The 456,296-nt window shown below is 40.1% G+C and overlaps 5 protein-coding genes across 13 annotated transcripts; 1 reads left to right on the top strand and 4 right to left on the bottom strand.

Moving 5' to 3' along the window:
* The first annotated feature begins 1,410 nt into the window (after positions 1-1,410).
* On the top strand, positions 1,411-6,935 carry LOC118563417 (nucleolar protein 9-like). The gene is made up of 8 exons (XM_036138025.1): positions 1,411-1,552; positions 4,127-4,268; positions 4,358-4,550; positions 4,636-4,776; positions 4,926-5,045; positions 6,263-6,475; positions 6,568-6,673; positions 6,762-6,935. Exons 1-8 carry the CDS (start codon positions 1,426-1,428, stop codon positions 6,914-6,916), a joined length of 1,197 nt encoding a protein of 398 aa, XP_035993918.1. The 5' UTR covers positions 1,411-1,425; the 3' UTR covers positions 6,917-6,935.
* Positions 6,936-15,595: 8,660 nt separating this feature from the next.
* rem2 (RAS (RAD and GEM)-like GTP binding 2) lies at positions 15,596-77,986 on the bottom strand. Its single transcript, XM_012851905.3, has 5 exons — positions 77,545-77,986; positions 70,910-71,246; positions 62,790-62,863; positions 34,942-35,119; positions 15,596-17,128 (listed from the first exon to the last, which is right to left on the bottom strand). Exons 1-5 carry the CDS (start codon positions 77,554-77,556, stop codon positions 16,806-16,808), a joined length of 924 nt encoding a protein of 307 aa, XP_012707359.2. The 5' UTR covers positions 77,557-77,986; the 3' UTR covers positions 15,596-16,805.
* An 11,669-nt stretch (positions 77,987-89,655) lies between these two features.
* si:ch211-119o8.4 (somatostatin receptor type 1) lies at positions 89,656-103,087 on the bottom strand. Its single transcript, XM_021310247.2, has 3 exons — positions 103,063-103,087; positions 95,959-96,378; positions 89,656-91,266 (listed from the first exon to the last, which is right to left on the bottom strand). Exons 2-3 carry the CDS (start codon positions 96,363-96,365, stop codon positions 90,543-90,545), a joined length of 1,131 nt encoding a protein of 376 aa, XP_021165922.2. The 5' UTR covers positions 96,366-96,378; positions 103,063-103,087; the 3' UTR covers positions 89,656-90,542.
* Positions 103,088-115,710: 12,623 nt separating this feature from the next.
* carmil3 (capping protein regulator and myosin 1 linker 3) lies at positions 115,711-251,893 on the bottom strand. 9 transcript variants are annotated; one of them, XM_036138018.1, is made up of 40 exons: positions 251,591-251,893; positions 242,405-242,499; positions 217,456-217,506; positions 215,269-215,328; positions 215,059-215,180; positions 211,214-211,308; positions 210,711-210,781; positions 209,392-209,465; positions 200,759-200,834; positions 198,208-198,296; positions 195,633-195,727; positions 190,374-190,460; positions 182,218-182,327; positions 178,872-178,949; positions 171,018-171,094; positions 167,183-167,287; positions 160,936-161,005; positions 160,740-160,821; positions 156,783-156,879; positions 156,635-156,689; positions 153,878-154,050; positions 152,565-152,633; positions 152,074-152,167; positions 149,483-149,581; positions 149,256-149,375; positions 143,554-143,667; positions 142,849-143,024; positions 142,657-142,750; positions 140,312-140,437; positions 139,444-139,510; positions 139,107-139,291; positions 137,396-137,475; positions 130,923-131,042; positions 127,046-127,214; positions 125,906-126,278; positions 123,964-124,064; positions 123,659-123,875; positions 122,107-122,178; positions 121,674-121,793; positions 115,711-116,421 (listed from the first exon to the last, which is right to left on the bottom strand). In XM_036138018.1, the coding sequence occupies exons 1-40, from the start codon at positions 251,646-251,648 to the stop codon at positions 116,387-116,389; spliced, it is 4,251 nt and encodes a 1,416-aa protein (XP_035993911.1). In that variant the 5' UTR covers positions 251,649-251,893; the 3' UTR covers positions 115,711-116,386. The 9 variants fall into 9 exon arrangements, with proteins under 9 accessions (XP_035993911.1, XP_035993910.1, XP_021165926.2 ...); XM_036138017.1 differs by having other exon boundaries at positions 115,712-116,421; positions 123,964-124,067; positions 251,591-251,892; XM_021310251.2 differs by having other exon boundaries at positions 115,712-116,418; positions 123,964-124,067; positions 251,591-251,892.
* A 66,286-nt stretch (positions 251,894-318,179) lies between these two features.
* Positions 318,180-437,737, bottom strand: LOC105921916 (cadherin-24). Its single transcript, XM_036138016.1, has 12 exons — positions 437,424-437,737; positions 419,983-420,102; positions 411,720-411,887; positions 375,713-375,894; positions 353,586-353,842; positions 351,035-351,171; positions 347,281-347,402; positions 339,043-339,160; positions 333,740-334,060; positions 327,584-327,791; positions 326,215-326,704; positions 318,180-323,066 (listed from the first exon to the last, which is right to left on the bottom strand). Exons 1-12 carry the CDS (start codon positions 437,704-437,706, stop codon positions 322,062-322,064), a joined length of 3,411 nt encoding a protein of 1,136 aa, XP_035993909.1. The 5' UTR covers positions 437,707-437,737; the 3' UTR covers positions 318,180-322,061.
* Between the last annotated feature and the right edge of the window lie 18,559 nt (positions 437,738-456,296).

Raw genomic sequence — 456,296 nt, 5'->3', positions numbered from 1 at the left:
GTTAAATTTTCCAGCCTGGAGGTTGAGAATGCCGACTACCGAGGATAAATGGAACGCACTGTCACAGCTCTGTGCTCCCTGACTTAAGTTTGAACACTTCACTGATGCTGAAAATCCTAACTTTGACTTTGCTAAGCATCGCCTTCCACACTGAAAAGTGTAGTTGCCTGCGTAAGCTGGTTGTGCTAATGTGCCCTCACTGGTTCAACAGTACTTGTGTTTGTTTTTTTACATTTCCAAAAAGTCAGTCAGTGACGCCTTTTGGAGGGTGTGTTGATTCTAAGCAGTTCTACTGCTACATCAACAAAGAGCAGCGCGCTCAGTCTCAGCAGCTCAGGCTAACCCTCCATCTGATCTACAAAATTTCGTTGTATGTATAATGACAAAGCATCTTATCTTATAATGCAGCAGCGCCTCTCTGTAATGGTGAGAATGGCGGACACATCGGAGCAATGTTTAAATGATGCCCTTTATTACGCCCTGATGAGCGGGATATACCTTTAAAAACTCAAAAACTGGCTGCTCTAAGAGCTGAAACAGAGCGTGTTGCTTTGAGTTTGTGTTGACAAAACAAATAATAATGTCAAAGGCTATTTAGTAAAGTGGCATGTTTAATCATTTTGGACATCCAAGTTAATATATAAAAGTGTGAGTGTTGACGGTGATGGGGAAAAGCCAGCAGGAGGAGTCGGCGTGCACGCGACTGGCAGCACAATCGTACTGCAGAAATCCTAAAACGCCTCAACGGGGAATGTTTTAAAAAAAAATCAAACAAAGGAAAAGGGCGATCACCCGTGAAAAAGAATGGCTTTCTAAATAACTTATTATTTCGTGTTCCTCCGTTTTTGCTGCCAGCATTCGATTCGTCTGTTCCCCAGGTTCCCTCTGGTTATGCGCCCATGCTTCCCTGCATGGGTTAATCTGTGCTAATTACTCAAGACGTTTCTTTTGTTCGTTCTGTGCAGAGTACCCATTCATGCCCAGACTACAAAAAAAAGATCTTATTTTCATGCCGACTCCTCTGCGCTGGTTGGAGTCCCGCCAGAGATAACGATGTCCCTGAGACGGGGTGGTCCTGCACAATAACCAAATCTGTCCAGTAATACGCGTGTTCCCGTGTAAATTGAGGAGTTTTGATGCAAATTGCAGCAATTGCTTGCTGGAGGTTTTTTAAACTACTTCATTTGCCTCCGCGAGCAAAACGAGGGCAAACTGATTGACTGACAGGGAGCTGCCCAAAAGGAGATTTTCGTCTCATTTGTAATGTACTTCCTTTTCCCTTCTCCTCTGAAGATTACAGAAAGGAAATTAAGCTTTTGATCCTTTTCAATAGATTTTTTTTTTTTTTTTTTTACAGCATCAGGGCTCCGTACCCTGAGGTGTGTTCATTTTAACTTTTGTATTCACGTCTGCGTTTCTCTTTTGATGTTGTGTTTTGAACCAGGTGCCAAAGTGCAGAGAGTGGCCCCTCATCTGACAGACTTTGAGATTCCCACCTCGTTCTGGTACGAGCTGAAGAGCCTCACCGAGACCTTGATGGAAAATATTAATCGTAAGCGGCCTTTCATCAGACCATCGGAGTTCATCTCTGTCCTCACCTCTTTTTTTTTTTATTTTGCCGGATTATAGACGGGGCAATTCTTTCTTTGTATTATATCACGAAGAGAAAAATCTAACACAGAGGAATACAAGATTTTATTTTCAAATATTTATGTTTTTTAGAAGTATTGAACACATTTCTGTGTCGTTGATAAACTTGTGTTGCTGTAGGAAAGGAAATATATGAAGATGAGATTCAAAAGAAGCGATGGAAGTCATTTTTTTTTCATCTGAAAACCCGTGGAGCCAAAGCATAAGCACTGAATCGAAATCTCTTCTGTAAAAATACGGTCTAGATTATTTATATAATACATGCAGCCATTCCATTTCATCAGTAAAACTGATTGAAGTCAATAACCCTCAGGGCAAATGCACACGCAGAGGCTGTGAAGCTGCTTTTTTACTAAATCCTGACTGTCAGAAAGAACCATTTTGTAAAATACTGCTGGTGTTGGGTGTTTCTATTCCAGCAGGCGGTTTCATTCCTTCCCATGCCTACCTATACACCGCTAAAGATTATATGCATTTTTTCATTTACTTACCACGCATTTGTGCAAGTTGTTTATACTCCTTTTTACCTTTTTTGTATTATTGATATTCCGTCTAAAAGATCAACACAAAGTATTGCATAGCTGTGAAGTGGAAGCAAACAGTTTTCAGGTTTTTTTTTAATAATCAAAAAGGTGTGTCATGTTTTTGTTTTTTATTCAGGCATCTGAGTCAGTATTTTGGGATATGTCTCCACCAGCATGTCACGTCTAGATTTTTTTTAAAGGTCATCTAAATAGTTGCTCCGGCTCAGTGGTGGGTTTAGGGTGATGTGCGCTGTCAGCATCTGCGTAGGGTTTTATGTCAGCCAAAAATGTCCATCATTATTCTCTCCTGACCAGAGCACCTTTTCTTCCATGTGGTCTGCAAACAGGATTTCTAATGGCTTTCTCTGTGAAGCTGAATCCAGATGCCTGTGCAAATTCTCAGTTATCCGGGTCGTCACATCAGCAAACAGGCTTAAATCAGAGCCAAGGCAACTTTCGTTCACTTCTTTCTGAAAACGTTTCGACACGTGTCCAGGAGTCTTTGTCGATTCTGGTGGCTCGCACTTGAGCAGCCTGCAGTTGGTGCGCTGCTGTTTTTAAGCACATGGGGGACAATCCTCCTAGAAACACTCGGTTAGATGCAAATCAATGACCCACCCGTCACTGTCCTGGGTCGTTAGTGTTTACCAAGCTGTAAACACTGAGGAGCTGGAAGCTCAATCCTCGTCCACTGTTTATTGATGGCTTTTCTCTTTTAACCAAGATGGCTTCTTTCACCCGTCTTTTAAACCATCTGTCCAAAATCTGGACATTGTCATCAAAAGAGTGCCCTTTGTTCTTGAGGTGCAGGTGGACTGCTGAATTTTTCCCGAGCTGCTGGCCCTCCTGTGCTGCTCCATGTGTTTATGTCGCTGTTGTTTAGTTTCTCTAATGTAAGTCTGAACAGTCCTCGCTGCATTGGACCGCAGACACAACGCCGCTCAGCTGTGGTTTAGGTCTTCTGTCTTTGGGATGAGCCACTTTTTGTCTGAGAGTGTTATTAGGTTTGAAATTGACTGGTATGTTGTGTTTGGAGGAAATTCTCCCGAGTGTCTCAGAAACTCCTGACACACACGTGGAATGACAATGTCCTCGCGTCTCTCTGTCTTCTCCTCTGTTTTTGACACTGTTGTTGTTGTTTTTTCTGACAAAAGGCTCATTTTGGGTAAGCGCAAGCTTGCAGTGGTTTCCTGACGTGCTTGTATTCTTTTTGTTTCTCCTCTGTGGCAGAGGGAGTGCTGTCAGTAACTCAGAGAGTTTGTGCTCCAGTGGGTGATATGAATCAAAATGCAGATGTTTGTCTGTGTCTGTGTGTGTGGGCTTCCGGTAAACCACAGTTTTGAGACCCCCCATCTTCCTCAATGTGTACCACAAAGTCCAGAAAAGGCAACATGCTATTCTTGGCATCCTCTCTGGTAAACGGCACGTTGCTGTCCACTGAGTTGATGTGGTTGGGGAATGCCTCAAAACTTCTTTGGTTTGGTCATCCACATATTTAACCCAGTGTGTTGGTGGTCCTTCATGTACAAATTGGCCACAATGGGTGACCCAGAGGAGCCCACGGCACACCCATGTTTCTGTCTGTGAACGCTGTCTCTGTACTTGAAATATGTGGATGAGGGACAGAGGTCCAGCTCTGTCACACCAAGTCTTGTTGCCTCCGATTTTGCTAAAAGCAAATGAGAGGTCACACGTCACACCGTCATCCTTCCACTTCACAATCATGCACTACTTTGTTTTTTTTTCTTTTCTATTTAATTAATCTATTTAAAAAAAGTGTGATAAAATGCATTGGGGTTTGTGGCTGTGATGTGGTAACATCTAAAAAAAAAAAAAGTCCTGACGGCATGAATGCTTTGGCATGACTCTGCACTACTGAAGTCCTTTAATTTCTCAAAGTTTTTAACACCACCCTTTTTTTTTGTTTCTTTTTATTATTATTTTTACTTTAGTGAGCGTTACAGACGGTGCTGCCAGTGCAGTTTTCCAGACCATGCTGACTGTGTGTCACAGAAAGCGACCTAAACTCTGCAAGCAGCTTCTAAGGCGCACCATGGAGTACCTGACCAGCCGCAGCTCTGCCCCCGGAGTCAGGTTAGAGACGGTTTTTCCTAAAGCTTCTTAGAAAAGCTTGTTGTTAAAGTGCTATGATGATGAATGCTGTTTTCTCTTTTCTCCCACAGTCCACTGCTGGTTTTCCTGAAGGACCAGGCCTCCAGTCGCCTCATAGAGACGATCATTCAGCTATCCCACAAATCTCTGCTCCGTGACCTCTACAAGAACCACCTGAAGGGCAGCTTGGTTGACCTCGCCCTCCACCCCATCGCCAACTTCCCCATCCAGAGGCTGACGGCAGCCTCGGCCAAGTGTAAACTGGTAGGCGACGTGTTGTTGTTGTTGAGCTGGGGGCTGAAGAGTTCACCACTTGGAATTAACTCGACGATTTTCCCGTTTCCTGCAGTTCCCGAGGCTGTTTGACGAGCTGGTCCAGGGCGTGGAGGCCGTGTTGGCCGCGGGCCACATGGGCGTGATCGTCCAGTTAGCAGAAAGCTGCGCAGAGAGCGGAGAGAAGCAGGACGAGATGATGCGGTGCCTTCTGAATGTAAGCCTCCAAAGGTTTTTCCTCTGTTTTTAAAAAAACGTGACGGTGCTCCTGGTTTCTCCAAAGCAGCTGTTGTTTTGACGTGCGCCTCCATCCTTTTCCCCCAACTCAACGACTTCATGTTGGTTCTGTGCTGTGATTCCCCTCAGTCTTTCCACTGCGCTGAGCCCGGCTCTCGACACGTCTGCTGCCTGCCGCTCTTCATGTCCCTGCTCACCTATGAGGTGTATTACCAGTCTGACTCAACAGAGGGCAGCACACAGAAAGAGGTAATCTGTAAACTCTTGTAATAGTTTTGCTCAGTCAGTTTACTGTTTTTAAATACTGCTAGACTTTTGACCTCACAATTAACATGTCAGCACCACTGAATAAAAATTAAGTTGTTGAGTTGCTTTATAAAAGATAGATTTATAAATGTTTAAATTGAGAAACTTTAAATATATTGTTAATATCTTTCCATGCCAGTACTGAACCTAGGGGAACCCCCATAAACAACTTTTAGTAACTCAGAAACTCTATTGTTTATTTGAACACACTGAAGTCTAGTTTCACAATTAATTTAACCAAGAGGCCTTAAGACCATTGTGTTGTAGTATTTGTTTTTAATATGCCCAATATTTTATCTTACTGGTTTTACAGTGTGTCGTTGCTCAAGTTGTCCACCTCCTGCTTAAAGTGTAACTCAACACAAAATCAACAATTTTGAAGATAAACTGGGCCTAGGTTGCTACTTTATTGTTAATTTTTATGTGAACTTGTTTAGTTCTGCAACATTTGTCTTAAAACCGTCTTAGTGGTGCACTCTTAGGGTTGGACGGAGGCTATAGCTGTTGAATTTTCCTGTTGGTTCAAATGATACACGCTTTTGTCATAATTACCCCACATTCTGGTGTAAAAGCTTCTGATTCAGACTCAGGAGGTGGCATCATTAGCATTGATCGGTAGTGTTTAGCGCTTGTTACTGCTTTGAACATCAGCCCCTGTCAGCATTGATGCTGCTAACATCACTTTACCATTCAGAAACTGTAGCTGTTTTGTCCTCCACTGCCTCGGTAGAACCAGCTTCAGGCATCGCTGATTCAGCGTCTTGAGACAGCGGCTCAAACTGAGCTCAGCCCCACTCCCTCAACCTCCAGCGATGGTGGCTTTTTTTTTTTTTTTCAAAATAATAGTAATAGTAAATTGTGTCTGGGGATGGGGTTATGCTTTTACATTGGGGGGGAGTTACGCTTTAATATATTGGTATGACATCAGCAACCTTCATTTTATCAGTAGATTTTCCAGTTTGAAGAGAGCGATGACATGTTTTTATACATTGTCATCTTTAGATTTTATTTTTACTTTGTTGAGCATTATGATTTCCTTTTAGTCAGTGTCTCTTGGAAGCGTTGATCGTCTGGTGACGTTTTTAGCTTGCACGTGTCTCCAGTGCTGCATCAGATTGGTTGAACCGTCTGTTTATTTCTCCGACGGTCGCTGTTTTTAGGTCCCGCTGACCTCCATGTGTTACCACGGTTCCCTGCTGGTCCAAGCGCTGGCCAAGTTTAAGGAGCGCTCCCACCTTCTCAGCAGCCTGCGCTCCCTGAGCCCCGCCGACCTCCTCACTATGGCCTGCGACCCGTCCGGCAGCCACGTCTTGCAGGCCCTCATCACCACTTCCAGCGACAAAGGCAGGGGCAAGATCCTCAAGAGACTGGAGGTACAGGACCGCTCACAGGCTTTTACAGGTTTGTGTTTCGGTTTTTCTGGGGTACAAAAACGTAACGCGTCACACGCCGTTTCCCCCCACAGGGCCAGTATGTGCAAATGGCCTGCTCCAAGTTGGGCAGTCGAGTACTTGAAGCCGTGTGGAACAGCGCGTCGGTCAGCCAGAGGCAAAGCATCGCACAGGAGCTCGGTAACGCCGACGGTTTTTATGCTCCTGGTTTTATTTTGCTTGCCCAGTTCTTCACTTACGCCTCTTCTTTTCTGGCCTCCTCTTCCAGTTCCCAGTGAAAGTAAGCTGAGGTCTGATCAGTTCGCTCGTCACGTTTGGGCAAAGTTTGCCCTCTCACACTTTGCACACAGGAGAGCCCACTGGCAGGAGATCCAGACAGGAGAGTCCAAGAAACGGAAGCTTTTCAGCGACCTTCTTGATTAAAAATGTCAGATTATTCAAATTGTTTTGTGTTTATTTGCTTGATTAATAAGAAAATGTGACTCACTTGCTGGATTTAGATTTCAAGTCTTGCCGTTCAATGTGATAAGAGATGTGGCCTGTAGGTGGTACTAGAGGTGCGTGTATTCTGAAGTCCAGCTTAAAAGGCTGAAAGTGGACCCAAGAATAGAGCTCATGCCAAGCCATACATTGCTCAACAGTTTTAGAATCTTGCTGAGTCTAAAGTTGATGTATTCTCTGACTGAATTAATGCCAATGATACTTGATACCCAGCGCTGTATAGAGGGAGTTTTATCTGAATACACGTGAACACTGCATGATAGTTGTCTGATTCTGGTGGTAATTTGTGATGGCCTGTTTTGTTACCATTCATTATACAGTGCTTTGTAAAATTTGGAGTATATTGAACATTTTAGATATTTTGTTGCTCTTTGTTTATTAGGATTTTATGTGAGCTATTGATCAATCTGAGAAGCAGGGGTGTGCATTTGCAAATCTTATGCTTCTTGCCACGTTTCTTTGAAGCACAGTGCCCGTATTCACTAATATTCTCAGTCCTCTCAGAGAGCTCCTATCTTAAGCTAAGACCCCTAGGTAGGAATTTCTAGGCTAAGCGTGATTGAGATCGCTGCTGAGAGCGACAGAAAGGAGACGACAGAACTTTTTATCTTAGTGAAGAGGCGTGGTTGACCCTGTTGCGTGTGGCTCGACTGTTTCTAAAAGCTGTGATTGCTACACGACCACCCACCCACCCATTAAAGGAGTGGTTCTGCAGGTGGTGACCACAGACCACATCTCAGTTCCTCTGCTTTCTGCCTGATGTTTTGGCCACTTTTGAATGCTGGCGGTGTTTTCACTCTAGTGGTAGCATGAGACGGAGTCTACAACCCACACAAGTGGCTCAGGTAGTGCAGCTCACCCAGGATGGCACAGCTGTGGCATGAAGCTTTGCTGTGTCTGTCAGCATAGTGTCCAGAGCATGGAGGCGCTACCAGGAGATAGACCAGTACATCAGGGTTATACGCCACTGGCTCCCGGTGCTCTTCACAGATGAAAGCTGGTTCACACTGAGCACATATGACAGACGTGACAGTCTGGAGATGCTGTGGAGAACGTTCTGCTGCCTGCAGCATCCTCCAGCATGACCGGTTTGGTAGTGGGTCAGTAATGGTGTGGGGTGGCATTTCATTGGGGGGGCCGCACAGCCCTCCATGAGCTCACCAGAGGTAGTCTGACTTCCTTTAGGTACAGAGTTCCTGCAAGACAAAGGCATTGATGCTATGGACCGGCCCGCCTGTTCCCCAGACCTGAATCCAACTGAGCACATCTGGGACAACTGAGCACATCTGGGACATCGTGTCTCGCTCCATCCACCAACGGCAGGTATCACCACAGACTGTCCAGGAGTTGGTGGATGCGTTAGTCCAGATCTGGGAGGAAATCCCCCAGGAGACCATCCACCACCTCATCAGGAGAATGCCCAGGCGTTGTAGGGAGGTCATACAGGCACGTGGAGGCCACACACACTACTTGGCCTCATTTTGAAATGTTTTAAGGACATTACATCAACGTTTGATCTGCCCGTAGTGTTTTTCCTCTTTAATTTTTTTTGTTACTCCAAATCCAGACCTCCATGGGTTAATACATTTTATTTCCATTGATAATTTTTGTGTGACGGTATCAGCACATTCAACTATATAAAGAACAAAGTATTTAACAAGGGTATTTCATCCATTCAGATATGTTATTTTAGTGTTTCCTTTATTTTTTGATCCGTGTATATACTTTGTAAATTTTTTCCAATTTATATTCAGGATTATTAAATATTTTTCCTATTATTTATCCTAAATATTCTACGCCGAAAATAATTAATTTTAGTCATCTTTTAGTCATAGGATTCTTTGTGAATACATGCACATATGTGTTGAGTGCATGACTAGTAGTCATTATTGACAAGTTCTCCGACCTGGGAATCTCTGTAGCTCCTCCAAAGTGACCAAGTCTTTTTTTTTAATGCTCTTGCTGTCTTGCCTGTAGGTCTACACGGAGTTCTACATCCATCTATCATCCCCTTTTGGACGAAGGATTATATTGTGCTTTGAGAGATATTTAAGGCTCGGGATATTGTATTTTTAAAGTTCCCGTACTCCTTAATACTTGTGCCCTACATTGTGTGTGTTTCATTTTACAACATCAGCGCTAATCTTCTGATGGCATTCAGTGGTTAATCTGCCAAGCACATAGCTGTCCCTCCAACTTTTGATCTGCTGTAAAATCCAGATTAGTGGACATGCAGGAGAGAATTGCATGAGGATCACAGCCTGTGACGAGGTTGCACTGTGTGTCTGCAGCATGCCGTTACAATCACCTGACCCTTAGACGTGTCCCTGCATTCTGGCTTTCTCCAGACAAAGTTTAATTACACGTGCCTCGTGATATTCCGACGATGGCTTATGCTCCTCTGCGCTTCCCCTTGCTGTTTATCATGGACTGTGTGCGCGTGTAATCGACTCTCTGCACCCTTTGGATAAAGCAGAGGAATAATGACCTTTGGGCCACGATGAGCCATGGCTCCTCGAAAACAGAATCAGACGGATCCCCCTGAGATTCTCAGTCGCTTCCCCTTCCAGAGTCACGCGGCGTACAGCCACATCTGCTTTCTTCACAAACTCTGCTCCGTCGTCAGTATCACCTCCATCCCTGCACCCACGGGGAAGAAGCACGTATCTCATTAGTTATGCACAGTGCTCACTGAAAATAGGCTTTCTTTAGTGGAAACTGAAGAGGAACTTCAACAGGCTTCCAGTGATACTCAGTGGGTGGTTTTAAGTCATCTGAGCTCCCTCTGCCTCCCCTCGCTTGCATGAAGTGTTCTTTTTTGCCCAAGAACCAGAGAAAATGCCCACTGAATGAGTCAGCGGCAGGGAAGCACAAAGAGGGAGGATATCTGTCACAGTTTGAGACGCCGATAGGGTGTCACAGACACAAATTCTGTCATATTGTCTCCCGTTCCCTCCTCTTTCCCTCCTGTGGGCGTCAGCCAGGCTCTCACATGACTTCTGTTATCTGACAGTTTTTTGACCCGTTTAAGTCTGACAAAAACCTTTGTTTCACCCCCCCCCCCCCTTTTAACAGAGTCACCGTATGACTCTTCATCACGCCGAGGATGAGGAGTCATCCTCCGTTTGATGTTATTGCCGTCAGTCTCCTGCTTGTGTAGCGGGGAGGGGGGGGGGGGGGGAAAGTGAAATTGGACTTAAAAAAACCCTCTTCCTTCTGAAAATCAACATAAATGTAGGACATTTCAGATGCCAAAGGACTCACTGTCTCCTTGACAACGGTCTCCAAGCAACCATTACTCCTCAAAGCATTCTTCCAACCCCTTCTCGCCGTCTGATTTGCTCCCTCTCTCCAGCCCCTCTGCTTCCTTGCCAGTTTGACTTTCTCTCAAGAGTTCTTCAGTGCCTCCTCTCCAGACAGTTATCGTGCCAGCATCAGGACCAGAGAGCCGCTGAGCTCTGATGAGAGCTCATGATTGGCTGCAGAGCTCTCGTCCCTCTCTACACCCAGGGAGTAAATGTGTAGCCCGACAGGGATCTTTTCTCTCGTTATATGCAATAATATTTCTGTTTCATTTCAACTCTAAATGAAGTGAGTTTATGTTGTGTTGCGTTGGAAGGGGGATCAAACCCCACTGCATTGAGTACGGAAGCGCACGTTTTTTATGCTCCGAACCTAAGCGGTGATTATGCAAAGAAGGACAAGCTTTTAGCCTGAACCTGAATCTTCAAACATGAATAATCCATTGGACTAAGTTTAATTTCGGAGCCAATTCAGGTAAACAAACACGGCAAAGTTATTTTTAGCTCCACTGTGTTCTCTCCTCAGAGGCAGAGAGTAATACCCCCGAACACCAAACATCCCAGCAGAGGTTTATCTGGGAATCCAGACTGTGGTGCATAAAGATTTAAGCTAAAAGGATTCCTGAACTCGGTGCTTAGATTTATACAATTTTACACTTGGTTCCGATTGCACGAAAAAACCTTAACTGACCTCATCTTGAGTAAAAAAAACAACCCGGTGATGATGTGCTGCATAATTATTAAATCAAAGCAAAACAACAAATTATTTTCAGTGTATTTAACAAATAAAATGGAAAAGAAAATGTGCCGTTCATTAAAACCACCCAGTGCTTTACCGCTGCAAAGTAATTTGGGGTATAACTCTACCGGCTTTGTTCATCTAGATACTAGAAACCAAATCTAAACTGTCTTGACTTTTGTTGCCTCTAAAGCCTTTCTTTCAGGATTTCTATGGATTTAGCGCCACCCATCTTCACATTAGCTCTGAGCAGCTTCCCCTGTCCCTGCTGAAGAAAAGCATCTGCACAGCATGATGCTGCCACCATGTTTTACCGTGGTAGTAGTGTGTCCAGAGTAATTATTATGGCTATAAGAAAGTTGTCCCTATGACAGTCTCTCTATTCTGAGCTGTGGGGGTCTCCAGCTCCTCCAAAGTTACCACGGGCCTCTTGACTACCTCTCTGATTAAAGTTAAGGCCGAGACGCACCAAATTGTCCGATCCGATGGACAGATCTGTACAGATTTTTTTCCTGACCTTCTGGCTGCATACAGGGTCCCTCTGCAGACCACCGTACCCGTGAGATAGAGTATTCACGCCATAGTATATAAAGGGAGTTCCGCCAGCATGAACAAGACCGTGGAAAATGTAAAGTTGCATTAGCTGCCCGAACAAGCTCAAAGAACAGCGCCGTTTTCTGTACATCTAAACTCCTTCCTGGGTAAGTACACTGTTTATTAAAATGTTTTATTGCTTATTTATTGAGCTGCGTGTTTCCAGGGCGAACCTATATGTGGATGAATCTGGCCAGAAGTTGTGTACAGTTTACCTTGCAGTTCAGAGATTTTTTTTAGTATTTTCTCCCAAGTGGATGTGTTTTACTTTCCCAACATGCCTCTCTTCCTGTCTGAATCATGACTTCCCAACAAATTGCTGCGTAGATCGGAGCTACACAAACACAGTTGCATATACCCACTTTAGATGGACAGCGATCTCCTAATAGACATCTTTGTTGTGGAATAGTGGATTGAACAGAGAACTGACTAATGTTCTCTAACAAACTTCTTAGGGCTTCACACGCTAGCTGGTGTCGCACTGCGATTTGATTACACACAACTGGACTGTTGTTGTTTATTTAGGTGACTTCTGAAGGCAACTGGTGTCACTGGATTTTATGTTGGGGTACCAGAGTAAAAAAAGCCCAATACAAACGCACGCCGCATATTTCAAAGTTTCGTTTCTAAAAAGAAAATGAAAATCATGTGTTATATCTCTTTTACTTCACAATCATGAAGGATCTGAATAGAAAACATTTGATTTGTGTGGCTGTAACGTCACAAATTGTGAAATATATATTAACGCAAAGCACCATACGTACTTTGGTTCCTCGTTGGAGTCTGTTGAATAAATCTCCCGTGCCTTGCATGACTACTTCTATGTTTTCATTATCTAGCTCGCTGGCTGTCATACTTAAAAAGCCCCGCAAGTGAAGCAATTAATATTAATACTTCAAATTCATTGCACTGCAGGGACGCATTTAATACCATTTCTAAATAGACTTGTGTCGGTTAAGTTAAAACATCTGTTGTGATTCATCTTAATTATTCTCCTTGTATAGCGCTCTTAAATTAAAGGAGTCTTTGAAATTAATGAATGGATCACATGAAACTTCATGGACAAGCTTGATTCTCGCACATGTTGGTTGGTTCAATAAAATGCTGGTGAAACAAGGAAACGTAATTACAAAATCGTGTGCATGAAATTAAATAATAACTTTAGGGATAACTACAAATCTTCTCACATAGCTTCTCTGAAAAATAAATAAAAAAGAATATGCTCATCTTGACTTTTAAATATTTTAAAGGGGACTTTTGTTGGAAGATTGGGAGCAAGAACTTGCCAACAGTAGATCAGACATCGGGGGGTTTGCATGATGTGTGGTTGGGTGGACAAGCAGAGTGTGGGAACATGATGTGTCTTTTGTTCCTGTCCCGGTGTCGGTTCTACGTGAGACTGGAGGTGTGGGCATGGCCTGGGAGGTGTGGTGTTGTTTGTGTGGATGCTTGGAACATGACCTGGACTGGTGGGCTCCTGTCAGGCGGCCTTTTTCTTTTCCAACCTCACCTTCCCTGTTTACTCATGGTCTGTTTTACTAAAAATAGCTTTTACATGGAAGAAACCTGCTTTTGTGCAGGTCCTGCTCTGACTGGAAATCAGAGTTCAGACACTAAGAGAGTTACGTGTTGCAAGTAAAATATTGACTGCTCATAACAGCTCAGTAAAACCCCATATTTAAAAAAATCTCCACAATCCTTATAATATTGAAGTTATTTATCCATAGCTGTTCGAACCAGAGAGTAAAGCTGGCAGGGAATTGAGGTGCTCAGTCAGTCAGTTGCCCGCTAAGCGAACTCTGCTGAAGGCTCGTCATTTCATCAATACCTGCAGGGCATGAAAATGGCTTCAAAGAAGCCGGTACTGGTTCCTCTAGCATGAGGGCTATTTGACTCAAACTTTGAGTGGTTGTAATTGATGGTCACTACTTCCAGAGCAAAGTTTGGGTTGGCATCCTGGTGTGGGTATTCAATATTGTTCAAGTGTGAGGTTTTGTGATGATTACCAGAAGTCACATTCTAACTTCAAATAATAACAAATATACCTGCACTTAATTTATTAAATTATTTTATATTTTATTATATTATATATTTTATTATATTATTTTATAACTTAATTATAAATTGTCATAAATAGACAAAAATGGTGAAATTTGTGTTAAAAGAATATTTCTGATTGAACTTTTTCCAAGTTTTATCATGTTAAAAATACAAATTTCAGTATGTGTTATTCTAATTTTATGTGATAGACCAACAGAAGGTAAATCATAATTGTGAGGTGGAATAAAAATTACAGATGGTCTTCAATAAGGTTTCACAAAGGTGATGGGATCTTATGCCGAAGTCAAATTCATTGTTTGTTCACACAAACTTGGCCAATAAAGCTGACTCGTACTCTAAACAAAATCTGGTCCAACCACCTGCTTTCAGAGGATATCTAAACAGTAAACAGTTTACCTGTGAGTAATTTACCTGTTAAGGTCATATAAAGAACAAACCGTTTTATGAAAACCAGTGAAGAAGAAGCAGGACAATCCTATAAAACAATATTCCAGGCTTTGGACATGTCACATACATCTCATATATAAGAACAAAAGAATTATATCACAACTGCAAGCCTACCAAAACATAATCTTCTGAACTGACAAGGTGACCAAGTAGAGAATCTGTCCAGAGGCCCGTGGCAACTCTGGAGGAGCTGCAGGGATCCACAGCCCAGGTGGTCGAATGTGCAGACAGGACATCACCCCACAAATCTGGCCTCTCGGGCAAGAGTGGCAAAAGAAAATCATGAACTGTTTGCCACAGGTCATGTAGGGAAAACGGCAGCCATGTGGAAGAAGGTGTTCTGGTAAGATGAGACACACGAGTGCTAAAGTGAAAATTGGTGGCGGCAGCGTCATGCTGTGGGGACAGCAGGGACAAGGAAGCTTGTCAGAGGTGATGGAAAAATGGAGGGAGCTAAACGCAATGCAAGTCTGTATTAAAGCCTGTTAGAGATTGCAAAAAAAAACTGAGTCTGGGGAATATAATTCATCTGCCAGCAGGACATTGAGCCTGAAAACATTATCATAGTGGCAGGGTAACAGTTTAGATAGAAGCGTTTTCATTTGTTGGCATGGTCCAATCAAACCCCAGATATAAATCTAATTGAGAACTCATGGCAAAACCTGAGAAATTATCTTTAGAGGCTCTCCACCCCTTGAGATGTTTTGCAAAGAAGAATGGGCAAAAGTTTCAGGCTTTGGAGGAGCGACGCTGGTAGAGACATAACCCAAAAGACTTGTAGCTCTAGGTGGCCCTGCTGGGCCACCCCTCAGGGGGCTGAATACAGATGCACATCTCACCTATGGGGGTATCATTTGTTCAAAAAATTTAAAACCTTCTTTTTTTTTCAACTTCACTGTTATGCAATACTTTGTGTGTAAAATAAAACAATATGCAGTTTGTGTTTAAACTGGGTGTAAACACCTGAGCAAGACACTGTAGTTTATAGCAATAGTTCAATCACATACTTTTTTCATAGCTGTTGTATGAGGTGTAAGTTAAAAAACACAGTTCTGTAGAACTTGCAATCAATAACTTATGGAGACTTGCTTTTTATCGTAGAACTTTAACATAACATGCATTAAATACTCTGTAAGAGTAAGAAAGATTAAAAATCAGCTGAATATGGAAGGCTTGCTTTTGTATGTTTTGTATGTCTTAAGGAAAAGGTGGAGAATCTTAATAAGGAATTTCCTGGAAACATTCTGGTTTTTCACAAATACCACATGGGTCATGTATTATAAGCCAGAGAAAATGATTATATTTGTATACTTTCAAGCCAAAATTGTAACTCAAACTCCTGTGGCTCAGTGAGTGCTCTGAAAGGCCCTACTACGCCATTCCTTCACCTGGTAAACAGCTGGATTGCGACGCCTTCGTCTCTCAATGCTTCCTTTGAAAATATAACAAAAACACTCATAAAGATGTCAAACCAAACTGTATTTATTCCCAGTGGAGAGGATGAGAGTGCTCAGTGGACAGTGACAAACGAGCGAGAATGTGTCGGTGACGCCGGCACGCTTGAGGAGATGTCCTGACGACGTTTCCAGAGCCTCCTCTGTGTCTAACCCCCTTTAAAAAAAAAAAACAGTCTGAATGCATGTAGAAGTTCCAAAGGGCAACGTGAAAAAATACAATGGAATAGAGAGAGAGAACATCAAACAGCCACAGGTAGATTTGTGTTTTGTGTTTGTCCTCGCGCACTCCAAGAGCCTCCCTGTGGTCTCTGTGACTCGGCGTCATTCGAAGACTACAGTCTTGCCGTATTTGCTATTGCCTTTTCTTTAACTGTTCGCCTCGCGTCCTCCAGTAAAGGGTTTGCTGTGCTGACTGCCCACGGCACATTCAGCAACAATATGGCTGATATGACTGCTGATGTTTTAACCTGGTATAAAAGTCTGAGATGAACACACCGACCGCCACTGTTATGGTTGGTAACGAACAATCCTTGAAAGCAGTACGGACAGAAATGCTGGATGCAGTGTGAACACATAACAATAGTCTTGCCTTTGGGCTGGCATTGTTTGAAACACTATTGGGATTGTGCATTAGCTATTGGCCACTGAGGTACTGTAAAGTCAAGAATTGGGTCGCTGTAAAACCTATAGGGTAGTCTCTGCTAATCTGCATGCTATAAAACGGTTTATAACAGGTATACATAATCAAATGCTATAAGTCTCTACATTAGTACGTGCTACCTGGGTGTGTGTTTATTTCTGTTGCCATTATGCCGTCCGTCGAACCTCATTAGGCTTTAAATCAGCACCCGGAGTCCACCGCTGATTTTCTTTGTCCCAATCCTTTCAGGTAATGAGCGCTGGCTGATTCACCCGAAGCCAGAGCCGAAAGGCAGTCCGCCTCCGTATCCGTTGTCCAAAAATTGCCTTTCACTGATGGTTGTACCGCGATCCAGGCTGTCTGTTGTAATCAGTCACCTTTTTCTATGACTTTTTCACCTGTTTTTATCCCCCGTTCTACCCTCCAATCATACCTCCTGCACATCATCTGGTTTCGTCTTCACTGATTCACCACTTTCTTCCAACTTCCGCCCCCCTCCCAACAATTGTTCAACTTTTTTCTTTTTTTGTGTTAATGTGGAGTGTGTTTTATTTCTATGTGATTTCGTGTGTCACAGTGCACTGAGGTCATGGCAGGACCGGGACTTCTGCCGTAGGATTTTGCTTCCCCGGTGGCGGCTCATTTCCCTGTAGCGGCCTCGGTCCCGGTCCCGGCCGTACGAGCGAGGCACCAGCCCGGCCAGGAAACGCTTGGCTCGGCTCGTCAGGCTCTCTCGGCGCCCCGCCGCCGGGTCCCCGTCCGTCCACCCGGGGCCCACGCAGTCGCCCCTTGCAGTCCGCACCGCCGCCTCCAGCAGCTCGTTCGTGCCGTGTTCTAAAGAGGCGGAGAGCTCCAGGTAGACGCAGTCGAACATCATGGCGCTGGATTGGGCCTCTGGAGGGAAATAAAAACAGGAACATGGAACTCTTTTCAAAAACCCGCTACTCATTAAAGCAAAGCTTGCTCACCGCAGCTGCAGTTGGCAACGAGGCGCAGCAGCTGGAAGTTCTTAAATGCTAAGATCATGAATGTGCCACATAAATGGTCCACCCTGCTGTGCAATAGGCATTACCACTTGATAGTACCTTTAGATCAGCTGCTGTTTGCAAGACTCACTCTTATAAGCAGCTGCCACTTTTGTCCCACCACACTGGAATAAATTGAGTCTGGTAACAGCGTTTCGTTGCAGTAATGGGATTTTCATCCCTGTGTACTGTGCATCTAAAACTTCACATAAAAGCATTGAAGGAAAAGGATGATAAATAGAGGCATGCACTGGGAAGTATGGCTTGCAGCTTTTCATTTAAACCAGTGAAATCAAATAAACTAATGAAGCTGAGTATACCCCTTCTTAAGAAATCACAAACATAAAGATTTTTCATTAACGTTTACTGGTGTGGTCTCTTCTCATCTAAGCAAATTCTTCCCGCCAAGAAAATAAATATATAATTGTTAAAGCTCTTATAAACCACTCTGGCTCCACTCTGGCTAATGTATTTGTTTATTTGAAATTGCTTTGTTGAATAATAAGTGAAGGAATAAGATTAGTTTTGCAAAGGGATCGATGTTAGATTTTCTGAAGACTTTAAAAGGAGTCCCACCGGGCTTAGCCTGTTTTAAGTTCCCCTAAAGCATTTCAATGAGATCAAGATCTGGGCTTTCATTTGGCCAAGGAGGTTCCCTTAACAAGCCATTGGTGGACATCCTGGTATTTTTTTGGCTCGTTATAATTTTCCAGGGTTCAGTTCTGCTCCAGCTTAAACTTTTTCTTTACAGGTTGTCTCACATTATCCTCAAGCACCATCTGATACACAATGGGATTTATGGCAGATCCTATGATGTTGAGCTGCAGCAAAGCAACCCCGTACCATGACACCTCTACCTCCATGCTTTACAGCAGTACTGAGGTTCTTTGCCTGGACCACTGTATTTGGTTTACGCTATGTTTCCTCTGTTCTTGTGTCAAAAATGATAACATTTTAGATTCTTTTCTCTAAAGAACATTAGCCCAGAATGCCTGGTCTTGGTTTACATTCTTGCTGGAATACTTCAGTTTGGCCTTTACATTTTCATAGAGAAGAGCAAAGGTTTTACTTTTGAACACCTCCCGTGAAAGTTAAAAGTTTTGCAGTGTCTTGCAGATTACAGGCACACATGTTGAGAGTAATAATCCTGCTGAGCAAACCATAAAGTCACATGTTAGGGTTTTTAGAGACTTCTTTCAGCATCTTGCGGTCTGGTTTCAGGTTGAACTTTCTTGGAACGCCAGCCATGGCCATGTTGTCAGTTGTTTTAGATGTCCCCCATTTGTACACCTTTGTCCATACGGTAGAATGGAGGATTTTTTTTTCTTTAAAACCTTTTTAAATCCCTTACCAGAATCACAAGTTGCCACAACCTTCTTTCTGAAGGCCTTCACTTCAGGGGAAACCTTCAAAACAGTAAGGATGTTCTCATCACGTGTACCATATGTGATACAACATTGTAAGTGGGAATACATCTCCTCCTGTTCTTATTGTTTATTTATCTTGCTTAAATGTCTCAATATTTTTTAACTGATATTAATATCTATTTATCCAAAGGTTAGCCAAACGCATACTTCTTCCACCACTCTTCACCGTTTAGTTTCTGTATCACTGTTTTCGTGAGTCCACTTTCCAACATCCTCCATTCGTGTGAGCTGGATGCATCTCTACCACTCCTAAGCATTAATCACACGTGAATATAAACATCGAGAGAAAAAAAAAGCAGACAGTATTGCAAAGGGTTGATGTAGCTGTGTTGCATAAGGTGAAATCTATTGCCTGCACCTCAGATAGAGAAAATGGTTTCCATCTATGTTGGCGCCGGTGGATAAGGACAGGTGACAGAGTGTTTTGTTGACAATGTTCTGTATCTGAGCTGAAAGTGGCTGTTTGAGCCTGGTCAAACAAGCCACGATGATAAGGAAAAGGCTGACGGATACAGATCATCCAGCAACAAATGGGCTTCATTGTCACTACAAATTACTTTTTTTTTCCCTTTCTTGTGTGCTTTGGCTTTTAAGTTCACCACTGCCCTTAAACAGAGATTAAACCTGAAAGCTGCTTTTACTGAGTAATGTTATTAAAGCACAGTTTTCCCAGTCATAATGACTATGTGGTATAGGAGTGTAAAAGGACGATGCTTTGGTGGCAGATGGAACGGGTCAGCCCTAGATGAATTATGTGTGGGCGTTATAAAGGGACCTTTTTAAAGGTCTATAAAGCACTCAAATGGGATAAAAACATAATAAAAATGGAAACATGTTAAAGAAGTATTTAAAAGCATCAATAATGAGTAGCAAGAAAAAATGTGGAACTGTAATTTTACTCTGAACAATATGTAAAATGTGAACATTTTACTCTGAACAATATACTCTCAATTCTCATAGATGATCTTAGTTAAGGCGATTCACATTCACGTGTAACCAATAGGGTTTAATTTGGGCTTCAATCTTACCTTACACTTTACAAACTGTTGAGGATTCTGGAGCCATGTGTCATGATTTGGGTTTTTGTTTTCAGACTTTTCATTCATTCCCCACTCTGCTCAGTCACCTCCCAGCCACCACTTAACATCATTATCAGATCCATCTGCCGCCACTATTTACCCTCAAGGTGCATTTTACAAAATTAAAGGTTAATAAAGCAACATAATTACTGTATATTGATAGTTTAGATTAATGACTCACAACCGACCGTTAAGCTAAACTTTCAGGGTCATTTTTGAAACTTATATTACCCTTATTTTTTCTTCACTTTACACAGTGAGCACAATGTGTTTGTCTTAATTAAATAATTCTGTACCTTTATCACAAAATATCATCTGCACGATATAACCTTATTTTGTAACAAAGTAGGTTACCCTGACAAATTTACATGGGCGTGTTTTATTTCACTCATTGGTCACATGAGTTGTCTTCAGAATCCTGAGTAACTATTGACTATTTAGCTTATATCTATAATCAGAAAAAATTGTTATAAAAAATGTAGTGTAAATTAAATTGACAGCAGAGAATATGGTTATAAAAAGTATTGTATACATGTGCATGAGGCCAGTGTGATATATGACAGAAAATATCAATGGAAAGTTAAGAGTAATGAGATTAACTACAGGCCCCGAGATCTGATGACAAGATTTCTGCTATTTACATATTAAAATTAACTGTCCATGTCATATTTTTACACAGAGAAATAGAAAATACAACTTAGTGTACATGCCTCACATTTAATGAACTTTATTAAAGCAATTATTAATAGTCAATAATCAGTTCATTTGATCTAAAATGTATTTAAATGAAGAGCTAACTTGTCTTCTGTATTTGCAATAAAAAAACAAAGCCAAAAGAAGCCATGAAGGACCATTATAGAAAATGAAATAACTCCATACATTTACATCAAATTATTTATTCCAATTTAAGTGCTACATTTTTAATGTTCTCTGTGCACCTGGTGACGGTGGCCATAGAAGATGGAGCAGGAAGGTACCCTCAGCTAGCTTAGAAACATTCGAAGACAGAGAAGGTCAAAATTTTTCATCCGAGCTGTAGGAAGCAAATGCACGGATATTGTTTGTTACCTAGAAGGTTAGACCAGGGCAATGCTCTACAGCGGGGGAGATGAGAGGAGAGGAGGCGCTGCTGTTGCATCGCCACATGTCTGATCAGGTGTCTGCTGCGTGCAGCGCGTTTACTTTGACAGAGGCACGTGGCAGGTCATGTGGGTGGTTCTTATCGGGCACATTTACAAAAAACACTTATAAAATAAGCTTTTAAGTCCAGAAACGTTACCTCCCCACATGCTATACACTGTAAAAGATCAAATGAAAAAGAAAGAAGAAAAACATTCTTTTTCCAAGAAGGCGCTTTTTTGTATAGAAGAAAAAGGGCAGGTGCTCCAGCCCCACCTAGGGTCTAGCTGTGCACGTCCCTGACCCACAATGATCCAGTTGATTGGTGAAAGGGTCCACTTTGATGCATCCAGTGTGTAATCCTATGGACATTAAAAGGGGAATCTGAGTAATGCTCTCTCTCTCTTGTCCTTAGTTGCTATGAGAAAACAATACATATTTTCTGTATGATAAGATATTATAGTTCTTTGCATATTCAATGCAGTTTTAAAATGAGGCATGGGTCATATCAGGGGAATTGCTTTAACTCTGTATTGTTATTAAATCAGCGTTCCTATTCTTGAGATTGGCAAGTCTTTTTCTACCTGCATTTTGACAGGATGAGCATTCAATGTGCAGCTCACAAATACATAGATACAAAAGCAGACGCAGATTTGATCTGGGTGTATTAATCCGACCACAGCAGCTGTTGAATCACTGCTGTGGCACATAATAACGGCAGAGGTAAGAGAGGGAGGAAATAAAGCAAATCCCAAACTGGATCAACAATAGGATTTACACTAATACCAGCAGCAGCTGATTGAATGATCTGTCAAGGGTTCTTGGGAAAGTGAACTGGAGAGACAGGGGAAATACAAGGGAGAGGGGAAAAAAAAACAGAAGATGAGGTCAGTGCTGCGCAATATCAGGAAGACCACATGGAGGGTAAAACTGAAGAAAGAGGGGCCAGAAGATGAGTAAAAACATTGTACAGGGTGTGAGGAGAGAAACAGTGTATGGAATAGAAATGCAGCGAGAACCAGGCAAAGTGGTGACCAGCCAGTCAGAATATCCAAGATTCCTATCTTTTTCTAATAAGTAATAAAGTTGGTTTTCTTCAACCTTGGTAAAATATATATCAGAGGGAGAACTGAGATGGAAGAAGCTATTTATAAAGAAACTGATTATCTGATAAATTTTGAGAATCAGTTGAGGAGGTTTGAAAGATCAGGATGTCCCCTCGGCACCGCCCCTTGGAGGTTTTTCAGGCATGTCTCACTGGGAGGAGACCCGGGGTAAGACCCAACACTTGCTGGAGGGACTCTATATCCCATCTGGACCACCTTGGGATCTCCCGGAATGAGCTGGAGGATGTCACTGGGGGGGAGGGATGTCTGGGCTTCCCTCCTTAACATGTTGCCCCATGTGACTCCTTCTCGGATAAGCGGAAGACGATGGATGGATATTGCTACAGAACATTCAAGCTTCAAGAGATTGAGATAAGAGGAAGCCCCAATGGAGAACAAGGATGCTCTGATTTATCCTTTTAAACTTTCAACCTCACCAGGTCAAACATTGTAGATGGAAAATAGCTACAGAATTTATGGTTGTTGCATTACTATGAAGCAGAACCAAGGGATACACTACAGAAAACGGAAACAGGACAAGAAAAAGAGACAAGTGACAAAACATTAGACTTGAGGAAAGTGTGAAGAAGATAGGAGGTTACATTCAGGGAAGGGAAGCAAATCCATGTTGGGCAGGAGGCAGAAAGAGATGAAAGCAAACAGGAAATAGACTGTTTGGAGATGTGAACAAGGAATGGGTCAGAGGTGAGAATAGATTAGCAAAAGAGAGGGAATGACACATACAGTGTGTATCTTTATGCTGACTAAGGGAAAATAAGCAAGAGACAGGGGGAAGGGTAGAGATGCAGTGGTTGGGGCAAAGGATGGTTTGAAATAAGAAGACATGTAAAGTGGCAGATGAAGCACACATGCAGAGACAGAGGACAGAGATGGATAGAGAAAGGCACACTGAGGGGACAGACAGACAAGAATGTTGACTATGCAAACGGAGCGCAACCGCTCATTAATCTGAGCCTTAAGGAGCAGGGCCTCAGCATCACCACACGGAGTGCAGATGAGAAATATGTTCCACTGTGAAAGTACGTCTATCTGTGTGTGTGGTAAATATGGAAACAGACAGCAGGAAGGTGAGAGATACCAGAATTAAAGTGTCACTGTAAGTGCCATAAATAGATTTTATGGGATCAGCACTCTCAGCCAGGCCCCAGGTTCTTTATGGAGGTTGTTAGGCAGCAGGGCGGGGCCAGTCAGCCTCCTCTGTCAGGCTCTGTCTGGCGCATCAGAAAGAGTCCGTGTCGTGAGCTCACAGAGAACATTGGAATGCTCTTGTCAGGCAACCCAGGAGCAAGAGGGGAGCATTTCAATATTGCTGACGTTTTTAAGTTGTCTTTTTTTTTTATCAAGAGTGAATATGCTGAGTATAGGCTTGTCTATGTATTTACTCCTAGACTTCCCACTGCCTTATACCGTCCACCTATGTCTATGTGCACATGAAAACCATCACCTAGAAAAGCTAATTAAGTGGAGGGAAAATGACACATCATCTTCAAATTGATCCAAAAAGAAAGATTGTAAAAGTGTGGTGTGCATTTGCACTCAACCTTCTTTACCATGACACCCTTAAATACAACCACTGTGATGACCTGGCTGCTTAAATCGGGCTGTGTCAAATTTAATAGTCAGCACAAGTGCAGCTTTTCTGTCCTGGCCTCAGAGGATTGCTGAGAGTGAACAAACAGCATCATGAAGACCAAACGCTGTAGGGGACATAGGTGGAAGAAAGTGCCCTGTCACATGAGACCATAATTGAATTTTAAGCCCTATCCATTATTCTGCTATGCTTAAAATGTTTTGATAAAAAAAAATGCTCTCAGGTGATGGCCTAGCACTTACAATGGACATTAAAGGGATTTATTTAAAGGGATTCATTATTATTATTTTTCAAGTGGGGTCATGTGATTTAGCTGTCAGTAGTCACTACTTTACCTCCACTGGACAGAAGTCAATGTGAACTGAAAGTGCAGAAACAAAAGAAAATTCTAATAACAGAGTGACAGTAACTAATCAGGTTCAGGCATTTTCAATAAAAGAGATACAAACTTTTCACACTGGCGGCATTAAATGAGGCATATAGAAAAACATTCATTCTTTTGTCATGATCAACTCTTTTTGAACTCTCTCATTATTTTAATCCATGCATAAGGTGTCATGATACCATAATTTCAAACTCGATACGGGTTCTAAGATACATTTTCAACACACAATACCATTGTTGATGCTGTGGAGGTTTGGTTTAAGCCATGGGGTTATTTAAAAAAGGACAGAAAATATAATTTGTAATAGAATGACAATAAGTTGTTGTTTTAGAAAAACTTAAATTTAAAAGTGTTAATTTCATCAAGACGGTGGGCATTATGACAGTTCTTGATGGAAGAATGTATGCTGGATAAAGCTTAACACAAAATTTTAAAACAGGCCCCTTAACAATGTCAACAGGTTTCTGGTCCATGCATATTTATGTAGAGGCAGACCCTGTTAAATTTCTGGTAGTTTTGCATCATAATATTTCTGAGGATCAATCAGAGCTGGAAGAGCAGGTTGCTATGCGCCCTGAACAGCGCCTGGTCAAATCTTGTCAGGTTTAATTTGGGTTTTCATAAAGCAAAACAATTTTTTTTTTTTTTTTACGTCTACATGGCCGAACAAGTATTGGTCATGCATTTTAATCTTTCTGCATGGAGTTTGTGTGTTCTTCCAGGGCACACAGGTAGTTCTCTCGAGTATCTCCAACTTCCTCCCGCATTATAAAAACATGCATGCCAAATGAATTGCCCTCTTTAAACTGCCCTTATAAAAGGTAGCGTGTATTGTGCACAGTTGTTTGATCTAAAGTTACTTCGAAAGCATCACAGGATGAGCTTAAAGTAAAATAAATACCAGAGAAAATATTGCACAATTTTTAATAATACTGAATACTGAGGTAAAAAAAAAGACACAATATTCAAGTTAAACTGTGGAAAACAGAAGAAAAAACACCAGCCTATTTGCAGAACAATATGAGATCATCTGCAATATGCATGACAACGCAGCAGCATCTCAAAATAGCTAAAGTCCAACCATTAGCATGTTTGTAAAAAGTATTGAGTCAATTGCAAGCAGCTGAGATTCTAAAGTCTAACAGCAGCTGGGAGGAAGGACCTGCCAAAGCTCTCCTTTGTCAACTAGTAATCATTCTGCTAACATCTGCATGCAGCAGCATTACTCAAGTTATTTTTTTGGAAAAAAACTTAAAAAATTTTTTATTTTTTTTTTTTGCCTTCTGCTGGCTCTGGCTGGTTTGCTGAACATGATTCTGACACACACCATGCAGCACTGCTCAGTGGCACGTCTGCCGTCAGTGATCCTCTCGGTGAGCATGTGCATGCACACGGTGCTTTTAAAGACGGCTCAGAAAAACATGTTACTGCATGTTAATAACAAATCAAACCCTTGCAACGACTGACAAGTGTGGGGGACCGAGGACACAGATATGGGAAGTGTGGGGGACATTACACAACGGGTGTAACGGACATGGGGGTATCCCACGCATACCCCATGCCTGTTAAACTCACACAATGGGGTAACGGAGTGTGTGTTAACTCTGGACGATGAAAATGTCTCAGTTTACATCAATTTTACTTAAAATAAGTATCTTCAAAGAAATTTTTTTTTTGGCCTGCACCGGTTAGTATGACACATCGATGCAACACCAGTGTAGGTTCCAATTGAGACAATTGTCTAGCTTGTTGCTGTTTTCTCAACTAAACAGCATTCATTATACGTGCTAAATTACGTATGCTGAAACTGCTTTTGTATCAGTCCTAATCAGCTGAGAATGGTTACCCACCAGTATAACTTTAAGTGGGCCAAAAACTGATTTATTTTATTATTTTTTTCCTCACTGAGCCTATTGAGCTTTGGATTTTTATTTGAGTGTTTTTCAATATTGGGAAACTGAAGAAAATCATTAAAACACTAGAATTTAGGACAAGCAGAAACAATGCATGTGGAGTGATCCAAACTGAAGGGGAAGCTCTGTCATTCCTGCTGAATAAATCATTAAGTTGAAAAACAGTGGATTGTGTTTTCTCTGTCCTCTATCTGTTGCTTTCTCTAGCCAATATTTTGCATACCGTAGCTAGAACAGATATCCTGTCATCCGTTCCAGAAGTACTCTTTTCTGTCTTTTTCACTTTTTTAATGCCTGGGCGTTGTTTTGAAACACCTGTGTGATGATGAATCTCGCAGTCTGAGGCCCATGATCATGAATTTTAACCGGTTGGGTCATTATGACTCATGAAGTACACGCTGAATCCAAACTAAACAATGGTCTCATGCGAATGAAATTTATGATTAGCTAATATCTTTTCATGAGACGTTTGAGTCTGAGATGTTTTATATGCATGGAAATTACTCCATATGGGGCTCAAGTCTGATTAGCAATTAGCCCTCCTCCACTGTGAGGACTTCCATCTTCTTGTCTTTTTGCAAATTTTGTTCATTATGACTTCCGTCAACTGCAAATAAAGCACTGATTACTTATAGCCTCTTTACAGATCCCCAGTTCACGAAATCTAAATTTTGCCTTGAATGAGAGGCGTGATTATGTTCATTTTAAACAATTAAAGCACTATTAAAAATATTACCATCCTTCGCATTAGCCCTCCATCCATCCATCCATCCATCCATCCATCCATCCATCCATCCATCCATCTATCACATCCAGAAAAGAAACCTACACATTCCTCTCTCCATCTGATTTTGGAAGATACCGAGGTGCTCCAAGTCTAAAAAGGGATCTAAAGTCCCTGCAGAGGGTTTATATGGGGGTTGTATATCCTAGTATATGCATATGGGTCTATTTGCACCTTCAGAACTGGCTATTATTGAATAAACTGTATTATGCTAAATAAAAAAATTTACAACACCATGAAGGAGTCCTTTGGACACAAGAATTTAGACTTAAATAAGCTTGACACAATTTGGCAAAAACAAAGTATGGCCATAACACCCTCCCTAGCCTCCCTGGGCTAAACTGTATTCAGTCTGAGGGTTTAAGAACTCATTGTGACTCTTTCAAGGACGGCAGAATAAGCCTCACTCTCCCCCAGCAGACACTGGCACAATACATCACACACATCTCCTTTAAAAATGAGGTTCCCACTCAGAGACGCTCGCGCACACACACACACACACCGTTCTCGTACACTCGTCCTTCCCTGTGTCACTCCTCTTTCTTTCATCCTTCTTATCACAGTCCTCGCTTTAAAACAGGCCCGCCAACATCGGGCAGCAAGTAGATGGAGAGAGATGATGGGAAGGCTTGTTAGCACGTCAGATGTGTCTATGAACATGCAGCGGGTTGTGCACATATGGTGGCTCCAAATGTACATAATGATAGCAGGAGCAGTGGTGTTCTGCTAGAGGGAGATAATGCAAATAGAGATGTGCCATCTGGAAAGCAAAACAAAACAAACAAACAAGCAAAAAAAACAAAAAAAAAACCCTGAAAGAGCCAAAGGGACAAAGCGACAGTGGCTGCATTTGCATACTTGATATGTGCTGAAATTGCTGAGATGACTGGGGATGTTTAAGTTTTTTTTTTACCCATGTGTATAATACACCCCAATTTCAACTTTTACTCAAGGTCAAAGGATTTCCTCTCACTGGACTCCCCTGTGAGCTAACATCTTATCTCCAGATAATAGGTTAGTCCGGCAACACACAATGACATGTTCACTTAGTCCCACAAACATATTCAGAAACATATCCAGATAATTTTATAAAATGTATTTTGATTGATATGTACCACTGGAACCCCCGGACATAAACTTGTAAGTACACTGCTGTCAACGAGCTAACAACGACACGGACGGTGTAGTAGAGAGTGCAACTGAGACCAATGGGAATGCCTCGAAGACAGCGACATACTGTCCCTGTCATACCGGTAAACTGTCAACCAAAATGTCTTAACTGTCACTGCAGCAGAGAGGACTGATAGTGACTATGGAAGGCCAAAAGTGCCACAGTTCGATAGATTAATAAAACCTAAAAGGATTTTTTTTTAATGTATCTGTACTTTTCAGTGACTGAAAAAATAAAATAAATAAACTGATCATCATATACACATATGACATTAGTATTTTTTTTTACAATATATTTATTTTATTTATAAAAATACACCTAAGCTATTATTTATGGTAAAGTGAATAATGAATGTAGTTTATCTGCCAGTCTTACCCGTCAGAATCTGTGGGCTGAGGTGATGCAGCAACAATCAAATTCGATCAACCAATCAGATGTTTAAACTTTATTTAGCAAACCACACTGATAGGCAAAATTAATTCATGGTGCACTAGGAACCATTAAACAATAGTTACTGAAATAAGAAAATAGTTACTGAAATAAGAAAGGTTTTTACTTAGGAATCAGTTTACATTTTAATTAATTTATCATCTATACATTTAATCACATATTAGATATTTAACTCTTTTTTTTCCCAAATGGAATTATATTAAGAAGATTTATATTTTAATAGATTGTAGCAATTTTGACACACCATAGAATATTTGGCCAACAGCTTTTGTTGGTTAGGTTATATAGTGATAAAAATTGTGCTTCTTTATACATCGAAGGTCTATTGAATATGTTTAAATTGTAAACGTCATACTGCCTTATTTTGCATCATTTTGTAAATGACATTTGTTATTATATGTTGAAAATGACTAAAGTAGAAAAAAAATCTGAAGGCCCGGACAGGTTTTACATTATTTACTTTGTTTTGAACAAGAACAGATGGTAAAACTGCTCCTAGAGATGAATCTAAAGTCAGCTGGGGACAGGATCTGGCAGAGTACCAGTTTGATTAGCCCTCATGGGGGAACAGCAAGTCAGAAACTGAAATAAGGCCTACATTTTTTTCCCACTTTTTCAGTGAATGCACTGTGCCAAGGCTCTCTCTGAGGATCCTTTTTGGTGTGAACGCTGTTACAGAGTGAAGGTTATAAGCCGTTTTCACTATGAGTGAAGCATCTGAAAATGAAGTGAGAGGAAGCACAGCAATGTAAGCAGTTATTCAAAAGGAAGCATTTTTTCATGTCAAGTTGTGATATGTTGTGTGGTTCATTCAGGCACCGAATGGGAGCAAGAGCTTTTGCAAAGGTGTTCGGTTTTATACTTCTGAGCTCCTGACTAGGACTGCCAACCATCCTCTAAAAAAGAGAATTGCCTAGCCTTTGACACATAAGAGAGTCATTCTACATTAAACACTCTTTTTAAATGCTTAAGATTCAGAGCAAATGAATTTCTAGATGATCATTTAATGGATAAACCATTGCTCAAAGGAGCTGTTCTTGCTCTCCCTCAAGCTAGCTTTTTACATTTCCCATAAACCTAATGGCCAATCAACATAAACCACCGACTGTGTGATGGATTCAATCATTGGTGGCAAGTCAGAGTTTGCAAATTATGACCAATCAGGAGGGTTGTCCGTAGGTCTCGCTGGAATATGTCTTAAAACAGTGAGATATTTGGAGAAAAAAGTGATAAAGGTGTAAGTTGGAATGTATAGAAAGTGCACAGGCACACAGAATTGTGTTCACTCACTGAGGTACTAGTGAGCATTACACACAGGGTTTTTCAGTCATCATTTGGGTGGACGCTTCTTTATGTTCCTCTCACGTACACGCACATACACAAACCCTTGCACATGTGACGCAAGTATTACATCATGTCCGTTTGCTAACAACTAGTGTTTAGCTCAGGCTGATTACATAGCAGGATTATGTGGAGATATTTAGCAGGGGTCAGTCAGAATTAATATGTTAGCTGGTAAAAAATATGCTTGGCCAGTTCATTTTTACATCTACCAACTTGGCCGGTAAATCAGGAAGTTAATATCGGACATTGATTACACATATTAGGGATGATACTTGATAAAAAATAATCTAAATAGATTCTTTTTGATTAATTTACCCCCATCCATAGCTTCTTTATCAAATGTCAATATCTGACATTATAAGCAACGTTTTTCAATTCAAATATATTTTGGTTAATGAGTCAATTAATCTGTAATAGACACATATAATGTGTATTTTGATAATTTAGCATAAACTAGAGTGTGGATTGTGGACCACTCAACCATACAGATCCAGATGCAGTTAAAATTAAAATGTAATTGTTATACCAATTTTATACCAGTCGTTTTATACTTCACACTCTTGTAAATTCTGCAACTATGTTGGGGTAAAAAGTTAGACACCCTTGCAGCATTATCATTCTTTTATCTTTTGAGTTGACCAAATTCATTTTGTTCTTTAAAGACAGAGTCAAACCTGAAATGAGGGTTCACTGCACATTACCAAGCTTTGTGTTTAGAAAACGGATATGTCTGTGTGTGTATTCCGTGTGGGAGTGAGGGCATGTATCATTTGCACACTTCTATTCTGGGCTTTTAGGCACTCCTTATTGAAAACAGCAGCAAAAGTGTCAGTATGGATAACTATAATTACAAGAAATGTTCCATTCAAGATATTCCATTTGAAGAACTGCTTGAAGGCAACACAAAGAAACAAAGACTGCTTTAAAATTGTATTCCCTGGGAGTCTTATCTTGCATTCTTCACACAGTACCTCCAATCGTCAATATAACTCCTAAACCTAAGTGTGTCCTATTATTTATATGTATATACATATATACACACACACACACACACATACATATATATATATATATATATATATATATTTGTGACGTTATTTGTAACGCACTTTACATTTGACATCAAACCTCAAAGTGTTACAGTGGCAAACAGATAAAAACAATAACATAAAAATGAAACATAAAAACAACAAATAGACAGAATATATCTGTCTAAAAAAGTAAGTTTTAAGGTCCTTTTAAAAAACATCCACCGTCTGCAGGACTCTTCGTTGGTCCGTGAGAGCATTCCTAGATGGGGAGCTGGGGTGTGAGCAGTTCAGTGAGGTAAGAGGGGGTAATGTGTAGACAGTGATGGGTGTGCAGGAGAATCTTGTATTCGGTACAGACGTGGACGGGGACCCAGTGCAGTGTGGGGAGGATGCAGTGTGTGCCCCTCCCTCTACCTCAAAGAGGTGCAGTTTGGAAATATTGTGGAGGTGAAAGAAGGAAGTTTTGCAGATGGAGATGACATGGTTGTTAAAAAGAGAGGCGAGGGTCAAACCTAACCCTAGGTTAGTAATAGAGGGGAATGGTGTGGCCGAAAAATGAAACAGAGGTGATAGGGGAAGAGTGTAATTAGTTAGAGGCTTTGGTTTGAATGGCTTCTGTTTTTGAGCCATTAAGCTGTAGGACGTTTTGACGTCCTTGTGTTAATCTCCTCCAGGCAGGAGCTGAAACAGGTCAGGCTGGCAGAGGGAGGACTGGAGGGAGTGACCTGGAGGTAGCTAGTTCAGTGTCGTCAGCATAGCAATGGAAAATAATTCCATGCTTGCTGATGACACGGCCGAAGCCAAGCATGTAGATGGTGAAAAGGGTAGGACCGAGTACGGAGCCCTGAGAGACTCTGCAGGAGACAGTGGAGAGGACTGGATTTTGCCTCCCCCTGGCCACGCACTCGGTCCATTCTGTGAAACCAGTGAAGGGCAGTGCCAGAGAGACTGATATGGTGTTGGAGACGGTGCTGGAGAATGTGGTGATCTACTGTGTCAAACGCAGCAGGGCGGTCAAGAAGGATGAGGAGGGATGTGGAACCAGAATCCGATGCCATCAGCAGGTCAAGAACTGTTTAAGCAGTGTGAGACTTTAGAAAACCACATTTAAAATTTTCCTATAGACTGTTGGATTTATATTATTACAGGTATGTTTTTAAGATAGTTTGAAACCACCTCTAACTTGATGCTCTCTTAGTTTAACAGATCTGACGTCAGTGGTAGACCACGTACAAACCATAATTTGCTGTTGTCCTGGCAATTAGTACATTTACGATTGTTGCACAAAACGTTTTTAAAAGTTGCAGGATGAGGACTGGAGTACAGTACACAAATGTATTTGGTACGTACAGAACAGATAATAAAATCCTGGATTGTAGCAGTTGTTTACAGCAGTATTTTATTTACAAATAGAATATTGTTTAATGCCAACACAAACAGCAGGGCTCCCAAAATTTGGTAACATTACACACACACACAGTGTTTTTCCTAGATTCAGTTATGTATTTTCAAATACCAAACTGTGAAATTTTATTGTGCATATTTTTCCACCAAATCATTAAACGCAGTGCTGAAACGGACTTATGAGTCAGGATAATACAAAGCTGCTACACAGACTTATAAAATACATCAGGATATATGTGGATCTTTGAAATACTCCAGAAATTTCATTGGGTTTATCCAGGATTAAATACAGAAAATGTTCAATTACAATTTGTATAATCAGCAATACCTTCATTTCACAAAATAAAAATTGTAATTTCAAAGCTTTGTTTAGACATCCTAACTAAACCCACTTCAAGAACCTCGGTCCAAGTTTAAAACCAAGCAACCAAAAGGTTCAAGAGCCTAAAAACAGCAGTGACATTATGCTTTTGAATAAATTAGTTTTCTCTGTTAGTAAATTAACAACTGAACTGATTATTGATCAGGGCAGCATCAGGACAGAATCAGCACCTACATATAAATCAATGTTAAAAGCACTTTGTTTTTCAAAAATTTCCGATTTTAATCCAGACTGTTTAGGATCATTGCACGAGACATATTATTTTAAATGCAATCACGTACAACAAACGTAACTGGTTTTAAATTTGAGTCAGATTTTATGGGACTAACAAATAAAATAAAGGCTGCTTTACTATCCATGTTGTAGAGAATTCAGCAGTGTAAAAATCAGCCAGAGGGCGTTTGATTTGCATTTGGTCTGCATCCTGTTGAAAAAGCATGCATTCTCCATGTAGTTCAAGCAGGCTTAGAAATTGGAAGCTGTAATGACGATTGAATAACAAAATTTCATCTGTGTACACATTCTTTGGTAAATAAAAAAAAACTAAAGAATTGAAAGTATAAGTGATGCATGTGAGAGCTAACCCACCATATCTCTCTTCAGTGGCCCTTATTGCATGTAGCGATAAGCTTATAAGACAGTTCACACAACCACCCACTTAAACAGACCAAAAAATTATTCAATGTGTTGCACTAACTTGGTAGCCTGCTCTGTTTTTAATCTTCACATAGTATCCCTTTTTATCTACCATTTGTGCACTTTGCTTGATGCTTATTAATAGCCAGCATCAATAAACGCAATTTAAAAGAGAGACATGTCATTAGCAAGGATTATGAAGATGGGTATCTAATTTTTTTTAATGAATGTTTTGAAGCTGTTTTCTTTGCAATTTATTGTTACCAAAGAGCAGGGTTGCCAACCTTTCTATCAAAAAACAAAGGACACATATTAGCATCCCAGAAGCCCAATTAACATTATGCAAGAACCATTCACATTGTTATATGATAAAGATGCTGAAAAATGCCTGTTCTGATTTTCATCCACAGCCCAACTACAACCACAATATATAGATAAGACTACAAAAGTTTTAGTTCAACAAACAGATGTTTTTCTTTCCATTGTTTGTAGAACGTGCACAAACCACTTGTCCTTTAAAATAATACTACGCAGACTGAACAGCAGCTGATAGGAATCATGTATAGCATCCCACTACTGACATGTATGGCAGGGATAAGTGGACATAAGGTCTTGCTTGATGCCAGTGTAGCCAAATCTAATCTGTAATCTGTATCTGATTTTCTGCTCATCAGAAAATGACATTGCAGGTAGCTGTAAACACATGGGCTACTTAAAGGACAACTAAACTTCAAATCAAAAAAAAAATTTTTTTGCTAAAAAAACTGCATACACGGATGCCGTATATGCTGTCTGCATGTCCCGGTCATTATTTTAACAATTTACTGCACATTTGTTGAAATCTTGCTTTGTGTCTAAAACCGTCTGTGTGGCGCCCTCCTCTTGTTTAACGAGTGTACTGCATTTGGATTTTGAATCAGTATTGGCACTGGCTCATAAGATATTGGCTCCTTCTCATACATGCCTCCGCGGAGAATTGTACGTGGAAAAGTCAGCTTTGCGATCTTTCTATCTATTTTCAGGTTAACGATGTATTTGGTTAGCATTGAATTAGCTTATTTAGCATTTATTTACCCTGTTCAAGTAGCCCAGACTACGCTCAGCCTTCACCACATACATTCCGCCTCCTTTAGGCACATTTTTCAAATGTTAGATGTGGGTGGAGTAAGGCTCTGGTAAGAGGGGTTGGTTATCCTTTAAGGTGTTATAGAATTTGGGGCAAACCAATTTTTCTGATCATATGTATGCCCTGGCTAAAAGGGGGCTGTTGACAACCCTACCAAAAACAAGTGTACTGTTGGACTAGCCTATTGCTGTAGACACAATTGATACAGCTAGCTGTGTTATTTCAGGGTAAACCAAGACAATCTCCAATTACCAGGAATGCATTAAGCATGGCGTTGATTACTATCCCCAGGATTTAGCTTAGAAACAACCTTTACCTTAGCTGACCAAGAAGAACACTGAGCCATAGTTTTAAGGTGTCAAACTATTAATAAAAAAAACAACATCAATGTCGACCAGAATCGAGTTGCTTTAATATAAAACAAATAAAGCAACAATTATTATATTGCTGCAGAAAAATAACACATTCATTTTACAGCAATAATGTTGTCGTCTAAGATTAGGGTTAGGGACTTGGAATTCAGCCAAGTATGACACAGCGAGCAAAGCGGAATTGAAAAACACACAGTTCCCCTAAATGTGCAGGGCATCCACCATTCAACCACAAGTATGGAGTCGCTTCAAAGCTCTAGGTTTAGTTCCTGCAGCAGCGCAACCCTAAAATCATCAACAGATGTGGGTGTGAACAACTTTAAAGAGCCGAGTTCTACCTACCCTCTGAACTGATTTCACGGGACCGGACGAGGTCGCTCTTGTTGCCCACCAGGATGATGGGGGTTGTCGGCTGGGACTCCCTGAGAAGGAGGCGGAGCTGGGCGGTGCGGTGGAAACTTCGCCTGTCAGTCACTGAGAAGACCAAGATACACACGTCACACTGCAGAGTGGACAGGTCCTACGGAGTGCAAACACACACAAACACACACAAACACACACACACACACTTGTTTATTGCGGGCAAGTATTCAGTGGATCAGGTTAGTTTGCACGCACTGAGATCCATTTACAGCCGAGCAGGTGTGGAATGTCAGGTAGACACTACATGCGACACAAGATCTCTCGCATACCATTATAGATGGTAGAAGTTTGCCCTTGAACATTTTTCTCTCCATGACACTGGAGCTACTGCTGAGCGGGCGCCAGTCATGTTTTTATCACCGTCCCCCGAGAACGCAGCACAGGCTTTGGTTAACTTGACTGCCTGGGTGTCACGCTTCACTTTGATTCTCCTGACCCTCTTAACAGTGACCACTAAGAGTCAGTGGGGGCTTCCTGTCACAGAGGCTCAATTAGTGTGAGTGGCTCTGTCAGAAACAGCAGCTTGTTACTGCCTTCAAGCATCTCTGTGCTCTCCAGCTCTCCCTCTCTGCTTCAGTCAGCTGAATTTACATAGGGCTGAATTGTGAACTGGGCCATGATGAAATTTGTACATGTCCGAGTCTGCTTCTGAGTTTGCTTCTTAGTCAAAGATTATGCAGCAGATCTAAGAAACAAAAGAAGAGCTCATATCCAGAGATCTGTAGACCAGCTGACGAGTTGCTGACCTGGTTGTTCATGTCGGCCCCTAAATTATATTACATCCTTAATCTGGTTTAGCCAAAAATCTAATATGCTGCAAATACCAAGGGATTAAGAGTTCAGAAAACTGAGATCCCGGTGCTTGCAATTAAATGCAAAGCAATTGTGGATTAAACTATGACCTCCTTGTCATGTCAGTTGGACATTCATTAAAGGTGGAATGTGCAATATATAAAAAAAAAAAACAACAACAACTGAAGTGTCATGCAAGAACAGAACAGTCTCAGTTTAAAACAAATTTAAACAACCACCCCAAACAAGGTTGCTGGGGTAAGCTGGGGGAAAAAAAGCATGATACAAACAGCAGTAGAAGAAATGTACACTTTAAATATAGATTAACCAATTAGGACATTGTTCACAAATCAGTTCAATCGGATGGTAATGAAAACATTTTCAGGGCGTAAGACACATCTGACATTGTGTTGCTGTAGAAAAGTCATATGTTACTTGCTGTTTAAGTTGCCCATATTCCCACAGAAAATCCATAAAAAATGCATAAGTGGGAACATTTTCAATCAATATCACCGTTCATAAATTCACATAATTATTTGTGAGTTTGCCAAGTGTTCCGATGATAATGTTTTACCAAATACAGTAGAGTAGTGTCTGAACTTTAGCCTCATGCATTTCCTCTGAGACTTTGGTCGTCAAGAAACCGATCCGGTTTAAGCATGGGTCAGTAACCAGTATGAAGTTATAGGTTTAAAAAAGGCTAAACGCAGTTTAAGTGCCCGAGTAACCACACTCAAAGCTAGCATAGTTATTCCTCCCCCTATCTGCTGCTGTGCACTGCCAGTGGAGTCTCCTACATTCCCTGACCTACAAGAAAAAAACAATGTGGCTGTTTAAAAATATTTCTACCAGTGGAAAACGCGATCTGCCGTTGTAAGAAAACTTAAAAAGCAACAGCCATCACTCCTAAGGTAATGCTGTTTTTGATTTATTAAACTCATTAATCAGCTAAAATAAGCTTGTTAAACTTGTGTTCCCCTATAAAGAGTATAGGAGCAAAAAGGCATAATATTCAGTAAAATAAGCACCTAAATACTTTTACCAAACATGGCTGATATTAATTCCAATTTTTTTATGTATTACATTTTTTTTATGTATCTTACTGTCTTATTACAGGGAGATTATAATCTGCACATTGATGTTGCTTATTGTGCTTATGTCTGTTACTGACTCTTTTGGTTTTTCTCAGCATGTGCGTCCCCACACATAAATAAGGTAATATTTTGGATCGTGTCTTTCCTTTAGGCCTTACTATGAAGGACATTTCTGTGGAGGATATATGTATATATGTATATATTTTATTGTGTCTGTTATTAATGATCTAGCTCCTCCCAGTGATTCATAGAAGGATTATTAATGATCATTTTCCGCAAGCCTTTTTATCTCTTTTTGATCATGCATCCTTGGATTTCAACACTATGAATGTGGATGCGCTTGTTACAACTTTTAATTCGCAATGTAAAGGTATGATGGGTATAATTGCACTGATTAAACAAAGCACTGTCCAGCACACAAATAGTCCCTGGATGAATAAGGAAATTCTTAATATGAGAAGAATTTGCTGGAAAGCCGAACGACAATGGGGAAAACTCAACGTTAGAGGTGCATAGACTTTATCTCAAGGAGAAGATCAGCTCTTTAAATGAGATGCTTAAAGACGCTCAAACAAATTATTTTGCAAACATTATTAAATTAAAAGGGAAACATGTTTCACCACTTTTACCATCTGTAAGTGTTTTTTTTTTTTCCGAATACAGATTGCAATCTCTTTTTAAATTACTTTGTTGATAAAGTTGTCACCATAAGGGCCTGTATATCTCCTGTATCATCCCCGTGTCTGGATGCTCCTTCTCTCACCTCGGATACATCATGGTCCTTTTTTACCCCAGTTTCACTGCAAGGCATATCATCTCTTCTGGGGCGAATGAAACTGTCCTCTAGGCCCCTTGGAGTCCTTCCAGCATATTTTTTTATGACTTTATTTGACTTCATTGGTTCTATTGCTGTGAAACTCAGGAATTCTTCTCTTTCTTCTGGGTCTGTGCATAGTATTCTGCCCAAACTTGGATCCTTCTCTCCCTGGAAGCTACAGGTCAATCTCCAAGCTACCATTTTTATCAACAAACCTTGAAAAGGCTGTAGCAAAACAACTAAACTGTTATTTTGGTGAAAAGGGCATTATAGATACTTTCCAATCTGGTTTTAGAAAAGTCGGCATTATTAAAAATGACCAGTGATACGGTGATGGCAGCAGACTGTGGACACCACACTGTGCTGGTTTTATTGGACATGGCATCAACTTCTGACACTGTGGATCATACTGTTCTTGTTCACAGACAGAGAGACTTGTTTGGTATTTCTGGCACTGTGTTAAACTGGTTCCCTCCGTACCTATCAGATTTTACTGTTTTTATGAACCAAGTTTACTCAGATAGAGCATCACTGTCTTGTGGAGTACCTCAGGGTTCAGGTTTGGGTCTGATTTTCTTTTGTTGTATTAGTATCCTTTAGGGAACATCCTAAAACGCCACAAAAATGTTTCTTACCATCTATATGCTGATCATATCCAACTGTATTGCTCTTTTCAACCATCTGAGACGCAGAAGCTGTCGGAACTCGGTATATGTTTGTCAGAAATCAAAATGTAGCTGTACAACAACTATCACCGTTTAAATGAAAATAAAACCCTTATTATCTCCACCGATGATGAAATTCCTGTAATCAGGCAACATCTTGCTTCTTCAACTCCAACTGTGAAAAGTAGTCTCTGAAACCTGGGTGTCCTTTTTGACAGTTCCTTATCTTTTGACAATCATTGCAAAACACTAGTTCCTAACTGCTTTTGTAATTTAAGGAATATTTCAAAATTAAGAGCATTCGTGTCACAGACTGAACTAGAAATGATTGTTCATGCTTTTATTTCTGACCATTTAGACTATTGCAATCGTCTTTTTAACTGTTTACATAAATCCTCCTCCTTTAGTCTGTATAAAATGCTGCAGCAAGGCTGCTGACTAAAACAAATAGAAGGGCACATATTACTCCTGCTCTGACCTCCCTGCACTGGTTACCTGGGCATGTTAGGATACATTTTAAAATGTTGGTTTTAATTTTAAGAACAATCAACGGTCAGGGTCCCAAATATATGCAGGATCTTTTGAAGCTTCTTTGTCTGCCTAGGACTTTAAGATCATCGACTGAAATGTTGTCGGTGGTACCTTGGACCCATTTTTAAAATCGTGTCGATCGTGCTTTTCAGGTAGTGGCTTCGAGACTTTGGAACGCTCTCCCGCTGTCTCTTTGCTGCACAGAAATCACAGTCTCTTTAAAAAAAAAATTTGAAGACATTTTTATTTACACAGGCATTTGCCTAAGCATGTTTTGCATTTTTGTGTTTTTAAATTGTTTTTGCTTCTGTGAAGCACTTAGTGTTGTCAATGTCTGTGAAAGGTGCTATAGAAATACAATTTTACTTACTTACTTATTTATTTAAAATTAAAACACCATTAAATAAACACTATAGTTGATATTATTGTAATGAACCAATCAGGTATTAATATAACTATAATAATAAAAACATATGTTGTATTCTTTGAGCAAGAAATGCACCAAGATTCAGCTGAAAATATTTTAGCAATTCCAGGCTTCTTCTTAGAAAGAAACAGTTCAGTATTGAAACAGTTACTTTGGAAAGAAAACTCAATGTTGACAGTATCGCTTCCAGCAAGGTTTTTAAAATTAGTTCAAAGAAAGACCAGAAATGTGAGACAGATTAAAAGAAAATAGTATTTTTAGTGATATTTCCAGACATGATTTTGGGTTATTCAAGATGCAAGAGAGAAAATACGTTTAGCAGATAACAGGAAGGCTGGACATCCTTTAGAGCTTTTAACTTCTATGTTTCATAGAAAATACAATATTTTGGCATTTTAGCAGTCCTTTGGAAATCTATGCTAAAACCATGCTAATAATATACGACGCTAGGGACAATATCCTTTTTTCTGTCTTTGTTATTCAAATAAAACCTATTTGTACAGTGTCTGGTCACACACAAGGTGTAACACTTTTTTTGCTTGCTTGGATTTTGTTATTCCTTATAGAGAATATACATATATGTTGAGATTTTATATATGAAATAAAACAAATTAGATTATGTTTTGAAGTTTTAAATTCAACAGATTCTGTGAAACTGGGTTGTTGTATTAATCAAGTTTATCCTATCGTGAGAATCTTATACCGGCCCATACCTAGTCCAGTGTTACTGATGCTCAGTTTGCTTGAAATAGAAACTTGGCATCAGACGACTATGTCATAACAGTCAGTTTACTGTGAAACATAAGAAAACTAAAAGACGCCCCTGAGCAACAATTTAAGATCCAGATGGCTTTCCTGTAGAAAAGCACTACAGAAAAGCAATCTGGAAATATTATATCTAGCTGGTGTATTTATGTCTTTTGGTAAAGGCAGTACCAGAAAATACACTTGAGGAAACAATTTTAGGTTTACAGATGTGTAAACTGACATTATTACAGAGTAAAGATTACATTCAGCTCATATTTACAGCTTTCTATTGTATTTTCCATAAACCTGTCAAGATTCCTCACCTACGGACTCATCAACAAGTCAAATCGTATTTCACAAGGAAATAAGGCTCTGGAGCCATAAAGACGTCTGAGAGGATCAATACAAAGGCATGTTATTTCCAACAAATAACCCAATCTGTCTGCTGTAGGTCTGAACTGTACATCTCAAGTGTTGTTAAATGTGTGTGAGAGAGGGCAAGGTCTCCGCAAACTCTCTAAACCGAGGCTCTGAGTGTGTACGTGTGTAGAAGTGTGTAGAAGTGTGGATGCCCTTGTTCCCGATTTGCTGCCCTGAAGATACTGTAAATTTCTGTCCTCCAGAGACTTTCGGACAGCTGAAAAATTCACGAGCGTCGACTCTAACCCCAGAGCAGCGAATTCACCGAGCGCCTCAGCGCGCTTTGTCTGTTTGATGGAGCGCAGGAAATGGGCAGGGAGGAGAGGAGACAGGGGGAGAGCCAGCTACCGGCCACCTGTCACCCTCTGAGAGGGGGCATGAGGAGGAGGGATGGAAATAAGAATACACAGAGGGGGATTGAGGGAAACACAAATCATTTCAAACAAACGAGTAGAAACATAGAGATCAATTAGGAGCGCGACAGAGCGCTCCAGGAGAAACACCGCGACCGAGTTAATACGTTTCGGCGTCTATCACAGACAGAGCAGCTCAGGACAGAGCAGACTCACGCTCCCTCACTACTTCTTTTTTTCTCTCGATTAAGCAGCTCCTCTCGGCTCACGGAGAGCGGGCCATCTGTCCATACGTACTCCTCCAATACACATGCACACACAGACACAAGGCTGGGGCCCACAAACCGAATAATTTAAATCATCTGTAAATATAGTTAGTCCTCGCCGAGCAATCAGGAGAATAACAGTGAAATATTTTAATAAGGAAGGACTTCATGCTGATTAGGCCGTGTTGTTTCAGATTCGGTTCACCACAAACAGTCTTCACCATGCCACAGTTACTAAATGCAGAAGTGATTGCCGCAAATTATTTTGATCATGCATCCTTGGATTCATGAAACATGAAATACTTTGCTGCTCTCAAGGTAACAGGTTGTTCTGCTTGATTTGAAGTAAGCTCGTTAAGTCTTGGTTTTGTTTATGTTGATTAACAAAAGTTAGACATGGTTCTTTATGTACATTTATTAGCAAAATTAGCTTTCCAATCCCCAGAGCAGAGACTATTGTTATTATTTAGTACAGATGGACCACTCTGGTGGAGTTATTGATCTCTTTAAAAAGACATTTGTGTTGGTTCAGATTATTTTGGCCTCATGAGAAAGGCTGATATGAAAATAATATGTTGGAAATATGGTTTTGAGTCCCATATCATGGACCTAAAGGCCTTTAAACAGTTTTAAGGAGAAAATACTTTGGAGGCTTTCTGACGTTCAGATTTTTTCTGAGTCTGCTGTTTTGAAAGGAAAACAGATTATCAGTAATGGTACATGTTTTGAATGGATTATTGTTTCATTAAGGAGTCTCAACCAACCCAAGTATGGGGACTATTTAATATGATATGATATGATGCAAATTATTTTTTAATGTATTTTTTTAATCTAGGACCGTGTTGCAGTATACACCGACCAGTCATTTTATACAGAGACATTGACTGAACACCATATCTGTCATTTCTGGCTCATAATGACCCAGTGGCTTCTCTCAGTTGCATTCCACCACATTCTATGGGTGCTCTATTGGACTGAGATCTGGTGGCTCTGGAGGTCATTGAAGTAGAGAACTTATTAATCCTTTATTAATCACACCTGATAAAGTTGACGGTACTATAAAAATAAAGGTTTCTGTAAAAAAAAGTTTCCTTTATATTTAGAAATGTAGTCAGGAAAACAAAACGGAAATAAGGAAAGGGTAAGGATCTAAAATTACATATTGTGGGAGTCCTTTTTCCACTTGAATTGGCTCATTCAGATAACCTAGACACATTCTGCCGTGTAAACTATTGAGCTTTGGGCGGATCGTAAAAGTTATTTGCAGCAGATGTTTAACCATGAACACGCTGTTAAATTTCCCATTCAAACAAGGGAAGTACCATATTAGGACTCTATCGCCATGACAGTATGACTGAATTCCCACAAGCTCTATCTAAATCAGGCATGGGCATCAAGGGCAGTAAGGGTCCATCTGTTTAGCCAAATGTATTATTGGCAAGAGCATGCATACTTGGAAATACTGTAAAATAGCCTCCCCATTCATTGCAGTCCAGCCACTTCTGGGACTGCAATAAGGGAAAAAAAAAACGTTCTACATATTTTTCCACTCTGATTTAGACTTAATTAAAATAAACAGAACAAAGTGGCGACAATTCTTCCTCGAGTGGACTCACCATGAACATGGTGGCTCAGCGATCTGCATCTGTAGGCCCTCACAATCACAGCTTTGTATTCAAATCAAAATGGCTTTAAATTTGGCAGATGATTGCTGCTTGAGGCCACATCCCAAAATAACTCCTCCATATGCTCCATGTTTTTGCTCATTATCTCTCTATCTTAGTAATGGCACGAGTTTCAGAATCCTGGTCTCCACTGTTGATTTTCAGACAATCAACCAAACATTAATCTGAAGCTAAATTACATGGACGCCTTTCAGCCCTTTTAAAAAAAGCTTCACAATACAGTCATAAAAACCCATACAAACCAATGCTTTCCAGGACTTACTGTTTCTTTTACTAAAGAAACATAAATATCTTTTTTTTTAAAGAAGGATTTTTTTAAAGACTCATGAGCAATATATTCCACTGTTTCTGCTGATGTCAAAAGACTGCAATTTGCTGAGCCTGGGCTACCCCCAGCAATTTCAGCTCAGATGCAGCAACTTTTGATGCAAAAAGAAATGTCAGAAAACCTCAGGCTAGTCCTGCTGCTTTGGGTGTCAAAATCAGACATGATTGTACAAATTTGACATGTATGGTAGCCCTGCAAGGAAAAAGAACAACTTTGACATACAGAACATTAAATGGATAAATACAGTTTACAAAAAAAAAAAAAAAAGGAAATAAACAAAACAACAAAAAAAGCACAGATGCTGAGATCAACTGGACAAGAGAACAACTTATTTTGTAATGCTGATGCACGTTTTGAACCTCCTCAAATGTAATTACAGTACAACCACAAACTCAAATGCAGTAGAAATGTTTGTGATAGCCCAACACAAAGTAGTGCATAATTGTGAAATGGAAGAACTAGGACGTGTAGATTTTATAACCAAACTCTGCTTTAAACTTCTCAACAACTTTCTTCCTGTCTGTCTGCTGTGTTCCTTGGACTTCATGATGTTGTTTTTTTATGTTATTTTATATTTTTCTCTAACAAACCTTTGAACACAGAACAGAACAGATGGAATTATACTGAGATACAATAAATTTAGGTGGATACTAGGTAAAAATCAGTATACTTGCAGAATTATTTGGATGATGGCGATTTTAAGAGGCTTTTTAGATTTTCATTTGTAGAAAGAAAGAAAAAAAAACGTATCCAAATTTATTTGGATAACATCCAAATAAACTTCACTGAGGTTTGGGCTGTAATGATACAAAATAGTTCCACAGCACTATCGCTTCATGAAAGTATGACGTTCAGTGCAGTAAAAATGTTCGAATACTGAAGGGGAGTATGGAGCAAAACAATGCATCTCCTGTGCCTGACAGCGAATACTGGACCTGGAGCTCCCAACTCAATAACTCTGAGTAAACAAACCCTGGGCAATTTTATTTAAGGCACTGCAGGTAAGTATCAACACAAACCTCAACGAACCACTCAGGTCCGCACGATATTTCAATGCAACGGTCTACGCTTCGGTCAAAAAAAAAAACAAAACAACCAATGTTTTGTTCTTTATTGCTTCTAATTACTTCCTCTTCAGTTAAGGCTGCATTCAGTGTGGAAAACAAAGGCATTTTCTGCGCTGCGATTAACTGCTTATTCTCATTAGCATATTCTCTGACATAAAAGCCAGTCATTACTGTGACCCATGATGTATTCATATGACTGCACTGCTCACGCACATTAGCATGTACCTAGAAAAACACTTAGCCGCTGGAGTCCAACACAACATTCGGGACCATTAACATTAAGGACAATGAATCACCTATGAGACATAATTTGCATAACACGCTGTGGCTGTAATAGCGCTCAAACTATTATTTTGTCTGATTGTTCGGGGGGGGGGGGGACGGGACAAAAACAACAAACACCAGAGCCCAGTTTGACCCTTTTTGGGGAAAGTGCTTGAGCGTCCATGTGCAGTATACATCTGCCGTTATACAACATACAGCTCTCTGCCTGGGAAACAGAGCCAGACTGATTGCAATCTATTGGCTTTTAAGCTGTTTGCTTTGCAAAACAAGATATATGAGTAAAGCAGCTTAGGGCCTCTACATGGAAACAAGAGGTCAAACATATCCCCACCTGCCTGCACAAACATGGACTCGCATGCACCGATAAATACGTAGGCGCTCCTACTACCATTTAGCTTTATCAAAAGCAAACACCTGCACTTTGCGCACGTCTGCTGCTTTGGCTTGTGATCTATCTGTAAGTCTGACTGGCTGTCAGAGCGGAGTGAAAGACCAGGGCGATCAATAAAGACACAGGGGCGATGAATGGAGGGATGCAAAAAAGGACAGGAAACGAAAGCGAGGGAAGCGAGAAAGGAGCAGAAATATAAAGAGGGAGCAGAGAACATGGCTATGTGGCAAAGGCAAAAACCCGACGACAGCATGACGAAGGTCTGTGAAGATGGAACGCTGAGCGAGTGCTTTTCCTCTTTTTTTTCGTGTTTTGCTGCAAAGAGACCAAGCTTCCCACAGGAAATGCATTACTTAGGTCATAGCTGCATACACTGCATAGGCAAAAACACACATCTGGTCATGCACCAGCGCACAACAACCGACCACCAGAGACAAACAACTGCTGATTTCAACTGACATGACATCACAGCACAGTACTGTACAACAACGCACACTGCCGCACACACCGCGTCAACCATCCACCTCACACAATCATATGGAGCATGCACCTAGGCATGGCGCAATAGTCAGTGTTTTTTTATGACCCAGATTCCAGCTTTTCTATGTTGGCATGTGAAGCCTCCAGCCTGTCCATTAGCAAATCCCTGAATCCCTGTGCGCCAGTCATGCTGTTCACGGCTGACCTCTGACTCTCATATTTAGGGGGGGGGATGAAAGAGGATTTGTTTCTTGGCAACAATGAAGTATAAGTATTAAAAGAATTACTTGAACATAAAATTAAATATACCGTGGCATTTTAGGCAAAGCATCGTAGTATTTGTTTGTTTTTGCAGGGAGTGGCTTCAAGAAAGATATATATCCTTCACATATCGAAAAAGAAAGGGGAAAACCATTAAATCTTATTCTGCTCTGTATTACTAACAAGAGCCCTTCAATTGACAACATTGTGTTGACTAATAAAAGCTGTAGCAATGTGTATGTGTGGTGGTGGCCTGTAGTATACATTTCAGTGAGTGGTCTACATGAGCAGTAAGGTGCTAAACTAATAAAGTGCATTTAGCCATTTAATTTCGATGCATTTGGGTCGCTGACTTACAACATCTCTGCATCAAATCAATAAACGTAAACAAGTTGAACACGCGTACTGCTGCTTCGATTTCCTCCTTTGGCAGAGGGAATGAATAAAACATCAAGCCGTTGGAAACCAAACGTATGCAAAGATAAATCTGATTCCATTATCATGGCCTGTGTTATTAAATGTATGTGCTTGTTTTATTTTGCATAATGAAACCTGACACAGTAGACGTCGGCAAGAAACCACGTGCTAATGCCAGCAACCCAAATGTTTTGGCTAACTTCCAATTTAGTATTGTCTACAGCAGAGGTTACCAAGCTTTTCAGCAAGAGACCCCCCAAAATAACAGTGCCACTGACTAGTCACCCCATTTTGGCTGGTTGATTATAACAATAAAGTCATAATATTTTGAAAATACACTAGTCAAATTTTGAATAAAGTAGTATTTTTATAAGAACTCTTCCAAAAAAAAAAGTGCAGCCTTTCTCCTGCGTAAAAATCAGGGAGGTTGAGTAGCTTATAAAGTACCTTGGTACGGGTTTCACAAATACAGAAATACAAACTCTTTAGCACATCAGGATCAAATCATCTCATGACCTCCTGGAGGGTCCCGAACCCCCACTTCGGATTACCCCTGGTATAGAAGATTAAAAAAGACAGTAGCTGATATATAATCATTTACAATAATATCAGAAGCCATTTCAATTGGTTTTCATCCCTTCCATATCACAACCCACTTCTTATCAGCATAGCAAATGTATTGTTGATGTCTTACGACTATAGTCTTCTTTATATACTGGATTGTTGGTTTACATCATTTATCTAAAGTGTTTAGTTTGAACAGCTAAGACAGTCACAATCCTAATTTCTTAGAAGGGGTGTTCAACTGAGCCCAGTCCTGGGGCCCTGTCTTTTAATAATTGATCCTCTCTCCTAAGGCTTCAGTTTCAGCAAACAACACAGTACAGTTTACAATTCCACATACACAAGTCCAACTTTCTATGGAGGCATCTATGAGACTGAGACACTTTTATATCGCACAGCAGAGTTACTGATGTCAGTTTTTCTGGGTGATGTCACAATATCCTTTTAGCCAATACTGATTAAAAATTCCTATGCCGTTCTCTCGTTAGACATGAGGAAGGCACCACACAGACAATTTTAGACACAAAAGCAGGATTTCCACAGATGTGCGTTCAATTGTGCAAAGAATGACCAGGACACGACCCTATAAAATATCCATATATACAGTTTATTCTCAAAAAAAACCCCAACAACAACTATTTGCCGGTTAGTTGTTATTTAACTGCTATGTAGACACAGCTGTACCTGTTTGCCGAGATCAATTCTAATGCTCCTGCCTATTGTTCCTAAAGACTAAAATTTACTCAAGGTCAATAGCACTAAAAAATAAATTTGTTGCTCTCTGCCTACCCATTCTAAAAAGCTCAAATCACATTCATCCATCTCTTTCTTTCCAGAATCTCATTCTCATCCTTGACAGCACTCAGTCTTTTGAAAAAAAAACATCAATACTCTTCCTTACCTTCATTTTTACAACCGCCTTTGTCAATTTCTCACACCAGTTTCTCACCTCTCATCCATGGCCTTGTCATTTCCTGCATTAATTGTCACAGCTTTCTCTCGCTTTCTATGGTTTACATCACAAATCCTTCCGCAAACCTCCACTGGTTCAGAACTCAGCAGCTCACATTATCACCAGAACCTCTTTCAGTGAACACGATACTCCAATCCTCAAACAACTCCTCATCTCCTCCTCATTTCCCAAGCTCCATAATCAAACTCCTTCATACCTCTCTGAATTGCGCCAACCTTATATGTCATATTCTGTTCATCTTCTTCTGTTTTCCAGCTTCCCACACCATCTGCTAAAATATCCACAGTGGGCTCCAGAGCTTTCAGCCATATGATATCCTGTCTCTTCAATATTTTTCCTTCTTTCTGCACAATTGTTCTTCAGTAACTTTAACTTCAGTACCTTTAAAACATCTCCTTTTTGGATTGAATTATCTCACAGGCGTGGAAAAATCAGGGCACTGTTATATATTCAATCTAATGTTTTTATCTCTGGTTTGTAATTGCAGGTAAACAACATAAATTACATTTTTATTTACGAAACAATCGACAAAATTTGTATTCTTACTGCAGTTATTCTCAAAATAACTGTAGTAAGAGACTGTAGTATCTTTCAGTCTCCAACATTGGTCTAAAACATTCATCCATTTGTCACCTTCAGTTATGAGATGTTTCAGGGGTTTCAAGTCGCGTTTCAAGTCAGAGATCAAGATCTGGGATTTGACTCGGTTCAGACCTTTCCATTTCTTAATTCCCAGTCAGTGAATTTCCTGGTTATTTTTTTGCTTCTGTTTTTTTGGATTATTGTCATGTTGCAAGGTCAAGTTCTTTCTCAGCTATAATGAGGCTCAGGTCCTACTACTGCAAATCATCCTCAAATCATGACACTTTCAGTTTTCAGACTCAGACTCAGAATCAGACATAGTGTAATGATCCCAGGGGATAATTTACGAGGTTATTTTCCAAGAATTTTGGTTCATGCCAAACACGTCTTCTGTTGTGGGGTCCAAAGAACATTTGTAGGTCGTGATCAATCCACTTTTGAATGAGAAGCTGATTTAACTCACTCAATTGTTATCTGTCAACAGTTTGTGTAAAATGTGATGGAAAGTCAAAACTAGTTATGGAAGCATTGATGTGGTTTTAAAGTATGCTATGGTGCAAAGTAAAATCAGTTCAGTCGCTGGTCCTTAACCATACGGGTTTTTCTTGAGGTGCTAGTGAAAGAGTAGCATTCAGTGCAGCTAGTAAAATAGGATATTTAAATTTTAAATGCTCAGCCAAATCCACATCTAATTCTCAAAGCAAGTAAGATAAAACAAAACACTTTAGAGGAAGCTATAAAGAGGAGAGCTGAGAGTCCAAGCCAAAGTGATAAGGCATAAAGGATTAAATACCAGCTAACTTTTCTGTTATTATGTTAGATGACTAACCCATTGCTGTGTTTAAGTATAAGTTTTTGACCATTTTGCAGCTGCTGGAGCCACAACACATCCTCCACTCCTGGCAGTGAATAGCTGATGAAGGGGAAGGGAATTCCTTGCATAAGCCCACAAAGAGAGTTATCTTCACTCAGGTGTCACAAACCAGTGTCTCTTCTACAATGACACACCAAGCTAGATCAAAAGGTTAATCAGCACCTGTGGGTCTATTTTTTATGTGACCTGATTACTACTGGATTTACTAGAAACATTTGCTTGATGCTATTGCTTTGCCTCACGGCAAACCAGATAGGCTCCTTGTTGATCAACGACGAGATGTGCTGTATGCCCAGCAGTCACATTCATCTCTCATAATGGAGGTCATACAAAGTCATATCCAAAAAGTACGTCTAGTCTTAAGTCTTTTTGACAAGTAAGTTCAAGCCATCCCTCAATACTTTTCCCCCCAAGCCCAACTCTAGTCTCATACCTCTAATTTATAAAATGTATGCATCTAGTCTGCCCATAACTCTATATTACAGTAGGCTAGGCTTAATTTAGTACATGTATATTTAAAAAAATATATTTAATCATTTTATTTGATATACAAAAAAAACTGCTAGGAGCTACTAAACTAACAAAGTGCAATACTAACCTCAATAATAAATAAAAAAGATAGATTGATAATTTTAGAAAAAGAAAAAAGAAACCGAGGAACACTCGTTTAAAATAAATTTCCAAATTAATTAGACCAAATGCCCCTAATGGAGAAAAAGGGTGATTCAATAAGTAAAAAGCAAAAATCATGAATCATTCTGACCAAATTTTAAAATTAAACTTTGTTTAATGTTTGTATTTTAAATTGTTTTTGGCCTGGCAGGATGAGCCTGACCTTTTATACTAACCAGGTAGAGAAATAATTACTACACTATGAACAGTATTGCTGTTTATTGCCCATTATACTTGAGATTGTTCACAGAAATGCCCTACTGAGCTAAATAAAGTGTATTGATTGATTGATTAATTAATTGATTTGTTTTTTTTTCTTCTCATCACTGAATTCTTGTCAAGTCTAAACAGTAAACAACTTCCAATGTAAGCTATAAATTACAATACTTGAAAAGGTTTGATTTCAATGAAGTGTGAAGTGTCTTCTTTTTTAATGACACCACAAGCTAAACTGAGAAAGAATTAAAGACAGAAAGTAAAGTTGACCCCTTTACCATATAATGGTAAATGGTAAATGGACTGAACTTATATAGCGGTATGGGCCGCTGGGGGGCCATTTTAAGGTTAGGTCAAAAATTTTAACTTAAATCCTTCCTTAAATCCTTCTTTAAAAAAATGGCTTTAAAGTTTCTACAACAAGTCACTATTTTGTTTTTCATACATACGTTTTGGTTTTATAGCAGTTTAAAGACAGGAGATGCCATTTAAATGTCTATCAAAAATTGCTGAGTCTCTCAGAAAATGCCTCACTGCGCAGACATGCTCAGCCCCATCCCCCATTGCAAACTAAAGACTCTGGCCTTTCCAACAAGGTATAGCACATCTTTGACCGATGTGTCTCGGTGACGTAACCGACGTGCGTACCAGAGACTACAACTCACAGCCACAGCTGCTTTGCGCCCACGCTGCATTACACACGCAACGCACACTGCCAGCTTGTTGTTTATTTGCTTGTCTCTTCGCCGATGTGAATTTTTCGGAGAACATCTGCAGTCGTGACGGCACAGAAGAGGAAATGTACCTTTCAGGAGGCTTTTGAAGAAATTATGAAGGAGAGTCATGCTGAGATAGAGGATTCATCCGACTCTTGCAAAGATTTTGGTGAGAACAAAGACAACCAGCAGCTGATTCTGGACCCGGTTCATGAGTAAGTCGTATGGTTACTTTTTATTTCAGTCAACTCGGCTCACCTGTATACATATATATACCTGCCTCAGCCAAGTCATCCCTGCCAGAACGTCTCATCGTTTCTCGTCTCGTCTAGTGTGATGTGCCCTGCCACTACCACTTCCTGTGTGCTCAGCCAGCTGGACTCTTCCTGCACACGTCTGCCTGTTTCCCCGTGAGTTCCAGCCGCTCGCTCTGCCCGTTCTGGTGGATCCTTGGTCCACATCGGCCGGCACCTTCTGCACCTGATCAGCTCCTGCCTTCATCACTCTGTCTAAGTCTGTCACTACCTGCATCTTCTGGTCTCCTGCTCATCCCTGCCTGCCTGCACCTTCAGCCATAACTCATCTGTCAAGTCTGGTTCTGCTTGCCTGCCTCAGTCGCCACTACCCATCCTCACAATAAACCTTTTAAAACAAAACTCTGCGTCTGGCTGAATGTCGGGTTCACCGGCATCATCCATTACAGTCTTCAGTATTTGGAACACCAGTCTAAATGATCTCTCAAAAAACTCCAAACTTCTTAAAATAGCCAAAACACTGAGTTCATATTTGTGTGATTTGTTTTGTTACTGAGCTTTTAAAGTCTAGATCTAAGCTAGTATTGGTAGTTTTGAACTGGATTTTCTACTTACTATAATGTAGTTCTCAGAGCAAAGAAAGAACAAACGAAATTGCCTAGCTACAAATGCCTCAGCAGATTAAGATAAGATAATGTAAACAGCAGAGTACAGATCTACAGAGAGTAAAAATGCAGACAAACAGGAAGACAACAACAAAACATCCTGAAACTTCCTTCCTTGGGCACGATTCAACACAAACCTGTCTCGGTTCCAGGAACTGGCAGAGTGATACTTTCCTTCCCTCCTCTAACTGAGCAACAGAATGTAGCTGTGCAGCAATTACTGCTCCCTAAATTACATCCCTAATTTTTGTTCTCTAACCTTCTCAAACATAATAAGCCATCGAGCATTTAAAGGTCAGCAGCTCGTTCTGTTCACCGCATGCAGGCGCACATACATATAAAACTCTCCGTGTGCGTCTTATATTTTCCCAGGCCCAAGGCTGAGCCAATCTGCTGTCTATGATAAATATTTTAATTTCAAGTTATCAAATAATAATGAAAAAGGCTAAGACTGATTCAAATTTGATATGAATTGAAAACATGCTAGAGTACTTAGACAACCCCAACGCATTAAAGAGAATGATGATAATGCCCTCTAGGGCCGCTCTGTAAACAGCGAGCTGCGTAAGACGTGCTTGTCAATCTAAAGCAGAGGACATCACAGACTAGCTAGGTCAAGGCCAAGTATGTCAGGCTTTCTATTTCTGGCACATGGATGACTTATTTAAACCCTCCTGCATCTCATGACACTCACAATACTCACAACGCCCCGACGTCCGCCCGAGCAGGCTCATTGCCTTCTGTGCATGAGTGCTGGGCTGTGGTTCACACGACTGACCGCGCCAAAGCTGCAGGTGAACACATTCACAGCTGCTTGGCAGCTCATCCAACAAATTTCAATATCAAAAGCCACCTGGGTAAATACAAAATGCATTTTTTTTTTATTATGAACTCATTGATTAAGAGAAACAGCTTTTCAAACCAACCTGATGCTATGTGAAGAAGTAACCACCTCCAGAATTGAATCCTGTATTAACTAAGATTAACTAATTGTTTTTCAATGGCTGAGTTCAGTTTCACAAGCCAGCCCCGGACCTGATGGTAGAGTCAAGAAAACAATGTGAATGGAATCTGTGTGAAAACAAGAAGTAGGCAAAGAAATCTCACAAAGCTACACAACGTGTGCCGGTCTGAAGCAATTCAGGAACAAATGTAACTGATATCTAGGGCATTTTTATAACAGGACATAAATTTGTATCCTTGCCAACTACAAAGAAGGAAAGAAGGGATGGCCAGTAAAACTTACATCCAGCATCTTAAAATGCTGCAGGCCTCACTTTTCTCAGCTAAGTTCATCCATCCATCCATCCATCCATCCATTTTCAGCATTTATTAAAAAAAAAAGGTTCAAAATGGCATCCATGAGAAAGAAGAATGACTGCTGGCCAAGAATAACACAAAAGGCTGCCTCATTTGGCAAAGAAATCTTGATCTATCACCTTTGTGAAAATATTCAGTGGATTGATGAGACAAAAGGATAGATTTTTGAAAGGCGTGCTTTCTAATACATTCGGTGTAAGCTAAAACTAACTGACATTTCAGAACAAGAAGATCATACTCACAAGCAAACACAGTGGTGGTAGTGTCATGATCTGAGGCTGCTTTGTTGCTTCGGGACCTAAACAACTTGTCGTAATTTATGATGCACGAAATATGCAATCTACCAGAAAATCCAGAAGGACAATGTCTGGCCATCTGTCTGTGACTATTTCAGCTCACTTGGGTTATGCAGCAGCTCAACGGTTTAAAGCACACCACCAAGTCCACCTCTAAATGTTGCAAAAACCAAGACAAAATGAAGGTTAGGTAGCCTAGTCAAAGTCTGAACACGCTGTTGCATGACCTTACACAGGCTTCCAATGAGACAGAATCAAAACAATTCTCCAAAGTGGAATGGGGCAGAATTTCTCCAGAGTGACGTCAAATAATTTTATCATGTCATCACTTTTCAGATCATGAATTTCATTATTAAAGGGAAAACTGACCATTCTATATATCCAGGTTCTCATTTTCTTATGTTAAAGAAGCATAGTAAGTTCCAGGATTTTTGCAGACGTCTGCCCCCTCTGGTGACAAGTTGAAATTACATCAGTGTTGTGCACGAGCATGGAGGAAGAGTAAAAGCATCTGCTGCTGTGACTGCATGGGTCTTTTGTTTAGAGGCGTGATGACTTCTGAGGTAAGAAAGCTATAAATATTGAAGTTGCCCCTGTTCTCTTGCTAATGCATCGATTACAGTGGAGACTCAACAAAGTAGTCAGGTGAATGAGAGCGTGCAGCGAGTCACACCCAAATGCACCTCCAGAGGATTCAGTCCGAATCACACTCTCGTGAACTGAATATCCAACGTATAGAGCAGGGGTCACCAGCCTTTTTGAAACTGAGAGCAGCTTCTTGGGTATTTTGTCATACGAAGAGTTCACCTTAAGGTTATGTAAAATAAACACATTTTTCATGCTTTGTTATAGATATTGTCATTTTAAAATCGATATCAATGCAAGTGTGAATAAACAGGAAGAGTAATGTAATAAAATTAAGTTTTAGAAGCAGCTCACTGGTGGATTATGCTTTTTTTAGAACAGGCTGCGGGGCACCACATATGGTCCTGAGAGGTTACTTGGTGACCCCTGATATAGAGGCAATGGCAGTAAATAGACGATAACTCATTTTACACGTCCACCAATTGTAAAGGTATGTATGGGGGGAAAAAAATAGTTTCCCTCAAAACTTGCACTAATGTACCTTTAAAATGTGTTTGGTGACCTGAAACATAGATGTGAGCAATAAAAAAGAAAGAACAGAACAACTCTGTATGGGGACACATACTTTTTCACAGCCCTGTAACAGAAACCTGGCCTCCCAGTTTACCCCACTTGTGAGTTACGCCTTGCTCCTGCACTGAAGTAGGTGAAAATTACTCCTCCTGCTCGACCTCCCAGTCAATAAGCTGGGGGTGAACAGCATAAAACGCACTTAAAGGAACAATTGCTGAGTGTAACAGTTTTCTTTCTTTCTTTCTTTTTTTTTTTTTACTGTTTTCACAGTTTATGCTGCGGGGTGAGGTGCCGACCAGGCTGCTGGGAGAGAGCGAGCAAAGTCCCACCCCCAGCAGTGCTCCGCGCTGACCGTTCTAGCATGATGTTATGCGTGAATGAGTGATTAATTCTGCCCAGTGCATGCATGTCTGTGTGCTCCTGTCTGTGCATGTTGCTATGGTAACCTGGGTGTAGGTTGGGTTGCCCTGCGGAGAACACTCGCAGCTCTTGCTCCAAGGCCGGAAGCCCTACCTCTCGGGGACTGCGAGTGCTGGCAGTCTATTCAGTGCCATCCCAGGCTAGTTTCCAGTTCTGTCTTCACACCTGATTTTCAGGATCTGGAAGACGTTACATGTTTGGATCTTACGCGCGCATGTTCTTAATCTTCCGACACCTCCTCCAAAACATGATAAAACTGCTGCTGCTTCACCGCTTATGCCCTGCTTAATTTTTTTTTAAGATGTAACACATGTAATTAACTCTAAAAGTAGGATTTTTTTTTTTTTCACAGAGGGGGTACAAATACACGTGTGAATGCATCTGGAGCGTTTAACAGCTGCAGGAGGGAAGGACAGCCAGATTAGTGGTGCGAAATGAGCATGTTTTCTCCGGGGTTCTTCAGAGTTAAATGCAGCTCCGTGTGAATAATTTAACCTGAAGAAGAGGAACCCCTGCTGACCCGTTGGACATCAAGAACGGGACGATCCGCCCTGCAGAGTAATCAGAGTGCTCTACTGGCCATCATCTCATTAATATCCATAAATAACAGCATGCTGTTTGATTCCGTATAATGTTCTCTGTGTCATAAGGTTCTTTTTGACAAGTGCTTGCCGCTCTCCCCTGCTGTCTGTTGTGGCACAATTTTTCACTGCTCCAATTTTACAGTAAAACGATGAAGCATGTCAACAGTAAAAAAATAAATAAAAAATATCCAATGTTTTTATCCCTAGACAAAGAGCCTTCCAGTTTCCCAAATAAGAAAACTTTACTTTAAAGAGTTAGCGTAATGTAATTAGGCCCGAGCAGCGAAGCGCTGCGAAGGCCTATTGTATCTGTGTTGTTTAATTATTATTATTATTATTAATCTGCCACCCCAAAGAGGGGCCTTTTTGGGGGCTTTATCATACTCAAAAACTCACCAAACTTGGCGGATGCAAGAAGACTGTTTAAAAATTTTGTATTTTAAGGTCGTCACAAAAATCAAAACAAAAATGCCTCAACGGCGCCACCTAGCAATTTTCAAAAGACCCTTTGCTATTCACTTACTTCATCGTAGAGACATGAAATTTGGTACAGTGGTAGAGCTCACCAAGACGCTCAGAATTTACAATTAATGTCATAGTGAAAATATCACAGGAAGTCGGCCATTTTAGATTGAAGGTCTGATTTTGACCTCAATTTTGACGTTTACAGCATTGGTACTTGATCGAACTCCTCCTAGGGATTTCGAGCGAGCGGCTTGAAACTCAGTCAGTCTGATCATAAGGCATGGCCAATTAAAAGTTATCAAAACGGTGAGTTTTTGAGCATGTTGAAGGGGCGTTAGCAGGGGTCAAAGTTCACCTACTCGCCACAAAACATAAAACTGTTATATCTCCTACACAGAAACACACAGAGGCACCAAACTTTCTGTGATTGATCATCATCGGGTCTTCTACAATATCCAATGGTCAAATGATGACATTGCTTAGGCCACGCCCCCTGACAACAGGAAGTGTCATGTTTTGTTGTAATTGGTCGCTATGTTACCCCTTTAAGCTAATCAACATGAAACTGTGTCCACAGACAGAACACATGTTGATGTGTTGTGGATTTCAGGCCCAACTGGATTCGATGGAGCAGGGGGGCGTGGCGGCGTGGCATATTCACCTCAAACGCTGCTGTCATACGTTTGGCTCTGAATTCCACAGTTTTGGGCCAAGCTGCTTAAAACTCATTTGGATGCATCCTTATCCACCCCCCAACAGGAATCCATAACAAACTTTAGTGAGCAGGACTTAGTTTCTCCATAGCGCCACCAAGCAATTTTCAAAGGACCCTTTGCTATTCACTTAGTTCATCGTAGAGTAATGAAATTTTGTACAGTTGTAGATCTCAGCAAGACGCTCAGAATTTACAATTAATGTCATAGTGCAAGTATCACAGGAAGTAAGCCATTTTAGATTGAAATCTGAATTTTGACACCATGTTGACATGGTATCAAATACCATCATCATCAAGTTTGATCATATTTGATCAAACTTGTCCAGCAGGGGGCAGCAAGAGACCACAAATAAACCCCAAAGGAATTTCTCTTGGTAAGTAACTGATCTTAACTCTTTGGTTTCCTTATATATTTAAGTTGAACAGATATACAAATCCTGCTTGAAAACTGACAAACTTACTCTTGTTCAATACATTTCATTTTTTATTTATATAGCGCCAAATCATGAAACATGTCATCAGGAGTGTACTGGGACAAAAAAATCGGCCCTGGCATTTTGGATTAGACTGGCCCACCACATTTTGTTGTGTACTGAATGTGTATACCAACTGTACAATACCTTGAGGTCAGGTTAATGGAAATTAGTGAGAGTGGACACTTAAAATACTTCTAAAATCTTAATTTATTAACACGGTAAAATGTAAACTCCATCACAGCACAGCAACTATTCTTAGATCAGAGAGAGAGAGAGAGAGAAAGAGAGGTATCAGGGTCAATCACACATATTATCACGTTACATCATTATAAGAAGTTATTGTAAGTTGCTCATCAGATCTATTTAGTCTTCCAGATACTGTAGGGTAACATTGGACTAATGTGCACTCACTGTGTAAAAAAGGATGCCAATGACAAAATGAACCAGAGAAAGGCCTCACTTATCATGGAAAGAAAGAAAATATATAGTAACATAATATAAATTTTGATTTACTCAGTCATTTGTAATAAGTATTTTATTTATCTAATTTCCTAATTTTTGATCATATTTTCTTTAAAATCGCAGACTTTTTGCTATTTTCCATGTAAATCCTTGGTGGCGCTTCATAGCGAAGCCGGTGAGGCCGCAGCAAGCTTGGCCTCCCCTGGGATTGTGCAATCCCATGTTAACTGCGCTGACTTCCATTCTGTGAATGCATCTTCCTGTCTCTAGATCATAAATTCAATTGTTCAAACAGTTATGAACAGATTTTCCACAATTTAATATATGTGGATTACGAATTGTGTTTTGCTCATCAAACTGTGTGCAGATAACATGTTTTCGTGGTGCTGGCTGATCATAAACAGCAAAGAACTGGTTGTAAGTGAGGTCGGCAGTTCCTTGGCCGCTAGGCAGGGGGCGCTCAAGGGGCACCGCTCGTGATCCCCAAATAGTAGAGTCAAAACAAGTTATTGATGTTTTATTAGCGAGTTTTTCTAAACGAGTAAAGCACTAAAAAGACTCTAAACATCCAGCGGAACAGGACTGATGAAAGAAGGCTTTCCTCCCTGGCAGTGAGCTCCATTGAGACTGAGAGACTTTTAAAACTGAAGAAGATAAAGAGAACTTTTACCGGAAAATGATGATATTTTTGTTCAGAAAGAGCGCCGCAGGGACTTAAATTATAAGTAGAGGTAAGACAGCGATACTTATTCATGTTTTGTTTTTGTGATAAAATGTGCGTAATGTGGGTTATAGTTTTAGAATGTGTTACAAATGCAGAAATCCATCATAACTCATAAACTGTTACAGTCAAATGACAAATAATTTATTTTTATTTTTTCATCAAATAATCAATATTTTTCCATGTCTCTTGGTGAATTAATTTGGCTCAATCAGTCTCCTTCAGCACTTTGCAACGAGTCTACTCTGTAGAGTGTATATATTTGTAAATCTGACTCTGATGACGTCAGTGCCTCACCAGCTATGAACCCTACCGCACGTCACTGACTACAACCACCACCACCACCACCACCATATTTTACATCAGACAACGGAGCAGATGAAGGGCCTGCTGTTGGGAACATGTCAGTCAGTCTGACACATTTCGCAGCGTCCGTTTGAAGAACTCGTTTCTTTTTTTCGTGCAGTTTCTCTGCGCCTCCCTTGCGTTTCTTATCCATTACTACTGTGAACACCGCTGCACAAAGTTCCACATGGAGCGTGAAGGTGTTTTTCTACTTTATGATTGGCCTAGCCCTTTAGACTGTCAGGGATGATAACCAATGGGCTGCAGTAGCCCGTGGTAAGGGCCGGATGATCGGAACAGACTCTTGCACTGCTGATTTTATTTTTCTTTATGCATTATGCAAATATAACAAGACTGATACATAAAATAATAATAATAATAATACATATTATTAATATACTTGTCGGGTCTGCCGGCCCAAACAGCACGTCGGCCCACCGGGAAAATGCCCGGTACGCCCGATTACCAGTCCATGCCTGCATGTCATCTAAAGGAAGTTTACAATGTCAAAATCAATCAGATTACTTAGGCCACGCCCCCTGACAACAGGAAAAACTGTTATATCTCCTACACAGAAACACACAGAGGCACCAAACTTTCTGTGATTGATCATCATCGGGTCTTCTACAATATCCAATGGTCAAATGATGACATCACTTAGGCCACGCCCCCTGACAATAGGAAAAACTGTTATATCTCCTACACAGAGGCACCAAACTTTCTGTGATTGATCATCATCGGGTCTTCTACAATATCCAATGGACAAATGATGACATCACTTAGGCCACGCCCCCTGACAACAGGAAAAACTGCTATATCTCCTACACAGAAACACACAGAGGCACCAAACTTTCTGTGATTGATCATCATCGGGTCTTCTACAATATCCAATGGTCAAATGATGACATCACTTAGGCCACGCCCCCTGACAACAGGAAAAACTGCTATATCTCCTACACAGAAACACACAGAGGCACCAAACTTTCTGTGATTGATCATCATCGGGTCTTCTACAATATCCAATGGTCAAATGATGACATCACTTAGGCCACGCCCCCTGACAACAGGAAGTGTCATGTTTTATTGTCCATGGCTTTTACAAAAACAGTTAGAAAAGTTTTGGGTTCATATTTAATCAGAGTGAGACATCACAACTTTGTTAGATCTCTATGTGAATTACGTGAGATAGTGAGTGCTCTCACCTTAAAAAAAGATCTTTGACGTATTTTGCTCCGGTTAAAAGCTGCTTTTCAGCGATGAAGCTAGGGAAACTGCTAATGTTTAAGTTGAATTTGTTCTACACGCTTCTGCCTTGGAAAAATATTCGTCTTTTTACAAAAAGAATGTTTAAAGCCAGATTTGGGAACAAAGGTTATTCAGAGAATGCAAGAAAAGGAAGCTTTTGTGGGGAACTTTTGTCCTAGCTGTCTAGCTGCATATGGCCCCAGGACAGCACAATAGTTTTCTTGAAGTTTAATTTTGGAGAAGTAGAAACAAGTATTAATTTCAAAAGGTAGGTAAAAAAGGAAAAAAGTTTTTACAAAATCTTAAAATGTTGGATAGTTGTTATTTCCATCTTGCTGTGAAAATTGGTGAAATATTATCATTTTTAATGCTTAGATATAAAATCGCAAGGCCATTACTAAAATTGCCTTTTGTTGAAAATGTTTTTTGGCATACCATACTTTATATTTATAGGTAGCCTAGATGTGCATAATAAAAGAGTGGAACTAAAACCTGGTCTAAAATTATTATGGAGCTTTAACTTGCTAAGAGTAATACTGTTAGATGATTATATCTTTAAAATGAGATAACTGTCTCAAAAAATGTGATAGTTTATTTGGTCTGAAGAGATGATGCAATTCAATGTTATTTATATAGCGACAATTCATGAAATATGTCATCTCAAGGCACTTTACAACGTCAAAATCAATCAGATTATACAGATTGGGTCAGTTTATACACAAAAATTCCTATATAAGGGAACCAGTTCATTGCATCAAAGTCTTGACAAGTAGCATTCTCTCTTGAAGAAGCGTAGAGCCACAGGGAGAGTCGTCTGCATTGTCCATGGCTTTGCAGCAATCCTACCTACTGAGCAAGCATGAAGCGACAGCAGGAAAAAAAACTCCCCATTAACGGGAAGGAAAAACCTCCAGCAGAACCGGGCTCAGTATGAACGGTCATCTGCCTCGACAGACTGGGGGTTACAGAAGACAGAGCAGAGACACAACAAGAGAGACAAAAAAAGCACAGAAGTTCTACATTAGATGGTAGTAGCGGGTGATCTGTCTTCCCTGGATGAAGCCACAGCTAACAGAACGCCAGACCAGGTGTGCCTACTATGAAGAAAAAAGAAAAATCAAAAAGTTAAAAGCTGAAATTACAACAGTCATTCAAAATTGAAGAACAATAGACCCTGATGTCCTGCAGTAGCCTAAACCTATAGCAGCATAACTATAGAGGTAGCTCAGGGTAACATGAGCCACTCTAACTATAAGCTTTTTAAAAAAGGAAAGTCCCAAGGGCCAGCTTCTAGTGGAGAAGTTCAAGTATCTTGGGGTCTTGTTCACGAATGAGGGGAAGATGGAGCGGGAGATCGACAGGCGGATTGGTGCGGCGTCTGCTGTGAAGCGGGCGCTATACCGGTCCGTTGTGGTGAATCTGCACCAGATTTTTTGTGAGTCGTGGGGGAGCGCTGCCGAACACGTTCGTGTAAATCGCCCAGTGGACGGGCGGGCAAAATGCGTGACAGCATCTGCGGTGGCGGCCGGCCGGCGGTGCGCAAATCCCAGCGGTGGCCAAGGCCGGAGCGGCGCTTTGCTGCGAGGGCCGCTCATCACCGCTTGCGGTTTTAATTGTATTTGCTCCTTTAAACTTTCACATTTCCACACACACCGATGCACATAAACGCAAAACTGAAAACAAATACACACACACCCATCTGTGAAATCAGATAAATAGCCCTCTCCATTTCATGGGCACAGGCAAAGGTTGGCTGACATTGAAGGAACTGTGGGTGCTTCAGCATGAGGCTTGACTGATCTGCACCATTCCCCTTCCCTCAGAGTTTCTCATTGATGTTTTCTGTCAGTCATCCAAACTGAGTTAGGCTCGAAACTTTCTCTTTTAATTATATCTCGGAATAGAAATGTGCAGCTTGGGTCACCCTACAATCCAGGAATGGAAAGTTTTTCAGCTCTGTCACTTTTTGAAAAGGACCGTTAAATCAAACATGAATCAAACCGCTGGGTTTGTTAGGTCACTTATCAAAGATAATTAGTTGAACATTTAAGCCAAAATCTCAGAATGCTTTTGGAATTAAGCAGTGTTTGTTATTTTTGTTCTCAGCAAATTATTGTCCAAATAGTGTGGTCTGGAAAATAGAATCGAACATCCTACTCCTCGCAGCATATTCTAGCTTATTTTCAGTTTTTGTTTTAATTTGAAACTACTCAAACTCACAATCTTTATATCAATAGGTTGCGACACTGTATTAGTGGACAGTAAACATGTACATATATCCAAAGTTTGTTGCTTTTTTTTTGCCAGACATCATCCGTTTCATTAGACAAAATATGGCGGTCCGTTTTAAAGCTCCGTGGTTTTCTTCCACCTCGCTTTCAGCAGCAAGTGTACAAACATTTTGATAAATTCCTCCTCGATCTGGGCAACCCTGAAACCTTATCGCAGCTGTAAGCAGCGCTTATAAACTACATTTCTCAGGCATTTCAGCTTTAGAGAGGAGAAAATTGACCACATATGAAGTAAGTGCAACACAAAATGAAGTGCATTTAAACTACAGCTCTTTTGCTGATATCTACATTGTTTCTATGCCAGATCCTGTCAGACCTGACTTAAAAGTCAAGGCACCCAATAAACATGGAAGTATATGCTTAAAGTGATTCAATCAGACACATTTTAATATTATTTTAATATATTTCTTTACTGAAACACATGCATGTTATTTCTGTCTTCCTTAACCAGTACAAATATTATGTCACCAAAAGGTTTAAATCTATTTAAAACTATTTTTACAACAAAAAATACATTAATAGTAATATGATAAAGGAGCGGGTATTAATAATCCCCTATTAGCCTTTTGACCAGAAAACAAAAATAAAAGATGAGATAAAAAAATGTAGATAATGCCTTTAGTAGCTTGTTTTTACAAGTCAAATTGAGGTGGTCATCAGACTCTCTAAAGGCTGAAAATCAGCCTAAAGAGCAGGAAGTCTACCAGCCAAATTGACTGTCACTCACCTGTTTCCAGTTGTCAAAAATAATGACTTTGCTGTCCTCGTCGTCCACTGTCACCGTGCACTCATAGCCCTCACCTGCAAACAGATATCAATGTCACATCTGTCAGCACAGCTCCTCTTAAGCAACAACACAACTACTGAGGTCTAACATGTTGTGGCAAAAACATCCTTACGCCACCAAAGTGGGACAGCATCTATTTGGCGCAGCAGAAAATTGAGCAGTCTTTGCTAAAGAAGGAAGTCTCTGCGGTTTCTCAGGCACTGTCTCAGAGTTGTCAACACGTTAATGCCATTTTTATAAAAATTTTCCTTGCAGCCTGATCCAAGTGTCAAGGGGGACATTTAAATTACCGAAGCTAGAAGACATTTCTGCACATCTGAAAACTGCTGAGACTATATAAGTCTTATTAGTGTCATGAAATCCCCTATGGTATATAGCGCTTGTCTGGTCATACTGACCACATAAAGCATTTTGCACTATAATTACCCAATCACACTCACTAACAGGCACATATTCAAAGTGAAGTTTGAAAAAAAAAAACACAACCTTTCGACTGCAAGAACGCTACGCAACCCTCTGACCCACAGTCGCCCAATGAGCTAATCCACTTTAGATGGAGTATGGATAGAAGCACACTTCTGGCATTATTGAGCATAAAAACTAAAGGAGACAGAGACTATTGATCTATAATTCATGTTTTTTTTTTCAGATTTTACCTAGAGAATAGCCTATGTTCGACTGAAATAGGACAAAAACAACATCCTGTGCCGTAGAGATCTGAGGAGGAAAATGTAAATGTTTTTACTCATGTCTTTAGTGGCTGATGTTTGGTATTTCTTATAGAGTCCATTCAAAAATGGTAAAGTGTTTCCAGTTCAACTCAGTTCAGTTAATTGTTGTTTACAAAGCGCCAATTCACAACACATCATCTCAAGGCACTTTACAAAGTCAATTCAATCAAATCGTACCGACAGATTTGGTAAAAGGTTTTCTATCTAAGGAAACCCAGCAGATTGCATCGAGTTGTTCACTATCAGCATTCACTCCTCCTGAGAGATTGTGTAGCCACAGTGGACAGTCACATGTATTTTGTCGTTGACTTAGCAGCAATCCCTCATACCGAGCATTCGGTAAGATATTACCAGATATTTTTGTTTGGTTGTTTGGTCTTTCACAACCTAAAAATGTGTAAAAGCTGTTTTCTGTGCATTGATATAGTAATAGATGGCTCAATTCTAAATACGCTGAAAACAGTGCTGATAAAATAAAAATATCTCCTAGCCTTATATATTGTGTTAAACCCGGATGTCCCCTACTTAAATCAAATACAGTAGCACATCAGGGTCCAAATGGAAGCATTTTGAGTTATGTTCTACAATCCCCGTCCATTTTCACTTGCACGACTTGCCAAACAGTAGTAAAGACCGAGGCTATGACTTTGGGGGACTAACAAACAGAGCTTTTCCTTGAGCTAAGTATTTTTCAGCAAAAAAAGACTGTATAGGCAGCTAAACCTTCCTGTTGATCTGTCATGTCACCTGCTCTACACCCTCAACTCAAATATACTGCTACATTTGTCCCTGTAAAAGATTAAAAATCATGACATTCTGTAACTGCTTGTGTGGAGTCAGATCTCCAGTTGAGCCCCAAATTATTCACAGTCCTGGCAGATTAGATTTCAAGTGTATATGGCCATAATAACTATATATTGCATGTGTAGATTTTTATGCATATTGTTATCACTGTAATTTGCTATGTTGATTTACTAAAGCTGCAATGGCAGAAACCACATATTTTAATATGGAACAGGAATTACGGGTGGGAGTAAATAAGTGCAGTGGCGGTTCTAGACCAAATTTACCAGGGGGGCCAAGGTGGGGCCAGTGTTTTTTCACAGGGGCACAGAACAAAAAAATTAAACAATAAAATGACACTATTTACCTGTGTAATAATATTAAGTGAGGAACTTGTGGCTCTGGAACTGCAGATTTCAGCCCCCTGATCTAGCAGTTGAAAACTTTGGTCCCAGCTCAATACAGCTAAAGCTAAACTAAAACATCTTAATTTTTATATCCTTCTTAGAGTAAAACTGTATAGGTAAAAAATAAAATTGGTAAAAGTGACCAACCAGTTATGGTTTCTTTGACATTGCAAGTAATTATTAGAAGTGTATTTAATGTTATGTCTTTAGTACAGGGGCCATAACAGGGGCCTGGACCAGTTCTACAGGGGCATGGGCCCCTGTTGGCCCCTGTCTAGAACCGCCCCTGAATAAGTGTCTCTTTATCCCACTCCTTTCCAGGTTATTTTTTTCTTCTTGGGTCTGTAGTACATTATATTTACATGATATTGTACTGTATGTATTTTTGTACCAGCTTGGAATAAACCTAAACTAAACTAAACTAAACTAAACTAAACTTAACTAAACTAAAGTTTCATGTAACCAAGAAGTTTATTTCTGACTGTAAATGACACCTTCCAAAATTTAACAAGAGACTGTATAAAGTTTATCATCGAGAAAGTAGGTTCTCTTTTTGCATGTATCTTCTAACAAAAATAAAATTACATGTTGAATGTTATTCTCAAAATCAACTGAAACATTTTCATTGGCACTACAGCAATCAAACGCTTCTTCTAATTGCTGAGCAGCTTTTTGCACGTCTCTATTGGAGTACTTGGTGACTCCTCTTTTGTGACCTCCGGCTCTTTTGGTTTGGGTTTCGTTTTTGCCATCATCTTAATCTTTAGTTCCCTCCACAGATTCTGTCTGGGAGAATCTGATAGTTCATATTAATTTTACTTCCAGTCAAGAGAAAAATATTTATAAGTGAAATATCACTCCAGCTCTAACTCAACCAGGGTCATGAATAATATCTGGCTAAACGAAATCTTTAGAGACTATGAAAACTTTAGGTGATTCTTTATTATTAGCTGTTAGCACCGTGTTGAAGCAGCATATTAAAGGTGTTTAGATGAAACTTCTGTTAAAACCCAAGCTGCACAACATCAGTTTAACATGTAAATGCGATCTTATTGCTGAACATGTCAATAGCGATACCGATTGTAAATAACATACATTTTTTGGGCTCTTTTCCTTTTCTTTCTTCATGACAATGCCACCACCAAACTATGTGACATTTAGTTTTTCAGCTACTATAAATATACATCGGGTTTGCATCAAGGGCAACAGAGGTGCATCCAAATGGCCAATTATACAATTGTCATGCAGAGCGCAGAAAGTATGCCACTTGAAATGTAATGGCCTACCAAATATTGTCTCCAAGCCATCCTTTGCCCCTTGTTATTGCAAACGCTGACACTGAAATAACAATTGTGGTTCAATATACTGTGCAGTTGCATATAAGATACCTCTTGAAGTCAAGAGATACAGCAGAGCCTGGGACATCATTTGGGAATAACTTGAGCGTGACACAATTACAATACCAAAGTAGGCCATGTAACACGGATGGAATGTAGTTTATTATACTCAAGTTTAAAGCTACCGGCTCTATAAGCGTATACATGCCACTGATTTTGTTCATTTTACCAGAGTGTTCGGTTTAAGCTGACACATCTGCAAATGCCTGATAATAAATCACTTGGCTCTTTATCAGCGACAGAACATCTTGAATTGCCTTTGCAATCATAACAGGTAATAGCTATGAAAACTCTAACCTACATATTTTGACAGAGTTTTTTTTCCCCCCACTCAATGCTGGCGCAAAGGTTTTAAAGATTTTTTGGAAAAATACTTATTGATTCCATCTTTTAGGGCAGATTCATTATAAAAAAAAAGCACTGTATAACAAACAATTTAAAAACAGAGTACTAGCTACTAAAAGGCAAGGGTTCTCCTCTTTCTAAATATGGTCCAAAGATCCAAGAGCACAACACGGGCTGGTGTCATGAATGCTTTTCGGTGTGAGCCAGGGGCATGTTGGCTGTCACCTCGGGGTGACAATGACTGATCGACTGGCTGGCTGGAGAGTTGAGGGCTGCAGCTGATTAGCTCTGGTGTTATACTGAGCTGCGTTACGCGCAGATCTGCTGACTGACAGATGCCACACAGGAGTGCAAAGAGAAGACAGACTTTAGCTGCTTTCATGAGGCTTGCACTTTCAAAGAAGACAACTGGGTTCCTTTTCAGACAAAAATAACACTATTCTGGGCTACAAAGAAGTTCCTCGTGCTGCTGTTGCTCCTCAATCAAACTGACAGAATAATGGACTTACGGTGCCTTGCAAAAGTTTCCATACCACTTGAACTTTGTCATCTTTTGTTCCGCTCCAACCACAGGCATTGCCCTTTTTTGCTATTTCATTTGATTGACCAATACAAAGTAGTTAAGATCTGAAGTGGAAGAGCAGTAATCCAAAGTTTTAGAAAAGTTTTAGAGATAAAACTCAGAAAAGTGAGGTGTGCATTCGTATTGAACACCATTTCTTCCAATCCCCTACAGAAAAGCCTTTAGAAGTCACCTATTTCCATAAATACAGCTGTCCCACTTTTATTGGCAGGCCAAGCAAGAAGAGCACTAATAGCACAAGCATGCCAGCGTAGTCCGCTGTAACTCTGGAGGAGTTATAGAGTTCCAAAGCTCAAGTGTAAAGTCTATAGACAGAACGACTATTAGTTGTGCACTCCATAAATCAGGCTGTTTTGGAGAAATAAAAGCCATTGTTAAAAGAAAGTCAAAGAAAGAGCGCCATTTAAAGTCTGCCATAAACCAATTTAGAGGACACAGCCTCTAAATTGGAAGAAAGTGCTCTCGTCAGAGCTATGCAATACATGGTCTATGCAATACGCTGTGTTTGGCAGAAAACTAACAGTGCTCATTACCCTGAAGAAGCAATGGGAAGATGGATGAACCAAAATGCAAAGCAATGCTGGAAGAACATGTTAAATCCTGCAGGAGACTTGAGAATGGAGAGGAGGGTTATATATAGTTAGCTTCCAGCAGGACAAGGACCTTAAACATAAAGCCAGAACTACAGTGGAGTGGTTTAGACCAAATCCAAGTAATTTAGAAATGGCCCAATAAAAAGCGTAGGGCCAATTGAGAATATGTAGCAAGCCTGTTTCTAGATGTTCACAGCTGGTGGATATACATACTAGTAGAGCTGAAGAAGTATTATGCAGTAATATTGTACTACAATGGTGGGTGATTCTAACATGACAAAATGTAACAAAATATCAAAAGATACTTTTGCAAGGTACTGTAAGAATACATAAGTGTGTAATCATAGAAAATATACTGTGGAATCATGGTCTGTGACTGGAGAGGGGTACTCTACCAGGCCTGCTCTCTGCTCTCATTAACACACACACATCTGGGCCTGTGATAAACACAGCTGCTCTCACCCCCAGATTCAGCTTCCAAACCTTCCAAACAGAACACTTAAGGCCCAATAAAAGTGCAACAGTCAGCCTTGGACAGGCAGCCCACAGACGGCTAACAAAGGCAAGGCAGCCAATTGAGAAAAATAAGATGATGACAAAATCCAGACCACTGACACATCTCTGCTAGATAACAAATTATAGTAAGATGTTCAAAACTGGAGCATAAAAACTAGAATGGAGGATCTGAAAAGTCATATGGTATTTAGAGTTGTGTTTGTGCAATTGTTTTTTTTCTCTTTCACATTTGTTAATTTTCTTATCCAGTTACTTATTTGGCATGCACCTCAGACCAAAAGTGAAAACACTCTTTTAATCTAAATGTAATTAAGGCGAGCACTGGCTTATTAACCAAGATGTTTCACATTAAAGCTTCAGGTGTGTTTATGAAGTCATTTTGTGACTCAGTGAAGAAATATATTGATCTTGCAAGAATACTTTTTCAAAACTCGTTAAGCCACAGCACTCTCCACACCTGTTGGTAGATATGTAAAAATGTATCCAAAATAAATTCATCCTTGAACATTAAAATTAAAATGTAAGACAATCCAACCTTTAAATTTAGCACATCTCTTTATTTTGGAAAAGAAAATCGCAATTCCAAATATATATATATATATATATATATATATATATATATATATATATATATATATATATATATATATTTAGCACATCTCTTTATTTTGGAAAAGAAAATCGCAATTCCATATATATATATATATATATATATATATATATATATATATATATATATATATATATATATATAAATAAATCATCAGTGCCACACTTATTGGCACCAGTATCCTTTGAATAATGCAAAAAATAACAGATTCATTAGGTTTTTTTTAGCTTCTATGTCTTTTTATGTCATGTCCAGACACTCCTGCAGAGAATGACTTTTACCACCAGAGCAAATTTTCAATAAAGGTAAAAAAAAACAGACAACAAACAAAGTGTGTTGAATAGTAAAAGTGAAAAACACAAACTAAATATAGATGTCTATTGGTTTCTTTTCTCTTTTTTCCCCTTATTTATAAATGTAGCTTAAATGGTTAGGGTTAATCAAATGGCCTAGCAAAGCACTGGGTTTAGAATATATTTTGATGTGACCTGTTGAAAAAAAATATTTTTGAATTGTTTCTTTTGGGACATTCTTAAATAACCATATACAGTAAATAGTTGCCCATGAACTTCATTCTAAGGGTAGCCATTGGCACGGGTTGGTTGGGGACCCATATCTGTCACACCACTATGCACTGTGGGAAGGATGTTCAAGGAGATAAAACATCTCCAAAGCTCACTGTTAGAGAGCACTGAAGCAGAGAGTGGTATCTTGGGAGCCCCAAATTTTTATTGCAACTGTTATGCAACATGATAACATCTTTTGGGAGGAATGGCAGCAAATAGCATTTTTTGTCTTATCATCACAAAGATGAATGTTTGAAGTTGGCTAATCTACTCTGGAAGTTTGGGTCACCTGAGACTGAGAATTAGCATTCCGCTAACCCACGCTGCCTGTGGGTTTGTGGAAAAGGATGTCATGCCCATTATTAAGTACAGTGGAGAAACCGGGATGCTGTGGGTCAGTTTCTCTGAAAATCGGTCATCAGTGGGTCGTTCCCCAGAGTATGGATCCAAAACTTACAACCAATTCAATACTGAAATGGTTTACCAAAACAAAAATAACCTCCTTCCAAGGTCATCTCAGTCCTCAAATCCCAGAGGCTGTTTGCAGAGAGGACATAGGAAAAACTCCAAGGTCGTCTTTAAGGATAAACACGAGTGTAACCATATAAACAGATTCAGGAATATTGGAGGAAGCGACTATTAATAATGGTTATTGAGGGACATTAGTTTTATTTAAATAAAACTTTAAATGTAATCAAACCTGTACCAGATGTCAAATAAGAAATCCAGTCAGAATTATGAGCGCTTAGGCTTAGGCATATCTGTATATACTTCATACACAGATATGGAAAACTAGTGGGTGTTGTCGGTGGAGCCAACAAGTAAACAGCTAGGTGGTCGAGAAACATGTCAATGGCCTACCTTGGTGGGAATAACAACCTTTATTCCCAGCAAGATATGCATTTGTATTTATTTTGGTGCTATTGGTAAGTGCAACAGTTCATTGGCTTTTATTTTGGAAACATGACTCGTCCATAAGCTACACGGCCTTAAGCCTAAATTCACTACGTATCCAACTTTCCTGAAAAGATAAAATTGATGGTTTGAGTCTAAACCAAATTTCTGAAAGGTTATGTGCATTGGCTAAAACATTATTTCCAATCAATCAAGTCTGGGTCTAGGACAGAAAGCTAGCTGCTGTGGTATTGCTATCACCCTCTAGAAAACCTCTATGGTATGCTGATCGATCCAAGACTGATTGAGAGAAATTAAGCAAAGAGGAATGGTCAAAGAGTCCTCGCTTTGTATGTTCAAACCATGTGAACTGTTACAGGAGAAAAATTCAGTGATGTCCCGCTGACTTAATGAGGTTGTACAAAGTATTAACAGCAAAGTTCCTGATGATTGTGGCACCAGCGTTCTTGTTAATAACAGTGTTTTTTTTATATAGATTTTCTTCCCACATAATAAATCTACTCAAATTAAAGGTTGGATTATGCTACTAGCACATAAGTGTATCCATTTTTGCCAACAAATGTGGAAGATGCTGCATTTTATAAAGATCGTCAACTCAATGGTCAATGCATTACCACAAGCTTGTGTCTCAGAGTCTATAGAGAGCGATCTGTCCGACTGTCCAGCCAGGGATAAGGCAAGCGACGACTTGCCCACGCCGTTCTGTCCCAGCAGCACTATCCTGAGTGCCCCTCCGTGGCTCTGGTACGTCTGCTGTCCTGCCGCCGACTGGCTGAAGGAGTCATCTCGAGGCACCGCTGTGTCACTGATAGGCAACGTGGTAGGCTCCTCCAGGCCAGGTATCCAATCGCAGTCGTCGGATACGGCCTCCTCTCGCCTCAGCTGGTGCTTGACAGGCACGGGCGTGCTCCCTCGCCGGAGGGGTGCCGCCGTAGTGAGAAACATACTGTACTACAATTAAACAGAGACAGACAGAACACATAAGAGCAAGTAGTAGGTAGGATGGAGCGGGGGGCAACAACATGTGGTTTCGTTGGCTGGAAAACAGTCTTTAAAATGCTTTCAAACGTGTAGCTCATCTACTGGTCAGCCCGCTAAGCACTGTCTGTTCTAGTAAATGTTCTCGGTTGAGAATTCGATGAAAGGATGCCTCCACACAGTGTCTACGTGTGCAAAGAAGAGGGAGGTGATAACAATAAAGGTGAGGTTACAGAGAGAGGAGATGGAAAAGAAGAGAGTCAATGGAGAAAATAGAGAGGAGAGGTTGGCTGGGCATTAAGATGAGTTGGACATACAAGCATGGGGAGGCACTGAGGGATTGTAAGAGACAGCAAGCTTCCAGTGAATAACGTCAACACCTGAGAAAAGGGAAGAAACGCACAGGAGAAAGGTTCAGGTGTGATCAGGAGGCACGGACTGTACCGTGTTCATGGTGGCTGCAGCACAAAATCCCGACAAAATGCGACTTCCAGCCAGTGGGACGTAACGAGGGAACAGTCGTGCTGGAAGAGCCTACATGTTGAGTGTCATTTTCTGTGCACATGCATTTGCAACTGCATCACGTCAACCATAGATGACCCTCATCAATATTAATACAGCAATTAATCCAGATCCAGCAGCACCACCGGGCATCTGTGGCTCAGAGTCTGACAGTGGCAAAGCTAACAACACCACGGGCAGTTAATTAAAGGGCAATGATACAAACAAAATAAGGAGCACACAGGAAGATAATGAAGAAACAGTTTAGTCTCACCATGCACCTGCCTTTTAATAGACATTTTGACCTGAAATAGTAGAATAAGCTAAGGTTTGTAAATGAGAACACTGGAGCAAGATCTTCATTCACCAAAATATTACTTGACAGTGCGCAGCTAGTCTGTCTCGAGTAGCACTTAACTCGTTGCAGTGAGCTTGTTACTTTGTACGGTGAACTATGCGCAAACTTGACACTGCATTTTTTGTACGAAACTTTTATTTTGATGCAAAGATGGAAGACGTTAATGAGCTGCCCTGCTGTGTTCTTTAATAAAGACTGCCGCATTTTGGGTACCCACGAGAAAAAAAAATACATCTTGAGTAATCCAAATTGTTTGTTCTGTGAGAATACCATGACTGGCTAACTTTTAGCTGCCAACAATAGAAACGTTAGCATCTGCTTTAGAGGTTCCTACCAGCGCTACAATTTAGGGATGTTTAAAAGTTTAAACTAGGCTGATTCAAAGTATAAAATACTTTGTTTGATAAAACCTGAACTGGTTTGTTCCTCAGCTGTCGTTGTCAAACAAGGGTTGAAGAGCTGTAGGTAGAACATGATAAGCCTTCACTGGTTTATTGGTTTTAAATATTTACAAGGTAAATACAAAGGAACTGACTGTGAAATAGAGAAAAGCAGAGACCTAGCAACAAGTACTCAGCTTATGCTGACTTCCATATACATGTGAAGTCGGATGCTGCACTTAAAAAAATGTCAACTTAGATTATGTTGATTATATCTTTACCATCTACAGCTATGAAACTGTCAAGACTGAAGAAACAAACAAACATTAATATCAAGTGACTTTTATTTCCAAAACTGACTGTGACAAGTACAGTGATTTGGATCAAACCAAATCAGAGGTCAGGGAGGCGGGACTAAAAACAGCACTTGATTCTGATATGTATAATGTTTTGGTAGTTTGAAAAGTATGAGTATTAAAATACTTTTTTTTTTGTTTGTTTCTGTGTGGATTGACCAAATTTATAACTAAAGGGACATCACTTGTTACAATATGTCCATTGTTCAGGTGCCATTATGTCAATGATGTTAAGTGCAAAAAAAATGTTTTTTTTTTTCTTTCTTTCTTTTTACCATTCCCAAGTTTTATTTTCAAAGCATCCATATTGGATTTTGAGTTCAGGAGTAGTAAGAAACCTCAGCTTTGCCACTAGATTATCCGAAACTCAAAACTGATTATTTTAACTTCTTCTTAAAGATGGATCATATAATTAAATGGCATTTATCAACCTACCAACTACACCTAGATGGATAAGAATGTATTTTTTCTTTCCTTTTTATTTTGATTGTCTAAGATTGACGTATATAAAAACCTTGGTTTTACTAAAGAACCACTGCTCTACTGTGAAGAGACAACTCTTCAAAACACAGTGAGATTTATTTGTGGAAGCACAACAGAGGGCACATCTAATCCCTTGGCATTACAATACTAGACAGCATAAAATCTGCAATATATGGACTGATAAAACTTGGATTGGATGATTCTGTCCAAAGATTACATTTTCTTTAAAACACAGTTTGTCACATTGATCTGTGTGATCAAAAATTAAGACATTATTTATTTTCATCAAATATCTAGCTAAAATATCATGTTGTATTGTTTTCGGGAACTTCATATTCTGAATCATCTTATCTCGAGCTAAAGGTATCATTAAACCATAACTAATGAGGACTGCATTCCACACATAAGCAAACCACACAGGTGCAGAAGTGGTTGGCACCCATCAATACTACACCTGAACTTGTCCAACTATATCAAGCCAAAATGCCTGCAGCAAAACATCTCTATTAGAAGGAGACCTTTAAATATTCCTAAAGGTAAACATCCCATATTGGGAGGTTGACACAACAAAAGCAGGAAACATTGCTTTTGCCTCAACTTACAAGATCTTACGCGTCACATGAGAATAAAGTATACAGAGGGGCCTCAGCACTTACCTACTGGCCTAAATATTGTAAAATAAATGAAAAATGACAATAGAGGTTGCACAGTGGCGCAGTGGGTAGCACTGTTGCCTTGCAGCAAGAAGGCTAAAACTTCTTGCTGCAAAAAAACTTTTGTAATTTTGCTACACTGCATAATGCTGTAGAGTATCATAGTACAGAACCATATAATATTATAATATATAATATACTGCTAATATTTTTCAATCTCATATTGTGTATATTTCCCTGACTGTGCTGTAAAATAAGGGAGAAACATTGTCATTAGGCCTATCCAGCACCGCGAAAATAATAAAAAAAAAAAAAACATTGAATAAAAACAACAACAAACTCTGGCGGCTAAGTATACCATGTCTATAAAAGACTAATGTTACAGCTCAAGGAGTAACATTGCTGAGCTGGTGGTGTGGAGGTATAAAACTAAGTGCTTGTTGCTGGAGAGCCCATTTTGAACCTCAGTAATGTTTTTTTTTGTTTTTGTTTTGTCAGTTATACAAGGATTGATAAGGCAATTTTAAATGTATACAGCTAGGTTTAGTTCCCAGGCCCTGGGATGCTGTCTACACAAGTGGTGAGGAGCAACAGGACACCCGCGTGTGTTTGCGTGTTGCTGGCCAGCAGCGCTGTTGCAGACTCGCCACAGGTCTGAGCCATCTGCAGCCTTCACCTGCAGCGTGGAGAAACCTTTCCTACAGCACTTATCAGAGTTATAGTAAGGGAGAGAGATGCAGCATCATTGCAATGCTTAAAAAGTTCATTTAGATCCTGTTCGTTTTAACCTTTGCTTTCCAAGGCTGCAATACAAGAGATGATGATGTCTCAATGAGGCAGGAAAAACACATTTATAGATATAAATACAGGGAAGTGGATCCCGTACCTGCTGACAGTGAGTAAGAAGGGCCCTACTGCAATACATACCGGACAGGTCGCCTGTCTATCACTCTGCTAATACAGAGAGGCAGACTCTCTCTCCCACCTACAACTTAAATTAGAATCATCAATCATCTTAACCTGGATCCTTTTAGACTGGGAGACAAAACTGTGACAGCCACTGCCCCACATGCACCCTACACACACAGACACACAGTATATTATGGGAAAAACAGTTTTCTTTATAGAAAATTCAAGCTTTCTTATTTAAAAAAATGGGACTGTATGAAAATATGTTTGCATACTGTATCATACCAATCTGATATTTTTGAAATGTGTTTGAGAGAAGCATTATTTTAAACCAACAGAAAGTCGTGGACAATTATAAAATTAAAGGAAAATATTACTTGGTTTACAATTTTGTTTACCATTAAGCATTTAAATTAGTGTTCATTCAGTACCCTTTACCATGATACCCATAAATAAAATCCACTGCAACCACTGTAACCACAAGTAACCAACTCTGTCAGTTTTTTGATTCATACATCTTTGTAGAAATAATTCTGTGAAGGCCTCAGGGTTTGTTGGAGAACATTAGTGAACAAAGCATCATGAAGACTGAGGAACAAACCAGATAGGTCAGGAGTAAAGTTGGGGGAAAGTGTAAAGCAGGATTAGGTTAAAAAACAATATCCCAAACTTTTAACAGCAAAATTCAGTCTATTAAATAGAGAGTGTCTGGCAAATCTGCAAGCCTTCCCAGTAATGGTCGTCCACCTAAACTGGCAGGCCAGGCCTAGAGAGCATTCATCAGAGAAGTAGCCTAGAGGGTTAATGGTAACTCTGGAGAAGGCACAGAGATCCCCAGGTCAGATGAGGGAATCTGTTGACGGGACAGCGATAAGTTGTGCACTTCACCAATCTAGCCTTGATAAAACAGAGGCAAGAAGAAAGTCACCGTGAAAAGAAAGCTACAACAAGCCGCATTATCAGATTCCTACAAGCCATTAAGGGGACAATGCAAGCCTCTGGAAGAGGATGTTCTGGTCAGATAAGACCACAGTTGTTCCACACGTAAAATACTACATGTGGAATAAGATTAATGTTGTATATAGTCAAAAATCATATTGCATATCAGCAGAAAAGGGTAGCGGCAGTTTAATGCTGTCAGAACATGAAATACAGGGCAAGCCTGGATAAATTGGCGTTAAATGGGGACAGGACAAAGGCAACTGGGGCTACAGTGGAATGGACTAGAACAGACCATGGTCATGTGTTAGAATTATTTAAAGTCCAGACTTAAACCAAACTGAAAATGGGCAGTAAGGAGTGAAAATGGTTGTTTTGTGTGCTTCTTTCCATCTAACTGACTGAACTTGAGCTATTTAGGAATGAGATTTAGGCAAAGTTTCAACCTCATACCTCAACTTTAGTTGTGTCACTGCAACTAATGTAGTTTGGATTTATTTACTGAAGTAAAAGGGACTTCATACTTAATACACTTAATAGATTTTTCTTTTTTTTTTGGAAGTAAAAATATGATTTGCTGTCACAAATATATCCCCACTTCGCGTTATTCTATGATGTAAAATCCTACTTCATATAGAAAATCCATTCAAACAAGCTGGATGTTTTTTTTTTTTTTTTTTTAAATCCAAATTAGTATGCATCTGCACCTTAAGGTTTACTGCATAATAATGTAGTATTGCACTGGGCTTTTATGGTGGGTCATAATTTACATGCTATTATTTTGTTACAAGGATGCAACAAATATTTTTTGATATCCACTGAAATATTGTTTGTGCATGCATCATAAGGCTGCACAGTCGATTCATTTGTTGCAGAATATGGCATAATATTGTATGTGTAGTGTAATGCTGCTTGAGGTGGGGCTGCTCCATCACCTTTGTTGCACTGTCCCTTAAGCAAACGCACGCACAGATACACACCGGCTCACTCTAATCACCTGCGTGGGTTCAGCAGGGTTCCTCAATTAGGTTAATTGAACGAGCTAATCAATTAGGCATGCCTCGAGTGTCTGCGGTCTGCACCGGCAGAGACAGGAAGCCGTGACCGGGCGGGCTGAGTCAGTATGTCAGGGGTTAATCTGCGCCTCACCAGGCTGGTTCCAGAAACTGGGGCAAACAACGGTAGACGTTGCAAAATTAATACTACGGCCAGTGTTTGCGCTCTCCTCTCTGTACGACCTATTTTTCACTTGTGAATGCAGCAACTCCTACTGTAGTTTTACAGCAGCAGCAGCAGCATTACTGTTCGTTGTGTGGCGCTTCTTCCATTACAACAACAACTTGTTTTGCTTTCGAACGTGAGGGGAGCTCATTGCAGGCTTACAGAAACAGGTTTAAAATGATGAGCGCTGGTGGTAATCCGATATTTAGAAAGAATAAAACAAGACCTAAATGTTCTATCAGTTCAAAATCCATTCATTGAGGTCTTGAAATATCCCGTACTGTGTCATGTGTGCGTGTTTTTGTGTTGAGCACGTGAACAAAGCAGAATGTGTTGGGAGACAATAAGGACTCTCTGGTGCTGCGCTGTCTACCTGTGCGTCTATTCTTGGCTCCGGCGCAGAGCGCACGCTGTGTGTGAAAGAGGTGTGTGGTGGGGGGGTGGGGATGGAAAAGGATGGTCGCCTCTTACCTGGTCAGCCATGGTGATCGATGAGCCTTGTGTTTATGCAGCCGGAGCGGTGTGCTTTAGGTCATCTGTGCTGGCTGTGGACCCGGCGTCACCATTCACAGCGGCGCACCGTGACAGAGACGCACCGCGCGCATTCATCTACCTTACTGTTGTCGTCCCGGCTCCGGCGCGTGGGAAACTGGGATAGGTGGTAGTAAGTCTGAGGAAGAGGAGGATACACCTGCGTCTACGTTGCTATTAAGAAGCTCCTGTAATGTGCTGTCTGGGGGGGAGAAAGCAGCCGGGACCGCAACGCATCTCCACCAGTGTGCTCCTTTTTCCCACTGGACAGCCGTCTCTACGCTTCTCTCCCCACCTCCTACTAATACCTGCATCTGTCTCCCCCCTTCTCTCTCCCCCTTTCTCTCGCTCTCTCTCTCTCCCTCTCTCTCTCCGTGCGTGAAAAAGCACGTCCCTCGGTGAGTGGAGTGATCTTCCAACGGGTTGGGTAGAGAGGTGGAGGCAGGGTTAAAGGAGTACCCCATTTTTCCATCCCTGATAGATGATATCTATCTGCAGTATCTCGTGTGTGCCTGTATGTTGGTAGGTACACCTCACCTGGTTTGTTGCCCTTTATCAGGGTTTTAATTAGGAGAGAAGCACGGGGAGTGGCCGCCAGAGGGCAGCACGAAAACATATCGCTCCTGTTTTTAAATACTTACATACATAAATTCGCCCTTTTTCCATTGTGTGAGGAAAATAAGTGTAATTTGGTGGTGTGGATTATTTAAAGGGGGACATTTGCAGTATGTCATGAAGTGCAATACAACTGACGCTTGCTCTACTAGAGCACCATTGTAACAGTTTACTGTAATTAAAATACTCATTAACTACCCACCTTCCCTCACACTAACAAGTTGCTCTTATTCTAATGAGTGTGCGTATGGTCACGTTCTAAATGGTAATTGTTTATATATTTGCTGCCAAGGACGCATTTCTTGTCCAACAAAACACTTGCAAAGAGCCTTTCTAAAGTACAGGATTCATATCCATAACCCTTGAACTGTTGTTCACCATTTTGTCTTGGTACCATACACTTTAAAGAGTTTTATAGGAATTATGTAAAAGATCTATACAAAAAAGACATACCTGTCAAGTAAAAAGATGATTACATTATGTTTTTAAATCATTTTAATCATTTTAAATCTGAAGAATTTGGCATGCATTTGTATTCCACCCTTTAGGCAGATACCTTTGAATAAAATCCTGTGCTGCCTTCAGAAGTCACCCAGTTAGGACACAGAGTCAACTAGTGTGTAATTTAAACTAATTAGAATAACTACAACTTTTCTATGCAGGCCTCAGAGGTTCAGTAAACAAGCGGCTTCATGAACTACAAGAAACACAGCAGAGAAGTTTAAACAAGGACTGGATTACTGAATAAATATCCTATAGGCCTGCCGGTGGTCAGAGGGACCGGTGGTGCCCGACGTATAGCAGCCTCGCCTCTGTCATACTGAATGACTGATTGTAGAGTAAAGTGCTTTAGGGTCTTCAGACTAGTTAAAGCGCTGCACAAGTACAAGCCATTTAGCATCTACCATTTAAACATCAATGTTCAATGAATCATCTCAAAAGGAGAGTATGACCCAACAGCATATTGACAAAGAAACGCATATGAAGCTTCACTGGCAGGCTTCAGAAGAAGAACATTAACCAGAGTAACAACCAAGAGGACTATATTAACTTTAGAGGAGCTGCAGAGAGTGACTGCTCAGGAGGGAGAGGCTCTTGACAAGACTTCTATACTGTAAGTAATGCATTCCACAAATCTGGCCTTTATGAAAGAGTGGCAACTGAGAGAACAATTAACCAAACAGTCATGTTCTTAGACTGTGGAAGGAGGGCGGAGTACCTGGAGAGAACCCACGCATGCACAGGGACGACATTCAAATGCCGTGCAGAAAGACAAAGGCTAAAGATCCCGAAACCATCTTTTTAACCCAATTCCGACACCTTAACCTGTCTCTTATTCTACTGAGTGTGGAACCTTTCCCAGTGATCTCACTTGTGTGAGAAATGTCTCTGTTTTCCGTAACCCCTTCTTAATTTTAAGCTCTTGGAGGCTGCAGATTTCAAATGTATTTATATTTTCTGAATGTGCTGAAGCTGGTTTTTGCTGATTTATAGCTCACGTACTCTGCAATTTGACCTTAATGAAAGCTTAATTCTAAAGGAAAGTTGCAGTTCATAAAACTTCCCAACATTTGTGAAAATGAGGTTAGATGCTCAGACTTTGCTGATGCTTGAAGGCAAATTAAACAATTTTCGCCTTTAATCCTGTCTTTCTGGAACATCTTGGATGGTGGTTGACAAATTTCCGCTCGAGGCATGATTTGATTAATAAAGTATACTCCAATTGTTTAAATCCTTGATTAATTGAATGATCCAGGGCAATGTCAGCAACCCCCCCCCCCCCCCCCCCCGAAAAAAAAAAAACAACACTAAGGGACTTATTTAAACTGCAACGGAAGTCAGAAACAATAACAGCACCCACATTCAAATGAAAGGCTGTTGAGCATTACTGCCAAGATTTCCCTCCTCTTGGCCTTTAAGACAGAGCTCCAGTCTTTCTCCTAGGAGGCAAATGAAGTAGTGCACATGCAAGGCAGATTTATTTGGTTATAAAGATGGTTTATAGGAGTCAGGTCAGCTTCCAGATGGCACTGGAATTTAGCATAAATGGGTAGTTCGGAACATCTGGTGCAAGAGGCAAAAGAACCGGCAGTTTTGGCAGAACGGTTAAAAGTAAAAAAAAACAAACAAAAAAAAACAGAAAAGGGTGCAGACTGATTCAGAATGATTTTCAATGCAAAATTCCTCATAATATTAACGGAAGAGTTTTGGTTTGTTTTCAGCTTTCATGACATAGATGGACTTAATTTCACAGATTGCCCATATGATCACAGGCTGAGAAGCTATCTGTCCACACAGGGGTTTGTAAATGGAGCCAAACAATTTGAACAGCCGGAGTGACAGCTAGCTAATAACCACAGCCTCAGCAATGCGTTGGAGTGGCAGCATCATGTTAATGGCCTCAGCAGGTGCTGATGTTACAGTGCTAAAAAGCATATTCTCCTGCAAATTACCTCATAACAGGGAGGCCTTCCGCTGTAGAAACCCATGTTTGCACTCTTTGAAAACTACGCCTTTAGGTAGAATGCAAAATTTATCCCCGTATCTGACTAGTGAAATTCAGCATCCAGAGTGGATATAACGTGTCCGTCTTCAGTGATTTGAAAAAAAAATTATACTCTAAACGTTGACAGATTTTGTCACGTTACAACCATTATTTTGCACTGCCAACATTGCTGAACTTTCATAACCCATTTAAATTTAAAAGCACACAACTGAACGTTTACTGCATCTTTGCACCATAATTATTCTGCACTGCCAACATTGAACTTTTCAAATTAATGCCTTTTGTTGCACCATAATTTTTTTGCACTACAAACACTGTTGAACATTCTTCTGCACACTTTTTTAAACACTGTTTTCTCCTGCATTGTTACATTCTTATCACTGCTGCACTTTATATTGTAACGTTATCTTATTTCAATTGCAATCTCATTACATTGTCATAAACTGTATGCAACGTAATTTAGTTTTGTATGCACAAAATTACAATAAAGTTAGTCTAAGTCTAAAAGGTCAAACCTTAATTTAGTCTCAGGATGTCATGAGACAGATAAACACAAAGCTGTAATGCATAACTGTCAGGAAAATGATACTTGTTTTACAATGTACTTTTACACATGCATACAACTTAAATAAGTAATCTTTATTCTTATAGCATCGTTCAGGGAATAAACTCACAAAGTGCTTTACATTGAATCAAGGCAGGTGAAATACACATTGAGTTTCTCTTCTATTTTCTAAATTCATATATTTCTAAAAGTGCAACTGACATGAAATCCTCACCAGATTTCAGTAACAAAGCATTCAGCCACACATGCAAAAAAAAAAACAAAAAAAAAAAAAACTTTGATGTACATAAATTAGGTTCAGTGCAAAAATCTGAAATGACATATAAAAAAGTACCCAACGTGTGAAGAAAGGGACGAGCAAAAAGGCACAAAACGTCATGACACCAGTTGGAATGCATCAGTAAACACAATGTATTCCTGCCACCTAATGCAAATTAGCATCAGCTGGTTCAGCAACTGCCTTTAGACGTCCAGCTGCCTTCCCCTGTTTTGACCGTGATCCTGTCTCTTGGACTTCTATTCCTTGAACTAGTCGGTTTTTACACTGCTTCTGATCTCAGGAACACAACCTCAATTCTTCCTCCTGACCAACGAGCCCTGCCTAGCCCTCAGACTTATCTGCCCTGCTCTGACAACCTGTGCATGACCCACGCCTGTCCCCTGGATTCGTCTCAAGCCTCTGTCAATCTGGCTGACTCCACCACAGCGCTGAAAGCTAGCTCTCCCAGCTCTCTCAAGCTACTACCTGCTGTGAAGATACCATCCCCGCAGCAACAGCTCGCCGGCTCCTCAGCGAACCTAAGGAGTCACCTGACACAACCAAATACTCTGGCTGGTCCCTGATAAAGTTGGCGGCTTTATTTTAGAGTTTTCTCATTATTGGAGAATCCTCAGCAGCCACTAACCTGTCCTTTTCTTCCCCAGTGACTCCAGTCTGTGCCATCGGTACATTCCAGTCCCACACCAGTTGCTCCTTTAAAATAAATTTTTTAATCAATTCTCTGTGTTTGACTGAAATGTCAGGTCGTCTGTCAGGAGCATTACACTTTCCTTTTGCTGTAGCCAGTACCTGAACCAGAATTCAAGCTTTGGCTGTTATTTGCAGCTTTAAAATAGTCTAGTGAATAGTCTGGGGTTGTTTTATGCACAAATATACATGCACATGTATTTTTTTTTAATGAGCTTATACAGTTACACTTTTGTTTGAATCTGAGTGTGCTATTTTTAATAACTGCTCAGTTCTCTTTCTTATGCTTTAAAGTCGCACTGACTGTACCGTCTTTATTTCTCTGTTTTTATATTCCCTTACCTCTGTGTGAATCTGCATTCTTCAACTGGACTATTAATTAACTGCTGGTACACCTGAATTTCCCCACAGAGGGACATTTAAGGATATTTCTATTCTACGTCTAGTCTATTCTAAACTGGGAAATAATATGTCCATGGGGGATGATTTGCATATGTATCAGGGGTAGCTGACTGAGGCGAATAGACTGGGAATGTTGGCAAAATGCATGTGACAGAATTTCCTAGGCTGAAAATTCAATTTGGGTTAAAGTACTGGGACAAAAATGGATCAATCAATCAACCAATCAATCAATCAATCAATCAATCAATCAATCAATCAATCAATCAATCAATCAATCAAACATTGTACACAAGTTGAAAAGGGAGCAGGAAGACGAAAAAGCTTGTGTAAGCCTGCCCCTTTCTCAATGATTGCAAAATACATTTAATGGTTGTATATCAAATTAACCCACAGAATAAGTTGCAAACAATGTCAGTCTCTTCAGAAGAACAGAATAATTCTTATTTTTTTCTTTATAAAGTGTTTTGAATTGACTTAAAGCTGGCCACTTTTTCAAATGTCCAGTCCTGGCGTATAACCACAACAAGGTTGTGGTTATTCACCGGGTTAGATTTTCAATCCAAAACAAATTATAATACGAGTTTAACAATCAGGGCAACAAAGGACAGGTTGAATAGAATAACCTGGGTTAGACAAGTAATAACTGGGCTAACAGGAGTTTTCAATTCAATTCAGTTTTATTTATATAGCGCCAATTCATAACACATGTCATCTCAAGGCATTTACAAAGTAAATTTAATCAAATCATACAGACTGATTGGTCACAAAAGTTTTCTATCTAAGGAAACCCAGCAGATTACATTGTCTTGACAAGTAGCATTCATTCCTGAAAGAGCGTAGCACCACAGTGGACAGTCGTCTGCATTGTTGATGGCTTTGCAGCAATCCTTCATACTGAGAATACATTTCAGTAAACTTTAAAGTTAAAAGTTATCAAATGAAATAATAAATAAATCAGTCTACTAATGCCTAATATAGCAAATTATAGAATTAGAATATCAAAAATGCATACTGGCAGTCTTAATATTTGTCATGAATATGGTTTCTCCATCTGTTTATGCTGATTTTATGTCCATTTCTTTAGTCAACCCTTGCAAAAAGCTGGCAAACCCAGGCAGAAAGCTGATGTTATGATAGGTAAACTAACTTGTCCTTTGGTGTGACCTATATTCATAATTCCAGCCACATGACATTAACGTTATTGCAAAGCATATGTTTAACATTTTGACTTTTTATCATCTTCATGTTTAACATCTTGACTTTTTTATCCTGTGGAAGTCTGATCAGCATGGTTGAAACAGGGGTACAGCTGATACACCATGAATAGGCTGAGTGCTCAGGAAACCTGATCTATGATTTTACACTGTGCACGTGTATTAGCATCTTCTTTGAGTGTGCACATGATCACCGATATGCAACTCTCCATTTCAAACACATTGACAAAAGTATTTCGTTTCAGCAAGATTTGAATTTCGCTCGCCCACTTCCACATCACATAGCTTCTTTTCCTCTGGTGACTCTGACGGTGTACATCTATTAATCCACAGCTTAAAATCGGATGTACTGACCGACAATGTGTCACGCAAAATATGTCTCCCACTAGAACTGATTTCAACAAAATGTCCCAATTCAGCCAAATAAACTACAAAAGCTTAGAAGAAATGGTTTACCAGCTAAGTTCTTCCTCCTACTCCTCCTTGTATAGTAGTAACTGTTCGCACATTTGACCTGACCATAATCAAGCATGATAATGCATGCTTGATCGTTGGAAAATTTTGTACTGGTAAGATCAAATGTGTAGGTGTTCCTGCATTTATCTTACTCCGTGCTGCCACAAGGTCTTGTAGTAAAATTCAACCACCAGAGAGATTCCAAAACTAGATTTATAAATTCACAGTTTTTCATACTAGTTGAGTTTTGAGAACATAATAAGCAATCTAATTTTTAATATTGCAAAATCTTTTACTCAGCTTTTTCTTAATTCTCTGTGCACTATTAAGAAACAACTCCTCACATTTTTCCTTAACCACACACTCTGTGGACATTTGGCACAAAAACACATAACAACGTGTACCTGAGGAAATGAAACTCCCTAAACTTGTAAATATGATGCTTTATTTACATTTGAGAAATATCATGACATTAAAAGTGGGAATATAGGAAGGTACCTAACATACATTTTGATTTTTAGGATCCCTGCAGTTTGACATTTAAAGCAAATATGTCTGGAGATTTATCACCAGCATGGCTTAGAAAGGGCTCCCTTGTCAGTAAAATAAAAAAAAACTGTTATAGTAATATTGAGGAGAGAAGATTACTGTGAAAATATACTGATCTTGCTAAAGGTGGGTTTTGTGAGTCATTGCTATCATAGCTATAAGTAAACTCTTTGAAACAAAACCTCCCTAAGGGAATTAAATTGCAATCAATGACAATTAATGAGCTGGCATCCTTTATAAGGCCATTAAGTAGTGCTGTCACACTAACAATCAATATCTCTTAAATGTCCATCCAGATGATAGAAAGCCACTCTCTTTGTGATGTCTCCTAAAGTTTTTATATATTAGTCTTCTTTCAGGTTCACTTCCCTGCTCATTCTGTCCTATCTATTCTGTTTAGCAGGTCTGCAGATATGTAAGGGTTTCAGTAAAGACACTAAATGAAAAGGGGAAGGTTCCTCTCCATGGGGCTTGCAGAGCATGACTTATAATTTAAGCTTTCCCTAATCTGCTGACTTAATTAAGACAAACTCATCAGAACATGGCAGCTTACTGGGCTGCGGTGCGTGAGAGGATCACGGTGCGGACAGATGACGAAGATAAAAGCTCTCATTAGCCGCCAAGATGGTATCGACAAAAAAAAGCGTCTACACCCTGGTAATGGAGACATTTAAGGCTGCCATCTGGATGTGCAGTTCTGCAGTTCAACAGGTCAAGAAATAACTAAGGCAGGATTTATGGCTGCAGAAAAGATGACATGCTCAAGGTCCGAGGTTATTCTGTCTATCTGTCATCCATTAATATCTGTCTTTTCTTGTAAATAGATGGTGAAAGCTTACGCAACTCAGTCACCAAAAAAAAGTTACGTCACAGTCCAAGACGTTAAAAAAGCAATTTCTCCCCTTGTAAATAACATTAGATCCTATTTTTACCTTTAACTTTATTTTTTGAAGCAACTGTGGCTCAGTGGGAAAAGTAGTGGTCTTGCACTGTGACTTGATGGATTGAGTAGTCGTCTTGCAATCGGAAAGGTTGTGAGTTCGATTCCAGCTTCCCCTTGTCATGTGTCAATGTGCCCCTGGGCAAGGCACTTAACCCCAAATTGCCTACCGAGCTGCGTATCGGTGTTTGAATGTGTGTGAGTCACTGAGCTATATTATACACTGGAGTGCTAATCACCGTCTGTTTGAACGAGTGGCTTTGAAGCCACCGGCCGCCATATTGGTACTCCCTATTTCCCCCCAGTAACTAGGGAATATGTGCGCTACAGCATCGAATAACGAGGATTTTCTCATGTTCAGGGGGGGGGCTTAAGACTTTTAAAATGTCAAATGCCATATACTTTTATGTTATGTTGTAAAAATATCAAGTACTGAGAAAGTCATGTGCTGAAATATTTTGCATTTTATTCATTTAAATATATATGTTTAACATTTATAAATATATAAATAACAATATACAAAAACATATATTTACATATGTGTATACATATATATACATATACACATACTTATATATACATATATATATATATTTAATATGAATAACATGTAAAATATTTCAGCACATAATTTCCTAGTAGTTGATAGTGTTAGTACATCCACTGACTGTAGAATTACCTGTGAAACGTTTTCACACAGCCAGAAAACTGCTTGTTGTTGCAACCAAATCCTATGGGATTCTGTGAGAGTAGGGAGGAGCAAGATGGCGGCCAGTGACTTCAGTTTTTCGGCAAAATCAGCACTCCAGTGTATTATATAGCTCAGTGGTGTGAGTGGGTCAATGTGGCTCTAGCGTACAGCGCTTTAAGTATAAATAAACTATATAAGTTCAGTCCATTTACCATTTGCAATCCAAAGGTTGTGGGTTTCATTCTATCCTCTTCCTCCAACATGTTGGTCGGCCCCTTGGAAAGTGTATAGGTGTAAGAACATGTGAATAAGTAAGTTTGTCAGTGAATGTGTAAAGCGCTTTGAGAAGTATTAATTCAGGACATTTACCATTCAATCCTCAGAACTTGGTGAGCTCAAACCTAGTTGTGTTTCATTTCAAAGGCTTACTTAGCTCTTAAATAAAGCAATAGGATCATTTATTTTAAGACATACTTTGGCAAATATTCACATGCATTCAAACTAAAAAATTTCTTGATCAAAACACGCCATGAGCATTGCATCTTTTGAAGACATAAAGAATATCATTTGTGTAATGAAACTGTATTTTAGCTTACTCTGTCATGATAAGGGCAGGTTGCACAAGTGTCACCCAAATGTTTCCACATTGACCCAATAATGGCATTCCTTAATCTCATGCCTAGGCAGAGACACATATCTGTACTGCACCCAACCCTTTTACTGAGGAGTGACATTTGGCCTGACAAAACAAGAAGCTGATGTTATTTTTAATGAAATTTGTTTGAGAATTTACATATGTATATCAACTACATGAAATGGTTTACACTGTGATATCCTGGCACCTTTAAAGGAATGGAGACAGTGCGATCAGGTGGTCTACATTTGCTAAACTATGATGAGGAGGTGAGTTGTTGTGGGTTTTTTCCATCTGGGGTTCCGTCACCTCACTTTCTGACTGGCTACACGTCACATTCAACAGGCATTTGAATTTGCCTGTCATTTGTCCGCACATCCAAAACAGTCCAACATGTTGAATATCCCTGATTTGAGGTCGGAGCATTCCCGGCTTCCTAGTGAGTGGACTGGATCACTCTTAACACACCACACACCGGCTAAAATATCTCATAAGGTAATCTTAAAATCCATCCTGATAATTGGGGCATCCTTAAGGTTGTCCGAAGGGGAAGATTGCCACAAAAATCAGGCTGATTATCCTGCCATGTGAAACTGGCATAAGAAATACAGCAGACAGAACAGGGAAAGATATGGGTAGAAGTGTAAAGCAGGTTTAGGAAAAAAACAAAAAAAAAACTTTGAACATCTCATAAAGCACTGTTCAATACATCATCCCAAAATAGGGACTGTTACATACCGCAGAGGCTGCATGTAAGTGAGTGTTTTCTTTCTCCTCCTGAGTTTTCTGCTTTCCCTTTCAGCTAGGCTCCTGCAGCCAGAAGGGCACTGCTGATTGCACTTTGCCCCTTTATGAGCAGAGTAGAAAGCTGGTTTTGCCTGGTGATTCTGAGTGGTCTGCATTTAAGGCAGTTTTACTGGCAGACGTGTTTTTAAGTTGGATAAATATGGCCTTGGTTTGTTTTGTAGCTGAGCAGTGTGACTTGAGCTGAGGAGGCAGCCTTATTTTTTCTTTTTGTGAATCCTTTACAAATTATGCATTTTTCCCTTGCTTTTGCCAGAGCTTGGTAATCTTAAAACCTGGTTTTCGTGGTTGTCAATTAATGTTGTTCTTGTTCCGAAAAGGATCTTATGTTTTTTGGAAAATACACACACACACACATCTATTCTGCATTGTGGAACATAACAGGGGCAATATTATTAAACTGCATATTGACAAACACAGGACCGACCCCCAAACTGTCAGGTGGGGCAAGGAGAGCAGCAATCAAGCTCACAGCATAGATCTTCATGGTGACACAGTAGGAGCTGCACGGATCCACTGCTTATCTGAACGAGTCTCAAGACAGGACAACTGTGAACTCCACAAATCTGTCCATTTTGTTGGGACAGAGCCGTAAAAAAGCATTGTTTGCCTTTTGGCACGATGGGACACAACACATATCTGATGGGAGGTGCTCTGCATGGTCAGAGGAGGCCCAAATTGAATATTTTTCCCCTGCACGTATAATTCAACAAAATTAGATTGCAGATAGCGCTGAAAATTCTGTCCCCATAGTAATACATGGTGGTGGCAGTAGTATGCTGTGAAGATCCATTTGTTCAGCAGGGAAATTGTGGTTGATGAAAAATGATTGGAGCTACAAATAGAGAAACTCTGCAGGAAAACCTGTAGCAAACGCACACTCTTTGGATGTTCTTGCATAACATCTTGTAAACTAGGCATATTGTTTTTTTCCACCATCCATTCGCAATTATCGTGTAATTTGTTTGGGTATCTGACATAACACCCCTCCCCCAAAAATGCATTTTCTAATCTACCTACTATTAGTTGACTTCTAAAGAAAAATAGTTGTACGGCATTTTGATCAGAGTAAACAAGGTGTGATTTAAACCTCAAATGTCTGATTTTGATTTATAAAACATGTGTATCCTTTTCACATTGTCCACTTTCTTTTGGTCTTTCCATCGGTTCATGATTGTAACGTGCCTAAATGTGAATATGTTGAGGGGGCGTGAATACTTTTGCGAGGCACAGCAAGGCCATTTAGATCTCTGCAATATATAACTGTTGAAGCAACAATAAAAAGTAACTTTTGACCACTAGTGGTCCTAGACCTGAAAGTTTCAGGTTTAGCGCCCCTGTAGGCCACTAGCATGTGGCAGCTCTCTTGTTTAAGGTGTGCTCTAGGTCACATAACTTTCTGAGTGATGGATCCGCACCTCTCAAGTTACACAGAGAAGGGCAGCCCGCACAGACCATTACTACACGCTGAGTGCTGTACATTGACATGGAAAATCGAATGATATATCTCAAATGAGGTTAATATGTGGGTCAAAGGTTATGTATTGGGGCTTTAAAGCCAACAAAACAAATTATTCTGCCTCGGCTATTTCATAAACAAGTAACTTAGGTATAGCCACAAGAAAACATGCCTTTTAATTTGTGATATCAAACCAGTATAGATGCAGACAGGCTTGTAGGGAAGTTTTTTTTTTTTTTTCCCCAGCAAAGCAGATCCAATACTTGGTGTCAAATCCCTTTTTAACATGCACTTCTCAGCATTCAGGTTCAGAACTAGACAAGCCGGTGTCTTTTAACATGTGCCAATGTCAAAGGGCCCTCTTTTCACTAAGGTTATTGCCATGATTGAATCCGGAATCTGCTGCCTCCGGGCTTTTCATTGAGATTTCTAAAGAGGCATCGTCTGCCGTTTCCCAGCTCTGTTAGAAATCTCTGTAATGGTGTTACAAGGTTATACTGCATAGTAGGATGAATGGCTGTAATGAATTTCTATATCTAATATTTAGCAAAAAAGCAAAGCCAATCTTCCACAATGCAGAGGCCGTTTACTCCACCCATTGGATGCTTTTACGTTGCAGACCGGGGCTTGTGTGTAAAAACTCTCTGGGGAGTTCTGGTTTGCTTGGATGGGTTGAGTTAGTCAGGACAAGTTTAGCTGATGCCCTCCAGCACCAAAAAGGCATGTTGCTAAGGTTCAATTCCCATGTGTGAGCTTATATTTAAGTTCAGTGACCCAAAAATAAATGACGATATGAGCTGTGATATAACAGGAAATTGCTTTGTTTGGCTTTTCAGTTTTTATTTTCTTTCAGCTTGATTTCCAGCCCTTTTCCTCTTCTAGCTGGAATAGACCAGACAGCAAAGTTGCTAAGTGCATCTGGTATCGTGAGGGACATAAACTCGGTTTAAGGCCTAGAATGTGTTCTAATTATGACACAACGTGAGAGCTTATTGTTGCCAATAGCCATGAGCATACTCAGTAACTACACGCACAGAGCATCCTGTGAATCATGTGTTTGGATTTAGCGTTTCATGGATGGCACATGTGAGCTGGATTTCATGGGGGAACGTGAGTGTGCACAGCTGTTGCGATCTTCATTGAGTCAGTCGGCGTGTCAAGCTCTGACGATTGGGTGAGTTCGGGGCTGCGTGAGGTGTTGACAGACACAGGGGTGGAGCCGGAGCGATACGCCAGTGCTGCACAGGTTTTCTCCCCAACTGCTCTTGGAAGAACGAGGGCAGGAGAGCTTTCAGCTGATGTACAGCCGGGCGTGACAGCAGGAAGTAGAGCGGAGGGTTCCAGCATGGAGCCAGGCACACCAACAAAATGGCCGCCAGAGAGGCTACTTCCCACAACAGTGTGACCCTCGGCACGGCTTGTTCACCGGACCCGGACGGAGTGACCGGTGAATTAAAAGTAGGCAACGGGGAAGCTGGCCCGACATCTACTCTGCTCGTGGGAGAAGCTGCTGAACTAATGTAAGGTGACAAAACATTGACAAACTCAAGTGCATAATATGGCAGCCAGCTAACTGCAAACACCAGCGTTGAACCAATTAGCAGGGCGGTGGCTTTCTTGTTGCGTCTGTTGGCAACCAGGCTGCCTCTGCAGCGGTGGAGGTGAGAGATGATGAGGCCGCAGTTGATGGCGATGCAGAACAGGGGGGCCACGTAGTACACCAGGAAGGCAGGCACCAGGAAAAACAGCCACTCTTCTCGACCAACCGACCACGTGCAGCCACCGTCAAAGTTGATGTAAGTGACCTTCGGCAAGGCCATGGCTATCGAGACCACCCAAATGGCCACCACAGTGCACAGTCTATAGGAAATAGAGACAGAAAATCGGTTATTTCTTGGGTATAATGATGCAAACTAGACATATTCCACAGGCATGTTTATCTAGCAGTAAATGGGAGAAGGAAGTCTCTGTTACCTGTTTTTTTTTTAACTCAGTATTGGGCCATTGTAGTTCTAACATGCACCTTCATAATAAAATAGAATTACATCCCTCTGATTTGCAAACATTAGCATGTATTATCCAACTGTTTTTCAGAGCATATGATTATAACTCCCGTAGCCACTCTATATAGGGTTGTTTTTTTTGTCATTTCCAGGGGAAACATCTGATTACGTGGCTGGTAATTGCTTGACTATCTCCACCACAACCTTCAATAAATAGATATAGCTCAAATCGCACATGGGAATTGAATTTAGCATCTTTTTGAGTTTTCATAAAAAAACATGTCTGTGTCCTAGTGTGAATGCATTTGCCTCTAAATTAAATTGCAGGTCTCTGGATTGCTTGGGGTTTTAAAGAATGGTTGACTAATGTGTCTCACTGTTTAAATTAGATGGCTCCTGTCTCAAATCAATGAAGCTCCCAAAGATTAACTTTAATAGATTCAGAGGCAGTGGAAGACTGATTGCATGCAGTCTTAGTATATCCTTAATCCAGGTCCTATTACATGTGTCGCAAACCCTAACTAAAGGAAAACTTTAGAAGAATTAGTACCTTCTAAAGTTACGGATCTCCACTGAATTATGAGGAACCAAAGAACTATTGACGTAGTGCTCATAACTACGTCCGGCCTCCTTTTAAGCCTATAATGGAGAAAAACTAAAGTTCCAAATAACTTTGGTTGGGGTTCTAACTAACACACACCTCATGTTTTTGCCATGATTCCAATTCCCCTTTAAAAGTTATGATTATCAGTGTTTGACATATTTCTTTTTTAACCTTCTTATTGTGAGATGTAAACTGTGGAGCCTGGCAGAGCCTCCTTCTTTCAGGGGTTGCCACAGCAAATTATTACAACTTGCACACAGAATTGTGAGCAAGCAACAACTTTTAATTTTAGGGACAGAGGCAATGTCACACTGTGTGTGTGTGTGTGTGTGTGTGTGTGTGTGTGTGTGTGTGTGTGTGTGTGTGTGTGTGTGTGTGAGAGAGAGAGAGAGAGAGAGAAAAGAAAGGTGAGTCACTGCAATTTTACGTTTACCTTACAAAAGAGACACCATTTTGACACTTTAAACTCTTTAACAGCTAAGCAGTTGGTTGCATTGAAAACATCAGTCCCCGTGCGAGTTCCCTGCAGCTTTTACTTTAACTCTGAGATTTTCAAATAGCTGCCAACATTTCCAAATTCAACATGTTATTCAGACAGCTTAAGTGCACGAAGGTTTACAGAGCTTAAAGCTCAAAAACTAAAACACTCTGGGGTAAACAGTTTAGCCTCCAGTATCTGCTGAAGGCAGCTCTGCAACAGTTCTCTCCTTCACCAATGACAAAAACTGACAAAATGTTCTGAAAGTGAGTACACATTAACACAGATCATTGGAAGAATAGAGCGAGTTGAAAAACTGTTCCCCCCGTTTCTAAAAATAGAGAAGCAAGCTTGTGTTTTTGTTCCTCCAATTTATGATTTAAAGAGATCTGAGTAGGTTCATTCCAATTCATGCTCAGCTGATGTCTTCTGTCAGACGGTTTACAGGCATAGAGAAGTAAAATAGACAGAATGTTACAAGAGTCACTAACCATAAACTGCATAAAATACAGTACAAAACCTTTGCAGGTATATGGGGACAAGCAACTGCCTGCAGGTATCTGTTCCTTCTAAAACAAAACTTGTAGGAATAGCATTAGAGGGACTATTTAAGAACTAAAGCTATCTGGAAACATACTATTCACCGTACAGACAGAACAACAAAAACAATATTTATCAAGATTTGAACTTATTTGTTGTGCACTAGGGCTATATCAGTATGTATAAATCAGACAGAATTTTATTTCATTTTTTTGATCTTATGTAATGGGATTTTTTTGACTACCTCATTGACACTGAAAACAAATTGAATTCCTCCCGCAGTTGCAACATCCACACTAAAGAACTTTGTTACCTGAGCTGCTAGCACTTAGTTGTGGTGTGTTCAATGAATGAAAAAAAGATCTGATGTTTCCGACCGGCTAGTCAGCAATCAGGACGGGTCAAGCTGAAAATAGTCCAACCGGCCGATTTCTCTGTGCATCTCTACATTCTGCTGCGACTACATTGTAAAATATTTATTTGACCATTGGATTGTAAAATGTGGTAATTTACTATCTTTTATCATCTCGTGAAAATGTTCAACTATATTATATTATATTTATATATCTAATAACTTGCATTGATAATTAGTTGTTTTTATGAGGCAAATGTTTATGAGTTATTTTATTATGTGAATTTAAACACATAGAGAAACTTAACACTCAGCATATGGTGAAAATGAAAAGTTGAACCAATATGGATTAATATGTCTCGAACTAATTCTTGGTTTTCAGACTTACTTTCTTACAAAGTTTTCTTCTTTGACCTTATCTTTGTTTAATGACTAATGAAAATAATGGAATCTGTTGTTTCTGTTTTAGTTGAGGTTAGATTAAATAATTTTAGATAATGGTAAATAACGTCTTTTATCCTTTTTTCATCTGACCCTAGAATTTATAGAGGTTTTACATTCTTTTTATAATTTACTTTTTAATTTCTCAAATTATGGCAACTTCCCACCTTCCTACAGGACTGCTTTGATAGCAGCATGTCTGTGTGCTTTAAAAAAAACAGCAATTGCTTTAAGGTACTAAATAATGCATTACCTTTCTACGCATTTGAACACTGTAGCATACACAACTTAATCTGTAGCTAACCCAGCCTGTTTTTGTGTGTGTGTGTTTGGTTTTTTTGGATGTTGAAATTCTTCAGCACAACTATCACAAATACCATAATTATATATGCACATGCATAATTGACATATTCACTGCAAGTGCCACTCACATGCCGTAACAAAGACCAGTGATAGTGATATAACCACTTTGAGGCACTCACTGAGCATCGAGCTTTAACTGATCTGTAACGTTCACAGCTTCTGCTGTTACTCTGCGTCTGCTGACGTCTCCCTCTGCTACCTGTGCTGCTCTAGCAATCATCCACTGATTGCCTGCACCTGTGACTGCTCTAATTACTGGCACTGCCCCACCTGTGTGTCCCTCTATTTAAACCAGTCTCTTTCAGAGTTTAGGCACCAGATTCTCGAAAACCCTTGAGTGAGTAGACCATCCAGCGTTCCTAGACTGCCTTGCTGTAGGTGACCTCGTTTGTTGTTTCTGGATTCCTGCATGTTTGCCTCGACCTTGTCGGACGTTCCTGTTGGTTCTTGGCTTCTGGACATCGACCTGTGCCTTTTGCCTGACACTGTCTTTCTAGATATCTGGATCCTGGACTGGATTCTGGACACGCTCTGGGAGTTTCCCCTACTGATACCTCTGCCTGCCTCTGTTTACCCGTGTATGACCCTGACTGTTTCTGGATATCCTCCCCTGCATCTAGCTGTACAAGGGAACCGACTTCTGCTAGCAGTGTGAGCTCTGAGCTCCTCCTGGTGCCGCTAATTGGATTCTACACTCCAAATCCAAGCAAGGTTAGTGGCTTTATTATTTCACACACCATGTCTTACTGTGGAAACAACAGCCTCTAATCCGTCTCTCTCCCTTTCACATGTTCCTGTGCCGGGTTCCAGAGGTTTCCCTCACTGGTTACACCTGTCCATTCAATAAAACGCTTACTCTGTCATTCTCGGGTCCAATTCCAGTGTTATTACATGATTCTTAAATGTAGAAAGAAAATCCTGAAATGAGACTGTGTCATAAGCAACACAGTCCATAGACTTGGTGTTCCACAAAATGCAAATAATTTCAGTATGTTTAGACAAATGTAACATATTTTTTAAAATTCTAACCTATATGGCGAGAAAAGGAAACAGTATAACAGCAGCTCAACCTTACGGCTCCATTCGACATGTGGGGGGGGGATTAATACACATAGTTTTACTTTACAGTCCTGAGTTGTATTCCTCACAGTTTAGCATGATGTTGTGAGCTTGTCTGATAGCATTTCATCCCCTGTTTTTGAATCTAGGAGAAAGCTCTATGAACCTTTAAATGTCTAGACCAAGGGTTTGAAAATTGACAAACATCAACCAAAAACTTTCCAATATATTGGGACAAAGCAAAGAGACCATACTTATAACTTAACAATATAATAGTAAAGCTAGTGTAGATCACCAGCTTTATCACAATACAATGTGATTTCAATTTGTTTGGATGTCATCCAAACAATTGGATGATTTGATTGGAAAATATGATAGTTGCCGATATAATAAAGTCTGTTACGGTTTACAATCAGTGATCAATACGATGCAATATCATCTGCCCATTTAACACTATTAACATTAACTTACAAAAAAAAAATGACCAGTTTATTTCTAAGCAGGCAAAAACATCATTCTGCTAATTTTAAAATAGTAAATCATCTGTTCACTTTAGTCTCATGTCTTGTGAATTTCAAAATAAAAGTGCATCTCAAAGATGCCGATATTGATCCATATATTCATTTTGAATCAATTTTGATGTCATATAAGAGGATTAAAATTTAGAGGCAATGCCTTTCAACAGTAACACTGCTTATTGTTCGCCACTCACACTTGCGTCAGACTAGCCGGCAGCCTCATCCGTGGTGCAACAATTCGATACCTCAGCACTGCCAACGCTGCCAGGCTGAAGATTTCCACTCCTACTGTCACCGAAGTCATGAATCCAAGCAGAATGCAGGTCCCGCCTCCAAGCTGCCAGTTCTGGAAGCTGGCACTCAGAAGCACACAGGGCAGTGTTAGCAAGGCTCCCAGGTCTGCCAGGCTGAGATTGAGGAGCAGGATGGAGCTTGGTTTGGAGCGTCTCCGGGGGTTTCTCACCAGCACCAGCCAGAGCAGGAGGTGACCTCCGACCCCTGCGAAAAGAGAGATCAGGCTCACCATCGGCAGCACCACTGTGAAGGAGATGGTGGTGTTGGTGGAGACCACGTTGAAGAGGAGGTTGACAATAGCAGGCATGACTCCAGGAAATCTGGCAGGGGGAAAAAAAAGAAGAGATGATTGGCTGTGAAGATTGTTAACACAGTGTCATTCAGAAGTTTGCACAAAGACTATTTTTCAGAATGGACTGAAAATAAAACTCAACTTCAATGATTTCTCTACACAAGGATTGAGAGAATATGTTTATTTTAGATTTTCTCCAATCTACACTGGTTATGTATACATGGTTAGATAAATATACACCCCACAAATATTTGGATAAACGTTGCGTAACAAGATGCAGAGAAGCCTATTGCTGTTTGCAGCCATTAGCAAGGTTCTGGCACTAGACTGGCTGAATATTTCACCACTCTCACATTCTTTAAGAAATGGTACATGTTTTAAATAGATATAGCCCATAAACAGGACTGAACTCTGTGCATTTCTAGAAACTTCATATCAGCCTGCTTTATCCATTCTAAAACTAGTTTCTATGCATGTTTGGAGTGATTGTCCTGCTGAAACACCCAAGTGAGTCCAAGTTTCAAGTGTCAAATGGAGGTGAAGTGAAAGAATTTCAACAGTGCTGTCCATCATCATTCCACCCATTCTGTGGAATGTAACAATACCTCTGGTAGTGAACCAGACCCTCAATATGATGCTGCCACCACAAGGTGTCACAGTGTTCAATGGTGTAAAAGTCTCAACTATGTAGCAATCAATAATACAATAACCACACATAATTAGGCAATATTAAGGAAATTAGGCATAATTTAGGCATTTTGAAATGCAATAAAACCAAAAACTGAATAACTTGCGAACAAGGTAATAAGTTATGTTATTGGCTGTTTTTTTTTTTACTTTCACATAGCTCTAAAACATTTTTAATCTTAAACAGTATTAAAAAAAATACCTGTGAAGATACTAAGTTCAAAAAAACTTTTATTTCTTTAGCTAGTTACTTTATTATGATTTTTACATTTGAAATTATCATGATTACTACATTCATAGCAGGTATTACATTATTGGCCATTGTTGCATTACAGGTTGCTACACACCTTCTGTATATGCTCTGTATTGCCACAAAAATATTTGTTTACCTATCAAACTAATTGAAATCAGGTGTTCCAATCCCTTCCATGGCCACAGGTGTATAAAATCTAGACATAAAGACTGTTTTTACAAACATTTGTGACTGAATGAGTCACTCTCAGGAGCACAGTCAATTCTAAAGTGGTACTGCGATGTGATGCCACCTGTGCAACAAGTCCAGGCATGATGTTTACTCACTCCTAAAAGTCCCCCAGTGAACTGTCAGTGGTATTATAACAAAGTGGAAGTGATTGAGAACAATAGCAACCCAGCCATGATGTAGTAGGCTATGTAACCTGATGGGGGTGGAGGGAAAAGATGCTGAGGCGCATAGTGAGCAGAGGTTCAAAGATTCAAAGATTCTTTATTGTCCCCATCTCCGGTGAGATTTATTTTTGGCCACTCTGGCTAAGAGGACACATAAAAGACAAACAAACAGGTAATGAATAAGGGTTACAGTGGGTTTTTTTTTTTGTTTGTTTTTTTCTCATTATAGCATTCAAAAGATTCAAAAAATCAAAAGTTGAAGTGGAATTAGTGAAGATGCGTATGGCCCTTCTTTGGACTTGTTCTGCATAAATTGAGTCCAAATCCTGCAGACAGCATTCCACAATCCACTGCGCTGTTCTCACCACCCATGCTAAGTCCTTTCTCTCCTGCACTGTGGTGTAAAGTTCTTCTCGTCCAACATTAGTGTAAAACATCACATATGCACTTCTAGAAGAATGGTCAAAAATTATCATAAACCTACTCCAAAACCTTGTAGACACCCTTCCCAAAAGAATTGAAGCTATTATAGCTGCAAAGGGTATTTGTCCCTATCGAATAAGAATGGGATATCGCTGCAGTTCATATGTGAGTCAAGGCAGGTGACTTTTGACCATAGGTGAAAAGAGATACGCAATAAAAATGTAAATTTGTGCACTCCATTCTTGTGTATTTGTTGTCTTGCTCTTTGAGAGCAAAACATTGCTACATTTATGATGACAGTATGCAGACTTCTAATGGAGTCAAGGTTAAATCCGAACAACCGTTATCTGAACAGACCGAATCAAAACTTTAAAAAGACAAACAGAGCAATTATCACCCCGATAATCAACAAACTCCAATCTATTATTCATATCTCTAATAGCTGCCTCCATGGGATTCTTGAATCACTCACAACTCAGAGCTCAACAGGGCCAACCAGTGACTGACAAGCTCGATGATTCAGACGAGACAGCGTGTCTCTCAGGAGACCCGGGCAACAAACATTCAAAGGCATCAGCAAGTCGCCTGCGTCACGACACAAACAAGACGACTCACCTCGGTGGGCTCAGGCAGGCGCGTCAGACAAACAGAGGGAGGGGGGGCTTCTCTTGTTCCCAAGGGGGGCGACCAGGATATACCACACAAAGCAGCTGAGAGAGGGGAGAATATATGCGCTTTCTGAGAAACAGCAGGTGAGACAGAACAAAAAAATATTTCTGGAGGCTTTTAAGACTATTACAATACCACAACATTATTTTTCTTTCATTTTTACCACTGTCAGTACCTTAACCCTTATTTCTTACATCATCAGAGTAACTTGCGGGATGCATCATACCTCCCACTTTGAGAAACTCTCATTCACGTTGTCCATTAAAGTGTGTGTGAATGACAGATGGACAAAGGAATGAATAAATGTCTGTTCATTCTTTCACCCATCTGTCCGTCCGATGCTGTGTCTCACCGAGGCTTAACAATGCTGTTTTGATTCCATCGTTGGAGGTGGGTGATTATGTGCTCTTTGGTTGCAAAGCATAAAGGTCATGGAGAGAGCTTATGTGGTCATTTGTGGGAGTCATGGCTGGCTAAAAACAGCTATGATGCTTGCCAGCATTTCATAAAAGTGAGCAGAGGGCAAGGTTTTTAATTTCAGAGGAAATATAAGACACAGTATCTGTAAACATATTTTACTAGAGCTTGAATCTTTCACATTTTGCTTCTTTTACTTTAATTCTCCAATTAAAACTAAGTGCAGTGAATTGCCCTTGCAAAGTCACCTAATTAGTAAATAGAGTCCGCGTGTCTGTGATTTAATCTCAGTATAAACCCACCCGATACTTTGAGGGCCTCAGAGGATTGTTAGAGAAAGACAGTGACCAAACAGCGTCATGAACACCAAGGAAGACAGCAAACCAAATCATTGTTAAAAGAAAGCCCTCATGCCTAATTTAAAGTGCAAAGCCTGCATGCTATACACTATGTATGAAATCTACCACTACACAGTTAATCTGTACGATAAACATAGAATCCCCATAGTGACACAAAGTAGTGGCAGCATCATACTCTGGAGAAGGTTTTTTTCTTAATGATCTTGGACATATAAGCAGGTTTAGAGTTGATAGAAAGATGGCTGAAGCTATCTACAGGGGCATCCTGGATAAGAGGTTGCCATAGCTTTGAGTATAGGACAGAGGTTCCCCTTCCAGCAGGACAGTTGTCTCTAAACATAGAGACATTGTCTACAACAATATTGTTTATTTCAAAGCATATTCAAAAGCTCAGGCAAAATCCAGACTAATGTGCAGCAGCTCCGAAACAGAATTTGCAGTAAGACTTAAAAATCACTGTTATCAGACACTCCCCATTCAATCTCACAGACTTAGAGCTATTTCCCCAAAAAAAAAAAAAAAAAAAAAGAAAAAAGAGATGTTATGATTATTTTCCCTGGCCGTACAGCTTCCACAGTACAAATAAATGCACCGGGGGTGATCAAGGGACCCATCCGAGATGGCGGGTACACTGATATGTCAGCTTCATTAGGCAGCTCCAGTCCTTGAGGTGTCTAAGTGTATATTTGTCTATGCCCCGCATGACACCCCCTTCAGGTTGCAGCGCATTTCCCTCCAGCATATTTGGCAATTTTTGTGGTATGCTTTGGGCCGGTGTTATGAACGACCGAACATTTTGACTCATCCATTTGTGGTGTTGATATCCTTGAGCTTAGACTACAAAATCGCTAAGAGGAATAAAAATGACAGAGTCATGAAATTGGTAAGTCCATGACTTTGTTAAGCAGTTCTGCAACAAATACTGTGACGTAATTGTTCAAAAGAACATAATAGAGAACAGAGAAAACTGCTTGAAATGGCTTGAAAAATATGACCCCCAAAAATAGAAACATATACACGCAGCACATGGAGTGACTAAATTCCAATTAGAAAATTAGACAGAAAAAATAATAGTGATCAATCAGAGTGAAAATACCTGCTTGAACAGACAAGTTTTAAGCCAGGATATAAAAGGAGACTGAGTAAAAATGTTTCTGATGTCAGGAGGGAGGTCATTCCAGAGGCAATGGGCCCTGAATATCAGTGGTCAGACGAGGAGGAGGCACAATGAGGCTGAGACAGGAGCCTGAGCTAAGACAGTGTTAATGTGGTCAGCGCTTTGGGTGGTCAGCATGACCGGAAAAGCGCTATATAAGTTCAGTCCATTTACCATTCAATGTAGAGGAGGTCGGACAAATATGAAGGAGCGGGGTGATGGATGGCCTTAAATGCATAGAGCAGAATATTTAACTCCAGGCAGTATCCGATTGGGAGCCAGTAAAACGGTTGTAGTATGGGTAAAATGTGACTGGTGGGTGGTGTTCTGGAAATGACATGGGCAGCAGCAATCTGGACCAGTTAACATGGGTGGATTTATTGGGGAGACCGAAAAGGAAAGAATTGCAAAAATCCAAACAAGGGTTTGGACCAAAATTGCAGTGGTGGTAGACGTGAGGGATAGGTAGAGGCGGCCAATATGATCTAGGTGGAAGTAGGCGAACCGGGTGATGTTCTTGATGTAGGTTTGAAAAAATATAGTGTCGTCAAAGATTATACCCAGACTCTCAAACTGAGTGAATGGAGAGATCGATGATTTGTCAATAGTGAGGGTGAATTTTTAGTGTTATCACTGGAAAGTCTTGGATCTCCTGTAAACAGTTACAGATGAAAGAGGGTGGAGAGGTAGAGGAGTGCATGGTGGAGACAAAGAGCTGGGTATCGTCACTATAACAGTGGAAACTGATGTTGAATATGCAAAGCAAATGACCAAGGGGGAAGAGGTAAATTATGAAAAGAATGGGCCAAGAACAGAGCCCTGTGGAACTCCAGAAAAGAGTTGAGATAGGTGGGATTTGGCAGATTTCAACTTAATTAACTGTGCATAGTCAGAGATGTAAGATTTAAACCAGAGGTGTGTCCGATATTCCAGTTGATTGTAATTGGTCAAGGAGAAGGGTGTGGGAGATGGTGTGGAAACCTGCACTGAGATTGAGAAAAATTAGAATTCTTAGAAGCCAAAAATCTGCTGTCACCAAGAGGTCATTGAATACATACTAGTGTGAATTTATTTATCTGCCGGTACAACCATCTGGGGTCACTGCTGCAGTAATAAAAAAGAGAGTAAAGAGAAGAAATAGTGATCAGAAGGAAGCATCCCACACCACAAAAGAAAAGGGACAGCCGAGAACCAAAACGTGACGGGAAGAGCAGAAACATAAAATGAACAAAAATGGGCTAAACTAATTGTGTTTAATTTTAGACACATTGACCTCAGGCTGAACTGAATTAGAAGTTGTGACTGGTTCCAGGCTATTTTCTCCACTTTCTTACTGGGTAATATAATTTACCTGCATCTGCGGAATAATAATACACTAATACACTGTGCTATAATACTATAATAATACACTAAGCAAGTTATTTCAATGGAAGTAAAATTTCTATGTATTTAAATTTGTGTTTTGCTTCTGCAGTTTCATTTCGCTTCACTAAACCTTTTTGTTGCTGCCCCAGTGAGCTGGGTTCCTGCTCTGGGCAGCTGTGCCTCTGTGTTTGATGTGACACCCTCCTTGGCAACTTTGTCAAGGAACAAAAAAAACAGTGTTTGCGCTTTTCTTTACAAATAGAGCTTCTTAGCCACATATTGTCCTTTGTCCAAGAGGTCTAATTGAGTAGAAAACATTGCTTTATAAAAAAAAAATATCAAAGATCAGAGGGCTTATGGAGTCTAGAAAATAAAACAGTATGGAAAAGTATTTATATTTTCAGACCTTATTTCACCTTACGTTGTCTGAAAGTGCCATCCATCTGTCTGTCTTCTTTGATTGCTTGTTTTATGCAAGTTCCATATTTAAAGCATAACTACTGTAGATATATGTTATAATTTTTTGTAATATACATATTTATTTATACTTTAAAGTCTTGCTCAATAGAGGACTTAGAACTCCAAAACATACGTATAAAACAGTACGGTATGATACAAATGTGTTGAAACCTTAAAAGATGTTTGCAGAAACAACACACAGGACAGCAAACAGTGCATATACTATATATTACACACAATTATTTTTACAATTGTATAAGTCAGGACATCATGAGCACTGTACCATCCAGAGTCAAATTCCTTGTATGTGTACACATTCCTAGCAAATAAAGCTGATCCTGATTCAAAAGGCTTCAGCAGCATCATACATTACAGTCACACCCTGGCTGAGTTAAATCACGAATGAAGTTTGCACTCCAGCTATTATCTGACCCAGGTGAATATAAAAGGAAAGTAAAGAGATCTGATATGTGCAGCAAGAGCCAGAGGGAAATACAAAGAGAATGTTAAATGAATGTGCCTCACTTACTGCGAACAGTGACCTGCTCCCGGGTAAAAGCCCTCCACTCACCATCAGCTGATGCGCTGTATAAAGAGGAGAAATAGAGGGCACACACCTGTATTACTCCCCGTGCTCACTCCGCCTCTTGACTCCCCATGCTGTCCTTTGGCTATGTACACACACACATGCACACACTCGTGCCGTTTAAGTAAGAGAGACGCTATGCTCTTTCAGCATTCAAAGGGTCACCCTCAGCCCTTGGCACTATATGACCGCAGACATGACCTGTTTTTCCTAATTTGGTTTCTGAGGTCAACAATAAAAGCTTAAAGCCACAACTCGCCGTTAAATTACAGATTTGGCATGTCCATGTCCGTCCAGGTTGATCAATTTGGTTTGTTTCCCACACATTTTAGAAGTTTTGGAAATCTAATCTTGTCTCTGGTCTGAACACCGCGAAAAGCTGAGTTAGCATGCTGGATTCAAGTTAAAGGTGCAATGTGTAGATTCAGATGCCACATCTTTAATCAAGATTTTACACAAATTCCTGGAAGCACTTCTGTGGAAATAATTTTAATTTATGAACTTAAGTGCTCTTCAGTGTTTTATTTATTAGTGAGTAGTGTGATATTGTTGTCTGTTAAACGTGTTAAAACAATTGACATACTTTTTTTGATATTATTATTAATATTTATTTATTTATATAGGCAGACTCTTTGAAACACACATTTTTTATTTAAAAGAAAGACCTGACAAGAGATCCTGTACTATTTTAATATCATTTAGCATACTAGGTTACAATGGTCTACTTCTGCAGCTCGGACACGGGTGTTTTTTTAGCGTAGATATTAAACAGAAATCTTTGTTCAAATTAAATCACTTTGTTGTTATTTGACAATATATTCAATAACATATAAGAAGGAATTAGATTTTCTCTTAAATTTGTGTTAAAGAAAGACGGCAGCTAGCTTCAAACTCATAAAAATTCAATGACATGTCCTGTGCTTTTCTATCTATGCTGTCAGCACTTTCAGCATGTGTTATATTGGTTTAATGTTGTTGTGATGACAGTGCAACCTCTTTGCCCTATTTTGGGCCGGATCACAAACCCAGATAAATGCAGAGGCAGCATCGGGAAGGGCATCTGATGTAAAACCTTTGCCAAATGTACCATGCAAGTCAATGACATGAGCTTCATACCGGATTGGTCAAGGCCACCAGGGTACCAGCGGAAATTGGGCTGTAGGTCTGCATACGAGACAAGGAAGAAGAAGAGAAAGACGTGTCCATAGGCAGAGAGAGAAAAGGAACGCTTGTGTCGGCCAGTCTAGGACTGAGAGTAGGGGCTGAATTTTGGGACTAAAACAGAAAAAGCTAGAGGGTTGGCTGATATGATGAAGAGGAGGAAGGTGGGCATACTGTGTTTAGGAGACCAAGTGGAAAGGTAGCAAGCCTAGAAGCTTTGGAGCAGGGTTCAAGCTGTTCTACCATGGTGTGGATGGGAGGAGAAATGGTGTAGGAGTTATCTTGAAGGAGGAGTTTATCACAAATGTCCTGGAGGTGGAAACGGTGCCAGATAGGGTGATGAGTCTGAAGCTAGAAATTCAAGGTGTTTTGTTAAATTCTGGAGGGAGTTAGATGAAGTGATGCAGAATATCCTCAGAGGTGAGAGAGAGGTGATTGGTTGAGATTTCAATGGACACGTTAGGGCAGGAAATAGAGGTGCTGATAAACAATTGTTTCCAGAAAAGGAATGTAGAAGGACAGATGGTGGTAGTCTTTGCAAATAGGGTTAAAAATGGCTGTAGCGAACACTTTCTTCTAGATGAACCAGGGACACAGGTTGACCTTCAAGAGCAGAGGTAGGAGCACACAGGTAGATTACATCTTGTGTAGATGATTTAACCTGGAAAAAAATCTCTGTGACTGCAAGGTAGTTGTTGGTGAGAGTGCTGCCAGACATGATGGTGGTGTTTAGAAGGAATCTGATGGTGAGGAAGATGAAGAGGACAAAGACAGAGCAGAGGGCAAAGTGGTGAAAGCTGAAAAGGGAAGAAAGTTGTGTGGCTTTCAGGGAAGAGTTGAGACAGGCTCTGGGTGGCCAGGAGGCGCTTACAGATGACTGGACAACTAGAGCTGTCAGGGTGACAGGTAGGAGAGCACTTGGTATTTCCTCTGGAAGGAAAGTTGACAAAGAGACTTGGTGGTAGAACAAGGAAGTACAGGAGGGTACTCAGAGAAGAAATGTGTTCAAGCAGGTTTGAATGGGAGGATAAAGGTGTCAGGTTTGTCAGAATGAAATGAAAGGTATACAATTTGGTGGGGAGATGATGCTGTACGATTTACAGACAGTGGCACAGAGGAAGAGACAGGAGTATGGAAGGCACAGTTGGAGGTAGCAGAGATGAAGATGTTGAGGTTCTCTTGGGGAGTGATGAGGATAGATAGGATCAGGAGTGAGTTCATCCGAGGGTGATGAACATTGATGAAATGATGTAAAGGCTCACACTGCCAGGCAAGAGGCCTAGAGGAAGACCAAAGAGGAGATGAAGGTAGTTGGTGTGAGAGAAAAAGATGTAGAACATAGGGTTAGATGGAGACAGACGACTCGCTGTGATGACCCCTGAAAAGGAAAAGCTGAAAGAAAAAGTGATGGCATCATTATTTTTTACAAAGATTACCTGCCGTGTTGATGTTTTGTCAGTGATGAGTCCTCTGTGTCTGCGACAGACTGGCGACCTGTCCAGGGTGCACCCTGCCTCTCGCCCATTGACAGCTGGAGATAGGCACCAGCACCCCTTGCGACCTCATAAAGGATAAAGCATGTTGGAAAATGGATGGATGGATGGATGGATGGAGATCTCTGTGTGTTACCAACAGCTTGGTGTTCTGTCAGTGCACACCTTGAACAGCCAGATTGTTTAATGACCCTTGACACTGGGCACTTTATCAGTAAAGTACAAATATGTAAATATACTTATTACTTTCCTGTTAAGTTTCAGGAAACTTAACAGGAAATTAAAATGCAGAGTTTTTTTCAAAACATTTATATTATTACTGCAATATCACAACTGAAAAATTAATGCAATTAGTTTATAATATTAAATCAAATGACACTGTCTTTCATTTAAGATTCAAGTTTTTTGACATTTTTGCACTGTTTACATAGTTTATTGTGAACCTTACAAATTCATAATTTTAAGTGTAAGATTGTATCACTTTTTAGACCAGGCAGTTTTGTTCAGGCTAAATGTATACATATATGAATATATAAATTAGATAATCATTTGAATTCCTCATTTTGTATTTACTCATGTTTCATTGGTCTCATATTAAGATTTGTTTGACAATCACATGTGAATGTGACCAAAAACACGAAAGAGAAGACATTTTTAATTTTTTTTTTCCTTTTTTCCACGTAAAAATGCATATTTAGACAAGTTAACTTTATGTGTTCTACAGGACAAGGAAACCTGAAAAAGAAGTCTGAAAATCTCGATAAATGTGTGCTGTACCTGAGTGGAAGGTTTTATAGAATACATAAAAGGTTAAATGCACCCTTCATCTCTTGATACTTAAGATGTGGCGAGAGTGACAGAAGATGCATAAAACATGAATCCTCAGCTTGTTCTAAAGTGGAAGACAAAGAAATGCTGCATGCTTCATTACGATCAGTGAAACATTCACCTCTGCTCTGCTGGTCATCACCTCAACCAGACCTCTCTGACCTGTAGCAATCTTTTGTCCACCAAAAATCACACTACCACTAAATTTAGCATCGTCTCCAGCCGTGGCTTCCAGTTCCAATACACAAATGTGCTTCCAAGCAGAAGAGCCTGCAGACACCCACACAAGCACACCCAGTCACACACACACACACACACACACACACACACACACACTGCTTTAATCTACACTAATTGCTAACAGTGAGCCGGTGTTGTTTTCAGGCGGGTTGGAGCATGATGGAGCTGGACAAAGGCACAGAGTGGAAGAGTGTTCAGAGCCAGGCAAATGCCGGGATGGAAAAAGGTGGAAGGAGAGGGACAGACTGCTACAGCAGAGGATTAAGTGCAAACTGTCAAACCTGCCTTTTCAGATCAGAGAGATGGGTCAACCTGAATGAGAGGGTTTTATGAACCTGAGAGGAAAAACACAGTGACAGCTGTGTCAGGGGGAGATGACTGAGCTGTGCAGACTCATGGATGGAGCCTGAGGAATCCGGAGAGTGTGCAGAGCTTGGTTGTGTCATGTTCTGTTCCCTTTTCAAGAAGATTTAAGAGTGGTAAACAGAAATATGTCAGGGAGACAGAGGCATTTAGGTTTATGGGCTGGCTGGTTCACTTAGCAGTTCTAATTACAGCACACTACTGTTTAAACAGTCTGTTGTGATTATCTTTGTCTTTTTTTATGGTTACTTGTGCAAACTCTATTTCTACCACAATATAAAGTGTCAAAACAACACAACAATTAAAATGAGACCTATGCATATCACACACACAAAAAAATCAAATAATTCTAAGCTATAAAATGAGAAATATTATTTTAGAATGTATGCATATGTAAGTTTGTAATACTAAAACAGCAGGGAGTGAGGCTTCAAAATATTCAACTAGCAGTTGTCCTGTCACTATCAATGTTTGCAGCATCGCAATAGCAAAAGATTGTTTGGACGATGTGTTTGGGAGCAAACTATATTTTATGAGCTATGCACTCACACTGTACATATTGGAAATGTATTTGACCAGTAAACTTGACATGCTGCGCTGAATGCCCACACCTGCTCCACATTTTAGTGACTAAGTTGCTAAGGCTCACAGAGGATGGTGGATATTGTGGGATGGCGAAGAAAGGGAGGGGCCAGAAAAATGTAGGTTAATTATGATTGATTTTATAATATATAATCAGTATTGACTGTTGGCAAAAATGTTCACCAATAGTATTACAATGATATATTGTCATGCACCCTTGTCTTAGTCCAAGACACGCTTCCCTGTTTTATTCACACTTTGCAGTCATATGGTTAAATAAAGTAGCATAGAAATGCTCGAGTTAAAGCAAAGATAGATACAGAAATCTGAAATGTTGTTGCTTATTAATCGACATTCTAAACTGAATCGTAGAAGCAGGTCCAATATACACACACAACAACAAAATGCTTTAGTTTTGATTTCTGGATTAAAGGAAAACATAACGGTTCTAACCATAAAATGTTCATTGTAAAATAGTGCAATGATTTGTTAAAACTGTTTCAGAACTCTCTCTTTCTGCATCAATGAAAATCTGAAAGTAGAGTAAGCTTCTCCAGGTTATGGGACAAATGAATCTGTATAGAAACCAAGTAAGAAGAATTACAGCATATCCATTTACACTTTTGTGAGACAGCAGTTGATTCTTTAAAGTGGATTTTACTACAATCTCAAAACAAGGAGAAGTGTTTAACAGGTTGAAACTGTCCTCAGCATCTTATATTGGTGATGAGCATGAATGTCATCACTAGCATGTTTAAGTCAGTTGCCATTAATAAGTGTATATTTCATAAATAGACCATAGATACAAATATTTCCTGATCAAATATGTCTTAAAACAGACAGAATTTGTCTGTTTTAAGAGGAAAAAATGCTTCATTACTACAGAGGAGTCCAGTCCATCTGAACCACCCATGAGAAGCATCATCGCCATTAGCAGCAGCATCACCCGTGTCCCCTTAGCATCCCTCATCAAATCCTCCGATGCCATCATCAGAGGCTTCGTCCTCTTGTGTGAGAAGGTTGGTAAAAATATACATCTAAATATGTTTTTACGTGACTAATTGACTTGACTAATTACAAAAGTAATATCAAACATTTATCAGAAGTGGGAAATTCTGTTTTTTGAGCATTTGTGCACATGTTAGAAATCCCCCTGCTTGAACACATCTGATGAGTGTGTTATGTTACTTGGTCTGTAAAATGCTGTTTTTTTCCTCTAATGTTCTCTAACAAAAATCTGAGACCTTCAGGGTGCAGCTGGATGAGAGGTGGATGAGAGGAAGGTACACCCAACTGGGCCTCATCACTTAAGTCACTTTTCAGGATAAATGGTTACACTTCACAGCAATATTAAATGAATGGGGACTAAATACTGGGCTTCACCAGATTTTCAGGTTTTAATTGGGAAAACTAATCAAAACAGGCTACTTTTTGTTGGTATATCACAAAAAATACATTGAAGAGCTTATATGGGTATAACAGGAAAAACATGTGGAAACAGTACAAGAATATAAATATGTTTTCAGGGCACTGGATTACCATTCCCTTAATGGGCCACCTGTTTAACAATACTCACTTCTGAGTGTTCTTGGAACCTGCAACCTACATTCTAAAGGTAGGTCTTCACGCGGCAGGACGTGCATAAGCACACTGCAGTTTTTAAGTGCTCTCTTCCTGCATTTTTACATCACTGTCACTCGTTTGCTGGGAACTCCTGGATAAAAGCGGCTTGTCCTCATGCAGATAAGCCAGCGCTTAGGTGTTTCTAAGAGGATTATTGCACTATATTGCATTTATGATGACGGTCCCCCACTCTCAAGGCAACATTTTGGCTCAGACACTAAGCCGCAGTCTTTTGTCAGGTGAATTGTTACTGAAAAGAAAGGGTTGTCAGGATACAAACCTCTCTTCTTCTTTTTTTACATAAGAGGCTACTATCCGGTAAAGTGCTGCTCAGTGGGTGCACGGTGGAGCACGCCAGCTTTTATAAACTCATTAACGGACAACCGGTGTTTATGTAGGGAGCCAAATGATTTGCCGCTGACCCATTTGCCTTGGTCAGACACATGTAACACACACCTTACAACAAAAGCTGTATGAGCCAACCTCCCACTGAGTGAATCAGACTCATCAGATCATCTTTATGTTAATGCATGTGTGGATTTTGCGGGTTTACTTACACCGTGATGAAGTATTCACCTGAGCATATGGTGTGCCGAACAGGCCCCATATGGGTGTGTGTGTGTGTGTGTGTGGAAAGACAAAGAGGGAATTAGCCAGGCTTATCTGAGGACACATAGAATGTGAACGCTACACCCCTGGCTGTGACGTGTCCTGGCAGTGCAGGCGATCAGGTGACTGCATGGAGGGAATTAAAAGCTCCTCATTGTCAGGAGACTTACAGACTCGTCATTGTCTGGCCAAAAGCTGAAGAACGTCCAAATGACTGAGCTCACTCATACACAGAGGGAGCACACAACACCTGCTCATCTGCAATAGCATGTCAGACATGTGAATACTTAATCCATCCACATGTTGATACTGTCAGTCTCCACCTGACCATAACACACCGACAACCTGCAAGGTTCCATGATAACAGTAATGATGGGGCATCATGACTTTTAGTTACATTACAGCAAAACTGTGAATCCATGAGTTTCAGGCCGAAGGATCCCAGTCTCTGCTGCCACCTGCTGCACAGTAGTGGAACCACTCATTTAAGAGGTCCCTATGGCTTCTGCACTAAGCCTTGTTTTATTCCATTAGCAAACATTGTGATATTTTAGATGAATCTTATACAGTTTTGGACATTACGCTGTCTAAACGTCGGCTAATAGATGTTATGGAAAATATACATTTGAGCTTTATTGCAAAAAAAGAAAGATTGAACACTAGGGAATTGGTGGCCTAGTGGTTAGAGAGCAGCATGTTTCCATCCTGGAGAGGCTGTTAGGTTCTGGGTTTGAATCCCACAGACTGCTAATCTGGGTCCCTGAGGAAGACCCTTAGCCCCGGATATGTTAAATGCATATACAGTATGTTGTGATGGCAAGTAAAGATAATCACTTCCAGATGGTCAAGATCCTACCCTTGGATAACAACTCACCAGCATCTTTGATTTATTCCCTTATTAGTATGGAGTTGGACCCCATCTTGGCTTCAGAACTGCCTTGATTATTCGTCGAACAGAACCATCTAAGAGTTGGAAACCTATGGTCCATGTTGACAGGTTGTCAGCTGTGTCTCCATTATGTAAATGTCTTTGTCCCCCACGTTCCAAAGGTCTTCTATAACACTTAGATCTGTTGACCTTGGAGGCTGTTGGAATACAGCAAATAGTCTTTACCAGGGTATTAGGGTGAGACAATTTACAACTGATAATTATTTCTCACCAAATAATTTTTCTTCATAAATGTCAGCATTATTAAGCAACATGCTTACTTTTATAGGTTATGAATGATCCAAACATGTAGCCTGTGCAGAATTACTCTATTAAAGAAATTTTATGACCGTGATAACATTTATTGAACATACTGTGCATTTAAATAGACTCAGCATAGTTTTGATGAGAAGGGCGTGCTGTGTTTGGCTTCATTTGAGACAGCCTGAGTCTTGCTCTGGATTTTGTTTTCATATTTGTCAGAGCTGAGAATCCACCTTCATTTTCAGACAAGTGTGTGATATACTTGGAGATGTGCCAGCCCAGCCACATAAGTCTCATGCCGTTGTAGTGCATAAAAATGTGCTTGTTCGTATCCGCTATGGTAGCTCTGACATTTCTTAAATGCGACGAGAGACATTTAACATAAGCATTGTTTGTATAGGTTTTTTTTCTACATTCAACATTGTCCAAAATATATCTGAATGGGCAGCTAAATACTTTTTAAAAGATTACATTTTTTCTTGCAATAAGCATCGATATCCCTTAATCAGCTATTATTGGTACAAATTTATCTCAAATGTTGCTCAAATTACTCCTGTATCTTTTTTTTTTAAATGCACATGTTTTGTTTCTATCTTCACAAAAGTAAAGGCTTTATTGATTTATGAGATAATATATTTGCACAAACAACACACTGTGGCCAAGGAAATCCACCAGTAGTTGTGAATCCCAGAACAGCGTAGCTTTTTGCATATTTGTGCCTTTTGGTTTCTCGGTCTGAGATGATGGGCTTTACCATGCCACAAGGTTTCGCATTCTTGCCAAGCTAACTACAGATGTACTGCTGCGGTCCGATTCATCTCTTGTATTTCAAGAACTGTTTTGAATGTTATTGGTGGCAGGTGGATCTTCCACTGTGGCCTGGCTGGTGGTAGCCGTCGATGTCTCACTGGTTTGACATAATTTCGTTCTTAGCCATCTGTCCATTTGTTCGCTGCCCCAACAAGTTGAGCGAAGGCTACTTTGATCGGCAGGTGTTCCTTCAGTGAGTCTCACCCATTGTCACACCCTTTTATTATGTCAGTACAATGATTTTGCTGAACACAAGATGGTGGTATTTACACATGTATTAGGCTATGTGGTGGTGAGAAGATGTCTCAGTCCAGTTATGTGCATAACATAACTAGACTGAGAAAATTGGAATATATATATATATATATATATATATATATATATATATATATATATATATATATATATATATATATATATATATATATATATATATATATATATATATATATATTCCAATTTTCTAGCAGACCTACTGTGCCCCTCTTGTGTACCCCCAGAGGTAAGAGTACCACATTTTGGGAAAAACATTCTCATCGTTTATAAATTCTTTCCTATGACCTGAAAGTTGCAGCTAAAACCCTAACCCTGTTGTCCAATTTTGGAGTCTATCAGAAACAATAGAAAATGTGAAGAAATGATATAACAAGTTAGAACATGTAAGTTCTAACATATGGCAATTAAGCAAGTTAATGTTTCAGGAAACTGGCCTCACCTGAATGTCAAGTAAGCTACTGAATATTGTCAAGAGGAAGATAAGAGACATCAGAACTGCTCTCAGAGCTACCTGGGTTTCCATTACGCCACAGCAGAACCACAGGCTGATTGTCATCATTGCACGGTGCACGGATGCAATAACTCATGCAAAAGGAGGCCCAACTAAGCACTGAGTGCAGCACGTACAGCACTTTTGAAAAGCGGAATATTTCTGTTTAAATTTAATTTTTTATTGCTCTTATGTAATATTGAATCTAACATTGAATTTACATTGTCATGATCTGTAAGCCATAATCTTCACAATGACAAGAAATAGGCTTGAACTACTTCCCTCTGTGTAATTATTCTGTATGATGAGTTTTAGTTCCTGAAATGAATGACAAAATTCTTATATCCTCATGTTTTGAGATCAACCTGTAAATTATAACAAGAAAAATGTTTTTTTTTTGGAAAAATGTACAAGAGAAATTTATTTTGAAATAACTGAAGTGTGACTAGTTCTACATTCATTTAGCCTTTTTAGTTTTTACATATTTCATTATTTCCCCTATTTTAGACATGATTAATCTATCCTTAGTAAATGGATATTTACCACAGGCTTTTAAAGTAGCTGTTATTAAACAATTTACTAAAGAAATACCCTCTTGATCAAAATGACTTAATAAAGTACCGACCTATGTCAAATTTTCTTTTATTTAAAATTCTTGAGAAAGTAGTTGCTAATCAAGTATGTGAACACTTACAAAGTAATGACCTGTTTGAAGAGTTTCAGTCAGGCTTCAGAGCTCATCATAGCACTGAAACAGCTCTGGTGAAGGTCACTAATGATATTATCATGGCCTCAGATAATGGACTTATGGCTGTACTTATTCTGTTAGATCTCAGTGATACATTTGATAGAGTTGATGACAATCTTCTCCTAGAAATACTGGAAAATACTGTAGGGATTAAGGGAAAGCATTACACTGGTTTAAATCTTATCTGTCTGACTGATAAGAGAACTGAACATAAGAGAACTGATAAGAGAACTTGAACAAACTGATTCCAGTTTGTTCATGTTAATAATAAATCTTCTTCAAACTCTATGGTCATTTGTGGAGTACCACGGGTTCCAGTCCTTGGGCTAGTTCTCTTTACTATATATATGCTTTCGATTGGCAAAACTATCAGACAGCATGGTTAATTTCCACTGTTATGCTGATGACACTCAGCTATATTTATTCATAAATCCTTATGAATCCAATCAATTAGTTTGACTACAGGCATGTCTTGACATCAAAACCAGGATGAATTTACGTTTTCTGATTCGAAATTCTGACGAGACAAAAGTTGTAATCTTTGGACCTTAAAAATAAACTTCTTAATCAATCATTTAATCTGGCATTAAATTTGCATCTGTTAATAAAGTAAAAAAAAAACTTGTCGAGCAGTGACTGAAAAACTAGTCCATGCATTTTTTACTTCAAGGCTGGACTATTGCAATTCTTTAAAATCAGGAAGTCAACAAAATGCAGTTCAAAGCCTTCAGCTGATCCAAAAAAGCTGCAGCAAGATTTCCGATGAAAATAAACATGAGAGATCATATTTCTCCTATTTTAGCTTCCCTTCATTCACTTCCTGTTGAATTAAGAATATAATTTAAAATTATCCTTCTCACGTTAAAAGCCCTTTAATAATCAAGCTCCACCATATATCAGAGCTCTGATTACCCCTTATGTTCCTAACAGAGCACTTCGCCCTCAGACTGCAGGTCTGCTGGTGGTTCCTAGAGTTTCTAAAAGTAGAATGGGAGGCAGATCCTTTAGCTATCAGGCTCCTCTCCTGTGGAACCAACTCCCAGTTTTGGTCCGTGAGGCAGACACCCTGTCTACTTTTAAGACTAAGCTTAAAACTTTCCTTTTGACAAAGCTTATAGTTAGAGAGATTTAGGTTATCCTGAACTATCTCTGTAGATATGCTGCTATAGGCTTAGGCTGCTGGAGGACACCAAGACCTATTTCTCTCACTCAGCTGAGGTCTCCGACTGTTCTTGAATATGCATTGTTTGTTGTTATCTAAATTTTATGTTCTCTCTGTCTTTTTTCTCTCAGTTGTAGGTAGATCTGGTTTGGCGTTCTGTTAGCTGTGACACCATCCAGGAGGGCAGATCATCTGCCATTACCCTATAATATAGAAAGGACTCCTGGATGAATGTGAGCTTCTGTGCTTTTTTGTTTCAGTCAGTCGTGGCAGAAGGCCACTCACACCGAGCCTGGTTCTGCTGGAGGTTTCCCTTCCTGTTAAAGGGGAGTTTTCCTCTCCACTGTTGCTTCATGCATGCTCAGTATGAGGGATTGCTGCAAAACCATCAATAATGCAGACGACTGTCCACTGTGGCTCTACACTCTTTCAGGACTGAATGCTGCTTGTCAAGACTCAATGCAATCTGCTGGGTTTCCTTACATGGTAAATGGTAAATGGACTGAACTTATATAGCGCTTTTCCAGTCATGTTGACCACCCAAAGCGCTGTACACTATAGCCACATTCACCCAGTCGCTCTCACTAACGCACACACATTTATACACCGAGACGCAGCTCGGTAGGCAACTTGGGGTTAAGTGCCTTGCCCAGGGGCACATCGACATGTGGCAGGGGGAAGCTGGAATCGAACCCACAACCCTCAGATTGCCAGACGACTACTCAACCCACCAAGCCACAGTCGCCCTACATAGGAAACTACTTGACCAATCTGTATGATTTGACTGAATTTGACTTTGTAAAGTGCATTGAGATGACTTCTGTTGTGAATTGGCGCTATATAAATACAATAGAATTGAACTTTTGTAATTCCATATTTTCCCCTATTGAAATAATTTTTACCTAGCCCTGCTTTATTTAAGGCATTTATATGGAAATGTGGATCACTATAACTCAGTAAGACTATAAAATATGCATAAACAATAGTTTAATAAATTTGACATTTGACACACTGCTTCCTTCTATTAATTCAATTTTATTTATTCTGATTCATAGAAGCATTTTTAGAAAATATAATCATTTCCAGGCCATTAAAATCAGATTAAAACCTCCCGCTGACTGATTTAAATACTCTTGAAGAGATGGGAGAGCTAAGTTCATGGTAAGAAGTTTCCCAATCAACATCAGCATACAGCAAAAAAAGCATACTCACAAACACAGTTAGCAAATCTTCTATTATCATAAATTAAATTCTGATTGTTACCTAACAGCGTTACCACAATGGTTTAGTGCATTTTATCTACATCTCATTAAAATAAATACAGTACAAACTCACTTTAAGTAATCACAGATTGTCAGTTAAAGGTGGGGAAAGGATGAAGAGACATCTTTCAACATTAAATAATTTGCACAAATGCTTAAAACTCCCTTGAACAAACCGGTGAACAGAACAACTGCTTGTGTTTTAAAGAAACTCCCCAACTATGCATGAGAAACCATAGCAAGTGCAAGCAGTTAAAAAGAAGGTATAGAGTACATGCACTTTTAGCATGAAATTAATGAAATGAAGAAGAATCTCCTGATGAATCCCTTTTTCATGTGTCCATGTGGTTTTAAAAGCTCGTCTCACTCCAGTTCTCCGTGTTCCAGTCTCTTCTTCCCAGCCGTGTCTTCTCAGTCCTCAGGTAATGTCATAATGCGTCACTATTAACACCTTCGGAACCTGCTGGGGTAAAAATAACATAAGATGATATAACAGGTAGACAAAAATAATTTTTGAGTTTTAGAGACACGATGGTTTCTTTGTTACAAACACACGATTGGAAAAGCAAAACATGCTAATGATGGAAAGTTACAGTAATCTCAGATTTATGACTTTTAAGAGAAGAGCTTTGATTTCATAGTATTTTGCATCCAAATTGCATGAAAGGTTACCAACTATCTGTATTCATAGTATTTTTCAGACCAGAAGGCACACCGGATTATAGGGCGCACTGTGAATTAACATGCCCTATGTGTGTCTATGTTTACACATAAGGTGCACCGGATTATAAGGCTTATTAAATATTCTTCACAAGTGTGTAATATCACCCCGCCCCTCCGCACACATACATACTACCTGAGAGGGAGAGCTATCCGTCTCTGTCAGGAGGACAGAGTAGTTGGACTATACGGCCCTGTTTCTGCCATAAGGCCAAAATAAACTTCAATTTTATATTGATAGCATGGACTCTAGGCATGGGCTGCCTTACATCAATGCACTTCTAGGGTACACATTACAGTCAGGCAGACTTGTAGACTGCTCAGGGGTCCTATTACTGGGCCAAACAGGTAGTGACACAGTTTACAGTGTGGGGAGTGGAGGCCTAATGGTTAGAGCATTGTGCTTGGGTCCCAGAGGTTCTGAGTTCAACTCCCACAGACTGCCACTCTGGGTCCCTGAGCAAGATCCTTAAACCCAGACTGCTCCCTGAGCACTGCACATTGCCAGCCCACTGCTCCCTGAGGGGATGGGTTAAATGCAGAAGTGAATTTCTCCATTGTGAGCTCAATAAAGTTCTATTATTATTATTATTATTACCGCAATGCTCCAAATATCCATTGAGCGGACCAGCTTCGTTACTAACCAAAGTCGTACGTTTTGACAGATTTTTCAGCACAATGTACCACATAAAATCAGTCAGTAAGCCCAACAAGTATGGTAATGATATATAAGGCGCACTATACATTTTTTAAGAAAATTTATGGATTTTAAGTGCACCTTATAGTCCGAAACATACGGTAAGTCTTTTCATTTTCAAGGGCTCAAATTTAATGGGACACGTGAGCATGACAATAAATAGAATGTTCAATTTGTATAACTGTTGAAAATCTTCCCTCCAACAACGACTTTAAGGCTCCCACATACTTGCTTATACTTGAGTCCACACAAAGCCCGTGCAGACACCACAGTATTACCTTGGGTAATGTCTTCAGCAAATAAGATTCAAGTTGATTATGTTGCAATTGACTGGCTCACCAATATTAGACACTCTCCCATGTTTAACAATGCAGTTTCTGTCCCAACATTATGTAACGTGAAATGCTTTGAAACAACCTAAGGCTGATGTTACAGATTATGAGTTATTATGTCATGCTGTAGTCTAAATGGGCGGAAACCAAGCAGATTCTGTACAGCAACAACTTCTGTCATATATATGAGGTAAATATTTCAATTCTTGTGTGCTCCCATTTTGTATAGTTGATATACTTCTGGGATGAATGCTGTAACATGTAAAGTGCCCTACTGCATTAGGATAAAGTAGTTGCTTCAGCCCTCATGTAACAATCTATGACAGCCCCCAAGTGGTCTAATATGTTTTACTTAAATTAATCAGAACACATGTTGGACTGCCCCATGTTAAGCTCGCATGCATTTGCCATGCTGAGATGACTGAATCTTTATAAATACAGACTGGGCATCTACAGTATATAGCATATTTGATAAGGTCAATTATTGGCTAAAGATAATATGGAATATGTAATGTTTTCAAGTTATAAAATCACTTCACAGACTTTTGTGACATTTAAAAAAAAATAGATGTTAGCTTGACTTAGATGTATATTAAAACAGGACCATGTAACTTTTGACCCAAGTATTAACTTAATTTGAGATATATTAAATGATTTTTCAGGTCAATATACCTGGCGTGGATGGATGCTCCGTAAAGGCTGCCCTTCTCAAAAACTCCCCTATGTAACCAGAGTTGGATCCATCACTGAATAGGTCATGTTGCCTAGAGCTCTGCTTTGCAATAGTCTGAGCACCCCTTAAACACAAGAGCTAACCTTATGTGCTTCTATGCTAATATTTAGTGCAAGTTTTTGTTTCCATGCAATAAATGCCTTTTTGGCTAATTCAAGACAACAAAGATGCAACCTAATAAGTAGCAGCTTGGTTGGCTTAGTTTTTTAGAGGGGTGAATATGGTGGTCGAAAGTGGTCTGCTATCAGATTCTAAAACACAGAGGAAGACTATTTAATTTTGCGACAGTGCAGTGTTGCCACTGGCCTTCAGGCATGCTAAACCTGGAAGTTACAGGTCCAGCATCCCTAGTGGCTAAAAGTTACACAGTGCTGCTTTAAATCACTTATCTAGCAGCTGTTAGAACTGGGGAAAAAAACAGAGTTTATGGATCCTACTGACCGCCAAAACTGTACATTATTTCACCTGAACTACAGCAGGCAACAGAAGCTGTGATCAACCCGCTAACCCACACCTGGCCAATGTTAGCTCCCTCGCCAACAATATGGAAAAGATCTGACTGAGAAACAGCTCACGTAAGATGGGCAGCTATGTAGCAGTCTTCACTGAGACGTGGCTGGACAAAGCTGCAGTGGAGCTAGCAGGCCTCTCTTTTTTAGAGCTGCAGAGAAAATACTTTAATCATGTTTGATCATATTGAATTAAAAGCTGTGCTCCCCAAATTCCCCAAATTCATCAAGTTTCTGACCAGAGACAGTAGTATATTAGACCAGGTCTATTGTCATAACATCCTAAAAGCATATAAGGATGCAGCATCTGCCCATTTTAGTTCATCAGATCACATTTCTGTGGACCTGATCCTTGCCTACAAATCACGAATCTGCAGATCCAGACCTGTCGTCAGAACCTTCAGTTCAGGTTTGGACTGAAGAGGCCTGCTCAACGTTACAGGACTGTTTTGAACACACAGACTGGGGAGTGTTTAAAGAAGGTGCCGATCTGAAGGAATACACATCATCTGTGCTGTCCTAGATTCACTTGTGCAATGATGCTGTCCCACGCAAAAAGACAGTCAGAATGTTTCCTCACCAGAAACCATGGACAGACAGAACATTGCAGTCGCTGCTGATAGATCAGGATGAAGCATACAGACCAGGAGGCAGACTAGCCTACAGCAGGGCACGGAGTGATCTGAGAAAGGGCATCCAGAAGAAAAAGCACAGACACAAGCAGCTCATCGAGGAACACTTCAACAGCAACAACTCGGATGTGGAGAGGCATTAGGACTCTCATGGACTGTAGCCACAGCAACCAGCAGCTCTGCGATAATTCAACTCTCCCTGAAACCCTAAACAGTCTCTTCGCACACCTCGACTCTCCAAGCAGCTGCTGGACAGCAGACTAATGCTGCACCTCTGTGCACCTCTGGCTGAGGAAGATGTTCAGACCTTCTGCTGCTTGTGACCTCCGCCTTAAAGAAGATCAATATCAACTAAATCGTATGCTAAAATCATGTGCTGACCAATTTGCAGGCTTTTTTTCATGACACCTTTAACCTTTCTCTGCAGCTCTCCAGGGTCTCTTCCTGCCCAAACTCCTCCATCATTGTGCGTGTGCCAAAAAAAAAAAAAAACATCACCTGCCTCAATGTTTTTATACGTCATTGGTGCCAACGACGTATAAACACAGCCCCCCTCAAGCAAATTAACGGAAATGTCTGGAGAGAAGAGAGCGCACACTTTGTAGTTCTTTTTTGGAAGGCTGTAGGCCTGGATGGGACTAGCATCATCCATGTGTGTTCCCATGTTGGAGTTAAAGGTTGTTCAAAATCAACACAGCAGTCCGAAGCTCTTTTTCTACCCACGATAGCGTTCTTACTGTTTACCTCATGAAAGCTCAAGGATCAGGAGCTGGGGGCTATAATTAGAACATTTCGGAGGAAGCCTTTGTTTTTGCTTGAGTAGCTTTGTTGGGTATTTTGATAGTTTTATTTGGCTGTTGCATTGTAAAGGCTTTAATGGTGCAAATTGAGTTTGCTTGTTGCCTGGTTAGCTTTGAAGTGACCTTCACTTAAGTGCCTTGTCTTGTTTGTACTCTTTTCTTGAGCTGCTACTTGGCTTGTAGCCCTGTCGCTATAGGGTAATGGTTATTTTGCTTTTGTTTTAAGGTATCTGGGGGCATGGTGGAGGGACAGGGTAATGTGTGCGACCCATGCACGGAGGCTGACCCTGATTTGACCCAGTCCTTGGACCTTTGCTGCATGTACCCCCTCAGTTAAACCATACTGTTAAACCGTAACAACTGGTTGTAATGTTACTTCCCCTCAAGGTTGAGCTGGGTCGTGGCATACATCTACAACAAATGTAGGTAATATCCCTTTGTTTCTAGAATGTTTGCAGAAAATGTGATGTAAAATTGCAAACGATAACTGGAGACTAAGCCATTCTAATCAGTTGACTGTCTTCAGAGAAAAACGTACTTATGATAATTTCAAAAGGCGGAATCTGTCAAGCATTGCTCTACAAGCAGAAGAAATTTCACTTTAATTGCGTAAATACAACAAAATATATGAGTTTCATTTCAAAGCTGCTTGAGCTGACAGATCACAGAGGGCCTTCAGACCTTTTGTTCTTTAGGTAATTAGAGCTGATAGTACAAAGTCTAGAATATGCATAGCCTTTTTTTCCATTCTCTATGTGTTGAAGGTTCCTGCAGCAGAATTTTGAGAAATACTGCTCTGGATTACAGGGGTAATTGGCAGTGCTTTTGCCATGTCATTAGCATTCTCTCAGTTCCAGCGCCCTGAGGTTGACTTCTCCAGCACCACACTGCTTAGAGTGGAAAATGATGATGAATCAGCTAAACTTGTCTGGCAATTATCACAATATTGAAACGAAGAAAATAATTAAGTAGGAGAGATAAAAGGTGCAAATGGAGAAGTTGTCATCAATTTGCACTGAAAGCTGCCAGCAGCAATGAGATATACCTGGAAATTAGCCAGAGTATTCATTTAAATGATATTTTATGATCTCTTACTTTGATCAAACCTCTATAAAATGGCTGTACAGCCTTGCTTTTGATATGCAGGGTATGACTCAGGCATGGGGAGTGTAATAAAAATGAGCTTAAGATAATATAGCAAACATTAAGAAAAAAAAAATAGATTTAAAATAATTTTGCAAAACAAACACTTGCCCCACATATATTAGAAAAGGAATGAAATGGATACATACACCCAGTCCCAGCAGAGTAGTCCAGAGATCTGTTTCTGTACTGGGGAAAGGAAGGCTTTTTCATAGGGAATCTGCGATCTGAGAACCTCTCCAGATCATAGGGAATGTCCCTTTCCATGCCTGGGAGGGGGAAATGGCAGGAGACAGACACACAGTGGGGTGTGGGAATAAATAAATGGGAGGGGGTGTGGGGGGTGTGGAAGCAATAACATGGGGCCACAGCCTGCACAGTCTAAAGGCTTGGGAGCACATCAAATAAAAGACCCATGCTGAGTTCATTAAATATAAGAATGAAAGAAAAAGGCATTATGATAGTGTTCTGAACAAATGCATTGAGAGATGCATTTATACTTGTGTGCATGCACTCTATAGCACAATCAACATAAGAATAGCCACAGGGGTGCTGAAATAGACAACGTTAGAGGGGCAGTACCTATGTCAAATGAGTTGGACTTCCTGGTGTGATGGGATGTTTTTGGGAATCCGTTCTGATTTGCTCCCTCACCTATGAGTGCAGGAGCAAGGGTCATAATCATGATTCATAAAGTTCTGCCCAAGCAGTTTACTAGGCTAACTAAGAACAGAGTTTGGATGATTAAAATGGAGAAAACATGGATGTACAGTATAGAGTATGAAAATCCCCTTTAAGATGAATCTAAAGTACAGATGAACAAATATATTCAAAAGTCTTTTGTTTCCCCAAATCAAGCCTTGAGTATTCAATGACTAAAACGAGCAAATTGGATGGATGCCATCTAGTCTGCCTAAAATACTGCTTAGTTGAAGGTTATTGTGTGTTGTTTTATTGAAAATTTTAATCAAATGTATGGATAGTTTAAGAGGGATCTTAAAGCACATATCTAAAAGTTTCAGGACACCAGGTCTCAGACACTGATGTTTGAGACCGCTGCTTTAAGCAGGAAATACGCTGAGCATGTAACGTAAGGGCTGCAGCTTACAGGCGTGTTTTCAAAAACGTAAATTTACACCAGAAAGCTACAAAGTAGGTTCCACAGCTGCGTGTTTCTGCACAGAGAATAACTTACGGCACATGGAAAGAGCACCAAATAGAAGGCGCACCTTGGCCTTCCTTCTGCTGGTTGACGAGAAGAAAGGCAGAGTGCTCAGCAAAAATTTGTGAATCCCAGCAATCAGCAGCGTCAACAAAATGACTTCTACCACCTTGTGGCAGAACTGAGACTCGACTATTATTTTGGGATGCTTTCGGAAGTGAACTTTGAAACAGGATATTATTTTCCTGTTTATTACCTGCCAAATAGGAGCGTATATGCATCTGAAATTAAAACTGCAATCTAATTTAGGCATTGCGTAGCGTACAACGCGCATATTACGCTTCTAGTGTAAATTTATTGACTGATTAAAATGAAAAGGTAATCTAAGCGTAGGACGTGTGTATGCTGCTTTGCTACGCTGGAACGCATCTGGTGCACACACAAATATATCTTGATTTACAAACTACTTGTGGTTTTTGAACTCCACTGCATTTGTGTGTGGATTTTGAGACTCCTCTGACTTGAGTTGACATACAAATGCCTTTTAGATGTTAGTTAGAAGTTAGATGTTTCACTTACCGCTCCCCTGTCATTGCCAGATGCCATGTTGAACTCCACCGGAATATAGCAATGTTACAATGGGCCAATGTGATAGGCATTGGATGAGTAAATAGCCCCCTTGTGGGATCTGTTCTTGTGATTGGCTGACCATTTTTTCATAAAAAAAACCGTAAAAATGCAGCAAAGTTAACAGACCACAAGCAGTTCGTATATCAAGACATAGCTGTGTGTGCATCAGAAATACATGTGTGATTCTTGTCCCGTGCATGTGTGTATCTTCTGTGCATGAGTGAATCACGTATTTGTGAATATGGACACTCTTTTAGCTCCATATAGGTGTGGCTCAGGTGTAAATCTAAGACTTTAGTGCCCGTATCTGGCTATGAACATGTGATGGCATTAAAACAATACCGTGGCTGATGATGTTGGCGTCGGCTTCCTCTAAGCCAAGCTTAGTACATGGTGTAGGGCTCCTCGCCTCGCTGGTCACTTTGTCTTCAGAGATTGACTGAGCAGGAGGCAAACTTTTCTGATCATTGTTTTGTTCTTTTTCAGGACTGGCAGACGTTTTTGGTGACGTCTTGCTCTTTTCCGGAGAGGTCTTGTCTCTCTGGAGCTCTATGCTGGGCTGGTAACAGAGCACAGTATGAGTTTATGCCCCTTTTCATGTCTATCAGCCCACAGCAGAAAAAAAGGCTTACTTATTTATCACATACCTTTTTGGGAATGAGAGGACGCTGTCCACCCGGTCCTCGCCCTCTCTGCTTCTCCTCCTGCAGTCTTTCGCTGTGTTCTTCTCCCTCTGGCCTTACCGTCTCTTCTAGTAACAAATCCACAGGAAACTCTATCAACCCGACGATCAATCAAAATGTTGTTTCTGACAATAAAAGCCCTGAAGCAGAGATTCTGATAGAGACCAGAATTGCAGACATTATGGGCACTGAGATGTAACCTCCAGCTTAAGGGGAAAAAAAATAAAAGTAAAAACAAAACATCAATAAATAAAGATAAGAATGCAGCTCATTTTCTGCAAGAAGGTCTTGCTACAATTATAAAATGACAAAAAGGTTATTCCCTATCATAAAAGCCAAATGTCTGTGTATTTCTGTAGTTTATATTTCATATAATTAAATTTTGCCATATGGTATTCCAACTTACAGTTGAGGTTGTAGCCATACCAACAGTTCTTGACTATGGCTCTCTGGTAACAGATGGAGGAACATATGTGTGGAACTAATTAAATAAACTCACTGTATTTTAACACATTTTCATTGTATTAAGCTGTTAGCTAATTAATTAAAACAAATTTAAAGATAATTTCTGTCAGTCAAAGTTACTAGCTGAAGCATCTATGTTTAGAGGATTACAATAAAATAAAGGAGTCAGGTCATTTAGTAAGGATATCTTGCATGTTAACATTTTTATTCTAAACAGTTTGACATCGGTCTTCATACCCCTCGAACCTCATTCTTTTTTTCATAATATATATCATATATGTGACAGACCAGCAGAAAGTAGAACATAATTGTGAAGTGGAATTTATTTATAAATACAAATCTGAAGAGTGGGAAATTTGAAAGTTTTGAGACCCCTTGTATGGGAATCCTCCAAATAAAATCCAACATATCAAATTGCTTTTAGAAGTCCTTTAAATAGCAAAAAGACTCATCCTGTGTGTGATTTACTTGCAGTAAGAGCACAGCTGGTTCGTCAGGAAACATTAGAAAACAAAATCCCAAACTTTGGACATTTCACTGTTAATGGACTGGTAACCTGTCCAGGTTTCCCCCTGCCTGTCCCTTAAAGACCCTGATATTGAAAGAAAGTCATGAAAGAATCTTGTTTAACATTTGCCACAAGCCATATAGGGAACATCTAACTTGTGGAAGAAGGTCAAATAAGACTTTTGCATAACCTTCTTTTAGTTTTTTTTTTTTTTTTACATGCAAGTCGCAATGTGTGGAAGAAAACGAACACTGTATATCACCCTTAAGACACAATTTCCATGGTGTGTGATGCATTTATTCAGCAGGGACTGGTACGCTGGTCAGAGCTGATGAGAAGATGGATGCCACTATATACGTGGAAGAAATCCTGGGGCAAAGGGTGATATTCTAGCAGGAAAACTACCATTAAATTCAACCATAGCTACAATAAGATGGTTTAAGTCAAAGCACATCCATGTGAATATATATTGCAAGACCTGATAATGGCTTTTTATGGATACTCTATGTACGATCCGAGGTTTAGCTATTTTGCAAAAAAAAATAGGCCATAATTTGAGTCTCAAGAAGTACAAAGCTACTTAAGAGACATATCTCAAATGACTTGCAGCTGGATTGCTGTTAAAGATTAGTCCAGAAGCTATTGAACCAGGGTGACTGGATACAAATGCATGATACATATATTCTTTATTTTTTCAAAAATTATATATTAAACCGTGTATCTTCTCCCTTCTTCACAGTCATGCACTTCCTTGTTGTGATCTGTCACAAGCGCATTTCATTGAGGCTTGCGGTTGTAACAAGATATAATGCGGAAATATTTAAGAGGCATGGACTTTTTCTTGTAAAACGTTGTATATCACAGAGGCTTTTCTGTCTTTACCTTTGTGACTGCTAGCAGCTTGAACTCTATTTGCTGTAGAAGTTGCAGTACCTAAACTGTCCTGCAGGTGTCTCTGCCTCATCACAGCCAGGCTGGGTTTTGTGTTCTGCAGAGGAGGCTCTGGCCTTGACCCACAGGGGGCCACGCTGCCAACGTCGCTGCTCTGGATGTCCTCTCCCGCCTCGGTCCGCGACTCATGCAGTGGGACAATTCTCTCCTGCCTGCCCGTCTCCATCTGCCTGTCCGTCTGTTGTTTGGAGGGCTCCACATGCCCGTTACTTTGACTATCTGCCGGGGTGTCTGAGATGATGTTTGATCCATCGGCGCTGTGCTGGAACTCTTTGATGTCGCAGGTGCTGCTGCTGTCAGAGTCCTCGATTTCTGCCCCAATACAGCTGTACACCATGCTGACCAGATCTGTGGACTGCAGCAGGAGAGAAGGCCATCCATAGAATCTTAATTAGTCAGAATCAGATAAATGTTGCTTTGCGTTGTTCAAAGAGGACAAATGCAATACTGTTTTTTTTTGGATGCCCTAGAAAGAGTTTGCTAATAATAAAATAAAAGCCTATTGTGATTTTGAATATCTACTTAATAAAGGATTACTCAGTCTGATGAAATATGAAAACAGCGGTGAGATTTTGAGCAGTCCTTTTGGTTCTTTAAGAGAGTGCAGCAGAGATTTAAAATAAGCCTTAAAGTCTATGTTTCACATAAGCAGCTACACAAATCCAAAACATAAAAAAGGCTGAGAATAGCAGGTGGTGGGCACAGCATGCAGCTTTGCTCTGTGTCCTCACATGGGACTGCTGGAGCTGTTAGCAGGATGCTCATAAACTGACATCTTGATAATAAAGCAGACTTCAAAGCTTACGTTGTATTGCTCTTCTACATTCTTCCTTCAATAGTGCAATAGTTTTCAAAGTTTTCACAAATGAAAAGTTTCTGTAGCTTTAAACTTCACCCAGTGTAACGATGAAAAAAAAAACAAAAAAAACAAGACGATGATAAATGTCCTGTGATTCTTTTTAGTGCTGCTACCTGGGGTTGCACCATTCAGCTACAGAATAGATGGTTTTAAAATTGAGCGCACATATTTATTTTCAAGGATCCTCGGCTCAGTCTCCAACTAATCAAAAGCAGCCACCGTGTCGAGCTGCTTGCTTCAAGGTACGTTCCATTGCACTGTACCTGTCTTTGGATGGGACAGGGTGGGCTGGCAGCCCTCATCCCATGAAGAGGTACGCCCTGAGCTGGCCGAGGTGAAGACATAGTGCCGTTTGCTCCAGGGACAGCACTCTCTGGCCTCCCTGTATCTTTAGGGTGCTGAATCATGGAGTAAACATTCTCTGAGGCCCCTCTGGAAGAAACAGAAACACACAATAGCTCTCGTGAAAGGCTTAAATGCTAGCCTAAGATCCATGGTAAAATGTTTTTGGTTGTACAATGAGTGAGATGCAGTTTGACTTGTCCTAAAATTGCCTTTGTAGCTTTAATAATCCAATCTTTAATTCCTTTTTGCTTCTTTCTTTGTTTATCAGTAGACAGTACGCATTAATTTATAAAAGTTGTTCCAGTCACAAGTTTACAGACACCTATCTTTGGCAGGAATATCAATGTTTAGGCATTTCATGATTCAAACTAAACTTTTTTAAGGGTGTAATGGTCATACAATAAAGAAAACATGGCAAAACACTCCATATGACGTAACACGTCTCTGCAACAAATTGACCCCCACAGAGTCGGTGGACTTGGCAGAGTACCAGGATGGTTTCTGAAGGACTGCACAAAGCTGATTACAGCTGTGTTCACACACCTTTTTAGCATCTCCCTGGAGTAGGTGTCCATCCCCATGTGCCTCAAGACAGCCACAATCATCCCCATGCCAAAATAATCAGCAATCAGGTCCGTGAATTATTATTATTGGCCAGTGGCATTGACACCATTGATGAACTGCTTTGTGCGGCTCATTCTGGGACATTTGAAGAACACCAATTTGCCTACCAGGCTGACAGGTCAACCAGGGATTGAAGAGTCACAGACCCCTCACAGCGCCCTGACACATCTGGATTAGCAGGACAGTTATGTGTGGATGCTTTTCATTGATTGCAGTTCTGCCTTCAACACGCTCCCTCCATAAACTGGCCACCAAGCAGGACCTCCTGGGCCGCAACACACACCTGAATAGCTCCATCCTTGACTTCTACACTGGCAGACAACAGACCGTAAGAATGGGGGAACAGGTCACCTGCAGCATCACCCTCAACATTGGTGCAACATTGGCTGTGTGCTGAGCCCCTTTTTGTTCTCCCTCTACATGTCAGACTGCAGACGAGTTCATTTTACCAACAGCATAATAATATCTGCAGATGACACTATTGTGATAGGCAGAATTATGTCCAATGATGAGGCTGCTTACTGGGAAGAGGTTGAGATCTTGGAGAGCTGGAGCCATGACAAAACAGGATCAACCAAGACAAAGGAAATGATCATGGACTTCAGGTGATTGACGTCCTCAGTTACTCAGCCGGTCAGCATTAACGACAAGAGAGTGGAGGTCATGCAGAGCTTCAAGTACCTTGGAGTCAATATCAGCTATGCCCCGACAGGAGAGATAGTCAAGAAGGGGCTCCTAAGGTTTCACTGTCTGAGATAGTTGAAGAGGGCGTGACTCCCACAACAGCTGCTGGTGAGCTTCTGCCATCGAGTCAGTGCTGACGTACTACATCGCAGCGTGGTACTCTTCCTATTTGCTGTGATGGCTGCATCACAGCAAATAGGAAGGCTCTCCATCATATCATCTGGGCAGCTGAGAGGATATTTGGCACCCGATTCACTAGACTAGAGAACATTCACAAGACATGCTGCACCAGGAGTACCATAAGCATTAGCAGAGACAGCACACACCCCAAACACAAACTCTTCACACTCCTACCTTCTGACTGGCGCTACAGAACACTATGCAACTACACATCCCGGTTGAGGAAAATATCCTAACGCAGAGTTGTGACCCTTCTTAACTCTACCCCCCCACCCCCCACCTCCCACACTGAACCCCAAGACACATCTCTCTCACCAAGACCTTAGTGCTGCATCCCTAGTGAATTGTAACTCTCACTGTGTTATGTATTTGTATCTGTTTAGTTTTGTTCTATGCAAATCTCTTTTTTTCCAATGGCACCTGTAGGACTGCTCTATTAGAATTTCAATAAAGATAATAAAGTGACAATAAAAAAAAAACATTATATTATGTTCTTGCCCTGCGATAGACTGACGACCTGTCCAGGGTTGGATAGATGGATGGATGGATGGATATTATGTTCTCAAATCCAAACAGGTTAAAAACAAATAAATACTGGCTTAAATATACACATATGCCCTGTGACAAATATTTGGGTTTTGAGTTTAGTCCGTCAGTTTACAATTGTGTTGAGGTTATGCCATAGGGAAGCTGCCTTATCAATTCTATAAACAGTTTTGATGTGTGTTTGGGACTGTTGCCATGTTGGAACCCTCAACTTTGCCCCAGTTTTAATTGGACCAGAACTCCAAAGAGAATTTATGTCTCCCCTCTTACTGCGTACCGTCTCTGATTTTTTAAGCGGTATGCAGTACCGGACCGGCTTACTTTCACCCCCGCTCTTCAGATATATCAATTGGCTGAGCTTTTACTAAAACTATTTTCCCCTCATACTCTCTCATCCTATATACTTGAAAACTGGCTGAACCTCATGGCTTAGCTGTGCTTCTTTCTGAGACAATGCTACTTTATACCTTTTTAGCTTTCATTAAAGGGGCAATAAGTAAGATATTTTCTGTAAATTTAACCTAAATCATTCTCATTTGTCACCTGGGATGGAAGTAACATTCCCTATAAACAATCGGTTCTCTCCATCAACAATATCTAAGTCAAGTTTTTCTCCTTTTAAACCTAGAGGTACGGTCCAGAACTACTTCGGTTCAGTGTGTAGCCCATGTATACTTCCTGATTCCTGAGCCAATCATATGCGAGTTCCCAGGGTTCCCAAAACAGAGCGCAGCATTTGATATTTTATCTTGGTAAAAGAACAGCAGCCTGGAAACAAGGAACACTGTCGCTACAGTTAACCACTCAATGCCATCCACTGTCTTTATATGCACATACAGGAGGGATTAATGTGTAAGTCAGTGACTTGATGCAGTGCTCTGGGTCTTACAAAACATTTTAAACAATAATAATAATAAATTTAATTTTACTGACATTGCATTTGGAAAGTTTATACTGCTCTTGACTTGGAATCTGCCTGTATGATTGGAATATATTTATTTGTTTTTGAAAAGTGGGTAGAGTTGACGTGTTGTGAATCGGCACCACATAAATAAATTTAATAGAATTGTTGCAAGAAGAAAAACAGTGAAAGAAATTTAAGGACCCAGGGAAAGCAGTGATAAACATCCTGTCAGTCAATCTGGTATCAATCTGCCATCAAACAATATAAACTGCTTTTGAAAAGACAATTTAATCAGGGCTGGCCTTCAGGTGAACAATCGCTTGTTTGATTCTTTCTGTGATTTGATGATATATTAAGTTTATGTAATGTGTTTTCTTGATCCATAAAAGCGTTACTAACTAGCAGAGCCAACGGCGTGACTGGTATTATGAGCAGATCTGTGAGCTGAAAAACAAACTGGAGCCATTATCAAGTGTCACCTCTTCCTATTTTGTTCTGCAAGATAGTTTAATAAGCAGGTTTCAACTGAATGGTGCTCTTGTCTGTCTACTGAGAGAAAGTAATTATATAAAAGGACGTTTGCCAGCTTGTAATTTCTCCACTTGGTAACGCACCAGAGTATTAAAAAGTAGGTGGATTAAAAAAGACCAGCCTAAATGTACAGAGAGCCATAAATTCAAAGCAAAAACAGCTGAAGACAAGGAAAGTATTTTCCTCCCCTGAAATATTTATGAATCTTAAGCATTGCAAATGCCTGCTGCTGGATTCCTTTAACAGCCATCACAATCCGCAGGTCTGGGCGCCTAAATGTCCCTTAGGTAGCTCTGCTCCACGCAGCTCCTGCCCTGGTTACTTACTCAGCGTCCTGATTGGAGAAGGTGGAGTTACGGTTCTTGCGGAAGCCGGAAAAAATCGACAGCACGCTGCGCCTCTTCTTCCTCCTGAGTGACTGGGCCTGATGGAGGGATGACAGCTGACTGAAGGAGAGAAAGAGGGATGAAAGAGCGGAGCAGTGAGAATTGGAGAGATGATTGGAGGATTAAAGTTAGATGACACATTTTGTAGAGTTGCACTGACAAAAGCAGTGAGAGGACATCTACCATATCCAAAAGGCGCAGAGCCTGGCAAAACTATCCATATGTCCCCCCCCCCGTTATTGTATATTGGAACCATACGCCTTAATGGATTTACAGGTCAATCCTGAAAGAAAAGCTGTTTGGGCTGCAAAAGACATAAAACTGTGGAGGGGGTTTAATATCCAGCTGCAAAATATGAAGGCCCAGTTAAAGTTCAGACCTAAATCCAACAGAGAATATGCAACACGACTTGATACAAAAGCATGGGCAGGTTTTTTTTTTTTTTTTTTGGAAATCATGGCTCATTTTCTTTCAACTTCACAGCTTTGAACAACTTTTTATCTCCTAAAAAAATGCATTGAAGTTTTCTAGTTGTAACATAGCAAAATACGTAAAGGTTTTCCAGTGCACCGTACATCATTTTCAATGCCATTTATAACCAGTCCTTTCACTGAGATTTCTATTGACATTAAAGCTCTAATCAATGTCTTTTTAGCAATAAAGCAAAAATGCACAATTACAAAAACTTTCTGAAAACATATTTTTTTAAAAGGATATTAGTGCTGTCAGGATATTGAATTGATTATAATTGTAACATCAGCCACACCGTTGAAGTGTTTGACACCTTGTTTTGATATGTTGATATATTTGGAATGAAAAGCTTTTAAAGTACATGTGTACTATTACTGGACCAGGGCTTGTAGGTGAAGTAGACGATAAGGGTTTTGTTGAAGTGAATATGAGCGGCTAATGACTGTGACAATGATCTATATGCTTACAGGGGTAAGCAGTCATTAAAAGCCCAGCGAGGCTAAGCAGGATAGAATGAAATCCAAATATTGAAGTCTGTGTTAGTTATTTTTATAGTAAAAGCAAAGACCCAATTCTTGCACGTCATAGCATTTGCCAAGTATTTATCACTGGAGCAGGACAAACCAAACTGAGCAGGTTATCATCAATAAGCCATGACAGAAATGACCATTTTCTTGCTGGAAGCTCTCGGCCTTGCATGTTTAAGATCTGTCACTGATCCAGTGCGTCTAATTTAAAGTGACGGACAATTAAACAGCCTCCAGTGATCTTTATGACCTGCTGAGGGAGTAATTTAATCATTTAAATCATCGGTGATGGAGCAGAAAAAAAATCTAGAACAGGCAGGAAACTGAGTCCGGAGGACCAAGATGAGGCAATCGCCAGACTGAACCAACGCTGTGGGATGACGATGTAGTCTCCAGAAATGACTTTCTTTCCAACACTGAAGAAAAGTTGCTGGCTAAAAGTAAATTTTTTCCACAGCATCAATGGCAACATAATAGCGCCGATTTTCCTTCACCCCATATTTTAGTTTTTAAAGTTGATCAGAGTGTCTCTCAACTTGTAATTTTGAATTCATGACAACCTTTTAGTCATGAGTCACATTTTTCTAAGCCACTGGCCAAAAGGCTGGGCAGGGAGCCATAGCTACCACACACAGTGAAGAGGAGAGGAAGGGAGGTAAAAAAGAATTAAAAATCTCCAAAGCTCACCGTCAGAGAAAAGGAGCGATGAGCGGCATCTCTGAGTTGTCTCTATATAACATGTTAACATACACTCGGCTTGTGTCTACATCTGTTAGACACAATATATATAAGCTAAGTGATTGTTTCAGGAGGGTTGCCAGTAAAAAATCTGTTCTATCCTACAATCCAACATTTGGATTGCTAAACTCAATTGGAACATTAATTGGAACTGTATTGGTTGGCTGTGACGTTTTGGCAACAAACTGATGTCAAACAAAGAATGAGCCTTTGGAAAAGTACTTCCTTTCCCCTGCTAAGCATAGCTGAGGATCAGTGATGCTGTGGGCCTGTTTCTCTTCCAAAAGTCCTGAGAACTTTGTTAAAGTGCATGGCATCACATTAACTTTTTGAAATAGCTGGAGATTTTAGATAAGATTTTGTTAAATCTACCCAAAAAAAATGAAATAAGGTAGCCACTGGGTATTCCAGCATAGGGGTGGGCGATATATAGAATATACTCAATGTATCTCAAGTTTCCCTCCGCGCAAACTGGTGGTTTGTTAAACGAAAAATATTTCTTAAAGAGTGATTTTTTTTTCATCCACTAAGAAAATTCACTTAAAAGTAGAATTGTAATCATCAGACGTGTCAACACATGTTCTATATGAGAATCTAATGTGTTAAGGTTAAAGGATATTTTTTTTTGTCCTCATTCAACATGTGCATAGATAAATTTGTTTGTCCAGCTGAAGAAGCTGAAACTTACATCCTTGTTTTTCTTTGGACTTGGGAAATAAGAAATGTTCTTTCAAATATGTAACAGATCATGCTGCAAGATGATAACATTCTCCATGGAGCTTGGCTTTAAAAATTAGGAGCAATATGTTTTTTTTGTCCCCCTAAAGCAATGACCTTCACATTAATGTAGTCCTTGCTAGTTTGACTCATTAGCTGGGCTGGAATCACAAATTTAATGACTTGAACCCTGTCTGCTGACGCCTCTCTTTGATCTAGTATACCATATCTCCACAATCTTTCAGGTCAGTATCTAGAGCTAGCTGCCATGGTATGCCATCACTCTGCCACATATATTGGCAAAGTCACATTCATACAACATGAATATTGTGAAGTTTTACATAACTCACTATGCAGTTTCAAAAAGGATTGTTTATGAAAAAGTAGATAACATAATGTAATATGCAAACCCCACCAAAAGTGCCAAAAGACCAATTCCTATATATTTTGCTGTCGACCTCAAACATTCGGGTTCAGCTTTTACTTCTGGGTATTTACATCTAGATCTGATCTTTTTCAGATGTCTCAGACTAACTTTTCAAGTGGGCTAAAGTTAGGGCTTGGCGATAAATTGATTTAATTGGTTAATTTGAATTTGCAACTCTCCAAGAATTATTTTATTTCATTATTATTTTTTTTTTTTGCCAATGAACTCTCCTAGGCTTCCATGAATTTTGCATTATATCAGTCCTGAAAGGGAACATCTTTAATAACAGCATGCAATATTTAATATATGTTTAGGAAAATGTATTGTCAAGATACTCCAAAGAGGATACTCCCTAAGATGAGGCATTTTTATTTAGTCAATTACTTATTTTCTTAAGTTGGTGTGAAGTTTCACAAGTGAAGTGAGGCTAGTTCTTAGATGTGTAATACAACTGACAGCAAACATTTTGTGTTACATTTTCATTATTTACTACCATCTTGTTTTTTATGCATGTTTCAAAGCTCTTAATAAGTTGCACTTTAAATTCAGGTCAACTCCCAGATGAGATTATTGAAATAAAAATAAGTTTTAAAAAATATTTCAGCAATTAGTTTTTATGAAACAAAAGGGAAGAAAATCGATTAATAAGATCCGGTAGAGCCATTTCACCCAGCCTTAGCTAAGGCATTGGAACAGACACACAGATTAGAGTGAATAAGAGTCAACATCTACTTTCACATACTTAGCTTGCAATAACTGCGTCAAACCTGTGACCTACTGACAACAACAAACATCAGCATTCTCCTTTTGTGATGCTTTCAGAGCAGCCTCTTTCAGTTGTTGGTTGCTTTGAGGGGGTTGGTCCCTTCAGTCTCCTCTTTAGCAGCTAAAATGCATGCTCTATGCAGGGATCATCAACTCCTTGTCAAGTCCTCAAAGGGCCGGTGTCCTGGAACCTTTAGATGTGACCCTAATCTAACACACCTGAATCAAATGGCTGAATTAACTCCATGGAATGGACTCTAGTACTCAATCCGAATACCCTCATAGAGCAAGGACTCTTTAGCCAAAGCGGAAGTGTGTCAGCGGTGGCCATGATCAGTGTTGTCAGTATAGTGCAGTCAGTAAGGACGGAGGTAGGAAAAGTAGCCTGTATGCTCCCTCCCATGGCTAATTTATCTTAGGAACCGACGTCTCTTAATGGCACAAAGAATCCTTAAGGTATCCCACAATCTTTTGCGTCACATGACGTATCAAAACAGCCCCCTCATGGAAATCAATGAAAATGTCCAGAGAGCAGAGAGTTCTGGCTGTTGACAACATGAAAGGTCAAGGAACAGGAGCTAGGAGCAGGAGCTAGAAGCTATTATAAAAAAAAGATTTCGGATGGAGTGGAGTTCTCCAGAGTCCTGCTAATGACCTGATTATTTGACTCAGGTGTGTTAAAGCAGAGAAGTATACAAAAGTTGCAGGACACCGGCCCCCAGAGGACTGGACTGGACAGGAATGGATCCCTGCTCTATGGGTGTTAGTTCTGGAGAATAACTCATCCGTTCCAAAACCTTCCTTTGTTGCTTTGGCGGTGTGTTTGATGTTGCTTTAGTGCATCATTAGGAAGGTTAGCCAATTAGTTTGGTCGTATCAATTTTTTTTAATAATAAGCAGATAATTTTCTTTAGGCTTCTGAGTTCGTTCTGCAGTCTTTATGTGGTACATCACCAATGACGTTTGATGAGTCCATCTGAGAAGAAGCCAAGCAAGCTCAAACAGACGTTACCTTCACTGTATTCCACAGATGAGCATATGTCTTTGGAAACATCAGCAGATCATCTTTTTATCCAAACTCTAGCCTCTCCATTCGGCTAAACATTAAATATGTGTCCTATCCGCCCAGACAAGTTCTTCCAACAACCTTTGAGGCTCATTTGTTTATTTCTTGGACACACTCCTGACTGGCCTTCCTATACTTCTTGCCAATGACTGGTTCTATCCTCTGGTGTGACCTCTATGCCATTACCCACTGAATGTTGTGAACAGTAGATTGTGACTCCTTGGCTGCTGCTCTCTGGAGGTTGATGCTGATATCAGTGACAGTTGCTTTAGGGGTTTCCTAAAATGCTCTTACGGTGTTTATATAATCATCTGCTGATTTGCTCCTCGGTCTACCCGGTCTGACACATGTTATTTAGTGCTGCAATGAATTCCTTTTTCTACAGGACATTTCCAAATGGTATAACTGGCTATGGTTTACGTTGATGCAAAAGCTCTCAGGTTTTTGTATTAGTTACACCTCCAACTGTAAATGCAATCTCCAGCACCTAATGCTAACCGAGAATTAATGTTCTGCCATATTCTCTGTTAGAATGATCGGTGTAATAGGACACACCAGGGCAACAACAATCACCTTTCAGTCGCATATTCCATTTCTTATGCCCATTAAATGTTTCCGTTTAGTTATAGATGATGATATTCTCTAAGTTGTGAATCAAGTCCAGATGCAAATACCTGGAAATAAAAACTGGCTCATATCTTTATTTTGATGTCAACCCCAAAGTTTGCAGTCTACACAAAAAAACAAAGGAATTGGCCTCACTCGTCCTGTACATGTGAAGAGGAGTGTATACAAGACTTCACATCAAAGGCTTTAAACACATAGAGCTATGAGTGACTTTTCTTTCGCATGCAAATTGAGATTAACTGATTTTGTCCCAAAGTGATAACCCCTAAAGCAACTGTCACTGATATCAGCATCAACCTCCAGAGAGCATACATGACTTTAGAGCACAAACACTGAAAAATACACTGTATTAAAAACCACATTTTGCTCAACCTCTGACATTAAATCAGGATGAACCTGATAAACGTTTATATCATACTCAGTTATGAAGTATCTTAAGTAAAGCATAGTAAATATTTTGAAGCGGCAATCACAAAGTCCTGATCTCAGACCCATTCATAGGTAGACCTGAAAAGGTCAATGTGAGATTCACATCATTTCTGTCATTGGAAATAGCTCGGAAGGATACCCGAAACATTTAGCCTGAGACACAAAGTTTAAAAGGCAGTTCAGCCAAACACAAAGGAATTATATTCTGAAACTGAAGGAAGTGTAAGAAAAAAAAATGATCTGAGATTTCTTTTCTCTGCCTGCACTGGCATTTAGGACATAGAAAACACTTTGCACATCCTGTCTGAGCATAAATGTGAATGCTTAATCAGATTTGACAAAAAATAGTGAGGAAATTGGTTTTGCGTCTTTTTCTACAGTGTGTGCAAATTCCTGTTTTCAACTGCAAGCACGGCAGATCAGCATGTCTAACAGACAAGGTATTAAATGGTCACGTAAGTATCGGGTTTTAAGCGATGTGCTAGAAGAGAAACCCAAACCCTTGAATGATTAATGTAACCTTTATTTATCCGGGTAGTTTAAAAATCTCTTTTTCAAGGCAGACTCGACCATTTAGTGGTTCAGAGCTTTCGTTGCAACTGTACAAAAAAAAGACAAAAAAAAAAAAAACAATGTGCGACCTCACCTGTCAGGGAGAACTCTCTTGCTGTAGAAATCCGGGAGTCCGTCCTCCAGCATACTGACTCCTCCGTTCTCAGAGCAATGCTGTGCACACATAAACACACCCCCACAAACAAGCACACAGAGACAGCAAAGAGAACAATAAGCCACCAGTCTGCCAAGTCTAATAAGAGCTGAAAGGATGATAAAAATTGCGATCATTCCAAAAAGCTGGCTGGCAAACCCGAAGACGTCGCCAGCACGAGTCCTTTTGGAAAACACCTGTTTTAATATGCTGCCCTCATAAGGTTGCACCGATTTAGAAACGAGCTTTGAAAAAGACTAAACAAACAAACTGCTCAGTTTGCTGATGCCCTGCGGTCCCCCGAGAGACGACAGCGCGCTATTACCATTTGAGTCACACAGACACATGTGGCAGCTTCCCACTTTAAAGGAAACTTATTTTTGGAATGTGCCTTTGGCAACAAACATAAGATGAATAACAAAGTTCATGCATAAAAAATCTAGGGAAGGAAAAACAAATCCCTCAAAATTACATGCGTTTGTATTATGGTCAGCCCTCTGTGGTAGGAGCTCAAAAATGCACCAAAGAGAAATGTCCATCGAACCTTAGAAAAGGTCCGTCATTTCTTTTTCTACCAAAATATCCCTAAAAACACAAACATACACCACAAAAAACAACAAGGCGACAAAGGAGCAAGCAAAGCTGCAGGGGGGCAGCTATATTGCACTTTGTGGCATAATTGCTCAAGCGACGGAGAACATTTCTGAAAATGTTCAAGACTTGCCACCGATTTATAATTACCTTTAGATCTGGACCTTGTGGTACTCTAACACATAAACATGTTTTGATCTAAGCCATCTCATTGTAGCACAGGCTGTAAGATTTAGGTTGTCCTCAGTTTTTCTATTGTTTTGGGGCCTACATCAGGTTTCCATGATGGCCCTGCGGTTAGCTCGTCATTCTCATCCCGTCCCTGAAACAGCTTCACTATCCCTGCAGCATCCCAACAGCATGATGCTGCCACCACCAGGTTTTAATGTGTTGATGGTGTGGTAAAGGGGGGAGGGGGGAGGGGGGGTTGGATGCATCCGACACAGTTTCGCATGTAGGCTAAAAAGTTTCACTTTGGTTAAATTTGACTGCAGTGCCTTCTACCAAATGTTGGCTGCGTCGCTCTCTTGGCTGGTAGGAAAATACTGAGGGATTTTTTTGGATTTCTCTCAGTTGGGCTTTCTTCTTGTCAGTTTTCCACACTGGGTAGATTTATGGCATAACAGAACATTAGTTCTATCGACTTGCTCTCCCCCCTCAGCTGCAGATCTGAGGTGATGGATAGAACAGATCTCTGTGAGATGTTCAAAGCTTGGGAAATTCTTTTATAACCTAATCCTCCCAAACTCTATCCATAACTTGTCCTGATGATACTGTTTGTCAACTAATATACTCAAAAAAAACAAAAAACAACTCACAGAACAGCTCTATTTATTTCATTACTCTGCTTAATTATTTGAATCTTACCTCTTCTATTCTTCACAACAATGTTGGAAACATTTTCCTTCCAATTAACAATTGTGCGCTACTTTTTGTTGGTTTATCAGATAAAACCCCAATGCAACATCTTCGGTTCAGTGTGGTAACGTGACAAACTGGGGCAAAGTTTAAGGGGTATGACTACTCATGCAATACACATCATGTCAAAGAGTCTACTCACTGATTCAGGAGGAATGTACCCGGCTCTGTGTCGCCGCGGTGGGCGTGGCCTGACGTGGGTAACGTGACGTAAAGGTGAGCCGTTGGTGGGGAGAGTGGAAAGGCATTCCCAAGATGCAGAGTGAGTGAGAGAAGCCGAGTGGGAAGGAGCAGGAGTGGGAGAGGGACTGGGCTCATCACCTAAACCTGCGAGTTAAAATGGGACAAATGTCTTTTTATCATATCCCATTTGACCTGCGGCACATTAATCACATATTAATCTGTTTCTGCTTCAGTCGCCTTGGATCCCAGTTACATGTGATGTGAAAAACAAGTCGGAGTTCAGGCAGGTAACTCACTCATTCTGGTGGAGACGGGACGGATTCTTCTAGTTCTGGAGCTCCGCTTTTTGATAGCCATGGTATCCTTTTATCAAGGAAGACAAAGGAATTATGGGCAGACAAGATTGTTTTTAAACAAAAGTATAGAGCATATTGTGTTTCTTCTTCGTCTTAGCAAAAGGATTCATAACTCGTTTCACATTTTGCCAAGCCAACTTTATTTATAAGCACTTTAAAAACAGCACAGCTGACCAAAGTGCTGCACAAAAATGAACAGCATACCTGATAACATAAAATTAGTATAATAATAACAATACTTAGTGTCACATAATAATAGCTTTGTGACACTACAACCATAACTTTAATGCATTTTATTGGGATTTTATTTGTTTGCCTCAAGCCGTGTAGCAGACACGGCAAACATTCTGCCAAAGATGTTCTGCTCAGTTGAGACCAAAACTGAACTTTCTGGCCTTCTCGCAAAAACTCTAGCTGTGGCTGAAATGTAACACACACCCTCTGCACCCACTGCAACACACGGTGGAGGCTGCATCATGCTGTGGGCATACTTTTCTTCTAGTGATACAGAAGCTTGGTTGGAGCTGATAGGAAGATGGGTGAATACAAATACAAACCACACTTTACAGATCATCATCACGACTTTATTGACACAAATTGGTCCATAGGTCCAGATATAAATTCCAGTAAAATAAATTAAAGTTTTTGTTTGTTATAACACTATATTCAGGGACATGCGACTGCCATTGAATTTGCTTTGTATCTACAACATATTTAAAGTACAATGGGGAAGGTTGTATGGCAATCTACATGGCAAAGTACATGGATCTATGTTAGAGTCCTTTTAGTCCGTTTAGCAAACACTTACTATTCCGAGGTTCACGCCAAATTCCTCATCTGGGAATTCCAGAGATTCGACAATTCTTGAATGTCTGACAGATCGTCTGCCCGTCCCGACATCATCCCAGCGCTTCGCCTGAGAGACCTGTCGCAGCTTATGCAACACACACATTCAACACGACATTCATTCAAATTATTGTCCTTAAATGCAGTGTCCTAGGGGAGGTGGGTCTGTCCCTCCGTCTATGAAGTTTACAAAACAAAGCAAAGGGTGATTTGGGATACGCGTTTGGAAAGCCCAAGACAAATATGAATTAAATTCAATTTCTTGATGATCAAAGCAGAGCAGGGGATGAAAGAGGACAGGCTGGCACTGCAGCAAAACGCAGGGAGAAGAATGAGACATACCAGTGGAGAGAGCGAATGGAACGTAAAGCAGAGCGGGCCTGGAAATACTGTTAATAGAAGTCTATCTTGGTCTGCTTTTCAGTCGTGTTCATTTCAAAGATGACCTTATATAGCGACGAATCCCGAACTTAGCTAGTTCATAGGACGTTTCTATGTTGCTTGAGAGCATTAGATTTTACCTAATAAGAAATTAAACCTTTAAAGTGATGCTGGTAAACACAAAAATAAGAGCCACTTTGACAAAACTACAAATATCAACAGTTTCGAGTTCTTAAAGAATGTTTCTGCTGTTGGTCTTGATTCCGTATCTGTCAGTACAGGGTCGCTGTGAAGTTGTTATATTCAGCCCATTGAGATTTGATTTTTAATTGCCGCAGTCTGTATGGTCTAACTGCAGAGAGAAAAAATATTCTGTTTAATATTGCTAAGTTGATTGTTATTAGTGGAAAAAATGCTAGTGAAGTTGATAAGTTTTATAAAATGTGAAATGCTTTCATCTATCATTTATGTTTTCAACCTGCAAAACAAATTTTGTCTGCCAAAATAGCTTGGACTTCTTTACTAACTCATTTAACTAAATTGATTAATACAATAACAGTTTAACATTTGGTTAAAAAAAAAATTATGTTTTTAAAAGTTTGGTGAGACTGCGCTTTGAGGCGAAACGTCAAAATGTTGTAGAATTCATTATAGTTTGTGTGAATCATTATGCAATGTGGCCTTGGAAAACGTAATAATATACAGGAGTAATATAGTACTGAGGTAATTATTCTTGAAAGGAGAGATTTGTCACAATTAGTAGGAAAGCTTTTTTTCTATAAAAAAAGTGTAATATGATGGACAGAGTTGGAATTAGATCACAATTAGCCACCAGCTAGAAATTTGACATAAACAACATTAGCGTAGCGCCTAGCATGCAGGATGTATTGTCACAACTGAAGCTAACTACCAAAGCCTGTACATGCATGGACACTTTTTTTTCCAGATTGTGGTTTTTAACATCTGAGCTCTAGTTTTAGTTCTTTAAAGAATGAACTTCAACAAAAGGCATTCCCAAGATGCAGAGTGAGTGAGAGAAGCCGAGTGGGAAGGAGCAGGTCACATATGCTGTGACATTAAAGCATAGTAATCTCAGATTAAAAGTAGACACCCTGTCTACTTTTAAGACTAGGCTTAAAACTTTTCTTTTTGACAAAAATTATAACTAGTCACTCATGTTACTCTCAGCTACCTTTATAGTTTTACTGCTATAGGCTTAGGTTACTGGAGTATATCAGGATCTAATTTTCTCACTATATTGAGTTCTACTGTTCTTCAATTATGCATTATGTGTTGTCATTTCTGCTTTAACTTTCTGTTCTCTCTCTTTTCTCTTCATAGTAGGTACACCTGGTCTGGCGTTCTGTTAACTGTGACATCATCCAGAGAAGACGGCTCACCCGCTACTACCATCTAATGTAGAACAGATTACTAGATCAATGTGTGCTTCTGTGCTTTTTTGTTTCTCTTGTTGTGTCTCTGCTCTGTCTTCTGTAACCCCAGTCGGTCGAGGCAGATGACCGTTCATACTGAGCCCGGTTCTGCCGGAGGTTTTTCCTTCCCGTTAATGGGTGGTTTTTCTTCCCACTGTCGCTTCATGCTTGCTCAGTATGAGGGATTGCAGCAAAGCTATGTACAATGCAGACGACTCTTCCTGTGGCTCTACGGTTCCCCAGGAGTGAATGCTGCTTGTCGGGACTTTGATGCAATCAACTGGTTTCCTTATATAGGACATTTTTGACCAATCTGTATAATCTGACCCAATCTGTATAATATGATTGAACTTGACTTTGTAAAGTGCCTTGAGATGACATGTTTCATGATTTGGCGCTATATAAATAAAATTGAATTGAATTGAATTGAATTGAATTGAACAAGCACTGTATGCTACTACCTAATAGAAGTCATGCATTAAAGGGATATTACCAGTACCAGTGTTTTATGAGTGGTGTAGAGCTCTTGTAGGATCTGATCCACAATGGAGTTTGTCAAATAGGAGACCACAGAGAGCTTCACCTCCCTTCACACGGAGAGAAAAATCGAAGACATGAAAGTTGAATTAGAATATTCTCTCAAGCTCTCCATGATTGGAAGTTTTTAACCTGCTGCATCTCTTACTCCAGGGCTCGATTGATATCTTCAGCTGCTCTCTCCATCAAAGCGCTACGGATGGCTGAGCGAGGGATGGAGACTTGCTCAGAGATGGAGGAGAGAGGCGGACTGAGTCTCTCTGCAGCCGAGCAGGACATGGGACACAACTCTCGACAGAGAGACACCATGGAGTCCACCACCACCTGGACAAATGAAGAAGTAACAAGACGGAGGCGGTAGAGAGCTAGATATTTTATCAGGTTTGTTTATTAAGCATTTCAGTTTTATCTGCAGATCCTGTTATCTGAAATTATTCATGGCAGTCTGTGCAATGCAGCTGTTTGCTGTGTTACTAAGCTAATGAATCATATGGTCTGTTCATACAGATGTTTACTTCATCTGTTGGACACAAACACTTAAAAAGCTCCGGCTTTGAAACGTATCAGTGTGCCAAACAATTAATCTGGGCTAATATAACCCAGGGTGTTTCAGATAATCCTCAAGGCATCAGCACTTTCTGTCCATTTTCAGTGATTTTCATGGGAAACAGTGTTTACTGTTTCGTTCTTGTGAATTTAAATGCCACAATTCTTATGAAGTCAGCACACTTTTGCTGCCCACAGTATTAATCGGCAATTTAAATGCAACCAGTTCACTAGTGTTTAAATCACAAATGCATAAAGGAAAAGAACGGTTCAGCAGATAAAGCAGTGATTGCACCTGTAGGTTTACCTGTAGCTCTTTGTCTGCCGCCTTGGCCAGCTCTCCAGCCAGCGTGTCCAGGCGCTGTTTGACGGGGCCGTCGACTGACAGGACATGGGCCAGTTCGCACAGGGAGGGGTACAGCTGATGGAGACACACACTATTCATTCAATTAAATTCAACTACCGTATTCAAAAAGAGGAGATGAGATGAGAAGCCCATTTGGCACCTCATGTGAACTATTATTAAAACTGATGCTTCACAAATTTAAAATAGTGAACTGATTAAGGGGTTTTCTCAGAGTCGGGCCATTAATCTGCATTATTTGCAGTTAAAAAGGCATGTCCTTAGTACACTTTAATGTTTAAACAGCGTACCAATATCACAGCAAGTGCTGATGACGGAAATGTGAACTGAATTATATGGCAGAAATAAATGGTAGAAAATTGTACTGTTAATTGCAGTGGTGACAATATAATGTAACTTTAAGGCACTCTTTGCATAACCATACTGATATTGCTAAACTGCACCTAGGCTTCCTTCCTAATATTATCTGGCAACTGCTTACACTTTTGGGCAACTGACCAAATGTCTCAAATAAATACGTTTTCAAAGTATAACTGTAATTAGAATAATGTGTTTTTACATGATAACTCACTTTTCAAATCTACAGAAGTCCTACCCATGAAAACATTAAAAATCTGCCAATATTTTACTAAATCTAAAAAATCACAGTTTGTTTTCTAAGGATGATAGTAAGGTTTTGTAAAATAGTGTCATATATATATATATATATATATATATATATATATATATATATATATATATATATATATATATATATATATATATATATATATATATATATATATATATATATATATATATATACTTTTCTAGTCAGTTTGACTAGAAAAGTGCTATATAAAGTCAGTCCATTTACCATTTTTACACGTGTAGACAGGTCTTTATAAAAACTAATACCACCCACCAAAAACGTTTTTACAAATAACAAAGTACACACGGGACCATTTTCAGAAAAGCCTTCATCAAGACAAATACACCACTGAGCCTTGCTTTAAACATGCCATGCGCATAGAGTGGTGCGCATCAGAAAGTACTTTTTTTTATTTCCCTTCAATGTCCCTTTAGGGGCTCTGTATTTTTGGAATCCTATGCTTTAAAAGTATTTCTGCAGAATTAAGAAAGTAATTAAGTATCAGCATCCTGATGGAAATTTTGGTATCATAAACACGCTGATGGTTGTTAACCTTGTTAGGAAAGGGAAATGTTTGCTGTGGTGTAGGTGGACTGAAAACAAACTAAACTGCCACCCTCAGTAGCAGCTCTGGTTTTCTAACAGTCACTGGTAGCAGAATGCGCATTATTTGTTATCAGGAGACGCTACACTGTTATCTTCAGTACTTGCCACATTCATAACCCAATCCATATCCTCTCATCTACCCTGCACTGGGGCTGTGGATTGGTGCATTAATATTTAGGGTATAAATACTTAACCAGTCTTCACCTAGAGCTGACTCGTTTGCCTTCATCTACTTCAAGCATAGTTCAAGCACAGTTTAAGAATGCATGATACTTTTAATATGTGGCATTTTCTTCTGATTCTACTGATTTTATATACATCCAATCAATCAGTTGAACTAATTAACAGCATACTTAACCATTGTTGACTCATTGTGAGGGAGATTTTCACAGCTTGCTGAGGGATAATCATCGACATTACCCCTTACGGACTTTTCATTAAAGACATCAATAAAAAAATTGTACATGGCAAATTAAGAACTGTCAATGCCATTGTTTATAACTCACTTTTTAAGGGAATAATCCATCCCAACTCCTGCATGCTGTACAGGAGTAATGAACTAGTGGTTGATGCACAAGGCAACATGAGAGCATTAATTCAACAATGCTCTGAAGAAAACGATTAATGTTTGAATTTTTTACTGTACAGCTTTTGAGTGTGATGCAATTCAAACATTTTAAGAGGAAATATATCTCTAGACGCTTACACATGTGATTTCCAGTCAGTTTTTTAGAAGCAGTATGCAGCCAGGCCATACACAAGCTGTGTAGGAACTTCCTCTAAAACGTCTATGAATGACTAATTTAAATGTTCTAATATTTTTGCCAAAAACCTAAGACTGGCAACTGAACTGTGTCTGACAATCCATGTGCCCGGATTGTTCCTTCTGTTGAATTAAGTCTGCTTCCTGGGGTGTGTCTGTCTATACAACAGTGTATAAAGTAAATGAGAAAAAATGACTTTTGTAATTAGGCTACTGGAGTTTTCTGCTGTTTGCACAGTGACGCTTCACTTTCATCAACATTTTCATTTAAACATATAGTGGTTACATTGTCTTGCAAAAGTATTCATGAACTTTTACTGTGCATGATTGTGAATTGAATTTAGAAGGATACATGAAATCTGAAAAGTTTCCCTGCTGAGGAAAGGCATCCCTGCAGTCTGCACTGCAAAAATGGCACTAGAAATAAGTAAAATTTTCTTAAAATCAGTGCATTTGTCCTTGATTTAAGCAGGTAAATAAGATGATTTGCCAATGGAATAAGATTTTTGCACTTAAAATAGGAACCGTTCATCTCCATCATCTTATTTCAAGTGCAGGATGTCTAATTATCTTATTTTAGGGGTCAAAATACTCATTCCATTGGCAGATAATCTTATTTACATGCTCAAATCAAGGATAAATACATTAACTTCAAGAACATTTTACTCATTTTTAGATCCGTTTTTGCAGTGTGGTACTACAACCATCATGTTCCACTGTGATAAGGGTATATTCAGGGAACTTAGTAGGGTTTTTTTGTCATACATTTTGCATGTAGGACAAAAACATCAATTTTAGACTAATCTGACAAGAGCACACACAATTATTGTGTCCAATGTCGTGTGGCAAACTGCGAACAGGACTCCCTGTCCTCTTTCGGCTTTCAGATAACACGTTAAACAGTGCTCTACAAGATGTCCACAGCTTGGCGCTGTTTATTTCAAAACCTACCTCTGCTCTTATCTCCCTATATGTTTATCCCCGACTGGTCAGTTTTTGTTTTCTTTGTTTGTCTCATTTGAGAAATATGTTCAAACATAGCGTTGATTCCGTTGATGCCCCTTTATTCATTGTGATAAGATGATAACGAGATAAACATGGCTCTCTGATGACTAAAACGTGACAAGACTGTGAGCTTTCATTGACGAGAATAGACGAAGATGTTAGTGGGTGGCCTGTCAGACGTTCAAAATGCATCTAAACAGTCAGTCAGAAGTTAAAAAGTATGCAATGCTGCTTCAGCTTTGTTTAGTCAGGCTCACCTCCCTCCAACCCTACGAGTTTATTGATTCATTAATTGATCATGATGGCCATTCTACATGTGAGCTTGATCGGAAAGGGATCTATGCACTGACCGGCGTCTAGGGAGACAGGGAGGTCAGTGCAGCCACAAACTAGATAGGAAAAAAATGAAGCAAAGAACTTGAGATAGTTGTATTTTGTAACAATTTTTGACATGCATCCAGTAAAAAGCTCTTGATCACCTTCGGTTTGTCCAAAACTCCACAGCAAGTCTCCAAACTGAATAAACAGAAGAGCTCACACATCACTCCTGTTTTAACATCTTTGCACTGGTTGCTTGTTTATTCTAGAATTCATTTTAAAATCCTTACTTTCAGGGCACAACATGGTCAAGCTTCACTTGAAGTTTGTATTTTTAACAATTCAGCAATATCGAACGGAGTCCTCATGGTTCTAAAAACCTAGTATAGAAATCTGGTGTTTTAATCATGATTAGATGTTTACAATCTCTTTGTTAGGCACATTAAAGGTCCTATATAACTTCACTTATTTAATAACTTACTCCTTGGTCTTTATAATACAGTTTTAAGTGTATTGGAGTTAGGGGGTAAATACAACTGCACACCATGTTGTACAAAATATGAAAATTATGTATAAATTTCTTCCATTTCACAACTAGAAAATCTGAAACAAAAAAGTTTAAACCCAATACAAAGCATCTCAGTGGAACCGAAAGGACAAACTTTAATTTAGGAGGTTTTTTTTTCATCCAAATGTGGCTATGGCAACAAAGAAATAGCAAAATTCACCAACTGCTCCATAAACCTGCATTCATTATAAACCTGGTTTATTAATTTTTAATTTTTGAGTTTTTTGTTGTATATATATATATATATATATATATATATATATATATATATATATATATATATATATATATATATATATATATATATATATATATATATATATATATATATAAAAAAGAGTGGCATAAAATATGCTAAATTTTGTTTTTTGAAATTGCTGAAACAAAGTTCAATGGTTCAAGACAATGCTTCCTTAAAGGGACAGTGTGTAACTAATTTGGCTTTTAATTAGCAAAAATTAAGTATTGCTTTTATAAGTCCATATTTTGGCAAATTCTAAGAACATTACATCAAAATTTAAAGCCTTCTCATAACTTAGACGGCTATGTATTTATAAACTACTAATTCTGTGTACCCACTGGGAGGCGCCGTGTTGCGTTGCTATTTCTGATGCCAGTAACTGAAAAGAGCCAATACGCTTTTTCCTTATCTGTCTTCTATATGAAGATGTGCTGTCGTTGGAGGAGGAGTATAAACAAGCACGACCAAAGATCATTCTATTTCCTATTTTCTGTTGAAATGGAGGACCATACATACTCTTTGCTCAGCAAGAGGGAAGAAAAACTAACCAAGAAAAGAAAAACAAGTTTTAACCGTGACTAAACAAGAGTCTGTATCAGTGCAGCTATTATTACCTTATTGATTCTGCCAATGCACTCTTTTTCAGAATTTTAAATTATGTTACATGGACATATGCTGTCATTTATTATATACTTGTGTGTCTGAAATAAATACCTAAATACCAGGTGGAGATAATTCATGAGGCAGCGGGGATTTTTAAATGGATGCAGTAGCTGCAGACCTTCTGCTGGACAGGTAAGTTAATTCAATGTAACAGTGAAGTTTATTCTGCCGTTGTTTCAGAAACAGGGATGTATAGTCTATGCAGCTACTCTGTCCTCCTGGCAGAGACGGCTCGCTTGTTCGTCTCTCCCTCCCTCTCAGGGAGTATGTGTGTACACAGAGGGGCAGAGGGCTATCAACCCTGTTTAATGTCTGTAGTGCGATGGCAGAAGCGGGTCTCTTTGTTTATTGTCGTGTTTATAGTCGCTTATATTAGACCCCCAATAAGCGACTGCATATTCAGAAACAAGCCCAAAAACCCCGCGACTGACGGAATTTACAAGCAACTTTAAAAAAAAAAAGAAGCAGACTTTGCAACAGTGCCAAAAACCATTTCATATGATGACCGTAGCAATTAACCAGTAGCAGTAGCTTGGTACCATATACATTGACGATGTTTACATCGTCACAATTATGATAGTCCACGGCTTCTGTAGTAGTTATTACGTGCTTAACGGTGAGGTCGTTTGTGATTAATTTAGCGCACCACTAGATGATGTGCTGACGTGAAAATCTTACACACTGTGGCTTTAAGACTTTCCTTTGGGTTGATAGAATCTTCTTACTTTTTCGTCAAGTTTTGAAGACTAAGAAACTAAATTTGGTGTTAATAATTGCTCCCCTTTGAAACGTTATGCAGAACTTGCAAATGTACAAGGCTTTCTTCCACACAGAGAAGAAGCTCACTCACAGCTCTTGAGTTTCTGGCTTCTTTAAGGATTTGTCGCGCTGTCTGGACCTCGTCTCCGTCCTCAGAGCCCTTCAGGACACAAAGCTGCTGCTGTACCCTCACACACAGACGCTCCATCACCTACAAAAAAAAACAAAAAAAAACAAAAGTAAATAGCACTGTTATGACTAATAATTCACATATGCCACTTTTTTTTTCTTTTCTGGAGCGCACATGCAAAGTCAGACCTGTTCAGCAGTGCTGGTGACGAGACCCTGGTGCAGCCTGAGTGCCTGCTTCTGAGAGAACCGCTGCGTCTGGTTGTTTCTGAGCAGTGCACGCTGGATCTGACTCGCACACAGACGCACGAAAATAGAAGCAAGAGGTGTGGTGATGACGGGTGTTTACAAAGCACAGCATCCATGAGACAGGAGACAAGTTCATTTGCATGGTAATAAGGAAACAGAATGTAGTTCCCAAGAAATAGAGAGGAAAGACTTTGATTTGTTTTTCCTGACTCAGCATGATCTCTGGATCATCATCTTTTGCCATATAGAATTATAAGGTTTAGACGAGGTAGAGAGAAACAAAACATTGATTTAGGCACATCTTTATTAGAGATTACCCACAGAATAATGTCACAGCATATGTGACCTAACGTTGCAAGTGACTACAGAAATCCTTCTGACGTGCACTGGTGCACCGATATACTGCTGATCTAGGACTTTCCATGATACTTGCATTGGCTGTCAGGGAAGCAGAGTTTGACATAATGTAAATGACTGCAGCTCACAAGCCCAGAAAGAAGCAAAGTATGTTGATAGCACCAATACCTGACTGAGGGGACACAACTACACCATTCAGAGGTGAAGAAAAATACAAATTCAATTCCTTATTCTGTCTAGGTCCGTTTTCATGCGTGCTATCAAAGCCCTCACAATACTGTCACACATTCACGGATTCCATCAAAATGCCGAATACATTTTCAAAATGAGACCTTACTGCCAAAAAAAACGAATGATTCTGATTATGATTCATTATGCAAAGTACACTGGTCTGCAAAATTATTTTCACTAGGACTGCACAGTATCAGGAACCATGTAATTACTACACTTTTGTTGACTTTGCAATTAAAGTATCACTTTTTACAAATTATTTTCCTTTTTTCTTTATCACCATTTTCATGCACTTTTTATCGATTTTTTTTTTTTTTTTTTTACAAGTTTTGTTCTTTTAATGTCTGTTTTTAGTATGCAGTTATGTGCAGCACTTTGTTTCAGCTGTGGCTGTTTTAAAACGCTTCATAAATAAAGTTTGTACGCTGCCGTACAAACGTGGACATCAAGGGCATTAAACAGACCATCCAATAGGCCAGACATATTGGTACACTGAATTTGGATGTATGGCCCTTGAACCATGATATTCCACCTAATATTGCCTTTTTGCAGTCTTTTGTGATTGCAAATTGCAAATGAGGATGCATGTTGCAAATGATATTGCAATGACGATTTGACATAGAGAGCAGCTCAAATTCTTACAAATTTAACTTTTAAGTGTATTTCTTTAAGATTTAATGTAATAGACTAACACATGGTAGTGCAGCGTTTTTATATGGAAGTTAAATGATATCTAGCATTAAAATTGTGCATGTACCTGTAAGTAAGGAGTGGAACTGTATGTGGTCCCTTTTACTCTGGTAAGGCTAGATAATACCCAGTTTAATCAACTGCCTGTAGAAGTCACCTAATGGGTGAATACATTGCACTGGTGTAAAAAGGAATCTCAATAGAAACACAATTTTTCTCTTAAGGCCTCAGAGAGTGGTTAGAAAACACTACCAGCAGCAGGAAAGTGATAAAGTTGTGGAGAAGTTTAAAGCAGGGTTAGGTTAGAAAACAACATACCAATCTTTGAATGCCTCACAGAGTTCTGTTCAATCCATCATCTAGCAATGGAGAAAGTGTGCACAACTACAAATCTACTAGGACATGAGCAGAACCCGGGAAAGCAAAGCATTAATCAGTAAAGGAACCAAGAGGCCAAGGGTAGCTCTAAGGGTGCGGCAGAGATAGAGAGCTCTAGCGGCAGAGTCTTTTTGACAGGACTATTAGTTCAGACGCTCCACAAATCTCTTCTTTATGGAAGAGAAGAAAGATGAAAGCCATCGTTTAAAGAAAGGTTTAAGAAGTCCTGTATGCAATTTGCCTCGACCCATGTAAGGAACACATGTGTAAGGAAGTGATCTGCTCAGATTAGGCCAAAATTGTTCTGCTTAGTTTTTTTGCCTGCATGCACACTAGTAAACATGACCAAACCGTAACACTGTAATTTCCCCTGAACACAACATTCCTTAGAGGAGACATGGTGGTGGCAGCATCATCCTGTTTGGATGACTTTTAATTCAGCAGAAACTGAGAAAGTCCGACTGAGGATCTGTGGCAAGACTTGGAAACTGATTTTCATCTAATCTGACTGAGCTTGGGCTTTTAAAAAAAGATCATGGCTGAAATTTCAGTGTCTAGACATGTAAAGCTGGTCGGCCTACATCAAAACACTCTCAGGTATACACGTAGCAATACATACTATTGACTGAAAGGGGATGAATAAAAATGCACCACATATTTCAGATTTTTATTTTTTTTTAAATAAAAAGGTCAAACCACGTATCATTTTCCTTCCACTTAACAATTCCCCACTACTGTGTGTCGGTCTGTCAAATAAAGCATCAATGAAATACAGTAATAGAAGAGTTCAAGGGGCATAAATACTAAGGCACCATATGTGAAATGAATATTTATTACACAATGAAACAAATCAGCAATGTTTCAGCCTTTCTAACCTTAGCCAAGGCTTGTTCTGTCTTTTCTGGGGCACCGCGGTACGCCTGAGCGATGTCACAAAGGGGGAGGGGCATGTACTGCAACGTGAAGTTGCTATGTGTTGGAGAGAGAGGGAAGAGACAGAGAAAGAAAGTCACTTTTGTAATAAAAAAAAACAAAACAACAGGATCTTGATGTTAACAAACAAATACGGTCTCTAACTCCTCTCTTACAGATGTCTCCAGGTCCCAAATATGTAAAAAACAAAAAAAAAAACAGCCACATATCTGTGTACGCATAGACAAGTATTGAAACTTTTGCACCTCCACAGATCTGACAGGCACACCAGCCAGAAGACTGATGAAACGCTGTGAAATAGTAAACACTTCAGAGGGATGGTTATCTGCCTTTTGCTTCTGTGGGAGGGATCCGTTTTATGCGGTGGCCCCTTCTCTTCAAAAAGAAAAAAAAAAAAGAAAAATAGTGCTGGTATGTGTCGTATTCGACTTACTGCTCCAGCGCCCTCGCCACATCTTGGAAGCCCACTCCTGTGGTGTTGTTGCGATCCCACGTCACACTCCTGAGGGGGATCAAACAGACAGGAAATAGAGACGGACAGGCTCAAAAAGGAGGAGGAAGTGGATCGGCTGATTTTTACACTGCTCAACTCTCTTACTGTTACAGTAATTGGTTGACTGCGGCTAGACAAAGACATCCAATGAACACACTTGTCTGGATCTGCCTTTTTTCTGCATCAAGGATGTATCAGCAACATCCATGCATTTAACGAGCTTCTGTGAAATATTCCATTTATATCCACTGTATGTCCAACTTTTCATACCACCAGGCAGTTCTTATCCATGTTTCCTTTTTATCCATCCTCCAGCTCTATCTCTCCATCGCCACCCCAACACGTTTTGCCCTAGAAATTCAAATCAGCAAAACCCAAAGCTCTCTCACTCGCTCTCTCCAGGAGGCCTTCCTGTCCCATCCCTTCATATCTGCCTTTCTTTCCTCCCCCATATACATTCCTTCAATCACCCCCCCCCCCCCCACACACACACACACACTGTTGATTTTGTCCTCGTTTGCTGCTTCTGAAGCTTCCATGATTTCTTTTCATACGTGTACTTCCTAGCATCTGAACACACACTCGGCATCATTTCTCTCACTCCTGGGCGTTATAATACACAGCTAGCCTGAAGGACTTTTATTTCCTTCTGATGATTAATCTTTGAATGCCTCAGAGTTCTCAGTGTAATGTTTTATTCCCAACAAGGTAAACCTTCCCTCTGCATCTCTGAAGCAGCTTTTCAGCCTCTCCGAATCACTCCTGCCTTCTTCACTCCACATCTTCATTTTCTTCTTAATGATACTCTTTCATCTTTCTCGACTTACTTCTGTAGGTTTGGATTCTTTGTTCTTCATAGAAAGATCTGTTGGTAATGCTACTGATCCATTTAGAATATACACTGCCAGTCAAAGGTTTGGGCACACCCTTGTCATCCAATGAGCTTCTTTTATTTTTAATTACCCCACAATATGAAGACATCAAAGCTATGGCACAAAATATGTGACATTATGAAGAAAACAAAAAAAATATGAATAGTAAATTTATATTAGCCCGCCTTTAACTGCTGCTTTAAACACTCTTGGCATTGTCTCAATGAGCTTGAGGTTAGTCACCCAAAATGGTTTCCCAACAGTCTTGAAGAAGTTTCAAGAGGTAGGGATAAAAATAAAGACAAAGCATTCAATGAAAAGGTAAAGGTGTGTCCAAACCTTCAGCTTTTAATGTGTAGAAAGATATTATGAAGCACGGACCTGAGTGTTGTATTGATCTGCAGAGCCTTGCTCAGCATCTTGGCCCCGGAGTCCTCCAGGAGGTTGCCGCTCAGGTCAACCTTCCGGAGGCAGGCGTTGGAGCCAAGGGCGTTGACCAGAACTGTTCCCCGATGGCGGAGCCTCGAGTCAGCGAGGGAGAGGGACTGCAGGGCCTGCAAGATTCAAACACAGCATGGAACATTTGGAAAAAATGTTGTAAGGGTTGAAGGATCTGTAAATGATAGCTACAGGCTCTCAGAGAGAACAGCAATGGTATCATCCCTAAACACTTCTTTACCAACAGGGTTAGAATGTGAAAATAGCAGATAACTTATCAAATTTTTAAATTAATACATATGTATTTCAGTTTTTATTAATATTATTTTTATTTGTTTGGTTCAGCTGAAACACTTACAATTAATAATAATAACAGAACATTGTTGATCTCACAATGGAGAAATTCACTTCTGCATCTTAACCCTTCCCCTTGCAGAGCAGTGGGCTGCCACTGTGCAGCACCTGGGGAGCAATCTGGCGTTAAGGGTCTTGCTCAGGGACCCAAAGTGCAGGCTGTGGGGATCTAACCGGGTACTTGCAACCTTCTCAGAGTGCAAGTGCACTGCTCTAACCACTAGGCCACCGCTCCCCTTTAAGAAACTAAGCATATTGTTAACCATTCTTCATCTCCTGCAAGTGTGCTTCTCATGGAAACAGGTTGGCCTGAATATTTCATTGAATGCACAGATAGAAGTAACATAGAAAAAAACAAATACTATACACCCACCACCTGGTAATTTTGACCAGGTGTGGGTAGTGGTTCTGTCATTTCAGTCCATTTCCGGGTCCATTTCAAAATTCGGGTCCTATTCACCAACCCATATCCGACACTAATACTATAACTCTGGTCAATCCTATACTTAATATTTTCTTCAAAATGTTAAGAGTCAAAATAAAAGGCAATTGAACTTCTTGGTTTGTTTGGGATGTTTTTTGATTTGTTCAGATGAACATCTTCGTCCCATCTGCGGCTGGAATTTCCAAGAAACTGGGATGGATATTTTCCAAGGACAATTCTCTGGTGTATTTTGAACCTAACTCGCCACGGACAAACACAAGTTCACGACGAGGATAAAGCATCCCAAAACCCCTTCAGTGGTGCGGTATATGCAGACCAATGCATCAAGGAATGTTCAGACCTTCATAGCGGGGGAACAACCCCAGCTGTTACACAAACGGATGACACAGCACAAAATAGTAGCTCGCTGAGTTCAGACTCAGTGGTTCACCTAAATCTCAAGAAAAAGGGAGCGGGAAGACTGGTGGATCAACAGAGGATTAAAAGAAGCCATCTAGATTAAACATGGAAAAACCCACACTGAAAAGAGGAGCTTGCTTCAGTTCCTGTCTTTCTATTACCTACAGCGCAGATTTCACGCTTCACAAATGACAATAACCCGAACTATGGAGAAGATAGAGTGTTTGGTCAGTAACCTGGCTGACCTCAACGTTCATTTTAGTGTGATATATTGACCACACTTTATAAACCCGATGCTTCTAATCCACAATCTAAAAAGAAAACGTGAATAAGACCAGTTTCCTTTCTACTTGAGGACTGAGGACCATCTTTTTGTTGATTTGGATGTATACTGGACTCATTGTAATGCCAAATAAATAAATAAAAATTACTCTGTAAAATTTTAACAGAAACTTGAAGGTCTAAACTAATTGGATAATTTAATAATTTCACCCACCCTGGCAAAAATCTCTGTCTCATCCAGAGAACAATGATTCCCTAAAACCTGCCCCACCATGTTTTACTGTGGGCATGCTGTTATTTTAGCATTAGGCATTTAAAAAGCTATGTGAACTCTTTCTCATTTTCTTCTTTTTTTAATCACAGGTACTCTTTCAATGACACAGATATCTTACTCATGGATAATTAAAAAGTGAACATGACCCGGTTAAACAATTACTCTAGTACCCATTATGAATGCAGTTTTTGGTCAAGTCACACACATAAGAACACATTTTTAGAACTTGCTCTGTGTTGTTTATATAAACAAAATAATTTGTCAACTCATAAAATGCTATAACTTTATTAAATGCAACTGGCTAGCCATTCCAATTTTTTTTATATTCGATGTCCGAATAATCCGACTAATATTTCATTTTTAAAACAAAGTGCGTTTCAGAAGAAGTGTCTTTCAGATGGATTTGAAGTTTGTGTCGTTATCTCGCGGTGTGTAAAAGGACAGGCTGCCATGCGAAAAACTAGTTTAAAGACACAGTTGCATTGAACATGCTCGTTTACGCCGATCGGCGGCACAGCCCATGGACACAAGCTTTAGTCTGAACTCTGTGAAAGAGCATCGTTGCGAGGTATCCCCGTCAACAGTGGTAAATAATTGAGTAAGCGAGTTGTCATGCAGGATTTGCCGAATGGAGATAAACAGAGAGCCTCTGGGGTCCTCCGGATAGACTGGGAGCGAATGAACCATTCATCAGGCCCGCAGACTACATGACTTGTGAGGATGTTTGTGCTTTGTACGTGTGGCAGGTGGGGGATTGAGCTTAAACAGGCATAAACGAGGACAAGACTTCAGCTCGGTGACAAGTGTGCGTTTCTGGGCGTGCAAAACGTGTGTGTGTGAGGCGACAAATCTGTGAGGCGTGTGTAGGCGTGCATCTGTGCATAACACCACAGAGAATATATCTGCATGTGTATGTGTGTACAATATGTTACATAATGAAACTCACACACTCTTCTTCTTGCACCAAATGAACTAGTTTCTGCAGAATTTCCTCCAGCACCCTGAGGAGGCAAAGACAGGAGGAAAAAAAAACATTCATCATCTGCATCAACTTCACAACCATCTGCACGGCTGCTTCCCACTGCGGTCCGTACCTGCCCTTGATGTTGAAGTTCTTCCCCAACATCAGGTGTCTGAGGGAGGGGTGTCGGGAGAACGCCGGGATCACTGCCAACAAGTCGGCATCCAAACCTGAACCCAAAACGCAAAAAAACAAGCGCGCGCATTAGCCGAGAACAAGTGCGAAGCCAGCAGGACTAAGCTCGGCAGGGTCGATTTCAGATCCTGCTTCAAAGGGGATCTTTAATTACAGCCATGCGAGTGCCAAGAAAATATGAGGAGAGGTTTTAAACTTTGGGAAAATTATTACAAAAGGGGAAAATGAAATGTACTGAATAAATGTGTTTTTGCCACATAAATAAAACAAGTTACAGTATCATTATACCAAGACAACCAGAGTGAAAAGCTGTTTTCACATTACTAAGGTAAAATAGCTGGCCAAACCAACCAGATCCTTTGTGAAAAATAAAATCACAAGATATCTGGGATTTACCACATTATTTAAAGGCGTTTCACCCCCTGGCTGACTACTGCCAGACCTACAAACAAAAAAGGAAATCAAGAAATCCTTTAAACAGATCTTGTTTGACAACATGAAGGAGAATAGGAGGTCTCAAAAGGCAACACATCATGCCGAGAATAAAAAAAAAAAAAAAAAAACATGGAACAGTGCTGAGTTTTTCCAGGAGTGGCAGACTTGTGAAATTTACTACAAAACTGTATTGACCACTAATCCAGGTTGCTGCAAAGCAACCCAGGACGTCTAAAGCTCTGCAGGCCTCCCTTGCCACAGTTAAGGCCAGAGTTCATGATTCAAGAGTAAGAAAGACTGAGCGAAAAGGGTTTCCATGGGGAAGTTCAAGTAAGAACCACTGTTGGGGAACGCTGAACACAGGGGCGTGTTTTACATTTGCCAAACAAAACGACTTGACTATCTGATGTGGTGTATGTAGCCGCGTGACGTGCCGCTTTGCTTCTTCCGTACCTGGGCGGCTTTCTGCGATTGATGGAACCATGAATTCTGCTCTCTACCAGAAAGTCCTGAAGTTTGTGACCTTAAATTTAAGCAGACTTTTGGATTATGAAGACAATGATCTAAAGCACACCAGCGAGTCCACCATGGAAACAAAACCAAGGTGGAGCGGCCCAGTCACACTTTGAACATCAGTCTGATTGAAGTGTTGTGGCATGACCTTAAACAGGCTGTTGACTTTAGAAAACCCTTCAAAGTGGCCAAAACTAAAAGAATTAAAATCTGTTTTAAGAGGGGTAGGTAGTCAAAAATGCCAAAAGACTCATTATTCTTGAGGACCCTTGTTTCCACTAAGTGTGGAGGAACCAGTTATAAGGTTCAGTGGGTAATTACTTTTTCACAAAGGGCCATTATTAAGTGAAATTATCATTTGAAAACTGCTTTTGGTATTCACTCAGGTTTTCGTGGTCAAATATGAAAATTTGTTTAATGATCATGAAACACACGTGTGACAAAAAAGTGGAAACACAAGAAAATATGTAAAGGGGGAAATAGTTTCTCACAGCACAGTAGATGGTGAGCATAAGCTGGAGCACTGACTCATTGTTTATTTTTAACAGGTGTGAACGGCTCACAGAGGCTGTTTTTCTTCCTCGTGGTCCAGCTTTGAAGACAGAGATGTTCAGTCTGCGCAAAAAATTCCAAAAAAAAAAAAAAATTCCCCACTACACGCCAACTCACACCTACTCACCCTTTTTAATGAAATAAAGGAGAAAAAGAGAAAGCGGTAACCATGGTAAAGCGCGTCTGCATCCAACACTAAATTTGCTTCATTCATAGAGCAAAAGAAATCAGTGCAGGAAAAGAGCCCAGATGCTTCAAAAGTGGGCCCGTCTTTTCCCAATTTCCTGCAGCATGATTGGACAGGAAGAGGGACAAAGGCCACTCAGATCACAGGTTTTTGAAAGGAAGTGTTTATTCTAACAAAATAACTCCGGTGATTGATGTCTGTTCAAGGACGTTAAATGGTAGCGACTCATTTTTTTATTTTATTTTTTTGTGGCAAAAGGTTTGCAACTTCATTGATTTAAAAAAGTTAAGTGTATTCGCTGTAACGGTTGCAACATCAAATAATTCACTTTGGTCTCAGCGTGTTGTAGCTTCAAGGTGATGGGGATGTCTTTGGAGTTTTATAAAATTCTAGCCATGATGGCAACATGAAATAGATAGGGGAGAAATCTGCTCTCTGCCCCAAATCTCCTAACTTTGTACATGATATGGATGTGTCCTGAAATGAAATGAGGAAAATTAAAACTGTAGTAAAAAACAACGAAGAAGAAAAAAATAGTTATTTGTGGGGCTCCAATACAGACATCCTACAACACCCTACAATAGCTTATACTCCATGAGCGTTAAAAGTTAAAAGTGCAACCATTATGGTATACTGTTGTGATTTTAGGTGATAGCTTGACACAAAACAGTACATAATTGGGAAGTGAAAAGAACAACATACATGGTTCTCCAATTATCGTTTACAAAACTAAATTCAAATTGTGGTTCATATGTATTAAGCTCCTTTAATTTTGATACCTTTAAAAAAAATCCAGTGCAAGAAGCCTCAGAGATTTTTTTTAAATAACGCTAGTGAAACAAATGGCACCGTGAAGACCAAGGAACACAGCAGACAAGTCAGGGTGGCCCATCTAAACTGACCTGCCGGAGCTGCAGCGCTTCAAAGCTCAGGTGGGAGAATCTGTTGACAGGACAACCATTAATTATGCTCTCCATAACTACATGAAAAAGAAAACCACTGTTGAAATGAAGCCATTAGGAGTCCTGGTTGCAGTGGATCCATGTGGCTCCTCCAGAATAACTAGGGACCCTTTGGCTGCTTCTCTGATTAATGCTGCCGTGTCTTGGCAGGTTTTCATTTGTCCCGTACTCTAATTTCCACTTTTTGTATGGATGGACCAGTATTCCATGAGATGTTCACAGCTTGGGTTATAGCTCTTTAACCCCACCCTGCTTCAAACTTCTCCACGACGGTCCCTCTGATCTGTCTGCGAAGTGCTGTAGTCTTGATGCTGGTTGTTCACCGATGTTCTGCAACAACCCTCTAAGGCACAGGTGTCAAACTCAAGGCCCGCGGGCCAAATCCGGCCCGTCAAGGTAAATAATCCGGCCCTCAAGAGCCAAAAATAATAAAGTAGAGGCATATATCCTTTGAAAGTGTATAAAATGGCTAAATCTGTGCCTCCTGTAAGTGTAACTCACCCCAATATCAACGTTTTTTGCAGATAAACTGTATAAACAGCCTAAGGTTGCTACTTTTATGTTACTGTGCATTTTTTATACTTCTATGTGAACTGGAATGAAATTATGAAATGAAAAGTATCGTCTACACACGTGCAACCGGCCCTTGTAATGACTTCATGACGCCAAAGTGGCCCTATATAGAAATGAGTTTGACACCCCTGCTCTAAGGCTTGCACAGAACAACTTGATTTCCACAGAGATGAAATCACACACAGGGGGACTCTATTGATTAGCTCTGGTTCTTTTGAAGGACACCCGTTGCTCGTTAGGAGAGTTGTTTATTTAGGGGCAACAGTAAAAAGGGGGCCGAGACACCGTGGCTTTCAGATTTTTGCTCTTTCGCATAAAATCTCCCCCCAAAAAAGAGAGAAACATCTACATATGAGGTTGTTACATTAAAAAAAGTTATATTTTATTCAGCCAATTAGCGTCTACACCCACTTGTCCTTACAGGTGACAAGTGTGTGTGGGTTGGGGGGGTGGTGAGAGGCGGGGTAAACGCTGGACAAGTCGGCGGTGTAGTTACAGTTCTAGAGGTATGAATTGTTGTGAAAGCCACATACTTCCGTTTGCACATCACTACCGAGACTGCATTCAAAGCATTTCAATTTAAATCCTCCACACAGTATCTGCAAGTGAAAACCACTGCGGCTGTAACAGAGTGAATAAGTTGGCAGTGTGCAAACAGATAAACGTTTCTTACCATTATCGGAGACGTCTAAAGTCCCCACGCATGAAACACGCGGAAACAGCTCCTGAATCACGGCGGCCCCGGCTGACCTCAGCTGTGGGAGGAACAAAAAAAAAAGAAAAAAAAGAAGCAAAGTGGAGCATGATGGGATGCTTATCTGAAAAGATCAGGGGTGGATCTACGTAAGGCGATGGTCAGCGGGTGATACCTCGCAGCTGCTGATGTCCAGGTGCAAGTCGGAGATATGAGGGTTGTTGGACAAACCCAGAAAGAGAGCTCTGAAAGAAAAAAAAAAACAGAGTGAGCACACGAAAAACAGAAACAAACAGAACATTTGTGTGGAAGAGGTGAGAAGATTGATAAGAAATTGGACAAAATTAAGAAAATCAGGTAGATAAGGCAAGTGAAATCTGCAAAAAAGAAAAAAAAAAATTATTTTCCCTCATAAATCCAGTCTTGAATCTCCTCCCTCTGAGCACCAGAATAGGATCAACTCCCAGCCCATCATGTTCCATATTTTCTGTCCACACCTAAAAGTTTTAGAGCCTTCTTAAAAGATTAGAGAAAATGAGCTTAGAAAGAAGAGTTACTTCAAAAGCTCTCAATATTTATTAAGGCCAAACAGCCAGTTGTAATGGGCACAAAAATTATACATGCACATAGGCTCAGCTGGATGCTTCAGCACAGCAGGACCATGGAGCAAATTTATCCTCCTGCAAAAAGTACAAAGCTAAGAGTGTTGTACCAGAAGGAGGTAAGTAGAAAAAAAAGTCAGCTCCATTTTGGTCGGCATCCATCATGCAGCATGCAGTTTTTGCCACTGCCAATTTTCCTTTGCTTTTTTTCTGCTATTGATTGTTTTTTTTTGTTGTTTTTTTTTTTTTTTTTTTTGGCTCTGGCTTGTTAACAACAGGCTGCACACCTTACAGAGAAATCGGAAATTCGCTGTGCTCCATTTATCCCTGTTGGGGAAACTCTCCGTTCCTTGGCCACACTCCGAGCAGGTTTTAGTAACAGATCTCCTGAAGCTGCTGAGAACACGGAGTCCTGTCAGCACAGGGAAATTTGGCCAAGCCAGAGGCTTCAGTTTGGACCGTCTGATGGAAGGCCAGTCCACAAACATATTAGTCAACTGGACCTACTGTAGAGGAAAATACTGGAAGACTAATGTGCAGATGGCTAAGGTGCAACCTACCCTCCACACGCAAGAGCTATTTCTGTAGGCAAGCTTAAACAATACACAAAGAGGAAAACAACAGCATCCACAGAGTGCAGTTAGTTTCCAGTGTAGAACATCATAAAAGCCCTTGATAGTCAACCCTTTATGTCTCCATAAAGTTCCCCTTTAATCTGTATAATGCAGATAAGAATAGGAAGTGTGAAACAAGACAGTCAGTGTTGGGGAAACATATTTGTTGCTTTTTTGACACTTAATATGTTTTGGTATATAATTGTCTTTTATCTGAAACATTTAAGAGTAAATACATGAAGTTTTCAAACGATGATAGCTTATTAAGCAAAATTAAAAAAAGTTGCCCTAACCTTTTAAACCTATCTGGCCCTATGCAGCAAAAATCTAAATCAATAAAAGTTATCTAAAACAAAATTTAGCCCAATTATGCCTCTTCAAAAGGAAGTCATTTAAAAAAAAACAACAACATCTAAGAAGAATCATTGGGGAAATATGAAAAATGAAAAAAATACATAAAAAAATCATGAAATAATAAAATTAATAAAAATAAACTGATTAGTAAGATAAATGAAAGTTTAATAATACATTAAAACAAAAACATGTATTTCAGATATTTTTTATACACCAATTACAGCCTAGATTCATGGGTTTTATTTCTGCTGCTGTCAACTTTGCTCCTTTTATATTTAAGCATTCCTTTTGGATTTAGACAATGTCAGGGCGCTCCTGGAGCCTTCACCAGTGGCACCGTAGGAGGGGACGTTTTTTTAACATGAACAGCTCCGTGTAACTATAAACACGTTCTGACATTTCTGCAAACGCTAGCCGACAAACACGTGGATCTGTCAAGACCGCTGTGAGCAGATTCAAGACGAGAGTGATGGATTCAATTTGATTTCATTGCTTGGTTGCTGGGAGAGCTAATTCCGGCAGTAATAAAGTGAGACATAGCACTGAGCTTTAATTTAGCTTATTGCCTCATTCTGACAAGTAACAAAGACTCCAGAACTAGGAAACCTACAGCTATATCAGACCATGTAAACTTTGTTTCTAAGATTAATATTGGAAATCTGTAACCAACGTTGCTCTTCAAAAAGATCAGAGTGAAAATGCTGCAAGAGGTTGCATAACAAAACATGGTAAGAAAAGCTTTTCACTTCTCTGTCAAATGTTGGCTTATTTTACAGACATTTTATCGATGCGTTTCTTTGTCTGTTTTAGAGAGCTGTAGTTTTTGTTTTGTTTTTAGGTCTGACCTGGCAGTTTTGATTTTCGTTCTTCTTCCTTTGGGATTATAACACCTACAAACCCATTAATAATGTTGTAATTCAACAGCTAAACATCACAAGAAGAAAAATGTGCTGCCTGTTCATTACCAGAGTTAGTAATGTTGTATCTTAAAAAAAAGAGGAAGTTACAGAATCGTGTCCCTAATCTTTCATCTGATTTTTACTAAATTCATACCAAGTTGCATCCAAGGACACGCTGTGTTGGTACTTTTATATACGCTACAAAGGTAGATTTTAGATTTACTGCATTGAATAAAGTAGTGATCATTTTTATTTTTCCATGATAAAAAAATAGCTTGTCAACTGAGCTGTTGTGATAGTATTATTTAATCTAGTGAAATATTTTTTTAAGTGTATAGAAAATATTTACTTGCAATACATGTGATTCTGAAAGACCCGACCAGACAAGAAAACAAAAAGTCTGATCTGATTAGGCCCTAATTTGTACTTTTTTCTTTTAACTCTACAATCAAATGACCACACTGGCTCTAACAGGAAACAATACGTTGAAGGTTCTTTGATAGAGTTAGAACTGTTGGGTTTACATCTGGGTGGAAATGAATGGATTTCAAGATTACCCCCCATTTACGCATCAAAGCACACGCTGACGCATAAATCTGATTTTAAACCCATAACAAAGTGCATTAAAAAACGTTTTGTTTATTGACATTTGTTTTGCAGACCAAACGGGGACAGATGTCACTCCTGGTGCATTAAATGAAGAAATAAAATTGGATTTGTCAGTATTCAACCACCAGCCAGAGCTCATCAAGTGCAAATTAGCTGATTATGATCTCTGGCCAGAACACTGGTGTATTTAAGCCTACTTTACAAACTTCATGAATATTTACTGTATAAACACAAAAAAAACTGCTTGTATTGCATTTCATTTATGCAAACTCAGTGGATGCTCCTTGTCCAAAGGCTCTCCAAATGAGGAGAGAGAAGATTCAATTACCGAGTGGCTGTCACAGGTGGTGCAACATTAGTCAGAGCAACACAGTCAGCAGAATGTCCCTGAAAGAGGCATATGAGGAACCCTACACTTATCGCTCATGATATTTCATGTATGTGTTAAAAAATTACAGAATGAAAAGGTGTTGCTGTGTATCACATTGTTTTTGCATTATCAGTAAAGACTGATCCTTTTTTCTATTTTTATCACTAAATACTGATTATGAGTTCAATTCCCATAATCTTTCAACAGTTTCTTTTTCTGTTTCTCATTTTTTTATTTGTCAACGTCATTTACGCTGTGGAATCCCTTTTTATTGCCTACTTGCGTAACATGCAAGCTGCCAATTAAGAAAGTGGATTTAATTCAGTCTCAACATATCACGAGGTATTACACACAGGAGCTAATAAATAAAAATAATAATTAAAAATGTTATTTGACAGGAACGTTCTAGCCACTCAAGGCCACCACACAAAAAAAGAATCACAAAAAATTTAACAGTAAAACAGAAATTAAAGTCAGACATAACATAATAAGGTAGCAAACTAGGACATTTCTATCATTGAAGCCTATATATATATATATATATATATATATATATATATATATATATATATATATATATATAAAGATAAATAAACTGATGTCTCAATCTTTCTTATCTCACCAAACCCAAACCTCATCAGCTTTTGGCCCGATACGAAAAGCCAGATAAGAGGCTTAAGTCGAGATTGTTGCAATGTGGCTCTCCAAGCAGGGCACAATGGTTTATGGGGAGCCACAAACATTCAGATTGTTAAAAACAAAAAAGCCATCTATCAGTTGTGATCCAAACTAGTTTTCTCTTGCCTATAGTCACCTCCAGGCAGTGGACAGTGTTGAGTCCCTATGTTGTGCAGAATGTGAGCATATGCTGATTAATGATGCTGAGGCTGCATGCATGGTAGACTTAAGGACGTTTTCGGTGTGTTGAGGGGTCTTTAAAAGGGTCGGCAATACAGCTGACCATCTCTAATTCCAAATCCTAAATACTTAAACTGGTCAAACATCATATGGATTGTTTTACACGGAGCAGAGATTCTTTAAAAATGCATTTTGAGATTCATAAAAAGCTTAACGTGTTTCTAAAAATACAAAACACGGTCATTCTGTCGCGTCCACGCCACAAGGAGCATCTTTAACAATTATAGCATTTTATATAGACCCCTCAAAGCTAGACTTCTTACCCTGATTATAGATGTGTTAAAGAACACTTTGAGATTAGTAACACCTTTACTCTACATGTGAACAAAACAGCAGTCTTAGTTTTTCTCAAAAATATCCATTGAGATTTGCCTGTAAATAGATAAAACAAACAGCTTTTTTACCAGTGAGACTTTTTTTTTGGACTCTTTTGAAAATTGGGGGAGATGGTAGAATTTTGGGAGCAAGTTGGCTGAAGAAAGCACTTGCCTCGGGTGTCTTTAGGGAAGATGCTCCACTGCTGAGCGCTGATCTTTCCCCTTTAGGCAGCCAGAGGAAGCCGCCTAAGGACGGTATTCTTTTAAGAAGTGAATTCATGGTAAAAAAAAACAAACTCAAATCACTCTTATACTTCTTGGATGTAAGAAGTTGTAACTAAAGTGCTCGGATTGCAACAGTGTCCCAGTCAGCACTTTATTTTTCTTGTGAGTTCAGTAAGAGGTGAGAGGCTGATGGAAAGTGTGTATGTGTGTGTGTGTGTGTGTGTGTGTGTGTGTGTGTATGTGGGGGGGGGGGGTAAACAGAAGTATAGGAGGGATGAATGGTGCATTGCACAAGGACAATCAGTAAGCGTTACCACCATGGATGGTAAGCAGCATGTCCATGCACTGACTGTGCAGGGATACGGGGTTTTCACTGTCTTTACATAATTCAAAGCACGTCCGGTTTTTAAAGAGCCTCAGCAATTTTGAAAGGATAACTAAGGATTATATCAAGTCTCAGTCTCCCCTTCAGCTCTCCCATCATGTCCCCTCAGGGGGGTTGTTCAACCAAAGCAATCCCAGTGCTAAATTGTTGCTTGCTTGATATTGTCCTGCTGTCTTAAACAAACCCTGCTTCATGGTGTGTGACTCCTGTTCTCCAGCCCACTTGGCACGGGTCGGGGCCAGAGATCAGCTGGTTGGGATTTTGAAGGATTTACTAAACATACATCCTGTTTTTTTTTTTTTTTTGTACTGTTACAAAACGGTGATATGACGGCATGATATCGAGATCCGTACAGGGAAACTGTACTGCGATCCTCCAGGGAAATTAAGAATACGACAGACAGAGTACGAAGCATTTACTGCATGAGACGTTTCAGTGACCTAACGATGAGGGAGCAAGCTGCTTCTCAGCTTGTTGAAAAGCGAACGGGTCTTTCTATGGAAGCCGTTAAGAACTGGTTGAAGCACCAGTCCTGGTTAAGAACCGGAACCGCTTCAGTGGAAAATCCTCCCTCAATCTTTAGCTCCACTGTGAGAAAAAAAAAAAAAAAACACTGTGCAGACATAAGTTGGAGATCATCTGAACTCTAAAAGCCTGAAGGCCCTCAGCTGTCGTAGCCTGTGTTTCTACTGAGGGATAGGCCGTTTAATGCGTCGATGGACTGACTTAAAAAGTAATTTACATCGCCAGGATGTTACATACATTTTATAGCAATCAAATTCCGAGACCTTTTTATTGCTCACCCACACTTTAAACTTGGATGTGACTGTTTTTATATATGGGCTAAATGTGCTGCTTTACTGCCGATGCTGCTTTAATCACCTTTATCGAAACCAAGCCTTGAAGTAAGGATGATTTATGCGTCACCTGAGAAGCGACAGACCTTTATATTTTTTTTCCACAGGTCACTATATATATGTAAAACTGGCTTTTAAACCGAATGCATTCATTTGATATTCTATTAAAAAAACAGCCAGGAATTCATTACAGACATTTTCCAGCCTATAGAGGGTACTTAAAATTAAGTCCTGATGGAAGACCTCTAAGAAACTATTTAAATCCATCTCACCTCAGTGAATCCGGGGGGACCTTCATGGAGGCCAGGCTGACTTGGGTCAGGCTGAAGGCTGAGCTGAAGAACTGGCGGAAAGTAGGCAGAGAGTCTCTCCCCCTCCTGGGAATGGTCAAAGGAGCAAAAAAAAAAAAAGAGATGGGTAAAGAGAGAGAGAGAGAGAGAGAGAGAGAGAGAGAGAGAGAGAGAGAGAGAGAGAGAGAGAGAGAGAGAGACAGATCACAGCCAGGCATACCCCGGTACATAAAAAGTGCTTAGACGACAACAAAAACAGATGGAAGACTAAACGAGAAAAGACAGAAAATGGCATAAGAAGAAGAAAAAAAGCTTATTCAGAGCGAAGGAAAGTGTCCAGCGGGCGAGCTGACAGAGGGGAAGTGTGGTATTGGTAAAGCAGACAGATGCCGCTAGAGACATTCGGGTCAGTATTACATCAAGGAGACACTATATGGTACGGGGCCTGGCATCTATTACCGCCACCGCCTAAAAGGCAAGAATAACCAATCAGCCAACCATCTGCTTGGTAAATACAGTAAATTGGCCCGTCAACAGGGGGGAAAGGACGCAGAGAGCGCGTGCGTCTGCGACCGCGCTGGCTCAGATGTGTTTAGCACTTGTCATGGCAGCCAATCTGCTACCTCAACCCCACACTGTACGAACAACTCACGGTGAATGGGAACACTGTGTCTGGAGAACGTGGGGTGAAGTGATGAGTGGAAGCGGGAAGGAGGGAATGAATGAGGAGGAGGAGGCGGTGTGTGATGGGGGAGGGCTGATTTATCATGCTGAAAGATGAGGCTTGTTTATCAAGAAATGATTGCCTGCTACCTTTTTTTCAGGAAGCTGGCATATTTATTTATTTCTTTTTAAAAAATAAATGACTTTTCCAAAAGCAGAATCTGTTCATCCTGCCCCTGATCAACAATGAGTTTATCTATTACAGCGAGGTTAATCAGAAAAAAAGCTATGCCCGCAGGCAGCAGCAGAACTGTAATATAACCTGAACCTCAGGAATGGATCGTTGCAGAAAAAAAAAAAAGCTGCCCTCTGCCGTGATTGCTCAGCCGGTTTCATTTTTTCACATGTTCATGCGTTTGCCACAGCTGGTTCAGAAATATGAGAGCAGTAATGTAACTGATTGGGAATAAAATGACTAATCACTCTGCCTTCCCGGTTCCTGGCTGTGTTCGGCACGTATCATGCTCCGTCTCTCCGTCGTCCTTGTGTACGTCGTGACCCGGCGCTTTATGACGATTACCGAGTCAAAATTAGAACAACCGGAGCTTGACTGATATCATGCCAAGTTGGGCTTTAAAGATAATGAAAAACGACAGGCTACAATGGATTTTGTTTTGGTATTTTTCACTTCCATCGACGGCAAGTTGACACACATAGGATGTCGCTAGGATGAAGGATCATTGTTTCACTATAACTCTTAAGAATCCTACCGCATTCAGCCGGCACAGATAAAACCATGCTAGACTGTAATAATGTTGAATAACGTGCATAAGGAAAAAGAGCAGAATAAATGAGGTTGCAAATACTTGAAGTCTTTATACTACTTCGACCTCGTATTTTTGCCGCATTACAACAATAAACCACATTGTAGCCTTTTATGATTGTATGTGATAAGCCAACAAACTGTGACGCAAAGTGGAAAGGAAGGAGACATAGTTTTCCACAATTTCTCCAAATTTATATCTGAAAAGTGTGGCAGACATTTGTATTCAGACCCCTCTACCCTAAGTTCATGCCTTTTCAGCCTTTGACAGGTTTTCTTTCGGGATTTAGGTATTTAGCTCCATCCATCTTCAGCTCTGACCAGCTTCCTTTCCTCCGCTGAAGAAAACCAGCTCCATCCGCTGCAGCATGATGCAGCTCCTACTATGTGTCACAGAGGGGATTCTGTGTTCAGGGTGTTATAAAGTGTTACGCCTCATTCAGACCATGGTTCTGCAGTAAAGATGCAACAACAAACCCCCTGGCATACATGACGTTGTCCTTTAACACCATACTAGTTAATTTGTTAAGGTCACAGACAGCCTACATTTCAGAGCACGTTACTTACTATATACACTTTTGCAAGCAATTGACTGCTTTGGATTTTATTTCGGGGTAGCAAAAATACGGAAGCAGAATACAAATGCAAACCACTCTTCAGATTTTGGAAATTGGGAAAAACCAAGCATCATATGGATCCGCTGGATACCACACAGTAGGAGCCTAAACCCTACACCCTAAAAAGGGGATGGATTAAATGCAGAACACAAATATCATTGTAATGTATGCTGCAATGGCGAATAAAGATGATGAAAGATAAAAATATTTCCCTTATAGTTAACGATGAGGATCCACCCCCCCCCCCAAAAAAAAAAAACATTCTAGTTAGTGGTTGTAAAGTGTTGTTAATGGGTGTGAATACTGTTGAAAGGCATTGTGTTCGCTATATATCTCTCAGAATCCTCTCATGTTCTCCCTGCACAGATAAAACCATGTTAACTCGGCACCGTGATAAAAGTGAATGAATGCATCGTGAGATAAAGATGGAGAAAATGGAGAGCAAATGAAGTTACGCAGGCTAAAAATGGAAAAGGTCAATAGAAAACGAAAAGATAAAGCCATCAAGCTAGCTGCGAGGGGGAAAGCAGGCAGTTGCGTTACAGCCGCAGCCAGAGCAATAATAACCTTCCCGTGTTCGGAAGGCTGACGGGTTTTTTTTGGGCCCATTTATAACGATTAGCATATAGCCTGTCAGGCCTCCACAGATACCCAAAAGCTTCTGTCGCTGTCTCTCTCTCTCACCTTACGCTCCCCAGAGGGCTTTATCAGCAACTCCGAACCACAAGTGCATGTGTGGGTAACAGTATCTACGTGGACGGCCTCATTGTCTCTCAAAAGTGGAGACACATGTACGCGTGTAACGGACAGGGAAGTGATCTGAGGCTGGTTTCATATTCATGAGAATCAGCAGCCGGGTGCTTCTTATCGGCTCCGTTCAGCCTCGCGGCTCCGTGCTGTCACCGAAAAACACCGGGGCCGTCTGACCGGCAGCACAGAGCCAGAATGCATTTGAGCACCAGCAGGAGGTGGGAGGAACTACGGACAGAAGGGGGAGGGAGTGCTGGGAAGGATGATGAAGGGCGGAGGGGGCAGAGAGGAGAGCGGTTAGGAGGCAAAAAGAAGCAACGGGAAGAGAAAGATAAAAATCTAACGGAGGACGGAGACATCGTGCTCAAACCAGACAAATGGAAAAAAATCGAGTAAAAGGTGGACTGAGAAATACGGCGCATGCAAATGCAGAACAAGTACAAAAAAATGCGTGCACGGGAGCCTGGGGAGTGCAAAAATAATTCCCATCTAAAATTAGTCCCATTTTTTTTTTTTTTTTTTTTTACCAAGTTCTCCCGCTCTATAATTCGAAATCACAATATGCTGAGCAGGGAGGCTCCTGGGCCCCTGTGGGACAGGATATGAGGAGAGCCGGAACCACTCCAGCCTTCCAGCAAGGTAAACAGAGACACGCAAGCTTGTTGGCATGCAAACAAGCGTTTGACAGACGGAAAACTTGTTGGCAAACACAGACATGTGTGTATGGAAGAAAAACCACCAACACATTCTGCAAACACATATGCAGGAAGCGACTTGAGAGGGAGAGAAAAAAAAAAAAACACGCTCTCAGTGAGGTCCCAGACAGATTACTAATATAGCAAAAAAAAAGAAAAAAAAAACTAAATATCAATCTTTTAATGCCTCCGACACCGAATCCTTCCAGAGTTGTGTTTTCTTTCCTAAAAGATGAAAAAAAACAACAAGATATGAGGTGAATACCCACCTGTGAGAGAAGGAGTTCTTTGACAGATTCAGGTAGGAGAGGTCAGCGCAGCAGCCTCGCAGCAAGGCCCCGAATAACTGCAAGAAGAGAAGACGGATCAATACAAGAGGTCTGTTCACAACCGCTGGGTGATCATGTTGCACAACAGTTATCCTGGCCGTGCGGAGAACGCTATAGCACAGGCTGAAGCTGACAAAAAAGTAATGCATGACTTTCTCTGCTGGAGACAGGTAAGACAAAACCAAGCCTTGATGTTGCAAGCGGCGGGAAAGATCGAAGGGCCCTGCCACGAATGAGGAGCCGATATTACAGCCTTTCAGGTCAGAGCAAAACAGATCTGTGCGCAATTCGATTTCAGCAAAGCAAATTACGGGTCTCCGGGTATATCAGAAAAATGAACGGCAGCGCATACACTACATATTACTACCTAACCTCCAAATGCTTTGATATCATTTTCAAATAAAACAAGCGTGCTAGTGTGAAACACCAACAGGGGATGCTGCCTCCAGTATATTGCATCTCAGGGCCAAAAGACTTTTTTTTACAATTTTTGTTTTTTTGCATGTTTTTCCAACTTGCCTTATAGTTAACCTCAGGATAGCCCTCTGAACATGTCATGTGGCATTCTGAAGCAGACTAACTTCACTGCTGTGCACTACTGGCCCAAAGCAACGACGCACTTAAAAACGAAGAAGCTGCTGACTGACAGAAACAACGAGAGAACTAATTAAACAAAATCAGCAGCAATCGCCCAATGTCAAAGGAACCCGTCACGCACCACGGCAGTCAACGGAAAAGATTCACCTGGGTGGAGCTGTCTATCTATTCTGATACTTTACATCGTCTATACGGCTTTTTTAGTTCTGACTGCCTTACTATCCTCCTTGCCATCACTCTAGTTTTCAACTTCCTCCACAGATTCCTATTCAAATTAAAATCTTGGACTCCGGTTGGACAGTTCTAAAACTTTATATATGAATAATACATTTTTATAATAATTATAATAAATGTTATTTATGATGCACTTTACATTTCAAATAAACTCTCAAAGCGCTACAATAGCAGGGGGTTAAAAACAGCTCCCAAAGTATAATAAAAACAGAAACACAATACAACACCATAAAAGCAAAATTGAAATCATAAGTATTAAAAGGTCATTTGAAATAGGAATGTCCTCCGGTGCTTTTTGAACACTTCCACAGTTTGTGGGGCCCTGGGAGGGCATTCCATATACGTGGGGCGACTGCCTGGAAGGCCCTGTCTCCCACAGTGGAGAGTTTAGTCCTAGGTTGGTGCAGGCAGCAGGTAGAGGTGGAGGAGCAGAGGTTTCATGGGGCAGTTCCGTTTATGCACTGATGGGTGAGGAGACAGATTTTGTAATGGATTCTGTGTTGAATAGGCAGCCAGTTACTATATTACTTCCAGTTCGGTTTAAAGCTAAATCTGCCAGGTGTATGAATAATTTTGGGAATACCAAAATAATCCACCACAGTAATCCTTAATAAACAGAATAAAACTCAGCATCATCAGTCATCTTAAACCTAAAAAAAAAAAACTGCAAAAACTGTAGGAGCCATTTAAAAAATTGAACCATGCAGGATGAATAGAGCCGGCTGGTCATTGTTCGCTGACCTTTTGCAGGTTGAGATGGAAGTTGCTCGGACAGAAATCTGATTTGTCTGAACTCCGCTCTGACGAGTTGTCAGCTGGTAATCTAATATTAGTTTAAGTGAAGTAGAAGAACCTAAGACAGAAATCATGAAAATATGTTACGGCGGTACTGTTGCATCAAATTGTAATGGCAAAATGGATTCCAATGAAGCTTATGTTTCTGACACTCTTCACTCTTTGTCGTTACACAGTAACTTCATTGGTCTCTATGGGCTTTAGCACTTCAGCCGTAAAAGCTCAACATCAGGTTATTAAGGGCCGTGAAAATCCATCCGGTATATTATACATACATAGAATCTGAACTCCTGACACTTGAATTATAATATCCTACCACGTATGGCATCAAAGTGAGCCTTTGCCATTACGATATTCCACACAGTGACAATGCTATGAGGATTGTGATTTAATATATTGTGCAACACTATATTGGAGATAAGATAATTACCGCTCATAACCTCTTAGTGCCACCCTATGTTTTTTTTTTTTTTTTTTTATCTGAGAGCCATACTTTTAGGCTGCAACCAAGAACTCACTTAATTTTGTTCATTTTCAGTTTTTTAAAGCAATGATGCATATTTTAAAGAATGATTAAATTAGTCAATTGAATTGGCTCTCGTGTTTAATCATTTCACACATTCCTCACTCGGACTGACTTCCAAAATCGGCACCTATTTAAATAAAGGACACACTGTTGAGATAGAACAAGAACTTATGTCCCCCAATTGTTTCCATACTCTTTTGCAATGAAGGGTTAATACCACCCGGCTCCAGCAGCCAGACTTCCTACCGATCTGTCAGTGTGTGTATGGAAAGTGCTCACCTGTCAGATAACTGTACTAATTCCCGCCAGAGGGACCAAATGGGCAATAAGAAGTGTAATTGTATAGCACTGAATCAAAGTGGAGCCAATAGCGGGGGAAAAAATTAATTACTTACTGTTCTTCAATTTGTTATCGCACGTATTCATCAAATTCATCACGTTTTACATTAGAAAAGGGGAGACATCCTCAGAGAGCGTTAAATTAAGCATGCCGAGCCCCTTGCCGTTTCTGTGCCCACAGTGCATGATCAATGTAAAGCCACAGCGCTATCCTCCATCTATGAATGGGACTATTAAATCAAGTGCTCCTCTTGTGAGGGTTTGACCAGCTTTAAATGAAGAGCTTTAGAGAGTGATAAAATAAAGGAACAGCGAGCCGATCACTCTGAGAATAAAATGGCCCAATTGTGTTTCTTGGACTCAAGAAGACAACATCAAAGGCTTAGAAAAAAAGGAGCCACTCATCACTGATGACAGCTTAAGCTATTTGACAGGTTCAGTTGTGTCATGACAACGTGGTTATTACGTAGCTTGATTAATAAACCAGAGTCTGAGCATCTAAGAAGATTCAAACCAGAAATGTATCAATAATTCAATTTAACACCCCAACACCGAGGCAAGTCTCCCTGGGATAGACCGAGGGTTAATGAAATGAAAATGAAAGACAGGACAATCTGAGCACATGAAAGGAAGAACTCTGTCCCATCTGAGGGAAGGTGAGTTTGAGAAGTTATCAAAAAGCAGAAGAGATTCAAAGCAAAAGCTGTGCCCCACATTAAGGGAAGATTGATTTCTCAGGGCGGGCCATTTCTCCATGAAACGGATTCCGGCTTGACAATTTCTCCTCTAATGGGGTGTTTAAACCGCTCGGGTGAGCTGAGGTGCAGCAGGAGAAGAAAACAAACAAATCACAGAGAACTGGAAGACTCAGAGAGAATAAACCATTAGAACAATTTCCTGAAGTAAAAGTAGATGATCTGTCAGTAAGGAAAGTCACGGATGAAGAGCCTTGTTAGGGGAGAAGATAGCGTTTTAGTTATCCATGTTACATATAAAGTGGGACTGCACATGTCAGCGTAAAAAATATTTATAAAGTGGAAATTGACATACAAATCACATCAGATGTCAGCAACAACCCAACTAAACCACAAATATAAAGTAAGCAAAGCAAATTAGTTTAAAGATTAAGCAAAGAATAATATATATATATATATATATATATATATATATATATATATATATATATATATATATATATATATATATATATATATATATATATATAAGGGGTTCTGGAAAGGAGGGTCCGTTGGATAGTCGAATCTCGGCCGTGGAACACTGGACCAGCTCTACACCCTCAGCAGGATTCTGGAGGGGGCATGGGAGTTTGCCCAACCAGTCTACATGTGCTTTGTGGATCTGGAGAAGGCATTCTCCTTTGGGGGGTACTCCGGGAGTATGGAGTACAGGGCCCTTTAATAAGGGCTGTCAGGTCTCTGTACGACCGGTGTCAGAGTCTGGTCCGCATTGCCGGCAGTAAGTCGGACTCGTTTCCGGTGAGAGTTGGACTCCACCAAGGTTGCCCTTTGTCACCGATTCTGTTCATAACTTTTATGGACAGAATTTCTAGGTGCAGCCAAGGTGTTGAGGGGATCCGTTTTGGTGGCCTTAGGATTGCGTCTCTGCTATTTGCGGATGACGTGGTCCTATTGGCTTCATCAGGGCGTGATCTACAGCTCTCACAGGAGCGGTTCGCAGCCGAGTGTGAAGCGGCTGGGATGAAAATCAGTGCCTCCAAATCCGAGACCATGGTCTTGAACCGGAAAAGGGTAAAGTGCCTTCTCCGGGTTGGGGAGGATGTGCTGCCCCTGGTGGAGGAGTTCAAGTATCTTGGGGTCTTGTTCACGAATGAGGGGAAGATGGAGCGGGAGATCGACAGGCGGATTGGTGCGGCATCTGCTGTGAAGCGGGCGCTGTACCGATCCGTTGTGGTGAAGAGAGAGCTGAGCCAAAAGGCGAAGCTCTCGATTTACCGGTCGATCTACGTTCCTACCCTCATCTATGGTCACGAGCTTTGGGTCGTGACCGAAAGAACGAGATCCCAGATACAAGCGGCCGAAACAAGTTTTCTCCGTAGTGTGTCTGGGCTCTCCCTTAGAGATAGGGTGATGAGCTCAGTCATCCGGGGAGGACTCAGAGTAGAGCCGCTGCTCCTCCTTGTCGAGAGGAGCCAGTTGAGGTGGCTCGGGCATCTGGTCAGGATGCCTCCTGGACGTCCCACCGGGAGGAGGCCCAGGGGAAGACCCAGGACACGCTGGAGGGACTATGTCTCCCGGCTGGCCTGGGATCGTCTTGGGATTCCTCCTGAGGAGCTGGCCCAAGTGGCTGGGGAGAGGGACGTCTGGGCCTCCCTACTGAAGCTGCTAACCCCGCGACCCGACCCCGGATAAGCAGAAGAAAACGGACGGATGGACGGAAATAAGGACATATCCTTCAGGAAAGTAGGATATATTTATATATTTATATTGCCATAACTGAACCATGAAAATATTTACAGTGTGACTACGGAATAATTAGCTTGTATAGATTGCATAAAATTCAATCTGACACCATCGAGTATGTTTGTCAGCTTAATAAAATTTAGTATATACGAATGCTTTGTCACAAAAAACAAAACAAAACGCTTAGTACTGGATCCGGAACTTTTGACCATTTACAAAAACTTTGTTAACGTTATAGTTTTTCCAGTAATCATTTTATTGCACAGTCATCAATTATTTTATTTGTCTATTTAATCTTTGAGAAAAGGAAAACAAATATTGATGTGATTCCTCAGGTTTAAGTCCACCTACTTGAAAGTGACATTTAAATTTTCACAAAATAGCCACAGTGCTGTGAGTCATCATGAGCCTACAGAATTTATAAAGATATTCTACACCACACTTTCCCTTTAACAGCATATGCATTATTTGACAGGTTCAGTCCCTTATATACAAGTAACAACATTTAACAGCAGTTTGAAAACATTAAGATGTGACACAGTGGGTGAAATATTATGCAGCAGAGGCAGGAAAAGCATGGAAGCAGATCTGTAAATGCAAATCACGGCGCAGAGAAAAGGTAGGAATGCTTAAAAACAATCTCACCTTAGAAGCTAGACTCATATGTGCCCTGATCACAGGTGTAAAATAATTGATGTCCTTATTCCATTGACAAAAGCTCCATAAGTTTGGAAATTAAACAAGAAATGTCTGACTATTAACAGATTTTCTTTACCTCCTCACTTATATTTGAATCGAATTTGTTTCGCTAAAAATCCCTTGAACTGAGCAGTGCTCGTTCCCACGAAAGTGCATGCCTCTGTCTAAATATGTAACAAGATGACGGCCCCAGTCGATAGCATCAGACTTGTGTTTCATTCCACATATTCAGGTTTGTATTATATGTTTTAACCTTTCATAAATTGCATTTTATTTTTCTTCAAATTGCAAACTCCCCCCTCCCCTCCTCAAATCGGTTACTAAAAAGGAGAGCCAATATGTCCCAGGGTGGTCTAAAACGGATGGACTATTCCACTCACTCCTGAAGGACAACAGAAATACAGAAGAGTGGCTGAAGTTCATCTATGGGGACTTTACTGAAGATAGTTTCCAGTAGGGGAATTCAGTCGTGGCTTTTCGAGCAAAAGGATTAAAAAAAAAAACGTCTGTACCAACACGGATGGTGGCGACCACAATGCTGTCATTACCTGTTAGTTTATTTCATTTCGAAATGCCGTCTAATGTAAGGAAGGTGTGTTTGCAAATGAAAAATCTGGTTGACTAACTGAACAGCTAAACCACCTCCACGGTGGCTGCGAAGGAGAGCGGGCAGTCGCTGGGGTGAAGAACTGGATCCCAGCTGCATGTCCCTGTGTCTTTTCCTTAATGCTTTTTGCGTTAAGGAAAAGACACGCCTTACAAAATACTCCCCCAACAATGTGTTAGCACCAAACCAGAGGTGCTGAAAATACGGCAGGAAAACAAGCCAAAAACATTAGTGCCGACAGCCATCAATCATGTGTCATTTACAGTATGAAGGGACCAAAATATATCAAGGGAGGAGAGGAAGCACAGCCAACCAAGAAAAAATAAAGTGGGCTGCTGCACTGAAAATCTACTGAAGATCTTACTCACCTTTACTGACACTTTAAGATGAAAGATTCTAAATATATAGCAGGTTCAAAATAAGTACAGAGATTTCAATCCATTTCATTATTACAAGATATTTTAAGATAACATTTAGTTTTTAAATCATGATTTCCTAATGGCAGCAACAACTTCCATTAATCATTTGTGATAACATGCAAAGACCACTGATTACATCACTGTAGAGGACATTTGGCACACTTTTATTGGCAGAATTGCTATAATTAGCCTAAAATAGAGTTTTTGTGCAATAATGACCGGATTAAGGTCACAGCATATCAAGAAAATCTCTCTCCTGACTTTGACTAGGCCACAGGTTCTATTTAAGTGAGGTGTTGATTCTGCTAGTCTGGCAGTAATCAGATGTGATGGGTGTGGTGGTCATGGCACCTCATGACCTCCACACCAGCAAGCATATTCATATCTGTAGCAGACACTGATATTTAATCTCCCTGCAGTGAAAAGAACCAGGATAAACAACATCTGCCTTCATTAACCAACCTTAATAGATGTGCCTGTGGCCTGTGCCATCAGCATTAACACAACACTCATAAAACACAATCAAGGAAAGCATGAACAATAAATGTCACCTCCTAAATAGACATTCAGACATTTTTTCCCAACCCACAATAGATTTGACATAAGGAAGACACACTTAAACCTACTGACTCCTTTTTGTAAGTTCACATTTCTCTTGTATATTTAAAGTGATACAATTTGAAAGGCCTTATCAGCAGTGACATATGGAGGCAGACACATTCACAAGCAGTTACTGAACTCTTCTCAGACAGAAGACAGTAATATCCTATCAGCTGGTGGCCAATCTGCTAATGGGGTGAGACGCTGTTGGCACACATATTTGTAAGCTTGGACGCAAGAACAACAACTTTGTCACTTTGTTTTAGAGATATGAAAAAAAAAAAAACGTTTTATGCGTTTTATATCAGATGTCTGTATAATTCATGAGCGGCTACAGATTTCTGTTGCAGTGCCTCCTTGGAGTTTTGGCCATGCACAGAACAGCTCTATAACCGAGTCAGATGAGGTTTTGCATGATAGGCTATTCGCATTCAGGACAGTAGACTGCTAGCTTTTCTTGGCCTGAATCCCATTTCGAAGATGAAATCAGACAGCTATGGGTGGACAGAGACTGTAAAAGAGGAAGAGGGTACAAACCAAGTCCACGGTGCAGTCTGTCCCAGACAGATCCAAATGGACCAGGCAATTGGGCTGGGCCAAGAACAGATACAGATTCTGCATAAAAACAGATTAAATCTTTTTATTATTCATGAAATGAATACCTGGAAAGAAAATAAACAACATAGGGTGCTCAAACATTTTTATCTTTGTAAACAGTCTGACAATTCAGATATATTCATGTTATTTTATTGGGATTTCATGTGTTAGACGAAAACAAACTAAAATATTATTTTGAACTGGCATAAACATGGCCTGCATTCAGCCCTGTTCACTCTTACATCCCTAAATAAAATCTAATGCAACTAACTGTCTTTAGAAGTGACTAAATTAGTAAACCAAGCCTGTGTGTGTGTAATTTCATCTCAGTATATATACAACTGTTCTGTAAAGACCTCAGAGGTTTGTTAGAGAAAAGAGAGCACCATCAGGACCTAGGAACACAGCAGACAGGTCAGGGAGAAAGATGTGGAGAAGTTTAAAGCAGGTTCAAGCTTTAAAAATATATCCCAAGATTTGAACAACTCACAGAGAACTGTTCCATCCCGTACCTGAAAATCAAGGAGGTATGACACAACTGCAAACGTACCAAGACATGTCAGTCTTGCTAAACTGGCAGCCCATGCAAGTAGAGTATCAATCACAGAAGGAGCTGGGAGAGCTGCAAAGAGGAACAGCTCAAGAGGGAGAACCTTTTCACAGTATTAGGTCTTTACGCCACAAATGTGGTGTTTATGGAACGGCAAGAATGAAGCCAAAGCTGAAAGAAAGCCACAAAGTGTCCCGTTTTCAGTATGTTGAAATCCATCTAAGAGACACAGCAAATCCATGCAAGAAGGCACTGGGCATAAATGAGAACAAAATTCAACTTTCTTGGCCACATACTGTATAAAACACTTGCCTTATAGTGTGATACCAGCTCTTCAGGGGTGGATAAGTCTTCAATGTCCATGAAGGTATGAATCAACACTGGAGGAGAGGTCATCCATGTTTATGTTCTTAATATTGCGAAAAGAGATAAGACGGGGGGACTTGGTGATGGAGAGAGTGAGATTGACGTTGAATGAAAGGAGAAAATGGTGGGTGACGGGGAGATCAGCTGCTGCACAGTCAATGGGGGTGACGCCAGAGCAGCATATTAAGTCCAAAATGTGTCCTTTAGAATGTGTGGGAATGTGGGTGTGCTGCTTAAATCCAGAGCTCTCAAGGCAAAATGTGAAGTCTCTGGTAAGAGGGTGGTTTATATTGTCCATGTGTATGTTAAAATCACCCAGCAATATTGTGTGTGGTCAGATAATGGATAGGTGTGTAAGAAGAGCAGCAAAGTCATTCAAAAATTTGCCATTTGGTTTCAGGGGCGGTAGACAGTTGTAATAGTTATAGGAATAGGTCCAGGCAGTTGAAACACAGTGGATTTGAAAGAACTGGAACCACAGGGTTGATTGATGTAATCAAACCCAGGAGGAGTTGAGTCGTTAGGTTGGGAAAAGTCATTGGGCTGTTGCCCTGTCTCAGTTAAACATATAAAGTCAAACTTACTGTCACTGAGGAGAACCTGGATGAGATGCCCATTGTTCATAAGTAAGCGAATGTTTAGTTAGCTGACCGGGCTAGGCTGGTTAGCATGCTGTGATTGGCAACACGGCCGGTGTTTGATGAAGAGCGACAGGAGTTGGACCAGATGGACTTGATTGTGTTTGAAGAGTCTACTCGGAAGATCCGGTGGGACCCCCGGTGGATGTATCCCCGATGGGGTAGGAAAGCGATGTCCAGGTGGAGGTGTAGTGCAGTCGGTGGCAGCCCAGGCAAGCGGAAGCACAGCACAAAGAGTGCCACAGTTGAGTACTAGAGCAGTCCCATCACAGGCTGGCAAGCAAGCGACAGGAAATTCCAGGCAAACACGGATCAGAGGTATATCCTGTCGGTCCATACTGTTGGTAGGGCAATTCAGACTTTAAGGTGAGCAAGTCCAGATGAGGCTAGATTGCCGGGGCAGGGCAGGTGAACTAGTGTTGATCAAATAAAGCCACGCAGAAAAGACAGTCGAGTTGTTTATCTGTCACAAATAACTAGTGTTAAAGATATTTTTCTCGAATGAGAACAAATTCACTGGCAAGTGTTGGTCAAGAAACAGTAAAAAACATTAAGATAATTCTAAAAGTGCTGGTGAGCAGCAGCAGCCAGTTGCGCCAGCCTTCACTAACCATGAAAAATTGACACTAGGGTATCAGAAAGACACTAAACCTACAAGCAGAGCTACAATGGAATAATTTAGATCAAAATACGGTATGTTCATGTCTTAGAAGGGCCCAGCCAAAGTCCACACCTACATCCAAAACAAATCTACAGCAAGATTTGAAAATGTACGCTTATAGACTCTCCCTTCAATCAAACCGAGGCTAAGCTATTATGCAAAGAGGTATGGGCAAAATAAATCTGTCTTTGGATGTGCAAATTTGATAAAGAAATACCTAAAAAGAAATTACAGCAAAGTCCGCTTCTACAAAGTATTGACTCAAAGGGATTGAACGCATTTGGATAGAAAAAGGGAAAACTGTGTATTATTTTCCCTCTGCTTTACAATCATGCACTTTTTGTGTTGGTCTATCACATAAAATCCCAATGAAATAGTACATGTATATTGAGAAAACATGGGGTACGATCCCATTTGTAAGGTACTATCGGTGCAACACTGATACAGAGTGGTTTTAATGAGGAAGCTATTTCAAAGAAACAAAAGCTCCTACATCAGCGTTCAGTTAGATATTGTTAGAGACTTTCAAAGTAAATAGAAACATAGACAGAAACACGTCTGTATAATTTGTCCAATCTGTTGTTCAATTAACATATGTGAGGAATCTACCAGTACCCCAAAAAAGCACTGATTGGAGATCAACTCGTTGTGGTGCAGACAGACCTTTGGAACGGGACTTTATCTCTCAGAAACCAAGAGAAGGAACTAATGAGGGAGGCTACCAAGGGACCTGAAGCAGCTCAAAGAAAGCTGAGCTTCAGAGGAAGCAAGATTCTGCAGTTGGTGTGCAGATGCCTTGAAATGGCTGGTTGATTCTCTGTTCATGCTTTTACAGTATTTCCAAATGGAATGTAAGAAAGCTTGAAGAAGCTATTATGGTCAAATGGAAAAAGAAAATTGGGTTGAATTGAGATGCTGATAATGATTATCATTGTTGCCCAGTAACATTCAAACAGTTTCATAAACTATGGTAAAGTTTTCTAAAAGCAACTTTCTATAACACCTTCTTGGACAAAAGAACCTGACGTGGTCCGTGCTGATTCCCTATTTAGCTTGTCAAGAGCGACTCACAGTGGCGTCCTCTCCAGACAGAACCCCGGGGTTCTTGCTGAGGTCCAGGTGGAGCAGAGAGTTGGAGTAGTCATCACTTGAACACAGAGCTTGGGACAATGAGACGACACCTGTTGGAAAAAACAGAATAAGGGATGGATCACTGAGCCATTCCCTGACTGACAATCATTATCAAAACTAAATTCCAGTGACAATCTCAACACTACTTGTGAGTTCCTTGCAACTGTTGATTATAAAATAGTAAATTGGAAGAAAAGAGGTTGAATAAGTGATTAATTACAACCAACTAAATAGAAAATGTGCCAGTATTCGACTTACTTGCATGAAAAGAGATATACAAAGCAACAAGCCAATGCTTTCTTTCCATCATAGTTCACGCCGAGCCCAAACAAACATCAGATCAGAACAACATTACAACGAAAGGCATGGTGCACGTTTCATTGCAATCCTCACCCTGACACATGTACATACAAACACAATAGCATAGGAATAATTAAACATGAGTACATCAACATTACAGTGATGACACTGAGTAGTGACAAGAACTAAAAAAAGGAACAATTAAAGTATGCTGTTTGCTCTCTGATGCATCAGGGTCCCCAACGGCAGGAGCAGGAAGCCCCCTTTGCCTGTTCTTTTGCTTTGGAGAGTATTCGTAAAAGCAAGCAGATATTGTGTGTGTTGCTCAAGAGCAGACAAGTCGCTTAGCTCTCTTCATCCCTTAATTTGTAGCGTTAAGAGGGAAATGTGGGAAAGAGGGGACAGCAAGTCTAATCTTCCCCGTCCATCCTTCCAGCCGTCGGCTGCTGCAAGTAAAGTTTTTTAAAAGCCATCTAGATAACCAAACGTATGTCGATTCATATCAAAGGTGTGTACACATGCATGATTTGGCACACATTTACAATGCCTTGCAAGAGTAGTTGTATGCCTTGATCTTTTCCACATTTTGTCATGTTACAGCCACAAACTCCTACGTGTTTTGTTGGGGTTTTGATAGGAGACATCAATACCAAACAGTGCATAACTGTGAGGTGAAAGTACATGTGATGTCCCTGTTTTTATTTTGCATGAACAAAAGCTGTCCATAAATTACAGGAAAATAAGTTGAGGGAAAACAAGGAGAATCCTAGCCGAAAATCTGCAATAGGCTGCAGAAGACTTGAGACTGGAGTGTACAACTTAGCACATAAAATCCCAATAACATTGAAGTTGTGGTTGTAGTCGGACAAAATACAGAAATAAAGACTTCCCAACACACTGTAGGTGTTTAAGAAACAAAAAGAACAAAGAGGAGGGGTAGCGAGATCTATAAATATTCAGCAAAATGTGTCCAGCCTCTCCAAAGTCATGCCAACAACGACAACTCAAGGTCAGCTCCACTGAATCTTGCTGAATCACTGTCTGAACTTACTGGTTTTTAAAATTCCACACTTATAACCCTAACTGTCAGGTGCACTATCAGGACCACATATTACACCTTTAGCCTTGAGAAATAAATTTACTGAAAACTGAATGGGTTAACATATTTGCTGATCAGAAAAAAAACATGTGATCAACAGTATCCAATGAGAGCTCCCCCATAAAACAGAGCTCTTGACTTTCTGACAATCTGATGTGTTGTAGTGTGTGTGTGTGTGTGTGTGTGTGTGTGTGTGTGTGTGTGTGTGTGTGTGTGTGTGTGTGTGTGTGTGAGCACTATGTCAAGTACCCCAGAAAGCAGAGAGGCCATTTTTTGCAATCAGTCAGCATGGGAAGAGCAGCAAGGCCATTTTCAAACAATCCGTCATCCTTTGTTTTATACTGAAAAAGAACATTCTCAAGTGGGAAATATTCAGCGCAGCCACTTATCCCAGAGGAGGACAGGACTTATTTTCCTCGAGATGAAATAAAATGCTCTGAGAAATCGTAAAAGGGGTTCAGTTTCCATGAGGTGCTGCGTGTTCATCTCTTAAAATAACATGCATTGGCTCATGTGTGCAAAGTTTTATCTGAACAGACCACGGCACTCTTAAGACCGATGAGACCAAAAGGGTTTTGTGTGGTTAATACTGCACAATGCCATTTTGGTCGAAACCCAAAATGAGAAAGCAAGCATAAACATTTGATACCAAGTATCAAACACGGTGGTGGAAAGTGATGAAGTGATGTGGTTTTGTAGCCACTTAACCAGAGAACTGGTTTGGGGATTTGGCTGATTTGAAGTTGGTGTGATTGTCGGTGACCAGGTCTTAATGTTAAACAAACGGCTGATCTTTTGGGCTTTTCACACAACCATATCATGTTTACAGATAATGGTCTGAAGAAGGGAAACTACGAAGTGAGCAGCAGTGATGTGGAAGGCAAGTTGTTGTTGATGTGAGGGGTCAGAGGAGAATGTGCAGACTACTTCATCCATCCATCTATCCATCCATCATCTATACCCACTTCTCCATGAAACATTTGCAGGGGGGCTGGTCGCCAGTAAATCATAGTGCAACACACTGACACACACGCATGCCCATTCTTGCTTAAAGTACAAACTGAGGAACGTGTCTTGACTTCCATAGACCTGTGTTTCTTTCTTTGCCTAACCCTATCCTTTACCAGTATATACCTAACCCTAACAGAAACATAATTGACACCTTAGTGCTAAACACAACCCCTAGCCCAGAAAAAAAGTGGGTACCAAAAAATGGTCCTCACTTTACATCAAAGTTCTCACTTTACTAGTAAAATGAGCAAGAAATGTTCTTGCTTGGCTTCAAGTACAAGAACAAACACATTTTACAGAAATCAATTACCCTACAATGTGTATTTTTGCCTGTAGACGGAAGCTGGAGTACCCCCGAAAGACCCCAGTCTACGGGTTTAACCATAGACCTTTCCGTCAACTGTGTCATCATGCAGCCCGCACTATTTGAGTAGCAAAAAATGACATAGTGGCTCAGATAACCACTTATTCAATTGAAAAATACAATCTCTGAAGTTCAAACATCTTACCTTAAAGCTGATGGACTAGAGCAGGCAGAAAACAACACTTGGTGCCACTCCTGTCTGCTAAACACAGGAAACTAAGGCTATATTTTGCACAGGCCCATCAAAATTGGACAACTGCAGATTGGTAAAACGTTATCTGGTCTGTTGAGTATTGATTTCAGCTGTAACATTCAGATGGTGGGGTGAGAATTTGTTCTCAACCAGAAAGCTTGGGCCTATCATGGTTTATCTCAAAGGTGTTAAATGGTGCATAGTCACGTTATTTGACTTTTTTATATGTGAGTAGCTCACTCTGGTTGCATACAGAAGTTTGTATGAAAGATTATCTAGTCCTGCTGCCATAATGTTTATTATTTTTGCCATTTTACGCTTTGTTTGTGTTCAGTTTGTTAGTAAATAAAGCCTTTCATGATTATTTCTAACAACAGAGGAAGTACAACACTGCGCATGCGCTGCGGGGAATAACACAAGAAAGCAGCTAACGGCTATTAGCATCTCCCAGCGAAACAATGAAGAAGGGTCCAACATCCAGAGAGAGAAAAAAACGTAAAAAAAAAACCATATGATTCCAAGAGGGCAAACACAGGAATGTCGCTGGGAATACAGTATGAACGTTGGAGTTCACTGAAGCAGACGCTAAACCTGCTGATTGCTCAGATGTGTCTGCAGAGTTGATTGATGTGAGTAAACGTTCTGATATGAGGCTCTTAAAGTGGCTGTAGATCGGCGTATTTAATTAACAACGGTTGGTCTTCGATCACGCGGAGCTGCCGCTTTACTGCGAGGCATTGCAGAGGGTCAGCCTGGGTCTGGCGTTATTTAAAAGTGATTCATTAATTACGCAAACTGGCATTATGATAGATATGCGATACTGCCGGTAGATGACGCCACATCTGTTTATATCTGCTAATCAAGTCTGGTGTGGGATTCTTATTTAGCCTAAAAAAGGACCATGAAAACACTGTCAAGAAGGAAGCTTGGTGTATACAGCTTTATTTTATCATGATCAAATGGCGTTTGGTCTTTTTATAAGCATATAATCTGGCTATATACCTTTAAGCTGATGGTGGTGATGTCATGGTGTGAGGGATATTTTATGGAGATGATTCGAACCACTTAGTACAACTGAGTGTTGTTTAAACAGCATCCCCTAACTTAGTTGTTGGTGACCGTGCCTTCCCTTTCTGACCACAGTGTACCCTTCTTCTAATGGCTACTTCCACCAGCATAATGGATCAAATCTCATACAAGTTTCTTGAACATGACAATGAGGTTATTGTATCTCACTGGCCACAGGTAATAAAGTGGCCATTGAGTGTCAACTTTACATGCAAAGCTATCAATGTGAAAGCACTTAAATTAAATCATGCAACAGGACGGTTCCCCCAAACAACAATGAATCTACAACGCAATGGCTAGAAAGGTAAAGCACTTAAAACTGAAGAACAGTTACAATCGTCCTGCTCTGTTTGAGCCATGTATCGAAATGCTGTGGAGGGACTTTAAGAGAGCTGTTCACAATCAATCGTCCACAAACCTAAAAAAAAAAACGAGGCAAAGCTGTGAGGAGGTATCTTCCATTACAGCCTCCAAAACCAGGACTGAAACTGGGTTAAGGCTCTGCAGGATTCAGTCAAAATATAGCAAAAACACTTTACCCCGATTGTTTGTGTCCTGCTCAAAACAACACATCTCTGGCTTTGACGTCAGCCATGTCTATGTGGTGTTGCTCTTCAGCATTATGTAGCTCAAGTTCACATCTTTCACAGAGCAGGCAATGAAAAAAATACCCTGTGTCCCACCAAACAAATCTGCCGTTCTGCAGGATAACAATCAAAAAGCTTAAAGGAGTTATAAGTATGATATTTACTGTATTCAACTTAAATCAATCTCTTTTGTCACCCCGGATGGAAGTAACATTCCCTATAAACAATTGGTCCTCTCCATCAATGTCTTAGTCAAGTTTTTTTTCCCGTCAAACCTAGAGATACCGTCCGGAACTACTTCGGTTCAGAGTGTAGCTAATGTTTACTTCCTGGTTCCTGGGCCACTCATATGAGAGTTCCCAGGGTTCCCAAAAACAGAGCGTAGCATTTGGTATTTAATTTTGGCAAAAGAGCGGCAGCCTGGATACATAGAAGCCAGTAAGAGAAGCAGACCAGAAATACAACAGAATGCAACATTATATACCTATCCTGTGGAAGTAAAAATTCAGTACAAAAACGGAACGTTGGGTAAACGGCGGGTCTTCAGGAAATGCATTGTGTTCGTATTGTTCCGATTTTAACCTCTACGTGTCATTAATATTACTTATCGTTCCTTTAAAGGGCCGACACATCTTCACCTCTGCACACCAACATACAATAACATTTCTCTATAAATAGGCTAAAACAAAGGAAAGAAAAGAAAGAGTTCTATGTGGTCAAAAAATGTGGTTTCATAAGTAGTTAAGAAAAATCCTGATATCCTGACGCAATGCTAAGACTTTAGTAAATTACATAAACCCAATAGGATGTCACATTTCTTTCCAAGTGACACATAATTCAGTCATTTTTTTTTTCTCTCAAACCTCATTTTAACCCTCAAGCCTCACTTAAAGTATATCTGGGTTTAAACCTCCAATGATGTAACAAACTGAAAAGGCTGGAGGATTCTTCTCTTGGGAGAGATGAAGGACGATTACTTCAAATCGTGTGAGATTCTAAAAGTTATTGAATCATCTATTGTCTACAGGTTTCAGCATTTTGGTTGAGTTTATCATTTAAAACAATAGTAGCACTTTTTTTTTCCTTTATTCATCTCATTTGTTTTTTCCCAACGTGTGAAATGTGATTGCTGAACAATGGTCTTGTTTTTTTTTTTTTTTTTTTTTTTAGTTTGTCCTCAGTACATGTTGCAACAAATTATGCAGATTATGCTGTTTTTCCTCAACAAATCCAGCTCACTTGTCCTTACTAATGATCAAAAGATTACTTATCCAGCAATTACCGGGAGGAACAGAATTCATATTGATCATTTTTATTAAGCATTTTTCAAGTAGCTCAGTGGAAAATGTACAAATCCCAGTTTCCTATAATGAGTAAATTGAACCAAAATTTCATAATTTGTGCCTTACCATTGGGTATATAGCCCAGCCTTTTGTAAATGCACAGGCCAAAAGCAACTATAACACTCACATTCAAAAGTTGATCTTTACTGCTTTCCCAGTTGAAAAATGTATCTATTTCAGACAACAAGAACACTAAAACTGCTTTGATATTTTGGTGAGAAATGCTTGTTCAGTCCTTTTCTTCTCTTTGTCTGACTAGACCATTGAAAAACAACAGCGCTCTGAGTGAGGCACTGTGGTTTAACTTGGGCAAGAATTCAAAGTCAGAGAGGAACAAGTACAATGTGTTCACACACAGAGAAGATGGATTCAGACCAGAAGAAAATACATACTGAAGTCTCTCACAAAGACTCATGCATAAAATCCTAAATTAGATTATGAATTTACCAGGATCTTTTAATACAAAGTCTCATGACAATATTTCTCGCTTTGAGGAATTCCCTCTCTCAGAGCAGCTAGCGTGACGTTGCGTAGCAAAAAATATGCACTGAAGAAGCCCTCCTAACCTTTAAAGCGTTTCTATGGCAGCATTTTGATGAATCACTTGAAAAAAAAACAGTGATATGGCCTTTCAGTTTAGTGCCAGATTGATGAACAAGACAAGAATGTCATGATAGAACAGTGGGAAATGTTGCCGTACACAGTGGATGACTAACATACAAGAGGATAATAGCTCGGGCATTTTTAGCCAGGAGAAACAACAATTCTCGTCAGGAATTAAATCCAGAACAAAACTAAAGGGCTTAATCACTTCTCTATAAGGAATCTGAACACAATTAAATTAGCTGTAGCTTAAAATCAAAATCCATAGACAGTGATCCAATTTGAACTAAATGATTATTTGCTGATAAACAATGTATTAATACACTTCCTGCTTATGATGTACAAACAATTTTTTCTACTTTAAGTGTCAACTCAAAACACATCTGTTCAAGAATGCCTACTCACTGTAACTGCCTGTTCATTGTAACTTTTTAATGTATGTTGATTTTATATTGATTTATGGTTGTTACCCTGTTGGATTTGTACAATGTCCTTGAGGACTCTGAAAGGCGCATTTAATTCAAATGTATTGTCGCCATTATTTTAAGTTTTCTGATAAACATTGTTTAATTCTCATCTTGTTTAGCTTAGATAAACCTAATATCAAATATCCTCTAATCTTTTGAGGTAAAAGACACCGTTTCAAAACTGCAGACATTTTTCATCACGCCAGTGCTACGGTTTAAGCTAATTGTAATGGGAAACTACCAGAGTGGCTGGAGTTATTTCCCCCTAAACAAAACATAAAAGCAATTAGATCATCTATAAACATTAATACATTTTAGTTTAAATTCTAGTACAATTGTGGTTCTATGGTATTTTTACTCAATACCACAAGAATCTTCGACTAGCCCATCTCTCAGACATGTTCAAGTTGATCTGGGAAAATATAATGTACATATACAGTGATGCTGTAAATGTGAAAGCCTGCCAAAGACTCAAACAGAATGACTCACAAGTGTAGTGCCATTAAAGCCATGATGAGAAAAAGCTGTTTAAACCCTGGTCTTAACTGTAAATGAAAGCAAAAATGCACATTATTTTTTATTCAGAAAAGCTGGGCAGCCATTCTTTAATATAGTTAGATAAGAAATAATTAGAAAATAATTAGAATAGAATAATTATCAGATTAATGTATCTATAAATACTACAGAAAATAAAATATATAAAAAATGTTTTGTTTTAAAGGAATATTTGTGGATTTACATTTGTACACATATAATCCTTTTGAATTGTGGATGGATGTATTGTTAGAGATAAAAGCAACTGGGACACTGCTTAAAATCCCATGTAGGCATTAGAGCAGAAAAAAAATGCACTGCTTATAATTCTGACCTGAATAAAATGAATCGTACATTCATGGGTCTGCTTATCTGTGCGAGAAAGGGGCGGATCAAAAGTGCTCGAAACATCGGTTCAGAACAGTGACATACCTTTCTTTTCTATTTGGGCTACGGCTCATTACATTTAAGAAAGGTCAGCTATGTCCTTGTGAACAAGGTTTGTTTCAAGGCCCTACTGCTCCTACCCTTGGAGGAGAGAGAAGTCTTGGAGAGATTGAGGAGGCGTAGGCCTTTGTTGAGCCGGCAGACTTGTTGAATGAGGTTGGAGACTCCTGGATGAAGACAAGGCGGTGAGGGGGAGAAAGAACAGGTGAGACAGGGCCTTCATTTAATAAAAAGATGACAAATAATACACACAGAGAGGGCAGACATATTAAATGTTAATATTTGTTTTTGTCTGAAAAATGTCAAACAATACAGAACTTTTTTTTTAATCATAAAGGAAGGAATGGTAGGAAGCTCGCTATGAAAACCATGGACATTAATTTCCTAAAAATCAACGATGGTAAAAAGGTATCAAATCATTGAGAACAAATGGTGAATTATTAAATGTAAAACCCCTCAAGACTGACACAAACAACTGTGTGATACAATTGGTTAAAGGCATACTTTTCAAAAAGAAATGTACAAGGCTGTGAAAATGTGTTTGTCCATTTCTCCAGTTTTTGTTTTTTCTGTATTTCATTTCTATGTTTTAGATCAAACACATTTTAATATTGGATAAAGGCAACTTGAGAATATATAAAAAAAAAATCATTTCTAATGATTTAATTCACGAAGGGAAAAAGGACCCCTTTGTTAATTCATGAATTAACTATGATTAATCTGTAATATTTAGAAAGCTGGGACCAGTTTTACACGTCAAACCTAGGACTGATTATTACCTGAACAGCGAATATAAGAAATACTCTAAATATGACCTCTCTGATGCCTAAAATGGATCAAAAAGCAACATGTTTAAAATAAAAAACACTCAAACAGTAGAAAAACAAAGTCATAGACATCTATCAGGCTGGAAAATGTTACAAAGCCATTTGTAAGACTTTGAGATAAAAGCAAACCAAAGTGAGAGACATAATTCACAAGTGGAAGAAACGTGCAGGACAGGTGAACTTTCCCAGGAGTGGGTGGTCAACCAGAATAGCCCAAGAGCATAACAGTGATTGAATTAGGATGTCATCAAACAGCAGTGAATCTAAATCTAAATCACTGCAGACCTCACTGCCTCAGTTAAGGTCAAAGTTCAATATTTTTCAATAACAAGTAGACATGGCAAAATCCTGTAGACCAACGGCATTGCTGGCTGCAAACAAAAAAGGCCCATCTTATATTTACCAAAAACATCTTGGTGACCCCTGCGACTTTTGGAAAAAAAATATTCTGTGGACAAAATTTGAACTTTCTGGAAGGAGTGTGTCCTGAGACGTCTGACTTAAAACAGCATTTCAGAATATAACCACCAGTCAGACTTGGTGAGGGTACTATGAGGGTTTGGTGCCACATAGCTTTCTCCAGGCCAACATGACATGCCTGTCGTGATTTAGGTTTTTGTTTGTTTGCTTTGGACTTTTCTAGAATGAGCCCTGTCACCTCTCAGCCACCACTTCCGCCCTGTTGTGTTCAGCCCACACTGCTGTACGCTGTCTGTGTCTGCGTGCTACAAAAGTCTGCCTTATTTTCTCCGTGAGTTCCAGGCACTTGTTCTGCCCGTTTCTGGTGGTTCCTCGGTGCGCACCATCTGTTCTGGACAACTCCTGCCTTCTTCATGGATTCTGGTCTGCCACTGTCTGCAACCCCTGTTCAAATTTGGTTCTGCCATTCACCCCACCCGCACCCTCTGGTCTTCTGCCCATTACCGCCTGCCTCATCTGCCATTATTCACCTTGTACAAGAAGTAATAAAAAAAAAATGAAGCTCTGTCTCTGGGTTAATATCGGGTTCTCCAGCTCGATATTCAGATTTTTTTTCTCTCCACTGGAAAATCTTGCAGGAGAATTTCCAGCCATCTTTACAGAACCTTCAGTCGAATCACACACAGCAGGAAAAATGATGAGGGTGCCGTGAAGTTTTATAAAAACCTAACCAAAGTCTGGATTTCGATTGAAATACTGTAGTATGACCTTAAACACACCAGTCATACAGTTCTGAAAAACAGAGTGGACAATATTCCTCAGTGATGATGTTAAAGGCTTGTTTTCGACAACTCTTCATGTCAGCTGTTGCTGCTAAGAGGGGCACAGGCAGTAAATAGGACCAATTTATTTTTAAATAGGGTCATGTTGGTTTGGATAGCTTTTTCTTCCCTAATTGAATGAAATCATCTTTTGAAAACTGCTTAATGTATTTACTAAGGTTATCTTCATCAAATATTGAAATTAGTTTCATCTGATACATTTGAGTGTGGAAAAAAAGGCAAAACCAGAAGAAATCTGTGAGGGGGGGCACAACAGTTTTCACCATGCTGTATAATTACCTTTTAAATTTTTTAATAAAAGAAAATTAATGACTAAAAGAGGACACCAAACTACTTGTATATCTCTTTTCCTCCACACACAGACCGGGTGGATAATCCCAGAAGCAGACCCTGTGCTAAGCCAAATTAAGCGACAAAGTTTCAGTTGAGGCTTTTGTTTTTTCATCTACTGCAATTGTGACAGCAACATAAAAGCATCTTCTTTATTAAAAATTAGTTTATTTTCATATCGGGGCTTTTATCACTCAGTCTTCAGATCATACATCTTATTTAGTGGCTGCCACTGTGTTGCGTTTGTAATCACAATAAAAAAGCGTGCACACTGTCCGTACTCATAAACACATGCCCACACACCAGGGGGTGATAAGTGTGAGCACAAGGAATCCACTGAGGCAAGTGGAAGTGACAAGTGTCAGACGGAGGAAGACGGTGGGGAGGAGGGTATAAATTAGCTAATGAGGGTTGCTGGTGGTGTGTGTAAAAGCCTGGCTCTGGCTTACACAAAGCCTATCGCAGCTTCCTCAGACGGGTAAGCAATATAAGGATGTTAGATTGTGAGGGATTAAGATGGGTGGATGATCTTCCGAGGCTCAGGGATTGTAGGGTCGTCCAAGGCAATGGCCCCCAAACTTCGTCCCACGAAATAACATTAGAAGAGACTCATGCACCCGGCATTAGGTTGAAAACACGAGCATTCCTGCAGAGTTAATTAAACAGGGATAGAATGACAATGAAGATAATCAACAGGCGATGCAGAGGTCTTTGTATAGATGCATGTATGAAAAGGCACAAACAATTTCCCCTCGCAATCTGATATAACATCCAACTAGACCTTTTCTCTTCTTTGCTATTGTTTTTATGTGAATTCAGACATGATTTGCCATCCATTAGCCAGATGCAGCTTAGAGCACAGAACAAGTAAAGTGTTGCTTTTTCCTGCTAATGCCTCTCTGTGTCATCTCCCCCTTCTTCGCTTCCTACTTAATGTTTGCTGCAAGCATAGCTGGAGGTATTGTTTATGTCTTTCCGTATGCCTGCATCTGTGAAACATGAAGTTGTGGCGCATTTTTTGAGCCAAACCTGTAATCGTCACAGAACGAGTAATGTGGTTTGAGAATATTTCAGAAAAAGTGTTAGGGTAGCTTATTACATGAAAAAAAATGACACCCATTACCATGTCAAACTCAGCTAACTAAGTAGTTTTATTTTTTTTTTAACTCTCAAGATAATTTTCCACACATGGCAGGGATGAGTGTGTTCACTGTCTGGCTAAAATTAACTTCTTTTTGGCATAAATAAGTTTGTAAAACCTTAATAAAAAGCCAATATAATATATACAGATCTGTTCATTTTACTTTTTCTGTTCATTTCATTTGTGCTAAAAAACAAAGGTTTGAGAAAACCTAAATAGGTGTTTCCATGAGATGTGTCTGTTTAAAAGAAGACAAACCAAACAATTCAAAAGGAATAAAAATAGCAGACACTGACTTCAAATTGTATCTTGTGACTGCAGTAGAATTAGATCTTTGGTCTTGAAGTATTAGCTGAAATAAAACTGAATTATTTGGAAAGTCGCTGTCATGAGTTATGAAAGATGGAGCTGATTTGTAAAGAGTGACAGTCTAAAAATCCACCTGTGTTTCCTTCACTTGGGTCATGTCAGAATAAAAATAACAGCAAAAAGAGGTGTGTGTGTTAAATCCAATTCCAAAATACTTTATTAATCCCAAAGGGAAATTAAATGCTGGTGTATCTCGTGTTAAGGGGTTTCTTCATGGAGTTATTGTAGATGGTGATGGCTGCAGGCAGGAAGGATGTCCTGTAGCGGTCTGTCTTACAGCGGATCTGTAGACACTCTGTTGTTGGACAACCGTTTGATTAAGAGCACGCTCAGGGTTGTCCATAATGTTCTTAATTCTATGAAGTATTCTTATTCGCTAAGTCATCTCCGGAGGTTCTAGAAGAGTACCCAGAACAGAGCCGGACGTCTTTATAAGCTTGTTGAGCTTCTTTAAGTCAGTTGTTCTGATGCTGCTGCCCCAGCAGGTGATGGCAGAGGAGATCACACTCTCCACAACAGACGTATAGAAGATCTGCTGCATCTTGCTGCAAACCCTGAAAGACCTAAGCTTCCTCAGGAAGTACACTCTGCTCTGTCCTTTCTTGTAGACAGCTTCACAGTTGCGTCTCCAGTCCAGTCTATTGTCCAGGTGAACGCCGAGGTATTTATACTCCACCACCACCACCTCCACTTCTTCTCCCAGCGGGGTAATGGTGTTGGTCCTATTTCTGTTTCCCCTGAAAACTACAACCATCTCCTTTTGTTTTACCCACATTCAGAATGAGATGATTGTTTCTGCACCATGTCACAAAGTGGTCCACCAGCTCGCTGTGTCCATCTCTGATATATGCAACGAGTGCAGAGTGTATAGATGTATGTATGGATCGGTATAAATGTCCTTAATATAACTGTAATAATAATAATAGTAATGCTTTGATGTTATATTGTGTCATACATTTTTGTTTAGAATTAGCCTGCGTCTAATTACTAAATGACAGTTGTGCTCTAAAAGACTATGGCAGATAACGTTTAGGTTTTTATTCAAGAGTTGTGTAAAAATCAGCTTATCATAGTATAAAAATATACAATATCGCAGTAAAAAAAATAAAAAATAAAACAGGCCATGATCAAGCGGTGGGAAAAAAAATACATTGGTTCACACTGAAACAAAAGGTTCAGGTTGTGACTACTAAAGAAAAAGAGAGCCTTTTATCATGAGGAGCGACTAATAATCAAATACCATTACAGACGGTTGAAAGAAACAGAGTGGAGGGAGCCGCAAGGACAGAGACTTATTCTGAGTTCTTCAAAAGCAAACAAAAGCTTTGCTCAAGTAATAGCTAAAGAACAATAGGCTGTGCCCACAGAGAGGAGTCAGTGGGAGGGAGAGTGAGTTCACCGAGTCGCTACCTTGGTTATCAAGTGTGTTATGAGCCAGATTGAGGGAGTGAATCACGGAGGCTGGGTTCTCTGATAAAGCTGACGCCATCTTCTGTGGAAAATCCCTGGAGAGAACAGGAGAAACAGGAAATTGGATTCCCTGGGAAAAAAAAGAAAACTGTAGCTTCCATGCTGCTTTCAACAACTGAATTAATCCGTCAAGACTCCTGCGATCACCTTTTACCAGCCACCAGGTCCGAGCAATTCCAATAAAGCTGTTTTAACACTCAAGTGTATTTTAAATGCATTTTGCTTCTGTAAAATTTAAGAATAAAGTAAAAAAGAAAAATTGTAAACTTGCACAGTAGCTAAAAAGTGGAACAGTTAGGTAAAGCTGCCGACTCTTCTGTCCCTGCGGGGTTTTTTTTTTTAAATTATTGCTCAAACAAATTTCTTTCAAAACAATTCCTGCTGTGCATTCCCTGATACTGACCCACCTGCAGAGGGATTTAGTTTCAGCTTCTATCATTTCAGTAAATGCAAACTTTGTTCAAGTCAACATAGCAATCAGATTTAAAATTTCAAACAGCGAAGGCACAGCAACTTAAGGATCAAACATTTCTCACAGAGCTTAAAGCAAGGACGTCACTGGAAGTTATATTTGTCTGCTGGCCAAAGACGCAACTCAGAATGAATACTAATGCTCGTCCATGGCTGCTGCTTGCCAGTACTTTTGTATAGATCGTTCATCCCCAAGTGCCATAACAAATCAATTATACAATAAGTGCTTAAAAACAGCCGCGCAAGTGTGAATACTTACAAATAAATGACATAAATTCCTTTATGTTGGGACATCCATCCAAATGTCTATTTATAAATATGCAAATTGTTTCATTACAGAAATTTGAGCAGCAAAAGCTAGATATGCTCTTTATCCTTAAACATCTATAGCCAATGTGTTTTTTTTTTTTTTTTTTCAATTTCCAGTGCAATCTAAGGGTTTCTGTGTTGTGTTATCTTAAAGGTCATAGCTACAACGTTGTCATCAAAACAATATATTTTTCCAAAATAACACATCCACAGAATGTCTAGAGTGGTGCAGAATACAAAGATATATTTTACTGAAAATAAATATATAGTACATAAACAATTGCTTTATAAATCTAGAAGGGTCCAAAATACAACGTCAGCACTAAAGGATTCTGCACCAGTAGGAATATTAGGATGAAGTCACATTAGGGGGAGTGCAGGTGTTGCCAGATCATTGCAGCCAAAAAAACGGCAAAACGAGGGTGAACATCAGTCAAGCTTTTGAGAGTTGGCACCGACTTAAGGAAGCAAAGGGGCTCAGAAGCCCCGCAAAGGTTGCCTCTTTCCTTAAATTAAATGTTTGCTAATGCTAACAAAAGGACCTGGCAACCGGCTGGTAAACAGTGCATCTGAATGTTGGAACGAGAGCCAGCGAGTGCGAGTGCGCCACCGCTGGCCAGGAGGAGTTGTAGCTTTTAACTTGTAGCTATCACCTTTAACATCTTCCTGTATCAGACTCTGGATCCCTCTGCACAGAGAAGGTCAAAGAAAGCATAGTGACAGAATGCTTGTTTCAGAAAGGTAAAGAGGACTACACATTTGTATTAAATTAAATAAGGAATTAATTCTTCCTCTGTGCCATTTGTGAAACCTGAGTAAAGTTTAAAAAAACACGGGTCGCGCACAGTTACAAAATAAAGCTGTGAATGCTTTGTAACAGGTTGACAGTTTTATACCTGTGTCACACTAGTTCAAACCTGTGTTTCTATGGCTCGTCTGAAAGATAAGTAAAAACCCTCCAGCTTTTCCTTTCTTCAATCTTTTTTCTCTGTTTATACAGTAAATGTTTGAGCTTTAAAGATGATTTTAAAGCTTGATATTATAGAATCTCCCCCTCCCCCAAAGCATTAATATAATAGACTGCTATTATTTTGAATACAATTGAATTCTTGCAAATATTTCTATACTATTCTATTGAATAGATTGTACTGTAAAGCATATATTTATCTTTGAAGGGCAGAGGCACTGCTACTGCAGACCCTGTTGCTTCTTCCATCTAAAGAGTGTCACTGACAGGAAACTATAAAACCTGCATCTTTATGTGGCTACAAATTATTTTCCATGACGCAGTAAATTCATCTCAGCAAAAAGCTAAATGGAAAAAGTATCCTGCTAAGTATTAGTAGCCATAATCCACTGGTGGGAAGTTCTGTTAGGTATTACTCAGAATTTCACAACGATTTCAGCAGATAAATACAACATTTGCCATCAAAAGAAAGAAAGGAGGCTTTACAGAATGAAAGGCTCGGGCTGAACAGAGGTGAGAGATGGAGAAGAGGGAGAGGAGACAAGACGGGATAGGTCAGGCCAACAAAGAAAGGGATGAGAGTGGGAGAGTGAGGTACTGATAAGATAAACGAGGAGAAGAAAATGACTTGGGTAAAAGGACAGAAAACAAGGGGTGAAGGGGGGTTTAAGAGGAAAAAGTGGAAGAAAAAAACAGAAGAGCCAAAATTAGATTCAACTAAGAGGTGACAGGCTTGGCTGGTCATTTTTCAGGAAAGGGGAAACCTACGCTTTAAGTCCAGCATTCTCCAGTGTGAGCTCCTCCAGGCTGTTGGACTTGCTGACTGTGTGCAGAATCTGGTCCACCACCTCTGACCCCTGATGAAAAATGCAAAACAAAGTCTGAGGCTGAGGTTTCCTAGTGGAAAAAACGTGCTAGATTTTCATTTAAGCAATAATATCATTGGAAATAAAAAAAAATGTATTTCATTTGTGTCCTCTGTGATTTTTTTTAAACTGTTTCAGACCACACAACCTAAACGGCTGAAACTGAGATGTGTCAAGAAGCAAGGAGAGAGAATTACAGTATGAACTAATCAGCGACAACGTTATTTTCCAAATAATAAATAAATAAAACTATTAGAACTATTTTGTAAAAACGGTTTAGCAATTTTAGCAAATAAAAAAATGTCAGTTTCAAACACAGTAGAGAAAAAGAAGCTATGTCAAAAACACAACTTCTTTCACATCATCAGTTCCAATTTTATGGTGAATAGATTAATTTAAAGTTATTCACAGTGAAAGATGAAACACTACCAGCTTTATAAATAATTAATAAAGACATAATGGAAAGTAACATACGTTGCTCTTCAAATTGGATTTTCTTTGCTTGCATGGTCTTTCTAATCACCTGACATGCTTGGATGCTTTCTCTAACATAATAAATTGGTACTGATGCTACTTTCACTGAAAGTAGTTACCTTAAAAACATTTCACAAAGGTTTCAAAGGTTTAGGCTTCATCATAAAAATAACTCTATACAATGCCTCATATGTAGATTAGTTATGTAACGAAATGATCTTTCCAACTATCAGCATCAGGTGTGATAAGAGTGTAAAAAATCTTAATTGGGGGCTTATTCTGGGATGTGTGTTAATTAGGAAAGCATCGACGGTCCAGAGTTCATATTTTTCTGAAAAGATTTAGATATGAGTCACGGAACTAAGCAGATACAATCTGATACTACATTGTCAAGAAGAGGACATTGAGTTCAGACCAGAAGTTTACATGCAATCGTCACAAGGATGAATGCCCTTAATTTGGAGGCTTTATCCATGTAATTCAACATTTCTCTCATCAAGAGGAAAAGATCATACAAAGTTCAGCCTCAGAGATTTAAAAAAAAAAACAAGAATTGGGTTCACAAGTTTGAATTTATTGTACATTTTTTTCTAACGCACACATTCTAACACAGACAGACTCAAATGTGTACATAAAATCCCACTAATATTTGCTCAAAGTTCATTTAAGAAGTAGCACTCCAGCCACCCGTTTTATGTTGCAATTAGCAAGCTCCTAACTTGCTTGTTTGTTGGTTTTTGCTGGATGATAGGTCAATATTCTGCAAAAAATGGAAATATAGTTTAAACTGTCTGGCCGCCTTACACAGACCTGACTTTTAAACATAGTCCAGAAACCTTCCAACAGGGTTGAGGTCAGGGCCATTTCAGAAGCTTAATTTTAACCTACTTTCTTCACCCCTAAACCGGTTTTGATGTGGGATTTGGACTGTTGTCATGTTGGAACAACCTTCTGTGTCCAAGTTTCACCTGTCAGATCCAAACTTTTACTTTTGGATGAAAGGAACTCTAGATGCACAAGAACAACCAGAAGCTGCCAAACACCAATCCCAGTATCCACGGTGAAGCCTGAGAGGTTGTGCACCAGGAATGAAGCCACTACTCCATAACTGGGCATGTTCTAGCTCAAACTAAACTCACAGCTGCCCACCTGTATGATCCGAATGCCTTCTGGAGAAACCTTTTATGGCCAGACAAGACAAAGGTGGAGCTATTTGGCCACCATGACAAGAAGAATGTGTGTAGAAGTCATGGCGAGGCTTTCAAACACTGCACCAACTGTCCAGCATGGCGGTGGCAACACCATTCCAAGGCTGCCAGTATACCTGCTGCATTAGATACAGTGCATAAAATAATAAACCCCAAATTATTCAACATCACGTCACAGTTTAAGGTAGCTAAAACTCGGACATAGTTGTGTGTTCCGCACACATAAAAACAGATTTTGAGATGGAAAAAGAAGCTGACTTGAAGCTTTGGATCCACCCCTGCCCAACCCTCCTCCTCTTCTTCCTTCTCATCCTCGTTGTCCTTCACCAAGTCGTCCAAGTCTTTGACTACTGTTAATGTCGGGGTCCAATAAAGCAAACCAACCAATTTAAAAGAAATTTACCCTATCTGCTAAGAAGAGAGTTGCATATTTAAAAAGTGCAATTTGCAATGTCTTGAACCAAATATTAGTGGGCTGCACATACATATTTAAGTCAGTGTGTACTAACCAATTTTGGCCTTGTGTCGATTAGAGAAAATCCAAAATGAATTCAAACTGCTTTACCCAATTCAAATAATTGTATTTTGCATATTTATTTATGGATCAAATTACTCATTATAAACCAAAAAGTGACTAATACTACAGCCATTTGCCATTCCCATAATTAGAACAGTATACATAAACTTTAGACCGGACCAGTAAGCGGATAGTTAAAGCATCAGGTAAGAAGCTTTGCAATGGATAAAGATATGAAGAGAAAAATAAATTACTATGCGCATGTCTTTGCAGTACAGCTTGGTGAACCAGGTGTTGTAGGCAATGGATGCCACAATCACTGCCAAGTCCCTGGAAGAAACACACACAAACACACAGGCACAAATTAGATATAAAAATCAAATGTTTACATTAGCAAACACCATCTGCTCAAAATCATTTCATGTCACCCATCTATAAATTCACATTATGTTGGGCCAAACTTTTGCTTTGGTCTCTGCTTGGTAAAAAAGCAGTTTGTCATTGTGACAGGGAGAACATGCCGGGAGGGGTTTGCCTTCCTAAAGATGAGTGATCCTGCTGCTCCACTGTGGAGTGGACAGAAAAAGAAAGAAAAAAAAAGATGTGGGGATCGATGGATGGGTCAGTGGATTATTCAATAAAGCCACACTTTGAATCCAGCAACAGATCTCAAATACTGCTATGTCCACGGTGGTGGACACCGACTGAGCGCACAGATTTGTGTGTTTGAGTGGGAGGAAACGAACGGAGGGGAAGAGCCTTTGAATCCTCCAAGGTCCAACTAGAGCCGTACTGCCTCTGCACCTGCTATATATCATCTGACAAACAAGTAGCAACATATGGAGGAGGAACAAAAAAAAAGAAGACCAGAGACTTCAAGCATAAAGAATGCAGTGGTACGAGGAATAAAATAATAATAGGAAGAGAAAAAGGTTAATCTTTGTCCCGAACGGTCCAGTGACCACATGATTTCAGATATCCCTGCTGCTCTTGGTAGAATAAGACGGCTACGGGCTGTGTTCCTATTTCCCCCGAACCATCAGACCACTTCATTGTGACTAACAGCTGAGTCCATGTTTGTGCCTGAACAGATGGAGCACATGTCAAAATCCATCATCGTAGCTGAATCGTGCTGACAGCACAACATGTAACTGACCTCTGTGTTACTATGCCACTGGGCGGGACGGCTACGTCAGCTTGTGCTCGGCATGTTGACAGCACACCATCTATAGATATTGCTTTCTATTAACTAATTATGTCAAACTAAACCTCAAGAAGTGAAAATCAAGATTTTGCATAGACTGTGGCTATGCATGGCTCTGGATTGTTAGGTCATGTTTAGGTTGGTAGGCTCTTCTCCACGCCCCCCTGGGTGGATGTGTGGGGCCCCTGTGGTGGGCTGCTGGTTTATTGGGTCTTTGGGTCCTCTCTGCTTATTTCTGATCCCTTGAGGGGGGATGGTGGTGGCCTTCTGCACCCATCAATGAGCGCACGTCATGCAAGGCCTACACCACATATTTTGTGTTTGCTCACACTCATAATACAGTAGCGCTGTAGCCTGATAGTTTTCTCCGTCAGTACCAACATCTTTGTTTCGTATCCTCGCTGCTTGTATTGTTGCTGTGCTTTTTTATTTATTTATTTATTTTTTTGATAAGTTTTGTCTCTTTGCAGGTGTTCATGTTTGTGTTTCTCCATGGTGGCTTTAAAAAAAACATTTTTTGTAGCAGCTGGTTGTCAGGATCTGTCATTTTTGTCTATATGCTCTCTTTGTGTTTTTGTCCTTTCTTTCTCAGAATCAGAATCAGAATCAAGTTTATTGCCAAGTAGGTTTGCACTTACAAGGAATTTGACTCGGTGTTGATGGTGCAGACAAAAAATAAAATAAAATAAAATAAAATGTGTATATATATATATATATATATATATATATATATATATATATATATAGATATATATATAGTATCTATATCTATATATATATATTATATATATATATATATATATAAAATAAAACAAATGTATATATATGTATATATATATATATATAAAATAAAACAAAATGTATATATATATATTATATATATATATATATATATATATATATATATATATATATATATATATATATATATATATATATACACAGAAGCTATATACACTCAGTAAACTGTGCGTTAATGTAATGTACAGTTTACAGTTTACTCTTACTCTCCTTCTTATTCCTCTTCCTCTCTTCGTCTGTCACATTTGGCATCAGTTTGTACATATTACCTTAACTGCAATAAAACTAATAATCAAGGGTTGGGTCCTAAGGCAGGTTTTCTAAGCAAATTATGTCTGCAATAAGTATGGCAACCAGAACACCATTCTGTTTGCCATGAAGCTGGACATGATGAGAGACAAAATGCACAGAAATCCCTAGAAAGACCCAGAACTAATGATGCTTTTACAGAATGAAAGTTAAGCTTTCTTCCAGGAAACATTAACACACAGTCTGATCAAGCTCTGCATAAAATGAACTGTAAAACTCTTGTTATATTTTTAAAAAAAAATCAGCACCAGTGATGTTAAAAGGTTAACAGTATTGTTTGCATGGTAAGCAAAGATAAGTGGACGCTAGCTTTTATACAGTAGTAGAAATGAGGGTCCCCATGTTGAAATGATTAGGGTATCCTTTGAAGTTTGGAAGAAACATCTTCATATACCCTAAAAGTTAAAAAGATCTACTCTAATGATGCATACTAACTTAACCATTGATAAACAAATGTAACACCATCCTTCACACTATCACAGTTGCATTTAAATATCTTACAAAGACATGGCTTTAAGTAAATACAGTTTTGTCATTTCTTTTCTACGCATCTGATATTGTTGCATTCACAAATTGATCTCTAAGTAAGCCAGGATGACTGATATTTTTAAACATTTCATGACATAAGAACTTAGAGATACTATATACACATCAGGTGTTTTGATCCATGTTTTAATGTGTGTAAGGGCTATGTAAAATGGTGCAGCAATGACCATGTAGTAACATTATTTAATTTCATGTTACACTATACAGGGACTCTGTATGCACTGATGAAGATTCAATCACCTAAGCTTAGAGTGACTGTCATTACATGGGACTTGAATTCATTTTCCCTCAGATAATTTTTATTTAACTCCTTGAAGGCACTCATATACTCTGAATAAAGCATTTAACCTTCTTCCCAAGATGGCTAAGTAATGATTAAGGTTGGAGAAAAGAAATAAAAAAGGTGATGCCATCCCAAAAAGCAACTTGACATGGTAACAGTCCTTTTTTAGAACTTTTAACCCGACACCAACACACCACATAAAACGGGGACACATCATAAGCAACCCAAATACATTTATAGATGTGACATGACTTGAGTTTCCACAAAATGTTCTTAATTTCTCTCCATTTCGGATACACCAACATACAAGTCAAGATAAGAAACAGTGGAACTGAAGCTTAACTTGACTTTGATCAGTCCCGAGATGGCTTTGGAGATAAGATGCTCAGGCTTCTTGAAAAATCTGATTTTCCCTGCAGTATAAAAGTGCACGCAACCTTTTATGGCAACAAGCCAAGTTAATTAATTACAACAGTGTGAGTTCCACATGCTTTATTCTTAGTTGAGTAGAAACGGTTTGACAAATGTCAAGGCTATGCAGCCATAGTTCAACATTTGCAGTGATTGACAAAACAGTCAGCAGGTTTCACTAGAAAAATCTGCTAACACTATTATTATTTTTTTTGTGAATATGCTTTACTTTTACTATAAATCAATGCAACGGTCCAAACAATTAAACATAACTGAGACAAAACTAGGCCACTGGTTACACAGCGTTGCCAAGCTGAAGTTGTGTTCAACAAATCTATTCCAGCAATGACAATCCAGAAACCTGCATCTAGTAGTATGTGTGCATGCACACATATTAAGCAAGAGGATTGACTGACATGCCAAGAGGTGCCAGAAAGAGTTCTTCAAGCAGAAAGGCATAGCAATGTTTTACAAACACCCTGCAGAAAGAAATATATGCAAACAGAAAACTGACTCGAAATCGCACTGTTGCCACATCTGCAACGTGTTGTCAACCTGAAAAGGGCAGACGGAATGGTGGCAGGTAGGAAATCATGGCGGGCTATAACTGGGGAAAATAGGTCAAAAGTGAGTTCAGGAAATAGCTGTCCCTTTTCAGTCGACACCAATGACCAAAAACAATGTTTGGATGGACGTCAACCAGCAGAAGAAGAAAAAACATCACCCTGTCACTCATGGCATAGTGGGAAGAGCTCAGACAGGAGGAGGATGGACGGAATGAAAATGTGCAAAGACAAGAAAGGTGAGAGGAGAGCAATGTAATACAAATGGACTCTGGCATGGAAAGAGGTGCTCTGAAATATCTTCTTTTTTTGGGGGGGGGCACAATTGAATTTTTCTTAACAGTTTGGCAAAGCAGCAGTGAGCTTAGAGAAATAATACATTAAAGACATTATTGTTAATGCTAAACTTTCAAGATTATAATGCCGTGGTTTTATTTCTGCCTCAATTTCAAGGTTAAAGTGAGTGAAGAGGAGGAGGAGCTTAGGAGGAGTTTGGAGTTGACCCGCCACTGATGCATCTCTAAGATGACAGCAGCGGGCACAGAGCCCAACTGGAGTGTATCTGTGAAGTTATCGCTGCTGGCTCCGTCATGGTGACTTGGTGTGTACACACTGATGTGGTGCACAGTGACATGTTTAGTTTTTGGGAATCGCCAGAGAAAATCTGATGCAGAGATCTAAATGTCACTGAAAGAACTCAACTAATATGTGAAAAAGGGATGAATGTGAATGACTAAAAGTAAGCTGTGGTTTTGACCCCTAGTATGAAGACTGATAAATTCATAACTTACTGCTGAACCATATTTTTTCTGGCTTTATTGTTTACCAGCTTAAAGTACCTTGAGAAGGTATACTTGTTAATGTTTTTCAAGTATTGTCACATTCCAATCCCAAACTTTATAGCACAAAGTAGTGACATAATTGTAAACTGGTAATATAAAAAATACATTGTACACAACATTGTTTTTCTTTTATTGTAGGAAAGCATTGAATGGAGATATATTCGCTTTTACTCTAAGATCCTTAATTAAAAGATCCATATCTTCAGAAGTTAATTAGTTGATTCCAGTTATGTATATATTCATCTCAGTAGACATTTATTTGTTCAGTGAAGGCCTCAGAGGTTTGTTGGATGACATTACCCCCAGATTCCACATCCTCCGCTCCCGTACTTGTCCGTTTGAGACCGCCTCCGTGAGTCCGTGAAAAGCAGCGCCTACTACATCTGCGGTTACCCAGTCTTGCTCTGCTCTGAGTTCCTTGGAGCTCGAGGAGAGCACGCACAAGTGGTACAAGTGCATGCGACAAAAACAGGGATATCAAGGAGGCGGAAACAAAACAAACTTCTCATTCATCTTTTGAACAGCGTCCTAAAAGTTCTCTGTTGCTGATTATACATCGACTCGTCATATTTTTACTTCCATCAACTATGGGCGAGCACATTGGCCACCAAGAACTTAATGTTTTTGTATTTAGAATAATTGAATTGTGTTTTAGCTTGTGTTAATAGACATTTCAATCGTTACTTCCCCATTATTTTATAGCAATTTCAGTAGAAAATAGTGGGCTATTGCTCTCTGGCTGGAGTCCAACATACCGGAACAGAGCAGAAAATCGACCTGTACCGAATTTGACGGTGTACGACCGAAAGCTTGTCCGCTGACAGTGACGTTCAGAGAAGTCACTGAGAGTGTGGAATGGTTCTTGTTAATTGAAATAGCAATGTAGTCGATCCAGACGTGCACATAGGTGAACAGAGGGGCCACAGAGGATGATTAAGATCAAAGAACATTGCAGGTAGGGCAGAGTTGAAGTCGTGGAGAAGTTTAATGCAAGCTTATGTCATGAAATAATATCCCAAGGTTTAAACATCTGATGGAGCACTGTTTAGCTATTGATGTGAAAATGCAAGGCCTTTGGAAGGATGCCTCATATTTTAGATTTTAGATTTTTATCTGTCAGACATTGAAAAGCATGTAACCTTTACAATTACGTGCTGCTCTTCGTTGGTCTATCACAGGAAATCTCAATGGAATACAATGAATTTTGTGTTTGTAGTGTGACATTTTAAAAATAATACGAGCAAGGCTTCCTCTTTATGAAGAGGAAAGTATTTATTTCATTGCTAAAGCTTTTCATCTATTTTCAGCATTGCTGTTACAGATGAAATGGGTGGGGGTGGGGGGGTTAAACAAGCGTCAGAGAACTTTTCAGAACAAAACGTTTAGAAAACTAAAGATTAACGAGAAAGTTTGAATTTGTCAAATGCATACCAGTTGTCAAAGCTTTTTAGGATCAGCGAGAATCATGTCATATATACATTCTCTCCAACATCTGAGTTGGGAAACAAGAGAAAAGATAGGAAGGAAGAGAGAACATGGGTTCTTGCAGCTGCATGAGCCCTTGATTCTGTCTGTGACAAGCACATCATTTCCCTTCTGTGTTCTGAGATTAGATTAAAAACACTCTACTGCCATGTGAAGTGACAGTTGATGAGATGTCGCGGGCCATCTGGGAAATATTTGTGCGCCAAAGACATGATGTGCGATGAAAAAGGAGAAGTTTTGCAAAACAAAAGTTCAGTCAGAAGGTATTAGAGCAAAATTGAGCTCTAATACTTTTAGGTCTGTGCTCCTGAGTAACAAGATTTCACACAAAACAATAACTGAAATCCAGCGGTGTTGCACCTACACTTCGAATCCTTAGAGATGTTCAGTTTGCTTTTTTAACCCAGGAATTTAGAAAGTACACGTATTTGGACCATTATCTTCGATGGTGCTCAAACTGAGGATCATTTGTAAACAGACACGCCACCCTAACCCAATTATTTGCTAAACTAACGAGTCACTGGTGTAACATTAGCGTTTTTTTTTTTAATAAACTATAGAACAACTGTGGAACTGAAAGATTATTAGGGAACATTTTTGCTTAATATTCCTTCATATCATTAAAAAGCTCATACCTGGCTTTTATGTGTTTCTTCGATGTAACAAATTGACATGCACTGGGTAAGTCACAGCACAGAGAAGTGTATTTTTAACCACTAAGACAAACACGAAGAGTTAAAATCAATGCTAATGCGTATGGTTGGGGTTCAAACAACAAAATGAGTGGTCTTCACTGTTTAAAAAGTGCCGGGGTATGTCTGCTCAAAGCTTGAGTAGAACAACAACGAAACAAAGCAGACATAAATATTTCTGCCACATTGAACACTACTCAAAGAATAGATGAGACATTTTAAGGTAATTCAAATAAATAAGGAAAGCTCTAATCATTAATGACCCTGACGGTTAATCAGTCATCCATTGAGTCATGCAGAGGAATCCCTTGACTGAAGGTCTTGGGCTCAGTATGGATTTTATTTGTTTTGCTTTATGAGAGGAGGAAAGGAAACCTGATGGAGGTGTGAGCGGTCCTACCCTTTTTGTAAAACTTGGCAGTGGCAGCTTCATGCTGTGGGGATGCATCTCGTGTAAGAATGTTCTGATTAATGAGGTCATAACCTGAACAATCTTCCCTGCCATGCAAAACACAATGTGCCAGAAAACTAACACAGCTTTTCTCAATATAATCTCTGTGACACTAAGAGGTGGCAGCATTATGATGCAAGATTGTTTCATGTTTTTTTATTTATTTTTTCTATAAACAAACACATGAGAGCTGGAGGAAGTTAAATACATGGCAATTCTGGAAGTAAACCTACTAGACGCTACAAAAAGACCTAAGACTGAGGCGACGGTTCATCTTCCAGATGGACAACTACCCTAAACCAAAGAAACAGTAGAATGGCTTAGGTCAAAGCAAATTCACGAGGTAGGATAACTCGGTCCAGACCAAAATTTCACTTCAGATAATTTGCAACGGAGAATAAGCAAAAAATTTCCATCTCTCGATGTGAGAACCTTGGTTGCGAAACTTAGAGGACTTGCGGTTCTAACTACACCGAAAGATAGTTCAGACTTAGATGTGTGGGGACTGTGAAAACCAGGAGCATGGACAGTAGTATGTCATTCACATCAGACCTATTTTTTCCAGCCAAGTTACAGTGGTTAGGTTTGCAAATGTGACTTTCACAACAGCACAATTCAGTTTAGATAACAATCCAGCTCAGCCACTGAACACAATTTAATTTCAGGTCTTTTACAGTTTGGTAAGCAATCACCGTTCATGACATAACATTTTTCTTCTTTATACTTAGGCAGTTTAAAATGTAAAGATATGCATTACAATGAAAAACGACTTTTAGAAAGTTACATGAGGAATAAATGAGACATTTGAGGCAGCTATATATATATATATATATATATATATATATATATATGTCAAAGAATCCATGACCTTGATGGTTAATCACTTCTACTCTGAATCCCTGTTTAAACTCTAGACTGACAAAGACATGGTTAGGTACGCGTGTGTGTACTGGGTACTGGAGAGGATGAAAAAGAAAACCTGGCAGAGGTTTAGTTTGCAGTGGGACTGACGTGTGCAGCCCACAGACATCAGCCAGATATCGACAGCAACATAACTGACCAGTATCAAATGTGTGTTTGTGATTTTCTCCAATTACTAAATGGCCCCTTGGTGGTGTTGTAAACAACCTCCTGCTTATTCATCACTTTTTGGTGCCACATGTCAACCTCTATGCGCCCGACTAGTATGGAGCAGCAGTCCATGTTTGGCTCAAGTTGCTGCTATTTGCATCGGTGTAACCCAGCGAGTTTTCTAATGAGCAGGGTGTTGTTAAAAGTTTAGGTACAGTAAGTGTGTCACCTGCTGTCAAGATGGCTGAAGTCCAGTAGGTTGAACTCCCGGTTGTCCTGAGAGTGATAGATAGTGTCAACATCCTAAAATACAGAGAAAGAAACAACAGGAGAAATTAAATATAGGGTATTGAAACAGATACATGTGAAACTCAACACATGTAAATATTATTAATATTATTATTCTTATTGTTCCCTGGTTGCTTTAATAGTAGCCTTCACCTTGTCTGTATGGTTCTATCTAGTGCCTCTCATCTTCCTCCTGACTGGCCAGACTGTTTCTTTTTTCTGGCCTGTCAAGCACAGCAACAATGTGCTGGGCCATTAAATCAGGTATCGGTACCTTTGGCAGTGTGGACAGGTGCCAAGTCCTGCTAGAAAATGAAACCAGCATCTCCATAAAGCTTGTCAGTCGAGGGATGAAGCATGCTTGCTAAAACGTCCTGGTAGATGGCTGTACTGACTTCAGGCTTGATAAAACACTGTGGACCAACACCAGCAGATGGCATGGCTCCCAAAATCATTACTGAGTGAGGAGACTGGACCTCAAGCACCATGGATTCTGTCCAGACTCTGGAACATTTATTGCCAAATGAAATGCAGAATTTACTTTCATCTGAAAAAAAAAAAAATAAAGACTTTTGGACCACTGAGCAACAGTCTAGGCTTTATTCCCTTTATCCCAGAGTAAGCCGTTTCTGTCGTTGACTCTGGATTAGGAGTAAATTAACACAAAGATTGTGTCGGCTGTCCTCAATACATCTGTGTGTGTGATGGCTCTTTAAGCCCTGCCTCCAGCTGCAGTCCACAACCTGTGAATCTCCCCAAACTCTTAAACGGCCGTTGCTTTGCTTTTCTTTTCTTCTTGTCAGTGCTGTGGTTACCCCGCTCCTCATGCCCTCCTTTTCTATCAATTATTTTTTTCCTTTCAGTCAGCTTTTTCATTATTATTCTTGGATACAACACTCAGTGAACACCCAGCTTCTTTAGCAGTGACCTTTGGTGCTTCGCTCTCCTAGCAGAGGGTGTCGATGACTGTCTGCTAGAGTATCAAATGAGCAGTCTTCCCCGTGATTGTGTGGAACGAAATATGGTTGTAATATCATATTTCAAGGTTAGAAATCATTGGTCCTGTGTAATCAAATGTTTTGAGAAACATCCATGACTCTTGTCTGCAACAAACCTTTTGTGAGTTTCAGTGTTCCACTGTTTAACCACTTACTGAAAAGATTTTACGTCTTAATGACATTATTGCATTATTGACATGCACTAGTATGTGTTTAATAAATACAATAAATATTTAAAGTAAAACTAATATGGTCTCCTCACCCACTGCACTTCTTCTTTGCAGCCGATTCCATTGTAGTCGCAAAGGGCAGCATACGTCTCAGAAAAACCACCTGAAACGAGGAGGAGATGCATCCGCATCCGCTTAAAAGAAACACGTACAAAAAAATCCCAGCAAATCAGAAAGAGCCGAGGCACAATGAAAGGGGCTGAGAGAACTATGAAGATTAGAAGAGAGAAAAGTGTGGGTCAAAGATAAAAAAAACGAACGCCAGGCTGTGTCAGACTCAGATCGGCCGCACTGAGGTGAGATGAAAGCCCAGAACACCTTCAAAGAGCTCTTCATGTAGATTAAGAGGATAACAAGCAAAAAAGCATAACGAGTAACTTTGGGCCTCCGACCCACTTAAGGACAAGTTCCCCTAAAAAAAAGCCTTTCCTTTCTTTTCTGTAAGTGTCAGATTGGGGAAATGGACTCTCAAGTGCTGTCACTGTTGATCTCTAACTATGTGCACATGTGTGTGTGAGAGGGATAGAGAACTAACCACAGGTTTTAGGAGGCTCTAAAGAGGATTCAGAGTTGGGTGAAAACTTGTGGCTACCATCAGGCAGGTCTCCTTCTGCTCGGCAAATAGGAGGACTGAAAAGAAAGAGAAAAAAAGCTGTTCAGCTGTACACATATCAACAGGCAGAGCTAGCTGTAGCTTAATGTTTGACCCTCGGAGTGGCAAAATGAACAAGCAGCTGTTAAGTAGGTGTTATTTACTGTTCTATAGCCATGCGTATAAGCATAACAGCAGCAGAAAAGATCCGTTTTAGATCTGTAAAAAAAAATTAAAAGAGGTAAGGAGCATCTAAAATGAATAGGTGGGGGTTCCCAAACTTTTGACTGGCTTGAGATTCATCTAATTGTTCAAAGTGCCACGAAAAGGTGTCTGCCTATTTTTTGTCTTTTTGCTGTTTCGTCACACTTGAATGTTTCAGATTTTTTATCAAACAAAGGTTATTAACGTGCAAAGCTAAACGAATTAAGATAATAAGATAAGCTAGTAAAATTAAAATGAACAGGTCATTTATTAAGTAAATAAAGTGATCCAAATCAACCTGGCCCTATTTCAAAATATAATATCAGTGGTGGGGATTTTAGCTCTTTTTTCCCTCAGCAGAACTCTTTTAATTGAGCCCTATCGGAGGTTTTTTGAGTTGTAACAGCCTGTTTAGATTCATACGGCAGCATATCAATGAGATTTGAGTTTGGCCGCATACGAGAGCACTCCAAAACTGTCATTTTGTCCATAGTTGTTTCAAGCCGGACATTACCCTTTATCATTTATTGTGTTAGAAAGCAGATTTTATGCTTCCATCAGTTATAGCAGGTAGTCCTGCACAGCAGCGCCAGACCATCACACTACCACCACCATGTTTGACTCTTGTCTAACGTTCTTTTTTTTTTCAAATGCTGTGTTATTTTTATTTTCAGGTTAAAGCGGGGACGCCTTCCAGAAAATTTCACTTTTGTGTCAACAATGTACAGAATATTTTTGATGAACATCTTAGGTTCAAGAGTTTTATTTTTGTTTTTTGTTTGTTTTGAGAAGTGTGAGACAGACCTTTGAGTCATTTTAGGCCAGGAGTTACCGTAGTTTGGCCTTAGAGTCTCTGATGCCATTTTTGCAGAGTGTCTTTGTTTTTGTTAAACTGTGAACACACTGAGGCAAGTTTCATTGCAAATTATTAAACCACTGAAACAAGATTGAATGGTAATCCATCCAACAGTTCATTAAGCATTTATCTGAAAACCTGTAGCGCTGCAAGCACGTCTACGACCAGGAACACTGTCAGAGATGATTTCCAACAGGAGCTGTGAATGAAAGCCTTGTGGATTTAGTTGCAAGTTGTACAAAATGAGCAGAATGTTCTGTAAATGACTCCCTTTTCGTTTCAGTGCGGTACTCAAAGGCCTGGCACAAGGCAGCTTTTAAGCTTTGGTGCAACCCAGCCATCTATTGCTGGGTAGGCTTCTGCTATTAGCAATAATAACAATAACGTATTTCGCCTTGATGGCCTGGTTACATAAGCTCGCAAAAAGAGCACTTTAACTGAAATTGGCCCAAATACAAAACTGCACGGCTAGGCTAAACAATATTTTTTAAGATTATTACACAGTCCTATTTGCGCTGGGAAAGATGCTCATTTGCAGCAGACTCATTTTTGTTCATTATAGCTGCTTAAGTCAGAGCGAAGATGTATCACGAGCATCTGCAAAGTCAAAGCTGCTTATGACATTGCTTTGGTCATGAATAAATAAAAAGTATAAAACATAATTGGATCCCTGAGATGCTGGTTGGCTACTTAAAAGCAAATACTTCTGCTACTCTTGTTTCTTTCCTGAAAAGTGGTACCCGGTGTGCCGAAATCTATGACGACTAGGATTGTAAAACAAGTAAATACATCTCACACATAATACTGTATTAAAGGAAATTTGATGTTTTTCTTTTTGTAAAACAAAGAGAATGAACTGGATTTTAGAGACACTTAACATCCAGTGTATAGAAACGTTTCACATTATGTCACATTAAAGCCTCAATCATCAATTACTTAATTTTCAAAATCTTGGCAGAGATTCTCTGGATGGATTCAGGTCTGAACTTTGATGGTAGCATCGTAACAAGTTGAAAATCCTTTAAATAAACTGTGGATTGTAAATGTTCACAAGCAGTCGATGCAGATAAAGGCATTTTGTATTTTTTTAGGGTGAGATTTTCACTAACAAATTTAGTTAAAGTTGAAATTGAAAGATTTTGTTGCAACATTTTAATTTCAGAGAACGTAGGGAAGCAGTCACCCGTTTCCTTTTCTTGTTGCTGAGAAGAGACAAGAAACCGTTCTAGACCAATAAAATAGAAAACATTCAACTCGAAAAATTAAGAGACTGTTTTTTAAACAATGAAACAAGGTATTAGTGTTATTTAAAATATTGCATGTTTAGTTGTTGTCTTTTTAGCTGGGCGGGTAAAAAAAAAAACACAGTAAACTTTTTTTTGTAGCAAAACGTTTGGGTGCCCACTGATTTAAATCAGAAATTGTAGTGCTAGCTGCATATTAGGGCCCTTCTCCTACCTGAGGGGGAAACTCTGCCTGAGTTTTACATTTTCCACTGCCTTAAGCAGGTTTTATCAGGTATTACTCTACATTTAGTTCCAAAGATCATCCAATAACTCTGCCCTGCTCCCCCGTCCCTGATAAAGCCACCCCACAGCATGATGCTACCACTATCATGTTCCACAATGAGGTTGGTTAGTTCAGGGTTGATGTGTAGCGATACTTGTTGCCACAAAGTGTTTTGCAGGATATAATTTGCCATCCGAGTCACTATTATGCACTGCTTTGTATAAAGTTTCAACAACAAAAAAAAACATCATAGACTACGATCATAACGTTACAAAATGTGGAAAAGCAAGTAAATGGGCCAGAACGCTTCACTGTATGCACATTTATTATGAGAGGATTACACCATCACGCTGTTGCTTTCGGCACACATAATGCGTAATCCTGTTTGTCAACAAATCACACACACCTGACCACATCCGTGACCTTAATCCTTACCTTATCACCACAATCATCGGGCACAAGTTATTTTTACACCACCTGCATTTTTCACTTCAGCACAGCAGAACCAATCAGTTACACGCTTGTGTAATCAAACCCACATCATTATCTCTCCCTCTGTTCTCCCTGCTCTTTAGCGTCTTTAGATGTGCTCTCTGGATGCAAGCATCTGCCGGGAAACGAATGAAAAACAGCCGTTTTAAGTGGATAAAAGAGGATGGAGATGGACCTTGCAGGCCTATGCAGGTCAACAAGCGGAATGGAGTCAAAACCCATTGCCTTTGGAAAATGTAGAGGAAATCAAAGACTGTGAATCCTATCCTTCCTGGTTGCATGCTCGTACAAAGGTGAACATTTATTTTGCGTGCGTCTTGAAAAAAAACGGTAATCCAAGCATTTCTTTACTGTGTTTCCTAAATGCCCTGTGAAGAACAGAGGCCACTTAAAGAATGGCTTCTAGCCTGTAGAGTTGGGTTTACTGCTAAGTCGCTGCTAGTGGGTTTTACAGCTGCTTTATCTTCTGCACATAAACTGCTTTAGAAAAAAGTAACTGCCAACTCAACTGCTGCTGAGATCTAACACGTACTGAGGAAATAAAGCTGATGCAAATTACAGCAAAGATAAAATAGAATATGACTGCTGAAGAAGAAAAAAAAAAACGAAAAGAAGCCAGCTTGCCAACACGAGGGCGACCGTTATTCATCTTGGCCGACTCGTTAAAGCTCAGAACATAGAAGACAAAAACACATAAACAACTATTTTCCTCCCCTTGAAGGCTTACGCATAAATGGAGTTGTTGAAGACCCGGGAGAGGGCGTAGTTGATGTGGTTGACCATGTGATCCAGCTGGTCCTGGGTCTGAAGCCTCAGAGAGTAGGTGGTCTTGTCTGTATCGATGACCACCTGTAGATGGGCATGAGGTCAGATTATTCTGCTGTGACAAGTTTATACTCATCAGATGGTCCACACACGGATGAAGGGTGATTCTGACCTGGAAGTCTGGGTAGGTGTTCATTGCTCTGATTTCCAGAAAGTTGAAAGTGACCTCCACCTGACAGAAAAAAAAAAAACGGGGATTAAATATTCCTTTGGTTTCCAATGATCTGCATAACATAATCCATTCTTTAAAAATCTGTTAAGGATGGCTACAACCTAGCATTAATTGGACCCTGGAGTTAAAGAGTCATAGTCATAGTCATAGTCTGCTCAACCCAAGAGAACATTAATGTGATTAGGATATCTATGACTGACCCATAATAACTTCTGCTGAGTTTGGTCCTAATCATCAGCCCTACATATCTATGACTATATTTACACCAGATTATAATCAGTGGAACTTTTAGAACAATGTTTTGACAGTTTTAACACACAAGTAAATGAAAATACACAATTTTATTGAATTTAGTAATATTGAACCAGTTTACAATGCATGTCGACTTCAAGACACTTTTAAAAGCCAAACAGGTCCAATTCCAATGCAGCTAGACATAAACCAGTTTGGTCTAAAGTGATTTTATATCAGTCAAATCCATCCTAATACGACCCAAGAATACAGTCAGATTCGGGTCAAATTACCTAACAGGAAAGTTTGTAGCATGGGAGGAGACATGGCATATGAGGAAGTGTTTGTTCTTTAAGCTCTTCTCTCACAGACGCTAAATTATTGTTGTTTTATATATGAATGTCTGGCTGTATCTAGCCTCGATTGATGTTCACAGCTAAACGTTTCTTGAGATCCCACAGGGAAACGACACCCATGCTAACGCTGCAAGGACACTGCAGACAAGTATACCCACAGCAGGTAAAGAAGGTCCTGAAATGTCAGTTAATGATTAAAAACAAAGTCCGATCCCTCAACACATACATCTTGCCAGGCATCAGATACCACTGGTAGAATAGCTTGGCGAAAGTAGGAGATAAGAAGCCACTGATCCATAAACAAGAATGCTCCTCACAATGCATGGAGGGTTCCAGCCAAAACACCTTGAGATTGTATGCCAAGGAGGAGGAAGGTTGAGGGTTATTGAGTGTAAAGCCATTATCCAGGACGACACAGCCAAGAAGGCCCCTAAACAAGTTAAATGAATGTATCAGGAAGCAGAAACCCTGAGAATAGGAAAGGAAGGGACAAGCATGGAGAGACAAGCCTCTACATGACAAATACCAACACCATAGTAAGAGTAGAGACCAATATCAAAAAGCATACCAGTGGCCGAAGATGGCTGGACTGATGACGAGTACAAAATCACTAACCATGGCAGCACAGGAATGAAAATCATAACCGTTAGGGTCTATCAAATCAGACATGGCCCAAAATCAAGGCTGGGCAAATTCTTCCCTGAAATAGTCCAGAATATCATAGCTGGATGTAAGATAATGGCAGGCAAAGAGTACATGGATCCCATAACCAAATGGCTGGAAAAGTGTATAGGAATATCTAGAGGCATCAAAGAGGAAATGGAGAAGTTGTGGAGAGTCAAAGCCTCAGTGGTCAGTGTCCTAGGCCAGTGATTCTTGGTGCACTTGGCTTGTGACCCTGAAGCTGAAGAAGTGGCTCCAGCAGATTCCAGGAACAATATCTGAGCTGTGTCCAAGTGCACAGTTCAATGATCAGCTATGGTACTACACAGAGAAAGAAGTTTGACAGACATTTACATTCGATTTTAGACCTCCATTAGACATCTACATTTGGAGAAGATGGCAAAGAAAAAAATGTAATCGTTGAATAACTGAGAGCTAAAACAAACCAAATCTCCTGATTTCAAGTTGAGTCTGCTCAGCTGATTTACTGAGCTTTAAAAGCAAGACAGTGAAACTACTGCATGAGACAGAAGGGGACCAGAAAGAGAAACAAGGATTCTCTGCCTGTCTGTTTCCGGCTCAGCTAAAGATCATCCCATTTTACTGGGAAATCAAAGTAGGATTAACCACAATTATGATACCTTTTTTTTTTGCATTTTCTTTTTCAGATACCCTTCTGTTGCCTTAAACCGATGGCAACGCATCATTTTTATTGTCAGTATTATTACAAAACATCATCACAGTTGTAAATATGATTTCTTCATTTCTACTCAGACAATTCTTTTATTTCATTTTTTTTCGTTGCCTCTGCATTACCATGAGCTCACGTCTGGCAAGCTAAAGGCATTAAATTCCACTGAGAGCGAGGAACATTTACCTTGGTGGGCACTTTGACAGCGAAGAGATACAGTCTCCATGTTGCCAGGACCTGAGGGGAGAACACATTTATTTTTCTGTCGCTGAGCCGGAAATGCAAAGATGCAAATCACAGCAAAAAATAGCACGGCACAAAACATCATACAAAGACAGCAAATCATCTCCGCAGTTCATCCAAATGCCTTGTAAGTCAAACGAAGCACTCTAAACATTAGCCCGCTAATGGCGGCGGGTTAGACAGAACGAGAAAGGAGTATAATGATGAGCCTGCGAGTCATGTGACAGACTCATTTATTTCAGTAAGTTGTGTTGATGGAACTAAGTAGCAATTATTCAACAGATGCCTCATTGTGCGAGAGAGGAAATCATTGGTAAAACAAGAGGGAGACGGAAGACAAAAAAAAGATGACGAGCAAAAAGAGAGGTGCTTTTGTCGGAAAACGAAGGGGGCATTACCATTTTAAAGTGTCTGGAGTAAAACAGGAGAAGCAAAATGAGAATATATTAATATTCTGCCCACCCTATTAATCTCATTTATAATTCAGAAATCCACAATTAGCATACCCCGTGAATGCACTGCGCATCTCTGCTCCACTCAAACCCTTTCTCTGTCTATGCTTCACACTTCCTCTGTAGTCTTCCAGTCCAGCTCTTGGTTCCCTCTCTGTCTCACTTCTAATTCTATCCCTTGTCATTCCTCTGAATTTTTTCATCTTCTTGGCCTATCCCTAATACCTCCCATCATCATGCTCCACACTGTATGCCCCCTCTGTGTGGTTTTCGCCCATAACCCCAACACCTCACTGCATCCCCTTGTGCCCTTGGCCCCTTCCTCCCTTCTCCCAGACTCCCTCTTCACCCTTCGCGATTTCGTTTTTTTTTTTTTTTTTTTTCTATTCTTTTTCTGCTCTGTCGCTTTCAATTCCTCAAGGCCTTTCTGTGCTGAATGGCTAATGGCGCCCTGCAGAGCGGCGGAGGGAGGAAGAAAGGAAAGGAAACGTACAAAGAAAGAAAGAAGAGGGGAAGGGTAGATAGAAACGCACAGACACTTGATTTTTTTTCCCCTGATAATGGACTCCTCAGATTCCCCTTAACTATACCACACCCTCACCCCAGCGAAGCCGGCGTCACATGTCAGCCCTGGTCTCTTAAATAAACAGACATGCATAACGGACTCCAACAGAGTTTAGAGACAAAACTAAAAAAGGAGTTATAATAATAACTTCTATCAAAATGTTAAAAAATGAATGCACCTTCTCTCAAGATCCGAAGTGAAAAATGGGATTTGCGAACAAGTCTCTCAGCAGCTATGAATTTGGAGAAGAGCAGGGCCCTTAGAGATGGTGACGAGCCGGGACATAGACAACTAATTATGAAGTGGCTAAAAAAAAAGCCTTGAAAAGGCCTGCAACCTGACAAAGGGCCTCTACATGTAAACAAAGACATCAATAATGCAAGCTCGACAAAGGGCCAGCTGGATCCTCTGAAGCAAGCCTGTTCTGACGACTGTCTCCCATCTCAATAAAGTATCATTCATTGTCTGTTTAGGCATCATTAGGGACAAAATTATCTTTACTTGATTGTGCTGCACTAAATTATAAAAAATGTTAATGCCGTTAACATCGTACAACAGAGAAGCAGTTCGCGAAGGCTGCAACTTACCACCTACTGTATATGCTGTAAGCCAAACATCAAGTATCTGTAACAAAGCAAGGCTGGCAAAGCAATGTTCAAATCCGCAAAGAAACAAACAGTTGCCCCTTTCAAACAAATACAGCACAGGCAGCAGGATGAACAGGCATTTACAGACAGCGCCTCAAAAAGTAACACACGAGGTAATAAATGGTGATACATTTGAATGATACAACGTTAATAGTGCTATAATTCTATTTATTTAAAGGAGCAATAAGTAAAATTTGCTTATTTTAGATAGAAAAAAACAAATAAATAATGATTTGAAGAACTAAAGGTAATATTTCAGATGGACTATGGTATGACGTCACACCGCATCTCTCTATTTCAGGGATGTTTAATTACAGTCCTCGAGGTCCGGTGTCCTGCAGCTTCTAGATGTGTCCTTGATCCAATACACCAGAGTCAAATAATCTAGGGTCTCATTTGTACAACTTTGCGTGGAATCCATACTAGAAGGGTACGTACGGCAAAAAAAAGAATATGGTGTACACCAAAAATTTATAAAACCATGCGCACCCACACCAGCACACAACTTCCCTTTATAGATCCCAGCTGTACCTGAACATTTGCGTACCTGGGTCTGCCTCAGGTTAAGCCCTCTACACACCCAGATTCAACCATAAATGGTCGATGCAAAGCACCTCATGAATGTTAATGTGTGTAAAAAATGGGTCTGCTGATCGTTTTTTTCCATCATGGTGACGTAGCAGCCACGGAGGAAAAACAAAGAAAATCTTCGAAGAGAGGCATTTATTAAATGGGAAATTCAGAGGTTAAAGCAGAGATGTTGCCCACATTAAAATAACTTGTTAAAAATTAAACACGATTGTTGTTTTCAACATCAGATGAAAGCTTTCCTCGGTGCTGAAATTCCCATGAGGCTGTGAGCTGGGATCGACATTCAGAGGAGGGAGGGGGACCAGGAAGAATGAGAGGTTTCCCCCACAATGATACCCCCCCCCCCCAAATAAAGAAAATAAACAAATCAAAAGTGACACAAATAAACACAGCAAAAAGCATTTTAGGCACACGATGGACGCTGTATTGCATGAGTTTGAGCGGTCAGCTCTGATATCAGTCCCTCTGCGAATGATATGAGCCATGTTACATGGAAAAACCCCTCCTTCATCTTGTCACAATAATCTGTTAATCTGTGGAACGCGTCACCCTGGTGATCATCGGGGAGAGGAATGTGACGGTAGAAAACCCCGATAAAGACTTGTGCAGACTTTTATTTAAGAGTTAAGTTGACATTTTTTTATTTATTTAAAAGGTCCTTTTGTATCGTTATGTGTCACCAGCGCAAGTATGAATAACACTGCAGTTGTGAGTGCTTGTGATAAAGTCGATCTATGATTAAAGTCCGATATGGAGTGAAATTGAACGTCTGAGAGGAAACATTATGCGGTTTGGCTGCAACTCACTACTTTACCAGCTGCGCTGCCTATCTCCCTTGTCTCCAAAATGAGCGTACGCATGAGTCAACTTTGCCTTGCGGAACGCACATTTACCTCTCAGGTTTTTTTTTTTTTTATATAGATCCCAACTTTTGCATGGAAAGTGGCGTACGCACGTTTCAGGCCCAATTTTGTGCGTACGTGAGCTTTATAAATGAGACCCCAGGTCATTAGCAGGACTCTGGAGAACTTGACTGCATGCTGAAGAGATAATTCGGCCATTTGATTCAGGTTTGTTGGTCAACAACAGAATAAAATCTCTCTCTCTCTCTCTCTCTCTCTCTCTCTCTCTCTCTCTCTCTCTCTATATATATATATATATATATATATATATATATATATATATATATATATATATATATATATATATACACACATATATCTAGCTATCTATCTATATATATATATATATATATATATATATATATATATATATATATATATGTATATATATATATATATAGTAGTAATTCAAAATAGCATGTCCAAGAAATTTACAAGATAAAAGCCCAATATATACGATATAAGAATGCTCTAATTATGTGCAAAGATCACAGTATGTCCTTGTGAGAAGTGATCTGAGAATACCCACTTGTCTTCAGATAAAGAAGCCGTCTCAAAAATGTATTAAGCCACACAAAAAAAAGAAAAGCCAGCTGTTTAATATTAATTAGCACAGCCAGTCAGAGCTCAAGAGAAACCCCAGCAGTAAAAATCAGACTCCGTGCCCTCCTTGTTGTATTCTTTCCGCCAACACTTGTCCTAAAGAGCTCAAAAGCCTAAAAGCTGCTCAAAGATTGCTGTCGTGTTTGCGACGAGATGGTCAGCTTCTTTGAAGTGGTCAGCCAAGCTGCCAGCAGGTGACGGTCTGAAAAAAAAAAAAGCTGATGAGGAAGTGGCAAGAGAAAGGACTGGAATGTAAAGATGACGAGCTGAGGGGTACGGTGGTGCCCGTGCTGTGATGGCACAGTGTCAGAAGCTCCAGTTCAAAGAAGCAGCCAGCCAGCAAGCCTGACCCGGGAGCAATGCTGCGAGAGGAGGATGAGACTCGTGTGTCATTCAGGGGAGCCTGCGCACCGCACGCACAAAGAGAACAACTTTGTCTCTCTTCGCGCACACACACACATACATGAAGGAGGGCAGAGGGCAGGGGCTTATATTAATCTTAAACTGTCAGGCTCTGGGTCTTGCACTTCAAACGAGATGACGGAAATCAAAGCATTTCTCTGGACGGTGCATGATCGCGTGCGCGCGTCCGTGCGCTGCAGCATCGCCTCTGAGGAAACAAGCACGGGGCGGCTGCCAGATTTGGTCACCAGAGGTATTTTTGGCCCGGCCACAAGGGCATCTCAAAACATGCGCACAGAAAAGCCCCATTGCACTAACATCAAACCAAACACATGCTAACATGTCACACAGTCATGCACATAAAGAGACTGGGGAAAATACCCATTGGACTTTTTCATATTTCATCACGTTACAACCGCTGTCTTTGATGCGTTTTAGTGAGCTTTTATTTGGTAGTGTCACAAAGTAGTGAATAACTGTAGTCGAAGGAAAATGATACATTATTCAAAACATTTAATTGAGTGCTTTTGTTTTCAGAACCCCTAAGTGAATGCTTTGTAGAACCACCAGCTGCAATTACTGTTGCAAGTTTTCTGTACTTTTTGCTTATTGTTCTTTACAAGTTCAGTCAGATTGAATTAATGTCTCAACGCTATGGTTGTATGGTGTTAATGTTAATGAATTTTGCAGTGATAATATCACATTGGGAAAAAAAACACATTTTATTCCAAGCATGAGCATCTGCTGCAAGGCCACTAGAACCACCAGGGTGAATCTTACATTTGGCATGCAAAGTTTCAACTCGTAACACAATTATTGCAATCCAATTCTTAATTTGATTCAGGTCTGGACTTTGACTAGGCCAGTCTAACATTCAACACCTTCTACTGTAGCTCTGGGTGTGTGTTTAGAGTGGTTGTCCAGCTGGAAAGTGCTTCTTCCACATTCTTTGCTCTGTCTCCTACTGGCCTTATGGCAAACAGCAGACAAGAATTCGTAAGGCTTTATTTCGATAATGCTAATCTTTTTGCCTGTATGCCATGAATGCAAGATTTTGTGGAATGCACAAAGTTCAAAATTATTTATACCCTGGAAGATATTATTTTCTAATATGAGACAGGGATCTATAAAGAGAAAATAAAACAATCTGAAAGGAGTATCATTTTTGGAAAAAAAAGGATATCTGTTCTTAATCAATTTTACCAAAACATTGTTAGTCAATAAAGGTTTATACCCTTCTTAACATTCAATGGAAATGTCTAATATTACATACACCTCAAACCCATCTTCTAATTGCTAGCTGCCCTTCTGCATGTTTTCACTGATATTTTGATTATTTATCTTTCTTGGTGAGCTCCAAGTCTTGGAGGTTTGAAGCCCTCCTTGCATTCACCCTAACCTTTAGCTCCCTTCACAGACTCTATCGGATTCAAGTCTGGAGTCTGGCTGGGACGAGACAAAACTTTAATATTAATTCCAGTTTGAAAAAAGTTTTGAAAAATAAAATAATACTATAGGCCTAAATCCGCCAAGGCATGGATGGGCAATTGATTTTAATACGGGGCTGCATGTGAAACCTAAGCTCTGCTGGAAGGCCAAACCAACAATAACAAATCTAGTTCTCCTTGATATGAATATTCTCCTGTCATCAAAAGTAGTAACTGACGTATTTTGGTAAGCTTCTACTGATAATCAGAAGAAAAATGTGGAAATATTTCTATAAATACATACAATTATACTGTAGCTTGAACAGGAAAATACTTCAGTAGAAACAGTGAACAGTAAAAACAGTCAATACATGAGAAATTAGTTTAGTTTTCAGCAAATTAATCATCACAAACTAATCATGAAAAGGTATTTTGCAGCACGAGGACTTCATTTTAGTTGTTCAATGACTAAATTCCAGTGCACTGAAATCTGGCTGAATGTCTGAGGTGGACATGTAAAGAACGGCTGTGAGGTGATCTTCAGCAATAGAGGATCTGCGTGTGGATTTGCTGAACTTCATCGCTTGAAAATGTCTGTTCATATACAAAAAAGTAAGTCCCAAGAGGACTAGAATCTTCTGAGCATGTCTCATCATGTGTGGGAAGCTCTCCTCTTTGAGGGGAAAAGTAAAAATGTAGCAGTGAGACAGACCTCAGGTGTGTCAGGCTACAGGTCAATGAGTCTCATCTAAACTTTCTTGGGTGCATTACCCACAATGCAGGTAAGGAGAGAAGAAAGCTTTTGTATTTCACTCTCAATTGTCCTGAAATCTCCCGGAGAACTCAACATCCAGTACTTCGAACACGGATGAGTGTCTCGAAGAGGCGATCAGCTGATGGTGTGGTGTCCTTCAGTGTCGGCGAGTGGCTGAGGATGTTCTCCTTCGTTTGGCTTGAGAGGAGCAGTAGCTTTCTCGTGAAACCTTCACCAAGCTGTACCTTTCAATCACTAAAAGGCCTTGGATTGCAGTTTGACATTTAGTTCATCCATTAGTGCCATCGCATCTAGAGGAAAAAAAAAAAATCAAGGTCTGTGATCCAGGCTGTATCTGAAAGCTGTGGGACGTAATTTCCTTTGGTCACACAGCACTCCTGAAACTCTTCTCTCAAATCCCAAAAGCATTTTAGCCTTTTGCCCAGGCGGAGCCCCCTGATAGCTGTGTGGCAGCTTATCTCCCAATGTTCAGTTTCATTTTCCTCCAAATGAACAACAAAAGGTCTGAGATTCAGAGCTCTTGCTCTGAGAAGGTAACTATTTTAGTCACAGCTTGAACAACATGGTTCATCTTTAACATTGACTTACAAAACAGGTCTTGGTGCATGATACAATGTAAACATGTCAAATTCTTTCCTGGATTTGTCTGTGTACCTTTATCCTGCATCCGCCTCCGGACTTCAACGTTTTCCCCGTCATATTTGAACACCCATCAGATGTCACACCTACAAGCTGGTCTCATTTCAGACCCAACTTCTCTAAACATGCATTTATGCATCGCTCCACTAAGAGATCACTTCCAGTTTTTGTCCCTTTCAGTGACTGCATGGCTGTCACTTCCTCCATGATAGTAAATTTTCCTCCACCCTCCTTGTTACCAGAGAGGGGCACATTCCCAAAAGAATGCCTTTTTCTCTAGGCATATTAAACCCAGAGTCCACCAAACACTCCCTCCAGTCTCGGTCCATGAGGCAGACACCTGTCTACTTTTAAGACTAAGCTTAAAACTTTACTTTTTGACAAAGCTTATAGTTAGAATGGCTTAGGTTACCCTGAGCTACCTCTATAGCTATGCTGCTATAGGCTTAGGCTACTGGAGGACATCAGGGTCTATTTTTTCTCACTCTACTGAGTTCTCCTACTGTTCTCCAATTTGCATTGCTTGTCATCATTTCAGCTTTTTGTTCTCTCTCTTTTTTCTTCATAGTAGGTACACCTGGTCTGGCGTTCTGTTAACTGTGACATGATCCAGGGAAAACAGATCACCCGCTTTTACCATCTAATGTAGAACAGATTACTGGATCAATGTGTGCTTCTGTGCTTTTTTGTCTCTCTCTTTGTGTCTCTGCTCTGTCTTCTGTAACCCCAGTCGGTCCAGGCAGATGACCGTTCATACTGAGCCTGGTTCTGCCGGAGGTTTTTCCTTCCCGTTAATGGGGAGTTTTTCTTTCCACTGTCGCTTCATGCTTGCATAGTATGAGGGATTGCTGCAAAGCCATGGACAATGCAGACGACTCTCCCTGTAGCTCTACGGTTCCCCAGGAGTGAATGCTGCTTGTCGGGACTTTGATGCAATCAACTGGTTTCCTTATATAGGAAATTTTTTGACCAATCTGTATAATCTGATTGAATTTAACTTTGGAAAGTGGCTTGAGATGACATGTTTCATGAATTGGCGCTATATAAATAAAATTGAATTCTTGGCAAATTATAGCATAAGCATAGCATAAGTTATAGCATAACTTGTCTCTACAGCTGCGTCCCTGGATGTGCACATTTTAGTAAAAACTCTGTGATCACAGTATCGTGTCAGCTGTCAATTAGCGATCACTGGTCAAACATCATTGCCAAGCTTGTTATTGATTTGAATTTAAAAATCAAATTGAAAACAAGAAAAAAAAAGAAAAAAGAACTCCTCCGCTCTCGTTCCCCAACGTTTCTCTCACAGAATGGCGATGCAGGCACAAATGTGTGCCACTACGCAAAGAAATAAGTAAATAAATTAATGGGCAAAAAATGCTGCTGCTATAGGACTAGGAAAAAGTTTGCAACTGCGTGAAGTGAATGACTGGATATTTTGAGATTGTCTTTGGGAAGTCTGTCAGAGTTATTTTGTAATTTCGCCTGGAAGGAAATATGGCCTAAAGCGACACAGTACAGCTGAGCCTCACAAGAAATGTAAAGCACCACAAATTGCCCTGCATTGCCGTTCAACTTTAATTCATAAACAAGCCCCCCCCCGCGTCAGCAAAAGGGAAATAAAAACTAACATATACATAATATACATTTGGTATCTGCGTTTCACAGGTGAAATTCTGTTGCTTAATTTCATTCTGACATGAAGCTGATGACAGCTGTCTTTACAGACATTAAATAATAGCCACAAGTAAAAAAAAACATCTAGTAATTTTCTGACTTTTCAAAATTTGAACCAGTCAAAATACATGTTTTTCTGTTCTTTTTTTCTGTTTTTCAATTTGCTATAAATACTGTACTTCACAGATGTCCCACACATGTACAAGCGCTGCTCTCCTGTCTGGCCCGTGGGCCACATGAAGCCATGCAATGCTTAGGTCTGGGCCACAGGGATACATCATTTGGGGCTTAACTGTGGTTGTTGTGTTGACCAATTCTGTCCAGAGTTGTGGATCTTTGCAGCTCCTCTAATGCTCCCACTTCTGCCTTTAAAAATTGGTGGCTGATTTTCAAAACCTCAGAGACGCCACAAATAACGGAAGAAAATTGTAGATATAACAGGTTTGCTCATACAGTGTGTAGTGTCCGGTCAAAGAACAAGCACAAAACACATATTTCACTCACAAACATTCAGACGGGAAATCTCGCAAAACCTCTCGAAATCAAACGTGAGATCAGAGTAACTCAAAATGCCGTTTTGTGTTTGTGAATAGTTTGTGAATTAATTTCATCAGAGAAAAAAACATTACAAAAAGAAAATGTGTTAGTTAAAGTAGTGGAGACGTTGCGAACGTTTGCTACACTATGATATGGAGGCGACTTCTTGTGGGTTTTTTTTATCTCCTTGCTTTCTGATTGGCTACTCGTCACATCCAACAGGCGGCGTGCTTGTTTTTCCTCGGGGAACACTCCACATGCTAGGATATTGGTCCATGACAATCCAACATGTTGAATACCCCCAATGCAAAAAGGGAACTAGAAGTAAGTAATTTTTTGTTGAAAGGAGTGTATTTGTCATTGATTTGAGGAGTTACATAAGATTATCTGCCAATGATATGAGTGTTTTTAGCCCCAAAAAAAAGATAATTAGATATACTGCACTTACAATTAGATGATGGAGGTGAGTTGCTCCTGTTTTAAGTGCAAAGATCTTATTCCACGGGCAAATAATTTAACTGGCCTGTTCAAATCACGGACAAATACACTAATTTCAGGAAAGTTTTACTTGCGTTTAGTTCCCTTTTTGCAGTGCCTGATTTGAGGTCGGAGCTTCCCAACGTCCTTCAGAGGAGACTAGATCACCCTTAACACACCACACATGGCAGGGATATCTCATGAGATTATTTAAAGAGCCATCCCAATAATCTGGGTTTCCTTAAGAAGATCTCAAGAGGAAGATCGTAGGGAAAAAGAAAATCAGCATAATTACGTTTCCGTGTGAACCCGACATTACTCAGATGAAACAACTCTGAAATTGAATCACCCGCATGTCTGATGGACTTATATTGCACTGGATTGTATTTAGGAGTAACAGAAAAAAAGAGCCTTTTACAAGCCACTTCAAATAAACTGCACAATGTTTACAGCTAAGTAAGAAAATATTGGATACAACTTGCATGTCTCTCAGATGCATTCCATCAATATGAAGCTAAGTCTGCTTCAAAAAATGCAACACGACCCTGCAATCTATACATGATAGTGGAAATGGAAACGTCCTTGCTTCTGCTGTATGAGAAACCAATAAGGAAAAGAAAAAGGAAATCTAACGGCACTCCAGATTTATTCAAGAACACAAAAATCGCAATCAAGAGATGCCATACAAAGATTTTAGAAATCAATGTCCTGGCAAAAGCCCAAATTAAAATATGACAGGAGGGAAATATGACAATGTGTGAACGTGGCGGAAGAAATGCAGCGAGTCACTGGGGTTAAATGCTTGAAGACAGATGGAAAGGAAGGAAGGACAAGTGTCTGGATTGAAAAGAGAGACAGGAAAGGAGTAAGATGGATAGAGACAGAAATACTCTGAGCTGCCTTTAAGTCCTGACAATGCAGGCTCACACTCATTCACACTCTCTCTCTCGATCACAAGGGAAGAGAGAAGGTCAGCAGTCACACTTCACAGTCACTCCGCCACAGGCTACCCAACATGTGTTAAGATAATCAAAAGAAATTTCTGTCCTAATTACAGTGCCGAGCGCTCGCCACGCGCCATCAGATGGTAAATCTAGATGCTTGCAGAGAAAATGACTTTGTGCAGGCAATCTCGCAGCGAAAGAGACATAAAAAGAAATCCATGGTAATGTTCGCTATTACACAAGCATATTTCGGAGCAGAGAGAGGCTGCCAGGATGCAGGATTCAGCCGCAAGCGCCGCGCATCTCTGCTTTACAGCTTTGTACTGCGCCTTCCTTCAGAGCCCAGGACACAGCTGGGATTCTCTGGAACACTGAGTCATCTAGCAGGCTCACTTTCACCATCTTAAATTATGTAATTCACAGAAAGGGCTTTAGGCTTTGTTTACTATCGGAGCTGACTTGTGTAGTATCAAACAGGTTTTCGCAAGAATGGCTTAAAATTCACAGGACCGGAAACCTTCTTGAGCAAAGACCGCCAAGCTGATGATTTGTTGTACTTCTTTAATGTGTCGCCTGGTTTCCTTAGACCACAGAAAACGTGGGGCTCAAACTCTTGAAAACAAATAAGATGAGTTTCTGAAACGAAAAAATATACATTTATGATCGAGACTGAAAACTCAAACTTGCTCAAATGAACTGTGCTGACCAGGGTAACACACCCAGGTCATTTCCAACTGCTGTTGCACGGTGCCTTGCAAAGGTACCGGTGCTGTTTGAAGCTTTTCAACAATTTCCACATGACAACCACAACATTTGTGAAAAACGGCATCATGAAAGCCAAGGAACACAGCAGACAGATCAGGGAGAGCTGTGGAGAATTTGAAGAGGGGGGGGGGGGGGGTTAGGTTACAAAGCGCGCTTTAAAAATGTAGCGCACTGTTGGATCTTCCTTCTGAAAATGGAAAGAATATGGTAGGACTTCAAATCTACCGAGACGTGGCAGGGACTAGGACAAGAAAGGCATTAACCAGAGACGCAGTCAAAAAAAAACATGGTGACACCAGAGCAACTGAAGAGATCCACAGCCAAGGTAGAAGGATCCTTAGACAAATCTGGCCCCGTGTAGGAGTGGAAAGAATAAAGCCACAGTTTAAAGGGAACCATATGTCCCGGTTCAAGGTTTTAATTTCTTTAATGTTTAATAAATAACTCTTGGTCTGTTAGGTATTGTCCAGTGAATACCAGCCCAAACAGCTGATATTAGTTTAAAGGAATGATTCGGGCACTGGTATTCTTTTAATAGCAAACTCTGCACACCTATAGAATAAATGAGTGACAACTTCTCTTCAAGTTCAACAATTTATTAACAGAAATAAATGAACTTTCAGAGAACATCACTATAGAATGCCGTTTATCTGAATTGTGACAGTCAGTCCCTGGGTGCCTGTAAAAGTCACATTTTATCCAACATGGCTGAAGACACAGCAAATGTGCCAAAACCCATGGGGAGGACACATCTAATATACTCCAGATTAAAATCTTAGGACCGTTTAAAAAATTGCAGGACTTTGCATTTTGCTATATTAGACCTTAAGAAGATTCTAAGTAGAGCTTCACAGTGCTAAAAGAAGAAACTATATATAGAGAAGAAAACTTTTGAGCTGGCATTTTTTTTTAAAACAACAATGCAGCCGAAATAGGCTGTTCATCAGCTGATCAAAGGACCACAGCCTTTACAAGCCAAAGTCTGCAGTCATTACTGGTGATGACTGTAGCCCAGTGACCATCAGACAGCATCTGTCAGGGAAGGGTTTCCCTCAACACCACAATTCAATTCAATTAAATTCAATTATATTTATATAGCGCCCATTCATGAAACATGTCATCTCAAGATACTTTCCAAAGTTAAATTCAATCAGATTATACAGATTGGATCAGATTATACAGATTGGTCAAAAAAGAATTTCCTCTCTAAGGAAACCCAGTAGATTGCATCAAGTCTTGACAAGCAGCATTCACTCCTCCTGAAATAGCGTAGAGCCACAGGGAGAGTTGTCTGCATTGTCCATGGCTTTGTCCAATCCCTCATACTGAGCAAGCATGAAGCGACAGTGGAAAGAAAAACTCCCCGTTAACGGGAAGGAAAAACCTCCAGCCTCGACCGACTGGGGGTTACAGAAGACAGAGCAGAGACACAATGAGAGAGACCAAAAAAAAGCACAGAAGCACACATTGATCCAGTAATCTGTTCTACATTAGATGGTAATAGCGGGTGATCTGTCTTCCCTGGATGATGTCACAGTTAACAGAATGGACAGAAATGGGCTTTGCAAAGAGCACAAAACATGGGACACTGAAAGGTTGAAAAAGGTTTTATTCCCTGATGGAAAAAAATGACCATGATGGTCCTGACGTCTTCCAACATTACTGGCATGACAAAGAGATCCCATCTGTGATGTTTTCTATGCGGCACAGTGGGGGGACGCCATCTTGATTTCGGGGGCTTTCTCCTTTAATGGAACAATAGAGCTTCAGCTTGTGGAGGAGCCTCAAGCAGCGGCTGGCTATGCAGAGATGCTGCAGCGGGCAGCCCTCATGACTGAAGTTCATCGTCTGTGTGGGAAGGACTGGGTTTTTCAGGAGGACAATGCTGCAGTTCACATCGCTCACCGGACAAAAGACGTCTTTCAGGAAAATTAAAAAGGAACCATATAATCTTTTGGACCATCCTGCATGTTCCTCTGATCTAAATCCTATTGAGAACCTTTGGGGATGGATGGCAAGGAAAGTTTACAAAAATTGGACATCAGTTCCAGACAGGGAATTCCCTTTATAAAGCCATCTTTAAAACTTGGAGCAACATTCCCACTAGTCTCCTGGAAACACTTGCATCAAGCATGCATGAACAACTGTTAGAAGTGATCAACAAGAATGGTGGCGCTACTCATTACTGAGTCCTTTTTTGAAACTTTGATTTTTTTGTATTTTTTTTTTTTTTTTTTTTTTTTGGAGCTAGAGCCTTAAACTTTTAATCAGCTAATGAACAATGTATTTGTCAATTGTACGTGGAAGAAGGTGCTCTGGTCAGTTAACCTTAAGGTGTAGCATCATGCTGCTACAACCATGATGCTTTTCTTCTGCAGGGACAAAGAAGGTGGATATCAATGATTTTTTTCCCCTCAACTTCTAAAAAAATATTTATCCAAGAAAATGAACACTGACCTTTACGCTTCACAAACCATCCCCCACAGCATGCTGGAAGCATCATGCTATGGAATGCTTTTTTTTATCAGTAGGTACATAAAAGCTGATCAGAGTTAATGGGAAGATGGATGGTGCTAAATACAGTCCACTTATGGAAGAAAACGTGTTAGAAACATCATAAGACAGGAGACTGGGGCGGAGGTTTGCTTTCTGGCGGAGGAACAATGCAAAACATACATTCAGAGACACAATGGAATAGTTTAAATCAAACTATGATGTATATTTGAAAGAATAACCCAGTCAATCTAAATCCAGTTTAGAATATGTGCCAAGAGTTGGAAATCACTATTAAAAGATGCGCTCCCTGCTAGATCTCAGATTTTTTTTTTTTACATTTAGAAAAAAAACATATTTTTTATTATTATTTTCTTTCCACTTCCCCATTATTAACTAGTTTGTATTAGATGCAAAACCCAATAAAATACATGGCAGGATGTGGTTGTAGCTTGACAAAGCCTGAAAGGTTTAAGAAGCATGGATACTTTCTCAGGGCACTGCAAGTGTGAACTGCACTGGCCATCCTCCAGCTGGAGACCAAGTTACAGACAACATTAAACTTCACATACGAGGCAACTTATTCGTATTGGCAGCCGGGCTGCTCCTGCTGACGGTGCAGCGCCGGGTGTCACCGGGGTGAAGCAATGAAGTTTACAGAAAAAGAATGCCTGTCCAGAAACAGATTTTCAACTAAGCAATTTTCTGAGTACAAGCATCGCCCTCTAACTTCTGAAGTGTTACCATTAAACTTAGCTTCTAACAAATTGCATTTGGGTCTGCTAATTTAAATAATGAGCTGAAGTCGGGAGAATAAATTCAATAAGCAATTGAGAAACAGTTACTGAACTCCAGCCAAATCATGTGAAAAGGCGAGACATTTTCTAGACATGTTTCTAGTCAGGGGTACTTGCATTTTATTGCTGATGTACCCATGAATGTATCAGGAGGAGCCAAGAGGTGTGTAGTATTAGTGAGAGGATGACCAGGACACCAATGCATGGTGAACGAGCATTTTCCAACCACAAAACAACAGAAACGAAAACATGCCTCAGGAGACATTTGAGTTCTCCCACACATTCTGTTTTAAAGAAATGTTCAACAAAACTCACGAGCCTGTGATCTGAAAACCCCAAGGATGCAGGAGACATGTGCAGACAACACATCAGAAAAAAATTCAGAGGAATCAGATGAGTTTCCATGCTTTTTGCCTGCGAGGATCAGGAAGGCCACAGAAAAGCTGTATGCCACAATTTCTCACTGTTTTCTGTATATGATCTAAAATACCAAAAGCTGATGCAGCATTAGGAGTCACTCTAGCCTATCAGTGGGGTCAGGTGTATGGAACAACACTGGCAAGTAGCAGTGGAAACGGCCCTTTCATATACAGTTAAGCATGTCTGAATAATGTGTTGCACCATCTAAGAGGAAAATAAAAATAAGTCAAACTAACAGTCTAAACCAAATCAAAGCTTCCCAGAAGACATGCAGAGATTTTCTGAGAGACTTGATGTTCACAGACATGAACAGACAGATTTCTGTGCACAATCCAACTCGGCAAAAATACTTTCATGTCATCATTGATATCTGCATTCCACACAACAACTGCCCTAAACCTATTTAGATTAGGTTTAGGGTGCAATTACCTTTCCACATATAGGGCAAGGTTTGTTTGGAAGGCTTTACTCTTTAACATATGTAATTATAATTTGGAAACTGCTTTCTTGTATTTACTCAGATCATTTACATTTGACAATAAAATGTGTTTAAAGATCAGAAACATTTTAGTGAGACTAAAAAGCAAAAATGAAAAAAAAAAAAAACTGTAAGGGGCTAAAAACTGATTCACAGCATAGTATGTTGAGCAGCTCCTTTAGTGACAGACTTATACACCCTGTATGTAAAAAGGAGCGCTACCGCAGGTCATTCATCCCTGCTGCCATCAGACTTTACAATGCTACACTGTAACTGTAAAAACTTGTGCAATAACGGCAATAACTAATGTGCAATTACCATTTAATACCCTGTGCAATAACCTGTGCAATAATCCTGTTAAATAAGTGACTTCAGTTGTTATAGTTATCTCACTACCTCACTGTTGTTCTTTACCTGGTACCACTTTATTGTATAACGTCAAATCCATTTGTATATAAGTCACCTTGAATGTACATAAGTCATCTTAAATCTGTGCTTTATTTCCTTTTTTATTTATATTTTTTTAGATCCACTGTATATATGTGGACACACTGTATATACATCATGCACCTTTTCCTCCTTTTGGCACCTTCTTTTGATTGTTGAGCAGACGTGACAAGTGAATTTCTCCACTGTGAGATCAATAAAGTCTATCTTATCTTAACTGTATGTATCAGCCAACTACACAATAGAATCAGAAAGATATGTTGCGATATCACAGATTGTTGTTTTAAAATTTGTCTAATTTCTGCCTAACCATGTTCTTTCTAATCATTTTATGAGAGAGTGAGAGTCTCAAACTGCCTCAGTTAACAGTTGTGACTTGTTAAAACAGATATGTGCAAAGGTTATGTGACTTTTTATTTCAAAGGAAGTCAGTCTTCCTTGTATTTTTAGATTGGCTTTGAGCCATAGAAGTTCAGCTTCAATTTTTGTCAAACTTTTTCTGTAGAAATTGGCCTGTTTTGAACCATTTGCCAAGGTCTTTACCAAACTATTTTCAGCTTTCTGTTTGTCAAGTTACTTGACACTGACTGCAACTGAATCTTTGAATTAAGCAAATTTGAGTCAACCTGTCAATTAATCCCTTTTAAATATTATCTTTGGGCAGCGTAGCAGCCTGGTGAAGAGACACAACTTTACCCATTTATTTGCATATTCTATTAAAACTAGAAAGATAAAACTAAAGTGTATCATCTTTGCATCGTCAAGGTCCTTCCATCTCGAAATCCCATTATGGCTTTCAAGAGCTCCTTTTAGGAACACTGTGCAGATCTAGGCATTCAAATTCATGTATAGCTTGAATAGCAGTGCTGCTAGTAAAAATCCATGGTCTCCATGTTCAACATGAGATGATTCAGTAAGTAGATCCACTTCAACAAGGGACACTGAACAGCTATACAAATCACCAGGGTCCTACTTATATGCCTGTGGGTGGGTATGAGCTTTCTGTATAGAAAGGCATCGATCTGGCACCAATAAAATTCTCAATTGCCTTACCTCCTCGGCTTATTATACATAGGACATTCAATAGAGAAGCAATTAAGGACAAGTAATGTGCTGTGACAACTTAAAAATTCAAATATAACAAAAATAAAAATTAATTGAAATGACAAAAAAGATTTCTCACCTACAGTAGATGAATATATGTATCAGATTAAAAAAATACAAAAAGAGGAAACATACTGTTAAGTTTTAGGTTTGATAATTTGAGTTTTGAACAGAATTTAATGTTTTTCTATTTTAAAGATATATTGGGATGTCCACGTTCAGTGCATTTTTTCTTCTTTTTTTGTGGTTGAAGATTACATTGTTGTTTTTTCAAGATTCCATAGGGTCTTAGAATGATAGACAGCATCTATTTTTTCATATAAACATGTTTGATTTTCTATCTTAAAATACATTGTAAAATACCATGTTTACTTTTAAATGTTATCTGTAAACACTGAGAGTGATTTTATTCTGGGAGAGTGAACTTCATCTCTTGGGAAAATTGACGTTTAAGAAGGAAACAAAGAAGAGTTACACCCTCTTCTTTGTTTCTGCTGCATATTTTGGTGAGGACTCCCTAGAAAATGTGGTTTTTAACATTGATGGGATCTCCCTGGTAAAATAAAGGTTTAAATAAATAATAATAAAATAAAAAAAACGCTACTCTTGAGCTCATCATTTCTCAGATTAAGGTTTTAGGACTGAGCCATGGAGGAAATATAATTTCACATCTATTGAAAAACTTTGTGTTGATTTGGCTACAAATTCTAATACAACCTGAGTAAATACAAAAGCTGATTTTAATGACAAAAGTAATTCTGAAGTCAGACATTGAATAGGACACGCTAAAACCTTCATTTTTTTCATTATTCATATATATTTAACCCAAATGAGTTTAGGCCTAAGGTCATGAGCTGATGGTGGGGCACTTGCCTCCAGGGTTTTCTGGAACAGAGCAGAATTTATGGTCTAAACATCACTTATGTTCATTCAGGCCCCGAAGGTTCAGAGCAGTCCAGACCATCACATTACCGCCACCATGTTTAACCATTGGGACGATGATCTTTTTCTGAAATTTGTTGTGTGAAGGTTCTGGGTTTAAATCCAACCCTGGGTCTTTCTGCATGGAGTTTGCATGTTCTCCCTGTGCATGCGTGGGTTCTCTCCAGCTTCCTACCACAGTCCAAAAATTTGACTGTTAGGTTAATTGGCTTCTCTAAATTGTCCTTAGGTGTGAATGGTTGTTTGTCCTGGCTGTCTCTGTGTTGCCCTGCGACAGACTGGCGACCTGTCCAGGGTGTACCCCGCCTCTCGCCCAGTGAATGCTGGAGATAGGCACCAGCAACCCCTGTGACTCCATGAGGGATTAAACGGGTCAGAAAATGGATATATATATATATACAGATGGCCAGGGTTTTCAAAGTCATTCAATTTGTTTGTCATCGGTTCTTGAGTGTCTTTAGATCGGGCCATTACACATTACATTTTGAGACCTTTTTACCCACTTCATGCTGTCAGATAAGTGAATTCTGGAGTATATAGGCTGGGAAGTAACAAAGCCTGAGGTGGCTAGGGAAACTGAACTCAACCTTTCCAATAAAATGTGGTAAATCACAGCTAATTCATGATTTAACAAGAGGAGCACATTGTCTTAAAATGAGGCAACAACATTTTAGATTAGGGTTGTTATGATACTAAAATTTCAAACTCGATATCGATACCCAGGAAACTATTTGATACTATATATAATTTTCGATATCATGGGGATAAAAAAATTACAAATCATTAAAGGCATAAAAGTATTTTAATAACAAAAAAAACTCACCTCTGTAAGAATCCAAACATTCAGTTACTTTTTTCTATTCAATTATATTTATATTGCGCAATTCACATTAAATGCAATCTCAAGGGACTTTACATGGAACATGCTTTAAACAAGTGTGCAAATAAATGCTACATAAATAACCTGAAAATAACACATGCCTAGTAGCATGCTAGTCACAGCTAATCACACATAATTACTGCAGACCACCAGCTGCGCTAACATCAATAATATCTTTATTGTTTTAAATTAAATTCTGAATGTAACTTTAATTTATTAACCTATCAGAATTCATCATGAAGGCCAGGCTTGGCCAAGTTTGTTATGCCACTTGACTTTTTGCCACCACTTTAAAGGAATGTTTGCTCACAGGCTTGTCAAGATCTTTGGGTTTCCCTTCTTTGTTTGCCTCACATGATAAAATATTTAGTATCGACACCATGCCAAATTAGTATTGTATCCAGATACAGCATTTGAGTATTGATACTTTTCCGAGCATTGATTCTTTTGCCAACCCTAGTTTGGATAGCGTTTGTTTCCTTAATAAATATAATCCTCATATGTAAACTGCATGTTTGTATTTACTCGGGAAGTTTTTGTTTGACTTTGAAATTTGTTTGATGATGTGAATTATTTAGAAGTGCCCAAAAAGCCAAATCAAAACAGAAATGGAGTTTTTGAACCAGATAAATGGAACAGATGTGAAATAATGTTTCTTCGATGACCATCTCAGACCTAAATCCCAGAAAAGCAGTGAGATGAGCTGAAAAAGTAGAGCAAAAAAGCCTCAGGACTCTGGAAGGTCTGTAAGTCCATCCGTATGTATGTTCCAACCTTGGGATTTTTAGTAGAAAAAGACTACGTACTATCCTGTTTTCAAAATGATTGTACAAAGTCCCAACAATAGGGACAATAGAAGGTATGCTACCAGGGATTTTGTTAAAAACAGTAATATATTTGCAAATATGGTCTTTTTTTTCCAAATTAAAGGTGGCATTCTAGGGGCGTGCTGGTGGCGCAGCGGGTAGTGCGAGCCATGTACAGAGGCCTTAGTCCTCGTTGCGGTTGACCTGGGGTCGACTCTGACCTGTGGTGCTTTGCCGCATGTCTCTCCCCCCCTTCCTGTCAGCCTACTGTGTTAAAAAGCGAGCCACTAGAGCTGTGAAATATCTCCCCAAAAAAATAATAAAAATAAATAAATAAATAAATAAAATAACAGGTGGCATTCTAAATCTGCATGTGCAAAATCTGCTTGTGCAACATAAAGTGGAATTTATTTTCAAACTTTCTCCATATATCTAGCAAGGATGCAAAAAAGTGAAGGCAGCATTACATCATCCTTTAAAAGAAGGACTTTTACCTAATATGATGAAAGTTCACTTTTATTGTGAATATCTCATTTTAATTGGTTGAAGCTTGTAGATTCCAGAGAACGGGGAGCCACTTTCACTTATGAATGATTTATGCGCAACATGGTGACTTTAAAAGGCAATTCCAAGCCATAAATCACCATTACATATTACACCCACCATGACTTTCATAAATTAAAGCACTGCTGCAACCCCACACACACACACACATATCTACACAGTCGCCAAGCATCCAGTAGGACTGAACCTTAAGAAGTGGAAGCAGCACTTAGTCAACCTCGGCTCTTTACACTGAGTTCTCATGAGCAGCTTCTCCACGTTAACTACAGAACCTAAGCAGAAATGAGCATCCATGTGTGTCCGGGACTGTCAAACAGTGGCTCTCTCAGCAAGTAATTGGCCTATTATTGGTGAGAGCACAGGAACCGCAGAGTCAACAGAGGATGAAACGGAGCAACCGATCAAGATAAATAAGTGGCGGAACAGCCAAACCGGCAAGTGGGGCATCACAACACACCAGAGATTTCATCCCCCCCCCCTCTCTCTCTGCTAACTCCATCCTTCATTCGCCCCTCCTCAAGTAGGATGCGCTCCCCTTTTCCTCCGTCGTATTCACCCCCCCCTCCCCCCTCTGTGCCTTTGAAGATGCTTTGTTTTCTGACTTGCCTCTAATCTTCAAAAACAGCGATCAAATAATGGCCGCGAGAGCGCGTGCGCGAGCAAGTTCTGATGCTCTGAGGCTTGGGCGCGCGTCTATGTTTAAGTCTCCTGCACATGCCAATCGGCACGCATGTGTGAGTTTAGATGTGATAGATGCATGCATGTTGACGCTCGCCAACACATCGCCCTGGGTGTTGTTTGGATGTCCTGCTGTGCCCTCCCACTGTGTCTGAGGTGGGTGGGTGTGTGTGTGGGGGGGGGGGGGGGTACAGCCTCAGACGAGTGTGTCACAAAATGATGGCTGGTACAGTCGACGCACACTGACAGTTGGGTATGAACAAATGTCCAGGGGGAAAAGGGGGCCAAAAGAAGGAGAAGAATTTAGAACAAAAGCTTAATGGTAAAAATAAACCAGAGGCATAGAGCTTGAGTCTATTTTACTACCCCTTTGTAAAAAAAAAAAACTAGAAGAAAGAATGAAAGCAATGCTCTTGTAATTTCTACATGCAAAAGGGAAGAAGATAGAAATGCCTTTTCCTGCAGGCTTAAAGGGAATTGCAGTGATTTGTGTAAATAAAAATACCTCATTACATGCACACCCTTTTTTCACATTTTGACTCATTAAAACCATAAAATGATATGTATTTATTGGAATGTCATAATATGGACCAACACAAAGTTTCATAGAAGGGAAATGGTGCAAAGTTGTTTCCACCAATCGATGCTTTACAGTAAAACAAAAGCAAGGCTTGGTTCTGTAGTAAAATCCCAGTAGAAATGTCAGTTCTGTTTAAAAACTGAATATGTTTCTTAAAATGCAATGATCAATTGAATATCTCATATATTAAAAGTAGATACAAACTCAATTTTCTTACCATTTCTTGTTTAAAGTATATCAGAAAGCAATGATCGCCGGGCTGCCTAAAGGCTTCCACATACTCTGGAGTACTGTGTGCATACTGTGAGCTTGGTGGACTCCACGCTGACTCTCAGCGGATGTTTTACCCTTTATAGTCAAGCTTACTAATGTCTACATTTCTTGTGGCAAATTCCTACAATTCCCACACTTTCTGGCAGTGGGACAAAGCGACAGAACGGATGGTAAAATGTATGATTAGCTAGCTGAGAAGCTAGAGCTGTTTCTTTTCCAGCAGGCTCCCACCTGTCAGTGAGAACAGAGAGGGACTGAGATGCTATGTGTCCTTGCGACCGCCTGCTTGGAGCAACTTAGTTTATCAAGCTCGGTGTCACATATAAAACAGATTTATGTAAAGACTTCTTGCCTCCAAGAAGTTTATAGTGTGACACGTACCTGCATGCGCAGAGTCCACCTTGAGTACGCCACTAGCTTGCGCGGACCTCCGCGGAGTGAACTATGCCCGAGTATGTGGGGGCCTTTACATGAATGCACTTCTATTTTAAACATTACAGTCAGGCAGTCTTGTGGACTGCTCAGGGGTCCAATCAGGTAGTGACACCGTGTACCGTAATGCTCTGAACATCCACTGAGCGGAGCAGCGTACTTACACTTTTTAACAGATTTTTGAGCGCATTGTACCACATAATATTAGTCAGTAAGCACAATTTTAATCATATATAAGGTGCATTGAATTATAAGATTTAAGAATTTTAGTGTGCCTTATAGTCTAAAAATACGGTATGTCCAGTCTACTCTGTAATTTTACTTTTTATCATTGCAACAATCCTTACGTACTTTTAAGGCTGTTGTTGCACAGCCTTAAAAGTACGTAAGCAGGGAAAACTTTGTTGGTTCAACTTTGTAAGCAGGGAAACGTTGTTGGTTCAGGATCAATTCATCATCAATACTGAATGGTTTCTTATTCTTAGCAATATGGTTAGCCACAAAATACGATGCTATTAGTGCATTTGTCGATGCGACCCAGACATGCATTTTGACATGCGTCAAAAGTAAGCCATAGACTAACCTAGGAATTAAATTGCATAATAAATTAAACAGAAATAATATCAGTTCTTGCTGTGAGGTCTGGTACCTGGGGTTGGGGACGACTACCCTAAGGGGCTTGCGGTAAACTCCAACAGGAACTTCTTGTGACTTTCTTCCAATAATGGCTTTCTTCTTTCCATTCTTCCATAAACACCAGATTTGTGGATGGTGAATTTGGTCTCTTGACTAATTCTCAGATTAAGGCTGTCTTAAACTGGATCTAAACCTGACAGTTTAGATCCAGTGCCGCGTTTTGATAGGTTTGCAGTGGTGCCATACTCTTTCTGCTTTCAGATGATGCATTGAAAATGAGATGTTTCAAGTTTTGGATGTTGTTTTATAACCTATCTCTGCTTTAAACTTCACCACGACTTACCCCATGACCTGTCGGCAGTGTTCCATGGATGACATGATGATTTTTGTTCCCTAATGTTCTCTATAAAAAGCCTCTGAGGCCTTCACAGAGAGGTTAGCTTTATACGGACATTAGATTTCACACAGGTGAACTCTGACTTCTGAAGGAACTGGGTTGCAAAAGAATTATTTTTGGGATATGCGAGCGAATACGACTAAATAAAAATGTTTGTTAGTTTTTCTTTTAACATTCCAATAATGTGATACATCGTGTTGGTCCTAAAATATTACACCGAGGTTTGTGGTTGTGATGTGACAAGTATTAAAAGGTTATGAACACGTTTGCAAAACACTGTATTTAAGACAAACACTCGTTCCTTTCCCCATGTGTGACATTTTCAAGGCTTCGGATATTTGGTGCACAGCACAGACCGAGTGAACCGGTCCATTTACAAGTCAGTTTATTCATCCTTCATACAGTCAGAGCAAAAATTCATTAGAGCAAAAAGATTACATTTAAGAGAGAGAAAGACCTTGACAACAAGCTAAGCTGAATACAGAAATATCCATGTGTTTTTCATCCTCTCTTCTCTTAAAAGCATCTGTAGCAGTAGAAGCAGCCAGAGTTTATTTGGATAATAAAAAAATAAATAAAAAACCCTGTAAGGCAAAGACCTAATTGAATTGCTTCGGATGGTAAAAGGAGCTCAATACCCTTTAACAGGTTTGTGGGAGGATGGAGGAAAAAGGAGGGGGAAAGGGGGAGAGGCAGAGAAAGTAAGAGGGGACTGGCATGGTGGTGGAAGGGGGGAGATGACAGGGAGGAGAATAATTGAGATGGACAGATGAAGAGGGAGGGAGAAGCAACAAGATGAGAAAAATAAGAGGGGGGGGGAGGAGTTTAGAGCAGTAAAATATATGTCAGATCGGAGGACAAATAATACAGATAAAAACCCGGGGAGAAGAACTGATTCACTTGTCAGCATGCGTGCGTCGTTGTCTTCAGGGGGAGGTAATGAGCTCACTCCTGTGCATAACGACACCATGTGAGTAAGTGATCGGTCACTAATGTGGCTGACTAATTGTCGCTTTCTCATAAACAGCGGTGGCCTTGGCTCTGACAAGTTCCTTCAGCACATCGCGGGCTGCCCACATACCCACAGGCGTCCACTCAGAGACACAAGCACTTTCCTCGCTTTAAAACAAACAAAATAAATGCCACGCATGCACTCGGCGTCTGGGCTTACACGCTCAGACACAAACCTACCCCCACACACACACACACACACACACACACACACCACTACTGCCTGTGGCATTAAGGCCATCCTGCCACATCTAATAAACTCTCTGAAAGGACTCAATAGGCCATGGCACGGTGTCCGCTTTACTCTGCTTAGCCGGCATCTGTCCTAAGCCTGATTTATCAACACGTCTGTTCGACGTCTCGCAAAGCATAATCTGTGACTTCTTACAACTCCTTCGATTTGCTGTGGTTCGGCCCGACTGCCTTGCTCCAGACCAGAGTCACCTTAAACGTAGAGTCGGTTTCACGGTTTAACTACCAAAGTTCCTTCCTGGTGTGTCACAAGAATATTTGCACGCGGTTTTTTGGCGGAAGATAGCGGCAGCTCTCACCAGGATTCTGTCCTCTGATTTTCCGCTCCTCGTCTCTTGCTTGATGGCTCGCACAAACTTAATGGGCTGTTTGTCCAGCACCTTCCTGATGCTCTCTAGGAGGAAATTGGAAAGAAATATAAGAATATTAATCAAAAGAATATTCATTACGTATTGAAACAGAAAAAAGCTCTAATGAATTCATTTAAAGACAGCTAAATTGTTTTACAAAAGGAAATATAACTATATAAATATAAATAAACAGGCAGGAGATAAATTAGCGTAACAGCCTGTATAAATAAGGACAATCTTTAACGATAATCAATATTGGCTCAAGACAAAACTCTGTTTACCAAATATCACTATTGTCTTATCTCCTGCTCCCTGATTTGCCGTTACTGAGTCTTGTCCCTACAAACCTATCACTCTGGTGACAAGTTCTGGTCACAGGTTTAGATTCAATCTTCATGGGCATGGATACCATAATTATTTGGCGACTTTAATGATTCATTAGATCAGTTTAGTTCCAATATAGTTCAGGATCATATCCAAAACTCGATGCTAGCCTGCATTATCTGTCCCAAAACCAGTTAACATATATGTTTGGGACCCTTGTTTTGTAAGAAAACCCAGCGGCGTAAGATTTTCATCTTATTAAATGTGTCAGGCCAAGAAGAAAAGAAAATAGTTAGCACATTCTGTAGCAAGCCATAAACCACTGAAACACTTGAGCTTCAAATTAACTGGAAACTGCTGGAGCACCAGTGTTACTGTCAACCTGGACTAAGAAAGAGTGAACCAAGAGAGAAGCCCCTGCTCCAAAATTGATTCTTTTCAGCCTGACAAAAAGTTACAGCTGCTCACATCGACAAGCCAAATTTCTGCTAAAGAAAGGTTTTATGGTCAGAGGAAACAAATATGCCTTTTGCAATCCGATGAGTGGAATGTTTGGAAGAGTTGAGGTGAAGCTGTCAAACAAAAAAAAAACTAAAACTTGTCTGGCATGGTGATGTGCAGTATCATGGGCAGCTGTTTCACTATCTGTGGTGCTAGTTAGAGCTGCCCAATGTATCACAAATGTATCGTTATCGCAATATTACAGATAGCATATCGCAGAGAAGCTTCTGCAGTGCAATAAAGTTGATCAAATACTGCTAAACTGTTTCATTGTCAAAACATCACAAGTCTGAAAGATGCTACCGTTTCATTAAACGCTTGTGTTTGAGATGGAAATGATGAATGCGATGGTCCCAAAGTTAACGCTTTTTTTCCTGTGTTTATCTTAAGCTATATTGGTATCGTAACATTTACCAATATAATCGCATATCACATCTTTTGCTGGTATCATTCAGCCCAAACAACACTGCACTCCACAAACTGGATATAGCAAGGAAGGAAAACGATAAGTGCCAAACTCAGAAACGTCCGCTCAAGTCAACATCTAGATGATGATTGAAACTTGGACACAACTGGATGTAGCAACGGGGCAATTATTCCAAACACAGCAAACTGGTGAAGCATGCTAACATTAAGGTTCTGAATTGGTCCTCTCGCACTGACCTTAATGACTAACATAGTGAGTATGCTTAAAAGCTAATTAAAATGCAATTCACTAATTCTGCGAGTGGTCAAGTATCCAAAATGATATCATAAGCTAAAACGGGTGTGCTGACACAGTTGAATTTGTTGAAATTTTAGTTTATATAGTTAATTTCTACAGTTGATTGAAGCTGTTGTACATCCCCCCCCCCCACTGAAAGAAATGGTTAAAATCAATCATAAAAAAAAACAACAAATGACTTACATATCTGCCTATGATGGTTGCATGTAAACCTCTTAGCAACACTGCATATTAAGAAACCAGAATGTTCCATTTTTCTTTTTCTGACTGCTGTAACAGCTATTGAATAAAACAGGACAGGGCTCCCCCGGTTATATTGGGGCTTATATATTTAGAGTGAGTAGCCTAGTAAGTATTGATTGTAACAATACTGTGCTAAAGAGGCTGCCGTTATCCCGGATATCCTGGCAACCTACTACTAAAATTAATTAAGTGAAACATAGTGAGTGAAAAAGCTAATTTCTTGAAAACATTTCTGATCCCACCTTTTGCACCGGACCCCAATTTAGCCATTTAAATTGATAAAAACCGTATAAAGATGTATGCTGACGGATAAGTACTATTTAATATGGTTAAATTCATTGCTAAAGCCACACCAGCATTATGAGTTCAGCATCAGCACAAGTGCAGATTCAGCACATTGGGTCTTTCCCTCTAAATAGTTGTAACTCATACGCCTTTAGCTTCACAGTTAACAGCTCTCACAAACAATCAGTTATACATTCTACACTAAGAATGTTTTTGATAGATGAACAAGATAAAAAGAAAAATGAATTTTGAGCGTGCCGTTGCTAGGTTGAGGTGATGTAGAAGCTGTCCATGAGCACATCAAACAATCAGATGGGCAGATTAATAACTACAGACTGCAAAAACAACCCACTCGGTGTTTGGTTTTGCTTTTTATCCCCTTGTGCTGAGCATCCGAATAGCAAAACTGGGATGTAGGACACCATCACAGGACTATTGATCAGTTGATCAGTGATTCTGCAGCCTAAACTAAACTTTGTCTCTCTGATTTCGATCTAAGGTGAAGACGGACGGAGAGTTCAGTTGAAGGAAACCATAAAGGAACGTACAGTCAAAGACAAGAGAACAGTTGTAGAGAAGCTAATGTTGAGGACAGCCACATGCAAAACCTACAATGTTCTTCTGCGTGTTTTACTGGTATTTTCTGTGACATCTAATTGTGCATAATTGTGCAGTGGAGGGAAAAGAATGTGTTGTTTTCTCATTTTTTTTCTTGATAAATATCTGAGAAGCATGGTGTACTTTTTTTAATCAGCCCTCTTGAGCCAACACTTGATAAAAAAAAACCATTCTGCTGCAATTAGAGCTGCAGGTTTTGAGAGGTCTTTACCAACTTTGAATACCAACACATTAATATTCCTTAATCTAAACCATTCCAATGTAGTTCATTCTGCATGATTAGGGACTGTGTTCTGATGGAAGGTGAACCTCCACCAACGGGTTTTCTACCAGAAATGCTCTGGATTTAGCTTAATCTTCATTTTGGATTTTCAACAAAAAAGTTCATTTTTGGTTTAATTTTGCCAGAGGACCTTCTTCCACATGCTTGATGTGTCCCCTGCATGGAGAAAGGCCTGCAGCAAACAGGAGGAACTATATTTTTCTTTCAACAACCTTTTTTTTGTTTTGTTTTTGGCCACTCTTTCAAATGTTCTATTTGTGGAGTGGGAGGAACTCTTGGCAGAGATATTCTCCCGCACAATCTGTGAATCTCTGCAGCTCCTCCAAAAATCATCCTAGCCCTCCTAGCTGCTACTGTGATTAATACCGTCCTCGCCTTCCCTTTGAGTTGAAGTGGATGGCCGTGTCTCGGCATCTGTGCCAGATTTGTAGAGTACATGACAAGCAATTGTTTAAGAGATTCTCATAGCTTAGCCCTGGTCTCTCTGCATCTCCTCCAAAGATAACATGGGCCTCATGACTGCTTCTCTAAGGGTCTGCCTCCTTGGCATGATAATTTTAGCTTGGAAGCCATGTCTTGTTACGTTTGCAACTGTGACATACTATGTCTGTTTTCAGATTATGTATTGAACAAAGCTTTGTGAGTTGTTCAAATCAAGGCCTATTGGTTCATAACCTAACCCAACTTTAAACTTCTCCACAACTTCCTCCCTGAGCTGCCTGCTGTATCCTTTGGACTTCAGGATGCTGTTTGTTCAATTAGGTTTTCAAACAAACTAAGAACAGGCGTATTTACTGTTGCAGTATTTACACCAAGATCACATCTTAATTAGAAGACTCCTGAAGGCATTTTGCTGCACTACAGTTTATTTAAGGGCAGTAGGGTGGTGCTTAACATAAATCCACACACTTGTCCTTCTTGTTTGGGAAAAAAACAACATAAACCATGTATGATTTTCCTACCCCTTCACACTTATGCACTACTTTATTTCATACTTCACTTAATACACACGGAATACTAGGCTGCTTTACTTTATACATTAAAGTCTACAGTTGCAATGTGGCAAAATATAAAAAAAAACTTTAAGACAGTGGTGTCCAAACTTTTTCCCATGTGAGCCAACATTGTAAAGTGGAAATTACTAGCGAGCCGCCAAACTTGTTTCTTAAATAAAACCACAAAAAAAACAATATCATCGTGATTTTTTTTTTATTTTTTTTCAGTTTTTTTTTTACATGCTCAATAAGAAACTAAACATGCAGGATTTTAATGAGAGAAGGTAGTCAGATTTTTGTAGAAAATTGATCTGTAATTCATGTTAAATCTCAAACATAAATGGATCTCTCACCTTTGCCTTTTTAAAGAAAAGGCAAATAATTTCTGAAATATTTTGCGTCTATGGTCATAGGCTATTCTCAGCGACAAGAATGGCAGGCCGGGTGCCTCACAACATCATTCCAAGGGCCACAAATGTCCTCCAGGCCAAACATCCCCAGATTAAGGGGTCTGAGTACTTTTGAAAGGCACTGTACAACCAAGAGAGTCACACCACCCCAAAATGGTCAACCGTGCTATAACTCACTTAACTGCACTTGAGGCTTCCCCCGTTCGCGTCTTATATTCAGCATAGTATGTGCTGCTATTACACAAGCGTGATATCAACCTATATCCTCTGACGACAAACCGGCACATATGCCGCCAAGCTGTGAGATATACTCGCGGCCCACATTTCATCCAAGCCCACCACTGTAAATGTGCACTCATGGAGCTTAGCAGATGGAGAGGCAGCGACTCATGCTGTGTCACGACACTCCATTGTGTCAGTCTCCCAAACTCTCCCGTCAGATTGCAATTCTCCCCGTCCAGTAACAGCAGTGGAAGCTGGCTGTCACGCTTGATCGAGCAGCGGCAGATGCGGGAAGGATGAGGCGGGGATGGGGTGGGTACAGGGAGCTCGCTGGTGGATTGAAAGGAGGGATCAGCTGAAGACAAACATGGGAGTTATTGGCATTAGGCTGGGACAGTTCCCAATCACTTAAACCATTTAACTTACTATGCAGCACCCTGTGGCCTGCCAGGCTGACCGCAGCATCTGCTCCCAAAGGTGTAAAGAGGGGCAGTGGGAGCAGGAAGGGAAGAAGCAAAAGAATGTCAGCCCATGACATTTTCCTGCTCACTTTATTGACTTTCTAACTGCTTGATCTACACTTTAAAAATTAACTTGAGGAAAACACATAATGGCCATTGAAATTATTAAAGGTATATTTATGCTTGTTATATCTAATATAAATGGAATCTTTAACAATCATACAATTCTAAAAGGGACTTTTTTCAAACCAAATTAAATTGGCTTCTGCCAAGAGCATTTGAAATTAAATTGTTGGTCAAGTAGGATAGAAGGCTGATATGTTCACATGAGTTGAATGATGAATAAATCTTTTAACTCAAGCCTGGTTCACACGGCAGGATTTTAGAATAGCCTGAGAGAAACCCCACGTAACAATAAAGAATTGGACATATAACAGGTTTTCTCGTAAAGCGTGTGGTGTCCGGTCAGATGGCGAGCACAACACACCACGCACAAACAGATTTTAACCGGAAACTTTCAGATGTCAGACGGGAAATCTTGCAAAACTTCTCTAGATCAAACATGAGTTCTGAGTAAATAAACATGGATTACAAGAAAGAATTATGGTGATAGTCTGTGGACTAATTTTAACAGAGAAAAAACATCACAAAAAGAAAAAAAACATTGGTTAAAGGAGCGGAGACAGAGTGGACGGGGGGGCTCTACGTTTGATACACTGATATGGAGGTGAGCTGTTTCTCTGTCTCTCTCTCTCTGGGTTTCCCTCACCTCACTTCTGATTGGTTATACGTCACATTCAACAGCCTGTGGGCTCGCTTATCCTCTGGGAACACCACACACAACACTTTAGGATATTGGGGCAAGATAATCCAACATGTTGAATATCCCCGATTTGAGGTCGGAGCAGACCTGACGTTCGACCGAGCGGACCTGATCACTTCTAACGTGCCACACACGGCAGGAATATCTCTTAAGATTGTCTTAGAGCCACTCTGATAGTTGCCGCCTTTCAGAAGGGAAAGATCGGGGCAAAAATTGGGTTAAAAATTTTGCCGCGTGAACAAGCCTTTAGTAAAATCTTAAAATTTTCAAATTGAAGGCTTGGGATTAAGAATGTTTCTGTGTTAGCTAGTTTACTGACAGAACTGAAATCTAACTTTTGCAACCCAGTTGGTAATGCATGACACATTGTTAGCTGTCATCGTCAGTGAAAACGTTCAGATTTCCCTGCTTAGCATAAATATAGGCTGCTCCTAAAAGTTGCTTTATGCTTGACGCATGTACGCTCCGCACGGAAATGAGATATGAGGACACAACGTCTGCAACACTTATGCTCTGTGCGTATTTTCCTCCGTAGTAGCGCTATTCTCCTAGCCTCCAGAGGGCAGCGTTGTGCTATTACACGTAAAAGTAGAGAACACAGTTGTTTCCATCGTTTTACAGCCTCTTCTTTTCTTCCAAGAGTGACGACGATATTTCTCCAGAAATTGTTCATTTGTTGATCACTGTGATTTTTATGGGCCAAATCATATAGATGTCTATATTTACAAACCTCCACCAGAAGGAGCTCTTGCTCGTCCTCCTTGCATTTCAGCACTAGACTGCCCGCCTATAGGAATTTCCTAGGTGTGCGGAGCAGAAACTTTGCCAAGCAGAGGGGAATGGTAGTCAAATTACGAAATATGGCCATGCAGATCTTGCAGATGCATCAAGCATCAACCAGCCTTTTTTATCTGTAACGTTTTGGCTAGACTAGCTTAGTGACAGCACTAATACAATAGCCAAACATGCTAGTAAGCCTAAGTTTTGTAATCCTAAGGCACTTCTTGCTAATGAACAAAAAGGTTTAAATGAGACTTTCTTGGTAAATATTTCAAACATATTATTAATTCAGTAACATTTTATGCTTTAACATTTTTTTTAAACTTAAAAAGTTTATTTTTTTCAGTACAATTTATGTGTTTCTTGTGACAGAAGGAATCTTCTTCATGGCCAAAACTTGTTCGTGTGCACTAAGGACAGCTGGTGAGGAACTATATTCAGTGCAGATTTATCTCAACTGTATGTGTGTTTTAACTATATTAAAGAAAATGATTCTACATTGGAAATTTTGAATATATGCAAATATCCCGTTGTTTATTAAATAAAGCTAAATTATTTGGGGAAATAAATCAGTAGCTAAACTGATATCAAAATTAGATTGAATTTAACCTAATCTGTTTAAAGGAGCATAGTGTGAGTTCCAGTATTTTTGCAGATGTCTGCCCCCTCTAGTGAAAAGCTGAAATGACATCAGTATTGTGCACGTGCATGGGAGAAGAGGAAAAGCATATGCCGCTGTGACTGCACAGGTCTTTTGTTTAGAGGCGTGATGTCTCCTGAGGTAAGAAAGTTCTAAATATTGAAGTTAACCCGTGTTCTCTTGGATTATGGCAGAGACTCAACAAAGTAGGCAGGTGAACAAGAGCATGCACGGCATCACACTCCGGCCCAGAGAATACAACCTGAATCACTCTCTCATTTACTAATCCAGCCTATAGAGTAGAGGATAACTGATTTTACACGTGGGACAATTGTGAGGGCATGACTGAGAAAGAAATTAAATAATATTTAACTTAAAATGTAATAAGTACATTTCAAAATTGGTTGTGTGTCTTTTAGCTGCAAGATTATTGCATAGAATTTCCACAACAAAACGAATGACACCATGATTTATGCAGTTATTTTTTTGTTTTTTTGTAATAGTTTGGCAAATGTTGAAATGAACCAGTGGGTGTCAAAAATATAGCACTTTTTACCCTAAATTTAAAAGTTGTATGTAAAAAAAGAAAACCAAAATTGCTACTTTCACAATACAGGGACATTTCTTATAGTGTTTTTTTTTTTTTTTTTAAGTGTTAGCGCTCTTTTAAGGGTCAAACAGGATTTCTGACTCTAGAGAAATTGTAGTTGGGCGTAAAAGCAAAAACAGTCCTTTGGACTGCAGTGATCACTGACCTCTGCTCTAAAAGCTTGTGTTCCAAGATTTTCCGTTTTAAGATCAACTCATCTTCCTATTGACTCTGACCATCTCCCATGTCCCCTCTGGAGGAAATCATCCAAACAGCATGATGCCCCTTCCACCATATTTCACCATGGGGATGGTATGAGTTTTAGTGTTGGTTTTCTATCATATAATTTGCATGTAGGCCAAAAAGTTTAATTTTGGTCTTATATGTTCCTTCTGAAGAAAAGCCATCCCTACAGAATGATGTCACACAGTGTTTAAGTTTCGGTTTTGATCACAGCTGACCTAAAAACCTTCCTTCACATGTTCTGTAGCCCTATGGCTTTTACCTAACTGAAAGCAGGACTTCTCAAGGTTTTCTATAAAAATAGAAATTCTCCCCTCCCTACCAACACCACTTCGTCTCTATCTTGTCTTCCTCTAGCAGTTGTGTTAATGAACCAAATGCCGCCTGGTGCCTAGACAGAAGGGGCCTGACAAGGTTGATCTGGTAAACAGCGGGACTTAACTCGCCGCATCAGGATAATCAACAGTGAGAGACACACCTTCCCTCAAGTCCCATCGCCTTAACATGTTGATGCGCTTTGTGCGGCGCACTGCATGGTGCACGCAAACAGCTGCCGGTCGGCCACATCTCAACTCCCACGCACACGCAGAGAGATATAAAAAAAAGAAGAAGAAACTTGATTAAAGCGCAACGACGCGCTCCACACGCACTTAATAAGGCTTAAAAATAACTCTCAGATGAAACGGACCCAATGCGCGCTTCCAGTTACAGGGTAGATTTTTTTATTTTTTTTAAGAACAAATCAGTGCCGAAGTGAGCACTCGCGCACAGAGCTCGATGGGATTACATTTCGACGCAAGCGTGGCTGTTTATTTATTTGCTTTTGCTTTGCCCTGAGAGATGTTTCCAGCGCCCGCATGTGGTCTTAAACTCATTTTGAATCCCATTCAGAGAGAAGCGGCTCAGGAGAGGAGAAAAATGGGACCACGTTCCCCTGCGTAGCTTGGTTTATTGTAAATAATGTCTCGACGCGCTGTTCTCCTGGTAAACTTACCTGTGATTTCCCTGCTCACGTTGACAAACCCGGGCGATGAGTTCTCCTTTGAGGCCATGGTGCGCTGCGCTGCTCTGCGCTGCGCTCCGCTCCGTCCGCCCTTCCGGCCGTCCCCTCCGCCTCTCAAAGGTCCACTCGGACAGGCGCTGTCCACTTCTTTCCCCTCCTGTATATCCGGGGCGCCTGCAGACGCTCCTTGGCGTTGCGAAAGTCCGTAAAGTGAGGCGGTGTAGCGCTGCCGCGGTGCGCACTGGCGATCTCCACTTCAGCACGCAGGCAAGGAGCAGGGAGAGGGAGAGGGGGAGAGAGACACACAGGCAGGAGAGAAAGGGAGACTGCTGGGGGGGGGGGGGGGCTGTGTGGGGGGGTTTGAGTTCGTCTGCTTTCAGCCTAATTTTAAAAGTGCACTGGGACGAAACTCTGCAAGCCCTAAAAGAAGCGGGTCCCACCAGAAGTAGAGGGAAACGGAATTAAAGTTCCCGATAGGCCTATACAGCTGCGACTATGTCAATTACAACATTTGTAAAAAACAACAAAAAAAGAAATGGTATTTAAACAGTATATTTTATAGAGAATATTTACACACAGCTGTATATTCCAAGCTTTATTGTTATGGTGCTCATAAATATTGAATATTTAATAACACAAATAAGAAATTAGTTTGATCAAACAAGGCCTACTAAAATGCATGTCTGTGCGCTCAGCACTTGGTCAAGACTCATTTTGCATGAATTGCTGCATCAGGGGAGATGATCAGTCAGAAGCTCAGGCTACTTTATTAGTGTCCTTTAGCTCATCTGCAGTGTTGGCTGTGGTAGCTTGTCTGCCTCTGATACATCTGTGAGAGGTTGCTCTTGAAACGCTGACTCAAGGTAAAGTCCATAACGTGTGAATCTCCCCAAACTCTTAAACAGGATTGAAGACCCTCCCAACATTACCCCCCATTTCCTGTGCTCCTTTTTTAGCACATTTTTTCCTTCCACTCAACCTTTCATTAACTTGTATGAATTGTTTAGCACCGACCTCTGTGTCAATAGTCTTCCTGACAACTGCCCTGTCATCAGGCTTCTTTATGATTGTATAGGCCATCACATTTCTGTACTACAGACTCTGTTTTACTGCTCAGATTTTCAGTAAATAAACTATTTTGAATTTAGCTTAACTCTAATCCGTGATCACCAAAATAAAATTAAAAAACGCTTGCGACATCACTGTGTGACAAATGAATCTACATTATGAGTTTGAATTGAATTACCAAAATAAATCAATGTCATGGTTTGTGCGGTTGACGCAGGAGAAAATTGCCGACAGGAGCACGGGAGCCACATGGTGCACTGAAACAGAATTTAATAACAGAACTGAGTGGAACAAACATACGGGAGGGAGGTGGAACCAGGGCAGCGTAATAGAAGAAATGAGCAGTAAACAATGAAAACCAAGGAGCTTGAATATAGAGATGTTATCAGTGACACGGGAACCAGGTGACTATAATCAGGGGAATGTTTAGCGCAGGAAATCGAGAAAAGAAGATTTATACACGCAACACACTGAACACTGAACCAGAGACAAAAGGATCTACAAAATCAAAGGGGGAAAAAAATCCTAACAGTAACAAACAGAATAAACCAAAATGCACAGAGGAGACCACAAGAAATAAGAGACTAAACACAAAGAGACTACCTAATATGGAAAGACGGCAACAGCAATGGTGAGCAACACAGAAATCCAAGTTTTGGATGTGTCCCTGCTTCAACACACCTGAGTCAAATCTCTGAATTCCCCTCATCTGCATTCAGTGATGCACCTTTGCAGAGGCATGATGAGCCATTGCTTGTTGAAATCTAGGGCTCCATTTGAATATCCTTAATAACAGCTCTTAGTTCCTGCTCCTAGCACCTACTCCTTGACCTTTCATGGGGTTACCAGTCAGAACTCTGTCATGGGGAGTAAAGGAGCTTCAGACCGCTGTCCCGAATTTGGACAGCCTTTAACTTCGACGTCATTACATGATGGAAACGCACACGGATGATTCTAGTCAAATCCTGGACTACAGCCTTCTGAGAGTGAACTAAAAAGTGCTGATTCGTCATGTCACACAAAGAATTGTGGGTTACATAAAGGGTTCTTACCTCCGGTAAGGGACGTTCCTAGGCGAAACTAGCCGCGGGAGGGAGCATACAGGCCACCTTTCCACCTCCGTCCTTACTGATTGCACTATTCAGACAGCACTTATCATGGCGACTTCTGACACACTTCTGCTTTGGCTAAAGAGTCCTCGCTCTATTTGGGTATTCAGATGGAGCCTAGGTGTCTTGGAAAGGGATAAGTGTAGTTGCAAGCACTTAGTGTCTTGCCTGTAGTCAGAGCAGTCACCATTTGAAGAATGGTGAAGATATTCTCAAAAGAGACTCAATCTAAAAATTAGGTGGACAACTCAGCTCCTTGGGGGCACTGTGTTTCTGCACTAAGACACTTACCTGGTTTTGTAATATCCTTTTTTTTTTGTCTGGCAATGAACACCTCCACAGCTGTCTCCTATTATCTCATCCCTTTCTTATTGTTTCAGTCCAAATCTTACAATTGGAGCGGATAAATTTGATCCCGATTATGTGTTGCAATTCAGGCCTCAGCAGGTGAATCCTGTAAAGTGTCTGAGCATCAAGATGTTATCTCGGGTGCCAGGATTTAACTCACATGGGTGAATTATCTTTTCAGCCTGTCTCCAAGCTCTGCGTGAGCTCGGGAATGACCCGCTCATTCAATTCAGGCGTGTTGGAGCAGAAAAGCATCTAAAACAGAAAGGACACTAGAAGCCAAAGTCTGAAATAGCCTACCATAGAAAAATACAGCTGAGAGCAGAGACATTGCATCTATGAATTTCCACCATCAAGGACACCACCAGCTCAAAACTCTGTTAGCAGCCATTTTATACACCGTCATGCAATATATTGAATTTTGTTGTATCATTACTTTGTAACCAAACACATCTATGGATATGTTTACAAGGAGGCTGCTGAAAGTGACACAGTGCAGATCTGAAATGATACCCTGTCCACACCTCCTCATCCTAAAACAAGGATAAACTATTCATCCGTCCGTCCATCCATCCATCAATCTGTCGTACCTGCTTAACCCTTGCAGGGCTACTGGTGGCTGGTGCCTTTCTCCAGTGGATGATGGGCAAGAAGTGAAGTACACCCTGGATAGGTCACCATTCCATTACAGGGCGACACAGAAACATGCAAAACAGACAACAATTTATGCACTGCTAAGGGGAATGTTTTGTGGTCAGTTACCCTAATAAAAGAATGAATAAGTGTAAGAATAGCTTCATCTGTACTCATGTGTTAGGGAAAATCTTGTTACGGAGTGGCTAATTTAAGAAAGGTAGTAATGCACAGCGGCATCTATACCCAAAATAAAAACTTTTAATCCCCCACTCTACTACATGTAAACTGTCAGCGATGTCAAAGTAAAGGAAATTATAAATACCCACATTCACAAAACGCACATCTTGCACAGTCAAATGAACGAGACAAAAATGTAGGAAGCATAAAAATATGCTCTAAAAATATGCTAAAAGAAAAAGTAATGACATGGTTACCAAACAGCCCAGTGGCTCCATTACTGCATACAAATATACACTAAACAGGTTTACAGCTTTTGAAACGATGTCCACTTTGTGGTGAAAAAAAAAGGACGTTTAACACTTTCCACTGCTATTCAGTCCACTGATAGCTTTCGCCTGGGAATGGATTTTAATGCAGGATTTATTTTTTCTTTAGGTCTAACATGCATGTTTTACGTCAGTTAGGCGGAGCCAGAGGACTGCCAGAGAACTAATGCATGCAAATTATAGAAGGCATCCCAGAGTGATGGGATTTAAAGCCAAGACCTTAAAACTGAACAAAATTGAAAGGATGTGAAAATATAGATTGATTTATTGGAAAACGCAGAGTTTGAGTTATTTTTAGAAGCTGTCAGCCTGACTCTCCAGTGAGAACATCTCCATGATACGCCAAACTGTGATCATTCTGCTTGCTGATTATTGTGTATAGGTTCCTTGAAGCTCAAATAAACCTAGTATCATTATCATCATCAATATAAATAATAATAATCATTATAATAATTTTTAGAATGATGTGATTTGCTTATAAAGCAATTTCAGCTGGAAAAAAAGAAAAAACCTATCTCCCACCTGTACATATGAGAAAACGAAAGCACTCAAATAAAAATAAAATATAATTAATAATTAATAATTAAAAATAATAATTAATAATTAAAAATAAAATTAATAGAAATATCATCCAAACAATCAGGGGAAATAAAATATAAACAAAAAACTACAAATCAATATTGTACAAGGCAGGGCCGGATTATCCATAAGGGCCAGTGGGTCAGTGCCCAGAGGCACCAACCATGGGGGGGCACCACATGACACATGCTTTAAAAATATATTTTTCATAAATTGTTATATTATTTACTTGAAATTGTTGAAAGACCATGCATTATTCGATTTGTGAACACTGATGTCGCAATAATAATAAATGATAAATAAATCAAGATGTTTTTGATTTCAACATTTTAAAATGAGATATTTGAATATTGCTCACTGCTCATATGCCTACATGTAGTTGTATAAGTTAGTAAATAGTAAATTACATTACAGAAATCCCCTTGATTATGTCTGATGTTTTTGACCGGAGGACAGCACGGGTAAGGGGGGGGGGGGGGGGGGGGGCATTTGAGGTATAGTGCCCAGGGGCACCACATTGTCTTAATACGGGCCTGGTACAAGGGTCACTCAAAAATACTCAACTTAAAAGTAAATTAAACAGTTTTTTTTCTTTGTATATAAAAAGCAACATATTTTACAATGAATGCTTGTACATAATCTCCTACCAAAAATCATCTGAAAACATGTTTCGAAACTTGTTCTTCTACTATAATGTGAGGACACAAAGGGAAATGGAGCCATACATCAGACCTTTTTTCCACTCAGGGACCTTCTCCTCGCGGCTTTGATAGGATTTGCGACGGAGAATTGGGAGGCCAGGTCGAAGCTCACACTGAACGTAACGCTGATATATGATTCAGCCGCTCATCTGAATGGCTGCTACTTGTCAATGTCGGCGCGTGTGCAACACAGTTCAGCTGTTTTTATTAGACGCAGCCAAAATTTGACTGGGCTGTTTAACTCTTTTAGTGTCATACATCACTTTCTAATATGACAAATCTGTTCAGGGGGACACAAATAAATGAGCTGCTGCAGGTGCCGCTGTCTTCGGCTTTTCGGCCCCCCCCCCAGGGCTCCTGAGCTTGCTCTTCAAAAGCGTGGGGGTGTCTGCCACGTATGCGTGCACGTCTTTGTGTTTGCATCTCACCGATAGTTCACGCTGATGAAAGTAGAGCCAGAGGGGGGGCATTATGGCAGAGAGAAATCGGGGTGGGGGCGTTGAAAGACAAAGGCAAAGTCTATGAGGCCTGAATAGGTTTATAGTCTGGGGGGGGGGGGGCTGCAACTGTCTCCAGGTTTCATCGGGTTAAAACTTCATCTCTGTTCAAAGGTGCACTTGAAAGGAACAGCCATTATTTATTCATCAGTGCTGCATCTCATAGATACGTAGGAGTTGGGATGCTCCGTGTACTCTCAATTACTTTTTCTGTCTACTGTATGTATATGAGCCTGCAGCAGAGACCCACTCGAATTCTACATTCTCAGGGAGCAATGTGTTCGCAGCTGACCAAAAAAATAACAACGTTCACTCATTCACCGGTGCTCTTTGGGTTTTACTGCAGATAATTGTTCGTTCTCTGGCAGAGAGATGTTATGTCAGCTCGTAAAGGCTCAGTGATGGAAAGAAAAAAAAAATCAAAGAGTGATGGCTGAATTGAGAAGCAGGATCATTTTTAAAAAAGCACCAACCGCGGTGCTGCAGCGCTCCCATTTGGCCACCTTCCCTGTTAAAGAAGAATGAATCACCTACTGGGCGACAACACCCGGGGGAACTGGTTCCGGCAGTAGCATTCAGTGGGCACAAACTGCATTCATCTCACTGATTTTTTTTTTTTCTGCAAAGTGATTTGTGAAGCAAGTGGTTATTTTGGGATGTTTTAATGCAGCGTTTGATCTGATTGCTATGTTCACTCCAGGCAGGGGTGTCCTCTGTATCAGCATACTGTGTGAAAAAAGAGTAATAATCCTAAAGCTGTATTATACTGCCCTCGTCTGGCTGACCACTGTATACATCAACTGTGCTGATTTAAAAAGACAGGATCTACATCATCATACCGCATCATAGCTTTCAGGACTTGGGTTCAAATGTTGACCAAGTTCTTTCTATGTGGAATCTGCTGTTTCTCCTTGTGTATTAGTGGGCTTTTACTGGGGACTCTGGCTTTTGTAGGCAGGAGTCTCTGTGTTGCCCTGTGATTTACACACAAAAAGTATTTTCCTCACCGCACCTTTTCAATAATGATGCTTGGAAATGGCCCAACCCTCTCATACCCCTGAATTGGATAATAAATAGATCCATCCATGCATCCATCCATCTTCCGACACGCTTATCCCTATTGGGGTCGCTAGTGGTGCTGGTACTAATCTCCGGCTGTCAATGGGCGAGAATGATAAATAGATTTTTAATAATAATTTTGATTTTTAATGCAAAGCTCAATCTAAATAGGATGCTGTTTAATCCTACATTTCAAAATTGTTGATGGGAATCATTCAGCCAAAAACAGAATGGATTGTGTTTTGGTAAAAGAGAAGGTCAGGAATATGAGTGGAGATGAAAAGAAGCAAATTGATTATTTTGCAAATAAAAATATTCACGTTTCTTTCAATGTCTTGCAAAGGCAACATGAACATTTGAACATTTTCTCATAATCATTCTGGTAATATTATTTTTGTGTGTAAGTTCATTTTAGTCTGCCCGTAACAGCTCATGCTTTTCTGTTTAGTTTTTTTCTTCTTTTCTATAGTTTCTTAGTTTATTCTTGTGTTGTGTGTTTTTTTTTTTTTACATTGGATATTATTTCAGTTCCATCTCTGCCAGATTGGTAGTCTTGGTTAGATTGTTTCTGTGTATACTATTAATTTGTCTCTCTTCTTCAGTCTCCTTGTACTACTTCACATTATCTCCTGATGTATTCTCCTGCATTCAATGTGATTCTCCATTTGTCCAGTTCAGTATATATGCTTATCAGTTATCATTGTTTCTCACTGGATCATTCCACTGTTCTGATTTGTATTCTCTTAAATTGTCCTATATTTCCTGTACACTCCTCATTTTCTGCCAATGCTTTATTTCTTGTTCTCTTTGTCTTCTGCATCCTATGAGTTTCCTTTGTTAGAATTTAATCCTTTCTTTTTTCTCCCGAGTTGCTGTCTGTCTTTTGGTTATGCACAAAACAGCCATGGCACTAAATGTAACTTATTAGTTGTATTCTAACGTCCCGCATTATTGCGGAGTGTAAAGGTAATGATGCATGGTTTTCAAAACTTTTAACAAATAAAAACCTGAAAAGAGCACTTCAGACCCCTTAAGTCATGAGAACCATTTTATGGACATTTAGCTTTGCAGATTCAGTCTGATTGGATGAAGAGCCTTTCTGTACATCATTTTCAAGTTTTATCACATATTCTCTATTAGATCTAGAGCTGGACTTTGGTCATATTTTATCCAAACCATTCTACCGTAGCTCTTGCAGGCCACTAGTGCAAAAAAACCCCCAAAAAACTAGACAACAACCTTAGACATACTGCAACCGTTCTACACCACATTAAAGGATACCTGCCGCTCTGTCTCCCGTGGAGCCTTACTATTTATCTGAACCCCACATACAAAGGCACAAATTTAAAACTGCTAAACCTGTTAAGGGTGTGAGAAGATCTGTCCAGATGCATCTCAATAAAAAAATGATGCATCAGGACATTTTGAACCACTTTGGCCAGGATTACTTCAAACTGGTTTGGGAGATTGTCCAAACAGCGAGGAAAAGGGCTGCTGAATGAACGAATGAGACAGATGAACTGCACCATTTACGCTTTAGAGGGAAAAAAAGAGTACATCTAACAAAAATTAACAACACGTCTAGATCAGACCACATTCCAGCATTATCCATCCATCCATCCATTTTCTGACCCGCTTAGTCCCTCATGGGGTCACGGGGGGTGCTGGTGCCTATTTCCAGCGTTCACTGGGCGAGAGGCGGGGTACACCCTGGACAGGTCGCCAGTCTGCAAGATTAAAATCGGACAGCACCCTTAGCAGCAGATCCACTCTTTCCATAGATCAACTGTGCCAACTCCTGAAACTACTTCATGTGGGGGCAATATTATAGGCAGAAACGTGGGTGGGCTTTGGGATCACCAGTTTCTCCTACTGTTGCAAACCTGTACACGGAGGAGGTAGAAAAAGGCGGTTTAGCATCCTTTTCATGGACATCACCAGGCCATTGGTGCAGGTATGTTGATGAGACCTGCAGGAAGTCTAACGTTTCACTGATCAAATCAGCTCCGTGGATAAATGTATAACATTTACACAAGAGGTTGTAAAAAAAAACGGCAGGTTGGCTTTTCTGAACTGTGACGTCTCTGTCTGACATGTACCACAAACCCACTGACAAAGACCAGTACTTTTCCATCACCCCCTGGAGCCACTTTTGGAGTCATCATGACTCTGACAAGCTGACAATGTCCCTACAAACTCAGGAGCCAGGGAGAAGGAGAAATTACACATAACACAGGCATCCAGGTCCTGTTATTGCAAATATGACTCAGCCCTCTGGGAACAATAAGCAGCCTCAGAGTACTAATGATCAGTTGTTAGGCTGATGGTCCTCTTTTGTATGTGAGCAACCAGTTTTGATTTTCACCGTTAAACTTGTTGATCCACTATGCAAAGATACTGCTTCCAAGGCAAAGGTCACCTGTAACTACTTGGACTGAAGAAGTCTCTTGGACAAGAGATGGAATGCTTCAACAAAGAAGAACCCTTCCAGACGACCTACTCAAATTTATTTTATTTATTTATTGATTTTAGTGTGAAAAGATGGACCAACGAGTCAAACAGGCCTACTTTGACTGTACTGACTGCATGGAATGCCCTGCAATAATCCTGGACCTCCATCTCTGGAATAAACGATTACAAACCTGCCGCTCTTACATTTGTAGCGATGAAGTGCTTTGAAAGACCGGTGCTGGCCCATCTGAAGGACGTCACAAGACCCTTCCTGGACCCCCACACAGTTTGTCTACAGAGCTAACAGTGGATGATGCAGTCAACCTGGGACTGCACTACATTCGCCAATACCTTGATGCTCCAGGGATGTATTTAAGGATCCTGTTAGTACCAAATCCACCCAATTTATGGTGTCAGCCTTCACCTATCAGTTGATCACAAGCTTGTCTGCTGTGGAAAACGTCAAGTTTCTGGGATCCACAACCTATCAGGCCTAAAGCAAGAACTCAACACTGTCACCATCATCAAGAAGGCCCAGCAGAGGATGTACTTTCTGTGCCAGCTCAGAAAGCTATCCCATTCTCTGCACTCATCACACTGTGGACATATATGTTTATATCTGGATGTGCACCTGTACATCACTTCCACCTTTGTCATGGATATAATAACACCAACAATGGAAATAATATTTACTTCTGCATTTACTCCTTTGCACTCTGCTCATTGCACCATTGCATTACTGCCTCAATTTTCCTGCTTGTTTATAGTGTGTTCATGTGTTCTGCATACTGTGTTTGACTTTTAGACCTGAACTGTTGTGTTATTGTAGTATTGTAAAAGTAAGCACATTGTGAGTATTGTACAAACCAGAGTCAAATTATTGGTATGTGCACACATACCTGGCAATCAAAGCTGGTTCGGATTCTGATTTGAGGAGAAACAGTAATAGGTCCAACACCAATCGTCATAAAGGCAGAAGAAGTGGAGGTGGTGGAAGAGAAAAAACACACAATGGTGTTCACATGGACAGCAGACTGGACTGAAGATGCAACTGTGAAGCCATCTACAAGAAAAGGAAGGAGCAGACTGCATTTCTTGAGGAAGCTTAGGTCCTTTAGTATTTGCAGCAAGATGCTGCATATATTCTGTCTGCTGTGGAGAGTGTGATCTCTTGTGCTATCATCTCTTGGGGTTGCAACATCAGATGCAGCGACTTCAAAAAGCTCAACAACCTAATTAAGAAGGCTGGCTCTGTTCTGGGTTCTCATTGAACCTCTAGAGATGATTGTGCAAAGAAGGATTCCTCATAAAATGAAGAAGGTCACGGACTACCCTGACCATCCACTTCATCAAATTGTTGTACAGCAACAGAGTGTTTTTAGTCAGAGGCTTTTTCAGAACCGCTGTAAGATAGACCACTACAGAAGATCTATCCTGCCCGCTGCCATCAGCATCTTCAACAACTCTTTGATTTTTTTCTTAGACCTGGATCCATACCCTTTAGTGTTTATGGATTATGGACCGAAGTGATTATTTTTTGTGATTTCACGCACTGTAAATTATATAAATATTTTTTTTTCCTTTTGCTCAGCTGAATATATTTCCCTTTTCTTTCATACAATACTGTGTCAGGGTTACATTAAACACAAATTCCAGTTCCTCCTATAGTTGAGTTTACCTCTTTTGATACTTAGCCCAATAATAATCACACTTCAGTAGCATCTTCATCACAGTATATATGCTACACTACCAAAGTTACCATTGGCCTCTTGAGTATTTCTTTGATAAACGTTTTCTTTGTGCTGCCTGTTAGTTTATTGCACTGTGTTGCGTTAATTTGTCGCACCTGAAGTGTGTGGCTGTAACATAACAAGAAGTTAAAAAAAAGTTCTAGGGATAGGAAAAATTAGCAAATTGTGATATTTATTGTATCTCGTTGGAAAAGTTACACTTCTTTACAGGATTGTGCTATGTTACATACCAGAGCAAGAATCTTGTCTAGGAAGTGGTTGTTATTATCAAATTCATGCATAGTGAAATGTTAAAAGGAGACTTTTTCTTGTTGTCAATGGAAAAGTTGGAAAAATCACTGACATTACTGTTTTCCCAACAGTAATGTCAGTGAACTCAGCTTATCATAGAACAATAAACTACTCCCTAAAACATTAATAACCATCCACTGTCTATACCTGCTAATCCGTGCAGGGCCATGCGTGGGCTGGTGCCCATCTCCAGCGGTTGTTGGGCGGGAGGCGAGGTACACCCTGGACAGGTTGCCGGTCCATCACAGGGCAACACAGAGACACACAGGACAAGCAACCAAGCGCCCACATACACACACACACACACACACACACACACACACACACACACACACACACACACGCACACGCACACACACACACACACACACACGAAAGTGCAATTTAGAGAGATCATGTCACCTACCAGCCATGCTTTCGAACTACTGGAGGTACCTGCAGTACCCAGAGAGAGAACCCTTACATGTACAGGGAGAACATGCAAACTCTGTGCAGAATGAAAAAAAAAGAGAACCTCCTAAAGGCTGTGCTAATTTAGGATGGGCTGAGGTGAAGTGGAAAATTGTTATGTCATTGGTCGTATAAAGACCTATAGTTTTGGTTTATCAAGCAGCTCATGTTGTCCATTAGAGGAGCTAGACCAGAGGAAGGTTTAAATGAACTGTCTCATTACTGAAATACAGCAAGCTTCCAGTAGAGTATAAAGGTTCGGCGTTTCTATTCCTGCATTTTCTCTCGACACGCTACCGTTTTACCAGATGTGCTGCACAGTTTGTCCTCTATATTTAGGGCCTCCCAGGGGCATACGGTTTCCTTGGCCTTTTGATGCAATGACCCTGTTTAAGAAAACTGAATCACGGCAGCCAGTTGCTAAATGAGCCCGCGTGAAGATTAGGGGTAAGTGTGAAACAGCTGGCTACACCGAGGCAGCTTGACTGCCTGCATGTTCAGCTCTCAACCAGGGGCTATACACTCCACTTCGTCTGGTTCCCTGCTGTTACTCACTTCACTTCCTCTGATTCATCTCTTTCTTACAAGTTTGCCTCAAGAGAAAAAGCATGGCCAGTAAGCCGGTGAATTATTTGAAGTAACACAGGAGGATAACTTTTAATACCAGAGAGTGGATAACAGCGTGAGCTGGACTCCTTGGCTTTCCAAATCATGGCTCCACTGATCTGTTAATGTCACACGGCAAAAGCCTGAAAAGAGCACTGAATGGACGCTAAAGCCTGAAGGGCTTCCCTGTCCTTTTAAAGACATCTATGAGGCCTTAAATATTAAGATAACAGTTAATATTTCATAATGCACCAAGATGGAGGAGGAGATGATGAAACCTTCAATTGAATAGCTTTCAGTCACAGCATTTACAGAAATCATCTTTTATTTTTTTAAACTTGATGTCTCTTGTCCTGAAAATGTCAGCAGCAAATATGAAAATGTAATCTTTAAGTTTCAAGCTCCTTTTTGTGGAACCAGTCAGCCAAAACATTTGGGTGAATTTAAAGATGTGAAGACAAAACATCCTGAAATAATACAAACCAATAATGGCAATGCAGCACAACACTGGAGAGATAGAGCACAGCCAAGCAGCGCTGAAGCCGCAAAGATTGGCAGCTAATGCTTAAAATGTACATGGGATGAGCCAATTTTGATTTGTTACCATTGGTGCCACTGGAAGAAAAACATTTCAACCAAATAATCTGAGTTGAGTTTGTCGGGTGCATTTACATTCTCGCTCTTAATTATTATTATTATTATTATTATTATTATTATTATTATTATTATTATTATTATTATTATTATTATTATTATTATAGCAGTAGTAGTAATAGTAGTAGTAATTGTGGAAGTGGCAGCAATAGTAGACGCTTTTAATCTATTAATTTACATTCATTCACATCATTATTCCATACTTAATTTTTGATTCCGATTATCATTAGTATCATTTTTATGTCTTGAATTATTTTGATGCACATTCCCCAACGAAACTTACATCATCAGTCGGCCCTCTGTTCCATCGTAAATGTATTGTTTCTACTTTATTGACTGGTTTTCTTTTTATTTGTGTTGTTTGGTTGGCTCTTTTGAGTCATGGCAGTTTTGAAGCGTGACTATTCTGTCCTCATCCATCCATCCATCCATCCATTTTCCAACCCGCTTGATCCCTCATGGGGTCGCAGGGGTTGCTGGTGCCTATCTCCAGCATCAACTGGGCGAGAGGCGGGGTTATTCTGTCCTCACTAATTGTCTTTTTTCATCCCGCTACCATTCATTGTAAAAGAATAATGATAAAAACAAGCTATTTCATTAACATTAGACCACTTCTTGCATCAATTTGTAACTGGTGGTGGCAGAATCATGCTGTGGGAATAATTTTCCTCAACAGGCACGGGGAGGTTGGTCAGACATTGAACAACTTCCTGAAAGAAAGCCTGTTAGAGGCCCATCCTAACAATTGAGATTCTGAGGCAAGGTTTGCTGTCGCTGTTCACAGACACTCTCCTTCCACTCTGACTGAGCTGAAGCTAGTTTGCAAAGAATAGGTGTAAGAGGTTCGCTTCACAAAATAGTTGGCACCATGAGAAAGGAGGACATGCTGAGACCAACTCAAGATATCATCCAAAACATTAAAGGTTATGCACAAATTGGTTTTTAAATGGACAATGAAAAAGGTGTTTTCAACCAAAACGGTGAAAAACCTGACTCGATTACATCATTTTCGTCAAGAGGACGAAAGAGGAGGGCCGGGGTTTCAGTAAAACTACAGTGAAGAGTTTGAGGAATGCCTCAAAATATTTGAACCAAGTCACAGCATTTCAAAGCAGTGCTCCAGAGTAAGGACTCCCGCAGCTTAAAATGCAATTCCAAAACTGCTAAAGAATAAACAGAAAAGATTTAGTCCGATTTAATGTCAGATAGTCTTTTATACTGCGCATGCAAATATCAAGTTTCAACTGTATTATATTTTATACCCTCTGAGACAATTATTACTGTAAATTCTATCAACAGCTTCAATGTTTCTAAACCCAGCAGAGCTGAGCACATAGCTGCAGCAGCAAAACTCTCACTGAGTCCTTATTTCAGAACAGGAGCCTAATGACAAATCTATTGATTTTTAGACAAACATTAACTGCATTCCCTCTGAAGAGAGTCAATAATACATCAGAGTAAATCTACAATCCTAGCACTTTATCTCAGCTGCCAGTCTGTTGCATAGCATCAAAGGCCCACGGAACAGCGGTCTGGAATCCCACTAAACGGATGTTATCACTGGCCAGCCATATTTCACAGCCCTAATACACCGTTGCCTAAGAGAGGGACCCTATCTGTCAAGGGATATTTTTAGTGCTAAGGCATGCAGTAAATATCTGATAGAATCTGAACCACTAATAAAATCACATTTGTCTTTTTGTCCATTGAAACACTTTGAGTGTGAATCTTGAGATAAATAGGAAGATCCTTTTAATGTTTGTGTCCATCTGTGTCATGTTTTGAAAGCTAAAGGAAAAACTGGTACAAAACGAGCTGAGCACAATCTCACACTCACCTGGAGTCATTGCCATCAAGGTGGGTTAGGGTGCATTTTATATGAAAAGAAACACTGCAGAAATCAACAGCTAAAGTGGGAGATTCTGTCAACAGGGCATCCATTAGTCATGCACTCCTCAAATATGGCGTTTATCAAAGAACAGTAAGAACGTTGCTCTTCAAAGAAAGCTCAATTCAAAGTTTGAAACAAACCACTTAGGGGACACAGAAAGAAGGAAAAGTGCAAGAACGTGCTCTCTTCAGATAAGACCGAAATTGACCGAATCTTCAACACATTACCCTCACAGTGAAACATGGTGATGGAAGCTTTGAGGTGTAGGGGTGCTGTTTTCCAGCAGAGACAGGAAAGCTGGTCAAAGTTAAAGGGAAGATGAATGGAGCTAAACAGAGGGTAATCCTGGAAGAAAACCTGTTTGTCCTGCCTTCCAGCAGGACAATGATGCTCCGCGGCTTAGATCAAAACATCCACCCCTGGTGACTTCCTCTGCCTCCATTCACATTTAGACATTGAGGGTTTTGGATGGGGGTGCATGGAAGCTGCGCTGGTGCCGGCTGCCTCCTGGAGGGTGGATGGGCTGCGTCGGACACCCCCCTTTTGGCCCTCCGACTTTTAAATGCACTTGAAAACAATATGCAACAACACGACATTTGAGCAGGCGGAGACAGGCTTGGGGTCTTTCTCACACTCCTGCTCTCCGATTGTCATCCGGAGTCCGGGAGCTGGAGGAGGAGCAGGACATGTGGTCGGGGTCTGGGCTGGGGATGGGCATTGAGTCCCAGGGGTTGGCTGGGGCTGGTGCTTCTGCTCTTGCCCGGAATATATTGTTGTTGTCCAGGGGCCCCACCCGGATCGGGGGCCCCTGGGCCTCGGGTCTCTGGGCCCATGGCTGGATCTGCTCTGGCGTAGCTGGCTGCCAGAGGAGCCCACGGGCTCATTGCCGCAGGGGGGGCTTCGGCGCTATGGCTGTTGTGGGTTTCCTGGGGCTCCTCCCTGCTCTTCACTGGGATGCAGCTGTCCCTGCATTGTTCCCTCTTGGACACCTTTGGATACCTTTGCTCAGGCGGTCCCTTCGGGCATCTGGGGTTTTGGCGCTCTGGGGGGTTGGTCTTTGGCTCCTCACAACCCCTATTGAGCATTTTTCTTATGGATAAACCTTACATACACAAGTGCACTCTCACACACACTTACAGGTGCTTGGATCCAGGTTCTTACAGATTCACTTCTACACATGAAACCCCTATTATTGTCTTTAGCAGTCATTTTATACATTTAGTATTAATTAATACCGTCTTAAGTGATGGTATCAAGGCGTTGGTTGTTTGTATCTGTAATGCTTTATCGGTTTGTTTTGCTGTTCTTCTTATGTCTCTCTTTGCAGCTGTAGAAGCAGACTCAGAGGATGTTCTATTGCTCTCTCCTTTTCCTCTCCTCTTTTTTCTCACCTTTTCTCCCTTTTAGCATTTTGTCTAATCTGTTTCTCTTCTTTTTGTACTCTCTTCTATCCTCCCGTTTCTGTGTCCATTGAACATGAAATAGTCCCAGAATAAAATCTAATAAAGCTTTTTGCATAAATAAATCAAGCGGAGCACTATGGCAAAAGCAGTAATGCTCCAGTTGTGAGAGTAAAATATGTTTGACTCTCTTTGGCATTTTTTTTTTTTTTTAAAGGTTGACATTTGTTAGAATATCCCAGACAAGGTTTGGACCTTAATCGAATTAAGAATCAGTGGCAAGACTTGAAAAGTAATGTTGAGGCATTCTCCATACAATCTGAGTTAGCTTGAGCTGTTTTGCAAAGATGTATGCAGCAAAAGGTGGTTCCACAAAGTTTTTACTCAGAGGAGCATACCACACTTTTTTATGCATTATTAAATGCATTATTTTCCTTACACTTAAATGCATTATTTTTCTTACACTTCACAATGCACATTTCTCAAAACTTATCATAATCTCTCCCTACATATATTAAAGTTTGAGGCTTTAACATGAAAAAAAAAGAAGAAGTTTAAGGCGAATGAACACTTTACCCCGGTACTGGATTAAAAAGTCCTTGACTGTGTGATGGTAACAGTTTTAGAAGTCAGTCGGTGAATTCAAGCATCCATCTTTTGCAGGTGAGATGGGCCTACAGCATTCACATTCATGCATTAGCAGGAATTAGAGTTAAAAAGCTCCATAGTTAAGCACACACCATTTAATTCAAGAGCATCACTTTGAACTAACTGAAGTGGAAGAGTGGGCAAATGTTGGGGAATCTGATTCCATGGCAGCACGATCAGAAACAGATGGCTGTTATGACTATAGTAGATCTACCTTCCAGCTGAATTTTAGCATCAGATGATGTAACCTCTTGATGAAACACGTAACCATGCTGCATTGTTCTGCAGTGCCCTTATTGCAAGGAAGCACTTTCGATGCCAGTGTATGACATTGTTAGGGGTTGCAAATTAAACAATGACACACAGATGACATTGGACAATAGACTAAATTGCATGTAAACAATTTCTGCATACCAAATAAACTCTGTTCACTGAGCAGTTTAGCAACAGCTCCAAATCTTTACTCATTCATTCAGACATCAATTTGCTTTGCCCATCTGGTCCCTCTGCCAGGCATCGAGGCCAGACCGCCCCCCCACCCACCCCACTCCAAACGTACACACCCACACATGTGCTCAGAGTAAAACATGACTAGAAAAATGACTCATGTTTGGATGAAAATGATCTGAGGGAAAATGGGAATAAGTAATGTGGTGCTCATTCACAGCAACAAGCGTTAGCCCTTGTGTCAGGCAATAAGCATAGTTAATGTGGTCTGATTCTCCGGGGATCTGACTGTGCATTCTGAGCAGGAACATTAACGAGCACAGAAATGAAAAGTTAAATTGATGGGCAAATGCAAAAAGCAAAAACAACTGACTAGATTTCACTTAATGGAGCAGCTCTTGTTTGTCTTCCTAACAACAAAAGACTTCTTATCTCAGTGAAATTTGGAGCTGTGATGTTTGGAACTCATCCGTTACAATGGGAGGAAATTCACAGTAACACGTGTAAATTGTGTTGGCATAATTCTTACTTTTTCCTGTCTTCTTCTTAGTGTGACTTAGGTTAGAATGAGTTGTTGTAGGATTAGGCTGCTGAGAAGATATACAGACCACCTACTCCCACTCTGTGCTATCTTTACTCTGGCATATTTGCAGTTATTGTTACTTTCAACAATACATTTTCTGTTAATGTCTCTTTCCCATAGAGTTTAGTTGGCACAGGGCTTCGGTGATTGTATGTCTCTTTTTCCTGTCCACTTAACTCCCAGAAACTCTAGACATATTGTCACTCATTATTAGCCTGGTCCTGCTTTAGGTTTCAGGTATTTTAAACGGAGTTATTCCTCTCAATTACTGAGACTGCTTGCTCGGGGTAAGAGATTTCTGTGAAGCAAAACCTCTAAGCAACTCACTGATTTCCTTTAAAAAAAAAAATCACTAATTGACATTTTGTGCAACCCAGTTTTGCAGAAAAACATGTAATAGCCACATTAGTCCACAATAGGTAACCTGGTATTGTCATAATTTAACTCCATAACATTAATTTCATTCCTCTGTTTTATTTGGCCTATTCATTTACATTGTCTTGCAGTCGTCAAGTTTCTCCCAGTGAAAAAAATAAATAAATGGCCACCATTTCCCGTGCTATGTGTGGAAAACCCAACATTTAAAGAATGCATCAGCCTTTTTGTTCATTTTGATTAGATTTCTAGCAAAAAGGTATGCATAATATGTTCATAATCTTCATTCAGGGGGTATAGATTAACTTTTGTTTATTAGTTTAACCAAAGATTTCAGTCCACTCAGAAAAAAAGTGAGAATGTTACATTTTCTACCGTTAAGGTGGTTGCTATGGGCACTGCAATTTCTACATCACCTACCTATGCCCGATGTACCTTATAGCCTACTTTAGATTCAGAATGCAACATTTAAAAGAAAGCATTTGCAGTTATATGTATTTTGATGACATTTCTAGTGAGAAGTATGCATCATATTTTCATAATTGTTGTTCAGGTAAAAGACAATCTTTTATGTGTTAGTTTCGTATAATATTTCAGTGTCTTCTCAGAAAAATGTCAGAATGCTATGCATTCTACCGCTGTTACGGCTGCTGCTGTGGACGCTGCTTTCACTATGGCAGAGCTGCATTCTGTGTAGTCTGTGATCACTCCCTTTTTGGACCACTGGACACGTCTAGCTTACCTGACTCCGCCAGGTAGATTTGCTCCGCATATCCATCTGGAAACCTTCCGTTTAAGTAATTTTGGGAAGGGGCGAAAATGCTGGTTAGCTGATTGGCCTATGTTGGTGATAGACGGGCCAAATAAACCAATCAGATTCGTCATCGCTCGTAACAGAGCGACAACAAAAACACAACCACAAGCCAAGCTACTCTTGCTGCTGCAGGTAAAGGCTGGTTAGCTCAGCAAAGAAACACTCTGTAATTCCGATAAAACTTGCTCGATAGCCACGCTAACGCTAGTTTCATCGGCTGAAGCCGCCATGTTCTTTAGACTGAACTGACGCGCTTCTCGTTGCGTCACACTTCAGCCCGCCTCAAAGCCAACGCTGATTGGACGTTCGTTTAGTGAACGGCTCCAAATTTTCTTTAACGGAAAGTAGCCAGACTGATCTGCGAGTGAAACCTTGAAAACTCGCGAGATCAGGATGGTCTCACGAGGCTAACGTCTAGCTGCATCCATTCAACCTTCTGTTGTATGGCTTGGCTTCAGCTGCTCTGTCATGGAATCCCATCACATGGAGTTCTCCGCACATTGTTCTTGAGCTAATCTGAAGACCACATGAAGTTGGAGGTCTGCAATGACCGCCTTCGCAGAGAGTTTCCAACCTCTGCACACTATGCACTTCAGCATCCACTACCACCGCTCTGTCAGTTTAAGTGGCCTACTACCATATGGCTGAGCTGCTGTCATTCCATATCACTTCCACTTTGTATATAATACCACCGACAGTTGTCTGTGGAATATTTAGGAGTAAGGACATTTCAAATGTGGCATCCTATCACAGAGAGTTCTCTGAGCTTGAGAATGATCCATTCTTTCACAAACCTTAGTACAAAGAGTCTGTATGCCTGGTGCTTAATTGTATACACCTGTGACCATGAAAGCGATTAGAACACCTGGTTTCCATTGTTTGTATGGGTGAGTGAATACATACACCAAAGAAGATCAAAACCCAAACACCCGGAGATTGTGGCACCTGGTAAATTTATTCATAAATGTTCAAACATTTATTCACAGACAAAACAGCTTTGCAGTTGTGATTGGACTGTAAGGTGGCTCTACAAAGCATATAAAAAACGTTGAATAAGCTTTAAATGTACATTGGCAACTCTCAAGTTTTTCTATTTTTTTTCCGCTCAAAATAGATTTTTATTGTTTCATCAATAGCAATTATCCAACCAAATGTCTTTTGTCTACTGCTGCTTGTCCACGCTGGATCGTGAGGGGGCTTTTGTCCCTTGTTTTTCTTTTTCTTACTGTCCTTATACTTTTCATATTTAGAGTCAAAACAATGCTTTTTATATTTTAACATCCAACATGTGAATGGGAATGTTTATTGCAGAGCAGAAAATAAAGTTTTATTACAGAAGACTTACGCTCAGGCAGGTGAGTGTGTATGTGGACGTGTTGTTTTTATTGAGTTTGTCACCTGACATTTCCAGGGTATATTGAGTGACTCATGTTTTCAGTGCACATTTTCTACAATGACAAGAAAGAGAAATCCTCACAGAGGACCTTTCATAGCTTCGTATCTACGGTGGGCAGTGCATGGTTATATTTTGACACAGCTTTGACACCTCTTTCAGAAAAAAGGTTGTCCATAAATTTTACAAGACACAAAATCATTATTTTTAGTTTTCATCCAAGATCAAAAGTAAAAGTTGGATCGGCTGAGCAGACCCAACGTCACTTGAAAGAAAGCTAACAGCAGTAAACATATAAAAGTGACATACGCTTAAATCTTTTGAGAGCTACGCCAGCTAACTTCACCAAGATGAATGTTTCTTATACATTGCTGTGATTTTAAACATAGGTTTCTGATTGAACAAGAACAAAACCATTCCTGAAGAGATAAGAATAATAATAAGAAGAATTCCTTTATTGTCCTGCAATGGGAAAATTCAGGTGTGACATTGACAAATGCACAGACAGTTACACACAATTATAGCAATGACGGAAAAAAAGAGAAGAAAAACAGCAAACTGGTCTAATCTCAAGTTAGCTCTAAATAAACATCAATAGTAGAATATAAGGGTAAATACCAGAGTTAATATTGAACAAAGGAAAGGAAGAAAAAAATCTATTTAACAGTGGGGGGAAAATCCAGCCTATTTACATAACTCACCATATTAGAATACGCCATATTTACATAATGTACGATAATACAATATGCAATATGTGTGGTAGTGCAGCAACATGCCAGCTAAACCATGTACAAGTTACCTTAGTATTTGGGAACAGTGTAAGCAATTAGTGGTTGAATCAGAACCTGCGTAACGATTAGTATGATGTAAATTGTTATTTTGTCTGTTGGGAGCAGCCAAGATTCTAAAGTCTGACTGCAGCTGGGGGGAAGGACCAGTGAAAACGTTCCTAAGAGCATCTGAGATGCAGCAGTCTGTCACTAAAGGAGCTCCCCAGCTCTGTAACATCTCCATGGAGTGGGAGACACTGTCCATCACTGATGGGATTCTCCTTACAGTCCTTTTGTCTCCCACCACCTGCACTGGGTCCAGAGGGCATCCCAGGACAGAGCTGCCCCTCCTGATGAGTTTATCCAGCTGTTTCCTCCCAGCTGTTGATAAGCTGCTGCTCCAACAAACCACACCGATAGAAGATGGCTGATGCCACCACAGTTAAGAAAATAAATACTTCATTACATTGCTTTGCAAAGGTTCCCAGAACTTTTGAACTTTTCCTATATTGTCACATTACATCCATTGGGATTTTGTCTGACAGACACAAATTTATGCACATTGTTAAATAAAATAATACTTTTGTTTTTACAAAGGATAAATGGAGCAGTGCAGTTAACCTCTGATCAAGCCCACTTGACTAAATACTTTATAACCTTTAATTGTTAATGTTGAAGTTTGTAGTCCAACTTGTATTTATACTGTAGCTGACCTGCTGCTGCTGCAATTCCAAAGCAATTTGCTTACCTCTGTAATGTTTCCCCCTGTCTCTGTAATGTTTTTCTTTCCTCTTTTTTGTTTTGTTCATGTACAGCCCTTTCAATCATCTTGTTATTGAAAAGTGCTTTATAAATAAATTTGCTTTGCCTTGCCTTGCCTGCAGAAGGAAAACGTGAAGTTGTTGGCAGCAGTAGCTCATGCCCACCTCCAGGAAAGTGTCATAACTAAACAGAGCACTAAGACAAAAGCAGCTGCTATGAAGACAGAAAAAAAAAACAATGACAATAAAGTCAACTATAAGTTTAGCAAAGACAAAGTTTTAAACCTGGTCTCAAAAGTGGACAAGGTGTCTGCCTCATGGACTAAATCTCCTGTTTGGTTCCACTGGAGAGGAGCCTGATAACTCAAACATCCGACTCCCATGATACTTTTGGAAACTCCAGGAACCTCCAGTAAATCTGCACTCTGAGTGTGAAGTTCTCTGTTAGGGGCATATGGAACAATCAGATCTCTGCATGACGGAGCCTGAGGGCGTTATATACAAAGCTAGAGCTGTTCCCTTGATTTCTGCAGCACATTTAAGCCTTTGTAAGAGAATATTGCGATCGACTGCACCAAAGGCAGCACTGAGATCTACGAGGACAGGTACAGACACGAGTCCAGCATCTATGAGAATATCACAAGTGACCTTTACCAGAACTGTTTCAGTGCTATGAAACCTGACTGCAACACTACAGAGAGGTTATTACTGTGGAAACACTCACATACTTATGTTGAAAAGAAAGATTAGATATAGGTCTGCCATTATGAAATCATCTTGATCGAGAGGTTAAATCTAAACCTTTTCACTGCAGCTCCAACTGTATCTTTAGAGCTATTAAAGCTTTGGCCTATTTTCAAGTCTCTAAAAGGTTTTCTTGCTAAATTGCATCAACTCTGACAAGCAGGGACTTCCGGTTACGGCGGCTTGCTGAACGGCTGGACTGACTCAGCCCTCCAGTATATATTTAATATATGATAGTAAATAAGCCCTACTAGACACGTGTGGAAACTGGAAGCTCGTTAAGAACAACACAATGTCGACATTAAGACCCCAAGGACAAGGAAACTCCGAAAAAAAGCCTACCAGTAACCCAAAAGATCCGAAACCGCGGCATCCGCCAGCAATGACTCGAGTTAACATCTGAAGTCGCGGCTAACAACATGCTACAAACGTCTGAACCGCCGTCTTGGTTCTCCGCCAAAATGCAAACATTTGCGGCAAGGATTCAAACTTCCATCACGACCCAAGTGCACCAAGTAGACGTCGCACTAGAAAAGATGAGTGAAGATAGAATCAAAATAAGCTACAACTGCTGATGGATAAACTGCGAGTAATATACCACTATCTCAGATTACCATCTTTGGAATCTCTATGTACTACGAGCTGTTACTTTATATGGGCCTGAGGACCAGCCTTACTGTACCTTACTTTATTTATCTACCTATGGTTGAGGCCTTAGTTGTCCTACTATTGAGTGACTGGCTGTTTTTTTAAGACGCCTCCAGCTCCCCACTAGTTTATCTATTGGTGTTCCTTCCTTTTTTTATTCATTATTTATAAAAATTTTTCACAGTGTGCACAAGTAGGCACACATGTCCAAGGATGGAAGTATATAAGCGTATGTATATAGGTATAAAGAAACATGTCTATCCTTTACAAATATGTGAATCAATAAAATGGTTGGGGGGAGGGAAGGTTGGGGACAGGGTGAAACTTAATGGGCGTTTGATGTAAAACTGGCCATGTTTCATGTTATTATAAGAAAATTAAATTTTCCTTTTTTCTTCTCATGATGTGTATAAGCATGCACGAATGTCCAAGGATAGAAGCATATAAGCATATGTAATAAAGGTACAAAGAAACATGTTTATTCTTACAAATATGTGAATCAAGAGAAAGGTTAGATGGAGGGAAGGTTGGTGACAGGGTGAAACTTAACAGAAGTTCAATGTATAACTGGCCAAGTAATGTGTTACTATAAGAAAATTCAATAAAAATAATATTATAAAAAAAAAACTCTGACAAGCATCCCTGTCTCTGCTGAAGAAAGACAGGCCCACACCATGATGTGTTCACCACCATGTGTTACCATAGACATGTTATGTTCAGGTGGATGTGCAAGTCTACATTTTCTGCCAGACAATTCCATTTAGTTCCGCTTCTCTATAAAGGTCAGATTTGTAGAGCGTGTGACAATCGTTTTGCCAAAACAATCCCACACCCGAGCTTTATGTTCTGTGCAACTCCTCCAAAGTTATTATGGCCCTTATGACTGCTTCTGGAATTAATACTGTCAAGTTTAAGTGGAAAGTCTTACCTCGGTAGGTTTGCAGGTATGCCACACTATTTCTGTTTTCAGATAATGCATTTAACAGAGCTCAGTGACATGTTAAAAACTTGGAATATTATGACACTGTTCTCTAAGAATCATATGAGGCTTTCACAAAACAGCTAGATTGGTATTAATATTAAATTACACACAGAAGGAGTCTGTTTACCTACTAGGTTCTAAGTATCTTTGTCTGGTTGGACTGGAGTTCAGAGCGGAGGGTCTAAATACAAGTATGTGTAACACTTTTAAGAGGTTTATCAATTAACAGTAAGGCAGTGAGGTTCACTTTTCAAATATTCACTACTTTGTTGTAGTATATCATAAAATTCATTAATGTTTGTGGTTCTAATTCAACAACCTGTGTGACTATGAATACTTTTCAAGGATCCTTAACTTTGGATTTGTCATGATTTGGGTTTTTGTTTTGGTTCATGTTTATTTATTTGATCAGCTATTCCTGTCTTCCACCTCAGGTTTTGTTTCTGTTCTGTCTGGTTTTGGATTCTTCAGCTTTTGTACTGTCTTAGTTTATCCAGTCTATGTTTATTGTTTTGGTTAAGTAGCTTATTTCTGCCTCTGGGTTTATTTCTGTTTTGAATTCCAGTTTAGCCTTTTTACTTCATCAGTTTATCCAGTCTTTGTATTAGTTCTGATTTTAGTTCTGTGCTTTGTTTATTATCTAGTGTCCTGTCAGTTCTGTATTGCTCCCGCCTTCGGTTAATTAGTTTCAATTCCGCTCACCTGTTTGTCCGTCTATTTAAGTCTCACTCCCTCCTTAGTTAGTTGTCGGGTCGTCGTCAATCATACCATGCGTGCATCCCCTGTTTCCTGGTAAGAGCTCCCAGCGTCTTGATTCCGTTTTTGTAACATGTTTTGTATTTTTCTGCCCAGTTTCTGTTTACATGTCAAGTATCGCCTGGATGTCTGCCTTACCCCTTTTTTGGATCCTGTCTGTTTGCCTGTTTGATTCCCTCTCCTCACCATCCCTTAATAAATCACCGTAAAGAGCATTTCAATTGTGTTGGTTGAATTCTGGATTCATCTCCCTTCAAATTTGTGACAGGATTAAGCCTGTTCATTCTAGTAAGCAATGAAAAAGAGCAAGCAACTTGTGTAGCATCACATTAGAAGATCATTACAACCATATTATTTGATTTAACAACAGGACAAAACTCAGTAAAACTGAAAATTGTTCAGGAGGATAAATTTATGACCAAAGTTTCTTTCAACTAATCTTATTAAGGATCCTTTGGGTTTCTTTTCTTAAGAATACTTTGCTGAGGAGGCTTTTGCCAATGCACCCTTAAGGCTGTTCAATTGCTCACACAGAGCCTCGTAAATGGTGGTTTCCTCAATTTGGTCAAGCTTAAAGAGGACAAGCCTGGCAGTCTAAGAGAGCTGTCAGTCTTACACAGAAATCTTTTTTGTAAGTCAGACAAAAAGATAATAATATCACAAGTTCCACAATCCTCCGACTGAGTGATAAATGGTTCACATAGCGGTCATCACACAATCACAGTCTATCTACTTCAGAATGACTGCGCTCAGGTTAAAAAAAATAAAACCTGCTCTAAAACAAGCTCATAAACTCTGAATGAAAGAATATCTCCACATATTACTCTCAAGTGTTTCTGACCTTGTACAGGTAAACGATTTATAAAAGTAACAATTCATATGCAGCGCAGCCACTGCCACTTTGAGCATCAAAGGAAAATAAAATGAGAGAAGAAACATTACTAATCTGATTGTTGCTCTTATATTGATGTTTTAGTGTTTTTGGATCAGTCAGTGAGCTCCATCCTCTGTCTGAATTTATGACAAAGCAGCCATGCCTTTGAGTCTGACGACAAAACACAGAGTAAGTCACAGATCGAGCAAAGGCTACGAATGAAATCGCTGTTCAATAGCCAGTGAGCAACAACACACCAAGAAATTCCTATATTATATATTTTTTCTTTATATTAGTATCAGATGACCTTGCTTTTAAAGTTAGAAACAGAGAGAAGAGAGGAGAAAAAACAATGCATTTTGCCATGATAAAGGTAAAACAGTAACAAGTTCTGAATAAGTTCCATTTTCAAAGTTCTTCAAAGATTACCTTCCTCAAGGATTTGCCTCCTCCTGTCCCATTATTTCTGTGCTTTCTGTCAGCATGTTTCCACAGAAAAGGAGCTTTTTAAGAGGAGATTCGGGATAATGGCTTGAATCCTTGGAAATTATATTTAAAAAAATTCAGAAGTAAAATAATTCTTGCATGGATCTGTATGTGCTAGTTTGTGTGTGTACTGAACTTGCTTAATTAATTCAAGTCATAACTGGCCATGTGCTGCATTAATTAAAAATAACAGATGAAAAATATATCTTGACTCGTGCAGTTCCAGCCAGTGTACTTAAATATGAATGAGAGGTGTTACTTGCTTAGGCTAAATTCTGCTCAGTGATTGTGCTGCAGTGTAATTGTTCTGGTCAAACGAAAAATTATAATGAAGAGCTAAACCTTGCTTAATGTTATACCCTACAGTGTTCAGCATTGTGAAAACTATTCCCTCAACAGCATCAAATAATATACATATCAGTGACATCCCATTTTTAATCCATAGGGTAAACTAATATGTAGTGTACTAATATGTAGTGTACTGCACACACACACACATCCTTGTTTAATGTATGCAGTGAGGACCGTGCCTTGACTTCCATAGACTTAGTCCTCCTTAGACTTTTAAAGCCTTTCTATGGCCTAACCATAACCCTACCCAGTATATACCTAACCCTAAACCTAATTGACACCTTAGTCCTAAACCTAACCCCTAGCTAGGAAAAAAGTGAGGAACTTTTTTTTGGTCCTCACTTTACTAGTAAAATGAGCAAAACAATGTCCAGCTCCGCTGAAAGTACAAGAACACACACACACACACACACACATATACAGTATATATATATATATATATATATATATATATATATATATATATATACACACATAATAATTACAATCTAGTTTGTGCAATTGTGTATTATTTCGTGTCTTTTTTAATAAGTATATTTAGTGCTTCCATTTTTTAGTGATGTTAGCCTCAAAACACTTTTTCTGTTCACCTTTAAGTACGGTGGAGCATCTGTAATGCTGTGAACATCATTATCTTCCAAAGAGCCACAGAGCTCTGTTAGAGTGTTTTGCATCAACAAATCATTGTCAGGATCTCCAGGGTTTTGAATACTTCTTGTAGCTCCTTCTGCATCCTGCAGTCTGCTTATGTTTTGCACTTTTAATACTGTTTATCCTTATGTCCTTTTTAGTGTCATTAGTTTAGTTTTATGTTCCCTATCTAGGTTAGTAGGGTGCTTTTGTTAATGTTAGATTTGGTTCCTGTATTAGTCATGTTAGGTCCATTATGATTTCAGTAGTACTGTTAGATCTCTATTTCCTGCCTGCTCTTCCTTAGTTTTGTTAGGTCATTTCTCCATGGTCCTCATATCTGGCCATTATTTTTATTTCCTGATAGATACTGTTATCCTCCTGTCCCTGACATTTCATTTTCCTCCTTTTCCTTCAGCCTGATTTCCTTTACTCATCTCACCTGTGTTAAGTTGCTCCAACGGCTGTTCCTTCCATCTCCTCCCCTATAAGGTCAGTCAGTTGTGTCACACTCATTGTTAGGTCCTCTGCATACCTCCCCAGTTCTGGTCACCATCTTGCTATGTTCCTGATTTGTGTTTTCCCTGCCAGCTTGTAAGCCTTTGTTTTCATTACCTAATAAATCATTAGATAATGACAATCATTGACAGTCATTGAAATACAGGGACATTTTAAACAGAAATTTAACAGACTCTTCTAGAAAACTTAGAATGGGTCATCCTTGGGTCTTTCAAGAGTACAATGATCAGAAGTTTACGACCATTTAAACACAGAAAGGATTCAAAAACCACAAAACTAACTCTCTCATAGGCCATCTCACTCCCCAGACCTAAATATCATACAAAACCTGTGGCGTGAGCTGAAGAAGAGAGAAAAAAAGGACCTGGTGCTCCGAATTTTCAAAATAGATTGTGTAAAGATGAACAATCAAAGATACCTCTTGCTTTAATCCAGTGATATATTATGGGAAAAGACTATAATGAGCAGAGCCTTCCTAATGACGGAACAGGGACAAAAAGGGCTTGTATAAGTACTGACAGTAGAGCTGCCAAGAACCGTGGCACCACAGATAAAACAACAAATCAGAGCATTGCTTTTTTTTCTCCACTGAATATTTGTGCCCAAAAATGGATTCTCTTTACATGTGTTTGAGATTAATCTACTCATATTAAATTGTTTATTTTAAGGCATTTTATAAATTCTTATCAATGGACCTAATAAATGTAAACAGCACTATTTAAAGTATTTTTTATTATTATTATTTAGCAAGCAATAGCTCAAAGGAGGAAAGGATTTATAATTTGCAGATCAAAAGGCTTGTGCTAAATTGTGGATGGTGATACAGGATTAGCAATGATGTGTTTAGGATTATACAAATGTTATCCTTTAAATCTTAAATGTGTTTATCTTTGGCAGTATTAGCAAAATTAATCAAATAATGTTTTGCTGAAAAGTAATGCAGATGGGGGGGGGAAGAGTGGGGGGGGGGCAAGGCTGTTAAAAGCTTTAATGACAAATGATAAAAGTTTAGAATCCATTCTAACACAACGAGAAGCCAATGTAGTGAAGATAAAATAGGTGTAATGTGTTCCCTTCTGGGAGTTGAGTTGAAAGCCAAGCTGCTGCTAAGGGGTGACTGGAGGACACCGGCAGAGAGCGTTGCAATAGTTGATTCTGGAACAGAAGCGTGAACAGCCGTCTCCAGCTCACAATGGTTTAAAAAAAAGCCTTGACCTTTGTTCAAAGGCATAGCTAATACAAACTACTAAAGACTTTTGTTTATCAAATTTTAAATCCTTGTCAAATATGACCCCCTAAGTTTTTGACACAGCCACTGAATTTAGCAGCCAGAACTCTAAAGTCACAAAAGGTGACTGTTTGATAGCATAGATGCAGTCAAAGACAAAATTTGATGGATTACTGCATTCTTGTATTCTTGCTTAAAGGTTAAATAAATCTGCAAATCATCTGAAAAGCAATGAAATTTGACATTGTGCTGGGTTATGATTGATTGAACCGTGTGGCCTCCCACGCAAAAGATGAATGAGAATTAGAGGAGGAGAAGCCATTAAAGCATTACAGAAAAGGTTCATTCAGGTAAGAGCTGAACCACTGCAGTGCTGTGCCACGGATACCACTGTAGTCATGTCGGCGAGACAGTAGCACAGAATGGTGGACAGTGTCAAAGGCTGCTGTAAGGTCCAGAAGCACCACAGCTACAGGGCACCTAATAGTCAACTGTCATACCAATGTCATTATGGACTTTTGATTAGACAGATTCAGTACTATGTAGGGATCTAAAGTCAGATTGGAATTTTTATAAACCTGAAAAGTTGTTTTTTTGTGGAAAACAGCCCAGTGGAGAAGCTTCTGAACCTTAAGATCACATGCTTCTGGTCTGTCCTGGTGACAGATTGACAATAGGGATAGGAATAACCAGCAACACAACAGTGTCTTATGTTTCCGTGGGTGTGGATATGTCTAAAAACTCTTTTCATGTGATTCCAAACGTAAATAAATGAACTACTTTGTGAAACATCAAGTCCTGCCATGCATATAAAGTATGTGCATTGTTCATGATGTGGCAGTTTTGTATATTGGGTGTGTATTGGGATGAGGGGCATCAAATATTTAAAAAATTGCAAGTCCTTACTGCACAGAGATGACGTAAGCTGCTATTGCCTTAGTGCACTGCTTTGTTTTCCCCCTTCTTGCTTAATAATTGCCTGACTATCAAGGGGAATAATTATAGACAGACTGTTGTATTTGGCTGCTGACATTTAGGTTAAAAAAACGGCATATCTTTTTTTAATGTTTTTTGCTAACATGCTTGCAAGTTTAGAGCAGTGTTTATGCTACTTTAAGTTTTAATTTAAATTTGTGCCCTAGTTGTCAGTTAAAAACTAATTAAGGTAATCAGAAAATAGTTCTAGCTCCCCTGCCATTCCAAGTATCGGCACACTGAGCAGAGGTGAAGGAACATTTATACTTGCAGAATGTGCATTATGTATGTTACAGCATCAGATGTTTAAAAAAGTGATGTCAGAAAGTTTTTAATTTAAAGCTGTTTGTCTTTATGTGCCATTAGAACACAAAGTACATATGCAACTGTATGAGGGAGGTCTTAGATACTGAATCTCCCCACTGTAAGTAGCATTCTTGAATTACTCAGTGTCATTACATAAAGCTTAATTTATTTTTAGTACATTCAATAATGCAAACTATTTGACATGTTATAGTATGTCATATTTGATAAATGAATACATGAATACAGCAAAATGTTTCCATGTGCTCTATGTAAGTTCCTCGGTGCTGCAGTGTTACTTCTGGTCTGGGCAGAGTGCATTGTAAGTTTATCATTAGAAGCACACAGTTTTAAAGTTTGCATAGTTTTCTTCTGCTTCTTTAAAATAGCAGCCATTATAATCTCCAAAGCCTCTTCAGGAACTTAAAGATTAGTAAAAAGGGTGGATGGTCACAAGTATAGTGCAATCACAAAAGTCTTAAATTATGCACTTTTAGTCACAAAAAAGTATGTAATGGAGCCTCAAATAGGGCACACTGGTGTGCGTCTTATTTTGTACAGGCACCACGTTGGGGAAAATGCAGAGGGCTGTGTCATGAAGGGAATCCTATGCCCAATGGTGCTCATGACATGGTACGGGTGGAAAATGGGCTATTGGTCAGCAAAGAAGAAGAGGAAGTAGAGGAGGAAGATATGTCCATAGACAGAGAGGGAAGAGGAAAGGCTAGTCTAGCCAAGTCTGGGACTGAGCGTAAGGACTATGAGTGTTGGGACTATGACAGGAAAAGGCAGAGAGTTGGTTGACATGATGCCGGTAGAGGAACGTTGACATATTATGTGTTCAGGAGACCAGGGGTCCGTTCTTCGTACGTCGCTAACTCAGTTAGCAGGATTTGATTGTTGACGATTTGGCATGATCTTGGATCGTTTGGTTCTTCGAAAGACATCCTGCACTTGTTGTCATAGCAACATGTGCGCCAGCTTAAGCCTGCTCCAGAGCAGGCTTATTTCATGTAAACAATATTAGATCACGGCTGTATAAGCGGAGGAGATAGGGAAGTCTGCCGTAGCCATGTCCATTTTTACGACAGCAACCTGTTGCGGAAGGGACAAGAATATTTTGCAGAGTTTTTCGAATTAATCGCGTATTGCACAATAGACAGGATCCTTTAGAGCAGCGCGACAGTGTAATTGTAGAGAGATTTTTCTTGGTGGCTGTTATAAACAGACAAACATCATTTAACAGTGGCTTTTAAAGAGGAAAAAGTGGTGTTGGAGCCATAAATCTAAAATATTTAAGTTATTTGTATGATGGTTTGCTTTTTATTTTTATCCTATTCAGTAAGAAGATTTGTTCGGGCCATTTTATTGTGAAGTTTAGTTTACTTTGAAAGGCTTGCTTCCTGTCGAGCCGTATACTGTATTAGAAAAAACTATGGATGGATTATCTAGACACGGAGCAATACAGATTTACCGTGTAAACTGTGGATGACTTGGAAAAGGAAAATTTTATTATATGAGAATAAATTTTAAGGATAAAGATTTTTTTTTGTTAAAATTCCCAGTTTGCACGTGTCCTTTACTTCCCGTGTATAAGGAATGACACTGAAATTTGGATCTCTTGACATAACAAGTGCCTTTTTAAAATAAAGTATAATAATTAAAGGCTACCATTTTGTAGAATATTATTGTACCTCACTTTTACTTGTCCCCATGTTCTAGTGGGTCCCGTGGAGGCTCTGACATAAAAGAACAAAGTAAATATGATATTATTAAAATGCAAAAATTCATACTGTAGAAAGTGATAGAAACATCTACCATGGACAGTATTTACGCATTAATTTGTCTGCTGCTTTTTGCCAGCCCTCTCTCCTGGCTTTAACTGATTTTTAGGTGTTTTAATTAATGACTCAAATTCGGCATAACCTTCCATTAAAAGCTTGTGTTCTGCTTGGGAGAAAAACTGTGGGCGTTCATTGGCCATGCTGAACAGCCAAAAGCAGCGTTGCTGATCATTGTTTCTACTATCGATACATTTCCCCTTTTAAACAAACGCATGAACGCGCAGTTGTCTCAGATAACTCAATCCAGCCATACTAATCGTAAACAACAGGTGTGTTCGAAGAACCCAATTAGCCGGATCATGATTAGCCGGATGAAATCATCTTGGATGTGTCATTTGATCTTGGATGTTTTAAGCAACGTACGAAGAACGGACCCCAGGTGGAAAGGTGGTGTTATGAAAATATATAATCATTTTTATGATAATAGTGTATTTTAAAGTTATACAGATATTACCCTGTAACACAGTAACCCAGAATGGGGAGTTTTTTGTAGAATACAATGGCCATATTCAGGCTTCAGTAAATGGTACCAGGTGCAGGACAGAACGGGAAATATATGAGAGCTTTGTAGATTAGTTAAAGGTATACTATGCAACCGGGGTTGATTTTCCAGCGAGGCTCCCCCCAGAGGGCGAAAGTAAAAGTGCACTGTCGTAAAGATGCTCGGCTGTTCTGGTTCCTCCGTCAAGCCAGGCGCGGTTGTTTTGAGCTTAGCAGACAGGCGAACGCAACGAAAAGTGGAAAAAACGGCAGTACAAACAATGACTAACACAGTGAAGGTATGAACATCAGGGTTTCCCGCAGCGCTATCTTGGCGAGGCGGCGGCCGCCTCGCCAAGCCGCGGCCGCCGCCGTCTCGGCAGTTTTTTTATTATTATTATTATTATTATTATTATTATTATTATTATTATTATTATTATTTTTATTATTATTATTATTATTATTTTTATTTTTTTTTTTTATGTTGGCGAGACGCTACTGCCACAGCCTCGCCAAGCCGCGGCCGCTACCGCGGTAGCATCTCGCCAACATAAAAAAAATATATAAATAAATAAATAATAATAATAAAACTCAATATGCTTGCATGTTTATTTGACGTTAACACGCGGTTCTTTGTTGTTGCTTTCGCGCGTTCATATAGTGAATAGCAGGGCAAAAACACATGGAGTTCTCGCCGTAAAGCGAGACTTCTCTGTGTGCGGGCCGTGAGCTCTTGCAATTGCAAGTGCGGTATTTCCCCCACAGACCCCCAGGGCGGCCGAGAAAACCTTTGTTCGACCTGAAATGACTCATTTAATCATCCAAAACGGTATGGAACACATTAATTAACTGAAAAAATGTTGCATAGTATGCCTTTAACGGTTTTTAAAGGTATTCTATGCAACCGGGGTTGATTTTCCAGCGAGGCTCCCCCCAGAGGGCGAAAGTAAAAGTGCACTGTCATAAAGATGCTCAGCTGTTCTGGTTTCTCCGTCAAGCCAGGCGCGGTTGTTTTGTGCTTAGCAGACAGGCGAACGCAATGAAAAGTGGAAAAAACGGCAGTACAAACAATGACTAACACAGTGAAAGTATGAACATCAGGGTTTCCCGCAGCGCTATCTTGGCGAGGCGGCGGCCTCGCCAAACTCACGCTACCGCCTCGCCAACATTTAAAAAAAAAATAAATAAAAAATAATAATAATAATAAAAAACTCGATATGCTTGCATGTTCATTTGATGTTAACACGCGGTTCTTTGTTGTTGCTTTCACGCGTGCATATAGTGAATGGCAGGGAAAAAACACATGGATACGCCCCCCGCTCCGCATGCCGCTCCGCATGCCTTTCACTTTCACTGGGGGTGTGTAGCAGTTCTCGCCGTAAAGCAAGACCGACTCCGCGATGCACCAGACTTCTGAGCTTGTAGGTGCGGGCCGAGGGCACCTGCAATTGCAAGTGCGGTATTTCCCCTACAGACCACCAGGGCGGCCGAGAAAACCTTTGTTTGACCTGAAATGACTCATTTAATCATCCAATACGGTATGGAACACATTAATTAACTGAAAAATGTTGCATAGTATGCCTTTAAAAACTTTCCCATGGCTCTGAATGTTATTTTAGTTAACTCCTAAGAGACAGGCCAGGGCTATAATTTACATTTAATGGTGTCAGAAAGCACAGATCTGCAGGAGACTGAATGTCTCCAAAAGGGGAGTTAGCTTAACCCCCTCAGGAGCCGTGGGTTGATAAAATGACATGTTTTGAGTTTTACGATGAGACTACAACTTGCAATTCGTGGAAGGAACTTCAGGATAAAATAGGCTATCCGCGTCGTTGACAAAACTTGTAAGTGAGTCTCCCAACTTGGAATTCCAAATTGTAATAAATATATGTATGTTTTAAGTGTTTTGGCCTCTGATTATTTGTCTCTTCTCTTGCTGCCAAATCACCGAACCGGATGAGTGAGACGGGCCGTGGTAAAGTGGAGTAGGAACGGACCCCTAGTTTTAGCAGTAGCAATGCTTGAAGCTTGAGAACAGGGTTCAAGCTGTTTTACCATTGTATGGTTCAGAAGAGAAATGCTGTAGGAGTTACCTAGAAAGAGGGGTTTGTCAGGAATGTTCTGGGGGTAAGCATATGGTCAGACAAGTCGATGACTCTGAAGCTAAAAATTGAATGTGTGATGTTCAGTGCTGTTGGTGGTTATATCCACTGACAGAATGTGAGTTACAGAAGAAGTGGAAATTCTGGAGTGAGTTACAGGAAGTTTACTCACTCCAGATGAGATGGCTGCAGCGTATCCTTAGAAATGAGAGAGTGGTGATAGGGGCAGATTTCAATAGACACGTTTGAGCTGGGAACATGAGGAAGTAATGGGCAAGTTTCCTATCCACAACACGAATGCATATGAAACAGATGGTAGTAGACCTTGCAAAGAGGATGGGAATGGCTGTAGTGAATACTTACAAATCAGGATGGTGGTGTTTAAAATGACTCTTTGGGAGAGGAGAAAGGCAGAGCAGAGGTGGAAGCTGAAAAGGGAAGAAAGTTGTGTGGCTTTCAGGGAGGAGTTGAGACAGGCTCTGGGTGGCCAGGAGGTACTTCCTGATGACTGGACAGGTACAGCCAATGCTCTCAGAGAGAAAGGTATGAGAGCACTTGGTATGTCTCCTGGAAGGAAAGTTGACAAGGAGACTTGGTGGTGAAATGCAGAAGTGCATGAGTGTGCTCAGAGAAAGAGATAAGCTCAGAAGAAGTGGGACAGTGTGAGGACCACACAGAGTCACCAAGAGTACAGAGAGATGTTGTGTAAATTGAAGGAAGTCATAGCTAATGCTACACAAGGAGCATAAAGTGACTTGTATGACAAGTTTGGCAGTAAAAATATAAACAGGTGCACAAGGCAGATAGACAGAGATAGGGAGGATGTTCAGCAGGTAGGGGTGATTAAAAATCTGGTAAATGGAAATGTATTGACACGTTTAACAAATGTGAAGATGGAAGGACTACTTCCATCAGAGTTGATAAATGAGGAAAATGAGAGAGAACAAATAGCAGAAGAAGTGACCGCTGTGGATCAGGAGGTAGCACATATTACTAAGGATGAAGAGAGGAAGGCATTGAAAAGGATGAAGAGTGGAAAGGCAGTTGGCCATAATGACATAGATGTGGCGGTACGCAAGTGTCTAGTAGAGACAGACGTTTTTGACAAGGCTGTTCAATGAGATCTCAAAGAGTGAAAAGATGCCTGGAATGGAGGAAAATGTGCTGCTACCAATTTTCAAGAAGAAGGGAGATGTGTAGATCTGTGGCAACTACAGAGGAATAAAGTTGATGAGCCATACAATGGTGTTATGGGAAAGAGTAGTGGAAGTTAAGTTGAGGTCAGAAGTTAACATTTGTGAGCAGCAGATAGTTTCATATCAAGGAAAAGTTGTACAGATGCAGTGATTGCTTTGAAGACGATGATAGAACATTACAGAAAAGGTCAGAGGGAGCTCTGTTGTGTTTTTGTAGATCTAGAGAAAGCAAAAGACAGAGGGCTGAGAAAGGAGTTGTGGTATTGTATGAGGAAGTCTTAAGTAGCAGAGAAGTATGTTACAGTGGTGCAGGACATGTATGAGAGCTGTAAGACAATGGTGAGGTGGACTGGAGGTGTGACAGATGAGTTCAAGGTGGAAGTGGGACTGCATCAAGGTGTTGTGGGCAGTTCTGTTCAGCCCCATTAAATCAATGCTTTGTAGAACGGCCTTTTATTGCAATTACAACTGCAAGTCTTCTGGGGTATGCCTCTGTGCTTGTGAACAGCAGTTTCCAAGTCTTTTCACTAGAGGCTGTTTTTGACAGGGGAGATACATCTCAACACCCAGGGTACCCCTCCACCAGGGAGCAGTGCAAACAATTGTGAAATTGTAGTTTCCTTTCAGCTTTGCCCTGAACAAGTTTTCTATTGCTTATTTGCATGCCTGGTCAAAGGCAAGCTATAATCACTGTTAGAATATATTGCTGTACACTACACTTAATGAGACTAAAGATGGTATCTGTAGTAGCAAAACTGAAGCTGAATAACTTAAGACTGAAAATAGTTTTTGTTAAAATCAGTATTTCTCATGCAGGTTTAGCATTAGGACCGCTATTAAATTTAGACCAGAATGGCAGCCATTTTTAACGGTTAAACAATTATTACAGATATTTTAAAACACATGAAACAGGCATTTAGGAAATGCTCACTGTGTTTGTAAAAACATATAACAAAAAAAGGGAATCTTACTGTTCTTCAAAAATGTTGTTGAAACATTGTCTTGCTTCATTTTGATATTGGGGCCAAAATAAGGGGTTCCTTAGGGCACACTTCATCCAAGAATTGCCACTGCTTGCTAGAGATTCTCAACTGGATCTAAGACTGGCATGGGCCATTTTAAGACATGGATAAGTTGTCCTTAGCCATCTCACTGTAGCTCAATCTGAATGGTTAGGTGACTACCCTGCTGGAAGCTCAAGTTCCAACCCTTTTCTAATTCTTATACAGCCTGTGAAAGGCTTTCTTTCAGGATTTTCTGTCACACATTTGTGGAGTGCACAACTAACAATTGTCCTGCTAATCAAGCCTCCCACCTGAGCTGTGGTTCTCCACAGCTCCTCTAGATTTCCTGTGGACCTCTTAGATGCTTGTCTGATTAATGCTCTCTTTGTCTAGCTTGATAGTTCAGGTAGATAATAAGGACAAAAGCTAGTCATAAACATACCCCAAAGGCATGTTTATGACTAGTTTGGTGAATTATGAGCTTAATTCATTTTCTCGGATTTATTTTAAAGTTATTAGTGTAAGGAATACAAACACACAGCAAACATTTTAGATTCCAATTGGATAAAATAAAAAATATATATATCTATGATTTTCTTTCAATGTACAACTATGCACTACTTTGTGTTGGTATATCACATGAAATCTCAAGGAGAAAAACATTGCTTTTTGTAATTGTGATATTACAAAATCTGAAACAGTTCCAGAAGTATGCAGTAAACCCTTTTTTCAAGGAACCCAAGTGTGTTGATTTTTTTTTTTTTTTTTTTTTTTTTGTGTGTGAACAATAAACACTGGACAAGCAAAAAAGACAAGTAGCTCCAGCAGTGTAAAAGCCTGGAGGCAACAGGAGCACTGCAAGTGATAGTGTTACATCCGGTGCCATTCAGAGCTCATCCAACACATGGTGCAGCTTTGTACATTTTGTAGTGCTTCATTCAGATTTTAATCTCTTTCTTAGAACTCATTCATGATTTGCTGCCAACAATTTTGGTGACAGCTATATTTGCGCGTCTTTCCCAATACCAATGAGCAGCTTTAGCCTATGTGTTCCACCCATGCATCTTCAGAGAACTGATGACAGCAAGCTGGCTTTGTTACAAAACCTATCCAGTCTATAAGTATGAAACCATGAAGCGGCTGAAACTGAGTTACCTATCATTCATAAAGCCTTAATCTCAAGTCTTCCTGTGGTGAAACTGCTCACTTGAGCATTTTGACCTCTTATAACTGTAAGTCAAAGGGGATTTGGGACTAATAACTGGAAATATGAAAATCCTGTAATTGAAGCTTAGGTTTGGAGAAAAGAGAGAGGGGTGCAAACCGCTAAAAGAGAATAGTCTGTTCTGTGTTTTCATCAAATACATTTTGAAGGAAAAAGTCAATAATTAAATTCCTTGAGTTTGCATGGACTGGATTGACATCATTTAGAATAAAAGAAAAAATTTACAAACTGAAAACATCCACATAGCACGAAGCTTTTCCTCCAGGGGGCAAGATGTTGAAAGCAGACATGACATGCAAACAGAGCAGATTGGTGGACATGGATAAAAGAGATTTGTGATTTCTGATTCTGAGGCTTCTGAGGTAAAACCTCCATAATAAAAAAAAAAAAGTCATGGTGCACGGAAATGGCAGGTAATAAATTACGCTGCGTTAAATTATACAGGATCTACATAAAAAGAAGTAGTGATAAAGATATAGTTCTGAGTTTAATGGAACAGCATAAAAACATTTAAAACCTTTTCTGTAGGTTGTTTATGGCGTACCGAAAGTAACAGAATTAAAAATTGAGATATGTAAATGGACCAATAAATAAATCAATACACTCAAAATGTACAAATTAATTGAAAGAAAATAAGAAAAATTTTTACATTTGTTGATTTGTTTATTAAAAACATCCAATTTGTTTACTTTACCACGTTTTATTGTTTAATTGACCTTCATGTTTATTTTCTCTCTAGTTATAACACATTATTTAAGCATTTCATTTTAATTTCACAGTATTTTTTTATTGTTTTCATTTTTTATTTTGTCATATTCTCAGGTCTGGGTGCAGGTTTGGGTTTCTCTCTCCCTCCTCTGCAGGGCGTGACAGGCAGGTGCGCCACATCACCACTAACTGGATCCCTTCTTATGGTGCTGAAACCAGCAGCAGGGCGTCAGTTGACCAACCTAATTTTCTAGATCCTGTTAAACCTCCTAGCCTGGACCTAACCCCATGTATCTGTTTTCCCTCCTAGAGACCTGGACTCCAGCCTAAGAGACTCCAAGCCGGACCTCTATGAATCATAAAAAGCACTCGGGTCATCTATCTGGTTAGTCCTCCTGCCTGAGCTCACCTGCCTATCCACCGTCCAACACCACTGTAACTGGAGAGAACTCGCCGGACCTGCACCTACATTCTGGACCCCTGGACACCACCCTCCCAGGACTAAAGCTAGCCTCAACCTCAGTGAGTCAAACTGTTCAGAGTCTCACTTCTTTAAACATGATATGTTTTACTTATAGATACATTTATGTCTCTTCTATTATTATTACAATTTTATTTACTTATTTGCCCCATAAGACTTTTTTATTTGAATGTAGTTTTTGAAAGATTTTCTGTCTCTTTTATTACTTTTCCTTTTGCGATTCTGATTCATTATGCAAATAAGGTGGGCTTTCCTTCATTGGGTCATTTCCTCTACCGTTAGTCAATCCAAAGGAATGTGCAGATCGATACATGCCTGCACTTCCTCTGTTCAGCAGCTGAAGAACAGTTAAGGAGGGAATGGATCTTCATATATTTCAAAGACCACTTGGAGCACTGAACATATAATTTCACAGTTCTGCTCTTCGTAATAGAAGTTGGTGGGTGAAAGCTTTTTTCTAATATCTGCAAATCAAATGTGTAATGTCGGCACTTTTACCATGATGTAATGGGACCTTCTGCTTCTTGCTGACTCTACCGCAGCAGTTCAAACTCAGGTCATTCTTTGCTTTGTCACAGAGATGCAGTATAGTTAGACAATTGTGGAAAACATGCTTCGAATTGTATTCCAAAACATGTTTTTGACTATTGAAGATTTATACACTACAGTTATCGATCTCTGGAAAACGATTGCCATGTATAATGCAGTGTTCCACCCAGCAGTAAAGAGAAAGTGAATGCTAAACCACACTAAAGTTGTTCAGACTAACAGTGGCTGGCCAAAAGGCTTTATAAATTCCACTTATGTCTGGGGATAAGTGATCTAAAGGGATCTAAAGATACAACTAGATCAAAACAAGAGCTGTAACAAGATAATAGGTTCATCAAAATAAAACACAAAATTGTATTAATATTTTTTGAAAAAAAGAGAATTTCCATCTTTGTAAGATTTCAAAAGTTTCGAACTCTTATTGTCACGATCCTGAGTTTTGTGTTGGACTTTGCTTATTTGGATCGTTCCTTCGGTTATTATTTCTAGTGTTCTATTTATCAGTTCCTTGTATCCTGCTTCTGTTAGATTTCTGTTTCCTCCCTGTCTGCCCTGCCATCTTTCCTCCTTCACTTTCTTTGCTGGCACCTGCCACTTTAATTATTGATTTATTGTCCTCACCTGTGCTTCTGATTTCCCCCTTCCCCTCACCAGATTGTCAGATCCTCCGTCGTGACTCATCCTTGTTCCTCTGTTGTGTTCACCAGTTTTGGATTCCCTGTTCTGTACTAATTTGGGCTTTGTGGGTGTTTTATCATTAAATTATCATCACTTCATCATGCTGCCTCTCAGCTCTGTTCTGCACTCTGTCATGTTTTGCTGAGGCGGAGTAGCTGGACCAGTTATAAAGAATGTGTTATTAGTGTAAAACAGGGGTCACCAACATGGTGCCTGTGGGCACCAGGACTATATGTGTTCCAGCTCTCTTCAAAATATAGCACAACCCTGCAGTGAGCTGCTATTTTATTCAGTTGCTATTCCTTTTTTATCATTTTGGTATTTACATAGATTTTAAATCATTAAAAACATATTTAGATTACATGAAGTTAAGGTGACTGACTCTTTATTTCAAAGGTCAATACTGGTAGCCCTTCGTATGAAACAGGTTGGTGACCCCTGTTGTAAAAGGTTTCAGTCAAGGTTAAATCAGTCCGTAAGTTACAATTCCAAAGGGGACATGTCATTCATTTCAGATCTTCCTTTTTACATTGAAATCATGCAGTTGTGTTCTATATAAAGTGGAACTACAATATTTAGGTCTGGGTTGCTCGTTGATTTGCCCTCACATTCCCCCTTTTTGCCCCTGTTCCAAGCTGTGTCTGAGGGCAACCCGTTTTAGTACCGTCTCTTTAAATCTAATGGTGTGTTCACACCAAACGGGGTATGATGTAGCCTGAGCGGGTGATTTACATATTATCACTGTGCAAAAGGCACGGTCAGGTGCAGCGTAGTGGCCTGTGATGCGATCTGTGTGATTAGAGCGATGCAATGGGTGTGATTCACGTGGAACGAGAGCAAAGCGGAAACATCGACTTTCACAGGAGTTCAAAAACTTCTCTGTCAATTTGCATTGCGTCAACCAATCAGGGTACAGGTTGTTGATGTGCCAATGGTAAAGGGGCGCAGCAGAGACAAAGCTTTTTTCAATCAAAATGGAAGATAGAAAAATGTATGTTGTCATGGGATGTGGGTGGCTTTGTAAAAAGCCGTTTTAATTTTGCCCTCAAATGGACAGTGAAATCTTTCATCGTTCATCCTCCTCTTGTAGCTCCAGAACTGGCCCAGGCCAGGTGCTGTCCCGTTACTTCTGTCCAAGCTCCACAGCGGGGCACGACCAGCCACCGCATCTGCCCTGCTCTGTGCTCTCTCTGCCCGCCTTCTTGCTCAAATCTCCCGCTGCCCTTACCTCTGCTGTACAGGTGATCTGCCCACGAAGCAGGATAACAGTTTGTGTGTCCTGGATAGACTGAAGTGTTAAATTAAACAGAAAACTTAAATCCATTTTATTTAAGCTAAATGTAATTTAACTTTTATACAAAAAATACAAATAAAGCCTCACTCATACTGTTAATTTATTGAACAGAAAAGATTCACATCAATCCTTCAATGAGCTAGCAAGGACAAACAACACCAGATTAATATTTGCTTTTACTTTCCATCTTCCTAGATTTTATTTTATTTACATTTCCGGCATTTTATCCCAACAGTTTTTTTTTTTTGCTTTTCTTCTGTTTTTATTTTCCAATGTTTTAATCATGTAAAGCACTTTGTATTGTCCTTGTACTGAAATGTGCCATACGAATAAATGTGCCTTGCCTAGGTGGTTGCACACTATCTGGGAGACATGTGCAATTCAAGAATTTGATTGGATGATCTGAGTTTGGGGCCAGAGGATTTGTGTCCCATATCTGTCTACTGAGAGCATGTTGGGCATGCGCCCCGCAATTTCAGATGTTCGTTATTTAAACAAACGTTGGTGGGCCGGCCCCAATATCAAGTCGCCTCAGGAGGAATTAAGCTACTAAGCTTGTTAGTATTCTAGCTGACTTAGATATACAGACACAAATGTTTCTAACAGAATTTTATTGGTAAGGGATTCAGTCTTTATTTTACAATATTACTCTAAAAAGAACGATCAATTCCCACTGATTATTGCAAACATAGAGCTCTGGTGGGGTCCATAGCATACTACACACACACACACACACACACACACACACACACACACACATATATATATATATATATATATATATATATATATATATATATATATATATATATATATATATATATATATATATATATATGTCATGGTGTAGTTTTGGCCTGCCTGTCTCTCCATGAACTTGCCAGCTCTTTCCCCCGTCTCATGCAGCCCAGCTCTCACTCCACCTCCTCGTTAGTTCCACCTGCCGTTCCTAATTATCTCGGAATCAGTTCACCTGCCATCCTCCCTACTTAAGCTCCCTTCTGTCTGCTCCCTCGTGCTTCTCACGTCTGCTAGTCAGAGCTCCCATGCCTGCTAGCCAGAGCTTCCTACAGTTGCCTGCCAGAGTTCCCTTAGTCGACGCCTGCCTGCCTGAAAATTCTCTCTCTGCTGTGCTGCTGATCCTCCTGCTATCCCTGCGGTCCGCTAACCTCTTACCCCAGCGTTCTAAGAACCCGCTCTGCTCCCGAGCTTCCGGCTCCTCCTGGACCTCAGTGCTCTCACATCTGACCTGTATGCTTCTTGGCTCTCAGTGTCTCCCTGGACTTACAGCTCAGCACCTGCAGCCCTCCGGCTCTCTCTCTCTCTCTCTCTCTCCAGTCCTCCACCTCCTGCCATCTACATCCTTCTGCTCCTGTTCAGTCAAGACTCCGGTTCTCTCTCCCTCCACAACTCATCCTTGCTTCAATAAAACTCTTAAAACGTACCTGAGGTGCTGCTGAATTCGGGTTCTAACTCCACAAACCCTGACTATAGTGATCAGATGAGAACAAAATAAAAGTCTGCCAGAAAGGGAAATAAAGAATGTAAACAGACAATTGACCAGAAGGGACTAAACTCTGGACAGGCTTTTATTGGCTGGAATGAGTCTATAGAACAAAGGAGGATGGTAGGAGGGAGCTGAGTTTTTCTTTTTCTTTTTTGCTGTTGGGCAGGTAAGTAATAACAGACCAGCTTGTTTGCTGTGACTTATTTCTCTACTTCAGTCTGTTGGAACAGTGACAATGCCAGTTTCTGATTTATTTTTTCTTTTTTTTAATCCAGAAGCTCAGTTCATACATTTGATCAAATCAGCTGTGGCAGATAATTTGGTGTTTTGATAATCAGACTAAACATGAGCAAAAATCCTCTATCACTTTGTTCATGGCATGTTACATTACAGTCTTTTTTTTCCCTGGACCAGGAATATTAGCTTGTTTTTCTTATTAACATTTTTGGTGTTTACCGGTGGTGTTTTTGTCATTGTCAAGATGAAAGCACTGATGTCTGAGATTTGTTCTAATAACGGTGGTTTTACCTTTCACAGTTGTAGGCATACACCAAGAACAAAACATCATCAGCATCCCGAGTCTTGGTTGGTTCCTTACAAACATAATTTTTGTTTTTATTTCATTTTTAAAGGTTAAAATGGTTTTTTTCTAAACCATTGTCTGCATAAATTGTTAAACATTTAAAAAAAATACTGAAGGTATTCTGCAATTCCCAAAAAAGACCCTAAATAAACCAATACATTTGTAAATGTCACATTAATCCCATTAAGCTATTAAGCCTCAATCAAGGCATTTACTTATCAGCATTGGTTACCCTAACTAAATTTGTTGCTGGTGAACTGTAGGCCTATGTGGTTTTATCTCAGCCACGTGTTTGGCGCAGCCAGTTATCACAGCCAATTCTTCAGTTTCCACTATAAATAAGGGTAACGATGTGGACATGTTATGCTTTACCACATCACAGAATCATTCTAAAACACAGGGGGGGGAAAATTATTAAAAAGTGATACTTACCGAACATCTTGCAGATTTTTCCCTCTAATATTGTCTACTTTCTGTGAGTCATGTGCCAAAAGAAGTTGTTTGGAGGGAGGGGGTGATGGGTATTTCAGAGCAACAGGATGGACAGTTGACTCAGGGATTTTATATTTAATAGTTTAACATAGAAATGTCCTTGGATGAGAACTATTATAACTATAAAAACACTTATTCTTAAATATGACATGCACAGTGGGGTAGTTGGTAACACATTTACCTTGCAGTTAGAGGGTCCTCGGTTAGAACCCTGGCCTGTGGTCTTTCTGTATGGGGATTGCATAATCTCCCTATGCATGCATGGTACTCCAGCTTCCCCCCACAGTCTAAAAAAATAAACTTGCCCACTAGATGAATTATAGCGGTATTTGTGTGTTCACAAACAGACAAGAAATCAATCTTGTCCTGCTCCGGCTTCAACTGTTTGTGTCCAAACCAAAAACAGCTCTAGCCAATCACGTTGCAGTGTTGTGGTTTAAGGCGGGAAATACCAGTGCGATGAAAGCAAGAGTTGACGAGACCACAGCCGAACCAACATAAACATGGCAACACAGTAGTATTCACACGTAACTGCTGCTGTCACATTCGTTTGGTATGACTCCACAATTTCATCTTTGAAACAGCAAGAACTGCCTTGACTAGCCTACCTGCTTGTGGATTATCATGACGTCTGCTGCTTGCATTTAAATTTGATATCATCATTGGCTAAAACCAGCTTTGGTAGACAGGCACTAGTTGTCGCTTCTCTTAATCAGCTCAGAGAGTTGGAGAATGCACCAGTGAACCTGCACAGATAAGCGAATATAAATTATGAATGGAGGATTGTGTTTCTTATAACTGAAACTTCTTTTGAGGAGGCTCGAATGAGGACATTACAATAAACCCAAATTGCTTTTAACATCGGATTTCATTGTCTTAAAATAATTCCTCCTGTGTACATATTGTTGTGTGTTTTAGGTAGAGAGAAGTCAATTATATAAGAAAATATTAAGAACATAAATATTAGCGAACTTTTACAAAAAGTATACCACATTACGGCATGGGGACTTAACGGCAGTGAAAAGTAGGAATGAGCACTACAATAGGCTGTGTATTATTTTGTTGAGCTAATGAATCTTATTTTTCACTAACAGTCTGTTTTTCCTGTTTTTCACACCGCTGTTCAATCTAAAGGAGAGCATGTATTGGCTGTGCAGTTCAGCAGATGTGCTTGGATATTCCTAAACAGCTTTTCATTAATAAGAGCTGTGCAAAGGGCAGTTAAAACACTAATTAAACTTAACTTCTACAATTCTCAGGAGCTCACCTCATTGACTATATTGATCCCAAAGCATCGGATTCCCCCTTATTATGTGTTAAAAAAATGTCAGTACTTTCTCATGTTTTCAGTAGTAAATACACTCTTCCGGAAGATGTTTCTCTTTGGATTCCCCTGCCATGTTTTGGTTGAGGAAGGACCCAAACACAGACATGCTAGTAAGTTCATGATTTTAAAAGTAAAAAAAAAAAAAAAAAAAAAACTTACAGCAAGTATAAAGAACAGGGCAAGGAATCAAACCATGAGGAAGACAGGAAAACTCAGGCAGAGCAACGAAGAAAGAGGGTATTATGAAGTCAACCAAAGACGCTGGTGGTGAGTAATGAAAACCAGGGAGTTTGAATACAGTGGAAGGTGTGGAGAAAAATGAGCAAGAAATTGGTGAACATAATCTGGACGACATGTGGAACAGCTGAGATTAACGAAGACCGATGACCTGAGGATAAGAGTGTAACAACAGGAACTGAAGTGGAATGCACACGGAAGAAATCCAACAGAAGCAAAACAAAATGTCCAAAGAATGAACTAACCCAGCCCACAAACACATGAACCAAAATGGCAACAACTAGGGAATATAAACAGGAAAAACACAAACATAACGAAAACTAAAAAATCAAACACCTAAGGATTGTGACATCCCTTTAAACTCAGGAGACTACAAATAAATGAAACCTGCTCAGTTGTGCTGCCAATAACCAGCAGGATAAGCAGGATTATACTTTCTCCACTTTCATCTCACCCAACCCAAATCGGGAGCATTTCTGAAGAGATTGTGAGCAACTTTCACAAGCGTTCTTTTTCAGCTACAGCAGCACATCGCTGCAGTTTGGAGATGGATCATATATAGATGAATAGCAATGAAAGGTCTTTCCACACAGCACTGAAACAACACAAATAATTACTGAACACAAATGCTATATATACAATAATATTACCACATTCTTTATTTAGAAGATCCTGTGGGTTTAATCACATTCCTTAGATTTGATGTGGTTAGGGTAATAAATCATTCAAACAACCCTCCAACATTCTAATTCAACGCATCACTTGGAAAAAGTGCTGCAGAGCTGGAGCTCCTGCTGTGATAATCTCCTGACATAAAGGTTTAATTCTCCCTTCCAGCTTTCAGTCTGTAAGTTTCCTGTGAGATATTCAGTACCTTGCTAAAGTATTCATAACCCTTGGAATTTTCAAATTTTCATGTCACAACCAAAATTGCCAAGGTACTTTTGGCACTTCGGGGAGGCAAAAAAATAAATAAAAAATATGACAAAATGGCAACTATAACCACAATAATACAAGATTTCCAAAGTGTTTTTCCCCCCAACGACTGAAAAGTGTGCCATGCCTTTATATTGAGCAAGATTGAATCAATACCAGTTGTACCAGCTTTGCACATTCAAACAGTGAAATTGTGTGCATATTATTTTGATCACGTCTTAAACTAAGTCAGACTGGAGGGCAAACAACGTTCAAGGCAGATTGTCAGTTGTATCTAGGTTTGCCCTTTGAGTGGGTCATTTAGACACATGAATAGGCTTTGTTCTAAAACATTCCATTTGTGGCTCTCTGGCTTCATGTTTAAAGTTGATGTCCTGCTGGAAGGTCAACCCTCGCAGCACTCTCGAGTCTTGTGTAGTCTTTAAAAGGTTTTCTTCCAGCATTACCCAGTGTTCAGCTCCATCCAGCTACCCATCAATTCTGATCAGCTACCTGGCATTGCTGATGAAAAGCATCCCCGCATCATGATGCTGTCAGCACCGTGATTCACAGTTGAATTATGGTGCTGAATTGTTGAATCGCCTCCTTCTTGTCCCTTTTAGTCCAGCTCAGATTTGTGCAGTGCATAACAAATAGCTCTTCTGTCAACAGAGTTTGCCAACTGAGCTGTAGATCTGTGAAACCACTATACTATACTTCTTGGCTGCCTGCCTGATCATTTTTCCTTTCAGTTAGATGGATGTCTCGGTACTGGGATGTTTTGAGCCTACGATACCATCTTGCAACCTAACCCCTCTTTAAACCTCTTCACAACTGTACCCCTGACCCGACTGATGTGCTCGTTCTGTCTTCACGATGCTGATTGTTCACTGGGAAGGCTTCAGGGGATCTAAATATTTCTGCAAGGCAATGCATACATTTTTCCTTTTCAATTTCACAAGTGTTCCGGTGAGGCAGATGGGATAGCTTTAATTGACCATAGGTGGGAATATGAATTATAGTTTGAAGCAGTAAGTTAACTCTGTAATGAGCTGATGATCTGTGAAGGGTGTTCCCTCTGGCCACACTTGCGTGGGCTCCAAACGCCTCTAGAATGAATAAGAAGGGAGTGGAGTTTGATATTCGGTCGTTGTCATTACTCCAGCAGGTGGCAGCAGAGACAAACCGATGAGCTGTCTCCATCCCATACGCTGTAGTGGGCACAGTAAAATATCCCCAGCAGGGGTTTGTCATGTCAGTGTGGTTGCACGTTGTGGTTTTAGCTCTGACAAGCTGTGCGAGATCCGTGACTTCGTGGGAGATTTGAGCCATCAGTAAGTGTCTGGAATGTTCAAAGATCAGTGAGATGCATTGCTGGTTTAAAAGCGGAGGCGCTCATGCACAAGCATGCACACAGGCATGTCTCATAGAGGGCTGAGTCCTTGTTAGCAGGCTGACAAGCTGCTTCTTTAATCACACCCAAGTGTGATGCTGTGGTGTACTGGTGGACCCCAGAGAGCGCGGCTGCAGTTAAATGAGACATTTGGACCAAAATGAGTAAATTCTGAATGAAGATTTTGAAACACAACATTTCTTATTCATCTTGCATCTGTTAAAATGTTTCTCTATTCAATTGATCATTTCTCATGGTTTGGGTTTTGAGTCATTCCCATTTGAGATCGTATAAATATAGTCGTATTTCTCAGACCTTATTAACCTTCGCAACCTTTTTCATGTTCCGCAAATTAACGGGGCTGATTCATGTTTTTCCCATTTTGTTATCTTTCTCAAACACATCTTATTTCTTAATGAGATTTTCTAATGAGTCTTAAGAAATTCTCCACAACACCAAGCATGTGTACCTTTTCAAAGGGCTTGTAATATAATGAAGACAGATTTATCTTATGTTCAAAAAATTTTCAAACGCACTACATCTTTGGTCAATGTTTTTGGGAGCACCATTTGCTTCATTGACAACATCAGGATTTTTTTAATTTATTTATTTTTACAAGCTGGGAAAAGTTTTCATCTAAGGGTTTTTGTTTGAAATGCACAAACATTTTCATTTATCTCTGAATCTATGATCCAAACCTTAGGTTCATGCTGATAATTACTTGTCTTTTGAAATGCTCCAACATGAGAGTTTTCAGAAAGGGCTCTCATTCAGTATTGCTTGACATTGCTTTAGATCCTTTTCCCTAACTCATGATCCTACCACCGTTGTGTTTTAAAGTATAGGGTTGGTATTATCCACTTTAGGAGTATTGTTGTAAATCCATCTCAAAACACAACAATACAAAGGTGGGTGTAAGTATCTAATGCAAAAATGGCCAATAACAACAGCTGTTGGTAATGAAATTCATTCTACCTATTTTAAATGTAATAAACCCAGTTGTGTAATAACTTGCCAATAACTTATTGCTGTTTTCTAAACCAAGAACGTTTTTAACTTTATGTTCTTATATCACAATTGTTTCAAATATTAATACTATTAGCCAACATATTGATACATAATGACAGCATTTCTGGGAAATAAAATTATTTTTTGCAGTTTTGCACATCAAAATAAGTAGGCTATGTCAAAGTCCTCCTTTGCACTCATTACATACTGCAGCACTTTTTTCCCCCTGGATTATGGCTCAAAGATAACATTTGACATTTACTTGCCATATAATTCAATTAAAAATTAAAAAATACTTTATTTATCCCAAAGGGAAAGGTAATGCTGATGGAACTCATATGAGTTTCTTCAACAAGTTGTTGTTGATGTAGGAAGGATCTCCTGTAACAGTCTGTTTTACAGTGGATCTAGAGAAGCTTCTGACTGAAGACACTCTGTTGTTGTACAACAGTCTAGTTAAGAGGAAGCTCGGTGTTGTCCATCATTTTCTTCATTTTATGACATATCCTTCTTTGCACAGTCATCTCCTGAGGTTCCCAGATCCCATCTGGTCTTCTTTATAAGCTTGTTGAGCTTCTTTAAAGCTATAGTTGGTAATCTTCTTCAGAAGCACTTTTTGTTATACTGGTTAAAATTGTGTTTCCCTCTTGAAAGTAGTTCATACATTATGCATTCAGAAAAAGGAGGTTAATAATCATTCTCTATGGGAGCTGCATGGCTGTAAAAACTCTAACCAATGGTTGCTGTTCGGTCTGAAGGGCATGGATTTGTCAGTTTTGTTCCTTCTCTCATCCATAGACATTATATACTCACTCTTCTCTGTCCCTCAGGTTCTCGGGGAATCCTCTTAACTGTTGGTTGTGCCAATCATTCTGACATGCTAACATAATGCCAGTGTTCATGCTCTTTCCTTTTGAGTTTCCGCTTGCTGGCTGCGCATGGAAACTTCTAGTGTTTATATATATCCAGTTAGCTTAGTGGCTAGGTTAGCAGTTAGCCATTCATTGTGGCTACGCTGCTCTCACCGTAGACTTTGAACATGGCTAAGAGTCACAAGAAGTGAACCGCATTCATGTTTATGAGAAGAAGAGGAAGCACTCAGTATAAAGAAATAAGACCGGACTGGATTTGGAAATAAAAATTCACGCGATCCCCCTGAAGAGCGGAGGAGCAAGATAAGACAGTCTTGCTTATGCGCAGTTATTAAAAAAGGGACTATGGGAAACTTCTGGAAAAATTATCGACCCTAGCTTTAAGTCACACTATCCACAACAGACTTATGGAAGATCTGTGTTTACAAAATCTGGCTGCAAACACAAAAGGACCAAGGCTTCCTTAGGAAATACAGTGTGCTCTGTCACTTCTTGTAGGCAGTTTTACCATTGCATCTCCAGTCCAGCCTGTTGATATTTTGATTAATCGCTGTCTTAAATGCTTGTTTGCTTTGACATCTAAAGGTTAAATTTCCCATATGGTGTAAATATATTCAATTGTTTACTGTAACTTGTGTATTTAAGGAATATTAGTTTTGTGACCAACATGTGTTTGCTCATACCAACCAGTAATATAATAAATTGTCAATAATGCATAATGGGGTGACAGTGGCGCAGGAGTTTGTCCCTCAGCTCTGACCATCTCATATGACTGAGACGGTGGTGTGTTTACCTTTAAGGTTGTACTTTGTTTTAAGAAAAAAAACTTAAGATACAATCTTGACAAAATTTAGCGGTCCTTTTTGTGTTTTCCCAATCTTTCCACATTTGCATCCTTTCAGTATCTTCATGGTTTGCAGAGAGGCTGGAAGTAGTCAAAAAGATCTCATTGTGCTAAAGTACCAGGAGAAGAGTAGAAAAAAATCGTTATATATTTACCTTGGCACAGCGAAGACAGTCATCACTAGTTAGAAAATATGGGGAAACAGTGATATTACAAAAACCTGGGTTTTTTCCAAAATTAATAAAAAGACAAGATAGAAACTGTTCAGGGAGGTGTCAAGGGGACAACATCTATCCTGAAGGAGCAAGGAATGAAATTTTCAACAAGTGCTTAATATGTTCCACATCTGACAACAATATCTTCTTCTGGGGTTATGAGTTAGCAGGCCCAATTAATATCCTTCAATAGCTTCTAAGAGAATATTTTATAGTCTGAATTCAGACTGGATGTTTTAGGACCCAGTTGCACAAGATAAATTTGAAATAAAAAACAACATTGAGCATCACCAAAAGAACACCCTATATACCTACAAGGCAATATGGCGGTAGTAGCATCCTGTTCTCAGCATACTTTTCTCCAGATGAAACTGGGGTTCCTTTTCGGAAGGTGGACAAAGTTCTGAACTGTTCCAAATACCAGTCAGTTTTGACCCAAACCCTTGAGTGGACGTGGAAGATAAAAATGGGTTCCTGTTTTGGTATCACAGGGATTTCAACCATTCATCCAAATCCACATAAAGATGACTGAATGAGAGGAAAGTAAATGTTTTAAAATGGGCTTGCCAGAGCCAAGAACAAAATCTGACTGAAACTCTATTGGGTAACCTGCAGAGGGAGGAGTAGAAGAAATCTCACATTATCAAAGACTGAAAAATGTTTGCCATCTACAATGGAAAAAAAATATGTGGAATGCTGATAAACTTATACTAAACAAATGCCAATTGTCTGTAAGGAAGTGCTTCATTAAAGTGTCCCTTATTAACCACTGGCAATTTTAAATTAATTTTATTTGGTATTTTTCTCATTTTCTCATTTATGTGACATTACATACACATATTTTTAACACATTTTATCACCCTTGTATATTTTTACATCACATTATATCATGTGATCATCTGGGGATGAAACCTTTTTTTACACTGAATGAAAGCCGACAGTTGGCAGATGCTAGACTATATAAAAAAGTACAATTCCCATGCCATTTTAGCTTACTGAATCTTTATCAGTGCAGAGTGTCTACCCTGCGTCACAGATGGATATTATTAATGTTAATCTCTACCATGTACTTATCTCAAGAGACATGAATGTACATTCTGTATTTTCTTTAGGATGTATGATGTTTGCCTTATTTGGAATAAGCTTCCACTGTTTTGCACACAGCTGCAGCAATTCTTGGTGAAGGCCAGATATCTGTGTCCCGTTTCTAACAGATGAGGCTGGCACACACACACACACACACAGGGAAACCTTCTGAAAGGATGGAGCTTATAGTATAAAAACAGATGGAAACTATTGTTTTCTGCCTCTCTTTGCCAGTTCTTCTAAAGACGGCTGAGCGGTGGTCCAGCGCCGAGGGTAAAACTGATTATTGTATTATTTGCATTGTGGTATTACTTTGTTGATTTTATTTGTCCTATTATGGAATAAATATTGTTAATCTTAACCTTCTTTCACCTTTTGCATTATTCGGAGAACTGTTCCCTCTCGAATAAAGAAACCGGGGTAATAACAGTGTAGCATGAGATTAGGTGGCAGTACCATTAGATCATTATTGCATCATTGATATAGGATTCTATAGCGGTGCAGTAAAAGTTCAGTCTAACTAGTGAATGGTGAATATATTGAAAAACATCTGTGGCAGCCTGTCTTAGCTGAAGATCATATTTGTGTCAGTGTCAGGTGTGAACAAAAGTCGATGCTTAAACTGCATTCACGTAAAGCGGGATACCTTCATATGTCATTGAATCACAGTGATGTGATGAGTGCGTTAAGAAAGTTACTAACTCAATCTAACTGATGACAGAAAATAGGTTAATCTGTTTGTCAACGAAGTGCTCCGTTTGCTCCAGTGCATAAGACCTACATCACAGTTTAAGCCTAGTATGATTCTCATTTTAATTGTTGACCTTTTATTCCCTTTCCTTAAACTTATTTTAGAAAAGTAGTTCAGATAAGAGGATAGGATATATACTTTTGATCTGTTAACTTTCACCCATTTCTAATTCTCCAGGACCATTGACTGTGAAATCTGAAGTATTGACTCCAGCTAACATCACAACTTGATAAAATTTCATGACAAAAAGTCTGAATACTTCCATGAATTATGTTTCTTCCAACTATTCATAACAGAGGGGAAAATACCCTATTTATCATTGTAAAGCATCACGAGCAAGACTGATGAGAGAAGAATAATTGACTATGCTAGGGCTGGTGTTAAGAAAAACAAAATGCAGACAAACGGTTTTCTAGATAACTTTTTTTTGTATCAGCATTGCATTTGTTTTAGGGGGTGGCCGTAAATTAAAATTCTATCTGCAGTCCCTAAACACATTCAATATTTCCATCTGATAAATGCTGCGGGCAAAACAATCACAGAGGAGTAAATAACTCAAATCATAAAGCTTATAGCTGAAAAGGCTGATAACACAATATGTCAAACCTTTTCAAACTAGAATTTAGTGTAAAGGAACTTGAACATACGAGCAAAGGAAAAGTTGATCTGAAAGGTTTTTTTTTTGATCACATGATTTCATTAAATATGTTGAGTAATGTTTCTGTAGCCTCGTGAGACCATCCTGATCTCGCGAGGTTTCAAGGTTTCACTCGCAGATCAGTCTGGATACTCTCCGTTAAAGAAAATTTGGAGCCGTTCACCAAACGAACGTCCAATCAGCGTTGGCTTTGAGGCGGGTTGAGGTGTGACGCAACGGGAAGCGCAACAGTTCTGTCTAAAGAACATGGCGGCTTCAGCCGATGAAACTAGCGTTAGCGTGGCTATCGAGCGAGTTTTATCGGAATTACAGAGTATTTCTTTGCTGAGCTAACGAGCCTTTACCTGCAGCAGCAAGAGTAGCTTGGCTTGTGGTTGTGTTTTCGTCGTCGCTCGTAACAGAGCGACGACGAATCTGATTGGTTTATTTGACCCGTCTATCACCAACATAGACCAATCAGCTGACCAGTATTTTCGCCCCTTCCCAAAATTACTTCAACGGAAGGTTTCCAGATGGATATGCAGAGCAAATCTATCTGGCGGAGTCAGGTAAATGTTTCTGTCCCCCACTCAAGATGCAACATCTAGTTAAAACATTATATAACATAATAAGGTTGTCATCTGTAGAGGTTGTCACAGCAGCAGGAAAACTAAGGATTTAGGAAAAACCAAAATACCTTTAATAGCGGGTTTTTAGAAGAAACAAAACCAAAGTAATGTACTATTAGAAGTGAAAAAAGGAAAATGTGAAACATTTACGCTAGCTTAGATTACTGAAACTTCAGAGCACACAATAATGAAAGGAAAATGGCAAAATCATTTTGCAATTTACATAAAAGTAAGGGGGATTAAAAGTATCTTTTGAAAATAACCTATAAGGAGGTATTAAACCAACTTTTCAGGTAATTTTCCTGAAGCAGACATTTATTTATTCTTTATTAAAAATGTTTTTGTTGGTCTGATATAATATCTGAATCTTTTTTTTATATATATATTTGTGGCACTAGTAGTCTTTAATGAAAGTAGGCTGACAGCAAGGGGGGCTGAGAGAGATAGGGAATACATGCGGCAAAGGTCCATGGGTAGGAGTCGAACCTGGAAAGGCCATGTCAGGGACTATTGCCTCTTTATAAGGGTTGCGTGTGCCGTCGACGCATCCCATTTGAATCTTAAATGTTATTATTTCATAGCTGTAAGTGGAATTTTATAATGAACAACAATAAAGTCTTGAAAACATCAGACTGTGTGTAATTAATCAATTAATGTATTTCACTTAGTGAATTAAATTATTGAAATAAATGTTTATTAATTATGACTAATCTCAGGTAAATTTCACTATTTTCAACATGAAACATGGTCAGAGCAGCATAATTCTGAATAATTTTGCTCTGCGGGAATCAAAACATGGAGTGGACACCAAAAGCATGTATAATGCGTGCTATGGTCAACTATCAACTAAACTTCTTGGGCTATGTGCAAATGTCAATGTGTATGTAGCATGGATATACTTATTTCTATAGGGGACAGTTAATATTTTTATTTTTCTTGGGTAGCAAAAGGTCTGATCATCTTCCTCAGCCAGAGGTGCTGCATCAGCCTTTGTCCTGCAGCTGCACCAAGTGACCTCCACCTTAAAGAAGATCAACATCAACAAGGCTGTAGGTCCACACATGGTGTCCGGTTGGATGCTAAAATCATGTGCTGACCAACTTGCAGGGGTTTTCTGGCAATCTTCAACCTTTCTCTGAGCTCTCCTTGGTCCCTAACTGCCTGAAGCCCTCTATCATTGAACCTGTTCCCCAAAAAACAACCATCAGCGGCCTCAACAATTACTGTCACGTTAATCTGACCCCCGTTATAATTGAAAGCATCCTCCTGAATTACATTAAGGACATCATCCCTGGTGGTCTGGACAACCTGCAGTTCACCTACAGGGAGAATCCATCTACAGAGGATGCTTTGTTGTTGGCACTTCATAGCATCCAGACGCCTATTTTAGGATCTTACTTGTGTTTTTCAGTCTAGCCTTCAGCACTGCGTTCCCAAACACGCTGGCTCAGAAACTACTAAACCTGGAATTATCTACACCGCCTTGCAGATCAGTGACTTCCTAACCAACAAGCCCCTGGTGTTGAGTATAGGGATACTCACATCTACCCCACAGATCGTCAACAGTGGAACACCACAGGGTTGTGTCCTCAGCCCAGCTCTCTTCACTGTCTTCACACACAACTGCTCTGCTAGCCACCCCACAAACATGGTTATGAGACCTACTACACCACAGTGGTAGGTCTCATATCCACCAATGATGAGACCCACTAAAGAGAGGAGGTCTGCAACTTTGCACAGTGGTGGTCCAGGAATAACCTCATCCTGAAAACCAGCAAGACCAAAGAGGTCATAATGGACTACAGGGGGTCCAGGAAGACTGACCACGCTCACACATGAGGAGGTGGTGGAGCATGTGGACAGCATAAAGTGTTATGCATCTGTTCTTTATCGCCCGCTTTGTTTTGTTTTATCTGTGGCCGGCTGCCTGCTTTGCCTCCCTCAACTCCACTAATTGGTAGGACCAGTGGTACGTGCACTGCTCTTAATTATCCTGCAGTAGTTCCACCTGGGTTTCTGCCTATAAATACTTGCCTCATTCTTAAAACTTTTGTTTGAGTAGACCATCCTGCAATCCCTAACTGCCTTGTTTGTTTTTTTGACCCAGTTTCTGCCTACACATTTTTCTCTCTTTGCCTTGCCTTGCCTAACGGACCTATTTCCTCAACCTTGCCCTCTGCTTGCCCCTCTGAATTTTTCTTGCCTGACTCTCCCCACTGTGAATGGCCCATGCCTGGTCTCTGGATTACCCACTGGCCTCGCATCCACACTTATTCTTTTAATTAAAACCCTGAAAACTCACCTGTTGTCCAACTAAATATCGGGTCTTCTGTTACTGCTATTCTAATAAAGTTCCTGGACATTTACAATTGCTCTGACGTTGCATGGACTGTGAACACCTCCCACTTGTTGAACAAGGCCCAACAACAGCTCTTCTTTCTCAGGAAACTGGACTATACTTTCTACTCAAATGTTCATAAATCTTTGTAGAGCCACAATTGTAAGCATTATGTGTCTCAGCGTGACAGTGTGGTATGGGAGCTGCACGACAGAGGAGAGGAAAGATTTACTACAGGTGTTCAGATCAACACAGGGGATTGTGGGATGCCATCAACAAGATCTAGACACGGTTTATGCTGCAAAAGTCAAGAAAAGAGCCAGATGTATAGCCACCGATCTCACCCACCCAAGCAATGCACTATTTGTCCCACTTCCATCAAGTAAACAATTCAGGAGCATTACATCAAAAACTAAAAGACTTAAACACTTCTTTTCCAAAGCTGTGAGGGCTATCGCACCCTGCTAAGAATCAAATAAACCACCAGCCCAGTTCATAGTCTGTTACATGTTTACAAACATACTACTGGTTCTACATTTTTTGATCCGACACATGCTGATGTCTATTCCCACACTTTAGTTTCTCAGGGAATTTTTGTTTGGACATCCATGCAAATTGAACAGATCTGTAACTTGAAGATTTAAATTAATTGCATAGTATTTCACATCATCCTGTAAACTGTCTGCTACTCGTCTTTTGGCCTCAACCATAAAATAACTTGGATATTTAACATTTCAATTTTTTTTATAATGACTGTTTGTTCTGATACACTCATGCAGTTACACAGTGATCTACATCCTAAATGGACTACTATCTGTGTCTTTGACTCAAACATTTAATCGAATGCTAAAAACCCTTTTGCACTCTTTAAGCTTCTCAGGAAGTATTTTCGGTGCAATCAAAGGAAGAAAGAAAGTAAAATCATTATGCCTTGTTGTGTTTGCGTGTTATGTGTGATTTATGTGATTTCTAAGCTGGTGTCTCACCAAAATTTCATTATGGTAACACAACAATGACAATAAAGACTCTTGATTCTTGATTGTTGACAAGTGAAAGGGGTCCTTGGAGGCTAGCCAGTTTACTAAAACCTGGTGAAGACCTCTGCTGAAAGCAGAGCTTCATGATCTGTGAAGGACAAAAAGAGGCACATCTGATGAAAATGAATCCCTGTGAACATTACACCAAAGGCATTACAACCTCAACGAGTTATTATTCTGTGCACTTCATTTGACAATTAACCAATCTGACACAAAGCACTAATGAACATACTTGACTCCCCCTCTCTTCGGCTGTGTTTGTGTCAGTAATTGGTTATTATGCTCGCTGTTTCTTTTTGTCTCAAATCAGCTGTGTAAATAGAGTCTGTCACCTCCCAACATATACACAGACACAGAGACACACACACACACACACATCCTGAGTCTCCTGAGTCTTCAGCTGCCACAAAGACATTAGTGCAGATATGATCGCCCAGCTCGGAGCGGTGAACCAGTGCAGCTCCCTGGAAACCGCTCCGAGCAGATAAACAAAACAGAGGTCCAGACACTATCTGCTGCCCTCGCCATTTGGAAATATTCTGTTGCTATTTGGATCAGAAAGAAAATGGCCACCTGCATTGCTAAACTGCATCTCCTGAAACATACAAAGAAAATTTACAAGGGGTATATTTTGTGACCCTTTATTTCATACCTTTCTCCAAAATCTATGGGAAAGTCTTGATTTGCATCTCATATATGGTCATCCCTAGTAAACGCTGCTCCTTTGTCCTCCATCAACTTCATTGAACCCCTCCTCTTGTCCCTTTGAACCTCCCATGTAATGTACCTCTCAGTTCCTCTTCACTAATTACCCCCTGTGTTCCGTACTCACCAAAATGAGTACGGATATAATTTACTGAATGTGCCTGACAAGAAGGGTCCAGCTTTTATTTTTAATATTATCAAGCACACTCTAATTTAGTAGCAACATAATTGTTTAATTTCCAAGCCGATCCCTATGCACAGAAACTGAGTACTGTATCATGTAAATGTGGATAAGAGTAAGCGTTGGGCTGCGTGCTTAGCAGTGTCTTTGAATGATTAGTGGCTGGTATTAGGCAAAAGCTCTATGGGGGCATGATAAGGGATTATGTCGCCTCAAGTAATTCCATAGCAGAAAACATGACAAGAGGCAATCCTAATGAAGATTTCTGACCAATAATGCTACGCTTTTAACCTCAATGGCTCCCAGTAGAACACAGTTTGTCAGGCACAAGAACTTTGTGCACTTATTTAACGTAACTATTACCCATGATCCAGTTAAGGTTCTAAAAAGTTACAGTTTCAAACTCACTGAGCAGTTCTTACAGTTTAATGTTCTTTTAATGAGACTCCAGAGGAAGTACTGTATGAAGCCAAGAATAACATAGCGCCACCCTTCCCCAACTTGTTGCCATGAATTGCTGGTCAGCTGGCTGACAGAATTATGAAAACTGTAGATGTTGGGAAATATTACGATATAATAGGGGACACAAAATGATGCAAATATGCAACAGATAAGACCAGAAATCAACTTTTTGGAGTAAAAGCAGAATGCCATATGTTGGAATACTACCGCAATAAACACACTGTCCCTACAAAGACACATGGTGGTAGAAGGTACAGTTGGAATGGGTTTCTGTAGCATTGAAAGGGAAAATTGTCAGAATCTCAGCAAGAATCTGAGGCAAGACTTGTTTCCCGATATTTTCCATGCAATCTCAATTAACTTTCTTACTTAGAAAAAAATGGGGAAGATTCTGTAGATGTTCAAAGCTGGTAGAGCTAACCCCCAGATCAGATTTAAAGCTACAGTAGCCTATTTATATTCAGCATATACACTTCTGCTCAAAAATTACACAGGCATCTTCTGAAAGACAACAATATTTACACAATATATTATATATATTTCTATCTATGTATAGATATAGATACACACATATACATATACTGGCTCGTCTCCCACCCCTTTGTTCACCATCCGTTTGGAGGTGCTTCCAATTAATCCCTTCCTCTATCTGTTCCCTTGTCCCTAAAGTGTAAATATATCCCATATAATTTACCCCCAAGTTCTTCTTGACTAATTACCCCCTCTAATCCTCCACCTTGCCCACCAACAGCGCCTCACCAAAAACCAAGCCCCTGCCTTAGGTCTCTCCCAGTTACACTATGGATTCCCTGTCAACCCGCTTTGGGGGAGATCGAACTCTAATTAAGATTGTTAATGAAGATTTAATTTTCCACTTCAAAGAAAGCGGTGAACCTTGAGAGCATCTGCAGCAAAACGCGTGAGTGAGAGAGCGTAACAGAGAAACCAAAAGGTAGGAAGACTTCACAGGCGAGAAGAAGTGAAAGAGGCTTTTGTAAAAGCTAGCACAGACGCAGATGGAGGTTAGGAGTTTTCTGGCTAAGAAACTGTTTAACAGCTCACTACAAGTACAGAAGCTGTCATGTCTAAAAAGTTATGCTAAACTTGAAATGCAGGTCTGTTGAGATTGACTGCAGTTCCTCGCAAGTCATATGTTCTTGGAAGACGGTTTTAAAGCCCCACACTTGAAATTCGGATATGCACAATCGCGAAGGAGTGCAGAATGAACCACACGAGAACTCACACTGTGATGAGTAGCCAGAGGGATAGAGTATGTCAGAAAGGTTCAAACAGAATGGGGAATTTCCATGTACTTGAACACAACCCTCCCTCCACCACACACACACACACACACACACACACACACACACACACACACACACACACACACACACACACACCCATACACCAACTCTTGTGTTCAATCCTGCAACACTGTGTGCAGCTCTCCAGCTCTGTGCAAAGTTAGGCACTCCCAGGTGTGTAGCGCTATAAGAACCCATTTTATCTCCGGCTACGTCATTAAAACTATGATCAATTATGCATGCTGTAATTATTGACAGAGCTGTGACAGTGCACCTCACCTAGTTTACTGCATTGCAGTGCTGACACGTGAAGGAGACTGCCAGGATGTACATGCAGGAGTTGGAAATGGATAAGGCTGCCCTGCTGGTCACACATGGCTGTGTTTTATCAGTGTTGGTGGTGGTTTATGCAAGTAAATGCTCTGTTTCCCCTCCAACTGATTCTCCATCCTCTTTAGATACAGGTTGCTGCTTCCATGAGGGGGGCAGGTCAGTCTCCAGCATCTCATAATTATGGGAAGGCATAGCCTCTGACAGAGATGGCAGAGGCTCTTTCTCTCGCAGTCTGCAGGATCAACTCTAACCCTTCACAAATATGATTTTCTGTAATGCAACAGACTTGCATATTAACTGCTAATATGCTCCTCTATTCCTTCCTTCTCTCTCTCTCTCTCTCTCTTTGCTTCCTTTTTCCTGACTTGAGGCGGGTATTATCATTGTAATCAAGCGGAGACCCAGCTAACACGATCATTCTCCAAACCATCATGTAGTAATAATCCCCTCCTTCATATTTGATTATTGTAATAAATCTTTTTAACTAGCTACTCTGTCACACAGCAACGGTGCACATCTCCACAATCCATCATCCGGCAGGACAAACGCTGCAGAAATCAGGCGAGCCGCAAAGGTTGTTGAAGGGGCCTCATATATTTTGCTAGCAGCTGTCGGGTTTGCTCTATTTGCCTCAGCTTTGGAGTTTGAAATGCATTTTTTTTTTGTCTTCCATTTTGCCCGTGCACAAATAGAGAATACTCCCTCTTTGTCTGAAAGCGTGATTACTCTGCAGAACTCTCTGTCTGTCCTCTATTACTGACCTTGCATCCCCCTGTCAGAGGAAATCAGAGCAGACAAGATGTTCCTTCATCCTGCACGCCAGTGCACACGCTTACACTGCCTTTGGTTTGGAAGTTTCAAAAGACCAAATGAACAAGGCACACCAACCGTCTCATGACAAGACACATGCTCAACAACAAGGTGCTCTCACATTTGTATGCACTGTGGGTTTCTAGCCTTCTCTCAGACACGAACGCACGCACGCACACATTTCATATGCACAGGACAAGCCGCCACAAACAGGCAACAGAAGGGATGATTATTTGGAAATCTGGGAGGATACAGAAAACAACACAAGGGTTGAAAGTCTATACCTTTGAAAGAGTAAATTTGAAATTTATGAATACAAATAGTACAAAAAAAAGAATCATAAATACTTCATCCTTAGCACAGGTTTGTGGAACTGCATCAACAACATCATGCAGAACCTGTAAAGTCTCCAGGGGGGCGTAGAACTGAAAAGATCGTCGTGTTCCATTAAAGAGGGATCTTTAGATCAGATCCGCTTTTTTCTTTGCTGTTTTTCATTTTTCTTCCTTTTTTCTGTTCTTGTCCTCTTAACTATTTCACATTTTCTCATGTCTCATGTTCATTGAGATGTCATGTGATCAGCCAACATCAAGAGAGCTTAAAGAAAACGATGCTTCCATTTAAATTGTCTAGCAACAACAAATCTGAAGTGCGCTATGCGTTAGTATTCACACCCGTTTACTCAGATATTCTTTGATACAACTGTTCTGTGAAGGCCTTACAGGTTTGTTGGAGAACATTAGTGGGCAAACAGCTTCACTGCAGAAAGAACAGGGATAAAGCTGAGGGCAGTCCCCAGGTTGGTGCACAACTGATGGGATCGTCTTGTTCCATAAAAGAGGGATCCTTGAATCAGGTCCACTGATCTGATGATCAGTCATAAAGTAGAGTTATATCCCAAGCTTTGATCACCTGACAGAGCCCTGTTCAATTGATCAGCCGAACATGGACAGAGTATGGCACAACTGAAAAACTAGTAAGACATGGCTGTTCACCTAAATTGGCAAGCAGACCATGTATGGTAACCCTGGAAGAGTTGCAGAGATCTAGAGCTCAGGTGGGAGAATCTGTTGACAGGACAACTTTTAGTAGTCGACTCCAAAAAACGGTTCATCATTGAGGAGAGTGGAAGGAAGAAAGCGATTGTCAAAATCAGAAGAAGTCCCATTTTTGAGTTTGCCACAAGCCATGCATGGAATAAACCACATATGGATAAAGATTGTCTGATCAGATGAGACCAAAATCGACCTTTAAGGCCAACAAGCTAAAGTCAATGTGTCACAAAAAACTAACACTTTGACACACCATCACCACTGTAAACAAAGTGAAAGCAGGACTGTGGAGCTGCTTTTCTTCTGGAGGGAGCCTGTTCAGTTAATCAAAAAATGAGTGTAGCTAAATACAGGTCAGTACAGTGGAGTAAAATATAGTTAAAAACTGAACTGAACTATATACAAATGAACACGGCTATTTATTTAAGTTTGTACAAGTCAGAAAAGGTTGAAAATCATGTAAAAAAAATGTGTTTGTTTTTTGCACTTCACATTTCTGAACTGCTTTGTGTTGCTCAGTCATAAAATAAGCTAAATAAAATACACTGACAATTGTGATTGAAAAAGTGATATGAACACCTTATCAAGGCACTTTCCATACAATAATGGTACAAGAATAATCTGTTCTTGTTACGAGACTTCAGTAATCCGGAACTTTTTACCTGCATTTGACAAGTGGCCCAACAAGACAACCTTTGTTTTTTTTAGGAGTTTTTAAGGAAGCCAAAAGAGTTTTAGGAATGAGCTGTGGAGTGCTATGGATTCTGCTGGCCTTTAGTCTCTTTAAAACAAATGATTCAGCTAATCAGGCTTTGATTGAACCAATTTGGGAGGCTCAGGGGATGCGATAATCAGGTCTGTCGAGTGCTTTAGTCAGCGCAGCACTCCAAAACTCAGAAATAAGACAAATCAAGAGAATCATCACTTTTGATTTTGACCAATCAGTCGAGCGGCGCCATGAATCAACTGCAGATGAGACACCTGGAGCCAATCAAGGCAGTGGAATAAACAGCACAATTAGAGAGGAGAAAGAGGTCACTTGTTGGTATAGCATGTTAATTTCTTTTGCCATGGCTCTCCGAGAACGGCAGATGCAGGTTTTTTTTTTTTTTCAGCTGCGCGAGAAGCAAAAAGTTGGAAGATTTCATAAAATTTGAAGTGATAACACTGTTCAAGTGATATAACAGCAAAGCATCGCACAGGTGCTCACAGTATAATACGAATGCAATAAATAGATCCAAGTTGTTAGACATTTAAGATTTAAGGGCGAACGCATCGCAAGGACGTTTTGCTACAAAGTGCTGACCAGCTGCTGCCAGCATGTGACTTCATAAGCTGAAACAACAACATGCTTTAACCATGAAGATGTAAAATACTAATACTTAATACTAAGTATGTGAGCGTTTTAGGCTTGTTACTCTGAATCTATAGGTTTGACACTTTGTGAAGTATGAGAGGAAGTAGTTGAACTGGCATGTTATGCCGACAGACACTGTTGGGAGGCAACACTAGTTTTAAATAGCTTGTGAGGCAGCATTTCAGATGGCCTACTTGATAGAAAAAAGAAACGATGAGGCGGTAATGGACAGTATACAGATAATGTGTCAGCTCTCGGTAACGACGAGGGAATCTCAAGCTGATAGATACACTTCCTGTTAGTACTTAAACTAAAGCGCCGTTCCTCCAACAAACCTTAAAAACACACTATACGACTGGATTATTGCACAGGAATTACTGACTCTTTTACACACAGTCTCACCAATTGTGAAAAAAACACAACAACAAATGCTTTCTTTTTTCCCAAAAAATATTACTAACAATTAATCATATTCTGGTAAAATTAATATCAGGTATCGTCTTGCTCATGAGCTGAGTGAATTGTGTTATATATTTCTGTTATGACACTACAGATTGTTGAAGCTGCTGAAAACAGTGGAAATAGATAACTCACTGACAGTGGACATCAGGATGCGGCATACATAAACAAATGGACGGTTATCTCGGGACAACATGTACATGTGGATAAACCTTGGACTCTGCTATTTCAAAATCTAACAGTGACATGTCTACTACAGACATCGTGTGTGGGGGCACTCCTACAGGGGCGTGTCCTTGCTGGTCTATATTTAGATGATGTAAAAGACATTCAAGGCTCCCTTCCTCATTTTACCTTTTTTTGCATCGTGATCAATATGAGAGTCTGTACCATTTCTCTGGCTTGTTTAGATTAATTGTGTTAATGTATAGTTTCTACCTCAAGAGTAATTTCCTACTAAAGAAGCCTTTAATGAAGCAGACAGCTTCTCCAGGGTAAAGGACTGGGAGAACCGCCGACAAGGTGTGATAATCGTTACAATTGTCAGAAATCTTTTCTGAACATTTTAATGTTTTGTCTAACACTGATTTTGAATATACCTTAAAACTAGAGACTTCATTCTTGATTAGATGAAGAAAATTATTTCAAACCATTATGAGTACACGAAGCAAATGATTCTCATTTAAAACAGTGATCGTCAACCCAGGTAGGTATCAAAATCAAAATGCTAAAAACAAATGTCATGGACAATATTACAACCATAATATTACTTTCACGAGTTTATAAACTGCAATAGAATTGTTGTAGTTGGAACAACCATATTTTTAAATGCTGGCAAATTAACACATAAGTGTTGTATTTAAGGTTGATCATAGCCACTTCAATTTACAGCCTGTTTGGTTTTGGGTGGTGACGGCACAACTGTTGGTTGTGATCTATGGTACAGCATCACAGTGTCCTTTAAACAGGCTTTAAGGCAAAGCTTCAAATAATACCATCAAGATCTAAGATTTAAAAACAATAAACGTCTTCTCTGTGGGGTCACCAAAATAACATCAGATGTCTATCAATCAGACATGTATTACCAATTAATGTTATTTCAGTGGATAAATTAGAAATCTTATCCCTTTGTCATGGCAGTGTAACACTCTTAAGATTAAGCTGTGCCATGTGGTGTGATTTACATCTGGTGGTTTGTTCCTAAAAAAATAATCTATCCGACTTTCCAATTTCACACAACCCAAATTATGAAACAATTGATATCAGCAAATCTGATCAACTAGGTAATCAGACCAGATTGTAAATTGGTACTTTCTGATTGTTTGAATAAAGAAAAGTGATTTTTCAGCCCTATCAGCAGGGCTATGAATAATGTGGATTTAACGTATGAATGATCAGGTTCTGCATTTTTTTAAAATTCCTAACTTATAACAAGGATGAGGCCAAACATTTTTAATTCCCTTCCAAAAAAGACCTAAATATAACCACAATATGTAAAACAACAGAAATTAAAGGCAGTGTGCTTTCATCTTACCATGACCAGCAGTTGCAAAACTTTATTAGCAGAGGAGATACAGAACAATTCAAGCAATATAAATCAACTATAAAAGCTCAAACTCGTATAACATTTTCAGCAAAAATCGTATAACTTCATTACCACTTAAAATGCAAAAATAACACATGGGCATATGATATCTGGTACATATTATTAGAACGATGTTACAAAGCTGTTTGAAGGAGGTTTGTCCTGTTTAAATCTCATGATCTTAGTAAGCTTTACTCCTCACACCATGGTGGGACCAAACGAGCTGTTTGAGGCCTCCAGAAAAAAAAGAAAGAAAAATAAATCAACCATACCATTGCATGGAAAACAGCCTAAAAGGTGTCTAAGAGTATGTCCAGGTCTGGCCGTCCAAACAAGTTAACCTTACAAGCAGACTGCAAGATGCTAAAAGAAGTCTTCAGATCCCTAAGATGTCATCCCAGGACTTACAGAAGGCTGACTGTCCAATCAGACAGAGACTGCACATGTTTAACTTCCACGGGAGTTCTGCAAGAAGGAAACCTTTGTTCTCTAAGAATAAATATGAACTAAAGTTTGCAGAGAGAACATAGACACAAACCAGGACTTCTGGAACAACTTTCTGTGGAGAGATGAGTCAAAAACTAAATTATTTGGACACCAAAACTGAAAACATTTGTAGCGTCAACCCAATGCAGATTACCAGGAAAACATCAACTTTAAAGCATGGAGGTAAAGTATGCAACAGGACCAGCTTAGCTCAACAACACATGATCCACCATGATTGGTACTTCAGAAAAAATTTAGAAAGATGTGTGAAAAACAAACAAAGCAATAACTGAGGCAGAACTGGATTCTGCAACATAACATTGACTCCAAACATATAAATAAATCCAGCAAGCACTGGCTGAGATTTAAAGTCATGGGAAATAGTCAAAGCCCAGATCTGATCTCATTGATGCTGTGGTTTAACTTAAAACACGCTGAACATGCATGAAATTCCCTAAACATGAAAGAAAGGAGTTATTTTCCTTAGACCGATGTCAGAGATAGGTAGATGAAAGTCTCTCACTCAACTTATATCTGCTAAAGGATGCAACACTAGTTATTAGAGGCCAACCTTTAACAAAGTTAGAATAAGAAGTCTTGTTTTTTTTTCTGTTTACCTGTAATTTACTATATTTTTGGATTTTTTTATCAAAAGAAGAATCACAAATTGCAATGTGAGCATCGTTGAATAAAGTTTTTTTTTTTTTTGCATGGCCGTTAGAGTTAAATATCCCTGTCTAAACATAAACCTATTAGAGTGTTTAGCCACTATTAAAGAGAATTTGAGAACTTCCTTAAGGTAAAGCATAATGCAAAATTAATTTGCCACTTAAGTTGCAGAGGCAGAAATGAATAAAAGATGAAAAAAGCCACTTTCCCTTAATTCACAGTTTATTAAATTCCCAAAGAGAGGTAAGTATCTATAAAACCTCCATCTCTCTCAGGCAGAACCAAGTACTGACATTTTCCATTTTAGTGCATAATAGAAATGAAATACAGATTTTTTTTGTGCATGTGTGTTTATGTATGTATGTATGTGTGTGTGTGTCAATAAACACAGTTTCTTTCAAATGAGTTGTTCACCGGGACAGGTTTGCCAACAGGTTTTCTGTAACTACACCACTGTTTTGCACAACAAGCGTCTGCCAGAGGCCACATGTATAACTGAATGGTTTGGCGTGTCCGTTTTCAAGAAAAGGGGCTACCACATGACGAACCCATTTACAAATGTTGAATACAGGGTGCTGCTTTTATTCCAGCTCAGTTGATTGATTTCTAATCTACAATACATACAGATAGTCCCAACGGTGCTCCATTTGGACACCTAAATTCTTTTTTTTTCCCCAAACTGTTTTCTAAAATCTTATATAGTCTCTCTCAGCAGTACTATTCAGTGGTATTTACATTTAAAATGATTTTACATACAGTCAAACAACATATCTTTTCATCGACATCTTATAAAACAAGTGTTATCTTTGACATTGTTCATGGTCTGGTATTGAACGTCACACAGTATAAAAGTGCATTCCAGCTGAAAACGCAACTCATTTGCATTATGACCTTATGACAACACAGCGGCCTGTGGTGGGAGTCTCTGTGGCGGCACACCCCCCCTACTTAACTAAGAGATCTGTGGAAAATTTCAGTTAGGCAGTACAAGTGTTCAAAGAAGGAAGTGATCACCACTGATTTCCCACTCTTGTTTTCAGAAATCATGCATATTATGTCCTCAAGGTGCGTACAGTGAGACTACAGCAGGGTGGCACACAGGTACATATAAAAAAAAAACAGACTTCACAGATAAAAACAGTTCTGTAACAGATGTTTAATGCTGTAAAAAGGTGAGTTGAATGCTTTTACAGTGCTTTGCAAAAGTATGTCTAAACCCTTGAAGTTTTTCACATTTGTCACGTTGCAACCACAGACTTCAATGTTGTTGTTTTTTTTTATGTGATAAACCGACACAAAGCAGTGCATAGTTGTAAAGCTGAAGGAATAGGATTCATGGTTTCCAATGTTTTTCCAAAAGAAAATCGGAAGCGTTTTGGGCACATCTGCTTTCAGCCCCGTTTAACTCAGACATCGGAAATGCTTGTTGCATGAATAGCATCCATTCGGAAGTATAGATGAAAGAATGCTGTCCTAATGTCTTGATGTAAAATAGTACTTTAGTTTGGGGTCACGTTGGAAGCTTGACGTCAGACACCAACTTCAGTGTTGTCAGCAAACCAGAGCAACAACACAGGGAGGCACTTGACCTCAATTTCCTTTACTGGACAATAACCAGTAAAAGCAAACACAAGGAAGAAAGTGTCCTGATCACTAACGCAAACACGCGGTTCCCACTGTCAAGCATGGTAGTGGCAGTGTCATGCTGTGGGAATGCTCCTCTCAGCAGGGACTTGTAAGCTGGTTGGAGTTGATGGGAAGACGGATGGAGCTAAATACAAGCTTCAGAAGATTTAGCCAGAGCTACGGTGGAATGATCAAAGCATTCTTGATGCATTACAACGGCCTAGTCAAAGTCCTAACCTAAATCGAATAGGGAATTCAGAGACTGTCCACAGACTCTCTCCAACACACGGCTGAGCTTGAGACCTTCTAAGAAGGACGGGCAAAGATTTCAGTCTTCAATTACAGCAGAAGGTGGTTCTTGAAAGTTCAGACTCCGCGGGGCTGAACATAAATGCACACTACGCTTTTTAGATTTTCCTTTAGTAAAAACATTTTAAAACCATGTTTCATTTTTTCCTTCCATTTCACAAGTGGGAAAACTACTTTGTGTTGGTGTAGCTCATTAAAATCCTATAAAGAATCCGTTTTGAACCTGCAGCGTGGGGGAAATGTAAAAGGTTCAAGTGGAATGGATTTCCTTCAAGGTCCTGTAGATGGGTTTGCTTTAGTACAATCAATGTTTTACTTTATTCAGTCATGTTTGTTGGGACGTGTCGGCATGTGAAATCTCGCCAGCACGCGTGAAATCTCTGTAAACATATCAACACTCGTCTACAAAACGTTGGTGGGGCCAGGAGACGGATGGGGGTGTCGGGAGGGTGGGGAATAACGTCCCTAAATCATTTCAATTTTTCACAATGTCTGTTTTCCCGGCGGGCTGAAAGAAGGGCTGGATTTTTTTTAGGGATTTAAATGATTCATCATTTTCATTTGGAATGGAGTATCAAGCTGAATTATTCACTTTTCTGCCCCAGCAGATGGAATAAAAAGTAATAGTTTTCTGTACAATCGCTTCACTTATAAGATCATTTCTGACGCTATACATTCCCGCCTTCTCGTTCCCGCCGCGTCCCAGAATCCTTCCTGCCACTTGTTGTGTTTTTCCACTCTCTAACTCCGTCCGCACATCATTCCAAAGACCCAAACTGGCGCCTGCGTAGCACTACTTCTTGTTCTCATCTTTGAATTGTCCCTGGGTATTTTGATTTCTACTCCGCATCTCTTTTTTCTATCTTCGTTTACTTTTTCACACTTACGCTCGTGCACACTGGTGTGTCTCAGAAAGTTTCTCTCTCCAACTCACACACACACACACACACACACACGCCCACACACACACGCCCACACAAACACACAATGAGTAGGATCTCTCTTTCGCCTCGCTTTCCTGCTAATTCTTATTCCATACGTGTGGGCTGAATTAAATCGAGTCTGGGATGTTTGGGTTGTTTTTCTTTGTCCAGAGCGTTTAACAAATTGTTGCTGCCCCAAGCCGATGCAGCATCCGCATTGTCTCGGTATCTGTGCTCAACCATATCAGCGTTTCAACACTTATTGCTTTAAATTACATCAATCACTCCCTCTCCTGCCCTCACATTCTCCATCCTCCCTTGGCTAATTTTTCTCTGTCTCTTTTTATTACTTTGCCTCTTCATCTTTCTCTCTTTTAACTTCTCTCCCCATTATTTTACCTCTAGTTGCCTTTTCATCACCTTCCCGGTCCGTTCCTTTCTCCACTGCCTTCTTTGCCCCCACTGATTTCCCTTTTTTGCTCTCCTCAGTCTTTCCCTTCATCTCCACCCTCCTCCACCTCCCTTTTCTCTTTCTTTTCAGACTCTTCCCTCGGCTCCCTCTCCTTTTTGGCAACTTGTTCAACTTTTTCCGGATCATCTTGAGCTTTTTCTCTGTTTTTAAAGAGCTGAGCTAGTTTCTGGAACTGAGGGCCCCAGTTTTCAAGCCCCACGCCCCAATCCTCCTTCTCGCCGTCGCTCTCCAGTGAGCTGAGGGACCCAGCTCTGGATCCTGTCCCCTCGAGGCCGTACACTTGCACGGAGTCGTATGGCGGCTGAGAAGGGTCGAAACTGACCTGGGCGAGACGAAGCCGTAGGAACTCACCCACCCTCAGTGCCAAGGAGGGACCGCCGGGCCCCTGCGGCCCCCTTGTCGCTTCCACTCCAGGAACCCAGCCGGGCCCGTAATTCATCACTCCAGCAAACGTTCCCCTCGGCTGCCCTGGGAAGGGCAAAAGCTGGGGGCTCATGTCCCTCCTGCCCAAAATGTACCCCCCCAAACCCATCTGCTCACGCCAGTCCCCGATAAATCCAGCTGCGTCTGGAAGGACCGGTGGCGTACCAGTCAGTGGGATTCCTCCTATTTCCCTGTCTGGTCTTGCCACGACAAAGTTGCTCCCCATCTCCAGTCCCCCTCTGCCCAGGCTGCTGGTGTAGTCCCTCTGTCCAGATACCTCCCCCTGGAGGACAGTGGCATAGTTGCGTCCACTAACTGATTGTCCATCTCTGGAAGCCATCCCATTTCCGTTCCTGATTCCTCTTCCCCCTTCCCCTCCTCCTTCGCTTCCTCCTCCTTCCCCGCTGGGGTCATGTTCAGGCAGGCCGGAGCCGGTGCGTTTCGGAGACAAGCCAGACCGGGAGGCCCTACGTCCGGCCATCGGGAGGGTAGCCGAGTCGCAAACCCATCCTCCCGCGGAGTGACCCTGGCCCATCAGGGAGCCGGACCGAGTCATGACGAGGCTGTGCTCTCTGGGCAAAGTCTCCGACTGCACCTAGGGGGAAGGTAGGTGAGCATGAGTGGTTTCAGTTCTGGTCAGGGGTCTGGTGTGAGGATGTTTTTACACTCAAAAAAATTCAATCAGATGAGACAATTAACCAAATTCAGAGGAAAACTTTAAGAAGACATACGGATAAAGACGGGACAGCATGATGACCTAAAGGCCCTATGATGGAAGTATTGTTTCTACACAGTCATCATTAAAAATCCAAACTTTGAGCCGATTTTTAGCGTTTGTGACCATAGCTCATAAACAATGTCTGTCAGATATTTCTGCAAAGTTCAGAATCTAAATATTGAACTAAATAAATATTGAACCTAAACAAACCACAGGGGCTAAAGAACTAAAGGAAAAAAGAAAGAAAGACAGACAGGGATTGACTGATGGGTAATGGAAACAGCTTTCAGACAATAGTAATAATTGTTCTTGCTTCTAAACGAACAAAAGACTGAATGTATTTGATTTGGTGGCCACATCCCGACAGATGTCAGTGCTTTAACGTTTAATCTAAAGAGCACGTCAAACATTTTTGGTGTAATATTTGACAAGGATTTACATTCAAAAATAAAATTGACTCTCTGGTCAAGGACCAGAGTCAGCTATTCTCCTTGTCGGTGTCTCCTGGTCGAGCCTCGATTGTTTTCAGATTGTCCAGAATGCAGACTTTACACTGGCTTCCTATTCATTTTAGAATTGATTTAAACTTTTTAACGATTCATATTTATATGTCTTAACTGCCTCGCAGCTTCTTTTTGGCTCCATGTGCAACTCTTATTTCGCTGAACTTTGAAGTGTTTGTGTGCGAGGCAGGTCCTTGAGGTCATCATGAGGTCAGCTTTTATTGGCTGATCCAGGGGCTAAGCTTAAATCCTGGGGTGACCAGGCCTTTAAACGCTTCTGATGTTCCATAGCACAACGTTTTTTAACTTTTAAACTTTTAAATTATTTTGTTTCTTCTTGAATGACTTCATGATCTGTTATGTGCTTTGGTCCCCTTTTCTGGATGTTTTAAAGCAATTCATAAATCGATAAATGCAATGAAACGATCCAAAATAGGGAATAAACCAACACAGAAATGTGGTACCACATTTTCTTTTTTTCCCCCCAAACTCAGAGCTGGAAAAATCATAAATCAAATTCCATCCTCTTGTAGACTTTTGCACACTGCTTATGAAACCTATGAAAAAGCTCGACAAAATGATGATAAAACAGGTTGAGATGATAGGGAGACAGAATGGAGAGAGTAGAAGAGGAGCTGGATGAAGTCATAGATATTAATTGAACACCAGAATGAGCTAACATTGCAGTGTGAAAAAGGAGATGGAGTGGGAAGTGACAGAGAGATAGAATATTTGAAAATTAAATAAAGCAAGGACCAGAGAACAGCACTATGACTTAATAAATAAAAGAAGACACAAAGATGAACAACGGGGTATAAATGTGCTGATATATCCAAACCATAAATGTCTCCCTCCATTGTCCTGCTCGGTTCTGCTGATTTGCAGACACTAAAAAGCATTAATGTAGGAGGACTGCAATTATCTAGCATATTAAGTCGAATGGAAACTTAACAATTCCTTTATATTTGCTTAATTACTTTCTAACATATCATTTGCTCATACAATAGAATAATGAAGTCACTCATTCAACCTTAATTACAATTCCATTGCAACCATCTATCATTAGTCAGGGAAATTATTTAAATTAATTTTATGATTCAATGCAACATCTACCTCCTTTTTGCTTCTCATAATATCTAGCCCTCCATCTGCTCACACGTTTCAATGTTTTGCAGTGCAGAATGTCAGTCTCACACCAAACGATCAAGCATGCATGATTAGCACAATGAACATCGGAGAACAATTAGATGAAGCATTACAGTACATCCTGCAAACCAGCATCAAAATACGTTCTTCAAACTGCCGTCTTATTCCATTTAATCAAAAACCTAGAGAAAAGGATCTAAACATTGACATGAAACCTAAGATGTATTGCGTTAACTTCAAAACCACTGGACGCTCAGCTCAGAGGTCTCTGTGTTTAGGATCGAGATATATCAGCTGAGATGCAATGCCTTGCAGAAGTATCCATCCTGCCTCTGAAGTGTTTTTGTCATATGTAAGCGCAAACGTCAATATGTTTGATTGTGATTTTAGCAGATATATCATCACAAAGTAGTACATAGTGAAGTGGAAGAGATTAGCTTTTGAACACTTTGCATTAATATAAATCTGAAAAGTGTGGCGAGCCTTTGAATTCGGCCTCTAAATCAATACCCAATTCCTTGTTGGATTTAGCTGTGGACTTTGATTGAGCCATTGTAACACATGGCTATGCTTTGATCTAAACCATTTCATTGGAGCTCTGGCTATTTTGTTTGGGGTTGTTTAGCTTGAAAATGAACCTACCTTCCGAGTCTGGAGTCTTTTGCAGCCTCTAACTAGTTGTCCCTCATGATTTCCCCATTTTTTTTTATTTAGCTCCATCTATATTCAGATTAGCTCTGATAATCATCTTTATCCCCTGCAGCATGATGCTACCACAACTATGTATCGCAGTTGTGGAAGGTTACAGCGTTATTTTTTCTCCATGCATTCCAATTTGTGAAAATAAAAAATCCTTTATGGTCTTATTTGACCAGATCCACATGCATGCAGTGTTCCGTGACCTGTGGCAAACTTAAAATGGGACTTTTTACGCCTTTCTTACAACAATAGCTTTGTTCTTGATATTGGTGGAACAAGGTTTGCCGTTTTCCCAGTCTCCTTCCAGGTGTTCATGCCAAATTGAACAGTGCTGTGTGAGACATTCCAAACCTATAATTTTATTTCAGAGCCTGATATTTTCCCTGGTCTTCGTGATGCTGTTTTGGTCATAGATGGGTGTTAGGGTACAAGGTAAAACACATATATTTTGAAAATGATACATGTTGAAAACTATATATCACTTTTGTTTCACTTCACAACTATGCACCACTTGGTTGTGTTGGTCTATAACAAAAACAAAAAAAAACAGCAACACAATGTTTTTTGTAATGTGATTACATGTAAAAAGGTTGAGGGGTTGAAGATACTTAGGCAAGGCACTACACATTTTCCAAACTATGCTTTTAGTAAAATACTTGCACTATTGTATTCCTTACCCAGTCCAGATCTTGATTGTGATTATTTTTGTCCTCATTACTTCCATCCATACAGCTGCTACCAGGTCCTGTTCCGCTTCCTCTCTCCTGACTGTTGCTAGTCCTCGGCGTCCCTCCGTCCGATGTGCTTACTCCGCTCTGGGGCGCAGTGCCATCACGGCTGCCGGTGCGACTGCCCGTCCGGCTCCCTGTGCTGAGGTCTGTGGGAGCTATGTACACTGCCCCTGACTCCATTGGCCCGACCATGGCTCCTTGGTTCTGGATGACCAGGGAGTGGTCCGGCTGACCTCCGGGAATGCGGTACGCCAGCTCTGCCAGGCCCGGATCAAAGGTTCCGCCTGGTGTACGGCGGAGAACCGGTAGGGTGTGGCTGCTGTAGCAGAGGCGACCATAAAGAGGTCCCCCAGGTGCCGTGTAGTTGTGGTCCACACCTGGATTCTGGGGCCAGCCGTAGTTGCGACCTTTTTCTTGACCATGCTGGGTGTAACGGCTGGAATACAATAATTTAAAGTTAGATCCTTTATGTATGGCTTTTCTGGACAATGTGCTTCTTCACTTAAACTAAAAAGAGTTTTTTTTTAATCAAAGTAACAACTGCCCTGTTCCTAAACTACCCATCTTACATAAAATAATCCAGAAACAGTATGGATCCAATAAACAATAGCAACTATGACTGTAAGTGACTTAAAATACAATTGATCTTGAATCAAGTATGCACAAGTACAGTTTTGCTAGATGTCAATCAAAGTTGTTGAAAGAATTGCAAAGTGCACCTTCACAGTTACCGGGACGTTTGATTTAATAACTTCTCCGGCGCACTGCAGCAACAACAGTTCAACATAAAAAAGCATTGTTGCAGTGATGTTGCATTGTATTGCAGAATATTTAGAATGTTGTTTTGTTTTTTTCTAAATGTTGTGGTGCTCACGTCTATAAATTGAAAGAAACAATTTTCAATTAACTGCAGGAACTCTTTGTTCTTGTTTATGGCCTCTCCATATGGCCTGCACGAATTTGGGGAGCTAATTATTAGTCCAAAGGCAATAAAAATGTTTCGCAGAAGCATCAAAGTGGGTGCAAACAACCCTCTGAAGTAGTTCAACATAAACGAGCTTTAACAAAACGGACAGAACAAAGTGGTCTCCCGGGACTGCCGCGCTTGATAGCCTTCTGTTTCAGCATTTTGATCAGGGATTGATTATGACCTGGGAGCAGTGGCTCGATCGGTTGCTTAAGTGGGTCAGCTCAGTTCTGACGGCGATGGAAGCCTTTCCCTCTTACTCCCTTTGGTGTGTAACGCGAGACCAGCTCCGAGGTTTGATGAAACTGATCATGTATGAGCATGTGTAAACAGACTCGGCCCACTCACACATTCCTGCTGTCTAGGGTGCGATAGCCACGTGAGCGGGAGCTATGCGGCGCGCTCTGGAGCGCCGCGATATCAAAGGCGGCCGTGTCGGCCTCGCCGCCGCCCTCGTCGTCGTACGTTATGATGTTCTCGCGCACGTCGTCCTCCTCCAGAGGCGACAGGGAGTCCCTCTTCTGACGGCGGAGCGACAGCGACAGGGCGCTGACTGCTGCAGAGGGGAGAGAAATGGATGACATTCAAGCACGGGAAAGAACGAATTGGGGAGGAAAAAAAAGAGAAAACGATGAACAATAGAGTATGTGCAAAAGTCACAGGGGAAATAAAGGAAAGCAGGTGGAGGACGGGGTGAGTGAGAAAGAAAAAATTCATGCGGACAAAGAGGTGAAACTCAAAGACAAAGAGAATACAGAGGAGGCCTTAGGTTAGAGGGCCTGGTATATCATATCAGCAGACTGCACGCCTCTACTCTGTAATTGACTTTGAGCTCTAACTGGGCAAATGGACACCTTCCTCTCTCCTGACTCCGTGACTCTTATTCCATATGCTTCGAGCAAAGAGCTGCATTTGACCCTGAGCTGTGGCAATGAGCCAAGCCATGGAAGCTCATTAACACGTGTGCAGCGGGGATACCTGTGGCAACATTAAACCATTGTGTGTGGTTTATAATTTACAATGGAACTGTAATTACCTTGGCATCTGGGGAAATTTTACTATGCATGTAACTGTAGGGCAACAATTTCTTTGAAAAAAACCCCGGCCATGAACAGTTTCACTATGTTTCAGTATCAAAGGGAGAGAAAAAAAAAAAACCTTCATCCAAAGGAAATACATACATTTCAGCCCGAGAGTTCAAACTATCTCTAGCTTGAATTTAGCCTGATTTAAATCTAACATTGAACTGCATTACTTGTATTTAAACTCAATTTTAATAATTAAAACTTGTTGAATTTATTTAACAAGTAAGGAATTTCCTTTCAATTTGTTATTCAGTTTTAGATAAAAATCGGGAGCTGCAGAAGGCAGCATAATTGAGAGGGGTTGGGAGGTGGAGGAGAATCCTAGTAATCTAACTCATCTGCTCTAGTTGTCTGTTGCTTATTTGCAGTAGGCACCCCTGGGATTGAGCTGGCATCCCCTGTTAGCTGCTAGGGAAAGGGTTATGTGCTGTCTACAGGTCTGAACTGCATTTTATCATAGAGAAATTTTTCCTGTTTCAAAAACATCTTTTAGCAAACTAATAAATCACTCTGGAACTCACTATTCAACAACTGGCCTAGATTTGGACACAGGAATAATGTAATATTTAAACAGCACACTGTCCATGTTTAGCGATTTAAACGTCACATATCAGGGCTAGATAAGGTCCTGTTGCCGTTTGATGACTTCCAGACAAAATAGGTTCATAAATCTGCTGAGCATCAACTTAAACCTCACTGTCCATTGCAAAATTGTGCAGAACTGCACAAGCCAAAAACGATGGCACATATCTTTTTTGGGTATTTTGAGGAGGTCAATGTACTGGGTATTTGTTTTTTTGCACTTGATCAACAAATAATCACGTGCAGTTTACAGCAGCATTGCTTTAGGGAATAAAAGCCTTCACAAACTAGCTCAGCGAGCCACAGCTGTCCAGAATTAGTTTCTATTTCCAAATATATTGGTTTGTTTTTTTAGAATCCGCTGTCCTGTTACCTACGGAGCAGTGGTAAAAGTATATTTTTCCTCTTACAGATTTGAACTGTTTGCTTTTGTTGTCACAAGTGCTGTGTTGTTTTTAGAGCTCTATTACCCAGCTTCCGGCTGTCAGACTGGTTCTTTGTAATTTTTTAGCCAAATTAATAAAAACACGTCTAAACAAGATCACTTCTAGAAAATTACTTCAGTTACAGCGATACATGGGAAGAAAATAAGGTTGAAACCTTCCAGAAGTTGGTATAATTAGCACTCTGGTATAGAGTACTAACTTTCCATCTTTATTTCCCCTGCCGCACCATCAGAGCACACTGACATAAACCTACAAAAGACCTGGCATGGGACCTGCACACGTTATATGCTTGGGTCCAGTTTGATACCAGGTACACGCTTTCCTGCTGCACAAACATTTATTAAAGGGCGGCCTCTTAGAGTACATCTTAGTTGCAACTGGTTGATCAGTTAGCCAGGCATGACCATTTTCACAGAAAATAATAATATGTCTGTATATATTTATTTAGTTTGATTTTGAATGGTTAAAACAATTGTTAAAACAATAATCTCTTGTATTTTTGTGACAATCTTCCTCAAATAATAAGACAATAGATGCTTTGGGAAGGGGTTTAACAAGAAGAGGATTATTATATCATTGTGTGACCATTCATGCTTACATCTCCTTGTGGGTGTCTTATAGGGAGTTAAGCTGCTGTATTCATTTAATCTGGTGTCATGATATTGTCATAAGTTGCTTTAATTAATTTTGACGGATAAAATGCAATGATCCATGTTTAAAAATATTCCAACTATCCATAATAACATACAAGATCACTGTCACACCATACTATAAATACTGCTATTGAAAGAGAGCTCCCGTGCATCAAAGGTTGTTGATGCAAGCTGGGCATCTTTTTATCGACCAAACCGGATCCTTATGGAGCCATTGGTAAAGCCTCTGTTTGAAAATGTTGTGTTAAGCTATAAAACATTAACACGGCTTTGTTGTACAGACAAAAAAAAAAAAAAAACATGTCATACTCCATTGAAGCCACCTTGCATGATCACCTTCATGCGATGTTACATTTGTGTTTTGACTGAACTGGCCTCTCCCAGAATGATAATGGCTCCATCAAACACGGCATGAGTAGCGATCCAGCAAGCTGAATATTACCAACAACGATGCTGGCCACGTTCCAGGGCTTTTTCCGAGACTCAGCATTATGAGACGGAGCAGTGACATTTGATTATGCTGCTACAAAAACCGGAGAACCCAGATAATCACCCGGTAATGTTATGTTAGCGCTGATTGGAGCTGACCTTGCCGTAAGAAATAAGTGGGTTAAATTTGAAAGGAAAGCAAATGCAGCTATTGAGTAGTTGTGACTCAGAGGAATATTTACACTGTTGCTTTTATTGTTTCCATCTCCAGATTAGGCATCCAGAGAGCTGATGTAGTGGTACAAATGTAGCGTTCCACATTAATTAGTCAGATTTTTATTAGGAGATTAGTATTAAAATGGAAATTATGTCCCCGCTGGAGCCTAATCATAATCTAGGTTATATAAGAAAAGGCTTTTTACAGGAAAATGATAAATGATATTCTGTTTAGCATACACCATTGCTGCTTTTTTAAATCTAAGATATCAAATACACAGTGCAGTAAAATGTTCGAAACCAGATATTTACATTTACTGTATAAAGGACACCTGACCTTTTATCTTACTGTTGTTACATGCCATTGCATCAGCCCAAACTATTTCTGTTTTAGATCAGTTAGAACTGCCAACATTGTTATTTGCAATATTACAATTTAATGAATGAATGTTAATATAATTTTATTTAAAGCAACAGCTCAAAATGACTACTTCCTTTTGCGACATCATGATAAACCAAAATAAATCAGCCAAGCTTTTAGGAGAAATGTGGACCTGCACAAGTGTGGTTGATCCTTGCATTCAATTTAAAGATGAATAAAAGCCATTTGCATCTTTTCAAACAATTTTAAGCGAGTAGAAACACACAGGAATGTCCATCCATCATACAGTCCATAAGGCAATTTTTTTTCTATGTCCCAGAAACAAACGTGTTTCGATGTCAGATATGCATAAACCCCAGAAAAAAGCAAAATATCTTGTAAGGATGCTTACTGAAGCTGCTAAGAGAAAGTCATTACCCGGTCAAACATGGACTGAAAGATCACTCAGAGAGGAAGAACCCATTACTTAGTAAGCAACATCAAAAGCCAAATCACAGTTTTGACAATAATGACTTCGGTACATTTGAACGGAAAATGTGGAAGCTTGCAAGCGTGAGATCACCATCACGGTGGCATCATCATGTTGTGGGGTGTTTAGCTACAAGAGTGAATGGTGCACTTTAAAAAAATAGATGGCATTATAAGGATAGAACACTGTATGGGTATTACCAGACAGAAAGGTGAGAAAAGGGGGCAGGCACTGTTGTGAAGCTTCGGCAACGGGGACTTCACACTCCATTGCCTCAAATCTACCTGACTAATGTCCGCTCTCTGACAAACAAAATGGACAAAGTGCTGCTTTCAACTCTAAAAACATCAACTTCCTCGGTTCTGCTGCCCTCTGCTTCACTGATACCTGGCTCGGTGAAGACACCTCCGGACAATGAGCCTCTGATGCTGAGGCTTCCAACTGTTTTTAGCGGACCACGGTACAGAGCAATTGGGGAAAAAGACAGAAGTTGGAATCTGCTTTTCCATAAACAAAGGTTGGTGTACTGATGTCAACGTGTTGCATAACACATGTAGTCTTCAACTGAAGTCATCTTTATAGACTGTATGCCCTTTTATCCACTGCCACAGTTCTCCTCATTTCTGTATGCTGTTTACATCCCACCCCAAACCAGAACATCAGAGGCGGAAAGTCAACTCCCTGAGCTGATAACAGATGTGGAGAAAAAAAACACACAGACCTTCATTATCGTTATTGGGGAATTTAACAATGCAAACTTTTCCAATGAACTTTTAAAATGCAGTCTGCGTGTTAAACGCCCCACCAGGGATAATAACACACTGGTTTATTTTTGCACATCTGCCTGCCACAATGTAAGCAGGGCTGCTTTGGGACTTACTGATCACATTAACCCACAGGCAAAAACTGAAAACCTCCAAGCTAGTGGCTAACACTGTCAGGAAGTGGACCAATGAGTCAAAGCAGATGTTACAGCCCTGCTTTCACTGCAAAGATTGGAGCGTGTTGGAAACTTCATCCTTTGACCTGAATTCTTTGGCTAACACTGTGACATCAAACGTCAGTGTTTGTGAGGACAAATGTGCAGACCAAGACCTTTTGTGAATTTAACAACAATAAACCATGGTTCACTTCATATCAGGTGCTTGTTAAAAACAAGAAAGAGGTTTACAGCAGTGGAGACTGGGACCTGTTACAGCAGATCAGGAACAAGCTCATCATAGAGATCAAGGCAGTGAAAAGAAGCTACGCTGAGAAGTTGTTTAACCAATGACAAAGGAAGAGTTTGGAATGGTTTAAGAAACATCATGGCCTAAGGGTTACCAGCTTCTACTGCAGGTTTGAAAAGCAGCCATTCACACCTCCCACCAACTCCACACCACACTCTGACACACATAGACACTGTTCAGAAGAAGGCCTAACACAGACCGTAGGAAGTATAACCTTCCACAGGCGTTCCTGGTCGTCTTCTACACTGCCATTTTTCAACATGTCCTATGTTCGTCCGTCCCTGTGTTGTTGGGCTCATCCACAAAAGAGTGCAGGTCTAGACTGCAGCAAACAATTCGATCCACGGAGAAGACCACCAGGACTTACCTTCCCTCTATCCAGGACTTGTACAGGTAAAAAGTCAGAAAAGGGACAGCTAACATCTCTGCAGACCCCACACATCCTGCACAAAAACTGTCTAGACTTTGAAGCAACTTGGTGATTAAACCTGATTCTGATTAGCTAGCATTTCAGAGATTGGACACAAACTGGTCTTTTAAATGAACAATGACTTTATGCATTACGCCAAATTAGTTGCAAGTATCTTCTCGACAACAAAGTAAATGTTTTAGACAGGCCAGCACAAAATGCGGATCTCAGTCCCATAGAAACTTTGTGTGCAGAGCTGAAAAGGTGGGTGTGAGCGAGGCGGTCTAAAAACCTCACTCATCTACATTGGTTCTGTTAAGAAAAATGCTCCAGCAAAATTATTGGCTGCTTTTCAAACCTGATGTGGAATGATTAAAAAAAATCGGACCCAAGACATCCAGTGTTGAGGCAACGATACCAAATATTAAGTAAATGTAAAGACATTTACATACAATCTTCTTTAGCAAACAGAAAAATTGTAAATAGTTTAGTCCAATTTAATGTCACATTGGGGGAAAAAAAAGAGGTTTTGTGCTTTTTACACTGCGTGTAAATATGTAGTTTCAGCTGTATCTAAATATATTTTATGCAACAAAATATTTACCCAGTAGTGTAGCAACACAGGCCAGGATAGCCAGCAGTGCGGCGGTGCTGAGCCCTGGGGAGGGCAGCATGGACTGCTGAGGAAGACACACTGCTTCTCTTTCCCAGTCCCACTCTCCCTCCGTCTGCTTATCCTTCTCTTTTTCCTCGGCTCGAGCCCCGCCCCTCAGGCAGGGACAGACAGACACGGTGACCGTCCCCGTGCTTGTGAGGCCCGACGTTCCGTCCCTGAGGACGAGCGGAACGTACAGCGTCAAGGTGGAGGACTGAGAGCGGGACAGTGGCTGGAGCTGCGACAGAAGCACCAGGCTGGCTGTGGGGCCTGAAGGAGATAAAAGACAGAGAAGAAGACATCTAACATTAGTCAGCTGTTAATGCCTAATATCCTTTTTGATTTTATTTGCTAGAGCAAGGCAGTGGGTTACAGTCTAAACATTACTCCCAAAAATCTCAGCTCTCCTGTGTGCAAATCTGTGATCCTACTTAGCTGCTCATTGATTTATACCACTCGCAAGAATTGAGCTGGTGGAAAAGTCTAACTTCGCTTACTTGAAACCTACTTTTTTAACATTTTGTATCATATACTGTATTATATCACTTATACATTTAAAATGACAAACTACTGCTTTTACAGGAAGGACTATGATATTTAGAGCTGAAGTAGGGAACTTTGATAAAACCGTGACTTAGCCTGAAATTTTGAGCAAGCACCCCATAGCGGAGCCTGCCGTGCTTCTCAGATGTTTACCTGTCCCTGTTTTCTGAGCAGACGCCACTCAAGAAATTGCCAGTTTTCCTGTAAAGAAGGTTGCTTCTCCACCATTTTTCTGCAAAGCTGCTGCTTAAATAACGGTAGCGCTGTGCAGCGGAGGGGTGAGAGCAGGGTGTACACAAGACTGACTGACACTGTTAACAATCAATCAGAGCCAGACATTCCTCCAGGCTCTGATTGGTTGTTTCTGACCGGGAGCAGTGTATTTCTGCAAATGGTGGTAAGACTACTGGGAGGAACCAGAAGAGCTTTTTTTCCACATATCTGTTTCATATTTTAATGTCAGAACACAGTGACAGTTTTACCAAATATGTAAAAAAATAAATTTGTACAAAGTTACCTTCTACCTCTTTAAGCTAATGGCATGGCACTATAGTTTGTCTTCTTCTCAAGGCCTGTGTTAAGATTCATAACAGGCAAGGATGTTAAAGAGATGTGAACGTGTCAAAATACTTTATTAAGGTCATTAAATCTATCTAACCTGGTTGCCTTTCAATCCATATCCTAATTTTTTTTTTTTTTTTTGGGAAAGCGGCTAAATATCTGTGCAGAATGAAACCATCCAAAGCATTATATTCACCAATATACTGTTTTTTTTAAAGAGGTACAGGCCTTCCCATACAATGTGACTTGATCTGCTGATACTATGGCAGACAACTTGTCCCGAACACTGGATTTGTGAGTAACCACAGGGCCTATATTTCCTGACCCCTGATTCCTAAGAAAGAAACAATCATCATCCATGAGGATGGATTGTCACGCACAAAACTGTGACTTGTAAAATTAGATGTCGACCATTCCATTACAGCTCAAGAAGTATCTTTTCCTGCTGGAGGGTGAACCTCCGCCCCTGCCTCGAGTCTTTCACAGCTCCAGGCGTCTTTTTCTCATCAGCTCTGAACAGCTTACCATTCTCTGCTACATTGCTACAACGTGATGCTTGCACCAACATTTTTCACTGTGGGGATGGTGTAATCAGTTTAATGGACACCGCTAGTGTTCGACTATACACTGTGTTTTGCATGTAAGCCAAAAATCTACATTTTTATCTAATTTTTATCACTTGTGACAAACTTGAGAAGGAGCTCTTATACCTTGTTTTAGTTAGTGCACAATAGAATGATTATCTAAGCAGCACATTCTCCCACCTAAACTTAAGTGATCCACAGCTAGCCAAGAGTTACCGTTGGCCTCTTGGCTGCTTCTGTGATTATTTTTCTCCTTGCTCAGTCGGTCACTTTAGGTGAACGGCCGTGTCTAGCTTGTTATGGAGTTGTACTCAGTTGGATTCTAATTAACAATTAGGCAATTTCTGGATTTTCTTTAGGGGTGTCCTACAAAAGGTGGCCAAATACAAATACATATTATTCTATCAAATTCTCATGTGTGAATTGAAGTATCTTTTTTTTTCTTCCACTATAAAATGATTCATTACTTTGTGCTTTTTCATCACATAAAATTCCAGTTAAACACGTTAAAGTGTGTTGACATGTGACAAAATGTAAAACAGGTCAAGAAGTATGAATACGTTTGCAAGGCGCTGAAGTTTCACGCATAACAACACGCATAACAACAAATCCAGACATTTTAAAATCATAACTTACATCATAGCTTAAGAATCTGAAATGCAATGCTTTTGCAATAAAACTGGCTCTTCTATTTTTTCAAGAAATACATTTGACAATATGCATTGAAGATATTTGTAGATATTGTCATAACAAATAATAGATGTAAAAAAACAAAAACAAATTCTGCAAGATAAAAGGGGGCATGGGTGTTCTTCATCCGCATGAATGGCACTGCAAAGTTGCACAAACATGACAAGAGTGATTATCCCAAATCTTCTCTGTGATTGAAATCACAGATCAGGTCATTCTCTTCTGTAACAAAGCAAATAATGAGGCACATTTTTGTGACAAGCTGTCCATATGGGAACGGAACAGGGTCTTATTGTTCCTCTGTTCTGCTGTTGGATGACACATCAAAGAGGACTTTGAATCCACACTTCAGTGGATTTATCATCCTGATCCATGATCCATCACTGTGTTCTAATCAAGGGAAAACAAGCTGTTAAAAAAAAATAACTTTTTAAATCTTTGTATGGCAGAGACCCAGATGTCCCAAAATGCCACCAAGACTTAAATGCAACACAAGTTTAGACCTTACAACGTCATATATAAACCTTACTTCTCTACTGTATTATCTGGAAGCAAATGGAAATGTGTGGAAACCTCTTTTTAGATGCATTTGGTTGCGTGGCTAAAATGCACACATCCATCGAAAGTCACGGGGGGTTCAGTAGCATAACACAAAGAGACATAGGACAGACAGCCATGTATACACCACTAATGGCAATTTAGAGTGGATGATTAACCTAACATCCAAGTTTTTGGATGATGGGTGGAAGCAGGGTTACCTGGAGAGAATTTAGGCATGTGCGAAAAATGCACAAAGAGTTTCTTGTTCCTTGGATTTTCCCAATTGATTATGTATGCAAATGTAAACATAGATGTAAGCTCCTGTTCAATACTAACTTCACCCCAGACCAGGTTGGCACTCTGTTCGATGGCTTACTCTCCACCACATATTTCAAATACAAGGACAACTTCTCCAAGCATAAGAGTGGATGTGCCATGGGATCCCCAGTTTGACCCATTGTGGACAATCTCTACAGGTACATAACAGGTACTTACAGAAAATAAGCCCAAATATCAGTGTATCAGAAAATTTGAATTTTACATTACATCACTAAAAATACTTTAAACAGAAATGTGAGGATTCTGGAGTATGTACATCTGTATGCACCCAATAGTTGGTTTGTCCTCTTTAGCATGTTTTACTGCATTAATGTGGCGTGGCACAGAGACGATTAGCCTGTGGTTATGCTAAGGTGCAACGGAAACCAAGGCTGCTTTGATAGCTGCCTTCAGGTCATCTGCCTTGTCTGGTCTGTTATCTCTCATCTTCCTCTGGAAAACACTCTAGGTTCTGTGATGGGTTCAGGTCAAGCTGGTTTGCTGGCCAATCAGACACAGTAACCCTATACCTTTGGCTATAAGGCGGTACTACAGTATGTAAAACCCAGTGGACCAACACCAGCAAATTATATGGCTCCTCAAAGCATTGCTGAGTGTGCAAACTTTACACTGGACTTCAAGCAACGTAGATTTTGTTTCTCTCCACAGTTCCTCCAGACTTTGGAACATGGGTTTCCAAATGCAATGCAAGCTTTACTTTCATCTAAAAATTTGGACTTTGGACCACTGAGTAAAAGTACAGCCTTTGTTTCTCCTTGGCCCAGGTAAGACACTTCTAATGCTGTCTCTGGTTCAGGAGTGGCTTCACTGGAACAATGGGACATTTTTTAGCCCATGTGGAAGATTTGCTTGTGGGTAGTGGCTCTTAATGCTCTGACTCCAGCCTAAGTCCAGTCCTTGTGAAGCTCCCCCAAATTGTTGGGATGGATTTTTCTCGCCAATCCTCTCGAGGCTGTGATTATCCCTGTTGCTGGTGCACCTTGTCCTACCACACGTTTTTCTTCCACTTCACCATCTATGAATATCCTTGGATGCATCACTGTGTAAAAACAGCTTCTTTAGTAATGATGTTTTGTGGCTTACGCTCCTTGTGAAGGATGTCGATGACTGTCTCCTGGACCCATGTCAACTCAGCAGTCTGCCCTGTGATTTTGTAGGCCGTGATATAGCCGTTGCATTACGTTTATGCGTTTAAAATTGTGCTTTTATTTGTGTCTGAGACATTAAATCTCTGGGGTTTATTGCTTGTAAGCTATTATCAAAATTACAGGAACTAATGGCTTGAAATGTTTCACTCTGTGTGTAATGATTTTGTGCAATATGTACTGTATATGCAGTCCAAGGCTGCAAGTAATGTTCAGAGCTTTACAGATAGAAAACATTTTGACAAATCTGTCTGTGTGATTTGATTGAATTGACTTCGTAAAGTGCCTTGGAATGACGTGTGTTGTGACTTGGTGCTATATAAATAAAGTGATTTGATTTGATTTGATTTACAGTAGAGAAACTAACCAGCAGCTACACTAAAGGGTGGCTCAACACAGAACAGAAAGAGACCAAGAAAAAATGATAGAATAAAACCCTAATAGCTACATTTTATTCTGATTAACTGAATTAAATTACATAGTTTGGACTTTTTAAAGGGACATTTGAGAACATAGTAATTGATTGTAATAGGGAAATAAGAAGACAAAAGCAAAAAGAAAGAAGGAAAATAACGCAGAACAAAGGGACTACCAAAGTTGGTCGAGGGATTGATGAAGAGTCAGAGATAGAAAATGAGAACAGGGAGTTAGAGAGAAATGGAATTAGAGGTGAAAGTCCAATATAGGAGAATACGTGAATAAACAGTGATGGGATAGAGAATACTTGGAATAAAAAACATTTGGGATTTAGGGTCTTACAAAGTGCAGAAAAGCTGTCAGCTGCTTGAAAAAAGCAGAAACAGAAAGAAACAAGGAGAGGGCACCTGGGAGGTAAGAATTGAATACCTACCACCACTGTCTCTGACGCTGAAGTTGAGGGCAACGCCGGATTCTGGAGGGATGCTGAAATACACGGTGCTGTCGTTGCCTCCCTCATCTCTATCAATCGCCCGCAGCACCTGCACCACCTGAAACAAAGCGATAGAGAGCGGAAAAGACGGGGTGAGTGATGGGTATTAGCAAACGTGCGTGTGTTTGGTGTGAAGAGAGGATGTATGGAGAGAGAGGATGTATGGAGAGAGGAGAAGCAGAAAAAAAACGAAAAGCAAGGGAAAAACGCTTCAGAGAGGGTGCTTTTAGCAATGAACTATAAGCTGATGTCGGCAGGAATCATAACAAGCCAATTAGTACAAAGACACAGGCGCGCAGTGTCTGATACGCAGAACAAATAACTGCATCTGATGTGAATCAGCTTTCACAAATACAGTGAAGTGCGGCTTTCAATTTAGTAAGAGCATCTTCACTGGAAATGGTAACAAAATTAATCTAAAAGAAATCTCCCACGGCCCACGCGTGACGGGTAATTTATTTTTAATGAAAAACTCCGCTTGTCATTACGCAATATGTTTTGTTTTGTTTTTTTTTCCAAGAAAGCTTTCGAGTGCTAGTTACAAGTGCGGGAATGCAGGGATGAATGGAGCCGCATGTTCTCCGAGTTAGTCAGCATCTCCGGGCCTGTGTTCGGTCCCACTATGTTATCGGCTTCTGGTGTGAATATTCAAAGGCGTTTTGTCTAATGACTTGTCAAGCCGAGACGTGTACACGCAACTTTAACAGAGTGAAAGACATCATAATCTTCTTGAATTGTCTCCCACTCACTCAAATAACAATATACGCAGACACAAACACGAGCATCGCACATAAATCAGCGCCGTTGCTACAGAATCACAGATTTAGTGGCAAAACAACAAAGACTCAAGCAGTGCAATGAAAACAGCAGCCAAAACAACAGATGGGCCAAGACACCAAATTATAGCAATGGAGCCAGCATGGAATACGGAAGATGGAGGGGAGAACATAAAAAACAGCGAGAGCAAAAGGTTGGCTTCCACGGAGAGACTGAGGAGGGGAGACAAGACTCCTATAATTGAGATTGGATCAAGTAAGGAAACTATGATGCAGAAATAGACAAGAAGACAAATAAAGCATGAAGAACAGTGTAAAGGAGGGAGACAGTCTGGGAGAAGGCTAAGGTTTAATTACACCGGGGAAAGCTGCTGCATTTGGAAACAGGCCAAAGAAGACTCACCTTCCTCCACATACAAATTTGTATCACCAAACTTTGTACACTTTCATTTTTTCCCCCCAGATGGAACCAGATTTTTACATCAACTGTACAAAAAGACCCATGACCTTTCCTTTCTATCTGCCTGAAATAAAAATAGTTCTGATTTGGGTATAGAGAGGGAAAGCTTTCCGTTGCTTTTGAAATTGATATACTGTACGTCATATATTTGCTCTGTGTTTGGTAGGATTGGCTTTTAAGTTGTGTAACTTGGGCCAAACATTTTGGTTTTCATTCTGCAAGTTTCTCACAATACAGTGGGTTGCTGGCATATTTGCCCATTTTTTTTCCTTCAGTAACTGGGTTCGATCTGTAAGCCGTCCTTCTCACAAACATCTTTTCATCTCTGCCCACAATTATGAATGGGATTAAGTTCAATGATGTATGATGGCTACTGCAAAAAATGGGCTATCTTGTCATTAAGCCACTGTGTAACTAATTTGGCAGTATGATATGATTATTTTCCATTTGGAAGACCCATTCATGCCCAAGGAATTCACGCCTTGGACAGAAATTACCTTCTTGCTTAAAGGCATACTATGCAACATTTTTCAGTTAATTAATGTGTTCCATACCGTTTTGGATGATTAAATGAGTCATTTCAGGTTGAACAAAGGTTTTCTCGGCCGCCCTGGTGGTCTGTGGGGGAAATACCGCACTTGCAATTGCAAGAGCTCACGGCCCGCACCCACAGGCTCAGAAGTCTCGTGCAACACCGCGAGAGTCGGTCTTGCTTTACGGCGAGAACTCCATGTGTTTTTGCCCTGCCATTCACTATATGCACGCACGAAAGCAACAAAGAACCACGTGTTAACGTCAAATAAACATGCAAGCATATCGAGTTTTTTATTGTTATTATTATTATTATTATTTTATGTATTTATTTTTTTGAATGTAGGCGAGGCGGTAGCGTGAGTTTGGCGAGGCAGGAAACCCTGATGTTCATACTTTCACTGTGTTAGTCATTGTTTTACTGCCATTTTTTTTTACTTTTCGTTGCGTTCGCCTGTCTGCTAAACTCAAAACAACCGCGCCTGGCTTGACGGAGAAACCAGAACAGCTGAGCATCTTTATGACAATGCACTTTTACTTTCGCCCTCTGGGGGGAGCCTCGCTGGAAAATCAACCCGGTTGCATAGTATACCTTTAATGTCTTGAGAAGTAGCTTCAATAGTTACACAAAATGTTGCGATCTTCCCTCACGATTCCACCTGTTTTGTAACGTACTTCAGCCTCTTCTGCAACATTATTGCGACAGCACCTTACACACTTCAGATGTGATTTTTCAGGTTTGCAAGCTTCACTTTCATCCCTGCAAATGTAATGATAGCCATCAATGCAGCATGTATGCGTGGCTGAACACCTCTACTTTAGTTTCAACAGACCAAGGCACATGTCTCCAAATATTAGGATGTTTGTCCATGTGTGGATCTACAAAATGTAATCTGGTTTTGACCTTGATTTTGGAGTACTGGTCTTTGAGCCCAGGTCAGTACAGGACTTGTTTCAAGGTGTATTTGTACCCAGATCTAACGGCGAAATAGCTGCAACTCTTAAAAACAGAACCAGTCTCCTTACTGAAAATAGTGGCTTGACATTCCCATGGGGTTTACGCTATCATTTATTGGCTGGCTTCCATGATTTGTCCATGATGTCCCACAGGCCTGCCTGTCTATTTAACTTACAGTTTGTGAATTATAATGAACTGACAAACTAATGACATCACTAGGGCTTTCACAAATTGTTTGGAGGCTGATTCATCTCAGTGTTTGTGAACTTGTGATTTGAAAAAAAATATATATATATATAAAACCTACTAAATTATCTCATCATGTTATCATCATTATTTATCAGACAGTAAAAAGAACAGTCATGCATATTTTTAAGCAACTAGGTGGTTTGAACTATGTTGATATATAATTGACTTGACACAAACAGCTTCAGTCTTTAACAAACAGAGATGCTTGCAAACATTTTCAGCAGGTGCAAGACCAGTTTGTTGAAGAGCAAGGCTAATGCTAGCCTGACGTTCAATGCACAAAAGCAGTGAACGTCAGGCTGGGTAAGCTCATTCTATCAACCCTAACGACCATTCAACCTCATTCATATATCAGTACACAATGCCCTTCTGTTGCCTTTCATTTTACCATTCAACCACAACTTCTTGTTGCTTAGACGGTAGGCAATGCCATCATTTTCAGCTCAATATGCAACTGTTATTAGTTGCAGTTTGAAATAGTATTTGAGCCCAGTGCACAGAACAGGACATGTAGAACGGACAGGTAGGAAGTCTCACCAGCCTATGCATTCTCTCTTTAGGTGTGATAATCACTGTTAAGTTTGGAAAAACATTTAGATTGTCAGGAAAACCCTGGATTTATTGGGCAGACACAACGACATACATTGTTGTCAAAATTTGACTAATATAGTTTGGGGGAAGGTTGTAGTTTAGAAACACTGGGAACAACTGCTGCATTTTGATACCCAGCTAAGCAGAATCCATTTTCCCTCGACATTCAGTTTTGTATCAGCAAACCCTATAGGCTTCCATCCTTGCGTATATACGAGTATAGTACTCTTCCATATTAGATAGAAAGCTGTGTTGACATACTTCATGTTTTCCTTTAGGAGTAGTTAAAACATTCTAAACAACATTGAGACGCTTTTATCTCTTTCCCTTCCCTTGACTAAATAATGTGTTTACGGATTGCATGTTTCTGCAGTGGTTTCATAACTTGTTCTAAATGCAAATGCAGCATAATATTTGGAAAATTGTTCCTGTTTTATTCATGGTATGTTTCAACTAATTCTTTTAAGGGACTTCTGTATTTCATTTATGCGGCTTCTTGCCAGGGCTCACACACCATGAGGCAAATACTAAGGCTTTTTATTTCTTTTTTTGAAGTTTTGGTGTTAAAAAGATGCCGCCTGCATTTACTGACCTCAAAGGAAACGGAAATCTCCAAGCCCATGCTATATATTTTAAACACAGAAGTCGAATAGGATAATGAAAACATATAATTAAACAATTACAGTTTCATGACGCTAAAAAGGCAATTTGTTTTAAAAAATTATTAAAATGATTATCAAAAGGGGAACACTCGCAACAGCTGTTGCCCTCAGCAGGTTTTTAATAATCAAGTTCAAGTTGTTATTGCAGCATGATAGACTTTAATCACTTAATAGTCACTCATGTGTTGTCCATTGTGTTTAAACAGCAGGACTTTAAACAGCCTTTCACGCTTGATAAAATAACTCGGCTCAATTTTTCTCTGGCAGTTTAACAGATAACCAAGTTTTTACCTGAATTAGAAAACCTTCAAATGATCACTGATCTTTAAAGATTACTTACAACGGAACGGCACAATGATTTGTAACCAATCCGATTTGTGATTTTTCTGGCTCTATAAATCAACCTTTGGATCAAAATGGCTTTGATTTAAACACAGCTTTCATACTTTAATGTGTTCACAAAAACAATATGACATGACGATGTGCAATGAGTTATTCTATGATCTCAACCTGTTGACTACATTTCCTGATCATTGCTAGATTTCAAAGGACCAATCATGTGGTTGTAAGCATTGGGTCAGAAAAATGAAGTGGAAGTTAAATTAATATTTGGACACATTAATTGTTAATCCTCCCTTCAAAGGTTTCCCAACCTGTGATCCAAAAGTTACCAAAATATGGACATGCATCGCTAAAGGCTTTAAGTACAATAATTGCTAAAATGCAGTAACCCAAGTAAAGTGTCAACAATGCTTTGACTGTGCTGAAACCTAACATTGGCTGGTTACTGGTATTAAGATATAGCAAGGTTTAAAAAAAATGCATGATCTTAAAGCCACCACCATCATATGACTTGCTGACCCTGCAGTTGTTTCAGATATTTCTCCGACTTCATAAAATATAAAATAAAATAACGACGCTCTCTCAAACTCACTACTGCACACTGCCAGTCAGCTGGCTTAAGATTTTCTTCTCTCCACTACAGGCATCTGTAATCAATAATAAATTAGTTGACTGCAGGTTGTTATCCTTGTCCCTGTCACTGTATAAATAGCAGAAAGGCAAAGATGTACAGTATAGCATTATGAACATCAGGCACATGTCCATAAAAAGTACTATATATTTTATATTTTTGCTTTTGTCTGGTTATTAAAATTAAAATAGATAAAATATAGAGTGCAGATAATGTTTAATCGAACTGCAATTATCAGTTTGCTATAAAATGGTGCAAAGGAGAAATACTTGTTGCTTTTATGTTTTAAATATTTTAAAGCTGTGATATCATAAAACCAGTATTTTTTCAAAAAGTTGTCATGTTGTGGCAACCTCAGAAATTACTTGAATTTTAGCAATGAATAAAATTTAAGTCTGGCAAAGAATATAAAATTCTATTTTTATCAACCAAGCTGTCATATGTGGCAAAGAAACAGTGAACACGGTGCCTTCTTCCAGCACCACATTCCCTGACAGCAAATCTGTTTTTCTCCTACATGTTTATTACAAAGGTTTTCCACGGAGTACAGAGTCCATCTGCTGCTGCTGCCCCAAAGTCAATAATGCACCTACAGAGCCATGTATGAAGCCATTAACACCTACAGTACAGCTGGAGATATTCCGCCATTATGAAGGAATAAAAATTTCTTTCAGATCTTAAATTGCAATCTTTAGCGCAGCTGGCAACTTTAAAAAGTAGTAGAGCAGAGAACTGAGCAATAAAACATTTTTAGGGAACAAAGGTTTGTAAAGTTGTCCCCCAGGTGGAAACACAGTACAACCTGTGACATTTTGAAATATGTTTGGTATGTAGTGGAAAATGAGTTGTCAACAGGAACCCTTTTTTTTTACCTTGTTAAAAAAGCAGGTTTAACATTACCATTGCTTTTTTTTCTAATGTTGGTGTAAAAGCTTTCCATCTTGGATTAAGTCCATAAAAGTGTTGGTCCATTATTCCTGGTCTTTTATTTAGCTATAAAACCCCTGGCAATCTCTTTTTCCCCCACTGTAAACATATTGCAGGCATCAGGAGGGGTCACTGGATGTTAAGTTTCACTTTATGCTGATGATGTCTTTTTATTTCTTCACCGTCTTTGCTGTCATTACTTACCCCAGGCTAAAACAGTGTGCAGGAGGCGCTTATCCTCTTCAGGGCCTTTCGAGGCCGGTCGAATCACTAAAGCGGCCAAAAACAATCAAAACGGGGAGGAGCCGAGTAGGGTGGGCAAAAATGGGTGGGCTAGTGGAACTGTGCCTTTATTTCCACTTTCCTCCTGGGATCATTTCAGATTTGATGTAGAGCGAGTAATGTTCATTTTAAAGATCTGGGTTTACAAAACAAACCATTATACAAGTAGCATCCCCTTCTCAAATTTCACTCTTTTGGAAACCTGCTGTTCAGATAACGTCCCTCAAACCCTTCAGATGCCCCAGCCACCAACCTAGTTGATGAGTTTTTTTCACCTTACAATCATCAAGCAAAGGTTTAATCTCCATTAATTATGATATCTAATGTGGAAAAAAATGAAGCCCTCGTATTAAAGATTCATTCTCCATGGAATGACATACACCTGCCTTGTTTTTACACCCTGAATAGGATCACTGACCTATAACTGACCATTAACCCTTTATCTGCTGTCTGTGGTGGTACAGTGTGAGCAAGATAAAGGTTTTACTAAAGCATCAAGTTCTGGTATTTGGTTCTCTGGCTGTGCTTCAGCATTAAGATCATCATGTCTTGCTTTGGCCTCGAAAATATTAAATATTCTATGGTTACCTGCTTTCAGCTCAGGATCACAGTGACATATTGTACTGGCCAGAGGAAAGGCCATTACTTTCCTACATGTATTGTGTGAAAAGGTATAAAGAGGGCTGACATCTTTTTTTCTGTGGACCACTCCTCTCAAGTAAGTGTGATGCCCTTTTTTAAATTTATTTGTTTTTTGCTAAGAAAAAATCCCCAAATAAAAATATTTCAGTTAAAAAAAGAGCCTAACAGGGGACGTGAAATCCTCTGCAAAGGATTCACTGATCACTGTATATCTGCCGGCATCTTTTTCTCAACTTTGAGTCGTCCTCGACACCCCGAAGCAGAATAAGATCATCACAGAATGAGGCCGCCATGGATACACTCAACTGTCAGGATGGTATTAATTAGAAGAAGTCCACTGCCCAGTTTCCTTCATTCAGACATATATTGGGGAATTGTGATCAAAAAGGATCTTTGCTATGTCAGAGCAGAGAAAATGTGTTTTTTTGTGGAGATGCAGAAGGCAGTCTCATGCCGTTTTTAGAGGAATGCTTCTGGGAAGCCACTCGACCCAAAAGCCTTGATTGGGGGCTTTTCCCTTTGATGGTTGGACTCTGATTTCATCCACACAAAGAAACTGTTGATCTAAGTCACACTGATATGTTAGTCTGACCCCAACACTTTTTACATACGCTTTGCAGACTTCTGCGCTGTTGTACTTGACATTTTTGCTTTCTTGGTGGGATCTTTTCTTGGTGATCTACTGGCAGGACTGTAAGCCTAAATGCTTTGATGTCTTTAAACATTTAGTCATTAATGACACCTTATACAGAAATGTTGGTTTTCTAAACTACATACAATATTATTTTACCAGATGATGTAATCATTTAGATTCCCAGCCAAAAGGCAGCAATTGGTAAAAAAAAAATAAAAAAAATATTAAAAATACAACACTGTTAGGCAAAATAATGCCTAATACATACTCTATTGGCAGAATAAATCAAAAATGTGGACTTTGTTTTGTGATGATAAACCGTAATTGAAAAAAATACCAACAGGATGTGGTTTGGGAGGTATTTGCAAATGGACTTTTAAGATTAACATAAAAAAAATTTGAACAAATTTAGATATATTTTTATATGCAACAGTTAATAAGGAATTACAGTTTTAGAAGAAATGTTGTAAAGGTGATTTAAGCCCACACTGACCTGTCCAGCATTGGAAGAGTCACACAAGGCCGTTGTGTATTGTCTGTCGAGCTCCGGTGCGTTATCATTCAGGTCTAATGTCTCGATTGCAACCAGAACTCTGGACACCTGGCTGGGATTGTCTGGAAAAGGCAAGAAGCAAAAATGGTCGTTCAGAAATGAGAAAAAATATATTTATAATCAGGAAGACTTAATGGTAAAGCACAGTTGATCTAATTTTGTGCATGACCAGATTTTTTCTTTAGATTTCTATGTTTTTCTTTTTCTTCTGCTCATCTTTCTGAAAAACGTTAAACAAAGAAAAGACAAACTAAAAGCAAAAAAACTGACATCTTAAAATAGAAATATTTGAATCTAGACTTTTTTTTAAGTAGCACATAACTACTTCTTGAAAAAAAAAAAAAACTTGCCCTTCAGAGAGTCTTTTCAAGGCTTCTAAAATACATTGATCTGCATTTGGAGAAATATATAGACAGAAGCTAATAGAAAGAAAAAAATCACATACATGGATGCAGGTTTGTGCTTCATTAATTCCAAGCAATTGTCCTCGGAGGAACAATCAAGCATTTTAGTCTTTGTCCAAAAAGCCTCAACAATTCTCAGATCCCATTAGCTAGCGCTCATTTGGCTAAAGGAGATGTGGTGAATGCCGGTCTCATTTGGCTGATATCACAGCTCCCAGGATCCCAGCTGGATGCTTCTATAGCAGTCAGATTTCTTTGCATCAAAGTGTTCAAGTCAGAGCCAAAGCTTTTTGAAGCGTCAGGTGTGCATGTGTGTCTTTTAAGAAAGGGAGACATCGGGCAGAGAAAGAATGTAGAGAGCAGTCGACGTGCATGCAGTCACACAGGGGTGCAGTTGAAATGGATTGGCTTTGGCTTTTTCCACTCTACAATCACTTGGCTATACTTATACTCGGCCATAAAGTTTTCATGGCAGAGTGTTAAATACATAAAAGTCTGAGTCTCCTCAGTATTCAACCATTTTACTGCTATAAAAAAAAAAAAAATCCAAGCTCAGTGGCACTCGTCATTTATCTGGGCGGCCAAGCCGACAAAACAGCCCACCGAGCTTTCTATAAACTGAGATGCGCACGTTTACGTACACCTCCCACACCGCATTCCACGACGCGGAGAAGTAACAATGCGTCACGGATGGCAGCGACTGGTCCCCAACGCTGAGAAGCTGAAAATGAGCTCTTGCTGTAATGCCACCGGGTGAGCAGGCCTGCCTGTGGCCATGGCAGAGCTCCCACTGTGTTTGTGTCAACACAACCAACAACAGTCTGTTTATTAGATAGAGCTCATTATTCAAGACAGGAGCTCGCTGTGCAGCCGCCTCAGCCGTACCGGTGCGCTCTCCTGCCACAAGCAGCCCTGAGTAGATTTTAAGCAAAGATTAACTTTGTCCAGGACAGGACTTGGCAGGAAAACAACTTTCCTTCGTCGCACGCGGTGGGTGGTGTTATTTAACAATCCGCTCGCTTGTACGGAAATAAACAAATGGATTGCGTTGTTGGGGGCCTTAATGAATTGTAACCAGCCAAAAACTGCTACTTGGAGCTGAGCCAGGATTCACCACCAAGCTGGTGTTAATTCTAATAATACAGAAGAACAAAGCAGAAAATAGATCATTTGTCATTGTCTGATAATATAAAAAAAACCTATACAGTATGGGTGAGTCTGAGCTGGAACCCTGGCATCAGCAAGGATGATTGTCAGCGCTATAGACACACTGAGTGACTAATAAGATGATTCATCTTACTGTTTTTGTGATCTGCCACGCTGTTGGCAGACGAGAAAAAGTTTGGATCTGATAAGGATAAAAACGATGTTTGGCTTAGGAGAAGAGCTGTCTTTAACGTCCAAATGAGGTGCTATTATCTCACTTCATTGCTCCCATATTCGCTGCGGAGAGTCATCCTTTTTTTTTTTTTTTTTTTTGGCAGTTATATTTCACAGAGATAATCTAAAAAGCCAACAAGGTGAGGGGAGCTAAAACAGAAACGTCGCGTATCTGAATTAGGCACCGCAGCTTTCCTCGGGCAGTTAATGGCGAACTTGATGCAGTGTTTCTGTCCGACTTTCACGGTGATTCGAAACATCTAACAGACACGCACTCCCTTGAAATCACCCACTGTAAATGTAAAACAGCGTCTACCCCCTTTGGTCTATTTTTTCGCTGGGTAATAAGCTGCTGGTTCAGAGGAACATCGAGCCGTCTTTTTTTTTTACTTCAATGCTATAGTTTTTATGCTTTTTCCTCTGTAAACTTTTCTGCATTTTGTTTGATATGTTGCAAATTCAGTACGTTTTACTACAGCTAATTGTGAGAGGCGGCATGTTACAGAACATTAGTGAACAAATAGCATAACGAAGACCAAACGAACACATCAGACCGAACAGGGATGTGAAGCAGCTTAAAGCAGGTTTATAATAAAAAAAAAACAATATCGTAAGCGTTAAATGTCTCTTAAAAATAAAAAGAACGTGTTACAACTGCAAACCTACCAAGACTAAACTGACAGGTCAGGAAAGGACAGCATTAATTAGAGAGGTAGCCAAAAATAACCCTGGGGGAGATGCAGAGATTTGCAGCTCAGGTGGAAGAATATGTGGACTGGATTACTACTAGTTATAAAGCCAATTCAAGCCTCAAGAGTGCCAAAGTTGCTGAGATGCACGCAAAATGCTTGGCGCAGCAGAAAACACATCCGACTGAACAGAACATCCCACCTGTGAGACAAGGCGGTGGCACCATTATACCGTGGAAATGTGATTTTCTAATGGGGTCAGAGAAGACGGTCAGGGTTGACGGAACATGAAGCAGTCGGCCAGAGCCACTGACTCGGGGTGGGGAAGCACAATGCACGGCACACTTCTTAGGTTAATTTGTAAAGAATGTATAAAACAGTGCATCGTTTTCCCTCCATTTGAGGTTTGTGATTACGACATGACGGAATGTGAAGAAAAGTTTTCTAAGACACTGCAGCTTTCTTTTTAGTTTAACTTGTCGTTCTTTATGCTTTTTCCATCTACAACCCATACAGGATGTACGGTCTTGCGGTATATTAATGCACTGTTAGGCTTTTAGGGGATTTGCGTATTGGCACCAGGCAGTACAACACATCACTTGACAGGGTTTTTTTTTTTTTACTGGCGGTTATTACTCTAAAACATCTATTTACAAAATTACCTTTTATGCGCGACTTGTAAGCTCCACAACGTCAACTTGAGATGTTCCTCTTAGCTGAAATATAACCCGGGAAGTGATGGCCTTTTGCTATAACTTGCTTCGACGCTGCAGGTGTTCATCATTCCCCTTTTGCAATTACAATGTCGCAGGATAGCTACGCTTGTCTTTAATTTGCTGCTTTAAGTTGCTGTGAGTTAGTTCGTAATCCTGTGGGAAGGGATTTGTTGTAGCATTTGGCGACCAACACAGTATAGATCAATTGATTTTCAGGCATGCTGTAACAAATCGTTCTTGCGGGCCAAACAGCACCCCCCCCACCCACCCCCCTTATGGGTTGATGACTTGACAGTTAAGCCGCTTAGTGAGATGCATCACACAGCGGATACTGAGCTTTTCTGACATTGTACGACATAGTGTTTACTCTGTTAAACCTGTTACTCATCAGAGGGTGGAGGTGTCAGGGTAAAAGCAAAAACAGCGGGTTTCATTGAAAGCTGCTGTAACAGAAGAAATAACACAATGAAAAAAAAAACCTCTAATAAATGATGGGACCTCTGACCTCTTTGGGTGGCGATGATGGTGATGTTGTGCCAGTGCTCCCTCTCCCGGTCCAGCTCCATAGCCGTGGTGATGAGGCCGGTTTCTGAGCTGATGCGAAACAAGGCCTCCGGATCTGACTGTGGGTCGATGGAGAATCTGAAGCAGAGTGAGGGGAAAACATACTTTTTAGTTGACAGAAGGAAGGTGAGGGAAATGATGAGAGGCTGGGGGGGGGGAAGAAAAAGTGCCGCGGCAGAGGAAGGAAGTAAGCGGAGATGGCAGCGGGGTGCGGAGTGAAAGAAGCAGACGGGGCAAGTGTGTGAAAGAGTGATAAGCGGGGCGGCATTCAAATGGCCAAAGAATTAATATGAAGAGATTATCATAGTAGATAGAAGCTCTTTTGAAGTGAAAAGGATTATCAAAATATCTCCGGCAATATACCAGCTATCATTCTTCCCCACATCCTCACTCCTAGTGCTTTTGCATTTAATTGGGACATGGCTTTTTGGAGTTGATTCACTTTTTTTTTTTTTTTTTTTTACCTCCTTGAACTTCTTAAGTCAGGATTTGCCACAAATTTAAGTTAAGGAAGAGAACCTTTTTGCATATTTTAGCTGATTTGTGTGTTGAAAGTGCACCTGGCCTCTGGGATTAACTGTCTGCTTTCTGGATGATATTGACTGAACTATCAATATTGTTACCTTTAAGAACCCTCCTTTTTTTCTTCCTCATGGAAAGTACCCTGTGCATCTGTGTTTAGCCATGTCTAATTGATGGACTGAGCCATTGATTTTACTACTGTTTACTGACACTGTGTGGTACTGATTATATTTAACTATGTTCCTTTCGTTTGTTCTGTAGAAAGTCATCTCAACCCCTAGCTGGCTGCAACAGACGGTGATTTATACTGAGCATGGTTGTACTGGAGGCCTCTTCCTGTTAAAAGGAAATGGATCTTCTCCACTGTCGCCACCTTCTTCCTCAGTAAAAGAGATCAGTACATGACTGAAACAAGATCTAACCAGGTTGCCTTTCAGAGATAGACAACCTTTCAGCAATTTACATTTTATGATCAACTGAATATGCCAAGTCATTCCTTTGCAAGTAAGCCTCAAGTCCAAAGTAATGACATGAAAGTCCCAAATTGAGTCCAAAGTTAAGACATGCAAGTCCTAAAGTGTTAAACATTGCATTTGACCAAATATTGCATTTGATCACGGAGTACTAATAAACAATTTAAAAATTTCATATATCACAGAAATCTCATCATCTTATAGATGAATTAAAAAGTGTAATTTTATTGTTTAATTCATATATAAAGTTCATCAGCAGTGTTAGATCTGGGGATTATGAAAAGTTATAAACTCATCTGGAATTAAAGAAGCAAATTTTAATAAAAAAAATAAAAATACAACAGCAACTGTGAAAAAAGTTATTTCATTTAAACAGGCAATTTGAATCTCACAAATATGCATGAGAAAATATTTTTTATGCAAAATATCATTTGCCCCAAACTTCCAAAAATGAGGTCATTAAACTTCAATTATAACATTGCTAAAAACATTATGAATCTTAAACAATAAAGACAAAGATCCTATTCTGTGTGTGTGACCTACTGGTTTGAAATGAAGCGTTGGTGGGATATTAACAAAGATAAATTTCCCCAGCATCGCCATAAAGAATTCGTCCCAAAGCTCCAGCTTAACCTTAACGTTATTGTGCAGATTTATGTTGCTTAGTAACCTATGCATGGTTTGGTTGATACCACACACAGCTTTCTCCTCCATTTTTCTTAATCTTAAACTTTGCCTGCACCTTTTTGTTAGCACTGGAAAGTAGCACTTTTCTATCTCCGTAGGCTTCTCTGCTTCCATCACAGGATGAGGAAGAAAATCAGGTAAACAGCATGGCAGATGCAGAGATGAAGTTTAGGAGAAGAAGGGGAAGGAGTAGGAAACACTGGCAAATGGCCAGCAGCGTGCAGCTGGATGATGCAGAACGGTATCATATTTGCGCACCAGTTACGGCATTCCTGTAATACACTGTCTGCTTGTTATCAAAATACCAAGTCTGTTCAAGTCAAACTGTTCATGTTGAAGTGAAGTAATGAGTCACTGGTGTGAAAGTCAAAGTTAAGTGTCAAGTCTTTGGTAAATTTGATGAGTTGAGTCTAAGTTAAATTTAAATTTGTCCCCGAAGTCTGACAAGATTCTAGTCACATGAGTTGAGGCCAAACCTTTAGTTTCTCTAGAATTGGACATGAGTTTGTCTTGTATAGTGTCTTCGGATGGTCTTTCTATGTATTAGAGCTGAAAACTGAAACAAAGTGTAAACATTTAGCTGATTTGTTTTGTCTGTTCTATTTTAGCAAAAGATTTAACCATCAGTTTTGATCTAGAGAAAAAAAAACAGTGGCTAGTTTTGTTTCTAAAAGCCAAAGTAAACTCCATATAAAAATGCAGACCAGTATTATCCATTTAAATAGATTTTTTAGCTTAAGCTAACCAAGCTGTTAAAATAGCAGATGTTATATAAAACTTTAAGTTTATATAACTGACCTTATGCCTTACCTGATATTATTAGTAAGACCAGTATCCGGGTCTACGGCGCTGACCCGGCCCACGGTACAGGATGGCGGGCAGTTCTCGGACACATCCATGTGGTATCTGGATCGGGAGAAGCGTGGAGGCTCATCAGCGTCCAGCACGGCTACTCGGATTGAAGCTCTGTCTTTGAAGGGTCCTCGACGCAGAAAACGAGGGTCCACTATGGGGTTGAGAACTTCCACGGAGAAGGAGTACGAACTCCGGCTCTCATAGTCTACAGGCTGGGGAGAGGAGAAAGCAAGTTTGTAGCAATGCAGGAATGGTAGAAATGCGGCACAATTAAAGGTTTAAACATTTGCATCCGTTAAATGGCACTTTTTACCAGTGAGAAGGGATGCAAATGCCAATGTTTTAAACATCAGATCCAACCTTCTCTTTGTTGTGTTATTTGAACTTATTCTCAGACCAAATTCTCTGCGGATGACTGCTAAATTACATATCAAAAGCTGTGGGACGGCACATAATGAATGATTTCAGCACATCAGAGAGAGAGAGAAATAGAGAGAGAGAGAGAGAGAGAGAGAGAGAGAGAGAGAGAGAGAGAGAGAGAGAGAGAGTGGTCAAAACCAAAACCGGCCCAGAACAATTTGGAGGAAATAATATCACGGTTACCTTCCATGTTGTGATATTTAGATTTCTAAAGAGATTTCTTTGAAGGTTGTTGTGGGCGGATGGCTGCTCAGATGGTGGGTTTTGTGTGAAGTGGGAAAATGCATTCATGAGGCAGTGATGTTACAGCATCACCAATGAGATTCCTGACACTCACACAGTTAAAAGGCGCCTTCAGAACTCAGTCACTGATGTGACTACATGTTTGCGTGTTGCTCCGACTTGATGTTTGGATATTTTGTGACATGCTGAGACTAGAGGATGTATAGCTGAAGAAAATTCTGCCAAGAAGCTGGATATAGCGGCAGCCGTGAGATTAGCAGTACCATCTACACGCAGCGAAGGTAAAATGTAGTACGCGCTGTTCTGAGTAACCAATCAGATTTTGTTTTGCTCCTTTTCTTTTTTTAGCTCTAGTATTGTTTTTTTTTTCACACTGCTATCAAAAACTCTGGAATGCATCTCAAAAGTGGAGCATTTTTTTAAAAAAACTGGTAGGTGTGGTCTCCTTGTACCCATTTACTCTCGCAGTCCTGAATAAAATCACGTGTAACCAAGTGCCTTCAGATGTCACCCTAATGGGCAAATTGACCTGTGTTTGATTTTATCTGAGTCCAGGCAAACCCTCTCTCCAAAGTTTAAAGAAGGGTTAACTTAATCAACAATATCTCCAACTTTGGACATCTTGCAAAGCACTGTTCAATCCACTATCTCAAAATCTACAATACAGGTGGAGGACCGTCAACAGGAAATCTGTTAGTCATGCACTCCACAAATTTAGCAAGTGGCCAGAAGAGTCCCATCACTGAAAGAAGGTCTTAGGAAGTCCAGTTTGCACTTTCCCATCAGCCATGTAGAGGACACAGTGAAGATGTGGAAGAAGCCGCTCTGATCAGATGACACTAAAATATAATCATTTTAGATATCCCAGGGATAGTAAAGTTGGTCAAATGGATGAAGCTAAATGAAGTGCAACCACGACAGAAGAGATCTGAGAGGTTGCAACAGATTTGAAAACGAGGTGGAGGCTTACCTTCCCACAGGACAAGAACTCTAAACATACAGTCAGAAGTACTGACTGTATGTTTAGTACTGTACTGGCCTAAATTAACCACTGTAGTATCCAGTATTGATCCATCCAGTATGGCCAATGTATTTCCCAACACAAAGTCAAAGATGTGACTACATGTTTGGGTGTCACTTTGAGTTAGTGTCTGGGTATTTTTGACTTACCTGTGAGTATTTGCAGAACTGTGCAGCCACCCATGAACTTTTGTCCTTTTGAACTTTTAGCATTGTTTGCTCCTACAGTACTGGTAAAAAAAAAGTCTGAAATATGTTGGTACATTTTATTTTATTTTTTTAAAAAGTTGCAAAAGTGTCTGGTAGGACTTGTTTCAGAGCTTGTGAAAGGAGAGAGTTAAGCTGCACTTTTAGCAGAGCCGGGAAGCGTCTGCCGGCGCTGTACATGTGTTACGTCGGCAGATTATTTCCATAAACATTAGAGCTTCCCATAATGAAAGCGAAAACATTCTCCTATTTTTCACAAAAAAAAAAAAAAATCCACTTCCCTAGTTTAGAAGAACATCTCCATCTCCATGGAGACTCCACTATCACCATGGAGACTTGTACCTGGATATAAGGAGCATTAAAAATTCCCTTGTATACTTGCATCTATGCAGGTCTGAGAGATTTCATTTGGGATAGAGGCTCGAGCAGAGAAGTTATGAAGCCCGTTATTTCTGAGGTCTCCGCATGATTGTGAGCCGCTCTCCTGCCAGCACGGCGGCTCTGAAGCGAAAAGATAGCCTCTGATCTGGTTTTGTCGAGATGATTGTTAGCGAGGGGACAGGCACGCACGAGTAATCACACACATCTATTGTCTCCCGCTGACATGCACCTGCTGCTGATTAAATATCAGAAACGCAACATGTTTGAGTCGGGCTCAGAATATCTGTTTGAGGTATGAGTGGGTGTGTGCGCTTTTTAGCCCGAGTACAAGTGGTTCTTTGAGCCTGTATGTCCTCGCATCATCTATAAAGGCAAGTCTTTTTTTTTTTTCCTCTTTTTTTTTTCCAAAAAAAAATGAATAAAGGCAAGTCTTTAAAGTATGCATGCATGTGATTCGACTTGGTTGGATTGGTTCAGAAAAATTGCACGTTGGACGAAGCACAAACAGAACCTCTGGTATAATTTCTGCCGTCGGGAAAAGAAAAAAAAAATCATTTGCGTGATCCCATCAGAAGAATGAGTATTGATATTCTCTCCTTCTGTTCCGTCTTTTTTTCCCCCCCATCTGAGCTGTAAAGAAATGTAAACTGCAATGGAGGAAATCTGCAGTTTTAGACAGAAATCGGGATTGATTAAAAATTATGCGGGGAAAAAAGGGCAAGTTGAAAGACATTGGAATGCAGGCAATTTGCAGAGCTTCTCCGAGGCAAACCCCCCCCCCCCCCCCCCCCAACAAATAAACAAACAAAAAGAGCTGCCAGGGAAGACAGAGAGACGGGAGATCATGATGGAGTGCATGTGTAGAAGGAGGGTAGATGGAGGGAAAATGTGCTCTAACGGGGCCCACATTACTGGGAGAACGAGACAATCTGTCTGAGGAGGAGAGGTGTCACTTACACTGGGAGCGCACACTCATCAACCCCCTCCCTCCATCCAGCGCCGTCTCTCCGCGGCCCCTCCGTCACCACCTCACACACTCCATCACCTATTCCCCGATCAACCCACTCTAATCTTTTTCTTTTCCCTCTCCCTGCAGACTGTGTGTGTGTTGTGACCGCGACACACACATTCTCCTCTCTCGTGAGGCCTAACAGGAATTTGTTATCGTGCAGGTGCTGCAACGGGTTATTCTGTTTCGCTGGGAATTTATGGGTTTATCCACTGCAGGCTCATGTGGAGTTTACATCCATCCAACAACACGTCTGAGTCAATATCCCAAAAAGCTACACTCTATTGAAACAGTACACTCTCTGATAAGTCTTTCACTAAACCTAGACACATCACCCTGTATCTAACACTGACCCGAAACTTAAATCCTTAAAATATATTTGGTTCTCAAGTTTATTATACCTTGCAAAACTATTCATATTCCTTGAACTTTTTCCTTCTTTTTAAACCACGTTAGTATTACGAACCCCAACTTCAGTAAATTCATATATTAGAAATATATTAGAATAGGATAATCTTTTATGGCACTTTATATGATAGACAAACACAAAATACTACATTATTGTAAACTGGAAGGAAAACGTTACCTGGTGTCAACTGTTTTTTTTTTTTTTTTTTTTTACATATTTACGTATTAAAATTGTGGTGGCGTGTATGCAGTCCACTTTAATCCGATACCCTTCAATAAAAATCCAGTGCAACTAACCACCGTCTGAAGGCGCCTATTAGTAAAGACAATTATTATTGCCACATTGCCAGACAGAACATATTTAAAAGAAAAAAAAAGTAAAGACAATCCATCCAGCTGTTCTGTGAAGGCTGCAGAGGTTTCCTGGAGAACATTAGTGAACAAGCAGCTTAAAAAAATAGAGAACATGACAGGGAGAGGTTTAAAGCAGGGTTAAGTAGTAAAACAGCTGAAGCTTTAGACATCTTGTGAAGCACTATTTATTCTTTCATTCAAAAATTGAAGAGCATAGAACAGGCGTAAGTCTACCATGACATATGCTGTTCACCTAAACTAAAAGGGTAGCCAAGGATGGCATTAGTCCAAAAAGCAGCCAAGACGCCCATGCTAACTCTGGAGGAGCTGCAGAGATCTACCGCTCAGGTGGGAAAATATGTTTAAGGGGTAACTATTAGTTATGCATTTCACAAATATGGCTTTTTGGATTAAGTGACAAGAGGCAAGCTATTGTTTAGAGGAAGAGTTTAGTGCCATTTGCAGGAGACAGATACTGTAACATGTGCAAGGAGGTACACAGTCACATGAAACCAAAATTAAACTATTTTACCAAGATGTATATTACCATGTGGAAGAAAACACTGCACATCACCCTAAACATGGTATCCTAACTGTAAGACACAGAGGTGGTCACATCATGCCGTGGCGAAGTTTGTCTCCATCGGTTCCAGAAGACTAACAGAGAGTCAGAGTGAACGGGGAGGATTGATTAAATACAGGTCAACTCTGAGAAAACCTGTTAGAGGTAGCAAAAGACCTGAGACTGGTGCAGGGGTTCACAACCATGAACATACAACCTTAGCCCCTATAGAGGGGTTTAGATGCTCAGATCAAACTACACACAACTGATCTTTAACTATTAATTAGGGGGACATCTGAAGGCAGGCAGTTTTACTGGATTTCATTTAGGGCCATCATTGAAAAGTCTGCCGAATACGAGATGATTAACCTTTAAGATTTTACTTTGTTAAAAACAACTAACAACATGTATCATTTTTCTCCCACTTCACAATTATGCACTACATAGTGTTCGCCTATTAGATAAAATCTCAGTAAAATACCTTGATGTCGTAACGAGTCAAAATGTGGCAACGTTTCAGGAGCACGAAATCCCTTGCAAGACACTGTAATAGAAGTCCCAATAAGCTAGAGTCTCTTCAGGTATAACATCACATATCTTACAACCTGAAAATGGCAGCAGTAACGCAGACTTCATTAGCCCTCAGATCCTCGCCTTTACTCCATGCTGAGGCAGTAATTTAGAGCAATATTAACTTCTGAATATTAATTCAACACAGATGTGGTAGGGGTTGTGCAGAATAAGAAAGCAGGGAGGCATCTGTTTATTCAAGAAAGTAAAAAGCTTCGACAGAAATTCATTTTCCACAGGAGGAACCTTTGGAAAAATAAATAAAAGCAGATTTTTGACATTTATTATCAGTTGTCTTCCCAACGATCTATGCACAATCCATATATATATATCCACAAGCATTCTTTATCAGCTAACAACCCTAGAGAGAAAACAGCAGGGAATGTTAAAATTGGTAAACACGACATTCTAACTATGCTATTCTTGCCTGATACAAGCAGCAGGGGAGAGAGTAAGACTGCTCCTCAAGCTGCCGTGGTAGAGCTAGTTAGCGAGTAAAGGAGGAGAGAGAGCAGGGATGAATCAAGATTGAAGCATCTTTTCTTCATTATTGTATATGTATTACTTTTTTGCAGATAAAAATACGTTGCTGATGGCATTTCTGCTTGATGATTTGCTATTTGCGTGTCTCAAAAAAAGAGTGTCCACAAGTCAGATTTGGGTCAAGTATTAATCGTAATCACCAAATAGACATTGTCTGGGTTCTAGTTCCTCACTGGAAAACCAGTGACAGTTCCAACAGCACTAAGCAGTATAAGCTAATACTTCTTAATATTTCATGCATTCAGATAATTTTACTAAGATACAATCAGTCAACAGTGCGAATAAACAGTTTATCGCTGCAACTAGCACTAGTTACTGTAAATACGGCAGCCATATTGAATTTTGAAGTCCATGTTTTTGAGGAATGTTTATTGTACACCTCACCAAAATAAAGAAATAATAAACGAGTAACAGCCCACTAGATTATTTTACAGTACGAGGCTACTTAGAGAGGGGATTTGTATATATATATATATATATATACATATATATATATATATATATATACATATATATATATATATATATATATATATATATATATATATATATATATATATATATATATATATATATATATATATATGTATATTCTATCTTCTTCAACAACAAGCTAGAATAAGATAATAACTCTCGGGTTTAGTCAAAAATACTGTTGTGTTACGTAGTTCATTATTATGAACTTCTTTTGCTTCAGTGAGACAAAATGTTTGCTGAAATGGCGGCTCTGCAGGAATAGCAAACTCAAGAATAGTATCCTAATAATGTGGTTGGATTTTGCATAACTTAGCAGCAGAGGGGACCTGAGGCGTAAACCAATTAAGCCACTGCCAGTTTACATAGTATGCTACTTAAGACTGAGTCTGGATTTAATACCACTAATGCAAATATGTCTGCTGCTTGCGTCGGAGCTTCCATGCAGTGCTGTAGCTGTTTATAAAGAGATCTCGAACAGTGATGGCCATCTTTTGCGGGCTGCTCTCAAACACAACTTTAAAATCGACTTATTTGTCTTGCCTTCAGCTCGTCTGGCTTTTGCCTTTTAAAAGCTTAACCCCACACCTCGGTGGATGGACCTCTGAAACAGTTGAAGATCGTGAACACTGACCAGAACAGCTTCCAGACTGCACTTCTATCACGGAGCAGCTCTCTCGCACAGATTGACAAAAACATGCTGGGAAAATGAGCTAAAGTATGTTTTTAAATTCATTTGTGAACTTATTCACTATTTATTATCCGTTTATATGTATTTATTGGTGTTATTGGACTGAAATACAAGTTAAAATGCATCTGTTTGTTATTGTTGGCAGGTTTGACTATTTCAGAAACTGCTGATCCTTTACAATTTCCACACACAAACATCTGTGGAATATACTGCAGAGTCTGAAAAAGAGGAAATATCCAGCGAGGGGTAATTGTGAGGCTGAGAATGTTTTGTAAAGCCTTGATGTCAGAGGAGAATGAGCTGGTTTAGAGGTAACAGAAAGAAATCAGAAGCGCAAATAAGCACTTGCAACACCTGAAGTATGCAGAATACCATCCGCGACGGCACAACACTGAACCTTGCAGCAGATGGTCTAAAGCAGCAGGGATTCATACTTGTTGTCACTCCTGTGAGCTAAGAACAGGGAACTAAGGCTATAATTCACACAAGTTAAAAAAAATTAACAACCTACTTGAAAAAGTTGCCTGCTCTTATGAGTTTCAATTTTAGCTGGGTGATTCAGGTGGCCGGGGCCCACATTCATTTAGGTTAAACAACATTAAAGCAAGAATCCTGCCACACAAGGCGGGATAGAGTCTCATCACACATCGGGTGTCAAAGGACAAGCTGATTTATTAAAACATCAAAATGAGTTCATGCTACTTCAATTGCCTCTACAGCCCCCAGATCTTAATCCAACAGAGCACATTTGGGATTTTTGGGGAACAGGAGATGTGCTGCAACTGTGTGATGCTTACAAGTCAATAAGGACCAAAACCTCAGAGGATCGTCTCAGATACCTTGTTGAGTCTATGTCAAAAATAATTAAGCCAGTTCTGAAGGCAAATAGGGGCTCAATTCAGTTCTAGCTGGGTTCATCTAACAAGTAAATAAGATTTGTAAGAGAAAAAAAATATTTACTGCTGCTTTTGATTTGCAAACAGAAAGAAGTTTCAATAAACTTTCTGCTGTGTATAACTGCAAGAAAAAATAACGCTGGATGTGAAAGTAACTTGACTTTAATTTTAACTTAAAGCAGTACCATGTAAGTTTCTGATCAACGTATTAGCTTGATTTAAAACATATTAAATGTTTTTTTAGGGTCTATACATAGCACTTGCTGCGTATCGACCCTCCGTGCAGGCTTTCCTTCTCAAAAACTCTCCTGTGTAACTTGTGAGGGTTAGATCCGTTGCTGAGGGGATCATTTGAACTCAGACTGCCGTAACAACAAAACAGAAGAGATTTGACACTTAACTGATCAGACATATATTTGGTTCTCTCTTGTAGGATTTAATATGGAGGGGTCAATGTGGCTTTGTCTTTGTCTTTACCATGACTTCTCAATCTGCTGGTCCAAACGGGTCTGCTATCAGATCTTAAAACACAGATCAGACATGGCACTGTCTAATTTTGTCACAGTGCTGGGTTTCCAGTGCACTGAGCTATATAATACATTGGAGTGCTGATTTTGTCGAAAAACTGAAGTCACTGGCCGCCATCTTGCTACTCCCTACTCTCACAGAATCCCACAGGATTTGGTTGCAACAACAAGCAGCTTTCTGGCTGTGTGAAAACGTTTCACAGGTAATTCTACAGTCAGTGGATGTACTAACACTATCAACTACTAGGAAATTAGGTGCTGAAATATTTTACATGTTATTCATATTAAATATATATATATGTATATATAAGTATGTGTATATGTATATATGTAGATATATGTATACATATATATGTTTTTGTATATTGTTATTTATATATTTATAAATGATATATATATATATATATATATATATATATATATATATATATATATATATATATATATATATATGTATATTTAAATAGATAAAATGCAAAATATTTCAGCACATGACTTTCTCAGTACTTGATAGTTTTAAAACATAGCATAAAAGTATATGGCATTTGACATTTTAAAAGTTTTAAGCCCCCCCTGAAAAGGAGAAAATCCTCGTTATTCGATGCTGTAGCGCACATATTCCCTAGTTACTGGGAGAAAATAGGGAGTACCAATATGGCGGCTGGTGGCTTCACAGCGACTCGTTCTAACAGCCGGCGATTAGCACTCCAGTGTATAATATAGCTCAGTGTTCCAGTGGCCTTCAGAGGCACTAAGCCTGGAAGTTAAGCTCTAGCGCCCCTAGTGGCTAAAAGTTACATGCTGCTGCTTCAAAAAATAATTTCAGGGGAGCAGTGGTAGAGCAGTGGTGGTGCAGGAGTGGTGCGGGCAACCAATGTACAGAGGCCTCAGTCCTCGACACAGCTATGCCGGGTTCCGCTCCCAGCCTGTGGACATTTGCGGCCTGTCTTCCCTCCCTCTCAACCTCACTTTCTGTTAGTTAACCTTCACATAAAGATCAATGGTGCAACAACAAAAAACCCTTTTAGGTTTTTTTCACTCTGTTTAGCCTCTTAAAGCTCAGGAGAGAGCTGAAGAACATTTTAGCATGTAAAAAGTTATATAAAAATCTCTACGGATGAAATGTATACTGTTGTCCATTCAGTTATTTTTTTAATACAACATTTCAACCATCTAAGTATTATATCTGTGATGCTATGAGGTGTTAACAATTTTGCAAGCTATTGCGGATTCCCTTGCTAAATGTGAGACTGCCTCAGATGGGTTTTTTTTTTCCAGCAATAATGAAGCTTGGATAAGTATTGAAGGAAAGAACTTACCACTGGGTGCAGCGGAGCTGAAATAAAGTCACAGTGGAACAGAAACACAATCTTAAAAAGACAAATTTAGAGTTTGGTTACTTTCTTATCTTATGTTAACCTTGCATCCCTTAATGTACAAGCATTTAATACTGTCATTCATGTGCTTCAATTAAATTTGTTTGATCACTGAGTGGAAAATGAATCGATGACATTGATAATTAAAAGATTTAAACGGTTTACCATGCAGAAGCCGAAAACATTCACTGTTGTCGTTTACCCTGAGTTAGCTAATTTACACACTTTAAGCAGGAAGATCATTACACTCAGAACCATTCTTTAATCATAACAAGCAAGTTCAAGAGCGTATCTTGGTCGCTATTTCGAGAACATTTACAGATAATCATCTACTTAGGCTAGAGAGCCTCCGATAGATTGACATTGAAAAAATAATTGGCCCGTAGCCCTCGTACAAGCACAGACAGCTTCTCGTCCCTTCAAACTGCCCTCGTGCTTCACACCCACACGCTCTACAAGTGTAACCTTCCTGTGTCCTGCGATGTCGTGCTCCAGCAGTCCTTTTTTGAAATTCTAATTTCTATTCAATTTCCCTTTTAAATTTGCCTCACAGTAAGCAGAAATTAATTAGCTAACCTGCATGCTAGACTTGCGGAACATAATATCTCCCTCCTGGAAGAGGCCCACTCACAGCCACGCACGGATTTCGACTGAGAGCGTGTGTCAGAGTGCATGTGTGTGTGTGTGTGTGTGTGTGTGTGTGTGTGCGCGTGTGTCTGTGCGCAAGTATTGCACGAACAGTTAACATGCATAACTATAAGGTGGGGCCTTGAATTAGCGAGGTGATGACTCTCTCTACCTCTACTATACCTGAGTGAAAAAGGATATTGTAAAAATGCAAATGAAGATGTATTCTGCATATCCTTTCCTCACCTGCTCGTGTGTACAGCATTATGTGCGCTTACAGCTATGCGCGCTTGGTGTGTGTTCCGCGCCCTGCTGTCCTTGCCAGCTCGCGCTCCTTTTTTTTTTTTTTTTGATTTCCTGCATTCTAAATCAAGATCATACATCACATTTGTCTGATGACAAATACAGCTTTGGACGTTTCTGCCAACAAGCGCAGCTGCAGAGTTGAGAGAACAAAGAGCCTGCTAAATCTCCCTTTTGACTTTGCCTGCCATCTTCCCTTCCCCTCTGTCACTTGTCTTCCTGCCTTCTGTCACTGTCTTGCTCCACCCATCTTTCTCCTGAAACTTTGTTTCATTATTTTTAAACCTATGGGCAAGACATCCGTCTGACCCTCTTTCTTTTTTTTTTTTTCTAATTTGCTCCATCTCTCTATTTTTTTCCCCCCTCTGAGGAGATTAACACAATCTCTCCTCAGTGTGAGAAAACAAACACAGATAATCCTGAGCGCGCTGCTGGCGTGTGACCGAGGATTAGCCAGCCGTTATAAGTGAGAGCATATGGAAATAATAACGGCAAACTGACGCACGCATCAGCTAGTTTGTCCCCCAGGTAAGAAGAATGAAAGGCAGACAAACAGCGAGCTTACACAGCTCGCAGCGCCCCGCGAGCATACCTGAAAATGGAAACCTCGTGGCTCAGGATAACGACATATTTCACGTTAATGCTATTGTGATATGCCTGGTGTGGCATCTAGTGATCCCACTTTGTAATACAAAATGCTATTAAGGCAGTGTACATGTGTAATGAGGTGTTTTAAAATCAGAGCTTTTTATCCCGCAGTTGCTTTTTTTTTTCTATCCTCAAACCATTTACCTTTTGGTGCAACAGAGATTAGAAATGCAGCTGCAAACATTTAACAACCCAGCTGTAGCAAAATATGTTTATTTTTTATTTTTAGATCCATCTCTATTAGACTCTAACTGATCCACAATGAATTTGTTTTGGTGTAACCCTTCGCCTGCAGTCACCTGGTAAAGGGCTTGTTCAGATTTCTCGAGTGATTTTCTGTTTAAACAGGTATAAGAAGGTTTGTCACAATACATCGAGCTCACAAGAGCAGACAATGGCACAGGAGTGTCCCACACCAGTCCTTAAGAGCCTGCCTATGTCCCTGCTCCATCACAGCAGAATCAGCGGCTAAATTACGTTCTCACTATGTCATTATGTTCTGCAGAGGTCTAATAAATCATTCATTTAATTTAGGTGTTTTGAGAGGAACGTGAAAAACATGCAGGACATTTGCTCTTGAGGACTGGAGATGGACAGAGCTGCAAGACATATAATTGTATTGCAATTCTTGGGAAAAATAAGAATTAATTTTCTTATTCCAACAAGCAAAGTAAAGGTTTCACAAATCCCCAAATCTGTTTTCAAGAATCTAGCCTATGTTGTAATTTATTATAGAGCTCATTGTAAAAAATAGACTCAATCATCCTGCTGTAATCAGACACTCAGCTTCCGTCTCACCTTCACACACACACACACACACACACACACACACACACACACACACACACACACACACACACACACACACACACACACACACACACACACACATCAGCAGATGCACAGCAACAAGATCACTGTGAGAGAAATATCTGACTTGATCCATGAAAACCACCACACGCCCCTTCTATTCATCACAAATGCACGTATTTAGTTGGTATTTACACATACCGGGGCTGTTCCTGCTCATAAAGTTTGACACGGGGTAGGGGGCCTTGAGCCCCACTCTGTTGCTGCGCGGCGCGATAACCAGTAAAAGGGGTTCTGTCTGAAAAATACAAAATCGAAGTCCAAAATAGCGACTGCATGTTCAGAAACAACCCCAAGGAACTGCAACCGCTGACTCACAGAAGTTACAAGTGACTTTAGAGAAAAACAAGCACAAAGTTGTTGACAATAATAAAGCCGCTGAGAAAAAGCCAAACGAACGTATCCTACCTGCCTAGACGCTGCAGTCGCTGGTTTCAGGTCTAGACATGAAAGTGTTGGCTCCTTACGGCCGAGGAAATGTAGAAACACATTGAGGTCTTTGGTCAGGTTCCACAGTCAAGTCCTTTCAGTTACAAGCTTGTATCCAACACTGACGTTTCTCTGCAATCCTTCGGGTTTTAGAAAATCAGTGGGGGGGGAAACTCCCTTAATATGATCATGATCACCATATCGCTAGTTACTCCAGCAGACAGCAACGCAGCAGCCGTGTTTTGTTGTCCTGACAGTTTTCCTTGGTGTGGTCCAGGATTGAAGGACTAATACTGCAGAGTCACCCATACAATAAACAATGCCAGGGCCCCCTCCATGCCTCAGCTGTATGCTAGTCAGTGGAAGGTGTTTGATGCTTGTTGCTGTTCTGACGGTTGATCCTGTTCGTTGCTCCATTTCGGATATTCTGGACTTCCACAAAGAGCTTCTTGACCAATGTCATTCCCCATCCACACTTACAGTGTATGTTGCCTCTGTATCTTGCTGGAATGTGGCGGTGGATGGGGACACCGTGGGCTGCCACAAGGATGTGTCGTTGTTCCTGAGGGGGTCCCCGTCAGCTGCATCCTTCCACTTGACCTGTGGTGCCTGTGTGGGATCTGTCTTTGGTGTTAGCGTCCCGGTGGTCTTCTCCGTTGGAAATCTTGGCTGAGGGAGACCTGAGGTCCTTGTCTAAGAAGACCGCTTTCCTCCTGGCCATGGCTTCAGAGATCCGTGTGGGGGGACTTCAGGCCTTGTCTCTTCACGAGTCTTGCTGCCGATGGAGCCCCGGGGGGCTCGGGTGTAACCTTTTGACCTATGGCGGGGTTCGTACCTAAGGAGCCCTCATCTATGTGCCACTCTGTGCCCTTGCAGCTTACTTGCCTTGGCAGCGCTGGTGAACCCCTGTGCCCTGTCCGGGCACTGGATACATAAATTAGAGCGTCTGCATCTGCGCGTCATTCTGATTGTCTCTTTGCTTGCTCTGCTGGTCCCCATAAAGGCCAGGCCCTTTCAAAACAACGTCTTGCCCACTGGGTGGTGGATGTGATAGAGCAGGCATATGTTCTGCAAGGCCAACAGCCGCCTCCAAGGGCGCCTCCATGTCTGGGATGGGACAATTCCATGTAGGTAGTGTTTGCTAACCTATAGTCATGCTGCTTGGTCCATTTCCGGCCTGGCTGACTGTAATCACGCTGACTGCGGCCCCACAATTAAAAAACAGCGGCAAAAACTTAACAGCTTAATTTTGCACACAGGTCAACATTTTCTCTGCTCCACTGATTTCTTTCTCCTCTCTTTCCAGCATTTTTGCTACATTAACTTGCTCCAGTTTTGTTCTTGCTTTTTTTTTTTTTTATTATGAGGGGCTGTTTGTATCTTGCATACTATCAGATTGACTCAGCCTGATGCTGTGCTGTGCCTCCATGGGTGCATTTTATTATTGGGTAGAAAGACGAAAAACAAAGCTCGACCACCGATTGGTTTGGCCTAAAACAGACCGGCTGGTTGGCAATCCTCCCGAAACTTCCTGGCCATCCCGCCCCTTGGTGTGACTGACTTTAACCACTAATTCCATTAGACATTTGCACTGTAGAGTGGATCCCCCGCAGCCCCCTTTCAGAGAGGCCCAGAGGTGAGCTGCTCCTCCCCATGCCTTTCCTCATCTCTTGTAGCCTACAGCCTGTCAGCACCTGTGCAGTGCAGGGCTGCAGCATCTTCTCACAGCGAGCAGGGCGCCTGCAGCTGCAAGGCGCGGCAATTCCTCACACAGTGATATGATAGATAATGAGAAACTGCTTTGGGATGCAGATTATGTCTGATTTTGTTTTTATTTATTTATTCTTTTTTTTCTTAACTGCTTGTGCTGCCCCCTATGTGTCATTATAAAAAGTGCCGCCCAGGTCGGCTGCCCGGTTCACCCAGTTCGCCAGAAGTAAACTGACAGCTACTGTAGGCACTTTACTTCTGCGCTTTTGTACTTAATATAGATATTTAAATGCACTCTTGTACTATGGCTGTTCATATGGACAACAAATAATTACATATCTAAAATGTGTACTTCTACTTCTAACGAAATAAATCAACATTGAAGCATCTAAATCAGTATCAAATCGATATTGAATTGTGAACTGTGACTCAAAGAATTGAAATTAAATCGAACGGTGAGGTTCGTAACAATTCCAAGCCCTGCAAAAAACAAACAAAAAAAATCACCTGTTAAAGAACAAAACCTAACATCAAAATTTCAGAACCATCCCTTTAAGTCTACCATCCTTGTGACCCTCTGGCCAAACAGGGGGCAAAGCTGCTGAGTAATGTTACAAAAACCACTCTTAAGCTAATTTGTCAGTATGTCTGTACATTGTGAACCATTTCTAAAAGGTAAAAAAGGGATTTAAACAGACTGAGAATGAACATAATAATAAATAAAAAAGAAAATAGACACAAAAGTGAAAATTAACTCCAAACCAATGAACAGCTTTTTGTTTCATGAGCTACTATTTGCGATGTCTGTATGACGTTAAGCTCGTGTGTGGATGTGAACAAGGCAGACCTGGACTGAGTCAGAGCCTAAGAAAAGCCGTGCGCATAGACTGTCATGGCCTCCCGACAGAACATGGAGGGAGAAGGAGGTGAGGCAGCCAGAAAGATGCCGGGTTAACGTGTATGCTTGCATTTACGCTTGTGCGTCTACCTCCCTCTGCTGTATTTCTTTGACGTGTGAGGAGCTCAGGCAGAGAGAAAACAGAATGCAAATAGGCAGCAGCTGATGATGAGAGGGCTAATGGCAGGGGTGGGGATAGAAGAAAATGGGAGAATTTTTTATTTATTTTTTTTTTGTTGCCAGAGGGTCTCTGTGGCGCTGACGGGAAATAACCAGTGATAAGCAGGAGGCGGCTCTAGCCGGCACCCCAACTCGCAGGCTGTTAACGACCCAGCTTCTGTCGCAAGACGCTACCCCAGTTTTCTCCCACCCCTGGTGATACCATGCATCCTTCTCCTTTTGTCTCAATTCTTCATTTCTCTAAATTTCTCCCGCTGATTTCTTCTTCCTTTTCTCCATTTTGTCATCACACATTCTCTTCTTTTTCGCAGCCTTCTTTTAACTGTCTCCCAAATCCTTGCTCCAGTTCTTGCTCTCTCTCTCTCTCTCTCTCTCTCTCTCTCTCCCTCTCGACTCTGCTTCTTCCTAATCTGCTGTTAACGCTCCTGCAGCTCCCACCCACCTCCCATCTGACACATCGTTCTGAGGTAAAGACGAATGCCGATTGCCTCTCTGATTCTTAGCTCTCTTCCTTTCTTCCCTGCTGTTTAAACACAGGGAGCAGCGAGGTCAAGTGTGCATTATCGATGTGAAACCCTGTTTACATCTTCCTCTGCAGCTTGAGCTCAATGTGTTGACGAGCATCCATGTTTCTACCCGATGCGGCCGCCGCGCCCCAGAGGAATCTTTTTCGGAGATGAGGGGCCGCAGAGACTCAGTGCCGTTGAGGTCAAGGTCAGCTCTCTCGTAGCACAAATTGTTCTGCTCGGAATCCCTTCCCACCCTAAAGGCACCACGGATCGTCAGTTTTCACCACTTTAAATTTTTCACTGCGCGAAAGCCGGCTTTACTCTGAAAAATTAACACGAGGGCATGAGTCACAACAACATACGGTGCATAAAAATGACCACTTCTTCATTTCTTCTCTTTTTTTTTTCCTCCCGGGTTGTTTAATGAAGTAAAACTAAGGGGTAGCTTAGCGCCAATTTTACGCCGTGTTTATTTTAATTCTATTAAAGTTATAAACTGCTTTACATTCTTATTAGTTGAGTGTGAATTCCCTTGAAGGATTAAATCCCTGTTCATGCGTCGTCGGCTGTTTGTTTGTTAATTATTGTACAGATATCACCCATTTTTCGTCACTCACAGATAGAAACAAAAGCCTGAACCTGATGCAAATAGCTGGGAAATGCTGCCTTGCCTGCCCTGTGAACAACAAGCGATCATTTTACTTTTGTTACAAATATTCTAAACGAACCATGCATTCTGTGACTCGCTGCTTTTCGTACTTTACATACATGTGACCAATCCGATCCAAATCAATGTCCCTGCCTCTCTTTGCGCCTTGCCGGAGCGATGGAAGCGATACGAAACCACATTCGTGGAAGTCAGGCTGCAGTATGTTTGTTTATAAGTTACTTTGCACAAGTATTAATACCTATTGAACCTTTCTTACAATGTGTAATTTTACAGCCGCAGACATAATGTTATTATCTAGCACACAATGAGAAGTCCAAAAACATATATACAACTGAAATTCAGTGAAATCCTGAAGTGCACCACATATTTTTATTCAACTCCCTGATACCCATAGACTTCTCTGATACCCCTAAATAAAACCCATTGCAACCACTTCCCTTCAGAATCTAAAGTTAGAATTAAACCCTACATGCAACAAGCCACATATGGTGTGAAATGAATAATTCGTATCTTACTGGACAAACCATCCGACTGGGAAACACAGCTGTGGTGGCAGCATCATGCTGTGGGGGGCGTTTTCTTTGGCAAACGTAGGGAAGCTGATCCGAGTTAATGGACAGGTGGATGGAGCTAAATACAGGGCAATGTTGGAAGATGCAAAAGACTTCAAAACTTGGTTGGAGGACCCTAAACATACAGCCAGAGCTAGGATGGAAGGATGTTTGAGCTTCCTGTCAACAAAATACTGTAAAGTTTCATAACCCAAATCATTGATTAAATACACAAACATGTCTGCTAGGTCAACTAAACAGGGGGCACAATGACAATGCTAAACAAATCAACAGCTAATACTTAATTATTTGTAATTATTGTTTTTTAATTAATCTTTTCTAAATTAAGTTAGTAATTAAAGTTTATTTGTTAAGCACCATTCACAGAGAAACCATCACAAGGCACTCTACAGAAAACCAATAAAATTACTATTAAAATTCCTAATTCCTGGTTCCCTCCTAACTGCATATTAATATTATTATAATAGTTTTTTGTGTTTGTTTAATTTCTTGAGTAGGAAAAAAAATTTAATCTTTTCGAAGCTGTAATTGCAGCTGATGAAGGGACTTGGCGTCACACTTTTCCGATTTTCATTTGCGAAACAAAATGAAATGGAAACCATGTCTCGTTTCTTTTCACTTGACAATTACGCATTAATTACCTCCAAACGCTAGATGGTAATGGGCATAGTTTCCATGGCTTTTTTAAAGTTAACATGACCGTGCCTTTATTATGCTCACAAAGAGGTGTTTTAAACTGTATCGTTTCTGCCCATTACATGAGAGACGATTCGGCGCAGTACGTTCATGTTGGTCAGCCACATATAATCCTAACGAAATGCATAAAACTTATGGTTGTAAGAAAATGTGAACAAGTTAGAGAAATAAGAATTTTTTTTTTTTGAGTCTCTGTCATAGCATTGTGGGAGATGTCTGCTGTAATTGTTTACTGTACGTCTAATTTCCCCTGCCTGTTTTACAATCCCTAAGCACACTATTGATTTTCCTCTTAAACGCCTCCTTTGCTTTCTCGTTCTTATCCTGTCATATTTTTACCCCAATGTCCTCCTCTCTCACTGCAAGTTATTTTTCCTCTGTTAAATTCATTCCAACTCTGTTTTTTTTTTTCCTTCTATTCGAGCTTGCTTGTCTACCTGGATGGTGATCCCTGTGCTTCTCCGCTCTCTGGCTGTGCTTATTTTTCTGTGTGAGGCTGTCACTGATTTCTCAGCTCTTGCTGTCTCTGCATCGCTCCCCCTGTCTATTTGCACATCTATCTCTAGTTCCCTCTGCCTCTTATTCCCTTGTTATAGTGCACTCTCCCCTGTCACTGCTTCGCAGGACCTCATTTAAACACTCTCCCCTTACTTCTCCCATCTCTTCATCCCCATGTCTTTCCCTCCCTCATCATTTGAGGGTCCTTACCTTCCATTTCTTTCCTCTTGCTTCTTGTAGCCCCTCTCCCTACTCCCCTCGCTTCTCTTCAAAGAAGGATCTGAATTCCCTGCTCTACATATCACCTCAAGCCCTGGATTGTTTCTAACGAGTCCCCCAAGGATAAGAACCGGCGCCCTGTTAAATTCACACCCGCTCCATTCATCTGCATACGCCAGTCGGCATTTCAGCAGGTTTGCAAACAAGAAATCAGTATGATGATAATGGCAAATGTAAACTGTCACCATATTAATATATACCCCTAAAAACACTGTACAGTGCCTTAAAAAAGTATTTGCGTCTATATAGTCTCCCTATGTTTTTGCTCTCTGTCACTTTGAAACATTTCAGATCATCAAACTAATTCTAAAATAAAAGATAACCTCAAAGAAAACAAGAACATTTTTTTTAAGTATTTGCTTGTTTTTTTGTCTTGTTTAAGAAAGGTTTTCAAATAATGATTTCATTCAGAGGCCGTTTTTGCACCTTAAACCTAACACCTAGTCGTGTTGCGCTGACTGACGATGAGTCTTTTATCTCAGTAAGCCAACTCTTCTTGGGAAAAAAAAGTTTTGACTTAGAGAAGTTGGAGAGAATTCAAGCATGATCAGCCTGTATAAGGTCATACCTCAAGATCTCAATCGGATTCAAGTCCAGACTTTGACTATGCCATTCCTAAACCTCAAGTGGTTGATATTTTTTAGCCTTTCAGGCGTAGATTTAACATAAAATACTCTGATTCTATGATTCGCTGGTTTCCGTTGGATCGCTGTCCTTTAGGTAACAAACAGAGGGTTGAAAAATCTTCTTCAGAAACTTCTGCTAGTGAGCAGTTCACGGTCCCAACGATCACAGCAAATCCATCCAGGGCCTGAAGCAGCAAAACAACCATAGACCAGCACACTACCACCCACATGTTTGACTGTAGGCATGATGTTTTTTTTTTTACTAAAATGCAGTGCTAGTTTTATGCCAGATGCAACACACCATCCCAAAAATCTCCACTTTTGACTCATCAGTCAAGAGAATATTTTCTTCGACGTCTTGGAGGTGATCAATAAGTTGTATGGCAAGTCTGAGACAAGACTCGGTGGTACTGTATTTTCTTCAAAAAGAACACAAAGAGCCTTTAGAAGGTCCTAAATTTGTACATAGGGTCCACCTAGGTGTGATTTAATATCAGAATAAATCCAGCAACATTAGTGGATTGACTGCGTCATTAGCATCAAGGAAGGAGGATAGATCAGCTGCAGAAAGCTGCAGAAAAGTTTAAAGCAAACTAACAGCATATTGCTGTCCGTTTAACACAGTCAGTCAGGCAATGAGCGCATTATTTAGAGAAGCAGACAATAAGCCTTTCATAGGTCTGGAGGAGATGGGGAGATCCAGAACTCAGGTGGGAGAATCAGTATATTCGACAATGATTGGTTATGCTCTCTACAAATTTGGCCTTTGAGGGGAAACGCATCGTTCAAAAAAGTCACACGTTAGTTTAAAGTTTGCCACGAACAAATAACGTGGAAAAATGGACTCTGGTCAGATGAGAATAAGTACAAAAACCCTGAGCTACAACAAACACAGTGTGTTCATTCTGAACAGAGCATCTCCACAGTGGCACATAGTGATGGCAGCATCATGCTGTGTGGTTCTGTTCTTCAGCAAAGCCAGAGATAGATGTTGGAGTTATTGGGAAGAGGAATTGAGCTACATACTGGAGAATCCTGGGAGAAAAAAAAAAAACATGTGAAACTAGGGATCACCTTTCAGCAGAACAAAGACCCTAAACACAGCCAGAACTTCTGTTAAATGGTTCAGACAAGCGGGTTTTAAGTTTTGAAGCTCCCAACCCACAAAATGATAGTGATAAAGATTCCAACCACTGGTAGTTCCAACAAAATAATAACCCTAAAGATGCATCTTGAGCTCCGATGTAATGGCACGTTCATTAACATGGACCAGTCAAAGTCCAGACCTAAACCCAATTGGGAATCTGTGACAAGACCCGAACATTTCTGTTTGCAGACACCCTCATCTTAATCCATTTCGCTAAGAACAATGACATAAACTTGAGTGTCCAGATGTGAAAAAACAGTAGAGAACTACTTGGAAAATCCTTGCAGCTTTAATTGCAGCAAAAATGCTGTTCTATAAAGTACGGACCCAGGGAGATGAATACATGTATACCAGTATTTTTCATAAATTGAAATAGTTTCCTTCCACTTCACAATCACAAGTTACTTTATGCGGCTCAATGGCGTAAAAATCTCAATAAAATAGACAATTGTGGTGGTAATGGGACACAATGTGAAACAATGAAAATGTTTAAAGTTAATAGTTTTTGTTTGCAACATGAAATCCTGATGCCTCTCAGATAAAAACATGGTCAAAAAGCTAACCTAAGATACAAGACTGCACATTGATAGGTCTGAACACACGCTTGCCTTAATAACAGAGTGCCTAATGCACTTGGCACGTGCTGAGCAGCCATGGCAGGTTCACACACCCTCAGTGACTGACACCCCACCAATCAGAGGCAGTTCTGACATAATTAAAAAAAAAGGAATCCTGTGTGTTTTCATCGAAGCTCCAGCGAGGGATTTGAAGGGCTTCTGAAGAGCTCCTGTCTTAGACGGGCTCCCACGAGAGCCTTTGAGAGTGTATTTCACGAGCATGCGAAGGGGCACGACCATCCTCGCCCGGGCGCATATGTCCGATTAAAACCGGTTACAAGAAAATGTCAGCTTTCATCAGCCCCAGCATGCACACGCATCTTCACAGGAATATGATTACTGGGGACGGCAGGCAGCTTTGAAATTGAAATAATCCAGTGTTACACTAAAGGGATCTATTAGGCAGCTGCACTCAGAATGGGAACGCAAAGCCTCAGCAATCTATCCCTACTGCTGAAAGGCAACAGTCAAAACACCTCAGCGGTGGTCAAAACACTTCTTTTTTTTTTCTTTTTTTTTTTTTTTGTTGCAGTTATTTGCTCTCAGTTTAAAAAATGCGGACGCATTTGCATTTAGATGCGTGTCGCTTTAATTGATTTTCACACAGATGTTTCATTGTGTTTGCTGTAAACAGATGGAAATATTGATTAAGAAAAAGGGAGTCTGGTTCATTGCGAGTGAATCAAGCAAGAAATTGAGCTTGTTGTTGTCAGAAAGCCATCAAAAGGCGCCAATCTGATGGGAGAGGGATGCAGAGAAAAGGTAGGATGAATACAGATTAGCGGGTTTAAAAAAAAAAAATATGAGCGAAGAGGCTGCTAATTGATGAACTGTGTTAAATCTTACAGGCTTACAGTGTTTTCTGTTTATTTGCAGGTAATGCTACTTTAATGGGCTTAGACAACATGTTGTTAGCCATGCTTTGACTCAAAACAGCTTTTCCTCTAAAGACCTTCCCACGTTACCTGTGTCATCCGCTCATCATCTGTTCCCCTTCTGCCTGTGCTTTCCAAGCCCCCCCCCCCCCCTCACACACACATGCATAACCAACCTTTCCGTTCTCCTTATTTTTAACTCCTCCTGAATCCTGAACCTGCTATGTCTCTGCTCTCCTTCTCTCACCTTGTTGAGGGTGATGACCGCCTCCTGGTTCACACCGGTGATGTTGAAAGTGTCCCCCGTCTCCCCCTCCAGGATGGTGTACTCCAGCTTGGCGTTTTCCCCGAGGTCGGCGTCGGTCGCTGAGACGCGTCCGATCTCGGCACCCGGGATGGCAAGCTCGGAAACGGAGAAGGACCACATGCCTGAGAGCGGACACATGATGGCACATATTAGCTGAGCTAAGGATTGTAAAACCATCACTAAAATATTGAAGTGTCCCATAAATGACTGATTTCATTCTGTGCTCTGTCGCATGCTCTTGATTTATAAATCCTAGTGGTAACATTTTATTTCTTTGAGCAATTTCCTTGGATCCTCCCCTGAGCATTTTAATTTCTATGAATTTTCTTATTAATTACAAATGTTGTATGGTGGTATGTGGCCGAAATTTAGATCTAACATGCATTCATAGCCTTAAATGCACATGTATCTATGGTGACACTATACATTTGGCATACCCCTGTTAAAATCTGACACTTTGTTTTGTGATGTCCAAAAATGAGAACAAAAATGTTTCTTTAATTATTGTTATCTTTGATTTAGGTTTATCTTGCACTGTTCAACAGAAAAAAGTCTGTGAAAGGAAAAAAATAAAATAAAGCTGAAAATGGCTGCATAAGTGTGCATACCTTATGCACACTAATATTTGGTTGAGGGTCCTTCTGATTAATTTACAGTATCATTTCCTTGGTCCACTTGTCACATTATCCATGGTTAATGTAACCTAAAATCTTAACCTAAAATTAAGTTTAATTGTACTATTTGATCATTTCTTTCCATTTGCAAATTGCCTTTTTTGTTAAAGCCACAGTAAGGTTGCATTAAGGTTATTATCCAATTACCGATTATCAAAGGTAGCTTATTGTACTAAGGTATCAGGCAGGAGCAGTTGTCCTGGATAAAATCTCCCCAAACCATGTGGGGGAAAGTTTTACGGCCTGGTGAAACCAAACACATACAGGATTGGACAGTACCATAAGAAAATCAGAGCAAAAACATGGCAGCAGCAGCAGCAGCATTATGATCTGGGGATACTTGGCATCTGATACACAGGGTGTTTTTGTCAAGGTTGATGAAAATGTAGACAGTTCAAAACTGCCATCAATTTCAGAGCTTTTACAAAACAGTTGGGCCAACACAATTTTTAGACTCAGACTTATCCTCATATCCCTTTAGATTTGCATCATCAAACACATATTTGGATCAAATTCCGTTGCAATGCCACCGGAAAGGAGCAGAAACAGAACGGCAGCATAGTTTTCTATATAGAATCAGCAGAATTGCAACAAAATTAAGCCTTAAAAAAAGCAGAGAGAAAAACCTTTATAAAAACGATAAAAAAACAAAACTGCAAAGGATTGCAAACATACCTTAAACATTGTATAGTAGTTGAAAATTTGTTAATTTTGCACATGGAAAGACAGAAAGAGAGACTGGTAAGTGGTCTTGGGTGAGTGGTGGAGAAGAAAGGAGTTGACTAATAATAATAATAATAATAATAATAATAATAATAGTAATAACAATACATTGCACTGATTATGTAGAGAAATGTAATCATGTGATCATTATCTGTTACTTCTGCTTTCAAAACTAATTAGATTGTTGCTTAATTTTCTTCTTTTCGTTTAGATTTATGCTCATTAGACGTCTAGCCCTTTGAATACTGAGTGTACATTTTTTTGAACCACGACTGCTGTGTCACTTGGCAACTGGTGGCTGTCATCCCAATGGGCCTGGACCTGACGGGTCCTGCTAGCCATGCTACATCATGTCATTAGCTCTGACACAATTCATTTGTTACCATAGAGCTTCATTATGTCCTTGGAACGATTTCCACACCGGTGCTGAGCCAATATTTACAACATTTCACCTCAGATAAGGCAGCTATTAATTTAAAGAAGCCGAGCGGATGAAGGTGAGGGATAAAGCGGAGTGGACAATTGAGAGCTTAGTGCTATGATATTTTTTTAAAAGATGGAAAACGTGCCTTACAAATAACTAAATTAAAGGAAGCTGGGATTAGAAGGCAGCAGAGAAGTGATGAAGCAAAAGAATAGACTAGTCAGGGAGTTTCTCAGAATACCTCTCATTTAAACTTGATGAACTGAGCCACCTACTCATTACAATCATCTGCTTTTTAGTCCCCGAGTTGTCCGTTTCTTCCTCCTGCTAACAAGCATTCATTAAGATAACAGGGGCCTTTCCTGCCCGCTGCCGTTACGTTAAAACGTGCATTTTTCCAGCGCTGTGCACATTAATGCAGAACCTCATAGATCCTTCCGCTGGCTTTGCAGTTTACATCTGATTCGTGATGAAAACACAAGATACAAGGCAACTTTTTAGGTTTAAAAAAACTACACACTCCCACGCCAACGTGAATTCACACATTATCCAGACATCTCATTTCATCTCAACACGGCGCACACAGAGAGCAGCCACGGGCAAGAACACGGTCTGTGGGAAATGCAGAAATCGAGGAAACGGGCTCGGCTCGCACACATCGAACATCGGCTGTTATCTCCCCAGCTAAAGCTAAAGGAATCAGATCAGACTTGTAAACACCAGAGAGAACAACGTCTCAACAAACACGTCGGGTTGACAGGATAAAAGACAGATAGCGCTTCGGCAAGGCAGTATCAGTGCCAACAGGCAGCCAGGTGAGTTCTGCAAATGTGACAACATCGCTACACAACAAAGAGGGAGGTTGTTTCACTTTGCGGATCGGGCTTTCAGTTCAGATGTCAAAGTGTTTATTGGCAGTCAGTGTTCACCCTCGAGGTGTTAGAGTCCAATCTGTGGAAGCTACTAAGAGTAGTTCTCATTACTGAAAGCGTATTTCCCTTCCATTACAGAACATGACACTGCTGGAGTAAGAAAATTAACTTTTTTTCTTTCTCTCAAACTACTTTTTTTTAAATCTAGTGTCACAAATGCTTCTCCTCAACCTTAGATACTGGTGAACATTTTCTAAACACGAACGTCGAAATTAAATATCCAGACTTTCTTCACTCATCTGGAGCTTTTCTTATAGGCATGCTTATGAAAAAATATAGTCAGTTTACATCTTTGGGGTAAACATCTCTGTGCCTCTAGAGTTCATGAATTTCCAGAGATTTCTTCCATCTGCTGTTTGTCTTTGGCTTATCTAAGACCATGGGTCCTGGGCCCTACTTGCTTTTATTCTGTTTTATTTTCCAATATTTTAATCATGTAAAGCACTTTGCATTGTCTCTGTACTGAATTGTGCTATATAAATAAATTTGCCTTGCCTTGCCTTGCCTTGCCTTGGAGGTCCGGGAGGAATACCCAGTCATCCTCTCTACAGCGGTGGAGCAGTTTCTCTGAGCAGAGAGGCTACCCTACAGAAGACTTTTACTTCAGCTGCTTCAAATCAGGATCTTGTTCTTTCAGTCATGATCCATATCTCATGAACCGAGGGTTGGGAACCCAGGGTTGTAGACAGACATGTAAAGGGAGAGCTTGGCTTTTTTTACTCAGTTCACCTCAACAGACCAGAACAGTGGTCCAAAACAATGCATGCGGCATTAATCTCCTCCTCCATCCTACTATCTCTATCACCAGGATGCTGGAGGCCAGAAGGGATCAGTCCACCTTTTTCTGCCTGAGACTGGGTGGAGCTGGCTCTATTCCTGACTGCTTCACACTTCTCTACATGCTGAAGGTCATGGATTAAAGATCCCAACAGAATCGAGACCCACTCCTCTCCACGTCTGTGCTTTGAGATTCTGATGAACACCACAGAAATATCAGTGACAAGGAGCAGCCCAGGCCAACTCTTGCTTTAGTTAGAAATCAAAGCACTTTAGTCAAAGAAGAAACGCCACTTTACTGCAACACCAAGCAGATGATTCACACTTTAACTAGTTTCCTAGTGTAACTCAGATTCTTGTTTCTGCCTGCTGAATACGGTAGCATTTTCTCATTGTGGATGATACTGAATATGAGCAGGTAAGCAACTTTACTGCTGTAGGCCACAGTCACGTCATATATATGCAACAGAGCAGGAGATCACAGTCTCCCCTCTGACGACCTCTCTCCCTGTCCTTCATCTTAATCCTCCCCCAAGGGTTCTTGTTCCATACCCCCCCCCCACACACACACACACACACACACACACACCTCATTACCTTAACCCTTCCAACTAAACTGTAAACAACTCCAAACATAACTAAACCCTGAACACACTATACTGTTTGGAAACTGTTAGCATGAATGCGAGCAGAGTGAGAAGTAGTGAACTCTTCAAGGCTGTTGATCTTTTCAAAAAATATATTTTCTTTGCATTACTCTCTGAAACACCTTTTCTTTAAAAAAAAAAAACTGCAACATTTTTACAAGTATAAATGAATAACTGTGGCACTCTGCTTCACATATTAGTAGTCAGGACAAAGAACTACTGTGCAGGACAAGTATCTATATCATACTATGTGGGTGAAGACTCTGCACGAGCTGGCTTTTGTTTTTGATACATGAGCAGTAATCATTTTGAGATGGGAATTTAAATGGCAAAAAAGAGAAGCTGGAAGTAATTTTACCACATCTCTATTATGGCCTAAAACAGGTAGGAGGTTTCATGGTGTAACATTAGGTAGACAGCCTGACCCCAAATCTCAGAAATCACAAAATCAAAAGTCCTGGTAACAAATATTAATTTTGAGTGTTCAGAGCAGAATTTACAACACATCATTCATCTTTGTATGTCATTCTTGAAAATGACAGTGGTTTCTGACGGCTACCATTGATTGATATATTGACTTTTTTCTTGTACTTAGTCTAACTTTGATACTATTTTCTACTGAAACTGAACATAAAAAAGATCAATGTAAGATCAAAGGGTAGTTTTTGTGGAACTGAAATGACACTGGACCAAAACCATAGAGCACGAGTTAAAATCAACATGTGTTTTGTTGCGTTGTGGCAGAAAATGCTCTAACATCTCAAGAGATTATAGAAATTGATGGAATAAAATACAAAAAAATCCCTATTAAGATGACTCAAACTATTTTACACTTTCATTAACCTTCCTTAACCTATCCTCCTAAAGCTAAAAAAAAAAAAAAGCATTTTATAGGGTTAAACACAAAAGCCACCGGTATTTGTGTTCTCGCTCTCCTACGTCTGTGCTGGAGTTTTTAAGAATACTGAAGTTCTGCACAGCCACAGAAATTGTATCCCGTAATAACGTCCATGTCTGATTTGTGGTTTTGAAGACATTATTATTATCTCCACCATCTTCATTCTTAATAGCAGCTGTGGCACGACGAGGATAATAGGTGTGCTCATGCAAGAGCCAGACGTCCATGACCTACCTGCATGAAAGCATCGGCTGCCTAATTGTCAATGTCACTCTGATTATTGCCATCAGTTAATAAAAACTGAACACCATTCTACACGAGAGAGGGCCTAAACCAAACAGAGATCTCATCATTACAAGAAAAGATGTAATTTTCTCAGAGATTTCAATGCACTTGAGTTAAATAGAAATGTGTTAGAATTTGAATAAACCATTTATCCTTGAATATCATACAGAGTTAGCTTTCTTTTTTTTCAGCGCTTTGCAAAATGTGTCAGAGGGATTTGTGTCTCATTGCCAATATCTTTAAGTGGTTCAGCTCGCAAGCGCCACATCGTTTCCTCCACACACATTTTGAGTAGTAACTGTGACAGCAGCAATAAACCAGTTGTTGGCCTTTGAGCTCCCTGGGACCACGAGTCGGCCCCTGTAACTGTTCGCTGCCTTCCAGTCAGCTCTTTAGGCCACTCATTTCGTTCCTTGATTTTCTATTTTCCTTCAGACTCTACAGGCTTTGCTCCCTTTTATGTAATTTTCTCAAGGTGCTCCACTAGATGCAGTCAAGGACTCATTCCCACTCTTTAGATTGCAGTGTTAAAGGTATAAAAGCTCTTCTCAATATGCTTGCACCAAGAAAAAAAAAAAAAGGAAGAATGAAGATAATGAATTGATTCACGTCCATGTGAGGCTGTATGATTTTTTGGGTCCAGGAACAGAAAAACAAAGAACAGGAGATAACTTATCATTATTCACTAAGAGTAAAATGGAGAGCAATAGACTTGTGTTTACCCTGTAAGTACATTTATTTATTCTTGGCAGAAATATGTAATGCATTTTTACACAAGTCCATCTAATATATATACGGATGTGAAAAAAAAAATAGATTCCCGGAAATAAAAGTCTGCAGACACCTGGTAATTAGCAATTGTATTTGATTTACAATTTGATTTAACTGATTGTCATTATTCTTTAGGTACGAACTGCTCAGTGAAGACAAAGGAAGCCTCACAATTTGAGGTTCACACAGCATGATGGGACATTAACATTTCCTGGAGACATGACTCAGATGTTCATGTTGTAAACAGTCCAATAAAAATCTTTCATAGCTGGTTCACAGCTGCTCAGTGCAAATTATCAGTCACAGCAAACACAAACGGTTGGATTTGGACATAAATTGATAGAGTTGCTGATCTGAAACTGGTATTTTGCTGAGGAAAAAGTATTTGGCCCCTTATAGACTTATTCTGCTTATCATTTGTCATCACACCTATATTATTTAGATAATAACAAATTTGAATATCGGATTAACTTAAATACGCAAAGCAGTTTCCGCCAGTAAGAGAAAAAGACGAAGGATCTCAAAAGGTAGCACATTGTGTGCAGTTGAAAGACAAAGTCCTTAACATCTAGTAGCATAGAAAGAAACACAAATAAATTGATAAGGTGCTGGGACTTCCATCATTAACAAATCAAGAAAACACTGGACAGCGGTTAACCTTAGCAGGAGGAGAAGGCTTACCAAAATGACTCCAGGAGAGAATCAATGACTCATCCAGGAGGTCATAAAAGAACCCAGATCAATATTACCCTCTGGAATTCCTTTCACTCTTTTAAAATGAAGACAGTTCTGTGGCAAATCCACCAGAGTTCGCCCTGGTTACTCCATGTTTCAACAGGTCACTTTCCCTCACCGTGACCACCGCAGTCTGGAGCACTGCTTAAAACCCCAGCGCCCTTTGGTGCCATCTTTCTAAATCTGTCTGTGGCGCAGTCATGCCTTTACAGCGGAGTGAGTTACATTTAAGGACACTGTCCATGATTCAACTAAAAGGGAAAAAAATGAGATCCTTGGTAGAGGTTGAATCCCAAAAGCACCGCTCACCTAAAGGAACACAAAGGCTAAACTCACATTTAAGGGCCTTGAGAATCGCCGAGACCTTTGCTGCTTCAAAACCAGGACGATCAGCAATAATTTATGGAACTATGAATTCTACTCTCTATCAGAAAATCCTAAAGTGATCTTTAGCTCAGAGACACTTGGATTATGCAGAAGGACAAGGACCCAGAGCCCATCAGCAGGTCCACCTCTGAATAGGGGCGACAGTGGCACAGGATCTAGGAATTCATGACAAATTACCGGGACCCCCACTCTGTCCGTCTCATTTGTTGTGTCCTTGAACAGACACCTGCTGGTGGTTGTCAGAGGGCCCGGTGGTGTGGATTGCATGGTGGCCCTGCTTCTGTCAGTCTGCCCCAGGGCTACAACGTAGCTTACCACCATCAGCGTGTGAATGTGTAAATGGATGAATGTAGTGCAAAACGCTTTCGGGTCCTCAGGACTTGATAAAGTGCTATACAAGTACAGGCCATTTGCCATTTCTGAAGGAAATTAAAATAGATTCAGACACATGAACTTAAACAGGCTGATCATGCTGGAAAACCCGCCAGAGGACACCAGAGCACCGAGGTGTCCAAATATTTGACAGATTTTAATATGTTGTTGTATCTAAGAGTAACAGAACATGTGTGGGGACCCTGACACAGCTGTTGATTCCAATACTCCACTCCACAACTCGACCCACAGACTTCATCAAATGATGGAAATGCTGTGCATTGTGTCTAATGCATCCTCATAGGCATCATAACCTGGGTTTCGGCTGACTGTCAGATGCTCCCGCAACTGCCTTGAAAAAGCTATCGCTAAAAGTGCCTTGTAAAAGTATTTATACCACTATGAAATTGTTTATATTTTGTCATGTTACAATCAAACATTTCAGGTATTCTCAGATGATATGTGACCGACCAGCACAAACTTCCTAAGCCTCATAAAACCAGCCACAGCTGCAAGCATGGATATGCGGAGCAAATCCATCTGGCAGAGTCAGGTTAAATAAAACCACCCACAGCTGCAAGACTTTTTGGGACGTCTCTTCCAGTTTATCTGCACGTAAAGCTTTACAATTTAGTTCGACTTTTTCTGCAAAAGCTCCCGATCCTAATCAGACTGGGTCTGTCCAACGTTCAAGTCGTGCCACAGATTTGCAGTTAGATTTTACTCTAGACTTTTTTTAACATGAATATGCAGCATAATGCAAGTGGGACCTCCTCTGTTTTTCTTTCTTTCCACATATAAATCGCTTTTGCAGAGTGCATGACTAATAGTTTGAGTCCATATCAGACCCTTCCATCTGGCCGCCTATCTTGGTGTTTATGTGTTTGACAGTGTAATTGTAGGTACCACCTGTTACAAGTTTGGATTGTTGTGCAGTGTTGGCAGTTTCCTAGAAATCATTTGATATTACGTTACAAAGCATATGAAAGCAGTCAGAAGGCCATACATTTTTTTTTTTTTTTGAAGAAAGTATATTTAACTGTTGTCAGAGTTTGTCAATGCCCACATGGCCGCGCAGGGCCCGACTCACTAAAAAGGGACAGAAAGTGGCAACAACTCAATGCTAAATGGCAGTTTATGTGGCACGACTACCAAGTCTGCCATCTGGGACTGACATAACACCAGAAGGCTGCAACAAAGGCAGTTTGAACATAAACATGCCTGTTGCTAATGAGATAGCAAATTAACAAAGTTATTTACAAATCAGAGCGTGCGGTTCTTATTGATCTGGGGAACCGTGTGGTAAAGTAGGACACAACATGCTCTGTTTTGTTTCTGTGTTTTTTCTTCGCTTGCACATACACACCAAGACAGCGAGCATTTCCAGCCCTGTTCCGTCTAATGCGCACTTGTCACACGTGGGGAGCGCTCAGGAGAATAGCGACAAAGGGGGTGTGATGATGGTAAAGTAGGCTAGCCCTAGTCATTATCAGCTTTCTGTTCACACTGGAGAGCAGCTGGCAACAAAAGCCATACATCATTTCCACCTGTGATGGACTGGGAGGTAGAAGTAGGGGTGGAGGGGTGCGGGGAGGAAAAGTCAGAGATTCAGCCAGGGAAATGGGTAAAGAGCATAGAGGAAAAAGTGAGCGGTATGCGAATAAATCAAGAAGCTGAAAAAGCAGCAGAGCTTGGCCTGTGATAAAAATCACACCTTGGGTCTAAAATAGATTGAGGATGGCCCCGTCTTCTGCTTGTGTTCACACAGGTAAAGCCATTACAGCGAGCTGTGAGAAACGTCGCGGACATGTCAGCTATGTTCATAATATCTCACTAATGTGGCTCAGCTAGCTATAATTGTCCCATAGAAAGGATTGTGTGTGCTCCTGTACTGTGTGTGGCCACAGGCTTGCAGAAAAAAGGAACTCTCTTTATGCCGCCTGCACTGATTCCTCCGTAACTGATGCAAACTGGGGGTTTACTAATGGGTGTGTCATCATGAAACACTCAGATCTGTTTTTTTAGCTTTTGTTTCTGCGTTTATTTTTTTGTGCATATTTCACGCTCTGACTAAGACCTCTGCAGAAAGGTCGGTGCAACATTTCTGAATAGAAATGGTTTATTTAGATACCTATAAATGGATGTCAAAGGATTTTTTTCAAGCGAATGATCTTTTCTGCTAGTTAGGAACTCAGTAACTCTTGTGAAATGACACACAATTAATTCATGAATAGTTCTAACCTTTAGAAAGGGTTTGGTACAAGTCTGTATGTATTCTTAACCATTTCTTCTCTGATGGACGGTGTGTCGTTATCCTTGAATTAGGCTTCTCCGTCTAGGGATATCTGTATATTGTTATCCAGTGTTTTGGAACTGTCTCTCTCCGTGAAAGTTAAACAATCGGTTTTGACATAAGTAGATTATTCATGGGTCGTTTTTGTCATCAGCACTTAATGACGTTATAGTGGGGTGCCTGGTAGAGCTGTCAATGGTGAGGCAGGTAAGGATGAACGGACATTGCTGTGATCTGCTTGCAATGGTTTTATCCAATGCAACTTGTTGTTGATGTTCACAATCTAACCTGTAAAGTTTACAAACTTGTTTTTTTTTTATGTATTTACTTTTTGCCTTGGCTACAGACATTACAAGACACAACTGAAAGGTTATGATTACTGCTGTCTACCATTTATGATTCAGCTTCAAAGTCCATGTGAAAATCACAATCCCATCGTGCCAGTTGTTGACTACAACTCCCAATTTGGCTCCCAGTGAAACCACTACTAAACAACTACTATGTGGTTATTGGTTCTAAACGTGGCAAGTTCCAATACATTCCTTGGATTTCAACTAAAATATAATCCTCAATCAAGGAACAAAAATTAAGCTGCTTTCCATTTGTCCTCGGTAGCTGGAATTTTTAACCACCGAGTCAGAAATTTCCATTGGAACGGCTTCTAAAGTCGGAATTACTCGCAGCAACATGCCGTAAAACTTCATACTTTGACTGTTTTTTTTAGAAGTTCTCAATTATTTATGTAACATTTGGTCGGTCATACAGGTGCTACGTTTCAATGTTTATACGATGGGATGTTTCAAGTGCTGTTTATTTGCACAAAATACCGCGTAGAACAGCGTTATTGTCACTGGTATTGTTTAACAACAGTAGCCATAGTGGCTAAACGAGCAACAAAGAATCACCACCTATTGTTGTTTAACGTTTCAGGTTCAGCTGAACAGTTTAACACAACTTGAAAACAAAAAGAGTTTGTAATAAAATGTGACTTTAAAAATCATTCTGAGGCTCCGGGTGGCTGTATTTGTTTTCCTACTGTCCGACATAAGAGAAACTGGAACACAAAAAGGCAATGTAATCTGCGACTTGTTAGTCTCGAGTTCGGAGGCAAATGAAACAACATTACGCCTTCAGACCGACGGCTTTGATAGATTTTAGATTCCCGATAAAGAAACAAAGTGTAGTAACCTCAAAGTGCTCCGGGGGACATGTGAATTGGCAAGGACTGAATCTTTGCAGGTGACTTGATGAATTAGAGCCATGCTGGCAGCAAGGTAAGCTGGAAATGAAGCAGAATGACAGGTGGTGGGTGTTAATTGGAGCGGCTGCAGTTTAATACCGGTTCAAAAGTGCAGCAAAAGACCTAAAATTGACAAACTGCCGGGTAAAGGTAGTGTGTTCTGAGTGAAGGAGGGCTGATCATAAAATTTCTAATAAACGTGAAATGAAAGCAGCCATGTGAGAGGGACATGAAGAGAAGAAGAGAAAGAGTGAGAAACGAGACGTTTTAAAGACAAGTGTGGACAAGGGACACTGCTGTAAAAGCACTTGTAGATGAGAGGCAAAGGGGTTAAGTAGAAATGTATTTAAAAAAAAAAACAATAAAAGGATGGGCTCCGCCACATCTTATCTGAGGCAGAGGAGGCATGTTTCTTGTGATGCTGCTGGTGGCTGAAAGCTTCGAGTTAGCGAAGTCATTAAAAAAATGTCTAGCTGGCTAAAGCACATGCAGTGGTTTTGAAAATAGCCTGAATAAAATTTGCATCCGTTTAGGGGGGAGTCCATCACAGAGGCATTTATACCCAAGAGGGCTTAAGGGAAAAGGCCAGAGAGACGGAGGGGATGATCAAGACGAGCGCAGTGTGAATTAGGCATCACAAAGAGAGACGGATAAAGGCGGGATAGAGGCATGAACAAAAATTGTCTAGCAACTGCTGCCTAGAGAGTTGTTTTTTTTTACCATGCTAAAGCCACAGTGGGGGTTAAATTAAACTGAATGCAGCGTAAGTGTAAGTGATGCCTTCTATCGCAGTACTCATGGGGTTAATAAGAAAAAAAAGAGAGGATTTCATTCTTTCCAGCTCCGGGGCAAGCCTTGCGCAGCACTGCACGCTGCTGCTTAACTTGCCGTGTACAGAGGTAGGCCATTAGCCATTACCGAGCTCGGTTCACACGCCTTATGGAGTAGGAGTAAAATGTGAGGCGTGCCTGAGTGTGTGTGTGTGTGTGTGTGTGTGCGCGTCCAATAATCCATTACTGTGTGAATGGGCGCCCAAAAGCGCCGGGCGTGGGCGCACAGAGGTGCCAACGCAGAAGCAGTCTAGTGTCTTTTTGCCGCCTGCAGCTGACTTTAACGGCCCACAAGAACCGCCGGCGGCTGAAGAGACGCGGAGCGAGAAAACCTTCCCAATCAAGAATGTGGCTCATAACGGTGCCTAATCTAGTTGGCCGCTAAAAAGTTTCACCCATCTTGAGGGGAAATTTTTTTTTTTTCATTAATGGTTAGGAGTCCAGGGAGGATTGACAGGTATAAAGCCTTCCTTGGTAAAGCAAAGATTTGGACAGGACAAAGGAAGTGGGAGGGTGACCTGTAAATAAATGTGAAAAAATTTGAAAAAATGACTTCCAATGCCATAACGTGGTAATAATGACCCTGCCTTGTTTAGATAGTACACATTTTATTCCTGTTTTTACAGATCCATGAGTAAAAACACTATGTATTATCTTTATTTCAATACTCATTCCTAACTAAATTACTTGGCTCTGAAGAAAATAAAAAAAATCAAGCAGTTGCACGCTGGTTTACTTTCCACATCAACCACATCAACCATAGCCTTTTAGCGTCCTAGAAAGATCCGTGAAAGTTCCAGCTGTTTCTATTTGATCCATGTTATTTTCTTTCTTCAGAAAAAGGTTTGAAACGACGAACATCCTCTGTCGATGTTTGAATCAATCCCTGGATTTGTATAGAAAAGATAATGTTTTATACCAGGATATTTACTTTGATTTACTTAGATTTTGTTTTAATTAGTTGAGAGGAAAATTCTGCAATAATGTCAAAATGAGTAATACATAATCATCTGGTGGGTTTCTTCACACTTGATCAAGAACGAATTAAGGCGTCAAATATCAGTCAGCCTGTAGATGGTCTTTGAAAAGGTCTTCCGGGGCTCTAGAGTGCTCTGATAAAAAGATAACTTGATGCTGCGGCAGGCTGGCAGGCAAGCTGAAGCTGAATGACTGACAATTGTGGGAGAGAGGAAGTAAAGGTTTGCAACTGGTTAAAAACCGGCCGGACTCACGGCTGACTTCTGCCTCCGCCTGCGAGGCAGAAAGACCAGAGGAATCACGAAACATACAACAACAAGCACTAAAGATTAAGAAAAAAAAGCAAAGTAAATGCAAAGCAAGACTGAAAGGGAGTAAAAGAGCACTTTCAGAGCGGGAAAGGGAGAGAGAGTGAGATGTGACCGAGAGCTATGTTGTTTCCAGCAGTGATTTTACTGTCTACTGAAGCGGAAAGCACTGAACTTTAGATGAAATATTAATTCAGAGCAAGAGAAACAGAGGGATAGAGAAAATAAATGGATAAAAAGCGCACTGGTATTAGGCACCTCCATTTTAATTAGTTTCTTCTTTCATTTCCATTTCCTCCATCTCCTATTTGGGTTCTGCAGATGTAAAACTTAATTAGGGAATACCAATTACGGGAAATTATTGCCTGTTACCTAATTGTTTGGGTTATCACAGTAATCATTATTACTCTCTAGTACCTCAACCGAGCATTATCACTGAATGAAATTAGTCAGTTTTTTGAAATCAAAAGGCTTGATGTGTTTATTTTCCTCCTGGAATGTGTCTGTGCAGAGCAGGCAAAGCCAGCGGTCGGGTTTAATTAACACAGAGTGTTTTCGGAGCCCGGGGGCCGGCCGTACACGGACATAGATACACCTAAAGGAGAAAGATGGCATTCAGACAAAGAAAAAGAAAAAAGCAATTTGTTAGTTTTGAGAGAGGATGCTGAATAAAATTTTAATCACTTAAACTGAATACACGACTCGCTTGTTTGTGCAACGTAATTTACAGTCATTGCATGCCGGGGGCCTCAGGGAAGTATACAGTATTTACCAAGCATCTGAGCATCACTACCGTGAGTCATACTGAAGAGATGCTGAAGAGTTTATATATACGCTCTTCCTGAATATATCCAACTGGGGATTTTAAGAATACATTTTAACCCTATTTTTTTCTCTGGGTGGAATGAATATACAGCAAAGATTTTCTCTAATCTGTACGGCATCAGAAGTATTCATACAGGTTCCAGTATTTGCATACACTTGCAATAGGATTTAGCTAAATGGTCCTTACCCAGTTGTGCAGAAACAAGTTACCGTTTGTTGACGTCAATAAGGTCCTGGTATTGTTCTGATTGGATAGTTGACCACTTGGCAAAAATTGGTAGAGGTCATTTAATTTGGTTGGTTTCCGGGCACAGATTCCACTTTTAGGCATATTTTACAAATCTCCAGTAGCGCTGATATTGGGGGGCATTCTAAAAGCTTACTGATAGCCTGATCCATCTCTTCTAAATCTGTTTTGATGTTTGTCTTTTGATTATTGTCCTGCTGGAACAGCCAGTTCTTTCCAAGTTTCAACCATCTGATCCAAACCTCAGATAAAAGGATATTGGTCACCTTACACTGTAAGGTGGCATTTGCTCTAACACCATTCTCTGAGCAGTACTAGAGTTCCTGCTCCAAAAGCTGCCTATATGGACAAGCTAAATGCCTTTTTGAAAAAAAAGTTTTATGGTATACTGCAACATAAATTAAGCCATTTAGCTAAAATGTGAAGAAGTATGTTTGTGGGAGTCAAGATGACACTTTCAGATCAAGGAACACTGTAGGAAATGTGTCTGTCTAGACGCCAAATAGGGAAATTTACAGTTGTAAGCTGTATGTAAGCTTTCCACCAAACCGTAAATGACAGAGAAAAGTTAGGGAAAACTTGCACAGATTTTTCTGCAAAACAAAGGAACACCATTTTCCTACGCGCCTGGATAAAGTTACAACACTATATGAATGTTTTATAAATGCAAGCTCAAAAATCCAATTAAGTGAGTCTTAACATTTATGATCTGTGTGACATAACAAGGGCCAGACACATTGCTAGTCTGGCTAAATAAGGAACTAGGGGAAAAAAAAACAGCCGGCAGCTCATCACGCTCACATTTGCACCAACCTGAATGTCTTAAAGAGATGATCCAAAGTATGCTCACTTCTTTTAAAAGCCAATCTGACTTAGCTGGCTGACCTTTCTTTATTGTTTCATAAGGTCAATATTAGAGCCAATTCTGGCTCTTACTGTGCACGACTGGGCAGTCAGTGATCCCCTTATGTGCCCTTTCAGATGATTTATTTCCGTCATGTCACACTGGGTGGCATGTATTTTTGCTTCGCCAGGACTTTGAAATGGGGCTAGAGAGGAAACTTTTCATATCATGTTCTATCTGAGCTGCTCACAGCCTTTTCTTTTGGCAAAACACTTCCCTGTGTTGCATTGCCCAGCTGCCTTTTGCGTTGTCATAAACTTTGCAGAGTCTACATTTTTTGCTGATGTTCAGCAAAGTGACTTCCTGCAGATACGTTGTCAATTGAATCTGTGAAATTGGGAAACGTCGCTCATCCTGCTATCTCCATCTGTATGTGCAAGCCACCACCTCTGCCCAGGAGAGGCAGGTGAAGGAAGGAAATGTGCCCGGGGCAGAAAGAAACAACAGCATTATACACTGCAGTCATTAAAATCTTACACAAATGAATGTAAGCGCTGATAATTGGAAATTGTAACAACTATGAACATGAGTTTACAGATTGGGAAATAAATACATTTGATATGCTTTCGCATGGACAAATATATTTTCCAAACAGCTTACGGGGTAGCAGACTGAAGGAACTGTTTAGTGTTTTTCATGCAAAGCACTCCACTCTGTGTCTGTGCAGCGCAGCAGAATGAGCCTGGTGAGAATTGAACTCATAATTGCAAGTGCAGTCGTTACAACGTGCTAAACCACGCGGGAGCCGCTGTACATTTCTGAAAAACAATGACTGTGCAGGTGCTCCGCTTCGACAAAATTACCAGAAAGAAAAACACGACTTTCAGAAAGTATGCAGCAAGACATTTTCATTTTGAGACTCAGAGTGAGGATGTTTTTATGTTGTTTTGGGTTTTCTTTTGTTTCTTTTTTCTTTTTCTTTTTTTTTTTGCAATGATTGAAGTCAGCAGAGGGGATTGTTCAGGGCTGTGAAAACAGTCTGCCTACTTTTAGGACAAATCACATGATTTCTTCCTTACCTTAATCCTTTCTATTGCAATTATCATTAAAGACCTTTTTCAGCCACATAGAACACCCGACTGACCCCTGTCAAACTAGTTAGCATTTAAACCACTGGAAGCTACAGAAACTCAGGAATCCCAGGATCTACATTTTCCTGTATCCCTCTGTGCTTGTTTTACAGCGTTTTAGCTGACAAAATGATTGTTCATTCATTAAACATGGCTCATTTTATGATTAAATTAATGCAATAAGTTGCACTAGAGAAAATACACTCACCGGCCACCTTATTAGATATGCTTGTTCAATTGCTTGTCCCCACAAAAAGCACTTCAGCCCATCACTGGGCAGCAGCTTAATGAATTTAAGGCTATAGATGTGCGGAAGTCGACCTGCTGGAGTTAAAACCAAACATCAGTTGGGGAATAATGGAGATTTAAGTGATTTTGAACATGAAATGGTTGTTAGCGCTGAAGGGGCTGGTTTGAGTATAGCAGAAACTGCAGCTCGAATTTTTACACACGACCAGTCTATCGGCTTTTCAGAGAGAGGTCCAAAAAAGAGGAGATATCCAGTGAGCGGCAATTGCGTGGATAAATACGCCTTGTTGAGAGGAAAGTGGGTGGAGAGGTTCAAGTAACAAAAAGGCAACAGTAGCTCAAATGACCCCTCGTTAACATCAAAGGATACAGAATACCATCTCCGAGCACACAACGTGTCGAAGCTTTGAAACTCCAGCAGAGGATGGCGCTAAGTGCCGCTTCTGTCAGCTCAGGAAAGGAAACTGAGACTATAATTCTCAATGGCTCACAAAAAAACGGACAATGATAGAGCAATGAGTCTCGATTTAAGTTGCAACATTTAGATGAAAGGTTCAGAATTAGGGGTAAACAAACACGAACGCATGGCTCCCTCCATCCTGCCTTGTTTCAACTGTGCAGGATATTTATTGGCACAGTTTAGACCTCTTGACACCAACTGAGACGTTTCTAACCACCACAGTCTACTTGAGTATTGTTGCTAACCATGTCAGTCCCTTCATGAGCACAGTGTACCTCTCTTCTCATGGCTACTTCCACTAGGATAATGCATCATGCCACAAAGCTCAAATCCTCTCACACTGTATTCTTGAACGCAATGACTTAATTGTACTTTAATGGCCTCCACAGGCACCATATGCCCATCTGATAGCATACCTTTGGGATGTGATGGAATGGAAAATAATCATCATAAATGTGTAGTTAAGAAATATGCAGAAAATCTTTGAGACGCTATCACGTTAATATGAAACATTTTGTCTCTTATTAATGAGAAATTTTTCTGAAATCTTGTTCAAGCTATACTTAGCACAAGAGAAGGAGGAAACGTGCGCTTGGTCAATTTTCTCATTCTTGTAATAACGATTCTTGGAAAGAAGAATCTAACACTGCTGAAAAACCTGCTTATTGCCCATTAAATGTTGCCAACTTTGAAAAAAATAAATTTATTGGTGGGTTGAGCAGCAGAGCTAATGTAACGATTGCACCATTGAAAAACCTTCACAAACCTCTCTGCCAATGCCAAACAGATTTTGGTGGAGGGTGTGGGAGGGTGTCTCCCTTACTGTAAAAGCAAGGTTTGTCATCATCCAAGCCATTCTCTATGCAGAGAGATATAAAGATAAGCGTGCAGCCGCAGGGCCTCCCGTATCTCCGCTTCAAGGGACAGATCTGTATCCTCCAAGGGGTCAATGCTCACCCCAAGAGCAGAGTTTATCATAAGCTACTTCAAAATATTGGTGGTGGAGAGGATGGACTGATTCGTCCACAGCGGTGTGTGACCAGCGTGAGGAGGTGGTGGCAGGCTATTGTGATTGTGTGCGTTTCTTCCATGTACCGCTGGGCTCTATTTCCTCAAAAAAGTATTCAATCTAAATGAATATGTTTTTAAATCGCCCTCTTGTCTTGTGTCTTCCAATCCAATAAACAACATACAGCACGGGTTAATAGCAAAATTAGCTGTTTGGCATTGACAAAAGATTTGGCAGGCTTTTTATGGGAGCAACCGACATGCTCAATTCTGCTGCTCAACCCACAAAAGCATTTTCCTTACAAATGCATCAACATTTAAAGGGAAATAAAGAGCCTTTGCAGTGACGATGCAATACGATTTACTACCAAGATGTATGGATACACTAAAGACATACAGTAAGTCCCTTAAGACAATTTTTCTTACTTTTTGTAGTTCGCTATGGCACAATGAATCAAAAAAGTATGGACATCATGCCCAGTCCAAGCAATCTGTAATGCCTGATCTTATTCTTGATTGAATAAATGTAGTCAAACTAAAAATTTTCAGTAAAAGATTTTGCTCCAGCAACAAAGAATGATTTTTTTTTTTTTTATCCTTGCTTTGTACAGCGAAAGAGAGCGCATGGTCAAGCGGATTCATTTTGAAGCTTACCCACTACTGTTTCCCTGACAGAGTATCTTTGGTGGATGGAGCTACCTAGAATATCTCGAGGGAGATGGCGTCTTGGCCCATTTCCTGCTGTGGTTTGAGAAGCCCAGGGAACACAGAGTCAAAAATGTGGTGAGGGCGGGAGGCGGAGGAAAAAAAATAAAAAATCAAGAAGGAGGCTTCAGGGATCCTCAGAGGGTTTGGTGTGCATTGCATACAGTATGCTCAGCCATGTGGACATCAGTGTTCCTCTTCAGTAACATTAAAATAAAGACTTCTAGAGACTCTCAAAGACTCCTGTCCGTTAGAAGTTTTTCCCTATGAACCCATATGGAGCGGTCTAAGTTTGAGGGAGGAATTCCAAATGTGTGCCCCTGGAGAAAGGCTAACCAAAGTAGAAAACAGAAAATTAAATAAATAAACACACACACACACATACACACAATGATGAGAGACAGCTCGTGATGGCTCGCCACACCCTGTTGAGGATGTGCTGCTCACAGTCCAGCGACTCCATTTATCAAGCTCGACAGAGACAAAGGCAGCGGCAGAATGGAAAGGGAGTAGGAGGTAAACAGTGGCTGAGAGGTGAAAGGTAACGTTGCTAGACAATAGCAGAAGGATTGAGTCCTTGGAGATGGCGGCAGGTAGAGGGAGGCAACTGCGAAGCAGGCAGCAGGAGAGGAGGTGACGATGGAGGGAGAGGAGAAAGAAGAAAGGCTTAGATGCTGCCAGGGAGCTTCCCATTAACATGGTAATCACTTTCTCCAGCACTCCACGGCTCACTGATGGCTTGGCAAAAAAAAAAAGAATGGATTTAGCTCCAATTATTCTGCGTCAGGGGGCACACTTCCAGGTCAGATGAAAAAGTAACACAAAATAAACAAATAAATAAAAAAAAACAGTGAAGGCCGTCTCTTCGGAGCATCGTCTCACTGGGATTTTTGTCTCCAATTTCCAGAGAAGCCACAGATGATAAACGGTGAACCAAAAACAACAAAAATAAAAAAAAGAAATAAGGGGACAAAAACGGTTCTGTCCAGAGGCCTTAATGAAGTTTCGAATTGCTCATTTTTTCTTCTTCATTACATAAAAAAACTGCAACTCTGAAAACATTTTGAGGGCAGAGGATTTAAAACCCTCTCAGGCACATGTGAGGCTGGACTGTCTGCTTGTAGGTCTTTTGGAAACGTTGTGTCGTATAGGACGATTAGTGCATGATGAATCTCTGCTCAAGGGCTCTTTTGGCTGCACCGGATTGTGGCGGAAAAGCTCATCAGGGGGAAACGCTTTCCTCCACAGAGCTGCCAATTTGATGGGGGGCTCTAACGTTCGTGGGGAAGCCTCATTTGTTGCACATGTACAGCATATGTAGAGCGTAGCAAGAGAGGCAAGATAACAAAAAGCTCCTAACCCACAGGGCGGACTGAGCGTGCTTCTTTAATACTGGAGCAAGCGCTGGACACGAGACGCAGAGTGCAAGTTAGCGGGGCTGCTGCAGCTTTCATGGCCACGCAGGGTGAAAGCCTAAAAGAACCCATCCAAGCAGAGCTCTGAACTGTGCCACCACTGACTGCGGGGCACTGCGATGGCAGGCCTAATTGTGCGTTGTGATGCGAGGGAGCCATTTCAGGAAAAAAAAAAGAAAAAAAAAGAAAAAGGCTTTTCATGCCCCGGTGCTATCTTGCGTTGGCTGCAAACCCAGGGTTCTGCATACATGCACGCATGTGAGTTGAATGTAGAGCCCGAGCCTTTCTCCGAGTAACTCTTAGGAACGTATGTAATCAGCGGCATGTGTAAATAATAATTTGCACACCAGCCGTATGCTGGTTTTGCCGTGCATCTTTGGCAGCGAGCGCACAAGCAGAATCACATCTGCCTCCATCTTGGAGTCTAAACAATAAAAATTCGCTTCATTCCATTTCCCAGCATGCTGTCAGCGCTGCATCATCTCTGCATGAAATAAAGTGATTTTTAGTTAGCCTGATTATCACTGTTGCTGAAAGCCATTTGCTTTTACTCCTCTCCGTTCTTCCCCACTACCACCTCCACGTCCATCCTCCATCCAATCCCTCCATCCTGTCATCTCCCTCCCTTCATCCTTCACGCTTTGGTGAACTTGCCCCCAGGACTCGCTTTCATGCATTCTAAAGAGTTTATAATGCCGGTCCAAACAACAGGAGACGCGAGGGCCTGTGGGTGGCAGTCATTGGACGGGACACGGCGAAACACGGGCGGCTGGTTTGGCCCGTATTTGCTCCCACTCGCATCCCCCGACTCCAACAGGCCCATTACGAGTCCACAAATGCATATTAGTCATGGCATTTAACTAAATTCATTATCGATGCCCTATTGAAGCAGACACAAGCTATTTTCAATATGTATTTGATGGGCCTGTATGTGATTGGAATAGTGAAGAGAGAACAGAACAGGAGCATGTTGGCTGATGCCAGCAGTGATGATCCGTTAACAAGTAAGCACAAACTTACACTGCAACATTTGCTAAAGCTGATGTTGAATGGTGCCTTATCTTGCCGTGTGTGCCAGTAAGTGGAAAATGTGCCTGTGCGTGAGGAATTCACCATCTTTCCTGGGACATCAAGTCAGATCCAAGAGCTTTCTGTGTCACTTTTAACACAACCCTGTTTATATAGACGCGTGTAAAACTCATTGTGTTGTACTGTCACGTATGTACTTTTGCAATGACGTCACGGTTTAAAAAAATTAATAAATTAATAAATAAATTTAATAAAAATTATACTAATTTTTATTTAATGATTAATGTTTTGGAGATTATAGTTTACTCTAAGTGGCTCAAAACAGTCAAATTAAGTGGAAAAAGGAATAAATCTAAGAATGAATGAATGAAAGTAGGTCTAGCTACAACTTGGTTAAGAGTTTAGTATGGGGAGGTGAGTGGATCTAAATCATTGCAGACAGCAGACCACAGCATAGCATGGGATTACGTTTGTATATTATTGGGTCAGACATAGACGATGTGTACACTCTGCCTCGTGCCCAACCACCAGAGGTAGGCTCCAGCCACTTCACAACTCTTCAAGTGTAAGCATGTAAATGCAGTGAATGGATGAATGGGTTATTGGGTCACAGTTGCGACAATTGTGTCAAATCTCTTTACATCTCTTCAGCAATAGAGGATATGGATCATTTCTGGCATTTCAGAGTTCTGACAGTTTATTTTAACATGGTCAAAAGTTAAGTGGCAGCATAACTTAGCTAGATATCAAAGTGTGTTTGCTATGTCCTGAAAATGTAACCAAAATCATTTTCATTTATCACTCGGGATGGAAGTGAAGTAAACAATCTTCTCCATCAACAATGTCTTAGTCAAGTTTTTCTCCTTTCAGAAGTACAGGTACGAGGTGGAACTACTTTGGTTCAGTGTGTAGCCCGTGTTTACTTCCTGGCTCCTGAGCCAATCATATCAGAGTTCCCAGGGTTGCCAAACAGAGTGGAGCAATTTATGTGGGCAAAAGAGCCAATCTATTTATTGCTATACTGATTTTCATTCACAGACTCAAGCAGCAATAAGTAAAATGTAATTATTTTAGACAAAACTAAAAAATAGGTATGTGAAGAACTAAAGGTAATATTTCAGATGGACTATGATTAGACGCCACACTGCAGCTCTCTATGTTGTTCTCTAGTCTGTTGTTTACATAGCCGGGTCGGCCACGCAAAAGTGCGTATGTGCATGTGAATAGCTGCCACTCAGGCCTTAGCTCCTCCCTGCCCAAAAATGCCACCGTCAGATGAGTTATGAGTTACTTACTTCTTCACTAGAAATTGTCCTCTGAAAATTAATGCAGTTTTGCTGTGTTTTTGTCCTTTACAAATATGTGCATAGGAGGCGACGTGTCAGAAAGAAAGGAGGAGTCAGGTGGCAGCTATAGAGGAGGTAAAGAGAGGCAGCGCTTGTTACACACCTTGCTTTGGTCTACATAAAGTGCTCAAGTACCACCTAGTGGTGAAATATTGCTTATTGCCCTTTAAGTAATAACCATAGCATAAACATTTTCCACACTGAATGGTAGCTTTTATTTGATTATTGTGCAGAGTGGTTTAGCTAATTGCAGTTTTGTTGTTTGTAGAGTATAACAACCATAAAAGACTGATATTAAAGTTGCCTTATTTAATCAGTATAAAGTCAAGATTCTAAGAAAACACATACAAAAAATCTGGATTGAATATACAGGTACATCTAAAAAAAATTAGACTAACCTGAAAAAGTTCAATATTTTTCACCCATTTCAGACATCAAAACTCGTATAATGCAGCTACATTACATATAAAGTAAAACATCTCGAGGCTTAGTTCCTGCAATTCTGATGATTATGGCTTACAGATAACGAAACTCCAAATTCAGCATCTCAGAAAATTGAAATATTATAAAAAGGGAAATATTGGAAACTCATGGAATCACGCCGCAATCAGCAAATTAACTCAAAACACCTGCAAGGCTTTCCTGAGCCTCTAAATGATCTCTCAGTCTGGGTCAGGAGGCTATGCAATCATGAGACAGACTGCTGAGTGGACAGCCTGCCCAGAAGGCAGTCATTGACCCCCTCCACAAGGAGAGTAAGCCACAAGAGTTTATTGCTAAAGACGCTGGCTATCCACAGAGTTCTATATTTAAGCACAATCAAAGGAGGTTGAGTGGAAGAAAAAAGTGCGGTAAGACAATGTGCCCCAGCAACAGGGATATGCCTTTAGAGGACTGACAAGTACAGTAAAATCAATTTAAGAATTTGGGGGAGCTTCACAAGGAGCGGACCAAGGCTGGAGACAGCACACAAATTCCCACTCCACACACGGCAATCCTGCACATGGCCTACAAGCATCATAACTGGGCTAAAGAAGAAATAACTGGACTGTCGCTCTGTGGTCCAAATTCCTCTTTTCAGATAAAAGTAAAGTTTACAAGGTCCCAGAGTCTGGAGAAAGGGTGAAGGTGCAGGCCAACTGTAGTTTTCAACCAGTGTTAGCCTAATAGAGGTAATGTGTAGTTTTTCACAGCTGGAAATGTTTACAACCAAACCTAGCTTCCTTGTAAGCTTGGGAAAGGTGCAGTAGAATCAGCTCAGCCAGCTGACCAGCAGAGCAAAGCTACAGGTTGGGGAGCGGCAGCTCTGCATTATTTTATGCTCTATAAAGCACAGTCACTCACAGGCACTTTGTCTTGCGTGTTATCCAAAGGACATTAAACTATGCGAAGTGTATATAATGGAAAGCCACCGTGATTTTGAAAACTGAACTTTTTAAAGCCTTGATAATGGTAACCAGCTCACTGATGTGCAACAATATTATGTAAATCAACATTCATAATTGTTTTTTGTTGGACTTTATCATCTATATTAATCCCCGGTGAGGATCTCTCTGCCTGACAGGAAGCATAAGCATTAAATACCAGCGTATATACTGGTCTATGGTTGGACTGTGAAGGTCAAAGGTCTAAGGGGTTTCTTAGTTTAGTCAGTTTCAGCCACTCTTAACTCTTGCAGATGATTTTGTGCCGAGGGTCTTTTAAACAAGAGCCGACATGAGAGCATGTGTTAAGGACCACTAGGATTCAGGGAGGGTGAAGATGACTGGATTTTGTGTGTGTGCGTGTGTGTGTGTGTGTGTGTGTGTGTGTGTGTGTGTGTGTGTGTGTGTACCCTGATCTCCTCACCTCGGACTGATCATTCAAGCATGCTCGGATGTGGTTTTCCCGAGTTCATGTGCAAGTAAGAGACCACAAGCATTAAGGTGGACTTCCGTGGATTCAGAAGAGCTTTGAGCAAAGACCAGGGTTATGGCAGTCTTTATGTACACTTTTGGCTATCTCTCTCATTCCACTGTATCATCTGTGCACCTTTTACCCTGCTTTTTTTTTTTTTTTGTGTGTGTGTCTTTTTTATGTCTCACTCCCGCTTAAAGACCTTCCTTCTATCTTCGTCCCCTCTCCGTTCCATCCATTTTATTCACTCCCACACATTTCTGCTGGAGTGTTTGTCTCCTTGTCTCTTTATGTGCTCTGTGGTTTCCCTTACATACCCCGAGCCATTCCTCACCCACTCCCTCATTGTCTTACTTCCTTAAGAACTTCATCACGTCCTTTATAGCGACTCCATCTTTCTCTCTCCTTTAGAGGAAGGGATGTTCCTACTCAAACATAAACATACGATGATGTGCCTTCACAGGCACCGTCTCCCTCCTCCTTGCTTAATTTCTCGTCCACACACTCGTTCACACACTCCCTGATGCAGCCTCCCTCTCCAGGGGAATGAATTAGTAATATTTATGATGAAGCCCACTCTGAGCTACTCTCTCAATCGTTCCCTCTCCCCGTGTCTCATTTCCCTCGTGCATAAAATGACACTGATCTTATCGGCGCAACCTATGTAGTCACCCGTCAGCCCATCTATCATTCCATCCATCACACCGCTGCTAGAGTGATGGCTCCCTCAGTGTTTTATGTGACACCGCTGGCGAACCAAGGTTGTTTGGGAGCCACATAAAAAACCGGGAAGCAGCATCTGTGCCTCTGTCTGCGGACTTGTCACCGAGCAGAGTTGTAGCTTTTCAAACGGCTCTTTCACACAGAAAGTTTTTCAAGCACAAGTTATGAGTCTCCGGGAACATCTGGGTGTGTGGAAAATGCTGCAACGAGCATCACCAGGCACTGAATCAACATTTTGCCCTTTGGGAGCCTACGGATTTATTGGACAGGGTAGAGCAGGCGGACTGATCTCTAGGTTCTCGGCACGTCACGACACACTGTGGCATTTCACGCTGCGAGATTTTCAAAAAGAAAGTGGTTGTGAATCCTTTCTTTTAAAACAAGTTTTGATCGCCATAGTTTGATAAAATAAAACTCTGCAGGTGGAGTACTTGCGTTTTATCATTGTTTCTTTGATCGGCACATAGAGGAGAAAAAGAGTCGTAATATTTGACTGAGCCAAGATTTTTGTGATCATTTTGTGATAATTTTTGCCTTTCACAAATCCTGTAGAGATTTCACAAATCACAAACTGTGTTCTCAAAGGTCTGTAAGTAGCGTGGAACTGTCCAGTCCAGGTTTGACTAGTCCTTTCACTGCTAATTCTTGCTAGTCTCAAAGGTGGCCTTGATGCCAAAAAAAAAAGCATTGAAAATGGATCCTTTTGCATTTTCACAAGTTAAGGTTTCACAGACTTCAAACTAGGTTTAAAAGGAATATCTGTCCAATATAAAATGATCCAGCTCAGGGTTGATCCGCCTACGTTCATCAAATGCAATGAATAGATTTCAAAAGTTCAAACTGGGCGCAGACACATTAGTAGCAGAGGAAACGCAAATGAACCAGCATTGCATTTGCCTTCAAGGTCTGTCATCCTCACGCAACAAACCACAGCGCAAATGGTAAATTCCAGCTACAGTCCAGATTGCACTTGTGAAAAACATAATTCTATATACACTCAACAAAAATATCAAATTTCTTATATTTTTTATGAGATGAACTCAAAGATCTAAAACTTTTTACACATACACAATATTACCATTTCCCTCGAATATTGTTCACAAACCAGTCTAAATCTCTGATGGTGAGCACTTCTCCTTTGCTGAGATAATCCATCTCCCCTCACAGATGTGCCATATCAAGATGCTGATTAGACACCATGATTAGTGCACAGGTGTGCCTTAGACTGTACACAATAAAAGGCCAAAAGTGTTGCGTTTATATTTTTGTTGATTGTATTTATATTTCTATAAACCAGAAAAATACTAAATCTAGGACAGGAATTCTAGAAGCTGTGAGATAAGAGGATACGATTTTGGCTTTCTATGCTCAAAGAATTTGGACTACGTGCTAGTGTGCTTTGGACATTTCTTGTCAGGTAGGAGCCGTTGCCCAACAGTTGTCTTCATTAATATTATCATATAGTTAAAACTATTTAAAGTTCATGTCTTCCAGGTGATTCATGCTGCCGTCCTAACTGCGCCTACATCCAGGTGCCTCTGCAACTTGTACAGTAGTGCTGAGGTCTCCCAGCCAAGGTAATATGCCCTATTGTCCTGTGTGGTTTTCTAATGTTTTCTTGCTGCAGCACACAGGGTTCAAATAATTTTCTCATGTTTCATCAAGGCCTACAGAATGCTGATAATGATTCATTGGCTTAAATCTGGTGTGCTGAACTCAGGAAACATTGAAAGACATGCAGGAAATTCACTTCAATTCAAAAATACTTTATTTATCCCAATTAAAATAAAGTGAGCTCTAAAAACATTCTACCCACTCTGCTTGTGCCTGGATCCCTGCTTTGTTTGCCTCTGTCATTTCTGCTTTGTGTCCAAGCTTTTTGTGTGCTCCAAGCTCTACTTTCAAGTCTTAAAAATGTCCTAAGAAAAATCTGTGGTCAGTCTAAAACCCCAATTCTAATATAGGGGCCCATCTGAGACAATTTAATAGAAGTGCAGGCTTGTTCTATGCTTTAATATCCAAGTGTTGTCAACTAACACAATGATTAATCGAATCTTTCAACTCTGCATTACAAGTCAAGCAGTACTTCCTTTTCTACTTTAAAATAAACAATGGCAGTGGTGCTTCTAGTCAGAATGGGATCCTTGGCAGGAGCCTTCTTCTGTGACCCAGCCTATCCCTTACATATAACTAAACACAGACACATTGACTTCGTCCATCAATGCTGCAACAATACAGAAGTCTTTATTATTGTCTCACAATCATTAAGTTTAAAGAAATATAAATATTATGAATATTGAGAATATTGAAGAAAGAGGTAGAGAGATTTATAGAGTGATGTATAAAAAGAGGGAGTAAATGTATGAATTTCAATAGTACTTGTCAGGGAAATAAGAATCCCTTTATTATACATATTCATCATTATAAATCTCTGTGTTAAAATAATTAAATGCAGCTTTAACCAGCCTTGTACTTTAAAATGTTGAACTATAGATGTTTAAATGCAGTACAGATTACTAAAAAAAAACAGATATTTTAACCAGCTGTGCATTACGGTTGCAAATCAGATAGAAACCTGAAACTTCAGGTGTGTTTGTCTGGCATGGTGTGACAGCCATATTTTGTCAGAATGCTTTACTTTGTCTACAGGCCTCCGCTTGCCATTGAATGGACAGGTGCATGATCAATAGAAACTTGCTTTGGGAGCAACCAAAATAGCTTTTTATGTGAAGTGTTTGTGCTACCCTCAAGGTCATGCTGCCTCCGGATGTGAGCCCCGCTGCAAGAGAGTTAGTGAGACAGACTCCACTTTGATGAGGAACTGCACATTACAAGCGCATAAAATATTAGCTGGTATAAAAAGCTACTGCAACTAGTATCAGTGCAACAGCTGCTGCCAGACTTGCCCTTCTAAAGCTGACTGTTGAACATCAAGAATGACTTAAACAAAGCGTTGCAAAAAGCTCTGGGGATTCAGCGAACTGATTCCTTCAGAATTCTTTTAGAATTTGTGAGATTAGAAATTTGTGTAAAGAAGCTCCAAGTAGGATCTTACACGCAGCCGTACTTAAATATTCACCAACTTTAATCAGTTGTCTCGGACACAGATTCTGTTCACATGGGAGATCAGCGTCCCCCACTGTAATTCACTGTGACAAGTTGTTTGTTGAAGCGTACAAACATACGGTGAGTGGTTGAAATCACTTAAAAATCTTGGAAGTGGACACTGATTTATTTCCCAAAATAAATCACTTCTTCCTTGGCCAAGAACTACATCCAAACTGGCACTTAAGGGAAGACCCAACGATAGAAGATTGCCGAACAATTTGAGACCCTAGGCTGGGATTATTTATCACTCCATAAAACCGGACACACTGCAGTCCCAGAGAGAAATGTGACATCTGCCACTTGGACTTGGCAGTTTAGAACTAAAATATCTATTGAATCTTTTGTAGACAGAAGGATGAAAAAGGATGACATTTATATGCATATATATATATATATAGAAGTATGGATACACAGTAATGTGGAATATTATTGACCCAGCCGTCATTTCTTCATATATTGCATAGATGTTGTCTTGGTTCCTTTTATAGACTTTTAATTGCTTCTCTTTACTATTTTACAATAAATGTTTTTTTCTCCAAGCTATTTAACTAACCTATGAATCGTTCATGTGCAAAAATATCTAAATTCAGGAACTGTAAACTGTAATTTTGGACCAATTTTTAAAGCAAACATCCTGGCAAATAACCAATTTTAAATGAAAGGATCTTCAAGCTCTTTGGCTTTATGCTAAAAGAAAAAACATTTTGATCTGATTTCCTTCGTCAGACTTACAAAAACAATGCCAAGGGTAAATATTCATACTGTCAACAGGATTCAAAAGGTACTTCTGCAAAAACAAGGCAGTTCCCATGAGAAATGTGAGGTTTTAATGTATCTTTACACATTGCAACGTGTGTCCTGAAAAAAAAAAAAACACGAGATGAATGTGCAGTTGAAGGTCACATAAGTGTTCGACATGTAAGAAACAACTGTCTCTAGCAGATGGAGTGTCTAAAAGTCGCATAAAGGATTTTAAGAAATACTGGTGTGTATTTACACACTAATAGCATGCTAAATTATAATCTGAAGGGTTGAAGAAAAGTGAAAGAGTTGGTAATATTGCAGGGGGTTATGTTGTGTCGATTGCATGCATGTGTTTGTGCATGATTGCGCACATATGTGCAGACAGGCACAAGAACATAAATACGCAAGCTGGACAGCTTTGAGCTTTTTTTGTGGTCAGTGGAAGGGAAGATTTCAGAAAAGCGGGTTGGGAATCACTGGTTTAGTAGAAATATGTCCATGGGTTGAAACAGCCTAGTCAAAGTCCAGACCTATATCTCATTCAGAATCTGGGGCAGAACTTTAAAAAAAACTATCCTCGCAGTAGAGCTGGACGGTATATCGCAACTATAGTTACTGCAACATTGCAGTATGCAATATCAATATCACAAAGAACTGCAAAAAATATATTAGCTAAATATTTACACAGTTCGACTTGCAATGCTTGCAATACATTTGGTGATGTTTCTTTTTGTTTATTGCTGTTTAAGAATGTGCCGCTGTCATTGAGAAACCAATAGTCAAAAAGAAATGTGTCCCAAATAATTTGATACTTTAAACCAATCCCAGAAGAATTTCTGGGAATGGTTTAAAGTATCAAATTATTTGGTGCAAGCCACGTACTTAACGCAACATCCACCAACATTAACGCATATGGCATCCGAATATCCTGCAGCCCTAGTTCACAGACACTCTCAATCCCATCTGAATGAGCCAACTCCTCAGTCTTTAAATGTGCAGAGACACTTCCCAGAAGACTAATTTCAGCAAAAAAATAGAAAATAAATAAAATAAAATAATTGAAGTATTGTGTCAAAAGGCTGAAAACAAATGCACGCAGCACTGTTCAGATTTTTCTTTGAAACTGGCCCAAGCACAACAACTTGGCCTCAGCAGAAAATTACAATTTCTAATTATGCTTCTGATTGGGGGAAAGAAATCCACAACATGGTATTTGATACCCAGAAAGGATTCGTTAGTCATACCCTTAGTCATAGCCCCCATTGCACCACCATAATTAACAGTTTCAGCAAACAATGAGTTCACTGAGAAGGTCACAGAAACTCCCTTTAAGAACTAATTTCACATCGGTCAGCCTTTTCAAAATGAAATTGTATTTCAACAAAAAAGATCAACAATTTTATGTTTTGACATTGTGTCCTTTAAATGGGTACTTGTCACATTGACCATTTAAAAAGCCGTTCTTCCAACAAAAAGATCATTTGATATAGATAAGAAGAACATTCCCTGAGAGGAGAATGTGCAGCAATGTAATAAAAAAACAAGCTGTTGTTCAAATAGATTTGGAGCTGACTTTATGCCATCTTAAATTATGATCCCCAAAGGAGAGTGTGTTTAAATTAACATGTTTGCCAATGAGGCGACTGGAAATACCCCACATTTGTTCTACAATATGCATGTTAGCCTACTTTTCTTCCACTATGCTTCTTTCTCCGGGCATAAAGAAATCCCTGAACAATGTTTAAAACTGTGCACACAACAAATTCCCTTAGTTCCTAAAATCATGTCTTGGAAGGAAAGAAAAAAAAAAGCGTCTAGGGTGCAATGCAAACATAGGCAGGAGAGGAACGTTTTTTTTTTTTTTTCGTTTTTTCTTCCTGCTGATGCTTTAATGGGCAGCTAATACTTGTTTTCCACAGTACAATGTAATCCTCTCTTTCTGCTAAATGCCAGACGGAATAAGCAGTGCTGACCTTGTGAGACAACAGGGGCCGGATTTGAGGGTGTCTTTTTAAAAGCCCGCTGGCGTAATTGACTAAAACGGCGGGGTGGCTTGCTTTGATGGCGTCTCTGCACGGACAAGAGGGTGCAGAGCGTGAGGGAAGGGGAGGAACAGTGCGAGCAGAGGATCAGTGATGTTACACGGGTCTACACAGACAAACGAGGGAATACGTGGGCCGTTAACGCACAAAGAAAATCCGGGCATAGGGATTCAATGAGGTGCGCGTTTGCACAGCGTCAGAGGAAACAGTGTGGAGAATCTGGTGGACTGGGAGGATTTAAAGTAGCCACTGGCAGTGTCAGACTCACCGTCACTCAGACAGAACAAAATACGTTTTTTTGTTTTTTTTTCCTCCATTGAAGAAGCCCTCGGGTCCTCAAAGAAGCTCAGTCCAAAACACCATATTTGATGGAGAATCAAATCGACCAACAAAGCTGCCGCCCCAGGACATCATTATTTCAATTTTGGCATTGAATCCAGGGCTGTGTTGGACAAGAAACTTTTATCGTAAACCCGTCCAACTCCTTCGAGTTCTTTTCTTGCCTGCACCTGCAGTCTTCATTCCCACACTGATGTTTACCTCCTACTGTACCTGGCAGGTAGTTGGACTGCATTTAGTAATCTGTATAAGAGCTTAACATGCTTAACATGACAGAGTTTTTACACTATAAGGCCAACATGGATTATTAAACCGACTAGGAGTGTGGGCTCCATGTATGCAGACAAATGTATATGTAGCTATATTTATCTGGGCATGTACTTATGCTTATAAATGGATATTCAAGGCAAAAACACCCAAATGTTATAGGTATTCCAAAAATGGTAGGCATATATACAATTTTATTTTCCCATACTTTCTTCGCAAAACGACTGGTATTAAAATAGTTATTAAGTACAATACATATGCATATATTTATATTTACGGGTATTTAAATGCTCTGTCATTGTAGTTTATCTTTACCATTTTAAATATTCAAAAGGAGCACCTACGCATTTTTCCTCTACAGCCATAAAAAAGAAAGTAAATCCTCTTCAAACACAGGTTTGTATGCATCAGGACATAAAGATCTGGTTTTGCCAGGATATAACCTCTAGTTTTTAAAAAACACACAATAGATTAGATGCTGTCGTAATTTATTAAACAAAAATGAAGCCAATAATTTATTAAAAAAAAAGATATGTGGGAAACTTGATAAACTTAAAATGTATTTGTTTGTAGAAATCCCTTTATCAGCAACAATTAGAAGTTTTTTTAGTGAATGTCCTTACATGTGTCTCGTATTCTTTTGGAAGAAATAAGTCCCAACATGACTTCTGTTCATTATAATTTATGGGCATTAGTTTCTTTCTAAGGTATTCTCGAGATCCCGCCTCTGCATTTCAATCATGTACACATCTGGAATTTAAAGGAGCCTAGCGTAAGTTCCAGCATCTTTGCAGACGTCTGCCCCCTTTGGCGACAAGTTGAAATGACACCAGCATTGTACACATACATGGGAGGAGAGGAAAAGCGACTGCCGCCACGACTGCACAGGTCTTTTGTTTAATGTATAATATCTTCTGAGGAAAGAACGCTATAGATATTGAAGCTAGCTAATGTTCTCTTGCTAATGCACTGATTACGGCAAAGTAGCCAGGTGAACGAGAGCATGTAGCACATCACACCCATGCCCAGAGGAATTGGTCCAAATCACTGCTGTACCTTGATTCTTTAGTTTCATCATATTGCAAAACCCAGATAAAGAAAAGCTTTAGCTGTCAGACAGATCATTTCACATTGTAGGTAATGATAACTGCAAAGACGCCCTGTAGCTGCAAAACAAAGTCTAAATGTCACTCCTCCCCTTTCACATTTAAAATATTTTAAGGTGTTTGCGCTGATATGCCATTTGGTTTTCGTCAAACATGGTACTGTGCAATATGGCTAAAAATCTATACTTTAGGTGCATCTTTACAAAAGGAATTGTACCAGGAAGTTTTGTGGCTCATTCAGATGCAATTTAACAAACCAGTATCATGCTACCATATTATTTCTACAGAGAGAAACCTTATATAAAAGTACTGCCATAATGTTAACATTAAACGTGCTCACTGAAACATGTGGTGTATGGGATGTATCTTGTTTTTTAAGCTTTTTGACCATTAAAAATCTGACCTGAGGGGAATTTGCTGGCACATCCACTGCCCTAAATGTTTTCCCTTTGTGGGTAATCTTTGTCACTGTAAAATGGTAGGATTTGGTCATATCAGCCACTTCAGCTATCTGCTGGTGGTACATACCATGCAGGGTTTTTTTTTTTTCCTCCCATGGTGGTTCATTCAGTTCTTTCTCTTCCAAGCTTCCATTGTCTGAGACATTCACTGAGCACTCCATCCCTCAGGCCCATCTTTCTGTTATATTCTTGGAGCTTGGATGTTTCATCTTCAATGGTGGCTCTGATGCTCACTAGGCTTCTGCCTCCTTTGCGCTTAGTGTATAACCTGTGGATACTGGGTTTGGGGTGGAATCCACCATGCATGGTGAGTAGCTTTCCTGTTTTAACATCAGTGGTCTGAATTTCCTCCTTTGGCCAACTTATTACCTCAGCAGGGTATCTGATTACTGGAAAGGCATAGCTGCTGATTGCCCGGATTTTGTTTATATATATCAATATATATATATATATATATATATATATATATATATATATATATATATATATATATATATATATATATATATATATATATATTAATTAGTTGAACATGCCAGGAAAACCTTCAAAGAGGGGTGTCCAGGACACCTACTGACTAGATGCCCATAAAACCAGAACTGATTATTTTTGATACAGAGAGCAGCAGCTCTACTCACATCTACCTTCGGATAGTAGAACTGGGGTCAATATGCATATCTTATGACCATAGGTGAGTGCTGGAATGCAGATGTGCTGCAAGATTGTGAGCTTCACTTTTTGCCTCTTTTTTCATCACTACAGGCATTTCCACTACGGGTAAAACATTCAAATAAGATTTAAAGGGATTCTAGTAACGTATTTTGACCATAAAGAAACCATAAAGTAAACAAATGTATCTTCAGATAAAACAATATACACCAAATGTCCGTCCTGATAGCATTTGCATCTTCTTTTTGAGCCTGAAAAGAACTTCGGACCGGAAACGATCAGCAGACATAAATATTGTTGAGCCGTCTGCTAGCTGTACCGCAGAACTATCAGAAAGCAAGATGGTGAGAATTGACGCAGATACTGTGAGAGCCAGTAGACCATCCTGCAATACGTCGTAGTAAAGTGACAGCTCGTCGTGGTCGAAGACCAACCCGATCTACAGGGTTAGGGTTACCAACTTTCTTTATTCCGCACCTCGGCTGGCCGTGGTTGACTGGCTCAGCTCCATCACAGACACATATACGTAGAGCCCTCGTTGAACACTGCAACGCACATTGATGTTGCCGCCATATTGAAAGTGGCATAGTGGAAAGATTGAGAGGATACCTCATTCATGCTCTGCGTTAAATTCTACCAACCGATTCACAGTACAAACAGTACTAACATTTTCTTTCACAGGTAAGAGTGAACATTTACTTATAAATGTATCTATTCATTATAACGTATAGTATGTTGTTGGGTTCCACTGCATCTTCTTGTTTATTCCTTGCACACATGCGCGATATTAGGTAATGCGGTCTTGTTAATGTAAATACACACAAAAGCTCTTCGGTTACAAACAAACAGAGCAAAAATAAAGAGTAAAGCACATAAATAAAATAGAATAAGCCAACAAAGCACAATAATTTAATCAGAATACCATTTCATGCAACCAGAGAGAGCTACTGGTGTAGAAATTTGTAAAGTTATCATATTACGTGACTAGGCCCATTTAATGCTGGGAAAGATTGAAGCCTCCAGTGACCCTAAAACCAGATAAAATTGATCTCTTGTTCAGGTGTAGAAAATTGTGCACAGTAACAACATGCAACAGCTCACAGACAGGCCCCTGCTAACGTTCTTATCACAAGCCTTGTTGCTTTGTGGCAACTTTACCCTTAGGATAATTTATCATTACTGTTATTGTCCATTTGTGTTAGCTTTAATCCTTATTCCTGGCACTTCAGATCTTTGACGTGATACATTTAAGCAATGTATATTTAAAATGTGTTACTGAAAACTTTGGAGCTACCTGGTCCATGACTTTGAACAGTACAGAGCAACTTAAAGACAATATTAGTCCCAATAAATCCATTCTACAGAGCGTCATTTGGAGATTAATGATTGGATTGAATTGTAGGAGAAATTACATAATTACAATGTTAATAGAAAGGCAATAAGGCCAGCTCATGTCAAGGCTCTGTCAGAATATGTGATGTAATCTGACAGTACAGCTGCAGATGGAAACAGTAGCGGATACATGATTGCAGAGGCAAGTTAAATCTATGCCTGAATGCTTGCGGAGATGCTTTCCTGCCCTGCAGGAGTTTCCTCTGCAGGGCTTCAGCAGTGAAAATCCTGACAAGACCTGTGGGTCAAAAAGGGTTGAAAAGTCCTCTGTGTCTTGCTGAAAAAGAGAAAACAACCTGTGTTTGTTTTCTCCGTGCATTTTCTGATAACAGGAACAAAAGAGTTAGCACAGGCATAACAAAATAACTCATTTCTGCCCGGTTCACGGTGACTGACAGCTCGCTCGGTTCTGTTTGTTCTAATGAGACAATGCCCAACTAGTTTGGCTCTCTGGACCGTGATGAATTATTCCCACAATGTGTGCGAAGAGAATTTATGAGAGTTAGCGAATTGGATGAGGTAACACAATTACTGTCCATATGTAGCCCTGCAGAGAGCGCAGCACGTCCAAAAGCCAGGCGCTTCCATATGCTACGCTGCACTGTCTGTCTGTTTGGGGTAAGGGTTTGATTCTGTGGTGGCTGTTCGAGTCGCTGTGAGGTACTCACTCTGCGTGAAGCGAGGAGGGTTGTCGTTGACATCCGTGAGCTTAACAGTGACAGTGGTGGTCCCAGATAATCCTCCAAGGTGGCCCCCCATGTCTTTGGCCTGCAGGACCACTAAATACTGGTCCTGCGTCTCCCTGTCCATGTCAGGGACTGCTGTGCGCAAAATCCCTGGAAAAAAAACAAGGAAACACACACATTAAGTTCAGGGCTGACATGAGTCGTATGTTTTGTTTTCTTTTCTTTTGACAAATTTGAAAAACTAATTTCCATGGTGTAGCACTGAGAGGCTAAAAGAGTTTTTTTTGTGTTCAATATTTATAAGTGTTTATTCAGAAATGAACCTCCTGCTTTCAAAATTGATTTTAGTCTTTTAAGAGGCTTATAATTGGAATATTTGCAAATGTCCCTTTGCAAGTGCGCTCGTGTCTATATCTCAGCAAAGTTGTATTCAATGAAGCAATGAGTTAAAAAGGAAAAAGGAAAAAACAGAAATTTGCGTCATGAAATCCGGCATGAGTGCATAATGCAACATTCACATAAAACTAAAGTAGTAAAAGCAAAGTCTCCTGCTGATGGCTCTTTAATTAGTGAGCCGTGCAGTGATTGTGCAAGTCTCACTGTTTTTCACATAACATAATTTTGTATTTATTGCATAATGATATAGCTGTCAAAATAATAATCTAATCAAAATCTATTCCTTCAACACTTAATTTCAAGATAGCACGCTTGGGCCTGAAGCATCACTTCAAGCTAATATAAAAAGAGTTGAGTGAATGGGAAGTTAAAATTCTAATATGCGATCACATTTCAAATGCAGTCATGATTTGGGTCAGACACAGAGAAAAAGAATGAGTCACAGGTGGAGCAAAGCAAGAGAATCGGTGGTCTAGCTGCTTACTCTCTACTCAAATTATCTATTCTTGCCCTTGTCCACCCATATTTCTTGGATCGATGATGCAACCAAAGCTGCGTTCTTAATCTTTTTATTATTTTACAAATATGGGGACACACAGCTATTGAAAATGTCCCTTTTATGTTCACTTTTAATGAAGTAAACAGTCCATGTACTATGTACAATAACAGTTCATCAGACATTCAACTCATACGTTCAATATGAAAATGTTTAATGGCTCTAAAATGCAATTATATATGCCCTTTAAGAAAAGTTCTTTATGAATAGTGGGATTTCATTCAACCAAATTTGCATTGTTTGATGCTACATGTGTTTCACATATTTTGTAGCATGAGTTTATCACATTGTCAGACAGAAGCCTAGGCTAATTACCATGCTAATGATTAAAAACCACTCATTAATTATTTGTGGATCAGCAACATGCCATTAGAAATAATATTACCAGATGTTGTGATCGAGCTTGATGGATTAATGTAATGTAGTGGTTTTGCATTGATGACTGAGCTACTGTAAACTACAGAATCTCCTCTTCAAGCATAAAACCGCAAACACAGCTGAAATGTCAGAGAGAAAATTCTAACAGACAACTTGACCTTTCATTAATGACTTATTAACATTTATAGGAGCACATTTGATGGCTCATTATGAACTGCGAGCGTCAGGGCCTCTTTGTTTAAGACTTCATCAAGGCTCCATTTACACGTGTTCGTAAGTCATTAATAAAATGTTGAGCATTTTGTTTGATTTTCACACCATGTAGCCTCCAGCTATAAATGCTAATAGTGTTTTCCAAGAGGGTTGAGTGCAGATGCTCTGCAGCTTGTTTTTATAAACTTTGTGAACTGCTCAGCCAATTCGACATAGGGTAACAATATTAGATATGTCATTTAATTAGTATTAGTATCATTAGAGCTATGTGTTAGCTTACAATTATTTTTACATTCATCTCAGGCTTCTACTTGAGGTCAAGGTATGGAAACAGTTCCAATCATCATTTGAAATCTAAGTCATATTCACTAGGGATTTTAGTAATTTTTTAATCTATTCTTTTTCAGCATGAAATGACTAACTTTAATGAATATAAAGAAAACAATGACTGTGTGCTTACGCTTGAATTTTTAGTGGATTTTCCATCATAGAGTTAAAATTATACATACAGATGTGTATACATACTCTACTAATGTTTGAGAAAATTTCCCACTACACAGTTACACCTTGATTCCAAGCTTTTTGTAGTCATCAACAAGCTTCTGGTATTTTCTTCTTGCAAGAATTGGTTAACTTAAAATAATTGGTTTCATGGGATGCACCTGGGTTTCAAACATAGTCCATAAATTTTAAATAGGGTTAAGGTCAGGACTTTAGAGAGACTATTTAGGAAGCTTAATTTAACCATTTCACAACCTGTTTTGATATGTGTTTGGGATTACTGTCCAGTCGGAAAACCCAGTTGCATCTAAATTTTAATGATCTGACTCTTCTTTTAATGAATGCTCTTCTTTCAAAAAGAAACAATATTTCTCGATAAAATGGGTAAGAATGTTCAGGAACAACCTAGGGACCACCAGGGCACAAACTGATCATAGACTGGAGAATGGAGAAACATCAGTGTCATTGCTTAAATCTATGGCCAATGTTTGAAAGAGGGGTCTGTGCTAGCAAGCAAAATGACCTTTGTGGTCATGTATTCAGCCACATTTATAGGCGAAACGCTGTTGATAGAAAATACATTTGCTTTCGCTACAACTACCAAGGAAACATTTATCTAAAGAAGCATTTGAATGGATGATTATATTAAAGCATGCATCTGCAATTTTGAGAGGTTTGAGATTAGAGAAGATCCACAATAAATTAAAACCAAACTCTTATTTTTAAAAATCCTTTAACCTGCCTGTTATAAAATAACCAAACCCTAAAAAATAACAGTTCAAAGACATCATTAAAATCACATTCATGTCTATGATGTATGGATGTAAACTTCTGAGTGCAAATGCATATCAGTAGTTTTAAAAAAAAAGTGTTCTTAACCGAATCCATTAGTTACAGCTAATAAAAACCCTGTGTGTAAGTACCTCATTAGGGAGAGCTACCACTATTAGATGATACAGTTACTTACAGAAAGAACAGGAGTGTGATTTTGTTTGGGCACTTAATACATGCAATCACAACTGGCCACTAAGCTGAGCCATAAAACTGTCAGTGTTCTCAGCTGTCATGTGATCATTACCAAAGGTAATAGAGTCATAAAGTACTTGCACGGTAATTAAAGTGTTTTTATTCCATTTGACAGATAAAGTTCCACTTAAGGATCCACTTTGGCATTTTTTGATGCTCTTCCGAAACCTTTGGCACAGTGTCAACAGGCACCGTCATCAGGCTGGAGAAGTGGCAGCTTTTCCTGACATGTTGACAGCTTTTCTGACATTTTGGAGACCCTCAGTTTCAATTTGACAGCAACAATATACAACTTCGTGTCCTGTTGATGGCTCATAGAAACACAAACATTGCATTCACTTGCTGCAGGCATTAATGTCATACATTCTGGCCTTTTAGTGATGTATTCTAACTGTTCCTTTTTTTATGGTGTAACGGACATACATCAAACAGCTTTAATAACTCTAAAAGAAAACTTGGTGCATAGATTTGAGGTTGCATGGACTTTCTTTAATCCACAGAGGGTCAAGAAACTTCTGCCATAATTCTGTTTTGATATTTGACCACTCTCTTTTAGGCAAGATTTAAAATTTTCATTGAAATCGGTTGGCTTCCTAGCAACACTATGTTTGTTTTTTTTTTAAGTAGAGTTCACAAATTTTCAACAGGGTTCAGGCAAGGGCTTTCAAATAGCCATTACAGGCCACGACCTCCAGTGTGCACTGGAGTGGTTCGCTGCTGAGTGTGAAGTGGCCTAAATGAGAGTCAACTCCTAAGTCTGAGGCCATGGTCTTCGAATGGACAAAGGTGGATTGACGGCTAGGTTGGAGGTCAGTCTCTGCCGCAAGCGAAGGAGTTTATGTATCCTGGGGTCTTCAGGCTCACAAGTGATGGTTTGATAAAACTGGAGATGGACAGATATATCTGGACTTTGTCTGCAGCAATGCAGACACTGCTCCAGTGTGTTGTGGTGAAGAGAGCTGAGCAAAAAAAGCAAAGCTCTCAATTTACTGTCTATGTCCCGATCCTCACCTATTAATATGAGGTAGGGGCTATGACTGAAAGAACGAGATCCAGGACATAAGCAGCCGAAATAAGCTTCCTCTGGAGGGTGGTCGGGCTCAGCCTTAGAGATAGAGTGGGGAGCTCAAAGTAGAGCTGCTGCTTCTCTGCATCAACAGGGACCAGTTGAGGTTGTTTGGACATCTGATCAGGATGCCACCAGGGGGATTTCTGGGCAGGTCCTACTGGGAGGAAACCCTGGCCAAGACTTTATATCCCAACTGGCCTGGGAATGTCTTGGGACCTCCCAGAATGAGCTGGAGGATCATTCTGGGGAGAATGATATCTGGGGTTCCCTCCCTTGCTTTCCCTCGGAAGATTATGGGTGGATAGATGGATGGATGGAATAAAAAACTGGAGTTGTAGGTATTTGAGACTATGTATGACAATAAAATCTACAATAAATTTAAATTTGTGGACCCAATTATCAAGAACAGCTCAAACACACTATTTAAATGCCAAAATGGATATGGTATTCCTGTGCATAGTAGGTTCATTCAAACATTTCTCTGGAACTGAAAGCACAGATATAACAAAAAAAAATTCATACTAGAAGAAAATATAAAATTGCTACATGACATACGTGAGAAATGCTAACAGAGGTTAAACTCTTATTTTCTGCTCTACGCCGCTTAACAACATGCCAAGACACATTGTTCAACATCGATCACCTCCTCTCTGTAAATGACCTCACTCTGCAACATATGGCTGGATGTTGCACATTATGCACTGGCTTCTCGCAGCTCAACTCAGCAGCTCAAGGTAAATTACATTCAATGCTGACTGTTTTTGAATGCTAAGAAACAGATTTTTTGAACAAAGAGGAATGTTTTGACATTTATGATCTGAACTTACGAACAAAACGAGCAAAAACGTGAGCAAATCTGCACATTTTAAAATGGAAACAGAACCAAAGTAAGACGCCGTGAATGAAAATGGCAGCTAAAAGAGGGAAGAAGATTGCAGACGTGTTCAGAATGCTTCAGCGTGTCTAACATCACACTGTCATGGCTAATGCACACTGTGTGGCTTTAGGCTTAAACTCTACATTAGCATTTCAAAAAGAACCCCAGCTCCCATACGTCAGGGCAATCAATTACTAGATAAAACATGTCACTAAACAAAAACAAGAGTACTGCCCACCTGTGATCCAAGAGGGTAAACTAAAACACACATTTCAGGGGAAAAAAAACATCAGAAATGTCATTGCTAACTGAATGATAAGTGTTTCCATGCACGCTGTCTATCAAAAGCATCAAACAGAACTTCATCTTTGAGTCAAATGAGCTATGAATCCACTCTGGGATATTGAGCTCAAACACAAACAATACAAAATTGGGAAAGAATTTACCCTCTGCACAGCTGTAAAACTTTTTGCCCTTAGGTGACTTGCGTGCCCTTAGGTGACACCAGGCAGATCCTTTGTGTCTTTTACAATCTGTAGTGCATTATAGCACACACATCTTTCATGTAGTCTGTCATAAACATGTGCCCTTTCTTATTTTTTCACCATACAAAACAATGTTGGACTGTACCTCTGTGTTGTAAAGCTTATACACACTAGGGTAACATTCATACATTTGTGTAAAACTCATTGAAAAGAAGGAGTAGCATAAGAAGAGGTGAATGTACATGTATTCAGGGCATTGGTGTTGGGGGGATTGGAGTTCACACATTTTCTCTGTTGCTCCTCTTCAGTTAGGGGTACCGCAGGGGTCTGTGTTAAACCCTTTGCTTTTCTCCTTCCTATTTCCACTTGGTTCTATCCTCAGGAAACATGGAGGTTCCTTCTATTATTATGCTGATGACTTCCAGGTTTTTTTCTCTCTTTGAAAAGCCAAGAGCTTTTCATTAGATTTACTGTTCAAATTTCTTAATGATATGAAGTCCTGGATGGCTTGAAAGTTTTCACATTTGAACGAGCAGAAAAAGGAAGTGATGGTTTTTGGTGGCACATCTGAGACTTCCATCACATTTCTTGGTTCTCTGGCATCGTATGTGAGGCCGATCATCACAAATCTGGGAGCTAAAGTGGATGTGGATCTTTAACTTGAAAGTCAGATTAGGGTGGTTGTGAAATCTAGCTTTTTTTCATTTGAGGCAGTTAGCCAAAGTAAAGCCAATTACATCATGGCAGCTTTTTGAAAAAAAATATTCATGCATTTGTTACATCTAGGCTGGTTTACTGTAGCTCGCTCTGCGTTGGGGGTAGTGATGGATCCATCAGGCACCTGCAGGTTGTGCAAAATTCTGCAGCATGACTTTTAACTGGAACAAGAAGGTCTGAGCACAATACCCCCATTCTGGCTTTTCTTCAATGGCTGCCTGTACAGTTTAGGATCTGTTTTAAAGTTCTCCTATTTGGTTTTAAATCTCTTAATTGCTTGCCTGCCCTCTCTCTTTTAGTGAAATGTGCCTGATATATTTGCAAACAGTGTTTCTAATCTTGTTTACAGTAAAATCACTTTATTCTTTTTCTAAACTACAGAATACAAACCATGTGTTTCTGGAATTCTCTACAACAGATGCTTGACATGCAAAAGTTAAATAGCAGAACTCAAAGGACTGAACTATGTAAAGATCTGTACTGTGAAACCTAAGAAATGGTAGCTTGGTGTGACTCACTTTTTTCAGCAAAGCCTTGTGAGCTTGGGACCTGGGGTTCTCTTTCAATTAAAATTAAAATACAATTTAAAGAGTAGGGCTGGATCTTTAACTTTTTAATTTCAAATCATTAATTCTAGAAAAAAGAATAATGCGTTAAAAATGAACACCATTAAGCGCACCGTGAAATGGAAACACATGTGGGAGGAGCAATTCCACGGAGCATAACACAGGACCATTTGTGATGGTGTCATATGATGAAACAGCACTGGGTAATAAGTGTGTAAGTGAAGTTGAGCACTGCCTCTGAGAGTGGATTTCACAGATGATAGTTATTACAGAGCACCAATATTTAAAATCTAAAGCCAGACAATATCATTATTTAAATTCAGAAAATTGTTCTGTTTTTACTTTAATTACTTTTTGGTTAATCACAAGGCGGTCATACTGGGGAGGGGTGGGGGGCGGATGTCACATTTCCACTAAAATGCAGAGAGTTGAACATCTCTGAATATAGTAATACCAGAAACCCTGGTTTGTAAAATATAGAAGTATTCAATTTTTTCACAAGATTTAGACACGTTTGAAGCTGCTGGTTTGATAGTTATGTCTGGGTAAACCACTGTGTGAAAGCAACTCCACAACATTCCAGTTCTTATTTAGTCAATAAAGAATTACTCTTTGTTATTAGAATACTGATTGCGTATGTATATTTATTGATTTAGTTACTAACACATTTATTTTAATTAAAAAACTTTTCTTAATGTTCCAAATATTGCCAACTGACAAAAAGGCAATTGATTGCAACAAATTAATTACAATGCCTGTAATCTGATAACATCTTAATTGTGTGCCACTACTATTAAAAAGGATAACATCTCGCTCAGTCCCTTCATTCAGTTCATGCTTTTGTCACTGAAGAACTGTGTACATACATTAAAATAAGTGCAAACCGCTTCCCGTGTGTGGCTATTGATGGATACCTTTGCATCTGCACGTATTTAGTGCAATCTGCTTTGTTAATCTCGTGCAAAAAGACAGCAAATAGTACATCTAAAACAGCTCATTAAAAAAAAGTAGGACATCCCAGTACTTAACCGTCCCTGTGCGCTTTTGAAGGAGCACAAGAGGGAAACGAGAAGTAGGATAGACGGATGAGTAATTGTCACAAAAGAACGCGGGACACAGGGGTGGGAAATACATTAGCCTGAAAGTGTAAGTAAGAATCCCACCTGTATTTCAACGCTTGCAAACACACCAGCGCACACGTATGCGTGAGTCCTCCAGGCCCCTATCTATCCACACAGACGTATTCTCTTAGCAGCATCTGTGCACTGATCATCAGTCAAGACTGAATTCACTTGTCTGCTCCTCAGCAACTTGGGCATGTTTGATTTTCCGCAGCACGTGCAGGGGTGTTTGCTTGTCGACATCTGTCCATCCTTTCAGGTTTCTCTGCACCACCTGTGTGTCTGTGTGTGTGTGTGTGTGTGTGTGTGTGTGCGTCGCGACGGCAGCATGCACACTCACCTGTCTGGGGATCAACGGAGAAGTACTGCTGGCCCTGCACCAGTGTGTACACAAGCTTGGCGCTGTTCCCATATGTCGGGTCATCAGCATCTGTCGCCGTCACCTGGATTATGGACGTGCCTGCAGGGGGGAGGACAGACGAGGAGAGACAGAGGAGACAAGGACAGGAAATGTGATGAAAGCGAAGAAAGTGACAAATAAGCAAAGGGGATGAATAAAAAAAAAAAAACAGACGCCCAACTACAACAGCACTTTTAAAGCATACAAAGCTTCATGTGAGAATTCTCTTTGCTTCTTTTTTTTATCAATCTCTTTCCAGCAGCAGTGTGACAAATAGTTCATTTGCCCCGCCATACAGATCCTCGTCGTCACCCTCCTCTCTCCTGCCAGTCACCTACCTCCCCCTCCCAACCCCTCCATTCTCTCTGTCTCACTTCATTTCTCTTCATCTCCGTCTCCAATTCCCTCTTGCTCCCTCTCTCAATCAGACCGTCTGTCTCTTCAACTGGCCTCCCTCTCATTCCCTTAAATCTTCTTTCCACGGATCACAGACTGTCAATTTGGCAGGATATCTTTTTTTTTTTTTAAATTGTAAGCAAAAATAAGAATATATGAATATATGGATGACGGTAACAAAAGCCCATTTGTTTTCTATTTGTATAGGTCCGCGCAAGTAGAAAAAGGGTAGCCAGAATTTGTATTTTCAGGGGAAATTCAAGTCAAGGAGAGGAGGACGGAGGCAGCTGGTGGTTTATTTCTGATCAAAACCCGGAGAGAGTCACAGTGGAGACAATCGGGAGTGTATTTCTACACATTAAGTTTGCAGAGACTATTATATGTGCTTATTACTGGCCCAATTCACAATAGGTTTGTGCGTGTTTATTGTTTTTAACTATTAGAGGAAAATGTGTACGGTACTTTTCTGGCAAATGATGGCCACCTTCGCTTTTTGACCTGTCGGTTTATAATATGCATATTGCAATGTTTTAAGATAAAGCCTTCCATTTCTGACTCACGTTTCTCTGTCAGATTCACCGCTATATGTCATGCTGAACTCACAGCCTTGCTCTTTATAAAGAGCCTTCTTGTATGCTTGATTATGCTAATTAGTTTAAAGTAGCTTTGCTACTGAAGTCACTTAAAGCCTGAGCGTGCAACGTCGAAAAGGCAATCTGTGTTTTACCTGGAAGAGATCTTCCGACGAAGCAGAATAAATCAAGTTGGGAATCTACTTATACTGATGAGGGATTTATAGTGAAACCCAGTTGTTTTTAGTTTGTTTATCTGACAGGGAAACATAAAAGGTCAATAATTTCTTCAGAGGACTGACCCACTACGGACGCTGTTTAACCCCCTTGAATTTGTTTGAGAAAATATATAGAGCATATGAGTATCAGTCTTAATATAAAGTGATCCCAGTGACAGGAGCCATTATGTGTTGGAGGAATAGGTGTACACAGAGGCATTTTGACATCCGTGCTGATTGCTGTGAGGCAAAACAACCCTCAACTGAAGAAAACCAGAGTGAAGCTGTTGTCACACTGTTTATAATTTTTGCCACAGATAAGGGCTTAAGGTATGCCAATATCCAGGTAAAACCAGGTTCTGCTTGGGTCTAAACATCAGGAAATGAAAAACATTTGGTGAAACATCAAGTCCTCCCACATCTAGGGAGTACAGCGTGTGCAATGTTCAGGATGTCCCTGGTTTAGTTTTTGTGCATTTGGACAAAGAGTGTAAGGTTTGCAGTCTAGCCCTACATACAGAAAGTTACTTTTACAGTGACATTACCATTTCATTTTGTTCCCATTCCGGATGATGGAAATGACCAACTCAAGGTGCTGCACAGTCTGAGTGTCCCTGAGTGGTCCAATAATTATTGGCTGAAATGATCAGAAGACAAGTCAGACCGCCCTGACACTGGAGCCACTTAAAGTATTTGGCAGGCTGACATGAATGAACCTTCAGTCTGGATAGAGTGCCTGCATACTAGCATGAGATTAAATAGCAATACTGAGCAAAGGCTACAACATGTGCAAAGCATTTAAGTATATTTCATTGCATTGGGGAATTTGTCCAATATCAGATTCAGATTCACTTTGTTAGCCATTTGCATATTTTTGTCCTCACTGAACTTTTTGACACATCCAACAAATGTGTGGGGCAGCATGGCTTAGCCAAAGATCACATTGGCTATGCCACAGTTGAAGATGTGTAGAAAGCGGATGCTGGAATGTTATTTACTTAAAGCTCTGTATGTTATGCCAGTGAAGCACATGGCGAATATGCAACAGTTTGACAAAGGGGAAATTCATATTACTCCAATATGTCACAATAAGTATATTAGCAAACACATCTGAAGATTGTTTTTTTTAAATCAAATGTACCATTGTGTCAAAGTTAGATGTTTCTAGAAGATTTTACTGCACATTTGTGCAAAAATGATTGCTGACATCTAATTTCTTTCCCCTCTCACTTGGACACAAAGATTTGTCAATGTCAGAGTCAATCTAAAAGTCTTCATCTAAAAGTGTGGTTATGATCCGTAGGACTTAAGAAGATAAATCTATTCAGTTTCCAGATTTCCGGCTGTCAAATACTGTGCTGGGTGTTACAAACAAAACAAAGCATCCTGGGCACATCATCACAGAAAATCTGTCGGACGATGATGACATCTGTAGACAATGTAAAATGTCGTATGCTCAAGCTAATACCCTTGCTCGTAAGTTTGGTGCATGTACTGATAAAGTCAAAGTGGAACTATTTAATGCATATTGTACCTCTCTGTACACTGCTCACCTGTGGTCTACATATAGAAAAAACAAACTGCAAAAGCTGCAGGTGGCCTATAATGATGCTTTGCAGGTACTTTTGAAACGGCCAAGATGGACTAGTGCGAGTGAGATGTTTGTCACAGCAAGTCAATACCTTACATGCTGTTTTACGAAAGTTAATGTACAAGTTTATCTGTAGGTTAAATGCATCTGGCAATGAAATTATCTTGTCACCTACTGACACCTCACGTAGTGCAATCTGATTCCAGTCTAAGCTGTGGAGGCACTGGTACTCCTTTCTCCTTACAGCTCCTATTTAATTGTAATAATGGTAGTGGCATTGTTTTTTTATTCTATCTATTTATTTATTGGACCATGAGTCCAGAGTAAAGTTTGTTTATCTATATCTATCTATATCTATATCTATCTATATCTATATCTATATCTATATCTATATCTATCTATATATCTATCTATATCTATCTATCTATCTATCTATCTATATATATATATATATATATATATATATATATATATATATATATATATATATATATATATATATATATATATATATATATATATATATATATTGAGTTAAAAGCCAGTGCAAACAGGTAGGGCTCAAATATATTTGTGCTTACAATATTACACCGACTAAAAGTCACGGCAGCCAAGACAAACAAACTAGAGTTGAAATAAACCCAAGTTATACTTTTACGTCATTAAGTGTCCAAACACATTTTGTTTTTATTTTTTGTGTGTGTTGTTTAAGGTGCTGTGTGTTTGAAAGGAAACAATAAGGCTGTAAAAGCAATAGCTGTAAAATAAAAATAAAAAAAAATGTAAATAGCTGTAAAACAGTTTGACTAAAATGTCAGTAATTAAAGAACACTGGGATTAGAGGCTCAAGCTCAGATCCTGTGTAGAGTTCCTTTTATTAAAATGGTATGTTGACTGATCCTTAAAATAGCTATCTTTACGCCCCCTTCACTCAGTAAGAAATCACGCACCGAAGGGTGTTGTGGTTAACGTTAAGCGTTAGCTATGAAGGAAAGACAGCTATGAAGCATTCTGCTCCTGGATTTTTGAGCTTCCAAGAGAGGCCAGGCAGACAGAGTCAAGCTAAAAATCATCTGATCATGATAACCAGTTCAGATTTTCCAAGTCTCAAACAATGACCAAGAAAATGTGCAATGTTTTAACATAGTTTGGCATTCATCTCATAAAACCTTTGCTGGGTGAGATTTCATTCTATTTCTCCCATTTACTTGACAAACAATACACGCTGAATTTTTTGTCACATACCTCATCACCTGCAATAGTTTTGCTCACAGGCTATAAAGACTCCGCCTTAGTTTCTAGTTATATTTCAGACGTTCTTCTTTTGAAACCCATCAGCAGATCAGTAAGCAGACATAAATGTCTCTGACAGCACAAAAAAAAAAAAAAAATCAATCTTTGAATTCAGACCGTATGATGCCGGGGTTGATGCAACAAGTACAAAGCAGAGGCAAACATATTGGTATGCGTCCCATCAACCATGCTTCGCAGCCAGTCACGCTTCAAAAAGGATCAAAAATTCACGCTGCCACTCATCCGATTGGAACGCCTGTTCTTACTTTAAGACGCCTGTCCTCTGAGGACAAACACTTGCGATCTAGGAATCCCTAGTTTATATGTATGAGTGTCCCAGGACTTTATTGTCAAGGTTAAACTTTAAATGTAAGTCATTCTCCCAGAATGCAGATACATATCTGGAGAGGTGTTTACAACCAGTCGGGTGAAACCAACACAAAACCTTGAACAGGGAATCGGGGGAAACTGGCTCTGTTCTTATCTGAGCTTGCATATTATTGTCACATAAGAGCCTCGTTTCCCCATGAAGATCCCATGTAACGAGTCTTTCACAGGATCCCCCAGCACAGCACTTTCTCCTCAGTCATGCTTGCTGAAAAGTGCCTTGGTAAATATTGAATCAGGGAGTAAATATTGAATCCATGATTGACTGAACAACTCAATCTGAAGACTGAGCTCCTGCGAAGAGCAGACGCTCACGAGGCGGCTGATAGGATTACTGAACACCGCTCGCCTCTATCGCCCCGTCTCCCTGGACCTTGCCCCAGCAGCATGGTCATTATTCTAATCTCAATTAAAACCATCCAGCACAAGAGGGACCTCGATGTTTAGAGGGGAGAAACACCTTTCAGAGGCAGATGGCGAGGACCCCGCGCCAGATTTTCCGAACTTCTCTCACCTAACTACTTTAGGGGGTAAATTATATGGAATAACGCCTGTTTTTGTAGCAAATTCAAAAGTTTTCCTAAAAGCAATTCTGCTGGCATTAAAAGCCAAAAGTGCTACTCAAAGTAGAGCCCATTTCAAGGGGCTGAGCCGAGTTTAAATGGAGATTAGAGTACTTTTGGTTCATACAAGCTTTTTCGTACAGGCACTCTCCAAGCATGATTTGAATGACAATTCCAGGCGGTGATTGTCCCACTGAATTCACGCTGCAACAGGGGGCCAAAAATCCACAATTTCTGCCTTTGCTTCTGATTTCATTCCTGTTGCAAGAATTGCTATCGGACTGTGCAGGACTTTTCTTTTTTTTCCCGTAGTCACACATTCATTATCCGGTCACTGTGGCAGGGACATGTATCATGCAGCTGTCTTCAGATGGAAATAGTGACGTGTAAGTGCAAACCCACGCCCTATGAGCTGAAATGTTCTTTATGTCAGAACAATTAACACAAAGGCACCCTGAAGAACACACAGATAATGAACTTTTTTTCCCCAAAATCTAACTTAACAGGTCAACTAAATGATTATTTTAACAGTTGATTGTGTTATATTTTCCCCATTAAAAATAAAAATATACATTTCTGTCCATAGAAAAGCAGCATGAATATGTAAGGAATCAAACAGGATTTTTATTTTGAGGAATCATACGTGTCCTATTGAACACCAGTAATCAATTTTTATACTACTTTCTAATACAGTGCACTAGATAGGCTTTGGAGGTTTTTCTACCCCTTATTCTCCTTGCAAAGGAAGCAATATTCTTAAGTTTAAATGTAAAACCCCTTGTTGTCCAATCAAAACGGTAAACATGTTCTAGGGTACATAATAAATAACAGAATTAGTGTCAGTTAACGACAGAGAAGTGCTTTACCGATGACCAATTACAAAGGTCCTCGCTTAACGGTGAGAAAATTAGATGCTGAAAATAAATCAAGTCCATTTTTTTTTTCTAAATGCCCAATTTAATTCAGAGTACAGTTTAACAGAACTCCATGAGGTCATTATTATGAAGCTACCAGCAAATGTAAAAAGAGTGTTATGAACCATTAATACCCTTTAGTCCACAACCACTCCTGGCATAAAAAAAATATTTTACAGAATATGAGCAACAGTGTGACCTGCAGACTGTGGCTCACGTAGCAGTTTACTTTTACCGCCCGATAACGATATATGGATCGTTCTTGGGATGCAAGTTTATATCGCAGGTTTAAGTCAAGTCTAAAGAATAGGTTTTAAGGACTAAAGAGCAACTGGAGTCTAAAACTGTACTCAGAAGCCAGATTTTCTGAATTCCAGTCAAAAATGAAAGAATCCAACATTGCTGCATTCGATATGCACAGCAGCAGAGATATCAACTATTCACCAGCAGCCCCGACAGTTTGACTCTGTTTAAGAAAATATTTTTGTGAGCATTTGTCTTTTGTGTGTTTAATGCATCAAATGGAGAGAAAGCCATGATTATAGGCTTTTATTGCTGACAGTAGTTAACACCACAGCAGTGAGTGAAGTCTATATCAGTGTTTACCATCTTGCAAATAGAAATCTCCAACTATCATTCGCCGCTCTGACATCTAAGGCTGACTGAATGCAGCATAAGTCTCAGACTCTAGTCAACATCTCTGCGAGTATTATGGTCTGAGAACATTACTGAAGAATGAACTTTGAGCCTAAATGGATTTACGGGTATCAAAATGCCTTTTAAGTGCTAACCAATTGCTTTATTCTGAAGAGTTCACCCTCTCGGCCTCAATATGTTTAAAACAATTCCTTCTTTATTAAAGACAGTCTATATGTGCCAATTCAAGCACTAAAACAACTGGGTGTGACCAATTAATTCTTGCAGTTTTAGCTTACAGTGCAACGTGGTGCAGACGTTGCAGCAGAATGCTGGGATCATTAGGAGTTAGAAAACATTATTTGTACTTGGCGGTCTAATGGTTTCAATTATGTATAGTAACATCAGCTCCTCAACTAAAGAGGATGTCAGTGTCTAAATAAGCTCAGAGGAAAATTCAAGCGGCTATTAAACGGCGTCCCAAAGCAGCAACAAAGTACACGCTACACAAATATGAACAGACGGGAACCCTACCAGGCGCATAATGCTGTTTTTATTGTGGTGTGGTGTCTCTTTGAAGAGTTTCTGATTAGATTTTTGTAGGTGAAAGTGATTAGATCATTTGTAGAGAGCAATATATTTTTATTATACTTTTATATGCACACAAACATAGCATGAATGTTAATGTAAAAATTTTAAATATTGCCTCTAAAGGCCATTGAGATCACTATTATAACAGGGGAATCTGCATATTATTAATAGTCACATTATTATTATTATGACCCGCACGACTTGACCTGTGCATAATCACAAGCTGCACATTTCTTTTAAATTAGCAACCGCGGATACAGCATATGGAATGTGTTGTTCCTTCTCCTGTAATGAAAGAGAAAGGGTGTCATGAATCCTAAAAGCAGCTTTGGTGGCAGCGCCATTAACAATCAGATATTAATCTGACTCTCAGCAGATTCTGTCTGCGTTGTATTTAAATTGGATCATCATTTGCAATTTATTCTAGGATTTCAGAGGGATCTGTGATTCTGAACATATCCACCAGAAACAACTCCAGCAGTAAGATTTGCCCTGCCTGGCAGGAACGGGTGGGGCAGTTAAAACAGGGGCAGTTTTGTGCCAGAAGGAGGGGGGGGAATTAACTGTGCCATCTGACCTTATTAAACATTGGAAATAGCATAATGTAATCTTGTTAACTTTTGTATTCTACTTTCATCCTAGATACCTTTGTCAACTCTGTAACATTTACAGTGGTGAGAAAAAGGTGTCGAGGATTTTTGAGTTTTTGCTCATTTCATGTCACAACAGGAGGGGCAATCACTTTTCTGCTCAGGGCCATTTAGTTGTTTTTTAACATCTTAATTCAAACAGTGCCTTTTTGTGTTCATTGTTGTTATATTTGTTTAATAATAACTGTGGCTCAATGGGTAGAGTAGTTTTCTTGCAATTGGAAGGTTGTGGGTTTGGGTCCAGCTTCCCCCTGTCATGCTTCATGTTGATGTGTCCCTGGGCAAGGCACTTAACCCAAGGGGCCCTCACATCGGTGTATGAATTTGTGAGTGTGACTGGGTAAATGTGGCACTAGTGTAAAGTGCTTTGAGTGGTCCATATGACTGCAAAAGTGTTATATTAAGTTTTCAGTCCAGTTTGATGATTTTGTTTCACCACAGGGACTGTCTGAGAAATTATTAAGGCAAGGTGAAATGCAGGTAAAAAGGTTTTATACTTGGACAGTTACTGTTTGTGTGCTGATTTTAGTTCCTGGCTGCTTTCAAGGAGACATATCAGGCAAAATCTAACTTAAATACATTTTGTTGTGTACTTGGAGTCTCTGGCTGTAAATTTGAATTTAACCACTCTAGCTATGATTTAGTTCGGGTCAAATTTTTTAAGCAGTCCAATTTTCTCTATTCTCTACTACATTCCATTTGGGAAAGGGCAACCATACAGGACTTTCCTACTTTTGTTTCTGGTTGGTGCTAGAACAGCACAAAGCTTTGTTGGAACAGCGCGGGCAGAGATATATTTTAACACCTGCCATTTGGGTTGCTAATTTTCAAACATGAGTAAATGTTTACAGAGATCTTTTCAGAGCCCAAAGAGAGCAAATGCAATCTAAGGCAGATGTTGATTCAGTAGACTCGGGAGAGAGGCTGGTCTGTGTTTTTACTGGTTTATACTAAAAAACAAAGAGCAATAAAGTCACCAGAAAAATAAGATGTAGCCAGTTTTGAATTTAATATAAGCTTAACGGAAAGAAACAGACTCTCAATATAAGTTAATTTCCAAGATGAAAAATTCTCCGCCAACCGGTTATATTTCTGTTTGCACCTTCCTGTAGCACCTAAAAAAAATTTTTTTTTCTTTTCATGCAAAGCTAATCTGAACAAATATAAAATGCAGATTTCAAATGATGATTTCATTTATTAGCAAGAAAAGCTATTTTGGCCCTTAACTGCTCCCTTAAGCTAACACCTGGTTGCACCACAACTTGTTAGTGTTGTAACATTGATTATTTTACATCACCTTGGAGTAATTTTTCCCCATTTTTTTATTTTTTTATTTTGCAGAACAATTCTAATTTGGCCATGTTGGAGGGGTTTATTTTAGCATCAAAAGGCTGTTTAAGTAGTTGCCACAGCATCTCAGTGAGTCTAGGATTTATGTGGAGACTATGTTACTCCAGGGTTTTCACCTTTTTCAGAGTCATTCAGAGGTCAATTTGCTGGTGTGCTTTTGATCATGGTTCTGCTGCATAACCCAATTAGTAGGCAATTTTTGACTTTTTCATCAGTCTCTTTCAGGTTAGGCCTTCAGTGCTTTAGATGTTGCTCTGGGTTCTCTTGTGATCTCATGGTTGAGTCTGCGATATTCCCTTAGAGCAATTTTGGTACGTCGGCCACTCCCTGAATTCTCACCACTGTTCATGTTTCATTTCCATTTGTGGATAATGGCTCTTACTGTGGTTTGATGCACTCCCAAAGACATAGCAATGACTTCATAACTCTATCCATAGTGGTAGATGTTAAGAGGCTTGGTTGTCACCTGTTATTAATTGTAAATGATATGTGGCTTTTTAAGATCTTTTAACCTACTTCATGTTGTCAGACAGGTTCTACTGGAGTGATTTGTTGATTCTGTAGGTCAGACAGTACTCAGGCCAGAATATGGCACTTCATTTATGATTTAACAGCAGGGCAGTACACTTCCACATAAAGCCAAGTTCGACCTGATAGATCTTTTCACTTTGTTTACCTGCATTTTTTTAATTATCCGTTTATCTCTGACCGTTAAAATTTTCTTTTGATGACCTGAAATACTTTTTCATGGCATATATCTCATATTTTATTATTATTATTATTATTATTTTAATAAAAGGCTCTCTATGTTTATTGTGCTGCAATGCCTGAAAACGTGGCTCCATTGTGGTTGAAGGTTTTATTTTCAAACCTCACAAATGTTTTTCACCCTGAGTTGAGCAAAAGTATATCACCTAAACAAAGATTTTCCTGATTATCTATCATTTACTGCTAGAACATTCTCGTCGCTTCGAAGTAACTGAGCCCAGACTACTTATCCAAGATGAAAGGATCAACGATAAAGAAGTTGAAATCATAACTGGGTAGGAAAAAATGTCTTTGTTTGGCAAAAAACTAGCTTGACTTTTGTGAGAAACATTACATTTTTTGATTCCTTTTGTAATTTGATTTTGAAAGTGATCATACATTTTAAAAATGTAAAAATCAAATGGCTAGAGATCAGATTTGGCCAATTACCCCTTGATCAGGTCCTCTGATCAGTTACTGGTGGCTAGAAAGTCAGTTGGTTTATATCCAGTGTAACAGGTATTCTAATCAATCATAAAATAATAAAATAATTTGTAAGCTGCAAGAAAGGTTTTTGGATAACAGATGAGATTCTTTCTTTGACCAGTGACCACCTCCTTTCTACCGACTCCGACCACGTCAGCATCCCCATCCTCCCAAGCTTCACTGAAGCCTATGACACCATCAGCCTAGAATCCTTCCATAACATCTCTGGCACTGCCCTCTCCAGGTTGCAGTCCTATATCACAAACAGACAACAATTCATCAGCATCACCAATTCCACCTCCTCCACAGATCTTCTATCACAAGGCGTCATGGGGAGAAAGGTCATGTCTGACCCGGGGGAACAACTTTTTTTTTTTCCGGCAGTACTAAAATAAAGTGTAATTTCACATCCACCGCAGTAGGTGTCACTGTGGTGCTCTCATTGTCAGAGTGCACGCTTGGATTATTCTCTCTATGGTGTTAGGGCTTGTTTGTAGGGTTTGTTTGATTTTTGCATACATACAGCACCTAAAACCTAAGATGAGGAAATATAACAAAACGTTTGTAGCCCTTGGCTTCACTGTGACTACGGTGGGAGTCTAAAAATGTTGGTAGCGAACAGCTTGAAGCCAAATAAATGAAGGCATCACTTAAAGACATTACACCCAATTAATGCTGATAAGAAATTGTGTTTATATTTTTAATTTTGCAGATAGTAAGCACTTTGATACTTTTTATATATTTTTTTATTTTAGATACTAAAAACAATGTTAATAAAGCCTGTGTAAATTCTTAGTTATCCGGGTCATCGCAGCAGCAAACAGGCTTAAATTGGAGGCAACCGGACTTTAGCCTAGTTCTTTCTGAAAATGTTTTGACACCTTTCCAGGAGTCTGTCAATTCTGGTGGCTCGCACCTGAGCAACCTGCAGTTTGAGCACTGCATCTATGTAACTTACAATTTACTTCTGAGGATGGGTCTCCATGTCCTTTAAAAACAGCAGTTGTTTACAGCAATTTTAATAAAGTTATTCTCTGTCGAAGAATATATATATATATTTCTTTTTTTGCTTTACTTTAACGTTAATAAGGATACAATATTATGCAGAGGACAGCTGGAGATAGGCACCAGCAACCCTCGTGACCCCACAAGGGATAAGCGTGTTGGAAAATGGATGTATGGATGGATGTTATGCAGAGGTGTAGACTACTTGCATTATATGTACGCCTAACACAATTTTCACAAGTCATAAGAATTTTATGGACAAATCATACTATTTACACTCATGGCGGACAGTGAGGTTTTTTTTTTGTTTTTTTTTTGGGGGGGGGGGGGGGTGACAAACGATAATTGAGAAGCCCTACTCTACTTGCTCCTCCTTGGTTACATCATCTGTTTCCACGGTCTCCACTTCCTCTGCTATGGTGACGATGTCCAGCTATACATATCTACTGAATCCACCATCATGCCACTCATTACACTTTGAACAACTGCATCACTGAGATAAATGTATGATGCACTAACTTCCTCAAGCTGCACAGTGGCGCAGTAAGAAGGTCCTGGGTTCAAGTCCCACCCTTATCCTTTCTGCATGGAGTCTGCATGTTCTCCCTGTGCATGCATGGGTTCTGTCCGGGTACTCCAGCTTCCTCCCACAGTCCAAAAACATGACTGTTAGGTTAATTGGCTTCTCTAAATTCTCCTTAGGTGTGAGTGTGTGTGTAAATGTTTGTTTGTCCTGTCTGTCTCTGTGTTGCCCTGTGACAGACTGGCGACCTGTCCAGGGTGTACCCCGCCTCTAGCCCATTGACAGCTGGAGGTAGGCACCAGCACCCCTCATGACCCCACATGGGATAGACGTGTTAGAAAATGGATGGATGGATAACGTCCTCAAACTCAACTGTGACAAATCCAACATCATCATCATCGGTTCCAGATCCCTTACCAAAACCACACAACTTCGGTCTCACCATTGACAACACCACTCTGTCTCCCTCCACTCACACCTGCAACCTCTGATTTTTTTTTTTTTTACAGTAACCTCTTCTTCGAACACAACAACCATCAACCACATGACAAGAGCGGCCTTCTTCCATCTAAAAATTATTAAGCGTCTCCGCCCATCACTCTCCTTTACAGCCGCTGAAATTCTCATCCATGCCTTCATCACCTCCAGACTCGATTACTGCAACAGCATTCTTTATGGTCCATCATCCAAAATCATTGACAAACTGCAGCACATACAAAACTCTGCTGCTTGCCCGCTCGCCTGCTCGCCCACACCCGCAACCATGACCACATCTCCCCAGTTCTTCAGAAGCTCCATTGGCTCCCTGTTTCCCAACACATTCATTTCAAAGTTCTACTTCTTACCAACAAAGCCCTTCATAAACAGGCCCCCTGCTGCCGGCTACACCATCACGCTCCTTTTACGCAGCTTCCGCTCCTCTGATGCCAACCTCCTGTCTTCACCACTCAGAACCAAGTATCGGACAATAGAGTGTTGATAGAGCTTTCTTCTTGACTGCTCTCACCCTTTGGAACGCTCTCCCCAAACACATCCGTGACAGTGCAGACCTATTCACATTTAGATCACAGCTCAAACTCACCTTTTTAAGAGCTGCATTTAATGAGTGACATTTTTTTTTTTACCCTGCCTTATGCTTCTCCTGTGCTTTTTTTCATATCCAGTGTTGTGTGTGTAAGTGTGTTGCTTTCAGAATTTGTTTCATGTCCTGTGTTTTGTACCTGAGTGCTTTGATTTTATAATTTGGCCTTTTGTGTGAAGTGTTTGGGTTTCTTGAAAAGCACTATACAAATAAAATGTATTATTATTATTATTATTATTATTATTATTATTATTATTATTATTATTATTATTATTATTATAATAGCTTTGAGTTTTTGTCATCAGCATCCCTTTTAAACTTCACTGAAATCTAGCTTAAACGTGTGTGTAGAAAATATTTAGCAGTGGAAATGGAATATTAGTTATAGTCTGGTAATGGCAGTATTTCATTGTATTGCCATGTGTCGGCTGTGTAAATTTCCTTGTCAAAACATCAACACTTGACTTAAAGACATTTATGTATACCACGTTGTGTTGCAAACACTAGTTAATGTCCCTACTTAAGTGATTCTGTTCAAGTTGAACCAAATACGGGTTTTTAAAGATTCAAAGCTGAGTTCATCATTGGTTTATTATAGTGCCGATAGGAGCCACTTTGTGTTTTCCCGTATTTTACAGTTTTCTCTTTATAGTGGACATCTCTGTGGAGGCTAAAAAGCTTTTGAACAAAATGTCGTAAGACAACTCAGCCCTCTCAGACAGAAATAATAAAACATACTGTCTAGCTGTGCTCAAGTGGAACATCCATCACTTTGCCGCTTGACAGCAGTCACTGGCTGGTGCTTTATTTTGATTAAACAGCAAACTAATAAAATGCTACAGCCTTATTTTGTATACAGAATGTAACTTCAATAGCCCACTGTGTCAGGTTAAGTTCTTATCCTTGTCACTGAGATTATTTATCATTTCTTTTTGCTCTCGGTGCTCGGGCACGGTGGCAAAAGGGCATGAAAGATTAAACGAGAAATGAGGGTTGCATTCTTCAAAAAATTCTAGAAAATAAAATTGGTCCGCTGACTCACAGAGTAAGATGGAAACTCATCATTTCTAACAAGGTGTTTAAGCTAATTACCAGTAATTATTTGACAAACATTAGCATTCACACTAATTGTTGTGCCTAATGGTGTAAGAGCAGTAAATACAAAGATCTTTCCTTTAAAGTAAAATCTAATAATTCACTGTAGTGTATATGGATTAATGCTTTACAAAGGCTTAGTAAAGCATGCTAACATGTTGTTACACTTCTTTTTACAAAGAGTGTAACATGTCGTGACAAGGAGTTTAGTGATATAAAAATGACTATTTATGAATATTTCTCTGCAAAGTGTGTGACATAAAAATTAAAGTACTTTCTTTCTGCCAAAAGTTGCTTTTAAACTTTTTGAATTTAATCACACCCCCTGTATCTATATTTGAAACTCTTATTTTGTAGTTAGAGGTGAAAGTAGTTCTGGACCTGTCGAGTTATGTTTTTAAAGTAAACCAATACTGTTTGGCTACAATCCCACTCACAGGGTCTGAGTCTAACTTTTTTTGCAGAGCGAAATGCTTAAACTCGCACCTAGGCAACTTACGCATAGTCCTCAATCCAAAGTGACCTTAGTCTGAATGGTCATGTGACATTTTACCCAACTTTGACATCACTGAATTTTGTGCAGGAGCGGAAACGAGATTGAATGTAAACAATGGAAAAAGTAAAGAATGGCCAGACACTGTTGGTGGATGCACAACAGATGCACAGCATTTGACATGCTGACATATTCACTTATCTAAACACAGTCTGCTATGTGGGACCTCCTGTTTTCTTCTGTGTATGTAGGTCGATTCATGGCTATGGACTGTTAACATTGCATTCTGAAGAAGTTCACAATAACATTATTGTAGGAATAATCATCCAACCTGAGACCTAAAGTGCAAATGTGGCCTTCGTTCAAGTTGTTGACAACTCTTAGTTAAAGAAACAGTTTTAAAAAAAAAAAACAATCCCCTGTACATGCTGCTCCTGTACTCACCCTTTTCCCCCTCACTACGTCTTTTCTGTTATAGATTGCAGTTTCTGTCTGCTTACTGTGAATTAAATTCAATGACACGTGGTTGGTAACTTTTAAGTGGAGCTTGGATTGAATAGTGCAGTGGGAGTCAACATTAAAAAAGGATGGTGTTACTAATACCCTAACAGTAGTGTGTTTTAAAGAAATAACTATAAACTAGGTTTTGGTAAATATTACTTGGACATGAAAACCACTGAACAAGCTGTATAGTTAATGTTTCAAGGTTTACTTTTAGAATCAGTAGGGAGTTACAGACCATTTTAAGGTACATATCTGTATTTCTTTTCCAACACTGAAGCTCCTCCTGGAGCGCCTCGAGGAATGTTGCTTCTTAATGATGTTATTGTTCAGACTAAAGCTTTTTGGAGCATATTAGGGGAATTTTTTTTTACAAAAATCAAGTTGCACATTTCACATTCAATAGAAAACTTCTGTTTAGTGGTCTACATCAATTGCAGAGTTATATCACAAGCACCAGCTTCATTTCATTTGCTTGTTTTTTTTTAATTAACCTTAATTTTAGTGTAAACTTAATAAAAGAAAAACCCTGAACAATATTAGTAGAACCTATAATCTTACAGCTGGAAGAGGAAAGATAGAACTCACCCGCCGCCTCTTGCCTACCCACCTCGGCTTCTCTGTGAAAGAGACCCCTTATCAGAGCCTGTCCACTTGGTGGGTTTCATGATATTTGTCCCGGTTTCTGAAGCTAATCATAGCTAGTATAGCTTGATCTAAGTGATGATACAGCTTTCTGGCTCGTTGTTTGTGGCCATACATGTCACGATTTTAGGTTTTTGCTTTCATTTGGACTTTTCTGGACTGATCATTCCATTCCTCCCAGTCACCTTTATTACCTCCACCTGCTCCTGCTAGTCAAAGTCTGCCTCTGCATGTTCTTTCTGGTCAAGTCAGTCTCCGCCTGCCTTCACTCATCTCCTATTCCTGCCTGCCTGACCCGTTTGCCACTACCACACATTTAATAATAAATCTTTTAAACTCTACGCTGTGCCGGTTTGAATACCGGGTTCACCATGTACAGAAACATTAAAACACATAAAGCTCTGCTTGTGATGAAATGCATCAACAGTGAAAAGTCTGATCTACAGTCATTTTTAATAAATTAGAACACGCATTGAGTATCGTTTTTCAAATTAAAAGTACCTTTTGAAAATAACAGCCTTGGAGGCTTGAAAACATCAGCCTGTGTGTAATTAATCTATACATTGTGTTTGACTTAGTGAACTGAATTACGGAAATAAACATTTCAATATTATTCCAAATGACTGAATATGACTGTTTATCTGCACTCCTTACTTACTCCTAACAGGCTCTGATGACGACCACGCTAGCAAGGCACATCTGCGATTCATGAGGCCCTGATATCATTTTCATGAATGGTTGAGCGCTCTAACACCTTAAAATACAACACCTACTGTTTACACAAGGGGACGTAATTATAACATCTCCTGACATCTGCTTTCAGGGTTTACTGAGTGTAAAGCTGAAATTAGTAGATAGAGTCAGAGAAAAAAGGTCCAACTGCAAAACTTTTGCCCACTTGCTGTATGCGTGTGCCCAGCACTTACTCTGAACTGAAGATATAGATCTAGTACTATGGAATCCAAAATATTACAATGTATTTGAGAAGCAACGCTGTGTATTGCTGATATCATAGTCCACTCCTGGTTTCTATCAGCCAGTGTAGTGCGCATGTCTGGGTGTTTGGAAATGAACTGTGGTCAATGCCGCAATTCCTTGAAGTGGTAACTTAAAGGGGCAATAAGCGAAACGTTATTATTTTAGATAGAACGAACTAAAAAATAGTAATGTGAAGAACTAAAGGTATATTTTTAGACGGAATATGGTATAACATCAAAGCCCAGCGGACTCAAATGTTCTCTTGCTAACGGCATTATAAGGTTATGAGTTACTTCTTCACTAGATGTGTCCCTCTGAAAGGTGATGCTGTTTTGCTGTGTATTTATCCTTGCAAATATGTGCATACGAGGCGACGGGCGAGAGGGTGAGAAGGGGAGGGAAAAGTGGGGTGGAGGGAGAGAGCTAGTGGTTAAATATTAACTATTGCTCCTTTAAAGATAGTGATTGTTGCTACAAGTCAAAAACATTAAAGGTAATGCATGTCTGTCAGTCTGGCTTCCAAAAACACCCTGATGAAAGAGTTTATACTCTTGACGAGGATCGATATTTCTTCCTAATTATTTTTTAATCCATTTGTTAATGCAATCCTTTTTAAAAAAACAACAAAAAAAAAACCATTCCACAATGAACCGCCCATTCCAATACCTATATTTGCCATCTCAGGCACGGTGGCACTGTAGGGGCCTTCGTCAAAGACAGGAGGGTTGTCGTTGATGTCCTGCACTCGAATTATGAACTGTGACGACGGCTCCAGGGGGCGTTCAGTCTGCCTGTCGGTGGCCGTGGCGATGAGGCGGTACTCATCCTTCTCTTCCCGGTCCAGGGGTTTGGTGACGTGGATGTTGCCCGTTTTCTCGTCTATCACGAACACCGAGCCCGCCCCTTCGCCTCGCAGGATATACTTGGTGCGGCCATCATTTCTGTCCATGTCAGTGTGGAGCTAGGTGAGGAGAGGTGAGAGGGGGGGGAGGATAATGGGAAGGATGGCAGCAAAAGAAGAGAACAGAAATTAGCAGATATTGAAAAAATGTAGGGTAGTGAGAGGTGGGGAGAGATAAGAACGCAATGGGTGGGAAAGAATGAAAAGAGTAAACACCGGTTAAAAATTAAAGATTGTTTTTTTTCGAGACAGGCAGTGAAGACAAAACAAGCAGATTATCCTCCGCATGCCTCCAGGATATAATGAATTTAAACAGAAGCAGGGAAAAGAAAAGCAGACAATACCTCGCTCTCACACTGGCTTTTTTTTTCTTATTCCTTCCTGCAGTCATTATTCTGCACTTCATGTTTCTATTTCTGCAGTACTGTACGAGCAGCTGTGGGCCTGGATCTCCTTAATCTTTAAGATATCCAGTACACAAACTCCACTGCTCACACTTTGAGCCCCTTCTTCAGTTCCCAGCAGCAGTGGATTTAATGAAAGCACCATATCAAAGGAATAACGAACAGTAGGCCAATCAATTATTCCCTAATAGGTGTCTATGAGTGAGTCTGGAGGGGTGCATGGTAGTGGTACGTTTGGTATCGATCACAGGCCCCGTGTTGTGTTTTATTGGATCAGTGCCTGGCAGGATAGCAAAGCGACCAGCATCCTCTCATGCAGGGAAAGGTAATATCAGGGAAGGCTCCACACTGTCCTCCGTCCCACAACGAGAGAGACAAGTCAGCGGGACGCAGAGAGCGCATCAAGATTCAATCTCATTACCGCCGCTTCTACGTGGATCGAATATCAACTGTGACCAAAAAAAAAAGAAAAAAAAGAAAGGGGAGCGGTAAATTAGGCCCCACTCTCAAGTAAGTGTGACACTGTGACTTCAGATGCAGAGAAGACAGGGGAGAGGCAGCTGGGGCTGGGAAGAGGCTTTAGCTGGGTGAAAGCATTGTTGCATGGCAACAGCTAAGCACATTTTCTAAATGAAATGAGAATGGATACTGTGAATGTGAATGTTCATTTACTTTGAGGACTGGCATTTTTCATTGGGGGGAAATGGCATGGCGATGCCTACTTCCTGGGGGGTTAACGATGAGTATGTATGTTGACAAGGTTGTTTGTACTTCAAGTGCAGAATTTTAAGAGAGAGCAAATGAAAGACGAATAATCAGGATTGAATTTGATATTCAACGAACACCTCACATTTGTCAGACACTTAATGCCATAATTAGTCATAAGCCTGCACAACAACATTAGATAGGGGACTGTGAGATGTGAGTGCAAAATGGATTTTCTACTGACGTTTTCTAAAGACTTTTCTCGAAAAGAAGAGCTTCAAATTAAAGATGCCCTGAGAAGTTGGCTAGTGATCACAATCAACCAATGCTTTAGTCAGAATCCATAATCTAGAAACCTTGATCAGAAACCTTTTCTGATCACGGTCAACAACACACTATGGTGCAGAAGTTGCCACTACGGGAAGAAGACTCAAAATGAACCATTTTCAGTATGAGTGACTTATTTATAGATGAAGTCAAAGGAGGAACAAAAGCTGTAAGAAGTTTTCAGAATAAAAACTGTATTATTTACAAAGACATGCAGGCTGTTTATTGAGACTGCTACAGTTTAAAGTTAGAGGTCAACGGATATCGGAAAGTATTTCAGCAAACTTGCCCTGATACGTTCTTTTAGAAGGAACATTGTATTGGACATGCTAAACTAGTGAATGTTGGCAGGGTCTATAAACTTAAACTAAACAGGCTCTCTCTTTAAACATAATCGTCTACTAACTATAGAGAATAAAGATTAGAAGCTGATATTCTTTCGGGCAGTGGCGGTTCTAGACCAAATTTACCAGGGGGGCCAAGGTGGGGCCAGTGTTTTTTCACAGGGGCACAGAACAAAAAAATAAAAAAACAACAATAAAATGGCAACATTTAATTGTGGAATAATATTAAGTGAGCCACTTGTGGCTCTGGAACTGATCTAGCAGTTGAATACTTTGCCCCCAGCTCAATACAGCTAAAGCTAAACGTGAAACATCTTAAGTTTTAAATTCTTTTTAAGTAGAGTAAAACTGTATAGGTAAAAAATAATAATATTGATCAAAGTGACCAATCAGTTATGGTTTCTTTGCCATTGCAAATAATTATGAGAAGTGTATTTAATATCATATCTTTAGTACAGGGGCCATAACAGGGGCCAGGACCATTTCTACAGGGGCATGGGCCCCTGTTGGCCCCTGTCTAGAACCGCCCCTGCTTTCGGGAATCCCACAGGTCACAGGATTCCCATGGGACTCAATTAATAATCACATGTTTGTGATAGTCCAAGGACCACAAAGCACTCACATTCACACCCTGACAGTGGTGAGCTATGTTAGCAGCCACAGCTGCCCTGGGGCAGACTGACAGAGGCGAGGCTGCCATGCCACCGGGCCTTCTGGCCACCACCACAGGCAAATTAGGTGAAGTGTCTCGCCCAAGGGCACACCGACTGTGATCCCCCACACCGACTGAAACAGTCGGTGTGGGGGAAGCTGCTGAAGCTGTCCCTGGAAATAACCCTGATTTCACCGTTGAATGAGAACATAATATTGTGTGCAACAACTATTATGGTAGCTGATTGCGCCATAGTAGAGTAGTAAAAGAGCCAAACACAGTCACTCCTACACACATCCCCAACAGGTCCAGTACCTCAATTACATCTTTACAAAGAGTTTGAAAATCTCCCTAGATTTCATTTCAGAAATATTAGTTTAAGTAGAAATAAAAGCTTAATAAATTAGTAAAATGCAACTTTATATGTTATGTTTAGGCTCATTCAACTAAGATAGATATTGTCGGATTGCCATATATTTTTAAATAAAAATTCATAAACTTAAGTAATCTAAAAGAAGAATCAAATCAAATTAAATCTATTTAAAGACTAAATTAAGAAAAACTGTAGGAGCGGTACAAGAGCAGAAATCAATCTGAATTAAAGTGGGACGGGACAGGAGATTTTTCTTTTACTCTGGTTAGGGATTGGGATGGGACAGGAGTGAAATTCCAACTCTGTGTCACGCTCTGATAAACATGGAACGTTTTGTTAGGAAGCTAACAAAACGTGCTCCCCAACTTTAACACTAATATAAGATATGAATGGCAGTTTAAAATGTCAAATGTGTATTTGTTCAGTGTCATCATCGACTGTTCTCTTTCACACATGATGGGATGTTTCCTCTACCCCCTGCAAATAGTGACTGATTGCAGAAAAGCTCCTGAAGGCAAGTATTGTTACAGTAAATGAAGAAAATGATTCAATAATCTAATATATAATAATAAATCAGAGTGCTTTTATCTCAAATACTAAGTGAGACACGCCTATTATGGATTCTGAAATGATCTTGCGAAAAAAAGTTATATCTTGTGATATGGCGCACATTTCCTTTTCATGTGGGGAACAGAAAACGGTAGGGAGGTCTAATCTGTTTAGTAAATGAGTAAATAATGTGTAAATAAGAAAAAGTGTCATTTGTTTAAGCTGGGTTTAATTTACAGATTTCATAAACTGGGTGACTTTGTTGTATTTTTACATTTTCAGTGATGCTGAGTCACTTGTTTTTGCTTTGAATGCACCATAGTGGTTTCTGCTATAAACATTTTCAATACAATTTCATTTCCATTTGCCCAGAAAGTTGCAAACAGTTATTATTATGCTTTATAGTACTTAAAGAGAAAACATTAAGGAACTAAAATCTTTATTGGCAGGTCAGAGCTTTACATAATCAATCTTTGGAATTCAGCCATAAAATCTGCATCTTTACTTAAAATGTCTAAGCTCAAAACCAAACCAGAAGAAATGCAAACATATTTTGGCAGCTAAACAACCAATAGAGAACAAATAAGCTTTGAACAGTGGCAACCTCAGTGACTGGCCACATATATAGGGTTTAATTGCTGATTGATTTCATCCATGCCCCTCCGTTTTACTTAGGCCCCGCTCCCACTGCTCCCAAATCGGATCTTTCTTTGCAGGTCAAGTGACCAGGTCAGAGGTTTTACAACCAGTGGGAACGCTTAGATCCGACCCAAATCTAATCATTTCATGTCACATGTGAGCCACTTCCATATGTGGTCCTGAATCCAATGTGTATCTGATCTCTTTGAACGTGACCCCGGTGGGAACATCCAAGGTGGATTTAATGCGTCTTCGACGTCAGTTTCAATCGACACGTGTCACAACTTTGCTCCAGGAGCAGCTGGAGGTGATAGCAGTTAGCGTTAGAAAAAGAGACGACAGCCGCCTGCTGCTACAGCGCTGCTCAGTGATTCTAGACCTCAGGAAAACGTCTACTCGAGACGGCTTGTATAGTTTGGATAAGGGACTTAACGTGTGGCCGTGCAGAATTTGTGTACAATCCTGCACACAAAGGACTTTGCGATGCCGAAGAGGTTTTCACTGGTTTCAGTAAATTGTATCACATTTCAACGGGGGGCAGCGCTTGGGGATCTAGTGATAATATGATTACTACGAGTCTCCTGCCTTTGGAGTTGAGATGAGAGGTACTGATATTATTAAAAGTTGCCTTTGACTTTCTAAATTTTATGAATGAACTCGGTCTCTGTGAAGTTTTTAAAATCCCTGCCCCACCTGCAATCTCTTTAGCCAAAACTTTGCAAAATGCCAGAGTTTCACTTTCTTTATATTTCTCCCTCAGCACCCACTGACGCAATAAGTGCCTTCCGTTGGACACGTTAATCCATAAAACCTATTTCTTCCATGTTTGCTGGACAAATGCAGGCTGCATGAAGTCATTAATATTGTTCCTATGCGCATGTGGGTCAGTTTGGAACTGCAAACAGTTCACGCTGGAGTCAGATATAGGTAGCATTTTAAAAGTAATGGGAACAACCTCACAAAAAAAAAAAATCTGATTTCAGAAAAAATGTGGAATTGAGCATTAAGACCTGCAGTGAGAACGTAGCTTTAGTCGTAACCAAGTTTCACCCAGAAATGAATTATGTCCCACAACATGCCTTTGCTTGCACAGAAGAAAAGAAATTGCAAAATATTTAGAGAATTTGAAACACAAAAAATAAGCAAATTATCTAAACCCATTCTGTAGTTCAGTATTTCTTGCAAAATAGCTGAAGAAAATGCAAGTCCTGATCTGCATTTTCTGCATTTTCATCTGGGAGGACATATAACCATAATAATCTGATGAGAAGCTTCCCTGCTAGGTTGAAATATCTCCAACACTATGCAAACAAGGATCTGAATGATTATCCCAGGTCATTCTCTTATTCAACATTTCAGACCTGTCAGAGACTTCAACACCTCGGTATAATAAAACCAACGGTTGTAACAGACCGCTATAGATACCCAAACCTTTTAACGATGGACAAAAGCATGCCAGATCAATGTCCTGGAAATGGTTCTCCCAAAATAATAATAATAATAATAATAATTCCCCAGATGCTGAATTACCACTTTCATGTGCTCTCAGGAGAGCGCAGGTGGTCCTGAACTGCAAAAAGGTTTTACTGCTTTTGTTGCTTGTGCAGGTAAGGAGTGTTTCACTTTAGGACAAATAGCGATCGCCGATTGGTCAGCTACTGACGAGCCTCCAAGATTGATTGACTTGCAGCGTCACGTCAGTTGTCAAGCAGAAGTAAAAGGATGCATGCTTTCCAACACAAGTAAGAAATTGTACAAGAACGTGTGGGGATTTCTTTTCAGGCCCCTGAACTCCACTGTTCTGTGTGTTTTTGAACCTCTCAAACTGAGGAACACAAGCATTTATTTCTCAGATTGTAAAAGCAAATTTTACCCAATGGAGATGGACATTTAGCAGATTAGGTAATTACTTTGATCATGGGATATTTGTTCTTTTTGGTAATTTTCACAAATCGACATGAAGCACCGGGCCAGGTTGAGAGAGCACATTGTGACTGGTCACAGTAGGGAAAATAACAGGGGTATCTCATCGCATTAAAGATCTTCTGTTCCTATGACCTGCTGAGTTTTAGCAGCAGGAAAGTTCGCCTTCATGCACTGTATCAGCGCTTTGAAAATAAAGGAGCTACAAAGAATAAAACTATAATCAATGTCATTATTTACACCTTGGCTGCCCTGCTGTGCACTACCAAAATTGTCTAATCTGTGAAGAGGGATAGTCACCTTTCAGGGTCTGGTTCTGCTTGGATTTCTTTATGTCTAAAATGAGAATACTGCTGGTTTTTCCTTTTTTCTAAAGAGTATTGCATTCGGGTTTTTTTTTTTTTTTTTATAAATTGCTGCTATATTAATAAAGCAGAATTGAGCTGAACTGAATTGATTTTACCTCCCCATCGGGGACATGGTTGTGGACTATCCATCTGCCTTTGAGGCCACACCAAACAAAGACAAGACTTAATATTTTTTACGGTAATAAAGCAGATGAATTGTCTCTCTGTGTACATTCGTTTTTATGGGCAGTCCTGGTTCAATACACCAGCCCTAACTGAGCGAGAGCTGCAATAGCTCAGGATAAAAATGAGGTCTATGCTTCATTTTCACTGTATTTCAGAAACACAAAACAAAACTGCACCAGTGAACCAAAAACAAACAACAAGATCCTGATATGCACTCATCGACCACTGTATCAAGCGCCACTGTTTAATTACTGACTAACATAAATAAAAGCTCGGTACATTTAGGCATCTGGACGTGTTGAAGACGCATGGCTGAGGTTCAAACCTCAGCATCACAATAGAGTACAGGAAGGATTTAAGTGACATTGAATGCAACATCGTTTTTGGTGCCAAATGGACTTGTCTGGCACCATCAAAACTCATTTAGGTTATTGATCCATGTAGTTCTAGCCTTGATTAGTGACTATCTGCTTGGATCAATGGCTTCCTGACCAAGAGACCGCAGTTTGTGAGGGTGTGAGATTGTGAGTATGGCAAGCTGCTTTTGCTGTAACAGCTACTAAGTTCTGGAATGACCTTCCCTTGGTCATCAGACAGGTTTCTCCATGTTTGAAGAGTTACATTCACAAGGGAAACATGTAAATGTGACTGTGTACCTGGTCTTCGGTTTGTCTTTTCGTCAGGTTGGGTTTTGGACTGCCTCCTCTCCTGGGACATCTCAGGTTCAAGTTTGAAGCCCATCCTATTTTACCTTCCCATTTCTGTGTCCACTAAACTTGAAATAATCCAAAAATAGTATCTGATAAAGTTTCTTGCCTAATATATATGTATACATACAGAGAGAGAGAGAGAGAGAGAGAGAGAGAGAGAGAGAGAGAGAGAGAGAGAGAAGCACTATGGCGAAAGAGGTAATGCTCCACTTGTGAAAGTAAATCTCTTGGGCTCGCTTTGGCATTAAGTAAACAATTCTTAAAGGGACAGTGTGTAACTAATTTGGCTTTTAATTAGTAAAAATCAAGTATTGCTTTATCTGGCAAAGCCTAATAGCATCAAATCAAAAATTAAGCGTTCGCATGACTTAGAACTTAGAAGTAGTGTATAAATTCACAAGTGGCAGTGCACCCACTGGGAGGCGCCATATTGCGTTCCTATTTCTGATTTCAGTAGCCGAAGGGGGCCAACCTTGTTAACCATATGCGTTTTCCTTATCTGTCTTCTATATGAAGACATGCTGTCGGTGGATGAGTAGAAAACAAGCAAAGGACGACCAAAGATCATTCTATCTGTCTGTTGAAATGGAGGACGATCCAAACTCTTTACCCAGCAAGAGGGAAGAGAAATTTTGCTCATCTCCCTCTCCTTCCCAGGGGGTGTGTACACGGAGGGGTGGAAGGATATCAGCCCCATTCACTGTCTGTAGTGCAGCATTAACACCAGGTCTCATCAGTCATGTTTATAGTCGCTTTTTAGAGCTAAAATAAGCGTCTGCACCTTCCGAAACGAGCCCAAAAATCACGACTCATGGAATTTACAAGCGACTTTAGAAAAAAAAAAAACAATCGGACTTGGCAACAGTGCCGAAAACCATTTCACACGATGACCATAGCTACTACCTGTTAGCAGTAGATAATGCATAGAGGACATGTTCACATTGTCACAGTTCATATACTCCACAGCTTCTGTAGTAGTTATTACGCGCTCAACGCTGAGGTTGTTTGTAATTCATTGTGCAGAGTGTAAAAATCGTACACACTGGGGCTTTAATGCTACACTGCCAAACAGGACACATTAAAAAAAAGATGGGTCTCTTCACTTTCTGATTTTAAATCCCTTCGTAAAACCTATCTCTTCTCCTTGGCCTTTGACACAATCTCAGACGTTGGCTTTTAAAATTGTTAAATTTCTTTTACCAATATTTTTATTGACTGATTTATGCCCATTTTACTTTGTTTTAGTGGTTCTATGACTAATCTATTAGTTTAGTATAGGGCTGTTTTATTTATTAGGTCTTAGTGATTTTATTATTGGTTTAAGCTATATGACTGACTTTGTGTACAGCGTTTTTGTTCTGTGGGTGTTTAAAGTGTTGTATCAATAAAACTGGTATGGTGTGGTACGGCAAGGTGGTGAGTACCACAGGAGCACCACATCGGACTCTACTCCTATTCATTTTCACTAGGTACGCCAAATAAGCTGCATTTGTGTGGATGAAAATAGCTTGGGGATGTCAGAGGTCAACAGCAAATTGGCAGACTGGTTCAAGATGATGAAAAGGCAGCTGTAGCTTCAATAACCACTTATTACTAGTGGTGTGATGAGATTCCAGCATATTTCTCATCATAGTGAAGTGAGTCTTGAGAAGCACTATCCCATTGTTTTCAGCAAATGACTTCCTCCAGTAATGCGGGTAAGTAATAAGATATGAAAGACAATAGTTGCTTGGATCAATATTTTAGATTCCTGTTTTGAAGTTAGAAATTGAGTAGTTCTTGCTAAACCTAGAAGAAGAGTCCACTAGTTTTAATTTGTTTGTGGGACAGCATTGTGGGTGCTAAATTGACAGAAAAGATACTGTCCACCTGTTAGCTGCAAATGATTCTAATGTTGGCAATTATTTTAGTATCAATGCCAGCATAATGGGCTATTTCACTGTTTTAATGGAGAAAGGATTTCTTGGCCCATTTTTGCTCCCCTTAGTACATCACAGGGTTTTTCTTCTTTTTTTTTTTTACATGTTGCTGCCAGGCTGAGTGAAGTTATTTCAAATTGTACTGTGGGTTCACTGTACTCCAGTGGCCTCCACAGTCATGGGACCTAACAAAAGATCTTTACAAAACGTCAAGCTTTGTAAATGACTTTTCAGCAGCAAGACGATTAAAAGTGCTTTACATCATGAAAACATAAACCGTAATAAACACATCAAAGCAGTCACTGGTTGTGAGACCAATGACAAACATTAAATTGTATCGAGTGAAAACATCAATACAAGTCAAACATGTTGGTCAATGTTCCTGTTGTCGTGGGTCAAAAGCAACTCTAAACTGGTGGGTTTTCAGTCTTGATTTTACAGGATCTGAGTGTTTTGGTGTATTGCAGTTTTATGCAATACACCGACGCCATCCTGTCAGTATGGACCAAAATCTTCAAGGAAGTTTTCTCTTCCGTTGTTGAATCAACACCACAAAGAATTAATGCAGTTCCTGAACGCAGAAGGAGATAAAATCAAGTACTTGCGACGTGTACTAAAAAATGGTCAGTGTGTTTGGTCAACAGTTGCCGCAATGTGTCTTAGACTTATTTCAACATCATTTACTTGTCTTTTTTACAGGTCATTTGACTTCATCATCACCATCCCAATCGCTGTATGTTAAGGTTTCTGTTTTGCTCTTTAAAAAGTACTTTACATTTTTGACTTTGACTAATCTAAAATAATGGGTTCCTCTCATCTTCAGAGGAGGCCATCTGGGGGCAATTGGCCAAAACATCCGGCCGGTCAGGACCACCACAGGAGCCTGGTTTCTCTTCCTCCTTAACGAAGAGCCATTAACAATCAAAGTCTTAACGGCCCTGCAGCTTAACGAGTAGATTTAACGAGCTTCTTAATGAAGCCCCGGCCATCATTACCTCACTGAGTGGTGGTAGTGCTGATTGAAAGCACAGCTAAGAGTCATTCTGAAGCAAAAAAGCCCAATCTAAGGAAACCAAATCCATTTAAGGCTGACCTCTCACCCCCATCTGTTCCTCCAAGATTAATAGCAAATTATAATAAAGGGACACCGTAAAGCAGATATAATGGCTACGGATATTTTATAGCTACAGAAGTGGAATCTTTCAGCTACCTTTCAGAGAGCAAAAGTAACAAAACCATATTTCATTAAACACCACCGGCCATCACCATATTTCACATTCTTCCAACGTGAAATTGCCAGATCTCATAAATCCTGCGTTTAATATCCCCCTTGATATACTTTCAAATATATCAAGAGCCAAACAATATGAAACTACTGGACACAAAAGCCAAATACAGTGATGTGTCACCTCCACTTGGAGGATGATTTAAACCTGATAAGCTACCTTTTCCATTTTCTCTGATGCTATTGTGTATGCAACACCCAGTCTCCCCAGAATCCTAAATCTCCTCAATTATTTATATTATCGTAAGGTAATATGCTTATACTCATAAACTCGATTTCACATTTTCGTAATAACCATAAATCACAAAGTGAGGAGGAAAAATACTCTCTGCCAACCTCTAAATCACCTAAATAACTAACATCCCGTACACACAATTTCACATTTATGCCGCGCAATAAATCATAAAAACACCCAGAAAATGTGTTTTGTTTTTTTTTCTCCACAGATGTGCATTAGCTTAATGAATGTGGATGTTTTCCCCACAAATACAGCACGTGTCCGTGTGTGTGTGTGTGTGTGTGGCCACAGCTCTTTTGTGAGGCTGAAACACAGACGGGGTTACAAAAGCAGGAGAAGTAACAGTGTGGAAAATCGTCTGGCAGCTCACGCCAAATGCCAATGGGCAAACAGCAGCAACGTGGGGCACCGCTGAGTCCTGTGATCGGCAGCCGGGTTTGTGTTCCCCCGAACGCATCAAGGAAAAGTTGGCGAGGGCATGCAGGCAGGTGTGAAAATATCTGTAATATCTTGTAATCTTCCAGGGCAAGCCCATGGATGCTTTTCATCTTCTCTTTTGGTGAGTTCAAAGGAACCAGCCTACGTGACAACCATGACCAAGGCTCGGTGGATATAGGGCTGTGAGGTGGGACTTGGCCAGCTCTGTTATATCAGCCAGGTCCGGTCAAGGGGGGCGATCAGTTGGTAGGCAGGTCCGCCTATACCGAGACACGTCTGAAGAAAAAGACTGTTTAGGTACGATAGCAGAAAAACGTATCTGGGCCAAGGCCCATATGACTTCCATCAGCCGGTTTAAAAAGAAATCATGCCCTGTGGCCGGCTTACATTCTTCTATCATATCAGCTGGTTTGGCTTGAGGGTGCGTGTAAATTTTCCATGTCAACATTTGTGTCAAAGGGAGTATTTTTGTTTCTGGAGATGTTTTCCAAAAAAAAAAACTTGACAGGTGAGCACGTCTGTGTGTGTGTGTGTGTGGACGGTGAGCATGTCGGCTATGTGTAACCTTCAAGAAAGCAGCGTAATGACTCTGGTTCTCCTTCTGGCTTGGCAAAGGCTCTACTTGGCAGAGCAATAGCCTAGGATGGACCAGCAGCCGTGGCATGAATAAGAGTTTGTGCGCGTATATGTGTGTCTCTGAGTGCTGGCAGCAACTGACCTAGAGATGAGGACGCTGACCTGCAGAGAGTTTAGAGCCAAGAAGTTGGTTTATCGACTAATAAAGCACAGGCTCAGATGGACAACTACACAGCAGCTAATATACATGTATATACATAGCTACGTACACACATACATGTTTATCTCACTGAAAACGAGTGTTACTTCTGTCAAAGGGGAAACACTTGGGGGTGTTATAACTTTTTCTTCATTGTTTTGATCATTTAGTTGAACTAGTAAATCGTTGTTAATTCTGTGGCTTAGGTGCAGTTAAGGCTATTTATTTTCCGGCGATAAAATAGACATTTGTGAGCCTTTGAAGTGCAAAATATATCATCAAACGCTACCATAAATATGTAGATATTCCTTACTTATTACAATCTATGATTGTAGCTTAGGCTAATATATGTAAGCAAAACTGGGGGGAAAATTAATATCAATTTACCACCAAAAGCTACCGTTCTCTATTTCTTTCATATCAGACAGATTTCTGGGGGTATTCCTCGTGATTCTGAATAGTTCCCATCATTTTTTAACCAACTTTTTATTAAAGGCTTTCCCACTGGCATATTGCTTCAGGGGTTTCTTTCATGCAGTGCCTTTTCTAACACAATCAAGAGGTATAAATCTAGAAATTCCCAATTATCATGTTGACATTTTTATTCAAATGAAAAGATTATTTCCACTTTCACTGTAACTTTTAAAGGCCTGGTCATTAAAAATAAAATAAAGCTCTATTAAAATATGACACCAGTAAAACACTAAAAGCAAGTTGTCCAATCCACTCTGCTTAACTGCTTGTAGGATTTCTGTCTCACAGGCTGTTACTTGGTTTAAATTTAATTCCAAATTGATGTTGTAGTTTTAGTGTTTTATGAGTGCTGAGTTTTATGTTTGATGCATACAATACACGGATTTTTATTACTAATCTAAAGTTATGCAAGTTAATTTCATTATTTGTTTACAGTAAAAATATTAATACCAAAAAAAATTGGAGCCCAGAAGAAATTAAATTGTTTTTGATGTCTTAGTGACCAGTCCAGGTGCATTTTGGAGATGTGTGTGCTTCTTCCACTGCGCATCTCAAACTGTATGTGCAAGGACCATGTACACAACAGGTTTTACTTAGTTTTTATTTTTGTTGTTTGTTTGTCTTTAGATGGTTGCCATCCATGAAAGATGGTGAGATCCTTTTGGTTCAAACAAGAGCAGTGAAAGGACGTGTTGCTAATAGAAGCTTATATCAAAAGCTCTAAATTAAATTACACCTGCAGGTGTGGGCATCAGAAGCTTGTAAGTCTGTCCAGCATAGTGCCACGTTTGGGTCACGGATAAGTCACCCAAGTGTGGAGAGGATACTTGCTACGGATAAGCTGCCATTGTTGGCAAAAGCCTGCTCTGCCAGTACACCGCTTTACTGCCACCATGCTGTTGAACCAACAAAATCTCATAGTGAAAGTTTTGCACATGCTTAAACACTCTTACACTTCATTATGTATAGTGGAGAGTGCTTTGTGCTCTTCATGCCCTCCGTGTCCCTGCAGAGACCAACCACATTAAGTCCTAGGCCATGTAGTCAGACTAGCGGGAATCCACATTTATTTAACAAAACTGGTAACTCATTTTCCCTAATATTCTCAAGTCCTTTTTATGGGGGCAAAAGAGCAACTTGATTTTATCAATATAAATTCGACTGGTGGTTCTGAGAATGTTAATTTAAAAGCAATTAGCATAGGAATGTAGAGTACAACGAAGCAAAATCAGTTAAATGCAATGAAAACAACAATGTTGAACCTTTTTATACCTCTGGTGAAATTGACTTAAAATTCAAATCCTTGTAAAAGCAGTAATCCATCAAACAAACAACGAAACAGAACAAACCATGTAACCTTGTAGGCAAACGTTAACACCATGAAGCTTGAGAGAAATTTTCTGTGTAACGTTAAAATAATATATGGGAAACTGTGTGAAACAGCTAAATCCATAACAAGTATTTCTCACCCAGGTGTGATACACACACACACACACATGCCTCCATCTAGGGGAAAACACGCACGCCTTAATCAGAGTGCCCTGCTCTTCTCTTTAATCAGTGTGGGTACACATAACAAAAACACTTTTCAATTTTGCAGAGGCAACCAAACATCAAATACCCACAGAAGCAGAAAACTGCCAGCCTACAAGGGCCTCTTGTGACTACACAAGAAAGGTAGTTTTTAAATTCTTTCTGAACTTTAAATCAAGCTCAGCTTTGGAGCAAATGGAGGGTGGGGGTGGGGGGGGTGGTTGATTCCCATTCGTTGTTGTCTCACGGTGACTTGTCGGGCGCTATTGAAAACACTGTCTCCCCGCTTCCTCTCTGCTTGTCTTAGCGCGGTTTTAAACGCATTATGAGGTGCAGCAGTTAACTGTTTAGCATCGATCCGGCATCGATTTAGCATCGATGTTTGAGAAGCAAGGACACCCTCTTTAATTCAGTTGTGGTGTGGACATGTTGGCCAGTTCTCCTTTGATCCAATTCCAGCTGTCTCTGGAGGGCAAGACGTGACCTTTCCATCGACACGCACACATTCACTCACTAAATGTCTCTGTTGCACTCAAGCACTTCCTCTTACTCTCACACTTCCTAAAAGAGCATTCATTATTCATTATTATTAGACTTTTCCTTTAGTGCCATGAGATGCTCAATGCATCTTGCCACTGTTCTCTTCCTCCGCAATACATTATTCAGAACAAAATTCAGCGTTTAGCCTCAGCGTATGCAAATCTCTCTTTTGATTATCATAATCAGCTGATATACGAGGAGCCGTATACAGTATGTGTGTGGCATTAGTCTGATGATTGTGTTCTAGTGCTTCCGAGCGCCAGCCGAGCAGTGTTTACTTCGTATCATATTTTTAGCCGAGAGAGACAAGCTTGAGAAAAGGCCACTGGAGGCCTTGCTCGTTGCTGTACATTTAAAGGGCAAATCGCCCACATGTATGGTTCGCCGCATGCCACTGCCAGGGGAATGTCTTTTGTCACTGGGATATAAAAGTCAGAATGTTTGCATGTCAATGATGAAAAATGCGCAGCAAAATAAGAGACTTTTTAAGCTCCTTTACTTTTGGAGTTTTGCAAGAGCCTGAAGAGCAGGCGGGTGACTGTAATCTGATTCATTATAGCTTGACTGGTCCTGACTGGTTAGTCTGAACCCTGAGACTAAAAGTAGCTCTTAATGATGTAATTTTAGGAAAAATCTAAGAATTTCCCGAATTCTAAGGTTTTTCTTAGAATATTACCTCTGTAAGATGAAAGTTAGCCTTAAAAGTTAGCCTTAAAGTGACAAAATGTTAGGAGTAGTGAGGAGGACTTTTAGAGAAACTAAGAGTGTCGTAAGCAAGGAAGATGATGGAAACAGAGAGAGCAGATTGGCTAATCTACCACAGTGAAGGAAATGAGCACATAAACTTCTTTAACAATCATACCAGGGGTGTCAAACTCCTGTCATGCAACTTTTGAATGTGTCTCTGGTCCAAAACGCCTCATTCAAACGGTTGAATTAGTTCCTCAATATGCAGTCAAGTTCTCCAGAGTCCTGCTAATGACCTGATTATTTGACCCAGGTGTGTTGGACAAGGACACGTATAAAAATTGAAGGACACAGACCTTGGGGACTGGAGTTTAACTCCCCTGAATCATACAATTAATAATAACAATTAATAATATGTAGACAAGATAAACTTTATTATTTCCGAACAAGGAAATTAATTTAAAAAAATCTGGTGTCCCCTAAGAGTTGCTCTCAGCTTCCTCAATCACTTTTAAGGTAAGACTCCTATGTAGGATTTTTTAAGGCCAACACAGGAGCTTTATTTCTTAGGTCTTTTTCTATAACAAAGACCTATAAAATAAGTGCACCATACCTATGCGCTACCAGGGCATGCTAGTGGGGGAAGAGCCTCAGGCTTTACCAGTTCTTTCATTATCAGCGAGGTGTTAAAAATTAGGTCTGGTTTAGCACAAAAGGTTTAAGAAGGCACTTGAAGCAAACCCTTACAGATACAAGTCGACACTTACAACAGAAGGCTAGACTTTAGCATGTGCTGTTCATTTTGTTCCAACTCATCTTGTTTGGGTACAAAAAGTGACAGTTTGCCACAGGAAATTGATTTAGTCAATTTAGTCAAAATAGTCCAAATGCAGTGCAGTCAAATTCACTTAATAATGCCAAATAGTAGATGTTCTACATAACCAAGCCCGGCCAACTGTATCCATTGACTTTTGGGTCCGTAAGGGATCGAGCTGGATTTGGAAACGATTGCATCTTTTTTAGAACTTTAACACCCCTTTCACACCCTGGCACTAACTTCCTGAGTGATGGGAATCCTGTCCAGACGGCGCTAAATAGAGGTGTGAACTCACACAGGTCTTGATGAGGGCGGTTTTCTTCTGACTGTCCTCACAGGTGGAATTGGACACTTGTATCTTAATTAGTTTGGCAGTCTGAATGCAGTCTGTTCTATGATCCATTGAATATTGACACAACGGCACAACTCTGCTCAAGCAGCAGATTTACCTGGAGGACTTTTTTTTTTCCATAAATGTTTAACATGTTGGAATCCCATGAAATAAAAAGTAAACAGTATATCACAAGTAGGGATTTTATTCAAAGGTAAACATAATTTCAGAAATCAAGTTAACTTACTAGTTAAAAAAGTATTTTTGTTATTTATATAGCTCTTTCATTTAAATAAAAGTGGTCTAAAAATGGTGGTAAAAGTCCTGAACAGCAGTACGCTAAACTTGCAGAAACCCTGATCTCTATTACAAAGACATATACTGATAAAAATGTTAAGGACAGGGCAAAAGCTGTACATATACATGTCAATCTTACCAAATATGTTTGCTGGAGTTATAATAATAATGTCAAAGATATAACAGAGCGCATACCCACATTCTTTTAGAACATTACCCTACCTGCTTTATGTGTCAAAATATTCCCTTTTCTCTCTGGGTAGTGATCCCTGCTCTACTCTTATATTCCCTCTCTTCCATCTTCAGTGTCAACTCCTCCCACCTGGCAACACCTTTTTGCCTGGGTTGCTCTCCTCTGCCCTGGCCTCCTGCTCTTCACATCATGTTATAGCAATCCTCTTCTGACATGCCCTCGCCATGTCCGCTCTGGCATCTGCATCCGGGCCCTTTCCTTTCCCCAAAACAGCTTCTAATGCTCGCACCAGCTGCAGCGCACGTATAATGAACTCTAAGGCAAAAGGTTTTAATTAGTATCATCCATCCAGTTAATGTTTTAAGTTGTCCGAATAGATAGCTACTGTGGTTTTTGCATAATGTCCGCAGAACAAATATTTCAAATATGTTTCAGTTGACAAATCAGGGAGGTAAAATACCCGGGTCAGTAACATTTACTATAGACACTTTAAATTTTAAGCGAGGCCAGACACGTCAGCATCAGCGTTAAAGAAAAATCCTTTGTTCAATCTTTTTGACCAACCGTGTGCTACTAGCAACCTCCTATTATTAAAGTCCACCCCCCCACACAGAACAGAACGACACTGCAGATAAATGTCAGCTTAATTACACGTCATTTGTGTCACATCCACCTTCTTTGCTTGTGAACCAACAATCGAGTTTGACGCCTGAAATGCCTTAAAAAACAATAATAGCATGTCAGGCTATCTGCGCCTGAAATGGACGTGACAGCTTGTTATCAAAGAGCGACAAATAAGCACGCTTTTCCAGCGTGCTGATTTGTAAGCTAGCTATTATCTCCTTTGATGATGCCAAGCTACAAAATAGGAAACTAATAAATTTACACTCGACAGATGGCAGCAACTCTGTTACTCATTTCATAGGGCAACAGACCATATTTGGATGGTCAATTAGGCAAGTCTGAAATGTGAAGTTCCTCAAACATCTCTCCAGGTTTTCTTGGTGGAAAACAGTTTTATTGTCCATCATAGCAATAGTTCTACTCTTACTTTGCAAAATGTTAAATTAACTAATTAGTTCTATCAGTGGATTTCATGCAGACATGTTCAACTGAGCAGTCTAATTATGTATAGTTCTAGCTATTATTTTAGACTCTCCCAAAGCTAGTTTGAAGTTGGTGGTGAATCTTGTTGGATGACATGGTGATATTAGACTGCAAGGGATTAGAGGGTGCTGACGGTCTGCAAAAGCATAGAGATCATGCCTTCATCCGTAAGGCACATTCTATGTTATATAGATCTGTACTCTGACTCAGAAACATCTGTTTTGTTTCCCTGGTTTTCCTTCAGTTTCACAAATTAGCCGTCTTATGGAAGAAGGGACATAGTTACTGGTTTCAATGAACACCGTTTGCTGAAATTGACTGAATGCTTTTTTTAAAGCAAGCTTCAGTTACCTCCTCATTGAAAACCACTTTTTGGATCGCCCATTGACCGAATCATTCCAGACAAGCTGCTGCAGACGCAGGCAGGAGGCATTGGAAATACTAAAAGAGCTCCACACGTGTCATGCAGTTTTACTTTATACACCTTATCACTATGCAAAGAAGGCTGTATGAAGATGTTTTGTACTCAATACAAGCAAATGAAGTAGGTAAACATTTTGCTGGATGTTTGCACTCTTTTCCAAAGTCTGGTTTATCTGCCTAACTTGTTGAGCAGTTTGTGGGAATCATTGGGCAGACAGATTACACAACAGTTTATACCTCTATATTAACGGCTAAAGGACAGACCTTGTCAATAAGAGCCTTCATCGAGCTTCTAGTGTCTGTTCAGCTCTGTACGTGTTATAGTTCAATTTACAGCACCCTGCAAAGGTTGGAATTCACCTTGAAAAGGCCAGAGCTTCTTTTACACTAATCTTGACAGGTAGCTCTCCACGTTTCTAATG

This window comes from Fundulus heteroclitus, chromosome 6 (genome assembly GCF_011125445.2).
Source record: "Fundulus heteroclitus isolate FHET01 chromosome 6, MU-UCD_Fhet_4.1, whole genome shotgun sequence".
Taxonomy (NCBI): domain Eukaryota; kingdom Metazoa; phylum Chordata; class Actinopteri; order Cyprinodontiformes; family Fundulidae; genus Fundulus; species Fundulus heteroclitus.
This window is presented reverse-complemented; position numbering and strand designations above follow the sequence as displayed.

Bases quoted from the DNA above. Each gene is read 5' to 3' on its own strand.
- LOC118563417 (XM_036138025.1), top strand. From the start codon at position 1,426: ATGTTGTGTTTTGAACCAGGTGCCAAAGTGCAGAGAGTGGCCCCTCAT. The intron at 4,269-4,357 runs GTTAGAGACGGT...TTTCTCCCACAG, and splicing joins AGCTCTGCCCCCGGAGTCAG to TCCACTGCTGGTTTTCCTGA. The intron at 5,046-6,262 runs GTAATCTGTAAA...CGCTGTTTTTAG, and splicing joins AGGGCAGCACACAGAAAGAG to GTCCCGCTGACCTCCATGTG.
- rem2 (XM_012851905.3), bottom strand. The intron at 35,120-62,789 runs GTGAGTGACAGT...TGCACTCCGTAG, and splicing joins TTTTTGACAACTGGAAACAG to GACCTGTCCACTCTGCAGTG. The intron at 17,129-34,941 runs GTAGGTAGAACT...ATTTCCCTCCAG, and splicing joins CCGTGAAATCAGTTCAGAGG to AGGCCCAATCCAGCGCCATG.
- si:ch211-119o8.4 (XM_021310247.2), bottom strand. From the start codon at position 96,365: ATGCCTGCTATTGTCAACCTCCTCTTCAACGTGGTCTCCACCAACACC. The intron at 91,267-95,958 runs GTGAGTGGCGAA...TATTTCCTATAG, and splicing joins CCGGCTAGTCTGACGCAAGT to ACTGTGCACTGTGGTGGCCA.
- carmil3 (XM_036138017.1), bottom strand. From the start codon at position 251,648: ATGGCCTCAAAGGAGAACTCATCGCCCGGGTTTGTCAACGTGAGCAGG. The intron at 124,068-125,905 runs GTACTGCAACTT...ATTTGTTACTAG, and splicing joins ACACCTGCAGGACAGTTTAG to AAGAGACGGTAAGGCCAGAG. The intron at 121,794-122,106 runs GTACTGCCCCTC...TCCCCCTCCCAG, and splicing joins GTCCAACTCATTTGACATAG to GCATGGAAAGGGACATTCCC.
- LOC105921916 (XM_036138016.1), bottom strand. From the start codon at position 437,706: ATGGACAGAAATGATGGCCGCACCAAGTATATCCTGCGAGGCGAAGGG. The intron at 375,895-411,719 runs GTGAGTACCTCA...GTCCGCTCTCAG, and splicing joins CCCTCCTCGCTTCACGCAGA to GCATGTGGTCCTTCTCCGTT. The intron at 347,403-351,034 runs GTCAGAGGTCCC...TGCCTTTTCCAG, and splicing joins CATCATCGCCACCCAAAGAG to ACAATCCCAGCCAGGTGTCC.